At 35.5% G+C, this 576,716-nt stretch overlaps 5 protein-coding genes and 1 long non-coding RNA gene across 10 annotated transcripts; 2 read left to right on the top strand and 4 right to left on the bottom strand.

Annotated features, from left to right (window-relative positions):
* The first annotated feature begins 75,784 nt into the window (after window positions 1-75,784).
* LOC101894942 (coiled-coil domain-containing protein 43) lies at window positions 75,785-81,741 on the top strand. The gene is made up of 3 exons (XM_005189684.4): window positions 75,785-76,168; window positions 76,239-76,457; window positions 81,387-81,741. The coding sequence occupies exons 1-3, from the start codon at window positions 76,007-76,009 to the stop codon at window positions 81,654-81,656; spliced, it is 651 nt and encodes a 216-aa protein (XP_005189741.1). The 5' UTR covers window positions 75,785-76,006; the 3' UTR covers window positions 81,657-81,741.
* A 12,771-nt stretch (window positions 81,742-94,512) lies between these two features.
* Window positions 94,513-95,005, bottom strand: LOC131800694 (uncharacterized). Its single transcript, XR_009341504.1, has 3 exons — window positions 94,802-95,005; window positions 94,684-94,739; window positions 94,513-94,629 (listed from the first exon to the last, which is right to left on the bottom strand). It is a non-coding gene; the product is annotated as an uncharacterized LOC131800694 (long non-coding RNA).
* Window positions 95,006-100,724: 5,719 nt separating this feature from the next.
* LOC131800697 (glutamic acid-rich protein-like) lies at window positions 100,725-112,165 on the bottom strand. The gene is made up of 3 exons (XM_059118362.1): window positions 111,311-112,165; window positions 103,910-104,527; window positions 100,725-103,844 (listed from the first exon to the last, which is right to left on the bottom strand). Exons 2-3 carry the CDS (start codon window positions 104,516-104,518, stop codon window positions 103,383-103,385), a joined length of 1,071 nt encoding a protein of 356 aa, XP_058974345.1. The 5' UTR covers window positions 104,519-104,527; window positions 111,311-112,165; the 3' UTR covers window positions 100,725-103,382.
* A 6,578-nt stretch (window positions 112,166-118,743) lies between these two features.
* Window positions 118,744-346,662, bottom strand: LOC101901024 (GATA zinc finger domain-containing protein 8-like). Of its 5 annotated transcripts, none has more exons than XM_059118357.1 (8): window positions 345,436-346,662; window positions 291,960-292,157; window positions 167,011-167,117; window positions 156,833-156,929; window positions 132,571-132,708; window positions 127,374-128,010; window positions 126,681-127,313; window positions 118,744-122,888 (listed from the first exon to the last, which is right to left on the bottom strand). In XM_059118357.1, exons 1-8 carry the CDS (start codon window positions 345,877-345,879, stop codon window positions 122,767-122,769), a joined length of 2,376 nt encoding a protein of 791 aa, XP_058974340.1. In that variant the 5' UTR covers window positions 345,880-346,662; the 3' UTR covers window positions 118,744-122,766. The 5 variants fall into 5 exon arrangements, with proteins under 5 accessions (XP_058974340.1, XP_058974344.1, XP_058974343.1 ...); XM_059118361.1 differs by lacking the exons at window positions 291,960-292,157; window positions 345,436-346,662 and adding exons at window positions 195,290-195,463; window positions 199,084-199,260; XM_059118358.1 differs by having other exon boundaries at window positions 122,746-123,110.
* A 152,228-nt stretch (window positions 346,663-498,890) lies between these two features.
* LOC101890722 (odorant receptor 30a-like) lies at window positions 498,891-507,813 on the bottom strand. The gene is made up of 6 exons (XM_059118354.1): window positions 507,493-507,813; window positions 503,735-503,873; window positions 503,408-503,672; window positions 503,243-503,342; window positions 502,961-503,170; window positions 498,891-499,042 (listed from the first exon to the last, which is right to left on the bottom strand). The coding sequence occupies exons 1-6, from the start codon at window positions 507,796-507,798 to the stop codon at window positions 498,941-498,943; spliced, it is 1,122 nt and encodes a 373-aa protein (XP_058974337.1). The 5' UTR covers window positions 507,799-507,813; the 3' UTR covers window positions 498,891-498,940.
* Window positions 507,814-538,600: 30,787 nt separating this feature from the next.
* LOC131800701 (uncharacterized) lies at window positions 538,601-543,802 on the top strand. Its single transcript, XM_059118377.1, has 2 exons — window positions 538,601-541,631; window positions 543,450-543,802. Exons 1-2 carry the CDS (start codon window positions 538,601-538,603, stop codon window positions 543,800-543,802), a joined length of 3,384 nt encoding a protein of 1,127 aa, XP_058974360.1.
* The last annotated feature ends 32,914 nt before the right edge of the window (window positions 543,803-576,716 follow it).

Below are 576,716 nucleotides of genomic sequence, written 5' to 3'. Positions count from 1 at the left end.
AAAGTGGACCCAACACCAAAATTTCAAACTTCTAACTCTATCCTTTCCTCATATACCCATCTTAGTACCATTTTGTACTTTTTTAGTACATATTTCCGGAACCAACATCAAATCTCAACCCAAAACACTAACAGTGACCCAAATATCATAATTTTAAAATACCCTTCTGGTACGAATTATTTCATCCATACACACCAACATTTCCCTACATCAAAATTCCAGCCTCAGCCGTTTCGCCCAGGCGTTGATGAGCCAGTCATAGATTGTGGTTTTTAATTATTTTAGTGTTGCAAATTTATATTCCCCTTTTACACCACAGTGCTATCTTGCAACAATGTTGCAAACTATTTTTTTATACCCTCCACCAAGAAAGGTATGGAGGGTATATTAAGTTTGTCGTTCCATTTGTAACTCATCGAAATAATCATTTTAGACCCAACAAAGTATATATACTCTTGATCAGCGTAAAATTCTAAGACGATTTAGCCCTGTCCGTCCGTCTGTGCGTCTGTTGTAATCACGCTACAGTCTAAACGAATTAAGATAGGAAGCTAAAATTTTGCACAGATCTCTCTTTTGTCTGCAGGCAGGTCAAGTTCGAAGATGGGCTATATCGGTCCACGATATCGTATAGCCCCCATATAACGGTACCCCCCGATATTCGGTATTTTGATGATTTTACCCACATTTTTCAACGGAATTGTCTGAATATCCACACAAGGAGTTCGTTGTGAGTACTTTATACCTCGGCAGAGAATTATTAATATAGGACCACAATATCGTATAGCCCCCATATAACGGTACCCCCCGATATTCGGTATTTTGATGATTTTACCCACATTTTTGAACGGAATTGTCTGAAAATCCACACAAGGAGTTCCTTGTGGGTTCTTTATACCTCGGCAGAGAATTATTTATATAGGTCCACAATATCGTATAGCCCCCATATAACGGTACCCCCCGATATTCGGTATTTTGATGATTTTACCCACATTTTTCAACGGAATTGTCTGAAAATCCACACAAGGAGTTCCTTGTGGGTACTTTATACCTCGGCAGAGAGTTGTCCATATAGGTCCACAATATCGTATAGCCCCCATATAACGGTACCCCCCGATATTCGGTATTTTGATGATTTTACCCACATTTTTCAACGGAATTGTCTGAAAATCCACACAAGGAGTTCGTTGTGAGTACTTTATACCTCGGCAGAGAATTATCAATATAGGACCACAATATCGTATAGCCCCCATATAACGGTACCCCCCGATATTCGGTATTTTGATGATTTTACCCACATTTTTCAACGGAATTGTCTGAAAATCCACACAAGGAGTTCCTTGTGGGTACTTTATACCTCGGCAGAGAATTGTCCATATAGGTCCACAATATCGTATAGCCCCCATATAACGGTACCCCCCGATATTCGGTATTTTGATGATTTTACCCACATTTTTCAACGGAATTGTCTGAAAATCCACACAAGGAGTTCGTTGTGAGTACTTTATACCTCGGCAGAGAATTATCAATATAGGACCACAATATCGTATAGCCCCCATATAACGGTACCCCCCGAAATTCGGTATTTTGAAGATTTTACCCACATTTTTGAACGGAATTGTCTGAAAATCCACACAAGGAGTTCCTTGTGGGTACTTTATACCTAGGCAGAGAATTGTCTATATAGGTCCACAATATCGTATAGCCCCCATATAACGGTACCCCCGATATTTGGTATTTTGATGATTTTACCCACATTTTTCAACGGAATTGTCTGAAAATCCACACAAGGAGTTCGTTGTGAGTACTTTATACCTCGGCAGAGAATTATCAATATAGGACCACAATATCGTATAGCCCCCATATAACGGTACCCCCCGAAATTCGGTATTTTGAAGATTTTACCCACATTTTTGAACGGAATTGTCTGAAAATCCACACAAGGAGTTCCTTGTGGGTACTTTATACCTAGGCAGAGAATTGTCTATATAGGTCCACAATATCGTATAGCCCCCATATAACGGTACCCCCGATATTTGGTATTTTGATGATTTTACCCACATTTTTCAACGGAATTGTCTGAAAATCCACAAAAGGAGTCCCTTGGGGGCATTTTACCTCCTCAAAATGAAGTGTCTATATAGGTCCACGATATCGTATATCCCCCATATAACTGTAACCTCCGATATTCGGTATTTTGATGATGTTAGTCGCACTTTTCAATGAAATTGTCTTAAAATCACCACAAGTAGTTCCTTGTGAGTACTTCACCCCCTGAGAGAGAATTGTCTATACAGGTCCACGATATCGTATATCCCCCATATAACGGTACCTCCCGATATTCGGTATTTTATGATTTGACCCACATTTTTCATCGGAATTGTCTGAAAATCCACACAAGGAGTTCCTTGTGGGTACTTTATACCTCGGCAGAGAATTATCTATATAGATCCACGATATTGTATAGCCCTCATATAACGGTACCCCCGAAATTCGGTATTTTGATGTTTTTAGCCATATTTTTCAACGGAATGGTCACAAGGGGTTCTTTGTACACAAGGGGTTCTTTGTGAGCACTTTACCCACCGACAGAGAATTCTCTATATAGGTTAACGATAACGTATAGCTCCCATATAACGGTACCCCGCGATTTTCGGTATTTTGATGATTTTAGCCACATTTTCCAATCGTATTGTTTGAAAATCCACACACGGAGTTCCTTGAGAGTACTTTACACGCAGACATAGATTTGTCTTTATAGGTCCACAATATCGTATATCTCCCCATATATCGGCACCTTCCTATATTAGATATTTTAAAGATTTCAAAAGAATTTTTATTGGAATTTATTTTTTTGAAAATTTTCTAATTCGTTCCAAATGGTGGAGGGTATTCAAAGTTCGGCCCGGCCGAACTTACTGCTTTTTTACTTGTTCTTCTTCTGTGTGTCCTTACAACCCTTCTAATTTATCCCCATTATGCTCGTACACCTAGTTCTGTCCCCATCGCTTACATTAATCTTCGTTTAAAAATGACATTGATTATTTCTAAATTTCCAAAAAAATAAATGCTTTACCACACGGACTAGAAGATATTAATTTACTGAAGTTGCTTAGTTCTTCCTGGCACCCCCTACTTCAATTTCCCTTTCCGAAGACACAGTTTTTTTAATTGATAATTCTAAGAAAACTTCCCATGCCATACCGAAAGAGTAACAAAAACAAAATTCTATTCGCAGAATTTTGAACTTCTTCATGTTCGTGGATGGCATGGACAAAAGTATCAAATTTATAAAAACTTCTTATGACCATAACAAAAACATAAGCCATGAAATGGAAGACATTGGACACAAGCAGGCAGGCAGGCTAGCTGGCAGCAACAACAAAACTATGATGTGGAATAGTATATTTGTGGAAAGGGATGGTAGAGAAGGAGGAGCGACTTGGAATATTTAGATGTTTTTTTCAGTTTTGCAAAAATTCCTGTTATTAGAATTAGAAATAAAAGACCACGCCTTAGCGCCTATATCGACAAAAAAGGTTTTAGAATTTTTTTTTGGAGTTTGAAGTTATTTTTTGCGGAAAAAACAACATGCCACCAAATGTGAATAAACCCATTAGAAACGCCAATCTTAAAGGTCATCGTTGTTGTTGCTCTTGCTTGATGTATCAGATTAAAATAAGAAGAATCGGAAATCGATGCAATATTAAGAATAAGAAAGGTAAGAATAAATCATAAAGTCTGTAAATTGAAAGAAAACTTTAATGTGGAAAAGTTTCAAAAAAATGTTTTGAGTATTATCAGATTCCAGGCGTCTTTTTAATTGCAACCTCCATTTGTTGGGTGTAAATCTTACTTTCCCGAGCCCAATAAATAAGCCTGAGGCCTTATACAGCCATCCGTGATGAGGACATTATTAAAAGGGAAATATGTTTTTCTCAGCAAGTTTGTTTAGTACAGGCTGAGACAAAAAACTACAAAAAAGTCAAACGCCATAATTTTTATTATTTTTTTTAATTTTATTGAATGAAAGCAAAGTTTGTCGGAAATAGCACAACATTTTAGAATAAGTTTGGATTTGTTCACACACACCATGGTGGATGTTGACATTTTCAGCTGAGCACTTTGGCAAGTAAACACGATCATTTTGTTTAGTTACAAACTGCTGGACAACGACTGTTTGCTCGTCGGAGAAAACCAAGTTCGGCAGTTCACCACTTTCGGCCAAGCGAAGCAACTCTTTAGCTCTTTTAAGTCTATTTTATTTCTGTTGCGGTGTAAGTTGTTGCACTTTTTGGAGTTTCTATGGCTTTACCCTGAGCTCATGTTTCAATATTTGCCGAATGGAATATTGCGATATGTTAAGCTCACGTGCCATTTTTCGGCCACTGCGACGCGGTTTTCGCTCAAGTCACTTCTTTTTTTCGAACCATTTAGAAATGACAGCAGTCTGAAGTTGGTTACAGTTTTTTCATCTCACCCTGCATATACATTTCATCTGATTTTGCATTTATGTTCCCCACACCAGTAAAATGCTCTCCACAGCAACGATATTTGGTATCAACTAGGATAGAAATACTTCTGCTTAATTTGAATAGCTCTCACATACATCTTCATCCGATTTCACATTTACTGTGCCCAAAAAGTGTAATATCAGCTTAAATAGGATGAATTTTGATTATTTTTGGTTCAGACACAAATGCCTCTGTAGAAATCGATTCAGGGGAGGATATATCATCCATATATTAGTTCCATTTAGCTTTAAATTATAACTACCTTAAAACCATGATTTAATTCTCGTAAATTCCCTATAAAACCGTTAATTCGTTGAGGATGGCTGTACTAAATATGCAAAGTGGTGTAGGGTATCATAAAGTCGGTCCGGCCCGATTTTTACCCTTTCTTTACTGATTCCAAATTTGGTAAATTGTTGTGAAATACACAATTTTGTCGTCTTTGAAATGTGTGTAAAAAAAAAAACAAGTAATAATGCAATGCAAGTTCTTCCAGGCCGAATTTTTAATACCCTACACCATGGGGTGAAGCATATTTTTGAAGAGATAAAATAGGGATTGCATATTGGGTCCACTTCCATTTTTGCCAGTGAAATCTTAAAAAAAAAAGTCTTAAAAATACCATAAATCGATAATATCGCTTTCCTGATGTAGTGGTTGTTATCTATTGCTAGTTTCAAATACCCAATTAAACAAAATCTACTAAAAATTTAGCTAAATATCCGTGAACCGATTGAAAATCAATCCCGTCACAAAATGTGGCATATATTCCTAAAATACCGGAGGTACCATTGTACGGCATCAATACGAAAGCATCGACCTGACAATGTTCTGCCAAAGGGGGTAGAACCCACTAAACTCTAAATACCAAAAACAACTCTGTTAGAAAATATGGCTAAAATCGTCAAAATACGGGAGCTATATGAAAACGTTAACAGATGTAGTTCATCCTCAAACTGCCTGCATATAGAATAAGTATTCAAATTTTGACCCGTTGTGTGGAAGGTAACCGAAGGAGTTGTCCGACCTATATTAGGATTTGCAAAGCTTGAAAAAAATCGGATGATCTTTTCTTGTTGTGTAAAGTAAATAATTTTCTGTCAACATTTTGACCTTTTGTGCGGCAGGTACCAGAAGGAGTGGACCGATATTGCCCATCTCCGAACTCGATCTAAGTTTGACAAAAATATAACGATGTACAAAGTTTGGACCAAATCGGATACTCCCTTCGAGAGTTATCGTGCAAACCAACCAGCCAGACAGACATATGGCCGGACGGACATCGCTAGATCGACCCAAAATGTCCTGAAAGGGATTTGTTGGTAATGGCAGTTGTATGACAGAAAATTGTCTGTGCAGGTCCACGTTTTGGTATAGCCCCATATAATAGTACATATTTCGGGTAGTCGTATAGACCCTAATATAACGGCTACATTCGGTATTTTTAAGGTTTTAACCGAATTTTTAACGTATTTTATTTTTTTGAAAATTTCCAAATTCGTTCCAAGTGGTTAATAATAGTAGGTTTTGAAATACCTTAGGAGATATTGAAGTCCTTTAAATTAGTGGCTTTTTTTATACCCTCCACCAAAAAAGGTATGGAGGGTATATTAAGTTCGTCATTCCGTTTGTAACTCATCGAAATAATCATTTTAGACCCAACCAAGTATATATATTCTTGATCAGCGTAAAATTCTAAGACGATTTAGCCCTGTCCGTCCGTCTGTCCGTCTGTTGTAATCACGCTACAGTCTCAACGAATTAAAATAGGAAGCTAAAATTTTGCACAGATCTCTATTTTGTCTGCAGCCAGGTCAAGTTCGAAGATGGGCTATATCGGTCCACGATATCGTATAGCTCCCATATAACGGTACCCCGCGATATTCGGCATTTTGATGATTTTAGCCACATTTTCCAATCGTATTGTCTGAAAATCCACACAAGGAGTTCCTTGTGGGTACTTTATACCTCGACAGAGAATTATCTATATAGGTCCACAATATCGTATAGCCCCCATATAACGGTACCCCCGATATTCGGTATTTTGATGATTTTACCCAAATTTTTCAACGGAATTGTCTGAAAATCCACACAAGGAGTTCCTTGTGAGTACTTTACACGCAGACATAGATTTGTCTTTATAGGTCCACAATATCGTATATCCCCCCATATATCGGCACCTTCCTATATTAGATATTTTAAAGATTTTAAAAGAATTTTTATTGGATTTTATTTTTTTGAAAATTTTCTAATTCGTTCCAAATGGTGGAGGGTATTCAAAGTTCGGCCCGGCCGAACTTACTGCTTTTTTACTTGTTAAATATAATTTCTGGTCCAAATTAAAAATATAATATTTCTGGTCCAAATTAAAAATATAATATTACTTTTAAAATTGAAATACCCAAAGTTCATTCAAATTAATTCAATTTATTTTAAATCGAGCTCATTGACTTTTTGGACGAATAAATAAATGAAATAAAATTAAAATCCTCCATCTTTCATAGACATGCAGCAGACATTGAATACAAACAAGTTGACGTATGACATTTTCCGATGTGCCCGCGTCGTCGTTGTTGGTGTTGTTGTTGCTATTATAATTCTTGGTAATTGATTTGTCTAAGTCATTGATATTGTGCGTTGCGCGCTGGCTTTTTTCGAGAAACCCAATAAAAAAGCTAGACAACCAGGTTCAATCGCGATAGACAAACATTCAACGACCACGCTTAATTGCGTTGCATTCCGAATTTTTCTCTTTTTTTTTTTTTTGTTTAATTTATTTATTTAAAATGTAACACAATAGCAACAAAAAAGTAAATACATTTCAAAATAGCAAAAACAACAATAAAATAATATCAATTGCCATAGACGTAACTCAGTTGAACGAGGAGGGACGAGGAGTGTTACCCCTCCTCGGAGTGTGCTAATTTTATTTACCATAAAAGTGTGAATTTTCAAATCAACAAAACAGTTTTAAATATTTCCTCAGCGCTTTTCTTTCTTTTTTGTACTCAACTCAAGCGAAATGCTAATTGTTAAAAATGATAATAATAATAGAATTAGTTTATTAAAATGAGAAGAATTATTTAAATTGGATTAAATCAGGCATGGCAAGAATGTTGCAGAAATTTCTAAAGGGGTTTTCCAATGCAAAAAAAAAATATGAATGGAAGGAAAATTTATTTTCATTATCACAAATTCCTTTTCCCATAAAGCTGAGTATTTTTGTAAATGTTAATAGATCTGTTCCACCCTTTCTTGCAACCCAGCCATCCACCCACTGGTGGACCATTTTCTCCCCTTCATTTGAAATACAACACATGTTGATTGCAAAACAATGTTGTGAAATAATGCCGCAACCAAGACAACCTCATTAATAAATTTCAATTTTATTTCCCGGTGATAACGACAGGACTTCCATTATGCCAGGGACTTGACATGGCAAGCAAAAAGCAACAAAAGAGTAACTGGCACTTCATGTTAGAGCATTCCTTGCATATGATCCTGGCCACCCAGCAAACCAAATGGTTCGAAAAAGTCCGAGCAATTTTTTTTTTAAATTAGCATTTCAAGCTAAATGTACTGAAAATATTCCGTATCGGAGGGGGTGTGGGCCGCCATTCTGACTTCATCGATCCCAAAAACCTTTTTCACGACTCAAAATTAAATTATTTAAATAATACATATTATGAGGGAGTTAAAGCATTTTGTACCCTTCACCTTGAAAATGAGGGTATATTAACTTTGTGATTCCGTTTGTAACATCCCTAAATATTCGTCGTAGATCCCGTAAAGTACATATATTCATGATCAGCATAAAATTCTAAGTCGATTTAACGATGTCCGTCTGTCTGTTGAAATCACGATACAACCCACTTTATTTGATGTAGAGCATCAAAATTTAGCAGAACTATTTGTATTGAATATGTCTACGATGGTTGGTATTGGAAATGAGATATATAGGTCCTCGTTGTTGTATAGCCCCCATACTACCGTACCTCTCGATATTCGGTATTTTGATGATTTTTGCCACATTATTTCACGAATTTGTCTGAATATTGGTATTTGTAGGTCATAATGGGCGGAGCATAGTATATATAGGTTTACTTTTTGGTATAGCCTCCACATAATGGTACCTCCGGATATTTATTTTAACAGGGTGAGATTAAACAACTGCAACCAACATCAGACTGCTGTCATTTCTACGCCACTCGACCGACAGCTGTTAAAATTATTCCAATGACTGGTAGCGCGTAGCCCAAGGATATGGACGGAAGAAAACCGCAACATCAGCAGAAATGGTTCGAAAAGTAAAGAAACGACTTGATCGAAACCCGCGTCGCAGTGGCCGAAATATGACTCGTGATCTGAACATAACGCAATATTCCATTCGGCAACTATTGAAAAATAAGGTCGGGGTAAAATCATTGAAATTTCAATAAGTGCAAGAACTTACACCGCAACAGAAAGAAAAGTGGACTCAAAAGAGTTGTTTCGCTTGGCCGAAAGTGGTGAACTGCCGAATTTGGTTTTCTCCGATGAGAAAACATTCGTTTCCCAGCAGTTTGTAAACAAACAAAATGATCGTGTATACTTCCCAAAGAGGTCAGCTGTGGGCCGCCATAACAGCCGATGGTCGCTCTCCGCTCGTATCAATCGACCGTGGCATCAGAATAAATGCTGAATATTATCGCGAAAATATTCTGGAGGGTGTAATAAAGCCTTGGGCACGCAAACATTCCAACAGGACTCAGCACCATAGCACTCCCCACGCACCACCCAAGGATGGTTTCAAAATAAGGTTCCTCGCTTCATTTCTAGCGCACAGTGGCCACCAAAATCTCTGGATACTAATCCGTTGGACTATTATGTCCAAAGTCTTTTGGAAAGCAAGGTTGGCACTTAACAAGTTAAAAAGCTGTAAGTTCCGCGGGGCCGAACTTTGAATACCCTCCACAATTCAGAACGAATTTGGAAATAAAATCTTTAAAAAAAATTCTGTTAAAATTTTAAAAATACCGAATACAGCCGTTATATTGGTGTCTATACGACGTGGTCCTACATAGGCATTGTTTGTCATAAGTCATTACCAAATTCAAATTCGAAACTTGAAATAAACGGTGAATAACGACGCTAAAATCACCAAAATACCGAATATAGGGAGGTATCGTTATATGTGGGCTATACGAAGACTTGGACCTACATGGTTCATTCACGAACTTAACCTGCCTACTGAAAAAATAAACATGTGTGCAAAATTTTAGCCTTCTATCTCAATTCGTTCGAAAGATAGCGTGATTACAACAGACAGATGGACATACAGATAGACAGACAGACAGACGGACATCGCTAAATCGACTTCGAGTATTTCGACATGAGTATTTCGAGGAGTTACTAACGGAATGACAAAGTTAATATACCCTCCATAGTATGAAAATACCAAAGTGTCGATCACCACAAGCAAGCGCTTCGCCGGAAATGGGCCAAAATACCGAACGAATTTTAGTTGAAGTGTATATTTTGTAATACTTCTCCACCTTACGAAGCACAGGTTGGGATTATTATATGAAGATTGCAATTATCGTCCGATCTCAGGACAATTTTCTTAAGGGTAGGGTTAGGCTCAAAAATATTTTGTCATAGGAGTTATTTTTAAAATAACTCCTGGGGAGAATATACCAGGCAAAAAAAAACAACGGAACTTATGAGGATTGGTGGCTGTTTCCGAAACCCACGTATTCCCTGTCTTACCCTCTAGTAAACATTACCATCGTATTATTTAACTGTAAAATGGACCACCACAACTTACAGCGTAAATATTAGCCAAATGCCCCTGGTCAAAAAACTAAGGTTAATATCTTGGCAATGGTCTACGACATAATTTCAAAAGCGAAATCTTCCAAAATTGATTTGGACATAAGGGGGCTTCCAACATATTGTAGTGTTGTAGGATATCACATGGTCGGCCCCGCACGACTATAGCCTTTGCTTACTTGTTTTAATTGTTTATCATTCGATCGATTTTTGAATATATTAGAATTTAATATATGAATAGTAAAGTTGTGCTCTAAAGATGTAAACAAAGTCCAGTTAGTCCTGACACCACCCGCTAGCAATGTGGACTAATACGGTACCGCAAACTCGTCGATTCTCAGGGTTACTTAACATGAGGATGTCATACGAGTTAACCAAATGACTTCCTCTGCATTACCTGTGGAGGGTACCACACATACTAATTCCAGATTTACAGTCATATACCATTGAGACTGATCACTACCTAGTCCCAAATTCTTTTAACTTGTTTGTTTGTTATTTTTTTTGGTGGCGTTTTTTATTTATTCGCAACTGTCGCCTTGTCGTTTATTTAGGGACAAAAAAAGTGTCGATTAATCCCTTTTACATTACTTGAGGACAAATTTGGTACTAATAGGGCTTATAACTAGTACAGGACTGACGAAATTAAGTCAATTGGAATTTTCATAGATAGCGGGCAATGTCACATACAAGGTCCGTTGATGTACAAGCCACATGGTCAACTCAACAGCAGAGGGCCGACGTCGGGAAGGTCATTGGAAGCAGCCTGGAATTCTCTGCCGAGGGCGTAAAGAGCAAACGAAGATTGACTTGGGAGTAGTTTGTGATGAATCGGTGAATGAGAATTTAAAGCGTGAGCGAAATTCCAAACTTTGATCATTATTACCTGGTGGGTGGGTAAGAAAAAAGGCGTTGCAGGCCATAACGTAACGTCGCGGGTCACGGTAAAATATTAATTCAATGTGAATTTCGTTCGGATCCAAGTGCCGTCGTGGGACTTGGGACAGATGTTCGATCATTTAAAATTTTGACCCTTTGTGGGTAAGGTACCAGAAGGGGTTCACAGACATATATCATCATCACAACAAATCTTGTGTTAGCAAAAATGTTTGTATGTGTAAAATTTGAAGGGAGATGCTTGTTCGCTTTTATGAGCGTTTTGTTTCTCAAATTCTTGAACACTTTGTGGGGGAGGTATTAGTAGAATGAATATTTAGGTGTACCAAGTCTGGATGGAAACTGATGTTAATATTGTGTTTTATTAACTTCATTGATATTGAAAATTTTGACCCTTTGTAGAGGAGGTACCAGAAGGAGTGAACCGATATCCATCCGTCTTCACACCAACCATTGGGTTAATAAAAATATTGTAATGTTTGTAATTTGAAGACAATCAGGCTCTTACATCAGATTTTATGAGAGTTATACTTATTCAAAATTTGTACACTTTGTGTAGAAGATACTTGATGTAATTGACCGATATTGCCCATCTCCAAACTCGATCTAAGTTTGACAATATTATTAAGATATACCAAGTTTGGACCAAATCGGATATTGAGAGTTTACCAAATGTCCTGAAACGGATTTGGTCCAAAGAGACCTAGCCTCTAAACCCGTCATTTCGATGAGGCTCGTTTTGGCCGCATCAAATGATATAACGTTGTATGTCGGCTGTATGATGTCATGGACCTATGTAGATATTTCTCGTTCAGGGGTAAAATTCTTAGAAAGAACTTCTAGTATGGATTTTTATACAATTCCGTTGAAAAAGGTAGCTAAAATCATGATTATACCTAAAAAGGGATATGGGGATATACGATATCGTGGACCTATAAAGACAATACTCTTCCAGGAGGTAAAGTACTCACAAGGAACTCTTTTTGTGGACTTGCATACAATTTTTTTTTTTTTTTTGGAAAATTTGGCTAAAATCATCAAAATACCGAATATCGGGGGTACCGTTATATGGGGGCTACATGAAGACAAAAGACTGATATGTGTCAAATACTAGCTTCCTAAAGCTAGCGTGATTACAACAGAATTTTACGCTGATCAAGAATATATACACTTTGTTATTATTTTGATGATTTACAAACGGAATGACGAACTTAATATGCCCTCCATACTATATATGGTGGAGGGTATAAAGAGGCCCTCGAAAAAGGTAATCTGAGCGGATACGGTAAGAAACAAATCAGAAAAAAATCTTCATGGCGGTCGTTAGACACTAAGTTTGCTGGGTTTATTCGTCTATATGTCAGTTTGGGTTTACAGTAACCATGATAACAATCTTAAGTCGCAGTAAGCAAAATGGGAAGCTGCTTGATAATCAAAGAATTTGTACGTGCGCAATTGAAAAGAGTTTCAAGGGCTTAGATGGAAAACGGATTTTTCACATAAAGTTTTCCAATAGAAAATTTCAGTATTATTTAAAAATGAGTAGAAAAATGTTTTCACATCTCCGAATGAATACATTTATATGAATTCATATTTTGGCGCATTGATTTTTACTCTTAAAATAGTAGGATAAAAATGGCGGGACAGAGTAAAGGCTGCCAAGTTGCATTGTCAAGTATTGTAGTTTAGACACGAACCTGCTATAATCTTGGTTATAACACTATACACAGCTACATTTTTAATAATTTTATGTGATTATTTTCTGGTTAATTTGCTTGTGTTCACATGAACAGAAGTACCGTTGTATGTCGGCTATAGAAATGGTCCAAAACGTGGACCATTTTCAATAACAAAAGTTCTACGGACCTAAACATCCTCTAAATTTTAATGAACCTACTTCAGAGGGACACAGGTAGATGACAAAATCGAATCAAAATAGAATTTATGCTGATTAAGAATGTTTTTTTTTTTTGGTCAAAAATGTATATTTCTATTTGTTACAAACGGAATGACAAACCTAATATACCTTCCATACTTTGGTTAAGGGGATACTAATTGAATCAATTCCGCGGAAAACAAACGTGGCTTGAAAAGGCTTATTTATGAAATTTACCTGCCACTGGAGAAATATAAAAATGTAACCCTTATATCTTAATTCGGACAGAGGGACATCGCCAGACCGACTTTGATGTTTACATTCTTCGTAGAGTCTAACGTGATTGCTTCGAGAAGTAACAAAGGGAATACCAAAGGGAATTTAATATTTGGTGGTTTTCAAGTGAACTCGAGTTCCTTATGATACTACGATTATATTGGAAATTGATGTGTAGTGAATAGTACCAATTATGAATCTTTATACCACACTTTGGTCAGGGTATTATGTCTTCCTTTCGAAAACATGTTGCGTAGATTTATGCATGTCCATCCGACTCTTCGTCTGTCTGTCCATGTATTTTTGTAAATAAAGCACAGGTCGCATATTTTGCACAGCTGAAATTAAATTTTGCATAAATAAGTTGTTTGTCCCAAGAAAGAACCCTAAATATATATCTTCGCCCGATTTGCTTTTTATTGTGCACCAAATGTATAGGATATGAAGTGAATCGGGAAACAACTGTGCCAAATTTGGTTGAAATCGGAATAACTCCTCGGTATAGTCCTCCACAGCTTTAATATGCACTGTGTAACAACGATACTCGAGAAAACCTTTGCAAATTTTGTAGAGATCAGTTCAGATTTGGATATAGCTCCCATATATATATAATTAGTCGATTTCAAGTTTATTGTGGACCAATTTTTTAATATCAGCATGAATTGAATGAATTATGGAACATACACTTTCATTCAGCCTAGATAAAAGTGTATCGAATCTGGTAAAATTAGGTTACGATATAGCTATAGGTCCCATATACATATATGTTTCATCCGATTTTGTATAAAGTCCCTAACACCCGTAAAATGCTCTCCACAACAACCATGTTTGGTTCCAGCCATCATATACAGCATAGAAATATCTCAGCTAATTTTTTTAGATATCGGTTCAGGTTTTTATAGCTCCCATATATATCTTCATCCGATTTCAGTTTAAATGGTTTCGAGTAGTCATAATTTGGTATCAGAGGAAACTATGATATGGGATATGTACCCAACTCTGAATCGGTTACCACCAAATTTACCGGAGGCATTTCTTACTTCGATCGGATGTGCCAAAATCCATTCAATTTTAACAAATATTACACATACGGCGTACAATAAAATTGGAATCGGACGAAAATAAAAAATGGGTGTTATATCCAAATGTGATCCTATTTTCAACAATAGGGTTTGTACTAAACAAATGATTTGTGGACATTAAAACTGTTTTTTTTTTTTTTTTTTGGAAATTCGAGCTATTAATGTTATAAAAGGCACTAAGTTTGCTACCATTTGAAATTATGCGAACGAATAATGTTAAAATCTTGAAATTTGGTCATGTTTGAGTAGTAGGGTTTATATATGAAAGTGTTTTTATACCCTCCACTATACAGTTTGTAACTCATTGAAATAATAATATTAGACCCAACAAAGTATATATATTCTTGATCAGCGTAAAATTCTAAGATTTAGCCCTGTCCATCCATCCATCCGTCTGTTGTAATCACGCTATAGTCAAAACGAATTAAGATAGAAAGCTAAATTTTTGCTCATATCTGTCTTTTGTCTGCAGGCATGTCAAGTTCGAAGATGGGCTAAATCGGTCCACGATATCGTATAGGCCCCATATAACGGTACCCCCATATTTTGATGATTTTAGCCACATTTGTCAACGAAATTCCCTGAAAATCCTCACAAGGAGTTCCTTGTGAGTATTTCATTCCCTAGAAGAGGACCACATCTTCGTATAGCCTACATATAACGGTTTTCATTTGAGCGGTATTTTCCGACGGATTTTTATACCCTACAACACTATGTGTTGGGGGTATTATAAGTTTGATTGGGCCAGAATTTATGTAACACCTCGAAATATTGGTTTTCCATATAGGAAAGTATTTATGGATCTTTCTAGCTCGCCGAGCTGAGTCGATCTAGCTATGTATGTCCGTCCGTCCGTCTGTCCGTCTGTCCATCTGTCCGTCTGTCCATGTTAATTTGTAATCACTCTACAGGTCGCAGTTATGGTCCGATCCTAACGAAATTTTGCACGACGGTGGGGTTAGGGTCAGAATAGAAGCCTATTTCTTTTGGAGATGATCGTCAAATGTTTAGGTGTTGAAATGGACCAAATATTGAAAAAATGTCGGATTTTGCAGTAGCTATACAGGTCGCAATTATAGACCAATCGACGCGGAATTTCGCATGTAGCTAGAGTTTAGGGAGGGGAAAAAGCCTACCAATTTGGGTGGTCATCGGATAATATTTAGCGGGTATAATAGACCATATCATTTTTGTTGAAAAAATTCAAAATTTTTCATTAAACCGCGAATATTTTGAATCCCGGCGAAGCACAAAGCAATGACAAGGTTACTTCTGATCTTTACATTGATGTTAACGTCCAACAAATCGGATATATAGCAAAATATGTGCGATAAATACGTTTATCAAAGAAGATATGCTTGAAAAATCTCTTATATGTCGAGAACGGCTAAACTGATTTCGACAATTCTCATTAATTCAGAATGGCCTCTTGGCAGGAAAGAAAAAACGTCTAAAAAATCGCATAAAAATATCTCTCTAAAGATGAAAATATTGATTTTGTAACATTTTCAATTTTGTCACATTTTTGGCATATTTTCATTTTGAATTAAACATTTGGTAATATTTCTACAGCTAACAAACTAAGTAGTTAGGATATCAGGATATTATATACAGATCGCATTTATGGCCCGATCCTTACGAAATTTTGCATGGGGATAAGATGAGGGTCAGAATAAAAGCCTACTCTTTTTGGAGATGATCGCCATATATTTAGGGGTTGAAATGGACCAAAAAACTGCAAAATTGTCAGCAGGTCGTAATTATCGCCCGATCCGCACACACATTTGAATGGGGGTAACCGGACATTGCAAAAGCAAAGCAGTTTTGGATTGCCATCCAAAAATATTCAATGTGGGAAATAGTTTGCCAACTTTTGTAGACAAAATACGAAAATGTCCATTCCAGTGACTTTTTGGAGAATTCACAAATACAGGAAAGACGCACTTTTGACTATTTCGTTTACGCTGATTTCGTTGAAGAATATAGTCAAATGTCTGTATCTCATATAGATGCGTTTCAGTCAAAAACCAATAATAATAATCTTTTGCCACTTCTGTGTAGATTATAGGTCTTTGGGAAATATTGGTTCCAGATCTAGGAAGACCATTTAAGTGCAGCATCTACCAATACATTGGAAATGAGCAAATTAGTTTAAGTTGCTATTATTCGAAAATTAGAGAACGAAACCTGATGGTTTTCTTTCTAATTTGTCACAATATCCTGTGGAATTCTTTCAAATATCTCGCCTATATAAACTGTATCGTTTATTATAGTGTTTTAGGGTATTCAACGGTCGGGCCCGCTCGACTGTAGCCTTTGCTTACTTGTTTTTTAATATTTTAAGTTTTTTTCAAATGGTGAAGTGTATAAAAATTTCGGCCCGGCCGAACTTAGCTGCTTTTATGCGCGAAGCGTCTAGACATGGAGGCGAATTCAAAATCAGTACTGCAACATGTAAGAAAAGTACTTCATTTGGTATTGGGTGAAGAAAAAAGCGGGAATTGTGACTATTTGTCAGTGTGAATGCGAAGCGCTTAGGTAAAGAGGACAATTTGGAAATGGAATAGTGCGGAAAAGTACAAAATATACTAGTTGGAATTGTGAATTTTGGTATTTGAGGGTACAACGTTTTTCAATCAATTTAATCATTTGGGTTCGTAACTGGTAGAGAACTAGCAAAATGCTATCCTAAAAAAAGATTAATTGTAAGAACAAGTGATACATCTCTAGTTTAAGTTTTTCCATATTGAATGTATAAAAAGTTCCGCCGATCGAACTTAAGAGCAGTAAGAGTAAAGTAATTGCTGACTGACTTATTGATTCCTCAACATCCAGACAAAACGACTGAAGGTAGAATCTTGAAATTTTGGGTGAGGGTCACTCTTGATCCAAAGGTGTCCGATAAGGCTGTTTTTTTGGAAATTCGTAATTGATCGGTACGAAAAGTATTAAAGTGTACTAAATATGGAAGCCTTTGCATATAAGGAGCTAGCAGTAGAGCTTGAACTTTTGAATTTGGAATAAGGGGCACTGATAGAGGTTATGATAGATGTACTAAATGGTACCAAATTCGATACAAATTGGATTTGGGTGATCCTATATATTTGGAATTATTTTTGGAAAAAGTACTACAAGACTCCAAATGTAATAAATTGTACAACATATAGTATTAATTGTAAGAAAACAGTTAGATTTTTGAATTTTAATGTTGGAGTCAGAATTGGCGTGTAGAGGTACTAAATTTTGTATTTGGGAAAGGAATTGAGTTGGAAGTCTAAAATTTGAAATAAGGATCAGCTTTTGTGCGGTTTGGTTGATACATGATACTCTAAAAGTACGGAAATTACTGAATTACTTTGGTACTTATGAAAGGATTAGAGCTGGGAATCAGAAACTTGAAGTAAGAGACTTCAATGTTGTAAACTAAAGGTTTTTTTTACAAATCTAATATAAAGTACTGAATGTACTGAATATGGTACCACTTGAACGAATAAAGAAAATTCCTTGTTTTTTATATAAGAACAAAGTCTGAGAAATAGGGTTGATATAAGGAGGTGGTTTTGGTATATGTGTGATAGTGCTAGAAATCTGAAATTTGCACTAGGGTTGATTTAGGGTGGGAGGTGTTTATGACAATTCGTACTGCCAAAAATGACGGAAAATAATAAATAGTACGAAATTTGGTATTTGGGAAGGGATAGAACTGAAAATCTTAAATGAATGTGCATTGAAATTAGACATACCATTTATTATATGATATTAATAAAATGTGGTTTTTATTTAATATTTTCTATTTGAAATAAACAAATTCTTTTAATACAAATTCACTTTATATCAATTTCTAATTCCCCACCCGAAGTAGCGGGCACTTGCTAGTACAGCATATACAGGGTGAGATAAAAAAACTCCAACAAAGTCAAATGTCATTATTTCTACATTTTTTTTTTTTTTTAATTTTATTGAATGAAAGCAAAAAAGGTCGGAAACAGCATCTAATTGTAGATAAGTTTAGATTTGTTCGAATTGGTCAACTTTGACAAGAATTATGGCCTTCAAACGACCAATGAAACTGTCACACGCTGCCCGAATGTTGCTTTGCAGTATTTTGGTCCATTCCCGGCGAAGCGCTTGCGCTTGAGGTGATCTACACTTTGGTATTTTTTAGTGTCAACCTTGCTTTCCAAAATACTCCAGGATTGGTCCGGATTGGTATCCGGAGATTTTGGTGGCCATTGTGCCCTGGAAATGAAGCAAGGAACCTCATTTTGTAGCCATTCTTGGGTGGCGCGTGCTGAGTGCGATGGTGCAGAGTCCTGTTGGAATGTCCAAGGTCTACGGCCAAAATGTTTTCGTGTCCAAGGGTTTAACACACCCTCCAGAATATTTTCGCAATAATATTCCGATGCCACGGTCGATTAATACAAGCGGAGAGCGACCATCCGCTGTTATGGCGGCCCACACCATCACCATGGCCGGCGCTTGAGTTCCGGTGGCTAACAAAGCTGCACATTTTTAGCTGACCTCTTTGGCAAGTAAACACGATCATTGTATGTTTGTTTACAAACTACTGGACAACGAATGTTTTCTCATCAAAAAAAAAAAAAAAAAACACAAATTCGACAGTTCACCACTTTCGGCCGAGCGAAGCAACTCTTTAACTCTTTTGAGTCTATTTTCTCTGTGTTGCGGTGTAAGTTCTTGCACTTTTTGGAATTTCAATGGCTTTACCCCGAGCTCATTTTTCAATATTTGGCGAATGGAATATTGCGATATATTCAGCTCACGAGCCAATTTTCGGCCACTACGACCCGGGTTTCGATCGAATCGCCTCTTTACTTTTCGAACCATTTCTGCTAATGTTGCTGTTTTCTTTCGTCCACTTCCTTGACGTCGGGCTATGCTACCAGTATCACGGTAACAAGCGATGGTACGAGACACTAAAGATTTATTCACATTTAAATTCTGGAGTGCTCTAACTATAGCCACTTGTGGTTTTCCAGCCAAATATAAAGAAATCAAACTGTCACGCTTAAATTCCATAACGAATCATTTTTTTTTCTGGAAAATTCTCACCAAAATGCTTTTGTACGCTTGTAAACAATATAATGAGCTGTCACTGGAATAATTGTAACAGCTGTCGGACGAGTGCCTCAGAAATGACAGCAGTCTGAAGTTGGTTGCAGTTTTTTCATCTCACCCTGTAGAAGACATTACTGTCTGAATGTAATCATATTTCTGCCTCATGCATTTCATTCACTTCACAAAACCACCTCCTACTCCTCATTCCTTGCATCACCCCTCTTCCTTCCCCCTCATTATTCGTCATATGTTTGTAATTGTTGCATATGATTGAAATTACTTGTTTAAACGCTCCGGGGGCTTTTGGGTGGTGATGGTGGTTGCGGCGTCGTTGATGGTACAGTAATCACAGTTACTTTTTGTCAAGAGCTTGTTTTCGCCCCAGTAGTCGAGATTGCTGCTTCTGTTACTGTAATCCGCACAGCTATTATTTTTAACTTGGAAATCTTTAACGGATTTTCTAGGTTTGTGTGAGAGTGTGCGTGTGTGTTTGAATGAATGTATGGATGAGTGTATGTGGGAGGACATCAGAGGAAAATAGTTTTTTTGATTTGACATTTTATATTTTTCTAATCCTCCACTCTCCCCCCTGCGTCCTTCCTGTCCTGCAGTTATTAATGACATTGTTTGTTTGTGATTTAACTGCGTTATTGTTGGATTGTTTGCCATGTTGCTTTGCCAGCCAGCCAAGCAGCCAGCAACTGGCTTCTTCCATTCTCGTCAATCATTTTAGGATTTGAAAATAGAAGTCCTGTGGTGAGGGATATGTTGTGTTTCGAATATGTGTCTTTTGTTTATAACATAAGTGAATAAAGTATGTTGGATATTTAATTATTGTTTAGATTCGATTTTCGAGTTAATAAACAGAATGTGCAAAGATCAAAAGATTTAGGAAATGTGAGTTGTTTTAAATGGGAAGTGAATAAATAACCGGAAGGCTGTAACAAGGCAATGTCAAAGCCACAAGACTTGGGCAAATGTGAAAAAAGCAGATAGTAGAACTGAGAAGAAACTGCCTCAAACAAAGAAGGATATTCAAGAGAACAACACTTGAAGGTGCTGCAAATCTCGAACATGGTCGATAAAGGCTCTCCAAATCGCCATACAGGAAAGAGAAAATGGGAAGAACTAGGCTTGATATTGGGTAGAAGATGAAGAAACCGGGAGGTCAAGCCTCAGCTAATGAATTTGACGGTGAATCAATGACAAACATTGTAAGAACTAAGTTTCCAAAACACCAAGTAAAAAAGGAGACTCCATCGCCTAGGCCACAAAAATTCTCATAGACTTCACGACAGAAGAACTACAAAGCGGCAGCTAAAAAAGTTTAAAGCTAACAAGGCTCCCAATCCTGCCGCAGTTCCAAAAGAGGCACTCGAGTAGGGGTCTGAGGTACTTCCAAGCATATAATTAAAGATGTACACTCATTGTTTAGCAGAGGGAGTCTCGTCTACGATTTGGAAAGAACAGCAGCTTGTCTTCATTAGTAAAGGGAAAGGAGATCCAAGAGCACTGTTATTCAACAAGCCACTGTGATGGGTGAGATGAAAAAACAGCAAGCAACTTCGGACTACTGTCATTTCTAAGACACTCGTCCGACAGCTGTTAAAATTATTCCAGTGACAGCTCATTATATTGCTTACAAACGCACAAAAGCATTTTGGTGAGAATTTTCCAGAAAAAAAGTTATTCGTGATGGAATTCAAGCGTGATAGTGTGATTTCTTTATATTTGGCTGGAAAACAACAAGTGGCTGTCGCCAGAGCACTCCATCATTTAAATGTTAATAAATCTTTTTTGTCTCGTACCATCGCTCATTACCGTGATACTAGTAGCGTAGTCCGACGTCAAGGAAGTGGACGGAAGAAAACAGCAACCTCAACAACAGAAATGGTTCGAAAAGTAAAGTAACGACTTGAGCGAAGCCCGCGTTACAGTTGCCGAAAAATGGCTCGTAAGTAATATATCACAATATTCCATTAGGCAAATATTGAAAAATGAGCTCGGGTTAAAGTCATTGAAATTCCAAAAAGTTTAAAAACTGTAGACAAACGAAATGATCGCGTCAACTTGTCAAAGAGATCAGTTGATAATGTGCACCTTCGGTTGGCCTTCCGAACTCAAGCGTCGGCCATGGTGATGGCGTGGGCCGCCATAACAGCCGATGGTCGCTTTCCACTCGTATTAATCGACTGTGGCATCAGAACAAATGCCGAATATTATCGCGAAAATATTCTGGAGGGTGTGTAAAGCCATGGGCACGCAAACATTTTGGTCGCAGACCCTGGACATTCCAGCATCATTTCCAGCGCACAATGACCACCAAAATCTCCGAATACCAATCCGTTGGACTATTGTGCCTGGAGTATTTTGGAAAGCAAGGCTGACACTAAGAAATACCAAATGCACAAAACAAAACTGGTATTATTGGCTAGACCTTCGAAATAACACTCCAGACTGACGTTTTCGTCATAGTTGAAGCATGTCGCTGAAAGGGTTACTTCTAATCCAATCGGATTGGACCAAATCCGTTTCAGAATATTTGGAGTCGATTTAGCGATGTCGGTCCGTACGTCTGTCTGTCTGGCTGGCTGGTGCGCACGATAACTCTCGAAGGGAGTATCCGATTCGGTCCAAACTGGGTACATCGTAATATTTTTTCAAACTTAGATCGTGTTCGTAGATGGGCAATATCGGTCCACTCCTTCTGGTACCTTTCCCACAAATGGTCGAAATTTGCAAAAAATATATATTTTCTGCACAGAAAGGGAAGCAATTATCTATCTTTGCTCTAATTTTGCAAATCCTTATATTTGCGTCAGTTCTAGGACTTGTACCAAAATGGATAGTATTGGCCCACTCCATCAAGTGCCTCTCCCACAAAGGGTCAAAATTCTGAATAATTACAACTCTCATAAAATGTGATGTAAGAGTCCGATTGTCTTCAAATTTCACACATCCCAATATTTATATTAACACAAGGTCTGGTGTTAAGATGGGCAAAATCGGTCCTCTTCTTCTGGCACCTCCCCCACAAATGGTCGAAATTTGCAAAAAAAAAATATATTTTCTGCACAGAAAGGGAAGCAATAATCTAATTTTGCTCTAATTTTACAAAACCTTATATTTGCGTCACTTGTAGGACTTGTACAAAAAGGGATAGTATTGGCCCACTCCATCAAGTGCGTCTCTCACAAATGGTCAAAATTTTGAATAATTATAACTCTTAAAAAATATTATTTAAGAGTCCGATTGTCTTCAAATTTCACACATCCTAATATTTTTATGAACCCAAGGTATGGTGTTAACATAGAATATATCGGTCCATTCCTTATGGTAACTCCCCCACAAACGCTCAAAATTTTGAATATCCATGGAGTCCATAAAAAGCGAAATCAACATCCGATTCCATTCCAGAAATGGCACATCGCAATATTTCCATCAACACAAGATCTGTTATAAAGATGGTAGAGATCGGACCATTTCTTTTGCTACCTGTCCCACATAGTGTTCAAAATTTTGAAAAACATAACGCCCAAAAAAAGCGAAATTAGCATCCAACTCTCTTCAAATTCCACACATATAAATATTTTTGCTAACACAAGATCTTTTGTGAAGATGCTATATATCTGCGAACCCCTTCTGGTACCTCACCCACATAGGGACAAAATTTTCAATACTTTTATCTGTCATAATGGAACATTGGCTGAGGGTATACATCTGTCGACAAAACTGACCGATACTTTTTTACTTGTTTTAGAAATGATACCAGAAGAAGTGTTCGCATGCCACTAAACTTCGAATTCGTCCAACTTGGATGCAATTTTCAAAATTTATATAGTGAACTAACCACCAAGCCAAGATGATTTAAGCTTTAAGTTACATATTACTCAGGTTTTCGAACGAGCTCTTTTATATGGTTTTGTTCCGATACCTTATTTTTAACAGTCCAAAACACTAATCGTCTATTACCATCATTTATTTAATCCTTCACCTCCCCCACAAATGGTCAAAATTTTGAATATTTTGAAATTGTCTTCAAATTTCACACATTACAATATTTATATTAACACAAGGTATGGTGTTAAGGTGGGCAAAATCGGTCCTCTCCTTCTGGTACCTCCCCAAAAAAGAACGAAATTTGCAAAAAAAAAATATTTTCTGCACAGAAAGGGAAGCAATAATCTAATTTTGCTCTAATTTTACAAAACCTTACATTTGCGTCACTTGTAGGACTTGTACAAAAAGGGATAGTATTGGCCCACTCCATCAAGTGCGTCTTTCACAAATGGTCAAAATTTTGAATAATTATAACTCTTAAAAAATATTATTTAAGAGTCCGATTGTCGTCAAATTTCACACATCCTAATATTTTTATGAACCCAAGGTATGGTGTTAAGATAGAATATATCGGTCCATTCCTTCTGGTAACTCCCCACAAACGCTCAAAATTTTGAATATCCATGGAGTCCATAAAAAGCGAAATCAACATCAGATTCCATTCCAGAAATGGCACATCGCAATATTTCCATCAACACAAGATCTGTTATAAAGATGGTAGAGATCGGACTATTTCTTTTGCTACCTGTCCCACATAGGGTTCAAAATTTTGAAAAACATAACGCCCAAAAAAAGCGAAATTAGCATCCAACTCTCTTCAAATTCCACACATATAAATATTTTTGCTAACACAAGATCTTTTGTGAAGATGCTATATATCTGCGAACCCCTTCTGGTACCTCACCCACATAGGGACAAAATTTTCAATACTTTTATCTGTCATAATGGAACATTGGCTGAGGGTATACATCTGTCGACAAAACTGACCGATACTTTTTTACTTGTTTTAGAAATGTTACCAGAAGAAGTGTTCGCATGCCACTAAACTTCGAATTCGTCCAACTTGGATGCAATTTTCAAAATTTATATAGTGAACTAACCACCAAGCCAAAATGATTTAAGCTTTAAGTTACATTTTCGAACGAGCTCTTTTATATGGTTTTGTTCCGATACCTTATTCTTAACAGTCCAAAACACTAATCGTCTATTACCATCATTTATTTAATCCTTCATAGCTCCAGTTGTAGATGCACTTTAATGGGGTTTTATCTGAATGATCTGGGCAATTGGTACTCTAGTTAACGGGTTTTTGTTCCCTTCGTAATTCAATTTTTCTTTTGTTCTCCACCAAAACTAACATGTATTAGGCAACCACTTTCTCTAACATAAGAAATATTATTTCCAAGACGCACTTTTGTGTTTAGCACACTCTATTATTATACTCACACCAGTGTCCCACATAAATATGTAATTGTGGTCATCACAGGATAACATGTTGTCTTTTCAAATAAATTGCCGGACATGTCAACAGCAGTGATAAAAATAACATTGTTAATAACAAAGATTTCAAAACTATTTTCAATTAAAGTGGATCGATGAAAACACATGTACATACATACACTGGTGGCCAAAACTAAAGCAACTGAAATTACAAGGAGAATGAATGCCCTGTAAAAATTAAGAAAATGAGAAAGCTTTTCTATTTTTAATTAGGCACTTTATTCACTTTATAGAAACTTAAAGCAAAAAAAAAAAAACAAAAAATAATTTTTAAATAAAGTCAATTAAACTTGATTTTGGCTTGGACAAAACAAAAGCAAATCGGTTGTATATTCATTTGATTACGCTTGTCATAAGTCATTTTTTGAGAAGTTTTTTTTACAACAACACGTGTTTGTTTTCGTTTTTAAAAAAAAAGTTTAAAAATGGCTAGAATCAAATACAGTACATGAATAAAACAGCAAATTAGCAGTGACCATGAAAAGAAGATATCGCTGAAAATTATTTCCGACAAAATATTTCGGTGTACTAAGTCGGTTTTAAGAAAGTGGATCAGTAGTAACAGTCTATAACGGATGAAGGCCGTGAAAAACTTCAGCCCGTACTGATCAACAAATTTTGAGAGAAATAAAAAAACAACCATTTAAGAGTTCTACTGAATTGCTGAGAGAGCTATCATTGGATATAAGCAGCGGTGCTCAAAACCGTGTTCTAGAACATGAAGAGAAAAAAGATATAATTTAAGAGAAATTTAAAATTCTGTTTTTCTTTATATTTTACGGTTCTATTTAATTGTTTTTAAACACGAATGTTTGCCAAAATAATTTATAAAGTAAATGGATAAAAAATATTTGTATAAATAATGACTTGTTTGTTCTGGATTTAAATAAGCAAAGAGAAATTTGACTGAAAAGAGATATTTCTTCTTGAGCACCGCTGATATAAGCATCTGGTCTGCATGCCCGTAAGCCATAAAAAAAAAAAAAAAACAATTATATCTGAAAACAAGTAAAAGAACATTAGGTTCGGCCGGGCCAAACTTTTAATACCCTTTACCTTAGGGTAAAAGAAACATTAGAAGAAATGTGGCAAAATCATTAAAATGCCGATTATGGGGGCTATACCAAAACGTGGACTAAAATTACAATGTTTCGCCACACAAACTAGGACCCATTACGACCCACAAATACCAATTTTCAGACAAATCAGTGAAAATACCGAATGGCAAAAACCAATAAAATACCGAATATCGGGAGGTACCGTTATATGGGGGCTATACCAAATCATGGACCCATGCATGCAATGTTTCGCCACCGAAGCTGGAACCCATTATGACCAACAAATACCAATTTTCAGACAAATCCGTTAAAAAATGTGGCAAAAATTATCAAAATACCGAATGTTGGGAGGTACCGTTATATGGGGACTATACCAGAACGTGGAACGATATAACTCATTTTCTATACCAACCATCCTAGACACAATGCAAATAGCTCTGCTAAATTTTGGCGTTCTACGTCAAATAATGTGGGCTGTATCGTGATTTCAACAGACAGACCGAGAGACGGACATCGTTAAATCGACTTAGAATTTTATGCTGATTATGAATATATATACTTTATGGGATCTAAGACGAATATTTAAGGATGTTACAAACGAAATGACAAAGTTAATATACCCTCCTTTCCAAGGTGGAGGGTATAAAAAAATATAATAAAAGGTTGGCTTATTGTTGGCTTATATTATTAATTGGATTCCAGCTCAATGGAAAAACATTTTATACTGGGTTGGGTCTACGCTTAATATTAAAGGCTCAGACATGAACAAATTTACAGTGAGAGACCAAAAATGAAAGACTCAAGCCGCAGTGTTGCAAGGGTACAGTGAAGCATGAGGGAGGATAAAGAATGGTGTGGTGTTGTTTTTTTTTTATTTTCTTTCTATGGACTTGGGCCTATCCATGAAAGAAAGGAAGTTATAGATCGATTTGTTATGTTGGACATCGCGTTGTTCTCTTTCGCTGAGGAAAATATTCAGCTTATTTGGGTGTTTCAGCATGACAATGATCCCAAACATGCATCAAAACTTGTCAAAGATTGGTTGCGGGAGTCAAAAATCTGTGTTTTGTCATGGCCGGCACAATCACCTAACCTAAACCCCATAGAAAACCTTTGGAGTATCGTAGACAAGATGATCTACCGAGATTCGGAAACAGAAAAAAAAAACATTTTTCAAAGAATTCAGGGTGCATGGAAAAGCATACCCAAGGATCAAATTGAGCGTTCGGAGATGTGCAGCTGCTTTCAAAAATAATGTTTATTCTATCGACTATCAGCCAAAATTTAATTATTATAAAATAAAAAATCAAAAAGTTGTTTTAGTTTTGACCGGGAAAAAATTGGGTCATTTTAGTTTTCTATATATTATTTTTCATTCAAAATTATTTTTGTATTTTTATTTTTACCTTTTTAAAAGTGAATGAAGTACATCATTTATAACTAGAAAAATAATTACGATTTGTTCTTTTTTGTAAAAGTTACAGGGCATTTATTGTCTTTGCGAATTTAGTTGCTTTAGTTTTGGCCACCAGTGTATGAACATTATAAAACTCGGTCATAGTTGCCTGTATGTTACTCACCGGTGAGCATATGTAATGGACCATTTGCTCACCGGTGAATAACATGTAACATTGCATAACATTGAATTCAAAGAAATAAATCTTATTCACATGAACAGTTCCCGTTATTTATGTGTAATCCTTTGATGTTTTTCACCGTAAATTACTGGTTATTGCATTTTTGTTGTTGTAAGTTGATAACAACCCATGGATGTGGACTTTTTAAAGTACACATAGGTTTTGTCTCACCTAATTTTGGATAGACCTTTCAAATCTTACAGTGATAGAATAATGGCAAATTTCTTTAGCCGTGATCTGTGATTTATAGTCCTAAATGCCTAAAGGATGGCTTCTGTATAAAAGTAGAACGTCCTTGTATTTCACACGCCTTTCGGAATTGCCCTCGTAACAAAATCTGCAGCAAAGTTATCCCTTTGTCTCACAACATTTTTGTACACTGCAATATATTTATCTTCTTTATATATATATATATATATATATATATATATATATATATATATATATATATATATATATATATATATATATATATATATATATATATAAAAAAAGAGGAAAATGTTTGTATGTTTGTTTGTTTGAAATTTATGGACTCGAAAACCGGTGAAAAGATTTTCCTGAAAATTTCCAAGTATACTACAACATCGCCTGAAAGTAACATTGGCTATATAAATTTTTGAAATTCCACTTGGAACTGGAAATATAGCATCAGAATCCGAGGTACCTCCCAAAAATTTAGATTTTATATGCACATATCTATTTATAGATTACAGATGCAGCCTCCAAATTTGGAATGAGTGACGGAATTGAAATCGGTTCAGATTTAAATATAGCTCCCATATGTATTTTCGGCCGGTACATGAAGTATTTGATGCGTTAAATACGCTGTGCACTCCATATTTCAATGAAATTTGGAAAGTGTGATTGAATTTGTCTAACAAATTTGTTTGCCAAATTATATTGAAATCCGTTCAGATTTGGATATAGCTCCCATATATATTTTCGACCGATTTCGTTTATTTGATACATCAAATACGATTTGTATGTTTGATTCCAATGAAATATGGAATGTGTGACGGGATTTTGATCAGTAAATAAATTAGTCAAATTATATTGAAATCGGTTCGGATTTGGATATTTCATATTAGATGCACCCGATTTTCCGATTTTCATATTAGATGCACCCAACACGATATGTATGTCCGATTCCAATGAAATTCGAAATGTGTGGCGGAATATGGTATCGGTCGGTTCAGATTTGGATATGGCTCCCATATGCAATTAGATATGTATGTCTAATTGCAATGAAATTTGGAATAAAGGACGGAATTGATTACAAAAAATTGTCGAATTATATTGAAATCAGTTCAGATTTGGATATAGGTTCCACATATATATTTCGGTCGATTTCATGTATTTTATGCACCAAACACGATATGTATGTCCGATTTAAAAAATGCAGAATGTATAACAGAAGTCACGTAATTTACTACAAAGAAAAATCTAAACTATGTGGAAATCGGTTAAGATTTGGATATAGCTCCTATATATACCTCCCATACATATTTTTGGTCGATTTCGTATATATTACCAAAAAAAGGATGGTGTGACATAGGTAAATTTTGTCAAATTATATTGAAATCGGTTTAGTTTTGGATATGATTGTGTCCCACAACGCCTTTGCTATGGTTTTAGGCTAACAGTAAAAAAATACACAAAAATTTACTTGAGGATACGATTATTATGGGGAATTCTCTAATAGCAACAGAAATTCCACACAACTTCAAAAGATTGCAGTTTCCTACATGCTTGGCTTTTGCTAAATAATAAATAAAATAAATCCGAAGGACAAACTCCTCGTATATGCGGACTAAATTTGGCATGTTCCTGCTTTTCTTAAGGACTTCCGTGCCTGTCAGTTTCACGCGTTGGTAGACCGAGAAATTTGTTTGTTTCCGTATTCAAGTCTTACAATAAATACGTTTTTTTATATTCTGGAATTTGTTTTATTTTTTTAACCACAAAATATTCCTATATAAAATTTTGAATGCATACAAAATCAAACGGGGTAGCGAAGCGAACCGGGTTCAGCTAGTATTGTTATAAATTTAGTTTTAGATTTGCCACCGCTTACAGTGTGATGAATTTGTTGGCGTTGTTGTTATTGTCAGTTTTGTTAATGTTTATTAAACACCCCAAAGAAGATAACGCCATCAAAGTCGACAAACACAATTAAGTGCCTTAAACAAACATAGATGCGAGCACAAAAAGTTTTTCGTTGCAAAACATTTTGTACACTCAACTACAAAAATATCTCTGGAAATTTATCAACTCCTACAGTATTCGGAGACATCTGACATTTAGGAAACATAAATGTTATTCAAAAATGTGTTAAGGATTTCAAATACTCAACTGTGAATTTCCAATCATCTTTTCATCGTTTTGCAAAGAATAGTTTTAGAGAATATCAAAATCGAATCGACAGCTTCAAACGGAGTGACAAGAATCATATGCCCCTCCCGCTAAAACGCCCCCCAAAGGACAAACATATTTGAAACCAGTAAGGAAAGCTCAAAAGTCGGGCGGGGCCGACTATATGATACCCTACACCACTATGCATATTTAGTAGAGCTCTCGTAAAAAGGTTTATACAGGGCATTTCAGAGCTCTATGAGATATTTGGTACAAAATCAAAATCTATCTAATTCTATCGTGCGTTTTACGAACTATAGCTATCTCTGAACCGGGTTTCTCCAAATTTTACGTATTATCTTCTAGACTGTTGATTTGGGCTGATATTGACCATTTAGTGCACATTTAACCCGAAATCGGATGAAGATATATATGAGAGCTATATCCAAATCTGAACCGATTTCGATAAAATTTAAAACAGGTATTCCTGTGCTCCATCTAATACCTTGTACCAAATATCACGGTTGTGGAGTGAATATTACGAATGTATGGGACTAAAACTCTAAATCGGATGAAACATATATATGGTTGCTATATCTATATCTGAACCGATTTTCACTAAATTTGATATACTTGCTTCTAGGCTGAATTTGGTCCGATGTACTAAAATTCAGTCCATTTGGACTTATATCGGCCATTGGGGGCACAATTAACCCGAAATCGGATGAAGACATATATGGGAGCTATATCCAAATCTGAACCGATTTCGATAAAATTACAAACAGCTATTTCTGGGCTGTATCTTATATCTGGTACCAAATATCATTCTTGTGGAGTGCATATTACGAATGTGAGAGGCTTAAACACCAAATCGGATGAAAGATATATATGGGAGCTATAGCTATATCTGAACCGATTTTCTCCAAATTTGATATACTTGCTTCTAGGCCGAAATTCAGGTAATTTGGACTGATAGTGGACATTTGGTGCACATTTAACCCGAAATCGGATGAATATATATATGGGAGCTATAGCTGTTTCTGAACCGATTTTCTCCAAATTTGTTGTATTTGCTTTAAGGCTAATCTCGGTCACATGTGCCAAAATTCGGGCCATTTGGGCCGATATTGGCCATTTGGTGGTCAATTAACCCGAAATCGGATGAAGATATATATGGGAGCTATATCCAAATCTGAACCGATTTCGATAAAATTTAAAACAGCAATTTCTGTGCTCCATCTAATACCTGGTACCAAATATCACGGTTGTGGAGTGCATAGTAGGAATGTGAGGGACTTAAAGATCAAATCGGATGAAAGATATATATGGGAGCTATAGCTATATCTGAACCGATTTTCTCCAAATTTGATATACTTGTTTCTAGGCCGAACTCGGTTGGGTGTGCCAAAATTCAGGTAATTTGAACTGATAGTGGACATTTGGTGCACATTTAATCCGAAATCGGATGAATATATATATGGGAGCTATAGCTGTTTCTGAACCGATTTTCTCCAAATTTGTTGTATTTGCTTTAAGGCTAATCTCGGTCACATGTGCCAAAATTCGGGCCATTTGGGCTGATATTGGCCATTTGGTGGTCAATTAACCCGAAATCGGATGAAGATATATATGGGAGCTATATCCAAATCTGAACCGATTTCGATAAAATTTAAAACAGCAATTTCTGTGCTCCATCTAATACCTGGTACCAAATATCACGGTTGTGGAGTGCATAGTAGGAATGTGAGGGACTTAAAGATCAAATCGGATGAAAGATATATATGGGAGCTATAGCTATATCTGAACCGATTTTCTCCAAATTTGATATACTTGCTTCTAGGCCGAACTCGGTTGGGTGTGCCAAAATTCAGGTAATTTGGACTGATAGTGGATATTTGGTGCACATTTAACCCGAAATCGGATGAAGATATATATGGGAGCTATATCTAAATTTGATCCGATTCTCACCAATTTCAATAGGGTTCGTCCTTGGGCCAAAAAAATATTGTTTGGAAAATTTCATCTCAATCGGATAATAAATGCGACCTGCATTTTGTTCACAAGAATACAGGGACAGACGGACGGACGGACGGACAGACGGACTGACATGCATAAATCGACTCAGAAAGTGATTCTATGAAGGTTCTCAAAAGTAACTATGGGTCTATCTCGTTTCCTTCTCCATGTTACAAACAAATGCACAAAGACATAATACCCTTACCACTATGTGGTGTAGGGTATAAAAATATGTATATTTAATTGAGAAGATCTATGATTTCCCACTACAGTGGTAGACAAAACGTTCATGTTTGTTTACTATAAATCTCAAAACAAATGCCTACACATACGTATGTATGTTTACATTTTGTATGAAATGCAAAATAGACTAAGTCGCAAAGAAAAATTAGTGGCAGAAACTTAATTTAACCGTATTGTTCTGCATAATAAACAAGTAGCATTAGGACTATAGTTCGGACCGAACATGTGATACAACACTATCGTAGAAGAATTATGTGAATCAGCTAAATATTAAAATCGTAATTCCCGAATACGAGCAACTCATCATCCGAACTCCACAATCTTAATACTTACTTACAACTCGTCAATCCTTGACTTCTAGCAGGTATCTACTAATCAATAATCAATATTACCTACTAATCAATAATCAACAAGTTAAAAAGCAATTAGTTCATTTCGGTGAATAATGTCGCTAAAATCATCAAAATACCGAATATCGGGAGGTACCATTATATGGGGGCTATATGAAAACGTGGACCTACATGGCCCATTCACGAACTTAACCTGCATACTGGAAAAATAAACATGTGTGCAAATTTTTGCCATCTATCTCAAATCATTCGAATGGTAGCAACAGACAGACAGACGGACATGGCTAAGTCGACTTAGAATTTTACGCTGATCAAGAAAATATGTACTTTGTTGGGTCTTATATGAGTATTTCGAGGAGTATGGTGGAGGGTATAAAAATTATCTTCACATCGTCTAAAAGCCAAACATGAACCGATCTCCTATCCCAATATTCCGCAAACTGCCATGCATCAGGGCTGCCGATAATTGTATAGTCGTCCACTGTCAGAACGTGCAGATGTTATATATATATATATATATATATATATATATATATATATATATATATATATATATATATATATATATATATATAGTTTGGTGTAGTTTGGGTCGAAAAGTAAAGAAGCAACATGATCGAAACCCGCGTCGCATACCGCAATATTCCATTCGGCAAATATTACAAAATGAGCTTGGGTTGAAGCCATTGATATTCCAAAAAGTGCAAGAACTTACACCGCAACAGAAAGAAAATAGACTCAAAAGAGCTAAAGAGTTGTTTTGCTCGGCCGAAAGTGGTGAACTGCCGAATTTGGTTTCCTCCGATGAGAAAATATTCCTTGTCCAGCAGTCTGTAAACAAACAAAATAATCATTTCTACTTGCCAAAGAGGTCAGCTGAAAATGTGCACCTTCGGTTGCAGCATCATCGCACTCAGCACACGCCACCCATGAATGGTTACAAAATGAGGTTCCTCGCTTCATTTCCAGCGCACAATTGCCACCAAAATCTCCGGATACCAATCTGTTGGACTATTGTGTCTGGAGTATTTTGGAAAGCAAGGTTGGCACTAAAAAATACCAAAGTGTCGATCACTTCAAGCAACCGCTTCGCCGGGAATGGGCCAAAATACCGCAGGGCAACATTCGGGCAGCATGTGACGGTTTCATTGGCCGTTTGAAGGCCATAAATCGTGCCAAAGGTGAGCAATTCGAAAAAAATATAAACCTATTCTAAAAATTGATGCTGTTTCCGACATTTTTGGCTTTCATTCAATAAAATTTAAAAAAAGGTGTAAATTATGGCGTTTGATTTCGGTGCAGTTTTTTTATCTTACACTGTAATGTCCCTAGGAAAAACTGGCCGACAAAGGAGCAAGATCACTCATCTCCATGGCGAAACCTGACCTAAAACTTGAGCTGGGTCTCATCACAGGTCACTATAACATGAGAGCCATGGCGTCTAAATTTAGAAACCATGGTACAAATTACTGCAGGCTCTTCCAAGATGAGTAGGAAACTGCAACAGTGGGAGAGCAAATATACACGATCTCTCTTCATTCTCTAACACAGTACCAGCAGTCATTATTCAGCTAGCCAGAAAATTTATTTGGCTAAAGACGACAAGATTAAGCCTTGGTCATAGATTATTCTTCTTTTCTTTCTCTTTCTTAAACTTACTAGGATCCCGAGTGGAGCCTTTAACCTACCATAAAAGGCTCTGTCTACAAAAAAAAATTATAACCCCTTCTGCATTTCATCTAATTTCAAATATCTTCAAATCTGTGCCAACTTAACGAACCGTTTTATTCGAAGAGACTAAACGACAATCGAGCATCAAACTCACACTCATACACGCCGAGTAGCCGTAGTCTAACTTTTGAAACGCTTCTGAGATTTTCTTCTTATGTTTTTATATCAACTTAACGAAGATTTCTACGCTTAATGCATTTGTTGTTGATGTGTCTCGCTTGTGGTTGGCGATGCTGTTGTTGCTGTTATTTTTCTTGAGATTCTTAGCTTGAGATTTAACGCAAAATTTATGTGAGGTTTTTTTAATTTGTTGTGTGGGTTTTTGTTTAATGCTGATGCTGCTGCTGCTGCCACTGCTGCTCAAATGAAGATTTGTTACTATCTAATGGTCTTTAATAAGTTCTGCTGCTTGAATCTGAAATGGAGAAAACGAAGAAGAAGGATTATTTGTTGTTATGCTATAAAATTTATCTTTTGTTTTTTTTTTTTTGCTCGTTTTCTTGTTGTTTTGGGTCGTAGAGCAAAAATAAAAAATGGGGGGGTCGCCATACGGAACCCTGGCTGGGTATCCTTTTTAAGTTCGAGTATCTCTAAGCCACGGGCTATTTGCGAAAACAAATGATTTAGTTTTTCTACAAAGACATGACCTATTTTCGTAAAGTAGTGGTGATACGGACTCAAGTGTTCTCTGATGAATTGTTGACTTGGCGGAAAGTAGATACACATGTAAACCGAGGAGGAGAGACATAGAGGGGGGTAGATGAGATACATCTTGTAATGAATTCAATTGCAAGCAGTTGTGTAAAACGACATGTCAAATATTTGTTACCAATAAAGGACAAAATGAAGGATTTATTGGAAATCCAAACATAAATCTTTGATGGAGTCAGAGCAAGTAAACAAGAAATATCTAGGATTTTAAAATATATTTTTAAAGGGCTGTCAACAGCTCTGAATTTCTAAAAAATATCTTTCAGGAGGCTATCAATAAATGTGGATTTTTTGAAAATATTTTTTACGTGGATTTTCTTAAAATATTTTTTAAAAATAAACGTTTATTTTTTTAAATATTTTTCAAAAGGCTACAAATAAACGCGGATATTTTTAAAATATTTTTTCAGGAGGCTCCTGATAAACGTGGATTTTTTAAAAATATTTTCAAAAGGCTACGAATAAACGTGGACTTTTTTTAAATATTTTTCAAGAAACTACTGATAAACGTGGATTTTTTAAAAATATTTTTCAAAAGGCTACAAATAAACGTGGATTTTTTAAAAATATTTTTCAAGAAGCTATTGATAAACGTGGATTTTTTAAAAATATTTTTTATGAAGCTATTGATAAACGTGGATTTTTTAAAAATATTTTTCAAGAAGCTACTGATAAACGTGGATTTTTTTTAAAAAATATTTTTCAAAAATCTACTGATAAACGTGGATTTTTTCTTTAAATATTTTTCAAAAGGCTATCAATGAACGTGGATTTATTAAAAATATTTATCAAAAGACTATCAATAAACGTGGATTTTTTGAAAATATTTTTCAAAAGGCTGCAAATAAATGCGGTTTTTTTAAAAATATTTTTCAAAAAGCTACTGATAAACGTGTTTTTTTTTAAATAGTTTTCAAAAAGCTACTGATAAACGTGGATTTTTTTGAAAATATTTTTCAAAAAACTACTGATAAACGTGGATTTTTTTAAAAATATTTTTCAAAAGGCTATCAATAAACGTGGATTTATTAAAAATATTTATCAAAAGACTATCAATAAACGTGGATTTTTTGAAAATATTTTTCAAAAGGCTGCAAATAAATGCGGATTTTTTAAAAATATTTTTTAAAAGGCTACAAATAAACGTGGATTTAAAAAAAAAAATTTCAAAAGACTTTTGAAAAATATTTTTCAAGAAGCTACTGATAAACGTGGATTTTTTAAAAATATTTTTCAAGAAGCTACTGATAAACGTGGATTTTTTAAAAATATTTTTCAAAAAGCTACTGATAAACGTGGATTTTTTTAAAAATAGTTTTCAAAAAGCTACTGATAAACGTGGATTTTTTTAAAAATATTTTTCAAATAGCTACTGATAAACGTGGATTTTTTTAAAAATATTTTTCAAAAAGCTACTGATAAATGTGGATTTTTTTAAAAATATTTTTCAAAAGGCTATCAATAAACGTGGATTTTTTGAAAATATTTTTCAAAAGGCTGCAAATAAATGCGGATTTTTTAAAAATATTTTTCAAAAGGCTACAAATAAACGTGGATTAAAAAAAAAATTTCAAAAGACTTTTGAAAAATATTTTTCAAAAGGCTACAAATAAACGTGGATTTTTTAAAAATATTTTTCAAGAAGCTACTGATAAACGTGGATTTTTTAAAAATATTTTTCAAAAGGCTACAAATAAACGTGGATTTTCTAAAAATATTTTTCAAAAGGCTACAAATAAACGTGGATTTTCTAAAAATATTTTTCAAAAGGCTACAAATAAACGTGGATTTTTTAAAAATATTTTTCAAAAGCCTACAAATAAACGTGTATTTTTTAAAAATATTTTTCAAAAGGCTACAAATAAACGTGGATTTTTTAAAAATATTTTTCAAAAGCCTACAAATAAACGTGTATGTTTTAAAAATATTTTTCAAAAGGCTACAAATAAACGTGGATTTTTTAAAAATATTTTTCAAAAGGCTACCAATAAACGTGGATTTTTTAAAAATATTTTTCAGAAGGCTCCTGATAAACGTGGATTTTTTAAAAATATTTTTCAGAAGGCTCCTGATAAACGTGGATTTTTTAAAAATATTTTTCAGAAGGCTCCTGATAAACGTGGATTTTTTAAAAATATTTTTCAGGAGGCTCCTGATAAACGTGGATTTTTTAAAAATATTTTTCAGGAGGCTCCTGATAAACGTGGATTTTTTAAAAATATTTTTCAGGAGGCTCCTGATAAACATGGATTTTTTAAAAATAGTTTTCAGGAGGCTCCTGATAAACGTGGATTTTTTAAAAATATTTTTCAGGAGGCTCCTGATAAACGTGGATTTTTTAAAAATATTTTTCAGGAGGCTCCTGATAAACGTGGATTTTTTAAAAATATTTTTCAGGAGGCTCCTGATAAACGTGGATTTTTTAAAAATATTTTTCAGGAGGCTCCTGATAAACGTGGATTTTTTAAAAATATTTTTCAGGAGGCTCCTGATAAACGTGGATTTTTTAAAAATATTTTTCAGGAGGCTCCTGATAAACGCGGATTTTTTAAAAATATTTTTCAGGAGGCTCCTGATAAACGCGGATTTTTTAAAAATATTTTTCAGGAGGCTCCTGATAAACGCGGATTTTTTAAAAATATTTTTCAGGAGGCTCCTGATAAACGTGGATTTTTTACAAATATTTTTCAGGAGGCTGCTGATAAACGTGGATTTTTTAAAAATATTTTTCAGGAGGCTGCTGATAAACGTGGATTTTTTAAAAATATTTTTCAGGAGGCTCCTGATAAACGTGGATTTTTTAAAAATATTTTTCAGGAGGCTCCTGATAAACGTGGATTTTTTAAAAATATTTTTCAGGAGGCTCCTGATAAACGTGGATTTTTTAAAAATATTTTTCAGGAGGCTCCTGATAAACGTGGATTTTTTAAAAATATTTTTCAGGAGGCTCCTGATAAACGTGGATTTTTTAAAAATATTTTTCAGGAGGCTCCTGATAAACGTGGATTTTTTAAAAATATTTTTCAGGAGGCTCCTGATAAACGTGGATTTTTTAAAAATATTTTTCAGGAGGCTCCTGATAAACGTGGATTTTTTAAAAATATTTTTCAGGAGGCTCCTGATAAACGTGGATTTTTTAAAAATATTTTTCAAAAGGCTACAAATAAACGTGGATTTTTTAAAAATATTTTTCAGGAGGCTCCTGATAAACGTGGATTTTTTAAAAATATTTTTCAGGAGGCTCCTGATAAACGTGGATTTTTTAAAAATATTTTTCAGGAGGCTCCTGATAAACGTGGATTTTTTAAAAATATTTTTCAGGAGGCTCCTGATAAACGTGGATTTTTTAAAAATATTTTTCAGGAGGCTATCAATAAACGTGGATTTTTTAAAAATATTTTTCGGGAGGCTGCTGATAAACGTGGATTTTTTAAGAATATTTTTCAGGAGGCTCCTGATAAACGTGGATTTTTTAAAAATATTTTTCAGGAGGCTGCTGATAAACGTGGATTTTTTAAAAATATTTTTCAGGAGGCTGGTGATAAAAGTGGATTTTTTAAAAATATTTTTCAGGAGGCTGCTGATAAACTTGGATTTTTTAAAAATATTTTTATTTTTTATCTTTTTTTAAATATTTTTCAGGAGGCTGCTGATAAACGTGGTCAATCGAATTTGTGAGTTCCGATTTTTGTGTGTTTGATTGTAGTCACTGTACGAAAAATTCTCATTAAAAACAAAGGTATATTTTTGTTATTAAACTTGAAAATCCGAGTAAGCACAAAATTTCCCGATATTGTTTTGATATGAATAATTATTTTTCCCACACACCTTGTTTACAGTTTTTTTATTGTCTCAGAATAACACAAAATAAACAAACTTGTGTTACGTTTCAATTTACAAATTTTTGGTTATTTTTTGGCTGAAAATTTCAAATATAATTGCAATGTATTTTTTGCCAGCTCTCGGAAAAAGAACTACCATTGAGTGGGAAGGGAGTGTAGAAGGTGTTGTGGACAACAGCTGCAAGTCGCAAAGAATATCCCATTCAATTCAATAACACACTCAATATTTTGCTGAGTCCAGAAGGTGATTGACTTCTGTGTCAACAAAAACCACGACCACAATACTATATTTACAACAATTGAACAGTTCTTTAAAAAATATATAAAAATGTTAATTCGTAGGCTGAGATTACATTTTCATTCCAAGAAACTCGAAATTTCTTCAATATGAGAGCTTAAAACATTTCTGCTCGTTTTGAGAATCGGATTGAATTCGGCGATTGTTTTATTAGGAAAAACAAAAAAAAAAATAAAAATTCTTTATAAAAAATGTCGCCAAATATAAAGTCGTCTTTTTATTTATTACTGACTAGCTGGCCCGGTCCGCGTTGCCGGCCCGTAGTTTTTGTCTATTATGCATATATTCCCAAGCATAATTATTCACAGATATGACTGATATAAGTGTTCACGTACAGGTCGATTTAAAGTGTTTTAAAATACCTGTACCCATTTTTAACCAGTGGGCTTCAATATTTAAACCGTGGGCTTCAACTGTGTGGATGTGCTATACAAATCTATTAAAAAGTATATATCAATCTTATCGCCATATAAGGGATCAAATTAATTTTTAATATGGTAAAAATCGTAGCAAAATCTTCCAGTCAAATGAGCAGTAATTTGGAATATGCTGTATTTTGTATACTACATAATTGAGGGCTGAATGATTTAAGAATAGCCAAAGTTAATTACTTTTTTAAACCCATTAGCAACTTAGATTGTGCATTAGAGTCCTCATAAGTCCCCCTAACCATGTCAGTCTGTTTGTCCGCCAAAAGGTGGACTTGAGAGGGTATTATAACATGGATAAAAATTCTAAAATTTGTAGATATGTTGAAATTTTAGTGTAAGATTTTCACCCCCCTAATACGCATTATTAGCCAAATTCTTTGAAATGTGGTTAAATTAGGAGGTACCTTCTTTATATGGGCACTACTCCGAAACATCGACCTACATTGAAAACTTTCTTCTACCCCTTATAATCCAAGATGACAAATAGAGGCCAAATCAAAAATATAGCAGAACAATATAGCATGTCATAGCATTTCGCGTGATTTAAATAAGTAAAAATAGTTTTATCCACCTCATAATTGGGGGCAGAATGATAAGATGGGAATTAATTTTATTTGCCATTTAAATTGTAAGTTGGAGACCCCTTAAAGTCCATATTTTCATCATAGGATAATTCAATGATGATTAAACAAATATTCGGTCCCGTGCTACTTTCTTATATTTGTAATTTCTTCATGTTTCCACAATTTATTTCATATGGATGCACATCCCAAATCTACGTTCCCAACCAATATTCTCTTGGGGGTTAAAAATTCAATAGAATACAAAATTTTCTTTTCTGACCACACATTAGATGTGAAAGTGGACATGGGGATACTCCAATGTGGGGACTTTACTTAAATAAATTCCTATGTGGCAATTATCTGTATGATGGTTCCCTACCCCAGGGTGGCATAAATAAAATTTTTTAGCCAAATCAATTGATGAATTTGGTCAATACCAATATGGGCCCTACTCTGAAAATTTCAAATTTTATGCGAAGAGGTTATCTACCCCCTTAGAAACAAAAATGTCAAATAAGGGCCAAAAAATGAAAAAAAGTGGCCGGCCAAGACCCCAAAAATAACTTAAATCATAGATGGTTATATAAATATGAAATCGGGTTGTTCCCTTATCCATGAGTTATGATCGATATAAAGACCTGCAAAAGTGATTTTAGGTATTTTGAATGTTTGGGAAGAATTTCTGGAAGGATATAAAACCTTTTTTTACTTAAAGTCCCATTCGCTCCACTATTTTGCACCTTTTATTTCAATACTAGCTGGCCCGGTCCGCGTTGCCGGCCCGTAGTTTTAGTCTTTAATGCAAATTTTGCATAGCATAATATTTCACAAATCTAGCTCATAAAGGTGAACAAATTTTAATATAAATATTGATTCGACTAAATAGAAATAAATAACTATGGAAGGAGGGCAAAATAATTTCTGAATAGTCAAAGTTAATTACGCTTTTACACCCATTACCATAGCACCTCAAATTGCGCATTAGAGTCCCCAAAAAGTCTATGTTCTTGTTCATGGTAAAATTCAATAACGATTAAACAATACCCGCGTTGTTATCCGCCAATCGGTAAACATCACTATAGATCGGCGGGCCTGGGGACTATATGGTGACTGTACCAAAATATTTACGTATGTTGACATTTTTCTGTAAGATGGTTCTCTACTCACAAAGTAGCCTAAATACAGCAAATAATGGCCAAATCAGTTGAAAAACGTGGCCAAGACCACGGTCACAGCTGTCAGGTCAGGGATACATTTATATAAGGGTTATACCAAAACGTGGCCCAACCAATATTCTCTTGGGGGTTACAAATTCAATAGAAAACAACATTTTTTTTCTGACCACCAATTAGATGTGAAAGTGGACTTGGGAATACGCCAATGTGGGGACTTTACTTAAATAAATTCCTATGTGGCAATTATCTGTATGATGGTTCCCTACCCCAGAGTAGCATAAATACAACCTTTAGCCAAGTCAATTAATGAATGTGGTTAAGACCAAAATGGGCCCTACTCTGAAAATTTCAAACTTTATGCGAAGAGGTTCTCTACCTACTTAGAAACAAAAATGCCAAATAATGGCTAAAATATTAAAAAAGTGACCAAGACACCAAAAATAGCTTAAATCATACGATGGTTATATAAATATGAAATCGGGTTGTCCCTTATCCGTGAGTTATGATCGATATCATGACCTATCTTGAATGTTTGGGAAGAATTTCTGGAAGGATAGAAATCTTTATCTTACTAAAAGTCTCATTCGCTCTACTATTTTCCACCCTTTATATTTGGTATTTTTCTGATTGTACATTGGACGGATTATTGTGACAGGAAAGAAGTAGTTCCACGCTTTGAAATGATCCCCATTAGGCTTTTTCGGCAATTTTTGTTTGTTCAAATGTGTTCGCATCTTCCAGCTGAACCACGATGTCGGCCCTGGAGTTGAAAGGTAGATGTCAGTTGACATCGTATTTCCCACTTATTTCATTTTTTGGTGAAAATTTGTATATAGTGAAAAATTATTCTTTATTTTGTTCGCAAAAAATTTACTGAATTCAATTAGATAATACAAATTGAAAAAAAAATTGACAAAAGAAGAATAACACATTGAAAAAATCTTCAACTTGTTCGCTGATTTTTTTACAGCAAATGTTTAAAGATCCTTATATAGTTTGTCAATAGAATGTACTTCTATTTTAAAATTCGATTCCATTAAATTATTTCGACATAATCTATTCCGTTTCGCCACCACATAATTCGGTACTACGCTTCCATGTAACTCGCCATCAATTTCATTTCTCAAGAAATCAAGTCAATTAAATAAATTGGTATTAATATTTGAATTCAAAAAAAAAAAAAAAATATATATATAAAAAACACTACAAATGTACATTAGAAAAAAGTAAGTAAAAATGGAAAAAAATCATGCAAAATAAAACATTACTATTGTACATTTCAAAAGTCAAAATGAAAATGTTAAAATATCACATTTTTACGCGATTTTTTTGGATATTATCCTTTTCGGAGAGGAGAAAATTCCGAATTTGTTGGAATCGTTAAAATCAGTCCAGCGGTTCTTAAGTTATAAGCGTAGTAACTAACACAACTTTCTTTTATATATATAGATTGGTATATTACTTATTATTCTCCCAAAGAATTTTGCATTTTGAGCTCTCATTGGACGGATCATTGTCACGCTTTGAAATGAGCTTTTAATGAGCCCATTAAGCTTTTTCGGTCATTTTTGTTTGTTTAAATGTGTTCGCATCTTTCAGCTAACCCACGATGTAGGCCCTGGAGTTGAAAGGTAGATGTCAGTTAACATCCTATTTCGCACTTATTTAATTTTTTTAGTGAAAAATTATTCTTTATTTTGTTCACAAAAAATCCACTGAATTCAATATGATAATACAAATTGAAAAAAAAAAAATTGACAAAAAAAAAGAATAACAAATTGAAAAAGTCTTCAACTTTTTCGCTGATTTTTTACAGCAAATGTTTTAAGATCCTTCCTTACAAAGTTTGTCAATAGAATGTACTATTACTTCAAAATTCGATTCCATTGAAAATGTTTTTTTGATTTTTGCAATGAGATCTCTTTTTCATGATTTTTCAGCGATTTAGAAAAAGTAATTATCTTTTAACTTTGGTGTGACCGCGTTAAATTATTTCGATATCATCTATTCCGTTTCGCCACCACATAATTCGCTACTACACTTCCATGTAACCCGCCATCAATTTCAGTTCTCAAGAAATCAAGTCAATTAAATAAATTGGTATAAATATTCGAATACAAAAATAAAATATAAAAAAACACTACAAATGTACATTAGAAAAAAGTAAGTCAAAATGGAAAAAAATCATGCAAAATAAAACATTACTATTGTACATTTGAAAAGTCAAAAGGAAAATGTTAATATATCACATTTTTACGCGATTTTTTTGGATATTATCCTTTTCGGAGAGTAGACAACTCCGAATTTGTGTGAATCGTTAAAATTAATCCAGCGGTTCTTAAGTTATAAGCGTAGTAACTAACACAACTTACATTTATATATATATAGATATATAATCTGCTCGTGGTAAAATTAGTAAAAATGGGTATGAATGTTGATTGAAAATAATCAATATTTTGATTTGTATACTGAAGATCATCTAGGTGCGACGATTAAGGAATGACTGCATTGACGATGATCCAATTAGGAAACTTGTTACTTCTATGTGAGATTTTTGATAACTCAATAAATGCCTCCAGATGTCTATCACTAAAGTCGACAAAGTAGCACGGAACTGAAACTCGAAGTGTATATAAAACAGGGAAGTAAAGCCCAGGGTGAGATGAAAAAACTGCAACCAAGTTCAGACTGTTGTCATTTATAAGCCACTGGTCCGACAGCTGTTAAAATTATTCCAGTGACAGCTCATTACATTGTTTACAAGTGTACGAAAGCATTTCGGTGAGAATTTTTCAGGAAAAAAGTTATTCGTGAGGGAATTCAAGCGTGATAGTGTGATTTCTTTATATTTGGCTGGAAAACCACAAGTGGCTATCGTTAGAACACTCCAGCATTTAAATGCGAATAAATCTTTTGTGTCTCGTACCATCGCTCGTTATCGTGATACTGATAGCGTAGCCGGATGTCAAGGAAGTGGGCGGAAGAAAACAGCAATGTCAACAGAAATGGTTCGAAAAGTAAAGAAGCGACTTGATAGAAAACCTCTGTGGCCGAGAAAAATGGCTCGTGAGCTGAACATATCGCAATATTCCAATCGGCAAATATCCTCAGTAGTATCCAAATAGGTCCTTTTGCCTGCAGTTATTGAAAAAAAAAAAAAACAGATCCTGAGTAACGTCATCGCCCACGGAGACTCAAGGGCTATTAATTTCCACAACCTTAGAGCTTCTAATGATTTCTTGTTGTGAAATTGAAATTGTGAAAATACGCAATATAGGGAGGTACAGCTATATGGGGACTATACGAAGACGTGAACCCGATTTGGCAATTTTTTTTTGGATCAAATGGGATACTCCCTTCGAGAGTTATCGTGCGCACCAGCCAGCTAGACAGACACACGGACTGACAGACATCGCTGGATCGACTCCATATGTCCCGAAATGGATTTTATCCAAAGAGAGCGGATCAAATGATATATAACCTCTCTAGTCATGTGGTTGAGAACGTAAAAAGAATTCTGCGAGGTTGCAGCCTCAGTAGTGTCCAAATAGTTCCTTTTACCGGAAATTATTGAAAAAAGCGGATCCTGAATGACGTTATCGTCTCTCTGACGGGTACTCAAGGACTTTTAATTTCCACAACATTAAAGCTTGTAATGATTCCTTGTTGTGAAATTGAAATTGTGAAAATACGCAATGTAGGGAGGAATAGCTATATGGGGACTATACGAAGACGTGAACTCGATTGGGCAATTTTCCGTCCTAGGAGGTAGTACACATCATTAACTCCAAATATCAACTTAAAACAATTCATGTGAAAAGTGTGACACAAATGGTAAAAATTATATGGGGACTATACCAATACATGGAACCGCAATGTTGCTTACTACATACTGCCTAAAATGTCCAAAACATTTATATTTGCTGTACTTTTATATGGGGCTATACCAGAATGGGTCCACATTCTGACCCATTTTCAATACCAACGAAATTCTACGGACCTAAAATAAATCTGAGTAACATATTATCAACCTTCTTCATTTCGTTCGGATGCTAATGTGATTTCTACAGATGGACAAACAGACGGACGAAAATGACTAAATCGACACAGAATTTTACGCTGATCATGTATATGTATACATTGTAGGGCTACTCTACTTAGGGCATATTTCGAGGTCTAGCAAACCAACTTTATATACCCTTCATGAATTCATGGACAAATGAAATACCTATTTAAGTACAGGAATTATACATAAATTGCTGTATTTAGTAGAACATTTTTTTAAATGCTATATAGAATTTTTAAAATTATTTGCAAATGTAAAGAACCCAATATGCACACAACAATCCTTGTCACAACTCCTAAAAGTATGCAATTTTGCTATGAAATCTCCCAACACATTTGTATTATTTTGATTCGGCGAAAAGTGGTTAATCTTTGACCTTGATATTGTCCCTGGCAATTGTGATTGTTTTCGCAACGTTTATTCACATCGTTTGGCTGTCTTTTGATGGTTGGTTGGTTATTGATCCATTAGCTGGCTGTTGTTCATAACTTTTGGTCATTACTTGTTGCTGGCCAAAAGCAATCTTCCAATGGTTAATTTACGTGGTAACCTAATCATTATTTGTTGTTTATATAAAAATTCCTAGAATTTCGACATTGGCTAAAATTGAAACTCCCCCTCGGTTGGGGAGGAGGAAGACAACAGCGAAGAAGAAGGCAACAACCAAATCACTGCGAATACCTTCAATTGTCAGTCGCTCTGTCAGTTTGTCTTTTCGACCGACCTGTTAGATATAGATGGTGGCAACGATTTTGCCGTATTGTCATTCAGTTCTAAACACTGAGCACACGAGCTGCACGGGTTTGTTTGGTGGTGCTGCTGGTGGTGGTCTTGGTTACTGTTTTCGGTAATAGGATATCTCGTACGATAATCACACAAATACACTCACTCACACACACAGACAGGCACACTCACCATTTGAGAAATGACGACAAAAACAGGTACAGTAATCACCAAAATAGTCTTTAAATATTAATTGAATTATTTATAATAAATATAATATTCAAATAATATTAATATTATTTGTCTAAAGGTGATTGACGAAAATGAAAATAATGTTTTGGGGGCGTATTTCTAATACCGACAGACAATTGCAAGTGGATTAGACGGGAAATAGATTTCAATAATGTTGAATGGCAGGAATTGAATAATAGATGAGAATTGAAGAATTGAAATTTGTTATTTAGAGGCAGGGATAAAGAGAGAGAGAGAGACAGAGAGGGCGAGACAGAATGATAATGTTGAGCTACTTTAAGATTTAAATATTACTCTGTGCAACATAAACAAGTAAAAAAACATTAAGTTCGGCCGGGCCAAACTTTTAATACCCTCCACCTTAGGGTAAAGGAAACATTAGAGCCTATATACCAATTTTTACACATATTCATGGGAAAATGTGCCAAAAGTCATCAAAGTACCGAATATCGGGAAATTCGGCTATATGGGGCTATACAAAAACGTGAACCTGTACAAACAGTGTTTCGCCAAAAGACCTAGAACCCATTAAAACCAACAAATACCAATTTCTAGACAGATCCGCGAAGAAATGTGGCAAAAACCATTAAAATACCGAATATCGGGAGGTACCGTTATATGGGGGCTATACCGAAGCGTGGACCTATAATTACAAAGATTCGCCACACTAAATGGGACTCATTATGACCTACAACTACCAATTTTCAGAGAAATCAGTGAAAAAATGTGTCGAATATTTAAGAATGTTACAAACGGAATGACAAAGTTAATATACCTTCCATTCCAAGGTGGAGGGTATAAAAATAATTACAGAGAAAATCCAGCAAATTATTAAATATAGAAGCTATCTGTATCGTAGCTTCAAAAGTAAGTAAGGCAAGTTCCCACTTTTCAAAACTTTTGGAAATTACCCAGTGATCCTTTCATTTTAGGTATATAGAATCTTCGACAGTATTGAAAAAATAAAATACGCAGGCTATTTTGGTCAGGGATCTTTTTGGTCCTTTTTTATACCCTACAACACTATGTGTTGGGGGTATTATAAGTTTGATTGGCCCAAAAATTATGTAACACCTCGAAATATTGGTTTCCCACATAGAAAAGTATATATGGATCTTCCTAGCTCGCCGAGCTGAGTCGATCTATCTATGTATGTCCGTCCGTCCGTCTGTCCGTCTGTCCATGTTAATTTGTAATCACTCTACAGGTCGCAATTATGGCCCGATCCTTACGAAATTTTGCACGAAGGTGGGGTTAGGGTCAGAATAGAAGCCTATTTCTTTTGGAGATGATCGCCAAATGTTTAGGGGTTGAAGTGGACCAAATACTGAAAAAATTTCGGATTTTGCAGTAGCTATACAGGTCGCAATTATAGACCAATCGACGCGGAATTTCGCATGTAGCTAGAGTTTAGGGCGGGGAAGAAGCCTACCAATTTGGTTGGTCATCGGATGATATTTAGCGGGTAAAATAGACCATATCTTTTGTGTTGAAAAAATTCAAAATTTTTCATTAAACCGAGAATATTTTAAATCCTGGCGAAATCACAAAGTCATGACAAGGTTACTTCTGATCTTTACATTGATGTTAACATCCAACAAATCGGATATATAGCAAAATATGTGCGATATATATGTCTATCAAAGAAGATATGCTTGAAGGATCTCTTATATGTCGAGAACGGCTGAACTGACTTCGACAGTTCTCAATTATTCAGAATGGCCTCTTGGCAGGAAAGAAAAAATCGCATAAAAATATCTCTCTAAAGATGAGAATATTAGTTTTGTAACATTTTCTCATATTTTTCAATTTTGTCATATTTTTGGCATATTTTCATTTTGAATTAAACATTTGGTAATATTTCTACAGCTAACAAAACCAAGTAGTTAGGATATCAGGATATCATATACAGATCGCATTTATGGCCCGATCCTTACGAAATTTTGCATGGGGATATAAGGGGCAGAATAGATACCTACTTTTTTTGGAGATGATCGAAAATTAGAGAACGAAACATGATGGTTTTCTTTTATTATTTGTCACAATATCTTGTGGAGTTCTTTCGAGTATCTCGCCTATATAAACTGTATGGTTTATTATAGTATTGTAGGGTATTCAACGGTCGGACCCGCTCGACTGTAGCCTTTGCTTACTTGTTTCCATTTAATTTCGCCAAATTATTACTAGGAAGGAACTTGAACATTTTGAAAAACAACGTTTGGTAACCGAAATTTAAAACAAAAATTGTCGTTAAAATCATCAAAATACCGAATAAAGGAGTTACCGTTATTTGGGGCTAAATGAAGACGTGGAACTTCATACGAAACTATTTGTCACAGGATGTACTACCCGTTACGTCGAAGTTCGTAACATTTTAAACAATTCAGGTGAATGATATCGCTAAAATCATTTAAATACAGAATATCGGGAGGTACCGTTATATGGTGGCTATACGAAGACGTGGACCTGTATATGAAATTTTTAGTCATAAGTTGTATTACCTATTGCAAACTTCGAATACGAAATTTTAAACAATTCCGGTGAATGATTTCGCTAAAATCATCAAAATACCGAATATCGGGAGGTACCGTTATAATGGGGCTATACGAAAACATCGACCGATATGGGCCATTTACGTACTTAACCTGCCTACTGGCAAATGTGTGCAAGACTTTAACCTTCTTTCTCAATTCGTTCGAAAGATAGCGTGATTATAACAGACAGTCGGCGCAACAACTTGTATATTTCTGAGTTCGAGATATGGGAAATATCGGTCCACTCTTTCCGGAACGTATGCAAGAAAAGGTTGAACTTTTCAAAAAAAAAAAAAAAACAAAAACAAATAAAAAATTGACGGCACAGAATGAGAAAAGATAATTAAATTTTGCTCCAACTTTGCAAATCCTAAAATTCGCATCGGTGCTAGATCACATGTGAAAATGGACAAAATCGGTCCACCCCACAAAGGCTCTTATCAAATGTGATGTAACAGCCCCATTGTCTTTAAGCTACAAACATCACAATATTTTTTATCAATCCAAGGTCTAGTGTGAAGAAAGAATATGTCGGTCCACTCCTTCTGGTACCTCCCCCACAAAGGATCAACATTTTGAATATATATGAAGCTCATTAAACGTGAAATTGAAATCAGTTTTCATTCAGACTTGGTAAATCTCTATATTTCCATCAACACAAGATCTGTTATAAACATGGTAGAGATCGGACCAACATAGGGTTCAAGATTTCAAAAAGCAAAACGCTCAAAGAAGGCGAAATAAGCATCCAACTCTCTTCAAATTTAAAAATATGATATATATCTGCAAACCCCTTCTGGTACCTCTCCCACAAAGGGTCATAATTTTGAATAACCATGGAGCTCATAAAACGCGAAATTAATATCCGATTCCACTCAGACTTGGTACATCCGGATGTCCATCAACACAAGATCTGCTATAAAGATTGTAGAGATCGGACCATTCCTTCTGGTTCCTCTCCCACAAAGGGCCCAACATTTTTAAAAACAAAACGCTCAAAGAAAGCGGTATAGGCATTCAACCCTCTTCAAATTTCACACATCTGAGAAACCAATTTTGGTAACTGACCCGCAAAGGGTCACAATTGTCAATACTTTTATCTATCATAATTTGCGAAATAAGTCAGCGATTCCTTACAACTTCCTCTATCTAAATATTTCTCTCAACCAGAAACCGGAGATGCATATGGAATTTATGATTTTGCAAAAAATTAGATATATAATTTTTCAATTTTCTTGTAATTGTGCTCAAACCAAAATTTTTATCTGCAATAGATGAAGTATGAAAATGGAACACTTTTGTCGACTTGTTCAGGCACCTCTCGCATATTTTTCTAAAAATTATCCCATAGCTCTTATAAAGTGAAGGAAGTAGTTTATATAGTCCAAACCTGGTACGTCGCAGTATTTATATCATATTTATTTAGGTCCGATGCGAAATGGACAATATTGACCCATTTCTTCGGAAATAAGATAAGCCAAATATATATTTAACAATCGAACATAGGCTGAGTGTATACACCTGTCGGCAATACCGTCCGATACTTTTTATCTTGTTTTTCATTAAACGCAATATTCCAGCGAACCTAAACATTTTTTCGCCCACTTAATACTTCCACAGTGTCATAAAATGCTGAGTTTCGCACGTGTACAGCAAATTAAATGTGTTTTGACACCCGTCATATTTCGTGCACATTGCCGACAACAATGTTTTCAAATTAATGGCAGGATTTGAGTGTCCACTTTCAAGGATAGTCACAGTAAATATAGACGGAGTAAACACGAGTATTTTATTGTTTTATACGACAACATGGTTTTATAGCGAAACAGTTTTAGGTGTGTACTGCTTAACAGATTTATTTTTACAAAATCGCTTCAGGATGTTGTACATCGAGCAGAGATTGTTTTTACAGCCAAAGTAAACAATCGATTGGAAATGTTACTTTAATCTTTTGAAATGTATTTGTCTTTTGACAATTAAGATGGTAGATAAAAATTATAATAAAATCCACACAGATGCCTATTAAAGGAAGTCTTAAAATCTTGAATTCTATGTGGGGAAGGTACTAGAAGAAACTGTCCGATCTCTACCATCTTCACAACAGATTTTGTGTTGATGGAAATTTTGAGATGTACCAAGCCTGAATGGAACTGGATGCTTACTTCGCGTTTTATGAGCTTTATAGATGTTCAAAATTTTGACCCTTTGTAAGGGAGGTACCAGAAGAAGTGGACCGATGTATTCCAATTTGACACCAGACCTTGGTGACGTGTGTGATTTAAAGAGAACCGGATGCTTTTTTCGGATTTTATGATCGTTTTATGATCGAACTTTGGTGATATGCGGGGAGGTACCACAAGGGATGGTCCGATTTCTAACACATGTATAACGGATCTAGTGTTAATGAATATATTGAGATATTCCAAAACTGGATGGAACGGACTTCGCTAGATCGACTCAAAATGTCCTGAAACGGATTTGGTACAAAGAGACCTAGGGTCTAACACCGTTATTTCGATTGACCATATTAAATGATATATACCCTCTCTAGCCATATGGCTAAGAGTATAATAAGTACAATATAAAGTACAAAAAGTGTGAATTTCCATAACTTCCTATATACCCCAATCCTAGATTCCCATAGCAATCCTAACTCCCAAGTTTAGCATTACATCCTTATCGGTTCGCCTGAATACTATTTGTACCAAATTCAGTACCATATAGTGCAGATAAGTACAAAATTCCAAAACTTCCTACATAACCCAATATTATACTCCAAGAGTAATCATAGTCCCAAATTTCAGGTTTGGACTCTATAAGTTCACTTAAATTCAAATTGTACCAATTTTAGTACCATTTAGAACATATAAGTACAAATTTGCAAAACAAACTCCATATCCCAATCCTACACTCCCACAATAATCATATCTCCAAATTTCAGGATACCAGCTCTATTGGTTCCCCAAATCAAAATTGTACCAAATTTAGTACTAAGTAGTACACATAAGTACAAGTTTTCACAGCTTCCTATATCATACAATCCAATATAAAACTTATTTTCAAATTTCAGCATTCCAACTCTATTCTTTCTCCCAAGATTTAAATTGTACCAAATTTCGTACCATTTAGTACTTTTCATACACATAAGTACAAATTTCGAACTCTTCCTCCATATTTCACTCCAACACTCCGCCAGTAATGTTAATTTTAAATTACAGGATTCCAGCTTCCATTCATTCCTCCAAATTCAAATTGTACTAAATTCAGTACCGTTTAGTACTTTTCGTATACATGAGCACACACTTCCAAAACTACCTCCTTACATCGACCCTACTCCTTCAACTAGATTCCCATTTTAAATTTCAAGTTTGTAGATCTAACCGTTCACATGATAGGAAATGGTACCAAATGTATTACATTTTAGTACTTTTCATAAATTACTGCTTCCTCAAATACAAAGGCACTCTTGGATTAATATAGATTTAAATTCCTCTCTCAATGAAAGCATCTTGCAATGTATAACAAATGCATCAAAAAGTTGTGACTTTCTTCCTAAATTTATGTTTACCATTTTTGGAGCATACTTATAGGCGACTACCCATATTCCCAACACGATACAGCCCACATTATTTGACATAGAGCTTCACATTTTAGCAGAACAATTTGCATTGTGTCTCGGATGGTTGGTATTGAAAATGAGAATTTTTGGTCTACGTTTTGGTATAGCCCCCATATAACATTACCTCTTAATATTCGGTATCTTGATGATTTTCGCCAAATTTTTCCACGAATTTGTCTACAAATTGGTATTTGTAGGTCATAACGGATTCTAGCTCCGGTGGCGAAACAATGTATATATAGGTCACGTTTTAGCATAGCCGCCATATAACAGTACCTCCCGATATTCGGTATTTTGATGATATTTGCCACATTTTTCCATGAATTTGTCTAGTTCATAATAGGTTCTTGTTGCGGTGACAAGACTTTCTATGTATACAGGGTTGCCCATATTCGACGGACCCATCTGGCAACGCCATAACTTTTGACAGAGATGTCACATCGCTTAATGACATACCACGTTTGAAGCGTCAGTCCAAGCAGATTTTTACCATGAACCAATACACGCCAAGCGAGCGCTCTGAAATAGTTGAAATTTACATTCAACAGAAGAAGTCAATTGTGAAAACTCAACGTGCTTTTAAAACATTAAAAAATGTGAGAAGTGCGCCTTCTAAGAACACCATTAAGCGTTTATACGAAAAATTTTCGACTGGTAAGGCTCTTTCTAATCCGAAGAGGCCATATAAAAGTCGATCAAGGCGATCGGCCGAGAATATCGCTGCCGTACGAGCCAGTGTTGAGAGGTCCCCAAGAACATCCCAAAAACGCCGTTTTCAGAAGTTGGGCATGGCTCGGTCCACTTTACAACGGATTATTCGCATTGATTTGCAATTGTTCCCGTACAAAATTCAATTGACGCAAAGAATGTTGCCTGCGGACTTTTGTAGTAGAAGTTTTATTAGGAATGAAAAAACTTGAGTATGTACAACATGAATTGTAATATAATAGTAAATCAAAGACTACTATAGATAAAACAGAAACTTGGTTATATAAAGTAGTATAACATTTCTTAACACATCAACACTTTCCCTTGTTAAGAGATGTTAGACTGTTTGTTGTAATCCAATATGATCGCAAAGAAGTTTAAGTCTTGTGGGTTGCAAAGGTTTTGTCATCAAATCAGCTAATTGATCTTGCGTAGGTATTTGTATTACTTGAAGCTCATTTTCAGAAATTTTTTCTCTAATAAAGAAATGCTTATTGTTGATATGCTTTGTGCGTTTGTGATATTCAGGATTTTGTGCCAAACGTACTGCAGCAGAATTATCAACATATAACAATGGAGTGGAATTTAATTCTATCAATTCAGAATATAAACGTTTTAGCCAAATTACTTCTTTTGTTGCTTCAGAAGCTGCAACAATTTCTGCTTCTGTTGTAGATGTTGCTACCATAGCTTGTCTCTGGCTTAACCATGATACAACCCCTCCCGCAAATTTTACAACAACACCAGATGTAGATCTTCCGGTTTTCAAACATCCTCCAAAATCTGCATCACTGTAGCATTCTAGCTCTTGAGCATGTTCGTTGTTGTAAAATATTCCATAATTAATTGTTCCAGATATGTAACGAAAAACTCTTTTAACTCGGGTAATATCTTCGTTGGATGGATTTTCTAATGTTCTTGAAAGGAATCCAATGCTATAAGCTAAGTCAGGCCTTGTTCCCAACATAAGATACATAATGGCTCCTACGGCTTGTCTGTATGGAAATTGAGAACACTTCACATTGTCTTTCCCCGATTCGAAATTTTCTCCTTTCAGCATAGGCGATGAAACTGGCCTGCAATCAGTAAACCTAAATCTTCCCAGAATTCTTTTTGCGTATGCTTCCTGACTGATTGATATTCCACTTTCATTTGCCTTTATTTCCAGACCCAAAAAATAACTTGCATCTTTTGTGGTTATTTTGAATTCTCTTCTCAACTCTTCCAAAAATGTTTCCAGCTCGCCGGGGTCTGTGGCAGCTACTAGACCATCATCTACATAAAGAGCTAGTATTAATTTATTCCCTTCTTGATTTCGTATGTATATACAGGGATCGGCGTCACTTGCTATAAAACCGATTTTTAATAAATATTTTCCAAATCTTCGGTTCCAACACCGCGGAGCTTGCTTTAATCCATATAGACTCTTTTTAAGCTTACAAACTCTTCCTGTGCCGTCATCAAAACCATCTGGTTGTTTCATAAAAATAGTTTCTTCAAGGTGGCCATAAAGAAAAGCAGTGGATACATCAAATTGAGATAGATGCATCTTTTCACTTGCAGCTATACTTATTATAGCTCGTATCGCTGCCAACCTTGCAACTGGACTGAAGGTTTCATTGTAGTCTACACCTTTGCATTGTTTGTATCCTTTTATAACTAATCTTGCTTTGTATTTGTCTGTACTTCCATCAGGGTTAGTTTTTATCTTATAAACCCACTTTGATGGGAGTACCTTATTTCCTTTTGGAAGTTGAATCAAATCCCACGTGTTGTTTTCTCTGAGGGAATTCATTTCTGACTTCATTGCCTTTATCCAATGATATTTTTCTGTACTTTCGACAGCATCAATAAAACTGGTAGGTGTTTGTACTTCACACATAAAATCTTGAGCAGCCATAACATAGTCATCATACTTCGAGTTATGTAGCGTTGATCGATCTCTTAAACGATTTCTAATTGTATTTTCTATCGTATCAAATCCACGGAAATCACTCTCATTGGATACATTTTCTTCCGAACATTCTTCAAACATCTCATCTTCCCAATCTGAATCACAACGAATCTCTTGAATATATCTTGGTGTACTGGGCTGAATATGATCTTCTTCTAACACTTCTTCTTTAGATCTCTCATATGATTTAAATGGCAATTTTATTTCTTCAGCTCTCTTATTTGAAAACTCTTCATTCATCTCTTGCTTTTGATCGTCACATTTTGAAATTTGTTCATTAAATGTCACATCTCTTGACAAAATTACACTCTGATTTTCTTTGATGTAAATTCTATAACGCTCTTCAGTATCATATCCAATTAAATGTCCCTTGATTGCCTTTGAATCCATCTTTTTCCTCTTCTGACTTGGAACATGGACATAGCATTCACTTCCAACTATTCTCAAATGAGTAATTCTGGGTTTTCTTCCAAACCAAAGTTCATGTGGACTTTTGTCATCAACTGGTGTCTTGCGAGTACGATTTAAAATATATATGGCGGTACGAACTAACTCAGCCCAAATAGCTTCAGGAAATTGGACATTCTTATTCGAGTACTTAAAAGTACGGGCCATCTCAATTACAGTTCTATTTTCCCTCTCGCTTGCACCATTCTGTTGCGGAGTGTAGGGAGCAGTTAGTCTCTGTGTAACTCCATATTTCTTTAGAATTTGCTTTACTTCATTATTATCGAATTCGCCACCATTATCGCTCAAAAATTCTTTTATTGGATTTCCTTGATTTTCTGAAAAAACTAGAACTTCCTTCAATACAGTTTTAACTTCGGATTTTTCCTTCAAGAAATATCCAAAACAATATTTACTGTATGCATCTTTAAATATGACCAAATACTTCCTTTTGCTGAAAGACATATGGAATGGGCCACATACGTCAGCTGACATTAATTCGCCTGGTCTTTTAGAAACCTCTCTAGTACCAAAAGGTAATCGATGTGACTTTCCATAAATACAGGATTCACAAATTTGCATATCAAGTTTTACATTAATACCAAATTCCTCCCTTAGTTTCTTCTGTACATGGCGTTTATTCTGGTGTCCCCAACGTTCATGATATAGTTTCAATGTGTTATCAGATTCCGTTAAATTTACTTCATTTGTTGAATTTGAGATGACTGTTTCAATATCCGCTAGATACAATGTGCCTCCTTTTTCCCGATGACCAACTAATATCACCTTATTATTGACCCAAAGTTCACACTCAGTTGCTGTTGACTTAAATTCACTGTTTGAACACTTGTCTTGTGCAGATAAAACAGAAAATAAGTTCCTTGACACTCTTGGAACGTACCAAACATCTGTTAGTGTGATTTGGATTACCTTGTTGTTGACATAAGACTTGATATCAACTGTACCTTTCCCAATTACATCTAACATTTCACCACCGGCCGCTTTAATCTTGCAACATTCCTTGAACTTCTCGAAAGATTTAAATACATTTCTATTATTTGCCACGTGTCGTGTAGCGCCATTATCAATCCACCAATTCTTTGAAATATCCTCCTTAATTGTGTTAATCTCTTCATACATTAAAGGTAAAATCTGGTGTTGAGGAGTTATTGCTTCAGCCTTCTTTTCTTTTATAGGCTTACCATCACTTATCCATTTTCTGCAATCTCGTATCCAATGACCTTTCTTATGACAATAATTGCATGCACCATTTTTCTTGCTTGTTTTTGTATTATTGGTTTGTGGGAATTTTTTCTTGACATTATTAAGCATTAAAGCTTCTTCGTCCTTAACATCAGCACCTTTGCAATTTCTTTGATACATACAGAGTTGTGCGGTCATTTCCTCAAAATTCTTCTCTTCGTTTTTTGTTAAAAGCATCCAACTTGACTTAAAAGTATCAAAATGACTTGGTAAAATTTGAAGGATTTTGCAAACTAATAAAACTTCTGGGAGCTCATTTTCCTTACGTCCTTTCAATCCGTTATTGAGTTCTATCCACAAACTTTTGAGTTTTGCAATATGTAAGCTCACGTCTTCACTTAAATTCCATGTAAATGAGAAGAAGTCAATACATATTTTGAATAATTGATCCTTCGATCTAGCCTCAAATTGAACCATTAGCGATTCCCAAGCCTCAGCAGCAGTTTCTTTATCCATTATCTTTTGATACACATTGTCACTTACTGCGCTTGCTATCATGGATTTTGCATAACTGTTTGCTTTTCTATACAAGTCCGACTTTTCCTTGTACAGCTTCTTTTGTTCACTCGTGGCATCAGAGGATGGTGGATTTGGATTCTTTAGTTTACCTTCAATAACGTCAATTGCTCCTTCGTGATAGTCTAATAAATCACGCATCTTCCGTTTCCATATTGGATAGTCCGTTTCGTTTTCCAAAGGCTTGATGTGCTTAGCAAAATCCATTTCTTAAAAAAAAAATTTTCATAAATTTTTGAAGTTCTATATTTTTATAATTTTTATTTTTCTCAGAGACTCCTGGGCTCATAACCTTTTGTAGTAGAAGTTTTATTAGGAATGAAAAAACTTGAGTATGTACAACATGAATTGTAATATAATAGTAAATCAAAGACTACTATAGATAAAACAGAAACTTGGTTATATAAAGTAGTATAACATTTCTTAACACATCAACACGGACAAGCCTCGTCGATTGGAATGGGCCCAAAGGGCCCAAAGGTCCGTCGAATATGGGCAACCCTGTATGTCCACATTTTATATTAGATATAACGATACCCACCGATATTCGGTATTTTGATAATCCTAGTCACATTTACCCACGAAATTTTTTCAAATGTGATATTCAAGAAGATTTGTTGGATGACAACCCTTGAAGTATAAAATTCCCTACCCAGGGTTTGATGAAAAAACTACAACCAACTTCAGACTGCTGTTATTTCTAAGCCACTCGTCCGACAGCTGTTATTTGCAAGCGTATAAAAGTATTTTGGTGAAAATTTTCTAGAAAAAAAGTTATTCGTGATGGAATTCAAGCGTGATAGTGTGATTTCTTAAAATTTGGCTGGAAAACCACAAGTAGCCATTATTAGAGCACTCCAACATTTGAATGTGAATAAATCTTTCGTGTCTCGTACCATCGCTCGTTACCGTGATACTGGTAGCGTAGCCCGAAGTCAAGGAAGTGGACGTAAGAACACAGCAACATCAGCAGAAATGGTTCGAAAAGTAAAGAAGCGACTTTATCGAAACCCGCCACGCAGTGGCCAAAAAATGGCTCGTGAGCTGACCATATCGCAAAATTAGATCGGGGTAAAATCATTGAAATTCCAAAAAGTGGAAGAACATCTTCGGTTGACCATAGTGATGGTGTGGGCCGCCATAACAGCCGATGGTCGCTCTCCGCTCGTATTAATCGACCGTCAGAATAAATACCGAATATTATCGCCAAAAAATATTCCAACGGATACCAATCCGTTGGACTATTTTGTCTGGAGTATTTTTGAAAACAAGGTTGGCACTTAAAAATACCAATATGTCGATCACCTCAAGCAAGCGCTTCGTCGGGAATGGGCCAAAATACCGCAGAGCAACATTCGGGCAGCGTGTGATGGTTTTATTGGCCGTTTGAAGGCCATAGTTCGTGCCAAAGGCGACCAATTCGAACAAACCTAAAATTATTCTAAAATTTGATGCTATTTCCGACATTGTTTGCTTTCGTTCAAAAAAATGAACAAATTAAAAAGCAGTATCTGAATACCATCCAACATTCGGGACAAATTTGGAAATTTAAAAAAAATAAAATCCTTAAAAAATTTTTTTAAATCTTAAAAATACCGAATATAGCCATTATATTGGGGTCTATATGACGTGGACCTACATAGGCTTTCTTTGTCATCAGCCATTACCATATTTAAATTCGAAACTTGAAATTAACGGTGAAGCTGAAATCATCAAAATATGGTATATAGGGAAGTACCGTTATGTCGGAGCTTTGCGAAGACCTGGACCAGCTTAGACAATTTACTGTCACAGGCTGTAGCATCCAATATGAGCTTCAAATACGACAACTCAAACAATTTCGGAGAGTATTGTACCTGAAATCGTCAAAATACCGAAAATAGTGAGGTACTAATGTATGGGGCCTATACGAAGACATGGACCTTTATAGACAATTTTCTGCCATTGACTGCCATTACGAACTCTAAATACGTAATTTGAAACAATTCTGGTGAATATATATTCGGTATTTTTAAGATGTTAGCAGAATTGTTGGCGAATGTTATCTTTTTCGAAAATTTCCAAATTCGATTTAAATGGTGGAGGGTACTGCTTTTTTACTTGTTTTAACTCACCCTGTACATTCAACCGATTTCGGGTTAATTGTGCACCAAATGGCCAATACCAGTCCAAATGTTCTGAATTTTGGCATATCCGACCGACTTCAGTTTAAAAACAAGTACATAATTTTTTTTTTTATTATAATATTATAATTTTATCGAGATCGGTTGGATATAGCTCCCATATATATCTTTAACCCGATCTTAGGTTTATTGTGCAAAAAATGGCTAATATCAGCACAAATGAAGTGAATTTCGGGACATACATTTATTTTTGTTGGAACTCGGCTCCGATATATATATTTTTTCAATATAAACCTTTTCGAACTGATATTATGCACTATATAGGAATGTTGTTTGATATAAAAGATAAACAAATTTGCTGAAAATCGATTCAGAATTGGATATGCCTACCATATATTATTAGTTCCCTCTGAAACCAAATTTTCACTGCTCTAAAGCTAAATGTTGATGTTGTTCTTTTGTTATGGGAGTTCTACTAAATATGCATAGTGGTGTAGGATATTATATAGTCGGCCCCGCCCAACTTCTGACTTTTCCTTAGTGATTAGCTCTGCCATGACACTATGAAAATGTTTATAAAATAATCTAGACTTCAATTTTAGTTTTAAAATAATTGCAAGCGCCTAAAAGTATGCCTTAAAATTTCTAAATATAAATGTGTAAACAAGTAAAAATTCCACAAATCATAAATGTGATGCTCCTTCAAAAATAATTATTAATAAATTCATAACTTCAAATCCAAGGTACTTTTAAATATTATCCTATGGCATCAAGAACGCTAATTTTAAGGTGCCACGCAGTTTAAAAACAGCGTATATTTTTAGGTGCTGCATACTTAAACATTTGGAAATACAATAGCATTTTAGTGGATCCCAAAAATTGGATACACAATGCCAGCAGCAACAGTTGGAAGTCAACAAACTGGCTGGTGTGTGTGTGTGTCGGCAGCTGATGAACAAGGCCAATAAAATCTGATATTACACAAATAACATTATTTAATTGTAGGTATTAGAAACAGGCAGCAGGCACACAGAGATACACACTTTCAGGAGGTAAGGATACTTATGCTCTCTGTGAATGCTTTTAATTTCAAAATAAACTTAAACTCCATTTTGGCCAGTTTTAGGCATCATCCCCACCCCTTTGCGTGAGGAGGTATCTTCCAATAGAAAACAGGCCACTCTCGCATAACAATTTTTGGAGCTATGTGACGCAGTAGCAGTAAGCTACAGCAATAAGAAGCAAACAAACCCCCAGAGTAAAAAATCGATGAACATTGACCTTGTCATAGGTCCTTAACACCGAAAAATGTAAAAATAACAGAGAAAAAAAAAACAAACAAACAATAATGCCGCAAAGTAAGCTCACACATACAAACACTAACGCTCTCTTTTCGCTTCGTGTGGTTGACGAAATTTGTGCCTGTGCGCCGACAAAAAGAAAATTTAAGGATTTAGACATTTTTTATGCCAAAGTGTTCGGGAGCAAATTTAGTAACAACAATGATACAACAAGTGGAAGAGAACACCAGTTGTTGAGAATTTATGAGTGGATTTGAAGGAAAGGAAAATAAGAAGGACTTCACACCATTTACTAAACACACAAACTGCAACAACAATGTCCTTAACCATTCTTGAAGTACTCGTACTCAGAGGGGAGGTGAAAATTAATGTATTGTTGCTTTTTTAATTATTACTGGTGCCAGTTTTTTCACTTGTGATAGCAAAAATTTTAAAGTGATGTTAAAAGGAAATGTTCACTAAAAATTTCAAATAATTACAATTTAGAAATTATCAGTCGGTTTCACTGCTGACAGATTTGACAATTTATCGTCCATTTAACGATTTTTTGATCAGAAATAAATAAATAAATTTATCAATTTGAAATAGGGGTCACTAAAACAGCGCATGATGGATGTACCAAAGGGTGTTTGGAAATTCGCACTATTAGAGTACGAAATATACTAAAATGTACTATATTTTTGGTACTATTTCGTGTCATATAAACGGTTAGAGCTAAACATTTGAAATTTGGAATGGGAATCAAGGTTGAGGAAAAGGGTCCATGTAAGGAGGTAGTTTTGGAAGTGTGTACTCATGTATACGAAAAGTACTAAACGGTACTTAATTTGGTACAATTCGCATATGGAGGAACGGATGGAGCTGGAATCCTGAAATTTGAAATTAATATTACTGGCGGAGAATAGGATTTGGATATGAATGTAGTTTTCGAAATTTGTATTTATTTGCACGAAAAGTACTAAATGGTAATAAATTTGTTACAATTTCGCTTTGAGTAAACCGATAGAGGTGGTGTGTTGAAATTTGGAAATAAGGTAACTATTGCATTGTAGGACTGATGTATGTACGTAGTTTTAGGAATTCGTACTTATGAGTACTAAATGGTACTAAGTTTCGTGCAATTTAAGTTATAGGAGAATCAGTAGAGTTGAAATTCTGTAATTTAAAACCAGTAAAGAAAGTCTTAACGTCGGGCGGGGCCGACTTTTTGATACCCTACACCACTTTGCTAATTTAGTTGAGCTGCGCATAACGTTTTTATTTTTTATTTTTATTATATTTTATTTTTTATTTTTTTATATTTTATTATATTTTAATCATACATGCTATGATTATAATTATAATTTAAAGTTCAAAGGACTAAATATGCCGAAGCATTTGTACCTTTTAAATTCGGACTTGTATTGCCCATTTGGTGCACAATTAATTTAAAATCGGAAAAAAATATATGTGGGAGCTATATCCAAATCGGAACCGATCTCGATAAGATATTTCTGAGCTGCATTTGATATATTTGCCTGAATATCGTTGTTACGGAGTGCATATTACGGCTGTGGGTAACAAATATTACAAATCGGATGAACAGTATATATGGGAGCTATAGCTATATGTGAACCGATCATCACAGAATTTGACATACTAGCTTCTAGACTCAATGCGTAAGTGTCAAATTTCATCCAATTTGGGCAAATATTAGACGTTTGGTGCACAATCCAAGGTAAATCGGACGAAGTTATATATGGGAGCTATATCCAAATCTGAACCGATCTCGATAAAATTTAGCAAATGTATTTCTGAGCTGTATTTGATATATATCCCCAAATATTGTTGTTGCAAGGTGCATATTACGGCGGCGGTGGACAAAAATAACAAATCGGATGAACAATATATATGGGAGCTATAGCTATATCTGAACCGATTTCGATCAAATTTGGCATACATATTTTCAGGCCTAATTTACACCCAAATTAGGCCTGAAAATATGTGCAAAATTCCATACAATTCGGGCTGATATTACACGTTTGGTGCACAATAAAAAGCAAATCGGATGAAGATATATATGGGAGCTATATCTAAATTTTGACCGATTATCTCCAATTTCAGTAGGGTTCGTCCTTGGGTCAAACAAAAGATCTGTGCAAAATTTCAACTGGATCGGGCAATAAATGCGACATGTACTTTGTTTACAAAAATACATGGACAGACGGACGGACGGACGGACATGCATAAATCGATTCAGAATGTGATTCTATGCAGATCATCAAAAGGAACTATGGGTCTATCTCGTTTCCTTCTGCCTGTTACAAACAAATGCACAAAGACATAATACCCTGACCACCTTGTGGTGTAGGGTATAAATATGGTTACTATTGGAAAATTGTGCTTATGTGTACTATATTATCCTATAAGTGGTAAAATTGAAATTTTGGCAGAACCGGTAGAGTTGGAATCCTGAAATTTTGAAATAAGATTTCTATTGGATTGTAGAATGTAATACAATAGCTATGGAAATATGTACTTATGTGTACAAAATGGTACTAAATTTGGATTTGCGTTAACTAATAGGACTGGTATCCTGAAAATTGGAAAAACTGCCGGTAGTTTTGGAAATTGTGTACTAATATGTACTCAAATGTACTAAATTTGGAACAACTTGTATTGGGGGAAATCCTGAAATTTGGAATTGGGATTACTGTGGGAGTGCAGGATTGGGGTATATAGGAAACTTAGGAAATTTTTACTATACGTACTAAATGGTATTAAATTTGAAACAATTTGGATTTGGGTGAATCGATAGGAATGGAATTCTTTCTGGTACCTTGCCCACAAAGTGTCAACATTTTAAATAATTACAACTCTCATAAAATGTGATGTAAGAGTCTGATTATCTTCAAATTTTACACATCCCAATATTTATATTAACCCAATGTCTGGTGTTAAGATGGAATATATCGGTCCACTCCTTCTGGTACCTCCCCCACAAATGGTCGAAATTTTCAAAAAAATATATTTTTTGCACGGAAATAGAAACCATAATCCGAATTTGCTCCAACTTTGCAAATCATAATATTTATGTCAGTGCTAGGTCAGGTGTGAAAAGTAAGTACCTCCCCCACAGAGGGTTAACATTTTGAATAATTACAACTCTTATAAAATGTGATGTAAGAGTCCGATTGTCTTCAAATTTCACACATCCCAATATTTTTAATAACCCAAGGTCTGGTGTTAAGATGACATATATGGGTCCACTCCTTCCGGCACCTTCCCCATAAAAGGTCGAAATTTAGAATGTCAATTAAGCTCATAAAACGCGAAATTTACATCTGATTCCGTTTAGACTTTGCACATCTGAATATTTCTATCAACACAGGATCTGTTAGACGGTAGAGATCGGACGATTCCTTCTTGTACCTCCCCCACAAAGGGGTTTGGTTTTAAATAACCAAAACGTTTATAAAATCCGAAATAAGCATCAGGTTGTCTTTATATATCACACATTATTATTTCCATTAACAAAAGATGCATTGTGAAGACGGGCTATATCGAAGCACTCCTTCTGGTACCTCCCCCACAAAGTCTCCAAATTTTGAATATCCTTGAAGCTCATAAAAAGCGAAATTGACATCTGATTCCATTCAAGACTTGGTACATCTCGATATTACCATCAACACAAGATCTCTTATGAATATGGTAGAGATCGGACCATTTCTTTTGCTACCTGCCCCACATAGGGTTCAAGATTTTGAAAAACACAACTATCAAGGAAAGCGAAATAAGCAATCAACACTCTTCAAATTTCACATATACAAACATTTTTGCTAATAAAGGGTGTTTTTTAAGATAGATAGAACTTTAAATTGTAAAAAGTAACACAAACAATTAAATGTTGATGAAACTTTTTTTATTTGTTTCAGTATACTCTGACAAATCATCATGAATAGACTCACGCTTGAACAACGCTACCAAATTAGCCAAACTTACTTTGAAAATCAGGCTCTAGAGCAGTTGGCAAATGACCCGTTGTTTTATCGCGAAATTGTGTTCAGCGATGAAGCGCATTTTTGGCTTAACGGGTTTGTTAATTAGCAAAATTGCCGCATATGGAGTGAGACCAATCCACAAGAGACCCTACAGACTCCATTACATCCAGATAAATGTACCGTATGGTGCGGTTTTCACGCTGGTGGCATCATCGGACCTTATTTCTTCAAAAATGAGACCGAAGCTCGCGTTACGTCCAATGGAGATCGTTACCGCACCATGATCAATGATTTTTTGTTTAAAAATATGGATGACATTGATCCGGAGGAGATGTGGTTTCAACAGGATGGTGCTACGTGCCATACGGCGAACGCAACCATCGACTTATTGAAATCAAAATTTGGCCATAAGTTGATTTCTAAAAGTGAACCTGTCAATTAGCCTCCCTGGTCGTGCGATTTGACACCTCTCGATTATTTCCTGTGGGGCTACGTGAAGTCACTGGTTTATGCTGATAAACCAGCAACAATTGACGCCTTGTTCGTGTTATTCGTGACATACGGCCAGCAGTGCTCGAAAAAGTGGCGAAAAATTGGACGTCCTAAATGCACTTCGTCAATAACAGCCGCGGTGCCCATATGCCCGAAATCATTTTCAATACGTGACATGATCTATCGAATAAAAGAACATGACATGACATGATCTTTCGAATAAAAAACAATTTTGGATAAATGTTCGATTTTTTTTATAATTTTGGCCATACCAATATTTTTCTACGTATTACATGAAGCATGAAAATGGATTTGGTCCAAAGAGACCAAGGGTCTAAAACCGTTATTTCGATGAGGCACTTCTTGGCCGTATACAGGGTTGTCCATATTCGACGGACCCATCTGGCAACTTTTGACAGAGATGTCACATCGCTTAATGACATACCGCGTTTGAAGCGTCAGTCCAAGCAGATTTTTACCATGAACCAATACACGCCACGCGAAATAATTGAAATTTACATTCAACAGAAGAAGTCAATTGTGAAAACTCTACGTGCTTTTAAAACATTAAAAATGTGAGAAGTGCGCCTTCTAAGAACACCATTAAGCGTTTATACGAAAAATGTTCGACTGGTAAGGCTCTTTCTAATCCAAAGAGGCCATAAAAAAGTCGACCAAGGCGATCGGCCGAGAATATCGCTGCCGTACGAGCCAGTGTTAAGAGGTCCCCAAGAACATCCCAAAAACGCCGTTCTCAGCAGTTGGGCATGGCTCGGTCCACTTTACAACGCATTATTCGCATTGATTTGCATTTGTTCCCGTACAAAATTCAATTGACGCAAAGAATGTTGCCTGCGGACAAGCCTCGTCAATTGGAATGGGCCCAAAGAGTCATGGGTCCGTCGAATATGGGCAACCCTGTATAATGATATATACCCTCTGTAGCCATATGGCTGAGGGTATAAGAATTGTTGTGGACGCTTAAAAGTGTGTTATAAAAAAAAATATGTAAACTGTCCTAGAAACGAACACTCTCCTCCAGCTGTTGTAGCACGTTCTAATCTTCATCTCGAATTGTATTGCTTCTATCACTCGATGTTATTCACCGACTTATTAGCGTGACCAATTTCCAACTCTGATGTGCTGAACACGTGGCTCTTCCAGCAATGGATTTTTTTACAATCTTAGTGTAAAGACTCTTATACTTTGTCAAATTATTAAAAAGACGTTAACTAAATACCAAATTGCAGTAGTCATTAAAACAACAAATGCATTGCACAAATACAAAAAAATCGTCCACAAAATGTCCTTAAGGGAACAAAATGACCGCAAATATACTGTGTCCGTCAAGAGCAATGGCATCTAGCGGAATCAATGGATGGTATAGGTGGTATGATTAAAATCTCATCACATTTTTGCAACACGTGTTTATCGTGTGGTTATTGCTAAACAATTGTTAATGCTGTCAATTAAAGACTTGTCAATTCAATTCGAAATTGAAATCTAATAGTCGACGAGTTATTGAACTCATATTCTATTGACTGTTAAAAAACAATAATGACCATTTCTTAGTTCTATAAACTTCATCCACGTGTGTGAGACTTTAAATGGGTCAGATTAAACGTTCCGGATAGGAAAGTTGATGGTTAAAGTGCCACTTTTTGGTATTAATTTGTGTGTATGTGTGTCCTAAAAGTATGCAATAAACCTCATATTTGTATTTAAAGTATAGATGGTGTTTTTAGAAATATACATTAATATTTTAGGAATCTCTTTTTAAGTTACATTACTCCACATCAAGACAAATATCTTAAATGCTATGATAAACAATAGTTAATCTCTCGTAAAACCTTGCCCCACAATACCTTTTCAGCACCACTGCCTGATATTTATTTTTCTGTCCCCTAAAATTATGCAATAAAGTAAACTGTCATATTTGAAGTATAGATGTCGTTCTTAACAAGTAACAAGTTAAAAAAATATCTGTCGGTTTTGCCAACAGATGAATTCTCTCTGCCAATGTACGATTATTTAAAAACATTTTGATTTTCGTTGTGATTATTCAAATGTTTAATCCCTTTTTTAGTAGGTTCCGAAGGAATGTGCCAATATTGACTTTTTCGCATCGGACCTAAATAAACATGATATAATTATTGCGACGTGCCAGGTTTGGACTATAATGGTACTTCCTTCACTTTACATGACATATATAATAATTTTTATAAAATTTTAACATGTGTGTGAGATACCAGATATAGTCGACCGAAATATTCCATTTTCATGCTTCATCTAATACATATAAAACCAGAAAAGAAAGTCCTAAAGTTGGGCGGGCCGATTTTATGATACCCTACACCACTTTGCTAATTTAGCAGAGTTCCGCATAACAATTAAAAGTTTTTATGGGAGAATTCAATCATGCACGCTATGATTACAATTATAATTTAAAGTTCAAAAGACTAAATATGCCGAAGCATTTGTATCTTTTTCGGACTTTTATTGCCCATTTGCTGCACAATTAATTTGAAATCGGATAAAGATGTATATGGGAGCTACATCCACATCTGAACCGATCTCGATAAAATTTGGCAAAGATATTTCTGAGCTGTATTTGATATATTTCCCTGAATATCGTTGTTACGGAATGCATATTACGGCTGTGGGTAACAAATACAACAAATCGGATGAACAATATATATGGGAGCTACAGCTATATCTGAACCGATCTTCACCAAATTTGGCATACTACCTTCTCAGTTCGGTTGTATGTGCCAAATTCCATCCCATCTGAGCAAATATTAGACGTTTGGTGCACAATAAAAGGCAAATCGGACGAAGATATATATGGGAGCTATATCTAAATTCAGATCATGAAAAGGGAGCTATATCTAATTTCAGATCATCCCGTTTCCTTTTGCCTGTTATAAACAAATGCACAAAGACATAATACCCTGACCACCTTGTGGTTTAGGATATAAATATTGGTATGGGAAATATTACAAGAAAATGGAACATTTATATCCAATTTATGGAAAATCATAAAATTAATATTCATCGGATGCTAATTTCACTTTTTATGAGCTCCATGGATATTCAAAAATTTCGGCCTTTGTGGGGGAGGTACCAGAAGAAGGGGATCGATATATCTTATCTTCACAATAGATCTTTTGTTAGTGGAAATAATGGGATGTGTGAAATATAAAGAGAATCTGGTGCTTATTTCGAGTATTATAAACGTTTTGGTTATTCAAAATTTTGAACCTTTGTGGGGAAGGTACCAGAAAAAAACATGATCCGATCTCTACCGTTTATATAGCAGATCCTGTGTTGATAGAAATATTGAGATGTGCAAAGTCTAAATAAAATCGGATATTAATACGCGTTTTATGAGCTCAATAGATATGCAAAATTTCGACCTTTTGTGGGGGTGGGACCAGAAGGAGTGGACCGATATTACCCATTTTTGAACCTGACCTGGAGGCAGATATTAGGATTTGCAAAGTTGGAACAAAATCGGATTATCCTTTATCTTTCTATGCAATACATTATTTTCCTTGAAAATATTGGCATTTTGTGTGGGAGGTACCAGAAGGAGTGGATCGATACAATCCATTTTCACAGGGTTAATAAAACTATTGCTATGTGTGAAATTTGAAGACAATCGGACTCTTACATCACATTTTATAAGATTTGTATTTATTCAAAATTTTGACCCTTTGTTGGGGAGGTACCAGAAGGAGTGGACCGATATTGTCCATCTCCGAACTCAATCTAAATTTGATAATAATATTACGATGTACCAATTTTGGATCAAATCGTATACTCCCTTCGAAAGTTATCATGCGCACCAGCCAGCCAGACGGATGGACGGAAGGACATCGATAGATCGACTCTAAATGTCCTGAAACGGATTTGGTCCAAATTTTGATTTGGTTAAACCGTTATTTCGATAAGGCACGTTTTGTCGAATCAGATGATATATACATTCTGTAGCCATATGGCTAAGGGTATAAAAAGCCGTAAGTTCGGCTGGGCCGAAATTTGATTACCCTCCAACATTTGGAAGGAATTTGGAAATTAAAAAAAAAAAACGTTGAAAAATAGTGTTAAAAATCATAAAAGGACGGAATATGAGGATTTAAATTGTGGTCTATGCAAAATATGGGCCTGCATTGACAAGTTTTTTCATAGGCCATTATAATATTGAAATGCGAAACTTGGATCAATTCCCGTGAAAATATCCCAAAAATCATCAATATACCTAATTTAGAGAGATACCGATATATGGAGGCTTTACGACGACGTAGACCTGCATAGTCAATTTGAAACAACTCCGGTGAATAATGTCACTAGGGTCATAAAAATACCGGATTTAGGAGGGTACCTTTATATGGGGGCTATTCGAATACATGGACCTACATAGTCAATTTTTCTGTTGTACCTTGCAGTACAGTGAAACAATTCCGGTGAATAATGTCGCTAAAATATACATTAAAATTCCAGGAATCTCTTTTCAAGTTCCATATCCAACATCAACACAAAATTATTCAAACTTCATGCTAACGAACCTTAATGTTTTAGGTCCTTTGTGTCTTCCTCCAAATTTAGCACACCTTGAAAACATTAAACATAATTCTTATATAATCAATATCCACGTGGAACTCTTTACTATTGTGCTACTGATTGACACCTAATATTCTCAAAATGAAGGATGATAATATTACCACGTGTCTTTCATTCTTTCACCTAGTCGTATGAAAACAAATTTGGTTTTCATAAAACTATTACCGTAATTTCCATTGTTCTTGTGGACTTGTGGAACCACTCAATGTCAAATATTTCTATCCTTACCTTTACTTCGCTACATTCCCTAATTGTCCTTCTACTTCATTTCTCTTTTCCCCCAAAAACGACATAAATTATGTTTATGATTTCCTTTATTCATTTGCGTTGTAAATATTTTCATAATTTAATATTGTCACGAAAGGACACTTCACAACATAAAGGATAACAAATGGCTTTTGTTTTTTTGTGAGGGAAGGTTCTGTTGTTCTACTGACATCGACCAGCGAATGTTTCTAATTTCATAATGTTACCAAGGTGTTTTATCCAAGATATTTCCAAGCTAGAGGGTTTGATTTCTTACATTGGAGGGAGTTATTGTGATTCCCCTTCTTGTGCGTATCAGAAATTAACAAGTTAAAAAGTAGTAAGTTCGGCCGGGCCGAACTTTGAATACCCTCCACCATTTGGAACGAATTTAGAAATTTTTAAAAAATATAATCCGTTAAAAATTTTGTTAAACTCTTAAAAATACCGAATATAGCCGTTATATTGGGGTCTACATAGGCATTGTTTGTCATAATCCAATACCAGATTCAAATTCGAAACTTGAAATAAACGGTAAATAATGTAGCTAAAATCATAAAAATACCGCATATAGGGAGGTATCGTAATATCCGAGCTATACGAAGACCTGGACCTGCATAGCCAATTTTCTGTCATAGGCTGTAGCATCTATTACGATCTTCAAATACTACATCTCAAACCATTTCGGTGAGTATTGTACCTAAAATCGTCAAAATACCGAATATAGGGAGGTATTGAAATGTGGGACCTATACGAAGACCTGGACCAGCATAGACAATTTTCTGTCATAGGATGTAGCATCCATTACGAAGTTCAAATACAATATCTCAAACAATTTCGGTGGGTATTTTACCTAAACACGCCAAAATACCGAATATAGGGAGGTACTGATACATGAGGCCTAAACGAAGACCTGGACCTGCATAGACAATTTTCTGTCACAGACTGTAGATCCCATTACGAATTCTAAAAACGTAATTTGAAACAATTCCGGTGAACAATGACGATAAAATCATCAAAATACCGAATATTGGGAGGTACCGTTATATGTGGGCTATACGAAGACGTGGACCTGCATAGAAAATTTTATGTCGTAGGCTGTAGTATCCATCACGAACTTCAAATACCAAATTTGAAACGATTCCGGTTAATAATGTCGCTAAAATCATCAAAATACCGAATATCGGGAGGTAACTACATCGCCCATTTACGAACTTAACCTGCCTACTGGAAAAATAAACATGTGTGCAAAATTTTAGCCTTCTATCTCTATTCGTTCGAAAGATAGCGTGATTACAACAGACAGACGGATATATACTTTGTTGGGTCTGACATGAGTATTTCGAGGAGTTACAAACGGAATGACAAAGTTAATATACCCTCCATAGTATGGTGGAGGGTATAGAAACCAATAAATCGTCACTATGCTTACAATTAGAAATTTAAATCAGAACCCAATACAACTGCCTTTGGAGCTGTATCCAAATTTACATTAAGCCTTTTTATACCCTGCACCTTGGAAAGGAGGGTATTTTATCTTTGTCATTCCGCTTGTAACATCCCTAAATATTCGTCGTAGACTACATAAAGTAAATATATTCATAATCAGCATAAAATTCAAAGTCGATTTAACGATGTCCGTCTGTCTGTCCGTCTTTTGAAATCCAACCCACATTATTTGCCGTAGCGCATTTAGCAGAACAATCGGTATTGTGTCTAGGATAGTTGGTATTGAAAATGAAATATATCGCTCCACTTTTAGGTATAGTCCCCAATAACGGTACCTTCCGATATTCGATATTTTGATTATTTCTGCCACATTTTTCCACGGTTTTGTCTAAAAATTGGTATTTTCTGGTCATAATGGGTTCTATCTCCGGTTCTCGCTTTGGTTTAGCCCCCATATAATGGAACCTCCCGATATTCGGTATTTTAAGGATTTTCACCAAATTTTTTCCACGGATTTGTCTAAAAATTGATATTTGTAGGTGATACTGAGTATGAGTAGGTATGTATAGATCCACGTTTTGGTATAGCTCCCATATAATAGTACCTGCCGATATTCGGTATTTTGATGATTTTTGCCACATTTTTTCGCGGATATGTCTTAAAATTGGTATTTGTTGGCCATAATGGGTTCTATCTCCGTTGGCGAAATATTGTATGTATAGGTCCACGTTTTGGTTTAGCCCCCATACAATGGTGCCTCCCTTTTTTCGGTTTTATTTATTTATTTTTGGTGATTTAATCGACATTATTCACCGGAAAAGTTTCAAATTTGGTATTGGAAATTCCTAATGGATACTACAGCCTATGAATATTATCTATGCAGGTCCACGTTTTGGTATAGCCCCCATATAATGGTATCGGAAGGTATTCGGTATTTTGATGATTTTAGCAACATTATTCACCGATTTTTTTTTTTCAAGTTTTGCATTTTAATATTGTAATGTCTTATGACAAAGGTTGCCTATACAGGTCCACGTCGTCGTATAGACCCTAATATAACGACGACATTCGGTATTTTTTTTTTTAAATTTAAAATAAATTTTAACGGATTTCATTTTTTTTTTTATTGACAATTTTTTTCTAAATGGTGGATGTTCATTGGTTCATTGCGAACTTTAAATTCGAAATTTGTTACAATTCCGGTGAATAATGTCGCAAATATCATGATAATACTGAGTATCGGGAGGTACCGTCATATGTGGGCAATACGAAGACGTTGGCTATATGAAGACGTGGGCCTTCATACGAAATTTATTGCCATAGATTGTGTTACCCATTAAGATCTTCCAATACGAAATTTGAAGCGAATCCAGTAAAGCTTATATACCCTCCATACAATGGTGGAGGGTACAAGTAACCAGAAAGAAAACAAAAGTTATAAAGTTTACAAAAACTATGGATCGCGTAGCCGGTGTTGGACATACCCCGGATAAGAAAATCTCAACCCCCAGCCTAAGGCCGGCCAATTAGCCAACGTTGGACATAGCCCAGAGGAATTTAGAAAAAAAAACATGGATAGCGTAGCCAGCGTTGGACAAAGCCCAGAGGAATTTAGAAAAAAAACATGGATAGCGTAGCCAGCGTTGGACATAGCCCAGAGGAGAAAATCTTAAGGCCCGGCTGAAGGCCGTCTATGTAAAAACGCTATAAATGGCAGACACATATTAGTGTTGGTATCTTCGGAACTACAAGAGATATTAGCATATTTGTCACCATTTTGGAAAGACAAGTGTGGAAGATATAATATAGTTTTTAGAGGTTACCGAAAAAGTTCCGGTACAAAGATACCAATTTTCGTGTATTACTCCTGAACCAGTTCAAACCACCCCATCATATGACTACTTTTTTAAATAGGCATTTCCATATGCTGTCAAATGATACCCAGTAGAACCAGCCAAAAACCCGGGGATTATGAAAAGTTGGCCGAAGATTCACTTTTTTCCATAGAAAAATTATTCAGCGTAGTAGATCATTTTGGGCCCAATGGGAATAACGTAAATAAACAGAAGTGTTGATTTTGGATCCAGAATTTTCACAAAAAGGCCATACTTTGGTGCGGTTTATGGGCTGGCGGCATCATTGGACCGTACTTCTTCAAATATGATGCGAATCGTAACGTTACTGAGTAGTGAGCGCTACCGTGAGATGATATCCAACATTTTTGAGATACCGGCCGAAATGAAAAAATTGTTGTCTTTTTTTTAAATTTCATCTTAAAAACGTCTTAGCCGCATCGACACAACTGCTGGGACAATGATCTGTCAAACCAATTTTGGAATTGAAAATTTTAAATGAAAAATTATTCGAATTTTTTAAAAATTGTTTAAAAATGCATATCTTGACAAATTCTGATATGCGTCGTATGAGAAAACCTATAAAAATCTACTTATTTTTTTAAAAACATATCAATGTCTCTATGCTTCGATGCATCTCCCTGTATTCTTCTACCATGAATTGGCAGTTTAAATCCACTGAGCTTTCTATATCCGGTATATTGTAAATGTACCGGGTCCGCCAAATAATTATACCCTACACCACAATTTGGTCGGGGTATTATGTCTTTGTGCATTTGTTTGTAACAGGCAAAAGAAAACGAGATAGACCCATAGTTCCTTTTGATGATCTGCATAGAATCACATTCTGAGTCGATTTATGCATGTTCGTCCGTCCGTCCGTCTGTCCACGTATTTTTGTAAACAAAGTACAGTATTTATTTGCCCTATCCAGATGAAATTTTCCACAAATCATTTGTTTGGCCCCAGGACGAACCCTATTGAAATTGGAGATAATCGGTCAAAATTTAGATATAGCTCCCATATATATCCTTCCGATTTGCTTTTTATTGTGCACCAAACGTGTAATATCAGCCTGAATTGTATGGAATTATGCATATTCACCCAAATTAGGCCTTAAAATAAGTATGCCAAATTTGATCGAAATCGGTTCAGATATAGCTATAGCTCCCATACATATTGTTCATCCGATTTGTTATTTTTGCCCTCCGCAGACGTAATATGCACTCTGCAACAACAATATTTGGGGAAATATATCAAATACAGCTCAGAAATACATTTGCTAAATTTTATCGAGATCGGTTCAGATTTGGATATAGCTCCCATATATAACTTCTTCCGATTTACCTTTGATTGTACACCAAACGTCTAATATTTGCCCAAATGGGATGAAATTTGGCACTGATGACCGAATTGAGTCTAGAAGCTAGTATGTCAAATTTGGTTCAGATCGGTTCAGATATAGCTATAGCTCCCATATATACTGTTCATCCGATTTGTTATATTTGTTACCCACAGCCGTAATATGCACTCCATAACAACGATATTCAGGGAAATATATCAAATACAGCTCAGAAATATCTTTGCCAAATTTTATCGAGATCTGTTCCGATTTGAATATAGCTGCCATATATATTTTTATCCGATTTCAAATTAATTGTGCACAAAATGGGCAATACAAGTCCGAATTTAAAAGATACAAATGCATCGGCATATTTAGTCATAATTTTAAATTATAATTATAATCATAGCGTGTATGATTGAATTCTCCCATAAAAACTTTTAATTGTTATGCGGAGCTCTACTAAATTAGCAAAGTGTTGTAGGGTATCATAAAGTCGGCCCAGCCCGACTTTCTTTACTGGTTTTTTTTGTAACCTAATGTTTTAACGTTACTTTTAATTTTTCTGAAACAAATTCGCTCATGGCCACTTCTTGCTCAATTCCGAAGAAAAATGGTCCAATTATGCCCCTAGACTACAGTGATTCGCAATGTATACGCGCTGGTTTTCTTTGACCTAAATGCCTTGTTACCATATAAAGCTGACGATGTCATCTTCTTCTAAGATTCGTACGCGTATACATAACCATGTCCATTCAGCGGAAGGAAAAACTAGTTATCTTTCACAAAAAAAGAGCTGTTTGAAAAAAAAAGATAGATTGCGGGCCATTATCATTTTATTCCTTAAAATTATTTTGTAAAAATATACGTTTACCAACACTGAACGGATCGAACCAAACTTAACTAAACATATGAGCGCCATCTGTACAAAATCCCCCACACTGTCTCACAATTTTCATTTACGGGGAACAGCTGTTATCATCCATTTGACATTTTGACAAAATGTCAAAACAATTCTCAGTGAAGTGTCACAAAAAAGGCCGAAAATACCAAAAATAGAATTATTTGATTGGAATTGCAACATTCAAAAAGAAAAACGAAAAACGCACACAAATAGAAGATACATAAATTAAATAACTCATTCACCCTCACATAAAATACAACAAAGATAAACCATTTGTTACTTTGTACAGTATTAGGGAGCAGCTCTGCAAAGGAATCTAACAACAAATGGCCACTACCACCGAATTCGCCACATGGCTAAATCAAAAACTAAAGGAACTGAATACAGACGAATCTGTATTTGGTAGCTATATTACAGGTATACTCGAAGACGATGATAGTCTCGAGGAGAAGAAGGAAGCATTGGAGGGTATTTTAAGTGAGATATTGGTAAGTTACTTGTATGGCATTGTATTGTGTTGAGGGTGAATAATTTGAGATGATTTATTTCTCCCTTAAGACTGATAACATTGCAGAATTGATTGAGACCATACTAGACAAATGGAAAGCCTGTTCGAATAGCCAAGATGATGAGAAAAATAAACCGCCCAAAATAGATGTTGATGAACAGTTGGTCAAACTGTTGGAATCAACCAAAGTTCAAGCTGTCGTCAAGGAGCGACAATACACCGAGGAGGAGAAGAGAATACGTGAACAAATTTTAGCACAATATTCACAGGTAAAATGAAATCAACCTATTTGATTTATCTATCGCGCTTTTTAAGACAGATCAATTCAAAAGAAGTTTTTATAACACGCCTTTTCAAGTTGCCAGGAGTTTTTAGAATCTATGATTATCAGGTTTAAAATTGCAATCACTTGCGGGGTGCTTTTTGGCCAACTAAGTTTTTCACTTTGAGCAAGTGATGGGGTATTAAAAACTGCATACTACATTGTAGTCTACACTCCTGGTGTCATATGTATCGATATCTCTTGTAGTTGCGAAGATGTTAGTGTTGCAAATAATGAAATTGAGATTTTCTCCACTAATATGTATCTAACCTTTATAGCTTTGTAGTTCCGAAGATATTGACTTTTAAGTCGAACTCCGGCTACTTCCAAAATTTATACAATTTGAGAAACTACCGATCGCGTAATCGGCGTAGGACATATTCCAGCTGAAAAAAGTCAAGCCCCAGCAGAAGGCCTGCTACTTACAAAAATGCAATGTTAAGAAAAACTATGGATCGCGGAGCCGGTGTTGGACATACCCCAGAAGAGAAAATCTTAAGCCCCGGCCAAAGGCCGGCTACTTACAAAAGGTTAGATACCTATTAGTGGAGAAAATCTCAAATTCATGATTTGCAACACTAATATCTTTGGAACTATAAGAGATATCAACACACTTTGGAAAGGCAAGAGTGTAGGCTATAATGTAGCTTGTAGATTTTATTATCCCATAACGGGACAATTTCCAAACTTTTAGGGGTTTTTCGGAGCAAGTTGAGTTTAGGGGCTATGCTCGGATCATTTTGAAATTTTTACCGCAGGTAGGTATTTGTAACCTGATTACGGCAATGTAATTTTTTTGTGGGGGAAATACCCGGTTACCCGGTTATTCGACCCAAAAGTTCGAATACAACATCCGGTTTGTATCCGGTTCTACGTAACCGATATCAATAAAATGGGTATCATTTGAAAGCTTATGAAAATACCTATCCAACAAGTGGTCATATGACGGGGTTGCTGGAACCGGTTTCGGAGAAATTTAGGAAAATTTGCATTTTTTGTATGAGTACTTTTTGAAAAACCTATAAAAACTCGAAAATGGACCCATTATAGGGTCTTAAAATCTATACACTATATTATAGCTAACACTATTGCCTTTCCAAAATGGTGTCATATGTGTTGATATCTTTTGTGGTTCCGTGGATATAAGAGATAGAATTCATTAAATTATATTTTTCTCCAGTCTAGATGCATTTGACTTTGACCTTTATAGCTTTTTTAAGCAACCGGCCTTCGGCCGGGGCTTAAGATTTTCTCCTCTGGGGTATGTCCAACACCGGCTACGCGATCCATAGTTTTTCTAAAAATTGTACATTTTGTAAGTAGCCGGCCTTCGGCCGGGGCTTAAGATTTTCTCCTCTAGGGTATGTCCAACACCGGCTACGCGATCCATAGTTTTTCTAAAAATTGTAATTTTTGTAAGTAGCCGGCCTTCGGCCGGGGCTTAAGATTTTCTCCTCTAGGGTATGTCCAACACCAGCTACGCGATCCATAGTTTTTCTAAAAATTGTAATTTTTGTAAGTAGCCGGCCTTCGGCCGGGGCTTAAGATTTTCTCCTCTGGGGTATGTCCAACACCGGCTACGCGATCAATAGTTTCCTAAAAACTGTAGTTTACGAAAGTAGCCGGCCTTCGGCCGGGGCTTAAGATTTTCTCCTCTGGGGTATGTCCAACACCGGCTACGCGATCCATAGTTTTTCTAAAAATTGTAATTTTTGTAAGCAGCCGGCCTTCGGCCGGGGCTTAAGATTTTCTCCTCTGGGATATGTCCAACACCGACTACGCGATCCATAATATTCTAACAACACCAAATTAAAAACAAAGCAGATTAACAAGAACGTTAAACCCGACACAAAACTTGGGTTCACTCAAACTGCTTTCATAAGTAACGACTTTAAAAGTCAATATCTTCGGAACTACAAAAGATATCAACACATGTGACACCATTTTGGAAAGGCAATAGTGTTAGCTATAATATTGTGTATAGATTTTAAGACCCTATAATGGGTCCATTTTCGAGTTTTTATGGGTTTTTCAAAAATTACTCATACAAAAATGCACATTTTCCTAAATTTCTCCGAAACCGGTTCCAGCAACCCCGTCATATGACCACTTGTTGGATAGGTATTTTCATAAGCTTTCAAATGATACCCATTTTATTGATATCGGTTACGTAGAACCGGATATAAACCGGATGTTGTATCCGAACTTTTGGGTCGAATAACCGGGTAACCGGGTATTTCCCCCACAAAAAAATTATATTGCCGTAATCAGGTTACAAATACCTACCTGCGGTAAAAATTTCAGGTCAATCCAAGCATAGCCCCTAAACTCAACTTATGCCGGTTTTTCAAAAAGTACTGGTATGAAAATATATATTTTCTTGCATTACTGCGGAACCGCCTTCGAATGACACCCATGATATGGGTTTTGTAGAACCGGATAAATATCGTATGTTGTATCCCAAACAGTTAACCGGATATTTCCCCACGAAAAAACTACTATCCCTTAATCAAGTTAATAATACCTACCTGTGGTAAAAATGTTAACATGATCCGAGCTTAGCCCCTAAACTCAACTTGCTCCCATTGATTTCATCCTACAACTTTTTTTTACATAGCAGATCTTCAATCCTCTCTACCTCTTCTTCGTCCTCCATAATCTATCGTAGTCAGCACCACTATTATCCCAATTTGGCGATACCTGATACTAATACCACGATTCTTAAACAAGACCTACTAATTGATAGAAGGGAGGAGGTTTTTATTCTCGAGATTGACGGTAAAATGGTCTTGGATACGTTGCAACCGGTTTCCAAGCGCCAGCTCTTTTAATGAGCAAATTAGGCGGCGGTTTGCGTTTCATCGAAAGGTAAATCAATCGACTGGGAACCACCTCGAGCTAGTTCGTCCAAGTCTCCTCGAGTCCAAGTCTCCTCTGTAGTAAATGTGATCATATATTGATGAAAAAGTGAAAGAAGGAAAGGGGGTTTTGGGGTGGGAAATTCGTTCCGTACAATTTCCCACACCGATAGCTCACTTCTAGGTGTCTCTCGATTACCTTTGGTATCGCAGACTCGAAGGCTGTCAAATAATGGCCAGTTAATTTGATTTTTTTGTCAATATGGAGTGGAGATACCATTAGGGATTTCCAATACCAAGGCATCAAAAATCATATGCTTTCCCAACCTTAATATCCGTTCAATGGGAACAATTGGTTAAATGGGGTTCATATCTTCGAATCTCCTCATGTGCCGGGGCTTCAATCTGATCTGAGGAAATTCATTCTCGAAATTTTGTTTGCCTTAGTTATCGGACCGGATGCAAAAGCGGAGGAATAAAACGGTGTTTTTCAACTGCTTTCGCTTTTCTATATATAGGTAGTCTGAGAGAGAAATTCGTTCCGCATCATTTTATACACCGATAGCTCACTGCTGGGTGTCTCTCGACTGATACCGCAGTTTCGATGGTTGCCAAAGAGTGAAATATTCGCGTCTACTTTAAATCAATGTGGAGTTTTCAAAAACTCTTGGAATTTCCAAGACTAAGGAGTCAAAAATTATATACTTCTCGGGCGGTTCGATGTAAACAATTGGTGAAATGAGGGTTCATCTCAAATTTCGAAAGTTCATTTAGAAGAATGACCAGTTCATTTGAAGTCATTGTGGAGTTCAAAGGTAGATGTGCGTCTTCTCAGAAATCCTTAGGGGTTTCCATGACCTAAACGTCAAAAATCATTTGTTTCCTCAGCTTTCATATCTGTTCGATGTGAACAATTGGTGAAATGAGGGTTCATCTCAAATTTCTTCATGTGGCTGATTTTCAATCTGATCTTCGGAAATTCATTCTCACAAATTTTATATGATCTTATTTTTCGAAAAAGCGGAGAAAAGAAATGGGGTTTTCCTTGATTTTCTTTTCTATGTATAGGTTTTGGGAGTGGGAACATCGGTGGGTACAATTTCCTACATCGATAGCATAGCAGTTTCGAAGTGTTTCAAGGAATGAACAGTTCATTTCAATTTTGAATCAATGTGACGTTCATAAATATGCATTTTTATTCCAGAAACCCCTAAAGATTCATAGAATTAAGACATCAAAAATTCAATCTCAGAAATTGTATATGGTCTTTGTCATCCAAATAGGCGGTGTAAAGAAATGGGGGTTATCCCTTGATTTCCGTTTTTGTACGTAGAGGTTATGGGTACAATTTTCCACATAGATAGAGTACTGAGTCTCTCGACTTCCGCTGTTTCGAAGTTTGTCAAAGAATAAACAGTTCATTTCAATTTTAAATCAATGTGGAGGTCAAAAATAGTCCTGTTACTTCCCAGATACCCCTAGGGATTTTCAAGGCCAAGACATCGAAAATCATATCAATTCATGTTTGGTCAAAAAAGCGTTCATCTCAAATCTCTTTATGTGGCTGGTCTTCAACCTAATCTTCTGAAATTCTGTCTCAGAAATGTTATATGGTCTTTGACATCCAAAAAGCGGAGAAAAGATATGGAGTTCTTCCTTGATTTCCATTTTTGTACATATGGGTTGTGTACCATTTCCTTCATCGATTGCGCAATGTGGGGGACAGGAGAAGTTGTCAAAGAATGACTAATTAATTATCACTGTAGAATTTACATCTTTTTTCTAGAGACCATCAGAAGCATTATTTCTGTGTTGTAAATTGAAGCATCGCTGTCCTTCAATGTTTCTCCTCTCTCTACTTCTACAGAGAGTATTGGAGTATTGTGATTTCCCTGAATACATATGAGGGAATAGAAGATAAATAGGACCAAATTGAAGTTAGAAATATTTACTTCTTTACGATTCAATTTCATTTTGTATAAAATCGTATTAAAATCCTTTCTCCTCTTTCCTCCTAGACTGAAGTCTCCGACGATGACTACGAACCTGCTCAATCCGATGAGGAAGGCGACAAACACGCCGGCGGAGGTGGTGGCGGTCTAACCGGCATCGAGCGCAACACAAATGCCCAGGATGTTCAAAATCTTATCAAAGAGAAACGGGAACAGGCCCGTCTAGAGGCAGCGGCAAAGAAACAAAAAGACAAAGAAGACCGTGAAAAACAAAAACAAATGCGCGAAGAAAAGAAGGAAAAAAGAAAAACGGTTAAGGGAGAACGCAGACGGTAGCATGTGGGCGCATAAGGTATTTGATACGACGTTTTTTTGTACCAATTATATCCTCCATTCAACATTTGGTAGATTGTATTAAGAACATACGAAAAACAAAACAAAAACAAGAAATTAAGAAAAACAGAAATCAACAACAGAAATCTTTCTCCAAGAAACGAAAAAAAAAAACAAAATATTTTTTAATAAATTATTGATGTGTTACATTAAATGAAGCAATATGCAAAAATAAGGGCATTTGATAATTTTCAGAAGGAATACAAACAGGAACGATGCATTTTTGAACTCATTATATGTAAAGGTATGTATGTATTTTCGTCAGAGCAAAAAGAGAAAACAATGAGTTTTTTAGATAATTTTCTAAATTATTAGTTTAAGAATTAAAATTATCTATTTTACAGAAACAAAAAACAAGTTTGTGGAGGGATACTAAATCTATAATATAGCTTCTTACGTGGTCCTGCTTTGGAAAACGATTTAAACTCGAAGATTTGAAAAGAAGGACATTTTCGCAAGTTGCCTGGACTTTTGCTCGTACTGGCAATTCCTTTTGTATATAAATAACAAAGACAGAGGAGGCAATGTTGAAAAATGAAAATTGCTGAAAACAAAAGAAGTCCATCAAAATTGCAACAAGAAAACTCAGCTTGTCTTAATCAGGACTTGGTAAAATTATTTCAGATGAAGATGTATATGGGCTCTCATACAGTGTTTTTATACCCTTCTGGCTAGAGAGGGTATATATCATTTGATACGGCCAGAAATGCCTCATCGAAATAAGGGTTATAGACCCTAGGTCTCTTTGGGTCAAATCCATTTCGGGACATTTGGAGTCGATCTAGCGATGACCCTCCGTCTGTCTGTCTGTCTGGCTGGTATGCACGATAACTCGCGCATGGTGTATCTGATTTAATCCAAATTTGGTACATCGTAATATTATCAAACTTAGATCCGGTTCGAAGATGGGCAATGTCGATTTTTTCCTTCTGGTAACTCCCTCACAAAATGTTAACATCTTCAAAGAATGTAATTTACTGCACAGAAAGAGAAAGGATAATCCGATTTTGCACCAACTTTGCAAATACTAATATTTGTATCAGTGCTTGGTCATGTGTGAAAATGGAAAATATCGGTTCACTCCTTCAAGTACCTGCCCCACAAAGGGTCAACATTTTGAATAATTATAAATCTTGAAAGTGAAAGTTTTAAATAACCAAAACGATCATAAAATCCGAAATAATCACCGGTTTTCTTCAAACTACTCACATCACAATATTTTTATTAACCCAAGGTCTGGTGTGAAGATGGAATATATCGGTCTACCCCTTCGGGTACCTCCTCCAAAAAGAGTCAAAATTTTGAATATCCATGAACCTCATTAAACGCGAACATCCAATTCCATTCAGACTTGGCACATCTCCATTTTTCTATCAACACGAGATCTGTTATAAAGATGGTAGGGATCGGACCATTTATTCTTGGTACCTTTCTCACATAGGGCACAAGATTTTGAAAAACAAAACGCCCAAAGAAAGCGAAATAAGCGTCCAACTCCCATCAAATTTCACATATTTAAATATATATGTTGTAAAGATGATATATATCTTCCAACCCCTTCTGGTACCTCACCCACTAAGGATCATAATTTGAAATGCATATATCTGTCATAACTAGCACAAAAATTCTGCTATTATTTACAACTTGCTATATCTAAATATTTATCTTTACCAGAAATCAGAGATGAATATTATGATTTCGCATAAAATTGGATATAAAGGTTCGATTTTCTTTAAGTTTTGCACTTACTAATATTTTTTTATGTATTTGATAAAGTATGAACATGGAATACTTCGGTCTGCTAGATCTGTTATCTAAAATTTGGAATACTTCGGTCTGCTAGATCTGTTATCTAAAATTTTCCAAATTGCTCATATCTCATATAAAGTGTAGGAAGTAGTCGATATAGTCCAAATCTGGAACGTTGTAATATTTATATCAGTCCTAGTTTCGGAACCTCCCCTATTAATGGTCAACAACTGCGGGCATACATCTGTCAGAAAACTCGACTGATACTATTTAATTTATTAAATTGACTTAAATTTTTGGTCATTAAGATTTCAAATATTGATTAAAAATTTTTATTGAAATTACCCAAAGAACATGTAATCCCCCGCCGAATTTTGTCTCATTTAAATCTAAATGTTGGTCTAATATCAAATATTCCACATTAATTAAAATTAAGCAAATTAATCAATTCATAATCAATATTTTATTTTCTTAGAACTCTGGATTTATGTTACACATTTCTTGGCATAATTATGACAACGTTTTGTGCAGCAAACATCGTGGGAATAGCATTTACTACCATTTGCCAGACATTGTGGAACGATTTCATTATCAATAACTGCCTTATCCTCAACTGTCTTCTCCTCAATCAAAGGTGTTGCCTGGATGTATTGCTGGAAGCTGCACAGGATCAGGGCAATCAAAGCAAAAATGTAGAAAAACTTCATGATGATTTTTTCTTCGTTATAAGTGGACTTTAAACTTGTTAACTGGTTCTACCAACTCAATAGTTAATATTGTTGCAAATAGCTTTTTACCAGCTATTTAAATAGCAAAACTTTGCAGATATCTGCAGACAATCATAACAAGGGTATTTTTCCCCAATTGTCTGCGAGCTTTAGTTCATTTTGCCGCTGTTGTTTTTTTGAGATAACAAATGTGTGTCACATAAATATGTATTTAAAAAAAAGAAATAATTATGGAAATGTATTTTACTAACCCAGAATGAAATGTCAACTGTTGATATTGGACTAAAAGACTTTTATGACATTGGATGTTTGCAAAAGCCTTGGAAGGTTTTTTAACATTGGCTTAAATGTTGATCTTAATGAGGGCTTTATATATACTACCAAAAAAATTGGAAGTTGTATGAGCCGAATAACCCATTAAAAATTAATATGAGAAAACTATCTTTTGTATGTTTTCGCATATTTGGATGATTTCAGCGACATTATTCATCGGAATTATTTCAAATTCCGCATTGGAAGTTATAAATGGGTGCTACTGTCTATGACAAAAAAATTGTGTATGCAGGTCCACGTCTTCGAATAGCCCCTATATAACTATACCTCCCGAAATTCGGTATTTTGATAATTTTAACGACATTATACACCAGAAGTGCTTCAAATTTCGTATTTGAAGTTTGTAATGAATTTCACAACCTATGACGAAAAATTGTCTATGCAAGTCGTCCACGTCTTTGTATAGCCCACATATAATGGTACCTCCCTTTATTCGATATTTTTATGCCGACATTAATCACCGGAATTATTCCAAATTTCGTATTTAAAGTTCGGAATCGGTACTACAGCCAATAACAAAAAATTGCTTTGCAGGTCCCAGTTTTTGTATAGCCCATATATAACTGGTTTCATTTGGGCGTTATTTTTCAACGAATTGTTTTTTAATTTTTCAAGTTTCTTCTAAATGGTTGAGGGTATTAAAAGTTCCGCCCGGCGGAACCTAGGTGCTTTTTTACTTGTTTTCTCTTCGGTTATGATTTTTATGGAAAATTCGTTTTACATAATTAAAAATTTACGTATGTAAATTCCATTTGCTTTTATAGATATCTGCCAATAGGTTCAGTAGTATTTTAAAACTTAAACTCAACATTTTGAACTAAAAGTCAAAAAAAAAAAAAAAAAAAACATTTGCATAAGTTTGCAATATATTCGACTAAAATTTGATGGCTAACTTAATCAGAAGTAAACGATAATTATCAGTAAATCTGTCAACAAAATCACCCATAACATTTAATCCAGAAAACCATATTGGAAATTGGTAAGTTTTTGAAATTTGTGTTTGCCCCGAAGAAAAACCTTGGGTTAGTCGAGTAATGTTATTGTCATCTAAACTGTCTGTTACCGTACTGAAGAATGTGATGGTGAATGGTGATATATTTCCGAGAAATTAGTTTCAAATTGGACAAATGATGAAGTTTAGAGAATATTTCATAATGATGACAAGAGCCTGAACTATATGGACGGCATTCTTCTGCCAAAAAATTGCGTATTGTAATTTTCAAAAGACATCGCGAGAAACAACAGAATTGTATGTGTAAAATTTAAAGAGATTTGGATGCTTATTTCGCTTCCTTTGAGCGTTTTGCTTTCCAAAATCTTGAACCCTATGTAGGGCTGGTAGCAAAAGAAATTGTCCGATCTCTCTATGTTTATAACAGATCTTGTGTTGATGGAAAAATTGAGATGTACCAAGTCTGGATTGGAATCGGATGTTAAACTCGCGTTTTAATGAGCTTCATGGATATTGAAAATTTTGAGCCTTTGTGGGCGAGGTACCAGAAGGAGTAGACCGATATATCCCATCTTTACAACAGATCTTGTGTATAAAGATAATCTAATGCTTATTTCGTGTTTTATGACTTGGATATTCAAAATTTTGACCCTATGTAGGAGAGGTACCAGAAGAAATGGTCCGATCTTTACCGTTTTTATAACAGATCATGTGTTGATGGAAATATTCAGATGTGCCAAGTCTAAAGCGAAGCGGATGCTAATTTCGCGTCTTATGAGTTAAATGGATATTGAAAATTTCGACCTTTTGTGGGGTAGTTGTTCATTACATTCCATATTAACACCAGATTGGAGTAGTCCGATATTGTCCATTTTCACATCTGATCTACCACGGACGCAAATATTAGGATATGCAAAGTTGGAGTAAAATCGGATTATCCTTTCTCTTTCTGTGCAAAAAATATATTTTTTGAAAATTTCGACCTTTTGTGGGGGAGGTACCAGAAAGGGTGGACTGATATTGCCCATCTCCGATCTCGATCTAAGTTTGACAAAAATATTACGATGTACCCAGTTTGGACCAAATCGGATACTCCCTTCGAGAGTTATCATGCGCACCAGCCAGACAGACAGACCGACGGACATCGCCAGATCGACTCCAAATGTTCTGAAAGGGATTTGGTCCAAAGAGACACGCACGTTTTGACCGTATCAAATTGTATATACCCTCTGTAGCCACATGGCTGAGGGTATTATGAGAGCTCACCAACCTGAAACAAATGAAGATAATGCAAGCTCAAAAGAACGAAAATAAAATCAATAGGGACTTATACACGGATTCTGGACATGGTGTAATAATTTAAAGCGGAAGGCATTATTGAAAGAAATTCTTAGCTCAATTTCTAGATTATTCTTGAAGAAAATGTTTTTTAACATTTCAAGTTTTCTTTAACCCAATTGCCAGTCCGAATTTAGATTTTTTTTATTAAAAAAAATAAAAAAAACAAAATGATATGGTTTTATTATTTATTTTATGTTTCCATTTATTTATTTTATTCCTAGTTCAAAGATTTTATATATACGATACACATCTGGCGGTAAAACTTAAACAACTTCTCGAACAGCAGTCTTCACCTGTGTTACATCTTCCTCCAATATCAAGGCAGGGTATTTCATTAACTATTGCAAGAGACATTTGAAAAAATGTTACCAAAATAACAAATAAATGTAATGGGAATCCAAAATTCATTGTCAATGTTTCTAGTGGCTCCGATAACTGTTGTATGTTAATTGAAATATTTAATTTATAAACAAGAGAATATGTAGTTTGAGTTCGGGATATGAATGGGTTTACATGTATGCATTTCCTGAAATCCTCATGTACTTGAGCCAATTTTGGATATATTTCGTGACGATTTGGGAAATGAGTTTATAATTTAAGATAATTTCGTAGTAAGAATTTTTCTAAAGAAAATAAAACCAATCTTGAAATGTATTAGTTCAAACAAGGTTACACGATTTTCTTAACAATAATCGTGACCACAATTTAATAACATTTTTTAAATTTAAAATCATTATTAGTTTTTTTATAAAAAATACTTAAGAAATATAAATCGAGAATTGTGTGAACTACAAAACGCATTTGGACTTTTTGGGCTACTGGAGCGATAATGAAATTTGGCATTATAATTTTTGTTCTTGGCATAGCTTTGATGTGTTATTCTATTCAAACTGTGACCGTATGCTTAGGACTTGGAGAATCCTGTAAAGATAGTTCAGAATGTTGCACTTAACGCTGCGCTTCCTTAACAGATGCTTCTTTAAGGGAAAAGTAGAAGAATAATATGGCTTTAAAATATTAAAATAAAGTGCATTATATCGACATAAAAAAAAAATAAAATAAACAAATTTCTGTTGTTTGTAATTAAATGGATTTACTTTGGATATTTTATTTATCAGTAGTATGATTAATATGTTTCCAATAGTTTTCGATGGTATAATACGATATACAGGGTGAGATGAAGAAATTGCAACCAACTTCAGAATTCTGTCATTTCAAAGCCACTCGTCCGACAGCTGTTAAAATTATTCCAGTGACAGCTCGTTATATTGTTTACAAGCGTACAAAAACATTTTTGTAAGAATTTTTCAGAAAAACAGTTGTTCGCGATGGAATTCAAGCGGGATAGTGTGATTTCTTTATATTTGGCTGGAAAACCACAAATGGCTATTCCAGCATTTAACCACTCCAGCATTTAAATGTGAATAAATCTTTTATATCTCGTAACATCGCTCGTTACCGTGATACTGGTAGCGTAGCCCGACGTCAAGGAAGTGGATGGAAGAAAACAGCAACATCAGCAGAAATAGTTCGAAAAGTAAAGAAGCGGCTTGATCGAAACACGCGTTGCAGTGGCCGAAAAATGGCTCGTGAGGTGAACATATAGCAATATTCCATTTGGCAAATGTTGAAAAATGAGCTCGAGGTAAAGCCATTGAAATTCCAAAAAGTGCAAGAACCTACACCGCAACAGAAAGAAAATGGACTCAAAAGTTAAAGAGTTACTTCGCTTGGCCGAAAGTGGTGAACTGCCGAATTCGGGTTTCTCCGATGAGAAAACATTCGTTGTCCAGCAGTTTGTAAACAAACAAAATTATCGCGTTTCCTTGCCAAAGAGGTCAGTTGAAAACGAGCACCTTCGGTTGGCCACCAGAGCTCAAGCGCCGGCAATGGTGATGGTGTGGGCCGCCATAACAGCCGATGGTCGCTCTCCGCTCGTATTAATCGACCGTGGCATCAGAAAAAATGCCGAATATTATCGCGTAAGTATTGGAGGGTGTATTAAAGTATTTCGGCCGCAGACCTTGGACATTCCAACAAGACTCAGCACCATTGCACTCAGCACGCGCCACCTTAGAATGGTTACAAAATTAGGTTCCTCGCTTCATTTCCAGCCACCAAAATCTCCGGATATCAATGCGTTGGACTATTGTGTCTGGAGTATTTTGGAAAACAAGGTTGGCACTAAATCAAGGGCTTAAGCAAGCGCTTCGCCGAGAATGGGCCAAAATACCGCAGAGCAACATTCGGGCAGCGTGTGACGGTTACATTTGCCGTTTTAAGACCATAATTCGCGTGAAAGTTGACCAATTCGAACAAATCTAAACTTATTCTGAAAATTTGATGCTGTTTCCGATATTTTCATTTAATAAAATTTAAAAAAATGTAAAATACACCACCCTGTTTATATAATACAAATTGGCTACGGAATATGGTCAAATTTTTGTGTGCAAGCAACTTATTTTTATACCCTCCACCATATTATGGAGGGTGTATAACTTTGTCATTCCGTTTGTAACTCCTCGAAATACTCATGTCAGACCCAACAAAGTACATATATTCCTGATCAGCGTAAAATTCTAAGTCGATTTAGCCATGTCCGTCTGTCTGTCCGTCTGTCTGTTGTAATCACACTATCTTTCGAACGAATTGAGGTAGAAGGCTACAATTTTGAACACATGTTTATTTTTACAGTATGAAGGTTAAGTTTGTAAATGGGCCATGTAGGTCCACGTTTTCATATAGCCCCCATATAATGGTACCTCCCTATATTTGGTATTTTGATGATTTTAGCGACATTATTAACCGGAAGTTTTTAAGATTTGTTATTTAAAGTTCGTAATAGATACTACAGCCTAAGACAGAAAAGTGTCTGTGCAGGTCCGCGTCTTCCTATAGCCATTTAAATGTACCCCCTGTATTCGGTATTTTGATGATTTTAGCGTGATTATTCTTCGGAATTGTTTCAAATTGCGTCTTTAGAGCTCGTAATGGGATCTACAGTCTGTGACAAAAAATTGTCTATGTAGGTCCATGTCTTCGTAGAGCCCCCCATATAATGGTACCTCCCTATATTCGGTATTTTGATGATTTTAGCGACATTATTAACCGGAATTGTTTAAAATTTGGTATTTGAAGTTCGTAATGGATACTACAGCCTAAGACAGAAAATTGTCTGTGCAGGTCTACGTCTTCGTATAGCCGCCATATAACGGTACCTCCCTGTATTCGGTATTTTGATGATTTAAGCGACATTATTAACAGGAATTGTTTAAAATTTTGGTATTTAGAGCTCGTATTGGGATTTACAGTCTGTAACAGAAAATTGTCTATGTAGGTCCAGGTCTTCGTATAGGCCCCACATACCAGTAACTCCCTATATTCGGCATTTTGACGAGATTAGATGCAATACCTACCGAAATTGTTTGAGACGCGTATTTGAAGTTAGTAATGGATGCTACAGCCTATGGCAGAAAATTGTCTATGCTGGTTCAGGTCTACGCACAGCTCCGATGTAACGCTACCTCCCTATATACGATATTTTGATTTATTATTTTAGCTACATTATTCACTGTTTATTTTAAGTTTCGAATTTGAATATGGCAATGACTTATGACAAACAATGCCCATGTGGGTCCACGTCGTATAGACACCAATATGACGGCTATATTCGGTATTTTTAAAATTTTAACAGAATTTATCAAGGATTTTATTTCCAAATTCGTTCCAAATGGTGGAGGGTATTCAAAGTTCGGCCCAGCTGAACTTACTACTTTTTAACTTGTTTCTTTTTTCAATGCCAGTAAATTGACAGTTATTGGATATTGTGTACCAATATTATCGCTGCGTTTCCAAATCCATTAAAAGAAAATATTAAAACAAACTAGTCTTTCAATACAAAATATTAACTTTTATGACACCTTTCTTTTCCTAATAACAATCGTGACATTTTGTCCCTAAATATAGCACAGTGTAATAATCATTTAAATATGAAGCAAAAGAGATTTAAATGTCAATCGCTTCGGAAATTTTTAAGAGAATTTTGAATTTCAAACCCGGCAAGTCAACATGAAATTCGTAATACAATTAGTTTTCGTGGCAGCGATATTTTTAATATTCTCATCATCAATTGAATTTGCAACTGCCTGCGGAGAGATTGCTGCCGCCTGCAGGAATCATACGGATTGCTGCAGTGAACGCTGTGCACCTGTTATCCATAGATGTTTGTTTAATGGAAAAGGAGGTTAAGGTGGCAGTAACTAACCGTTCCAGAAGTTAATGAATTCCTTTTGAATTTGAAAATTTTAAAAAAAGAAAATTATCATTGGTCACCAATAAAGTTGATGCCAAATTTTGATAAATTTGAGGGTGTAATTACTTCTAACGTTTTATGAAAACTTTTTAAAATGCAAATGCAAAAAAGCCTGCAATGTCGACACCATTATCAGTCGAACAATTTGTAAGCTAGGAGTAAACTTTGGATCAACACCGATTCTTTTTTGGAGAGGAAGTAAACCCACATGAGCCATGTTTGGGGGTAATCAGGGGCCAGTTTCCTATTTCCTAAGATTCATAATTATTTTTGAGATCTTCTGCCGTTTCTCTAGAAAAGTTTCCGATTAATCTCTGCACATACTTGTTTTTTTTGTTTTGTTATAAAAAAAATGTAAGAAAGCTGTAAGTTCGGCCGGGCCGAACTTTTAATGCCCTCCACCAGTTGGAACAAATTAAGCAATTTTCAAAAAACAAAATCCGTTAAAAATTCTGGTAAAATCTTAAAAATACAGAATGTAGGCATTATATTAGGATCTATACGACAACGTGGAACGTAAGCCATTACAAAATTCAAATGCGAAACATGAAAAACATCGGTGAATAATGTAGCTAAAATTATCAAAATACCGAATATCGGGAGGTACTATTATATGGGGGCTACACCAAAACGTGGACCTGCACAGACATTTTTCTGTTATAGGCTGTAATATCAAATTTGAAACATTTCCGGTGAATTATGTCGCTTAAATAACCAAAATACCGAAAATTGGGAGGTGCCATTTTATGGAGCTATACCAAAACTTGGATCTATACCAAAAGTCCTGCAGACATTATATATATTTGAATAAAATTTTATCAACCTACTTCACTTCTTTCGGAAGCTAGAGTGATTTCCACAGACGGATAGACGGGCAGACGAACGGACATCGCTAAATCTACATAGAATTTTATGCTGATCGAGAATATACAGGGTGAGATAAAACAAGTAAAAAAACATTAAGTTCGGCCGGGCCAAACTTTTAATACCCTCCACCTTAGGGTAAAGGAAACATTAGAAGAAATGTGGCAAAAACCATTAAAATGCCGAATATCGGGAGGTACCTTTATATGGGGGCTATACCAAAACGTGGACCTATAATTACAATGACTCGCCACACGAACTGGGACCCATTATGATATACAACAATCAATTTTTAGACATATCCGTGAAGAAATGTGTCAAAAATCATCCAAATACCGAATATTGGAAGGTACCGTAATGTAGGGACTATACCAATCGTGGACAACTACCAATTTTTAGACATATCTGTGAAAAAATGTAGCATAAATCATCAAAACACCCAATATCGGGAGGTACCGTTATATGGGGACTATACCAGAACGTGGACCGATATATCTCATTTTCAATACCAACCATCCAAGACACAAGAAAAATTGCTCTGCTAAATTGTGGCGCTCTACGTCAAATAATGTGGGCTGTATCGTGATTTCAACAGACAGACGGACAGACAGACAGACGGACTTTGTTAAATCGACTTAGAATTTTATGCTGATTATGAATATATATACTTTATGGGATCTACGACGAATATTTAAGGATGTTACAAATGGAATCACAAATATAATATACCCTCCTTTTTAAGGTGGAAGTTGTAATAAACATCATCTGAAACATCGGAAAATTTTCAGAACTGCGGCACTTTAATTATACCCTACACCACATAGTGGTAAGGGTATTATGTCTTTGTGCATTTGTTTGTAACATGGAGAAGGAAACGAGATAGACCCATAGTTACTTTTGAGAACCTTCATGGAATCACTTTCTGAGTCGATTTATGCATGTCAGTCCGTCTGTCCGTCCGTCCGTCCATGTATTCTTGTGAACAAAATGCAGGTCGCATTTATTATCCGATTGAGATGAAATTTTCCAAACAATATTTTTTTTTGGCCCAAGGACGAACCCTATTGAAATTGGTGAGAATCGGATCAAATTTAGATATAGCTCCCATATATATCTTCATCCGATTTCGGGTTAAATGTGCACCAAATATCCACTATCAGTCCAAATTACCTGAATTTTGGCACACCCAACCGAGTTCGGTCTAGAAGCAAGTATATCAAAATTTGTCTTTCATCCGATTTGATCTTTAAGTCCCTCACATTCCTACTATGCACTCCACAACCGTGATATTTGGTACCAGGTATTAGATGGAGCACAGAAATAGCTGTTTTAAATTTTATCGAAATCGGTTCAGATTTGGATATAGCTCCCATATATATCTTCATCCGATTTCGGGTTAATTGTGCACCAAATGGCCGATATAAGTCCAAATGGACTGAATTTTAGTACATCGGACCAAATTCAGCCTAGAAGCAAGTATATCAAATTTCGTGAAAATCGGTTCAGATATAGATATAGCAACCATATATATGTTTCATCCGATTTAGAGTTTTAGTCCCATACATTCGTAATATTCACTCCACAACCGTGATATTTGGTACCAGGTATTAGATGGAGCACAGGAATTGCTGTTTTAAATTTTATCGAAATTGGTTCAGATTTGGATATAGCTTTCATATATATCTTCATCCGATTTCGGGTTAAATGTGCACTAAATGGTCAATATCAGCCCAAATCACCAGTCTAGAAGCTAATACGTAAAATTTGGAGAAACCCGGTTCAGAGATAGCTATAGTTCGTAAAATGCACGATAGAATTAGATAGATTTTGATTTTGTACCAAATATCTCATAGAGCTCTGAAATGCCCTGTACAAACCTTTTTACGAGAGCTCTACTAAATATGCATAGTGGTGTAGGGTATCATATAGTCCTTACTGGTTTTTTTCTGAATTTCGGATCAACCATACAAAAATGTTCCGAATTTATCTTCAATCTCACACCATTTTTCCGAGCTCGTTCCCAATTTAACATCAGAATTGGAAACTTGTGCAGAGTTCATTTCCGAATTAGGAAAAAATCGGAAATAATGTTAGCTGGGATGAGACAAATGACTTAATTAATTAAAGCTAAAATCAGCAGACTAACGGCTGTTATCTGGGTTTGCCAGCACACTTACACCGAATAGGTTGTACTGACTCTAGTACTTGAAGGACATGCGAACTTCCAGTTCTGAAACACGTCATCTTAACAACATTAGGGGGTTCGTTACAAATAAGGTATTTCTAGTTTAAGCATGACTCAAAAAATCCTTTTCTCCGTACAATTCTACAAATAGAGCGCACAATATGCCGAATTTCAGTCTTATGTGTTTTTCCATGGTGATTTGAAGCGTCTCAGGCTCGCCCCTCTTTCCAACCTAACCTAATCTGTTGGGAAGTATTGTGTGGTGTAGGTCGTGAATATATGTAACCACTCTTCACGCCAGGTCTAATGAGGAAATATAAATAAACAAATAAACATAATATTTATTTCAAATTTATTTAAACAATACATTTATGGGTGTACAAATCACAACGTTTGGAGCAGCATGATTGTCCAACGAAACAGGTGCCAACGACCAAGCAATCGCTTCGTTTCTAAACAAACAAAAATTATTAATCAATTTTCAAATTTAAATGTTTCAACCATACCATTTGATACAGTTTTTTCGTATGTATCGGCATATCTTCAAACTGGTACGCATATCCTGGAAATATGTGAATAATTAAACAATAAATGAAGGCAATTGCGTAAATACACATTTCGTACTGCCGAAAGTTAATATTTTCACCAAATATTTTGATAAATAATATTTGCAATTCGAATCAACAATATTTGCTTTGGAAGAAGAATAATAACAAGGCCAGTAGCTATTGTGCAATGTCACCACAGATGTCATGTTTTTTGTTCCGAAAAATTAAAATCGTTTTCAAGGTGAAGGTTAACCACCGATAACAACATACAAATTGGCAATAATTTTTGTTTTAGAAAGTGTTTTTTTTTTTTTACAAACTGTCAAAAGTACTGACAATTTTGTGCGGGTTCGTTTAACCCAATATAAGGTGGGTACGATATCTGTTGCAGAAAAATTCAACAGGAACGGAAAAATAGCTGTTCCCTAAAAATTAAACTTGCAAACTTCTACTGGGAATTGGTCTGTCTAGTAATGCCTAAAATCGTAACAGCTATTGAAAATCTGTAGACGCAAAATACGGTACAACGGGACAATTTGAGAGGTAAATATTGAAAGTTTTCTAATTCTAGCCGGACAAATATCTGTTTGCAATCACTTTCAACTCTTCTACTTCATACAACATTCAATCAGCTATTTTTGAACCCTCCACCATAATATGGAGGATATATAAAGTTTGTCATTCCGTTTGCAACACCTCGAAGTAAACATTTTAGACCCCACAAAGTATATATATATATTCTTGATCAGCATAAAATTCTATGTCGATTTAGCGAGGTCCGACCGTTCGTCTTTGGAAATGACTCTCGCATCCGAACGAAATGAAGTAGATTGATACAATTTTACTCAAATGTATCTTATGTCTGCAGGACTTTTGGTATTGAAAATGGGTCATATTATATGGCCCCCATATAACTGTACCTCCGAATATTCGGTTCTTTGTTGATTTTAGCGACATTATTCAACGGAATTCTTTTAAATTTGGTATTTGAATTCTGAAATGAAACCTACAGCCTATGACAGAAAATTGTCTATGCAGGTCCACGTCTTCGTATAGCCCCCATATAACGGTACCTCCCGATATTCGGTATTTTGATGATTTTAGCGACATTATTCGCCGGAATTGTTTCAAATTTGGAATTTGAAGTTCGAAATAGATACTACAGCCTAAGACAGAAAATTGTCTGTGCAGGTTCACCTCTTCGTAAAGCCCCTATATAACGGTACCTCCCGATATTCGGTATTTTAACATTTTTCACCAGAATCGTTTCAAATTTGTTTTTTGATTCGTAATGGATACTACAGCCTATGGCAGAAAATTGTCTGTACAGGTCCACGTCTTCTTATAGCCCGTCGACATTATAACCGATTTTTTTAAGTTTCACATTTGAATATTGTAATGGCTTATGACGAATGTTACCTACGCAGGTTCATGTCTTCGTATAGACCCCAATATAATAGCTACATTCGGTATTTTTAAGATTTTAACAGAAGTTTTAACGTAATTTATTGTTTTTGAGAATTGGCAAATTCGTTCCAAATGGTAGAGGGTATTCAAAGCTCGGCCCGGCCGAACTTACAGCTTGTTTACTTGTTTTACAGTACGATTTACATTATCTTGTGAACTCTTGGAGTCAAATGACATGTCTCTTAATCTAAAGAAATGCTAAAAAATTTTCCTTGTTTAGATCTCATCCAATACATTACAACTACTTTTTCGGTTCATGCAAATAAGAAAATGTTGATTCCTTTATTGACCTCGGTGTTATCTTAGATCCTAAACTACCTTTTCAGTTGCACATTGACTCGTCTGTTAATAATCGGCCCTATTACGGTTATCGTCGGCGTCGCAAAATGAAGTCGAGGCGACAATAATGATATTAGGGTTGTCGTTTTTTGTCGATAGCGACAAATGGTTGCCATTATCATTGCCGATACAATAGTCGACGTGAAGTCGATTTTTGAGAATATCTGTCGCCGTAAAAAATTGTGACGACATAGCATTTTTTAGTCGACGTTGATATTGTAAGCATTTTGTATTTGATATTTGACCATGAAAATAACAACAGCAAAACAATTTGAAATTTTGGTTTCCGAATTGGAAAAAAAATCCATGTTTGGTAAAAGGGTTTACCAAAGGTCATGTTCCAGCTAATTTTAATTCACATTGGGAATCTATTGCTACAAAATTAAATGTAAACGGGCCTCCGATTAGAGACTCCGATGGCTGGCAAAAAGTATGTAAAAATTAAAATTATTTTTGTATGTTTTTATTAGTTGGTTTTCTAAAATTCTTCTAGGTTTGGAAAGATTAAAAATTTAAAACTAAAAAGAAACTTGTGCACAACAAGGGTGAAACCAGCAGCAATGGAGGTGGCATTTTTAAGCAAATGAGTTTGTCGCCTTTGGAGGAGTCTGTCGCGAATATAATGCAGTTTCAGTTATGGAATCCACCAGGTCGTGCACTTGGAATAGAAGATAAGAAAACATAAGTGTAATAGACGTTATAGTTCATGAAAATGAGCAAGTGGACAATGCTGAAAAAACAATGTTAAAAAGTCACCTAGGAAAGCAGAAACTATTGAACTCTTGAAAGAGCGGCGTAAACTTTTGGAACAACACAATCAAGAGCCAGGCAATGCAAATATGTTTGTTGGCTGCATTAACACTCGCCGCTGCACTACAAATACATTCTTCTCTTCATCCTCACTTGAACTTAAGATATGTAAGGCATTTATAATCTTCATTTTTTCACTATATTTTTTATTTTTCCGAAAGAGTCCAAATTAGAATTCAAAATACTAAAAAAAATATATTTTTTTTTGTCAATAACAAGGAAGTGTTGCCAACGTTTTTTTTTTAATTGTTGCCAACTTTTATTTTAAACTCTCGATGTCGCTTCTATGCCTTACCATAATACCATTTTTGAATCGAAGCGACGGCGAGGGCTACTCGCACATAAAGTCGACGACGACTATAGGTGTGTCTGGTTACCCTAAAGTTTGTAACAATTGTTACTGGAAGTCGTCTGTTAACCCAAAAGTTCTGCAAAAGAGAGCGGTTGGAGAGAGAAATTTTGACAGTTCTTTCAGTGAGAGTTTGCAAATTCTTGCTTGAAAATTTTTTTCCTGCAATCTCTTGCAACTCTTCTTCTTCTCATTCATCGACATTCAATCAGATGTTTTCTATTGTTTACTTATTTCTTTTTGTGCTTTTAATTTGAAAATATTGTTTTGGAATTAACAAGACTAATTGTTTTTGGAGAACAACTTTACAAAATGTGAAAAACATAAATATTAATATGTAGTAAGAAAATAAAAGACTTTTAGACAAATGCCATTAGCAACAGGTTTAAAGGATTCCGCGGAACACATCAAATCTATCTTCCTTTTATTGCTCACATTTTTATTTTATTGCCAATTTCCTTTTTATTTATAAAACTTGTGAAATTGGTGGTGGTTCCTTTCGTTTAATTCTTTTAAAGGGGGACAAATTGGTTTGTTTTGACAAATCAGCTGATTAGTTGCAAGCTTGTGCAGAATACCGTCTGTTTACTTTTCGCAATTTCCTTGCAAAAGAGAATAAAACTACCTTACTCTCTCAGAAAGATGTTGCTGGACAATTCCAGCAGGGAAAGTAACCAGACACACCTTATAGTAACGACAACCGTAATTGGGACGATTATCTTTTTTTGTCAATAACAAGGGAGTGTTGCCAACGTTTTTTTAATTGTTGCCAACTTTTATTTTAAACTGTCGATGTCGCTTCTATGCCATACCATAATACCATTTTTGAATCGAAGCGACGGCGAGGGCGACTCGCACATAAAGTCGACGACGACTATAGTAACGACAACCGTAATTGGGCCGAATGCTAAAAACGCTGGCGTAAAGAGTGCGATGATCCTTATGTCAATCCAAAGAATGTTTTTTATTTTAGCTTCCCCAGCATTAGAATACGGATGCATTCTGTGGAGTCCCTTTTACAAATGCTATTCAGATAAAATCGAATCAGTTCAAGTTCATATGTTGCTCTACGGGGCCTTAACTGGAATTCGGAATTATTTCCGTCTTATGAAAGTCGTTTATTGTTAATTGATCTTCCAACACTTGCAAGGCGACGGTTTATGCTAAGAGCGTTATTTATATTCCTTCTCGTAAAACTCGTAATTTCGAACCGTTAAAATCATTACTCGCATGAACTAATTTCAAAATCAGTTACCCAATGAGGTCCTTATGTGCAATCTACAATCTATGTAATAGTATTTGTGTAAGTAAAAGATCTATTCTCCACATGTGACGACGGACCTTTGGGCCCATTCCAATCGACGAGGCTTGTCCGCAGGCAACATTCTTTGCGTCAATTGAATTTTGTACGGGAACAAATGCAAATCAATGCGAATAATGCGTTGTAAAGTGGACCGAGCCATGCCCAACTGCTGAGAACGGCGTTTTTGCGATGTTCTTGGGGACCTCTCAACACTGGCTCGTACGGCAGCGATATTATCGGCCAATCGCCTTGGTTGACTTTTATATGGCCTCTTCGGATTAGAAAGAGCCTTACCAGTCGAAAACTTTTCGTATAAACGCCTAATGGTGTTCTTAGAAGGTGCACTTCTCACATTTTTTAATGTTTTAAAAGCACGTTGAGTTTTCACAATTGACTTCTTCTGTTGAATGTAAATTTCAACTGTTTCGCGTGGCGTGTATTGATTTATGGTAAAAATCTGCTTGGACTGACGCTTCAAACGCGGTATGTCATTAAGCGATGTGACATCTCTGTCAAAAGTTATGGCGTTGCCAGATGGGTCCGTCGAATATGGGCAACCCTGTACATGAAATCGGCCGAAAATGTATATGGGAGTTGAATCCAAATCTGAACCGATTACTATATAACTTGGCAAAATTATTGTTGTTCAAAATTGCGTTGCGCATTCCAAATGTGGAGATTGCATCTATAATCGATCAGTAGATATGTGCATATTTTTGGGAAGTACCTCCGATTCTGATGCTATATCTCCATGCTTTAAAAAGTGATCACAAATAATAGCTAAAAACGCCGAAAACTCAATATTTAAGGAGTTATGCCTATTTTAAAGTTTTCGATAATTCATGCCCAAATAACTGATCACAAATAATAGCTAAAAACGCGGAAAACTCAATATTTAAGGAGTTATGGCCATTTTAAAGTTTTCGATAATTCATTCTTAAAAAAGTGATCACAAATAATAGCTAAAAACGCGGAAAACATAATATTTAAGGAGTTATGGTCATTTAAAAGTTTTCGATAATTCATTCTTAAAAAAGTGATCACAAATAATAGCTAAAAACGACGAAAACTCAATATTTAAGGAGTTATGGCTATTTTAAAGTTTTTCATACCCAAATAACTGATCACAAATAATAGCTAAAAACACCGAAAACTCAATATTTAAGGAGTTATGGAAATTTTAAATTATGAAAATGTTAAATTATTAATGTTTTTAGAAGACGTTTATTTCAATTAAAATTTATTTTCTTTTTTGGTTTATATTCTATGATCATCTTAAGGTTAATAGTTAAATGTTACGATTGAAAATTAATGATATTTTTCATGTATGGGATTTTTAGAGCAATCATTGTTTTTTTTATATACTTTTTCATTTTATGTTTAAAAGTTCAAATGTTATAAATAATTTGGCAATTTTTATCTGAAAACTCAGCTAAATCTATGTTTTTTTTTTAATATGTGCAACCATTTTTAATATATAATTTGTTCCAAAACATTTTCAATCATTTTTGTAAATATATTGTTTTGCCAAAATTGTTTTTAATTTTAGAATTTGTATTAATTTTCTGCACATTGGAATATACATTGAGTTTTTATGGAGATTTTGTTATTTTTTTATTTTTTTTTTTGGAGGGGAATCTTTCTTTTTTTTGTTTGTTTTTTTTTTCATTATTTTTATATATCAAAAATTCTAATAATTATATTAAAATAGTTTATAATCAGTACATTGACTTGGATAAACTCATCATATTTTTTATTTATATTTGGACAAAGCTTGATTGGGAGAAAACAAGAGAAAAAGAGATCATGTAAAGAATCCTTAAAAATCAGTATAAAACCAGTAAGGAAAAGTCAAAAGTCGGGTGGGGCCGACTATATGATACCCTATACCACTATACATATTCAGTAGAGCTCCAGTAACAAAATAATTTATTTGAAGTTGATCATACCACCATCAACATTTGGCTTTAGAGCAGAAATAGAGCAGAAAAAAATCTGTTTATAATGTAGCTAAAATCATTAAAATACCGAATATAGGGAGGTACCATGGGGGTTATAAAACGTGTCCCTGCACATACAATTTTCTAGAATAGGCTGTAGTACCCACTACGAACTTCAAATACAAAATGTGAAATAAATCCGGTAAATAATGTCGCTAAAATCATCAAAATACCGAATATCGAGGTTTCCGTTATATGGGGGCTATACGAAGACGTGGACCCGGACAGACAATTTTCTGTTATAGGCTGTAGTATCCATTACGAACTTCAAATACAAAAATTGAAACAATTCCGCAGAATAACGTCGCTAAAATCATCAAAATACCGAATATCGGGAGGTACCGTTATATGGGGGCTATACGAAGACGTGGACCTACATGGTCCATTTTCTGTCTTAAGCCGTAGTATCTATTACGAACTTTAAATAACAATTTCGAAACAATTCCGGTAGATATTGTCGCTAAAATCATCAAATACCGAATATCGGGAGGTACCGTTATATGGGGGCTATACGAATACGTGGACCTACATGGCCCATTTTCAATACCAAAAGTCCTGCAGACATTTGTGTAAAATTTTATCAACCTACATCATTTCGTTCGGAAGCTAGAGTGATTTCCACAGACGGACGGACATTGCTAAATAGACATAGAATTTTATGCTGATCAAGAATATATTTACTTGAGACTCCACAAAAAAATGTATGTTTCGAGGTGTTACAAACGGAATGACAAACTTAATATACCCTCCATACTATGGTGGAGGGTATAAAAATATATATATATCGGAGCCGAGTTCCACAAAATGGAAATGTACGTCCCGAAATTTACTTTATTTTGGCTGATATTAGCCATTATTTGCACAATAACCCTAAAATCGGATTAAGGATATGTATGGGAGCTATATCCAGATCTTAGTCGTTCTCGATAAAATTTGGCAAAATTATTTCGGAGCTCTATAAGATATCTTGTACCAAATATCATTGTTGTCGGATGTGTATTATGAATATGAGGGACTTAAAACCCAATTCGGATGAAACAGATATATGGAAGCTATAGCTAGCTATATCAGAACCAATTTTTCCCAGATTGATGTTCTTGCTTCTAGACTGAATTCGGTCGGAAGATATATGTGACAGCTATATCCAAATCTGTCGTACTTCTCGAAATTCTCTCCATTTTGGCTGATATTAGTCATTATTTACACAATAAACCTGAAATCGGATTAAGGATATATATGGGAGCTATATCCAAATTTTAGTCGTTCTCGATAAAATTTGGCAACATTTTTTCCGAGCTCGACAAGATATCTGGTACCAAATATCATTGTTGACGAATCTGTATTATGAATATGAGGGACTTAAAACCCAAATCGGATGAAACAGATATATGGGAGCTATAGCTATATCAGAACCGATTTTCCCCCGATTTGATGTACTTGCTTCTAGACTGAATTCGGTCGTATGTGCCAAAATTCAGGTATTTGGACTGGTATTGGCCATTTGGCGCACAATTAACTCGAAATCGGAAGATATATATGAAAGTTATATCCAAATCTGATCCAATCTTTGTAGAATTTGCTAGAGGTATTTCCGAGCTCTATGAGATACGTGGTACCAAATATCATTGTTGTCGAATGTATATTATGAATATGAGGGACTTAAAACCCAAATCGGATGAAACAGGTATATTGAAGCTATAGCTAGCTATATCAGAACCAATTTTTCTCACGTATTGCAATAAGGATCGACCTTGGGCCAAACAAATATTGTTTGCTAAATTTCATCTCAATCGGATAATAAATGCGACCTGCATTTTTTCACAAGAATACATGGACGAACTGTCGGACGGACTGACATGCATAAATCGACTTAGAAAATGATTCTATGCATATCTTATGGGTAACTATGGGTCTATATCGCTTCCTTCTCCCTGTTACAAACAAATGGACAAGTATATAATACCCTTACCACCATGCGGTGTAGGGTACAAATACTTAGAGCAAACTCTTTAAATGTTGCCTTTATTGAGATGTCAACAACTGGATTATATGGACATTTGTCTAGCTTCACACCAATGGACAAAAGGTTTGTTCTCATCCATACCATGTGAGTTATCTCTTCTGTTGCCAAAATACCCAGATTTGTGAGCCCTTTCAATCAAAAAAAAAATGGATTTTATTTCTTTAAAAGTCTACCATGATTTTCTCTCTACTCTCCGTTTTTTTTTTTTCAAATTTTCTCCACACTCAAAACTTTGCCCTTCAATTCTATCTCCCTATAATTTTAAATTGTTTTTCGTTGATTTTAAAATTATTTTGATTGAATCACTCTTTTCTTTTTGGGTAACTTCTCGCTAGCTCCGTCCTAATCTATTTTCTTACCCTACACTTAATCATCATCACCATCGTCGTCTTCCTCAATATCCTCCTCTGGATCATCGTCGTCATCGTCCTCCAAATCACCCTCATCCTCCTCTTCGTCATTTTCTTCTTCAACCTCTTCCTCATCGTCGTCGTCGTCGTCCTCATCATCATCCTCGGCAGCAGGCTTTTTGCGTTTTTGCATTAGTTTCATTTTCAAATGCTTTTTCTTCATATTTTCCTTATTTTCACTGGCCTTTTCACTTTTTTCCAATTCCGATTCACTGATATCATCATCACTGAGATCGCCATCATCTTCCTCATCATCGGCCATCAATTTGGCTTGTTCTCGTTTCTTTTTGCCAGCTTCTGCGAGGATTTTCTTTAAATCTGAAGTATTGGAAATTTTGACACGCCGATTACTGGAATCCAGGGACTTGACTTTGATCTCATAGAAATCCGTAATACGCTTGTCATCGAAACTGGAATACTGGAAGACAAGAAAACCAAAATTAGTTATATTTTTTTAACCTCTCATCTCAATCTCCAACTTACCACAGAACTTGAGGTGAACAAAAACTCTTCCGGCGTTGTCTTAACCCGAATATATTTTTGCAACAAATTATTACCATCCTTGCGCCACAAACACAAGCGATTATTCTTCCCATAATCTCCCGCCAAATCCTTGATGTAGACCAGCAATTTAATCGCATCCTCTTCACTGCTATTGCCCGTACCATTACCCGACGAAGAACTGTTATTCTTTTCGGAAAATTGTTTTTTGGGCGGTAAACTTGTGGCTGGTTTGGATTTGGTTGCGGAAGCTGTTGTTGCTGCTGCTGCCGGCGTTGGTTCTGCATCGTCATAATCATAATCATCTTCACTAAGATCTTCATCATCTTCTTCTTCTTCGTCATCACTTTCGGCATAGTTGGCGGTTTTACGTTTTGTAGCATTTTTGGCATTTGCCCCAGCTCCGGCTGGACCACCTTTACGTTTTCTCCCCTTTTTCGATCCGCCACCTGCTGATTTTTGTTGTTTTTGTTTCTTGCCATTTTTATTCGAGGCCGATGGACGCCAATCCTCCTCGGAGTCATCGTCATCGCTGTAATCCTCTTCCGAATCGACAAAGGTTGTCGTTACCATTTCGGTACGGCTTCGCATTTTATCGGACTATAACGAAAGTAAAGAAACATTAAGAATCAAATATTAAAGCTGTGAGAACAATAGAAAAATCAAGGCCTTGGGAAAATAGTTACAAATTGATTAAATCGAAGAACTAAAACACACATATTCTAATAGACTCAGAATCTGAGAGCAATCCGTAGTTGGAATCCGGGCTAAACAGAAGACCAGCAAAATAATGAGAAGGAAGTGCGCGAGATTATTCTTACGTTCACAATATTCTGAAAGAAGAATCGTAAAGGAATCAGAGTACTTTTATGGGGTTTCCGGACACACCTTCATACCCCAATCCTACACTCCAACAGTAATCCTTATTCGAAATTTCAGGATTCCAGCTCTATCGCTTCACCTAAATCCAAATTGCACCAGATTTAGTACCTTTTAGTACATATAAGTACAAATTCTTAAAAATAACTACATATCTCAATTCTACACTCCGACTCAGATCCAAATTGTACCAAATTTAGTACCATTAAGTACACATTTTCATAACTACCTAGATCATGCACTCCTATAGAAATCTTATTTTCAAATTTCAGAATTTACCAAATTTAGTACCATTTAGTACACATTAGTTCGAACTTCTAAAGTTCAGTCCTAGAATACCATAGTAATCTTATTTCTACATTTCAGGATACCAGCCTTATTGGGTCATCCATATCCAAATTGTACCATTAGTACACTTAAGTAAAATTTTTTAATTACCTACATCATTCAGTCCAATAGAAATCTTATTTTCAAATGTCAGGATTACAAATCTAACGGTTCATCCAAAGTTTAAATTATACCAACTTTTGTATCATTTAGTACACTTAAGTACCAATTTCCTAAACTACCTACGTACTTAAGTCCAACGATCTTATTTCCAAATTTCAGAATTCTCACTCTATTGGTTTTCCCAAAATTTAAAATGTACCAAATTTAGTACCATTTAGTACGAATTTCAAAAAGTGCTTATATTCCTCTGTCCTAGAATGCAATAGTTGTCTTATTTCTAGATTCATAATTATTGCTCTATTGGTTCAACCAAATCGAAGTAATACCAAATTTAGTACCATTTAGTAGTTTTCGTGCACATAAGTACAAATTTCGAGAACTTCCTCCATATCCCAATCCTACACTCAACAAGTAATGTTAATTGTAAATATCAGGATTCCAATTAAGTACAATTACTTTGCTCTTTAGAGTAAAGAGAACATTTTTCCCATTCTTGGTGCGATAACGTTTGAGGCTGGGCCTTTGGAAATTTTCACTAAAAAAGAGTTCTGAAAAGCACTAAAAATTAAATACTTTGTATTGGACAAACGCAATGAGCTAAAAGTAATAAATAATAATATATTTGTAATAAAAACCGTAATTTGGTATTAGGGTTGCTGATTATGTGTAGTCAGGAAGTATGGAGGTGATTTCGGATATATATACTATAATTGTACGAAAAGAAAGTAGAAAAGAAATATTGCGGAAATTTGGGATTGAAATCTCTGTTGAAATCTGATTGAGATATGAAGATGTATTTGAAAATGTGTGCTATTTTTGTACGAAAAGTACTTGACGGAGTTTTGGTTAAAGGAATAGGGTTAGAATACTAAATGTAATATTGAGCTTTCTGTTGGTATCTGGAATTGAGATATGGAAGTGGTTTTGGAAATGTGTACTATAATTGTACGAAAAGTACTAAATAGTTTTAAATTTGGTATTGGGAGAAGAGATATATCTGGAATCCTCAAATTGTATATGGATGTTACTGTTTGTGTCTGTCGTTGAGAGAAAAATCTGGTTTTGGATATGAGTACCACAATTGTACTTAATGTGGAAATGGGAGAAAATAAACAGCTAAAATCCTAAAATTTGATATTAAGGTCACTGTTGGTATCTGAGGTTGAGATATGGAGATTGTGTTTAAAATCAGTCTTTATTTGTACGAGAAGTACTAAATGGTACAAAATTTATTATTAGGTGAAGGGATAGGGCTGGAATCCTGAAATTTTATATTGAGGTCACTGATGGTTTCTGGGATTTAGGTATGGTGGTGACCAATTTTCATTATGAAAAGACGTTGTAATAGTTTTGTCCAGAAAAGTTGGATGTGGGTCCATTGTGCAATGATTTTACTAATATACTCCTTCAACTTCAAAATTATACATTTTGAAGAAGTTTTGACTTAAAAGGAAAACATTTTTCTATTATTCTTTCCGAAAAAAGAAAAAAAGATTTAATAATAATTAAAACTTGAAAAACTGTTAAATTCTTATTGTAATGATGCGAAACTTAAAAAAAAATCGGTAAATAATGTACCATTATATGGGGGCTATACGAAGACGTGGACCTGCACCGACAATTTTCAGTCATAGGCTGTAATATCCATTACGAACTTCAAATAAAAACAAGTTAAAAAGCAGTAAGTTCGGCCGGGCCGAACTTTTAATACCCTCCACCATTTGCAACGAATTTGGAAATTTTCAAAAAATAAAATCCTTAAAAAATTCTGTTAAAATTTTAAAAATACCGAATATAGCCGTTATTTTGGGGTCTATACGACGTGGACATGCATAGGCATTGTTGGTCATAAGCCATTACCATATTCAAATTCGAAACTTGAAATAAACGGTGAACAATGTAGCTAAAATCATCAAAATACCGAATATAGGGAGGTACCGTTATATGGGGGCTATACGAAGACCTGGACCCGCACAGACAATTTTCTGTCACAGACTTTAGTTCCCATAACGAACTTCAAATACCAATTTTAAAACAATTCCGGTGAATAATGTCGCTAAAATCATCAAAATACCGAATATAGGGAGGTACCGTTATATGGGGGCTATACGAAGACGTGGACCTGCACGGATAATTTTCCGCCTTAGGATGTAGTATCCATTTTGAACTTCAAATACCAAATTTGAAACAATTCCCGTGAATAATGTCGCTAAAATCATCAAAATACCGAATATCGGGAGGTACCGTTATATGGGGGCTATACGAAGACGTGGACCTGCACGGATAATTTTCCGCCTTAGGATGTAGTATCCATTTTGAACTTCAAATACCAAATTTGAAACAATTCCCGTGAATAATGTCGCTAAAATCATCAAAATACCGAATATCGGGAGGTACCGTTATATGGGGGCTATACGAAGACGTGGACCTGCACGGATAATTTTCCGCCTTAGGATGTAGTATCCATTTTGAACTTCAAATACCAAATTTAAAACAATTCCCGTGAATAATGTCGCTAAAATCATCAAAATACCGAATATAGGGAGGTACCGTTATATGGGGGCTATATGAAAACGTGGACCTACATGGCCCATTTACGAACTTAACCTGCCTACTGGAAAAATAAACATGTGTGCAAAATTTTAGCCACCTATCTCAATTCATTCGAAAGATAGCGTGATTACAACAGACAGACAGACAGACGGACAGACAGACGGACAGACAGACAGACAGACGGACATCGCTAAATCGACTTAGAATTTTACGCTGATCAAGAATATATATACTTTGTTGGGTCTGATATGAGTATTTCGAGGAGTTACAAACGGAATGACAAAGTTAATATACCCTCCATAGTATGGTGGAGGGTATAAAAATTCGGTGAATAATGTCGCTAAAATCATCAAAATACCGAATATCAGGAGGTGCAGTTATATGGAGGTTATGCGAAGGAGTGCACCTGGACGGACAATTGAGTAAAATTTTATCAACTTACTTCATTTTGTTCGGAAGCTAGAGTGATTTCCACAGAAGGATAAACGGATATGCTGATCAAGAATATATGCACTTTGTGGTGTCTAAAATGTATATTTAAGGGTGTTACAAACGGAATGACAAACCTAATATAACCTCAATACAATGTTTGAGGGTATAAAAAGGCTTAACACGAACGAATCTTAAATTTTAAGATAGACTTTTTACTGAAGAAGTATCCGCTTGCTAGAGTCACGAAAATGTTGATGTTTTTTTAAGACTTGATACTCGAACGCTATGTATTGTTTCTGAGGAGCAAAGAGCTATCTATTAAGGATCAGGAAATATATTCCTAAGTTAAAAAAAAAATTTTTTAAGAAAAATATTTGGGAAATCTAATTAAAATCATCGAATATCTGGAAGTATGGTTTTTGGAAGCCATTATAGACAATTGTCTACTACAGTGAAGTTTGAAGGAATTCAGTTTAAAATACTGAATACATGGATGTATATTTATATGGGGCTATAGAACGACGTGGACTTATATAGACAATGCACCGATTGGTAACTCTAAATCCCGAATTTTAACCATTTTATTGGAAAACTGTGCTGGAATCGCCAAAATACCGAACTTCGGAAGACACCATTGTATAGGAATTATACAAAAAATGCGTAGCATTACAGGGTGAGATAAAAAACTGCAACAAAGTCAAACGCCATAATTTGTACATTTTTTTTAATTTTATTGCATGAAAGCAAAAAATGTCGGTAATAACATCAAATTTTAAAATAAGTTTAGATTTTATCGAATTGGTCACCTTTGGAATTAATTATGACCTTCAAATGGCTAATGAAAACGTCATACGCTGACCGAAGGTGCACATTTACAGCTGACCTTTTTGGCAAGTAAAGACGATAATTTTGTTTGTTTACAAACTGCTGGACAACGAATGTTTTCTTATCGGAGAAAACCAAATTCGGCAATTCATCACTTTCGGCCAAGCGAAGTAACTCTTTAGCTCTTTTGAGTCTATTTTCTTTCTGTTGCGATGTAAGTTCTTGCACTTTTTGAAATTTCAATGGCTTTACCCCGAGTTCATTTTTCTATATTTACGGAATGGAATATTGTGATATGTTCAGCTCACGAGCCATTTTTCGGCCACTGCGACGCGGGTTTCGATCAAGTCGCCCCTTTACTTTTCGAACTATTTCTTCGGATGTTGCTGTTTTCTTCAGTCCACTTCCTTGACGTCGGACTACGCTACGCTAGTATCACGGTAACGAGCGATGGTACGAGACACAAAAGATTTATTCACATTTAAATGCTGAAGTGCTCTAACGATAGACACTTGTGGTTTTCCAGTCAAAGATAAAGAAATCACTCTATCACTCTTGAATTCCATCACGAACAACTTTTTTTCTGGAAAATTCTCGCCAAAATGCTTTTGTACGTTTACGTATATTTCGTTTTCAATTCTAGGAATGTGCAAAATTTCAAAGCTCAGTCTTAAATAGTGCGAATAACAAATTTGATAGGTCCTCCATTTTATAATAGAGGATGCGACAATATCATATCACAGATTCCAGTAGCAATCTCTGGCTGGACTTCAGTGTGGTATTTCAGTTATGGAAAATTTTCAAATTTGGTATTTGAGGTTCGTAATGGATGCTACAGCCTATGGCAAAATATTTTCAGTGCAGGTCCACGTCTTCGTATAGCCCCCATATAACGGTACCTCTCAATATTCGGTATTTTGATGATTTTAGCGTCATTATTCACCGAAGTAATTTAAAATTTCGTATTTAGAGTTCGTAATGGGAACTACAGTCTGTGACAGAAAATTGTGTATACAGATCCAGGTCTTCGCGTAGGCTCCATATAGCAGTACCTCCCTATATTCGGTATTTTGACGATTTTAGGTACAATGCTCACCGAAATTGTTTGAGATTTCGTATTTGAAGTTCGTAGCCTGTGACAGAAAATTGTCTATGCAGGTCCAGGTCTTCGTATGGCTCCGATATAACTGTACCTAACTATATACGGTATTTTGATGATTTTAGATACTTAACGGCTACATTCGGTATTTTTAAGATTTTAACAGAGTTTTTAATGGGTTTAATTTTTTGAAATTTTTCAAATTCGTTCCAAATGGTGGAGGGTATTTAAACTTCGGGCCGGCCGAACTTACTGCTTTTTAACTTGTTTTTTTTTTTTTTCACTAAATCTAAATATAAAGGATATCCAAATATGCTCTGCAATTTTTCAGTGTATACCGAAACTCTGCTCTAATTTCCGAGATATCAACATAAAGACTCTAAGTTTGCGGATATTTGACAAATTGAAAAAAGTCCTATTAAAAAAAAATTCTATACAACATGGACACATCTGCATTTTTCCGAATAATTCATCTATTAGCGTTACCAATACAATTCGAGATTAAAACTTTGACATGTTTGATATGGAATACATAAGCATTGCACTATCGATATGCTGGTTGTGTATAAAATTCTCATGGAAGAGAAGATCAGACCTCGACCACGAAAATATTCCTTATGTCAATTTCCTGTATAACTTCTTCAAATAATCAATTTTATGCACCTCATCAAAAGTTCACATATTGAAAGTTTTGAAATCACTCTGCGCCTTTTTCCAAAATGTATCACCATATAGAAAAGTGCTTAATAATCGGCAGACACATATGTTATAATGTATTAGTTCATCATTATAAGGTAATTGTTATAAAAACGAGATAAGATTCTTTACAAACATTTGGGCGAACATTAACTTTTGGGGTAAAATGTCCATCGCCACAAAGACAAATTACTTCCTTGAAACTCACAATACACAATAACAATATTCTACACACTTCCGCCTTACTTCACTACAACTCATCAGGGATGGCTTCACAGGCTCTTATTTTCTCTGTATTCATTGAATACTTTCAAAATTTTTAATCCAAATCCTTGTAATTCGTTTGGTATTTTTATTTATTTTTTTTTTTTTTAATATTCCTTGTTTAATTCTGGGTGTTTTCCTTAAATTAAAAATATACAGTTATTTTCTATTAATTTTTTTCTTACTTTTTCCAGTTTGTTGCTTTTTATTATCCTCTGTAGGTTTACTTCAATATTTTGTCTACAATTTCACTTTTTTTCCTTCACTTTTTCTTTCGCTCAACCTCCACTATTAGGTATTTGATGAAATAAATTTTCCTTGGACTTATTCTTTAAAATTTCCACTTTACGTCTCCTCTCGGTATCTTAGAAGTTCTGGCTCATCAGTTTTGTATCCCGTGAATTTGATATCTGTCTATTGGGTTTGGTGCACTTGGGCTTTAAAGTACGCTGTGCAGAGAGTGTGTGTGTGTGCCGATGTGTGTGAGTGGGGTGCGTTATGCTGGTATGTGTCCTATTTGTTGTGGTACCGCCGATTGTTTTTTCTGCACTGACATCCTCCCATCAATATGCTTCTTTGCAGCCTTTTCGATTTATGTACACACGGCAGAGGCGAACTTATACTCACACACAGACATACCTAGAATGTACTTGACATTTCGTTTTCCTTCTTTATTCACTTTATCTTTTGGTGGCAGGATGCAGCAGCAAATGCGAATAACTCCCTCCCTCCCATCTTGCATATGAAGAGCACATAGCCGAAAATTTGGGTTTCCTTCTCCGCTGTTCGGCGGCATTGCTTTCCCCACCCCCTCTCTCAGTCAAAATTTCCGGTTGCATACCATCACTATTTGGCTGAGGTACTCTCTGTGTCTGTATCCCATTTTTGGATTTGAGTTCTATGTTTTGTTTTTTTTGCATTATTTGTCTGGCATTTGATTTGTGCCGTTGTTGTTGCCCTGGCCGATTGGTGGGGGATGATGCGTAAACATTACCGGAGAAAAGGCGCAAAGCTGTGTCCTCCCTAAGCTGTGACTGGGATATGTTCCTTCTTCAGTGGTTTGTTTACAATTTTGTTTTTAATGTTTTCCTGTTTTTCCTTCATCTTCCACATCGTTTTCGTTTCCTTAGACCGGCTTTTCCCAGCATTTTCCAATGTAAGGGTATTTTAGTTGGTTGTCTTATTTCATTGGTTGGCAAAAAATGTGTAGACAAAAAGCTTATTTTAGACACAAACCAAAAGTCAATGTTGCCATATTTTGTTGTAGAGTTCTCTCTTTCTCTCCACTCTTGGAAAATATAACGGAAATCAAATCATATTTAAAATTTGATTGTGGAATTGTATATTTTAAAATATAACGGAAATCAAGGTTTAAAACCATCTAAATTCCTTCTTACGGAATACATTTAAAATTGTACCATTATACCATTATGGGTTATAAAGCCCCGATTTTGGGAAAATCGTATTATAAGGGTTTGAAATAGAGCAAAATGTTGTACCATTGATATTAAGTTATGACTGAATCTCTTTAAAGGAAGTTCATTAAGGGTAATAAAGGCGATCTTAGGAAATTCGTTCTATAAATGTACGAAAAGTACTAAAAAGTACGAAATACTTTAACGTGGGCTTTGAGTTAACGGTCAAAGCTTAAATCCTAACATTGTACCCGAGGCTCATTTTAGTGCGTTAAAAGATAGAATTATCTATTGATTTTATAAAATTATCATTCTATGGGAGTACAAAAGGGACTAAATCTAGGTCTCTTTGGACCAAATCCGTTTCAGGACATTTGGAGTCGATGTAGCGATGTCCGTCCGTCTGTTTGTCTGTCTGGCTGGCTGGTGCGCACGATAACTCTCGAAGGGAGTATCTGATTTGATCCAAACTTGGTGCATCGTAATATAATATAATATAATAATAAAGTAATATAATTGTCAAACTAAGATCGAGTTCGGAGATGTGCAATATGGTTGAAATTTTCAAAGAATATTTTTTGCACAGAAAGAGTAAGGATAATCCGATCTTGCTTCAACTTTGGGAATCCAAATATTTTCATCACCTCCACAAACGGTCAAAATTTTGAATACTTCCAACTCTTATAAGATGTAATGTAAAAGTTCGATTGTCTTCAAATTTCACACATTCCAATATTTTTGTCAACCCAAGGCCTGGTGTTAAGATGGAATATATCGGACCGCTCCTTCTGAAACCTCCCTCACAGAAGTTCGAAATATCCATTTCAGCTCATAAAACGCGAAATTAACATCCGATTCCATTTAGATTTGGCACATCTGAATATTTCTATCGACACAGGATCTGTTAGAAAAACGGTAGAGATCGCACCATTCCTTCTGGGAGCTTTCCCACAATGGGTTAAAGTTTTTAATAACCAAAACGTTTATAAAATCCGAAATAAATACTTCCATAAATACCAAATTTAATACGTAGTTTTCATACTTTCGTGCGCTTTTTTAAATCTACCTACATACATATATAAACCCCTCAGAAAAAGTGACCCTAATACCAAATTTCAGATTTCACGGTATATCCCTTCCCCATATACCCTTCTAATATACTTCCTACTCTTGGACCTTTTAGTACATATTTTCCAACCCCTTCAAATCACAACTCTACACGATAACAGTGACCGAAATATCTATATTTTAAAATTCCAGTTTCATCCTTCCACCCAAACCTAAATTGTACCAAATATATTAGCATTTACTACAGTTCTTACACTTAGTATAAGTTTCTAAAACCACCTCCTTATATCAACCCTAATTCTCGAACTTAATTTTTACCAAATTTCGTACTTTTAGTACAATAACATTTCCTCAGATACATCTATCCTACACCCTATGTCAGAATTCTAGCTCTCCCATTTTGACTAATATAATGGAGTAAAATTTGAGTACCATTTAGTACATTTACTATACTTATAGCTCGATTTTCCAAAAACTCTGAAAATGCACAATTTGTTCAGTTTGACAGAATTTTTAATTAAGACTTCATACATCGTACAAACTATTCAGACTTTAAGGTTTTATATATTATTCAAGTTTTTCCTTTTTCGGAAAGAATAATTAGAAAATATTTGCCATTTACACCAAAAAGTATTCAAAGACTTTAATTTTGAAGCTAATTGAGGGGAATATTAGATAAACCAATGCACAATGGAGCCACATCCAATTTTTCTGTCCAAAAACTATTTCAACTACTCCATATGTAAACCCCAGGATACAACAGTGACACTAACATCAAAATTCAGAGTTTCAAGTCAATTCCTTCACTCAATTCCAAATTTAGTAACATTTTGTACTCATATTCAAAACAATATACATCTCTCAATCCTAGAAACCAACACTGATCCAAAATTAGAACCATTTAGTTCTTTAGTACGAACAACTATTGTACGCTATTGCTCTGCTCTGTCCCGTCAACCAATACCCAATTTAGTACCACTTTTCCAAAAACTATAGTATACATTTCTAAAACCACCTCCATCTCTTAACCACAGACACCAACATCTAAATCAAATTTCAGGATTTCAGTCCTATTCCTTCACCCAATACCAAATTTAGTACAATTTAGAAGTTTTCGTAGAGACCTCAATATCTAATTTAAAGATTCCAGCTCTATCGCCTCATTCAATACACAATTTAGTACCACTTAGTACTTTTCTAACAATTATAGTACACATTTCTAAAACCACGTCCATCTCTTCTCAACAGTGACATCTATATCAAATTTCAGCTGTATAACTCACCCAATACGTAATTTAGTACCATTTAGTAATTTTCGTACAATTGTAAAACACATTTGCAAAACCATCTCAATCCCAGATAGCCACAGAGACGTTTACATCAAATTTGAGAATTCCAGCCATATCTCTCCACCCAATACCCAACATAGTACCATTTAGTATTTTTCGTATAAACGCATTTCCAAACCTTCCCCAAATCTCAAACACAGATACCATCAGTTACCTAAATATCAAATTTCAGAATTGTATCTCCATACCTTCACCCAATACCAAACATAGTACCATAAAGTACTTTTCGTACAATCTATATCTAAAAAAGAGGAAAATGTTTGAATATTTTTGTTCGTTTGTAATTTATAGACACGAAAACCGCTGCACAGATTTTCCTGAAAATTTCCAAGTATACTACAATATTGCCTGTAAGTAACATAGGCTATATAAATTTTGGAAATTCCACTTGGAAATAGAGATATAGCATCAGAATCGGAGGTACCTCCCAGGGTACAAACCCTTCGTGTATGTGGACTAAATATGACATGTTCCTTCTTTTCTCATGGCCAGCTGTTTCTAACATGTTCACGAGTTGGTAGACCGAGCTATTCGTTTGTTTACTCATTAAAGTATTACACATGAAAATCGATCCTAATACCAAACTTTCAGATTTCAACCTCTATTTATTCAACTAATAAAAATTTGTACCAATTATGGCACTATTTAGTACTTTTTTGCACTTTTAGTACACATTTCGATATTTCTTTATAAAAAACCCACCACCCACAGAGACATAAAAACAAAGCTACAAACTTCCAGCTTCATCTGTTCAAACTAAACCAAACTGTACCATTTAGTGCAGGTCGCACACTTAGTACATATCACTTACATATCAAACTTAATTTTCAACCTTTATTCTCATATCAAATCTCAAGTTTTAGCTCTATCCATTAACATACTACCAATTGGTACCATTTTAGAAGTTTAGTACCATTCTAGAACTTTTGATACATTAAAGGTACGAATTCGGAATTCTGGCTTATGTCATTTGTCCAATACAAAGTATTAAATTTTTAGTACATTTTGGTACTTTTTATTCTTTTTTAGTAAGAATTTTAAAAAATCCAGCCTTATCACCAAGACTGACTTTCGTCCAAAATATTAAGAAGCCATTCCACTTCGACGTTAATTCTTAGTCTGCTAGTCAGTTATTTCACTACTCTTTAGGTATTGCTGTATGTATAGTGTCGACCTTGCCATGTGTGCCAGTCTGTCTGTCGAAATCAACATTCAAGCATAAGCATATAACTATACAGGGTGAGATGAAAAAACTGCAACCAACTTCAGACTGCTGTCACCCACACGTCCGACAGCTGTTAATATTATTCCACTGACAGCTCATTAAATTGTTTACAAGCGTACAAAAGCATTTTGGTGAGAATTTTTCAGAAAAAAATTTATTCGTGATGGAATTCAATTATTTCTTTATATTTAGCTGGAAAACCACAAGTGGCTATCGTTAGAGCATTCCAGCATTTAAATGTGAATAAATCTTTTGTGTCTCGTACGATCTCTCGTTACCGTGATACTGGTAGCGTAGACTGACGTTAAGGAAGTGGACGGAAGAAAACAGCAACATCAGAAGAAATGGTTCGAAAAGTAAAGAAGCGACTTGATCGAAACCCGCGTCGCAGTGGCCGAAAAATGGCTCGTGAGCTGAACATATCGCATTGTTTCATTCGGCAAATATTGAAAAAATGAGCTCGGGGTAAAGGCATCGAAATTCCGAAAAGTGCAAGAACTTACACAGCAACAGAAAGAAAATAGTCACAAAAGAGTCTCTCTCAAAAGAGTTCGCTTGGCGGAAAGTGGTGAACTGCCGAATTTGGTTTTCTCCGATGAGAAAACATTCGTTGTCCAGCAGTTTGTAAACAAACAAAATAATCGTGTTTACTTGCCAAAGAGGTCAGCTGAAACTGTGCACATTCGGTTGGCCACCAGAACTCAAGCCGGCCATGGTGATGGTGTGGGCCGCCATAACAGTCGATGTTTGCTCTCCACTCGTATTAATAGGCCGTGGCATCAGAATAAATGCCGAACCTTGGGCATGCAACAATTTTTTCCGCAGACATTGGACATTCCTACAGGACTCAGAATGGTTACAAAATGAGGTTCCTCATTTATTCATTTTCAGCGCACAATAGCCACCAAAATTTCCGGATACCAATCAGTTGGACTATTGTGTCTGGAGCATTTTGGAAAGCAAGGTTTGCGCTAAAAAATACCAAAGTGTCGATCAGCTCAAGCAAGCGCTTCGCCGGGAATGGGCCAAAATAACGCGGAGAAACATTCGGGCAGCGTGTGACGGTTTCATTGGCCGTCTGAAGGCCATAATTCTTGCCAAAATTGACCAATTAGAACAAATCTAAACTTATTTTAAAATTTGATGCTAGTTCCGACATTTTTTGCTTTCATTCAATAAAATTAAAGAAAAAGTAAAATTATGGCGTTTGACTTTGTTGCAGTTTTTTTATCTCAACCCGTATGTGTCAAATTCAATCCTATTTGATCTACTATTACAAATTTGGTGCACAATAAAAGGCAAATCGGGCGAAGATGAATACGGTAGCTATATCAACATTTTTACCGATTATTTCCAATTTCATTAGGGTTCATCCTTGGCCCAATGCATAAACCGAGTCAGAATGAGGTTCTACGCAGATCATCAAAAGGAACTCGCTTCCTTCTCTATGCTACAAACAAATGCACAAAGACTTAATACCGTGTACCACGTGGGGTATGAAAAAGTAAAATGTAATAAAAAAAATAAGAGAACCGATAATATCATCAAACATCCTTTATATCCTCCCTCATCAAAAGTCTAAATTTTAATAAAAAATTATTCCATGAGTTTTAGCAAATTTCTCACATTGTGATATCTCTGCCAACAGTGAGTCTACTCCTTTCGGCACCTCGTCCAAGGGTCAGCACTTAAAATACAAAAAAAACTCTCAAAAATTCGAAATTAGTGCTGATTTTTTTTAAACATCTCAATATTTCTGACAATTTTGAATTGAGTGTGGAAATGCGATATGTTTGTCCGCTTATTCTGGTATCTCAACCACAAATTATAAAAATTTTGAAAAAATATATTTTATTTTTTACGAACAGAGTACTGAATTTATTCTAAATTTGACCTATTACTTCCAACTTGTTAATGTATACTTTATATATCAATGAAAATATGTAATAAATATTATCTTATAATCCTACAAGTAATTCTTTATTAACTTTGCCATGACCCACTGTCTGTCTGTCTGTGGAAATTATGATAGAGTGCACATGTGTGAAATTGAAAATGGATTTAAATTGGGTAATTCATGTTAAAAGTGGACTTTATCGCTCCTCATAGCCCTCATATAACTATCCCTCATATTTACGAACTACAGACCTGTCCTTTCATACTTACCATAAATAAAAGAGTAAAAAAAAATAAAACCAATATTTTTTGTATATTTGCGATTTCACTTTATTTGTTGACTTCATTATTACATACATCAAATGCTCCAATTGTTTGTTTTTTTATTTTCACTTTATCTTAATTATAATAATAATTATAATTATCAGCATTGTATATGATTATTACTAAAGAATACTAAGTTGTTGTTGCTGTTTTTTTTGTTCAACTACATATTTAGTTAATATATTTTGTTTACGATTTTTGTTTGTTAACCACTAAAACCACAACATATGTAGATGTCATTGTAATAACGAAAATTTATGATAAAAAAAAACACATAGAATAAAATAACAACTGGTAATGGTTGTAAAGTGTGGATCACAAAAAGAAAAAAAATAAAAAAATTACAATGTCTTCGAAATTTTATTGGGTAAAAATTTTGATTAAAATATAACAAAACTAAAAATAATAAGAATATTTTTTCTAAAAATATGAAAACAGTTGATAAGGGAAGCTCTGGTTAAGGGGGAAACATATAAAGATAACTTAATTGGGAATTTAAGTTTTAGTTTTAAGATTGATTTTAATATTGTTTTATATATTTTTTTTTTAAATTTTTATTTTATCATTATTAATATTTAAAGAATAATATTTGGTGTTTCATAATATTTCTTTTGTTTTTTTTAATTACTAAATTATTGGTGTTATTTTTGTTATTAATTTTAATTTTATATTTCAAAGAAATTGGAGTATTTTATTTATTTAAAAAAATATTAGTTTAATATATTTTATATTAGAAACTAAAAAGAAAAAATTTCAAAAAATCAATATCTAATTATTTTCTATTAATTAAAATTTATTTTATTTAATTTTTTATTATTATTTTCTTTTTGAAATTAAAGAACAAATATTTATAGTTGTAATAAAAAAATTATAATAATAATGCCTAGAAAGAATGTCTCCTATATAAAGTTCACAGTTGTTTGTTTGCGTTGTTGTTTTTTTAATAGTTTTTGTTTTTTTTCTCACACTACTACATTTTGTTACATAGATAAAAGATTATTGCTAAATTAAGTGATGCCTAAAGTAGTTGTAGTGGTAGTAGTAATAGTAGTAAAAGTAATAAGGACCAGGGGTTAGTGCTACGGCCATAAGAAAATGATTTTTTCACTTCCGAAGGGACATTCTAGAGTGAACTCAGCAAAATCTCTTTGCCTCGCTCGATCGATTTGTCAGTACAAAGTATAATCTCAAAAAGTTAGGTCATGACAAATGAAACTTTTTTTTGTTTTGCGAGCTCGTCCGAAAAATTATTTGTATTTTTTTAATAAAGTTATCAGTCGAATATATAGCCACAACATGTTAGGCTATGACAAATGAAGTCTTTTTTCTGTGAACTTGAATGGAAACCGAAATAAATGTTTAGAAATGAGATTTAACATTTAATTCTTGCTCTCAAAGCCACCATTAAAAAAACGGATTAGCCTATCATGCCGTGTGAATATTGACAATACTTATACGCCATTATAACTCAAAGAAACAGCTTTTGTTGTCTGATGATATATGATGTTCAAAGCCACCTTTAAAAACAGAACAAACATTCAGTCGCTCAGGGCGTATGAATATTGACAATACTTATACGCCATTATAAACCAAAGAAGTAGCTTTTGCTATCTGAAGTATTTTAATGACTTACTTTCACTTATCAAGGGTTTGTAGTAAGGTATATGTATAAAGATCCTAGCAAAGGGTATCTAAACGCATTGGTTATTTGTAGACAATTATAGAAGAAATTTCTTTAAAAAAATTTCAGATTGTCGTCAGTTTTTTTTTTTTTTTTTTTTTTTTTTGGAAAACACTGTACGGATTTTTAACAATTTTCTGCATCGTATAATAATTGATGCAAGATATTCTAATATAAAAGTTAACTAAAGTAAAGACACTTAAAAAATAGTTTGATATATGGCGTATGAATATTGACAATACAAATACGCCAACTGGCATAAATTGGCGACATCTTGTCCTCAAATAAATTATGGATTAATATTCTATTAAGAGAATTTGGAAGTGTTTTCGGCCCTGTATTGTATAAGAATTGGATTTAAGTTGTTACAAAAAATTGTTGAAAATTAGCTCTCCAGTTAAGACTGATTTAAAATCATGGGCGGGGTATAAGTACTGCCAGCACTCATACGTCATGATGACGTATGAATATTGAAAATAATTATACGTCACCACATGAGTAATTTTTAACGGAAATTGGATTTACCGACATCAAAATTGACTCGGCACTTAGAAATTTAAATTAGCTTTCAATGGAAAATTGAAGGCGTTTTTAATAAAATAACATCTGCCAAATTTAATTTGAGTTAAGGGGTTCACAATTATTCCATGTTATGAAAATAGAAACATTTAATTTAAGTAATGGTGACGTATGAATGTTAACATTACTAATACGCCGCCTTACATTTTGGTACAATATTTCATTCTGATCTCTAATCAGTATTTTGATTTATGGGGCTCCAAATTGACAATTGATGCATTTAAGACTGGCGAATGGTAACGTATGAGTATTGGCAATACTTAATTTATTTTTAATTTTTAATTTTCAATGGAAAATCCAAGTTTTTTTCATAATTTAACATTTAATGTCATTTAAGCGGGCTTAAAACACTTCCATGGTCCACGTTAATCAGGAACTTCAAACAACATTTTATTCGGAATCTCTAACCAGAAATTTGGTTTATGGAGCTTAAATTTGGTTAATTATAAGTCAGTATTTGGAATAATTAATGCACTTAAAATTTATAAGTGGTGACGTATGAGTATTGGCAACACTTGTACGTTAGCATATCTAATCTTCAATATTTCATATCCTGAGTTTCCAGTAAAAAAATCGCAGTTTTTTTTAATTACCATATATTTGTTATTTGTTTAAGAGGCCTTAAATTTGAAACAATTAATAAATTTAAATTGATAAAAAAATGACATATGAAAAAATCTGTATTTTTTAAATCTATAATTTTCAGATATTGGTTCATGGTGGCGTATGAATGCTGAAAATACTAATACGCAGGCATATGTCATTCTATTCGAATCAATTTTTTTTAAGTTTCAAATTGGAATACGTAATTAGTTAATTTAGTCAATATTGGTATTGGTTCATGACAATACTAATACGCAAACAAAATTTCATTGTATTCCGATCAATTTTGATTTTATATCAAGACATGATAAGGCTTGGGATATATCCTTTTGAAGTATCATATAACCCGCATAGTATTTTTAGGATTCTCTGCTTGAAGGCTGTATTTAATTCCCCTCATTTTTATTTTTTAAATTCATGTTGAGTTCGTATTCAAACTTCATTATGTGAGCATTTTTTTTAGATTTCGAGCTCAAAATGTTGCTTTTATATTAGAAGTTTTTCATATATATGCTTTGTCACTAAAATTTGAAGGTCTTTATTTGCTACTTTTTTTGAAAGTAGAGTATTTGTCATTCATGGCGGCGTATGATTGCTGACAATACTAATACGCAAACATGTATAATTGTGTTCGAATAATTTTTGAGTTCATATTAAGACATTATTGTTTTAAAATATATTCTTGGGAATATCATATATCTCGTACAGAATTTTTAGGACTTATTATCTGATATAATTGTCATCTATTTAGCAAATTTATTTTGAATTCGCATTCAAGCTTCATTAAGAGAGCATATTTTAGATTTCGAGCTCTAAAATTAGACTCTTAGAATTATTTGACTTTCTTCATTTAATTGTCTTATTAGACTTTTTCATTTAATTGATTATAAAATTAATGTATTTTAAATGTGGTTAATTTGTCACACCATCCTTTAAACCTTTTCGAATTTTCAAAAATTCCACATTTAAATTTTTTTATATTTGATCACTCTGCCATGGAATATTTCACCTTCGGAAGTAAATTTAAATTTAAGCACAATTAGTGTCTTCAGTTTTTTTTTAATGTAGCACTGTGTAATTCCAATAATCATTTTTTGTGTAATAAATTGTTTTTAAATTGTTGTTATTTTTTTCTAGTTCATGTATCATATCAAAAAGCTGGATATTTACGTATATTGTTCATATGTAGATGTATACTAAGAGTTATAGCTAATCAGCAGCATAAGTTTGTTAATTAATTAATTTTTCCATTTAGTTTTCAATATTTTAATGTAAATTATTTTCATCTATTCATTTAAATTTAATTTTATTTTCGAATAATATTTTACTAAACCTGTTTTATTTCCAATGTGTTTTTAGTTTTTTTTTTTTTTAATTTATTAATTTCCTTAATTTGTTTGTTTTTGGGTTTTCCAAACAAATCGTTTCAATCAATTGTTAGCTCTCTCTCCTTGTAGTCAGTTGCTTCATTTATTTTCCCATCGTTTTAGATCTTTAGCCGCTATACGCGGGTGGGGGTGCCAAATATTGGATTAACATGATTGCGCCGGGTGGTCAACGGTGATGGATTGTTGTTGACACTGCGCCTCGGTGGCATTTGTTGGCAATCGGAATATGAACGATCTGGAGATTGGAAAAAAGAACAAAGGAGTTGGGGTGGTTTGAAATGAAATTCAAATTGGAATAATGTTGTTAATTTGTCGCCATTTTTTTTAGTAATTTGTTGTTGTAGTTGGGTTGTTTTTGGTGTAGTTGTTGTTGTTCTTGTTGTTAGGTTGCATTCTCGTTTTGTTGTATCCATTTTGCGTATTAATTATTTAACTGTGGCCGTGATTCATGCTTCTGCTATGCATTGTGAAATGTTGTTGTTTGTTTTTTGTTGGGATTCAGGAGTTTGTGTAAAGTGCATTTTTTTTTTTTGGATTATGGGTGTGGTATTTTGACATTTTTTTAAGATTTATTGTCATTCAGGTTTTTTTGTTTGTTTGGATGTGCAGGCATGCGGTTAATTGGGTTTAAGAATTCAATCATAAAGAAACAAATAAAAAAAAAGAAAAAAATATTATATTAGTTACAATTCGGTATTTAACGTGGCTTAAAAATAAACACAAATCGTTTAGTCATAGGTCCGGTTAAAGGTCAATGTTTCCCAAATAAATCAGTCAAAATGGGTATTTTGCTTTATCAAAAAGCGTTTTTACCGAATACGGCTCAATTTATTGAAGATCTGGCGACGTATAACTAACGAAAATAGTCATACGCCACCAATCACCCAAAAACTCCACCTTTTTCAATTAAAAGTCGAAAAATTTTCGAATTACATTCCATTTGTAATTCGAATAATTTTAGTTGGGATTTGATTATTCCAAATTTTAATTCGAATGATCTCATTTGACTTTCGAATTATTCCCTTTTTAATTCGAATTATTCCATTTGTAATTCGAACTATTCCATTTGTACTTCGAATTTTTCCATTTTTAATTAAAATTATTTGAATTTTTTCTTCGATTTTTAAATTGAACAATTCGAATTACAATTGGTATAAATTGAATTACAGGTGAAATAATTTGAAACACAAATGAAATCACTCATGTTACAAATTTCAATATTAATTCAAATTATTTCAGTTGTAATTTAAATTTTCCAAATGTAGTTCGAATTAAAAGTGGAACAATTCGAATTAAATTCTCGAATTCTCGAATTTAAACTGAAATAATTCGAATTAGGATTGGAATTAAATTAAAATTAGAATGGTTGGAATTTCAAATAAAATTCTCAGTGAAAATGTTCGTTAATTCGCAATTTCATCTGAAAAAGGTTTAGTTGCTTTCAGACTTAACTTTTACGTAAATAACACTGTGCAACACCATAAAAAATAATTGTTGGAAAAATTCTTCTATGTTTAGAAAGTAGTGCTAAAAATATAAGACATTTTTAGAAAGTATTTTGAAAGTTAACATCGCAGAGTAGAATAAATAGGGGGCAAGTTTGCAACTTTTCCACATTTTTGGACTTAAATTCCTTGAATCCGCTGACTTAAGGTGTATAGTGTATTCGGCAATATAACAATACGAGGCTTATTTTGTTCAACAATTTTAACCCTTTAGCGAGTCACAAAAAGGGTCTTAATGGTCCTTTTTTTAAAATATGGATAAAATCTTAATTTAAATTAAAACATCGCAATTCAAAATATTTTGCAATTTTTGTATGTCATAGCATTCGACAATGGGTCCCAGAAGACACCAAAAGTCTAAATTGTACCAAAACGACAGAAATTCAAATATGTTAAAAAAGCCTTATAGTGCGTATACGTGTTGTCGTTGATTATACGCCACAAGATCCCCATACTTGCATTTGTTTAGTTCCACTGGGCAACGGAAAAAAATAATAACATGGTAAAAATCTAGAAGATTACGAAATCAGATCAAAAGAAGAAGACGCGTGTATCGGTACTTTGAAAGTTTGCATTGCAAAATAACCTCAAACTCTACCCCCTCTCTCTCCGAACTTTTTGAAATTTTTGGATTATTTTTTTTATCCTTGCATTTTAGGTGCATAGTGTCTTCGGCAATATTATTGATAACAATATGAGGATTATATTTGTCGAACTTTTTTAGTCAACAAAAGGGCCTATTTGGTCCTTTTTCCAAAACTTATGTAAAAACCCCTTTTAACGACATCATAGCAAGTCAAAATATTCTACAAAGTCATCAAAGGTCCAAACCTTACCAAAGCTTCAGGAATTCAGATATATTTTTAAATCTCATTTAAAGCTGTACTATATGTGAGCTTATGCAAAATACTTCCTTAAAAGTCATTTAAGAGGATGAAGAATAAACCTTTTGTGTCTCGTACCATTGCTCGTTACCGTGATACTGGTAGCGTAGCCCGACGTCAAGGAAGTGGACGGAAGAAAACAGCAACATCAGCAGAAATGGTTCGAAAAGTAAAGATGCGACCTGATCGAGACCCGCGTCGAAGTGGCCGCGAAATGGCTTGTTAGCTGAACATATCGCAATATTCCATTCGGCAAATATTGAAAAATGAACTCGGGGTAAAACCATTGAAATTCCAAAAAGCTCAAGAACCTACACCGCAACAGAAAAAAAATAGACTCAAAAGAACTAAAGAGTGGCTTCGCTTTTACGAAAGTGGTGAACTGCCGAATTTGATTTTCTCCGTCTCCGATGAGAAAACATTGTTGTCCAGTAGTTTATAAACAAACAACATGATCGTGTTTACTTGCCAAAGAGGTCAGCTAAAAATGTGCACCTTCGGTTGGCCATTAGAACTCAAGCGCCGGCCATGGTTGTGGTGTTGGCCGCCATAACAGCCGATGGTCGCTCTCCGCTCGCATTAATTGAACGTGGCATCAGAATAAATGCCGAATATTATCGCGAAAATATTCTGGAGGGTGTATTAAAGCCTTGGCCACGCATAGATTTTGGCCGCAGATCTTGGACATTTCAACAGGACTCAGCATCAACGCACTCACCTTTCATTCAATGACTTTAAAAAAATTTGGTGCAGTTTTTTTATCTCACCCTGTATTACATAAAAGTACCATCAATGTTGGTTTATAAAAAAAAAAACAGTTTTTAATATTGCTATTGCCGAACTTAGGGCAAAATTTCTTATAATTTCTTTATTCAATAACCAGTCCGGATTGTGATTTGTTAATGCTCGGTTTGTAGAGTAAAAACAAAAAAAGTTTCGCGTACTTAGGCTTAACATTTTTTAAGACCTTTATGTAGCCTTGACCATATACAAAGGGAGCTTAATATTTTGAGATATATTTTGCAACATAGAACATAGAGCTTTGAAAATTTATAGGGAGCTTTGGAATACTTCAGGGGTTATTTGTATGGAAAGTGGATATGCCAGTCTATTTATTTGGTATAGAGCCTATATAGGGGTGCAATTTCATATATTTTTGCGTTGTAGTCATATTTTCAGTTTTATTTCGCCTGTTTTTTTTTGTATTTTGAGTACGTATTATGAAGAAATCCTAGAAATAAAAAATTTCAATATAGGTCCAATAAAATTGTCTTCTATTTTTACCTTTAGTTTGGATTTTTCGGTTCATTTGTTGGTATAGGAATCTAATTCCTAAATTTTTGAAACTGAGGAAAAAGAGTGATATTGTCTCTCTATTTAGGTTACTTTGGGTTTTAAACTTTCAAAACGCCGATACACGTGTCTTCTATTTTTACTTTCATAATCTGATGGAGTTTTCCTGTAGTTAAACGTCTTAAATATAACCCCTCCCTCTTGGTCCAAAAAGTCACCATGTCCATTAACATTTTTATTTTAAACACAAAACCAAAAAAAGTTTCATTTTCATGCAAAAAATTCCATTCCACCAAACACAAAAAGTTCGCATTAACCATTAATCATCATCAACAGGCAACCTACCTCTGAACTTCATACCCTGAGCCTCATTGATGATGGCCGCCAAGGCTGGATGTTGATAACGTTCCCGGAATATGGCCGAACCATTTGGCATATTACCATTCAGAGTGCCGTTATTATTTCCATTATTTCCATTCATTTGAGGATGCAGATGTTGCATCTTGACCGGTGTGTGTTGGGGTGTCAACGATGCCACCGGCGATTGGTTGCCATTCTTATAATAACGATTCTGATTTGGATCATACATCTCCGAGTTCATATTGGCACGATTGCCTGACTTGATGGAGGCACAACGATCCTCCTCATTACGTATCTTGAGGATACGTTCCTGTACGCTATAACGTGAACCATGCAGGGCATTGACCTGATTCAAATTGCTGACCTGTTGCAAATGTTTGGCACGAAAACTGCCACCGGGAGAGTTAAGCATTGTGCCACGCGATGAGCTGACCGAGGTTTCGGTGGAGTCACGGGGCGAGGGTTGATGTTGGTTGGGGGCTTCACGATAACTGGACGGACGATGTGTTGAGGGTGGGGTATCAAGGCCACTGTCATGGGCGGAATAATCCAAGTCTGTGGTAATCAACTTGCTGGAGCTGTTGTTCGAGTTATTGTGGGTAGGCAACATGGGTTGGACTGCAAACAAAAAAAAAATGGTTAAATATTTCTACAAAATACCAAATGTTCTAAACTTACCTGAATGTCTCATATCTGTTGGGGCCCTTGGCTTGCGATACAACCAATCACGATCCAATTCGTTACCATTTTCCGTACTCAAATGGCGGAAAATGCGTGGACGTCTTAGCTCAACTTCACCATCCTCAGCCTCCTCGTCGACAATGTGAGTCGAACCGAAACTGCTGTTGATGAATATACGCCTGGGTGAACCGTACAAGCCATTGCAATTCGAAAACGATGAATTCTGCGACGAGTAACCATTCGAATAACGACTATTGTTACCGCTGGCCGTGGCCGCAGCCGAATAGGGTATCTTCTGCGGGGTTGAATGATTGGTGGACATACCACTAATGTGATTATGATTTTCATTATTCAATGCACTTAAATCGGGCACCGAGTCGGAGAATAGGAATGGATTGTTACCACCATAACCACACATACTATTGGTGACCAGTTTTTGGCCACGTCCAACACCCATACCACTGCCATTGGTCATTAGCCAATCGTCCAAAGCACTCGAATAGGTACCACCCAAACCGAAATGATTTGATTGTAGTGAGGCATGTGAGACGGGTGCAGCCAAGGAGGCTCGGGATCTGGGACCTTGGGCTATTTTCAGGGCACGGCGACGTTCCTTGGAGGTAATGGTACATTCCTGCGAAGTAAAAAAAATGATTAATAGTTATTCATTATTCATTGAGGACAACATATTGGAAAAATTGAAATGGTACTCCTTGGCGTATGAGTGGTGTCATAATGCATACGCAACATTGAAAATCATTAAGATTTTTTAAGAAAAAAAAGGAAATAATACATCTGAGGAACTTTTTGAGCTAAATCTTTACTTTTTTTGAAACAATACTCCACTTTTTAAAATATTTTTCAGAAAATATGGAAACTGAATTGTATTGTCTAAGGCACAGTTTTTGAAAAAGAACCGTCGAAGAAGCTTGCTATGATTTATTGGGTTTTTCATTTTTTAATATTTTTAGAGAAATTTTCAGATTAAAATTCCTTGGAATCCATTGATTTTAGGTACATATTAACTTCGACAATATGGGAGAAAATAATACGAGAACTATTTTGGTGAGAAAAGTGAATCCTCAAACAAGACAACAAAAGGGTCTTTTTGGTCCTTGTTTGAAACCATGGTTCAAGACTAACTTTAAAGCGGGTCGTAGCAAGTCAAAATGTTCTACAAATTTATCTGTCATAAAATTCTATTATGGATCCTGGAAGACAATAAATGTTCTAGTCTTACTTCAACGCCAGAAATGCATAACTATTTAAAACTCATTTTAGAATTGAAGCCGTACTTTATGTGAGATTATGCAAAATTCCCGAACAAATCACCATTTTAGAAAGAAGGCGTCAATGGCAAATATATTCTTCATCAAATATCATTATAAGTCACCGAAGAATAGAAATCTTCATTTCCATTGTATATCAAGAAAATATTTGCATCAATGTTGCCAAAAAACGTGAAAATATTTACGATTTTTTTTTAAAAGGTTTTGGCCTTTTTCGAGTTTATGAAGTCTTTTCCGACAAAACGTGGTTTTAGAAGGATGATGTCAAAGACAAAAATACTCATTATTAAATTTCACTATAAGCCACTAAAAAAATAAATCTCTATTTTAATTATGTATCAAGAAAATATTTGTAACAATGTTGCAAAAAAAAAAAAAAAAAAAAAAAACAGAAAATATTTCCAATTTTTTTTCTTTGTTTTTTTTCGACTTCATGCAAAAATTTCCAACAAGGCATGAATTTAAAAGGATTATTTTAAGGAGAAAATAATTCGTTATTAAATTTCACTATAAGTCACCAAAGAGAAGATATATATATTTTCATTGTATATGAAGAAAATGCTAGCATCAATGTTGCCAAAAAACGAGAGAATTTTTTAGATTTTTTTTTAAACAATTGGTTTTTTTTTTCGAGTTCAAGCAAAATTATCCAACAAAGCATCATTTTAGAAGGATGACGTTGAGGTCAAAAATGTTTTTCATCAAATTTCACTTTAAGTCACTAAAGGAAAGTAATCTCTATTTCCATTGGGTATCAAAAAAATACTTGCCCCAAAGTTGCCAAAAAAAAATATTTCTGCATTTTTTTCAACAATTTTCCCTCAGCTTTTTTTAAGATTTTGCAGAATTTTCCAACAAAGCGTGATTTTAGAAGGAAGATGTCAAGGAGAAAATTATTCCTCATAAAATTTCACCATATGTCACCAAAGAAATAAAATCTCTATTTTAATTGTATATCAAGAAAATACTTGCATCAATGTTGTCAAAAAAAAAAAAAAAAAAAAAAACGCGAAAATATTTTTGCGAGATTATGCAGAGATTAGGTCAAGGAAACAATTATTCTTTATCAAATTTTACTATAAGTCACACAAAAAAACATATCTCTATTTCTATTGTTTATCAGAAAACAATGTTGCTAAAAAACGCGAAAATATTTCTGCATTAATTTCATGGTTTTTTTTTCAAGTTTATGCAGAATTCTCCAACAAAGCATGATTTAAGAAGGAAGGCGTCGAGGATAAAATTATTCCTTATCAAATTTCACCATAATTCACCAAAGGAAGGAAATCTGTATTTCAGTTTTATATCAAGAAAATACTAGCATCAGTGTTGCCAAAAAACGAGAAAATATTTCTGCATTTTCTTCAACAATTTTTCCTCAGATTTTTTCAAGATTATGTAGAATTTTCTAACAAAGCATTATTTTAAAAGAAAAATGTCAAGGAGAAAATTATTCTTTATTTCACTATATGTATTTGCATCAATGTTGTCAAAAAAAAAAGCGAAAATATTTTTGCGAGATTATGCAGAGATTATCCAAAAAAGCATGATTTAAGAAGGAAGACGTCGAGGATAAAATTATTCCTTATCAAATTTCACCATAATTCACCAAAGGAAGGAAATCTGTATTTCAATTTTATATCAAGAAAATACTACCAAAAAACCGAAAATATTTCCCAATTTTTTAAACACATTTTCCTTGTTTTCTTTTTTGCGTTTATACAGATGTCTCCAAGAAAGCATGATTTTTTAAGGAAGATTTCAAGGAGAATATTATTCCTTATCAAATTTCACTAAAAGTCACCAAAGAGAGGATATATATATATATTTCCATTACATATCAGGAAAATACTTGCATCAATGTAGCCAAAAAAACGTAAAAATATTTCCTGATTTTTTGTTCAATTTTTCCTCTGCCTTTTTTCGAGTTGACGCCTAAAATTGACATCAAATTTCATTTTAGGTAGAAAATGTCAAGAGACGAAATATTCTACACAAAATTTCATTATGAATCTCAGAGTAAACCATATATGTAGGTTCAATAGCTGTTTAGAAAATTTCATTCGAAATGCATCTATAAGAATTGAGAATTGTGTGATTACTTTTTTTTTACTGCAAATTAATACGTTTCCATTATAAGTCAAAATCTCCTTTCATACTTATTTTTTTTGACAGAGCGTTAAGGGAAGAAATATTCTACACAAAATTTCATTATGAACCTCAGAATAAACCATATGTCTAGGTTTAAAGGCTTTTAAGAAAATTCCAAGTCAAAATTGTGTGTTTACCTTTCTTTTGCGAGTAATGCTAATTTAATACGTCTCCATTCTAAGTCAAAATATTCTTTAATTCTTCATTTTTTTGGAGAAAGTGTGAAAGGAAGAAATGTTCTATATCAAATTTCGTCATGAGTCTCCGAACTAAATAAATTTATATACTTAATAAGTTGCATAGAAAAATACCATCAGTATCGGCACATTGTTCCTAAAAAGAAAACTAAAATATTTCTATATCTTGGTTAATTTTTTTCTCTGCTTTTTTCGAGTAAGGGCCCGAAAGTGAAATAAAATTTCGTTTTAGGTAAAAACTGTCAAAATACACACTAAATTTCACTAATAATCTCAAAATAACCTTATATGTAGGTAAAATGGATTTTTAGAAATATAACAAGTGCAAATTTAACACGTTTCCATTCAAAATCTCCCATCGTTCTTAATTTTTGGACAAATTCTCAAAGCAGGAAATATTCTATATCAAATTATGAGTCTCCGACCAGAAGAAATGTATATACTTAATATGTACCGTGGAAAAATATCATCAGTATTGGTTTTTTTTTCAATGTGCCCCAAAACGAAAATATTTCCTAATTTTTTTTCGATCAAAATTTCCTCGGCCTTTTCTCGAGTTGACGCCTGGAAGTAGCATAAAATGTTGTTTTAGATGAAAAGTGTCCAAAGATGAAACATTCTCTATGAAACATTCACAATAAACCTAAGCTTAATAGCTTTTAAAGAATAAGGCCGTACTTTATTTGAGTTTATGCAAAATTCTCCTACAAAGCATAATTTTCCATTCCTACAGTCGTATTTTTAATATTTCGAAAATTATTTAAATAATTTATCCAATTTGTTATGAGCTTTTTCTTTAATCCATTTTCCATTAAATTATCTTCTTAAATTATCTTATCCAATTTAAAGCTATACGAAAAAAATCCATTATGGTACCAACTAACGTATAAGTGTTGTCGTTACGCATACTACACCTTTCGCTCTTAATGATAATCTAAACTTTTTCGAAAGTTTTTCGTTTTTTTTTTTTTTGATTGTTTAAGTCTGGAGTATACCCCCATTATTAGAATCTATGCAAAATGAAGTTTTCAACCGTAACGAAACGAAGTTTAGTCTACATAGTTTTCGATTAGTTAAACTTTAAGATTATCACAATCTTAGTTTTCATTAAAATAAAATAACAAATACTCCACCTTCCCTCTCTCCTCCTCAGACCCTACTGACAATTGCAAGTTTGCAATTTTCTTTTATTTTTTCAACTTCCCACGTTTAAACGTTTCTTGGCTCAACTGTTCTTATAGACAATCACCATGAATAGACCGCAAATTTTCATTATGCCACCCCATGTTGCTGTACTGTACGCTGTGACGCTGCAATTTAATGGCATTTCATGGGGGGTTTTCGTTGTAAGCCTTCAGTTTTTGAACAAGTTCATTGTCCCACAATCGAGAGCCATTGATGGCAAGCAGAAGGCATAGCTAAACAAAAAGACTCTTCAGCGGCCTAAAATGTTACTTGTAACAGCGTGTTACAAACACACTTACAATATTCTTTGGAAAAACAAACACACACATAATGGTAGGGTATCTCTTTCACTGGACATTTATATTCACTTACCTCCAACAGTTCGAACCAATCTTCGAGGCCTTCATCGCATCGCAATAAAACTCTACCCTCTCGTCCCAGAAGTAAGCCAATAGCACTGTAGGAGCGACGATTTAACCATTCCACTTTTTCCACATCAACCAATTTGACCTGTAACAAAGAAGAAGTAGAGAAAATAAAATAAAAATGGGTTCCAGTTAAAAAAAGCAAAATGTTAGAAGATGCAAAAAAAAAAGAAAATAAAACACCAAAGAATAAAAGAGTTTGTCCATCAAAGTTGGGTTTACATGTCTGATGCTTGACTGAATTGGTGGCTGGCTGGCTGGTTGACTAGCTAGATGTTTGGCGGCTAATCACATCAGACAATGGCATTGTTGATGTGTGCTGGAAACTTTGGCTTTACCATGCTGCACAGCATGACTTAGCTTAAAGATTTCTAAATGGCTTAAATATTGGCAATAGAAATTAATTTAAATTTCCATCTTCAATGTGGGAGATTTTAAGGGATTTTTCTTTGTTCGAGATAATTTTATGGCCAAATAATTTTTTTATTTAAAGCCATAAATATAAGGAAGATAATTCACTTTGAAAACCGTTTTTATCCTGATTGATGTCGTAGTTATCGAGCAATTACGCCAAATACTCCTTAATTAATATAAATTATACCCAAACTTCTAGTCTTTGCAAATGTTTGCCATTCCTTTGCCTTCCAGCATGTATAAGTTTAATGTTTTTGTAATGGGTTGTTCTTATTGATCGGAGAAATAAATTTGGATTTTATTTGTAATGCTGATAAATGTAGGGATTTGCAAATAATCGCTTAAATTAAAATTCATGGCCACCAAAATATTCATTGGTTTTATTATTTCTATGAAATTAAATTAAATTTCTCTAAGATGCATGTTTTATTTTACAAATGTTTGGGTTTTACTGAAAGGCAGTATTGTTTGGAATATAATTGTCTATGGATGATGTCTATATCCCCCCTAGAACGGAAGAAATATATTATTTTCTGGGAACACCCATAAATTAATATAAATCATACGCACCCTGGGACCATAATCTAAATCACTGTTATAAAATATTTCGGACTAAAACTTTAGAATTTTTTAACGGAAACTCATCACTGAGGTCTATATTTTAAATTTCTAGTTAAGTTTCAATATTACATCCTTAGAATTTCCTGCAATACAACTTTTATTAAATATACATTCAAAGACCAACATCCAAGAAATTTTCAAATTCTTTTCTAATTTTTCTTGATCAAAATTAATTTTAATTTATAGCTGAAATCAAGCAAATATATCGCTCTAAAGATGTCGATTAATGTTTTGAATAATAATAATAAATATTTACATAATACTACAACTGATTTTTTTATTCCTAGATATTTTTACGTTCGAATATCAAATTAAAAAATTAATTCAAATAGCCAAACACAAAATAATTAATTTCCTAACTTTTTGTACATTTTCTGACTTAATTGTAAAGACAGTTGCATTTTAAATACAGTTGTCTTTAGACGCTTTCCATATACTAATTATAATCCTACACATAGAAAATTACTATGGAAACCTATAATTTTGTATTAGTTATATGGACCGAGGGACAATTATCTATAATCACTATTTGGAATGATTTCGTACAAAAAATCCAAATATTTTAAAGAAAAACTCATTGCGGGGCTTATTTAAGTGGCTGTTGATCTGGTCAACGTATTTCAATGAACCTTTGAAAGTATATTTGGAATACTAATAAATGTATGCATTTATTACTATGGTCGATTTAAAAAATTAATTCCTTATTTCTTCCATATTTCTTAAATTAAATTTTATTGAGGACATTTTTAAGATTACATTTATAGACTGTATTGATTTGTATATAATTGTCTTTAGCTGCTTGTACATATCTTGATCAGAAGCAGAGATATAGGGCATTCACTACGAATACCCGTTAATTAATATCAGTCATACGCACCCTGGTACACAAGATTAAAATCGTTTAAAAGCATGTTCAGAAGCAGAACATATACAATATTTTTGAGAGAAACTTATCATGCTGGACTCTATTTTCCATATCTAATTAAGTTTTTCAGTCATGGCCTCCAGATCCTCTGCACTATCTTATAAGTAAGATGAATTAAAATAAACCCAAAATATGTAATTTTACTATTTTGCTTCCTTTTTTAGCGAACTCTTTTTAAATTTTTGGTTATAAATCATGTCTATTTATTCCAATGAAACCATTGATTTATATTTTGAAATAATAATAAGTTTATAAACGTATCATAACCGATTGCTACATTTCTATACATGCATATCCTGTCATTTTAAATTTTAAAATAATGGACATTTTCAGCAATTTTTCCCTTTAAATGAAATTTGAATAGATGTTCATTACAAATATCCATATTTGTAGACTTCCGTTTAAAGGATGTACTGTTTTGAATGTAAAACTGTTTCAATAGTTTCCATATGCTAAATAGAACCAAAGTTATGGAACAATTTTTGGAAAGACTCGTAAATTAATATCAGTCATACGCACCCAGGGACTCTGAAATAAAACCGTTTATAAATTCGTTCACATGTATCAACTTAACAATTTTTAAGGAAAACATATCACAGAAGCTGATTCCGATACATTTATCTATACATTTTATACTTATAGCCTCAAAATCCTTTGATTCGATTAATTCTAAGAAAATTTCAAAAAGGTTAGTTTTTAGTTTCTTTTTTGATTTGTTGATTGAAATTGATTTAAATTTATTGCATTATTTTTCATTATAGGTTTTTGGCATTTAAGATTTGTAGGCTATATTGCCAAGATAAAAACTGTTTTTGAATGCTTTTCATATCATGATCGAAGCCAAAGATATAGAGCAATTTCCAGAAATGTTTATCAATTAATATTAGTCATACGCACCCTGGGACAGTAGATTTTAATCGTTTATAAATATGTTCACAAGCAAAATCTCTATAACTTTTTTAAAGCATTTTCTTTTACATTTCTCTGAGGCCTATTGCTTTACATTTCTATATACATTTAAGTATTATGACATTAAAATCCTGTGCATTTTCTTTATTAAAAAAAAAAACTTAAAATTCAATACCGAAAAATGCTTTTTCTTTAAATTATTTTAATCAAATTTAAATTTCGTTTATAGCTGCGTGTTTTGTAAACATATTGCACCCATCTTATCTATTTATATTTTGAATAATGATGTAGTTTTAGAGCAGTTTCCATAAGCATCCCTAAATTATTATAAATCATACGCACCATATGCCCTTCATGGAATCTCCTTTCAAATCGAAATCTTGCCTTAAGAAAAATTACTGTAATGCTGTGAAAAATGTGCCTCATTAAGGACACTATTCACAAGCAGTTTCCTAGGAGACACTTTCCTCAATTATTCACTTAACCTTGTGTGCTAAGCACGATATTAATTTTGCTCATGCCATGACGGAAGACTTGTATACATACACAACTGCCAATAACCCTTTAAGTATTTGAAACCCAGACGCTTCGTTGGGCTTTCAAAATGCCTGAGCTCCGAGCAAATTTGTCTAGTTTGTCTATGCCTTTGATTATAATTATCTTTGATTATCATTAACATAATTATTATGCTGTTAGGAATTTTCCCGAAACACAACGTTGTATCGAAAGGAAGAGAAGAATGTGGGCAGGAGTGATGCATCCTCCTACCCATATTGTTACAAAATTTGAATTGATTTCAGCCCCCGACAGGGCCTGTTAAGGGATTTTGTTCAATTTCACACAATCAATGAAAGTTGATTGTGTAATTTGATTTCATTGGAATTTCATTTTGTGCCATCAATTTAAAGTGAGAGAGAGAGAGAGAGAGAGAGGAGAAGAGCACGAGAGAGAGAGGAAGTTAATTTGATGTTTTACCCTTTGATAATTACAATGTTTAGTGTTGTGTTGTTTAGCGGCCGACCATGGGAGCTTTTTAATTAGTTTGGTTGTTTGAATGATTGGTTGGCTGTTGGGTTTGGCCAACATAATTGATAATTGAAAAGATATTAGCACAGATGATTAGGCGACGAATGATGGAGGGGATAGAGGCAAATTACTAGAAACGTGAGAATAATTTTTAAATTTAATTTCATGTTTGAAGTTATTAAATTTTAGTAATTGAATAAAATTTTAGTTATTAAAAATGAAGCATGAAGCTCTTATAAAAGAAAATATTTTATTTTCCTAGAACGTATAACTGATGTCCTTACTTATACGCAATATTAAAATAGATTCAAGGAAACAATGATATGAAAAAATGAGATGTAAAACTGCAACCAACTTAAGACTGATGTCGTTTCTAAGCCACTCGTCCAATTAAAAAAAGTTAAAATTATTTCAGTGACAGATCATTATATTATTTAAAAGCGTACAAAAGCATTTTGGTGAGAATTTTCCTGAAAAAAGTTATTCGTAATGGAATTCAAGCGTGATAGTGTGACTTCTTTATATTTTGGCTAGAAAACCCCAAGTGGCTATAGTTAGACCACTACAGCATTTATATGTGAATAAATCTGTGGTGTCTCGTACCATCGCTCGTTAACGCGATACTGATAGCGTAGCCCGACGTCAAAGAAGTGGACGGAAGAAAACAGCAACATCAGCGAAAATGGTTCGAAAAGTAAAAAAGCGACGTGAACGAAACCCTCGTCGCAGTGGCCGAAAAATGGCTCGTGAGCTGAACATATCTCAATATTCCATTCGGCAAATATTGGAAAATAAGCTCGGGACGAAGCCATTGGAATTCCAAAAAGTGCAAGAACTTACACCGTAACAGAAAGAAAATAGTCTCAAAAGAGCTAAAGAGTTGCTTCGCTTGGCTGAAAGTGGTGAACTGTCGAATTTGGGTTTCTCCGATGAGAAAACATTCGTTGTCCAGCAGTTTATAAACAAACAAAATGATCGTGTTTCTAGAGCTCAGCTGAAAATGTGCACCTTCGGTTGGAAGCCAGAACTCAAGCACCGGCCATGGTGATGGTGTGGGCCGCCGTTCGTAATAATCGACCGTGGCATCAGAATAAATACCGAATATTATGGCGAAAATATCCTGGAGGTTGTATTAAAGCCTTGGGCATGCAAACATTTTGGCCGCAGACCTTGGACATTCCAACAGGACTCAGTACGCAACACCCAGGAATGGTTACAAAATTAGGTTCCTCTCTTTATTTCCAGCGCACAATGACCACAAAAAGCTCCAGATACCAATCTGGTGGACTATTGTGTCTGGAGTATTTTGGAAAGCAAGGTTGACACTAAAAAATACCAAAGTGTCGATCACCTCAAGCAAGCGCTTCGTCGGGAATGGGTCAAAATACCGAAGAGCTACATTCGGTCAGCGTGTGACGGTTTCATTGTCCGTTTGAAGGCCATAATTCGTGCCAAAGGTGACCAATTCGAACAAATCTAAACTTATTCTAAAATTTGATGCTACTTCCGACATTTGTTGCTTTTATTCAATAAAAATAAAAAAAAATGTAAAATAATGGCGTTTTTTGTCGCAACCTGTGTAGCTTGCTGGGAACGCTAAAATAATAGAAATTTAAAAATAAATCATATGGAAGACTCTAGCGTGGTGTGTACGCTAGCCTTAAACTAATGCAAATAGTTTCCACCAAATCATTTACTTTTGAAGTTTCTCACCACCATTTGAGATATATGAAGGGTTATTCATTTTACTCTGAAGCCTTTGGGTGTTTCCACAAACTTTCTACGAAACTTCAATTTCCCCCTCGAACTTTACAACTTGTGATCTCATCTCTTCCGGTGAAATATTCCAAATACTTCAGACATGTTTTGTGCCTCTGGCCTGTTGTCACCCTGAATCATTTTGTACGTGCTCAAAATTGTGAAATCTTGGACAGGTAATTATTATGGGTTTTGCTTCTTCTTATTTTCAAATCAAAAGAAAACAAGAAAATAAGCGACAATAACACCCATAGTATTATTGAGATTATGAGCAATTTCTCATCACAACCACCATCATCATCGTCGTCGTCGTCGCCGTCATCAAAAACATTCATTTAACAAACAATTGATGTCAATACGGGTGTTGATGGTATTATTTCGTTAAGTGTTCTTCTTGGGACACTTTCACATCAGTACAGGTAGGTATGACTAAGATGAATGGGGTTTTGGGAAGAATTAGGAAGTTGATAATAAAAAATTGAAATGGAATATGAAAATATGTAATTTTGGTATTTCGATATTTTTTCTAATTTATTATTTACAGAGAATATTTGAACTTCTATTAAATATGAGAACATAGAAATGAGGTTAGAGCATTTGCAACAAAGGCCATCAGCAGAATTGTCGTTTTAATGGGGTTTCATTGTATTTAATTTTAATTCAAATCCAAAGTCATAATACGTGAATAAGTTTACACTGCTTCGGACTACCAATAACAATGACCAATGTTGGCAAAGATAATGGATGGTCCCCGTACCACAACTACAATTTAAAGCCATTGTTTATATCCATTGCTCCGAATGATGATGGTGATTGTACTTAGTCAGCGTACACTTGACTGTATGTTTGTCTGTCTGTCCGACTGACTGCCCACTGCTAAATACCCTTGACTTTGCTCATGCATGATTTCATTTATTTGTAGAAATTTGCCAAAAATTTCACTCATCAATCGCACAGAGCACAGCATGTGCTCTGCGTTGTAATAACGTTCAGAAAAACGGAAGCATTTTCTTGAAATTCTTCTGTGATCTTCTTCTTCTTCCCACCACCAGGTTGTTAACTTTTCGATTGCTGTATTTGTTTATTTGAGATTTTGTTTTGTTAATTGCTTTTACATAAACAAAATAAGAGAAAAAACAAGAAAGCGGCAATGAGTTAGAAATCTGATTCATGCAAAAGGGGGAGGAATTGTGGATTAAAATAACATATGACTTCTTTGAAACCCCTTTATTACAAAGATGTTTCTGATAGAAGATAGAATACTTTTAACATGGAGAAGTGCTTTAAGAGGGGTAGATGACTTTCTACAGGGCCTTCTATTGAAAAAAATCCGTTTTGCAAGTTTTCTATAGCTAGAAGAGGATTAAGAAATTATTTATAAATACATATAAGCTCTTCGACAGATATCACTCCTTAAAAGCTATTCTATAGAAGAAGGAACTTTCTAAGATCTTCTAGAGATATCAAGTTTTAAAAGCTCTTTTATTAATATTCTAACTTGGAAAGTGCTACTAACGATAATTTCTTAAGCTCTTCTATAAATAAAACATTTAAATTTAATATAATGCCTTTAAAAGCTCCACCATACATATTTTAACTTAAGAAGCTCTTCTATAGATATCCTTAAAAAAAAAACTCTCAACAGACAAAAGTCCTTTAAAGGATTTACTGCAGATAGTCTATTTTTTAAAACTCACCTATGAAAATACCATAAAAATTATTTTTAGCTCTTCCATGGATAGGAGGTCATTTAAATGCCTCGAGTAAAAAAAAATACAATATTTTTCATCAAAGGTTACTTGCCGACATGTTTGCCCTCATAAGTTTTCTGTAGTCGGAACTTTTCACAGGGAATATAGAACACGTTTAATAAGTCACTTCGACAGGTCTTCTATAGACAAAGATATTTAACAAGTCTTTATTTTTTTTATATTATTTTACTTTTTTAAAAGGTTTTCTGCAGAGAAAACATCTTTAAAGACCCTTCTACAGATCGGAAATTTATGAAAGCTCATCCGTAGATCGATACCATTTAAAACGTATTAAAATATATTTAAATATATGAATTATTATTAAATATATTTATATGCTCTTCTATATATCTATGGAATATTTAACATGGACTTTATTGATAAAAGACATTTAAAGCTCTTCTAGAATACATTTAAGAGCTTATACATACATGAAATATCGTAAAAAGCTCTTCTTAGGTAGTAGATATTCAAAAGCTCTTTCGTAAATAGAAGAGCTTTTGAAGCTCTGCTATAGAAGAGAAGAAGAAGAAGATTTTTACCAGATTTTCTATGAGCAGAATAACTTTACAGGTCTTATTTTAGCCAGTAGAGCTTCAATAGATATTCTTTACCTTGAGGATCTGTAACATATCTTCAGAATGTCTTTATAGATGGCAGATTTCCCAAGACAGACGGCTCGTAAAAGCTTTTCTAGAGCTAATAAATTGCTAAGACGTCTACCATATATTAAGCCCTCTCATAGTTTGATAGATGTACTAGATCCAGAAGATCTTTTTAGAAAACATAACATAAGACATTTAATAGTTGTAGTTAAAACTCGGCTTTAGAAGATATATTACAATCAAAAGCTCTTCTATAGATAGAATGCCATTAAAAGCTCTGATATTTAATACTTTCCAAAGATCTGATAGGACAAGTTTTATTGTCATCAAAAGCTCTTATATAAATAGAAAACAGTTAAAAGCTTTGATATTGAATACTTTCCAAAGCTCTTACATAACAAGTAAAAAAAACTACAAGTTCGGCCGGGCCGAACTTTGAATATCCTCCACCATTTGGAACAAATTTGGGAATTCTCAAAAACATTATATATTAGGGTCTATACGACGACGTGGACCTGCATAATTAATTTTTGTCATAAGCCATTAAAATATTCAAATGTGAAACTTAACAAAAATCGGTGAATAATGTAGATAAAATCATCAAAATGCCGAATATCCGGAGGTATCGTTATCTGGAGGCTACGAAGACGTGGACCTGCACAGACAATTTTCTGTCTTAAGCTGTAGTATCCATTATGAACTTTAAATACCAAATTTGAAACAATTCCGGTGAATGATGTTGCTGAAATCATCAAAATACAGAATATAGGGAGGTACCGTTATAAGGAGGCTGTGTGAAGACGTGGACCAACAGAGACAACCTCCTGTCATAGGCTGTAGCATTCATTACGAACTTGAAATACCCAATTTGAAGCAATTCCAATGAATAATGTCGCTAAAATCATTAAAAATACCGAATATCGGGAGGTGCCGTTTTATGGGCTATACGAAGACGTGGACCTGCACAGACAATTTTCTGTCATAGACTATAGTTTCCATTTCGAACTTCAAATATCAAATTTGATACATTTCAGGTGAATAATGTCGCTTTAATCACCAAAATACCGAAAATAGGGAGGTACCATTTTATGGGGGCTACACCAAAACGTGAACCTACATGGCCCATTTTCAATACCAAATTCCTGCAGACATAATATACTTTTGAGTACAATTTTATCAACCTACTTCATTTCGTTCGGAAGCTACAGTGATTTCCACAGACGGACGGACATTGCTAAATCGACATAGAATGTTATGCTGATGAAGAATATTTATACTAAAATGTGTATTTCGAGGTGTTACAAACGGAAGGACAATATAAAAATTCTATGGACAGGTTTTGATATTAGACCTATAAAGATCATTATAAAAATGGACATTGAGTCCTAAATGTCGAAAGAAGAGCTTAAAAGCTCCTTTTTTGATGTAATAGATCTTATAGCAGTTTTCTAAAAAAAATATGTGTTAAAAATCTTTAATATAGACAGAATACCATCAAAAGTTCTGATATTAATTACTTTCAAAGATATCAATAGATAGAATAACTTTAAATGTAGAGCTTTAAGCTCTTTTATAGATATATAATACAATCTCAGAAATCCTCTATAAATAAACACCTCTTAAAGATTTAAGACATCAAATAGCTTTAAAAGCTTTTATGTAAACTTCCCACGCCTTACTGGACTATAAGATAGTTCGAATACCTTTCTCAAGTTTTCCACGACTAGAAGACCGTCTACAGACCTTATCTGAGATATCTGTAGGTGGGAGATATTTTTGAAAATTTTCAGCCTCTTAAAGACCCTACTCTGTCTTGTGAAAAAATGTGCTTTCGAGTGAAACTATTTTTGTTTTTGATGAGAAAAACAATTATATAATGAAGTCTGCAATTGACCATATTTAAAATTTCTGGCCATTGTAGTTTAGTACCAATCATATTTATAATATATCTAATGACCGCAAACAATTATCCAAAGGCAATTGACCTCTTATAAATTCCTTAATGCATAGAAAAAATACAAACTTTTTCCCAACTAAACATTAGATAGTCAAAGTTTCTTTGTTAACAAAAAAAGCAAAGCCAAAAGAAAAAAGTTATTAAGATTGTTTACCATGGCATTTAGGGTTTTGCAATAATGGCTTTTGAAAGAGAGAACAAAATAAAGTAATAATCATTAGGCCATTAGGTTTTGATGTTTTTTTTCGAAAAAAAGTTCCCAGCTATTTAGTCGAACAATGACCAAAGAAAACACAACAATGGCCAGAAAACATAGTTTGGCCAAGTTGTAAGGCCGGAGAAAAAAAACCAAACTTTTCAAAACATATTAAGTGGGTTGTTAGGGTATGCCTACGGAACATTAACTAACAAGAAGTATATGTACATATATAAATACGTATGAACCACAACCTCCCGCCAGTGTGCCATACAACCACTTAGAATATATGTATGAATATAATGTATTCTTTTTATCTCTTAAAGCAATTAGCTTATCTTTAAGATAATTTAATTTTGCTGACATAGTTTTATGGCCATGCCTTTACCATAATCTTCAAATATTTTATTTGCTCATAAAAAAAAACAAAAATATTTAAAAAAAGTTCTTAATTTTAATAATAAAAAAAAACAAATAAATGATAAAACATTAAACAAATATTTAGATTACAAAATCTATGCCAACAGAATGAGTTAGCCAGCATGTTGTAGCCCGGCTATATTTGCCCACCCAAATGATGTCAAGTTTAGCTGACACGCGATTTGTAATCTTGCCAAATTGTGCTTTCGACAACAACAACAGCAACAAAAATTCAACAGCAATAATAACAATAAAATATATTTTTTTTATAGTTACTTGTATCTTGGCCCATATTATTGGCTCTGGGCCAAAATGGTGAGATTTTGATTGAAATTGAAAAAAAAAATGTAAAGAAAAATACAAGAATTCAAACAATATTGTTAATGAAGCAACGGAAAGGCCACAGGGAATGGGTTTTTTTCTTGGCGAAATGGCGAAATGTGAGAAAGTACAAGAGTGTGAAACATATGGTGGGAATTTGAGTACCCTACATTTCCTACCAGTGCAATTTAGAGGGGACAATCAATATGCATTTTATGTGAATTTTGAGGATTTAAATTTCCGAAATAGTCTTACTATTGTTGTCAGTATTATTGATAAAGGCATGACATATCTAAAATGTAAGGATTTTTGGAAATTTAATCCAAAATTTTCAAAAAAAAAAAAAAAAAACGAAAAAAAAGGGATTAAATTTCAAAAAATTCTTACATTTTAGGTACCTTCTGTCTTCGTCAATAATAGGATAACAATACGAAAACTATTTTGGAAGATGAGTGACTTTACTCACCCTTTAAATACTAACTTTGCAATGCAAATTTTCAAAAAGCCGATACACGTGGCTTCTATTTCTAGATCTACTTTCAAAACACTGCAATTTTTTCCAAAATTTCAGGAAAATATAAAAAAAAAAAATATGAAAGTGTGGATACAAAAATATGAAACAATTTTATTAGCGTTTTGAATGTTTGCATGGGGATTATGCAAATGTTTACATTTTTATACCCTCCACCATATGGAGGGTATATTAAGTTTGTCATTCCGTTTCTAACACCTCGAAGTATATATATTCTTGATCAGCATAAAATTCTATGTCAATTTAGCGATGTCCGTCGTCGAAGTAGATAGATCAAATTTTACTCAAATGTACATTATGTCTGCAGGACTTTTGGTATTGAAAATGGGTCATGTAGGTTCACGTCTTCGTATAGCCCCCATAAAACGGTACCTCCCGATATGCGGTATTTTGATGATTTTAGCGACATTATTTACCGGAATTGTTTCAAATTTTGTATTTAAAGTTCGTAATAGATACTACAGCCTATGACAGAGAAATGTCTGTGCAGGTCCACGTCTTCGTATAGCACCCATATAACGGTACCACCCGATATTCGGTATTTTGATGATTTTAGCGACATTATTTATCGGAATTTTTTCAAATTTCGTATTTGAAGTTCGTAATGGATACTACAGCCTATGACAGAAAATTGTCTGTGCAGGTCCACATTTTATAATCCCCATGGTACTTCCCCATATTCGGTATTTTGATGATTTTAGCTACATTATAAACAGTTTTTTTCGCATTTGAATATTGTAATAGCTTGTGACAAAAGTTGCCTATGCAGGTCCACATCGTCGTATAGACCCTAATATACGGCTATATTCGGTATTTTTAAGATATTAACCGAATTTTTAGAGGATTTTATTTTTTGAAAATTGTTAAATTTGTACCATATGGTGTAGGGAATTCAAAGTTCGGCCTTGTCGAACTTACAGCTTTTTACTTGTTTTTACATATTTGAGTAAAGATTCCTTGGAAGCCTTACTTTTTTGGTATATAGTATCTGCGGCAAAAGTAGGGATAACAATATGTGGATTTTGGTAAAACATGATAACCCTCAAGGGAGTCACAAAATTGATCTTTTTGGTTTTTTTAAAGATAGTGGTTAAAAACGGGAACCTCAGCGAACAATTTTTTACTTCAAGGATTGCCACCTATCAAATTATCTAAAATACCAAATTTGAAACAATTTCATGGGAAAATGAGACTAGGATTATCAAAATTCCGAATATCGGTGGGTATCGGTTTATGTGCGCTATAGGAAAACGTGGACCTAAATATTAAATTTTTCGCCACCGGAGTTAGAACCCGTTATGACTCACAAATACTAATTTTTAGACAAATCCGTGAAAAAATGTGGCAAAAATCATCAAAATACCGAATATCGGGAGGTACCATTAATAAAAAAATATTAGACATTCAAAACGACGGATTTCAAGAAATGTTATTCCGAAATTTTCAAAGAAATGTGGAAGAGGGGAGAACTTTCCCCCTTGATTTATGTTACTTTTCGATGTAAACATTCAAAACGCCAATACAGGTGTCTTATACTTTTAGCTCTATTTTTACAGTCCGCAGGATATCCCAGAAAAAGTCACAGATTGGTGCTGTCAGCTTGACTTACATGACATGCGGTTTCAACAAGACGCCACAGAGATCACCCTACAATGAACTTATTGCTCCGAACTAGCCGGAGAATATTTTATTTCACGACCTTGACAGATCAATTAGCTTCCTACATCGTGGAATAAAACGCCTTTGGACTACTTTGCGGGGTTATATTAAAGCTCATGTCTATACAGACAAGCCCGGCTCAATTAATGCATTGGAAGACAACAGTAAAACAATTATTTGTGAGATACCGGACCGAAATGTTGGAAAGTGTATGCCAAAATTGTACTAAGTGGATGGACGATTTGTGGTGCAAGCGCGGTCAACATTTGCTTGAAATAATCTTCAAATATCAGCTTTAAAAGACCGTACTATCAATTCACAAAAAAAAAAAAAAAAAAATAGTGCAACTTTCCTATGGCTTCTCTAACCTCTTATCCTTTATATAACCTCTTTTGCGGAAAAATAAATGGGTTTTCTAAAAGAAGACAACAATTCCAAATTATGGAAAATTCTATATTTTTAAATCTTTTTGTAGAGAAACAAGAATATTAGAAAAGAAAAGTGTTTCTAAACAGAATTTGTTGCTATCCTACCCATGGTCTTCTCTCAAACACATTTTGCCTCAAGTTTGAAAGCCCTATTAGATAATTATCCACACTCGCTTTATCATTTTGCCTCGATGTATTACCCTTAGATTTTAATTAATTAGTTCACGTTTCTTGTCCACTTCCCAACGCAACTTCTTCCATTTGTTAATTCCCCTTTATTTCTTGTCATTTTCTTTAATAACATATCATTTGTAGAATAAAAAAATATATTTTATGGTTTAATACCACCCAAAGATAGAAAACAATGTTGGAATAACGATTTATGCTTGATTGTTTTTTTTTTATTTGTGCTTTGCTTCAAATCTCAATAGCAAAAACAACAAGTATATAACCGCCATTAATGTAATGACAACATGGTTCAAGGCAATTTTGGGCGAGTGGCAGTGGCGTAGAAAACTCATTTCAACTACATCTCTAAGGTGCACCAAAATGAGAACTTTTTAAAGTAAAATAAAGAAAACTCATCAAATATTGTCATTGAGGTTCGAAGTAGAGTCCCCTAGTCGAAAGGTTGAGGTTCGTATTACAAATTTGAAAAAACCAAGTTTGAGAGGATTATTAGCACCTGATCTACAAATAAGTTGGTTATGAGGGCTATAACGTATTTTTACATATATGTAACAAAATATCAATAAATACTTGAAAATTGCTTCCCCTCTTTATAAAGGCTTTATTACGCCAGTGCTCGGAAAGGGATTGGTTACAACGCAAGACAACACATATAAATCAATATCGATGCCATAAGCTTCAAATCCAAATCTCAATTACACCCTTCTCTTTATTCTCATTACAAAAAAAAAAAGACTCGTAAATCATTTGAGCATCTTCATTGGAACTCAAATACCCCAATCTTGGAACGAAGTATTATGGCTTGGCTAAGGTCAGTTCGAACGTAATCGTGTGTAACTTTTGGCCATTTTTTGTTTGTTTTTTTCTGCTTCTTTGTATTGTTGTAACGGCGTTTTTTAATGATTGTCATTGTGGAATATGATTTTCAGCATCAGTGTTTGCTTTTGAGGCTCTTGGTGGCGGTGTTCAAAATTTGTTGGGGTTTTTGTTGTTGTAACGTTTTTTTCTCTCTCCCTCTGTTAACAAATGTTTTATTGTTTGTTAAATGATAACGTTTTTTCGTTGCTGTTGTTTTTCAAATGTCCAAAGCGTGTGGTTTTTTATGTGGAAATATTTTCATTATTATTTCGTGGCGTTGGAGTCAATGTTTTTAAATGCATTGATCTGTGAGCGAAGATGAGTGAGCCAGAGCCTCCCCTCTCTGGCTCAGGAGAGAGGGAGGAGAAAGAGATAGATGACCATAAAAAATCATTGTGGGATGGTTATTTGTTTTATTATTTACAGTGTGAAAAAGGTTAATTGTGAATGGCAATAATTAACTGTTTTTTTTTGCGTTTGCCTGAGGTCTGGGTAAAGGTCTCGAGTTTTTTTTATTTAAAAATTATGGTCATGCTGACATTTTATGGCGCTTTTTTTAATTTATTGAATTTAAAAAAATGGGGTCATATTATTTTTAGCTGAACTTTATTTTCCGTTGGCTTAAAAGCAAATATAGCTTTGAACGAAAATGTCTTATAATAAACAACAAAAAAGGTGTATATCATGGAAAATTCGAAAATACCTTACAAGGAAGACCAAAAGGCCCTCGAATATAACACATAACTGAAAATGTTGTGTGACAACAGATGGCGTTGTTGTGCCCACATCAACGTCATTTTTTACAGCAATATTTTTGATAATAACTTGAAGCGGAACGAACTAAAGGTCCGATTACTCATTATATCATATGTGAAGTTACTTTTTATACCCTCCACCATACATAGTTCGTCATTCTGTTTGTAAATCATAGAAATAATAATTTTAGACCCAACAAAGTATACATATTCTTGATCAGTGTAAAATTCTAAGACGATTTAGCCCTATCCGCCCTCTCCTGTTGTAATCACGCTACAGTCAAAACGAATTAAGATAAGAAGCTAAAATTTTGCACAGATCTGTCTTTTGTCTGCAGGCAGGCCAAGTCGGTATTTTGACGATTTTAGGCACATTTTTCAATATAATTGTCTGAAATTCTACACATTGAGTTCTTTATGAGTACTTTAACCCCTAAAGGTCTACGATATCGTATATCCCCCATATAACGGCACCTCCCGATGTTCGGTATTTTGATGATTTTAGCTACATTTTCCAATGGAGTTGTCTGAGATCTAGAATTCGTAATGGGTACCATAGCCTATGACAAAAAATGGCTTATGCAGACCCACGTCTTCTTATAGCCTCCACCCAATATTCGGTATTTTGACAATTTTAGCGACATTATTCACCGAAGTTGTTTAAAATTTCGAATTTTTAGAGTTCGTAATGGTAACTGCAGTCTTTGACAGAAAATTGTCTATGCAGGTCTAGGCCTTCGTACAGGTCCCATATACCAGTACCTCTCTATATTCGCTATTTTGATGAATTTAGTTACATTATTCACTTATGACAAAATTTGCCTATGCAGCTCCGCGTCTTCGTACAGACCCCAATATAACGGCTATATTCGATATTTTTAAGATTGTAACAGAATTTTTGGCGAATGTTATTTTTTGTAAAAATTTCCAAATTCGTTCCAAATGGTGGAGGGTATCCAAAGTTCGGCCCGGCTGAACTTGCTGCTTTTTTACTTGTTTTACTTGTTTAGATGCATCTGTTGTATTTTTGTAGCATACTTAAAGACACTTTTTAAAACTTTTTATCTATGAAGAACGACGATTACACATTATGTTAGAGTCATATGTTACTTTTTCAGTTGCATTTCTGTAGCATACTTTAAGGCGGTCTCCAGAACTTTTAATTTATAAAGAAAGGCTTTACATATTAATATAGTTATACAACAAGTTTAATATAAATAAAATACAAGTATATTTATTGTATGTATAGCATATATTTTATTTGGATATATAGCTTTACTTTTAATCTGAAAAATTGTTAGGAGCTCCTAAGAGTGTGCCTTAAAAAATGTAAAATATAAACTGTGAAAAATCACTTTTTTTGACGACGTTCGAGATCATAATCAGCTCTGCTTTTAGTATAACAACAACAACGCAACACAAAAAAAAATATTGGGAAAATCTACAATATTACGAAAGTATAGCTGAAAATAGAATTTAAGTGTATTGGCGTTCTAAATGTTTATATTGAATAGTAACCAAAATAGAGGGGTAATCTTAACAGCAGCTCCACATTATTTTTAAATTTTCGGATTAAGATTCCTTAGAATTTGGCCATTTTAGGTATTTAGTATCTTTTGCAATATTACAGATAAAAATACAAGGATTATTTTTTAAATGAAAATTTTAGCCCTAAAGCGGGCCATCAAAAGGATTTTTTTGGTCCTTTTTAAAAATATTGTGTGTAGCAAGTAAAAATATTTTACAAACTTATTTTTCATAAAATTCTAATATAGATCCCAGACATCAAAAGTCTGAATCTTACCTAAAAGCCAGAAACTAATATACAGGGTGAGATAAAAAAAACTGCAACAAAGTCAAACGCCATAATTTTTACAATTTTCCTTAAATTTTATTGAATGAAAGCAAAAAATGTCGGAAATAGCATCAAATTTTAGAATAAGTTTAGATTTGTTCGAATTGGTCAACTTTGGCACGAATTATGGCCGTCAAACGACCAAAAAAAAAAAAACAGTCACACGCTGTCCGAATGTTGCTCTGCGGTATTTTATCCCATTCCCGGTGAAGAGTTTGCTTGAGGTGATCGACAGTTTGGTATTTTTTAGTTTCAACCTTGCTTTCAAAAATACTCCAGACACAATAGTCCAACGGATTGGTATCCGGAGATTTTGGTGGCCATTGTGCGCTGGAAATGAAGCGAGGAACCTCATTTTGTAACCATTCTAGGGTGCCGCGTGCTGAGTGCAATGGTGATGAGTCCTGTTGGAATGTCCAAGGTCTGCGGCCAAAATGTTTGCGTGCCCAAGACTTTAATACACCCTCCAGAATATTTTCTCGATAATATTTGGCATTTATTCCGATGCCACGGTCGATTAATAAGAGCGGAGAGCGACCATCGGCTGTTATAACGGCTCAAATCCTCACCATGGCCGGCGCTTGAGTTCTAGTGGCCAACTGAAGGTGCACATTTTCAGGTGACCTCTTTGGCAAGTAAATACGATCATTTTGTTTGTTTACTAACTGCTGGGCAATGAATGTTTTCTCATCGGAGAAAACCAAATGCGACAGTTCACCACTTTCGGCAAAGCGAAGCAACTTCTTAGCTCTTTTGAGTGTATTATCTTTCTGTTTCGGTGTAAGTTGTTACACATTTTGGAATTTCAATGGCTTTACTCCGAGCTCATTTTTCAATATTTGCCGAATGGAATATTGCGATGTGTTCAGCTCATGAGCATTTTTTTGGCCACTGCGACGCGGGCTTCGATTTTTTACTTTTCGAACCATTTCTGCTGATGTTGCTGTTTTCTTCCGCCCACTGCCTTGACATCGGGCTACTCTACTGGTTTCATGGTAACGAGCGATGGTACGAGACACAAATGATTTATTTACATTTAAATGCTGGAGTGCTCTAACGATAGCCACTTGTAGTTTTCCAGCCAAATATGAAGAAATCACACTATCACGCTTAAATTCCACCACGAATAATTTTTTTTTTCTGGAAAATTCTCACCAAAATGCTTTTGTACGCTTGTAAACAATGTAATGAGCTGTCACTGGAATTATTTTAACAGCTGTCGGACGAGTGGCTTGGAAATGACAATAGTCTGAAGTTGGTTGCAGTTTTTTCATCTCACCCTGAATATAAATTTCTAATGTAAATTTCCAAAAACCTAGTAAACCTAGATAAATAGTTTATTCTGAGTTTTATGTAGCCTATTTCTTCTTTTGACCCCCTCTGCCTTAAGCGAAATTTTTATGTTACTTTTAACATAAATATTTTTTTTCAATATTTTTGGTAACATTGATGCTCACATTGTCTTGATATATAACTGAAATAGAGATTTTTTTTTCGTTGGAGACTTATAGCGAAATTTGATGAAGAATAATTTTGTCTTTGACGTTATCGTTCTAACATGATGCTTTGTAGGAACAATTTGCATAAACTCACATAAAGTACGGCTTTAACCCTAAAATGTGATTATGTATTTATGAATTCCTGTCGTTTAGATAAGATTAAGACTTTTGAAGTATTCTATGGCCGATAGTAAAATGTTATGGTAAATAATTTTGTGTGGGAGATTTCACCAATATTTTGAAAAAGACCCAAGCCTTTTGGGGGTTAGAACTTTTGACCAAACTTCTGGTTTTGTTTCGCTAATTATACAGTAAATATTTTAAGTACTTATTTATACTTATTATTTATATCAAAAAGCATTTTGCTATTAAAGGAAAATACCTCAAAAGTGGTTTCAAATTAAAATACCATCAACATTATCACTTTATTTTCAAATTTTTAAATATTACCCTATCACTGGTATGTTAATATAAATAAATGATAATTATATACTTGACTACGTTAGATAGATAACACGACAACAATTAACACTTTTTTCGTTATCAAACCCAACAGCCATCAGTCACATTGTCTTCAACCAAATGTTATATTTGCATAATGTTTTGATATGTTTCTTTTTTACTGCGGCTAGGCCAGATTCGTAAAAAACCGTACGCTTCTCATTCAAAACTTCAACAAATTTGTTTGTTTGGATCGCAAAATTGAATGCTGGCGGGGTTCGGCGTTTTGTCGTGAATTTAAACACATTTTGTGATTTATAATTGTTTTATTTTTTTTGATGTTGTTTTGAGTGTTTTTTTTTTGTATATTTTTCTGATTTGAGATTTATTACGAACATTGAATTTTATATTTTTGCCAAATTTTCGCTCGTGTTGTTAGTGTTTCGATGCGAAACCTCATACCCACCCATGGCATTAAATATTTCATTCATTCAAATATTTGTATTGGCCAAATGCCAATATGTATGTATATCCATATATATACCCATATATATAAATTTTGGTGTAAATTTGATTTTGAATTGTTTAAGAAGATATGCGCTGCAAAGATCGTTTGCCAAGACAACGGACGTATGACCGGTATTGTGGCCGGATGTTAAATGTTATATGTAGCCAAGAAGCCATTAAAATATTTAATCCAAATAAATAATGAATGTATAATCGATAATGATCTAATTCTACGGAGGGTCGAGATATTTAGGTGGGGAAAAGAGTTCAAGTTATATTAATACGAGAGGTATCATGATCAAATATACTCCATAGTGCAGGGGTCATGGTCGAAGAATACATGCAGATGCATCAACGCTTCGGAACATTGATATGTTAAACGTTCTAAAATGTTTTATCAAAAATAAGTAGATTTTTAAATGTTTTCTTATACGACGACAATCGGAGGTTTTTATGATATGTATTTTTGAACAGTTTTTATAAATTTCAATTATTTTTAATTCAAATATTTCAATTCCAAAAGTGGTTTGACAGTTCATTGTCCCAACAGCTCTGTAAACGCGACTACCTGTATTCTTCTACCATGGCAGGAATATGGAAATTGAACGCCCCTGAAAGTATACCTCATTTCATTGAGGGAGGTAGAAACACAATATCGACAGTAAAAACATTTAATATTTCCGATTATTAGACACTCAAATACCGATCATATCGATATGATCGGATAAATTATACATAGGAAAAAAATACGTCTGACGCTAAGTAAGGAAAGCTTCAACTCCTTGAGTTCTAGAGATATCAACTTGCAAATTTCATAGAAAGACAATATGAGACAAAGTCCGAGAATCCGAGACAAAGTGTGATTTCACATCTATATTTATTATTTTAGAGCATACTTTTAGGCGCTTTGGCAAATTTTCTAAAATCATAATGGGATTACATTTTTAATATATACAGGATGACATGAAAACAACTTATTAATATCCGAGACAAAGTGTGCTTTCACACTTATATTAATAACATTAGAGCATAATTTTAGGCGCTTTGGCAAATTTTCAAAAATAATAACGGGATTGTTTTTTTTTAAATATATATACAGGGTGAGATAAAAAAAACTGCACCCAAGTTCAGACTGCCGCCATTTCTAAGCCACTCCTCCGACAGCTGTTAAAATTAATCTAGTAGCAGTTCATTATATTGTTTACAAGCATACAAAAGTATTGAGAATTTTCCAGAAAAAAAGTTATTCGTGATGGATTTCAAGCGTGATAGTGTGATTTGTTTATATTTGGATGGAAAACCACGAGTGACTATCGTTACAGCACTCCAACACTTAAATGTGAATAAATCTTTTGTGTCTCATACCATCGCTCGTTACCATGATACTGGTAGCGTAGCCCGACGTCAAGGAAGTGGACGGAAGAAAACAGCAACATCAGCAGAAATGGTTCGAAAAGTAAAAAAGCGAATTGGTCGAAACCCGCGTCGCAGTGGCCGAAAAGTGGCTTGTAAGCTGAACATATCGCAATATTCCATTCGGCAAATATTGAAAAATGAGCTTGGAGTAAAGCCATTGAAATTCCCAAAGGTGCAAGAACTTACAACGCAACAGAAAGAAAATAGACTCAAAAGAGCTAAAGAGTTGCTTCGCTTGGCCGAAAGTGGTGAACGGCCGAATTTGTTTTTCTCCGATGGGAAAACATTCGTTGTCCAGCAGTTTATAAACAAAGAAAATGATCGTGTTTAGTTGCCAAAGAGGTCAGCTGAAAATGTGCACCTTCGGTTGGCCACCAGAACTTAAGCGCCGGCCATGGTGATGGTGTGGGCCGCCATAACAGCCGATGGTCGCTCTCCGCTCGTATTAATTGACAGTGGCATCAGAATAAATGCCGAATATTATCGCGAAAATATTCTGGAGGGTGTATTAAAGCCTTGGGCAAGCAAGTACTTTGGCCGCAGACCTTGGACATTCCTATAGGACTCAGCACTATCGCACTCAGCACGCGCCACCCAATAATGGTTACAAAATGAGGTTCCTCGCTTCATTTCCAGCGAACAATGACCACCAAAATATCCGGATACCAATCCGTGGGACTATCGTGTCTGGAGTATTTTTAAAAGCAAGGCTGGCACTAAAAAATACCAAAGTGTCGATCACCTCAAGCAAGCGCTTCGCCGGCAATGGTCCAAAATACCGCAGAGCGACATTCGGGCAGCGTGACGGTTTCATCACAACAAATCTAAACGTATTCTAAAATTTTATGCTATTTCCGACATTTTTTGCTTTCATTCAATAAAAATTAAAAAAAAATGGAAGAAGTAAAAAAGCAGCTAAGTTCGTCCGGGCAGAACTTTTAAAAAATGAAAAATTAAAAAAAAAAATTCCGAAAACTAACACTTGAGAACCGTTATATGAAGACGTGGACCTGCATACGAAATTTTTTGTCTTAGGCTGTAGTGCCCATTACGAATTTCAAATACGAAATTTGTTACAATTACGGTGAATAATGTCGCAAAAATCATGAAAATACGGAGTATCGGGAGGTATTGTCATATGGAGACTATACGAAGATGTGGACCTGTATATGAATTTTTTGCCATAAGTTGTAGTGCCCATTAAGATCTTTCAATACGAAATTTGAAACGATTCCGTTGAATAATGCTGCTGAAATCGTCAACATGCCGACTATGGGGAGGTACCGTTATATGCCGCCACACAAAGACGTGGACCTGCATATAAAAATACGAAATTCGAAATAATTCCGGTGAATAATGTCGCTAAAATCATGAAAATACCGAATATCGGGAGTTACCGTTATATTGGGGCTATACGAAAACGTGGACCGACAGAAGGGTGGAGGGTATAAAAATTATGGCGTTTGACTTTGTTGCAGTTTTTTATCTCACCATTTATATACCTAAAGTGCAAGGTTTCTTAGGAATCCTAATTAAAAAAATTCGAAAAGTGTTGAAAGGTTGGGGGAAGGGGGTGGAATTGTCCCTCTGTTTAGGTTACTTTGTGATGTGAACTTTCGAATACGCGCAAACTTTTCCAATACATGTGTCTTTTTTTTTAGCTCTACTTTCATAATCTGCTGGATTTCCCCTGAAATTATCTTGCACAGTATTAAGAAAAAATTAATTATAAAAAGATTATTAAAAAAAAATTATATTATTATAATTTATTAAAATTTTATAAATTTGAAAAATATGAAAAAATATGATTATGATAAGAATCCAGCTTTGTTTAGCCACTGCCTTTAAGAAAATTATTGTTTACTTTTTTGTATTTTTTGCTTGGTTTTTAATGGTGATTAAATCCGTTTCCCTTCTTTTATTTATACCCAACTCTCTCCCTCTCTCTAAAATTGCCAATGTCTGCTTTATAAATTATTCGAAACATTTTTCTTTTAATTTAAAAATTCCAGTGACTTATGTATTGCTCAAGTGCAAATTCCTTTCAATTTCCTCATCAAACACGAAATAATGAATCCATTACAAAATAATAATAAAAAAGCCAAAAAATTAAAAACGACTTGGAACTGTGAAAAACTAGTAGTAATTTAATAAATCCGACATGCATTTTTACTTAAAAGCAAGGTGTTGATTTCATTGTAATGGGCCACAACACGCAAATATAGTGGATTGTCGAAAAAACCGAATTCTTTCTCAAAAAAAATGAAAAAAATCCTCTGAGGTATTTCTTGGGTTTTGCACAATACGAAGTCACAAAACCGAAAATGCCAAAAGTTTTCCACTGCATTTGCCGCTTTTATATTAAACCCATAACTGACTTACTGACTTTAATACCAAAAAAAGCTACAAAGAATTTAATCTGCTATAAGAAAAAAATACGACTACAGAGAAAAACAGATCAACCCAGAGTGCCCAGAGGGGGGAACGTTGAAATCTGCTTAAGAAAGAGTCAAAAGGTGAATGAATTGTAATTTAATGGCGGCGTTGTTATTTCCCAGATTATGGAGCAAGCTCGAATACATGGCGATGAGAATGGTCGTCAATGAGGTTGGTTCGGTTGTTGGTGATGACGATGATGATGATGAAGAAAATGTTGTGGCATAAAACACGCAGCAAACTGTAGATGTTACACAATCGTAAATCATTTCAATGCATTGCTGATTCCGAATGATTTCCAGCGAATGAACTGAGTTACTGGCAAAGTTTTTTTCTTTTTTTTTGTCGATTCTCTGGTGGGAAGAAATTCATTGCTGTAATCTTAGTGTTGCCATGAACATTCGTTGTTGTTGCTGTTGTTTGTGCACTGCACTGCATAGCCAGCCCCCCAAAGATTTATAAGTTTTACTGTATTTCAATACGTTGTTGTTGTTTTTCTTTTTTGTTTTGTAGATTAATCACGTTATATGAACTGATAATCATCTTTTAAGGTTCTATCTAGCTTTCTTTTTCACTTAACGGCGTTTTTTATTCTTCTTTATTTTTTTTATTCTTATTCTTCTTCTTCTGTTTTTTTTTTATACGGCTCAGAACTTCCGTATGTCAATGTCCTCTCGAGTATGTCCTCTTAAATCTATGGAATGTGTGTAAAAATAAAGGAGATGACTTACCTTAAATATAAATTGTCCCATGTCGGAGGCACGTTCATTGGCTGAACCTGATGCTCTTTTAAAACAATGCAGATAGTCACGTGTCAAAACAAAATATCTGCAAAAAAACGAGAATGATGAATAAAGTGAAAAAAGTTTTTTCTTAGCGAAAAAAAAGAAAATATATGTTTATGAGATAATGAAAAAGAAAGTTTCATACAAACGAATTTAGAAAATTTCAATTTATTGTTTTAAGATAATTTTGTTTGAAAATTTGAATTGAAAAATAAAAAATTTTGTGGAGCCTAAATGTAGGCAACAAAAAATACTGAATTTTATGTATCTAAAAGGATAATTGTTTCCTAATTGCGAGAAAAACAAAAAGCTTTATTTAAAAATTTGACAAAATTTGAAAATTCCAAAATATAGGCCACACAATTATAAACGTGATGCAAAATTGATTTTTTTTCTGAATCTATATTACACGCGCTGTTTTTTATTGGTAAATTTGAAGTTACAAGACTCAAGCTCCAGAATTGTGTTTCCCAAATTTAATCAACTTGTCCTATTTTGTATCACTAGAGAAACTCCATTCTAAGGAGACTGAAAAAGAAGTGTGTTTTCAATTTTTTAGAGAAAAATAATCAAAAATGGGAAGATTATATGGGAAGATTATATGGGCTTAACGGGCGAAATCAGTTGTTGTCAAGCTTAAAAAATAATGATCCGCTTAATTTCTATTAATAGCCCCGAATCTCCAAATACATATATTTCATTAAGTTATCACTCGAATTCGAGTAAAAAGTGAACCTCGTCGAATTCGAGGGGGAACACTCTGGGGGTAGAAACAAGTGCAAAAACCCTGTAAGTTCGTCCGAGCCGAACTTTGGATACTCTCCACCATTTGGAACGAATTTGGCAATTTTCAAAAAAAAAAAAAAAAAAAAAAAAAATATATATATATATATATATATATATATATATATATATATATATATATATATATATATATATAAATAAATAAAATCCGTTAAAAATTCTTTTAAAATCTTAAAAATACCAAATGTAGCCGTCATGTTAGGGTCTAAACCACGATGTGGACCTGCGTAGGCAACTTTTGTCATAAGCCATTACAATATTCAAATGCGAAACTTGAAAAAAATCGGTGAATAATGTAGCTAAAATCGTCAATATAGGAAGGTACAATTATATGGGGGCTATACCAAAATGTGGACCTGCACAGACAATATTCTGCATTAGGCTGTAGTATCCATTACCAACTTCAAATACCAAATTTGAAACAATTCCGATGAATAATGTCGCTAAAATCATCAAAATAACGAATATAGGGAGGTACCGTTATATGGGAGCTAAATGAAGACATGGACCTGCACAGACAATTTTCTGTCACAGACTGTAGTTTCCATTACGAACTTCAAATACCTAATTTCAAACAATTCCGGTGAATAATGACGCTAAAATCATCAAAATACCCAATATTGGAAGGTACCGTTATATGGGGACTCTAAGAAGACGTGGACCTGCACAGACAATTTTTTGTCTTAGGCTATAGTATTCATTACGAACTTCAAATACCAAATTTGAAACAATTTCGGTGAAAAATGTCTCATCCCCGTGGACATTACAACACAATCAATTACTCATCACCGAACAGGGCAGGCATGATTTTTTTTCTGCAACTTCCCGTTTGCTAAACAACAATAGATGGCTCTCTTAATATATAATATAAAGCCTCAGACATATTTTGAAGATATTGGTCTGGGGCATTCGTGATCCTTTGCTTGACAATATCATTTTTTATCTGACTTCACTCGGAAATTTTTGGAATGTGGTGATCATAGATAGATATGTATGTAGTTAGGAGAATAGTGGAAAATTTTGGGAGTCAATAGAATATTGGATAATTTTTAATTTTACGCTAATAAAATCTCCATCTACATTGGGAAACCCCGCAATGTTAAGTTGTAATTTCCTCTATTAAATTAATTGCGCAAAATGTTATAGAAGACATTTTATCGACTATCATTGGATATATCTATGTATTCTGTGACTTTCTTATTTTATTGAATTCACAAACCGCTTCTGCTTTCTAGGCCCAATAAAATTTTCATTGTCTTCCGTGTATTGGGAATGAAGGCTCTAAGCTTTTCTTTTCATGGATTACTGATAAAGGCAACCTAAAATCTAGTTCTGGGATATTATGTGTTTGATAGTTCTTAATAATGTCGATTTCTGATTTTACTGGCGATAAAAAACACAAACGACGTTTTCCTTTCGATTTTGTAGTTATGGATTTTTTGTCGATTTTTAATAATGACATGCGCCTAAAAGTATGCAATAATTAAATAATTTTTAAATATGCTTTCCAAAAGATTCTGAAATCGATCCAACTATCTGTTAAGCCTTGTTGACACATCATATTAGAGTCATATGTAAAACGACCTTTTCAGAACTTAAGTTTTTCTCTCCTGGGTTATGTTAAATACTCGGTAATTTGAAGAGATGAAAGGCATTGTCACCTATATCAGCTTTATGCAACTTGCAGTAACATTGAAAAATTTTTGGTTGTCGCTAGAATGAGAATGAAAAGCTTCTATTATGCTCTGTCCCTATTGTAATTTTTTGTTTAAAAACGAAAAGGGTGTCTAATTTAACACATCTGCAAACATCACAGTCCCCCATTTTATAATATGTGTCACTATTTCATTGAGTCAGACATTTTATTTTAATGCCAAACATGACCCATTGCTCTTGGTCATCCATAACAATAAATGCATAAAAAAACTCAAATCACCAAAAAACTATTCTTCATTACTCAAAACAACATCCAAATGCCGGCCAGAAATGCTTGCCTACATGACTAAAATAATATCCAAAATTATTACTGCTGTTGTTGTTGTTGTGGTTGCTCGTATGACAACAGCAGCAGCGGCAGCAGCAATATGATGCCTTTTGTACAAAATGTTATAATTGCTTCCTGTTTGCCAAAAACAGAAAACAAATTGTTGTTGTTGAGAGAAAAATTAACGAACACATGTTTCGTTTGGCCAACGACATGCGTTTGTTGTTTTTTTAGTATAGATTTTGGCTATTACTCCCACCCTCTGAATGATGGGTATATATTTATAATAATGATATTAATGGCAAGCTATGTTTGAAAAAATATTGTTTAATAATTCACAATATGTTATGGGAAATTGCTGTGGGTTTAAAGAAATTATGGGGCCCTTTGTTCTTAAACCGTTTTTTGCGTAGATATTCGACATGGTTTATGGTGAAGGAAGTACATGTCTATAAGTATGTAATTGGGCATAACCAAATCATTTTTTTAATGTAAATAATTGAAAAAATTTTGTATTTCTCGAAAATCTGAAATAGCTTAACAATGTCAAATCTATTTAAATTGTACGTAATTGAAATCAAAAGCAGATTTTTATACTCTCTTCTTCTTTCATTTTAGATATTTATGGAATAGTATATTCAGAAAAGATGAAACAAGTAAAAAAAATTAAGTTCGGCCGGGCCGAACTTTTAATACCCTCCACATAAGAGTAAAGAAAACACAAGAACCCATTATGACCCACAAATACCAATTTTTAGACATATTCGTGTGAAAATGTGGCAAAAATCATCAAAATACCAAAAATCGGGGGTATACCGTTATATGGGGGTATACCAAAGCGTGGACCCATACATTAAATTTTTCGCCACACGAATTAGGACCTATTATGGCCTACAAATACCAATTTGTGGCAAAAATATGAGGGCTATACCACAACGTGGACCCATACATACAATAGTTCACCACCGCAGCCAGAACCCTTTATGACCAACAAATACCAATTTTTAAACAAATCCTTGAAAAAATGTGGCAAAAATCATCATGATACCGAATATCGGGAGGTACCATTATATGGAGACTATACCAAAACGTGGACCGATGTATCTCTTTTTCAATACCAACCATCCTATACACAATACAAATTATTCTGCTAAATTTTGACGATCTATACACATCGTTGAATCGACTTAGAATTTTATGCTGATTTTGAATACATATACTTTATGGGGTTCACGACGAATATTTAGGGATGTTACAAACAGAATGACTAAGTTAATATACCCTCCTTTCCAAGGTGGTGGGTATAAAATGGTTCGAAAAGTAAAGAAGCGACTTGATCGAACCCCGCGTCGCTTTGGCCGAAAATGGTTCGTGAGCTGAACATTTCGCAATATTTCATTCGGCAAATATTGAAAAATGAGCACGGGGTAAAGCCATTGAAGTTTCAAAAAGTTCAAGGACTTACACCGCAACAGAAACAAAATAGACTCAAAAGAGCTAAAGAGTTCAGCAAATATTGAAAAATAAGCTCGGGGTAAAGCCATTGAAATTCCAAAAAGTGCAACAACTTACACCGTCACAGAAAGAAAATAGACTCAAAAGAGCTAAAGAGTTGCTTCGTTCGCTTGGCCGAAAGTGGTGAACTGCCAAATTTGCTTTTCTCCGATGAGAGATGAGAAAACATTCGTTGTCCTGCGGTTTGTGAACAAACAAAATGATCGTGTTTACTTGCCAAACAGGTCAGCTGAAAGAGTGCACATTCGGTTGGCCACCAGAACTCAAATGCCGGCCATGGTGATGATGTGAGCCCCATAACAGCCGATGGTCCCTCTCCGCTCGAATTAATCGACCGTGGAATCAGAGTAAATGCCGAATATTATTGCAAAAATATTCTGAAAGGTGTATTAAAGCCTTGGGCACGCAAAAATTTTGGCCGCAGACCTTGGACATTCCAACAGAACTCAGCACCATCGCACTCAGCACGCGCCACCCAAGAATTGTTACAAAATGAGGTTCCTCGTTTCATTTCCAGCGCACAATGGCCACCAAAATCTCCGGATACCAATCCGTTGGACTATTGTCTGTCTGGAGTATTTTCGAAAGCAAGCTTGGCACTGAAAATTACCAAAGTGTCGATCACCTCAAACAAGCGCTTCGCCGGGAATGGGCCAAAATACCGCAGAGCAACATTCAGGCAGCGTGTGACGGTTTCATTGTCCGTTTGAAGGCCATAATTCGTGCCAAAGGTGACCAATTCGAACCAATCTAAACTTATTCTAAAATTTGATGCTATTTCCGACATTTTTGCTTTCATTCCATAACATTAAAAAATGTAAAAATTATGGCGTTTGACTTTGTCGCAGTTTTTTTTTATATCTCCCTGTATTTAAAAAAATAAGAATTTATTGAAAATATCTTAGATCTATTAATCGGTTTAAGCAGATCGATTATCGAAAAATTATTCGAATATCTTATACTCTAATATATACCCTCTCTGGCCATTTGGCTGAGGGTATAAAAAGGCTAATCCATCTACTTATTGTTGGCATTTCTGTTGCATACTTTCAGGCACTTTCAAGAATTTAAGAATATACTCCTTTTAATTTAGTATAATTGATTATATACTGAGAGTATAATTTTGGCACAATTTTATTATAAATAGTACTGTATTATATATAATTTATTCTGTAATTCTTTATTTAACTTTGTCACATTTTTCCAATATTTCTTTAAGAGAAAAGGCTATTCCCCAAAAAACGGCTAAGAGATACCTGGCCCCACCTTAAATTCCTTTTGTCTGACCAATTAATGTTTTATTCCTCCTAATTAGTTTTTGTTGTTTTTACAGGGTTTCTTCCTCCCAATTTTTATTTGTTGCTGTTTTCTGTGCAGGTTCACTGACATTGTAAAATCAAATTTCTTTTTTTTTCCATTTCCAATGAATTGTCTGGCTGCCTGCCTGCCGGAATATCTGTCTCAACATAAATGATATACACCACTTGGCCAGGCTGTTGTAAAAATATTTCTTAGTTGTCGCCCATAGCCATGTTTCATTTCCACTGCATTCCAAAGTTATTGTAGTTTTCTGTCTTTGTGTTGATTCAAGTATTTTTTCAGTCATTTTAGAATCATTGACTTTTCAAAGAGTTTGGTATGTCATTTATTCTTTCAAAACAAGAAAGAAAGAACAAATATTAAAAGCAGACGGCATACGAATGACCAGAGGCCATTTCGTTAGCCCGGCCGGCAAAACGAATACATGGATTTAAAAGAAGATCTGTCTGGCAATTTAACAAAATCTCACACATGTCGAACAGACTAAAATTATGTTAACACCCCAAGAAGAAGTTTTGCCAAGATTAATTATTTGAGGCTAAAACAAGTTCTGTTCTGAGATAATGGGTAGAAGAGGCCTTAGATGAGTCAAGCTACTGTTTAAATTTCAGACATTTTTTAAATTATAACTTTGGTACAACCTTTCTTTGGCCTCTTAACAAAAACCAATTTTAAAGTATTTTTTGGACCGAAAAAAAAGAACAAACTAGTCATAAAACAACTTGGCCATGTTAAAGTGAATTAAAAAATGACTGTCTGGAGACCTTTTTGTCTGTAGCTCCACTTTTCCCTTTTGTGCTTTGTATTTCATTTTCAAGGATAAATTCCTTTTTGTTATGCCATATTGCATCATGTTGGAGATGATGGCATGTTCCAGTAGTCCATGCCAGAATGTGGAGAAAAAAAAACGACTCGCAGATAATGAAGCATAATTGAAAGTAACAATAAACGAGACCGCAAAGAGGGTCATTTAATGAATGGCATGATACCACGGAGAATAGGAGATTGATTCAGAGATGTGGAGAGAAACAAGAGGAGAATAGAAAAACTTACACATTTGCAAAAAGATAGTACTTTAAGGCATTATTTAAAAACATAGCACACATTTAGGCGGTCTATGAAAAAACGAAATTAAATAACACTTTTTAAGGACTATTCGAGCTAAAATATTACATAAAGAATATTTTTTACTATACTATTAATAAGCGTGTGTTTTTTTAAATATTTTTAAAGCCTTTAAAACAACTGGATATGTTAAAAATATTTTTTAAAAGACTTCAACATAAGACCAACATTAAACATGGATTTTTTAAAAATATTTTTTCATGGACCAACAATAAAAATATTTCTCAAAGACCAAAAATAAACGAAGATTTTTAAAAGCACTTTTTAAATAATAAAGTGGAGTTCATAAAAATATTTTTTTCAAGGGCCGATAATAAACGTGGATTTTTTAAAAAAATATTTTTTCAGAGGCCTTCCATAAAAATGGATTTTTTAAATTTTTTAAGCATCAACAATAAACGTTGGTCTATTAGAAATATTTTTTAAGCATCAACTATAAACGTGGATTTTTTAAAAATATTTTTTCAATGGCCATCTATGAACGTGGATTTTTTAAAAATATTTTTTTCAAGACCATCCATAAATGTAGATTTTTTTAAAATATTTTTTTCAAGACCATCCATAAATGTAGATTTTTTAAAAATATTTTTTCAATGGCCATATGTAAACGTGGATTTTTTAAAATATTTTTTCAAGGACCATCCAAAAACGTGGATTTTTTAAAAATATTTTTTCAAGGGACATCTATAAACGTGGATTTTTTAAAAATAATTTTTTAAGGGCCATCCATAAATGTGGATTTTTTAAAAATATTTTTTCAAGGGCCATCTATAAACGGGGATTTTTTAAAAATAATTTTTTAAGGGCCATCCATAAATGTGGATTTTTTAAAAATATTTTTTCAAGGGCCATCTATAAACGGGGATTTTTTAAAAATCATTTTTCAATGGTCATCCATAAATGTGGATTTTTTAAAAATAATTTTTCAAGGGCCATCTATAAACGTGTATTTTTTAAAAATAATTCTCAAGGGTCATCCATAAACGTCGACTTTTTAAAAATAATTTTTCAAGATCCATTCATAAACGTGGATTTAAAAAATATTTTTTCAAGGGCCATCCATAAACGTGGATTTTTTAAAAATAATTTTTCAAGGGTCATCCATAAATGTTGATTTTTTAAAAATATATTTTCAAGGACCATCTATAAATGTGGATTTTTAAAAAATATTTTTTTAAGGGCCATCCATAATCGTGTATTTTTTAAAAATATTTTTTTCAGGGGTCATCCTTAAACATGGATTTTTAAAAATATTTTTTTCAGGGGTCATCCATAAACATGGATTTTTTAAAAATATTTTTTCAAGAGCCATCCATGAACTTGGATTTTTTAAAAATATTTTTTCAATGACTACCAATCAATGTGGATTTTTTAAAAATATTTTTTAAGGAGTATTTAAAATTTCGGAAGACATATTTTTTAAGGAGTATTTAGAAATTTGAAAAAAAATATTTTTTATGTGGATTTTTAAAAATATTTTTTTCAAGAACCATCCATGATCGTGGATTTTTTATACCCTCCACCATACTATGGAGGGTATATTAACTTTGTCACTGCGTCTGTAAATCCTCGAAATACCCATATCAGACCCAACAAAGTATATATATTCTTGTTCAGCGTAAAATTCTAAGTCAATTTAGCGATGTCCGTTTGTCCGTCTGTTGTAATCACGCTATCTTTCGAACGAATTGAGATAGAAGACTAAAATTTTGCACACAAGTTTATTTTTCCAGTAGGGTTAAGTTTGTAAATGGGTCATGTAGGTCCACGTTTTCATATAGCCCCCATATAACGGTACCTCCCTATAATCGGTATTTTGAATTATTTCAAATTTGGTATTTGAAGTTCGTAATGAATACTACAGCCTAAGACAGAAAATTGTCTACGCAGGTCCACGTCTTCGTATAGGCTTCACATGTCAGTACCTCCCAATATTCGGTATTTTGACGATTTTAGGTCAATACTCACCGAAATTATTTGATATGTCGTATTTGTAGTTCGTAATAAATGCTACAGATGGATACATGGATGCTCCGATATAACGGTACCTATACGGTATACCTATATACGGTATTTCGATGATTTTAGCTACATTGTTCACCGTTTATTTCAAGTTTCGAATTTGAATATGGTAATGACTTATGACAACAATGTCTATGTAGATCCACGTCGTATAGACCCAAATATAAAGGCTATATTCGGTATTTTTAAGATTTTCACTGAATTTTTAAAGGATTTTATTTTTTGAAAATTTCCAAATTCGTTCCAAATAGTGGAAGGTATTTAAAGTTCGGCCCGGTCGAACTTATTTATTTTTTGGAAAATTTTTGGCCGCTCAAATGGCATTACAATGTTTAAAACACTCATCAACCCCAATTGGCGTTTTTAACATCTCTGTTCATTCATCCCAAACTCCCATCAATTTGTTTTTTGGCAAACAATGGTATATGGATTTAAATATTGATTATTTGAAAAATAACATTATTAAATATTTTCCGAAATTCCCACCAGCCAACAGAAATTTTCAAAACAAAATCAACACCATAAAACCATTAACCCCAATTTTTGTTTCTCTCTCTCCGACGAATGCACTTCAGAAGATAGCAAATCAATTACAATTTCCATTTATATCAATTTTGCAAATGAACTTTTTTTTGGGGGTTTTGTTTTCTCAACACAACACATTTTCGGTGTGATGGCAATTGTCAGTCAGCAGTCAGAAATTGCAGATAGCATGAAAGACGAAAAGAATTGGATTGAAACGATTTGGCATGTATTCATTAATTATTTAAAATAATTCACTTAAAACTCAGTCAGAGAAAAAAACCGGACGAGACACACGGCAACAATGAAATCAGACAATGGAAATATCCTGTAGTGAAATGTTTTCACAACTCGACAACATATACACACACATTGACATGGACATTGCTGGAAACATCCTTGGCCACAAACACGTGTCATACTAGGTTCGGTATGAGGTTAGCTCATGGCTTCTCTTTGCCATAGACATGTAGTTGACCTGTCAATTATTTGTCACCAATTAAAATACTAAAGCTTGTGTTTTATTTTTTGGAAAAAAGAAAACATTTCTCTACATCCTCAGTGAGAGTGAATGAAAAAACTCCCCCTGACCCTTTCCTCCCGCACAATTGAATTGCATGCAATACAGCAGGTTATCTATAAACCTTGCAACCACGCACTGGGCCATGGCTATGCAACTTGTATTGCAACGTAAAAAGTTTGAAGTACAACCCCGCGTCTGCCCATTGTGGGAGGTACTCTTTCCAATTTGCTTCTGTTCTGTTTTTTTTTCTCCATCAAATATTCATTCATTCACTGTGTGTACCATAATAATTTAGTATGCCAGCCTTACCTTTCTTTCCATCGTGAAAACAAACGATCACGTTGCTGCCATAAAAGGCCGCGTTTAATTGGACCCGTCATTGAGGCTACCGGTATACGTCCTGCCAACAGAGATTGCTGTAAATAGAAAACAAAAGGAGCATTAAGTCGGGTGGGGGTTCGGCAGACGAATGAATAAATTTGATTATAAATAACTGAAATTGAGGGCAATTTTGTCCTGAGCAGCAATGAAAAGGCCACTGTGAAAATGGCAAATTAATTTGAATTCATAAAATATTTAAGAGAGAGCGAGGGAGAGAGAGAGCTCTATTATTTATGAAGTGGTATTATAAACAGGTAAAGGATGTATTAAATGGTAATTTAAAATAATAAATTATTAACAGAAGGGGGGAATTTAATAATGGTATCATTATTGTGGGAAGTTGGAATGAAATGAGATTGGAACATAATTATTATAGTTATAATAGTCTGAAAAAAGCTATATTTTATGAAACCACATTAAAGCCATTTTCTTTAATGGAGTCTCTCCAAGGACTAACAAGGAGACAATCTGGAATTAAAAAAAAAACTTTTTAAGGCCTTTCGAGCTGTAGTCGTGGGGTTTGGAATATATCTGAAGGATTTTCTGGGTTAAAATCTTGAATTAAAAAAAAATAATTTGAAAGGTTCTGATGATAAAATCTTTGATTTAAAAATGTATTTTCAAGGAATGACAATAAAAGTTGATTTTTTAAAAATATTTTTTTCAGAGGCTATCAACATCCTTGGATTTTTTAAAAATAAAAATTGACCCTTTCAATGAACGTTGATTTTTAAAAAATATTATTTCAAGGACTTTTAATAAAAGTGGATTTATTAAAAATATATCTTCAAAGACTTTTAATTAAAGTGGATTTTAAAAAAAAATATTTTTTTAAGACTGATGATAAAATCTTTGATTTAAAAATGTATTTTCAAGGAATGACAATAAAAGTTGATTTTTTTAAAATATTTTTTCAGGGGCTATCAATAGCCATGAATTTTTAAAAATAAAAATTTACCCTTTCAATAAACGTTGATTTAAAAAAAAAAATATTTTAAGGACTACTAATAAAAGTGGATTTTTTAAAAATATTATTTTAAGGACTTTTAATAAAAGTGGATTTTTTAAAACTATTTTTTTTATGGAATGCGAATTTTTTACGTAATTTTGAATTAAAAAATATTTTTATGAAACATAAAGATTTATCTTTTTTCTGTTTGTGTCTTGAGCTTAAATTACAGGGCGAGATGAAAATACTGCAACCAACTTCAGACGGCTGTCATTTCTAAGCCACTCGTCCGACAACTGTTAAAATTATTCCAGTGATAGCTCATTATATTGTTTACAAGCGACAAAATCATTTTGGTGAGAATTTTTCAGGAAAAAAATGATTCGTGATGGAATTCAAGCGTGATAGTGTGATTTCTTTATACTTGGCTGGAAAACCACAAGCGGCTAACGTTAGAGTACTCCAGCATTTAAATATGAATAAATCTTTTGTGCCTCATACCATCGCTCGGTACCGTGATACTGGTAGTGTAGCTCGACGTCAAGGTAATGGACAGAAGAAAACAGCAACATCTGCAGAAATGGTTCGAAAAGTAAAGAAGCGACATGATCGACACCCTCATCGCAGTAACCGAAAAATGGCTCGTGAGCTGAACATATCGCAATATTCCATTCGGCAAATATTGAAAAATGAGCTCGGGTTAAAGCCATTGAAATTCCGAAAAGTGCAAGAACTTACACCGCAACCGAATGAAAAAAGACTCAAAATAGCTAAAGAGTTGCTTTGCTTGGCCGAAAATGGTGAACTGCCGAATTTGGTTTTCTCCGATGACAAAAAACATTCTTTGTCCAGTAGTTTGTAAACAAACCAAACGATCGTGTTTACTTGGCATAGAGATCAGCTGAAAATGTGCACCTTCGGTTGGCCACCAGAACTCAAGCGCCGGCCATGGTGATGGTGTGGGCCGCCATAACAGCCGATGGTTGCTCTTTGCTCGTATTAATCGACCGTGGCATCAGAATAAATACCGAATATTATGGCGCCGGCCAGGGTGATGATATGGGCCGCCATAACAGACGATGGTCGCTCTCCGCTCGTATTAATGTCGAATATTATCGTGAAAATATTGTGGAGGGTGTATTAAAGCCTTGGGCACGCAAACATCTTGCCCGCAGACCTTGGACCAGGGCCACAACACGAGACCCAAGAATTGTTACAAAGTTAGGTTACTCGCTTCATTTCCAGCGCACAATGGCCACCAATGGTTGTTGGACTATTGTGACTGGAGTTTTTTGGAAAGCAAGGTTGGCACTAAAAAATACAAAAGTGTCGATCACCTCAAACAAGCGCTTCGCCGGGAATGGGCCAAAATACCACAGAGCAACATTCGGGCAGTGTGTGACAGTTTCATTGGCCATTTGAAGGCCATAATTCGAGCCAAAGGTGACCAATTCGAACAAATCTAAACTTATTCGAAAATTTGATGCTATTTCTGACATTTTTTGATTTCATTCAATAAAATTTTAAAAGGAATGTAAAAATTATGGCGTTTGGCTTTGTTGCAGTTTTTTTCTCACCCTGTATTAAAAACGGTGAACGTTTTTGTACGTTGAGGTTTTCTGCCATATTTTTGAAACAAAATGGGTCTCGATCTCAAAGTGTAGAAAATATATACTATTGGGAATACTCCCAAATGTGCAAAAAAAATGGAATTGAAACATTTATGCAAAACAATTGTACCGTAATATTTACTGAATAAGAATTTCATTATATTCCACTTAAATATTGCTGCATTATTTACTTTCCTCAGCATTTCCTGCTAGACCGCCTAGTGTCTGCTAGAGGAAAACAAGGACATTAATCATTTGCCTTGTGAAAAATAACAGCACACAAACAGCAACAACAACAGGCTCATTAAATTGTATTCAGTTTGGGCTTTTAAGGTTTTAGATTACGGCCGTTAACTGGTATCATATTCTCGCAGATATTTTTTTAACCAGAAACATGAAATGAAATACTTCAGCCAGCAAAGGCTTTAAATCTTCAGCTATGTTTTTTGGTAGGAAATGAAGTCTTTAAATGGTCATTATTGTGAAAAGTGACCAGGGGCGTAGATATTTAAAGGGGTAAAAATATTTACACTTTTTTAGGAATTTATCTGCGGATCCACCCTCTTCTAGACAAATCACATCCCAGCAGCTCTGAAATTCATATCTACCCCTTGAAAAATGTATCCCAACTACGCCAATGCCCTCTCACAAACATGTTTGAATAATAGCGCCTCATTAAAGAGCTTTCCAGGATGAAAGCAAAATATTGCATATTTCATAAAATTATAACATATGGGACTTGCGAGTGCAAAAATATTGCCAACAAAATGCCAAAGAAATATTTCACTTAAATAAGGTAATAACTTTAAATTTATGTAGGTATGTACGTATGTCTGCTTGAATAACACGCATTTACGCATTTCTTACCAGCCAACCAACCAGCCTACTTACCAACATAGGAGCAGCAAAAAAAAAAAAGAGAAAAATATTGGTGTGGAAAAATGAAATGTTACAAAACACGAAAAGATATAAATTATTGTTGTTATTGTGCTGGGGCCAGGAAGGAAACGAAACGCGCAAATGAAAAGTGGGTTGGTAATTTTATGGTTGTATGACTTAATTTCAAACATTTGTTAATGAAATGGAAGCATTTTGTATAGGAAAATTATTTGGTTCAAATGGAAGTGAGTGGATTGTAGACTCAAAGTGTTCCACAGTAACCAAATTTTAGGGTTACTTCACAAAAATGAGAAATTTGTAATATTTTATGACTAGTTATAGCACTTTTTGATGTATAGAGAATAAAAATTATATTTTTTTTCGGAAAAATGTGTTTTAATTCCACAACGTTCCACACGAAAAAGTTGATTTTTTATGTAATTTTTATAATAAATTGGATTTTTGGCAATATTAGGATGAATATTAATAATTTTTTGTAAAATTTGTTTCAATTCCACAACATTCCAATTGAAAATGCTTTGAGTATTTCGGAAAAATGGCATAACTTTTCTTTTATATAACAGGTAATTGCATTTTTCGCAATATTAGATAATAGAATTTGATTTTTATTGTTGCAAAAAAATTTAGAAAAAAAAAGAATTGAGATGAGTATATTGTTCAAAGGTATTTCTATTCCACAACATTCCACTTGAAAAAATTACGATTATTTTATTTAATATGCCAAGTAATTGAGTTTTTAGCAATATTAGGGAATAAACTAATAATTTTTTGTAAAATTGGTTTCAATTCCACAACATTCCAATTGGAAATCTTTTGAGTATATCAGCAAAATTACATAATTTTTACTTTTGTATAACAGATAAATGGATTTTTCGCTATATCAGATAATAGAATTGAATTTTTAAGAAAAAAGGATTGAGATAAATTTATTTTTATAAAAGAATTTCAATTCCATAACATTCCACATGCACACATTACAATTACAATATTTAATATGACATGAAATTGCATTTTAGGCAATATTAGGGAAAAATAATAAATGTTTGTAAAAGTTGTTTCAATTCCACATCATTCCAATTGGAAAACTTTTGAGTATTTCAGAAAAATGTAACAATTTTTACTTTTATATAACAGGTAAAAGCATTTTCCCAGTATTAGATAAGATATAAGATTAGTCTATTTTTATAAAGGTATTTCAATTCCATAACATTCCACATGCAAACATTACGATTATTTTATTGAATATGACAAGTATTTTTGGCAATAGTAGGGAAAAAGTAACTAGTTTTTTTTTTGTAAAATTTGTTTCGATTCCACAATGTTCCAGTACATTTAAGCAAACTGTGTTTTAATTTCACAATGTTTCACATGAAAAAAACTTCATTATTTTATTTTATATTACAAGTTATTGTATTTTTCGTAATATTTGGGAAGAAACTATTTTTTTTATTAGACTGCTTCAATCCCACATCGTTCCAAATGAAAATTTTTTGGGTACTTCATAAAAATGACATAATTTATTATACTTTTATATGACAAGAAATTGCATTTTTCTCAATATTAGATAATGGCATTGCATGTTCTAGAAAAGAAAACTGAAATAAGCTGATTTTAAAAAAACGTGTTTCAATTCGAGAACATTTCACAAGATAAAATTTAGATTTTTTATTTTGTAAGACAAGTATTTGCTTTTTTGGCAATATAATGGAATAAAATTAATAATTGTTGGAAAATTTCGTTTCAATTCCGCAATGTTCCTATTGAATTTTTACGGGTTTTTCATACAAACTTACACAACTTTTACATCACAAAAAATTGTATTTTTCACAATATTGAAAAATCTTGATAATTTTATTTTAGATTACAAGTTATTGCATTTTTTGTTATATTATGGAAGAAACTTAATTTTTTATAAAAAATGTTTCAATTGCACATTGCTCCAAATGCAATTTTTTTTGGGTACTTCATAAAAATGACATAATTTATACTTTTATATGACAAGAAATTGAATTTTTCAATATTAGATAATGGCATTACATGTTTTAGAAAAGAAAACTGAAACAAGTAGATTTTAGAAAAACGTGTTTCAATTCCTGAACATTTCACACAAAAAATATTTTTTTTTTATTTTTTTAGCCAAGTAATTAAATTATTTACAATATAATGGAATAAAATTAATAATTGTTTATACATTTTATTTTAATTCCACAATGTTCCAATTGCATTTTTATGTGTTTTTCGTAAAAACTGGCATGGCTTTTACTTTTATATGACAAGAAATTGCTTTTTTCGAAATATTAGATAATGGAATTAAATTTTTAGAATAAAAAATTTGCATAAATTAATATTAGCAAAAAGTGTTTCAATTCCACAACGTTCCATATGGAAAATGTTGATTATCTTTAAAGACAAATTATTGAATTTTTCCTTATATTAGGGAAGAAACTTAATTTTTTTTATAAAATTGTTTCAATTCCACATCGTTCCAAATTGATTTGTTGGGGGTTTTCATAAAAATTGAATAAAAGAAACAGTATTTTTCGTAATGATAATGAAATTTGATTTTTTGAAAAACTGGAATCTTAGAAAAAATGTTTCAATTCCACAACGATGTAAATCTTAATTTTCTTGTTTAATATGACAAGTAATTGAATGTTTCGCAATATAAGAGAACAAGATTAATCATTTTTTAAAAACTTTTTCATTTCCACAACGTTGCAATTGTTTTTTTTTTCATTTCATAAAAGTAGCATAAGTTTTTTCTTTCTGTGGCAGGTAATTGTATTTTTCGCAATAGTAGGGAATAAAATAAATTTTTTTTGTAAAAACTGTATCGCTTCCACAACGTTCCAATGAGGTATTTAATAAACACTGGCATTAATTATTCCTATATATGACAAGTAATTGCATTTTTCGCAATATTAGATGATGAAAAAGGCGTTTCATTTCCACAACGTTCCAAAAATGTATTTTTTTTTTTAATTCAAATTGAATCAAATTGAAATCAAATTGAATTTATTGCTACACTAGAGAATAAAATTAACTTAAAGTAAATATACAGTGGAACCTGTTTATAGAAAACAGTCTTTTTATAACTGGAAAAAATTAATAGTCCCGTTCGCCACAATATACTCTCAAAATTAAAATCTGCTTGAGGTAACATCATTCCAATCCTTAGCATTCCCTGTAAGAGGGTTCGACTGTCGCTAACATTTCTGTTGCCGACGTTGCATTTATTAATTAATTATCATCACAGCCCATGTTAGGCAAACACACCAGGTTTAAAATGCCGCAAAAAATTGAAAACTGAAAACTTTTTATAAATTCATAAATTTTATTGGTAAACGTAAATTCCACAACATTCTGTTCATGACTGCGGTGGAATATAAATGCCGCAGTTACTTTTTATTTTATTTATTTATTTACGATTTTTTGCTTTGGCCATTTTTTTTTCTCCACTCTTGAGGCCATAAGAGGATATCAGCGTTTTTAACAAGCTGCTCAGTCGGGTTAATGTAATAATTGTTGCCATTCGAGTAGTTTTTTTGTTTTATTTTATAACACTTGAAATATAATATTTATATGAATGCTATCTGCAATTGTTTTTAATTAAAATATCATTGAAAATACAAATAAAAAGCAAAAAAAAATTAAATAACCGAAAACGTAAAGTTTCCAATGGTCACTGACATGTACAATAATTGTATCTGCGTATACATATATTGCAACAAAAATGTTATTATATTACGGCAACATGAACACTGAAGTTTTCCAGTGGTAACAAGAGCTCTTGGGAAAAATTGCAACACAATTTTGAAATAAAATATTAAATTATTTATTTGCAATAAATGGCAAATGGTAAAACAAATATAAATGGTGAACCGCAAAGCAGATGGGACTTCTTTTAAAGAGATAGAGAGAGAGAGAGGGAGACAGAAGGAGAGACAGGCACCAATAATAGTAAGGTTTCTGAAAGGGTCAACCATGGATAGAAGGACCTACACATATCTGTTCGTTCAACAACGACTTTCTATCCATAGAAGACCTCGCAAAGTAACAGTTAGTCCTTAAGAGGTCTTCCATTAATTGTAGACGGTAATAGTAGAAGGTCGTTGATATATAATCTATCAACATAAATTTATTTACTTTTTACAACTGAAAACAAGAGGCCTTCTACCAAAAAATTGATTTCTTGGGAGTTCTTTCAATAATACAAATCCATTAACAGTCTTACCTCAAAAAAAGTCTGATTTTAAGGTCTTCTTTCAATAAAAACTCTGGTGAGAGTATTATTTTCAAAAAAATACCTGGTCATCGAGAGTCCTTCTGTCAAGAGAAGGTCGATTGAGAAACCTACTCCTGATAGACCTTCCGCTGATAGAAAACTCTCTCAACGGCCTGTTTTTAATAGCAGTTCTCTTTATCGACCTTCTATCTAAAGAAAGACCCTCAATGGACAGGTATCTCAGTCCGGTCTCCGGAGAAATACCCTTGGCTCTTTTTGACCCGTTAAGAGCCATCCTGTTGACACAAGGCCAATTGAGGTCACTACCATTAAAACTAGGCCGTCGAAATTGTTTTCTATAAGTAGAGTGCCGTGATGAGACCTTCTCTCAGTTAAAAGACCTTAAGAGGTCTTTAGACCAGTTGAGGAACATTCTACCTATAGAAGACCATTAAGAGACCTTCTCTCAGTAGAAGATCATTGAGAAGCTTTTTTCAATAAATATAAGATCATTGAGAGCTCTTCCCTAAATTGTTAGACCATTGAGTCTTTAATTAATAAAAGGCAATTGGGAGACATTCGCCCAATAGAAACCTGTTTAGAAGTGTTGTTTCAACTGAAAAAGTCGTTGAATGGCCGTTTCTCAAAAGATCTTCTGTTGAGAGGTCTTCTTTTAATAAGATACTCCTGGGAGGCTTATAGAAGGACGTCGAACTGGATTCTTTCAGTAGACGACCTCTGCTAGACTCAACAAAAAACCTAAGGGGGGCTCTTTATCAATAGGGGTCCGAATTACGTGTATTTTATCCGTAGAAGGCTAGTTAAGAGCTCTTCTTATTTTTGCATAGCCTGACAAAAGTTCAAAAATTGAGAGAGAGAGTCTATTGGAGAATAATGTTTCTTTCTTTAACAGAATTTTCGAAGCCCTTTAAAGGCTTAGAGAATAAACAGAGGCCCTCAAAATGTGATTTCAAAGCAATTTATAGATGCATTTCAAAGGACCTTCAACAAACAAATTTAAAATGCCTTTGAAAGACTTACAGAAATTGTATACAAACTATAGAGGCCTCTCAAAGCCTCTATTTAGTGCATTCTTAGAAGCCATACAAAGGCCCTAAAAAGTGGATCTTGGATTTAAAACCCCCTACGTGTATTTTTAATATAATGTATATTCTTGGTCAGCATAAAATTCCATGTCGATTTTGTGATCTCCGTCCGTCTGTGGAAATCACTCTAGCTTCCGAACGAAATGAAGTAGGTTGATAAAATTATACTCAAAAATGTATATCATGTCTGCAGGACTTTTGGTATTGAAAATGGGCCATGGAAGTCCACATTTTAGTATAGACCCCATGTAATGGTACCTCCCTATTTTCGGTATTTTCATGATTTAAGTTTCATTATTCACCGGAATTGTTTCAAATTTGGTATTTGAAGTTTCTAAAGGATACTACAGCCTATGGCAGAAAATTGTCTGTGCAGGTCCACGTTTTGGTATAGCCCCCATATAATGGTACCTCCCGATATTCGGTATTTTGATGATTTTAGCGGCATTATTCACCGGAATTATTTCAAATTTGGCATTTGAAGTTCGAAATCGATACTGCAGCCTAAGACAGGAGACTGTCTAAACAGGTTCACCTCTTCGTATAGCTCCCATATAACGGTACCTCCGATATTCGGTACTTTGTTGCTTTTAGCAACATTATTCACCAGAATTGTTTAAAAGTTGGTATTTGAAGTTCCTAATGGATGCTACAACCTATGACAGAAAATTGTCTGTGCAGGTTCGCGCTTTTGTATAGCACCCATATAACGGCACATCCCGATATTCGGTAGTTTGATGATTTTAGCGGCATTTTTCACCGGAATTGTTTCAAATTTGGTATTCGAAGTTCGAAATGGATACTACAGTCTATGGCAGAAAATTGTCTGTGCAGGTCCACTTATTGGTATAGCCCCCATATTATGGTACCTCCTTATCATTTTGATGATTTTAGCTACATCCGAACTTTTTATCAAGTTTCGCATTTGAATATGGGTCTATGTCGTCGTATAGACCGTACTATAACTGCTAAATTCGGTATTTTTGATATTTTAGCAGAATTTTTAAGCGATTTTTTATATCATTCGAAACTACTTAAAGGTCTTATAATGCAAGTTAAAATAAATGTTTTAAAATTGCGTAAAGGTCTTACAACGCCGATTTTTTTTGTAATTTTCAAGACATTTTGAAGGTCTTAAAATGGGATTTTTGTAAATAATTTTTTATGGCCCTTTTAAGGAGCTTTTCAAAACTCCTTAAGGGTCTTATAATGTGGATTCGTAAATAATTTTTTTCAGTACTTCTTGAAAGCCCTACAACGCAATTTTTAATATATCTTCATGGCCCTCAAAGACCATGCAACGGATCATTCTCCGAGACTCCTTAAAAGTCTTGCAACATTGGGTTTTAAAGGGTTTACAAGGCAAACTTTTCCCCTTCCTATAGAATGAAGGCATCGATGATAGAAGAAAATACTTTAATATTTTATCCCCCTCCCTAGTATTTTTTTAAGCCTTCCTGTATCGGTTATATATTTATTTATTTTATATATTTCTTTTTCCAAATATGATTTATGATATTCTACACAGACTACACCATTCCTGTTAAGTGTTTATTAATTAATATGCAATGTATCATTCATTCATGCAACATTTTTTTAATACTTTTTGTTTGAGTTGCTCATATATTTTTTCCCGCCGACAAGCAGCATTTTTGTTGTGCTACATGTCGGTATTTGCGGCATACATCATCTGGACTTAACAATAAAAAGCCATAAAAATCCCATTCATATGAGAAGGAGAATGACTTGACTTGTTTTTATGACGATGTTGATGTTGTTGTCGTTTTTGTTGTTGGTTTGGTCTTACATTGGTCTAAAACTCATACATATTGAAGAGCCTAGGCCTATGTTGCAGCAGCATGGCAATAAATGGATAAAATAATATCTGAGAGCAGACAGAGTTCCCAGAGTTTCTTTTTATCCATATTTTTTTCCATGTTCCTATAACTGTCTGCCTGTTTTTTTCTCTTTCTGCTGTTTTCATGTCTGCCTGGCTAAAAACATACTCATATTAAAAAGTCAATTTTAAAACTGAATACTGGTCGTAATGGCAATAATAATATGCTTGGCAAAGATTCATAATTCTATATACAGAGGAGAGGAGAGCTGGCGGGAAAGCTGCCAACATTAGAAGCTTAAAGCCCCTGTTGTGATTATGATGACGATGATGTTGTTGGCGAGGGGGAGGAGTAGGACTAGTACTTAAATTCACATTATCAACATGGTTATTCTGGAGCAAACATCTTTGGTTGGCATTATGATTATGTTGATGAAATTGCCAAAAAGCAACCAAGCATGAAGTTTGGGAAAAAAAATCTGAAGAGGATTGTAACAACTTGGATTGTTTACACGTTGGCAGAGGAATTGCATGGCTATGAGATCTATGGACAACTAGAAATTTTTTTTTCTCGAGTCGGGGAATATTGCGGTAGAAAAACATGGGGATAGTAGAAGATTGGCCTGGACAATAAATGGAGTTAATGCAGATTTTGTTCTGCCTATGCCCCAATCTCATCCTCTGGAGTTTTCCTGAAAACCATTTGCATTTCATTTTTAAAACGCAGATATAAGAGCGAAAATTGAAAGAGGTAAACATGAATGGGGGGAAATCAAAACTAAGTAATGAGCTTAATTGAATTTTCCCCGTAAGCCCTTTATAGTGGCCTACGGATTAAAGTGGTGGGAAAGTAAGGGAGTGAGATAGATGTATAAACAAGTAAAACAGTAAGTTCGGCCGGGCGGAATGTTGAATACCCTCTACCATTTGGAACGAATTAAGCAATTCTCAAAAACAATAAAATCCGTTAAAAATTCTGTTACAATTTTAAAAGTACCGAATGTAGATGTTATATTAGGGACTATACGACAACATGGACCCGCATAGGAAATTTTTTTCCATAAGCTATTACAATATTCAAATGCGAAACTTAAAACAAATCGGTCAATAATGTCGCTAAAATCATCAAAATACCGAATATCGGAAAGTACCGTTATATGTTGGCTATACGAAGACGTGGACCTGCACATACAATTGTCTGTCTTAGGCTGTAGTTCTCATAACGAACTCCAAATACGTAATTTGAAACAATTCTGGTGAATAATGTCGCTAAAATCATCAAAATAACGAATATTGGGAGGTATCGTTATATCGGAGCTGTGCGACCTTGACCTTGAAAACCTTGCCCAGCATAGACAATTTTCTGTCAAATTTAAAACAATTCCGGTGAATAATGTCGCTAAAATCATCAAAATACCGAATATCGGAAGGGACCGTTATATTGGGGCTATACGAAGCCCTGGACCTGCAAAGACAATCTGCTGTCATAGGCTGTAGTATCCATTACTAGCTTCAAATACCAATTTTGAAACAATTCCGGTGAATAATGTCGCTAAAATTATCAAAATACCGAATATCGGGAGGTACCATTATGTGGGGGCTATGCGAAGACGTGGATCTGCACAGACAATCTTCTGTTTCAGGCTGTAGTATCCACTACGAACTTCAAATACCAAATTTGAAACAATTCCGGTGAATAATTTCGCAAAAATCATCCAAATACCGAATATCGGGAGGTACCGTTATATGGGAGCTATGCGAAGACGTAGACCTGCACAGACAATTTTCTGTCTCAGGCTGTAGTATTCATTTCGAACTTCAAATACCAAATTTAAAACAATTCCGGTAAATAATGTCGCTAAAATTATCAAAATACCGAATATCGAGAGGTACCGTTATATGGGAGCTACACAAAGACGTGGACCTGCACAGACAATTTTCTGTCGTAGGCTGTTGAATCCATTGCGAACTTTAAATACTACATTTGAAACAATTCGGGTGAATAATGTCGCAAAAATCATCAAAATATCGAATATCGGGAGGTATCGTTATATGCGAGCAATGCGAAGAGGTGGACCTGCACGAACAATTTTCTGTTTTAGGCTGTTGTATCTACTGCGAACTTCAAATACCAAATTTGAAACTATTCCGGTGAATAATGTCGCTAAAATCAACAAAGTACCGAATATCGGGAGGTACCGTTATATGGGGGCTATACCATAACGTGGTCCTACATGACCCATTTTCAATACCAAAAGTCTGTCTGCAGGACTTTAATATACATCTGAGTAATATTTTATCAATGTACTTCAATTCGTTCGGAAGCTACAGTGATTTCCACAGACGGATAGACGGACAGGCGGACGGACATCGCTAAATCGACATAGAATTTTATTCTGATCAAAAATATATATATATATATACTTTGTGGGGTCTGAAATGTATATTTCGAGGTGTTACAAACGGAATGACAAACTTAATATACCCTCCATACCATGGTGGAGGGTATAAAAATGGTAAGATATCATAAATAGTTGATGCTCTAAAATTTAAATTATTTGGGAGGTCTCAAGAATTATTAAAAAAATATATATTTTAAAAATCCCCTACATAAAGCCTTAAAAATATTTAAAAAATTGTTTAAAAATTTCGATTTTCTTAGATTTTACTTTCATGTTTGTTTTGAGTTATAAACGAGAAATAAAATGAGGAGTCTTTCATTTCTAAAATCAAACAGACCAAAAAACTTTGACGAATATACTTTCAAAATCCGCCACTCAAATTTATGAGTGACATGTTATGTTTGTTTATGCTAAAGCTAGGCATCTAAGATTGACAGTTCGTAAAATATATGGACAATTTCTTCAAACAAACAATTTCACAATTTATTTTCAAACTGGCCAACCAGGCTATGAAATGAATTACAAGCAATTGAGTTTATAAATACATTTTTTTTCACCCAAACTAAATATTGGCAAATTAACAATTGATTTACAAAATTCACACAAATATGGCAAAAACGAAAAAAAAAAATGTTGTTCATTCAATAAGACAATTTTTTCCAGCAACAACTTTTTGTTTGTTTCCTTTAACATTTTTTAACGTTGTTATGATTTTTGTTGTCCAACGATGGGAACAACATACCTTCACTTTGGTTTAGAAAACCCAACAAAAAAGTCAACAAATAATAAAACAACTGATCAATAATGAAGTACAAGCAAAAACAATGCCAACAACAACAACAAAATATGTGCTAAAACTGAAGACCAACAAAGTCAGCTAATACGATCATGTCTAAACGCTGCAGTCTCCAAACCGTCAACACTCTAATGCTGTTGGCATTAATTTTGCACAAATATGGCTTAAAAACAGGCTAGACAACATTTTTTTCTGTTTTTATTTATATACGTTTTTGTTGTTAATCAAAGCGGTATTCATAACGAATTTGTTATTCCAATTAATAAAATTTAGCGCTTTATTATTGCACAAAAATATTTCGCAGACTTGTCCGGTTTTTTGTTTGTTTTGCCTCTGGACTGAAATGTCAGGAATTTGACATTATGAGAAAATATCATTTACTTCTGATAAATAAATAAAACAAAAAAAAATTTGATATTTTGTATTAATATATCTAATTGTAATCGAGTTTCCAACATTTATGAATTACAAACTAGAATTTTTTGATTGGGCGCCACAATTGTAAAACAATTAAAAAGAAGCAGACGAGGACTTAAAATGACCCAAAGTCCGAGAATTATTCATATGTAAAGTCTTCTATAAACCAAGAAATGCTAAAAGCCCATAGAATACCTCCAGGCCTTCCAGAAGAGCACCAGCTCTTCTATAGACCATAGAAGAGCACCAGCTCTTCTATAGACGATAGAAGAGCCCCAGCTCTTCTATAGACAATTGAAGAGCATCATCTCTTCTAGACAAGAGCTCCTGCTCTTCTATAGACCATAGAAGAGCACCAGCTCTTCTGTAGACCACAGAAAAGCTTCAGCTCTTCTATAGACCATAGAAAAGCACCAGCTCCTCTATAGACCATAGAAGAGCACCAGCTCCTCTATAGACCATAGAAGAGCACCAGCTCCTCTATAGACCATAGAAGAGCACCAGCTCCTCTATAGACCATAGAAGAGCACCAGCTCCTCTATAGACCATAGAAGAGCACCAGCTCCTCTATAGACCATAGAAGAGCACCAGCTCTTCTATAGACCGTAGAAGAGCACCAGCTCTTCTATAGACCGTAGAAGAGCACCAGCTCTTCTATAGACCACAGAAGAGCACCAGCTCCTTTAGAGACCATAGAAGAACACCAGCTCTTCTAGAGACCATAGAAGAATACCAGGTCTTCTAGACACCATGGAAGAGCTCCAGCTCTTCTATAGACCATGGAAGCCCTCCAGCTGTTCTATAGACCATAGAAGAGCACCAGCTCTTCTATAGACCATAGAAGAGCACCAGCTCTTCTATAGACCATAGAAGAGTTCCAGCTCTTCTATAGACCATAGAAGTGCTTCAGCTCCTCTATAGAGCATAGAAGGGCTTCGGGTCCTCTATAGACCACAGAAGGGCTTCAGCTCCTCTATAGAGCATAGAAGGGCTTCGGCTCCTCTATAGACCACAGAAGGGCTTCAGCTCCTCTATAGACCATGGAAGAGTTCTAGCTCTCCTATAGACTATGGAAGAGCTCCAGTTCTTCAATAGACCATGGAAGAGCTCCAGCTCTTCTATAGGCCATAGAAGAGCTCCATCTCCTCTATAGACCATAGAAGAGCTCCAGCTCCACTATAGATCATGGAAGAGCTCCAGCTTCTCTATAGACCATAGAAGAGCACCAGCTCTTCTATAGACCATAGAAGAGCTCTTGCTCCTCTATATGCCATAGAAGAGCTCCAGCTTTTCTATAGACCATAGACGAGCTCCAGCTCTTCTATAGACCATAGAAAACGCTCCAGCTTTTCTATAGACCGTAGAGCATGGAAGACCTCAAGGTCTACTACAGAACAAAAGAGACATCAAGCTTTTCTATAGAACATAGAAGACCCCAAAGTCGTCTATAATATCTCAAGGTTTTTTGTTGGAAAGAGAAGACTCAAGGTCTTCTAAAGGCTATAAAAATCCTTAAAACTTTAAAGGTCTGTAGGTCTTTTAAAGACAACGGTTGTAGGTCTTCTATTTCCTATAGAACACTTTGAGATTTTCTATGTGCTATAGATGACCTAAGGGTCCTCTATTTTCTATAGAATGCTTTGAGTTCTTCTTTTGTTTACAGAACACCTGAAGGTCTTCTTTTGTCTATAGAACCTTGAGGTCTATCTAATTTTCTACTTTATTATACCCGCTTAACTTCAAAAATTTCATAAGCCTTCCCTTCCATTCTACCTCCCTTAATTTTTTTTCGCACCAACTGAAAATCTCCCCACTTAAACAAATGAATTGATTTCTTTGAAAATTATATGACACAGGAGACGTGTAATTTTCTAAACCCAAATAGATGATGGATGCGAAAAGCAACGGTTCAAAAAAGTCAAGTCAAGCCAAATGGTATTAACTGATGATGTCGTCGATGAGAAGCCGAAAGGGGCTGACACCAACATCAGTTAGGCAGGCAGGCAGTCGTCAGTCATTCACTCACTTAGCTCACTTGATAATTTGTTAAACCAACATTGCCGCTTCAACTGAATATTATCAACCTCCACAAAATTACGCCAGCAGTCAGTCGTATCATCGCCAGCATCGTCATCAGGCATGGCAAACATTTCATACATGTGCATATTTGTCCATCATTTCGATATGAATATGAAAATTGTGTGGCCAAAACGAGTTGGGGGCACAAATACACGTCAATGTATTGCTGTGGGTACAATTGATTTTCAGACCTCCCTCTCTTCCCTCCATATTGCCACCATTATGGTTGAGAGGCTTGAACGCAGCTAGGTTTTGCATTAGGCTATGTGGTTGGTGTTGATGATGATGACGATGGTTCAGCTGAGCTGTGTGCCAGGCGATTTTAAACAATTTCCATTTACCACTCAATAATGACTCACACTTGCCAGCACACCCTCTACCATTTAGTCAGTCAGCCAGTCACTCTAGCCATAAAAGTTGCAGTGGTTTTGTTGGCAAAAATAAAAACCGATTTGAATAATATTTTTCGCCTCAAAACATTTTGACGATGGTGGCGATGCTGACGATGATAATGATGATGGAAAACCAATGACGCAGATATGATGTGAATATTTTATTATGCGTAAATTACAAAAACACAAATGGAAATTGCATTCGTCGTCTGCAGTCGCTGGGGAGCAGTTGGAGGCGGAGGATGGATAGGATAATAATTATGTTGTGTAATTTAATTTCGTTTGCATATCTACATCGAGCATCATCGCCACTATCACCAATGCAATTAACATTTCAATCAATCTTCAAAATCAATGCATTGGAAATATTTAGTTGCATATATGTATGTTTTTGTGTAATTTCTAAGTCGATAGATGCGAAAGTGCTTTTGCATAGTTTTAATGAAATTAAATTGAAAATATTTTCCAATAAATTACTAAAATCCATTAGATGGGGTGGTGCTTCGGTAAATTGTTGGGATGTAGGATATTTGAATGGTGAGAGAAAATTAAGGGTGGTATTTATCGATTAGTTGGTGTATTTGTAACGCTAAATCTAATGGAAATATTTGTGGTATTTTAATGATATCTAGTGACAAAAACGCATTATCATATGTGGCGCCCAACATGGGGTTGGTGTTACTTTTGAAATTTAAATGTAAATATTTTATTAGAAAAAAAAATCAGTAGCCCAAATAACAATTATATATTGCTAATGAATATATAAAAAGGAACTCGAGAATATTTTTACATATATCGTAATATGGCGCCCAACATTTGGAATTTAACCAAAAAATTTAAAGAAGACCATGTGTCAACAAGGCTGTTAAAAATTTGGCTTCTTGTAACGAGTGAAATGATTAAGTCTACAAAAAATTGGTTTCACCCAATATGTGTGGCAATCCTAATGTCAATTATTTTAATTAATCTAAAAATGGAATGGCGCCCAACGTCCATGTCTATATCCAAAGTATGGCATACAACTATTCTCAGCAAGTCGATTTTTTTTATAACCTACACCACATAGTGGTAAGGGTGTTATGTCTTTGTGCATTTGTTTGTAACATGGAGAATGAAGCGATATAGCCGCATAGTAACTTTTGAGGATGCATGTCAGTCCGTCCGTCCATGTATTTTTGTGAACAAAGTACACGTCGCATTTATGCCCGATCCAGATGAAATTTTGCACAAATCATTTGTTTGGCCCAAAGACAAACCCAATTGGAGATAATCGGCCCGAATTGAGATACAGCTCCCTTACATATCTTCGTCCGATCTGCATTTTTGTGCACCAAACGTGAAATATCAGCCCGAATAGTATGGAAATTTGCGCATACGATCAAAATAGGCCTGGAAATAAGTATGCCAAATTTGATCGAAAGCGGTTCAGATATAGCTATAACTCCCATATATATTGTTCGTCCGATTTGTTATTTTTGGCCTCCGCAGCCGTTATATGCACTCTGTAAAAACAATATTTGGGGAAATATATCAAATATAGCTCAGAAATACCTTTGCTAAATTTTATCGGGATCGGTTCAGATTTGGATATTGCTCCAATATATAACTTTGTCCGATCTGCCTTTTATTATGAACCAAACGTGTAATCTTAGTCCAAATGGGTTGAAATTTGGCACTTAAGACCGAATTGAGTCTAGAAGCTAGTATGTCAAATTTAGTGAAGATCGGTTTAGACATATGTAAAGCTCCCATATATATTGTTCATCCGATTTGTTATATTTGTTCCCCACAGCCGTAATGTGCACCCCGCAACAACGATGTTCAGGGAAAATTTAACCTGAAAAAACTTAAAGGAACTGTTTTTTTAATTAAACTAATTAAAAATTGGTTTCTCATAGCGATTCAAACGTATAAGCCCGCCAAAATTAAGTGGCGTCCAATGTGGGGCGAATGTCAAGAGAAAATGCTAAGCCAACTTAACGACCTATTGGCCTTTTTTCGCAGTAGAAGACTTTGAAAGGCAAGAAGACCTACAGGCCCATCTCCATGTCAATAGGTTAACATGGAGATGGGCCTGGAGATCTTCCCTTGCCTTTAGAAAACCTTTTATTGTATGTAGAACACCTGAAGGTCCCCTATTGTCTTTAGAACGCCTGAAGGTCTTCTATTCTATTCCTTAGGACTTCCGATTTTCTTTTTACTCTCTAAAGATCGAAAATTGCATACCCCTCTTTTTCCCTGAAGGTCTTATATTGTCCATAGAAAACCTGGAGGTCTGTTATTTTTTATAGAACACCTGAAGGGCTTCTATTTTCCATAGAAAGCGTGAAGGTGTTCTTTTCCCTTGGGAACTCTTGACTGTTTTTTATTGTCCATAGAGCACCAGTAGGCTTTTTTTGTCTTAAATCTATTTTCCATAGAAAATCTGAAGGCGTTATTTTCCCTAGAGAACACTGAAGGTCTTCCATTTTCCATAGAGAACCTAGAGGTTTGTTATTTTTTATAGAACATCTAAAGGGCTTCTATTTTCCATAGAAAACCTGAAAGGGTTTTTTTTCCTAGGGAACTCTTAACGGTATTTTATTGTCCATAGAACACCTGTAGGTTTTCTTTTGTCTTAAATCAATAGAAAAGTTTCTTGCTCCAGCTACAGAAAATATATTCGAAATATAGATTTTGTAAAAGAGCTACCCTTGAGTTCAGCCTTCAATATTGTTGCGTCCAAGTTTGGAAACAAAATCTACAACAGAATCCCCATTTAAACTGTTGTGACTCCAATAAAAATTTTTTCCTAAATATTTCTAAATACCCACCATTACCTCATAATTTTCCATCTTACTGAAATAATTAAAATTACAAAACTTTTGTGTCATTGCCGCCTACCCATCCTGAAATCCCTCGAAGATATGATTTTTAAATTTTGTTCCATTTTCTTTTTGTTGATCTAACCATTCAACTTTTGCGCTGATGTCCTTATGGACTCAAAACGTTGGGCGCCACTTTGTGAGAAAAAGGTCATCGTCGCTGTTTATTTGTCACATTATGATTTGTTCGCCCGCCTGATGTTCAAATCTTGTGTCATTCTACTTTTAATGAACTTTTAGCAACATTCGTTAAGGCATGGCCAAGTGTTTTTTTTTCGCTGGCATAGACTAGAATTTTGCTACTTTTGTTTTCTGTTTCTTTGTAATAATTCTTATCTTTATCTTTTGTGCTGCTTGCTTTTTTTTCTTTTATTTTTGTTTTATGGTAAATATTTAAACTTCACTAATTAGTAAAAGAATGAATGAATGAAAGAAGAAAACGCCAGAGAAACTTAAGGAAATGTACTTCAAGATAACAAAAAAGTGAAAAAAACTGACAATATGGATGGCAACAACAAAAACTAGAAAAAAATATGCTCTTTCATTAAGAAATATGGATGGGATGAAGTGAAAATGAAGAGAAGAACTAAAAACACTACAACAACAAAAAACACAACTCATATTACATGTCAACATTAACCCACCCGGTACAACTCTTGAGGGACATTACAACGTCTCCACACAATGGACTGTCAAGCTAGCAAGCTGAAGACAAAAGCCATTGCTCTGCAGACCCCAAAGTTGTACAAAAACAATAAAAAATAAACATTGAAAACATTAAGTAAACAATTTGTAAATAAAATACAAAAAACAAAATTCATAAAGAAGCACGGAAACTTAACTAAACTTTAAAAGTTTAAACACACGGGAGATATTTACACATGGCAGAAGGAGAAGAAGACGACTACGATGACGACCAACGGACGGAAATGTTGCATTAAGACAAATAACTTTTGGAAGAGTAAGACAAGGACAGACTTTAGATATTTGTTTGTCTCTAAAAATGGACCGAGCCTGTACCGGACCATTTGTTGTAATGTAAACAAACAATTTTTGTTGAATAATTTTTGGAATTTTATTTAATGTGTCCAGACCTGCGAGAAACTCGCTCGAATTTGTACTTAGTGAAACTCACTCAAATACGATCGGGGGTGCTCTTGGAAGCAGAAAAAATCGAAAAAACCAAATTTTTCCATCTCGCTCGAATAGGGGAGCGTATTTTCCTCGTTTGTGAGTGGGAGCTAAATTCGTTCAAAATTGTACTCTTGTCGAACACTCTTCCGTGCTAAGTATGGCAAAATACCGTTGTTATATTTCTATGTATGTATATTTTCTGTACAAGGTCACCTTCTTTACCGTTTCCACCAAATTCAGCCATTTCCCGCATCGCTCGTGAGCCGAAAAATGGCTCGTGAGCTGAACATATCACACTATTCCATTCGGCAAATATTGAAAAATGAGCTCGGGGTAAAACCATTGAAATTTCAAAAAGTGTAAGAACTTGCACCTCAAGAGAAAGAAAATAGGTTCAAAAGAGTTAAAGAGTTGCTTCGCTGGGCCGAAGGTGGTGAACTGCCGAATTTGGTTTTCTTCGATGACAAAACATTCGTTGTCCAGCAGTTTGTAAATAAATAAAATGAGCGTGTTTACTTGCCGAAGAGGTCAGCTGAAAATGTGCAACTTCGGTTGGTCACCAGAACTCAAGCGCCGGCCATGATGATGGTGTGGGCCGCCATAACAGCGGATGGTCGCTCCCCGCTCGTATAAAAATGCCTAATATTATTGCGAAAATATTCTGGAGGGAGTATTAAAGCCTTGGGCACGCAAACATTTTGGCCGCAGACCTTGGACATTCCCACAGGTCTCAGCACCATCGCACTTAGCACGTGCCACCCAAGATTGGTTAAAAAATGAGGTTCCTCGCTTCATTTCCAGCGCACAATGACCACCAATCTCTGCGGATACCAATCCGTTGGACTATTGTGTCTGAAGTATTTTGGAAAGCAAGCTTGGCACTAAAAAATACCAAAGTGTCAATCACCTCAAGCCAACGCTTCGCCGGGAATGGGTCAAAATACCACAGAGCGACATTTGGACAGTGTGTGACGGTTTCATTGGCCGTTTGAATGTCATAATTCGTACCAAAGTTGATCAATTCGAACAAATCTAAATTTATTCTAAAATTTGATGCTAATTCCGACATTTTTTGATTTCATTCAAAAAAATTAAAAAAAAAAATGTTAAAATTATGGCGTTTTACTTTGTTGCAGTTTTTTTTATCTCACTCTGTAAACACATTAATTATTAAAAATTAATTGATACCGTCAAAAAAATCATTCAAGCTAGAGTTACACTCTCCCTCTCTCTCTTTCTTTCTCTTTCCCTTTTCTTGTCTTTAAGACTTGAAAATGTAGACGTTAACTATTTCCTAAGATATCGTCTCACCATACATAACTTATTTTTTAATTCTGCAATATCTCCTATAGAGAATACCTCTCAATAATATTAAACTAACTTAGAGCTTACAAAAATTGTGTTATGAATTCCAGCAGCCACGAATTATTACATACTTTTTATTCGCCATACATCCCATAATTATTTTCCTTGATTAAGGTTGTTCACCAATTATTTCATGCTTAACACATGCAACGACAATTTTAATTGAAATGTCAAATTTTTGCCCGACAGATTTTTATCACTTAATTACATACAATAATAATAACATTGTGATGAGTCTATAATATTTAAAAGAGATTAAAATCTCAATTTAAATTATGTGACAATAAGTGTGTGACAAATACATTCCATAGCTTGGACGTTGGGCGCCACAGGAGTTTAAAAGGGAAATAATCGATGAAATAACTCACATGGAAACAATGAATATTAAATTATTTTTGTTACAATATATTTTATTTGTGATTACGTTGTTTCAATATAAATATTTGATAGCTACGTTGGGCGCCACAAACTTTAAAATTTGTAAAAATTAAAAATCCAAAAACAATTTATTGGTTCAATTTTTGGGCCAATAGTTCTGTTTGACGCTCCGTGCAATTAATTACGTTGTATCTACGTTGGGCGCCACAAAATTGTAAAAATTTATGGAATCACTGCAGAAGTAATTTTTGGGAAATATTTTTTTTTTTTTTTTTTTGGTGTTCTGAATTGCATATCAAGCGTTGGGTGCCATCAAGTGGGCATTTGGACGTCAGCACTTTTGAAAAGAGGTTAAACATTTAAATGAGTTATCTTAAATTATTGTTGTGTGACAAACACATAGCACAGCTTGGACCTTGGGCGCCACAGGGTTTTAAAGGGAAATAATTACACGGAAACAATGAATTTTAAACTATTTTTGATACAATATAATTTATTTGTGATCACGTTGGGCGCCACAAATTTATTAGTGATTTTAAGCTGCGGAATCAATAATAATGTTAGAATGGTACTAAATATGTTTAAAAGTTGAGAGAAGGAAATGGTCGATGAAAGAACTCATACGGAAACTGTGAATATTTAATTCTATGTAGTTAATTGGTTTCCACGTTGGGCGCCACAAACTTGTATGTGGCTGTAATTAATGGAATCAATGAAGAAATATTTTATTATTATTATTATTATTATTATCGGCGCGATTCACTATTACTGCTACGACAAAATGTTTTGCCCCCACGTTGGGCGCCACAAATTTGTAAATGTTTTTTTTTTTATTGGAATCACTGCAGAAGAAATGTGTTGCTAATATTTGTGGAAAAATAGTTTTCTTTGGTGCTCTGAAATGCATGTCAAACGTTGCACGCCATCAAGTGAACATTTGGGATTCCGAACTTTTCAATAGGGGAAAATCAGCGAAAACCGCTTCACGGAAGGGTCATAGTTCTCAATCGCTTATCTTAAATTATTGTTGTGTGGACATCTGGGCGCCGGCACATTTGAAAAGAGGAAAAATCATGGGAAACCGGTGCACGGAAAAGATCTCCGTTTTTAATCGGTTTACTTATTATGTGTAACCAACTTATCCCCCATCGTGAACGTTGGGCGCCACAGAGTTTTAAAGGCAATTAATTGATGAAATCGCTAATGCTGAGACATTGTTTAGCTATTTTTGTTACAGTGTAATTTATTTGTGATCACATTGGGGGCCACCAAATTTTAAATATATTTATTAATTCTATTAATTTTTGAAAGGTAAGAATTGAGTTTATCTGTCGGACTTTCAAGATTGGAATAATGAGCTTTTTAAAGATTTTATGCAAGGGTTGTTAATGAAAAAATGTGTTGACTTTTCTAATATTTGTTTTGTCAAGAAAAGTATCGTGGACTGTTTAAGCTTTTTTGAAGAGCTATTATGTCTAGAATTGTGTTTTTTTTTAAAGATTATTTGAGGATTATCGAATAAGAATAGTGATGTTTTGCTCTTTTTTCTTGAAGAACATTGAGAAGAGAATTACCATATTTTTAAAGGATTATCAAGACTAGAATTGTGTACTTTGAATTTTTTGCAGGATATCAAGGCAAAAATAAAGGATTTTTAAATAACCCGTCAAAACAAAAATCATGTATTGTTTAAGATTTAATTGAATAAAATATTTGTTACTTTTCAACCGTTTTCAATTCTCTGCTCGTTTCACAAAAATTTATTGGAATGCCACATTCCATAATTCAAACCAATGAAATCATCATCATCATCGCTCTAACATTAAAATGACACATTAATGCTGATGCCTTCAAATCACGTCCAGAAATCTTCGCTGGAATGTTGTGAACTTATTTATTGCCACTTTTTTCAGATTCTAGGCATGTCAAATTACCAAATTAATAAATCTTCACAAACCAAATAGGGGTGCCATAGATTTGTAAATTTCCATTTTATTTGTCGACTTCAAAAAAAAAACAGAGTTCTGAAGGGTGAAGGGGAAGCAAATTTTTTTGTGTTGACATGTTTTCTTGTGTTAAAAACACCAAAATTTACAACATTGGCCATATTTATGGTCTCCAGAAGGTTATGAAATTATATTTCGGGTTCTTGGCAATTCTTAAATTATTAATAAATTTTGCTTCATTGCTATTTCACATGCCGATCAACATCGGGGAGTATTTCTGAAACTGTTTCCTATTGTGATTCTCTTCTTTTTTAATTTTCTATGGTTTGTTGGCAGGCAACGTGACAAAATTTCTTAATTAACCATTGGCTGGAAGTTATTTTCCCTTTTTTGGTGTAACCATAGAATGTGAGGTGAAGTGGGGTGTCTGTGCTCTTCTCTACTTCCCCACCATGCTTTTTGTTTTCTCTATTTTTGGCTTTGTAAAAAACATAAATTAAATATGTTATCGCGCCAACTTCATTTGGTTACACCGCCCATTGGCAATTCAAGAACCCTTTGGTAATTTAATTGGAAATATATTCCTGTGTCTATATATATAAATACCATGCTGATTAAGTGATTAGCCAGCCGACCCCACTACATGTTACCGGTATTTCTGGGTATGTTCGAACCGCTGGCAAAATGACAAACATCAATTCTCTAATTTAAAGTATATTGAACTTTGCATAAATTGCTTTTGTGATTATGTAAATGACAAATACCTTAAAAGGTGTTTACAAGTGAATAGGAAATACCGGTCTGGATTTGTGTGCCATGGGAAATGTTGTTGTTGGATGGTTGGTTGACTGGTTGGCATGGATAAATTAATCGATACGACATGACTATTGGGTTAATCCCTTGCCATGGGAAATGGAAGTTGCGATGAAACTCATTGAATTCCAAAGTGGGAATTCATTAAAACGAATTAATTCAAATACAACTGAAAATAGGAAACAAAAAAACTAAACTAAGCTAAATTGTATTTTAAATTCGGTTCATTGAAATAATGTAGTTTATACATTGCGAAGTGGCGCCCAACGTGAAGTCCATTAAAAGTAGTTAAAAAATATTCAGCACGTTAAAATAAGTAAACTATTGTGTATACACAATAAATCAAACACATTTTTAAATTCAGTTGGATTGAATTAAGAGAAGTTCATTCTTTATGAAGTGGCGCCCAACATGGAGTAAATAAGAATCTTTTAAAAAAAATAAATACAAATAAGCTTAATTCAATATTGTGTAAAACATATAATGCAAATCATTAAATTTTTTGAATTCAGAATGTTCACCCTTTCAAAGTGGCGCCCAACGTGGAGATCATAAGAATATTGTAACAAAGTAAATCCTGCTAAACTAAATTAATTATTGGCACAAATTCGGTTCGATTGAGTTCAGATAGTTCATCAGTTGTGGAGTGGCGTCCAACGTGTATTGTTGAGAATCATTTTCAAAAAACACAAAATTCAGGTAAGCTAAATGAATGTCGTATACAGGGTTAGATGAAAACCAGTAAAGAAAGTCTTAAAGTCGGGCGGGGCCGACTGTATGATACCCTACACCACTTTGCTAATTTAGTAGAGCTCCACATAACAATAAAAGTTTTTATGGCTATGATTATAATTATAAAGTTCAAAGGACTAAATATGCCGAAGCATTTGTATCTTTTAAATTCGGAATTGTATTGCCCATTTGGTGCACAATTAACTTGAAATCGGATAAAGATATATATGGGAGCTATATCCAAATCTGAACCGATCTCGATAAAATTTGGCAAATATATTTCTGAGCTGTATTTGATATATTTCACTGAATATCGTTGTTACGGAATGCATACTACGGCTGTGGGTAACAAATATGACAAATCGGATGAACAGTGTATATGGGAGCTATAGCTATATCTGAACCGATCTTCACCAAATTTGACATACCAGCTTCTAGACCCAATTCGGTCGTAAGTGCCAAATTCCATCCCATTTGGACAAATATTAGACGTTTGGTGCACAATAAAAGGTAAATCGGACGAAGTTATGTATGGGAGCTATATCCAAATCTGAACCGATCTCGATAAAATTTAGCAAATGTATTTCTGAGCTGCATTTGATATATTTCCCCAAATATTGTTGTTGCAGAGTGCATATTACGGCGGCGGTGGACAAAAATAACAAATCGGATGAACAATATATATGGGAGCTATAGCTATATCTGAACCGATTTCGATCAAATTTGGCATACATATTTTCAGACCTAATTTGGGTGTATATACAAAATTCCATAAAATTCGGGCTGATATTACACGTTTGGTGCACAATAAAAGGCAAATCGGACGAAGATATATATGGGAGCTATATATACATTTTGACCGATTATTTCCAATTTCAATAGGGTTCGTCCTTGGGCCAAATAAATGATCTGTGCAAAATTTCGTCTGGATCGGGCAATAAATGCGACCTGTACTTTGTTTACAAAAATACATGGACAGACGGACGGACGGACATGCATAAATCGACTCAGAATGTGATTCTATGCAGATCATCAAAAGGAACTATGGGTCTATCTCGTTTCCTTCTGCCTGTTACAAACAAATGCACAAAGACATAATACCCTGACCACCTTGTGGTGTAGGGTATAAAAATTGCAACCAACTTCTAAGCCACTCGTCCGGCAGCTGTTAAAATTATTCCAGTGGCAGCTCGCAAGCGCTTCCCCAAAAATACCGCAGAGCAACATTCGGGCAGCGTGTGACGGTTTCATTGGCCTTTTGAAGGCCATAATTCGTGTCATATGAAAAAAATTGCAACCAACTTCAGACTGCTGTCATGTCTAAGCCCCTCGTCCGGCAGCTGTTAAAATTATTCCAGTGACAGCTCGCAAGCGCTTCCCCAAAAATACTGCAGAGCAACATTCGGGCAGCGTGTGACGGTTTCATTGGCCTTTTGAAGGCCATAATTCGTGTCATAGGTGGCCAATTCGAACAAATCTAAACGTATTCTAAAATTTGATGCTTTTTCCGAATTTTTTTGCTTACGTTCAATAAAATTTTAAAAATGTAAAAATTATGACGTTTAACTTTGTTGCATATTTTATGCAGATCGATGGAATTCAGAATTAATCCTTAGTGAAATGGCGCCCAAAATGGGGTTTATAAGGACATGAATGGTGACATCAACAAAACATACACATTAATCAAGGAAAAAGGAGGTTGACTAATTCATAAATGCCCAAGTGAAACGGAATTTTTAAATGTGGATCAATCTTGGTGGGCGAGTGTATGCACCAAAAGTTGTGTATAACAGTTCGTGTATAGCATATTATGTATAACAGTTTAGTATAAAAGTTTTTATATAACAGATTTTGTATACTAGAAATGCAAATTCATTATTAATTTTTTGTATAACACTTTGTGTATAACAAATTATGTATAACAGTGTAGTATAACAGTATTTGTTTGATTTCTACATTTGTTGCATACTAGAAATGTAAATTCATTAATCATTAACTCCTACATGTTATAACAGTTTTTGTATAAAACTCTTCATTTAAACTATTTTTTAAAACACAATTTATTTATAACAGGTATTTGAAAAATTGCTTTAACATCTAGGGATCTCCATTAAACGGCAAAAAAATTATATTTTGTTACATTTTATAAATATGTAAATACACTCATGTCAGAAATTTCTTTCTTCAATTTAAAAAATAAAATGCATTTAATTTTCTTTGCAATGTTTCAAATAATTATTTTTTATTCAAATCTTAACTTACATCATGTTGTTGTTGCTGTTGTTCCGGCAGATGTTTTTGCAATTGTTGCATTGTCCAGCCCGTCTCCTCGGTTGTTCGACTGGAGAAAAATTGTTGCAGTTTTTTGCCCATGGTAAAAATATAATCACAATTTCTGTCTGTCTCCAAGTTATACTGTCCGTACGTCGTGGTCTGCTATATATTGAAGAGGTAAGATTTAATTTTTTCTCTCAAAAGAAAATATTTATTTATTCAAAATTTCAAGTTTCCTACATTTGAAATACTCCAGTTGGATAATATTGCCAGTTCTTGAAACAATTTTGTTATACAACTCTTGGTATGACCGTGAGGAAAGTCTTTATTCACAAATTCGAGGTGGCCCAAAAAGGTCAAATTTTCTCGAGGATTTGGGGTTTGTCTCGATAATTATCGAGAAAATTTCACCTTTTATGAGTCACCTAGAATTTGGGAATAACAAATTTCAATGAATTGGGGGCTATTTAAACAAATATCGAGAAAAGTAGTTCTTTAAAGGGGTTTCTAAAAATCGGGAATAAAAACTCCTGGACCTAGGTACTCTCTAAAATTAAGCAAGGGTCTATTAACAGATTATACCCGATTGGAGAAGTGTTGTATTGCATATGGCTTTCTACGATGGTTGTTTGAGTACCTCCAGAATTTTGGTTCGACTCTTGTAAATGTACATTATTCGGTTGGTTCTTGTTCAGGTGTCTGTGATTATGAAGGTCAAATTTTGTGTGTAGATTTTTTTAGCTCAACACATATTTTCAAAGTACTTTTGAAACCAAAAATCTCACTTAAATGTCATACAATGAAAAGCCGATTCTCAAAATCAATTTTACAAGAAATAGATTCCATTGAACCGCAAAATTTCTCATGCCTACAAAGAAAATTTTCTTGGAATTAATTGCTATTTGGGAAGGAAAAATCTTAAATGCCTCGATAAGGACAATCTGTTTTGGGACAGGTGTTGCAACATTAAAGATATGGCAATTATGAAAAGATGCCGAGTAACGTATGTTGTTATTGTAAACGAAAAACAGATTTTGAATGTGGACCACAGCAGGTAGTCAATCGTCACTCGATTGCTCACAGACACAAGGTGTGGTAGTTGGGAAAATGAGAGAGAGATAGTGTGTGTGGGAGTATGCTTGACTCTCAATTAGCCATGTCATTTAAATGTCCTTAAGATGCAATCAGGGAAAATTTTTCGGAGAAAGGGATTAAGCAGGGATTTTGGAAATGTTTAGGAAATTCAGGGAGGATTGTGATCAAAATAACCCAGTGACATGTATAATATTAGTAACAGTATGGAGTTTTAAAACATTTTCAGAACAAAAAAATCAGTTCGGAAATTTTGTATGATGTTAACGACTATTCAAATTTAAATGATGTGGGTCATACTCATTGAAAAATCGAAATTGTTTTGATTTCGGAAATTTCGAAAAAGGGAAAACAAAAAAATTGTATGATAGATGAAAGGGTATAATTTTGAGACAATTATTAAAATTTCCTGAAATCTCTTTGGCATGCTAAACATTTGCTAAGAACTCCAATTGAGTAAGAGTCCTTTGAGTTTTTGTAAATTACGAGGGAATTTTTAGCCTGATTTCGGAAATATTTTTCTTGGGTTTTATGATTAGAAAGTTCATGAACATACCTATCCAAAAAGCGTTATCAAACGTAAAGAGGGTTGGCAGTAATAATCGGTCTTCTCGTTGCAGAATTAAAAAAGCCACAATCAAAAAAAGGTGACCAGCATTTGGAAATATTTTGAGACAATTGGGGAGACAGTATCTAAATTTTCCTGACATTTCTTTGGCATATTTGGGATAATTTGGGATTTACTCTAATTTTCCTAAAAATGTAGACCCTGAATTCGGGAAAAAATTGTTTAGGGGGTTTCCGATATGGGGAATATAGATGCCGTATGAAAATGTCTTTCCAACATGTGGGCAAACGGTTCGACAGCACAATACTTTTGTTTACACGACTTCAACCGGCACGGCAGTTGCAAGCAATAATATATTTTGTTTGAATCCAGATTTTTAGGCTACTTTGGAGTAGGGAGACAGAAAATTTTCAAAGAAACATGGATTGAAAACGTAGCATTTTTTAAACTAACGAGCCGGTTGAAGTCATATGTCCAACTTTTGCCAAAAATATTTTTTTTAATCAAATCGGCGGAAATTTTTGTCAAGAGCCTCGAAATAAGTAAAATAAGGAGGTTCTTTTATATGGATTTTTAATACCCTCTACCATTTGGAAGGAACTTGATAAATTTCAATAAAGGTACGAAAACTATCATTAAAAGAAAATCGTTATATGGGAACTATACGATGACGTGGACCTGCATTCGAAATTTTTTGCCATAGGTAATAGTACCCATTAAAATCTTCCAATATGACATTTGAAACGATTCCGGTGAATAATGTTTGCTCATCAAAATACCGAATATCGGGATGTACCGTTATATGGGGGCTATACGAAGAAGTGGACCTGCATAGGTTTTTCCATAGGTTGTAGTACCCATTACGATCTTTAAATGTTAAATTTGAAACACTTCCGATAAATAATGTCGCTAAAATTATCAAAATACCGAATATCGAGAGGTACTGTTATATGGCGGCTAAACGAAGACCTGGACATGCACAGATAATTTTCTATCTTAGACTGTAGTATCCATTACGAACTTCAGCTACTAAATTTGAAACAATTCCGCTTAATAATGTCGTTAAAATCATCAAAATACCGAAAAAGGGAAGGTACTGTTATATGGGGGCTATACGAAGACGTGGACCTGCACAGACAATTTTCCGTCTTAAGCTGTAGTATCTATTTCAAACTTTAAATGCCAAATTTGAAACAATTGATATGAAAATTGTCGCTAAAATCATCAAAATACCGACTATCAGGAAATACCGTTATATGGGGGCTATACCCAAACGTGGACCAACATGGCCCATTTTCAATACCAAAAGTCCTGCAGACATAATATACATTCGAGAAAAATTTTATCAATCTACTTCATTTCGTTCGGAAGCTAGAGTGATTTCCACTGACGAATAGACGGTCGGACATCGCTAAATCGACATAGAATTTTTATGCTGATCAAGAATATATATACTTTGTGGGGCCTAAAATGTATAGTTCGAGGTGTTACAAAAGGAAAAAACTTAATATACCGTCCATACTATGGTGGAGGGTATACAAAATAATTAGGCAACGTGTAATCCACATAATTTGTCATTTAAATATCCAGAGTATTTTGGCAAAACTGAAATTTTGTATAAATAAATATTTTTTTGTATTGAGAAATTTGGAAATTATTTATTCGGAAATGTGGTATCCAAGTCGTTTTTCGGTTAAATGTCCACACTCAATATTTAATATATTTTTCACTTTTCACGAGGTTTAAGTTTTTTTTTTTTCAAAACTTAAATCAGTGCATAAATTTATATTTTTATAGAATAGAATTTGCATTTCACTTTTCACGAATATGAGTATTTTTTTCAAAACTGAAATTTGTGCATAGATATTTTTTTTATTTTAAAAATTTAAATTTTCTAGTTGGCAGCATATAATCCACATAATTTTTGGTTGAACAACCACGTTGAGGTTTCATGCGTTTTATACAATTCTCTTTTCACTTTTTTTTTTCAAAAAATTTCAAAATTTCACTGATATATTGTTTATAAAATTATCACAACTCCATTTTTCTTTGATTTTTATTCAATTAGATTTTTTATCAAATTCTCAACCTTTTTTTCACTCTAAATTTCCTTTCGTATTACATTTCTTGCCGTGGTTTTCAAATCAATTCCATGCTTTGTATTATTCCATCTAAAATAAAATATTATTTTGTTCAAAACTCGTTTTTCTTTCTTTCTCTTCTTTTTATCCGTAATCACACCGTGCTACATGTTTTCGTTTGCAGTTAAGCGATAGAACTGAAGTTGAAATCTGACTTTTTTGGAAGAAAAAAAAACAAAAAGAATATTGAAACATGCCATCCATACACCAGCTAAATGCTAAGGCGGCATGGCAAGCAGGCAGGCAGACAGGCCAACAGCTAGCTACCAGCACCTAAAAACACAAAAAAGGCTCGCCTCAAGAACGACAACAACAACAAATGGCTCATAAAACTACACCAACTGGCTGGCTGGTGGAATGGTGAGCGGGTAGGCAAATCAATGCCTCGATCGTACAGAAGAGATCAATAGAAAGAATTGTACATTTTGGTGTGATAATAAAATGCGTGAGCGTGTATCTTCGTATGTGTGTGTGTGAGTAGTCTTTATAAATTGCGCCTCTGCCCTCGTCTGTGTGTGTGTTTACCATTGTTATTGGAGAAAAAACCCAAATTCAATTCAATGAAATAATTCAAGAATTAATATGTTTAGAATATTTGAAATCTGAAAAAGCGTGACACCTTATAGAGAAGCAACAACAATTTATTAAACACGGCCGAGGAGACCCCTACGCATTGTTGTTATTTGGATTAAATCTCAGAGAGCCAGAAACTCCATGAGCAGAGAGAAAGAGATAGGAAGAGAAACTCACATTTTAGGAGGAGTAACAAGAGAGTTGGGAAAAATCGTTAATTAAATGTTAGAAAAACCCCGAAAAGACGGCTCTTTTGTAAAAGAAATAAAATCAAAGGAGATGGATGTTTCATATTTGTCTGAAATACGGGTTCTTGGTGGTTAGGAGATTGATGAGAATGGTAATAATGGCAATTGATGTCAAGGGTCAAAAGGGCTTGATGGAGGAGGTCATGGAATAAATGAATAATAAAAGGTTTGTTGTAAACGGCCAATTTTGATTGTAATTGTCCTTTTAAATGACATGAAGAATGGTAGAAGTTAAGATGGCGTTGAGGTTGAGGCCCTATAGAGGGTAGATTTCAAAAAGTTGCGTCTATGAGGCCACATCTAGTTCCTTGCCAGTTCAAAAGCTGATGAAGACGTTCAAAATTTGCCAATACGGGTGAGTTGAAAAAACTGCAACAACCTTCAGACTGCTGTCATTTCTAAGCCACTCGTCCGACAGCTGTTAAAATGATTCCGGTGACAGCTCATTATATTGTTTACAAGCGTACGAACGCATTTTGGTGAGAATTTTCCAGAAAAAAATTTATTCGTGATGGAATTCAAGCGTGATAGTGCGGTTTCTTTATATTTGGCTGGGAAACCACAAGTGGCACTCCATCATTTAAATGTGAATAAGTCTTTTGTGTCTCGTACCATCACTCGTTATCGTGATACTGGTAGCGTCAAGGAAGTGGACGGAAGAAAACAGCAACATCAGCAGAAATGGTTCGAAAAGTAAAGAAGCGACTTGATCGAAACCCGCGTCGCAATGGCCGAAAAATGGCTCGTGAGTGGAACATATCACAATATTCCATTCGGCAAATATTGAAAAATGAGCTTGGGGTAAAGCCATTGAAATTCCAAAAAGTACAAGAACTTACACCGCAACTGAAAGAAAATAGACTCAAAAGAACAAAAGAGTTGCTTCGCTTCGGCGAAGTTGGTGAACTGCCGAATTTGATTTTCTCCGATGAGAAAACATTCGTTGTCCAGCAGTTTGTAAACAAACAGAATGATCGTATTTACTTGCCAAAGAGGTCAGGTGAAAATGAGAACCTTCGGTTGGCCACCAGAACTTATGCGCCGGCCATGGTGATAGGCCACACCATCATAACAGCCGATGGTGGCTCTCCGTTCGTATTAATCGCCGTGGCATCAGAAAAAATGCTGAATATTATCGCGAAAATATTCTGGAGGGTGTATTAAAGCCTTTGGCAGGCAAACATTTTGACCGCAGACCTTGGACATTGGACAAGAATGGTTACAAAATGAGGTTCCTCGCTTCATATCCAGCGCACAATGACCATTAAAATCTCCGGATGCCAATCCGTTGGACTATTGTGTCTGGAGTATTTTGGAAAGCAAGGTTGGCACTAAAAAATGCCAAAGTGACGATCACCTCAAGCAAGCACTTCGCCGGGAATGGGCCAAAATACCGCAGAGCAACATTCGGGCAGCGTGTGATGGTTTCACTGGCCGTTTGATGGCCAAAGGTGACCAATTCGAATAAATCTAAACATATTATAATGTTTGATGCTATTTCCGATATTTTTTGCATTCATTCAAAAAGATTTAAAAATTATGGCGTTGGACTTTGTTGCAGTTTTTTTATATCACTCTGAACTAAAATATAGATGTATACGAATCTATACACTTTTATTCCAACTTATATAATTGCAAACTGTTACAAATGCAGATCACTGTGGAATTATTAAGACCAGTCTAACTCTTTCTTTAACAGATAAAATCCCATTAACAAATAAATCCCATTGCTCTCATATAAATAAATGTAAATTTAAATAAAATTTACTCAACAAATATAATTTTTTTCAACATTTTACATTGTAAAAACTCACTTTCAGAATAAGTTAATCTCATAAGAACCACAGATTTTCGCCAAATTTAGTCTAAACAACTTTGCCGTCCACACTTCGGACGTCCATTAAACTTAATTTATTATAATATTTTGTGCTTTATTGTTGTTCTCTCATCAAATATTCATATTATGTTGGCCGTTCGATCAGGTATTGTAAAATATCATCGTGTTGTTGAATTCCATGTCAATTCACGAGTCACTAGCCATTTATGGTGAAAACAACTTTACAGAATAACACCCAAGTATTTAATGACTGTTATTATAAAAAACAAAAAAATAATAATATAAAAAAAAACAAAATCAAAAAAAAAAAAAAAAAAAAACTGAAAGTAAATTGTTGTTTACAACAACAAAGGTGATATTTGTGTTTAAAACAATTGAATGGAGATATAGCAGACTATAGAGTAGAGTAAAAGATGCGCTACAAAGAATATAGTTCTTAACACCTGAGACCACATTCTGAATATGGAGACGTTTTAAAAGCCCTCTACTTTTACGAGACATCTCAAACGATATATCTTTGGGAAGGCAGCCATATGACTACATAGGATATATGTCATTTGATACTGTCAAAATGTTCCGCATCGAAATAACGGTTTCGAACTCTAGTTTTTTATATAATATCCGTCTCAGGATATTTTGAATTATTCTCGCGTTGCCGTTCCTCTGACTAGCTGGCTGGTATGCACAATAACCCTTGAAGGGAGTATCTGGTTTGTTCCAAACCTGGTACACCATAATAATTTCCAAATATACTACAACACCGCCTGAAAGTAACATAGGCTATATAATTTTTTGAAATTTCGCTTGGAATTGCATATATAGCACCAGAATCGGAAATTTAGTTTTTATATGCACACAACTATTGATCGATTACAGATATACAGGCATGTCACAGAATGTAAAATCGTTCAAGAGTGAAAACGAAAACGGTTTTAGCTTCTCTAAAAAACGGAAAACGCAAAAATTTTGCGTTTTGATATCACTTTCAAAAAGCAGGGTGAAATTGAAATGTTTAGTGATTTTAACGTAAAAAATAAACAGAAGACACATACATTTAACAGAAAATATTGTATTAACCAAATTCTCTTATAATGAACATGTTTTTGGAATTTATTTTACAAAAAATCTATTATTTTTCTAATCCATGAATTCGGAAGGTTTAACCATTCTAACGTGAGTTCCGTCAATGCATCCTACAATTCCTGGAATTTCATAATTTTCAAAAAAGTACAATTTCGACTTTCTTTTTTCTTCGGAAGACATTCTTAATTTGATCCAATGTGGACAAATTTCAGCTTCAATTGCATTAATAACTCTCCACTAGAAACTGTACTTCTCCCAAGGCTTAGCTCCACATCTCTACCTATAACTCCTTGAAATGCACCCGTAGCCAAAAACCTAAGCGTTGTTGCAAGCTGGATAATAGCCGGTATATTGGAACGTTTGAGGTGGGGAGAAATTTTTTCCAAAACTAAAACAAAAGCTGCTTTATTTAGCTGATAATAAGTTATAAATCTGTAGAAATAAATTATTATTAAAATAAATTTGAAAATAACTCATTGCTGGTGGATCCTTACTCTGCATTTGAGTGAGATAAAGGATCTGATGCGTTCCTCAATGTTCGACGACGAATTTTTTCAGTAGACCGCTGATTTATTTCTTCATCCATTACAGCAAGTATTGAAGCCCCTGGCATTTTTACTTTTAATGTTTATATTATAAAAAACAATTTAAACTCCTTTTTTAATTGTCAATAATTTGTTTACGACTTTTTTTTCATGGAGTTACCATATTTTTATTTCAAAAATGTGAAATGATTTTTTTTCCGGATTAGTCAAAACGTACGAGTGCTGAAGAAGCAAAAGCAAATCGTAACGATTTGGAAAGGGTGAAATAAATCGATTTCGTAAAACTTCTGTGACATGCCTGATAGTCTCCGAATTCGGAATGTGTAATGGAATGGAACAGAAATAAATTTGCCATTTTATGTCGAAATCGGTTCTGATTTGGATATAGCTCCCATATATATTTTCGACCGATTTTACATATTTGATGCACCTAACGCGATATGTATGTCCGATTCCAATGAAATTCGACAGAGAGTCGAAATTTGGTACCAAAAAATATTTGCCAAATTATATTGAAATCGGTTGAGCTATACCCTCATATATATACTTCGGCCGATTTCATGTATGTTATACATCAAACACGATATGTATGTCCTTCTCCAATGAAATTCAAAATGTGTGGCGGAATTTTTTACAATAATAAATTTGACACATTTTTTAGAAATCAGTTAAGATTTGGATAAAGATCCCATATATATATTCTCGGCCGATTTCACGTATATGATGCAAATATGGAAGCTGTGACGGATTATGGTGTAAAAGTAAGTTTGTCAAATTATATTGAAATCGATTGGGATACGATTACGATACGATACGATTTCCCACACAAAAGCTCGAAATATTTACAAAATATATATATTTTACTCCACAGAAAGAGAAAGGATAATCCAATTTTTTCCCCAACTTTGCAAATCCTAGCGTTTTCATCAGTGCCATGTAAGGTCCGAAAATGGACCATAACGGTCCATTCCATCAAGTACCTCCCTCACAAAGGGTCACAATTTTTAATAATTACAACTCTTATAAAATGTGATCTAAGAGTCCGATTGTCTTCAAATTTCACATATCCCAATAATTTTAATAACCTAAGTTCTTGTGTGAAGATGATATATATCGGTATACTCCTTCTGGTACCTCCCCCACAGAGGGTCAAAATTTTGAATATTCATGGAGCTCATAAAACGCAATATTAACATCCGATTCCATTCAGACCTAGAACATCTCAATATTTATAACAGCACAAGATCTGTTATAATAATTGTAAAGAACGGATTCCTTTTGGTACCTCCCCCACAAATGGTAAAAGTTTTGAATAATCAAAACGATCATAAAATCGGAAATAAGCATCCGGTTATCTTCATATTTCACACATCACATTATTTCACCTAACACAATATCTTCTGTGAAGATGGAATGTATCGGTCCCCTCTTTCTGGAACCTCCCCCAATAAGAGGTTAACATTTTGAATATCAATGAAGCTCATAAAACTTGGTACATCTCAATTTTTCTACCAATAATTGTTAGAGAGATGGTGGAGATCGGACTATTACTTCGGGTACCTCCCCTACACAGGGTTTAATCTTTCGAAAAACAAAACGCTGCAAGAAAGCGAAATATGCATTCTTCAAATATCGCACAACCAAACACTGTTGCTAACACAAGATCTGTTGTAAAGATGATATATATCTGCGAACCCCTTCTGGTACCTCATCCACAAAGGGTAACCAATTTTAATACTTTTATCTATCATAACTTGCGAAAGAAGTCAGCGATTCATTATATCATTTTATTATATCTAAATTTTTTCCTCTACCAGAAGCCTGAGATGAATATGGAATTTGTCGGAGTTTATGATTTCGCATAAAATTGAATAAAAATCGTCGATTTTCTGAAATTTTGCCCATACCAACATTTTTGTCTGTATTAGATGTAGTATGAGAATAGAAAATTTTGGTCGACTATATCTGATACCTCACGCACATTTTAATATTTTCTAAAAATCTCTATCATCTAATATAAAGTGAAGGAAGTTATCAATATAACCCAAACCTGGCACGTCGCACTATTTTATATCATATTTATTTAGGTCCGAAACGAAATAAACAGTTTTGGACCATCCCTTCGGAACCTACTCAATAGAGGCTCAACAATTTAGATAATCAAACATTGGCAGAGTGTATAAATCTGTCGGCAAAACCGACTATTACTTTAAATTTGTTAATATGCAATTTCAAAATACAGCCAATCCGAATTAAAACTGTGTGCAAGACCTTCGAACCATTTCAGTTCTGTTAACATGTGAATAGACAGTAACTACTTTTCGTAGGGTCGAATTTTCAAAATCGAAATTAAAAAATAAGGAGAATTCGATTGAAGCATTTCAAATACAAAATACCGGGCGATGTCGCTAAATCGACCTATATTGAAAATATTATACAAAAACCACCCCCCCCTAGTATGGAGGGTATATTAAATTTGACATTCCGTTCGTAACACCTCGAAATATCATTTAAGACCCCACAAAGCATATTCTTGTTTGCGATGTCCGTCCGTCTGTCTGTCCGTCTAGGAAATCAATCTAGCTTGCGAACGAATTGAAGTAGGTTGATTAAATTTTACTAAGATGTATGTTTGTTCTGCCGGACTTTTGGTACTGAAAATGATCTATATAGGTCCACGTTTTGCCATAGCCCCCAAATTATCTATTATTTACCGGTATGGTTTCAAATTTCGTATTTGAAGTTCGTATTGGATATTGCAAACTATAACAGAAATTTGACTATGAAGGCTCAAGTCTTCGTATACGCCCGGTATCTTATTTATCCGGTATCTCTCTATATTCGGTATGTCGATGATTTTAGCGTGCTTCTTCTCCTGAATTGCTTCAAATTACGTATTTTCAGTTCGTAACGGGTACTATAGCATGTGACGGAAAATTGTCTATGCAGGTCCAGGTATTAGTATAGCCACCATATAACGGTACTTCCCTCTATTCGGTATTTTGATGATTTTTTAACTTCCGAATTCCTTCCAAATGTTGGAGGAGATTCAATGTTCGGTCCAGTCGATATTATTGATTGTTTACTTGCTTTTTATAGTTGTGTATTCTCTGAGAACTTGCAACACCATAATTTATACAGAACATAATTCTATAGAAAGAAATGTGGTCAGGACCTTAAAAAGCTTTAAATGCTTTGTTAACGCTATATGGTTTTTATGTTCAACATTTTCAACCAATATTCGTAATTCTTGGATACACGCTCATCCATTATTAACTGAAATTTTTAAATTTCAACCGATTCAAATTAAAGTTGGAAGGACATCATTAATATGTGGTCCCCGATGAAAATTTCGAGATGTTTCCAACGATATGACAATTGTAATATACCTCCATTTTATGGTTGTGGTTCTAAAATAAGGCACCTTCAAAACACCTCCTCATCTAAATTCGATAAATAAACCGTAGACAAAGGCCAGTTATGCCAACGGTTCAGCTGGCGCGGTGGCTAGAAGTTGACATTTTACTTTTTAAATATCATTGAATTTGTGATGCAAATATTAAACTACATGCTTTAAAACTGGCGGCACATTCAGTTCTAAACCGCTTTATAGCCACCGGCTGTACTCGTCGTTGCTGCTGATGATGAGGTAATTCTAAAAGAATATTACGCTACACCTTCAGTAGTCAAGATGTAATTACAACAACACATACAACCAACACCACCCAGTTGCCAAACCACAAACAGCGAGGCACCAGAAAACCACCAGGCCATAATCTCAACGCCAGTGTGTCTCCTCTACAAAGTTGAAATCACCTAATCTTGCAATAAAAAAAAATTTTATTTTGTTTTTGTTTTTGCAAAAACAAGTTGCATACTTTTCGCTGTTGTTGTTCATCTTTTTTCTTCTTATTGTCCATTATTATTGTTTTTATTGTTCTGGTGTTATTTAAAAAATATTGAAAAAATTTCAAAATTTTATTACCACTTATTCGGAGTCAGCTAGTCAGTCAGTTGGACGCCAGCTTCACTGACATTTAAAAATTCAGTTTTTTTTCAAGTTATTTCATTTACACCATAAAAAGTCATAAAACTTCCGTTTATGATTGTCATAATTTTGTTTATTTCATTGCTAAATTATACACAGACCCTTGGACGTCAAGGAAGAAAATGTTGTTGGCAGGGTCATAATGTCTTGCCGTGCTTAGGTAATATTTAAGAAATTTTATAGTTTATTTCTTACTGCCAGCCAGGATGTCATGAAGGTGTGAGGAGGGACAAGGTTGCCATGGTCTTTTTTCATAAACTTATTTTCCAGATATTTCCCAATTGGCAAACATATGTGGGTATAAATCCTGGTAGCGAGTTTTCTCTCAGATTTTCCCATGCAAAATCTTATTGTCGGAGATAAAGAAACTATAGTCATTTGTTAATTCTTTTGGGTTTTTGGTGTCACTCAAGGATTTAAATTCTTATTGAACAGGGCCTACATAAGGTCAGCCAGGAAGACTACTCTTGTCAACCATTTGCCAATAAGCTTCATAGTTTTTGCCATATTTTGTGATTTGACCCTCTTTGAATTTCAAATAACAATATGTGTTTCGACAAAAAAAAAAAAAAAAAACTGAGTGGTCAGATGTATATAGTAGCCGACTTTAAATCGGCCATGGTACAGGAAAGTAGATTTTCTGCCCAAAACTATATTTTATACTACTTCCATGCATCACAAAAACACCGAGATAAAACTGATAAGAAATTAGGAAACATTTTCGCGTTTTTAGGCAACATTTACGCAAATATTTTCCTGATATATAATGGAAATAGAAACTTATGTTCTATGGTGACCTATAGTGGAATTTGGTGAGGAATATTTTCGTCCTTGACGTCATCCTTCAAAAATTATGTTTTCTAGTAGAATTTTGCATAAATTCACATGAAGTGCGGCTTTAAACCTATATTTTTAATATTTTTGAATTCCAGGCGTTGTGGTGAGGTTTAGACTTTTGATGTCTTCTAGTACCTATAATAGAATTTTGTGACAAACAATTTTGTAGACAATTTTGACTTGATACGGTCCCGTTATAATGACGTTTTTAAACATGGTTTGAAAAAATAACCAAAAAGACCCATTGGTCACTCGATTGAGGGTTAATATTTGCACCAACATTTTGCATGTGGGTCAATGTTTGAAGGTAGGGTTGAGATAAGGCTGCGTTTTTGAAAATTTGTACTAAAAGTACTAAATTTCGTACCTTTTTGTATTTTGTGAACGGGTACAGACAAAAACCTGATATAAAAATTAAGCTTGCGAAGTAGTGTTGATATAAGTAGGTGTTTTTGGAAATATGTACTAAGTGTAACAACTGTACTAAATTTGGTACAATTTGGGTTTGGCTGAACGGATTAAACTGAAAATATAAAATGTTGGTATTTTAGTGTCTGGTTGGTAGGGTTATGACAAAGAATTGGGTTTGGAAATGCGTTCAGAAAGTGTACCAAAAACTAAACACTAAATTTGGTATTGCCTGAACGGATAATGCTTGAAATCTGAAATTTGGCATTAGGATCACTGTAAGTGTGTAGGGTTGAGATTTGGAGGTGGTGTTTCAAATACGTACTAAAAAGTATTAAATGGTACTAAATTTGGTATTTCGATAAGGAATTGATCCGAAAGTCTAAAATTTGACATTAAAATCCTCTCTAAGCGGAACGTACTAAAAAGTACGTTCATTACTAAATAGTATTAACTTTGGTATTTTAGGAAGGAATAGAGCTGGAAATCTGGAATTTGGTTTAAGGGTCTTTGACATTGTGTCGGATAACCAAATTAAAGGGTTTTCGAAATACTAATAAAACGTGTACCAATTTCAAAACTATGTAGCGTTGAGATTTGGAGGTGGCTTTGCAAATATGTACTAAAAAGTACTAAATTGTACTAAATTTGGCATTAGGTAAAGGATGAAATTGGAAGTCTAAAATTTGAAATAAGGGTCACCTTTTGTGCGGTTTGGTGGATATATGGTGGGGGACTTGGAAATACGTACCAAAAAGTACGAAAAGTACAAAATAGTATTAACTTTGATATTTAGGGAAGGAATACATCTGGAAATCTGAAAATTAGAGATGGTAATTTGATATATTGGTATTGGGGCTCCAGTTGATGGTAGATTTGTGATGAAGAAGACGTTTGGAAATGAGTCTTATAATTTAACGACAAGTACTTAATTTGGTATTGTGTGCAAGAATAGAGCTGAAATCCTGAAAATTTATATAGATGTCACTGTTGGTGTCTGTGGTTAGTTATGGAGGTTGTTTTGAAAATGCGTCATATGTTTGTACAAAAAAGACTAAATAGTACTAAATTGGGGAAGGAATAGGGCTGGAATATTCAAATTTGAAATTGAGGTCTCTGTTGGTATGTGGAATTGAGATATGGAAGTGGATTTAGAAATGCGTACCATATTTGTACGAAAAGTAAAAAATTTGGTATTGGGTGGTATAAAGCTGAAATCTCGAAATTGGAGGCGATTTTGGAAATGTGTCCAATAATTATATAATTATTATTCGGAAATTGATACTATGTTGTGGAAGGGAAGGAGCTGAAATCCTGAATTTTGATATTGAAGTCTCTATCCTATGTTGAGATCTCATGGTAGTTTTTTAATTGTTTTGGAGGTGCATGCTAAATGGTACTAAATTTGGTATTGGGTGAAGGGTTGAGCTGAAATTTGATATTGAGGTCACTGTTGGTTTCTAGCGCGAATAAAGGGAGGTATCCTTATATGTGGGCTATACGAAGACGTAGACTTGCATAGGGAATTTTTTTGCATAAGCTGTAGTACCCATTACAAACTTCGAACAATTCGGGTGAATCATGTTCCTAATATCATCAAAATACCGAATATGGGGAGGTATTGTTATATGAGTCTATACGAAGACGTGGACCTGCGTTCGCAATTTTTTGATATAGGCTGTAGTACTCATTAAGATCTTCAAATGCGAAATTTTAAAGACTTCTAACAAATAATGTCTTTAAAATGATTAAAAAAGCGAATATTGGGAGGTACCGTTATATGGGAGCTTTATGAAAACGTTGACCGACATGGCCCATTTACGAACTTAACCTGCCTACCTACACATGTGTGCATAATTGTAGCCTTTTATGTTAATTCGTTCGAAAGATAGCGTGATTTCAACTGACGGACCAACAAACAGAAATACGGCCATTAATAAGCCGATTTAGAATTGATCAAGGATATACAAATATACTTTGTTGGGTCTGGCATAAGTATTTCCACAAGGTACAAACGGAACGACAAAGTTAATATTCCCTCCATGCTTTGGTGGAGGGTATAAAAAATCACTGTAAATCTTCCGTGGAGACAAAGACACTAGTGGTTTTCTATAGTCACATAAGATCCCTTAATGTCTCCTGTAATGGTAGAACACCTCACAATATATTTTATAGACAAGTAGGATCTGATAAGAGTTTCTACATGCAAATCAGATTACCTGCGACATCTTGAAGTATCCTTTATGGAGAGAAGGCCGGGTCCTTGGTTATTTTTTATATATACAAAACATTTCATTAATGTAGAGAGACCCGTTTTATGGAGTTTTGGGGGCAAAAGACGTTAATAGGCGTTTTTAAAGTTAGCTGACCTAAAGGGGGCTTCTCTATGGAAAAAATACACCCTGGATGCTATAGCCAGAAAACCTTTTAAGGTTTTCTACATGGACAAAAGGCCTTTACATATTTACATAGTTCGAACACATGTATACCGATTTTTTATATTGATATTTATTGCGGACCGAGGACTTTTTAGGGTCTTCTTATAGACATATACATTTCTAATGTTTTTTTTTTTTTTTTTTTTTTTTTTGGAAAAAAACGGTTTGGGATATTCTATTGCCTCCTAATATCTAATATGTGTTCAGAAGACCTCTACGATGTTCTCCATATGCAAAAAAATTTCTTGAGATCTTTTACCTAGACAAACGAACTTTTTATTTTCGAAAGGTCTTTTATGAAGATAGAATATTTTTGTGGTCATCTCATTAGATTTTATGGCCTCTTCAGATTTAATTTTGTCAAAAAAAACCTCCGAATTTGATATTTTTGGTTAAAATAAAATTACTTACTTGTTTATTAATTTGCCATAAATAAAATTGTTATTAAATATTAAAAACATACCTGAAACGAAAAAGGAAAACGAAATTACTTAATTAAACTCTTCGCGTGGAAAGGATTTAAACAAACTATCACAAAGTTAAAAGGTTCCTAATAAGTACTTCCCCATTAGACATTTCCAAATCCTTTTCTGTGGGAATAATTTGAATCTTAAAACAAACACCGTTAATAGGTATGGTACTATGTTGACCCTACAATGGAAATTGTTTTTAATTATCGAATGTGTGGGAACATTTCTTTTATCCATGGAATGGTCGCAACATGTTTATTTAACTCATTATCTAGTGGTTGGAAAAGAAAAACAATGAGTTTTTCCTAAATAAAGATTAACCAAGGAAATTTGAAGCCCATATTTAAGATAAATGATAATCAAAGTAAAGAGTAAACACCCACATCAGAGGTGAAGGGAGACAAGAAAAATCCCTACCCACAATTCATGTTAGGGAAACCAAATAAATCCTTATGCTACATATCCTCAAAGATAAGCCTGGCCAGACATATGGTGCCAGTACTTGTAAATCCATCCGCCTACAAAAAGGAAACGAAACGAAAGATAAATGCATCTTCTTCGTCGTCTTCTCAACTACTTTAGGTTAGGTATTTGTGTTCCTTTTGTGGGTTGCAGTTCCTTGTACGGAAGGTGTTAAACAGGGGAGTAGCAAACATACATATTTTTCGTTTTCAAGTGGTTTACATAATTTGACATAAACGTTTTAGATGAAAATGAAATACAAAATGAAATGAAAATGCACAAGACCAAGAAAAGAGAAGAAAATTGTTACACCACGTACATTTAGGTAGCCGCCAGCCAGCCACTTCAAGATGTTATACAACATTGATTTGTAAAGTGGAAAGAGAAAAAACGGGCGAGTTACCTACTGGCGGTCTTACATCTGTTTGCAATGTTGTCCATGTGGCCGGCCTGTAATGCAAGCGTTATTTGAGGCGCCTCATTAGGAAAATGCGGTAAAGTAATGCAGTATATATTCATTAAAAATATCGCATAAAGAAGCATAAAATCATTAAACAATTTTATTTGTTGTTGTTTTTCACTTAGTTGTTGCCATTTTCATTAAGCCATTTGAAGCCGTTATTGAAAAATAGTAATTGTTAGATTTTTTTAATTGCGAAAAAATACTACGTGAAGATAAACATGTGGATAGTAGAAACAGTGGGACAAAATCAAATAAAATATTGTTAATTACAGACTTCTTAAGATCAATATAGACAAAATATAATTTTAGACCTTTTTGTAAATAGAAGAGAGCTCAAAATATTATTGTTTGCATATCAAAATAATGTATTTTGCATTTATTTGCAAACACATTTCCGAGTTCTATATATAAAGCAGACTTTTGTGCTCTATATATTAAGAAGTGGTCATAAGGCCGATTCAGGTTTCTTGTAGAGACAGGAGACCTTCCGAGGCATTTATAGCAGCACAAGAGGAAAATATACTTTTTTTGGACAAAAGCTCCGTGAAAACTTTTGTATGCTTAAAGGCACCCTCATGAGGTAGAGTATGCAGTAAAAACTTCTGAGGAGAGTGTACCACATTTCATATCTCTACTGAACTACACCTCTTGACGAAAACTTCTTGGGGATTTTTATAGAGAAATATTCTTACTATACAGAATACCTCTAAAAATCTTAAAATTTTAACTTGTGACAGAAGGCCTCTAGAGATCTTTTAAAGCTGTAGGATTTTTATGAAGACAGAAAAACTCCCCAAATCTATTATAGGTCTTTTACGGGCACAGGAGTCGTTTTGAGGTACTGTAGAGTGACATAAGACTCCTTAAGGTTTTTAAGGATATAGAAAGCGAAACAATGGACCTATTCATAGAAGTCCAATAAGTCTCCTTAAAGAAAACAAATAAGTTGTTACAAATGTAAATTTAATAAAAAACGAGCTCGAGGTCTTTGTTGTTGTTTAATTATTTATTATCTTCGATATTTCGTTCTCCAACGGAAGACATCATCAGGAACTATACTGTTTAAACATATAACAAAATTTACAAAATCTCGCCAAGATCCGACGCCGACCTTGTGTTATATAAGTTAAGTTATATCATAGAAGACCGAAGAGTTTTTTCGGAGAATAGGTCTTCTCATAGAAGAGCAATAGGTATCTTCCCATAGAAGACCAATAGGTCTTCTCCCAGAGGAGCAATAAATCTTCTCATAGAAAATAAGAAGGTCATAGAAGAGCTATATGTCTTCTCATAGGATAGTTATAGGCCTCCTCATAGAAGATCAAGAGGTCTTCTCATAGCAGAGCAATATATATCGTGAACTGATATAGCCCATCTTCGAACTTGTCCTGCCTGCAGACAAAACAGTGATCTATCTTTATTCGTTTTAACTCTGGCGTAATTACAAAAGACGGTCGATGAGTTACAAACGCAATGACGAACTTAATATACCCTCCCTGCTATGTATAATGGAGGGTACAATAACTAGGTCGTTTTATCGTTTTTTACCACGAAAATAATCGATTTCCAATTTAAGAATTTTAACTAACAAAATCCGATTGAACAAAACTCGAGCTCTGTATCCGTTAGTTAACCGCTTATGAATGTTCAGTGGGGCCGATCTTTTGGAAAGAATTTGGAAATTTTCAAAAAAAAAAAAAAATAAAATCCGTTAAAAAATTCTGTTAAAATCTTAAAAATACCAAACTTAACCGTAATCTTAGGGTCTAAAGGGTCATAAGCCATTACAATAATCAAATGCGAAACTTGAAAAAAAATCGGTGAATAATGTAGCTAAAATCATCAAAATTTCGAAGATAGGGAGGTGCCGTTATATGGGGACTTTACGAAGGCTTGGACCTGCACAGCGAATTTTATGTCTTAGGCTATAGTATCATTACGAACTTCAAATACCAAATTTTAAAAATTTCCGGTGAATAATGTCAAAAATGCCGAATATCGGGAGGAGCTCTTATGTGGGACCATATGAAGGCGGGGACCTGTACGGACAATTTTCTCTCATAGGCTGTTGTATCCATTACGAACTGCAAATACCAAATTTGAAACAATTCAGGTGAAATCATCAAAATGCCGAATATCTGGAGGTGCCATTATATGGGAGCTATGCCAAAACATGACCTTTTCAATACCAAAAGTCCTGCAGGCGTAATATACATTTGAGCAAAATTTTGTTAATCTGCTACAAATCGTTCGGAAGACAATGGACGGTCATTCTTAAATCGACATAGAATTTTGTGCTGATCAAGAATATATATATACCTTGTGGGGTCCAAATTGTATATTTCGATGTGTTACGAACAGAATGACAAACTTAAATACCCACCATACTATGGTGGAGGGAGGAGGAGATTTTGGTATTTTGGATACCGATTTCGAAAAAATTCGATTAACCAAAGTAACCTGGGGTAAAGTCAACTTCACAGAAGGTATTCATGAACGGATTCTAAAGTGAAGTGTTTGTGATCAACAACCTCCAAGGCGGCAGATTCTAAAGGGCAGCAATCTCTCTGTGCAGTGATTTGGGGTTAAGAGGAGGCGGTCGACTGCGATACTGACGTGAAAAAGTCCACACCATCAATGACGTGTTGATTGCATCACTGATAACGAAGAAGAAGTATATCTCCCATAAATATCTGCTCCTTTTCGATTTTCCATCAACCTATCCCACTGTACTTCGCTTTCATACAACCAATGCAACTTTTCATTTCAATTTAATGAAGTTTTAAATACCACACAAACAACATTCATACGCATGGACATGAGACGTTTGTTGAGATCAAAAAAAAAAAAAAACTAACAACAACCCAACATATTTATGGTCGCCATAGACATGGCTCGTAGAAATGTTGTCGGTGCAATCTTTGTGGCTGGCGCTTCATGCGTAGAAAGTAAAACTTGCGCGTTTGTTTCGTGTTTTCTTTAGTTTGTGGCGATGTTTTTGTCATAACTTGTAAACAAGTTCAACGTGGTGGCTTACTGACAATTGCCACAAAGCGAAATGCCAACCAGCCAGTTAGCCAGCCTGCCTGCCAGTCAGCCACAAGTAATTACATTTTGAAATCCAACTCCAATTGAAAGTGGAGAGACCGCCACCACCACCAAAGCTTGGATGAATGGACTAGCCGATATGTCGAATGATGTTCCTGGCAACAAGTCAGGTTTTTTAGTTTTATTCATTAAGCCGCATTGTGAAGAGTGCGAGATTTTTTTATACCCTCCAATATAGTATGAAGGGTATATTGGGTTTGTCATTTCGTTTGTAAGACCTCGAAATATACATTTTAGATCCCACAAAGTATATATATTCTTGATCAGCATAAAATTCTATGTCGATTTAGCGATGTCCGTCCGTCTGTCCGTCTGTGGAAATCAATCTAGCTTCCGAACGAAATAATGTAGGTTTATAAAATTTTACTCAAATGTATATTATTTCTGGGGGACTTTTGGTATTGAAAATGGGCCATGTGGGTCCACGTTTTGGTATAGCCCCCATATAACGGTGCACCCTGATATTCGGAATTTTCATGATTTTAGCGACATTATTAATAGGAATTGTTTCAAATTTGGTATTTGAAGTTCGTAACGGATGCTACAACCCAAGACAGAAAATGAGCCATGTAGGTCCACGTTTTGGTATAGCCCCCATATAACGGTACCTCCCGATATGCGGTACTAGGTTGATTTTAGCGACATTATTCACCGGAATTGTTTCAAATTTGGTATTTAAAATTCGTAATGGATACTACAGCCTAAGACACAAAATTGTCTCTGCAGGTCCACGTCTACGTATAGCCCCCATATAGCGGTACCTCCCGATATTCGGTATTTTGATAATTTTAGCGACATTATTCGCCGGAATTGTTTCAAATTCGGTATTTGACGTTCGTAATGAATACTACAGCCTAAGAAAAAAAATTGTCTGTGCAGGTCCACGTCTACGTATAGCCCCAATATAACGGTACCTCCCGATATTCGGTATTTTGATGATTTTAGCCACATTTTTCACCGGAATTGTTTCAAAATTGGTATTTGATATTCGTAATGGCTGCTATAGCCTATGACAGCAAATTATCTGTGCAGGTCCACGTCTTCGTATAGCCCCCAAATAACGGTACCTTCCGATATTCGGTATTTTGATAATTTTAGCGACATTATTCACCGGAATTGTTTCCAATTTGGTATTTGAAGTTCGCAATGAATACTACAGCCTAAGTCCCAAAATTGTCTCCGCAGGTCCACGCCTTCGTATAGCCCCCTTATAACGGTACCTCCCGATATGCGGCATTTCGATGATTTTTGCGACATTATTCACCGGAAATCTTTCAAATTTGGTATTTGATGTTCGTAATAGATGCTACAGCCTAAGACAGAAAATTGTCTGTGCAAGTCCACGTCTTCGTATAGCTCCCATTTAACAATACCTCCGGATATTCGGTATTTTGATGATTTTAGTGTCATTTTTCACTGGAATTGTTCCAAATTAGGTATTTGAAGTTCGTAACGGATACTACAGCCTAAGACAGAAAAGTGTCTTAGCAGGTCCACGTCTTCGTATAGCCCCCACAAGAACGGTACCTCCCGATATTCGGTATTTCGATGATTTCAGCGACATTATTTACCGGAATTATTTCAAATTTGGTATTTGGTGCTCGTAACAGATGCTACAGCCTATGACAGAAAATTGTTTGTGCAAGTCCACGTCTTCGTATAGCCCCCGTATAACGGTACCTTCCGATATTCGGTATTTTGATGATTTTAGTTACATTTTTCACCGGAATTGTTTAAAATTTGGTATTTGAATTTCGCAAGGAATACTACAGCCTTTGACAAAATATTGTCTGTGCAGGTCCATGTCTTCGTATAGCCTCCATATAACGGTACCTTCCGATATTCGGTATTTTGATAATCTTAGCGACATTATTCACAGGAATTGTTCCAAATTTGTTATTTGAAGTTCGTAATGGCTGCTACAGCCTATGACAGAAAATTGTCTGTGCAGGTCCACGCCTTCGTAAAGTCCCCATATAACGGTACCTCCAGATATTCGGTATTTTAATGATTTTAGCTACATTATTCACCGATTTTTTCTAAGTTTCGCATTTGAATATTGTGATGGCTTACGACGGGTCCATGTCGTCGTATAGACCCTAATATAACAGCTACATTAGGTATTTTTAAGATTTTTACAGAATTTTAAAGGGATTTTATTTTTTTTGAGAATTGCCAAATTCGTCCCATATGGTGAAGGGTATTCAAAGTTCGGCCCGGCCGAACTTGTAGCTTTTTTACTTGTTTTTCTTATTTTTTGCAATATATAAGCCTTGGCAAATCTTTATTAGAAATCTTGAGAAATAAGCTTGGCGTAGAAAATCTGTTAGCCTGTGCATCGTGTTGTTGTTGTCATTTGAAGTGACAATTTAAAGCGCAATTTTCTTCTTTGCTTGATTTGAAAACAAGTTTTTCCTTTAAGGTGTTGCTGTTGCTGCGGCGGCTGTTGTTTATGGCTCTCATTTCAGTTGGTGTTACAAACACCCATATGTTTCATCATCATCAACATCAGTTTCATTGCTGTCTTCTTTTACTTCTCTAGACAGCATCTCTGTCTTCCTAGCTGCCATTAAAGGAACTCTAACCACCCAGGTTGTAAATTTCGTTTTTGTTTTTCGCTTTCCACATTGAGTTTTATTGCATTTGAATGGATGTAAGGAGAAAAAAACGGGTCTTCTCTCTCTCGTTTAGGCGTTGTCAGAAAGTCAGTCATGTACATCTATGGTTATGTCAGTCAAGACAAGCAAGCTGTCCGTCTCTGGCTGGCTAGCTGGCTGTCTGTCAGTCAGTCACTCAGTAAGTCTGCATATGTGTCACTGTGTACAAAACAACCTACAGAGACTTAGCACCATCATCGTCATCATCAACGACGTCGTCATATCCTGGATTGGATTTGCGTGTGCACACATGTGTTTGTCTATTTTCCACTGTTTTTTCTTTGATTTATTATGGAAAATGCGGGAAATATGAGAACATATTTACGTTACTGGCATAGGAAGGCTTGAATGGAAAAATTTCCAAATCCATATTTCAAATCAAATAAAATGTAACATCAGCGGACGTGATTGGCAAGCGAGTGTGAGAGAGTGACTTTTTGACAGCCTGCCTGCATGGCTGGAGGCATAGGAAAGTGACATGAAAATATCAAATGAAGCCACTTTCTTTAAGAAAACCCCAATAAATATTTAACAAATCAAATCCTTTAAATACATAAACACCATATTGGACTAGGAGATAAGACAGACCCCAAGGAGATAATTTGTAAAAAGGATAAAGGCCAATGTTATCCCAGATAAAAAGTATGAGCGAGATATGAAAACATTACCCCTTGATAATTCTTGATAACAAACCAAATGTTAAAAATAAATTATCAGGGCCTTTCCCCATCCTGGAGCCAATGGTCAAATCGTTAGGTCATAGGTTTACGATAAGCTCAGTAATCCCTGCTTGGTATAATTGAAGTCCAAATTATATAAAATCCAAATCTAACACTCATAATAGACTACGGAGACCTTCCTCGCACAACATCTTCCTCTCAATGAAGCCTAGGTATTGATATATTCCTCTGAAATAGACCTAAAACGAAAAATCGTAAATATCCGATTGCGATGGCGCAAAAGACCAAAAGACCACCTTAGGTTCAAAGGTGATTCTAGAAAGGTATCTTTTTATACCTCCGCCATTGTATGAAGGATATGTGAGGTTTCTCATACCGTATGTAACTTCTCGAAACATCCATTTTAAACCCATAAAGTATATATTTGCGTGGTTGGCATAGATTTTATGTCGATTTAGCCATGTACGTCTGTGGAAACCATTCCAGTTTCCGAACATATTGGTGTAAGTATAAAAAAATTTCACTCAGATGCATTTTAGGTCCTTAGAATTTTTATTAACACAAAATGGGTCAAATAGGTTCGATTTGAAGTATTTTTGATATCATTGTGTTTTACCGAAATTGCTGTAAATTGAGAGTTTGTGCTCCCACTGGGTGGGAATTTTGCTTACAGAGTGACATCTATATATGTACAATTTGGATATAGACCCCACCTATACGGTACCTCCAGATATTCGGTTTCACATTTTTCAGCAGGATGTTTTCAATTTTTTATTTTTGTATTATTGGAGTGCGTAATGGATACCTCTTCCTATACAGGCCCACTTCCTCGTATAATCCCACATAACGGTTCCTCCTTACCATCGACATTTTGATTATCAAAGCGATATTGTTTAACGGAATAATTAAAAATATGATATTTTAATTTGACAGTAGGTACGTCCTTCTCTGATAGAAAATCTATGTAGCCCCACTCAAAATGGGTATTTGAAGTTCTTACTAGGCATCGCCTTTTCTGACAGAAGTATTGGATATTTTCATAATTTCAGCAGATTTTTTTTTAAATTTTGCAAGTTTCTTCCAATTGGTGGAGGGTCTTAAACGTCCGGCTCAGCTGAACATTTTTGTTTTTTATACCCTATACCACAAAGTAACATGGAGGAAGAATTGAGATAGACCCATAGTTACTTTTGAGGTTCTTCATAGAATCACTTTCTGAGTCGATTTATGCGTGTCAGTTCGTCTGTCATTTGAAATTTTACAAACAATATTTGTTTGGCCCAAGGATGATCGCTATTGGAATTGATGAGAATCGGTTCAAATATAGATATAGCTCCCGTATATATCTTCAACCGATTTCGGGTTAATTGTACACCAAATGGGCAATATGAGTCCAAATGACCTGAATTTAGGCACATCCGACCGAATTTAGTCTACAAACAAGTACATTAAATTTGGAGAAACTCGGTTCAGATATAGCTATAGCTCCCATAAATATGTTTCATCTGATTAAGGGTTCTAAGTCACTGAAGGCGTAATATGCGCTCCGCAAAAATGATATTTGGTAATTATGGAGCTCAAAAATACCTCTGTCAAATTTAATCGAGATCGGATCAAATTAGGATATAGCTCCAATATACACGATGAGATGAAAAATCTGTAACCAACTTCAGACTGCTGGTATTTCTAAGACACTCGCCCGACAGCTGTTAAAATTATTGCAGTGACAGCTCATTATATTGTTTACAAGCGTACAAAAGCATTTTGGTGAGAAATTTCCAGAAAGAAAGTTATTCGTGATGGAATTCAAGCGTGATAGTGCGATTTCTTTATATTTGGCTGGAAAACCACAAGTGGCTATAGATAGAGCGCTCCAGCATTTAAATGCGAATAAGTCTTTTGTGTCTCGTACCATCGCTCGTTCCCGTGATGCTGGTAGCGTAGCGGGACGTCAAGGAAGTGGACCCGCGTCGCAGTGGCCGGAAAATGGCTCGCGAGCTGAACATATCGCAATATTTCATTCGGCAAATATTGAAAAATGAGCTCGGGCTAAAGCCATTGAAATTCCAAAAAGTGCAAGAACTTACACCGCAACAGAACAAAACGGACTCGAAAGAGCTAAAGAGTGGCTTCGCTTGGCCGAAAGTGGTGAACTGCCGAATTTGGTTTTCTCCAATGAGAAAACATTCGTTGCCCAGGTGAACTGCCGAATTTGGTTTTCTTCGATGAGAAAACATTCGTTGTCCAGCAGTTTGCAAAATGACTGTGTTTACTTGCCAAAGAGGTCAGCTGAAAATGTGTACCTTCGGTTGGCCACCAGAACTCAAGCGCCGGCCATGGTGATGGTGTGGGCCGCCATAACCTTGCCTTGAGCAAGCAAACATTTTGGCGGCAGACCTTGGACATTCCAACAGGACCCAGCACCATCGCACTCAGCACGCGCCATTCAAGAATAGTTACAAAATAAGTTTCCTCGCTTCATTTCCAGCGCACAATGGCCACCAAAATCTCCGGATACCAATCCGTTGGACTATTGTGTCCGGAGTTTTTTAGAAAGCAAGGTTGGCACTAAAAAATACCTAAGTGTCGGTCACCTAAGGCAAGCGCTTTGCCAGGAGTGGGCCAAAATACCGCAGAACAACATTCGGGCAGCGTGTGACGGTTTCATTGGCCGTTTGAAGGCCATAATCCGTGCCAAAGTTGACTAATTCGAACAAATCTATACTTATTCTAAAATTTGATGCTATTTCCGACATTTTTTCTAAATTAAAAAAAAAGATGTAAAAATTCTGACGTTTGACTTTGTTGCATTTTTTATCTCACCCTGTATATCTTTATCCAATATCAGGTTTATTGAGCACTAAATGATTGATATCAGCCCAAATGGATTGAATTTTGACAATTCCGATAGAATTTATTCTAGAAACAAGTATTTCAGATTTGGTGAGAATCGGTACAGATAGACCTATAGCTCCCATATATATGTTTCATCCGATTTGGTATTAAAATCCCTCACATGCGTATGTATAATGCACTCTACAACAATAATATTTGATACCGGTCATCAGATACTGCGCGAAACTATCTCTGCCAAAATTTATCGGTTCAGATTTTTATAAAGCTCTACTAAAAACACATAGTGGTGTAGGTTATCATATAGTCTGCCCCGCCCGACCTTTCCTTACTGATTTTTAGTTGTTAATATTAATTCTTATCCTGATATTATTTTAAATTACCAGGATAATTTTTAATGGCAAGTCTACAAAAGCATCAACCGAAGACAGCTGTGCCTGAAAAATTTGCAGGAAGATGGTGCTTAATAAAATCGCACCATTGTAATTCTTTTTAGCATGTGCTCGTTATTTGCATTTCCAATGCATACTCCGGTGAAATCTAATCCCCCCTGCATTCATAATAGGAAGATTAATTCGAAAAATGTGATCGGAAGTGACCGAAAAATGGCTCGCGAGCTGAACATATCGCAATATTCCATTCGGCAAATATTGAAAAATTAGCTCGGGCTAACTAGGACTAGGATAATTTTTCATGGCAAGCCTACAAAAGCATCAACCGAACACAGCTCTGCCTGAAAGTTTTACAGGAGGATGGACCCTTGCAATTCTTTTTAGCATGTGCTCGTTATTTGCATTTCCAATGCATACTCCGGCGAAATCTAATCCCCTGTATTCAGCAGGTGATTGCTTCGTTAATATTGTACCAGTTCATTTCCCTACTTCCGTCCTCCGTGCAACATTGCAGCATTCAAAATCTCATTTGTTAATTTTGTGCCCAATGCAGATATACCATAGGCCACCAGATTTTCCTTAATCAGTTTCCTGCATTGTCTCAAATTATAATGCTGCAATTAAACATTAAGAATTCGCCCAATACAACAACACCACCACCACCTTTGAGTCCATGCTATCAAGTGTCAAGCGTTCTACAAAATCTGGATTACAAGTTGGAATGTACCTGCATGCACCGGCATTTGACCAGGTGTAAATTCTTCTGGCTATGATTTGGTACCTGGCATTGTCTCTTACTTTTCTTCTTTTTGTATTTTTTTTTTTAAAGGAAGAAATTGCAGCAAATTTTCATTAATGATTTCAGGACGTCGGGACGACAAGGAAAGAGAAGGGAAGAAATGCGAAATTGTATGGTCGCCATACTCACACAGATGCACAAGGCACATAAACAAATTTGCAAATACCTACCTCTTAATGTCTTGTGCATCCTCAAGAAGGTGGAATTTTTTATGGGGAAAATTCAAGTACCCAACAGAAAGGTAGCTAGGTAAACATCCACGGCAAAAGACTACCTGTATTTCTTCTTGATCTTGTTCTTGAGCATTGCTCTTACCGAAGAACACACTCAAGTTAAACTACTTTTCTTTGCCAAATACCTATGCCATGCCGGTTGCTGGTTGTTAATCGAGCGACAGGCCGACCCAGCTATCGTTGAGCATGGCATAGCAAAAGGGAAAAACCACCCGCTTAGCCATGTAAAAATTCTCATTGCTTTTAACTTGATTACAATATAATTGCAAACAACAACAACAAGAACAACTCGAAGAAAAAAGTAGTTTGCAAAAAGAGTAGGACAGAAGAAAACGAAACAAGAAGCAAATAAAACGCTAGAAAGAAAAACATGAACACAGAAATTCTTTGCGAACATTATAAACATTACAGTTGTGTGAGGGTTCTCCAGACAGACAGACCGAACGACATGCTAGTCGTTGCCAGTCTGACTGGTCTGATTGCCTTCTTGGCAAATAGAGAAACAGAAAACGACAACTTTTGAAAAAAGGGGCACCAAAAACACCTGCTTTCCTTCCCAGACATTAAGAATTCAAATAGAATTGCTTGTGAGAGCTTGTGCAATAAATGATTATGGCGGAAATTACGGAGGTGGATGAGGGTGGTGTAGTTTCATCAGGGTATGCAGCTATATAATTATGGATAACAATGATTTAATTTTCGATATGCTTGATTTGGGACAATTAGGGCACGGAAATTTCGATGAACATTTTTAAAATGTTTCTCCATTTGGAGGAAGTTTTACACCTCAAAGAGATTTTTTCCAAAGTAAAATGAAAAAAAAAGTAATATTGAGAATAATTTGGAATTTGTAAGGGATTGTGAGGATACAAAATTCTTATAAAGAAAGTAGAGGATTAACAGAAAAGCATAAATGTTTCTAAGCTAGTGATTCCAAAGTGGTCCAACCCAGGAAACACTTAGGAGCTGTGTTATCTGAATATCTCACTAAAAAGTAATGCAAACAAACTAACTTTTGTAATACCTGTAGGCTGAAAATAATGAATTTTTTTTCTATAGAAAAACAAAATACAAAACAAAAGGGATCTAGTTACTTATTATCAAGTAATGAGTAATGTCAGTGCATATGCGTCTAACCCAAAAATCGTCGAAAAACAGCACTTAAATGAAAACCGCTATATGGGGCCTATACGAAGACGTGATTTTTGTTATAGGCTATAGTACCGATTCCAAACTTCAAATACGAAATTCCGTTTAACAATATCGCAAAGAATACGGTATATCGGGAGGTACCGTTATATAGGATCTATATGATATCGTAGACATACAGAGACAATTCTCTTCCAGGGGATAAGGTACTCAGAAGGAACTCTTTATGCGGATTTTCAGACAAAACCATTGAAAAATTAGATGATATCGAATATCGGGAGTTACCGTTATATGGAGGATATACGATACCGTGGACCTATATAGACAATTATCTTCCAGGGGACAATGTACTCAGAAGAATCTCCTGATGTGGATTTTCAGACAAAACCATTAAAAGTACAATCATTAAAATACCGAAGATCGGGAGGCACCGCCATATGGCGATATACGATATCGTGGACCTTTATAGATAATTCTCTTCCAGAGGGTAAAGATGAAAAAACTGCAACTAACTTCAGACTGCTGTCATTTCTAAGCCACTCGTCCGACAGCTGTTAAAATTATTCCAGTAACAGCTCATTATATTGTTTACAAGCGTACAAAAGCATTTTGGTGAGAATTTTCTAGAAAAAAAATTATTCGTATTGGAATTCAAGCGTGATAGTGTGATCCTTTATATTTGGCTGGAAACCACAGCATTTAAATGTGAATAAATCTTTTGTGTCTCGTACAATCGCTCGTTACCGTGATACTGGTAGCGTAGCCCGACGTCAAGGAAGTGGACGGAAGAAAACAGAAACATCGGCAGAAATGGTTCGAAAAGTAAAGAAGCGACTTGATCGAAAACCGCGTCGCAGTGGACGAAAAATGACTCGTGAGCTGAACATATCGCAATAGTCCATTCGGGAAATATTGAAAAATGAGCTCGGGGTAAAGCCATTGAAATTCCAAAAAGTGCAAGAACCTTCATGGCAACGGAAAGAAAATTGACTCAAAATAGCTAAAGAGTTGTTTCGCTTGGCCGAAAGTCGTGAACTGCCGAATTTGGTTTTTTCCGATCAATCCGTTGGACTACTGTTTCTGGAGTATTTTGGAAAGCAAGGTTGGCACTAAAAAATACTAAAGTGTCGATCACCTCAAGCAAGCGCTTCGCCGGGAATGGGCCAAAATACCGCAGAGCAACATTTGGGCAGCGTGTGACGGTTTCATTGGCCGTTTGAGGGCAATAATTCGTACCAAAGGTGACCAATTCGAACAAATCTAAACTTAATCTAAAAGTTGATGCTATTTCTGACAATTTTTTGCTTTCGATCAATAAAAATTTTTTTAAAAATTATGGCGTTTGACTTTACTGCAGTTTTTATCTCACCCCGTACGTATAGAGAACTCGAAAAGATATTCTGTGTATAAAAGACTCAGGAATTGTGTTCTTTTTGTAGAAAGCGTAGAAAAGGTTTTCTATGTATAGAAAAACTCCCTGAAGGGGCTTCTAAATTATATCATAGGTATTAACCTACCTATGTATGGAATACGAAACATGGAATACCATAAGAAACCGTAAAAGGTTCTTTGTAAGGAAGTCCAAAAAATGGTCTTCTATGATAAAAGACTTCGGGCGAAATTTACTTGAAAATCTAATTTTTTGCCGGTTGAACCCCCCGTAATAATTTCGAAAAGTATTTCTGACTGCGTCGGTGTATAAAGATCAATAAAAACCTCCATTGTATAAAAGAATCAGACATAGTAGATCATAAATGTCATCTACGTAGACCTGTAAAAGGTCTGCCATCAAGAAGACGCATATGTCCTCATTTGAGTACAGGTTCAGAAGGGCTTCTCTTTATAAAAACTAAATAGAAAGCCTTCATAGCCATAAAGTAATGCCTACGGCACACCTCTCCTTACAAACATTTCATAGGTAGCTAGTCTATTACCACATCAATTTTCTCATGTAAATCACGTCTCCCCATTTTTCGTACATATATGATGAAACAGAAAAATTTCCATAATAATCCTTAAAATGACACTTCTCCTGAGCTAATGCCACACAATGTCAATGTCATTATCGCCGAAACCAAAAAAAAAACACATTTAACTTAATTAGGAACTAACATGTTTGCTACATACATACATACATATATTGCCTTCTACTTTTTTTAAATAAACACGTCTTGTCGATTTACAAAAATAAGCGAAAAAAAAATTGCTAGACCTTCCGTACATTGACAAGCAATTGGGGAGCTTGCCACTTCTCTCGAGAAGGAGGCGTATTTCATTCAACACAAAAATTACCTATGAAGTGCGTGCCTGGCTCGGTGCGCTCGGTACTTTACAATGTTTACTACTTCTACACTAGCCATGCATGTGTTTATGTTTGTGTGTATGTCGAAATGACAACTTTCATTATTCCTGCTGTTTTGTTCTGCAACTGAGAAAGTTGATGGTAGTTTTGGGTTGATGGCCCTGGTAGTGTTGGAGGTGGGGGGCTAAGTAGGAGACATGCTGTTTAATGGGAAAGTGCGTGACTTTTTAGGTTCTTTTGAAACGAGCCAAAATATAAAAGTATTTTTATGTGGGGAGAGAGAGAGAGTGAGAGCAGACCCCCTCCCTAGCATTGATACATTCATTCATTGTGTAAGAGTGTTCGCTTTTAGAACTACAACCAAGAAGACGATGATGATGGCGATGATGACGAAGGCAATGTTGTTCTTTGACAACAACGCACGGCATTTGTGAATGACACGTAATATTAAAGTGTTCTTTTAGTTGCTTGTTTTCTAGCCGTACAAACAACAAAAACGACAACAAAAAAACTTTCTAAAATTTTTCTTTTATTTGTTTAAAAGTGTACGTGAAAATTTTGGCAAAATTTCCTTCAAACTAAAAACTTTATCGTCCAACTACTACCTTCAGTTACAACATCAACCTTTTCTGGTTATGACATTTAGAGTAAAAGGAGTAAGAAACGTTGTTGTTGTTATCCTTCAAATGTTGTAAAGGATTAAATGCAACATCAGGTTAGTTAAATGCCAGGTGGGCATGAGGACGTATTCTTTTTTTGTTATAGGGGAAGAATATGGCAAATGTTTAGCTATTGGCTTTTAATTTTCGACAAATGTACAAAAACTAAAGAAATTAAACTTTTTTAAGGAAACAACTTGGAAAGTGAACAAGTAAAAAAACATTAAGTTCGGCCGGGCCAAAATTTAAATACACTCCACCATTAGGAACGAATTAGGAAACTTTCAAAAAATACAATACATTAAATTTTTTTTTTTAAATCTTAAAAATACCGAATATTATAATGTGTCGACATATTGGGGGGATATACGACATTGTGGACCTATATAGACAAATCTATGTCTGGGGGTAAAGTATTTACAAAGAAATCCTGTGTAGAATCTCAAACAATTACGTTGAAAAATGTGGCTAAAATCATCAAAATACCGAATATCGGCGGTACCGTTATATGGGGGGCTATACGATATCGTGGATCTATAAGATGATCTTCCAGGGGATAAAGTACCCACAAGGAACTCCTAGTGTGGATCTTCAGACAATTCCATTGGAAAACGTCCTTAAAATTATTAAAATGCCGAATATATGGTGGGGTACCGTTATATTAGGGATATACGATATCGTACACCTATATAGACAATTCTTCTTCAGAGGGTAAAGTACTCACAAGGAACTCCTTGTGTAAAATTTCGGACAATGCCATTGCAAAATGTGCTAAATCACAAAAATACCGAACACTGGGGGGTACCCTTATATGGAGGCTATACGATATCGTGGACATATATATAAAATTTCCGCTTAGGGGGTTAAGTGCTCACAAGGAACTCCTTGTGTATAATTTCAGACAATTCCATTGAAAAATGTGGCTAAAATCACAAAAATACCGAATATCGGGAGGTACCGTTATATGGGTGCTATACGATATCGTGCACCGATATAGCCCATCTTCGAACTTGTCTTAGAATTTTACGCTGATCAAACTGAATGACGAACTTAATATACCCTCCATACTATGTATGGTGGAGGGTATAAAAAGGAAGTTTAGCGGCAATAGCAAAAAGAAAATATGCTATGGCAAAGCCCACTGCTTGAAACTCTATAGGCTTATATAGAAGGAACCTATCTAAAAATCTTCTATCAATAAAAAACAACCTGAAGGTAATCTATATATAGAAGACCCTCAAAAGGCCTCTTAATACTATAAAAATACCTACAAAGTATGTTGTAGGGAAAATACTTCTATACATATTCCACGGACAATATTTATGAATACAGGGTGAGATGAAAAAACTGCAACATACTTCATTTCTTTCATTTCTAAGCCACTCGTCCGAAAGCTGGTAAAATTATTCCAGTGACAGCTCATTATAATTTTCCATAAAAAACGTTATTTGTGGCTGGAAAACCACAAGTGGCTATCGTTAGAGCACTCCAGCATTTAAATCTGAATAAATCTTTTGTGTCTCGTACCATCGCTCGTTACCGTAATACTGGTAGCGTAGCCCGACGTCAAGGAAGTGGACGGAAGAAAACAGCAAGATCAGCAGAAATGGTTCGAAAAGTAAAGAAACGACTTGATCGAAACCCGCGTTGCAGTGACCGAAAAATGGCTCGTGAGCTTAACATATCGCAATATTCCATTCGGCAAATATTGAAAAATGAGCTCGGGGTAAAGCCATTGAAATTCAAAAAACTGCAAGAACTTTCACCGCCACTGAAAGAAAATAGACTCAAATGAGCTTCGTTCGCTTGGCCGAAAGTGGTGAACTGCCGAATTTGGTTTTCTCCAATGAGAAAACATTCGTTGTTCAGTAGTTTGTAAACAAACAAAAAGATGGTGTTTACTTGCCAAAGAGATTGGCCACCAGAACTCAAGCGCCGGCCATGCTGGTAGTGTTGGGCGCCATAACAGCCGAACATAATCGAACATGGCATCAGAATAAATGCCGAATATTATCGCGAAAATATTTTGAAGGGTGTATTAAAGCCTTGGCCAAGCAAACATTTTGGCCGCAAACCTTGAATATTCCAACAGGACTCAGCAACATCGCACTTAGCGCGCGTCACAAAGAATGGTTAAAAAATGAGGTTTCTCGCTTCATTTCCAGCGCGCAATGGCCACCAAAATCTCCAGATACCAATCCGTTGGACTATTATGCCTGCAATATTTTGGAAAGAAAGGTTGGCATTAAAAGATGCCAAAGTGTCGATCACAAGCGCTTCGCCGTGAATGAGTCAAAATACCGCAGAGCAACATTCGGGCAGCGTGTAAAGGTTTCATTGGCCGTTTGAAGAATATAATTCGTTCCAAAGGTGACCAATTCGAACAAAACTAAACTTATTCTAAAATTTGGTGCTACTTCCGACATTTTTTGCTTGCATTCAATAAAATTAAAAAAAAAAAAACAAATGTAAAAATTGTGGCGTTTTACTTTGTTGCATTTTTTATCTCACCCTGTACAGTACGGTTAAACCCTAAAAATTATTTTTTATATTTTTAATTTCTTGACATTTAGGTAAGATTTAGACTTTCGGTGACTTCTGGGTTCCAGGAGTCCAGAAGAGGAAGAAGAAGAATTTTATGACAAATAATTCAGTGGAATATTTTGAGTTGCTATGATCTCATTTAAGGGAAGGTTTTACCCATAATTTGAAAAAGGCCCAAAAATATGCCTTGGACCCGCTTGTAGGACCAAAAAAATTGTCTGGCCAAAATTATCCTCGTATTGTTATCTATCATATTGTCGAAGACAGTACATACATAAAATGAACGGACTCCATTGAACCCTAATCAGAAAATGTCAAATATCGTTGAAGAGGGGGAACTTGTCCCCTCTATTTAGGATACCGTGCAATGTAAATTTTCAAGACAGCAATACACGTAGCTCCTATTTTTAGCTCAAATTTTATAATCTGTTGGATTTTCCCTGTAATTATTTTTTATGTTGCAAGGTGTTATCATAACATTCCTAAAATGCGAGAGTATTCCTCAACTCCGACGTAGTCAAGGGGACCCGAGCTTCCTCCCAAACTTACAATTTTTACATTTTATTATTATTTTTTTTTTTTTGAAAATCTCATTATTTTTCGGTTGTTTCTTTTCATTTCATTTTCACAATTTCAGACTTAAATCTTGTTATAAAAAATTCCTATATTTTTAGAACTCTCGTTTCAGTTTTCAAAACAAACATTTAAATTCCATAACATTTCAAGCTTCCAAAAAACCAAAATATAAAAATGCCATAAAAAATAATAAAATAACTTCTAAAAATACATTCAAATCTCCATCTCGTTTTATAACTGTTTCAAAATTTATTCATCTCCAAATAACGAGTAGGTGTATACATTTCATCCATATTTGGTTAATCTATGACCAAATAAAATATAAAAATAAAACAAATAATCTACATTTTTGATATGGAAACACGAGAAATATGTCAAATGCCAGAAGAGATCTCATGGTCAATGTTTGTTTTGGTGTTTTATTTTGGACATATTTGTCATAGACATGGACATAAAAAAAAACAAAACAAATAAAAACACAAAATTTTAAAAATACATTTTTATGCAAGCATTCGGAATTATTTCACAGCCACATGCTGATGGTGTTATAGCTGTTGTTGTTGTCAGAATGAATTCCACAAAAAATTCTCACCAAATTGTTGCAGACACTACGAGTGTGTGTGTTTAAATAATTTTGAACATGTTTTTTTTTTGTTTTGTTGTCGAAAATATTTAAATATTCTATTAGCTAACATTGTGGTGACCCGTTTTTGTGGTCAAAACTTGTTACCACATAAATGCTAATTATGGGTCTACCATTTCAGGGTTCTTTTCTCTAGACTTGGCTGGGAGAATAAACATTAACATTTCCCGCATATTTTTTAATGCTATTTATTTATATCATTTAAAAAATATTTTTTCGCATTAAACTTCCTGTAACGACAATTAAGCGCCATCACAATTGCCTGTCTGGAAAGAGAGATCAGATTAATCAGCCGCAATAAAAACTCTGGCAGACAATTGCATCTGGAGACAACATTGTTAAAGTGTGTAAAATGGTATTTTTTTATTTAAATTAATTTTATTTTTTATTGTAGTAAAAAACAACAACATAACAAAATTAACTGTTATATTACACATGTACAGCCAGTTTAATTACTCACTCGTCTTTAATAGAGTCGGCACAGTGTTTCAAATTGGAAAAATTTTAGCAAAATTATTGAGATCAATAGTTATGATAAGGTAATGAACAATTTTTGAAATGCTAAATATTTAAACTTCTATTGCTGCGAGAGAAGAGAGATAAAAGAGAGAAATGTGAAATCCGCTCTGAGAGAACTACGTTGGCCAAAAAGTTCGAAAACAAAAAACTGGAGGAAATGTTGTCACGTACCACCTAAATGGGACTCCATCTTGTTGATGGGGTTGTGACAAGCTCAGTCGTGGCACATAAATATATTTGTCAGAAGGTTCTCAACTCTTCCGCCATTAGCCCTAGGGGTCGAACAATAAAAAAGGGAAATGAACACCAAAATAAAATGACAAACACGATATACGACCTTGACAAGGTAGCTTGGCGTTTTCCTAGTAAACATAAAAATTAAAATGTTAAAAGATCCCGAACTGCACTAACACCTACCACTCAACTACATACACTTCGAGCTCTAAAAGAGCTCTGTTAGCGCTTTGTGGTGGACATTGTCATTTAGTTCAGAAAACAATTATAAATGGTGTAACCCTACACTCCGCATGGTACCCTGAGGTTGAAAACCTTAACGACTTTAACCTGTAACAACCCTGTAGTTACATACACTTAGGTTTCTCTCTCTCACTTAGAAATTCATTTTACGAAACATACAATTAAACATTAAAACAATTTATTATTTCACTCCGAAAAATAAAATTTGAAAGAAACAATATCATCTTGGAATTCGTAACAGCTGTTGATTTTCGTGAATCAGTACTCCGGCAACCACCAAATTACTCTAAGACTTAAATTTTGGACAAATCTGGCATCTTATTCAATTGAAATATTTATCTCAAACAGTTCTCTTAACGGATTGCGATGGACATTGTCATTTGGTTCAGAAAACAATCATGAATGGGGTAACCCTACACTCACGCATGGTTGCCTGGGGCTGAAATCTTCACTCGGAGACCTGCTGCTTGATTGTGTTCTTTCACAAGTTAGAGAAGAGAGATCAAGAAGAAGTACAATAGAGAAGGAAAGATATTCGTAATTGAAGTGATGAATAATCTACGAAGAGATTATCGTCCCGTCTTTAGCCACTTTAGTCTTCTGGCTTACTGAAGAATAACGGCTGGCTTCGGAGAATCTTGACATGTCGTACAGAATTTTCTTACCCATAAGCTTGTGTCTACCACCAAAAAAGTTGGACAGTAGTAGAGAAATTGCTCCATCGTCTCAGTTTGTTCCTCGTCTTGACAAGCCTACAGTATTCAATATCGTCACCACCCCACTTAAAAGCCATGTCCTTTATATTATAGGTACCTGTGATTAAACCCATCACAAGTTCTAGGTAAAATTTCGCCATGGATATGAGCGCCCTGGATCTCCTTTCAAAGATCCTCTGTCTACACCAAAAAAAATTGTTCTCGTTTTGACAAGCATTCACTATCGTCGCCACCCCACTTAGAAGCCATGTCCCTAGTTTTAGGTCAGATTTGCCATGGAAATGAGCGACCTGGATCTCCTTTCATAGACCACAGTGACAGTGACCTGTTATTAATCCCACCAAAAATTTTAGATCAGATCTCGCCATGGAATCGAGCGTTCTTGATCTCTTTCAGAGACCACAGGCCAAAATTTCTTGCAGACATTACAACCCTTTCCATTTTGCCAGTTTTGTTTGAAATCTTCCAGAGTAATCTTTATGTATCACTCGCAGAAACTGGCATAAGGGTGGCTTCGCCGAGATCTCAACGGACTTGGACTCACGCCTTGCCAATTCATCTGCGAATTCATTGCCAGAAATGTTGCAATGGCCAGGAGCTCAACAAAGCTTTCCAGATCATTCCAACACTCCAGAACTGCCATAGTTTTAATGGTAGACGAGTTTAGTGCTTTTAGGGCTGCTTGACTATCGACATATGTAGTCAAAGGTACGTTCAGTTAATTATTTCCATTTAGCAGCAATTCGCTATAGTCGTTATTTAGTTTGAAAGACCTCAGCACTCGTTCCACTTTCCATATTTGGGCCGTACCGTTGAAAGGTGGGATATTCCGAGTCGAGATGTCCCTGCTGGTTATAACCCTCTCTCCCTCTCCTCTCCTATGTTCTCCATATATTTTAAAATGGCAGAATGTCCAAAGGACCGACTACACCATTGACCAAGTTCGCTGAGTCTCAGGGCACACCTAGCTATCTCTTCCTCCACAAATATACTCAAGGGTTTTGAGTTAAGTAGGGTGTCCAGTGCAGATCGTTTTCCTCGTTTTTTTGCTTAGTTTTTTTTTTCTGTTTTGATGTCTTAAATAACACCTCGAAATATACATTTTAGACCCCACGAAGTATATATATTCTTGATCAGCATGACATTCTATGTCCACTTAGCGATGCCTGTCCCTCTGACCGTCTGTGGAAATCATTCTAGCTTCCGAACGAAATGAAGTAGGTTGATAAAATTTTACTCAAATGTATATTATATCTGCAGGACTTTTGGTATTGAAAATGGGCCATGTAGGTTCACATTTTGGTACAGCCCCCATATAACAGTACCTCCCGATATTCGGTATTTTGATGATTTTAGCTACATTTTTCACCGGAATAGTTTCAAATTTGGTATTTGAAGTTCGTAATGGATACTACATCCTAAGACAGAAAATGAGTCATATAGGTCCACGTCTTCGTATAGCCCCCATATAACGGTACCTCCCGAAATTCGGTATTTTCATGATTTTAGCGACATTATTCACCGGAATTGTTTCAAATTTGGTATTTCGTAATGGATGCTACAGTCTATGACAGGAGATTGTTTGTGCTGGTCCACGTCTTCGTATAGCACCCATATAACGGTACCTCCCGATTTTCGCTATTTTGTTGATTTTAGCGAGGTAAATCATCGGAATTGTTTTAAATTTGGTATTTGAAGTTCGTCGCTGATACTACAGCCTATGACAGAAAATTGTCTGTGCAGGTCCACGTCTTCGTAAAGCCCCCATATAACTGTACCTCCCGATATTCGCTATTTTGATGATTTTAGCGACATTATTTACCGGAATTATTTCAATTTTGGTATTTGATGTTCGTAATGGATCAGAAAATGAGTCATATAGGTCCACGTCTTCGTATAGCCCCCATATAACAGTACCTCCCGATATTCGGTATTTTGATGATTTTAGCGACATTATTTACCGGAACTATTTCAAATTTGGTATTTGAAGTTCGTAATGGATGCTACAGTCTAAGACAGAAAATTGTCTGTGTAGGTCCACGCCTTCGTAGAGCCCCCATATAACGGTACCTCCCGATATTCCTTATTTTGATGATTTTAGCGAATTTATTCACCAGAATTGTTTCAAATTTGGTATTTGAAGTTCGTAATGGATAATACATCCTAAGACAGAAAATGAGTCATATAGGTCCACGTCTTCGTATAGCCCCCATATAACGGTACCTCCCGATATTCGGTATTTTGATGATTTTAGTGACATTTTTCACCGGAATTATTTCAATTTTGGTATTTGAAGTTCGTAATGGATTCTACAGTCTGTGGCAGAAAATTATCTATGCAGGTCCAGGTCTTCCTATAGGCCCCATATATCAGTACCTCCCTATATTCGGTATTTTGACGATTTTAGGTACAATACCCACCGAAATCATTTGAACTTCGTAGTGGATGCTACAGCCTGTGACGGAAAATTGTCTATGCTGGTCCAGGTCTTCGCACAGCTCCGATATAAAGGTACCTCCCTATGTACGATATTTTGATGATTTTAGCTACATTATTCACCGTTTATTTCAAGTTTCGAATTTGAATATGGTAATGGCTTATGACAAACAATGTCTATGTAGGTCCACGTCGTATAGACAACAATATAACGGCTATATTCGGTATTTTTAAAATTTTAACAGAATTTTTTAAGAATTATATTTTTTGAAAATTTCCAAATTGGTTTCAAATGGTGGAGGGTACTCAAAGTTCGGCCCGGCCGAACTTAATGCTTTTTAACTTGTTATATTTTTTTTTGAAATTACTTACAAAGTGCGCTAGTAATAAATTAAATTGGGATTTTCCTCACTCCACATATTAAAAATTGATGATGCTCCCGCTCTTTTCTGGAACACTGTTCTTCAAAATAATGAAGATCACTTTATAAGTAACGCACATTTGGTCCACTTCACGATGCCCGCCAACTGTCTGTCATTAACTAAAACAAGACGTATTTAAACGGCTACATAGTTGACAACAACAACGATGGAGATGATGATGTTGAAGAAGATGATACTGTCATCATATTGTTTTACCATCCAAGTGAGTGAGTAAGTGGTCCACTGGATGACTTTCATATATGTATACACTACTTATCGCCATTCGCTACTCTTCGTCCCGATTTATAAAGCAATTAATTTCAATTAGAAAAAAAAACATAACAACAAAATTTATTACTCTTCACTTTCGAAAAGATAACTGGAAACACATATACGTACTCTCGTTCGTTTCGTTCGTTCATCTGCTGATCTGAATTTGTAATAGAAAACTTTAGAAGCTGAATAAATCCCTTTTACGTCCCATAGAATTTGTCATGGAACTTCTTGAGTTACAAATAATTTTCTATTGCTGTTCGCTGTTGTTGTCGTCGTTTGATATTGACTGTTGGGAATATTGTCGTTTTTATTGTCATGTTCATTTGAATTGTGGTCTGGTTGACCTTAGAAAAAAATAAAAACAACAAAACTAAAAAAACATTTAAAAACCGCTCACCACAATTTCATTCATACACGCCACACTTATTCACTTGTTTCTAATTTTTTCGAAACGCCTACTCTCAAACCGGTGTTCAGTTTAGCCGAGTCTGATTCCCATCTAAGTTTGATCATTAATTTGTTATAGAAAAAATATTATATCACAAAAAAAAAAAAAAAAAAAAAAAAAAACATCCACGCTTCAACACTTTGAATATTAAAAGCAATAGAATACATTAACCATAAATTTTAAAACAAAAAATATTAATTACTTTATCAGGCCTACACAGATGTCATCACCAAATGATGACAAATTATTGGAAAATTTTCCAAAATAAATTAATTTGGAGGAAATATAATAAAATTATATTCGAGATGTGAAAAAATAAAGGATATATATTCGGAAAGCTTTTGATACCTTCTCAAAAATCCTGGGCCTCATGAGATTTCATAACCTTAAGAACTATTACTCTACAGGACTGCTGTCATTTCTTAGCCACTCGTCCGACAGTTGTTAAAATTATCGCAGTGAGACAAAAACAGTCAAAACAAGATAAAAAACATTAAGTTCGGCCGGGTCAAACTTTTTATACCCTCCACCTTAGGGCAAAGGAAACATTAGAACCCATTGTGTCCCACAAATACCAATTTTTAGAAAATGGGAAAATTTCGCAAAATCATCAAAATATTGAATATCGGTTGGTACCGCTATATGGGGCTATACAAAAACTTGAACCTAAACATACAATATTTCGGCAACGGAGCTGGAACCCTTTAGGACACAAAAATACCAATTTTTAGACAAATCCGCGAAGAAATGTGGCAAAAATCATCAAAATACCGAATATCTGGAGGTACGATTATATGGGGGGGCTATACCAAATCGTGGACCTATACAAACAATGTTTCGCCACCGCATCCAGAACCCATTATGACCAATAAATACCAATTTGTAGACAAATCCGCGAAGAAATGTGTGAAAAATCATCAACATACCGAATATCGGCAGGTACCATTATATGGGGACTATACCAAAGCGTGGACGGATATATCTCATTTTCAATACCAACCATCCTAGACACAATACAAATTATTCTGCTCAATTTTGACGCTCTACGTCAAATAATGTGGGCTGTATCGGGATTTCAATTGACAGACAGACGGACATCGTTAAATCGACTTAGAATTTTATGCTGATTATGAACACATATACTACATGGGGTCTGCGAGGAATATTTAGGGATGTTACAAAAGGAATGACAAAGTTAATATACCCTCCCTTCCAAGGTGGAGGGTATAGAAATCTTACTTACAGATGTTTAGACCTCTTAAGATCTTTACAAAAGCCAGATAAGAATATTGAGGCCTTTAATATTGTCAAAATATTATTTTGATCCTTTTTTGCAGATAGAAGACACATTGAAGCCTTTTTTTAGAAAGAAGGCAAGTTTATAACTCTGTAATATACAGGGCGAGATGAAAAAACTGCAACCAACTTCAAACTGCTGTCATTTCTAAGCCACTCGTCCGACTGCTGTTAAAATTATTCCAGTGACAATGTTTCCGAGCGTACTAAAGCATTTTGGCGATAAGTTACCAGAAAAATAGTTATTCGTAAGGGAGCGTGGTAGTGTGATTTCTCTTTTGTGGAGAACCACAAGAGGCTATCGTTAGAGCACTCCAGCATTTAAATGTGAATAAATCTTTTGTGTCTCGTACCATCGCTCGTTACAGTGATACTAGTAGCGTAGCCCAACGTCAAGGAAATGGGCGGAAGAAAACAGCAACATCAGCAGAAATGGTTCGAGAAGTAAAGAAGCAACTTGACCGAAACACGCGTCGCAGTGGCCTAAAAATGGCTCATGAGCTGATCATTATATTCCATTCGGCAAAATATTGAAAAATGAGCTTGGGGTAAAGCTATTGAAATTCCAAAAAGAGCAAGAACTTACACCGCAACAGAAAGAACATGGGCACAAAAGATCTAAAGAGTTGCTTCGCTTGGCCGAAAGTGGTGAACTGCCGAATTTGGTTTTCTCCGATGAGAAAACATTCGTTGTCCAGCAGTTCGTAAACAAACAAAAAGATCGTGTTTACTTGCCAAAGAGGTCAGCTGAAAATGTGCACCTTCGGTTGGTCACCAGAACTCAAGCGCCGACCATGGTGATGGCTTGGGCGACCATAATAGCCGATAGTCGCTCTCCGCTCATATTAATCGACGGTGGCATCAGAATAAATGCCGAATATTATCGCGAAAATATTCTGGAGGGAGTATTAAAGCATTGGGCAAGCAAACATTTTGGCCGCAGACCTTGGACATTCCAACAGGACTCAGCACCATCGCACTCAGCACGCGCCACCCAAGAATGGTTACAAAATGAGGTTCCTCGCATCATTTTCAACGCACAATGGCCACCAAAGTCTCCGGATGCCAATCCTTTGGACTATTGTGTCTGGAGTATTTTAGAAAGCAATGTTAAAAATGTGCACCTTCAATTGGCCACCAGAACTCAAGTGCCGGCCATGGTGATGGTGTGGGCCGCCATAAGAGCCGATGGTCGCTCACCGCTCGTAATTGTCGACCGTGGCATCAGAATGAATGCCGAATATTATCGCGGAAATATTCTGGAGGGTTATTAAAGCCTTGGACTCGCAAACATTTGGGCCGCAGATCTTGGACATTCCAACAGGACTCAGCACCATCGCACTAAGCATGCTCCACCCAAGAATGGTAACAAAATGAGGTTCCTGGCTTCATTTCCAGCGAACAATGGCCACCAAAGTCCCCGGATACCAATCCGTTGGACTATTATGTCTGGAGTATTTCGGATAGCAAGGTTGGCACTAAGAAACACCAAAGTGTCGATCACCTCATGCAAGTGCTTCGCCGGGAATGGGCTAACATACCATAAAGCAGAATTCGGGCAGCGTGTGACGGTTTCATTGGCCAATTGGAGGCCATTTCCGACATTTTTTTTGGTCTCATTCAATAAAATTTAAAAAAAAAATAAAAGTATGGCGTTTGACTTTGTTGCAGTTTTTGTTATCTCACCCTGTATTACCGCGCATTTCACTACGACAAAGTCTGGGAAATCACAAACATGAGATCATTTCACTATAATTGTCACTCACCGTGTTTTTGTGCACTTCTTTGGAAATAATTATTAATTATTATTTTTCCATGTCGAAAACTTACCTGAAATGATAAAAACAAATGAAAATTTTTAAATCTCGGTCAGTGTGTGAAGGTTTCATTGGCCGTTCGAAGGCCACAATTCGTGCCAATTCGAACAAATCGAAACTAATTGTAGAATTTGATGCTATTTCTGACATTTCTTGCCGAAATAAGCATCAGGCTTATATTTCACACATCCCATTATTTCTACTAATAAAAAATCTCTTGTGAAGATGGAATAAATCGGACCACGCCTTCGGGTACATCCTCCACACAGGGTCAAAATTTTGAATATAAATGAAGCTCATAATTAATATCCAATTCCATTCAGACTTGGTATATATCAATATTTCCATCAACACCAGATCTGATATAAAGATGGTAGATATCGGACAATTCCTTCTGGTACCTCCCCCACAATGTGTCAAATTTTGAATAACCAAATCGATGGTAAAATCCGAAAAAAGCTTCCAGTTTTCTTTTTATTTCACACATCGATTATTTCTACTAACACAAGTTCCGCTGTGAAGATGGAATATATCGGTTCACTTCTTCTGGTACCTACCTCACAAAGGGGCAAAATTTTGAATATCCATGGAGCTCATAAAACGCGAATTTAACATTCGATTCCATTCAGACTTGGTACATCTAAATATTTCTATAAACACAAGGACTGTTATAAAAATGGTAGAGATTGGACCATTCCTTCTGGGATCTTTTATCTGTCATAACTTGTGAAAAAAATCAGCGATTCTGTACAACTTGCTATATCTGAATATTTCTCTCAACCAGAAATCTAAGATGAATATCGAATTTATGATTTCGCATAAAATTGGATAAAAGATTTCGATTTTCTTGTAATTTAGCCCTTACCAATATTTTTATCTGTTTTAGATGAAGTTTGAAAATGGAATACTTCAGTCGACTATATCTGGTACCTCACACACATTTTAACATTTTCCAAAAAATATAACACATATCTCATTTAAAATGAAAATTTATATCATATATATTTAGGTCCGATACGAAATGGATACTATTGGTCCATTCCTTCGGAACCTACTCAGAAGTCAAAATATATTTAAATAATCGAACACTGGCTGAGGGTATACATCTCTCGGCAAACCCGACTGATACTTTTTAACTTTTTTGGGTAAATAGACAGACCTATTGAGAGTTAGATTTTAAACACCTGATATATTTTAGGCTACCCTAGGTGAACGGAAAAGTGTCAACAATTTCTAATTGACAATAATTAATAGTTTGATATAACCATTTTCGGCACGCTTGCACCCATCTCCAATTGTGTATCTTAATATAAATATATATGCAGATTGATTCCAACGCAATTCAATGATGGAATGAGTCAGTCACATTGCCAGCCCTCGCCCATAACAAATTGTTGTCTTCCTAAAAAAATTCATCTATCTCTCTCTGCATGGTAATCAAACGTGCTGTTGATTGTTTTTATTTTCTTTTTTTTTTTTGTTTTCCATATTTACTCTTGAATAATTTAAAATTTTAAAACAAAACAAAAAAAAGTGTTGTGAGTCATTGTTTTTGTTATAAGCAAAAGTGCGAAATAGAATGATAAACATGTGTTAAATTAACAACTGATTAAACAGTCGGATGTATGGGAAGAATGTGTTAAAATTAATTGGAAAAGAAATGCTTGGGAGGTATTTCTTGAAGAGAAAGTAATTTTCTTCTGGGAAATTATTGTGAAGTGAAGGGGAAATTTTAAAGAGAGAGAGAGAGGAAGATTTATAGGAATATTCTTTTGAAGAAAATGATAAATAAATTAGATGAGAAATAATTCGAATTGAAACACTTGAAGCAATTGAATTTTTTTCTATGAATTCCAATATATGTTCAATTAATATATTCGCTATAATAATTCATGTAAACATACTTTTAGTTGTAGGATTGAATCTCAAAGATGTAACGATTTACCAATTAATGCAACCTTGAATTCTATTTAAGTTACTACCATGGTAGAAGAATATAGGTAGTCGCGTCGTCGCAGCTGCTGGGACAATGAAGAGTCAAACCAATTATGGAATTGAAAATGTTGAATGAAAAATTATTTAAATTTGTAAAAATTGTTGAAAAACCCGAATTATAATAGCCTCCGAATGACGTAGTATAAAAAACATTTAAAAATCTACTTATATTTAAAAAAATATTAAAATTTTTAAGGTTTGGTGCATCTACCTATATTCTTCTGCCATGGTTACTACTATTATAAACAACTTGGCATTTATGTTATTATACCCTCCACAATTGTATGGAGCATGGTAGAAGAATACAGGTAGTCGCATCGACACAGCTGCTGGGACAATGAACTGCCAAACCAATTTTGGAATTAAAACCAGTAAAGAGAGTCTTAAAATCGGCCGGGGCCGACTTTATGATACCCTACACCACTTTGCTAATTAAGTAGAGCTGCGCATAACAATTAAAAGTTTTTATGGGAGAATTCGATCATACACGCTATGATTATAGTTATAATTTAAATATTTTCTCTGGTTTTTCGACCTTTTTCGATAGTTAATAAAAACAATTATTTGAGCTTGAAGTCAAGCTCAAATAATTGTTTTTATTAGTTATAATTTAAAGTTCAAAGAACTAAATATGCCGAAGCATTTGTATTGCCATTTGGTGCACAATTAATTTGAAATCGGATAAAAATATATATGGGAGCTATATCCAAATCGGAACCGATCTCGGTAAAATTTGCCAAAGATATTTCTGAGCTGCACTAGATATATTTCCCTGAATATCGTGGGTATTCACTCGTTGGAGTGCATATTACGGCTGTGGGTAACAAATATGACAAATCGGATGAACAGTATATATTGGAGCTATGGCTATATGTGAACCGATCTTCACCAAATTTGATATACTATCTTCTAGTCTCTTGTCGGTTGTAAGTGCCAAATTTCATCCAATTTGGTCAAATATTAGACGTTTGGTGTACAATCAAAGGTAAATCGGACGAAGTTATATATGGGAGCTATATCCAAATCTGAACCGATCTCGATAAAATTTAGCAAATGTATTTCTGAGCTGTATTTGATATATTTCCCCAAATATTGTTGTCACAGGGTGCATATTACGGCTGCGGAGGACAAAAATAGCAAATCGGATGAACAATATATATGGGAGCTATAGCTATATCTGAACCGATTTCGATTTCAAATTTGGCATACTTATTATCAGGTCCAATTTGATCGTACGAGCAAAATTCCATACTATTCGGGCTGATATTACACGTTTGGTGCACAATAAAAGGTAAAACGGACGAAGATATATATGGGAGCTATATCTAGATTTTGACCGATTATCTCCAATTTCTATAGGGTCCGTCCTTGGGCCAAACAAATGATTTGTGCAAAATTTTATCTGGATAGGACAATAAATGCGAACTGTACTTTGTTTACAAACATACATGGAAAGACGGACAGATGGACGGACGGACATGCATAAATCGACTCAGAATGTGATTCTATGCAGATCATCAAAAGGAACTATGGGTCTATCTCGTTTCCTTTTGCCTGTTACTATCTCGTTTCCTTTTGCCTGTTACCCCACAAAGTATATATATTATTGATCAGCATAAATTTCTATGTCGATTCAGCGATCCGTCTATGCGTCTGTGGAAATCACGAACGAAATGAAATTGGTTGATAAAGTTTTACTTAAATGTATATTATGTCTGCAGGACTTAGGTATAGGTATAGTAAATGGGCCATGTAGGTCCATGTTTTGGTATAGTCCCCATATAACGGTACCTCCTGATATTCGGTATTTTGGTTACTTTAGCGACATTATGCACCGGAATTGCTTCAAATTTTGTATATTAGGTTCGTAATTTGTAATTACAGTCTATGACAGAAAATTGACTGTGCCCTCATATAAAGGTATAGCCCTCATATAAAGGTACCTCCCGATATTCGATATTTTGATGATTTTAGCCACACTATTCACCAGAGTTGCTTCAAATTTGGTATTTGAAATTCATAATGGATATTACAGCCTATGACAGAAAATTGTCTGTGCAGGTCTACGTCTTCGTATAGCCACCATATAACGGTACCTCCCTATATTCGGTATTTTGGTGATTTTAGTCACACTATTCACCGGAGTTGTTTCAAATTTGGCATTTGAAGTTCGTAATGGATATTACAGCCTATGGCAGAAAATTGTCTGTGTAGGTCCACGTCTTCGTATAGCCCCCATATAACAGTACCTTCCGATATTCGGTATTTTGACGATTTTAGCGACCGATATTTTTTAAGTTTCGTTAATATAACAGCTACATTCGGCATTTTTAAGATTTTAACAGGAATTTTAACGGATTTTATTGTTTTTGAAAATTGCAAAATTCGTTCCAAATGGTGGTGGTTCGTTCTAGAGGACAATCTCGCTTCTAAAAAATAGACGCTTAGAATGAAAAAAAAATTGAAAGAAATTACTCACTCAGAGATTTACATTCTAACATCTTGCATTTAACGTAAAATGTACTTCCCTTTAACCAAGATGGTTCCCATACTGAAGCGAGGTACTGATCCTTCTCAGTATGCTAACCATAGGCCTATCTCCGTTTGGAAATTTATTTGAATCCTTTATCCTGACTACGATTAGAAGAACCGTAGAAGTAAGCAGAATTCTATGGGATTCCCAATTTGGTTTTAGGTCTGTGGTGTAGTTCTCTACCTTATTTTTTGAGTTGCCGACAAAAATTGGTAAAATAAAAATGCCCGTGAAGATAAATTTTAAAATATAATTGCAATGTGTTGGTCCGCAAGGGGTTAATTGAAAAATAGTTTTTTTTTAATATTAATGATTTTTGCCATTTTTTGGATAAATCAACGTATTTTTAAATTAATTTAAATTAAATTAATTAATTAAATTAATTTAACAGGAAAATGACACAATTTCCCGACGAGGACGAATAACCAGAGTGGTGTTGGCGGCAGGGAAACTGCAAGGAAAATGCTGAATTGCACAAAAACTATGCTAGCTGCGTCATTGAGGCGGGTCTTAAATGAAAGGTCTCGAGGAGTATTTTCTGGCTATATATGCCTTACATTCCCAACTGATTTCAGATAATCGAATTTTTTCGATTTTGTAACCAAAGTGGCGGTTTCGGTAGGGAAACTGCATGGAAAATGCTGAATTGCACAAAAACTATGCTAGCTGCGTCATTGAGGCGGGTCTTAAATGAAAGGTCTCGAGGAGTACTTTCTGGCTATATATGCCTTATATTCCCAACTGATTTCAGATAATCGAATTTTTTCGATTTTCTAACCAAAGTGGCAGTTTCCCTACCGAAACCGCCACTTTGGTTACAAAATCGAAAAAATTCGATTATCTGAAATCAGTTGGGAATATAAGGCATATATAGCCAGAAAGTACTCCTCGAGACCTTTCATTTAAGACCCGCCTCAATGACGCAGCTAGCATAGTTTTTGTGCAATTCAGCATTTTCCATGCAGTTTCCCTATCGAAACCGCCACTTTGGTTAGAAAATCGAAAAAATTTGATTATCTGAAATCAGTTGGGAATGTAAGGCATATATAGCCAGAAAGTACTCCTCGAGACCTTTCATTTAAGACCCGCCTCAATGACGCAGCTAGCATAGTTTTTGTGCAATTCAGCATTTTCCATGCAGTTTTCCTATCGAAACCGCCACTTTGGTTACAAAATCGAAAAAATTCGATTATCTGAAATCAGTTGGGAATATAAGGCATATATAGCCAGAAAGTACTCCTCGAGACCTTTCATTTAAGACCAGCCTCAATGACGCAGCTAGCATAGTTTTTGTGCAATTCAGCATTTTCCATGCAGTTTCCCTACCGAAACCGCCACTCTGGTTATTCGTCCTCGTCGGGAAATTGTGTCATTTTCCTGTTAAATTAATTTAATTAGTTAATTTAATTTAATTAATTTAAAGATACGTTGATTTATCCAAAAAAAAAATGGTAAAAATCATTAACATTAAAAAAAAAAACTTTTTCAATTAACCCCTTGCGCACCAACACATTGTATTTATATTTTAAAATTTATCTTCACGGGCATAAAATAAAAACGCTTTTAGTTTCGGTACTTAGATACCAATGTTGTCAACTTTAACTTATTTTTTATATCAAAATGTTGAGTTTCAAGTTACTGATTTTAGTACGGAACTATAGCCGTCTCCCTAGGCATCGCGAGGGCTTTTGACTCTGTCTGACACGATGGAGTTTTTGTATAAACTCCAATCGTTTGGCTTTCACAGTCCATCCTGTAGAATGGTCGCTAGTTTTCTTAGGGAACGATTCTCCTTCATTAAAGATGGTGAGCGGCTTTCCATCTGCCACTCGGTCGTGGCAGAGGTTTTTCAAGGTTCTCTCCTTGGCCCGATATTATACAACATCATCTCCTTCGACATTCCGGCTCTTCTTAATGATGGTCTTCTCCCGAAATATGCCGATGTTGTCTTATTAGCCTTTTTGGGTCCGCTTTCTAGGTCGGTCAATAGGCACGCCAGCGAGTACCTCGATGTCCTCCATCGGTACTTCGTTAGATGGCGCCTAAAAAGTTGAATGTATAGAAATGTTGTGCATCGGACTTCACTGGTCGGCCGGGCATTGTCTACCCCAAATTTTATGAGATTTCAGCTGGTTTTAATGATAGGCTTGGAACAGGTTCCTTTCTTGCATAAAATAATGTACTTAGAGGTTGAATTTAAGGAGAAGTTCGGCCGTATTCGTCATATAGACTATATTCTGTTAAGGGCCAAACGTGTGTATTTCGGAAACAGTTTTAAAGATAGGTTTGGAGCAGGTTCAGGAGAGGTTCGACCATATTCGTCATATATAATATGTCCTGTCAAGGACCAAATATCTGTATTTTGGATACAGTTGAATCTTTGTGATTTCTTATTAGCCTTTACCGGTCCGTTTTCCAGATCGTTCAATAGGCGCTCTAACGACTACCTCGAAGCCCTCCATCAGTACTTTGCTAGATGGCGCCTAAAGTTGTATATATGGAAATGTTGTGCTACGTACTTCCTTGATCGGCCGGGAATTGTCAACCCTAGTTTTAAGAGATTCCTGCCGGTTTTAAAGATATTTTGGAGCAGATTTCTGTCTCGGGAATGATGAGATGCTTAGAGGTATTATTTCAAGAGAGGTTCGATCGTATTCCTAATATCGACTATGTCCTGTCAAAGACCAAATGCCTGTATTTCGGATTCTGTGGAATCGTGATGATGAGGGGTGGTCTTTCCCAAGATGTTAGGCTCCTGATCTATTGGCAGATGATAGATATCCCCATTAGTTGAAGTCTTCCAGTTTGGTTAGCTGCTAGTTTGTACATGAGAGGAGTGAGTTATAGGAAGCCGCTGTGTAGCCTGGACAACCCGAGAAGTGCCAGAACAACTAACCGTCGAATTCAATATTCAAAATTGTCAATAACTTGTTTACGCCTATAATCCATGTTTTTTTTGCATGAGAAAACCAGTAGCAACATCATGCATGAGGGTGGCATTCTTAAGCGCCATGAACGAAAAAAGTACCTCCGGAATCAGTCTGTGGAGACTGGCAAAGAAGACGGATGCGCTTATAAGTAATAGAGACGGAGTGTGGACAACGCAACGAAAACTGACCAGCGGCAGTGAGTTTTTGTAGGCCAGTCACCCATCGAGTGATGGAAGTCATCCAAGTTGCTTAGCTGCTAGGCCGACAACCACGGTAGATTGACTCGGAGTCGAGAAGACCACTTCCGCGAGTCCGACAGCTAGGGGGGACTGTGTAACCAAATTTTTAGAGGTCGATCTATGACCTTATCAATTTGAACCAACGGATTTCCAAACTGGGCCATCTGCTGCACCTGCTTGGCCATCTACACCCTTCCCCAGAACGAAGAGTCGAACTGAAATAAGAAGGATATATTGAATACACCCTTTGGGGTGCAGTCGTATAGGTTAAATACCTAGAAAAGCCTCTCTGTAGCCTGGACAACCCGAGAGTTAGACAGCCTCGGGAGTCCGAGTACCTCAAGACCTACGATCTCACCAATTTGAACCAGCGAGTTGCCCAAACGGCTGGTAGACATCAACCTCAGATATTCGCATTCCCGATTCCGATAATACTTCAAATGAACCATCTTTAAATCTGCCTTTCCTAATAATTACTATTAAAGCTCAAAAGAAAAATATCTCTTTGACTTGGCTAACATTAAAACTAACCCCACCGAGAGGTGAGTGAATAAAAGAAAATAACGCGTTTTATGGCTTAAAGTTTTAAAATAGCATTTGTTTGTCTTAACAGAGAAAACCATACGAACAACAACAACTCCAACAGCAAAAAAGAGGAAAGTAAGAGTAATTAACACGCTTTTATTCACTCCATGTCAGTTAGTTATGGCAAATCTGATATGCTGCTGCTGGCTGAGAGATGAAATGGTGGCAGGCATTAGGTGCTAAAACAGTGGCAAGTTTGAAAGCTGTTAGGTGTTGTCTTCGCAGCGATGATGATGGCTGGTTGGCTGCCTGCCTGGTGGTGGCATGTCTTAAGTCACCGCTGCGGGTCAAAGTAACGTTTTGAGAAATGAAAGAAATTAAGAAATTTTCAGTTGCAAATAAATAGAGAAATTTCATTTTGTGTTTTTGTTTGTTTCTCTAGAGTTTGGTAATTAAGTTAAAGATAGTGGAGCTACTTCAAAAAAAAAAAAAAAAAAAAAAAGGTTTCGTGGAACAAAACACAATGCAATACTTGGATTTTATTTTAATGGAGGTAAAACTCAAAAATGTTTTTGAGACTTTAAAGAATTTTGTAATTTTATAAAGTAATGTTAATTAAATATTTTTGGGAAAAACTTTTATATTTAGATTTTGTAACTTTATAAAGAAGATTTCAATTAAAAATTGAGGAAATGTGTTTTTGATAGATAAAAGGTTAGTCGTGTTTTGTTGGTCTCTTCAGTTTTAACTACTCGAAAAATATGGATCAAAAAGACTTGCAAAACTTAGTGTAAAACATATAATTGAATGAGCAACGGAATATGAAAGGTTGACTGTGACGTTTGACGAGTCGACAATGAGCGAAATTCAATTGTAGTATAACCGTTTTAAGGCAGGTCGATGAGACGTCAGTAATTTTGGATAATCATCGGATAACTATCAAAGAAGTTGCTGATGATGGTGAAAAATCGTCCGACTCATACCAAGTTATTTTTAAAGATGTTTTAGGCATTGCTAAATTTTGGGCAAAATCCACGCCGCACGGAAATGGCTCAAGAGCTGTTGAATATCGTTACACTGGGTAGCAGCGAATCAAACAAGCATTTGAGCAGCTCCAGTCTAACTGATCTCTCAGACATTGACCTGGCAAGTTGTCGAATGGTGAATAAGATGTAAATTGAGGAAAACGGTAAGGACAAGCAGATGGGGAATATACAAAATCCGTATACTATATCGATAAATTGAAGCTTGCGAGGCGGAGGATGATGAAAACTCGATATTCGAACCATTATTCAATGCAACCAAAGGCAGATGGCATAGAAATAAAAGACGATCATCCTCGTGCGCACGTGGCATCTGAATACATAATAGATGACCTTTGCGATCGCTAGATACTACGTTTACAGTGGAGATGAGTCTATCACAGAATATGTAGGTCGATGGTGTTTTAATTCCGACGTCAATCTCCAGACCATTTGCGTCAGGAGAAAGTGCTGCCAATGCAATACCTGCTTGGATGTTATAAACATATCCATCCCAATCTTCACCTGGCGGATAGATCTAGAGCATCAAATGCGAAACCTAAGGTTAGTATTTAGTAGCCCATCACAATATTAACTCTTCAGCGATGGTAAAGCGGATAGGCGGATTGAAAGAGCCGCGTCCGCCGTATCTCGTTCTCATGCACATGTGCCGTCTTTCAAAAGAGTTCACTCGACGGAAAGGTGATTAGTGTAAAAACCAAGGCTACTATTCGAAAGTTTACTTCAAAAATCACTGGTCGAGAGGGAGAGAAAGAAACCTTATGAGAGTGAAGCTACGATGGTACTTAAAAACAATCTCCGATTACCGTTTATTGACAGAACTGACCCGGAAGAGAAATCGGTGAAAGTTACTACTTTTCAAAGGATGTCTAAAAATAAATAAATCTAAGAAGCTGGTTGAAAGACCAGCGTCCTCGAGAGCTCGCTCTCACGCCCGTGTGTCAAAAGAGGGTGCTCGACTGAGGAGGAGCAGTCCTGACCAAGAAGGCAATGGTCTCTCACCCCTCTTACTCTACCACTCTCCTGCACGGAAACTTTTGGACAAAGTGGTAAGGAAAGGCGAAAACTGAAAGACATGGCTACTACAGGAAAGTCTACTTCAAAAACCACGGATCCAAAAAAAAAAAAAAATTAACTTTATGGGAGAGCGGCTCCGGTGACACACAATGACGAACTCCGACTAAAGATTATTTTCAGATATGATCAGGAAGGCATAATCAATGAAAATCATTGGTTACTTTTCAAAGGAAGTCTAGGGAGAGCTAAATCTGAGAAGCTGAAATTGAAAGACCAATGTCCCTGAGAGCTGCTCTCTTGCACAGGCTCATCGGAGGAGCCACATCCCTTTTATAAAAAGGGCAATGGTCTCTCACCCCATTACTCCATCTGCCTCCTATACAGCTATTCATAGACAAAATGGTAAAGAAAAATCGGGTACTGTGAAAGCCAAGGCTACTACAGGAAAGTCAAGTATGAAACCCTTGGATCAAATGAGAAAGAAACTCTATGATAAGCCGGCTCCGATGGCACCCAAAGACGAACTCAAATCAGCGATTATTGATAGATTTGACCCGGAAGAAAAAATCAGTGAAAGTCATTTGAAACATTTCGAAGGATGTCTAAGAAAAGCCAAACCTGAGTAGCTAACCATTGTCCCGGGAGCTCCCTCTCTTGAACAGGCTCGTCGGAGGAGGCCATTTTCCAAGAATCCCATTACTGCATCTGTCCATTGCTTCATCCCATTACTTCATCTGTCTCCTAACCAGCAACTCATAGACAAAATGGTCAGGAAAGAAACCGGGTACTGTAAAAGCCAATGCTACTACAGGAAAGTCTACTATGGAACCCTTGAGTCCAAAGAGACATAAACTCCGATTAGCGATTATTTACAGATCTGACCTGGAAGGAAAAATCTGTGAAAGTCATTGCTTCCTTTTTGAAGAAAGTCTGAGAAGGACCATTATTTCCGACAAGGGAAGCCATAGAGACAAATAGTTTGGTAGTGCCCTTATTTACAAGGTCGTCAAAGTTTTTAACTGCCTAAACGAGAAATCTTATGATTTCCTATGACTCTGGCAAACTTTAGAAGGTGGTGAAACTGACAGTTATCACTCGTCCGGAAATCTTATGATTTTCTACTGCAAGCAGTTAATGATGCTGAAAACTTTGTAAAAGTAGTAAATCTCGGCTACTAAAGTGATGTCAGAGGGGGGTTTCAGCTCTAGAAGCGGAATATATATATGTTCCAAATACTAATTACGCTACAGTTGCAAAACTAAATATCCACACAGGGGTTGGATCATCATAAGTTCAACCACTTGTGGGGAGAATAAAGATCTCAAAATTAGAATTGCTGTGGACAAAGATTAAGAAAACTACTTGCGACCCTCTCTGGGTTGGAGGGGTGCATGGATTTTGCATCATGATAACGCACAACTCATACATCGAGGCTTGTGCGGGAAAACCACTTCGCATGCCTCAATTATGGACTTGGCTTTTGCTTAACAAAACTGAAGACTCCGATAAAAGGAAACCATTTTGTTACGATTGAGTAAATAAAAGAAGAATCGACAAAAGAGGTATTGCCTATACCCACTGGAGAAGAAATATCCTGATATCCTACTGGCAATTTCCCTATGAAGTCAGAATTTAATTTCAAAACAATCCTTACATAAAACAAGTTTATTCTTAAAATTCAAAAAAAAAATAACATTTTCCCTTTAAAAATTCGATCAATTTTTCTAGCTTTTCATTTCCAAAATTTCAACCTTAAATTTCAGCTCTCAAAATTTCCCAGCTTATCTTTTTCCAACATTTTAATCCTGATCCAATCAGTTTCACAATAAACTTCTCAAAAAGAACAGCAACAACAACAACCATTATGATGCTGATGAAGAAGATGACATCTAATTTGTCATCTTTTTAATAGACATTGAATTGGATTGGTTGGACACAAAGTCTCCTGTAAGTGTCAATTATCATCACACACAATATAAAACTCGAACTCTCTCCAGTTCGAGAATTTAACACAGACTGATGATGATACTGGAATTGCTTGTAAATCTACCACAACAACATAATCTCCACAACAACAATGAAAGCCATACCGAAAGAAAATTATGCGTAATCTATCATATTTAGAGTAAAGTACGAGAAAGTAGATGAACCGGAAAAAAGTGGTGATGACATTTGACAAGTCATGTGTGTAATCGGATGTGTTTGCGTGCGTGTCTGTGTGAAATGCTCTGTCTTTTCCTCGCCCCCCCTAAAATGGTATGACTTCATCAAGTCGTATACACGCACACACACACATATGCTGCTATCAAATGGAGAACGAAAAAATTCCAACAACTCTTCAATGTTCCATTGTTTGATAAATTGATGATAACACATTCGTTTAGGACTCCATCTGTGGCCGAGACACATAATGACATCAATGTGACACATCCAATATGGGAGGGAGAGTAGAAAGGACAGCCAAAACCTCAATATCCACCTGTATGTGTTTGTTGTCTTTTGCAGCAAGTGTTGAGTAGGATGATGAAGCAGAAGATTTTCTTATTTCTTCTCCATAGTCATCATATTCCAGTTGGAAGTAATGCTGGCTGGCAACCTGATAAAGCTGTGGTTATTGTGGTTTTTCATCTGAACTTTATCGGCATGTGACACACCAATCATAAAATGGATCTCTGCTTTTGCAGCACTTGCAGGTTTTGTTTTACAACAGCCGGTACTGGAAAAGACGAATAGGTATATTGAACTTAAGAGGGTGTTTATGTTAATGTATGGTCTATATGCCTAAGTAGGAGAGCGAAAGGATGCAGTTTTTAATTGACTTTTGATGTTTATCTTGACCATAAGGTGAACTCTGCACATTTTGTGGTCTAAAGGGAAAATTTGCATCAAAGGCATAAATTTTGCTCAAGACGACCATTTAGGCCCTTACAGAATATCTGCAGTCACCAATTTTGAAGCCAGTGACTTTTGTGGTTATTTACCCTAGAGGAGATATCAACATAAAGGGTCATGCCATGTTGCAGCCAGCGATTATATATGTGTCAAATGTAAAACTGCCAGTATGAGGACGCTTTGCACAATTTTGGGCAAATATTAGCCCGTTTTTCAGGACAAAAATCGCCTGGTTTTAAATGGATGTCAATGCCTACGACGATTTGTGACTATTCATTTCATTTAATTCTCAGGTACTGGGGAAATTGCTGGCAGACTATAAAGGAAGGAAAGACTGTTCTGGGAGAATTGCTGGGAGATTATATAGAAAGGGAAGATGTTTCAAAATCTACCAGTTCTCCTGATCGGATTTTACCCATATTCCCGATTTAAAAAAAACTGAAGATTTTTCAAAAGGATATTTATCAAGCAATTCAGAGATTTGCACTTAACTTCATTTTCCAGGATTACACCAGCTTTCCATTATCGCCTACATCAGAAGATTTTCAGATTTCATAATCTCAGGGCGTTGCAATCTCGGGAGCCATTGATATTTAATTGACCCGAATTCAGAGCAAACACTTTCTTTAGCTTCATAGAAATACATTATCCCTCTGCTATTCGGATGGCAAAGAGGATCTTCCGGGACATCATCACAACTGCAGTTGTTTGTGCGGCAGAAGCGGAAAGCTGGCTCAATCATCTTAAGGGTCACAATTTTGGAATCCAAACGATTGAATTGTGGACATCAGATAAGGTAATCTCCAGTCCTGAGAAAATGGAAATCGCACCTTAACTACCTTTAACAGCCCAACGGTGACAGAGGCTAAGGAATCTGCGCAAACTCTTCTCAGGTTGGGTGGCAAAAAGGAAGCTGAAGGCTGGCTCAATCATCTGATGGGTCACAATTTTGGAATCCAAAAAGTTGTGGACATCATTTTAATCGCGAGTGCAATATACCAGCAAAGAATAACATTTTTGCTCATTCATTTAGGACAAAAACGTTAGGCGCCATAACAAGCGCTTCCGCTCTACAAATCCCAAATTTAAAGAACTTTCATTGGATGTCAACAAGTTGAACGAGAAGAATTGGGGCGAATTCATAGCCTAAGGTCACATTGGAATATATGTGAGTAAATTGTGGCTGGGCGCCTATCGAATCCTTTGAAACGGTGACAGATTCAGAGCTCCGCTTTGCTTGATTTTATTCGCGAGTGAAAAATACCCGCGAGTGGCAGGTTTTTTTGTTTCATTCATAGTTTTGGGTTGAGAAGATACTCAAAGATAGAAATAAAAAAAGGGTGACTTTAAGAAATAAGAGAGTATTCGAATCAGAGTGGGAGTTCTCCTGTGAGTAGGAGGAAGTGCAGCTTCTGAAGTCAGACATTGCTGTCAAAAAATATATACAATAATACAATGGATAATATTTAAAATCTCATGCGAAGCAACTTGAGTGCTGAGAGTCGAGTATTTCGCCAAAATTCTCAATATTTCGCTAAGAACCCACATCGTTACCAAAGCATAGAAAAGCGAAAGTTCAAACAGTTCGATTTTACAATTGTCGCCAGTAGGGTCACCAATTTGTCAAGCACCCTGAAAATTTGAGGACAAATTCATGACTACAGTGCCATATCAAATATCAAAATAGCCATATCATCGCCATGGTCTGCAAGTTTGGAGAAAATAATGCCACTTTTGAGGTCAGATATTGTCACTAGAAAAGGCTGCGAAGGTATTAATGCAGGATACAAGGATATTCTAAATCTCATGCGAAGGAATCTTTATAATGATTTTAAGCAACCGATCGTCGAGGATTTCGCCAAAAAATCTCAATCTTTCGCCAGCAAACCCACATCGTGCCCGAAGCATAGAAAAAGGACAGAAACCCCTCGGCCAGGCAATGATGCTAGTGAAAGTTCAAACAGTTTTGATCTTACAATTGTCACTAGTAGGGACACCAATTTATCAAGCACCCTGGAAATTTGAGGGCAAAGTCAAGAGTACAGTGCCATATTAAATATCAAAATTCCCATATCATCGCCAAAGTCTGCAAGTTTGGAGAAAATAATGCCGCTTTTTAGATCCGACAGTCAGTTCGCGAATGGATAATATTCAAAATCTCATCCGCATGAGACTTTGTGATGACTTTTAAGCAGCTTGAGTACCAAGATACTACACAGTGGTACCTGCCATTGGCAAAATACTAGTCTACTAGTATTTTGCAAAAGTTCGCAATCTTTCGCAAACAACCCACATCGTTACCAAAGCATAGAAAAAGGACAGAAAAAGTCTCGAACCTGGCAAAGATGCTAGCGAAAGTTCAAACAGTTCGATATTACAATTGTCGCCAGTAGAGTCACTAATTTGTCAAGCACCCTGATAATTTGAGGGCAAATTCAAAAGTACAGTGCCATATCAAATATCAAAATACCCATATCATCGCCAAGGTCTGCAAGTTTGGAGAAAATAATGCCGCTTTTGAGGTCAGGCATTGTCACCACAAAATTTCGCTAATGGATAATATTCAAAATCTTATCCGAATGAGTCTTTGTGAAGATTTTTTAGCAGCTGAAGTACCGAGAGACTACACAGTCGTAGCTGCCATTGGCAAAATACTAGTCGACTAGTATTTTTGCCATAGTTCGCACACATCGTTTCCGAAGCATAGAAAAAGGACAGAAAAGCCGCCAACAAGGCAATTATGCTAGAAAAAGTTCAAACTGTTTGATCTTACAATTGTCGCCAGTAGGGAAGGCTCTTGATTCGTAAATTTTGCTCATTTCAATGGGTAATAACGTTGGGCGCCACATTCACATTTAATGCTTGATGACTGAAGTAGAATATATCATAGACCAGCATTGGTGGTTCAGGACTTGTCAAAAGTCTTTGCTACATAAGACAAGTTCGAAGCCTATCGTATGTGGACTTTCAGATCTGAGATTCAAGTCCTAAACATGGGTAATAACGTTGGGCACCATTTTCACATTTTATACTTTAAGAATGAAGCAAAAGATGCCATGGACCAGCGTTGGTGGTCCAGGACTTGTCGACCATGCTTGAAAACTGAAGCAAAATATGCCATAGACCAAATTGGAGATGCAGGACTTGCCAAAAGCTTTTGCTACTATTAACCAAGTTCGAAGCCTGGACTGGACTTTCAGATTAGAGGTTCAAGTCCTAAACATGGGTAATTACGTTGGGCACCTTTTCACATTTTATGCTTGAAGACTGAAGCAAAAGATGCCATAGACCAGCGTTATTGGTCCAGGATTTGTCGAAAGCCTTTGCTACCATCAGACAAGATGGAAGATATCTCAGTTCCGTGGAAGGAAGCGAGGAGTTCGATAAGATCAAAATCCGTTGAGCACTACAATTGTAATCTGAAACAATGTCCTCATTCGAAAATTTTTCTCATTGCAATGGGTGAAAACGTTGAGCGCCATATTCACATTTAATGCTTGAAGACTCAAGCAGAATATACCATAGACTAGCATTGGTGGTCCAGTACTTGTCAAAAGCCTTTGAGAAGGAGTTCGATAAGGTAAAAAGCTGATGAGCACTAAAATTTTAATCAGAAACAATATCTTCATTCGTAAATGTTGCTCATTTCGAACGTTGGGCGCCATATTCAAATTTAATATTTGAAGACTAAAGTAAAATATATCATGGGCTTGTCAAACGCCAACAAATTTCAATTCAAACTAACAGACAAATTTGAAGCCTTTCGTGTGTAGATTTTAAGATTAGAGTTTCAAGTCTTAAAAAATGGTAATAACGTTGGGCGCCATATTCACATTTATTGTTTGAAGTCTGAAGCAGAATATGTCATAGACCATCATTGGTGGGCAGAGCTTGTCAAAAGCCTTTTCTACTATCAGACAAGTTCGAAGCCTTTCGTATGTGGACTTTCAGATTAAAGGTTCAAGATCTAACTATAGGATTATATGATTCTGCAGCCAAGTTCGACCCAAATCGTAGGCTGAATTCCAGAAATAAAATATCCAAGTCCCGTAGAAGGAAGCAAGGACTTCGATAAGATCAAAAACTGTTGAGCACTACAATTGTAATCAGAAACAATGTTTTTTTTGCATATGACCGTAGGTCAGGAACGACCGCTTTGAAGATTATCTTGCCCAGTTCATTGCCCAGCTTGTGAAAAATCCACTTGTAGTTTATAAATATTCCAATGATGATGATTATCTTGTTGTTAATCATCGTCATCATCATCGTTGTGCGTTTCTTTGCTATCAATATTTTATTTCTGCTGGGTAATTCCACAATCCGCAGAATTTATTTATTCGTATTACAGCAAAGTTCAACGTCTTTAGCTGGTTACAGGGCTGTCATAAATTAAATTCATTTGTAATGTTGTTATTGTTGTTCTTTTTTGTTGCATTACACCTTTCTGGATTTCTTTGTTTTTTAGTTTTTTTTTTGCAAGTCAAGACCCTAATTGAATGACAACGACACAGTAACAAGGCAGCAAGTCAGCCAGCCGGCTTTTGCAAAAGTTTACTGACCATTGACGAAGACACCGCTACTTTTCACCGGTTCTTTTTTTAGTCCACTTATTTTTTCAGTTTTCATTCGTCATTCAATTTCCACGTTACATTGCATTAATGATGATGGTGATGACGTTCCTACATTTGTTGACATGGGAATACGCCCTTTTTCCAGCATATGTGACAATACTTGTCACACAGTTATTTGCCGTATGCTTGTCGAAAAGGCGCTTCTTGAGTCTATGCCTCAATGTTCGCTTGTTTGTCTTTAGAATGTTAAAGTTTCAAATTACCCAAAGTTTGCATTTAAATGCAAAACACAAATGGAGAAGAGGAAGCAGAAAGAAAATGCAGGTAAAACAAGGCATATTTAATAATGTAGAATTATATTGGGAGCTTTACTATATTACCAATCGTTCAAATTGAATTTACCATACAATGGCATGAAATGGACGGACTCGAATTGTGCAGAATTTTCCAAATTATATTGTGAAAATAAAGCTATTGAATTGGTAATAGGCAGCAGGCAGATTTACAGTACAGGGATGGATGGTCTGCAAGTTTGGAGAAAATAATGCCTCTTTTGAGGTTAGGCATTGTCACCAGAAAATTTCGCGTATGGATAATATTGAAAATCTCGCCAAAATTCTCAGTCTTTAGCTAGCAATCCACATCGTTACCGAGGCATCTAAAAATTGCAGAAAAATCCCCCAATCAAGGAAAGATGCCAGCGAAAGTTCAAACAGTTTGATCTTATGATTGGCGCCAATATGGAAGGCTCTTGAATTGTAAATTTTGCTCATTTCAATAGGTAATAACGTTGGGCGCCACATTTAGATTTAATGCTTGAAGACTGAAGCAGAGTATTCCAAAGAACAACATTGGAGATGCAGGTCTTGTCAAAAGCCTTTGCTACTATCAGACAAGTTCTAAGCCTATCGTATGTGGACTTTCAGATTAGAGGTCCAAGTCCTAAACATGGGTAATAATGTTGGGCGCCATATTTACATTTATTGCTAATTTAAGATTTATTTATTGCTATTGTGAAAATAAAGCTATTGAATTGGTAATAGGCAGCAGGCAGATTTACAGTACAGGGATGAAAATTGTAAATGGAGAAATAGATTGCCACTTGATTTTTTTCCTCCATGCAATGTATCAAGACTGTAACCGTAGATTTACCACGTTACTTAATAGATTACCGCGTGACTTTCTGTTTAAAGAAAATATGTGGCCAAAAAACCACCCTAAATATGAGATATACAATGGTGGAAAAAAGTCTACACTAAAACTAGTTTCAAATAATACCCAAAACCTCCAATCATTTTTTTTTCACTTTCAGTACTTATGTCCCTTAAATCAGTTAAATCAGTCTTTTGTCTGCAGGCAGGTCAAGTTCGAAGATGGGCTATATCGGTCGACGATATCGCATAGCCCCCATATAACGGAACTCCCCGATATGCGGTATTTTCGTGATTGTAGCCAAATTTTTCACTGAAATTGTCCGATAATTCTCAAAAGGAGTTCCTTTTGAGTACTTTATCCCCTGGAAGAGTATGGTCTACCTATTTTCACTATATCGTATATCCCCCACATAACAATACCTCCCAATATTCTGTAGTTTGATGGTTTTGGCTACATCAATGGAATACGCTAAACATCCATACTAGAAGTTCTTTGTAAGCAATTTAATTCTGGAAGCGAAGTGTCCATACAGGTCCACGATATCGTATACCCCACATACTGCTGTCATTTCTAAGCGACTCGTCCGACAGTTGTTAAAATTATTCCTGTAACAGCTCATTATATTGTTTACAAGCGTACAAAAGCATTTTGGTGAGAATTTTCCAGAAAAAAAGTTATTAGTGATGGAATTCAAGCGTGATGCGAGATTTCTTTATATTTGGCTGGAAAATAACAAGTGGCTATCGTTAGAGCACTCCAGCATTTAAATGTTAATAAATCCATTGTGTCTCATTCCATCGCTCCATCGGGGATCGAAACCCGCGTCACAGTGGCAAATATTGAAAATGAACTCTGGGTAAAGCCATTGAAATTCCAAAAAGTGCAAGAACTGCAGAATTTGGTTTTCTCTGTTGTCCAGCAGTTTGTAAACAAACAAAATGATCGTGTTTACTTGACAAAGAGGTCAGCTGGAATTGTGTACCTTCCGTTTCCCACCAGAACTCAAGCGTCGGCCATGGTGATGGTGTGGACAGCCATAACAGCCGATGGTCGCTCTCCGCTCGTATTAATCGACCGTAGCATCAGAATAAACGCCGAATATTATCTCGAAAATATTCTGGAGTGTATATTAAAGCTTTGGGCACTCAAACATTTTGGCCGCAGACCTTGGACATTCCATTAGGACTCAGCACCATTGCACTCAGCACGCGCCACCCAAGAATGGTTACAAAATGAGGTTCCACGCTTTATTTCCAGCGCACATTGACCACCAAAATCTCCGGATACCACTCCGTTGGACTATTGTGTCCGGAGTATTTTGGAAAGCAAGGTTGGCACTAAAATATACCAAAGTGTCGATCACATCAAGCAAACGCATCGCCGGAAATGGGCCAAAATACAGCAGAGCAGCATTCGGGCAGCGTGTGACGGTTTCATTGGACGTTTGAAGGCCATTATTCGTGCCGAACGTGACCAATTCGAACAAATCTATACTTATTCCAAAATTTGATGCTATTTCCGACATTTTTTGCTTTCATTCAAAAAATTTAAAAAAAAAAACAAATTAAAAAGTATGGCCTTTGACTTTGTTGCAGATTTTTATCTCACCCTGTAGTTGTTGGTCACCGTTATGTAGTTCATTACCGTTCCTGACTTGATTGTATTAGCTGTTATTGTCCTCATGGCGAATTTGCTATCCGTTGCGATATTTATGTTAGTCGGTATCATGTTAGTACTAAAACAGCTTAGAGCCTCTATTATTGCTTGAATTTCCGCCCGCAGATCCATATTGTGGTTCGGTAGGCGAAGAGAGACATTTTGGTCTCCAGTTCTTCTGTAAAGAGGTCTGAAGAGAACTGGCACCCGTGTGATGCGTACTGATCTGTGATGAGAATAGTTGTTGATCGCCGTTAGGCAGTTCATTATCGTTTTTTACTTAACTGTATTGGCTGTTATAGTCACAATGGCGAATTTACTACCCGTTGGGATATTTCTGATAGTTGGTCTTGTGTTAGTACTAAAGCAGTTCAGAGCCTCTGCGATTACTTGGATTTGTGCATGAAGAACCGTAGTTTGATTCGGTAGGCAGTGAGAGAGAGAGATTTCGGTCCATAAAGAGCTCTAGGCCCGCTACCTCCCCTAACTTTGAGCCGCCCGTGAGTCTCCGTAGTGTCATGAGTAACTGTTTAATGGTATTTTGTGTGACCGGAAAGACATTTCCATACCTAGGTTATCTATAAAGAGGCTTAGCCTCTTTCTCTTCCCTAAATTTGACCTGTCCGGGAAGCAGCAGCTTTCCTATGGTATATACGCTAGTTGCTCCACAAGTCTAGTGTTTCGCACAGTAATTTTTTCTGGTACTCTGACGGAGATAGTATCCTCTATTGAGTGTCCCCTATAACTGTTTGATGATATGTTGTATGACCTTTATTGATTCACTCTTCAATCGCTTTCAGCCTCATGACTGCTTCATACCTAATCTTTACATCTACTGAGTGTATATAAAGAATATACTCTAATGCCTGTGTTGGTGTAGTCCTCATTGACCCGCTGGTGTCTTGGAAACATGTTCTTTAGACATTTTGCACGATTTTGATATTGCACTTTTTATCCATTGCTGTCCACCAGACTACTGATGTTATAATAGGTCTAGAAGTCCCCTTTTGGAACATATTGTCCTTCTACAGATTGTTTAGCATTAGTTGGCTTTGTTTGCTCTGGCGCTAATGTTTTCCTCCTACTTATATTTTTTTTATCTAGGATTACACCGGGTTATTTGACACTACTGGATATACTACTTGTCTTTTTGTGGAAGACTGGTTCGTTTAGGTGTTCGATTTAAGTCGTCTTGCGTCATGAGTGTCTCATACCTTAGCTGTATTTCCATTAGTAGTATATTAAGAATAGTCTCTAAAACCCATGTTCTCGTTGCCTTGCTGTGCCTAGGCAAGTCATTCTTTGGACTTTCTGCTAGATTCTGATATTTCACTTTTTATCCATTGCTGCTCATCAGACTACCGATGCGTATGTTAGAATAGGTCTAATTACTCATCTGTACATCTACTGAATCATTTTTGGATGTCTTTCCACAAATCGTTTAACATCCGTGGGATTTTTTAACGGAATTATTTCAAATTTCGTATTTGAAGTTCGTAATGGGTACTACAGACTATGACAAATAATGTTATATGCTGGTCCACGTCTTCGTATAGCCCCCATATGACGGTACCTCCCAATACTCGGCATTTTTATGATTTGTGCGACATTATTCACCGGAATTGTAACAAATTTTGTATTTAAAGTTCCTAAAGGGAACTGCAGCCTACGACAAAAAAAAATCTTATATAGGTCCACGTTTTCGTATATCAGCCATATAACGGCACATCCTGATATTCGGTATTTTCATGATTTTAGTGACATTATTCACCGGAATTGTTTCAAATTTGGCATTAGAAGTTCGTAATTGGTTCTGCAGTCTTTGACAAAAAAGTTCGTAAGCAGGTCCATGTCTTCGTATAGTCTCCATATAACAGTTTTCGTTGAAGTGATAGTTTCCGGAGGTTTTTTGATTTTTTCAAGTTCCTTCCAAATGTTGTAGGGTATTTAAAATTCGGCCGCCCAAATTAACTACTTGTTTACTTGTTATTATTTATTTAGGGACACTAAAGCTTTTTATTATTTTTTATTTATTTATTTTTATTATTATTATTTTTTTTTTTCATTGGAAAATGGATGTTTCAACTTTGAAATGTACCTTCCACCATTTAGAGGCCACTTTATCAATAATCCTGGTCTAAGGAAACTTTATTTTTATACTGGGAAAAAATAGCGCAATTTCCCTCTGTGGTCGGCGGGTACTTTAACTATAAAATGAAATACATAGAGCCAAATTTTCTGCACATGGAAAAAATCATTTATTTTCGGTTACGCGCGCACCAATGCAGACTCTTTTCCTTGTGATTTTGAACAATTCTTCCGAAATTTCAACGATCTCCCTTTTGTTGATTTTTTTTTCTTTACAAGGTCTTCATACTAAGTGCCTTAAATCCTGGCATAAAAAAGTTCACAATTATTCTTTAATCAGTAAAATCCTGGGGTGTATTTCGCCACTGCTTACAATTCTTTAAAAACGCGATCAATTCTGAGTTCCCATCTCTGCCTTGGTCCGCAAACAAGTAGTGCATTGTATGGTAGTTGCCACTAGATTTTTTTGTGTGTGTGCAACTTCGTCATGTACTTTGCGTAATTTAACGTCAATTGTGTTTGCCTACAATACTCATTGAGAGTTATTTATTGGTGTTGCTGCTGTTGGTGTTGTTGTTGTTGTTGAAACCTGGGTTACTTGAAGTGTATTTGCGAATCTAAAATTGAGTGCAAATATTACCACTCATTGGCAGTTGTAGTAGCGGCAATTTTTACTATTGTGTGGTTAAAATTGAAGCTGTATGGCATTGTTTGATTAACAGAATCAACAACAACGAGCTCGGATGATGATGATGATGTTAATGATGATTAGTTGTTAGTGCTGGCGATGTTCATTGTGTTATGAAGTTGTTGTGTAAAGTAATTGTGCAAACATTCGACATTATTGCCACCACCGCCATCATCATCATCTGCAACTTGAACATGCTCGGCACACAGGCAATAATTCCTCTGTTGACCAAATTATATGGCAAATGTTATTTGCTTTTCAGGCCGCACATCTACCTCCCACCCACAATAAGTTTATTCATTTACTTAGAGTTAAGTTGATTTGAAATTCATAATCAAACATAGAATGCGGGTTCACATTAGAATTCTTGTATTCCGACAACAATACGTAAATTCGAAGCTGTAGTATTGACACAGAACTTTATTGGTTAATTGAAAACAATGAACTTTGTTCACTTAACAGTGCATGGAAATGAAGTCGTTTCAAGTGAAGCGGGAGAATAATTGAAAAAAGGGTTTCGTGTGTAAAATATACATTGAAATTGAATGCGGAATTAGGACGTCTTACAGTTACATTGTGGGAGAATTATTCTTTTTAGTAATTAAATTACAATTATTTTTTTTTTAATATTTTAACTCATTAGAATACAAATATAAATCTATAATTCAAGAAAAAAAATAAAATAATAATATGAGGTTACGAAATTATAAAAGACTTGTAAAAAACTGTCGGTATTTTTACCAACTTAGGAATGTGGAGGAAATCCAAATTTAAATTATGTACCGCACATAGTAAATGTGGAGTCAGCTGAAGATTTTGGGCTGTCTTTTTAAGATCGACTAAAAATGTACTAAGCGAGAAAAATTAAAAAAAAATCGTATATTGAAACCGTACCTTCCGGAAAATTTTTGAAGAAGCTGCTGGAAGTACTACAGCGCTAAAGGTGTTCTATGTCCAAAGGTTATATCAATTTTTAGCGAAACTTCGGAATGGTCCCCGGCTGTTTTTAGTAGTATGAGGTTAGGAAATTATAAAAGACTTGTAAAAAATATCAGTTTTTTTTACCAACTTAGAAATGTGGAGGAAATCGAGATTCTAATTTTTTACCGCTCATAGAATATGTGGAGTTAGCTAATGAATTTGGGAAGTCTTTTTAAAATCGATTAAAAATTTACTATGAGAGAAAAATTGAAAAAAATCGTATATTGAAACAGCACCTTCCGGGAAATTTTGGCGAAGCTGCTGGCAGCATGACAGGACTAAGGGTGGAAATACATAAGTCATCGGCTGGCTTCTTCATAGATGAAAAAAGGAGTTTTACGTTTACGTAATTCGATTTTGGCCCTAGGCTCCATTGTTCATTTCCGAAGAAGCCAGCCAGATAAGCGCTTTATGTATTTCCACTTTAAAGGTGTAAGTACAAAAGCAGCTTGCCATCATGGCTAGGCATATTCATGTCAAATTATAAGGAAAAACGACGGCAGATACAAGTGTGATTCTGGCATCCCTATATGATATGTCATCAATACGCCATGCGAGGACTTAAATCTACTTATGTACCTGCATTTTAAGGCTTGGAGCTGCCGCTGTAATAGGTATACCAATTATGACGATTTTTTTTATTTTTAAATATTTTTCTCTTTATATCCAAATGTTATATCAATTTTAAGCAAAAGATCGGAATGCTCCCAACTTCAGACTGCTGTCATTTCTAAGCCACTCGTCCGACAGCTGTTAAAATTATTCCAGTGAGACAAAAGCGGTCAAAAAAATCATACTTACAGATGTTTAGACCTCTTAAGATCTTTAGAAACGCCAGATAAGTATATTGAGGTCTTAAATATAGACAAAATATTAATTTGATCATATTTTGCAGATAGAAGACGCCTTGAAGGTTCTTTTTTAGAAAGAATGCAAGTTTATAGCTCTGTTATATAAGATGATAAAACTGCAACCAACCTCAGACTGCTGTCATATCTAAGCCACTTGTCTGACAGCTGTTAAAATTATTCCAGTGACAGCTCATTATATTGTTTAAAAGCGTACAGAAGTATTTTTGTGAGAATTTTCCAGAAAAAAGTTATTCCTGATGGAATTCAAGCGTGATAGTGGGATTTCCTTATATTTGGCTGGAAAACCACAAGTGGCTATCGTTAGAGCACTCCAGCATTTAAATGTGAATAAATCTTTTGTGTCTCGTACCATCGCTCGTTACCGTGATACTGGTAGCGTATCCCGACGTCAAGGAAGTGGACAGAAGAAAACAGCAACTTCAGCAGAAATGGTTCGAAAAGTAAAGAAGCGACTTGATAGAAAACCGCATAGCAGTGGCCGAAAAATGGCTCGTGAGCGAGAACATATCGCAATTATCCATTTGGCAATTATTGAAAATTGAGCTCGGGGTAAAGCCATTGAAATTCCATAAAAGTGCAAGAACTTACACCGCTACAGAAAGAAAATAGACTCAAAAGAGCTAAAGAGTTGCTTCGTTTGGCCGAAAGTGGTGAGCTGCCGAATTTGGTTTTCTCTGAAGAGAAAACATTCGTTGTCCAGCAGTTTTGTAAACAAACAAAATAATCGTGTTTACTTGCCAAAGAAGTCAGCTGAAAATGTGCACATTCGGTTGGCCACCAGAACCCAAGCACCGGCCATGGTGATGGTGTGGGCCGCCATAACAGCCGATGATCGCTCGTATTAATCGACCGTAGCATCAGAAAAAATGCCGCATATTATTGCGAAAATATTCTGGAGGATGTATTAAAGCCTTGGACATTCCAACAGGACTCAGCACTATCGCACTCGGTATGCGCCACCCAAGAATGGTTACAAAATGTGGTTCCTCGCTTCATTTCCAGCGCTCAATGGCCACCAAAATCTCCGGAAAACTATTGTGTCCGGAGTATTTTGGAAAGCAAGGTTGTCACACAAAAATACCAAAGTGTCGATAATTTCAAGCAAGCGCTTCGCCGGGAATGGGCCAAAATACCGAAGAGCAATATTCGGGCAGCGTGTGACGGTTTCATTGGCCGTTTGAAGGCCAAATGTGACCAATTCGAACAAATCTAAAGTTATTCTAAAATTTGATGCTATTTCCTACAATTTTGCTTTCATTCAATAAAATTTAAAAAAAAATAAAAATTTTGGCTTTTGACTTTGCTGCAGGTTTTTTATCTCACCCTGTACAGATCCCAAATTAGTTTCGAAAAATTTCCACACACACCATCTATTGCTCAATTTTAGTATGACAACTTTTGTTTTCTGTGGAGTAGTTATAATTTCACAGCTATTTTGAGATCCAATAAACTACCGGATTTTAGGATTATCTATGGGTTTCACAATCCTTTTCTGAGGAATTGTCCGAAATGTAGTATTTCGAGTTCCAAATGGGTGTTCCAAGCTTCTGCTGAAATAGTTCAATAAAAAACTAATATTTATGATACCTGCCACAAGTGACATCTACATTTTAATTCAAATAGATGATAGCGGGAATTATAGATGATAGTCCTGAATGAATAAAAAATACATTTGGGTGAAAATGCATGGCAGAAGAGTGGGCTTGGGATCATTGATATGTCAAAAAAAATTTAAATGTTATTTCAAATATAAGTCGATTTTTATATGTTTTCTTATAAGTCGTCATTCGGAGGTTATTATAATTCGGGTTTTTTTTTAAATTTTTGCAAATTTAAATAATTTTCCATTCAATATTTTCAATTCCAAAATTGGTTTGTCAGTTCATTGTCCCAGCAACTGTGTCCATGCGCCTACCTGTATTTTTCTACCATGTGAAAGTATTAATGATCGCAGGGTTTTGGAAACGTGTTTTAGAAATCGATAAAATAGATCTAAAATTAAATCCGAAACTTTGCTATAACTCAGTTCTATTTTTTTAAGAAAAAAAGGAAGGATTTTTCGAACAATGACAAAAGTCCACTAAGTTCAATTTCAATATAAGTGCGACATAGGGCTTTAGAGTCGGAGGCTAGCAAATTTGGCACTCTCTGGGTATGGTTCCCTTTTAATAAATAGGTAACGGCATCAGGACATATAAAATCTATAGATTACACATTAATTTTTATTGGACTCAAGGAAAGAAAATATTATATTCCTATGACATATTCCGGGTTCGGAATAATTGACTCTGCATTACCTGTTCGATTTTTATCGATTACATTTTCCCACTGGTCGAGTTATATACGTTCAGGTGGCTCTCAGTAAATATTATTTGCACAATAAACCTGAAATCGGATTATAGATATTTAGGAGCTATATCCAAGTCTCAGCCGATCTCTATAAAATTTGGCAGAGGTATTTCCGAGCTTTATAAGATACCTGGAACCAAATATCATTGGTGTCGAATACATATTAAGAGTATGAGGGACTTAAACATCAAATCGGATGAAACATGTATAGCTATATCTGAACTGAATTTTTTGCCAAATTCAGTCTAGAAGGAATTTAGTCGGATGTACCAAAATTCAGGTCATTTGGACTTATATTGGTCATTTGGTGCATAATTAACCCGAAATCGGTTTAAGACAATTTGGCAAAGATATTTCTGGTCTGTATCTGATATCTTATACCAAACATAATTCTTGTGGGGTGTATGTTACGAATGTGGGGGACTTAAACACAAAATCGGATGAGATCTATATATGGGAGCTTTACGAATGTGGGCGACTTAAACACCAAATCGGATGAAACATGTAAATGGGAGCTATAGCTATATCTGAACCCATTTTCACCAAATTTCATGTTCTTGCTCCCAGACTGAATTCGGTTGGATGGGCTAAAATTCAGGTCATTTGTACTTATATTGGTCATTTGGTGCATAATTAACCCTAAATCGATTGAAGACAATTTGGCAGAAATATTTCTGGGCTGTATCTGATATCTTTTACCAAACATGATTCTTGTGGGGTGCATGTTACGAATGTGGGGGACTTAAACACAAAATCGGATGAGATCTATATATGGGAGCTTTAGCTATACCTGAACCTCCGAGTTCGATGTTTAGTTTTTAGACTGGATTCATTTGGATACCATTTGATGCACTATTAACCCGAAATCGGTTGAAGATATGTATAGGAGCTATATCAAAATCTGAATCGATTTTGATAAAATTTGGCAGAGATATTTCCGAGCTCTATAAGATAGCTGGTACCAAATATTAATGTTGTTGAATGGATATTACGAATGTGAGGGACTTAAACACCAAATCGGATGAAACATGTATACGGGAGCTATAACTATATCTGAACCGATTTTCACTAAATTTGATGTTCTTGCTCCCAGACTGAATTTGGTCGGATGTGGAAAAACTCAGGTCATTTGGACTTATATTGGTCATTTGGCGCACAATTACCCGAATTCGGATGATAAATATGACAGCTATATCCAAATCTGATTAAATCTTGATACAATTTGGCAGAGATATTTCCGAGCTCTATAAGATATCTGGTACCAAATGTCATTGTTGTCGAATGCATATTATGAATATGAGGGACTTACAAACCAATTGCTTCTAGACTGAATTCGGTCGAATGTGCCAAAATTCAGGTCATTTGGACTAACATTGACCATTTGGCGCACAATTAACCCGAAATCAGTTGAAGATATATATGAGAGCGATCTTGATAAAATTTGGTATATGTATTTCTGGGATGTATCTGACATTTGGTACAAAATATCAATGTTGTGGAGTGCATATAACGCATGTGAGGGAATCCAATCGGATAGGAAAACCCCAAATCGTATGAAACATATATATGGGAGCTATAGCTATATCTAAACCGAATTTTTTGCCAAATTTGATGTACCTGCTTCTAGACTGAATTCGGTTGGATGTGCTAAAATTCAGGTCATTTGGACCTTTATTGGTCACTTTGTACATAATTAACCTGAAAATGGTTAAATATATATGGGAGCTATATCTGAATCTGATCCGATTATCACCAATTTCAAAAGGGTTCGTCCTTGGGCCAAACAAATATTTTTTGCAAAATTTCATCTCAATCGTATAATAAATGCGTCCTGCATTGTGTTCACAAGAATACATGGAAGGACTCAGAAAGTTATTCTATGAAGATCCTAAAAGTAGATATGGTCTATATCGCTTCCTTCTCCAAAAGACATAATACCTTTACTACTATGTGGTGTAGGGTATAATTAGTTTCGAAAATTTCCAACAGACACTAAATTTTGGAAGGGAGACTTTACCTTCTGTTAAAGGTCCAATATTAATATATCTCCGGATTCTAGAATTATTTCTGTGGTATTTCTGGTTCGCAATGGATATTCAAACCTCTTGAAAAAAGCTTTAACAGAAATCCAAGTTTTTTTTGTATAGCCCCTATACAACCCCGCACCTTCAACTACGATAAGGTCTGAGAAACCCCAAAAATTAGATCATTTCTTTTTCCTTATAATTCTCACTCACCCTTTTTTGCTCTTCTTTGAAAATTATGATTAATTATTATTATTTTTTCCGTGTCGAAAACTTACCTGAAATGATAAAAAAAAGAAATGAAAATTAATAAAACTAAATTAATTTGATGGTTGCTTAAAGGCACAAAAAAAAAAAAATAATAAAAATTACTTCACCAAAGGCAGAGGAATTTCTTCTGATAAGATTATGGTTAATATTTGGGGTGTTAACTACAAAGTGCTGCAGTATGGTAGTCGTGTATGTGCGTATGTGCCGACATGTTGTAATGTGTGCTAATAAAGGTATGACATAGGTTTCGGACTGCAAAGCACTACCTACCTGGAGTGATTACTTCATATTTGTTGGTAGGTTGATAATTTAATTTTTTTCTGTTGGTTTTGATATCTTAATGCCCTCTCACCAAAAAAAAAACCCAGCCCTGTACATGGGTAGCGGCAATGCTGTTGGTGTTTTTTTTTCAACTTTACATTTCAATGTCAAGCTACACGAAAACAAAAAAAAAACGCAATGGAATGACAAGAAGACCAACCAACAAAAAGTAGAAAAAAAAACTAAATTAATTAAATGAAATCCATCATTCATTTTTCATGGTGCCATGACACCATCCAAACGCCGTGGTGGTGCTGCTGATGATGATGACGGTGATGTGTTGTGGCGGCAGCCCCACCAGCAAAAATGTTTTGTAAACACCAAAGCCAACAATATTTTTCATTTAATATTTTTACGATTTATTATTTTTTATTTTTTCGCCTGGCCCAAACGCTTTGGCCATATGTGCTGGGCTGTGCTATAGTGCTTATTACCGGCCTTATTTATGTTTACGCTTTTTAATTTGTTTACAAAATTGATAAACACACCTAAATTTACAGAAAACAAAAATAATTTTTAAAGCACTTTTACAGCCACACATGCATGCCATATTCAAATTTTCCATATAAACAATTATTTATTATTATTTATATATATTTTTTATTTATTTCAAAAATTTTATTGTTATTTAGATTTACGTGATCTCATGTGAGTGTTCTTGAACCATATTTACTTTGGTTTGGTTGTTGATATTTTTTTAATTAAATTAGATAGGGGATTTAACATTTTGGGGCCAAAGTGATTAGTTACTCCGGTTGTGAGTGTTTTTAATTTTCAGATTTTTATTGCAATTTTTTACTTTATAATATTTTTGAATGCGTTTTTTATTTATATTAAAAAATCTGGCAGAAAATAAGATTGAATTGAAATTTACCTATTATTAAAAATTTGCAATATCCAATTGATAATAACCCATCTTGCAAATTTGTCCTACAAATATACATAAATGATGTTCAAAATTGTGCAAAATGACATCAGCGCTATCTACATTTCAATATTAAAGCCTTAGATGTAGGTCTAATTCTTACATTTCGGAGCTGCTTTAGTTGTAAGCTTTCTCGGAAGATCCCATTTGTCCAAAATTCGTCGATTTAACGTTAATTGCCAGTAACGCCACTCATATTTCAATATTAGCATCGTAGTTGTGGGTCCATTTCTTAAATTCAACAAGTTAAAAAGCAGTAAGTTCGACCGGGACAAACTTTGAATACCCTCCACCATTTGGAACGAATTTGGAAATTTAAAAAAAATAAAATCCTTAAAAAATTCTGTTAAATTTTAAAAATACCGAATATTCCCGTTATATTGGGGTCTATACGACGTGGGCCTACATAGGCATTGTTTGCCATTAGCCATTACCATATTCAAATTCGAAACTTGAAATAAACGGCGAATAATGTAGCTAAACTCAACAAAATATCGTATATAGGGAGGTACGGTTATATCGGAGCTGTGCGAAGACCTGGACCAGCATAGACAATTTTCTGTCACAAGCAGAATGCTATTACTAACGTCAAATGCGACATCTCAAACAATTTCGGTGGGTATTGTACCTAAACTCGTCAAAATACCGAATATAGAGAGTTACTCATGTATGGGGCCTATTTCATATAGGACCTGGACTGGCATATAAAATTTTCTGTCACAGACTGTAGTTCCCATTACAAACTCTAAATGCGTAATTTGAAACAATTCCGTTGAATAATGACGCTAAAATCATCAAAATATCATCTTTTGGGAGGTACCGTTATATGGGGGCTATACGAAGACGTGGACCAGTACAGACAATTTTCTGTCATAGGCTGTAGTATCCATTACGAATCTCATATACCAAATTAGAAACAATTCCGGTTAATAATGTCGCTAAAATCACCAAAACACCGAATATCGGGAGGTACCGTTATATGGGGGCTATATGAAAACGTGGACCTACATGGCCCATTTACGAACCTAACCTGCCTACTGGAAAAATAAATACGTGTGCAAAATTTTAGCCTTCTATCTCAATTCGTTCGAAAGATAGCGTAATTACAACAGACAGACGGACTGACAGACGGACATCGCTAACTCGACTTGGAATTTTACGCTGATCAAGAATATATATATATTTTGTTGGGTCTGACATGAGTATTTCGAGGAGTTACAAGCGGAATGACAAAGTTTATAGTATGGTGGAGGGTATAAAAGCGTTTATGTATCTCACATTAAGAGCTGAGGTAATCCTTATGAACGGAGCTAAACTATCTCCATCGGTTTTCCGATATGATATAAGGTGGGTCATAGATGGAAGAAAGCACGGAAGCCGGAGTCATCTGTAAGTAACTAGGAATGCCTTACTGTCGGAGGGAAAGTGCACTTTTTTTAGGGAGAAATTTTTAGAGAGATTGCAGGTTCACGTCCTCATATAACCCCCATTTAAAGGTACCTCCCGATCTTCGGTATTTTGATGATTTTAGCGATGTTATTCACCGAAAAATTTTCATATTTGGTATTTAAAGTTCGTAATGAATATTACAGCCTATAACAGAAAATTGTTATTCGATATTATTCACCTGAATTGTTTCAAATTTGGTATTTGAAGTTCGTAATAGATACTACAGCCTATGACGGAAAATTGTCTATGCAGGTCCACATTTTGGTATGGCCCCCATACCTCCCTATATCCGGTATTTTAATAATTTTAGTTACATTTTTCACCGGAATTGTTTCAAAGTTGGTATTTGAAGTTCGTCATGGATACTTCAGCCTATGCCAGAAAATTATCTGTGAAGGTTCACGTTTCGGTATGGGCCCATATAATGGACCCCTATACCCGGTATTTTTATGACTTTTGCGACGTTATCCACCAATTTTTTTTCAAGTTTCGCATTTGAATATTTTGATAAAAGCAGTCCACGATCCACGCCGTCGTATTTTTAACGGTTATTATTTTTTGAAAACTGCCAAATTCGTTCAAAATGGTGGAGGGTATTCAAAGTTCGCCCTGACAGCTTTTTTACTTGTTTTTTTCTCATTTCTGACCAGCAGATGGCGCCAACATGAAATGTTCCAAGCCTTTCGGAAATTTCACATATGTAATTATTATTCGATCTGAATTTCAATGCCATCAAAATCTAATTTATTTTCCATGTTATTTTGTTTAGTTACTTTCTTAAAAATTTTCTAGAAGTTTGACCACTTGGAGATACCAAAGAAAATATTACTTTTGATTTTGTTGCTTTTATGCTCCATATCTAATGGGGAGCTTGCATGACAAACGTTATTATCTTTGAAAAAAAAGCAAAATGAAAAAGGAAAATGCATTTGTAACAAACGGCGATTGATAGAATTTCAAGTGGATTTCTCGAAAAAAATAAATAATTTTTAATTGTCATAGAAAGCCAATTAAATATCATTTTTTGATAATTGAGGTTCAACAAAAGATGAAATAAATACCGGAATCATCATTTCCCCAAAAGCATTCTTGGTTTGTGACGATTTTCAATGACCCTCAACTTCTTCGAATCGAAAAAATGAAAGAAATGAGTAACAGCATCACAAGATGAAAGCAGTTTATCAGCTACTGCATGACGATGATGATGAAATGCTAGCACTAGCTCCCCCCTCTCATGACACCATGTAACACACTCACATACATGTGGTGGTATGTATGTCTTCTGTATGCCTTTTGATATCATGCGTTTAATTATAAATCAAAGTCTTTGTTGTCCGGGGTGGCTAAATCGTTCTTTTTATTTTTTTCTTTCTTTTATTTTAATTTATATTTTGTTGTAGTTGTTGTTCCTTTCTTTGGGATTTGTTTATAAAATACGAGAAAAAAATAAAAAAAATTCTCTGAATGATGGGGAAAACAAAGTAGTTTTTTTTTTTTTTTTTTTTTTTTTTTTTTGAAATGGATTTATTGATGATATGAGTCGTAAGATATTGAAACAAAGAATTACATGAAGGCCCTATAATCACATGGCGGTATAGATTTGTGGCTGATGGACCGTCATAATTTTTATGGGCAGGGGTCCCAATTGTCAAAAAAATAGAATCCAATAAAGAATTCTCTGCTTAATTAACACCTAATTAAATGAGTGGAATTTCCTGCGGGGGATAATCCTAGAATAGATTTCCATGACATGGAAATTCTATGATTTTTTTATTGTTGTGGGAAATCATACTGTGATTTTCCTTGGATTTTTTGGATGTTCTGAAGACCTTGGTCAACCACCAATCACTGTCAATCGGTTGAGAAAGAAATAAATCTTCCAATTGTTACCCATATTTTACTAAACAAGGCTTCAGCTTTCAACTTTTATTATTTGTGAGCAGCCTTCTTCTTAGTCCCAGGGCTGGTAGTACAAATTATAGTGGGTATGGCACCTATTGAAACCAAAAATATCCCACACGAAACGTAAGATCTTACACAAATAAAAAAGAAGTCTTTTGAAAAAAGGCAGATGCGCTAGAATCGATAGACATATTGAAAATTGGCAGCGAAGCTCATTCCGGGATATAAGAACATAGACCATAAACAATCTTTAACGTCTCTAAACAAATAAAAGGATTTGTGGACTAAATGGAGAAGGTCTTAGTAGCTCGGGAGTCAGCGAAAATGTTGCCGAGCTGCCGAGCAGCGCGTAAAGGTTGGCAGGTAAGTTTTTTTAACTCGGTATCAAGATAGAGTGCGACTTAGCACAGCGACATACTCAGTTATCAAAATCGTTGAAAAAATGTCAACATCGGAAGAAAGCCGCACTTTAGTATCTAAATTCTGTGAATAATTTTTAATAATCCGAATAAGGAACTTCGGGAACCCTTTAAGACCTCGAAAAAATAGTAGAGTGTGGTAGAGTTAAACCAATTAGGCCTTAGTTTTTCGACAGGCAGCTCGAAGTAATACGAATTGATGCCAAGGTGGTCCCAAATGAAAGACCTCGAAACGAATAGCATAGCTCAACGCAATCTAAAAGAAAAAGCCCTTGGTAGGCTATGAGCCAGCTCGAATTATTACGCCGAGGTGGTCCCAAATTCCATTAATCGATATCCAGGTCGTTAGCATGAGAATTAGACAGGATTATAATATCTAGATACTGTGAGCAATTGTTAAAAATCAAAAGCAGGGACTTCGAAAGGAATAACGGAACTTGGGCTTTTAAGGCCTTTGTAGTCCAGGAGCCACGGCGAAGAAATACGAAAGTGGCGCCTAGGTGGCCGCAACTCCTAGCGATTGACAGATAAGTTCTTAGTTGGTGCGACGATCGAGTACGCCATACCATGGTGACATATTCAGCTGTCAACGTCGTCTAAAATAGAAGCATCAGAAGAAAATTGGACTATAGGATACTAATTCTGAGAACAATTTTTAATAACCCGAAAAAGGATCTTAGGGGTCTCTGTAAGTCTTCGAAACGAATATCGTAGATTGAACACAAGTTAACATAATAAAATAATAAGACCTTAGAAGTTCGGGAGCCAGTTTAAAGTAATACGAAATTGGTCGCAACACCCAGCGAAGGGTAGGTGGGGTTTTTTAGTCGATATAATGGTCGAGCACAAAAAAGATTGCAAAACTTGTCTGGTGCCATGGTGCATTTGGGCCAATGCAAAGGCTTAGCAATTTTTTTTTTTTTTGATCGGTATCAAGGTTGAGAGATACCGCAGCCGTTAACATCGTTGCCAAAATGGTGGCATTCGAAGAAAACTGCACTGTAATATTTAGATATTGTGAAAAACTGTTGAAAATCCGAATGAATAACTTAGACAACCCTCTAAGATCTCGAAACAAATAGCTTAGATTGAAAAAAAATAAGAAAAAGAAGGACTTAGACAACCCTTTAAGATCTCAAAACGATTGCGAAGCTTGGACACCAATTTAACGAAGAGAGCCTTAATAACGTCACCTTGAAAAAATAGGAAAGTGGCGCCGAGGTGGACGCAACACCCAGAGAGAGAGAGAGAGAGAGAGAGAGAGAGAAAAAAAAAATAGTTGTTTAGTCGATAAAAAGATGAAGTTCACATCGATGCAAAAGTGTTTTCATCAGAAGAAAACTGGAATAGAAGATATAGATTCCGTGACTAACTGTTAAAAGATAACCCTCTGAGACCTCGAAACAAATGGCGCAGCTTGGACACAAATTACGGAAGAAGGCCTTAGTAGCGCGAAAACAAACTCAACGTCATGCGAAAGCCGTGATAAGGTACTGATGAAAGTGGAGATGAGTCGATACCTCGAAACGAGCTTGAACTCCCGCTAACAGAAGAAGGTCTTAGTAGATCAGGAGTCGCCTTGTATTAATACGTTACAAAAATGGTAGCATCAGAAGGAAACTGAATAAGGGACCCTTTAAGACCTCAACCAAAAAAGACCCCCAGTAGTCCGGAAGCCAGATCGAAGTAATACAAAAGGTGCCAGGTTAAAGGTTGCCAGCTAGCTTTTCCAAGTATGACATACCACGATATTTGACCGCTCATATTTTTCTCAACTGCCACGCATATTTTTATACCCTCAGCCATATGGCTAGAGAGGGTATATATCAGTTGATACGGCCAAAACGTGCCTCATCGAAAAAACAGCTTTAGACCCTAGGTCTCTTGGGATCAAATCCGTTTCAGGCCATTTAGATCTAGGGTTATCCGTTCATCCGCCAGTCTGTCTGGCTGGATGGTGCGCACCATAACTCCGATTTGGTCCAAACTTCGTACATCGTAATTTTATTATGAAACTTAAGTCGAGTTAGAAGATGGGCAATATAGGTCCACTTCTTCTGGTACCTCCCGAACAAAATGTCAACAAAAATGTTCACAGAAAATAATTTACATCATGGAACAAGGAAGGACCATCCAATTTTGTGGGAACTTTGCAAATAGGCCTCCCCCACAAGTGGTCAAAATTGTGAATAATTATAACTCTTATGATATGTGAAAAAATGGTCCGATTGTCTCTTAATTCAGAACATAACAATATTTCTACCAACATATGATTGACGTGAAGATGGGATAAATCGGCCCATTACTACTGGTACTTCCGGGTCCAAAATTTGAATAACAACGAAGCTCAAACGGAGCCATATGAGCAACCGATACCTTTGCAAAACTTCGCAAATTTTAATATTTCTATCAACACAATATTTAATATTTCTATCGGACCACTCCTTCTCGTACCTCCCCCACAACGGGTCAAAATTATTAAAAACCATGAAGCTCATAACCCGTGAGCAACCGATTCCTTTTAAACTTTACACATTTCAATATTTCTATCAACGCAAGATTTGATGTGAAGTTGCAATAGATCGGATCACTCCTTCTTGTACTAGCTGAGAGTATAGATCTCTCGACAAAACCGACTGATACTTTTTAACTTGTTTACATTATTATCACTAGTAGTAGCAGAATTATTATTAAACTTATTATTGTTATTGCCTCTGCGAACGCCTTCTGGAGTTCACTGAACTTTAACTCTTTCGAATGTCATTGGAATACAATTCCATTTAAATAAAAACACACATATGAATGATATCACATGCCACACATCAATGGAAATGGTCAACAACGTCATCGGCATCATCATCAGCATCAATTATCGTCGTCATGGAATAATGGATTTAAAGTTGTTACAAGTGCATTGCACAGAGGCTGTATGAATTTCTCTTGACTGGGATAAATGACACTGATCAATACACAAACAATAATTATGGAAAGAATCCATCAGAATAAGGAAGACGAGTTAGAAATAAAAGACCACATTTTTTTTTAATTTTCGAATTTGCGATACGAATTCAAATTACTCGGAATCCGTTAAATTTAAGTATATAGTATCTTTGGCAATATTACAGAACACAATACTAGTTTTATATTATCTGATCATTTTAACGCTCAAGCGAGTCAACGAAATGGTCTTTTTGGTCCTTTTATTCAAAATTTGGAAAAAGCGTTTATTTAGGTAGGTCCACGTCTTCGTATAGCCCCCATATAACGGTACCTCCCAAAATTCGGTTTTTTTTTTGATGATTTTAGCGCTATTATTCACCGGAATTGTTTCAAATTACGTATTTAGAGTTCGTAATGGGAACTACAGTCTGTGACAGAAAAATGTGTATGCAGTTCCAGGTCTTCGTAGGCCCCCATATAATGGTACCTCCCAAAATTCGGTATTTTGATGATTTTAGCGCCATTATTCACCGGAATTGTTTCAAATCACGTATTTAGAGTTCGTAATGGGAACTACAGTCTATGACAGAAAAATGTCTATGCAGGTCCAGGTCTTCGTATAGACCCCATATATCAGTACCTCCCTATATTCGGTATTTTGACGAGTTTAGGTACAACACCCACCGAATTTGTTTGAGATATCGTATTTGACGTTAGTAGTGGATGCTATAGCCTGTGACAGAAAATTGTCTATGCTGGCCCAGGTCTTCGCACAGCTCCGATATAATGGTACCTCCCTATATACGATATTGATGGTTTTAGCTACATTATTCACCGTTTATTTCAAGTTTCGAATTTGAATATGGTAATGGCTAATGACAAACAATGCCTATGTAGATCCACGTTGTATAGACCCCAATATAACGGCAATATTCATTTTTTTAAAATTTAACAGAATTTTTTAGGATTTTATTTTTTAATTTCCATATTCGTTTCAAATGGTGAAGGGTATTCACAGTTTGGCCCGGCCGAACTTACTGCTTTTTAACTTGTTTTTTTTTTTTTTTGGTTACATTGATGCAAATATTTTCCTGATATGAATAAATCTTTTGTGTCTCGTACCATCGCTCGTTACCGTGATACTGGTAGCATAGCCCGACGTCAAGGAAGTGGACGGAAGAAAACAGCAACATCAGCAGAAATGGTTCGAAAAGAAAAGAAGCAACTTGATCGAAACCCGCGTCGCAGTGGTCGAAAAATGGCTCGTGAGCTGAACATATCCCAATATTCCATTCGGCAATATTAAAAAATGTGCTCGGGTTAAAGCCATTGAAATTCCAAAAAGTGCAAGAACTGGTTTTCTCCGATGAAAATGAGGTTCTTCGCTTCATTTCCAGCGCACATTGGCCACCAAAATATCTGGATACCAATCCGTTGTACTATAGTGTCTGGAGTATTTTGGAAAGCAAGGTTGGCACTAAAAAATACCAAAGTGTCGATCACATGAAGCAAGCGCTTCGCCGGGAATCGGCCAAAATGCCGCAGAACAACATTCGGACAGCGTGTGACGGTTTCATTGGCCGTTTGAATGTCATAATTCACGCCAAAGGTGACCAAATTGAACAAATCTAAACTTATTCTAAAATTTGATGCTATTTCCGATATTTTTTGCTTTCATTCATTGAAATTTAAAACAAATAATAAACAAATTTGTGGAATATTTGGACTTACTAGGACCCCTTTTAAGGGAAGTTTTTAGCAACATTTTAAAAAAGTACCTAAAAGACCCTTTTCCCTGGTATTGTTGTCTGTAATATTTCCAAAGACACTATATCGCTAAAATGAACGTTTACCGGGGAATCTCAATCCTCATTCTATGATTGTTTAACAAATTTCCTTGGGACCTGCACTTTTTTGCTCTCTCTCTCTCTCTCCTCGGCACAGGTTATCACTCACATTCAGCCTTAGTAATATTTGTTGTTTTACTTGTTTTTAATTTCAATTTCCGCTTCATTTAATATTTCAAATTTATCTAAACTCTGAAAAAAAATATTCAACCAAAACATGAAATGACTAAATTCTCGATTGCTCAGTTCTTGTTGGGTGAGCACCATTCTCGGCTCGATGTGTGTGTGTGTGTGTGTGTGCGCATGAGTTTGTTGTGAACAAGTTGCATTGCATGTTAATTAATGACACTTTAGCATGTCGGCCCAAAGCAGCAGCGGCATAAAAACACATGTAAAACCAGGCTTGTAAATCGTTCGTTGGCAACAAGGTTTGTAAAGGCAACGTTGTTTTTGTGACGTTTGTGGCAGGTAACCATGTGGGGAGGAGGAGTTCTGTAGTCTGGTGCATGCATATGATTATGCTGCAAGTAAATTTGTTGTTGTTTTAGTTAGAGGCAATTATCTCTTGTAAGAGCAAAAATTTGTTAAGGCAACAAATTAATTACAGAACGTAACACCATTTGTCGGAGATAACTTTGAAATGTTGCACACAGGGGTTTGCATGAGAACATTTTTGTAGAATCTTGGGATACATGGACTCCAAAAAGCGGATTTCTCACAGCCATGTCAGTGCTGAGAAAAAGAGCGGGAGTTGTTTTTTTTCTTAGTTTTAATGGAAAACTGGTTTTCAATGCCAGGTAAGTAGAGGTTTTTTTGTTTTTCCAACTAAAAGTTTCAACTTAAGGTCTGTTATTAATGGCTGGTCTGTTATTTTTGCTTTTTGTTATTGTTATTGTTGTTGTTGTTTTTTTTTTTTTTTGGAAAACCGGTTAAAAAACGTTGGAGTGTATTTTCTTGGCCATTGATACCTTTATTTGTAAAAAACCACAACGTGTGCCGCCGCATCACATCGAAGCACAATAGCAAAACCTTTTAAAGGTTGCTGTTGGCTGGCCTGCTAAGATGAATTTTGTTGGCAAGAAAACTAGTTTTTTTTCCTACCAAAATCAAGTAAAAGAATGAGGCCTCTTAGGCCATTATCATTCTTAAATGATGGCCATTGTTTTGCCTGATGCTGCAGTCAGACACTCAGTTGGCGTTTCTTACAAAACGAAACGAACTTCCTAGGCCAGTCATTCATCGAATTCTAAGGAAGAACTTTATTTTATGCAAATCAGCATAAGAAGCCCATCCAGTGGATACAAGATATTTTGTAAATTTTTTCCATCATTAAAAGTTAGTCAATGAATCTTTGTTGGTTCTGGAAAAAAAGTTTGCCCTTAACAAAGATTCTACTTCGGAATATTTTAGAAAAACAAAACTTGAATAGGTTTTTTACTGATAATCAGCCAATGCTTCATGGTATTAAAAGGTGCTCCGGCCCACCTCATTATTTTAGAATTGGACTTTTGTAATTTTAAATGTCAGCTGCTGACATTTTTATTTATAGAGCACCATTAATTTAGGTATTATAATAATCTCACTACAAAAAAGTAAATGGGACAAGCCAATGATTTAATTCCGAAAACAAACAACAAAGTATTACAATGTAACAGGCTCTTCTAATAAAAGGGCTGAGGCTACTCTCTTGGAAGAGCAAAAAGTCTTCTTCCGAGAAGCAAGCAGGTTTTTTGAGTGAAGAGCAAGAAATCTTTTCAGAGAAGAGCAGGAGAGTCTAATGGTATTCTGTAAGAGGATCTCTTGCTTTTCTCAAGAAGGCCAAAGAGTCTTTTCGCAGAAGGGTTTCATCATAAAAGACCTTAGGGTCATCTCATGGAAGACCACAGAGTCTTCTCATAGAAGGCCTAAGGGTCTTCTCATAGAAGACCTTAGGGTGTTCTCATAGAAGGCTAAAGGTTCTTCTCATAGAAGATCAGAAGGTCTACTCACAGGAGACCAAAGTATCTTCCCATAGAATACCGAAGGGTCTTCTCATAGAAGACTAAAGGGTCTTCTCATAGAAGACTAATGGGACTTCTCATGGAAGACCAAAGAGTCTTCTCATGGAAGACCAAAGAGTCTTCTCATGGAAGACCAAAAGGACTTCTCTTCTCTAGTCTTCTATGATAAGACCTTCGTCTGGTCTTCTAAGATAAGAACTTCGTCTGGTTCTTCTATGAGAAAACCTTCTGGTCTTCTTCTATGAGAAGACCTTCTGGTCTTCTTCTATGAGAAGACCTTCTGGTCTTCTTCTATGAGAAGACTTTTTGGTCTTCTGAACGAAGACCTTTTGGTCTTCTGAACGAAGACCTTTTGGTCTTCTGAACGAAGACCTTTCGGTCTTCTGAACGAAGACCTTCTGGTCTTCTATGCGAAGACCTTCTGGTCTTCTATACGAAGACCTTCTGGTCTTCTATGCGAAGACCTTCTGGTCTTCTATACGAAGACCTTCTGGTCTTCTATGCGAAGACCTTCTGGTCTTCTATACGAAGACCTTCTGGTCTTCTATGCGAAGACCTTCTGGTCTTCTATACGAAGACCTTCTGGTCTTCTATGCGAAGACCTTCTGGTCTTCTATACGAAGACCTTCTGGTCTTCTATGCGAAGACCTTCTGGTCTTCTATACGAAGACCTTCTGGTCTTCTATGCGAAGACCTTCTGGTCTTCTATAGGAAGACCCTCTGGTCTTCTATAGGAAGACCTTCTGATCTTCTGTAGGTAGACCTTCTATGAGAAGACCTTCTGGTCTTCTTCTATGAGAAGACCTTCTGGTCTTCTATGAGAAGATCTTCTGGTCTTCTATGAGAAGATCTTCTGGTCTTCTATGAGAAGACCTTATGATCTTCTATAGGAAGACCCTCTGGTCTTCTATAGGAAGACCCTCTGGCCTTCTATAGGAAGACCCTCTGGCCTTCTATAGGAAGAAGACCTTCTGGTCTTCTTTAGGAAGACCTTCTTATGAGAAGACCTTCTGGTCTTCAATAGGAAGACCCTCGGGTCTTCTATAGGAAGACCCTCTTGTCTTCTATAGGAAGACCCTCTGGTCTTTTATAGGAAGACCCTCTGGTCTTCTATAGGAAGACCCTCTGGTCTTCTATAGGAAGACCCTCTGGTCTTCTAAAGGAAGACCGTGTGGTCTTCTAAAGAAAGACCTTTTGGTCTTCTATAGGAAGACCTTTTGGTCTTCTATAGGAAGACCTTCTGGTCTTCTATAGGAAGACCCTCTGGTCTTCTATAGGAAGACCCTCTGGTCTTCTATAGGTAGACCTTCTGGTCTTTTTCGATGAGAAGATCTTCTGGTCTTCTTCTATGAGAAGACCTTCTGGTCTTCTTCTATGAGAAGATCTTCTGGTCTTCTATGAGAAGATCTTCTGGTCTTCTATGAGAAGACCTTATGATCTTCTATAGGAAGACCCTCTGGTCTTCTATAGGAAGACCCTCTGGCTTTCTATAGGAAGAAGACCTTCTGGTCTTCAATAGGAAAACCCTCTGGTCTTCTATAGGAAGACCCTCTGGTCTTCAATAGGAAAACCCTCTGGTCTTCTATAGGAAGACTCTCGGGACTTCTATGGGAAGACCCTCTGGTTTTCTATAGGAAGACCTCTTGTCTTCTATAGAAAGACCCTGTAGTCTTTGGTCTTCCATAGGAAGACCCTCTGGCCTTGTATGAGTGAACCTTGCTTTTCCGCCGTTCTTGTGTTAGAAGTGTCGTAGTTCATTTTAAATTGTGTCTTTCTCCAACAATACCCCTCTCTATCGTTTTTTTTTTTTTTAAATTTCCATTAATTGGCAATTTAAAAACTATTTTGCATCATCACTTAACTAATATTGACAGTTCTTTAAATTTATTTAAATTTACATAGAGCTTTAAGCTGTCACATAAAATTTCCATCAAAATTTTACGACACCAATCCCGCGCTGACAGTTGATTAGCATTTGTCAATAATATGTCATTATTACAACATCGCAGCGTCATCCGCAATGAACATACGGCGAGACAGAATGCAAGTTGATGGAATATGACAGCTACAAAATATATGACAAACACCAGAATATGTAAAGACGAATGCCAAATGTTGTAAAGGAGGGAAATTCAAAACAGAATTGTGACAAAAAAAATATTGTTAATGAAGAAATGCGAAAAGGGGGTATATTCCATCGAAATAAAATTCGTAATGACTGATGGAACAAATTTGTTTGCCCTTTATCTGAGGTGATGCTAAATCTTTGCTCTGAACAAGAACCAGAGAAGAGTGACGTTGTGTTCATATTGAGAGACACGTGATTTTAATAATAGTTCACCGGGCATATTCCCGGGTCTGGAAAGTAAAGCAACCAAGTATTTCATTATTTTTAGGCCACTAAAATATTATCGTAGCTGATTTTGTGATCTCCGAACACCGCATTTTCTCTATTCATGGGTAAGGTAATTCGCGAGGGCTCACAAACTCTATCAATCGCTGATACATTCTGTCATACAAAGTAGCTATAGAAAATCAAACGAACTACCTTCTTTGACATGATTTCAGGGAATCGTAATCCAAAATTTTCGAAAAGTACGGTTTTAACCCTAAAATGTGTTTTTTAATATATCTAAATACCTGGCGTTTAGGTAAGTTTTAGACTTTTGAAATCTTCTACGACTCATAGTAGAATTTTATGACAAATAATTGTGTAGAATATTTTGATTATTACGACCGCGTCTGAAGGGTGTTTGGTTTTTATCAAATTTTACAAAAAGGACCAAAAATACCCTTTTCTTTGACTCGCTTAAGGGTTAACGTTTTCAACGAAAACATTCCTCGTATTTTAAGCTGCAATTTTGATGAAGCCAATATGTGTCTAAAACCAACGGATTCTGAGGAATCTTAATACGAAAATTTCAAAAAAATTGGAAGAGGGGGGGGAACTTTGCCATCTATTAAGGTTACTTTGTACGCCCCGATATTCGATATTTTGACACTTTTAGGGACATTATTCACCTGTGCTGTTTTAAAATTTCGTATTTAGAATTCGTAATAGGTACCATTTAGAGTTCGTAATGGGAATTACAGTTTATGGCGGAAAATTGTCTATGCAGGTCAAGGTCTTTGTATAGGCCCCATATATCAGTACCTCCCTATATTTGGTATTTTGATGATTTTATGTACAATATTGTCCGAAATTGTTTGGAATTTGGTATTTAAAGTTCCTAATAGGTATTACTGCCTGTGACAGAAAATTGTCTACCCAATTGCAGGTCGTCGTATAGCCCCGATATAACGGGACCTCCCTATTTGATGATTTCAGCCACATTCTTCAGTGTTTTTTTTTTCAAGTTTCGTATTTGAATATTGTAATGGCTTATGACAAAAGTTTCCCATGCAGGTCCACGTCTTGGTATAGACCCCAATATAGCAGCTATATTCGTTATTTTTAAGATATTAACAGAATTTTTAAAGTATTTTTTTTTTATTTTATTTCTATATTCGTTCCAAATGGTGGAGGATATTCATAGTTCGGCCTGACTGAACTTACTGCTTTTTTACTGGTTAGCTGTACTTTCATAATCTGCTGAATTTTTTCTTCAATTAACGAAAAAAATGAAATTTGTTGCACAGTGTAATTAAAATTTTGAACGCCCTAACTAGACCCTCTAAGTGAACAAAAGCCCACATTTATATTGCTTCTAAGAAAGAAACTTATTTCAAACTAAAATGAATATTTTACGTTTTCAGTTATTGGTTATGACCCTGATCTAGATTTTCTCTCGCCTTCTTTTAGTTCAAGAAATATTTAGTGTTTTTTTTAGTTTTCATTTTTTCGTATTATTTTTCTACTGTTTCTATTTTAGCCATATCTGTTTCAAGCCCATTAATAATTACTTATATAACATGGATATTTTACATGCCCATACAAATAATGTTAAAGAACAGAAAAAAAAAAAACGAAAACTAAAACCTACCAGTCTACCTACTCAGCCATTTGAAAAGAATATTCCACACACGCTTAATCATGTGGGGGGAAGTGAGGAACGGGTGTAAAAGGCAAATATTCACACACTTGGTAATCAGCCGCACTTGGCCCACAACAAAGCTCTCCACATAAAATTTTTGAAGAATATAAAAAAATATCCATTTTTGTTGGTAGCTGCCAAGCTCAGGACCGTTTTTTCTTCGTTCCATGTAGTTTCCATACTTTGTTGAAGAAAAACATTTGTCTAAATTACAATACGTTTCTACTTTTTTTGTTTTTATATCTATTCTTCTATTCTATGTCCCCCGCACCCTCCATTTGCTGTTATTTCTTTTGAATTTAAATGTAGGTTTTTCTTGCTAATATTCCGTTTCTTTTTTCAATTTGAGTATCTTTGTTTTCCATGCCGGCATGGATTTTCACTTTAATGCGATGTGAGGCATTTCGAAAAGTGTTGGTGAGAGAAATGGTAGAGAGAGAAATATACATATACAGGGTGAGATAAAAAAATACAACCAACTTCAAACTGCTGTCATTTCTAAGCCACACGTCCGACAGCTGTGAAAATTATTCCAGTGATAGCTCATTATATTGTTTACAAACGTAGAAAATTATTTTGATGAGAATTTTCAGAAAAAGAAAAGCTATTCGTGATGGAATACAAGCGTGATAGGGTGATTTCTTTAAATTTGTCTGGAAAACCACAAATGGCTATCGTTAGAGCACTCCAGCATTTAAATGTGCATAAATATTTTGTGTCTCGTACCATCGCCCGTTACCGTGATACAGGTAGCGTAGCCCGACATCAAGGAAGTGGAAGGAAGAAACCAGCAACATCAGCAGAAATGGTTCGAAATGGTAAAGAAGCGATTTGATCGAAACCTGCGTCGCAGTGGCCGAAAAATGGCTCGTGAGCTGAACATATCGCAATATTCCATTCGGAAAATATTGAAAAATGAGCTCGGGGTAAAGCCATTGAAATTCCAAAAAGTGCAGGAACTTACACCGCAACAGAAAGAAAATAGACTCCAAAGAGCTAAAGAGTTGCCGCGCTTGGCCGAAAGTGGTAAACTGTCGAATTTTTGGTTTTCTCCGATGAGAAAACATTCGTTGTCCAGCAGTTTGTAAACAAACAAAATGATCGTGTTTACTTGCCAAAGAGGTCAGCTGAAAATACGCACCTTCGGTTGGCCACCAGAACTCATGCGCCGGTCATGGTGATGGTGTGGGCCGCCATAATAGCCGATGCTCTCTCTCCGCTCGTATTAATCGACCGTGGCATCAGAATAAATGCCGAATATTATCGCGAAAATATTCTGGAGGGTGTATTCAAGCCTTGGGCACGCAAATATTTTGGCCGCAGACCTTGGACATTCCAACAGGACTCAGCACCATCGCATTAATCCGGTCGTATTAATAAACCGTGGCATGAGAATAAATGACGAATATTTTCGCGAAAATATTCTGGAGGGTGTATTAAGGCCTTCGGAACGCAAACATTTTGGCCGCAGATTTGGGTATTCCAACAGGACTAGACACCATGGCACTCAGCATGCGTCGCACAAGAATGGTTACAAAATGAGGTTCCTCGCTTCATTTCCAGCACACAATGGCCACCAAAATCTCCGGATACCAATTCGTTGGAATATTGTGTCTGGCGTATTTAGAAAGCAAGGTTGGTACTTAAAAAATACCAAAGTGTCGATCACCTCAAGCAAGCGCTTCGCCGGGATGGGCCAAAAAACCGCAGAGGAACATTTGGGCAGCGTGTGACGGTTTCATTGACCGTTTAAAGGCAATAATTCCTGCCAAAGGTGACCACCAATTCGAACAAATCTAAACTTATTCTAAAATTTCATGCTATTTCCGACATTTTTTGCTTTCATTCAAAAAAAAAAAAAAAAAAAAATAAAAAATAAGAAAAAAATGTAAAAATCATGGCGTTTGACTTTGTTGGAGTTTTTTTTATCTCACCCTGTATATTTACTAAAAAGAAATTTCCTTATCCCACTGACCAGACTGAATCTAGACTAGTGATGGAGGAGGACTTTTGTTATGGAATATATGGCACAATGAAGATCAGTAGATGGTACCTTCTCTGTAAGGTATGAGATTAAGAGTTCTCCGCTTATAAAAAATATATCCTTAGTCCCCCAAATGACCCACTCTCATTTTCCCATCCCTCGTTCCTATTGTTCAGAAGACAACAATTGTTTAACCAAACAATTTCCCCACGTGTGTATGGATCTATGGATGTAAAGTGTGTGTGTTCCACTCTTTTGAAAGCAATTCTTTTGTCTCCCCCCTTAAAGTTTATTTAGAATAACAACAAACATACACTTTTTTGTTATTGTTATTATGCAGCTATTTGATAATTACCGCTAACGTTTGTTTTTTTTTTTTTCATTTTTTCCTACTTTAAAGCTTAATTCGCCAACTTGCCACTGCCACATTAGCTAAGCTTGGTTGCTACTGTTTTGTGGCTCGGCGTCCAAACAATGGCTGCTAAATCTCCCACATCGCAATTTTCGCTTTGTTTTACTTGCTTTGGTGGTTCTTTCCTCGAGTTTTTTAATTGTATTTTAAAAACAAACTTTGCAATTTTATTCTTTGTTGGCCACTGCCATTGTAAAATATAGCGGGGTTTGGAAACATTTTTACTAACGGTTTCAAGGGAGTCATTAAATAGTTGTGGCGGAACAAAAAAAAATATTCACTCTCTTATTGCTTTGAACTATGCTGTACTCATGGGAAAAGCTTGGGGTAAGAAAAGCTTGATATTCTCAACCAAAAAAAAGGAATATGAGGTTATGAGCCACAGAAGATCATGACTGAATATAAACATAAATACCTATTATTACCCTCAAAATGGACCCGGATGCAGAAAACCACAAAAACCAAAACCAAACAAAGAATCTGGAACAACGACGAAAATTTAAATCTCCCACATCGCTTCTCCTAACAGGACGAAGGCTCAAATCCTAGAAGAACGTAGGAGCTTCTCGTAGAATACAAAATGATCTTCTCTCAAAGAAGGGTCTTCTTTAAGAACACTAAAAAGGTGTTTCCTAGAAGACCATAGTGTCTTCTACAAGCAGGCTGAAGGATATTCTTCTAGAAGACCAAGGTCTTCTCATAAAAAAACACAAAAAAATAATGGGGTCTCCTATTTGAAGTCTCTTAGGAGACTAACGTATTTCCTTCTAGAAAAACAAACGTCTTCTACTAAAGGCCAAAGGATCTTCAACTACTGTTCTATTCCTTGAAGTCCTTGAAGAGTCCTTTCCTACGAGTCCGAAGAGTCTTTATTAGACGAAGGGTCTTTTTTTAAGAAGACCAAGAGTTATTCCCCTTGAAGACCAAATGTTCATCTACCAAAAGACCAAAATCTGTTCTCTTAAAACACAAGTGGTCTTCTCCCAGAAGACTGATAGGTTTTTTCTTAGAAGTCTAAGGGGTTTTTTCTTAGAAGACCAAAGAGTCTTTTCTTAGAGGACCAAAGCGTTGTTTCCTACGAGTCCGAAGACCTTTCTTACGTTGAAGACCAAAAGGTCTTCTCATAGAAGATCAAAGACTCTTCTCCCAAAAGACCGAAGCATTTTCTCTTAGAAGACCGCACAGAAGATCTAAAGGTCTTCTTACAGAATACCAAAATTTTAACATACTGGAACACCAAAGGGTGTTTTTCCAGAACTAAAAGGGCCTTCTAATAAAAGACAAATGGATCTACTCATATAAAACGGATTTCTGCAAGAAGACCAAACGATCTTCAAGTGAATGAATGATTTGGTATCCTTTGGTTTTTTCACCGAAAATCAAAGTATCTTCTCTCCGTAGACTAGTGGGTCTTCTCATAAAAGACCAAAGAGGACCTCTCACAGAATAACAAAAGAGACTTCTAATAGAAGGCCCAAGGGTCTTTTTCTAGAAGAAAAAAGGGTACTCTCATAGAAGGCTAAAAAGTCTTTTTATAGAAGTCCAAAGGGTCTTCCTTTAGAAGACTAAAGTTTCTCTCATGGAAGACAAAAAGGTCTTTTCCTGGAAGACGAAAGGGTATTCTCATAGAAGAAGGGTATTCTTTTAAGAACCGAAGGGTCTTCTTATAAGATCAAATGGTCTTCTGGTAGAAGGCCAATGGTCCTTTCATAAAAGACCAAAGGGTATTCCCCTAGAACACCAAAGTATCTAAAGAAGACCAAACGGTCTAGCCATAGATGACCACCAAAGTGTCTTCCCTTAGCAGAAAAAATAGATTTTCGAATAAAAGTGGAAGACAAAAAGGTCTTCTCATAGTTGTAAAGGGTCATCTCAAAGAATACCAAAAGGTCTTCTCATTAGAGACCAGAAGGTCGTCTTATAGACGACTAAGCGTCCTCTCCTGAGAAACCAAAGGATATTCCCCTAGAACACCAAACAGTCTTCTACCAGAAAACCAAAGGGTATTTTACTGGAACAACAAGTGTTCTTCTCATAGAAGACCACATTCTCCAAGAATCTGAATGGTCTTCCTATAGAAGACTCAGTGGTCTTCTCTCGAAAGACAAAGGGTTCGCCTCTCTAAGGACCTTCTTCTATGCCAAGGTCTTCAAGGTCTTCTACTACAGAATACCACCAGGTCTTTTTCTATAGAAGATTACCAGGTCCTCTTCTTCTCATCTTCTTTAGAGGACTACAAGGTATTTTTTCTGTAGAAGACCATACGGTCGTCTTCTTCTATGGAAGAAATCTAGTTCTTTCTCTACTGAAGGTCTTTCTTCAAATTAAATCACATCAGTTTTGTTCTATAGAAGACCATCAAGTTTTCTTCCACCACAAGGTCGTCTTCTTCTATAGAAGACCACAAGGTCGTCTTCTTCTACAGAAGACCACAAGGTCGTCTTCTTCTATAGAAGACCACAAGGTCGTCTTCTTCTATAGAAGACCACTAGTTCGTATACTTCTATAGAAGAACACCAGGTCGTCTTCTTCTGTAGAAGACTACCAAGGTCGTCTTCTTCTGTAGAAGACCACCAGGTTATCTTCTTCTACAGAGGACCACAATATGGGCGATTTCTATAGAAGACCACCAGGTCGTCTTTTTCTATAGAAGACCACCATGGTCGTCTTCTCTGCAGAAGACAACTAAGGTCATCTTCTTCTATAGAAGACCACCAAGGTCGTATTCTTCTATAAAAGACCACCAGGTTGTCTTTTTCTATAGAAGACCACCAGGTTGTCTTCTTCTGTAGAAAACCACAAGGTCGCCTTCTTCTATAGAAGACCACCAGGTTGTCTTCTTCTATAGAAGACCACCAGGTTGCCTTCCTCTATAGAAGACCTTCTTCTTCTACAGAAGACCATAAGGTCGTCTTCTTCTATAGAAGACCATAAGGTCGTCTTCTTCTATAGAAGACCATAAGTTCGTCTTCTTCTGTAGAAGACCAAAGGTCGTCTTCTTCTATAGAAAAGCATAAGCTCGTCTTCTTCTATAGAAGACCATAAGGTCGTCTTCTTCTATAGAAGAGCATAAGGTCGTCTTCTTCTATACAAATCCCATAGAAGACCACAAGGTCGTCTTCTACTATAGAAGAACCCACGGTCGTCCTCTATAGTGGACCACAAAGGGATCTCCTCTTACAGAAGATCATTAGGTCGTATTCTTCTATAGAAAACCACCAGATTGTCTTCTTCTACAGAAGACTACAAGGTTATTATTTTATATAAAGACCCCAACGTCGTCTTCTTCTATAGAAGACTTAAATGTCGTCTTTTTCTATAGAAGACCACCAGGTCTTATTTCATAGAAGACAAGAAGGATGTCTTCGACAAAAAAACAAGGTTTTCGTCGATAAAAAAAGCAAGTGCTTCTTCAATAGAAGACCTTCATCCATAGTAGAAAACAATGTATTCTTCCGTAGAAGACCACCAGGTCTTCTTTCATGGAAAACCACCAAGTCTTCTTCTGTAGAAGACCACCATGCCGTTTTCTTCTATAGAAAACCACCAGGTCATCTTCTTCTATAGAAGACCACAAGGTCATCTTCATATATAGAAGACCACCAAGGTCGTCTCTATAGAGGGACACAAGGTCGTCTTCTTCTATAGGAGACCACAAGTTCATCTTCTTCTATAGAGGACCACAAAGTCAACTTCTATAGAAAACCGCAAGGTCAGCTTCTTCTATAGCAGACCGCCAGATGTTATTCTGTCTTCACTTATAAAAGACACCCAGATCTTTATTTGCAGAAGACCGTGGTGTCTTCTTCTTTAAAAATCCTTCAGGTATTCTACTCTAGAAGATAGAAGAGCAAAAGGTCTTTCGCTTAGATAGGATATCTAAATGTATGCACTTTTCAATAGAAGATCAAAATGATGATTTTCAGAGGGTGGAATCCCTTGATTTTGAAAAATTCAACAACTCAATACCATCCAAAAAAACATTAGCAACATTAATTTTTAAACTCAACAAATCTACTAAAACAAAACAATTTATGGGCCATTCCAATACGAAAATCATTCACTTAACCTGAAAAAAATTAAAAAAAAAAAACGAAACAGGGTAATAATGAAAAACAAACCAAAACCAAAATAAACTCATTACCATAACCATTTTCAAAATAGCAAAAAAAAATCCAATTCGATTTTCAACAAATTTAAGGAAGCAATATAGGCAAGAGGAAGTAGTAGAAGCATTCTAATCTACAATGATAACCAATAATAAAAACCATTCCAATTTAAATGAAAAGCAATTTTCCACAAGACCAACAAAATAGGATAATGAAAATAGAAAAGAAAACTAGGCTACTAGTAGTGGTTGTAGTTGCTGTTGTTGTGCCTACCATATCTGGCCTTGAAAACACCTGCTGCGCACACAACGTGTCTTTAAGGGAGGCTGTTCTATCGGGAAATATTATGGATTTGCCCGTTGTCGAGAGATCGGTTTTCTGGGCACACAACGTTGTCGTCGAATTGACTTTGGAGGCGTGGGATAGACGTTTCATATGTGTCCAGACCTGATGCCAGGGTACATCTTTTTGCTGGTTTTTTTGTTGTTGGGCAAGGCAAGCGATGAGAAGTAGTAGCAGTGGTATGGTGTTGGTTGTTGGGTTGGATGTTTAGTTGTTTGTAGTTGTTGTTTTTTGGGGATAGATAGAAAAATAAGAAGAAAAAATAATAAAAATAAATTTTTATTAAAATGGGATACAATTTCATAATAAATGCCAATTATTTTAAGTGGGATAGTTATTTTTTAAATTTTCTAAATTATTTTTTTGAAACTTAAAATGTATTTGAAAAAAAAAAAACTCAAATTCTTGATAAAGGTGGGTAGTCGGCGCCCTCCAGTTCTTATCGCTAATAACTGCTAATTTCAATTGTATGGAATTCCATTTCAGGGCATTTTAATGATGTCATTAACCCAAATACCGTTTTCATTAAAGTTTGGGAATTTGTCAAGCAGTTCGTTGTACGAGTGCCATCACGTTTTGTTATTGGTGCTGTTGTTATTGTACGACTTTCAAAATTTATTACACTTGACAGATAGTTTATTGCTATTAAGTAATTGAATTATTTTTGGAACATTACGTTGAATTAGGGGGCCATCCAGTGAGACGATGGGGAGAAGTTTAATATTTAATGAAAATAAGTATTTGAATAATTTTTTGGAATGTTAAAGGTGGTAAATAAAGGAGGGAAATGCATATCCAGAAAACGACCTATATACACGGTTCTTGATCTCATATTTGCAATGAGCTTAAATCGAAAAAAGTTAAATAAAATCAATCGGTTTTGCAAACAGATATATACCCCCAGCGTTGAGTTATGATTATTCTAACTTTTGACCCTTTATGGGGGAGGTTCCGAAACAGTTGACCAATTTTGTCCAATTTGTATCTGACCTACGTCTAACATAAATATTACAACGTGTCATATTTGAGATATGTGTAAATTTTGGGAATATGTGGAAATATGCGTGAGGTACCAGGCATGGCGATCCGAAATATTCCACTTCATCTAATACATATAAAAATATTGTTACGTGCAAAATTTAAAGGAAATCAAACATTTACTCCAATTTTATTCGACATCATAAATTCTTGTCTCGCAATTATGACAAATGTAAGTATTGGAACTTTCGATCCTATGTGGTTGAAGTACCAGAACGGGATGGCAGATATCTATCATAACCACAACAGATTTTGAGTTTGCAAAAATGTTTGTAGCTGTGAAATTCGAAGAGAGTTGGATGCTTATTTCGCTTTATTTGAGCGTCTTGTTTTTTCAAAATCTTGAACTCTATTTAGGCGAGGCACCAGAAAAAATTGTCTGATCTCTACCATCTTTCAAACAGATCTTGTGTAGAATGGAACCGGTGTTTAATTTTGCGTCTTATTTTTTTTTTTCATGGATAATTGAAATTTTTGCCCTTTGAGAGGTGCCATCTTCACAGCAGATCTAAAAATCATGGCATGTGTGAAATTTGAAGAGAACCTGATGCATATTTCGGATTTTATGATCGTTTTTGGTTATTCAAAATTTTGACAATTTGTGGGGGAGGTACCAGAAAGAGTGGCCCGACATATCCCATTTTCACAGCAGATCTTGTGTTAATAAAAAATATTGTGATGTGTGTAATTTGAAGAGAACCGGATGCTTTTTTGGGATTTTATCATCGTTTTGGTTATTCAAATTTTTAACCTTTGTGGGGGAGGTACCAGAAGAAATTGCCCGATCTCTACCATATTTATGACTGATCCCGTGTTGATGGAAATATTGAGATGTGCCAAGTATGAATGGAATCCGATGTTAACTTCAAGTCTTATGAGCTCCAAAGTTATCATAAAAGGTTGATCCTTTTTGGGGGAGGTATCAGAAGTAGTGGACCGATATATCATCACAGCAGATTTGGTGTTAGTATAAATTATGGGTTTTATGAAATATTTAGAAAGCCGGAGAATTATTTCGGATTTTATGTTCGTTTAGATTACTTGAAACTTTGACCCTTTGTGGGGGGATGTACCAGAAGGAATGGTCCGATTTCTGTCATCTTTATAAGAGATCTTGTGTTGATGGATATTTTGAGATGTATCAAATCTGAACGGAATAGGGTGTTAATTTCATGTTTTTTGAGTCTCATGAAGATTCAAAAATTTGAGCCTTTGTAGGGGAGGTACTAGAAGGAGTGGACCGATACATTCCATCTTCACACCAGACTTTGGGTTAATAAAAATATTGTGATGTGTGTAATTTGAAGATAATCGGACACTTACAACACATTTTAAAAGAGTTATAATTATTCAAAATGTTCACCCTTTGTGGGGGAGGTACTTGATGGAGTGGACCGATATTATCCATTTTTGCACCTGATGTAGCACTGATGAAAAAATTAGGTTTTGCAAAGTTGGAGCAAAATTGGATTATTCTTTCTCTTTCTGTGAGATTATTTTCTTGAAAATTTTGACATTTTTTCTGGGAGGTACCAGAAGGAGTGAACCGATATTGTCCATCTCCGAACTCGATCTAAGTTTAAAAATAATATTACGTGTACCAAGTTTAGATCGAATCGGATACTCCCCTCGAGAGTTATCGTGCGCACCAGCTGGCTGGCTGACAGAGAGACGGGCGGTCGGACATCGCTAGATCGACTCCAAATGTTCTGAAACGGATTTGGTCCAAAGAGACCTAGGGTCTAAAACCGTTATATCGACTAGGCACGTTTCGACCTTATCAAATTGTATATACCCGTTGAGCCGTATGGCTGAGAGTATAATAATTAGGTTTTGTGAGTGAGGGACATTTTTTCGAAAGTGAGAAATTTATAGATTAGCCTAATTTTCCGACCCCTGAGTCGACTTAAAAAAAAAACATCAAAAATATCGGTAACATCTTTACCAAATATGTTGTCCCTATTCCATAGATAAATTTGAAAGTACCTAAAATGTACAAACTGATTAGATGACGATATCCATCAAAACTGGGGAAGCGGGAAACCCCATTGACCTTGAAAAAGGAGAGTATATTAGCTTTATCATTTCGTTTATAACATCCCTAAATATTTGTTTTAGACCTCATACGACATAAAATTTAAAGTCGAATCTCAGTCGAATTGGAGCGGGAGCGCTCCTGCCAGCAGAAACAAAATCAAGCATAGTAATTATTTCGATGTCCAAAAAGGGGGGCAACATGTTTTCCTCGTCTACACTCTGAGAGCAAAATCTTGCTCCAGTTTGAGTGACTCTGCTCCTACTCTCATTTTTCAAAGAAGACCAGCTAGCAACATGAACTGGTACAGCACCGGAAACTAGTACGGCACACTCTGAAAGTAAAGTCCTCTTCTAGTTTAAGTGACTCTGCTCCCACTCTCATTTTTCAAAGAAGTCCAGCTAGCAATGTGAACGAGTACGGCACCGGAAACACCGTCGATTCTCAAGGTTACAGTAACTAGTTCCATTTAAGAGCACACAATCAAGTTTCGCTCCCGAGTAAAAAATGAGAAAGTCTGTGCTCCGGTAAATTATCATTTCCCAATTGTCCCCTTTGGCGTTAAATTATTTGACAAAGAAGTCAGAGACGTACCCCCCAAGCCATTTCTAGTCAGATCAAACACCAGCGAACTTGTTAGGAAATGCATATGAAGGATATGATTTAAAATAGAAAAGCAAGCAACTTCAAGGAACTTTTACAAAATACTAACTTTCCCATTCCAAATACCAATTCGCAACACTGTACGGCGCCAAGTCGAAAAAAAATTCACATTGATAAGAAACTCATAGCCTGGCGAAGTAGTTCAAACGAACTTTATATTAGCACGTGAAATCTTCAATAGAATATTTAAATGATTCTAATCAGACGGTAGATAAGAATGTTTGAACAATTATGAATCAAATTCATATAGGTATTTTTATGACGGATAGATTGGGGCTGGTAACAACTGTGAATGAATTATTTCCACTTTAAGACATTTAAGGTGAGGTCAGCTATATACATGCGAATAACTCATTCTCAGCAAATTCTGTTCCTTGCAAAATGGTTGTTTACATCAAATATTTATTTTTATTTTCAAGGTTGAAAAAAAATGCTAAAGTGGATTTTATTTGAAATGATTCCAATTATACTGGCATATTGCAAGTTTTTATACCCTCCACCATAGTATGGAGGATATATTAAGTTTGTCATTTCGTTTGTAACACCTCGAAATATATATTTTAGACCCCGCAAAATATATATAGCCTTGATCAGCAAAAAATTTTACTCAAATGTATATTATGTCTGCAGGACTTTTAGTATGGGCCATGTATGTCCACGTCTTCGTATAGCTCCCCATAACGGTACCTCTCTATTTTCGGTATTTCGATGATTTTAGCGACATTATTCACCGGAATTGTTTCAAATTTGGTATTTGGTGTTCGTAATGTATACTACAGCCTATGACAGAAACATGTCTGTGCAGGTTCACGTCTTGGTAAGGCCCCTACATAACGGTACCTTCCAATATTCGGTATTTTAATGACATTTGCGACATTATTCACAGGAATTGTTTCAAATATGGTATTTGAAGTTCGTAATGGATACTACAGCCCTTGACAGAAAATTGTCTGTGTAGGTCCGTGTCTTCGTATAGCCCCCATATAACCGGTACCTCCGCATATTCGGTATTTTGATGATTTTAGCTACATTATTCACCGGAATTGTTTCAAATTTGGTATTTGAAGTTCGTAATAGATATTACAGCTTATGACGGAAATTTGTCTGTGCAGGTCCACGTCTTCGTATAGCCCCCATATAACGGTACCTTCCGATATTCAGTAGTTTGATGATTTTAGCGACATTATTTACCGGAATTGTTTCAAATTTGGTATTTGAAATTCGAAATAGATACTACAGCCCTTGACAGAAAATTGTCTGTGTAGGTCCACGTCTTCGTATAGCCCCCATATAACGGTACCCCCCGATATTCAGTATTTAGATGATTTTGGCGACATTATCCACCGGAATTCTTTCAAATTTAATATTTAAAGTTCGTAATGGATACTACAGCCTAACAAGGAAATTTGTCTGTGCAGGTCCACGCCTTCGTATAGCCCCCATATAACGGCACCTCCCTATATTCGGTATTTTCAAGATTTTTTCAAGTTTGGTATTGTAATGGCTTATGACAAAAATTGGCTATGCAGGTCCACGTCGTCGTATAGACCTTAATATAATGGCTACATTCGGTATTTTTAAGATTTTAACAGTATTGTTAACGGATTTTATTTTTTTGATATTTCCGTTCCAAATGGTGGAGGGTATTCAAAGTTCGCCCCGGCGGAACTAACAGCTTTTTACTTGTTAGAAATTGGAAGCGTATTTAGAAACCAATACAAAAACTCAATTTAAAACTTTGTATTTCAATTTGCTCAATATCCTATTTCACTTCGTAATCTAAGAGAATTAAATGTTGTATTTGCATTTAAATCCAAAATTGAGTATCTCTTTTATTTGCACCTGCCAACACACATAGGTGGTGTCAAAAACATTAAAATGTACAAAATCCAGGCCATTTGTGCCATGCCCTTTCCTTCCTTCGCCTTCGCCAAATGAACAAAACAAAAACCTATGGCAAAACTGCAACAGGAAATTACAAAAGGCCCGGAATATGGAAAGAGTGAAAGAAGGGAAGAGGCAAAAAAACTATGAAATACCATCCGTTCGTCATTTGAGATTGGTTTTTTCTTTATGACGAGCCATGCCACAAATCCGCACGTACACACAATTGCAATGCAACACATACACACACACACAGAAAATCTGTTGCATGGCAGTTGCAGTGCAACAGCCACAGAAGCGTTAAAACGAGGTCATTTATATGATATCAGTCAGTGCACTGCTGCATTGTCGTAGCTATTGGATGCTGTTGAATGTGGGGCTGTTGTTGTTGTTTTTATTTTTTACGATAGATATTTTGATTTTTTCCCCACTATCTCACCCCGTTTTCGAACGCTTAACATTGGCCATAAGTATGGCACAACAACAATAAACACATTATATGTTATATGCGAAGAGATAAGGACACAATGCAAAAGAAAATCCATTATATGTTGGGTTTTTTTTATTCATATCAACCATTTTGGGTGGTTCAATGGCTGGCATTATGCATTTTTTAGTTGGGGCAGGAGCAGTGTGAGCCACCAGTGAGGAGTCATAAGAAAACATCCGTTTTTATGATGTGTAATATGGGTTTGGAGTTTTTTGCTCATTTGGAATATTAAACAAAACTAAGAGCCATAGGAAATTGTTGTAGTTGGTGCAATATTGCATTTCGGATACATTAATGCGAGGAGAGATAATGGGTTTCTATGGGTTATGGGAAATCTATTAAAATGAAGCTTCAATTCAAGATTTAAGGGCATCCCAACTCTGTTATTTTAAAGTACCTGATGATCTTACAATATTTTGCGACAACGTCTCACTTTGAAGCTGAGGTAGGCTCAGAGGGGCCCAGGGTCATCATAATTCATATACTTAGTATTGGGGACATTTGAGAGATGAACTCAGAAGTATTTTTATATAGCTATATAATACTTCTTTATTATATTAACATCCTAAAAATACAGGGTGATATGAAACAAGTCAAAAGGCAGTAAGTTCGGCCGGGCCGAACTTTGAATACCCTCCACCATTTCGGACAAATTAGGAAATTTTCAAAAAAATAAAGTCCAATAAAAATTGTCTTAAAATCCTTAAAATACCGAAGGTGCTGATATATGGAGGATATACGATATTGTGGACCTATATAGACAATTCTCTTTCATGGGGTAAAGCACTCACATAGAACACCTTGTGTAGATTTCACATAATTCCATTGAAAAATGTGGCTAAAATTATTAAAATACCGAATATCGGGGGGTACCGTTATATGGGGGCAATACGATATCGTGGACCTATAAAGAAAATTCTCTTCCAGGAGACAAATTACTCACACAGAACTCCTCGTGTGAATTTTCAGACAATTCCGTTGAAAAATGTGGTTAAAATCTTCAAAATACCCAAAATTGGGGGTACCGTTATATGGAGAAAATACGATATCTTGGACCTATATAGATAATTCTCTTCCACTCACAATCAACTCTTTGTGTGGATTTTCAAAGAATTCGATTGAAAATGTGGCTAAAATCATCAAAATATCGAATATCGGGAGATGCCGTTATATAAGGGATATACGAAATTGTGGACCTATATAGACATTTCTCTTCTAGGGGATAAAGTGCTCGAAGGATACTCCTCGTGTGTATTTTCAGAAAATTCCGTTGATGGCTAAAATCATTAAAATACCGAATATTGGGGGCTACCGTTATATGGAGATATACGATATCGTAGACCGATATAGCCCATCTTCAAACTTGACCTGCCTGCAGGCAAAAGACAGATCTGTGCTAAATTTTAGCTTCCTCTCTCAATTCGTTTTGACTGTAGCGTGATTGCAACAGACGGACAGACAGACGGACGGACGGACAAGGCTAAATCGTCTTAGAATTTTACGCTGATCAAGAATATACGTACTTGGGTCTAAAATTATTATTTGGTGAGTTACAAACGGAATGACGAACTTGGTATACCCTTCATACTATGTATGGTGGATGGTATATAAAACTGCAACCAACTTGAGAGTGCTGTCATATCTAAGCCACTAGTCCGACAGCTGTTAAAATTATTCCAGTGACAGATCATTATATTGTTTACAAGGGTGCAAAAGCATTCTGGTGAGAATTTTCCAGGAAAAAAATTATTCGTGATGAAACTCAAGCGTGATAGTGTGATTTCTTTATAATTGGCTGGAAAACCACAAGTGGCTATCGTTAGAGCACTCCAGCATTTAAACGTGAATAGATCTTTTGTGTCTCGTATCATCGCTCATTACCGTGATCCTGGTAGAGTAGCTCGACGTCAAGGAAGTGGAAGGAAGAAAACGGCAACATCAGCAGAAATGCGACTTGATCGAAACCCCCGTCGCAGTGGCCAAAAAATGGCTCGTGAGCTGCATATATAGCAATATTCCATTCGTCAAATATTAAAAAATGATCTCGGCGTTAAGCCATTGAACTTCCAAAAAGTGCAAGAACTTACACCGCAACAGAAAGAAAATGGAGCCAAAAAAGCTAAAAACTTGCTTCGCATGGCCGAAAGTGGTGAACTGCCGAATTTGGTTTTCTCCGATGAGAAAACATTCGTTGTCCAGCAGTTTGTAAACAAACAAAATGATCGTGTTTACTTGCCAAAGAGGTAAGTTGAAAATGCGCACCTTCGGTTGGCCACCAGAACTCAAACGCCGGCCATGGTGATGGTGTGGGCCGATGGTCGGTCTCCGTTCGTATTAGTCGACAGTGGCATCAGAATGAATGCCGAATATTATTAGATCCCCAAACCATCAAATGGTTTTTGGTTAATGTTAATGGTTAATGTTCCATATAAATTACCACACATATGCCCCTGCGGAGAATTCAATGGACACTCTATTCTAATCACCATCAGAGGCAGATGCCCTATTGGAGAAATAGAGTTGCCAAGTTTAATCTAGTCACGTCTAAATTCTGGAAGACGTTCAATAAATTTTGATTGACACAGTCAAAGTAACCTTTTCTTTGAATTAAAATGGAACTACCACTTAATTTCGAATCCAGAGAACCTCTTCACGATTTTAACCAACACTGATACTTATTCCTTGAACCAAACAACCTCCTCTGAAGTCAATTGTATAATTTTCTCTCCAGTACCTTGCAATGGGCTGGAAGACGACTGATACCGAGTTAAATACTCCTGACCTGATTTCAGCGGGACCTTTGCAAATTCTTATTATGAACTGGCTAACGCAATTTTATATTTTTTAATTTCCCTTAAGCCAACTATTAAGGAGCTCTTCTATGTAGAGAAGACTTTTTCTAAGGTCTTGCTTAAAAATAAGACGTTCAAGGTGTCTAACGATCTTAAATCACAATTTGTTATCCAATATTTCATTAGACGACAAAAACCACAACACTGTCTGCAAATAGTAAAATATCATCTTGGCCCGGCGTCGACTCTCTGATTTTTGTTTATTTGCTCAAAATATTACTTCTGCTATGAATATTTTTGTAATATTACGAACTTCCGTTCGTTCCGACGCCGTCGCCACTGTACAGACAGTGGTGCAGCAGGCCTTGCTTCGTACGGCAAGTGCCGCCGTCTACCCTATTTCCCGCACCCACAAATGCAGAGGCCAAAAAAAAAAAACGAACTCACTTGAAAGAAAAACCTTTGAAATGCACTTGGTGAGAGAGGGGACACACTGACTGTGAGCCCAACATCTGGGAGCTGCTTTGAAACGATATGTGTATGTGTGTGTGGGTATTAGTGTTTTATGCATTTTGGTTTGTTTTCATTACTTTTTATTGTTGCTGTTTATTTATGTTGTTGTTTTTTTGTCTCTCTGGGTGTGAGTCAAGTGTTTGTTACTAAATAATGAGAGTGAGTGCATGTGCCGTTCTTTTGATGGAGAAAAAGAGAGGGTTTTTGGTTGTGTTTTTTGGAAAGCAGGCCTTTTATGTTGCCACACTCAATTTGCATTCAAACACACACACACACACAGGGACACCATCATATTCTCTACAGCCACAAAACATTGAAATTATTCAATGTGTATGGCACAAGTGTATAACGGATTTGCATAACTTCACGTGTATGTATGTCCGTCCGCCACCCCACCCCTCGTCATTTTTTCGGTGGTTTACTTAATTAATGAATGAATGAAAGACCATTTAATTTGTCCATACTTCCTTCCCCCAATCACAGCAGGCAGTCAGTCAGCCAGCCAGGCAAATGCATTCATTGTTTGCCCTGTTTTGAATAGGGCAACAGCTTGTGTGGTGTGCCACAACAACCACCATCTACGCTACTTCCCTCATCAACATCATCGACAGATATTTCAGGGTTATTGCCAATGATAATTGTGGTTAAATAAGTAATATTCTCTATTCACTTGATATGTGCTCGTACTTTGAACGGAAGAGGGATTATTGACCTCGCCGCACAATGCCCTTTCCATAGGCCATGCCAAATAATTGGTTGGCTACAAATCACGAAAAAATAAACGGATGTAATTATGAGGGGAAATTAAAAAAAATCAGAGAATTTCGGAAAGAAGGGGCAACATTTAAAAAAAAAAACTTAATTGACCAGGAGAAATTTTGTGAAGTAACCTTTCTTTACGAAGTGTGGGAAATATCTTGCCCACAACAAAATAAATAATTTAATTCCTCTTTAACTAAGCTTATATTAAAAGTCGTTAGTATTTAATTTTCTTAACACGAGTTATGTCTATTCACTTTAGGGAAATTTTACTACTCTAGTTCTTTTTTCTGAAAGGAACTAGATCAGTTTATTAAACGGTTGCAACTAGATTGAACTCTTTCGTAAATTTATATAGATTATTTCATCGTGGCATTGGAATAAATTCCGAATATTATCGCGAAAATATTCTGGAGGGTGTATTAAAGCATTGCGCCTGCAAACATTTTGGCCGCAGACCTTGGACATTCCAACAGGACTCAGTTGGACTTTTGTGTCTGGAGTATTTAGGAAAGCGAGGTTGGCCATAAAAAATACCAAAGTGATCACCTCAAGCAAGCGCTTCGCCAGGAATGGACCAAAATACCGCAGAGCAACATTTGGGCAGCGTGTGAAGGTTTCATTGGCCGTTTGGAGGCCATAATTCGTGGCAAAGGTTACCAATTCGAACAAATCAAAATTTATTCTAAAATTTGATGTTATTTCCGACATTTTTTGCTTTCATTCAATAAAATTAAAAAAAGATAGGCCAAGAACGAGATAGGCTAAGATTTAGGTTTATCACCGAAGTTGAATTTATTGGATTTGATTTTGACCTGCACATGTTAAAGCCAACCTAGTAAACGATAAAAAAGGAAGATGTACACTGGTTAAAATAACCCTACGAATTATGGACTACTATTTATCTGCTCGCATTACGGAATATTTGGTTAGATCCTGGGTTTCTTGAAAAAACATTGCTTTTTGAATGAACATTGTCCATGAAATTCTGAAAAATTCTCATGTCAGTTATAAGGTGTAAGATGGGTTCCTATGTTTCCTGCGTTAAGTTAATGCCTTGGATGACACAGGTCTTGCCCATGATCATTGCTTTTGAAATATTTCAGAAAATATATATCAGATTTTGGTTATTCAAAATTGAGAAACAGTGCAACTGGTTCTGCCTTAGCACTAAAAACAACAAAGGCTCTACTGGCTTCCTTTTTTATCCCCTCCACCATAGTATGGAGGGTATATTAAGTTTGTCGTTCCGTTTGTATCACCTCGAAATACACATTTTAGACCCCACAAAGTATATATATTCTTGATCAGCATAAAATTCTATGTCGATTTAGCGATGTCCGTCGGTCTGTCCGTCTGTGGAAATAACTCTAGCTTCCGAACGGATTGAAGTAGATTGATAACATTTTGCTCAAATGTATGTTATGTCTGCAGGACTTTTGGTACTGAAAACGGGACATGTGGATCCACGTTTTGGTATAGCCCCCATATAACGGTACCTCCCGATATTCGGTACTTTGATGATTTTAGGGACATTATTCACCGGAATTGTGTCAAATTTGGTATTTGAAGTTCGCAATGAATACAGAAAATTATTTGTGCAGGTCCACGCCTTCGTATACCCCCCGATAATCGATTTTTTAACGCCTGTAGATACATTATTCACCGATTTTTTCTAAGTCTCGCATTTGAATATTGTACTGGCTTATGAAAAAAATTACCTAGAAATTACCTTCCATGTGGTCGTATTGACCCTAAAATAACGGCTACATTCCGTATTTCTAAAATTTTAACGGATTTTATTGTTTGAAGGGTATTCAAAGTTCGACCCGGCCGACCTTAAAGCTTTTTTGCATGTTTCTTTTTATAAAATAAGTAATCATATTATGACAATTTATTCGCTTAAAGAGGCTGTGCAACTGGCGTCATTCAGCTTCAGCGTTAAGAACAATAAAGACTTTACTGGCTTACTTTTTTGTAATACTGTTGCCTTTTCTGTTTTGAGCCCCAATGTAACGTGTTATGTTTTCTTAGTTGGTGCAGTTGTGGTTGTTTTGTTATGACAGTCAATCGTCGGAACCCAGGCAACAAACCATTCCACAAAAAAAGAAGAAAAAAAAACAACAATACTATACCCAAATGATGGATTTGTTGAAGCAAAACCAAATATCGACACATTTACCCCTCTGCAACAGCAACAACGAACAGCACAACTGCAGTTACCCACCACACATATCATCGCTCGTTCACCATTGAAATGAGCACACAAAAGAATTGAATGATAAAAAATAACGAAAAAAAAAAAAACAAACAGAAAACCAACAACAATACAAGAAATCATAAAAAAACAATATTGAAGTTATTTTTCCATTCAACAATAATCCAACTGTAAATACAACTCATTAAACGGAAATAACAATTAAACACTGCTGTTGAATTTGTATATGATGAAAGAGTGTGAGAGAGAGAGTTAGTAGTGGTGTTGGTTGAAAAAGGGGGTAATGGACGAAGAGTTGGAGAAAATAATCCATCATTGCAAACAATAGTGAATGTGTGCAACACCCGCTAAAGTTATTTCGTAAACCGACTAATGGTTCATGCAATCGAATGCCATTGCAGTCCAATACCATGGAGTCTGAGTTGGAAAAAAGGAAAGGAAATTCTAAAAATGTTTGAAGTTGGAAGGAATCATTTAAAAAAATACCCAAATTAATTTCGGGAAGTTTATCTTAAAGTTTTTATGAATAGAATATCTTTTAAGGTTTTTTTAAGAAAATGCAATTTTATTAGTAACCATAAATTAATGAAAGTGAACTACCCTAATATTAATAACCTCTAAGTAGGTTACATAAACCAGCTGATGAACAACTGTAGTTTTAAGGATTGTTATTTTTAAATATATATTTAGTTAACAAAATCTAGAATTAAGTACCGTTATGATAATTAAGTATACAAATCTTATGATTGTGAAAAACGTTTAGACGTCACAGACAATCTAAATTACTATCTAATCAATAATTATCGTTGACTTATATAGAGGCGGTTGATCAATCCCTCTCTGTATAAGAGGTTAGAGTTCTTCCAGGTATAAAAAAGTGACCGTAAAGCAAAATAGGAAAATAAAACAAGAATTTAAATATTAATCTTAATGACTGCTTATTGAAATATTTGTCAACCCCGAATCGGCAGATTACCTACTCTATGCGGTTAGCTGGCTGGAGAGGCTGGAGTTTCCAATGGTTCCAAGAAATCTCTACCAGCAACACGGACTGAGAGAGGACCCAGAGAGAGAGAGAGAGAGAATTGTAGAGAAATGTCTAAGAATGGTCAGGTAAGGAAGAGTTTCTCCCTACGGTTATGCCGAGTAATAGCAGGCGACATTGAAAGTTAATTCAATATGGAATTCCGACTTAAAAACTACTTCTAAAAAGGAAAAAAATCTCTTTTTTTAGCAACCCTACAGGTTTCTATAGTTAGATACTTTCTATAGGTCTTCTTTCTACTTTCTATAGGTCAAGTCTTTCCACAGCTCTCTACAGGTAGCAGACATTAACAGGTCTTACAGGCCGGAACTTCTAACATGGGATTCACATACCTTACAGGTCTTCCATAGATTGGAGAGTCTCTAAAGGTCTTCTATATACAGGTTAAGATGCAAAAACTGCAACCAACTTCAGACTGCTGTCGTTTCTAAGCCACTCGTCCGACAGTTGTTAAAATTATTCCAGCGACAGCTTCGGTTGGCCACCAGAACTCAAGTGCAGGCCATGGTGTTGGTGTGGGCCGTCATAACAGCCGATGGTCGCTCTCCGCTCGTATTAATCGACCGTGGCATCAGAATAAATACCGAATATTATCGCGAAAATATTCTGGAACCTTGGGCATGCAAACGTTTTGGCCGCAGACCTTGGACATTCCAACAGGACTCAGCACCATCGCACTCAGCACGCGCCATCCAAGAATGGTTACAAAATGAGGTTCCTCGCTTCATTTCCAGCGCACAATGGCCACCAAAATCTCCGCATACCAATCTGTTGGACTATTGGGTCTGGAGTGTTTTGGAAAGCAAGGTTGGCACTAAAAAAATACCTCAAGCAAGCGCTTCGTCGGGAATGGGCCAAAATAACGCAGAGCAACATTCGGGCAGCCTGTGACGATTTCATTGGCTATTCGAAAGCCATTATTCGTACCAAAGGTGACCAATTTGAACAAATCTAAACTTATTCTAAAATTTAATTCCATGTAAAAAAATGTAAATATTATGGCGTTTTACTTTGTTGTAGTTTTTTATCTCACCCTGTAATGTCAAAAAAGAGCAAGAGGAAGATTAAATTCAAATAAGATGAAGGGATTAGCAAGAGCTTAAAACGAAATTCAGATAATTGAGGGGCAACAATGATAGATGAAGAAAGTATTACTACGGCTTGACAGCGTGGGACAACTGCGTTTTGGATGATCAGTCGTCTCTACCTCTTGTTCGTCCTCACATAGTCTACGTTAGTCGTGATCTCCATTATCCTATTTAGAAGTCAGTTAGCGGATGCTGCAGTGGCCAGTCTATATGCCCACCACGATTCTTAGATCAGATCTACTAATTGAAGGAGGAGAACAGGTTCTTTTTCTAGAGATTGCCCGTCAGATGGCGCTAGATACCTTACAACCGGCCTCAAGGAGCCATCTTCTGCCAGCTTTTCAATTAGAGCCTTTTAGAATCGGCTGACATAATAGCCCGTTGAATCAATCGACTGGGAATGGCCTCAAGCTAATTCGTCAGCCATATCATTCCTCACTATATTACTATGTCCTGGGACCTTGGACCAAAGCTTTAGGAGTTCGCGTAAATGAAGAAGGGCTTTTCTGCAGTCAAGAATGGCTCTCAATTTGATGGCACTTGCTTTGATGGCGTTGAGGGACTCCTCACTATCGATATATATAGTTCATGTTACTGTTGTACTATAACAAAATTCGCTTCCTTCTTGATTCCGCCTAGAAAACGCTGCAGTTGTCATAAAGTTTATATGAGCGTTTAATGATTGGATTTTGACATCGGTGCCTTTTTCCATCCTGGAATCGTCTGTATATAGGGCCAGAACGTCCAGAGGAGGTAAGAGTTGACTCTAAGAGTGAACTCGAGCGAGTTTTTCTCCCATTCAAAAACGAGTAAAGCATACTCTCGCAGAAGTACTCCCACTAGAATTCGAGCGAGTTTCACATTGTAATCGAATTTTGAGCCATGCTTCTATTAAAAAACCTTTTACCAGTTTTCTAAATATGGAAGACTTCCACAGGTCGTCTAAAGGTAGATAAGCTTTCTATAGGGTCTATCACATCTGTTTCTTTATTTTCTCTCTCAAATCTGTAAATGAACAAAAACAAACAGCTAGAATATGTATTGTTTATTTTACTTTTAATTTCTGTTTATTTTTTATTCCTCTCTCCCGCTCTTCATACTCATTATTATTCATATACTCTCTATTCATTTCGTGGTTGTTGTCATTCAGCAATGTTCAATAGTAGTTTATATATCATGCTCATTTATGAGCCAATCAAACCGAGTGTTTGCGAACAAAAATGTAATCCAGTGGTAATCAGTGGCACATGCTGGGTCATTCTGATTAGAAATTTGGAGAAATAAGATTTATAATTAGTTGATCAAATTATCCGATACACCAAGGAGTTGCAGTGAACCGAAGAAGCCGGTCTCTGCCAAAGATCTTCTATATGTAAAAGGCTTCCTATTTTTATATAGAGAAACTTCCGCAGAGGTCTTTTTTTATGTAGAGGACATTTTGGTCTTCTATGGATAATGGTTTATCTTTATGTCTTCTACGAACTGAAGACCTTCCACAGAGCTTCCTTTCATTGAGCGCTCTTCCATTTCATTTTTTGCACTATCCCTATTCCCATGTGTAGTTTATCTTAATGATAATGCCTTGAGTTGCCAACAACAACAGCGGCATGAATTAAAAACTGCATGTGCTTTAAATTACTGATACCAGAGCATTGGCGTAGGAGAGATTCCATGTGGAATGAAAAATTCCCTTTGGAGCCTCGCGGTGTTGGGGCAACTTGGAAGATTTTGGAAGAACGTAAGTATCAAAATGTTAATTTCCTGGGGAATGAAATATAACCACCTTAACACTTTGGAAACCCCTCGAAATTAAGTTAGCTATGCCACTGCCTTTCACAAATTGTAGTCGTGGTCTTAGAAGACCAAGAGAAGTAAAGTGAGCCCCCTATCTAAGCAGCAAAATATGCATTTAACGAAAATCCCCAACACACGGCAACTGATGGCTGGCATGAAAAAAATATATACATACTCTAAACTACTATAGCAACAAGAAAAACAACAACAACAATTTATTTATGTTAAAAGAACAACAAATAAATTTCTGTTGTTAGCCAGATAGCTGGGCTGTTTGTCTGCCGACAGAAGAAGCATACTTTTTGTTGTATGGCTTTTGCTGTTCACCAGAAAAAGGGCATTGAGCCATAAGATAGATAGACAGACGGACGGACAGACAGACAGACAGATATTCATATTCACAAGATTTCCAACAGTGCAGTGCCTGGCCATAGTCAGGGCAATGCAAAAACTACAGACAGATAGTTACTCTGTAAGCGAGTTCCGTTGTACGTACTCTAACATGGCAGAGTAACAGTTATAAACAATTTTTTTTTTCGCTCTTCCTCTCTCTCTCTTTCTCAATCTCTCAGACATTATTACTGCAGGAATATGAAAATAAATATTTTGTTGCCACTCATAGCGCTTGAGTGGCAAAAAACAAACGAAATAGTTGTGGGCCACAAAAAAGAAGTAGAAGGTGAAAAGGGGAGCAGAGTGAGAGAAGGAAGAATTCCAAGCATTTGTGTTTTTGCAACATGCCACTGCTCGCCGTATACACAGAAAAAATGTTCGAAACTATGCTGGGAACGTAACTGACCCTAGGCACAAATGTTGAGTCTTAATTTGGGGATGTGGGAATTGCAAAAGTGATGATTTTGTAATGAAAGAACTGCGAACAGTAAATGGAGAGGGCATTCGACGAAAGGAAGGATAATGCATACCAAAAACAGATTTGACATTCAAACCGCATAACATATGCCGGCGATATGTATCAAAGGATCTATAATGAGGTAGCAAATAAAAACTCCTAAATTACGCTTCTGTGATAGTACTGAACTTCATTTAAGATCGAAGTTGAATTTTCCACAACAATAGCTCTCAAAGTATCTAGCCCAGAGACTACACTCCTGGTAACCGATCTCTAGAGTCCTTGCTAGCAAGATATCCTTTTTATGTTACATTCCAACTGTGTCGACCGAGCCGAACTTTGTATACCCTCCACCATTTGGAACGAATTTGGCAATTCTCAAAAACAATAAAATCCGTTAAGAATTCTGTTAAAATATTAGAAATACCGAAATTAGCTGTTATATTAGAATCAATACGACGACCTGGACCCGCATAGGTAACTTTTGTCATAAGCCATTACAAATAATCAGATGCGAAACTTAAAAAAAAAATCGGTGAATAATGTAGCTAAAGTCATCAAAATACCGAATATCGGGATAATGGGGGCTATACGAAGACGTGGACCTGCACAGACAATTTTCTGTCTTAGGCTGTATTATTCATTGCGAACTTCAAATACCAAATTTGAAATAATTCCGGCGAATAATGTCGCTAAAATCATCATAATACCGAATATCGGGAGGTACGTGGACCTGCACACATAATTTTCTGTCTTGGGCTGTAGTATTCATTACGAATATTAAATACCAAACTTGAAACAATTCCGATGAATAATGTCGCTAAAATCATCAAAATACCGTATATCGAGAGGTACCGTTATATGAGGGCTATATAATGACGTGGAGCTGCGTAGACAATCTCCAGTCATAGGCTGTAGCACCCATTACGAACATCAAATACCAAATAACCGACACATTTCTACGGCACGAACTGTGCGAACTTAGTCCCCAAGGATGGAAAATTGTAGGGAAAATTGTTAGGTTAGAAAAGCGTTCTCGGTACGATCCGTGCCAAGCGAATGCGGGCTACGTCAAGTGTTGAATAAATGAGGAATTCCGATTTGAACGCTATTTCTAAAAAGTAAGAAAACGTATTTTTATTGGACATCGTTACTGGGTTCTAAAGATAGCAGCCCTTAACGGGTTGAACGCAGTCTGTTTAAGTTAGAGGACATCCAACAGATCCTGGCACCATTCTTTCTCTGTTTATTAGGGATAGTAAACCATCCTAGTTCTTATATGAATAGGCGGATTTTCACATGTCTTATCTTGATAAAAAAAGAAACCCTTAATACTTAAACTTATGTAGACAGAAGACTTTTCTTAGTTGCCTAAAATGACTTCTATTCAGAGCTTATATTTGCTCTCAAGTTAGAGGACATCCAATAGATCCTGTCACCATTCTTTCTCTGTTCTATTATGGATAGTAAACCTTCCCAGTTCTTATATGAATCGGCGGACTTTCACATGTCTTATCTCGATAAAAAAAGAAACCCTTAATATTTAAACTTATGTAGACAGAAGACTTTTCTTAGGTGCCTAAAATGCCTTCTATTCAAAGCTTATATATGCTCTCAAGTGTAACATTCCCGTGAGTGGGAGTGCTTGAAGAATTTGAGTTTTAGACAAAGGTTATCCTGCACCTTTTTTTGTGGAAGCTCTCGCAAGTTACTCCTATTAGAATAATAAGAGGGTGAGTCAAAGTTGATTCCATAAAATCCGTCATACCCGTGCACACTTCTTTATACATACTTTCAGTCATACCAACAATTCCTAATCCGACAGAGATTGTCGGAAAAAAGAGATTAGTGGATTAAAAGGCATCCTTAGGGGTCACCTTGGCTTGCAAGGTTATTTGTACAGAATATGATGTGCAGATGCATGTCCACAGGGACATGTGGTTTTTTTCGCCTTTCTCTTCAACCTAACCGTATGGTCATATGGTCTATCTCAAAGTGGTCTTGGAACCAGGTCAACACATTGTGTAAACCAACGCGTTCGCAGTTATTGTAGATAGGATTCAATTCTAGCCGAGGGGACGCGCCTAAAACTCCTTCCTTTCTCTGGGTCAAAATCTATCACGAAATTCCAAAAAATGGGTATGTGGTGGGAATCCTCTTTTTCTCGAAAACAGTTAGACCAAGGACTAAATTCCTTTCACCTTATTTTTAACAACCTCGTGAACGCACTTTCCCAAAAAAAGAAGTAAAAGTCGACAAATCTTCCAACGACTTTTTATTCATTTGACCTATTCTGCGCAGCCACTCCACATTCATCCATTCTCCTTTAATTATATTCTCCACCTTGGAAAGGATGGTATATTGAAGTTTGACATTCCGTTTGTAATATCCCTAAATATTCGTCGTAGACCCCATAAAGTACATAAATTCATAATCAGCATAAAATTCTAAGTCGATTTAACGATGCCCGTCTGTCTGCCAATCTGTCTGTTGAAATCATGATACAGCACGATTACTTGACGTAGGGCTTCAAAATTTAGCCGAACTATTTGTATTGTGTCTAGAATGATTGGTATTGATACATCGGTCCTCATTTTGGCATAGCCGCCATATAAAGCGGTACCTCCGGATATTCGGCATTTTGATGATTTTTGCCACATTTTTCCACCGACTTGTTTAAAAATTGGTATTTGTAGGTCATAATGGGTTCCCGATCAGGTGGCGAAACTTTCTATGTAAAGGTCCACATTTTTGCATAAGCCCGATATAACGGTACCTCCCGATATTTGGTATTTTAATGATTTTTGCACACATTTTTCCACGGATTTGTCTAAAAATGAGTATTTGTAGGTCATAATGGGTTCTAGCTCCGGTGGCGAAACATTGTATGGGTAGCTCAACACAAGCCTTTCTCCCCCAGAAACAGTTAGCCCAATCATTTAATTCCAGAGAATCGGTCTTTAACAACCTCGTGAACACGCTTTCCCATTAAAGTCGACAAAAATTCCAACGACATACTTGGCATTTGATCCTCTCAGGCTAGTCTGCACACTCAGCCGCTGTTATTAAGCCAAAATCCAGTTTGATAATACGAGCGTAATTCCAGAACCTTAATCTTAAACAACCTCGGAATACGCTTTCCCATAAAAGGAAGTAAATTCACCTTTAAATTCGATAAATATTTCAACGACATACTTGGAATTTAGGCCACTCGGGATATTCTGCTCATCCAGTCACTCCACAAAAGGAAGTAAATGCACCTTTAAATTCGACAAATATTTCAACGACATACTTGGAATTTAGGCCACTCGGGATATTCTGCTCATCCAGCCACTCCACAAAAGCAATTGTTAAAATTTCGTTGTATTCTGTTTAAGCCTATATTCAGTCTGAAAAGTCTTCTCGGCATAAATGTTAACCAAAGGCTCAACCTGGAAAATGTAATTGTTTTTTTGAGTTACATTTTATTCACATTCTTCCGATTTTCTTTTAAGAGTTTACTTCACAATTTGACCCTTACCCCATTGCTCCCTGGTTCTGCAATTTTCTTAAGCTTATTTTTATCTTTCTTCCCATAATGTGACCTCTTTCGACTTCACCTCAGTATACTAGATGGGATAAAAGTATGCCATGTTTCATGATATTTATATGTTCTCCTGGTCATTTCTTTATTGTGGTTTTTACTTCGAACATTAATGTGGTCTAATCCTAAATATAGGCCATTAGGTTTATCATCATCTTGAAATTAAATAAAAAATGAAACAAGAAGAAACGGAAAAAACGCCTAATCATGGCTGGAGAACATGACAGACATAACGTCTTTTGTGCGTGTTAAAAGGTCATATTCTGCTTTCTTGGTTTGCAAACGGCAAGTGAGTGAGCGGGTGAGTGACAGACAATAGTTTTCCAAGTAACACACACACACACACATAAATAACCACAAAAAATGATTTTTTTTTTTTTTGCTAAAAATAAAAGTGTGACTGGCTACTTAGGAGGAATGGAGAAAAAAGCCCACACAACTAACCCAACAATGCCGGGGCACAACAAAACAGAATGAAGGCAAACCATTAAGGTCCCCCACAACACCACCAAAAACAACAAGAAAAAAAGAGAACCAAGGAACGCATTAAACGGGTCATATCCATTCGTTTAGATTTCTTTTTAGCTAGTGGTCGTTTACGCCTTAGACTCCCCATACATGCCATGGCTTCGATGTATCTTCAGACACATGCACATGTTCGATAAGATAAACTCCGGACTGCCCCACCGACAGTGTCGGGGCTCCATCTCGGTGTCTACCATGTGCGTGTGTCTTATTAAAAGGCATCAACACAAATTGATTGTGTGTTTGGCGACCGAGAAAAAACGAAACAAGAAGAGACCCAGCTCTGCTATGCAAAGAGGAGATATGTTGTATGACATAAATGCATGTGTGAACATAAATGTCATATGTTCGAATGTAAATGTGTAACGAAAAAAATGGGGGAGGTACGCTTCTCTTTCTTAAGGCCACATGAGCTTAAATTTTGATAGATGTCAAGAGAAATTTGTGGCGTTATTTTTTTGGGGGAGGAATTGAAATGAGATCATAAAATATTTCAAATCGTTTCGAAGTAAAGGGATTTTACAAGAGAACTTTTTTAGGTTACAAGGTAATATATCAGGGGATTTTGTGTCACCTTCTTTTCTCAAAGACTATTCATTCAGAGAGAATTAAATGACTAAAGATTCGTCAGAAGTTGGGAGGAGAATTTTATTGTTTTACAAAAGATGAATTTCAAGCAAAAAATATCTCACCTGCGGTAGAGGCCATCGTCTTTAGGAAGTTGACAAAATGCTACGTCCGAGGTCAGTAATATCACTTGAAGTTATAGAACATCAATCGTAAGAAAATCCGGAAGGAATCTCTTCTCCTTGGATGTCCGAAATCTGCACAAAATAACACTAACGTATGCGTATCCGCTCCAAAATATTGACGGTATTTTAAGTAGAATTGATGAGACCTATTGCATAACCCGTGTCGATTTGAAATACCACACCTGTACATAGGTTGACTTAGTTCGATTTTGGCCTTACGCTCATTTGTTCTTTTCCGAAGAAGCCAGTCTAAAAAGCGTTTTATGTATTCTCACCTTTACACTTCAAGGGAATTTCTCAGTCCCCTTATCTATGTATGTATTTGCCCGAGGGTTATTTGCTTGTAGTAATATCTTCGACCACAGATACCATGTCATCTACCTGGGGAGGTGAAAGTCTTTCCCTTACATCAGCAAATTCATATGCTTTCGTTGCAGTACCTGCTTGGGTGTTACCGTCAGAGTCATCCCAACCATCATATGGTGGATAAATTTCCCTACCCAGGCGTGTCAGGAATGACATACATGATCTAGAGAGGGAGGTCCAGCGCTACAAGAGAGTACCTCTAGATCAAGAATCCTATCAGGCAGGTCTGAGTGGCATTTCTACCAATGCAGTCGCAGATGCTATTAGCAATTATAAAATGAATGCCGTCCTCAGAGTCCAGCCCCCATCCATGGCAGCTGAAGAACGTCAGATGTCTAGACAAACCAGGGTAGTCTCCTCAATTCGTATTGGTTACGAATTGATGAATATGTGCGTGACGCCTGCCCGGTGTGCGATACATGGCCCGCACAATACGCTGCACCTCTTTAATTGCGCAGTCAAACCTACCCAACTCACTCCAGAAGATCTCTGGCTACAGCCCATAAATGTAGCCGAATTGCTATACCTGGAGCTAGAACCAGATTAGCAGAACGCAAACAAATGCATGTACTACTGCTACAACAACAAAAACAACTAAGTCAACCTAAAACTCCGTTGTTCAGCCGATAACTTAAGCCAGTCACAAAAGCGTTTTATGTATTCTCGCCTTAAGCTCGGCCCAGCCTTCAGTGACAGATAACGCCTCAAATTCTGAATCTGACAGCAACACCAGGAATAACACTACCCTCATGCAAAACTCTAGAATGGACGAGGTACCCAAGACAATAGATGAAGTAAGTAATAGCTTAGCGAAACTCACAACTAAAACGAAGCAGCTATCTGGGGTTCAACGACGAAAGCTCTGGAAACAATAGACAAGCAAAACTACAAAGTCGCAGGATGTTGCAAAGGAGGGCTAAGAACACTCCCTCAACTTCCAATCGAAAACTCCTTTTATCCTCTACAAAGAAGCCTGTGCAAAAACCTAGAATGGAGGAGGTACACAAGACTATAACTAAAGTAAGTTATAGCTTAGCGAAGCTCGCAATTAAAAAGAAGCAGCTTTCTGGGGTTCCACGACGAAATCTCTGAAGGCAAGCAAAATGTAAAGGCGCAGGATGTACAAAAGGGGAGCTAAGAACACTCCTCCACTTCCATGTAAGCAGGGAAGAGGATCAGGTCTCCCTAGGAGCGGAACACTATGAAGCTGCCGAAAAAGAGCTTCTCACTTTAAAGGCTACGGACAAACACAGTCAAATACCTCGCAGAGGGGGCTGTCTCAAAAATATTTTGACAGAGGAGAACGAAGTGAGCTCAAACATTGAAAAGGTGGGCCCGGCCGTGAAATCGACTGCCAGGCCTGGGAATTCAGTGAAAAAATCCTGGACCCGGCAGATGAGAAAGCGGACCGAGGAAAAAGGTAACAAGACACCAACTTACGCCAAAGCAGCCAAAAAAACATTAAACACTACGCAGTGACCGACACCAATAAAGGTTCAGGCAATTTGCCCAAAGACCACTTACCCACACATACAACTTTGGATCACATAATGGATGTTAGTTTTCCAATTACAATCATGAGCAGCGGAATAAAGAACGACAACAGTTTCTAACAATGCCGCCTTAAAGGGAATAATAATATATCACCTTGGGAAAACGGCAACCTTAAGCTAACGAGAAAGAGTAAAATTCCTCGCCTTACTAAAACAACGGTATGAGTCAGGCATCAAGTTCGAAGCGGAATGAATGCTCGAAGCCTTTGGACGATAAAACAAGACTTTGGTGGTGAAGAGATGGGAAGTCTTTCACAGAGAGCAGAAAGAAGACGGCACTCTTCTTGGGATTGGAGTTGACGATCTCTCCTCGGTAAAAGCGAATAATCTTTTACTACTAGTTAAGGAAGAGATTAGCGGGATAAGAGGTATCCATCGGTGACCGGGGGACTTCAAGCTTATTTGTACAAGATAGGAAGTGCAGAAATAAGCATATGCAGGACATGCGGAGAAGATGATGAAACATTGGTGAATTTTATCTATCAATACCCTTCGCAGATCCCATTTCTTAGGGAACGACTCCATACCAGATCTTAACCAGATCATTGTAATTGAAATAAAATAGTTTAGGAATTTTGTCAAGACAACTGTATTTCGAATATTAGGAACTGGGAGCTCTCTGGAATCTTTGGCAACATCCAATTCTAATTTCAACATTTTCTTTAAGCTCATTTAAATATATATAAGAGGTACGGAATTTAGCAGATAAAAATTTTATTTTTTATGGAATGTGTCGAGCCAATTCTTATTACAAGAAGCCTTCATGACCCTATTTAAATATTCATTCCTTGGATATTCATTTATTTTTTACTCAAATCCTTTACATTATTTCTATTATTTTTGCAACTCCTCCCTCAGGGCGATAGTTTCTTCTTTTTTGGAAAAATGTTTACAATCTTGTCTAACTGTCAATAAACTTTGCATCAGTGTGCCAAGATTTCAATGGATTTGCCATGTTTCTTTTGTTTAATCCTAGTCATGTCCTTGTAGCAGCAGAGAATATTGAAGCCAAAAACTTATATTCTGTATTTTAGTTTCAGTTGTCAAATGTCTAGGAGCTAAAGCAAAAAATACAAAAGAAATATGGGAAAGAAGGTAGTATAATGAGCAGAGTCAAGGTTTTAATAAAAAACTGTCAAGGGCTAGATAAGAAAACTGCAACAAAGTCCAACGTCATAAGTTTGATATTTTTTTAATTTAATTGAATAAAAGCAAAAAATGTCGGAAATAGCATCAAATTTTAGAAAAAGTTTAAATTTGTTCGAATTGGTCACCTTTGGCACGAATTATGGCCTTCATACGGCTAATGAAGTCGTCACACGCTGTTCGAATGTTGCTCGGCGGTATTTTGGCCCATTCCCGACAAAGCGCTTGAGCTTGAGTTGATCGACAGTTTGGAATTTTTTAGTAACAACCATGTTTTCCAAAATACTCCAGACACAATAGTCCAACGGATTGGTATCCGGAGATTTCGGTGACCATTGTACGCTAGAAATGAAGCGAGGAACTTCATTTTGTAACCATGCTGAGTCCTGTTGGAATGTCCAAGGTCTGCGGTCAAAATTTTTGCGTGCCCAGGGCTTTAATACACCCTCGAGAATATTTTGGTGATAATATTTGGCATTTGTTCTGATGTCACGGTCGATTAACACGAGCGGAGAGCGACCATCGGCTGTTATGGCGGCCCACACCATCACCATGGCCGGCGCTTCAGTTCTGGTGGCCAGCCGAGAAGGATCACGTCTCCTGAAGCTGCCGAAAAAAAGTAAAAACAGTTTCCCACCTTGAAATGCTCTGGAGACAGTCTCAATAATCTTTTGACCGAGGGGGACGAAGTAAGCTCAAACCATGAAAATATGAGCCCGGCCGTGAAATTAATGCTAAGTCTATTCTGCGAATAAATGCCGAACCCGGCATAAGAGAAAGTGGACCAAAGAAAAACGTAAGAAACCAGCGTCTTACGCCAAAACATTTAGATGATGAGAAAGAGTGAAATTCCTCACCTTACTAAAACGACGGTATGCGTTAGAGGGTTTGGCAGGAAGTTCGTGGCGGAATGATTATTCGAAATCTTTGGTCGCAAAACAAGACTTTGGACGTGAAGAGGTGGGAAGTCTTTTACAGAGAGCAGAAAGATGACGGCACTCTTCTTGGGATTGGAGTTGATAAAAGAGAAGAACCTTTGACTATTAAGTAAGAAAGAGATTACCTGGAAGGTGCACATTTTTAAGCTGACCTCTTTGGCCAGTAAACACGATAATTTTGTTTGTTTACAAACTGCTGCACAACAAATGTTTTCTCATCGGAGAAAACCAAATTCGGCAGTTCATCACTTTCGGTCAAGCGATGCCACTCTTTAGCTCTTCCTGTTGCGGTGTAAGTTCTTGCACTTTTTGGAATTTCAATGGCTTTACCTCGAGCTCATTTTTCAATATTTGCCGAATGGAATATTGCGATATGTTCAGCTCACGAGCCATTTTTTCGGTCACTGCGACGCGGGTTCCGATCAAGTCGCTTCTTTACTTTTCCAGCCTTTTCTGCTGATGTTGCTGTTTTCTTTCGTCCACTTCTTTGGTGTCGAGCTACACTACCAGTATCTCGGAAACGAGCGATGGTACGAGACACAAAAGATCTATTCACATTTAAATGCTGGAGTGCTCTAACGATAGCCACTTGTGGTTTTCCAGCCAAATATAAAGAATTCACACTATCACGCTTAAATTCCATCACGAATAACATTTTTTCTAGAAAATTCTCACCAAAATGATTTTGTACGCTTGTAAAAAATATAATGAGCTCTCACTGGAAGAATTTTAACATCTGTCGGACGAGTGGCTTAAAAATGACAGCAGTCTGAAGTTGGTTGCAGTTTTTCATCTAACCCTGTATGTGCATATTTCTTAAAAAAATACGAGTTGCGAGTAGTCCATTATTTAAATATGAATATTAGCATCCGAAGTTCGATTATGAAAAGTCGATTTGGCAACCTTCACTAGAAGCAAAAGTCGATTTCGACTTTTAGACTTGTTTTCAATACCATAAGTTTCGATATAAATCCACAAATCTAACAAACTTAGATAGGATTATTCTTTCCATCCCTTCCCTACAATTTTAGTGAAGCCCCCTATCCTGAAATTTCACACACACACACACACCTTATAAAGCCATCCCCAGCAAATAATCTTTAAAATTACAAAAATAAATAAAGAAACCCAAAAGGCAAGAACAAAATAAAATGTCTGTGGCAAGGGCATTCCCTGTCTGGCAATGTTGGCAAACTGTCACTGTCTGTCTGCCAGTCAGCCAGTCTCAATGTTGCTCTAAAGGTGTGTATCCTTGTTAGCAGTTATATAAAAATTTTTGTTCACAGATTTGTCTTACTTTGCACAAAAATTTTCTGTCATTTCTTTTTTGGGATAAAAGTATTGAAACTGATGCATGAGGGAAAAAGGGAAGGATAGGAAAGAGCCAGTAGGGGTGGTGGATGTTTTTGGAATATAGACAAATTGTACAAAACTGCAATACGACAAACGACAGGAAATCGATAGAATTTAAATTATAGACAAGCAAATACTAATGGAGGAATGATGAGGATTTTGGTAGTTTCTTCTTATGAGTGGAGAGAGAGTTTCTTTGGCATTTGTCTTTTAGTCGGGAGAAATTTCGGTTTTGAACTGTTCCAAAGGAAATTGATGGAAAATCCCAAAACTTTTTAAGTATGTAAGTAGTTTGGTCAAAGGAAGGAAATAACGATTCAATGAACTTAAGATGCCTGATGAGCCGAAACAGCGTCGCATAGTAGTGAGTGTTTGATAGTGTCTATCTGGCCTTCGTTTTCAGTGCAAATTTGAGATCATTAAGCTCATCTCCAAAGAAAAATAAACAAATAAGTCATAAATAAGACAAAATTTAAAATAGTGTGAAGCAAAATTCAATTTATCCCAAAATTGATTTTATTATTGGAAAAAAATTGAAAATATTATGAAAGAAGAGCTCAAATTACAGGGTTGCCCAATCTTCGACGGACCCATCTGGCAACGCCAAAACTTTTGACAGAGATGTCACATCGCTTAATGACATACCGCGTTTGAAGCGTCAGTCCAAGCAGATTTTTACCATGAACCAATACACGCCACGCGAGCGCTCTGAAATAGTTGAAATTTACATTCAACAGAAGAAGTCAATTGTGAAAACTCAATGTGCTTTTAAAACATTAAAAAATGTGAGAAGTGCGCCTTCTAAGAACACCATTAAGCGTTTATACGAACAATTTTCGACTGGTAAGGCACTTTCTAATCCGAAGAGGCCATATAAAAGTCGACCAAGGCGATCGGCGGAGAATATCGCTGCCGTACGAGCCAGTGTTGAGAGGTCCCCAAGAACATCGTAAAGGCTCTTTCTAATCCGAAGAGGCTATATAAAAGTCGACCAAGGCGATCGGCCGAGAATATCGCTGCCGTACGAGCCAGTGTTGAGAGGTCCCCAAGAATATCGTAAATAAGCAAAATTGCCGGTTTTACGTCACTGAAAATCCTCAGGAGATTCAAGAAGTGCCTCTTCATGACGAAAAAGTCACAGTTTGGTGCGGCGTTGGTGCGAAAACGGTCATTGGGCCGTTTTTCTTCCAAAATGAAAATGGTCATGCTGTTACCATCAACCAGGAGCGTTATCGCGACATGAAGACCAATTTCGTGATGCCAATTATTCGTCGAAAGCGTATGAGGCAGTTCTGATTTCAACAAGACGGCGCTCCACCGCACACAAGTCGCATAACAATCGATTTTCTGAAGAATTTGTTTCCGGGCCGTTCGATGTCGAAAAGTGGTGATTTGGAATGGCCACCGCGTTCGCGATTTGACGCCGCCTGACTTCTTCTTGTGGGGATATTTGAAGTCAAAGGTTTACGTTCACAAACCAAGGACCGTAGAAGAGCTCAAGGACAACATTCGTGAAGAAATAGCCGCTATTCCGGCCGAAATGTTGGTAAAAACGATGGAAAATGCAGCAAAAAGGGCACAATACGTCATCAACGCCAGAGGCGGCCATTTGAGAGATATCATATTCAAAAATTGATGTAAACAAATCTACTTGGAACAAATTAAATGATTAACATTGCCAACCTCCAAATTTTTATTTTTTTCTTTGATTTTTAAAAAAAAAAAAAACATGGGTCCGTCGAATATGGGCAACCCTGTATGAGTCAACTCAAAGCCGGAAACTTGAAACTAAGACTCTTCGACATATTTTTCTATATTTACAAAAAAAAAAAAAAAAAAAAAAAAAAACAACAGTTGATAATGAAAGTGTAGCTAAAAAAACAGACCCGTGTATCGGCTTTTTTTAAGTTTACATCGCAAAGTAACTAAAAAAGAGTCGGCAAGTTCTCGCCCCACTTCCACAAGTTTTGAAATTTGCAGATTAAGATTCCTTGGAATCCTTTAATTTTAGATACATAGTGTCTTCGGCAATATTACAGCAAACAATGCGAGGATTATTTTGGTTAACAATTTTAACCCTCAAGCGAGTCAAGAAAAGGGTCTTTTTGGTCCTTGATTCAAAATATGTTTGAAAAGTGCCTTTAAACGTGGTCATAGCCTGTCAAAATATTCTACAAAATTTATTTGTCATAAAATTCTACTATAGGTTCCAAAAAATATCAAGAACCTAAATCTTACACAAATATCAAAAATTCATATATTTTAACAACACATTTTAGGGTTAGGGTTTATGAGACCTTATGCAAAATACTCCTATAAAACATCATTTTAGAAGGATAACATTAAGGATAAAATTATTTTTCTTCAATATTCACTATAAGTCACCAAGAAATATAGATCTCTATATTCGATATGTACCAAGAAGTTATTTGCATTAATGTTGTCACCCAAAAAGAAAAACCGAAAATATTTCCTAATTTCTCGACCAACTTTTTCTAGGACTTTTTTCGTGTTGATGGGGGAAATTAACATAAAATGTCCTTCTAGGCAAAAAGTTTCAACAGAAGAAATATTCTACACAAAATTTCACTGTTATTATCGGAACACACCATTTATCTAGGCTTTATAGTTTTCAAAAAAATAGCTTCCGAAATTTATATATTACATGTGAAAATGTATAAGTTTACGTTTCCTTACTGCTAATTTAAGAGGTTTTCATTCGAAGCTAAAATCTCCCTTAATATTTCACTTTTTGGGCAAAGTGTCAAAGGAAGAAATATTCTAAATCAAATTTGACTACGAGTCTCCGAGCAAAAGAAATTTGTATGCTTAATATGTCGCATTTAAAACCACCTTTAATAGTGGCTTACAAAAACAACTATTTTATTTTCGATAAATTTGAAATTTTTCCTCAGTCTTTTGTCGAGTTGATGCCTGAAAGTAATGTACAGTTATTTTAGGCAGAAAGCGTCAAAGAAGGAATTATTCTACACAAAATTTCACTGTTATTATCGGAATACACCATTAATCTAGGTTTTATAGTTTTCAAGAAAATCACATTCGAAAGTTATATATTACATGTGAAAATTATGAGTTTACGTTTCATTACAGCTAATTTAAGAGGTTTCCACTCTAAGCCAAAATCTCCCTTAGTAATTCATTTTTTGGGAGTAGTGTCAAGGGAAGAAATATTCTAGATCAAATTTGATTATGAGTCTCCGAGCAGAAGAAATTTGTGTACTTGATATATACCATTAAAAACTACCATTAACAGTGGCTTACAAAAACAACTATTTTATTTTCGACAAATTTGAAATTTTTTCCTCGGCCTTTTTTTGAGTTGATGATTGAAAGTAATGTACAATTTCATTTTAGGCAGAAAGCATCAAAGGAGGAATTATTCTACACAAAATTTTACTATTAATCTCGGAATAAACCATTAATCTAGGCATTATAGTTTTCAAGAAAATCACATTCAAAATTTATATATTACATGTGAAAATTATGAATTTACGTTTCATTACTGCTAAAATAAGAGGTTTTCCATCTAAGCTAAAATCTCCCCTAATATTTCACTTTTTGGGCAAAGTGTCAAAGGAAGAAATATTCTAGTTCAAATTTGACTATGAGTCTCTGAGCAGAAGAAATTTGTATATTTAATATATAGCATTAAAAACTACCCTTAATAGTGGCTTACAAAAACAACTATTTTTCTGGGTGAGATGAAAAAACTACAACCAACTTCAGACTGCTGTCATTTCCAAGCCACTCGTACGATAGCTGTTAGAATTATTCCAGTGGTAGCTCATTATATTGTTTACAGGCGTACAAAAGCGTTTCGTTGAGAATTTTCCAGAAAAAAAGTTATTCGTGATGGAATTCAAACGTGATAGTGTGATTTCTTTGTGTTTGGCTGGAAAACCACAAGCGGCTATCGTTAGAGCAATCCAGCATTTAAATGTAAGTAAATCTTTTGTGTCTCGTAGCATCAATCGTTACCGTGATACTGGTGGAGTAGCCCAGCGCCAAGGAAGTGGACGGAAGAAAAGCGGAACATCAGCAGAATTGTTCGAAAAGTATAGAAGCGACTTTATCGAAACCCGCGTGCAGTGGCCGAACAATCGCTCGTGAGTCGAACATATCGCAATATTCCATTCGGCAAATATTGAAAAATGAGCTCGGGATAAAGTCATTGAAATTCCAAAAAGTGCAAGAACTTACACCGCAACAGAAAGAAAATAAACTCAAAAGAGCTTAAGAGTTGCTTCGCTTGGCCGAAAGTGGTGAACTGCCGAATTTGGATTTCTCCGATGAGAAAACATTCGTTGTCCAGCTGTTTGTAAGCAAACAAAATGATCGTGTTCACTTGCCAAAGAAGTCAGCTGAAAATGTGCACCTTCGGTTGGCCACCAGAACTCAAGCACCGGCCATGGTGATGGTGCGGGCCGCCATAACAGCCGATGGTCGCACTCCGCTCGCATCAAACGACCGTGTCATCAGAATTAATACCGAATATTATCGCGAAAATATTTCCGAATGGTGTATTAAAGTCTTGGGCACCCAAACATTTTGGCCGCGACCTTGGACAATGCAAAATGTGGCTCCTCGCTTCATTTCCAGCGCACAGTGGCCACCAAAGTCACCGGATACCAATCCGTTGATCATTTGTGTCTGGAGTATTTTGGAAAACAAGGTTGGCACTAAAAAACACCAAAGTGTCGATCACCTCAAGCAAGCGCTTCGCCGGGAATGGGCCAAAATACCGCAGAGCAACATTCGGGCAGCGTGTTTGGTTTGGTTGGTTTCATTGGCCGTTTGAAGGCCATAATTCGTGTCAAAGGTGACCAATTCGAACAAATCTAAACTTATTCTAAAATTTTATGCTATTTCCGACATTTTTTGTTTTCATTCAATAAAATTAAAAAAAAAATCTAAAAATGGTGGCGTTTGACTTTGTTGCAGTTTTTTTTGTTTCACCCTGTATAGTGAAATTTAATGAAGAATATTTTTGTCTTTGACACCATGCTTCTCAAGTGATGCTTTGTGGGAGAATTTTGTACGACTTTAAAATGTGTTTTTAATATTTTCCAGTTCCCAGCGTTTAAAACATATATGTATAACAATTGCAAATTTAATTTTCTCAAAAACGATTAAACCTAGATATATGGTTTATTCTGAGATTTGGGGTGAAATTTTGTGCTGAAGATTTTTTCCGTTGACACTTTTTGCCTAAAGTGAAATTTTATGTTACTTTCACGCTTCAATTCAAAAATATGGGAAAAATCATCAAATATGAGTAAATATTTCGCGATTGTTGTCAATATTGATTCAAAGATTTTCTTGATATGTGGCGGATATAGAGATTTACTTTTGTTGGTGACTTATAGTGAAATTTGATGAAGATTAATTTTGTCTTTGACCTCATCCTTCTCAAGTGATGTTTTGTAGTTGAATTTTATAGAAATTCACTAAAAGTACGGTTTTAACCCTAAAATGTGTTTTTAATATATATGAATTTTTGGAGTTTAGGTAGGATTTAGACTTTTGATGTCTTCTGAGACCCATAGTAGAATTTTACGACAAACAATTTTGTGGAATATTTTGACTTGCCAAGATCCCGTTTAGAGGGAGATTTTAATCAAATTTTCAAAGAAGGACCCAAAAGACCCCTAAGCTGGCTCGCTTGAGCGTTAAAATTATTAACCAAATTAATCTTCTTAATCTGATCTGTAAAGTTGCCAAAGACACTATATACCTAAAATGTACGGATTCCGAGGAATCTTAATTTGAAAATTCCAAAAAAAAAAAAAAAAATGTACATGAGGGGAGGAACTAGCCCCCCTCTATTTAGGTTACTTTCCCATGTAAATTTTCAAAACGCCGTTACATATATATTTTATTTTTGGTTCTCCTCTCATAATTTCTGAATTTTTCCCGTAATTTTTGAAAAAATTTATCTATTTTGTTTTAAATTTTGTTGCTTACTGTAATTTTCCCGCAGATAATACTGCAGATGATTCCAAATTAAAAACGAAATGCAAAGCTTAATTAAACAAGGGAATTAAATTTATAATTTGACCACACACACACATCCTCCACTTCCATACCCACAAGACCCCATAGTCACAAAATGTTCTGAAAAAAAAATATACGGCATTGGCGACAACCTCCATATAAAAATAACAATAAAACTAACCAATCTAAGCCACTACAATGCTGGCGAATTTGGACTAACTTGCCAGTGTCTGCTCTATGCAGCCGCCACATGATGCCGATTCTGATGACGACGACGATGATGATGGCGATGGAACACAAAATGAAATAGGTCAAAGTGTCATTTGGTTAATGAAGATATCATATTATTCCGCAGAAAAACAGATCAGCTACTTATGTGTGCAAACATGAGTGGTGCAACTCATGCATGTTGCATGTCTGTCCCGTAAAAAAAAAATACAATAAAACCAAACCATCATTGTCATAGTCATCAGTGGCACCGCCACCGCCAAGTTGTGAGTGGGGCGGGCACACACAAATGGCTGGTTGCAGTAATCGCCAACAACCCCATGTATGGATGGGCCCCCTGATGTCGCAAATTGCATAGAGCAAAAGCAATGCACACACACACACACACACACACACACCGAAACCACCGCCACCAGCCAGTTCAAACAATGCATCTTCCTTCCCACAAGAAACGAAAAAAAGCCGAACGAAATGCTGTAACATGAAACCTCTTTACATGGCAGTGGTTGCCACAAAAAAGGGAAAAAAACTACTAAAATTATTGCACTTTACAAAGTAGCAAATATAACACCAGCAACAACAACAACAAGAATTGCACACACAAAACCCAAAAAAAAAAAAAGAAATTGTGTCATATCTTTGGCATGTTCAAAGTTCACCATCACCACCGACACCGCCACCACAATATTCGGCAGGCACAAAAGCAGGTCTTTAATGGTATCATCCATAATCATGGTAACCCAGCACCAGCTGGCACAATAGCGTTTTGTTTTCGTGCTTCATTTCAAAGGGTAAATAGCCCAAGGGGCATGATAAATGTTTACCAAAAACGGAAGTCAATTTGCCACAGAGGTAAAATGCAAAATCATATTTTACAGTGGTTTAGAATGAACATTTTTTGAAATGGTCAATAAATTGGAGATAATAAGGCGATTTTCGACAGATTGATTGAAAATGTTTAAGCGACTTCTGTCATTAAAAAAATTGTAATCGATTTCAAAAAGCCAATTTTGATATTGAGATTTGGCCAATATTATCAAATTCGTATCTGACCTATGGGAAGGAGGTACCAGAAGAAATTGTCCGATCACTACCTTCTTTATAACAAATCTTGTGTTCATGGAAATGTTGAGATGTGACAAGCTTGAATGGAATCGAATGTTAATTTCGAGTTTTATGAGCTGCAGGAATATTCAAAATGTTGAACCTTTGTGAGGGAGGTAGCAGAAGGAATGCACCAGACCTTGGGAAAATATTGTAATGTATGTAATTTGAAGACAAGCGGACACTCCCATCACATTTTATAAGACTAATAATTATTCAAAATGTTGACCCTTTGTGGAGGGTGGGGGGGGGGGGTTAAGTGAGGTGCTTGATGGAGTGAACCGATATTGTCCATTTTCACACCTCTCCTAACCCTGATGGAAATATTTGGATTTTCAAAGTTGGAGAAAAATCGGATTATCCTTTCTTTTCCTGTGAAAGTAAGTTATTTCGTTTGAAAATGTTGAACTTTTTTTTGGGGAGGTACCAGAAGGTGGGGATCGATATTACCCTCTCCGAACTCGATCTAAGTTTGACAATAATATTACGTTGTACCAAGATTGGACCGTATCGGATCCTCCCTTCGAGAGTTGTCGTGCGCACCAGCCAGAGAAACAGAGAAACAGACAGACGGACGGACGGATGGACATCGCTAGATCGACTCCATTTGGTTCAGAGAGACCTATGGTCCAAAACCTTTATTTCGATAAGGCACGTATTAAATGATATAAAAGAAAGTGAACTAGTTAAAATTACGGTTCGAAAGTAGTTCAAATTGTTTCCGAAATATCCTATTATGGGACTAGACCCTTAGGATGGCAATATTGTCAGGGAAAATATCACAAAATCTCTTTAACGCCGTGAATATCAGTTTAAAAAGAAAGATAGAGAGAGAGTGTGAGAATCGAATCGGAAGAACTTCGTCTCTCCGAAACGTAGTTAACTTCTTCAACGAAATGGATGTAAGATCCATCCCTATGCCATCAAAATTAAATAAGGATAATCGGTCAAATGTTGGAAAAAAACCAATAAGCCAGCGGTAAGATGTGATCTCAGAAGGATAGTTGGGGGAGAGAATCTAATCGGCCAATATACTTCCACAACAAGAGAGAGTGAGAGAGAGAGAGAGAGAGGATTCCCTCGTCATCCAGGATACTTCCAGAACAACAAAGAGGGTCAGGATCCTAAAAAAGATTTATATTTTCTAATATTTGAACTACATGTGGAAAATTCAGTGATCGATAGATTCTTCTAGGATATGATCGGAAAACATATAGGCAGCCTACTACTGTATCTTTATAGCAAGCCCGTCACTATGATATATAGCTAGGGCATTGTTTTCTTTGATGGGTGGCATGATTTCTGTCCATAGAAGAAGTGAAACGTCTGCTTTCCAAGGCCGCAGAAAAAAACTGGGTGCGCTGTGGTTACACAGGGAACTCTTCCCAACTAAAGATAAGAAGCGGTCGTTCTTCGTGAGCCTGTGGCCCCGTGGACAACTTTTGCAGACACAATATCGTCTAAGATCCGTCTACTCTAAAGGAAGGGAGAGGATCCTAATTAGCATGAATTTCCAAAACATATGTAGACAACAAATCTGTCGATTCGAAAAGAAGAATATCTGAACATTTGAGTTCAAGACCTCGATTGAGAGATCTCATTAAAATGGAATCATAAACAAATCGGCTACAGATGTCATGCCCTGGCCCAACTGGAAAGGCTACAGTACGGGAAATGAATCAAAGAATTGCAGTGCGAGCTGAAAACTGATTAGACGTCAATTTTCACCTCAGAAGAGATAGGTTAACTAAGAAACCTAAGTTGGCAAAAAAAAAAAAAAAAAAAAAAAAAAAACAATACCAGAGTTATATTTTTAAACATCCTACGGAACCTACTACCAGAAGAATAAGATACATTCTGAGATGGCTCAAAACATAACTCGATCCTTGTGGCCGAATGTAACTTAAGTCCCGAAGGCAATTTCAATATAATAAAAAGGGTTTGATCGACGTCTGTATCCATGGAAAGAAAGAAGATTGAATTCTTTGCAGCAGATACCATTCTTAAAAAGAAATGCAAAAACTTCCCAATGATTCTGTTTTAGAAGCGACATACCTTTTCTCATACTTTCTTCTTCAAATATGATTCGTGCCATTCAGCAATGAAGTCCGATATATCTGCCAGCCGAAAGGATGTGGCCAGGAAGTTCATTCACGAACATACTGTGCCAAACCCTGACGCTTTTCCACACGGCAAACTGGACAGGAAAACGAAAACTGGGAAGCGTAAAATCAAAGACGACTGAATAAAATATCTACATCTGGAGAGGAAGAACCAGATTTTGTATTGAAGATCATATTCAGGAAATACGTCGATACGTCGAAAAAATGAATTTCAAGAGCGATGTTCTATGCAAGGGATTTGAGGTCATTTTTAACAATATTTTAGAAAGAGGGATTTTGCGATTAATTTTAAAGAAGCATGGAAGGACTAAAAACTTGGATTTTGTAGGAGTGCTTTTTAAAGAACTATAAGATTTATTATGGATATTTATTAAGAGCCTATCTGAGGCATAAACGTGGATTTTTTAAAAATATTTTTTAATGGAATATCGATTGTATTATGGAGGTATTTTGAAGGACTATCAGATCTATAAATTTTGTTTTTTTAGAATATCATTAAGAACTTTCGGATACATAAACGTGGAAAATTTGAGAGTATTTTTAAAGACTTTTGGGTTGGGAGATGAGGATATTGTTAAAACTATAACTGTGGATTTTTTTTTGAAGAGCTATCGGAGCCACGAACATGAATTTTTAGATAATAATTTTACTTGGATATTTGAGAATAATTTGTACTATCACTCCGATAGTCCTTGTTTAACAAAATATTTGTAAAGGACTATAGGAGCCACAATCGTTGTTTTTTTTAGGGAAAAAATCAAGAATACCTTTAAAGGATTATTACAAATGGATTTTTTTTTTAGAATATTTTGTAAAGGACTGTCAGAACCACAGATGATGATATTTTTATTGGGCTAACGTTGTCAATATTTTTTTTTAAATCACTATCGGAACCAATATGGTCAAGGCCCTCACAATAACTATAATCATATATAAAGAATATTCCGAATATGTTTGTCCTTGATGTCATCTTTGTTATTTCTGACCAAAATAATCCCGGCATTGTTATCTGTAATATTTGCCGAAGTTACTATATACTTAAAATCAACAGTTTGCAAAGAATCTTAATCAAAATGGGATATCATTTCACAAAGAAGAAAAAATAAAATATATATGTTCTTTAAATATTCGTCCCCTTAGAATGTGTGGCTGCTTCTCTCACATTAATCAATGTTCGAACGCACCTTTCAGAAGGTGGGTGGGTGGTTGTATTTCATTCAATGTTAAACATGTGTTGTGAAATGTTTTAAAATGTGAATGATTGAAATCATAGAAAGAAATAGCGACATGGATTTAAATATGAAAGACATTGTGTCTGTGAGAATTTCGTGAAGGTGGACAAATAATAAATTTATTTTTTTATGGAATTTTTCTTCGATATATAAAAATTAGAAAATACTATTTCAAATATTTTTTCCTTAAAAAAAAAATGGAAGTGTTTTTTCAAATAGTTTATTTTTTTATTGCTCAGACAGTCCGTGGAACCTTGTTTTCCCTACAGTTAGTCCTTAAAAAGTTCATATTTTTAAAGGCTACAACACTATGTGGTAGTATTATAATTTTGTGGGGGTATTATAATTTTGATTGGGCCAAAAATTATGTAACACTTCGAAATTTTGGTTTCCCACATAGGAAAGTATATATGGATCTCCCTATTTCTCCGAGCTGAGTCGATCTAGCTATGTATGTCCGTCCGTCCGTCTGTCCGTCTGTCCATGTTAATTTGTAATCACGCTACAGGTCACAATTGTAGCCTGATCCTTACGAAATTGAAATGGAGTGGGTTATGGTCAGAATAGAACCCTATTGTTTCTGGAGATAATCGCATAATATGTAGGGGTTGAAATGGACCAAAAATTGAACAATTTTCTGATTTTGCAGATGCTGTACAGGTCGCAATTATAGACCAATCGACGCATGAGGCTAGATCTAAGGGCTGGGCAGAAGCCTTCCAATATTGATAGTCATCGGGTAATATTTAGTGGGTGAAATATACCATAACATTTGTGTTAAATAAAAGTCCAATTTTCCATTAAGCCGGGAATATTTTTAATCCCGGCGAAATCCCGAATAGACGAAAATGTGCCAATGATGATGTTAATATTGATTTTGTAGTGATTTTTTTTTATTTTTTCATATTTTTTATAGCATGAAATTTTTTTTAGTTTTTTTATTTTTTCACTTTACAGCACAGGTTGGGGTTATTATACACAGATTGCAATAATCGTCCGATCCTCACTAAAATTTTCACAAGGATAGGGTTAGGCTCAGGAGGGCTAGGCCTATTGTTTTCAAAGATGTCCGCAATATATTTAGGGGTTTCAAATGGACCAACAACTGAAAATGTTCCTGATTTTGCAGCCGTTATAACGGTCACAAATAGAAACCAAAGGACACGAAATCTCGCATGAAGTTAGAGTTTAGGACAGCGGCTAGAATGGACCAATACTTTTATGTGAAAAAATACCAACATTACTTACAGGCGATATACGAAATACACAAAAGGCGAACTTCTGGCTTTTTTGTGTAGATTTCGTTGACGAATATGGCTAAATATCGCAGAGAAGCTTATCATATAGATCAGTCTAAATTTGGAGATCGCAAAATATTTAGGGGTTCAAATGAATCAAAAATAGAAAAAATTTCGTGATCACACAATTGAAGCTAATCGACACGCCTAAGGAGAGAGTTAAGGACAGGGAAGAATTCTAGCATTTTGAATGACCATTGGAATATATTTAGCCATTGGAATATATTTTGGACCACAACAACTAACAGCACAATGGAGTGCGAAAATATTGGGCAAATGTCCCTGGACAAAATGCTAAGGATATGGGCAGTGCTCCGTGATATAATTTTAAAAGCGAAATCTTCGAAATGGATTTGGACATAAGGAGGCTTCTAACATATTGTAGTGTTGTAGGGTATCACATGGTCGGCCCCGCCCGACAATAGCCTTTGCTTACTTGTTTTTTTTTTTTTTTTTTTTTTTTTTAATTTGGAATTATTTTCAAAAATCCACATTAATAGTTAGCCATTTCAAAATATTCCAAATTTTATTAGCTGTTTAGAATTGGAAATTTTCAAACTTAGGAACTTTCAAACTTTCATCTATTACGAAAAAAAGTATGCAACTTTGTATCAAGACCTTTCTCACCTTTTTCTAAAAACATTAAGCCAACCCTCTTGCCATAATAACAAACAATTTGATTTAAGTACTAACAATTTCTTTTAACGCTTTTCTTTAACAAATTACCAAAATAATGTCACGAAAAAAACAAAACATAGAAAAAACTAAGAATAACTATAAAATGCTGACACATAAAAGCACACACACATACACCAAATTTAGGTAATGTTCCGCAATTTTTTTTAATATTTTCTATACGGTACTTCGGACTTATGACAGTATAATTTGTCGAGGCGACAACCAACCAACCAGCCAAACAACCAAGTGCTCTTAATTGCATTTCTTGCCATGATTATTGTCATAAATATTGTTGTAGTTGGAATTGTTGTTGTTGTAGTAGTTGTTGCTGCTGTATTACTTGTTATTGTTGCTAAGCTGACAATCTTGTTGGGTATCTTTGGCCGGTATGATTTCACGGCGCAATGCTTTAAACTCTATTTAACCCATAAACAATTTGTAACAATTCTGTCATTTGTTGTGGTACTCTAAATATTTTTGTTGTGTTTTTTTGGTATTAAATTGTTGTAGTTTTTAATGTTGTTGTTAGTTTTTTTTTCTCAGTTCTTTGTTTGCTGGAATTTCTTTTAATTTGTTGGTGTTTGTTTTAATTTAATGAAGGCAATGCGGTAAATTTTTGTTAGGGAATTGGGAGGGTAATGACAGTGGGACAAAAAAGTTTAGATTTGGGTGGATTAGGAAAATCCTTTACAAAATATTCCAATAAATACCAAGATTATATTTCTGAAAATCATCTCAAAAAAGACCATCTTAAAATGACCAGAATCTTGCCTTTAATAGTTCTTTGATAACTAATTTTAAGCCACCAAATTTTTCCTCTGACAGTGCTGGACCAAAATGTGCCACAAAATTTAATTTTTTCAACAATTACGGGGAAACTCCAGCAGATTATGAATATAGAGCTAAAAATAGAAGACATGTGTAACAAAATTTGCATCACATGGTAACTCAAATAAAGAAGGACAAGTTTCCCTCTCTTTCACAATTTTGGAAATGTTCTGATTAAGATTCATTGGGATTCGTTCATTTAAGGTATATGGTGTCTTTGGAAAAATTACAGCTAGCATTAAGAGGATATTTTGAGTAAATATTTTAACCCACAAGCGAGTCACCAATGGGGTCTTTTTGGTCTTTTTTTCTAAATACGGGTAAAAATTCCCCTTAAACGTGGTTGTAGCCAGTCGAAATATTCTACAAATTTATTTATGATAAGATTATATTTAGGTTCTAGAAGACATAAAAAGTCTAACTCTTATCCAAACTCCAGAAATTAATATGTATTAAAAATATATTTTAAGGTTAAAGTCGTACTTAAGGTGAGCTTATCCAAAAATCTCCAATAAGGGATCATTTTACACAATAGGTCACCAAAGACTAGAAAATTTCTGTGTCCATCAAATATCAAGAAAACATAAGACCGGACTATAAGCCATTACAATATTCAAATGCGAGACTTGAAAAAAATTCGGAAAATAATGTAGCCGAAATCATCAAAATACCGAATATAGGGAGGTACCGTTATATGGGGGCTATACGAAGACGTGAACCTGCACAGAAAATCTCCTGTCATAAGCAGTATTATCCATTACGAACTTCAAATATTAATTTTGAAACAATTCCGGTGAATAATGTTACTAAAATCATCAGAATATTGGGAGGTACAAATATATAGGGGCCATACGAAGACGTGATCCTGCGCAAACAGTTTTCTGCGTTAGGCTTTAGTATCCATTACGAACTTCAAATAACAAATTTGAAACAATTCCGGTGAATAATGTCGCTCAAATCATCAAAATACCGAATATCGGGAGGTACAGATATATAGGGGCCATACGAAGACCTGGACTTGCACAGACAATTTTTTCTCATAAGCTCTAATATCCATTACGAACTTCAAATACCAAATTTGAAACATTTCATGCGAATAATCTAGTCTAGATCACCAAAATACCGAAAATAGGGAGATACGATTACAGGGTGAGATAAAACAACTACAACCAACTTCAGATTGCTGTCATTTCTCAACCACTCATCCGACTGCTGTTAAAATTACTCCAGTGACATCTCATTATATGGTTTACAAGCGAACAAAAGTATTTTGGTGAGAATTTTCCAGAAAAAAAGTTATTCGTGATGGAATTCAAGCGTGATACTGTGATTTCTTTATATTTGGCTGGAAAACCACAAGTGGCTATCGTTGGAGCTCTCCAGCATTTAAATGTGAATAAATCGTTTGTGTCTCGTACCATCGCTCGTTACCGTGATACTGGTCCGACGTCAAGGAAGTGGACGGAATAAAACAGCAACATCAATAGAAATGGTTCGAAAAGTAAAGAAGCGACTTGATCGAAACCCGCGTCGCAGTGGCCGAAAAATGACTTGTGAGCTGAACATATCGCAATATTCCATTCGGCAAATATTGAAAAATGAGCTCGGCGTAAAGCCATTGAAATTTCAAAAAGTGCAAGAACTTACACCGCAACAGAAAGAAAATAGACTCAAAAGAGCTACAGAGTTGCTTCGCTTGGTCGAAAGCGGTGAAGTGCCGAATTTGGTGCTCTCCGACTCCGATGAGAAAACATTCGTTTTCCAGCAGTTTGTAAACAAACAAAATGATCGTGTTTACTTGCCAAAGAGGTCAGCTGAAAATGTGCACCTTCGGTTGGCCACCAGAACTCAAGCTCCGGCCATGGTGATGGTGTGGGCCGCCATAACAGCCGATGGTTGCTCTCCGCTCATATTAATCGACCGTGGCATCAGAATAAATACCGAATAATATCGCGAAAATATTCTGGAGGGTGTATTAAAGCCTTGGGCCCGCAATCATTTTGATCGCAGAGCTTGGACATTCCAACAGGACTCAGCAACATTGCACTCAGCACTCGCAATCCAAGAGTGGTTACAACATGAGGTTCCTCGTTTCATTTCCAGCGCACAATGGCCACCCAAAATCTCCGGATACCAATCCATTGGGCTATTGTGTCTGGAGTATTTTGGAAAGCAAGGTGGCCACTCTAAAATACTAAAGTGTCGATTATCTAAAGCAAGCGCTTCGCCAGTAATGGGCCAAAATGCCGCAGAGCAACATCCGGCAGCGGCCATAATTCGTGCCAAAGGTGAACAATTCGAACAAACCTAAACTTATTCTAAAATTTGATGCCATTTCCGAATTTGCTTTCGTTCAATAGAATTTAAAAAAAATGTAAAAACTATGGCGTTTGACTTTGTTGCAATTTTTTTATCTCACCCTGTATATGGGGGTTATACCAAAATGTGAACCTACATGGCCCATTTTCAATACCAAAGGTCCTGCAGACATAATATACATTTAAGTAAAGTTTTATCAACCTACTTCATTTCGTTCGGAAGCTAGAGTGATTCTCACAGATGGACAGACACTCCTCAATCGATATAGAATTTTATGCTGATCAAGAATATATATACCTTGTGGGGTCTTAAATGTATATTTTGAGGTGGTTCAAACGGAATGACAAACTGAATTTACCCTCCATGGTGGAGGGTATAAAAAAGGGCAATGTTGACTCCCTAATTTCATAATTATTCTCGAAAAGTTATCCGCAATATTTCTTAGGACACTATATATGTAAAATGTCAGGATCCCAAGCAATCTTAATCCGAAATTTTCAAAAATTTTGGAAGAGGGGGGAGTTTGCTCCCACGGTTTAGGTTATTTTACGATGAAAACTTTAAAAACGCCGATATACGTGTCTTTTAAAGTGTTCTGTTTTTTTCTGTAGTTATTGATAATAATGAATGTTGTAGAACAGTGTAATTTAAGCTTTTTGCCTAAGAAAAAAATTAAAAAAATCACTTATTATCTTTCCCAAAAAATATTTCAAAATTATACGTTCTTTCCAAAAAATCCACATCCATCCCAAACAAATCCAAGTCTTCTCAAAAAATATGTAAAATAATCTCACCCTTCCCACAAAAATATATAAAAGTCCACGTCCTCCTAAAAAATGTTAAGGATTTCTCGTCCTCCCAATATATCCTTATAAAACCAAGTCTGCTTTTTAAACCTACGTAATTCTCAAAAAATCTTAAAAATTCCACGTTTTTTCAAAAACAGTTGTTTATTGAAAGTTCTGAAGATATATTCCTAAGAGCTCCAAATTCAATGTTCTTTTCAAAAAAAAAAAAAAAAAAATCCTCGTCCATCTCAAAAAATCCAATCCTTTCCAAAAAATATGTAAAATAACAACACACCTCCTAGAAAAGTCTATAAAGGTTCACTTCCTTCTTTAACAAATGGTAAGGAGTTCACGTCCTTCGCAATATATCCTTGTAAAATCACGCCTTCTTCTTAACTCATGGCTGTCTCAAAAATCCTGAAAAATCCACATTCTTTTCAAAAAAATTTGTGTATCGGAAGGCCTTGAAAATTTGTTCCTAAGAAAATAGTTGTTTGTTAGTCCTTCCGAATATATCCATATCCACGTTCATAACTTCATTAGCCCTTCCAAAAATAACCTTGGTTTCTTGCTCTAATATCCCCTCCAAAAAAAATTATTTTAAAATCCAATGTCCTTACCTTGATTTTCCTTCTAAAAAAGCTTCAAAAATTCCTAATCTTTGTATCTCTGGTCCCACTGTCCACCAGCCTTTGTGGTATTGCAGCTATGTTACAAATGCTAAGCTTGGTTGCACATCTTGGGCACAGAAACACTCTCTTTGAGGCAAGCCCAGCGACGACGGAGTCTTGTAAAGCTTTTGGACCATTCATTCTGACACTTTGAAACAGCAGCAGAAGAAAATGAAGAAGAAGTAGCAGCAACGAAACACATTCCGAAAGTACCTACAAACAAAATATGCCAGGCAAAGAAATGCTCTGCGGAGTGTTGAAGCCCAGTAAGAAATTTCACAAAACTAAGATACCAAGAAAGAAAAAAAATTAAAAAAAAAATCTACGCCATAGAAATATAAACTAAACACAAAAAGTTAATGCACGTTTCTAGAAAATAATAACAAAAACAACAACAACAACACGAAAAGGCAACAACAGAAATGAGATATATTGCGGCATTTTTATGGCAAATATTTAGAGCAGAAATACCAGCAGCTCGTGGCTGGTGTAGAAAATTAAAAAAAAACTCCAAATGAAGTTGTAGTTAAGTAAATGTGTGAGTGTGTGTGTCTGTGTCTCTTAAAGGGGACCATGGGGCCAGTGGTCGGTTGTCCTATGGCAAAATAACCAACAACAAAAACATATATCATTTCCGCTTTCCCTAAAATGAATGGAAACAAACAGAGCAACTAACCTACAGGTCGTCCAACAAACAGACCACACCATTCGCTCCAACCAACCACACACAGAGGACAAGACAACTAAGTCAAGGCAAAAAAAAAAAAAAAACAAAAAAAAAAAAAACAAATCAATTTCAACAACTCTTTCGCCTTGGCTGCAAAATTGCAAAATGTGTTGTCCAGATGTCCAGTTGTTGACCACCGCAAAGTCAGCCCCAAAAAGAATTTATGGCCCACCCTCTGCAACTTAACTCAAATGCCGCACTTGAATGATGAAATATTTTTTTAGAATCGTTTGAATTGTTTTTTTTTTTTTTTCAATGTCATTTCCTCATGTGGCATATTGCCACACATACTATGGGCGGAATGCTTGGTCCGCCATAAAGGTTGCAATAAAGTTCAAAGTGTGACATTTTTTGTTCACAGTGTTTTTTTTTTTTCTCTGAGGAAGAAGAAAAACACTCTGGAAAAATTGATTGGAATTTTCCAGAAGAGAAATAAAACTTTTTTGTGGAAATAACCGCAGGTCGGAGAATTGATTTAGAAAAAAAAACTGGCAAACCACAAAAAATAAATGTACTTCTTTTCGAAAATAGCTACAGATCGCATAATATATTTGAAAAAATTGCACTTCACGAAGTCATTTTGAGCAAAAAATTATCGGTTCCGCAACATGAGTTTGTAGCAGAAAAGGGTGAAGGCTCACCTTTTTTCAATACTAAAAATGTGTTCTATAACTGTACGAAAAGTACCAAATTTGGTATTGAGCGAAGGAAGGACCAGGGAAATTTAAGGTCGAATTTTAGAATAGGTACTGACCCTTTTATTATTTATTATTAAATGTATGGAAAGATGGTCCAAATTTTAGGGACTTCAAGATCATTTCTTTTATCATTTTTGGTCAACTTGTGGTATAGCCTTCGTAGAATGGTTGCAATAAAGTTCAAAGTGTGACATTTTTTGTTCACAGTGTTTTTTTTTTCTCTGAGGAAGAAGAAAAACACTCTGGAAAAATTGATTGAAATTTTTCAGAAGAAAAATAAAACTTTTTTGTGGAAATAACCGCAGATCGGAGAATTGATTTAGCACAAAATTTGGCAAACCACAAAAAATAAATGTACTTCTTTTCGAAAATAGCCACAGAACGCATAATAGATTTGAAAAAATTTCACTTCACAAAGTCTTCAACAAATTTGGTCAAAAAAACTATCGGTTCCGCAGCATGGGTCTGTAGCTGAAAAGGGTTAAGGCTCACCTTTTTTCAATACCAAAAATCTCAAAATTCTACCCACAATATTGAAAATGCACTTTTAACTTATAAACAGACAGGCTTACAGTCATTCCGAACATATAGGGTTGCCCATATTCGACGGACCTTTGGGCCCTTTGGGCCCATTCCAATCGACGAGGCTTGTCCGCAGGCAACATTCTTTGCGTCAATTGAATTTTGTACGGGAACAAATGCAAATCAATGCAAATAATCCGTTGTAAAGTGGACCGAGCCATGCTCAACTGCTAAGAACGGCGTTTTTGGGATGTTCTTGGGGACCTCTCAACACTGGCTCGTACGGCAGCGATATTCTCGGCCGATCGCCTTGGTCGACTATTATATGGCCTCTTCGGATTAGAAAGAGCCTTACCAGTCGAAAATTTTTCGTATAAACGCTTAATGGTGTTCTTAGAAGGCGCGTTGAGTTTTCACAATTGACTGCTTCTGTTGAATGTAAATTTCAACTATTTCGCGTGGCGTCAAAAGTTATGGCGTTGCCAGATGGGTCCGTCGAATATGGATACAGGGTTATCTGGCTTAGAAGCCATGGATGCCATATTCGATATTTCCGATAGTTGGATGTCAACAAAATTGCTACTTACGATACTATTGGTCAATTTATGAAATCTCTATGTGGAGAAGGAGCAAAGACATAGATTTATAAAGATGGGACAAAACAGAATCAAGATATGGCAACCCTGTGAAAATACCTCTGTTGTCATTTTTTCCTAAAAATGGGTTTTTTATATTAACATTGTTCTGTCCTGAGCTGTTATCTAGATAGTATAGACACAAACCATTTGCTCAAAATGCACTTTGTCTAGTCTTTACCATTTTATGTCTTTTGAAGGAGCACTTTTACACAACATAAATTCTGAGTTTTACTACCAATAGCATAAACCACGTATTTAACATAGCATTTAACAGAGCTATGTTAACGTTAACAGTGTTTTGTAATTATTTTTTCTTAAATTTATTTATTTATTCTTTGTTTAATCAATGAATGAGTTAGAAATCTAAAATTTGACACGAGAGTCACTGACAAAGTGCCGAATAGATATACCAACAGGTTTTTGGAAATTCGGACTTTAAGATAACAAGAAGTTCTAAATTGGTACTAAACATCAAAAATGGTACCCTTTGACATTATGTGAACGAACAGAGCTAAACACTTTAAATTTGGTTGAGAATCAAGTTTGGAAGTACATTTTTATATATGAAGATAGATTTGGAAAAGTATACTAAGTGTGCGAACTGTACTAAATGGTACTAAATTTGGAACAATTTGGTGAACGGATGAATTTTTGGATTTTGCTGGAAGTTTTAAATGTTGTATTGTTGTATGTAGCCTCGAGATGTGGAGGCGATTTTCGAAAATGTGTACCATTATGGTACTAAATGTACTGAATGGGGGGCAGAGTTAAAATTCTGAAATTTAATATTTCGATAACTAATGGTATCTGTGTTTAAGATTAGGTTTTAGAAATGCGTCCTATATTTGTATGAAAAGCACTAAATTGGGTATTGGGTGAAGAGATAGACCTGAAATTCTGAAATGTTATTTTGCGATAAATGTTCTTGAACGATATAGAACGGTTTTGCAAATGTGTACTAAAATTATACGAAATGTACTAAATGTTTTTAAATTTAGTAGTGAGTGAATATAATCTGGAATTCTGAATTTTGATATTGAGGTCTCTGTTGGTAGCTTTGTGGTAATTTTGTAAATTATACGAAAAGCTCTAAATAATACAATATTTGGTACAATTTGGTATCGGGTTAACATATAGTGCCGGAAATCTGAAATTTGGTATTAGAGTCAATTTTCATGTGTTGGCTGTTGGGATAGAGTTAGAATTCTGACATTTAATATTTCGATAACAAATGGTATCTGTATTTGAGATTAGGCCACCGCCTTTTAAGAGTGCGTCCTATATTTGTACAAAAAGTACTAAATTTGGTATTTAGTGAAGGGATAGAGCTGAAATTCTGAAATGTTAAATTGCGGTAAATGTTCTTGTCTAGGACTGAGATATAGAACGGGTTTGAAAAAGAGTACTAAAATTATACGAAATGTACTAAATGTTACTAAATTTGGTAGTGAGTGAATATATACATCTGGAATCCTAAATTTTGATTTTGAGGTATGTGTTGGTAGCTTTGTGGTAATTTTGTAAATTATACGAAAAGTACTACATAGTACTATGTTTGGAACAATTTGGTTTTGGGTTAACAGATAGCACTTGAAATCTGAAATTTGGTATTATTTTCGAAAATGTGTACTATTATGGTACGAAATGTACTGGATGATACTCTATTTGGTATCGAGTTAAGGAATAGAGTTAAAATTCTGAAATTTGATATTTACATTACTGGATGATATCTATATTTCAGATTAGGCGGTGGTTTTAGAAATACGTCCTATTTTTGTACGAAAAGTACTAAATGATACTAAATTGAGTAAAGGGATAGAGCTGAAATTCTGAAGTGTTATATTGCGATAAATGTTTTTGTCTAGGTCTGAGATATAGAACGGGTTTGAAAATGAGTACTTAAATTTCACGAAATGTACTAAATGTTACTACATTTAGTAGAGAGTGAAAATATAAATCTGGAATGCCAAAATTTGATATTGAGGTCTATGTTGGTAGCTTGAAGTAATTTTGTAAATTATATGACAAGTACTAAATAGTACTATGTTTGGAACAATTTGGTATTGAGTTAACAGAAAGCACTTGAAATCTGAAATTTGGTATTAGGGACCTGTATCTTGGAGGTGATTTCGGAAATATGTACTATAATTGCACGAAAAATACTGAATGGTACTATGTTTGCTATTGGGTGTAGGAACACAGTTAAAATTCAGAAATTTCATGTTTGGATTGCTGATGGTATCTGTATCTGAGATTTGGAGGTGGTTTGGAAAGGCGTACTATAATTGTACTGAATGGTACTCTATTTGGTATTGGGAGAATGAACAGAGTTAATATTCTGTAATTTGATATTAAGGTCGATGTTGGTATCTGGGATTGTGTTATGGAGGTGTTTTTGGAAATGAATACTAACATTTCACAAAAAAGTACTAAATAGTACTAAATTTGGTATTAGTAGATGGAATAGAGCTGAAGTCCTGAAATGTTATGTGGGTGTCACTGTTGGTGCCTGTGGTTGGGAGAAGGATATGGTTTTTGATACGCGTACTATATTTGTATTAAATAGTACTAAATTTAAAGAGCTGAAATCCTGAAACTTGATTTTGAGGTCATTGTTGGTATTTGGTGTTGATACTTGGAAGTGGTTTCGTACGAAGTGTAATCGTACGAAAAGTTGTAAAAAGTACAGATTTTTCAAATGCGTACTATAATTGTTCGAAAAGTACTAAATGGTGCTAATTTTGGTACTGGGTGAAGGAATATAGCTTAAATTCTAAAATTTTATATTGGGATCTCTCTTGAAATCTGGAATTGAGATATCGAGGTTGTTTTGGAAATTGTGCGAAAAGTACTGCTGTGGTTTAGATATGGAGGTAGTTTTGGAAATGTGTTCTATAACTGTACGAAAAGTACCAAATTTGGTATTGAGCGAAGGAAGGTCCAGGGAAATTTAAGGCCGAATTTTAGAATAGGTACTGTCCCTTTTATTATTCATTATTAAAGGTATGGAAATATGGTCCAAATTTTAGGGACTTCAAGATCATTTCTTTTTGCATTTTTGGTCAAATTATGGTATAGCCTTCGCAGAATGGTAGCTCCCAAACGAGCGGCATTTTGAAAGTCCTGCCACATGTTTCAACTGACGAAAGTATAATTCAGTAATTTTGCAGATTTTGACATAAATTAAAGAGGGGAGAACTTGCCCCCGCTATTAAAGTTAACTTGGATTCCTGGCGTTAGATGTGGTAAGATGTGGAGTCTTCATGCCTTCAAGGACCTATGGTAGAATTTTATGACAAATAATTTTATGGATTATTTTGACTTTTTATGATTTCGTTTAAGCGGAGTTTTTAACAGTCTTTTAAAAAAATGGCCAAAAAGATCGCATTTTCGGTTCAATTAAGGGTTAACATAGCCCTCGTATTCTTGTCTGCAATATTGCCAAAGGCACTATATATTTATAATTCACGAATTCCGAATAATCTTGATCCGAAAATTTCCATAAGTATGGAAGAGGGGGATTTTGTCCTCTCAATTTTTTACGTTACTTTGAACTCCTGGCGTTGAGGTAAGATTTGGAGTCTTGATGTCTTCTAGAACCTTTAGTAAAACTTTATGTCAAATATTTTTTAGAATATTTTGACTGGTTACGATACCATTTAAAGGGAGTTGTTAACCATATTTCCAAAAGAGGACCAAAAAGAGCCGTTTTTTACTCGCTTTAGGGTTGATGTTTTCAACCAAAATACTACTCGTATTTTTATCCGAAGACACAATATACCTATAATCAATGGTTCCCAAGAATTTTTAATCCGAAAATTTTCAAAGATATGCCAAAGGGAGGGAGGTGGTGTGGGATAAGCCTTAGGTTAATTTTTGATATAAAAGTTCAAAACGCCTCTATACGTGTCTTCTTTTTCGTTACCTATACTTTCATCATCATATTTTTCCCCGTAGTAATTTTTGTGCTGCACAGTGTATGTAATTTGAGTTTTTACTTGGTTAAGGTTATAATAAGTTTGACCCGACAAAGGTCACAAAAAATTTTGGAATTTTGGGTGACTCAATCTCAACCTTTTAGTGAAATTATTTCCGCTTAATGTTAGGCAAATTTCACTCAGCATTTGTTTTCAATATTTTCTCTAATTTGTATACCCTACAACACTATGTGTTGGGGGTATTACAAGTTTGATTGGGCCAGAATTTATGTAACACCTCGAAATATTGGTTTCCAATATAGGAAAGTATATATGGATCTTCCTAGCTCGCCGAGCTGAGTCGATCTAGCTATGTATGTCCGTCCGTCCGTTTGTCCGTCTGTCCATGTTAATTTGTAATCACGCTACAGGTCGCAATTATGGCCCGATCCTAACGAAATTTTGCACGAAGGTGGGGTTAGAGTCAGAATAGAAGCCTATTTCTTTTGGAGATGATCGCCAAATGTTTAGGGGTTGAAATGGACCAAATACTGAAAAAATGTCGAATTTTGCAGTAGCTATACAGGTCGCAATTATAGACCAATCGACGCGGAATTTCGCATGTAGTTAGAGTTTAAGGCGGGGAAGAAGCCTTCCAATTTGGGTGGTCATCGGATAATATTTAGCGGGTAAAATAGACCATATCTTTTGTGTTGAAAAAAATCAACATTTTTCATTAAACCGCGAATATTTTAAATCCCGGCGAAATCACAAAGCCATGACAAGGTTACTTCTGATCTTTACATTGATGTTAACATCCAAGAAATCAGATTTATAGCAAAATATGTGCGATATATATGTTTATCAAAGAAGATATGCTTGAAAAATCTCTTATATGTCGAGAACGGCTGAACTGATTTCGACAGTTTTCATTAATTCAGAATGGCCTCTTGGCAGGAAAGAAAAAACGTCTAAAAAATCGCATAAAAATATCTCTCTAAAGATGAAAATATTGATTTTGTAAAATTTTCTCATATTTTTTCAATTTTGTCATATTTTTGGCATATTTTCATTTTGAATTAAACATTTGGTAATATTTCTACAGCTAACAAAAGTAAGTAGTTAGGATATCAGGATATCATATACAGATCGCATTTATGGCCCGATCCTAACGAAATTTTGCATGGGGATCAGATGAGGGTCAGAATAGAAGCCTACTCTTTTTGGAGATGATCGCCATATATTTGAAATGGACCAAAAAAACTGCAAAATTGTCAGCAGGTCGTAATTATTGCCCGATCCTCACGCACATTTGAATGGGGGTTACCGGGCATGGCAAAAGCCAAGCAGTTTCGGATGGCCATCTGAAAATATTCAATGTGTGAAATAGTTTGCCAACTTTTGTAGACAAAATACGAAAATGTCCATTCCAGTGACTTTTTGGAGAATTCACAAATGCAGGAAAGACACACTTCTGATAATTTCGTTAACGGTGAATTCGTTGAAGAATGTAGTCACATGTCTGTATCTCATGTAGATGCGTTTTAGTCAAAAACCAATAATAAATGTTAATCTTTTGCCACTTCTGAGAGATTATAGGTCTTTGGGAAATATTGGTTCCAGATCTAGGAAGACCATTTACGTGCAACATCTACCAATAAATTGGAAATGAGCAAATTCGTTTAAGTTGCTATTATTCGAAAATTAGATAACGAAACCTGATGGTTTTCATTTATTATTTGTCACAATATCTTGTGGAATTCTTTCGAGTATTTCGCCTATATAGACTGTATCGTTTATTATAGTGTTGTAGGGGATTCAACGGTCGGCCCCGCTCGACTGTAGCCTTTGCTTACTTGTTTTTTATTTTATTAGTTTCAAAATCGCTTGTTTTTTAGTTTCAAAATCGCTTGTTTTTTAGTTTCAAATTCGCTTGAACAAGGTGCATAAATCTGCCTAAAAAAATCCTGTTTCACTTATTTCAAATATCCACGAATTTCAGACCTACCTATGCCTACCATTTGTTGAATATACACTTTTTCCCTCATACTCTATAAAAACGTAAAATCTCGATTTTCTATCAATAGCATTGTTAAAGTTTGGAATCATGCAACAATTTTCTTATGTGTAAATGAAGGCGAATTCAAATTACAACATTTTTTTGACACATCAAATGTCTAGTTTTCAAAACAAATAAATATATTGACAAATAAATACGAAAAATTGTTCCTCTTACCTTTGGATCCAATATTGAGCGCTCCAAACTATCCTCGCGATTCAGTGTGTTGATGTTGCTGCCACAGCTGCCATTCAAATTTCCGCTTTGCTGCTGCTGCTGAGCGGATGCTTCCAAACGAAGCCGGGCACGTTCTACACGTGCCAATGTTGGACTATCCAAAATCGAGGGAGCACGTGAGGGTGGACGTGAATTTAAATTAGCGGACAAGTGCTGCTGATGAACCTGTGTATAGGATTGGGCGGACGAGGAAGCCGAAACCGATGAAGAGGATGCATGGCTATCACGTTGATGTTGGTGTTGCTGCTGCTGTTGCAAATGTTGATGCAATTGCGATGAGGAAGAGTTTGTGGATATGGTATGGGCTGGTTCCAGGGTATTGCTGGTCGAAGAACTGGAACCTGGGGTGGGTGTGGAGGCCGTTGTGGTGGAGTTAACCAACATTTTGATTTTTTAGGGGTCCGAACACAGGGGTGAGGCAAAAAGGGACTATTTTTTCAAAACTATTTTGAATTTGATTTTTTTTGGTAAGTTGTTGTTATTGTTATTTTTTTATTGTTGTTGTTGTGGCCTATATTAAATCACGTTTTTTGTTGCTGCGTCTTGGCCCTTGTTTCGGAATTCGGCTTCTTGTTTGACATTTAAGGCTGTTGTTACTATTTTTTTTCAAACTCGCTCTCAATTCAAGTGCTTTATTTTGTTAAAGACCGGTTTTTGTTGTTGTTTTTCTTTTGCTCACGTTATGTTTATTGTTGTTATTGTTAAATTTCAAAATTATGGTTTGCCGTTTGGGAAGCAGGGAAGAAGACTATTTCAATATCTTTTTTTTTCGGAAACTTTTTTCAAGGACTGGCCGACTGGCTATTTTTCATGACCACTCCTTGGGGGACCTTCTCTTTTTGCAATTATTTTTTTTTCGATTTTTTTCTTTTTTTCCCTCATTCGTAGTAGCCGGCCAAGTTAAATTGGTTTGATTATGCCGGTGTTATTTGAGTAAAGTGTCAAAATCGAAAAAAGGAAATTGAGAATTCCAGTCGTGTTTCAGAATTTTTGCGGATGGTTGGCAAAAGTAAAGACACTTTGGTGAGGTTTTGGTATTCAATATTTAATTGGTTTTAAAATTGTATTTTTTCAAGAATTTTTTTTTTTTCAACACAAAAACACCTTCAAATAACCGGTTTTTATTTTCAATATTTTTTTTTATTATTTTTCTTTAATTGGAAATTTCTTTCATTTTCAATAACTTTTCACAAAAGAAATTTTTCTTATAAAATTTTTTTTTCAATTAGAAAAAAATTACTCTAATTTATTTCAAATTGGCAGATAAGTATTCACAATAAATCCAAATTCGGTTTCGTTGGGCTCCACAAAAAGAAATAATTTCGATGCACTTCCAAAGTCGTATTTGGTCGCCGCCACCGCCACTTACGCATTCACGGCGCAAAACGTGCTCTCGCATTCAATTAAATTTTCCGATTGAAAATTCCAAAGTCAGCGCTAATGGATTTTTCTCAGTTTTTCAACATTGCATTCATGATATATTTCATTTCATTATTTGTTGCCGCAAAGAAAGAACATGTTTGAATCGCACACACTCCGGCATGCATGGGGCAAATAAACTTTTTGAATTTTTTTCTTATTCAGATTGAAAAACAAAAAAACACACAAGTCTACTCTCCTCCCAATTGGATGGAAATTCGAATTCGTAACGACCGTATTCGCTTGCTGTCCGTAATAAACTAAAGCAGTAGCCAGAGGCCGCTAGTTGGAGCGTACATTTTGCGAAAACAGGTTTCTGTTTGACCGAACGACGACGACACGCAACTCGAACCCCAACGAACACAAAACAATGTGAATTGCAAACAAAACACACTTACATGAGGAGAGAGAGAGAGAGAAAAGGAAAAAACAATCTCAAAGATAATGTATCGGCATGCCAGACAACAGAGGCCGCAATCCATGAGATACAAAACAAACGCTTTGTCGTTCAAACCCAATGTAAACAATGTGGGTATGAGAGCATATTTCCCATTATCTCCATCCATTCAAACAGGTTTGATGAGGGAACGGAGTGCTCAATTGGTCTCATTTGTTTGAATGGTATTTATTTTTCTTTGGTTGGTTGGATTGAATTTCCCCCTATTTTCTTTGTTATGGGATATTTTGTGTGTGTTTGTGGTATTTTGGTTGTTTACGTTTTGCAACAAACAAAAGTATCTTGGTAATGCAAGTGGGTGCGCAGCAAGTTGTATGTTGTTGGGTGAACAGTGGTTTAACAAATATTATGACGGAAGTCTCGATTGATCATTACTCTTTAAAATAAAAGAATAAACTTTACTCTTTAAAACAAAAGAATTTAACAAAAAGATAAACAGGAGTTTAAAGATAAAGATACAAGTTTTTTACACCATTAGCCTACGGAGGGTATAAATAAATTTGATACTAATTAAAATAACAATTTTATACCCTAGGTCTCGTTGGACCAAATGTATTTCAGGACATTTTAACACGATCTAGCGATGTCCGCCCTTCCGTCTGGGTGGTACGCACGATATCTATCGAAGGCAGTATCCGATTTAGTCCAAACTTGGTACATTGTAATATTATTGTCAAACTTAGATCAAGTTCGTAGATGGGCAACATCAGTTCCCTTCTTCTGGTACCTCCACCACAAAAATTCATCATTTTCAAAGGAAATAATTTACTTCGCAAAATAAACAAAAAAAAAAAAAACAAGTTAAAAAGCAGTCAGTTCGGCCGGGCCGAACTTTGAATACCCTCCACCATTTAGAACGAATTTGGAGATTTTCAAAAAATAAAATCCTCTAAAATTCTGTTAAAATCTTAAAAATACCGAATATAGACGTTATATTGGGGTTTATACGACGTGGACCTACATTGTAAATTCGAAACTTGAATAAAATGGTGAATAATGTAGCTTAAATCGTCAAAATACCGTACATAGGGAGGTACTGATATATGGGGCCTATACGAAGACTGAGACATGCATAGACAATTTCCTATCACAGGCTGCAGCTTCCATTACAAACTTTAAATACGTAATTTGAAACTACTCCGACGAATAATGACGCTAAAATCATCAAAATACCGAATATCGGAAGGTACCCTTATATGGGGGCTATACGACGACGTGTACCTGCACAGACAATTTTCTGTCTTAGGCTGAAATATCCATTACGAACTTCAAATACTAAATTTGAAAAAATTCCGGTGAATAATGTCGCTAAAATCATCAAAATATCGAATATAGGGAGGTACTAATATATGGGGGCTATACGAAGGCGTGGACCTGCACATACAATATCCTGTCATAGGTTTATTACGAACATCAAATACCAAACTTGAAACAATTCCGGTGAATAATGTCGCTAAAATTATCAAAATACCGAATATCGTAATATCGAACATTTTAGCCTTCTACCTCAATTCGTTCGAAAGATAGCGAGATTACAACAGACAAACGGACATTGCTAGATCGACTTAGAATTTTACGCTGCTCAAGAATATATATACCTTGTTTGGTCTGACATGAGCATTTCGAGGAGTTACAAACGGAATGACAAAGGCCCACCCAGTTTTGCTCAAACTTGGCAAATTCCAATATTTTTGTCAGTGCAGTGTCTTGACAACATCGGTCCACTCCGTCAAGCACTTCCCCACAAGGGGTCAAGTTTTTGAAAGTTATATCTCTCATAAAATACAAAATAAGCATCCGATTCCCATCAAATTTCACACACCTCAATATGGGATATATCGGTCAACTCTTTCTAGTACCTTACTTATAAAGGGTCAAATTTTTGAATAACCGAAACGCTCACAAAATGTAATATAAGATTCCGGTGCATTCTTCCCATTCTCATGAAATTTCACACACCTTAATATTTCTACTAATACAAGATCCGTTGTGAAGATTCTATATATCGGACTTCTCCTTCTAGTATCTCCCCACAAAGGGTGTCAGAATTGTAAATAACAAAACACTCATAAAATGCGAAATACGCCTCCGATTCTCTTCAAATTTTACATATCCCAATATATTTACTATTGAATGATACCAAAGGGCCCACCCCTCTGGTACCTCCACCAAAAATTTTTATATTTATATTTTTCAACCAGATATCTCATGTGGATATGGAATGTATCGGCCATCTTGTGCTCCTTCCCCACAAAAGGTTAAATTTTTGATTAACGCGATATCACGCCTATGCGATATTCCGAATTATTGTAATGCCAACATGTGCTCAAATACCGTAGTTGCAGCGCACTTCTTACGACTTGCAACTGAGAGAAAATATCCTATGGCTAAAGGATTAGCATCACATGTGATGCAGATTGAAGAGTGCCCTTAAGAACCTCCTTAAGTTGCCAGTAAGGATGTGGTTATTTGCACGGTGCCTGGACTTCATGCCACAAGCTCCCATAAATCAGAACAGGTAAGACCATTGTGACGTACACCTAATGTATGACTTGTGGTCTGAGCCTTCTGCTCTTCCCCAAAGTTCCTGTCCCAGCTCACACGCTGGTCCAGAATCATATATAGAGATATTTGGCGCTCAAAGGAAGATCTAGTGTCATCCCATTCTGTACTGGCCACTGCCCTACAACTATGCCATCGGCCTAGGAGTCATTCTTTAATTCTTAGTAGGTCTAAACTCACTCTCACATTTCATTTAATACTGGAAGAACAGGCGTACCCCTGCTGAGAGCTCTCCTAATGGAACTCTCCTAGGTGACATTCTTAAATTATTAGTAGGTCTAAACTCACTCTCACATTTCATTTAATACAAGAGGACAAGGCGTACCCCTTCCGACAGCTCTCCTAATGGAACTCCCTCCCATGCTTGAATTTACTGTCGTGCTATTTAGCATTCTATTAATAATTCAATCAGGATAGACGAAATACCAGAGTCATAGAGAGCATCTCATTGTTGATTGGCGCCTCTATATTGAAAAGATCTGCCAATGTGAATTTGGAGTTTTCCATATTCTTCTCAATATATCCGACAAATTCTTGTAAATCAGTCTCTACTGATCGAATTTTGACATAAGTATGCGACGATGTACTTAATGTAAAATAATTTTTCTTTGAACGAACCTTTTTAATCGGTCTGTAGTATTTGGGCAATGTGTGATTAGGTTCCTCATCTTTTAGGAATATAGGTCACAATTACCAAGACAAGCCTTTAAGATTTCCTTACAAATAGTCAACACCTATTCAGATGCATTTTGCAAAATTGCCAGTATTATAAAATCAGGACATCGGAACTTTAAGCATTAAATGATTGTGATTGCGAAGTGAACATGCTGTGAGTATAGATTTGGGGTCCTGCAACAGTATTTTAAGAAATTGAACAGCTTTAGTACACATTTCCAAACCCACCTTCATATCTCAACGTCAAATTCAAAATGTGTATCTCTATTTCTTGAACCAAGACCAAATTTAGTACTTTTTGTACAACTATAATACACATTTCGAAACCACTTCCATATCTTAACAATAAACACCAACAGTGTAATCTATATCAAATATCAGGATTTCTGTTCTATTCATTCACCCATTATCAAATACAGTACTTTTGGTACAATTATATCACATATTTCCGAAATCGCCTCGACATGCTCAGACTACACATTAACAGCGATCCTAATACTGAATTTTGAATTAAGCTCTATCTGTTCACCTAATACCAAATTGTAGCAAATATAGTAATATTTAGTACTTTTCGTGCACTTGGAGTACACATTTGAGAATTCACATCTTTATCATAAACCTACCAGCAACAGCGACCCCAACACAAAATTTCAAAGTTCGAGCTCCATCCATTCACTATAAACCAAGCATTTCTAAATTTAGTACCATTGAGTGCAGTTTGCACACTTAGTACACATTTCCAAGACCACCTTCACTTATAAAGCCTATTTTCCAATTTGATTCTCATACCAAATTTCAAGCTTGAGTCTTTAGCATTGACTTATTTATTGAAAATCAACTCGCAGACGAAACACCTGAAGCTAGAACATTAAAATTTTCGGTGAGGGTCACTCTTGGAGTTGGAATCCTGAAATTTGAAAATAAGGTTTCTGTTGCACTGTATGATGTAGATAATTATCAAAATTTGTACTTAAGTGCACTAAATTTGGTACAATTTGGATTTGGGTGAACCATTAGAGGTTACTGAAAATTTGAAATAAGATAACTGTCGGAGTTTAGGACTGAGATTTGTAGGTAGTTTTGGAAATTTGTACTCATGTGTACTAAAAAGTACTAAATTTGGTACAAATTAAATTAAAAATTAAAAACAAGTAAAAAAGCAGTAAGTTCGGCCGGGCCGAACTTTGAATACCCTCCACCATTTGGAACGAATTAGAAAATTTTCAAAAAAAAAAAAAAATAAATAAATAAATAAATAAAATCCATTAAAAATTCTTTAAAAATCTTTAAAATATCTAATATAAGAAGGTGCCGATATGTGGGGATATACGATATTGTGGACCTATAAAGACAAATCTATGTCTGCGTGTAAAGTACTCACAAGGAACTCCTTGTGTGGTTTTTCAAAATACCGAATATCGCGGGGTATCGTTATATGGGAGCTATACGTTATCGTTAACCTATATAGAAAATTCCCTTGTGACCATTCCGTTGAAAAAAAATGGCTAAAAAAATCAAAATACCGAATATCAAGGCTACCGTTATATGGGCGCTATACGATATGGTGGACCGATACAGCCCACTTGACCTGCCTGCAGACAAAAGAGAGATCTGTGCAAAATTTTAGCTTCCTATCTTAATTCGTTTAGACTGTAGCGTGATTACAACAGACGGACAGACGGACGGACAGGGCTAAATCGCCTTAGAATTTTACGCTGATCAAGAATATATATACTTTGTTGGGTCTAAAATTATTATTTCGATGAGTTACAAACGGAATGACGAACTTAATATACCCTCCATAGTTTTTTTGGTGGAGGGTATAATAAGATTTCTATTGGATTGTATGATGTAGGGAGCTATTTGTACTTAAGTATACCAAATGATAGTGATGATTTGGTCTTGAGTGAAGGAGTGGAGCTGTTGGTGTCTGCAGTTAAAAGAAGGAGGAGGCTGTGGAAATTCATTCTATGAACATACCAAAAGTGCAAACTGCTACAAAATGTGCCATTGGGTCGCCCTTTATATGTGCAATTACTGGTATTCCCTAAAAATCCAGTCTTGATTAATGATCTATATGCCGGTCATTTTTTTTCTACACACATATACATGTTGTCGTTGTTGTTGCTTTAGTCATTGCATGGGTTGTTATTGTGTACCCACAGGTTATTGTCGTTAATACTTCTGAGAGGTGCTAGAATTCTTGTTCTCATTGTTCAGTATTTCATGGCAATATTTCATTGAGAGCCAGTTTCTCTTGCTTTTCTTCCTTTTTAGGAGTCTGGGGGAATACTTCGATGAGTATTTCAGTCAGACAATTTATTTTGAGCACACATTGTATGTATGTACTAGTTTGAATGTATGATTATACATGTACAGGGTGAGTTAAAAAGTACAACAAAGTCAAACGCCATACTTTTTACATTTTTTTTAAATTTTATTGAACGAAATCAAAAAATGTCGGAAATAGAATCTAATTTTAGTATAAGCTTAGATTTATTCGAATTGGTCACCATTGGCACGAATTATGGCCTTCAAACGGCCAATGAAACCGCCACACGCTGCTCGAATGTTGCTCTGCGGTATTTGGTCCATTCCCGGCGAAGCGCTTGCTTGAGGTGATCGACACTTTGGTATTTTTTAGTGCTAACCTTGCATTCTAAAAAACTCTCGACACAATAGTCCAAAGGATTGGTGTCCGGAAGTTTTTGTGGCAATTGTGCGCTAGAAATAAAGCGAGGAACTGCATTTTCTAACCATTTTTGGGTGGTGAGTGCTGAGTGCGATGGTACTGAGTCCTGTTGGAATGCCCAAGGTCTGCGGCCAAAATGTTTGCGTGCCCAAGGCATTAATACACCACTCCAGAATATTTTCGCGATAATATTCGGCATTTATTCTGATGCCACGGTCGATTAATATGAGCGGAGAGCGACCATCGGCTATTATGGCGGCCCATACCATCACCATGGCCGGCGCTCGGGTTCTTGTGGCCAACCCAAGGTACACATTTTCAGCTGGCCTCTTTGGCAAGTAAACTCGATCAAACTGCTGAACAACGAATGTTTTCTCATCGGAGAGAACCAAATTCGGTGTTTCACCACTTTCGGCCAAGCGAAGCAATTCTTTGCTCTTTTGAGTCTATTTTGAGTTCTTGCGCTTTTTTTTAATTTCCGAGCTCGTTTTTTCATATTTGCCGAATGGAACATTGCGACATGTTCAGCTCACGAGCCATTTTTCGGCCACTGCGACGCGGGTTTCGAACAAGTCGCTTTTAACTTTTCGAACCATTTATGCTGATGTTGCTGTTTTCTCCCTTCCACTTCCTTGGAATCGGGCTACGCTACCAGTATCACGATAACGAACGATGGTACGAGACACAAAAGACTTTTTCACATTTAAATGCTGGAGTGGTCTAACGATAGTCACTTGTGGTCCAGCCAAATATAAAGAAATCACACTATCACGCTTGAATTCCATCACGAATAACTATTTTTCTGGAAAATTCTCACCAAAATGCTTTTTTACGTTTGTAAATAATATAATGAGCTGTCACTGACAGCTACTAAAATTATTAGTAGCTGTCGGACGTGTGACTTAGAAATGGCAGCAGTCTGAATTTGGTTGCAGTTTTTTCGTCCCACCTTGTATGTATGGACTAGTCTATGTGGATGAGTAGTTAGTGCTTTTGCTTTCTTATGGATGTTATGAAATTCGGATTTAACTGCCGGCTATGCCATCAACACCATTCAATATATTCAAACCCACAATGGGCTGTGTGCGCCTTCGGACAAGGTTAATGTCCTCAGGTAAAATTTGATAATGAAACAAAAAAACCTCCAAAAAGAATGGTTTTTGAAAATGTTCGTGAGCGAGTGAGAGTAAAATGTGGAAAACAATATAGAAAACCACAATTGCTTTCAACAGAATTTCGATGCTGCAATTAAATACAAATTAGTTTAATTTTGAACAACATGCTAGAAAGTCCAGAGACTTTCCAGTTAATTTCTAAAAAAGTTTTTTTTTCTTTTCTCACTAAATTTTGGGATAACTCAATTTCGTTTTAATTACTTCGTGGGTAACGTACTAAAATTAAAACAATGACTTATAATTTCTTAAACCCGCCAAGGCAATTAATGAATGCTTGCCTGCCCGCCTTGCTTCGACGGCCAGTTACCCATCTCACTGTTTTTTTCTGTCTGCCTGTCTATCGCATCGCATGGCACTCACTCTTATCTAAGCATTAAACTTCCGCTCCCATTTGTTTAAACATTGTTGTTGTTGTTGAATACTAAAACAACAACAACGATAAATGAATCTACAAAACCATTGTTGATTGATATAAACTACAACAACAACAACATCACTTGCTGCTTTTTTCCTACATTTAATATCAGCGTTTAAATAACCGTCGCTCACTCAATGACGAATCCAGAAATGATCGCGCAGTGCTGCTTTGCTTTTTGTTGATGTTATTTGTTTGACTAGACTAAGTGGCGGCTACTTGGGAAAACAATTTTGAACGTCAGCTAGCTAGCTACCATGGCGTTGATAAGCGATCATTAGAGCAATACGTATGGGAAGTCAACATTTAACACGAGCGGTAACGTGGCAGGCGAAATGCAAAAATTATAGGCGAAATGTGAATTAGTCAGTTTTGCGGTTCGGAGAAATGTGTGGATTCATATCACCATCAGACCATTGATGATGATGGTTTGACACTCTCGGATGTTATGTATCAGAGTGAAGCGATAATTGACTTACTGACAGTACAGGACATGAGCCAATTGGGAAGTAACATTGCAAGTCCCCTCTACTTCGTCAGCGAAAAAATAAAATTTTATATTCGATCCCAAAAGCCACAGGCTCAGAAAGGCACGGAAAGAATAATAGGAACCTTTTTGTCTAAAAATTGGTATTTGTAACTCATAATGGGTTCTAGCTCGTGTGGCGAAACTTTGTATGTATAGGTCCATGTTTCGGCCCCCATATAACGGTACGTCCCGATATTCGGTATTTTGATGATTTGCCACATTTTCCCACGAATTTGTCTAAAAATTAATATTTGTGGGTTATAATGGGTTCTGGCTCGTATGGCGAATATTTAGTTCCACGTTGTCCTATAGCGCATATATAACGATACCCACCGATATTCGGTATTTTGATAATGCTAGTCACATTTATCCATATTTCATATTGAATATTTTAGCAGATTTGATAGATATCAATCCTTGAAGTATAAAATTGTCTATAGAGGTTCCCGTTTTGGTATGGTCCCATATAACAGCCTCACGTACTTTATGGTTTTTGATAAGTTTAACTGCATTATGCAAAAGGTCTAACTGATACATGAAGTTTAACATGAAACACGCCTGAATTCACATACTTTTATATATAGAATGTTTTTTTACCCTAAGGTGGGGGGTATTAAATGTTCGGCCCGGCCGAACTTAATGTTTTTTTTACTTGTTTTGTCTAAAATTATTTCAAAGTCTACATAAGTCCCTAGACACTAATAGTGACCTCAATATCAAATTTTAGAATTCAATTACTGTCTTTTTACCCAATAACAAATTTAGTAACATCTTTTCACCATAGACACACAACAGGGACTTCTATACCAAATTTCAGAAATCCATCTCTATCCCAACAGCCAAAGGCACATTTTGCACTTTCGAACTTTCACAGCAAACCACTTCATTCCCTCAATTGCAGACACCGACAGTGACATCCATATCAAATTTGAGGATTTCAGCTCAATGCCTTCACCCAACACCAAGTTTAGAAGCATGTAGATTTTTTTGTACAGTTAAAGTACATATTTTCGAAGAATCTCCATATCTCGTACTTTAATACCTACAGTTTAATTTAAGTACAATTTTGTACTTTCCGTACAATTATAGTATACATATCCGTATTTAAAATGGAATACCTTTTTTTGGACAAACGGAATAAGCCAGAATGAAATTTGGAGTGAGTATCTCTGAAAGAGTGTAGGATAGATGTACAAAAGGCTTTTCGGAAATACTAAACCTCCATCATTTGGTATTAAGTGAACGGATAGAGCCAAAAACTTGCAATTTGGTATGAGAATCTGATAAAGGGTGAGATAAAAAGCCACACGTCCGACAGCTGTTAAATTTATTCCAGTGAAAGCTGATTATATTGTTTACAAGCGTACAAAAGCATTTTGGAGAAAATTTTCCTGAAAAAAGTTATTCGTGATGGAATTCAAGCGTGATAGTGTGATATCTTTATATTTGGCTGGAAAACCGCAAAAGGCTATCGTTAGAACACTCCAGCATTTAAATGTGAAAAAATCTATTGTGTCTCGTACCATCGCTCGTTACCGTGATACTGGTAACGTAGCACGACGTCAAGGAAGCGGATGGAAGAAAACAGCAACATCAGCAGAAATGTTTGGAAAAGTAAAGAAGCAACTTTATCGAAACCCGTGTCGCAGTGGCCGAAAAGTGGCTTGTGAGCTGAACATATCGCAATATTTCATTCGGCAAATATTGAAAAATGAGCTCGGGGCAAAGCCATTGAAATTCCAAAAAAGGCAAGAACTTACACCGCTACAGAAAGAAAATAAACTCAAAAGAGCTAAAGATTTGCTTCGCTTGGCCGAATTAGGTTTTCTCCGATGAGAAAACATTCGTTGTCCAGCAGTTTGTCAACTTTTTGTAATCTGCACCATAGTATTGAGGATATATTACGTTTTTGATTCCTCGAAATAAACATTTTAGATTCTACATGCATTCATGATCAGTATAATATTCTATGTTGATATAGTAATCTATGTATGTCCCCCTGTGGTAATCACTCTGGCTTCCGAACGAAATAAAATAGGTTGATTTAAATTTATTGAGATGTATTTAATATGGACCATATTCGATAAATGTTTTAGTATAGACCCTATATAAAGGTACCTCCGGATTTAAGCTTTCTTTTGGGGTTTTAGTCAACTGAATTGTGCATAAACTAATACTTTCTATTCGCAGCAAAAAAGGGGTTTGTTTAAGACGCCATCATAAGGCACCCTCCGATATTCCATATTTTGTATGCATTTCGCCACATTCTTCAAACAAATTTCATCGACGTTGGTACTTGGAGTTGGTAATAGCTTCCACTTCCGATCTATCCCATCTTCATACAGGATATCTAGTTGGTAGAAATATTGGGATATGTGAAATTTAAAGATAGTGAAACTCTTATTTCTCCTTTTATAAGCGTTGTGTTTATTCAAAATGTTCACCCTTTGTGGGTGCAGTAACTAAAGTTTGGATTAAATCGGATACTCCCTTGGAGAGTTATCGTGCCCACCTGCCAGTCAGACAGACGGACGGACACACTTACATAGACTTCAAATGTCCTGAATGGATTTCGTTCAAAGAGACCTAAGGTATAATTTCTATAAGATACGATATATCAAATGATATACACCCTATGTAGCCATATGGTTGAGGGTATAAACATCGAAATAATTTTACCTGTCCTAAGTGGAAAAATGTTTAATATTGGTCTATAGAAGGACTATGGAGGGTCAAACAAAGGTTCAAAATTTGAATAATCATCTAAAGCAGGGCGCGCCAAATACATTTTTTAATTTATTGTTATACCCTAAATCTGTGAAAATCGGTTTAGATATAGCAATAGCTCCTATATATAGGTTTCATCCAATTTGGGGTCCCTCACATGTGTAACATGCACTCCTCAAGAATGGTATTTTGTACCATTTAACATATAGAGCTAAAAAAAAAAACTGTGTTAAATTTAATCTCGATCTGTTCACCTTTACATAGAGCTCCTATATATATATCTTTATATTGTGCACCAAATGGTTATATCAGCATAAACGGACTGAATATTGGCGCTTCCGACGAACCGATTTTACGGTTATTGACCAAGATCATGCACCATGGTACTAGAGGTACAAAAGCCTCCGTCAAATTTATTGAAAATCGATTCAGAGTTGGATATAGTTCCCAAATTGTGCCTTCTTTAAAGCCATGATACGCATTCAAATAAGGTTCATAGTTGGTATGATTCACATAAATTCCCAACATATTTTTTTATTACTGGAGCTTTACTGAATACCTTTTCCTTTTCTTACTGGTTTTTATTTTTGAAGATTGAATGTAGCTTCGACTATTGCAAATTCCCCTCCTTCAATTTCTGTAAAACAAAAAGTAGTTCACGATAGCGTAACGGCCACTTCTTGCTCATTTTCGGAGAAAAATTAGCATAAAATTCTATGTGGATCTAGCGATGTCCGTTAGACTGTCCCTTCGCGTATAAAATATAAAGCATGTTTTCCATTTGTAAGAAACGTCCTTGCATAGAACTGTCAATAAAAGTCTATGTGCTGATAAAGTTCCCATATAATTGGTCCTCCGAATATTCGGTATTTTGATCTTTTTTGTGACAATTTTCAGCGGAAAAGTTTCCAATTGGAAATTTGAAATTTCTTATGGGTACTACATCCTACGACAGAAAATTGGTCACACAGGTCCACGTCTTTGTATAGACCCCCTCTCCTTTTTTAACGGTTCTTCCCTATATTTGGTATTTTGATGATTTTAACGACATTATTCCCGGAAGTTTTTCAAATTTCATATATTAAGTTCGTAATGGGTGTTACAGCATGTGACCGAAAATTGCATATGCATGAACTGGTCTTAGTATAGTCCCCATATGACTGTAGTTCCAGATATTCTGTATTTTGATGATCCACGCCTTCGTATAGGCTCCAATATAACGGTAACTACCTATATTCGTTGTTTTAGTGATTTTAGCAGCGGAATTGATGTTTTTTATTTTTGAAAATTTTCAAATTATTTCGATATGGTGAAGAGTATTCAAAACTCGACCCGGCCCGGATAAACTTACTGCTTCTTCACGAATTAAGTTAAAATTCTGAGTCTCTGAGTCTAGAAAAAATAAATTTTTATGTTATTTTTTATACACCAATTTAGTTATACTTTTTATTACAATGTTAAGTTGTGCATATTCATTTTCTGATTTTTTGTCGATTTTTTTAAAATTCAAATGATAATTTTCCCATTTTTTTATAAAAATTTACGATTTTTCTTGAAATGGCAGCCTTGCTTAACATTGGTTAGGAAGGGCGAGAGTCTCCTACTACTATAGTTTTCCAAGGGCATTTCATAACTATTTCCCACATTCACTTGCCACTTTCATTGCTGATCTCGAATGAATATTGGTTTTTGTAGAGCATACTTTCGGGCGGAATTTTAAAATCGTTATAATTCAATTTTGTTTATCCAAAAATATTGAAATTTGAATATATGCTTATTTTTTAGAAAAATGGAAATAATGTGGAGTTTTCAAAATTCATTCAAAAATGTTTATATTTTAGTAACCAAATAGACATTCGATGGAATGGCTCTTATCTATTAATAACAAATTAATGTTCTTTATGATATTAAAATCATTTTTATAATTTGGAAATAATTATTTCCTGATTTTTTGAGATTATATAAACTCACTAAAATATATATATATCTGCAAAAGCATAACAAGTGGAGAAAGATGTAAATGTTTATAAGTGCGGTTGTAAGATTTAGAAGATTTTCCAAAAGAATTTTAGTTTTATTTAATTCTTTGGTTCCTCTTCTATTGAGCTTACGATCTCGTCACTTGGAGTAAGAAACAAAATGAATGATAATGTTAATTTATTTACATTAAAGTATTATAGAATTTATTGAATTAATTTTAGGTAACATTAAATCTGTGACCCCCCGTTACCGTATTATTTAGATAAACTTAGAAAAATAAGACTTTATGCTAAGTATTTTGAAGCTATAGACTTAAGAAATATTGTTAGACAATAAGTTATTAAATAACTATGTGTAGAGATAAGATGGAAAAAATAAACTTGAAACTCGTCACTTGGGTAAAAAATGTTTTTCTCATAGAAGTTATTTTTAAAATAACTTCTACGGAGAATATTCCAGAAAAAAACAAGGGAACTGATGAGGATTGGCGGCTCATTCCGAAACCTAGGTATTCCTTACCTTACCCCCTGGTAAACATTACCATCATTCTCCACTAATAAAAACAACAATAAAGGGATTAAGCCTGACCATTTTGCAACTGCAAATATTTCTGTTGTATAAAAATAGCTGCAACCTTTATTTTGTATTTTTTTGTTCATTTTCGTTCCGTTCCATTGTCATTCAATTGCCTTTTCCATTCGATTTCAATGTTAGGCTTACAGCATAAACCCCGATGCCGGTTATTAGCATATTTGCAGCGTGATTCGAATGCATAAAACTTATGATTCATCCTATTGACATTTTGCAACAGTCATAATAAATTGATTAATGACAGCCGAATGGAGAGGAAGAAGAATTGGATTTACAAAAAGAACGAGTTTTATGAGGGAGGAACATAAAATAAACTTGATAATTAAATAATGGCGCCCAAGTGAAAAAAGTCAATGGTTGAGGGAATAAAATTTTGTTTCGCATTGAATCATGTATGAAATACCCATTAAATAGCTTGGCACCATACCATTCTAAATAATTCAATTACAATGAGGAATATTACTTCTGGAAAGTGGAAAAAAATCTAGAATATCAATGGATATCGTATTTTTTAATTAACCATACTTTCTTAATAAATTTATATATATTTAACTTTTTCTCATTGCCGAATGTAATGGGTTCTTTTATATATATTGCATATAATTGCAAATTTTTGGTCTCGTACTTTAAAACTCTTCTCCTCCTCCTGTAGTCATTCCATTATTTTATACTATCATTTATGGACAGACCATTATTGTATTTCGTCGTTTTTGTTTTCTATTATTCAATAAAATAAAAATTTTAAAACAATAAAATATATTCTTATCTTTTTTATGGCATACGACTTATGCAGCTACAGAAAATATACAAAGAAGATGCCACTTGAGTGGACAGACTGAGTGGAGGATTGAATGCAAAAAACAGAAAAAAACGAAAATGTTTTGTCAGCAACATATGAACTGAGAGACAGATTTTATGCATTCGTATGTATGTTTGTAAGTTTGTATGTATGCACATTAGGGTTATGAATTTTTTCGCAAGTTTCAAAAATACCTACACATAGAAGTGCTATGAAAAAATATATAAAAATACATTTTCTTTCGTGAAAAATAGTGTCATCAGTGGAAATTTCCCCAGAGAACTCTAAAGAGAATTTTGAACTCCAAAAAAAGTTCTCTCCCTAAGGTACATACGAATATTTCGATAGGTCTCACTTTTGTTTTGAATGAACGTAGTACCCCACCCCAGCTTTTGTATTCAAGTATAGACTCAAGCTAAAACAATACGCAATTTCTTTAAAAGCAAATAACTCCATTCAAAAACTATATAAACGATGGATAAACAATAGTTTCTGCATATATGTATGTTAATATAAGTATTTATTTTTTTCACTTTTGAAAATAGATATGTGGTGTTCCACCATTTCAGATTTGTGAAGGTCCTTCATGTGTCGAAAAATTGGCTGTGCTACTTTAGGCGGTCAGTCCTTAACTTGATCTCCACTTTCATAATCAGCATACAATTCTAAGTCCATTTAACGATGTCTTTTCGTCTGTCTGTCCGTCCGTCTGTCGGTTGAAATCACGATACAGCACACATTATTTGGCGCATAGCTTTAAAATTTGGCAGACCAATTTGTATTGTGTCTAGGATGGTTGGTATTGAAAATGAGCTTTATCGGTCTACTTTTTGGTATAGTCGGCATATAACGGTACCTCCCGACATTCGGTATTTTGATTATTTTCGCCACATATTTTTACGAATTTGTCCAAAAATAGGTATTTGTAGGTCATAATGGGTTCCAGCTCCGGTTGCAAAAGATTGTATGTAAAGGTCCACGTTTTTGTACAGCCGGTACCTCCCGATATTCGGTAATTTGATGATTTTTGGCACATTTTTCACGGATTTGTCTGAGAATTGGTATTTGTATAATTGGTATTTGTCATAATGGGTCTTAGTTCGTGTGGCAAAACATTGTATGTATAGGTCCACGCTTTGGTTTAGCCCCCATATAACGGTACCTCCCGATATTCGGTATTTTGATGACTTTTGCCACATTTTTCGAGGATTTGTCCAAAAATTGGCATTTGTTGTTCGGGGCTTTAGCTTCGGTGGTAGAACATCGGTCTACGTTTTCCTATAGAGCACATATAACGATACCCACCGATATTCGATATTTTGCTAATCCTAGTCACATGTACCCACGGAATTGTTTCAAATTTGGTATTTAAGCAGATTGGATGATAATCCTTGAAGAGGTTCCTGTTTTAGTATGGCCCCCAAACATGTCTTCTTGAGAAGTTTAACAGCTTTATCCAAACGGTCTTACTGGTAATTGTAGTTTAAAATGGAACACGTTTGAATTCAGCTACTTTTATATAAAAACGTTTTCTTTATCTAAATTGGAGGGTATTAAATGTTCGACCCGGCCAATCTTAATGCCTTTTTACTTGTTTTTTTTTTTAATCTACCATTTCATTTTAGGACGAATGGGATGACATACGAAACAGTTAAAGCTTGAAATTTTGATTTAATCAGCTTGAAATTTTGGGTTGGGAAATAAATTTGGTATCTCAGGGCGGGAATAGAGTTGGAAATCTAAAATTAGGTATTGAGAACTCTTTATTGCTGTGGGATTGATATACTCGTATGAAGGTGAATTTGGAATTACGTAGCAAAAAGTACGAAATAGTGTTAAATTCGAAATTTGTGCTAGAAATCTGAAATTTTCAATAAAGGTCTTTTATGTTGTAGTAGACGAACTACTAAAAGTACTAAAATGCACTAAATGCAGTACCATTTGGAATTATGTGACACTTGGTATAATAATTAAGTTGCAAAAGTAGAGTGGCATTGGAAATGTTTATTAAGTGGAAGAACTGTAAAGAAAACAATTTGGTTTTGCTTGAACGGATGAATCAGAATTGGGAATAAGAGTCACTGATGGAGTGCAGGATAGATAAACCAAATGCTTTTTGGAAATTCAAACTGGGTACTACAAAAGCAGTAAATAGTACTGCATTTGGTTCATTTTGGTTTGATCATTTCTGAGAGTTTTTTTTTTCAGCAATACCTTGTAAGAACTTTTCCTAAACATCCAAAATTGTTGTATTGTCTGGATGTCCTTGAAATAACTTTAAAATTTCCACGATTGTAGAAAAACAAAACAAGTTAAAAAGTTTCTCTCGACAGATGTATACCCTCAGCCACTGTTTGATTATTAAAATATATTTTCACTTGTGTTGTGATTATTCAAATGGTTGACCTTCTTAGGTTTCTGGTTGAAAGCAATATATGTCTAAATATTGCTTTCAACCAGACACCTGAGAAGGTCAATCGGATTCTTACATCACATTTTATAAGTCTTATAATTATTCAAAATGTTTACCCTTTGTGGGGGAGGCACTTGATGGAGGGGACCGATTTTTGCACCTGACCTAGAACTGACGCAAATATTGGGGTATGCAAAGTTGGAATAAAATCGGATTATTGCTTGTATTTCTGTGCAGGAATTTTTTTTTTTTTTTTTGAAAATTTCACCCATTTGTGCGGGAAGGTACCTTAAGGAGTGGACCGATACATTTCATTTTAACACTAGACCTTGGGTTAATATAAATATAGGGATGTGTGTAATTTGAAGAGAATCGGACTTTTACATCACATTTTATGAGATTATTCAAATTTTTTTTCAAAATTTTGACCATTTGTGGGGGAGGTACTTGATGGAGTGGACCGATATTGTCCATTTTCACACCTGACGTAGCACTGATGCAAATATTAGAATTTGCAAAGTTGGAGCAAAATCGGATTATCCTTCCTCTTTCTGTGCAAAAATATTTCTTTTTTTTGAACATTTCGACCTTTTGTGGGGGAGGTACCCGAAGGAATGGACCGATATTGCCCATCTCCGAACTCGATCTAAGTTTGACAAAAATATTACTATGTACCAAATCGGATACTCCCTTCGAAAGTTATCGTGCGCACCAGCCAGACAGACGGACGGATGGACAGAATCGCTTGATCGACTTCAAATGTTCTGAAACGGATTTGGTCCAACGAGACCTAGGATCTAAAACCGTAATTTCGACTAGGCACTTTTTGGCCGTATCAAATGATACCCTCTGTAGCCATATGGCAGAGGGTATACAAATGTTGACCCATTATGGAGGTGTTTGATAGAGTGGGTCGATACTGTCAATTTCCATATCTGACCTCATTCAATTCCATATCTGACCTCACTAATACAAATATTGGAATTTGTAAAGGTGAATTCTATCTCTTTCTATGAGGTGGATTATTTTCGAGTCTTTATGATGGAGGTACCGGAAGGAGTGCGCCGGTATTGCACATATCCGGACTCGATCAAAGCTTTACAATAATGTCACGATGTACCAAGTTTTAACGAAATCGGATACTCCTTTCGAACCAGCCAGACAGACGGACGAACGGACACCCCTAGATCGACTTCCAATTTCCTGAAACGTCTTCAAAAATGCGAGGATTTTTGTTTGGGAAGTCGGAGATATTATTCCAGAAAATTTGTAAAATCTTTTCTTATAATCGTCAAATATCTGTAAATATCTGACAGCAAGTTTTTTTTTAAATATGTTATAATCTATGATTTAAATTCTAAAAAGTCAGAAAGATTCTGAAATTTGTTTTCTTTAAAAAAAATCCACGAATTTATGCCAGGAAGTTTTTGATGAGGTGTTGTTAGAAATTTACTATTTTCGCTTGAAAGTGGTTGAAACATTTTCTAATAAAATCACGATTGTTTGTAAAGAAGTCTAAAAATGTCCTAGATTCTTAGACAGACACAAAAAAATGTGAAAATCGTTTCGTTTCTTAATCTTTATTTTTTATTAAGACCTACCAAAGTAACAGCTCCTCATTCGAAGAATATCAATTATTTTCCTGAGGATGTTATTGTTTCCAAAGACTTTTATCTATGGACAGATTTAAAACGATATGACTTTGTGCATCAGGCCCTCAAGGCCTTCATATTCATACCCCAAGTGTATTCGTGAATATTAAAAATTGTCAGGAAATAAAAGGAACTTCCAAAACAATATCCCGATCTCAGTAACCATGGGCTACTGGTGGTAAAATCGATGGCAACAATAAATTAAATCTATAAACTTCCATTCTGCACTTTAGAGTTTCATTAAACATAAATATATTCCCTCATGTAATACCCCATATGTATTACTCACAACGACTTTTATCTGAAAAAAAAAAAAACAACTCGAATCAAGTCCCCTCTTTCTTTTTTCCTTATATTGTCATCACATGTAACACGACTGAAGCGTATTTTGTTTTTATTATTATTGTGAATTTCCATTTCGATGCTGGTTGAGATGATATTTTTTTCTTTGTTTCTTCGCCAATGCAAAGCCAAACGGCGATATACCAACCCTCCGATACTAAACTTGCATTCACACTAGCCATCTCTACGCGACAATGTCAACTTAAAAGACAAAAAGAATGGAAGAACAAAAAAAGAATTGTCTTAAAATGCGATTACTATTGTTGTTAGTCCTTTCAAAACAAAACAAAAAAACGGATAAAACAAAGGGGACTAAAAAATAGTGGAAATAAATAAAAAAGCCAAATGATAAATATAAAGAATAAACTCCGTAATGTGATTGTATGTTAATACAAATTATGGATATAAGTTTGAATTTGAAGTTAAACAGGGGATAGAAATGCGCGTAGATAACCCTCTTTTTTGTATAATTTACGAATATTGTGATTTATTTGGATAACATTCTTCCGTTGAAAACAGACAATTAGATTGTATATTTTTTATTTATATTGCATCAAACTTTACATTTCCAAGAGTGATATCAGTATTGCTATATGTGGCCCAAATGGAATAGGTTACTAACCGTTCTTTCGCATTCAATCTAAAGATCATACCGGAATGAAAACATTGAACCATTTTTATCGTTAAATAAAACTGTGAAACACAAAAAAAAAAAAAATGTAGAGAAAATCCGGCAGATTATAAAAGTAGAGTTTAACAAGTAAAAAAGCTGTAAGTTCGGCCGCGAAATTTGAATACACTCCACCATTTGGAACGAATTTGGCAATTCTCAAAAACAATAAAATACGTTAAAAATTCTGTTAAAATCTTAAAAATACCGAATGTAGCTGTTATATTAGGGTCTATACGACAACATGAACCTGCGCAGGTAACATTTGTTTCAAATGCGAAACTAAAAAAATCGGTTGTAATGTCGATAAGATCAAAATACCAAATATCGGGAGGTACATGGGGGCTATACGAAGACGTGGACCCGCACAGACAATTTTCTGTCTTAGGCTGTAGTATCCATTACGAACTTCACATACCAAATTTGAAACAATTCCGGTGAATAAATTCATCAAAATACCGAATATCGGGAGGTACCGTTATAGGGGGGCTCTACGAAGACGTGGCCCTGCACAGAAAATTTTCTGTCTTAGGCTGTAGTATCCATTATGAACTTCAAATACGAAATTTGAAACTATTCCGGTGAATAATGTCGCTAAAATCATCAAAATACCGAATATCGGGAGGTACGTTATATGGGGGCTATAACAAACCCTGGACGTACATGGTCCATTATCAATACCAAATCAAAGTTTACTTCGCAAAATAACCTACATAGAGTGGAAAAGTTCCCCCTCTTTTTATTTCTTGAAATTTTCGGATTGAGATTCCTTAGAGTCGTTGATTTCAGGTGTAGTGTATTCGGCGTCTTTTTGGTCTTTTTATTTAAATATGGCTTCCTACAAAGCATCAGTTTAAAATAACAAAGTCAAAGGCAAAAATTAAAATTCAGATTTCACCACAGAAAACACATCTTTACTTCCACTGCACGTCAAAAATAAATCAAAACCAGTAAGGAAAAGTCAAAAGTCTGGCAGGCCCGACTATATGATAACCTACACAACTATGCATATTTAGTAGAGTACCTGTAACAAAAAAAATATTTCAACATTCGGCTTTAGAGCATTTATAGTTTGCTATAGAGTATCACTTGGAGAAGGATTATATTAAAAACAAGTAAAAAAGCTGTATGTTCGACCGGGCCGAACTTTGAATACCCTCCACCATTTGGAACGAATTAGAAAATTTAAAAAAAATAAAATCCATTAAATTTTTTTAAAATCTTTACAATATCTAATATAGGAAGGTGCCGATATATTTGATATTGTGGAAATCTATGTCTGGGTGTAAAGTACTTACAAGGAACTCCTTGTGTGGATTTTCAGACAATTCCGTTGAAAAATGTGGGTAAAATCATCAAAATACCGAATATCGGGGGGTACCGTTATATGGGGGATATACGATATCGTGGACCTATATAGATAATTCTCTGCCGAGGTATAAAGTACCCATAAGAAACTTCTTGTGTGGATTTTCAGACAATTCCGTTGAAAAATGTGGGTAAAGTTATCAAAATACCGAATATTGGGGGGTACCGTTATATGGGGGCTATACGATATTGTGGACCGATATAGCCCATCTTCGAACTTGACCTGCCTGCAGACAAAATAGAGATCTGTGCAAAATTTTAGCTTCCTATCTTAATTCGTTTAGACTGTAGCGTGATTACAACAGACGGACAGACGGACGGACAGGGCTAAATCGTCTTAGAATTTTACGCTGATCAAGAATATATATATTTTGTTGGGTCTAAAATGATTATTTCGATGAGTTACAAACGGAATGACGAACTTAATATACCCTCCATACCTTTTTTGGTGGAGGGTATAAAAATATTGGTATGTGCATTATTATTTCCGATTTTATGCGAATAAATGTTCAAATTTTATGTGGAAGGTACCACAAAGAATGATTCCAAAGAATTTTTATTCACATCAGATCTCTGGTTGAGGAAGATATTTAGATATATCAAGTTTGTAAAGAATCGCTTACTTGTATACATAAATACTTGAGATACATAAATACTGACAATTGTGGCCCTCTGTTGGGGGAGATACAGAAGGGGTAGGCCGATATTTATCATCTTCACACCAGGTCTTGTGTTAGTAGAAATATTGGAATATGCGAAGCTAAGAAAGAATCAGATGTTCCTTTCGCACTATGTGAGATATATAATTATTTAACATTTTGACCCGTTATATGAGAAGTACCAATATATCCCATATTAGCATCAGATTATTAATAAACATATTGGGATGTGTAAAATTTAAAGTGAGAGATGTTCCACAAGGAGTGGTCCAAAATATTTCAACTTCATACCATACCGACCTTTGGTAAAAATATTGAGACATGCAAAACGAGAAGATAATCGCACTCTTATTTCACATATTAAAGGAGCTTTAATTATTCAACATATTGATCTTTTGTGGCGAAGGTACTTGATGGAGTGGACCGACATTGTCCAATTTCGCAGCTAACATAGGACTGATAAAAATATTGGGATTTGCAAAGTTTGTACAAAATCTTGCTGTATGAGGTAAATTAATTTTTACGAAAATTTTGAACAATATTAGTCCACTCCATCACAAAGGGTCCAAATTTGGAATATGTACAAGTCTTAAATGTGAAATCAAATTCTGATTGCCTTAAAATTTCACACATCCCAATATTTTCACTAACATAAACTCAGGTGTGAAAATGGCCCACAACGGATCAAAATTTTGAATAAAAATGTAGCGTTAAAACGCGAAATCGACATCCGATTCCTTTAACACAAGATCAGGTGTGAAGATGGAATATATTGGTGAAATAAAAAAGGGGAAATAAGCATCCGATTGGCTTCCAATTTTACACATTCAAATATTTCCACTAACACAAGATCTGGTGAGAAGATGGAATATATCGGTTCATTCCTTGTGATACCTTCCATATAAAGGGCCAGAATTTTGAATAATTAAAAATTGAATCTCATAATATACGAAACACAGGAGTATCTGCTGTCAAACTTGGTTTATCTTAATATTTTTCTTAATCAGAGATCTGATGTGAATATGAAATGTATCGGTCCTCTCCCTTAAAAAGGGAAACAAGTCAGCGATTTTCATCAAACTTCGTGTATCTCAATATTTATATATCCCCCAAAAATGTGTAATCGTATACCAGTTTAAGACCCTAGGACATTTGAAGTCGATCTAGAGATGTCCGTCCCTCTGGCTGGTGTGCACGCTAACTCTAGAAAGGAGTATCCGATTTGATACAAAATTGGGAAAATATAATCCGATTTTTCTCCAACTTTGTAAATCTTAATTTTTGTATCAGGTGCAAACATGGACAATATTGATCCACTCCATCAATTACCTACCCCACAAAAGGTCAACATTTTGAATATACACGAAAATAACATCCGATTCCATTCAGACAGATTCAGCACATTTCAATATTTTCATCAACACAAGATCTGTTATAGATTTCAAGATTTTGAAATATTATAGAATTCAAGGTTCGTTTTCCTCGTAACCTCTCTTCAAATTTCACACACACAAACATTTCTATTAACACAAGATCTGTTGTGAAGATGATATATATCTGCGAAACCCTTCTGGTACCTCACCCACAAGGGTCACAATTTGTAATACTTTTTTCTTTCGTAACTTTTGAAAAAAAAAAAATAAAAATTTAACTCAACCAGAAACCTGAGATGAATATGAAATTTACGATTTCGCATAAACTTGGATATAAATGTTCGATTTCGTCTATACAAATATTTTTATACCCTCCACCAGGTCAAATTTGAAGATGGCCTATATCGGTCCCCCAAAATACCCATTATTCGGTATTTTGAGGATTTTAGCCACATTTTTCAATGGAATTGTTAAAAATTGCACACAAGGAGTTCCGTGTGAGTACTTTATCCTCTGAAATAGAATTGTCTATATAGGTCCATAATATCGTATACCCTCCACCATACTATGAAGGGTATATTAACTTAGTCATTCCGTTTTTAACTCTTCGAAATACTCCTGTCAGACCCAGCAAAGTATATATATATATTCGTGATCAGCGTAAAATTCTAGGTCAATTTAGCGATGTCCGTCCGTCTGTCTGTCTGTTGTAATCACGCTATCTTTCGAACGAATTGAGATAGAAGGCTAATATTTTGCACACATGGCAGGCAGGTTAAGTTCGTAAATGGGCCATGTAGGTCCACATTTTCATATAGCCCCAATATAACGGTATAACGGTACCTCCTGATATTCGGTATTTTGATGATTTTAGCGACATTATTTAATGGAATTGTTTCACCGGAATTGTTTCAAATTATGTATTTAGAGTTTATAATGGGAACTACAGTCTGTGACAGAAAATTGTCTGTGCAGGTCCAGGTCTTCGTATAGGTCCCATACATCAGTACCTCCCTATATTCGGTATTTTGACGAGTTTAGGTACAAGTACGTAATGGATGCTACAACCTGTGACAGCAAATTGTCTATGCTGGTCAAGGTCTTCGCATAACTCCGATATAACGGTACCTCCCTATATACGATATTTTGATAATTTCAGCTACATTATTCACCGTTTATTTCAAGTTTCGGATTTGATTATGACAAACAATGCCTATGTAGGTCCATGTCGTATAGACCCTAATGTAACGGCTATATTCGATATTTTTAAAATATTAACAGAATATTTTAAGGATTTTATTTTTTGAAAATTTCCAAATTAGTTCCAAATGGTGGAGGTTACTCAAAGTTCGTCCCGGCCGAACTTACTGCTTTTTAATTTGTTAATATTTCAACAGCATTTTTAATGGATTTTATTTTTTTAAAAAACTTTCTAATTCGGCCCAAATGGTGGAGGGTATTCAAAGTTCGGCCCGGCCGATCTTACTGCTTTTTTACTTATTTTATCGGTATTTGATGAAAATTAAATATTTTGGTCGATTATATCTGGTAACTCGTGCACATTTTAACATTTTTTAACATTTTCTAAAAATTATCAATATAGTCCAAACCTGGCACGTTGCAGTATTTATATCATTAATTTTTTAAGGGCCGATACGAAATTGACAATACTGGAACCATCCTTCGGAACTATCTCAATAGTGCGTCAACAATTTTAATAATTATAACTGAATTCAAAATTTATTTAAATAATTGAAAATAGGCTGAGGGCATACATTTTTCGACTGATACTTTTAACTTGAAGGGGTGGACCGATGTTCCTCATCTACGAACTCGATCTAAGTTTGATAGTAATATTATGATGTACAAAGTTTGAACCAAATCGGATACTCCCTTCGGCAGATATCTTGCGCACCAGCCAAACAGACATACGGACGAAGGGACACTCCTAAATGGACTCCAAATGTTCTAAGGTCTAAAACCGTTGTTTCGATTTGGCACGTTTTACCCATATACCCTCTGTACCATATGGCTAAGGGTATAAGAACACTTTGCATATGACTCTAATATGGCTTGTAGGCTTGTCATTACCAATTTTAAGAGATGCCTGGAACTTTGCTGTTAGATTTACTCATCTCCTCAAATATTCAATATGGGTATAGCCCTTGATAACAAAACATTCAAATTTAACGAATTTTTAAGAATTTTTTACATTATTTTTTTCTCAGGGGGTTTGAACTGCAAATGATGGAATCTTAGCTTTTGTAGTCAGACCTGCAGACTCCGTGTCGTCGTTACTCATTACTTTTAGTAGTTCTTGTTACTAGTAGTTCTAAAGTTGACACGTGTGCTTCCCAAACTTGTGTTCCAGTCTATTTGTTTCCAGTAAAAATCTATTTTCATGATTATTCATGATTCTTTAGAAAATATTGTCAGTTTGTCACCCTAGAAGCTTCTTAAATTGTTCCCTATTTTAATGTTTGTCTTACTGTATTTCACAACCCAACTCTGCAATATGCACAAACAACACACATTTATTTATGGCCTATCCTTGCACTCCTTCTTGTATCCCACACAAGAAAATCCACATCTTTTATCCTTGCTGGCCGGCTGCATTTTGCAAAAGCAAATGTTGCCAGAAATTGCAAACATAAATTTTGACCATTCTACAATTTAAGAGATTTATGCGATAACCCAGATACGAGTACCACCACAACCACTCCAATACGTGGGAGTGCGATTTAAAGAGATATTTCCATACGAATGAGCAAAGTATACAAATATTTGAAAAAAAAAACAGAAAAACCACAACCACAAATATTTAACAAGTAAAAAAACAGTAAGTTCGGCCGGGCCAAACTTTTAATACCCTCCACCTTAGGGTAAAAGAAACATTAGAAGAAATGTGGCAAAAACCATTAAAATGCCGAATATCGGGAGGTACCGTTATATGGGGGCTACACCAAAACGTGGACCTATAATTACAATGTTTCGCCACACGAACTAGGATCCATTATGACCCACAAATACCAATTTTCAGACAAATCAGTGAAAAAATGTGGCAAAAACCATAAAAATAGCGAATATCGGGAGGTACCGTTATATGGAGCTATATCAAATCATGGACCCATGCATGCAATGTTTCGCTACCGTAGCTGGAACCGATTATGACCAAAAAATACCAATTTTCAGACAAATCCGTGAAAAAATTTGTCAAAAATCATTGTAATACCGAATATTGGGAGGTACCGTTATATGGGGGCTATACCAAAACGTGGACCCATACATGCAATGTTTCGCCACCGGAGCTGGAAACCATTATGACCAACAAATACCAATTTTTAGACAAATCCGTGAAAAAATGTGGCAAAGAAAAACTAAAATACCGAATATCGGGAGGCACCTTTATATGGGGGCTATACCACAACGTGGACTTATACATGCAATGTTATGCCACACACTCAAGGACCCGTTATGGCCTATAAATACCAATTTCCAGACAAATCCGTGAAAAAATGTGGCATTAATCATCAAAATAACGAATATCGGGAGGTACCGTTATATGGGGACTATACCAGAACGTGGACCGATATATCTCATTTTCAATACCAACCATCCTAGACACAATGTAAATAGCTCTGCTAAATTTTGGCGCTCTACGTCAAATAATGTGGGCTGTATCGTGATTTCAACAGACAGACTGACAGACAGACAGACAGACGGACATCGTTAAATCGACTTAGAATTTTATGCTGATTATGAATATATATACTTTATGGGGTCTACGACGAATATTTAAGGATGGTACAAACGGAATGACAAAGTTAATATACCCTCCTTTCCAAGGTGGAGGGTATAAAAAGAAACATTTATCTAAAAAGAAAAATATTTAAATTGACAAAAAATCAATATTTAAAAGTTTACCACCCACAATCGGGGCTAACAATTGGGTGAAAATTCGGGAGTGGGGTGGTGGTAATATTTTCCATTTCAATGCCTTTAGCTTAGTATACTCGAAATATTCATAAATTAGCAGGCAATTTACGTTTGCCATTGGCAAGAAGTTGCATGAATATGCAAATAGGCATTGATGGGTATCGTTTTGAGTGTATGAGTGTGTGAGTGCAGGATTTTGTATGTGTTTGTTGTAGGAGTGTGTGTGAACATTAAAGCTAACACATATTTTTAGCTCCCTGGCAGGAAACAGCTTTGAGGGGGTAGGTGTGTCTTGCCTGAATAATTCTATCAAGATTTAGATTTTAAATAACTTTTTCTTCTTTATTGCGGTTTATTGAAAATTTTTGCTAAATAAAATATGCAAATTTCTTTTTTTTTTTTCTGTGGTTATATACCATTATTATCTTTCATCTATTATGGTTTCATCTATATGGTTGAAGCAAAAATTATTTTTGAATTTTTGTAAATTTTGAAAGGTAGTCTTAGAGACGAGTATAGCTTCTGATTTTCAATAACAGTTTCTAGTTCATGATTTATTTATTTATCATTATTTAAAGTTGTTACAGGGAAAATCCATCTGATTATGAAACTAGAACTAGCTAATAAAAAATCTTTATATTCGGCAGGGCCGAACTTTGAATGCCCTCCACCATTTGGAACGAATTTGGCAAATCTCAAAAACAATAAAACCCATTAAAAATTATGTTAAAATCTTAAAAATGCCGAATATAGCTGTTACATTAGGAATATTTTTGTCTATAATTTTAACTCGTAACAGCATAGGGCCCTTTTTGGTCCTTTTTTGAAAATATTGAAAACTTCCCTTAAACGGGGTCTTACTTGGTCAAAATATTCGACAAAAATATTTGCTCTACAATTTTACTATATATAAAAAATATAATTTAATCATTTTAAAGAGTAACTTATATGACGAAATTGGTCTCCATCAAATTTCACTATAAGCCACCAAAGGGAAGAAGCATATATTATCCTTATATACCAAGAAAATATTTCTAGCAATGCTGCCAAATATTTCCGAATATTTTATCAATTATTCCTCGGTCTTTTTTGAGTTGATACATTAAGGTAAACAAGTTAAAAAGCAGTAATATCGGCCGGGCTAAACTTTGAATACCCTCCACCATTTGAAAATTAAAAAAAAATAAAATCCCTAAAAAATGCTGTTAAATTTTAAAAATACCGAATATTGCCGTTATATTGGGGTCTTACGACGTGGACCTACATAGGTATTGTTTGCCATTAGCCATTACCATATTCAAATTCGAAATTTGAAATAAACGGTGAATAATATAGCTAAAATCATCAAAATATCGTAAATAGGGAGGTACCATTATATCAGAGCTGTGCGAAGACCTGGACCAGCATAGACAATGTTCTGTCACAGGCTATAGCATCCATTACTAACGTCAAATACGACATCTCAAACAATTTCGGTGGGTATTATATACGAAGATCTGAACCTGCATAGATATTTTTCTGTCACAGACTGTAGTTCCCATTACGAACTCTAAATATGTAATTTGGAACAATTCCGGTAAATAATGGCGCTAAAATCATCAAAATACCGAATTTTGGGAGGTACCGTTATATGGAGGCTATACGAAGACGTGGACCCGCACAGACAATTTTTTGTCATAGGCTGTAGCATCCATTATGAATCTCAAATACCAAATTTGAAACAATTCCGGTGAATAATGTCGGTAATATCATCAAAATACCGAATATAGGGAGGTACCGTTATATGGGGACTTTATGAAGACGTGGACCTGCCCAGATAATTTTCTGTCATTGGCTGTAGTATCCATTTTTAACTTCAAATACCGAATTTGAAACAATTCCGGTGAATAATGTCGCTAAAATCATCACAATACCGAATATCGGGAGGTACCGTTATATGGGGGCTATATGAAACGTGGACCTACATGGCCCATTTACAAACTTAACTTGCCTACTGGAAAAATAAACATGTGTGCAAAATTAAAATTATAGCCATCTATCTCAATTCGTTCCAAAGGTAGCGTGATTACAACAGACAGACGGACAGACAGACAGATAGACAGACAGACAGACAGACGGACAGACAGACAGACAGACGGACATGGCTAAATCGACTTCGAATTTTAAGCTGATCAGAATATATATATACTTTGTTGGGTCTGACATGAGTATTTCGAGGAGTTACAAACGGAATGACAAAGTAAATATACCCTCCATAGAATGTTGGAGGGTATAAAAATAATGAATAACGTAGCTAAAATCATCAAAATACCGAAATAAGGGAGGTACCTATATATAGGGAGCTACGGATATATGGGGGCTATACGAGAACATGGACCAGCATAGAGAATTTTCTGTCATAGACTATAGTACCCATTAGGAACTTCAAATGAGAAATATGAAACAATTCCAATCAATAAGGCGACTAACATCATCAAAATATGGAATATCGGGAGGTACCGTTATACAAAAGACTGATGTTTGCAAAATTTTAGCTTCCTATTATAATTCGTTTTGACTCTAGAATGATTACAACAGACAGACGGACGGACTAAATCGGACCAAATAGTCTTTGAATATTACGCTGATCAAGAATGTTTATACTTAGGGTTTAAAAGCCTGCAACTATTGAAATTAGCCTTAGCCTTTCAGTGCAACTGCTATTAAATATCGACAGCCACGGCTAAAATAGCACATGATCAGATATTTAGCTCAGCACATAGCTATGTAGCTCGTTTTTGATAAGCGAGCTATTTTTGCTTAGCACTAACCGAAAATTAAGCTAAAAACACAAAATAAGAAATAGCTCGTATTTCGGCTGCTGCTATTTTCGTTTTAGCCGAACGAGCAGCCGAAAACATATTTTTACGATTGTGTGTTGTCAACGTACAAATTAATAAAAAACGTACATATGTTTTCGAGCTCCTCAGCTAATCTAAGTTTATTTTTGAATTGTAACTTACCAATATTTTTTCTAAATATATTGAATAATATCTCACAAAACTAAGATAAATTACAGAATTCAATAACATTTGCACATTGTCTACATATGAAAATACCAAATGAATTAAAATGCGATTTTATCGCATTTCATACGACGTGAAATTTTTATGAGCAACACTGAACTCACAAATGATTATTTGTTTATACCCTACACCACAAGGTGGTCAGGGTATTATGTCTTTATGCATTTGTTTGTAACACAGCCGTAATATGCACTCCGTAACAACGATATTCAGGGAAATATATCAAATACAGCTCAGAAATATCTTTGCCAAATTTTATTGAGATCGGTTCAGATTTGGATATAGCTCCCATATATATCTTTATCCGTTTTTAAATAAATTGTGCACCAAATGGGCAATACAAGTCCGAATTTAAAATATACAAATGCTTCGGCATATTTAGTCGTTTGAACTTTAACTTATAACTATAATCATAGTGTGTATGATTGAATTCTCCCATAAAATCTATTAAATGTTATGTGGAGCTCTACTAAATTAGTAAAGTGATGTAGGGTATCATAAAGTCGGCCCGCCCAACTTTAAGACTTTCTTTACTAGATTTAGTACGTATTTCTTCATCTTTCATACACCATTAGTACAGATTTCCGAAATATCCTTCCCTGCACAATTTTGCGTATCACAGACAATACACACTATAATACAAATCTCCTCCCAATCGCTTAATACTACTTATACAAAATTTAGCATACACCGAGAAGGACCTTTGTCCTGAATTTCAAAATTTTAGCTTCAGCCAGTTTGCAAGGCGGTTGATAATCCATCAGTCACTTGTCCTAGGTTCAAAAATATTGATTATAATATTTTAAAGATCAAAGCGAACTATGCCAGTCAAGGCAAAACTTTTTTCATACAAAAAGAGAAATTAAAATAATTTCCGTTTCCTGATTCAAAATCCCCTCTCTCTCTCCCCCTGTCAAATTTCCTTTCCTTTATCCAAAATGCCTGCAGATAAATCATTTGGCCACTATTCAACAAGGGACAATGTCACGTCTTTAAGGATTAGCTCGAGGGGATACATTTTGTATGTCACACGAAATGTCAGTGACACTGACATTGTCGATATAAATTTCACGCGAGTCGTTATGTTGAAATGCCACAAGTTTTGTTTTTGTCTTTTGTAATTTTTTGCGTTTTTTTTTTGTGTAAACCCCTCCAACACCATCACAAATGAAAAGTTCAAAAGTTAACTGATTTGTTGCTGAGATGGGTATAAACAACCCAAAAAGTTTGGATGAAAAAAATACATTTTTCGCGTATATCGAAGAAAACCATCAGCAACAGCAGCTGAAAGTGTCAAATGTTACAAAACAAGTTGAAGTGTTATAAAACAGCAACAACAAGAACCAGAAAACATCTAAAAATATTGTATTTGTTATAGAAAAAAAAAAAATGGGAAACAATGTCAACTTGAATTATGTTTATTGTACAAATTTTCATAATAAATTCAAAATTCAGTGTTTTTGCCAGATTTAAATATTTGATGGTGATATAAAATGTCTATTTTTTCTTCGAGCAGTTTTTTCATTAAAAAATAATAATATACGTTATTACTGAATGAGAAAGGCCTTGAAATGCATACAATTTTCCGGGAAAGTACAATGGATTTTTCTTTCAAAACATAAATTATTTTTTCTTTCAAAACATAATTTTTAAAATCTAGACCGTTTATTGATTCAACTCACGTTGGGCTTCACAGAACTACAATATCTTGAATTTTGTATTTTTACAATAAAACAGATTATTTATGAGCATCTGCTTATATAATAAACTCTCTAGGATCTAGTTTATCGAAAATGACTTCCTACATTTTAGAAGATCGTCATGAAGAGGGATTTGATTTAACTTTCGTTGGACGCCAAAGAAATAAAACATCTTGAAATCTATATTTTTTACATTGTATTCAGCTGGATAGAGCGCTCATCTGGCCTGAATGGACATCATCGGCTTCAGTTCTAGGTTCTCTGTGGCTCTAGCTTCAGCGTTCCTGCAGAAATAGTCTCCCTGTGTTTAAGCTTGTCAAAATAGTCGCGTGTAAATAAATTTCTTGGGCGTAAGCTGACTTTAATATGCTCCCTGGGTGTCAACTTACATAAATAGATTTCCGGGACTCTTGCGTGGGGTATATAGACTCCCTGGGCTCCAGCTGCTCCACATTAGGCCAATGGGCCCAGGCTTATCTAAATGGGCTCCTTAAGCTTCATCTCATCTAAACAGGCTCTCTAGCTGGGATCTAGCTGGGCGACTTGGATTTCAGCTTTAGCTTCGTTAAATAGACTCCCTGGGCTCCAGCTTATCTAAATAGACTCCCTGGAATCAAGCTGGTCTAAATAAAGCCATTGAGCTCCAGGTCGTCGAAATAGACTGTCTCCATGGGTTTCGGTCCGCCGAAGCAGATGCCCTGAGCCACAGCTCGTTTAAATACATTTTATATACTTCCTGGGCGTCGAATCATCTAAATAGACTTTCTGGACTCTAGCTGATCTTAACAGACTTCCTGGGATCCAACTGGTCTAAATTGGCACCCAGGCCTCCGTCTGGTCTTAATAGACTCATCAAAAGAGAATCTCTGTGCTTCAACTCGTATATAGAAATAATCTTTGGTAATTTTGCTCGTCGATGGAGATTGTCACACAACATTTGGAACATTTGTTTGGCCAAGGAAGAAATCGGTGATAATCGGATCAGATTTAGATATAGCTCCCACATATCTTCAACCGATTTCGGGTTAATTGTGCACCAACTGACCAATATGAGTCCAAATGACCTGAATTTTAGCACATTCGACCGAATTCAGTCTAGAAGCAAGTACATCAAATATGTTTCATCCGATTTCGTTTTTTAATCCCTCACATTCGTAATACGCATTCGACAACAAATACATTGGGTACCAGATATCTTATAGAGCTCGGATATACCTCTGCCAAATGTTATCGAAATGAAAACAGATTTGGATATAGCTCCCATATCTGTCGAAAGTATATCAATTTGGAGAACATCGGTTCAGACATAGTTATAGCTCCAATATCTCATCTGATATGGTATTTAAGCCTCTTATATTCATAATATACATTCGACAACAATGATATTTGCTACCAGATATCTTATAGAGCTCAGCAATACCTTTGCCAAACTTTATCGAGAGCAGCTATGATTTGGATATAGCTCCTGGTGCAAATAATGGCTTATATCAGCCCAAATGGAGTGAATTTCGAGACTTACGTTTCCATTTTGTGCAACTCGGCTCCGATATATATGTTTATACTCTCCACCATAGTATGGAGGGTATATTAAGTTTGTCATTCCGTTTGTAACTCATCGAAATAATAATTTTAGACCCAACAAAGAATATATATTCTTGATCAGAGTAAAATTCTAAGACGATTTAACCCTGTCCGTCCGTCCATCCGTCGGTTGTAATCACGCTACAGTCAAAACGAATTAAGATCTGTATTTTGTCTGCAGATCTGCACAGACCTGTCTTTTGTCTGCAGGCAGGTTAAGTTCGAAGATGGGCTATATCGATCCACGATATCGTATAGGTCCCATATAATGGTACTCCCCGATATTCGGTATTTTGATGATTTTCGCCACATTTTTTAAGGGAATTGTCTGAAATTCTACACAAGGAGTTCTTTGTGAGCACTTTAACCTCTGAAAGAGAATTGCCTATATAGGTCCACGATATCGTATAGTCCCCATGTAACCGTAACAACCCCCCCCCCCTTCCCCCCGATTTTCGGTATTTTGATGATTTTAACAACATTTTAAAATGGAATTATATGAAATTCCTCACAAGGAGTTCCTCGAGAGTACTTTACCCCCTGAAGGAGAATTGTTTATATAGGTTCACAATATCGTTTATCTCCCATATATCGGCACCTTCCGATATTCGATATTTTTAAGATTTTAGCAGAATTTTTAACGGATTTTATTTTTTGAAAATTTCCAAATTCGTTCCAAATGGTGGAGGGTATTCAAAGTCCGGCCGGCCGAAATTACTGCTTTTTAACTTGTTATACCCTCCACCATACTATGGAGGGTATATTAATTTTGTCATTCCGTTTGTAACTCCTCGAAATACTCATGTCAGACACAACAAAGTATATATATTCTTGATCAGCGTAAAATTCTAAGACGATTTTGCCATGTCCGTCTGTCTGTCTGTGTGTCTGTCTGTCTGTCTGTCTGTCTGTCTGTCTGTCCGTCTGTCTGTCTGTTGTAATCACGCTATCTTTCGAACAAATTGAGATAGAAGGCTAAAATTTTGCATACATGTATATTTTGCCAGTAGACAGGTTAAGTTCGTAAATGGGCCATATAGGTCCAAGTTATCATATAGCCCCCATATAACGGTATCTCCCGATATTCGGTATTTTGATGATTTTAGCTACATTATTCACCGGAATTTTTTCAAATTTGGCATTTAAAGTTCGTAATGGATACTACAGCCTAAGACAGAAAATTATCTGTGCAGGTCCACGTCTTCGTATAGCCCCCATATAACGGTACCCTGCGATATTCGGTATTTTGATGATTTTAGCGACATTATTTACCGGAATCGTTTCAAATTTGGTATTTGAAGTTCGTAATGGATACTACATCCTAAGTGAAAAAATGAGCCATGTAGGTCCACGTCTTCGTATAGCCCCCATATAACGGTACCCTGCGATATTCGGTATTTTTATGCTTTTAGCGACATTACTTAACGGTATCGTTCCAAATTTGGTATTTGTTCGTAATAGATACTGCAGCATAAAACAGAAAATGGGTCATGTAGGTCCACGTCTTCGTATAACCCCTTATATACCGTACCCCCCGATATTCGATATTTTGATGATTTTAACGACATTATTTACCGGAATTGTTTCAAATTTCGCATGTGATGTTGGTAATGGATACTTCATCCCATGACAGAAAATTGTCTGTGCAGGTCCACGTCTTCGTATAGCCCCCATATTATAGTACCCCCTTTATTCGGTATTTTGATGATTTTAGCTACTTTATAAACAGATTTTTCTTCAAGTTTCGCATTTAAATATTGTAATAACTTATGACAAAAGTTGCCTATGAAGGTCCACGTCGTCGTATAGGCATTCGGTATTTTTAAGATTTTAACAGAATTTTTAACGGATTTATTTTTTTTTTGGAAATTGCCAAATTTGTACCAAATGGTGGAGGGTATTAAAAGTTCGGCCCGGCCGAACTTACAGCTTTTTTACTTGTTTTAATATAATCCTTCTCCAAGTGATATCATGCCCTCGATAGCGATATTATTTGGCATAAAATATTAAAATATCTCCGTCAAATTTGTTGAAAATTTTTTCGGAATTGGATATGTATCCTATATATTAGTTCCCTCTGAAACCAAAATATAACTGCTCTAAAGCAAAATGTTGATAGCTGGTATGATCTACTTCAAATAAATTCTTTTTTTACGGAAGCTCTTTTAAGTATGCATATTGGTATAGGACATCATATAGTCGGCCCGCTCGACTTTTGACTTTTCTTTACTAGTTTCGTACGTGTTCTTTTTATACCCTACACCACACAGCACAGTGGTGCCACATGTATGGGAAGGTGTGACAAAACTGTTCCTATTTAACTAATAAATCTGATTTTTTTAGAGTAGCATCCTAATGAGTAAAAAATAATGTTATCATAAAATTGTGAAGATTGGTCCAGGCCTAAGCATTTACCCATATAACGGTCCCCTCCAATTTAAAGAAATTTTAAGATTTTATGTAAATTTTTAATTGAAATGGACAGAATGTTATGAATGAATGTTGATGGGACAAAAAAAAAACATTTCTGCAACGAACTGTCCACATAGGAACAAGTAGTGTTATGGCCCCATATAACGGCACCTGTCGATATTCGATATTCTACATTTTCATCGTAATTGCTTACAATTAGGTATTTATAGTTCGTAATATGCACCACCTCTTGTTGTAGAATATTTTCTACATTGGTCAACGCTTTTGTTAAGCTCTCACTTAACAGTACCACTGTAACGACAGGATTTCTCCCATTGGGCTGGAAAGCTCGTCGGGGTTCAAGGGCTCGTACAGATATTTATTTCTTTTGAGACAGGGAAAGGCAGTGGCTATCGTTTGATATTTTGTTTTATTGTGGGATAATCATGTACTCATTGTACGGTAAATAAAACTGATCATAATCCTTCTCGGTCCGGAATTGAAAATGATTCCTCGACTCGAAACCTAGATATTCATGGATATTCAAAATTTTGAGCGTTTATGAGGGAGGTACCAGAAGGAGCGGATCGATTTTGTCAATTTTCGCACCAGACCTAGCACTGACGCAAATATTAGGATTTGCAAAGTTGGAGCAAATTCGGATTATCGTTTCTCTATCTGTGCAAAAAAAAATATATTTTTATTTTTTGAAAATTTCAACCATTTGTGGGAGAGTTAGCAGAAGGAGTGGACCGATATATTCCATCTTAATACCAGACCGTGGGTTAATATAAATATTGGGATGTGTGAATTTTGAAGACAATCGGACTCAACATCACATTTTATGACAGTTGTAATCATTTAAAATTTTGACCCTTTGTGTGGGAGGTACCCGAAGGAGTGGACCGATATATTCCATCATAACACCAGACCTTGGGTTAATGTAAGTATTGGGATGTGTGAAATTTGAAGACAATCGGACTCTTACATCACATTTTATGAGTGTTGTAATTATTTAAAATTTTGACCCTCTGTGGGTGAGGTACAGGAAGGAGTGGACCGATATTGTTCATTTTGACACCTGACCTAGCACTGGCGCAAATATTAGGATGTGCAAAGTTGGAGCAAAATAGGATTATCCTTTCACTTTCTGTGCAAAAAATATATTTTTTGAAAATTTCGACCATTTGTGGGGGAGGTACCAGAAGAAGTGGACCGATATTGTCCATCTCCGAACCCGATCTAAGTTTGGCAAAAATATTACGATGTACCAGGTTTGGACCAAATCAGATAATCTCTTCGAGAGTTATCGTGTGCACCAGCCAGACAGACGGACGGCGGACGGACATCGCTAGATCGACTCCAAATGTTCTGAAACGTATTTTCCCAAGGAGACCTAGGGTCTAAAACCGTTATTTCGACCAGTCACGTTTTGACCCTATCAAATGATATATACCCTCTGTAGCCATATGGCTGAGGGTATAAATATGTATTTGGTACATAGATGTAGACAAGAAAGGATTTTCACTATTGCATTGGATATTTTGATCATTTTAGGCTTATGTTTCAGTGGATTTGTTTCAGATATGGAATTTGAAACTCGCAATAGATAAGAACACCTGTACTAGAAAATTGTCTATGTAGGTTCACGTTTTGTTATATATCTCAATGCGGTACTCCCCACTGCACTCTCGTACTGCGTCCTACTATCTCCAATCTGGAAAACAGATTGTTTTTTTCCAACATTCAATAACACAGCTCTCTCCATTTCGTTATACATTTAAACTTCGATTGAAACTTAAATAAATTAAGTTTCTGAGACGAAAAGATTTTTATGACCATCTAATGTCTGCTGCGTACGAAAATGTTGGTCTGCTTTCAAAATATTAACATTTAATTAATTCAAAAAATTTCCATTGGACTTTCCTGTTTATACAATATGCTTTCCTCTTTTTTCCTTTCTTTCCAAACTGTTCTGCACATTTAAAAGTTGAAAATTTATTGAAAAAGAAGCACTTCCTTTAAAATTTCATTTCGCTTCAGGAAATGACCCAATTTTCATTGTTTTTAGTTAATTTTCCCATTTTTCCCATTCATTCTCTTTCATATTTTCACTTCTGTAAACGAGTAAACGTTAACATTATCTGAATGTAAACTTCAGTGCTAATAATGAATTGAATTTTCGTTAACGAAATTTTGTTTCCTTTTCCTTGGGCCGAAAAAAAACAACAATCAAATGTGTTAACTTTGCGTTAGACAGCAACACAATTTTGATTTGTTTGAAAAGTATAAAAGTTTATTTTAGAGGGACGTTAAATTTTTCTATTTTTGGACTCAAGTGTATTATTGAGATTTCAAATGCTCTATTGCCAATTGATTTTGGAAGTTGCTATAGAAAATTATTTCTTACCTTGACTCAAACAGAATACGTATATTTTGACTCTATCGAATGACTATGGTCATATGACCCGAAACAGAAGTGAGCGTTGTGCCCTCTTTGTTGTCAGTAATAAGTTCCAAAATGTAATGTGGGTGGCAATGTTGATTGAAAAAGATAAGTGAGAATTCATTTTTTTTGCAATGAACTTTCTTAAGCATTGCCAAAATTATAATTTCATTTTAATCGAAAAAAAAAGAATATAACAATTTCCTATTTACAATTAGTTATTTTCACTTTCTTTTTATCAAAGTGCCGCAATAAAAAGTTCTCGATATGATTTCGACAAATGACAATGTCACTTTTCAAAGAAGAAGGGTTTGGGGAGCAATGCCACAGGCACGGAGCTTGTCTGACTTAAAATCGCACACTTTTCTTTGGGTTGAAAACATTACATTCGGTTGGAACGAGCTTTCAATATCCTCCGCCATTTTGAAAGATCTTGAACAAAATCCTTCGAAAAATACCATTTAAATGAAAACCATTTAAATGTACGAACACGTGGGCCTGCATAAGTAATTTTTTGTCACAGGCTGTAGTATCGATTCCGAACTTCAAATACAAAAATATTATCAAAATACTGGACCGGAAAATACGGCACCTCCCCGTTATACAGGGTGAAATAAAAAACTGCAACAAAGTCAAACGCATTATTTTTTACATTTTTTTTTTAAATTTTATTGAATGAAAGCAAAAAATGTCGAATAGAGCCAACTTTTGGAATAAGTTTAGATTTATTTGAGTTGGTCACCTTTGGCACGAATTATGGCCTTCAAACGGGCAATGAAACCGTCACACACTGCCCGGTAATTTACATTTTGGATTTTTTTAGTGCTTTGGTATTAATACGAGCGGAGAGAAACCATCGGCTGTTATGGTGGCCTACACCATCACCATGGCCGGTGCTTGAGTTCTGGTGGCCATCCGAAGGTGCACATTTTCAGTTGACCTTTTTTGGCAAGCAAACACGATCATGTTGTTTGTTTACAAACTGCCGGACAACGAATGTTTTCTCATCGGTGAAGCCCAAATACAGTAGTTCAACACTTTTGGCCAAGCGAAATGAAAAATATGGCTACAATCATCGAAATACCGAATCGTTGACCTATGAAGACAATTCTCTTACAGGGAGTAAAGTACTCACAAGGAACTTCTTGTGTGGATTTTCGGACACTTTCATTGAAAAATGTGTCTAAAATCATCAAACTACCGAATATCTGGAGGTATCGTTATATGGGGGCCATACGATATCGTGGACCAATACAGTCCATCTTCGAACTCGACCTGCCTGCGCACAGAAGACTGATCTGTTCAAAATATTAGCTTCCTATCTTAATTCGTTTTGACTCTAGCGTGATTCGAACAGACGGAAAGACGGATGGACGGACAGGGTATAGGGTGAAAGAATAGAGCTGGAATCCTGAAATGTGATATTGAGGTCTCTGCTGGTATCTGGAATTGAGATATGAAGGAGGTTTGGGAAATGTGTATTAAAACTGTACGAATTTCTGACCTGACCTATGCCTGACAAAAATATTACGATGGATGAAACTTTAAACAAATCAAATACTACTTTCGTTTTCTAAAAGATACTAGACATTAAGCAGCTATACACTACACCATATAGTGGTAAGGGCGTTATGTCTTTGTGCATTTGTTTTTAACAGGGAGAAGGAAGCGAGATAGACCCATAGTTACTTTTGACGATCTTCAAAGAATCAGTTTCTGAGTCGGTTTATGCATGCTGTTCGTCCGTCCGTCCATGTATTCTTGTGAACAAAATGCAGGTCGCATTTATTGTCCGATTGAGATGAAATTATCCAAACAACATTTGTTTGGCCCAAGGACGAACCCTATTGAAATTGGAGATAATCCGTAAAATTTGAATATAGCTCCTATATATATCTTCGTCCTATTTGCCTTTTATTGTGCACCAAACCTTTAATATTAGCCCGAAAAGCATGGAATTTTGCACACACAACCAAATTAGGCCTCAAAATAAGTATGCCAAATTTGATCGAAATCGGTTCAGATATAGCTATAGCTCCCATATATATTGTTCATCCGATTTGTTATTTTTGTCCTCCGCAGCCGTAATATGCACTCTGTAACAACAATATTTGGGGAAATATATCAAATGCAGCTCAGAAATACCTTTGCTAAATTTTATCGAGATCGGTTCAGATTTTGATATAGCTCCCATATATAACTTCGTCCGATTTACCTTTTATTGTGCATCAAACGTCTAATATTTGCACAAATGGGATGAAATTTGGCACTTACGACCGAATTGAGTCTAGAAGGTAGTATGTCAAATTTGGTGAAGATAGGTTCAGATATAGCTATAGCTCCCATATATATTGTTCATCCGATTTGTTGTATTTTTTACCCACAGCCGTAATATGCACCCCATAACAGCGATATTCAGGGAAATTTATGAAATAGAGCTCAGAACTATCTTTGCCAAATTTTATCAAGATCTGTTCAGATTTGGATATAGCTCCCATATATATCTTTATCCGATTTCAAATTAATTGTGTACCAAATGGGCAATACAAGTCCGAATTTAAGAGATACAAATGCTTCGGCATATTTAGTCCATTGAACTTTAAATATAATTATAATCTTAGCGTGTATGATTGAATTCTCCCATAAAAACGTTTAATTGTTATGCCGAGCTCTACTAAATTAGCAAAGTGGTGTAGGGTATCATAAAGTCGGCCCCACCCGACTTTAGGACTTTCTTTACAGTTTTTTTTTTTGGCGCCGGTGGAAGTGAGGTTCCCGGTTTGCTGCAATACTCTCCAAGAAAGTATTATGATTTAATATATTTTCAAACACGAAGACTTCTTACTAATATTTGACTTTTATTACTTAAAGACCTCCATTAGTGGCAGACAGTTATTTTTCAAATTTGAAAGTTAAACTTCTTCCTCGCTTTTGTAAATCACGAGGTTCACTACTAACATTTCATTTCAACGCAAACTTGCATTATGACCGCCTATTCATCATTTTAATATCTTTTTTGACAGACAAAGGAAAAATAAACTACTCAAGTTCGTCTGGAACAACACTTTTTCCAACATTTTGCAGTGATTTGGTAGGAATGCTGGTACTAACAATTCCTTTTATTTCTTATGAACTATGGAAGTAAAATATTTCTCCTTGGTCTTTGTGTGGCTGAAATAGTTTTCTTTTATTTTTTTTTATAGAAAAAGGTAAGTGCTTCCAAAACAGTTTCTTAGCATTTCTTCTACAAGACGTTAGAAAGCAATAATAAAAGCTATTAAGTTAGCAAATGCCTTAATATGTGGCGGGAATAAAAAAGACTCAATATTTATAGTTTTCGAAGAAGTCTTTAAAAAGCCACCCAGAGGAAAGAAGACGAAGAAACCTAGAAAAGTCTTCAAGTTCATATTTATGGATTTGTTTAAAAACAACATATTTTCCTGTCTGGGTTTTATCAAGCCCCCTTTGAATTTTTCAATAATATTTAAATAAGAATGTCATTATCACTTTCAATTTTTTTTTTTTTGCAACAAATAGGAAGAATCACGCTACCTACGTCTGGTTTTGTGAAAAGAAAATAAATATTTGATTTAATATTCTGTCCCAGATGTTGTCCGAAAAGGACATTAACAGATGTTTTTATAATATTAAGCAATATTCTTTTTTCCTCTTTTTTGTTTTCGTTCAAGTTCTACTTCCATAGTAAAATAAATATTAAACAAGTAAAAAGCAGCAAGGCTAGGCCGAACTTTGAATATCCTCCACCATTTGGAACGAATTAGAAAATTTTCAAAAAAATGAAATCCATTAATTTTTTTTTAAATCTTTACAATATCTAATATAGGAAGGTGCCGATATATGGGGGTATATATGATATTGTGGACCTATTAAGACAAATCTATGTCTGGGTGTAAAGTACTCACAAGGAACTCCTTGTGTGGATTTTCAGGTAATTTCATTGGAAAAAGTGGCTAAAATCATCAAACTACTGAAAATAGGGGGTACCGTTATATATGGGATATACGATATTGCGCACCTATATAGACAATTCCCTTTCAGGGGGTAAAGTGCTCACAAAGAACTCCTTGTGTGGATTTTCGGACAATACGATTTGAAAATGTGGCTAAAATCATCAAAATACCGAATATCGGGGGTACCCTTATATGGGTGCTATACGATATCTTTAACCTATATAAAGAATTCTCTGTCGAGGGGTAAAGTGCTCACAAAGAACTCCTTGTGTACAATTTCCGTTGAAAAATGTGGCTAAAATCATATATACGATATCGTGCACCTATATAGATAATTCTCTGCCAAAGTATAAAGTACCCACAAAAAACTCTTTGTGTGTATTTTCAGACAATTCCGTTGAAAAATGTGGGTAAAGTTATCAAAATACCGAATATCGGGGGTACCGTTATATGGGGGATATACGATATCGTGGACCTATGTAGACAATTCTCTCTCAGGGGGTAAAGTATTCACAAGGAACTACTTGTGTGAATTTTCAGACAATTCCATTGAAAAATGTTGCTAACATCGGAGGTTACCGTTATATGGGGGCTATACGATATCGTGGATCGATATAGCCCATCTTCGAACTTGACCTGCCTGCAGACAAAAGAAAGATCTGTGCAAAATTTTAGCTTCCTATCTTAATTCGTTTAGACTGTAGCGTGATTACAACAGACGGACTGACGGACGGACAGAGGGATAGACGGACGGACAGGGCTAAATCGTCTTAGAATTTTACGCTGATCAAGAATATATATACTTTGTTGAGGTTAAAATGATTATTTCGATGAGTTACAAACGGAATGACGAACTTAATGTACCCTTCATACTATGTATGGTGGAGGGTATAAAAATAAGATGAAACAATATAATTTTACTCTTTCGAGACGAGCTTAATGATCTGAAATTTGCAGTGAAAAGGAAAGCCAGATAGACACTATCACACACTCACCACTATGCGACGCGTTTCGCCGTTGGTTAAGCGGCTCATCAGGCATATTTGGTGTGGATGATGGCTTACAAGGGCCGTTCTCTGGAAAGTGGTATATATTTCGAACTTTATTGCAAATTAGCATATGCGAATTATACACTAGAAACTCTCCAGGTTCGACTCAAGAAAGAAAGAGAAAACAAACACATAAATCATAAAACATATGATCTTCGCCTTAACAAGGCAAAACTCAATATAATTTTACATTTAACGTGGTGATTATTTGAAATGTAAGCCAGTATGGAAAAGCCAAAAGTCGGGTGGGCCGACTATGTGATACCCTACACCACTGTGTATATTTAGTAGAGCTCCCGTAACAAAAGAGTTTATTTCAAGTAGAACATACTACCTATCAACATTTAGAGCAGTTATAGTTCGCTATAGAGTGCACGATATCACTTTGAGGAGGACTATTTAAAAAAATATATATCGGAGCCGAGTTGCACAAAATGAAAACGTATGTCCCGAAATTCACTTCACTTGGGCTGATATTAGCCATTATTTGACAATAAACCTGACCAATAAATCGGATTAAGGATATATATGTAGGAGCTATATCCAAATCTCAGCCGTTCTCGATAAAATTTGCAAAGGTATTTCCGAGCTTTATAAGATATCTGGTACACAATATCATTGTTGTCGAATTCATATTAAGAATTTGAGTTACTTAAAAATCAAATCGGATGAAACATATATATATATATATATATATATATATATATATATATATATATATATATATATATAGCTATATCTGAACCGATTTTCTCCGAATTCGGTGTACTTGGTTCTAGACTGAATTCGGTCGGATGTAGCAAAAAAGTTTTGGACTGATATTGGCCATTTAGAGCACAATTACACCGAAATCGGTTGAAGATATATATGGGACCTATATCCAAGTCTGAAGCGATCTTGACAAAATTTGATACACTTATTTCAGAGCTGTATCTCATATTTCGAAGAGGTATTTCCGGGCTGTATCTGATATCTGGTGCCAAATTTCATTGTTGCCGAATGCATATTGCGAATGTGAGAGACTTGAACACTAAATCAGTTGAAACGTATGTATGGGAGCTATAGATATATCTGAACCGATTTTCACAAAATTTAATGTACTTGCTTCCAGACTGAATTCGGTCGGATGTACCAAATTAATTGGTGCACAATTAACCCAAAATCGTTTGAGGATATATATGAGAGCTATATCCAAATCTAAACCGATCTGACAAAATTTGATACACTTATTTCAGAGCTGTATCTGCCATGTGGGACCAAAGATCATTGTTGTGGAATGCATTTTACGCTTGTGAGGGCCTCTAAACTCCAAATCGGATGTATATATATATACATATATATATATATATATATATCAGCCGAAAGGCTAATATCAACCCAAATGTACTGAATTTTGGCAATATATATATATATATATTGGTCTATAGGATGAGTTTAATCGTAATTGCCAAAATTCAGTACATTTGGGCTGATATTAGCCTTTCGGTGCACAATAAACCTGTTATGGTATAAATTTATATATGGGAGCTATATCCTAATCGGAACCGATCTCTAAAAACATTGACAGAGGTATTTTCGAGCAATATTTGATGTCCGGTACCAAATATCATTCTTCTGGAGTGCATATTACGCATCTGAGGGACTTGAAACCCAAAATCGGATGAAACGTATATATGGGAGTTATAGCTATATCTGAACTCATTTTCTTCAAATTTGATTTACATTCTTCTAGGCTGAATTCGGTGGTATTTACCAAAATACACCCGAAATCGGTTGAAGATATATGGGAGCTATATTTAAATCTGATCCAATTATCACTAATTCTAATAGGGTTCGACCTTGGGCCAAACAAATATTGTTTGCAAAATTGCATCTCAATCGGATAATAAATGCGACATGCATTTTGTTCACAATATTACGTGGACGGAAGGACTGACATGCATAAATCGGCTCAGAAAGTGTTTCTATGAAAATCCTCGAAAATAACTATGGATCTATTTCGCTTCCTACTCCCTGTTACAAAAAAATCACAAAGACATACTATCCTTACCACTATGTGGTGTAAAAATAGTTACCTCACATATTCGAAATTCACAATTCTAGCTCTTTTTCGACACCTTAAACCAACATTAGTTCCATTTAGTAATTTTGGTACACATTATAGTATCCAATTGTATATCGATATCTTTTTTAACAGCTACACACTCTACTATATATATAGAATATATATATATATATATATATATATATATATATATATATATATATATATATATATATATATATATATATATATATATATATATATATATATATATATATATATATATATATTCCTTCACTCACTACCTCACTTAGTACTTTATTTGCACAATATAGCACGCATTTTCAAAAATAGTTCGTTGTCTAACCCAATATTCATAGGTTCAGCTCCATTCTTAGGCTTATTAGTACTTTAGTACTTTTAATACACGTTATAGTACGGATTTCCCGATTCACCTCAATATTTAAGCTCTACCCACTTACATAGTGTTATCTGATAATATTATAATATTCACAATTCCAGCTCTTTTTCTACGCCCTATACGAAATTTTGTACCATTTAGTACTTTTCGTACAAATACAACTAACTTTCGAACGAATTGAGATAGAGGGCTAAAATTTTGCATATGTATTTTTTTTCAGTAGGCAGGTTAAGTTCGTAAATGGGCCATGAAGGTTTTCATATAGCCCCCATATAACGGTACCTCCGGATATTCGATATTTTGATGATTTTAGCGACATTATTCGCCTGAATTTTTCAAATTTGGTATTTAAAGTTCGAAATGGATACTACAGCCTAAGACAGAAAATTGTCTGTGCAGGTCTACGTCTTCGTATAGCCCCTCATATAACGGTACCTCCCGATATTCGGTATTTTGGTGTTTTTAGCGTCATTATTCACCGGAATTTTTTAAATTACGCATTTAGAGTTCGTAATGGAAACTACAGTCTGTGACAGAATATTGTCTATGCAGGTCCAGGTCTTCGTATAGGCCCCATATAGCAGTACCTCCCTATATTCGGTATTTTGACGAGTTTAGGTACAATACTAACCGAAATTGTTTGAAAAGTCGTATTTGAAGTTCGTAATGGATACTACAGCCTATGACAGAAAATTGTCTATTCTGGTCCAGGTCTTCGCACAGCTCCGATATAACGGTACCTCCCTATATACTATATTTTGAAGATTTTAGCTATATTATTCACCGTTTATTTCAAGGTCCGAATTTGAATTTGGTAATGACTTATGACAAACAATGCCTGTGTGGGTCCACGTCGTATAGACACCAATATAACGGCAATATTCTGTATTTTTAAAATTTTAACAGACTTTTTTAAAGATTTTATTTTCAAGTTCGTTCCAAATGGTGGAGGGTATTCAAAGTTCGACGCGGCCGAACTTACTGCTTTTGAACTTGTTTATTGTAGATTTCGTACATAATACCAAAACCACCGCCACATCTCAACCCCACCACACAAAACGTGACCCTATTAGCAATCCTAGACATTTACATTTAACATTTCCAGCTCCATCCGTTCACTCAGATTCAAATGATACACAATTTAGTACGATTTATTACATTTCTAACACTTAGTACACATTTCAACCCTAGTTCATCAACTTTGTGTAATAAACATATTAGCTCTATTCGTTCACAATTTCTTCCACAAGCCCTTCGTTTAAGTTTAAAACATATAGGGAGCTCTTAAAATCCTGCTAAATTTTTTGAATTTTAAATTAAAACTCTGAATTTCAAATGAAATTTCTGAATTTCAATTGAAAATTTCTTAAACGGACAGCTCACAGGAACCCAAGTTTTAACTGGTATTATGATTATTGTATCTCTCCTCGATCACTAAATACTAGTGATCAAATCTTTTTATCTTCTTAAAAATTAACTTTTTCTTATAACGAACAAACGAGATAACTTCATTTCGAAGAGTAACGGCTACCTTTTTTAAAGAAGTTTATGTGTTCGCAGGGCGAGGAATTTACTTAAAACTCCATCCATTGCAACCTACAATATGATATCATAGCCCCTCTATGATCCAACGACACCAGAATAATTTTGGCTACATCCACAACAATAAAGAGTTTTTGGAAGTAAAATTGCATTTGCATATTTTTATCAACGCGTATTGTAAGTGGACATCATTCACGCACACAGACGCAAATTTGTGCTGTGGCCGTAGGTGGGTAGGTGGTAAACTTGGAATTATCGACTGGAACGAGTTTTTTGTTAATAATGGTAGCACAGAAAAGGACTAATCAAGCATTAAACGAAAAATTAAAGAAGAATAATGACATGTTTATGATTATATTCAAAAAAGGTAAAATGTATCAGTTCCAATTTTCAATAGACTTTTTTCGGATGCTGTTTGGTTGAAATAATTCTGAGATACAGTATGCCAATATATTCAAATTGGATCTATGTTTATCAAAATAACCAATGTATAAAAATGATTCATGTCTATTCAACAATTTGGGTACAGAATGAACGGATATTGTCCATTGTACCAAACTTACTCTTGGTGCTTTCTAGAACCTGTAGTAGAATTTAATGACAAATAATTGTGTATGATATTTTAACTTACGATTCCGTTTCAACTAAATTTTAAACTGTACTTAAGCAAAGAACCAACAAGACCCCTTTCTAGACTCGCTTGAGGGTTAACATTTTCGACCAAAATATTCCATGAATTTTGTGTTTTGTATGAAAAAATCTGAACATTTTCATCTTGGCATTAAAATCACTGTGGGTAAATGGCCTTTATGTTATGTGAGAAATAGTACCCATTTCAAAAAAAAAAAAAACCTATATAAAAAAGTGCTAAATATGTTACAATGAATTATGAACTTTGGTATAGGGTCACAGTGAATGAGTACGATAGGTACAAGGATGATCTAAATTTTGGTATAGAGTGTTTAGAGCATTTTGGTATAAATATCATTGTGGGTGTGTAGAATTTAGGCAATGATATGGTTTTAAAATGCATACGAAATAGAGTGTATTAGTAAATCTGGAAATATAAAATTCATTATAATGATCAGTATGTGTATGTGACTCTAGAAAAGGGAGTGAAATGGGTTTATGCTTACATTTTGATAGAGGAAATATTCCATGTCGGTTATTGGTTTTCAGTGAAATGCTCGAAAAAACGACTCTCCCTTTTAAACTAAACGGCAATGCCTACTTCATCCTATATGAGAACATGTATGGTCCATTTTGTCATTCCATTTGTATCTCCTCGAAATACTCATGACAGACCCAACAAAGTATATATATTCTTGATCATCATAAAATTCTAAGTCGATTTAGCCCTGTCCGTCTGTCTGTTGTAATCACGCTACCCTTCGAACGAATTGAGATAGAAGGCTAACATTTTGCACACATGTTTATTTTTCCAGTAGGTAGGTTAGGTTCGTAAATGGGCCATGTAGGTCCACGTCTTCATATAGCCCCCATATAACGGTACCTCACGATAATCGGTATTTTGATGATTTTAGCGTCATTATTCACCAGAATTGTTTAAAATTTGGTATTAAAAGCTCGTAATGGATACTACAGCCTAAGAGAGAAAATTGTCTGTGCAGCTTCACGCCTTCGTATAGGCCCCATATAACGGTACCTCCCTATATTCGGTATTTTGCGACATTATTAACTACAGCCTAAAACAGACAATTGTCTGTGCCACGTCTTCCACGTCTTCGTATAGGTCCCGCATACCAATATTCGGTATTTTGACGAGTTTAGGTACAATACCCACCGACATTGTTTGATACGCGTATTTGAAGTTCGTAATGGATGCTACAGCAGATGGCAGAAAATTGTCAATACTGGTTCAGATCTTCGCACAACTCTGATATAACGCTACCTCCCTATATACAATATTTTGATGATTTTAGCTACATTATTCACCGTTTATTTCAAGTTTCGAATTTGAATATTTCAATTTTCCAAAAATTTGCACACATCTCACATAAAGAATAGGAAGTAGACGATATAGTCCAAATAGGGCACGTTGGAATATTTATATCAGAATTAGATCAGACACGAATTGGACCTCCCCCATAAAGGGTCAACAGTTACAGCAATCATAAATCAAGGCTGGGGGTATACATCTGTCGGCAAACTCGACTGATACTATTTAACATGTTTTTTAATCGCACTTAATGCTATTAAACGGATTAATGTCTGAAACATTGTTAATGGCTAAACTGCATAAATTCGCCACCTCTACTTAAAACCACATAATTTCCGCTTTGATCAAGGTATGGGCCAACATTTCAATCTAATTAATTTTTCAAGCAGTATAATGAATATTAGAAAAACAAGTAAAAAAGTATCGGTCGGTTTTGCCGACGGATGTATACCCTCAGCCCTCTTCACCCTCTATGGAGTGGGTTTTGAAAGAATGGTCAATATTGTTCATTTCGTATCGGACCTAAATAAATATGATATAAATATTATTATAGCAGATGGATAAATCAATTGTAAAGAATCGCTGAGTTGTTTCGCAATTTATGACAGATAAAAATATAGAAAATTGTGTCCCTTTGTCGGTGACGTACCAGCAGGTGTTCGCAGATATATAGCATCTTCACAACAGATCTGGTGTTAGCAAAAATGCTTGTATGTGTGAAATTTGAAGAGAGTTGGATCCTTACTTCGGTTTCTTTGAGCGTTATGTTTTTCAAACTTAGATTATTGCTTCCCATTCTGGGCAGAAAATATATATTTTTAAAATTTTGACCATTTGTGGGGGAGGTACCAGAAGAAGTGGACCGATATACTCCATCTTTACACCAGACCTTGGGCTAATAAAATAATTGGGATGTGTGAAATTTAAAGACAATCGGACTCTTACATCACATTTTATGAGAGTTGTAATTATTCAAAATTTCGACCATTTGTGGGGGAGGTACTTGAAGGAGTGAACCAATGTTGTCCATTTTCGCACCAGACCTAGCACTGATGCAAATTTTAGGATATGCAAAGTTGGAGCAAAATCGGATAATAGTTTCTCGTTCTGTGCAAAAATATTTTTATTTTTTTTTTTTTTTTGAAAATTTCAACCATTTGTGGGGGAGGTACCAGAAGGAGTGGACGGATATATTCCATCTTAACACCAGAGCTTGGGTTTATATAAATATTGGGATGTCCGACATTTGAAGACAATCGGACTCTTACATCACATTTTATGAGAGTTGTAACTGTTCAAAATTTTGACCATTTGTGGGGGAGGTACTTGAAGGAGTGAACCGATATTGTCCATTTTTACACCTAACGTAGAACTGATGCAAATATTAGGATTTGCAAAGTTGGAGCAAAATCGGATTATCCTTTCTCTTTCTGTGCAAAAAATATATTTTTTGAAAATTTCGGCCTTTTGTGGGGGAGGTACCAGAAGGAGTGGACCGATATTGCCCATCTCCGAACTCGATCTAAGTTTGACAAAAATATTACGATGTACCAAGTTTGGATCAAATCGGATACTTCCTTCGAGAGTTATCGTGCGCACCAGCCAGACAGACAGACAGACAGACGGACGGACGGACGGACGGACATCGGTAGATCGACTCCAAATGTTCTGAAACGGATTTGGTCCAAAGGGACCTAGGGTCTAAAACCGTTATTTCGACTAGGCACGTTTTGACCGTATCAAATGATATATACCCTCTGTAGCCATATGGCTGAGGGTATAAAAATCTTGTTATAAACATAAAATTGCAGATACATTTTGGAATTCTTGCAAACTCGTTTAAAAGACAAGGGGTTTATAAGAATTTCCCACAAAGTCAAAAATATGCTGTAGAAACTTGCAAGAATTTCAGTGGAAGATGAAGTGGCAAAATGTTCATACTTTAATAAATTCTTGTTACAAGGGTTTTAAAGATTATAAAAATTTAAGGATGTAAAAATGCATGCACATGTGTCCTGAGATACAATTCTCCTCTTTAACGCCTAATATTTTGTCTCATAAAACCTGAATAGAATTTTTATGACTATATATTCAACTTGACCACCTGCCCGTAATTGCCACGACAAAAAAACAAAGAGGTCTTAATTAAGCAAATACACGTTTTAATAAGCTTAATTTTCATCAGAACTTCTACACATTTTGTTTTCGCACACGTTTGGTTAGACTCATTACCGACATCCTTAGCGCCATAAGCATCAGCATCTACATCACCATTGTAATATTGTGTGGGAAAATATGATTCCATGGAATGTCACCCTTATCCTGTTACAAAATCTCTCGCTTTTTGTCAGCTTTAGAGGTAAACATGTCTGTTCAGCATTCTTGACGTCCTCCGGAAGATATTTTAATGTCTTGTTTCCTTTGCTATTGTTGCTGCAAAAGTTCTGGCATAAACATCCCGTTGTTATTGTCTGCCTGCCTGGCATGCCTTTGGCCGGCATTAATGGTGTCGGGTTTAAGAGTAGTCAAGTGTGCGTTGTTTTAATTCCGTCGTTACCTTAATCGTCTTACGGTTTCCTTCAATGAGTTTTATTGGTGTTGTTTTACCATTGTTTGTTATACTTTTTTGTAGCGCCCTTTAAGCATCCAGAAAATAGCTGTTGTGGTCTTTTTGTGTGACAAATTTATTGAAATAAAAGGGGGGAGGTAGTGGTGGGATGCATTTCATAAGGAGTTGTGTAGAAGTGTAGAAGTGTAGATTTGATCATAAATTTTGTTTTATTTGAGTTATATGAAGGTGATTGCAATTTTTAGAGTCTAATTAAAAATGCTGACACCAGAGCTGTTTATAATTATTGGAAAAAGTACAATAAATTTAGTCCATATTTTTTTCTCCAAAAGTTAAAGTAAAGGGCTTCAAATTATTCAAATTCATATGTTCTTATAAAGGTTCTTTCCGATATTCGGTATTTCGAAGATTATGCAGGGTGAGATGAAAAAATTGCAACCAACTTCAGACTGGTGTCAGCTCTAAGCCACTCGTCCGACAGCTGTTAAAATTATTCCAGAGACTGCTCATTATATTGTTTACAAGCGCACAAAAGTATTTTGGTGAGAATTTTCCAGAAAAAAAGTTATTCGTGATGGAATTTAAAAGTGATAGTGTGATTTCTTTATATTTGGCCGGAAAACCACAAGTGGCTATCGTTAGAGCACCACAGCATTTAAATGTGAATAAATCTTTTGTATCTCGTACCATCGCTCGTTACCATAATACTGGTAGCGTAGCCCGACGTCAAGAAAGTGGACAGGAGAAAACAGCAACATCAGCAGAAATGGATCGAAGAGTAAAAAAGCGACTTAATCAAATACCGCGTCGGAGTGCCCGAAAATGGCTCGTGAGCTGAACATATCGCAATATTCTATTCGGCAAATAATGAAAAATGAGTTCGAGGTAAAGCCATTGAAATTCCAAAAAGTGCAAGAACTTACACCGCAATCGAAAGACAGTAAACTCAAAAGAGCAAAAGAGTTGCTTCGCTTGGCCGAAAGTATGGAACTGCCGAATTTGGATTTCTCCGATGAAAAAACATTCGTTGTCCAGCAGTTCGTAAACAAACAATATGATCGTGTTTACCTGCCAAAGAGGTCAGCTGAAAATGTGCACCTTCGGTTGGCCATCAGAACTCAAGCGCCGGCCATGCTGATGGTGTGGACCGCCATAACAGCCAATGGTCGTTCTCCGCTTGTATTAATCGACCGTGCCATCAGAATAAATGCCGAATATTATCGCGAAAATATTCCGGAGGATGTATTAAAGCCTTGGGCACGCAAACATTTTGGCCGCAGAAATTGAGCATTCCAAGAGGACTCAGCACTCGCCACCCAAAAAATGGTTACAAAATGCGGTTCCTCGCTTTCCAGCGCACAATTGCCAATGGCCGGATACCAATCCGTAGGACTATTGTCTCTGGAGTATTTTTGGAAAGCATGGTTGGCACTAAAAAAATACCAAACTGTCGATCACCTCTAGCAAGCGCTTAGCCTGGAATGTTCCAAAATACCGGAGAGCAACATTCGGTCAGCGTTTGAAGGTTTCATTGGCCGTTTGAGGGCCATAATTGGTGCCAAAGGTGATCAATTCCAACAAATCTAAACTTATTCTAAAATTTGATGCTATTTCCAACATTTTTTGATTTCATCCAATAAAATTTAAAAAAAAAGTTATGGCGTTCGACTTTGTTGCAATTATTTTTCTCACCCTGTATAGGTCCGTATATCTCTCATTAAACGGTACCTCCCTTTTTCTGTATTTTGATGATTTTAACTAAGTTCTTCAATGGAATTTTCTGAAAAGCCACACAAGAAGTTCGTGCTAAGCACTTTACCCTTTGGGAGAGAATTGTCTTTATAGCTCCACGTATCGTATAGCCCCCATATAGTATGATAATATTAGGAACATTATTCGCCGGAGTTATTTCAAATTTCGAAAGTTTGTGACAAGAAATTGTCTATGGAGGTTCAGGTATTCGTATATCCCCCATGTAACGGTACCTCCCTGTATTCCGTATTTTTATGATTTTTGCGACGTTATTCACAGGAATTGTTTCATATTTCGTATTTGAAGTTCCCAATATGCACTACAGCCTATGACAGAAAATTGTATGGCCTTCGTATGGCCTCCAAATATTGGTACCTCCCGATATTAGGTATTTTGATGATTTTAACGACATTATTCACCAGAATTGTTTCAAATTCAGTATTTGAAGTTTATAATGGATATTACAGCCTATGATAGAAAATTGCCTTTGTAGGTCCATGTATTCGCATAGCCCCCATATATATGTACCTCCCTTTATTCGGATTTTTTTTTTTTGATTTTAGCTACATTATTCACCGATTTTTTTCAAGTTTCACATTTGAATATTGGAATGGCTTATGACAAAAGTTCCCTATGCAGTTCCACGTCGCCGAATAGACGGCTACATTTGGTATTTTGAAAATTTTAACAGAATTTCTAACGGATTTTGCCAAATTCGTTCCAATTGGTGGAGGGTATTCAAAGTTCGGACCGGCCGAACTTATAGCTTTTTTACTTGGTTTTTATTCAACTGGTAATGAAGAAGGTAGCTTGTTTACACTACTTTTCAATGGGTTATTCGTCTCATATATTTCTCAAGTTATTGTTGTATAGTTAGAGATTAGTTGGAGGATAGTTGAAGAGATTATAAGGTTCTAAAATGAAATTGTTAATTAAAAATTATGGTTTTTTTGGGGGAAACATATTTAGTTGTTTTTAAGGTCTTGAAATATTTTAACGGAATTGCTAATCGGTTGGCGTATTATTTTATGAAATGTGTATGGGATTTTTTATTCAAAAACGGTTAATAAAAGTCGTAAATGCTCTATTCCAGAACCTGCAAGAATATACAAATTATACCCTACACCACATAGTGGCATTTGTTTGTAACAGGGAGAAGGAATCGAGATAGACCCTAGTTACTTTTGAGATAGACCATAGTTACTTTTGAGGATCTACATAGAATCACTTTCTGATTCGATTCATGCAAGTCAGTTTGTCCGTCCGTCCGTCCGTGTATTCTTATGAACAAAATGCAGGTCGCATTTATTATCCGATTGAGATGGAATTTTGCAAACAATATTTGCTTGGCCTAGGGACGAACCCTATTGAAGTTGGTGACAATTGGATTAGATTTAGATATATATCTTCTACCTTAATTGTGCACCAAATTTCCAATATAAGTCCTAATGACCTGAATTTTGGCACATCCAAATGAATTCATGCCTCGTATGCACTCCAGAAGAATGATATTTGGTACCGGACATCAGATACTGCTCGAAAATACGTCTTTCAAATTTTATCGAGATCGGTTCAGATTTGTATTTAGCTTCGATATACATCTTCATTCTATTTTACAGTTATTGCTCACCATATATATATATCAACTTTACTTAAATTCCCAATGTAACCTTTATTGTTACGGGAGCTCTACTAAATATGCATAGTTATGTAGGGTGAGCTGAAGCAACTTCTTTCGTTTATATATAGCCGAATTCATAAATGGATGGCTCACTGCTATACCGAACCAAGTCATGAAAAATAAGAAATGCCGAAACTAGTGTCAATGTCCCCGCATTTGGTAACTTTGTTTACTCTGTAAAGCACAATGTCAAAAAGTGTTTCTTTCCCAAGATTAAGGTAAAAAACCTAAGTCAACGTCTCTCATTTTCACTTTTTTTTCAAAGCAAAAATGAACCAAGTCAGTGTGTTTCATTTTGAATCAGTACTATTAGTGAGCGTGTGTTTATCGTCGTACAGTTTTAAGCAATATTAAAAAAATCAGTGTTTTCTATAAATGGATAGTAATGATAGCAGTGCTATTTATTTTTTCATCAATGTAGATGAGGAATATTTGCCAAACTCGGAATCATCGGATAGTGAATGCATTATTAATACAAGAGGTAACTTAACATTTGCTTATTACATAGTTTTTTTTTTTAATCTTAAATGGCTGACGTAGCTGTATCCAACTCGTCTTACAGTTACATCAGAAAAACAAGTAAAAAGGCTCTAAGTTCGGCTGGCCCTAACTTTGAATACCCTCCTCCATTTGGAACGGATTAGGCAATTTTCAAAAAAATAAAATCCGTTAAAATTCTTTTAAAATCTTGAAAGTACCAAATGTAGCCGTCATATTAGGTTCTAAACGACGACGCGGACCTGTATTGGCAACTTTTATCATAAGCCCTTACAATATGCGAAACTTGAAAAAAAAATCGGTGAATAATGTTGCTAAAATCATCAATATATGGAGGTGCTATTATATGGGGGCTATACCAAAATGTGGACCTGCACAGACAATTTTCTGCCTTAGGCTGCAGTATCCATTACGAACTTTGAATGCCAAATTTGAAACAATTCCGATGAATAATGTCGCTTAAATAATGCACATACAATTTTCTGTAATAGGCTGTAGCATTCATTACGACTTCAAATACCAAATTTGAAACAATTCCGTTGAATAATGTCGCTCAAATCATCAAAGTACCGAATATCGGGAGATACCGTTACATGGGGGCTATACCAAAACGTGGACCTATATGGCACATTTTCACGGACAAACGGATGGACATCGCTAAATCGATATAGAATTTTATGCTTCAAAAATATATATTTTATGGGGTATAAAATGTATATTTCGCGGTGTTACAAACGGAATGTCACAGTTAATATACCCTCCATACTATGGTGGAGGGTATAAAAACGAGACATGATTGATTTACTTAAATGTATTCCGCCAATGTACCACAGTTTCTATAAGAATTTACCAGTCAGACAAGAATTAACAACAAGACGACATAAAGCCTCAAAATGATGAAGACGGAAATGAGGAATTTTTTATGTGCAAATAATTGTTAGAACCTTAATCATTCATTTCATTTTTTTCATAAAAATCACAATAGTTGTCAATTACAACAGAAGCACCCGCAGCTGGACCGAACCAAGACATGACTTAAAATAAAACTCCGAAACTAGTGCGAAATTAATCGCTAAAGTCAAATATATTTAGTCACATAACGAATACTTTATTTTATTTTTTGACTTGGTTCGTTTCACCTGCGAAACCCTCAAATTTTATTCAGAGTAATAATGAACCAAGGTAGGTTTTTTCTTTTTGAATATTTTTTTTAGTAATATATTTCAATTATTTTTATTTTAAATTAATATGACTAGTTAATTTTGAATATAGACATTTACATTTTCTTTTGGTAGACTAAATTATTCCTTCCAGAATTTAATGGCAGTGCATTCACTTTACCTCTAAATATCTGCGAATTATGTTTTTGTGACTTAGTTCGGTATAGCTGTGAGCCCTTCAAATAATAGGGACTGAAAAATTATATCAAAAAGGAAAAATCAATCATTGTAGTAAAAATTTCTAGATTCTTATTGTTCTGGAACAGACCAAAAGTTTTTCTATTAACTCCATTTTGCCTCATTATTTACGAAATTGTCTGGAAATATCAAATTGCAGACAGTTGTCCTAAAATTGTGCCACAAATCCTCAAAATCCTAAGCAAATGAACAAATTTCAGTTTTCAGCTCTCATTTTACCACTTATATTGGATTCTCACTTGCATCGCTACTCAATTTCCAATTTATGCAACCATTGTGTAATGTTTGAACAACAATATGCCATCGACCAACTCTCTGATGCTGCAAAATCATAAATTGAAAATGGGGTAAATGCCTTCCCCTCAACGCAAACCATTCCGCATCGTTGTGTTCACATCCTTTGGTCATAACATTTATGAAATGTTAAGATAATTTATACGTCATTCGAACGAACACGACATATCTCCAGAATGAATGGCTGAACGAAGCTACCACCATCGACCGACCGACCGACAACAAACATTTAATGAATTATTGGACCAAAATCTCCCTAGTATTCTAACTACTGGTGTACAACTTAACACCAAACACAAAACGTTGTGTTGGAGTCTGGGCATAGGACACCACATTGTATTTGCGATGTAGTTGTAACACCATTCACGTATTAACACAGACAAAATGCCAAATTTCCACAACAAACTTACATACACACTCACTTACAAAATTATGTAGCTGAATGGTGAACTCATAAAATGTGAATTGGAATTTGCAACATTTTTGAGGGTAGGATTGAGCGGAAGGATTTTGGAAATTTTGCTGTGCATTCATTATTGGTGTGTGGGATTTAAAGAGGTTATGTTAGAGTTAAATTATCAAAAATGACACTAGTCGGACCAGAAGGCTTTAGAATGTATAATGCTATTTGAAGTGAAATGAAGTTAGGATTTTGTCGAAAAGATAATACAAATCAGATTTGGTCGTCATCATAGTAGATTAGGGTATATTTTACTATTCTAAAATATCTTGAAGATCACATTTAGCAAAAAATTTGCTAATTGTGAGTATTATGAAATTTGGAAATAACATATCCATTTGGGGAGAGGATTGGGATATGTAGGAAGTTTGGAAATTTGTACATGTATGTGATAAATTTGATACAATTTAGATTTGTGTGAACCGATAGGGGTGGAATCCTGAAATTTGGAAGTGGGGTTACTGTGATTGGAGTAAGTAGGGAGCTTTTGAAATTCGTACTTCGTGGAACTAAATTTTGTACAAATTGGATTTGGGTGAACATATAAAACTGAAGCCTTAAAAATTACTTTTGGAAATAGTAGCACAAAAGGTAATAAATAAATTAAATGTTGATTTTACGGATAAAATTTGATTTCTGAATGGATCAGAATTGGTATATAGTGGTAAGACGCCCTTCAGAATTTTCTTTGCAGACATGCATGGACAATTTTCTGTCATAGTTTAAAGTAGCCATTACGAACTTCAAATACGAAATAGACACAATTCCGGGGAATAATGTGTCTATAATCATGACAAGTAAAAAAGATGTAAGTTCGGACGGGCAGAACTTTAAATACCCTCCACCATTTGGTACAAATTTGGCAATTAAAAAAAAAATAAAATCTGTTAAAATCTTAAAAATACCGAATGTAGCCGTATATTAGGGTCTATACGACGACGTGGACCTGCATAGGCAACTTTTGTCATAAGCTATTATTATTATATTCAAATGCGAAACTTGAAAAAAATCTCTTTATAATGTAGCTTAAATAATCAAACTACCGAATATAAGGAGATACCATGGCTGTTATAAAACGTGGACCTCCACAAACAATTTTCTGGCATAGGCTGTAGCATCCATTACGAACTTCAAATACAAAATTTGAAACAATTCCGGTAAAAAAATATCGCTAATATCATCAAAATACCGAATATGGTAGGTGGTACAGTTATATGGGGGCTATACGAAGACGTGGACCTACATGGCTCATTTTCTGTCTTAGGCTGTAATATTCATTACGAACTTCAAATACCAAACTTCAAATAATTTCGGTAAATAGTGTCGCTAAAATCATCAAAATACCGAATATCGAGGGGTTCCGTTTTTTGGAGCCTACACGAAGACGTGGACCTACATGGCCCATTTTCTGTCTAATGCCTTAGTATCTATTACGAACTTCAAATGCCAAATTTGAAACATTTGCGACAAATAATGTGGCTAAAATCATCAAAATACCGCATATCGGGAGGTACCGTTATATGGGGGTTATACGAAGACATGGACCTGCATAGCCCATTTTTAATACCAAAAGTCCTGCGTACATAATACATATTTGAGTAAATTTTATAAATCTACTTAATTTTGTCTGAAAGCTAGAGTGATATTCACAGACGGATAGACGGACGGACATTGATAAATCGACATAGAATTTTATGCTGATCAAGAATGGGGGGTCTAAATGTATATTTCTAGGTGTTGCAAACGGAATGACAAACTTAATATACCCACCATACTATTGTGGAGGCTATAAAAATACCGAATATCGGGGGTACCATTATATGGAGGCTATACGATATCGAATTCGACCTGCCTGCAGACAAAAGACAGATCTGTGCAAAATTTGAGCTTCCTATCTTTATTCGTTTTGACTCTAGCGTGATTACAACAGACGAATATTTGGACGGACAGACAGGGCAAAATCATCTTAGATTTTTACGCTGATCAATAATATATATACTTTGTTAGGTCTAAAATTTTTATTTCTATAAATGAAATACTATGTATGGTGGTGGGTATAAAAAAGAGAAGAGAGAGAGAAGGTAAAACGGTGGTTAATACCAGGGGTGCTCAAGAAGAAATATCTGTTTCCAGTCAAATTTCTCTTTGCTTATTTAAATCAAGAACAAAACAGTGTTAAGTCATTATTTATACAAATATTTTTTATCCATTTGCTTTATAAACTATTTTGGCAAACATTCGTGTTTAAAAACAATTAAATAGAACAGTAAAATATAAAGAAAAACAGAATTTTAATTTTCTCTTAAATTATCTCTTTTTTCTCTTCATGTTCTAGAACACGGTTTTGAGCACCCCTGTTAATACCTATAATTTGACGTGGATTTTAAACAAATGGGCAAGCAGACCTAAAGAGTTCTGAATTATTACTGGCAGAATTGATGTATCGGTATCTTTTTTTGACTATTTCTCACCCTTTTGGTCGTAGACGGGTGTTCAGCAATAGTCGTACAAATTTGTAACATATTCAGAACATATTCTTCATTGTATCGTATTTTATGAATTCTGGTCCGATGCCCCAGAATTTAGTCTTATGAGAGAATTATTCCAAGTGGAATTAAGCTTCATTGAGTAGATTTTTCCACTGGCTCTTATAAACGTACGTGGCGACAATAATCATAGATAATTTTTATCGGACAAAGGTGGCACCTAAGTAAGTATGGTGTAATCAAATCATTTGCTGCTCGTTCTCCATTGATCTATGACCTATACATAAACCTACTGCTAAAAATTGAAAAATGGCCCAACTATGGAGGGTATTTTTGGTTGTAATTTCATTTGTAACTCTAAGAAAGAACTATTTTCGACACCGTTTAACCAGTATACAATTCTATATCCAATTACCCAACTAGTTAGTATTCAAAGTTCGTAATGGGCACCATATACTCTAGTGGCAAGTCTTCGACTTGTTATACTTTTATTTAGTCTTTGCAACATTTTCAGTGACTATGTAAAATCTAGTGTACAAAATATTTTCCCACACTTCTGTGTAAAAATTCTTGGCCAATTAAACGCAAAATTCAATTTTCCTAAGGCGTGGGCTGGTGTACATTACAAAGGGGGAGAGTTCTATCAAGTGCTACATATCATAGAATCTTATCTCCTGGGAGTTTTGTCATTTAAAATGGAAATTCTTCATTTTCCCCTAAATTCGATTTTTAAATGATTTTTCACTCACAGTGCAAATGAAAAAGCATAAACGACTGGGCGTTTGAAAAAAGCTTGTTATTCTATTAGACCTAATAACATTACAATATATATTTTTTGTAGTCAATTATGTCCAAATAATGGGATAAGCGATGTGTACACTGACATTTAAATGTATTGCGCTTCCCTTTTCACTTCTTATAAAATTGTTGGAGACGTTATACGAGAAGAAAGTCATATTAAACCAGTTATGAAAGGTCAAAGTCTATATATTAAACCAGTAAGGAAAGGTCAAAAGTCGGGCGGGCCGACTATATGATATTATGACTATATGATATTGGCCATTTAGGTGAAGTAGATCATAGTAACAATGAACCTTATTTGAATACGGATCATGGATTTAGAGTAGTCACAATTTGGGAACTACATTCAACTCTGAATCGATTTTCAATAAATTTGGTGGAGGCTTTTGTACCTCTAGTACCAAATAACATTGCTCTATAGTGCATGATATGGCTTCGATAAGAACTATACTAAAAATTATTCACTGGAGCAACATATGGTAAAGTTCGGTGGAATATAAAAAAATCTAACCAATTTGGCCTGATATTACATATATGGTCGATAACAACCGTATAAAAATCTGAACCGATTTCTATAATATTTGACAGAGGTATTTTCGAGCTGTATCTGATGCCCGGTATCAAATATCATTGTTGTGGAGTGCATATTACGACTTTAACACCACATCGGATGAAACATATAGCTATATATGAGCTATAGCTATATATGAACAGATTTTCACCAAAATTTGAAGCATTTGCTTTTAGGCTGAATCCCGTCGGAAGAGCTGATATTAGCCATTCGGTGCATGAAAAAAATGAAATCGGATAAAGATATATATGGTAGTTATATCCAAATCTGATCTGATCTTTATAAAATTTCGCAGAAGTATTTCTGGGCTGTATCTAATATCTGGTACCAAATGTCATTCTTGTGGAGTGCACGTGAGGGACTTAAAACCGGATGAAACCTATATATTGCAGCTATAGCTATATCTGAACCGATTTTCACCAAATTTGATGCTTCTAGACTGAATATGGTCGGATGTGCCAAAATGCAGGTAATTTGGACTGACATTGACCATTTGGTTCACAACTAACCCGAAATCGGTTGAAGAAATATAAGGGAACTTTATCTAAATATGAACCGATCTTGACAAAATTTTAAGCATTTATTTCTAAGCTGAATCTGATATCTGCTACCAAAGATTGTTGTTGTGGGATGCATATTACGCATGTAAGGGACTTAAAGCCCAAAATCGGATGAAAAATATATATGGGAGCTATAGCTATATCTGAACCGATCCTCATTAAATTTGAAGCACTTGTTTTCAGGATAATCTCTGTCGGAATTGTCTAAATTCAGTCTATCTCTGCTGATATTAGTCATGTGATGCAGAATAAACTTGATATCTGATAAAGATATATATGGGAGCTTCATCCTATTCTGATCCGATGTCGATTAAATTTAACAGAGATATGTTTGAGTTCCATAAGTTATCTGGTACCAAACATCATTTTTGTGGAGTTCATATTACGTATGTGTGAGACTTTAAATACCATATCGGATGAAACATATATATTGGAGCTATAGCTATATCTGAACCGATTTTCATTCACCGGAATTCATGTACTTATTTCTACACAGAATTTGGTAAAAATTCAGGTAATTTGGACTGAAATTGGTCATTTGGTGCACAATTAACCTAAATTGGTTGAAGATATATATGGGAGCTATATCTAAATTTGAACCGGTTCTCATTAATTTCAATAGGGTTCGTCCTTGGGCCGAACAAACATTGTTTGGGAAATTTCATCTCAATGGGATAATATATGCGACAGATTTTTTGATTTTGTTCACAAAAATGCATGGACAGACGGACATATGGACTAACATGCATAAATCGACTCAGAAAGTGATTCTATGAATATCCTCAAGAGAAACTATGGGTCTATCTCGCTTCCTTCTCCGTGTTACAAATAAATGCACAGGGACATAATACCCTTACTACTGTGTTGTATAGTAATGGTCTTTGTGGTAACAGAAAGGAACTTTATTCTGGTTCTAGAATTATTATAATTTGCAAAATTTGAGCTAAATCGAATAGTTATTATCATTTTTTTTTATAAAAATTATATTTATTTAACAGTTTGACCCTTAGTGGTGAAGTACCAGAAAGGTAGAATGATATGGCCGATTTTGAAACCTGGTTTAATTTTCAATGAAACTGGAAGTCTAAGGCACTATAGATTTCGTTTAAAAGCTTTGTACGTTTTTATATGGATTGAGCCAATATACGCTAGGTACATTTTTGACGTTTGCACCCTCTGAATTGGGTATAAAAACCGGGATATCTACATATTATAGACGAATTTAGCTTAAATATGTTGTGTGTAACGTTGATGACAATTTTCATATTCCAGAAAAATGTGAGCTAATTTCTCCCCTTTCTGCCACAAACGCCAATTGAATAATTGCTCCCATTTTTTTCTTGCATGTGACATGTAATTGTTATCGACACACTTGTCCAATTTTTAACACACATTCACACAAAATGTATCGTTTCTATAGGTTTTGCTATTGTCCTCTTTTGTTCCTTCTTTTTTGGAAATTTTTGCGAAATTGTTGGGAAACTAATGTCTAAAATAGTTGGAAGGTTTTTTGCTCCTTGTATCCAATGGTTTCAATGCCGATAATTGCATGTATGACAAGCTTGAGGGTAGACATAGACAATGACATGAATGTGCACTTTTGCACAAATGTTCGAATGTTGAAAAAAAATGTTTGAGGGTGTTTGACCTTTAGGGACGAATTGGCAAGGTAGGAATATTTAGAGGGCCGTTTTGAAAATACAAAGTGTTTGTAGCGAATATTTTTATCACATTTTAGGTAGTACGATTACTAGTCCAGTAAGGGTGGAATATATGTAGTATATAACTTAAGAAGGTAGTAAAATATAAATAACGTCCATCGGGTATATGACGTTTTATACAGGGTGAGATAACAAAGTCAAACGCCATAATTTTTACATTTTTTTTAAATTTTATTGAACGAAAGCAAAATATGTCGGAAACAGCATCAAATTTAAGAATAAGTTTAGATTTGTTCGAATCAGTCACCTTTGGCACGAATCATGGCCTTCAAACGGCCAATGAAACCGTCACACGTTGCCCGAATGTTGCTCTGCAGTATTTTGACCCATTCCCGGCGAAGCGCTTGCTTGAGTTGATCGATACTTTGGTATTTTTTAGTGTCAACCTTACTTTCCAAAATACTCCAGACACAACGGAGTCCAACAGATTGGTATCAGGAGATTTTGGTGGCCATTGCACAGTGGTCGAGGTCGTATGGGAACAGCGGCCAAAAATACTTTCAGTGCAGATATCAATATGATTCTTTGGTTATGGTACCTTGATGGGATAAAAATTAAAAATGTGACAAAATGGATATGGTCGATGCATGTTTTGGCATGGTCCCCTTACAACGTACCTCCCGAATAAGGGTTATTTGCCCAATTTTTGTCACATTTTACACTAGATTGTTCTGTTATTTGACATTTTACGTTCTAAAGAGCTAAAAAATAGTCTTTTTGAAAATTATTTGGAACGGTCCACCTTCAGGTAGAGTCCCTCTTTAAAGGTACCTCCAAAAATAGAAGTATTTTTTATACAAATCCCGGGTTGCCCATATTCGACGGACCTTTGGGCCCTATGGGCCCATTCCAATCGTCGAGCCTTGTCCGCAGGCAACATTCTTTGCGTCAATTGAATTTTGTACGGGAACAAATGCAAATCAATGCGAATAATCCGTTGTAAAGTGGACCGAGCCATGCCCAACTGCTGAGAACGGCGTTTTTGGGATGTTCTTGGGTACATCTCAACACTGGCTCGTACGGCAGTGATATTCTCGGCCGATCGCCTTGGTCGACTTTTATATGGCCTCTTCGGATAAGAAAGAGCCTTACCAGTCGAACATTTTTCGTATAAACGCTTAATGGTGTTTTTAGAAGGCGCACTTCTCACATTTTTTAATGTTTTAAAAGCACGTTGAGTTTTCACAATTGACTTCTTCTGTTGAATGCAAATTTCAACTATTTCGCGTGGCGTGTATTGGTTCATGGTAAAAATCTGCTTGGACTGACGCTTGAAACGCGGTCAAAAGTTATGGCGTTGCCAGATGGGTCCGTCGAATATGGGCAACCCTGCATTAAAATTTTATTAGCTGTGGGTGAAAGATAGTGCCATGGATATCTATTTGTTAACTCTTTAGCCGTTTCCAGTGTAAAGGCCTTACATTTTTGGACATTAATATTATACCCAGAAGACAATGCAGGCAACATTATTGAACGCCCCTCAATTATATTCTTATCAATCCCAAACAACAAAAACATATTCTATGTCACTAGCGCCATAGAACTGACAAAATTGGAGCGAAGTCACTTCAGTAAATTGGGCATAACATACAAATCTGACAAAATCTGAAAGTTAATTTATCTCTTCTTGAATCTTAGGACCATTACTAATGGCGTGAAAAAAATCACATTGGAGGATTCAGGGGGGAAAAGAATTAAAACTTTAACTGAAATCCAATTTTATTTTCAAAATTAATATTAAAGGCAACTCAGAACACTCATATCGTCTATGTTATACACAACAACTAAACACACAAATTACTGCACTAAAAATAAGTCAATACCTTGCTTTTCAATAATTATGCCAAGAATTGTCATTTTAAAATGTATTTAATTTTGTAATACAGATCTATTTTTACTCTTTTTTCACTGATCCCACTGAAAAAAATCAACTAACTACATTTTCTCTTTTTTGATGCTATTTTCGAAGTGTCCCGTTAGAATGAAGCCAAGATTATTATGTTTTCTAAAAGCTTGACCTCTTAAGAGTTCATGTGTACACATTTGACAATAAATATCTGATTTTCATTTTTTGAATTTTGGCCAATGGCAGCGACCACTGTGCATTGTGCACTTGAAATGAAGCGAGGAACCTCATTTTGTTAGCATTTTTGGGTGGCGCGTTCTGTGTGTGATGGTGCTGAGTCCTGTTGCAATGTCCAAGGTCTCCGGCCAAAATGTTTACGTGTCCAAGGTTTTAATACACCCTCCAGAATATTTTCGCGATTATATTCGCATTTATTCTGATACCACGGTCGATTAATACAAGCGGAGAGCGACCATTGGCTGTTATGGCGGCCCACACCATCACCATGGCCGGCGCTTAAGTTCTGGTGGCCAACCGAAGGTGCACATTTTCACCTGACCTCTTCGGCGAGTAAACACGATCATTTTGTTTGTTTACAAACTGCTGGACAAGGAATGTTTTCTCATCGGAGGAAATCAAATTCAGCAGTTCACCACTTTCGGCCAAGCGAAGCAACTCTTTAGCTCTTTTGAGTCTACTTTCTTTCTGTTGCGGTGTAAGTTCTTGCACTTTTTGGAATTTCAATGGCTTTACCCCGAGCTCATTTTTCAATATTTGCCAAATGGAATATTGCGATATGTTCAGCTCACGACCCATTTTTCGGCCACTGCGACGCGGGTTTCGATCAAGTCGCTTCTTTACTTTTCGAACCATTTCTGCTGATGTTGCTGTTTTCTTCCGTCTACTTCCTTTACGTCAGGCTACGCTACCAGTATCACGGTAACGAGCGATGGTAAAGGACACAAAAGATTTATTCACATTTAAATGCTGGAGTGCTCTAACGATAGCCATTTGTGGGTTCCAGCCAAATATAAAAAAAAACACACTGCCACGCTTGAAATCCATCATGAATAACTTTCTTTCTGGAAAATTCTCACCAAAATGTTTTTGTAAGACTGTAAACAATTTAATGAGCTGTCACTGAAATGACAGCAGTCTGAAGTGGGTTGCAGTTTTTTTCATCTCGCCCTGTATAGCTATATATGAACCGATTTTCACCAAAATTTAAAGCATTTGCTTTTAAGGTGAATCCCGTCGGAACTGCCAAAATGCAATCCATTTGGGCTGATATTAGACATTTGGTGCACAAAAAACCTGAAATCAGATAAAGATATATATGGAAGCTACATCCAAATCTGAACCGATCTTTACAAAAAATTAAATATTTATTTCAGAGCTATATCTGGTATCTGGTACCAAATATCATTCCTGTGGGGGGCATATTACGCACGTGAGGGACTTAAAACCCCAAATCGGATGAGACATATATATAATATATATATATATATATATATATATATATATATATATATATATATATATATATATATATGCCGGTTTTCGGCAAATTTGAAGTACTTCTTTCTAAGATGAATTCAGTTGGAATTGCCGAGCTGATATTACCTATTTGGTTTACAATGGACCTGATATGGGATAGATACATATATGGAAGCTTTGTCCAAATCTGATTAGATCTTGCTAAAATTTGACTGAGGCATTTCTGGGCTATATCTGATATTTGGTACCAAATATTATTCTTGTAGGGTGCGTATTATGAATGTGAGGGACTAAAAACCCCAACTCAAATGAAACATACATATATAGGAGCTATAACTACATCTTCACCGATTTTTTGGTTCTAGACTGAATTTGGTTGGATGTGAAAAAATCAGGTCATTTTGACCGATATTGGTCATTTGGTGTACAATTAACCCAATATCGGTATATATAAATTTGAACCGATTCTCACCAATTTCAATGGGGTTCGCCCTTGGGCCAAACAAATATTGTTTGGGAAATTTCATCTCAATCGGATTATAAATGCGACCTGCATTTTGTTCCCAAAAATAGATGGACGGACGGAAGGATGGACAGACGAACTGACATGCATAAATCGACCAAGAAAGTGATTCTATGAAGATCCTCAAAAGTAACTATGGGCTTCGTTTTACATGTTATAAACCAATGCACAAAAACACAATACCCTTACTACTGTGTGGTGAAGTAATGGTCTTTGTGCTACCAGAAAGACCGGGGTACTTTATTCTGGTTCTAGAATTATTATAATTTGCAAAATTTGAGCTAAATCGAATAGCTTTTATCATTTTTTTTATAAAAATTATATTTATTTAAGAATTTGACGCTTAGTGAGGTGATACCAGAAAAGTTGAACGATATGGCCGATTTTCGAACCTGGATTAAGTTTCAATGAAACTGGAAATCTAATGCACTTAAGATTTCGTTTAAAAGCTTTGTACGTTTTTATATCGTTTGAGCCAATACCCGCGAGGTAAATTTTTGACGTTTGTACTCATAATTCAGAGGGTATAAAAACTGGGAACTCTACATATTATAGACGAATTTAAATTAAATATATTGTGTGTAACTCTGATGAAAATTTTCATAGTCCTGAAAAATTTAAGCTAATTTCCCCCTTTTCTGAACAAACGCCAATTGGATAATTGCTCCTGTTTTTTTTCCTGCATGTGACATGTAATTGTTATCGAGACACTTGTCCAATTTTCACACATTCACACAAAATGTATCGTTTCTATAGGTTTTGCTATTGTCCTCTTTTGTTACTTGTTTTTTTTTTTTTTTTTTGAAAATTTTGGCGAAATTGTTGGGAAACAAAAGTCTAAAACAGTTGCAAGGTTTTTTGCTCCTTGTATCCAATGGTTTCAATGCCGATAATTGCATGTATGACAAGCTTGAGGGTAGACATAGACAATGACATGAATGTGCACTTTTGCACAAATGTTCGAATGTTGAAAAAAAAAATTTTTTTTGAGGGTGTTTGACCTTTATGGAGGAATTGGCTCGGGAGAGAACTTTAGAGAGCCGCTTTGAAAATACAAAGTGTTTCAAAAGCGCAGTCCTGAAATACATTAAATGTAACGGGTTTGTAGCGAATATTTTTATCACATTTTAGGTAGTATGATTACTACTCCAGTAAGGGTGGAATATATGCAGTATATAACTTAAGAAGGTAATTAAATGAAAGCAAAAAAATTTCGGAAATAGCATCAAATAGAAATAGAATAAGTTTACATTTTTTGAATTGGTCACCTTGCCACAAATTATGGCCTTCAAACGGATAATGAAACAGTCACACACTGCCCGAATGTTGTTGTTGTATTCTGGTCATTCCCGGGGAAGCGCTTGCTTGAGTTTTTAGCGCCAGCCTTGCTTTCTAAAATACTACAGACTCAATGGTCCAACCTATTGGTATCCGGAGATTTTGGTGGCCATTGTGCGCTGGAAATGAAGCGAGGAAACTCATTGGGTGGCACGTATTGAGTGCGATGGTGCTGAGTCCTGTTGGAATGTCCAATGTCGCTGGCCAAAATGTTTGCGGACACAAGGCTTTAATACACCCTCCAGAATATTTTCGCGATAATATTCGGCGTTTATTCTGATGCTGTACACGGTCGAATAATACGAGCCGAGAGCGACCATCGGCTGTTCTGGCGGCCCACACCATCACCATGGCCGGTGCTTGAGTTCTGATGGCCAACCGAAGGTGCACATTTTCAGTTTTCAGCTGACCTCTTTGGCAAGTAAACACGATCATTTTGTTTGTTTGCAAACTGCTGGACAACGAATGTTTTCCCATCGGAGGAAACCGAATTCGCAGTTTACCACTCGAAGCAACTCTTTAGCTCTTTTGAGTCTATTTTCTTTCAGTTGCGGCGTAAGTTCTTGCACTTTTTAGAATTTCAGTGCTTTACTCCGAGCTCATTTTTCAATATTTGCCGAATGGAATATTACGATATGTTCAGCTCACGAGCCATTTTTCGGCCACTGCGACGCGGGCTTCAAATCGTTTCTTTACTTTTCGAACCGTGTCTGCTAATGTTGCTGTTTTCTTTCGTCCACTTCTTTGACGTCGGGCTACGCTACAAGTATCACGGTATGGAGCGATGGTACGAGACACAAAAGATTTATTCACATTTAAATGCTGGAGTGCTCTAACGATAGCCACTTGTGGTTTTCCAGCCAAATATAAAGAAATCACACTATCACGCTTGTATTCCATCACGAATAACTTTTTTTCTAGAAAATTTTCACCAAAATGCTTTTGTACGCTTGTAAACAATATAATGAGCTGTCACTGGAACAATTTTAACAGCTGTCGGCCGAATGGCTTAGAAATGACAGCAGTCTGATGTTGTTTGCAGTTTTTTTCATCTCACCCTGTATAGCCAGCATATTTGTTAAGAAGGTACTAAAAGAACATGTCATACCGCCCATCTAACCTACGACTTTTGGTATGTTGAGAACAAGTCGAAGTTGAAAATATCGATTTCTTAATTAGGCATAGGTTTATGTCGTTCCAACAGGGATTTATCGAAGTGTCAGTAGTTGAAACATCAATAGTAGCAACAGCAAGATCACGAGAACATGCGATTATAACAGCATCATCTAACACCTCCAGTATTCGTTTACCGCTTAACTAAAAATTCAACTTTCGATAATATTGCTTTTATGGCATAAGGCAAATAATTCTCATTGACTTGATAATGCCGGTCACATATATTGTTCGGTGTGGTTTGCAATGAGACATGAAAAATAAGAATTATGCTAAGTAAATGTTAGCCATTGACTTAAGAACTATTGTTAGATAATAAATGATTGAATAACTGTGTTTAGAGATGGAGGAAAAAATAAGCTTGAAACTTGCAATGAGACAGGCCAAAACCAAGATGAGAATAGCTAAAACTGAACATACATACCGTAAGCTGCCGAACCCGAATTATTTAAGACGGCCTGGACATCTTCTCCCGAATATCTCTACACAGAGTCACAGTACCCGAACGATTAAACATCGAGTCCTCCGATCCGTCTGAGAAGGCATAATCATCATAATCACCAACTTCCTAAAACCGTTATAATATTCCAACCTCCAACATCCGGCAATCAAAAATAAAAGTTCTCAGTTGCCTACAGATTGTAAACCTGCATTACACCGACATCAATCCGAACACAAACATCGTAATTCCTGATCACATTCAACCTGTCGATCATATATAAAAGCTCCCGATCACCTTCAAATTATTAACCTGCATAACACTGACATCAAGCCGAACACAAGAATCGTAATTCCGCACTAGCCAACTTTCAACGACCATCAGGTTGTTATAGATTCCCTTCAAATCGCCAGAACGATCACACCGAACAGAAACATCGTAATTTCTGATCTTCCAAGTAAGGCAATATCCGACGTTCATCGGGTCTTCTATTTTTAGCCCAATATTTAATAATAAGCTGGGTTTTATACCCTCCACCATACTATGGAGGGTATATTATCTTTGTCATTCCGTTTGTAACTCCTCGAAATACTCATGTCAGATCCCACAAAGTATATATATTTTTGATCAGCGTATAATTCTAAGTCGGTCTGTCTGTTGTAATCACGCTATCTTTCAAACAAATTGAGATAGAAGGCTTAAATTTTGCACACATGTTTATTTTGCCAGTAGGCAGATTAAGTTCGTAAATGGGCCATGTAGGTCCACGTTTTCCTATATCCGCCATATAACGGTACCTCCGGATATTCGGTGTTTTGATAATTTTAGCGACATTATTCACCGGAATGGTTTCAAGTTTCGTTTTTGAAGTTCAAAATGCATATTACCGACTAAGACAGAAAATTGTCTGTGCAGGTCTACGTCTTCGTTTAGCCAACATATAACGGAACCTCCCTATACTCGGTATTTTGATGATATTAGTAACATTATTCCGCGGAATTGTTTTAAATTTGGTATTTGAAGTTCGAAATGGTTACTACAGCCTAAGACAGAAAGTTGTCTTTGCAGGACCACGTTTTCCTATAGCCCTCATATAACGGTACCTCCAGATATTCAGTATTTTGATGATTTTAGCAACATAATTCATCGGAATTGTTTCAAATGTGGTATTTCAAGTTCTAACTGGATACTAGAGCCTAAGACAGAAAATTGTAGGTGCAGATCCCCGTCTTCGTATAGCCCCCATATAACGGTACCTCCCTATATTCGGTATTTTGATGATTTTAACGACATTATTCCACGGAATTGTTTCAAATTTGGTATTTGAAGTTCAAAATGGATACTACAACATTAGTCAGAAAATTATCTGTACAGGTCCACGTCTTCGTATAACCCCCATTCAACGGTACCTCCCGATATTCAGTGTTTTGATGATTTTAGCGTCATTATTCACCGGAGTAGTTTCAAATTACGTATTTAGAGTTCGCAACGGGAACTACAGTTTGTAACAGAAAATTGTCTATGCAGGTCCACGTCTATGTATATCCCCCATATAACGATACCTCCCGATATTCGGCATTTTGATGATTTTAGCGACATTATTCACCGGAATTGTTTCAAATTTGTTATTTGAAGTTCGTAACAGCCTAAGACAGAAAATTGTCTGTGCAGGCCCACCTCTTCGTAAAGCCGCCATATAACGGTACCTCCCGATATTCGGTATTTTAATGTTTTTAGGGACAGTTTTCACCAGAATTGTTTCAAATTTGATATTTGAAGTTCGTAATGGATACTATAGCCTACAACAGAAAATTTTCTGTGCCCCCATATAATGGTACCTCCCGATATTCGATATTTTGAACAGCACATATAACTGCCTCCCTATATTCGGAATTTTGACGAGTTTAGGTACAAAGCCCACCGAAATTGTTTGAGGTGTCGTATTTGAATTTCGTAATGGATGCTATAGCCTGTGACAGAAAATTGTCTATACTGGTCCAGGTCTTCGCACAGCTCCGATATAACGGTACCTCTCTATATACGATATTTTGATGATTTTAGCTACATTATTCACCGTTTATTTCAAGTTTCGAATTTGAATATGGTAATGACTTATGACAAACAATACCTGTAGGTCCACGTCGTATAGACCCCAATATAACGGCTCTACTCGGTATTTTTAAAATTTTAAAGATTTTATTTTTTGAAAATTTTCAAATTCGTTCCAAATGGTGGAGGGTTTTCAAAGTTCGGCCAGGCCGAAATTTCTGCTTTTTAACTTGTTTTTATTTTGCTTTTTAACTTGTTTTTTTTTATAATTTCCAAATTCGTTCTAAATCGTGAAGGGCATTCAGAGTTCAGCCCGGCCACACTTACTGCTTTTTAACTTGTTTTATTTCGTTTAAACGCTTGATTGAGATCTCCTATATAGTTGGGGACTACTGTAATTTTTGCGAGTATGTTTTCTTCCTCCACCATACTATGGAGGGTATATTCATTTTGTCATTCCGTTTGTAACTCCTCGAAATACTCATGTCAGACCCAACAAAGTATATATATTCTTGATCAGCGTAAAATTCTAAGACGATTTAGCCATGTCCGTCTGTCTGTCTGTGTGTCTGTCTGTCTGTCCGTCTGTCTGTCTGTCTGTCTGTCTGTCTGTTGTAATCACGCTATCTTTCGAACAAATTGAGATAGAAGGCTAAAATTTTGCACACATGTATATTTTGCCAGTAGGCAGGTTAAGTTCGAAAATGGGCCATGTAGGTCCAAGTTATCATATAGCCCCCATATAATGGTACCTCCCGATATTCGGTATTTTGATTATTTTAGCGACATTATTCATCGGAATTGTTTCAAATTTGGCATTTGGAGTTCGTAATGGATACTACATCGTAAGTCAAAAAATGAGCCATGTAAGTCCACGTCTTCATATAGTCCCCATATAACGGTACCCCCCGATATTCGGGATTTTAATGATTTTAGCGACATTGTTCACCGGAATCGTTTCAAATTTGGTATTTGAAGTTTGTAATGGATACTAAATCCTAAGTCAAAAAATGAGCCATGTAGGTCCACGTCTTCGTATAGCCCCCATATAAGGGTACCCCCCGATTTTCGGTATTTTGATGATTTAAGCGACATTATTTAGCGAAATCGTTCCAAATTTGGTATTTGAAGTTCGTAATGGATACTACGGCCTAAGACAGAAAATTTTCTGTGCAGGTCCACATCTTCATATAGCCCCATATACCGTACCCCCGATATTCGGTATTTTGATAATTTTAGGGACATTATTTATTGTTTCAAATTTCGCATGTGAAGTTCGTAATGGATACTTCAGCCCATGCCAGAAAATCGTCTGTGCAGGTCCACGTTTTCGAATAGCCCCCATATAACGGTACCCCCCCCCCCCCATATACGTTATAAACAGATTTTTCTTCATGTTTCACATTTAAATTATTGTAACAACTTATGACAAAATATGTCTATGCAGGCCCACGTCGTAGTATAAGCACTCGGTATTCTTAAGATTTTAACAGAATTTTTAACGGATTTTATTTTTTGGAAATTGCCAAATTTGTACCAAATGGTGGAGGGTATTAAAAGTTCGGCCCGGCCGAACTTACAGCTTTTTTACTTGTTAAGATATCAAATTATACCCATTTTGCTAAAAAATGTGACCGGGACCTTACAATACTCTCTTCCAGAATTTGATTAAATAAATTCCATTATTAAATAATCAATATATATTTGTTTCATCACAAAACTACACCAGAAAAAAGAATCACCTTTGCCATATGACCAAAGTAGTAAAGCGTATCATAAAAGTCGACGAACACTGCTCCCATCCTTACCTTGTCTATATTTAATGCCCCCTTTTTCCAATCCAAATCCCTTATATCCTGCGTCTTTTTATCATTGCATTTTAAATGTTAATTCGAAAAGCATTTTAAAAGCACGCCGAATATTGGCGCCATGATAGTGTTAAACTTTTGTTACCCTGGACTCGAACAATAACGATAGCACAATGCAAACAAGAGCAATAACAAAAACAACTGCAACAATAATTGCATTGCGTGTTCGAGTTGCAAGAGCAAGGCAGTAGTCCATAAAACTGGCTGCCGTCAGACAGGCTACAAATGCACGAAAAAGATTTGTGTCGCCCACCCACGTTGTGGTTCTAGAACCATGAAAAAATAAGAGTAGGGTTGCAAACTTTTTTTGTTGTACAGAAAAGTTTCCTTGACAACAAGTGCGGTAAAAAATATAAATGCGAAATCAATCGTATATTTCGGTTTATTGATTCAAAAAAAAAAAAAAAATGGTTAAGGTTGAATTCTAAAGCGGAAAATTTGCAGAGTTGGTTTTAGGAAAAATATCACATCTCTGAACAAATCAAATTGTGATTTCATTTGTAGTATGATATTTATGTAGCATGGGTGTGGAATTAATTATCTTTATAGGCGACCATTTCAATGTAGCACAATTTCAGGGTCCGGCTAAGAAATTCCATATTAAAGTTATTGTATATTCAAACGTTTTTATACCCTGTTTTTATAGGTCCAAGATGAAGAGTTTTGATGATTTTAGCCACATTTTGTAATGATATTGTCTGAAATTCTACACAAGGAGTTCTCTGCTAGTACTTTACACCCGAATAATAATTGTGCATATACGTCCACGATATCATATAGCCCCCATACAATGGTGCCCCCGAAATTCGGTATTTTGATGATTTTAGCCCCATTTTTAAATGAAATAGTCTGAAAATTCATATAAAGAGTTCCCTCTGAGTACTTCACCCCCTGGAAGAGAATTGTCTATATTGGTCTACGTTTTATTATGTCCAGGTCTACTATGCAGGTCCACGTCTTATTATAGGCAACCATTCAACGGTACCTCCCCTTATTCGGTATTTGGATGATATTAGCGACATTACTCAATGGAATTGTTTCGAATTTCGTATTTGAAGTTCGGAATCGGAATATGACACGAAATTACTTTTTCAGCACCACGTCTTCGTATAGCCCCAATATAAAGGATTTTATTTGAGCGGTATTTTGCGATAGAAATTTTTTTGAAAATTTTAAGTTTCTATCGAATGTTAGAGGGTATAAAAAGTTCAACCCGGCCGAATTTAGCTGCGTTTTACTTGTTTTTTCGAACTAAAGGTGTACTAGAAAGCACTATATTTGCTACCATTTAGTGTTACGGATAGATTGGGTTTGTTACGGATAGATTGGGATTGGGTTTCGGTTTTCTTTTAACCAGTGATTATTTCGTGAATGGTCTGATTCGAGAGATAATTAGGTTTATTATTCCCTTGAACGAATATGGCTGTGTAAAGGCTTGAACAACACTGAGAAAAATTGCGATATAACTTTGAAAATATTCCCCGCTACGCTAAGTGGACCTGCAATTCTTCGAAAATTCTGGGTTTGGAAATGTGTCGGCCGAGGCGAACTTTTAATTCCCTCCACCATATGAAAGGAACTTGAAAAATTAAAAAAAAACATCCGAAAACTACCACTTAATTGAAATCCTCTACATGGGTACTATACGAAGACGTGGACCTGCATACTAACATTTTTGTCATAGGCTGTAGCACACATTACGATCTCCAAATACGAAATTTGAAATAATTCCGATAAATAATGTTGCTAAAATCATGAAAATACAGAATATCGGGAGGTACTGTTATATGGAGGCTATACGAAGACTTAGACCTGGATACAAAAATTTTTGTCATAGGCTGTAGTACCCATTACGAATTTCAAATACGAAATTCGTTACAATTCCGGTAAATAATTTCGCTGAAATCAAGAAAATACTGAATATCGGGGGGTACCGTTTTATGGGGTTACATATAACCGTGGACCGACATGGCCCATTTACGAAGTTAACCTGTCTACTGGTAAACTATGCATGTATGCAAAATGTTAGCCTTCTATCTCAATTTGTTCGAAAGATAGCATGATTACAACAGACGGACATACAGACAAACGGACATCGCTAGATCGTCTTAGAATTTTACGCTGATCCAGAATATATATACTTTGTAGGGTCTATTACAAATATTTCGAGGAGTTACAAACGGAATGACAAAGTTAAAATACCCTCCACAGAATGGTGGAGGGTATAAAAATGTCAGTTCATCCGTTCACCCAAACCCAAATTGTACCAATATTCAGTACCATTTAGTGCAGTTCGTACACAATTCCAAAACCACCTCCTCCACCTCATACCATAATTTGAAGATGATGCCTCTATTCGTTTACATAATTTGAAATGGTACCAAATTTTGTGTTTTTAGGCCACAACCTTAGTACAAACCACCCAAGCCAATATTGACCTACACGTAAAATTTTAATATTCTAGCTTCAGCCGCTTCTAAGTATATAGCATTGGAATCTAGAACTTTTAAAAATTGATCTTCGTTTAGCCCCTTAAGTATCATCTAATATGCCAGATTAGCTGCTTAACCAAGGGTGAAATACGTCGCATATTGGTTGATGTGTGGGACTTCACTAGACTTAAATTTTCGATGCCATCTCCTTAGGTAATTAAGACCTCAAATCGAAACAGAATTAATGCAATTTTATACAAAATCGAAGAGCTGGCTGAAAATTGACAAAATCATCAATTTGGTGCAGAGTTTCGTTTTACTTCATAAACTTTAAATTGCTGGTAGGTCAGGTATTCATTCCTCTCATATTTCTAGATTTTGTGACTCAAATTTCGTGGTTGGAGTAAAAACAAAAAATCTGATTTATAACGTTTATCATTAATATTTTCTTATTGATATTGACTTCAACGTATTTCTTATTTGTCTACGCATTTTTGGAATTTCAAGGACAAAAGCCACGAATTTTTAGTTCTTTTTACCTGTCCATCAATAAAATTGACAATTTTATTTATCATTTATCCATGAGATAGCCCCAGACAGATTGTATCACAAAAAAAATGTGATTTTCATTGAAACCAATAACGGCAACCAATCAATGTTGATTTGACAGAAGACCACAACAAAAACAAGAATAACGATAACAGCTAAATCCCAATAATCTTTAAATTGAATCTTTGAAACCTTTTTTATTCCGGTGAAATAACCAAAAAGAAAAAAAAAACATCTGAATGATGTTTATTTTATTTCGAAAGCTAAAGTGGGGATAACAACGGTACACAAGCATTCGCATTGGCTAGGGATTCAAGTTGAACGGAATGGAGGGGATTTGAAGCCCTGAATGAAACCTTTTGATATTTATGTTTTCCCACATATATAATTTGTATTGTTAAAGTGAAAAACATTATGTGCCTATTATAGTATGATGGAAAGTTTTTAGTAGGACAGAGTGGTTGTATTAAAAAAAACAAAGTCAAAGTCAACGCATCGATAGGTGATATTTTTTCAAAAATCATGAAAATCTTAATAACAAAATGATACGGCATTTGATACGGCCAAAACGTGTCTCATCGAAATAACAATTTTAGACCTCAGGTTTCTTTGGACCAAATCCGTTTCAGAACATTTGGAGTCGATCTAGCGATGTCCTCCGGCCGTCCGTCCATCTGTCTGATTGACTTGTGTGCATTATAAATCTCGAAGGGAGTATCCGATTTAGTTCAAAATCGGTCCATCATAATATTATTATCAAACTTAGATCGAGTTTGGAGATGGGCAATATCGGTCCACTCCTCTTGGTACCTCCCCCACAAAAGGTTGAAATTTTCCAAAAAAAATATCTTAATGCTCAAAAAGAGAAAGGATAATCCGGTTTGGCTCCAACTTTGCAAAAGCTAACATTTCCACCAGTGCTACATCAGGTTTGAAAATGGACAATATCGGTCCACTCTATCAAGTACCTCCCACCGAATAATAACCCTTATGAAATGTGATTTACAGGGTGAGATGAAAAAACTGCAACTGACGGAAGTGAACGGAAGAAAATAGCAACATCAGCAGAAATGGTTCGTAAAGTAAAGAAGCGATTTGATCGAAACCCGCGTCGCAGTGCCCGAAAAATGGCTCGTGAGCTGAACATATCGCAATATTCCATTCGGCAAATATTGAAAAATGAGCTTGGGGTAAAACCATTGATATTCAAAAAAGTGCAAGAACCTACTCTGCAAAAGAAAGAAAATAGACCCAGAAGAGCTAAAGAGTTGCTTCGCTTAGCCGAAAGTGGTGGGCTGCCGAATTTGAAAATGATCATGTTTACTTGCTAAAGAGGTCAGCTGAAAATGTGCACCTTTCACTGGCCACCAGATCTCAAGCGCCGGCCATGGTGATGGTGTGGGCCACCATAACAGCCGATTGTCGCTCTCCGCTTGTATTAATCGACCGTGGCATTAGAATAAATGCCAAATTTTATCGCGAAAATATTCTGGAGGGTGTATTAAAGCCTTGGGCACACAAACATTTTGGCCGCAGACCTTGGACATTCCAACAGGACTCAGCTCCATCGCACTCAGCACGCGCCACCCAATAATGGTTACAAAATGAGGTTCCTCGGTTCATTTCCTGCGTACAATGGCCACCAAAATCTTCAGATACCGATCCGTTGGACTATTGTGTCTGGAGTATTTTGGAAAGCAAGGTTGACACTACAAAATACCAAAGTGTCGATCACCTCCAAGCGCTTCGCCGGGAATGGGCCGATTGCAGAGCAACATTCAGGCAGCGTGTGACGGTTTCATTGGCCAATATTATTACGTTTTACTTTGTTGCAGTTTTTTTATCTCACCCTGTAAGAGTCCGGCTGTCTTCCAATTACACACATCACAATATTATATTATTCAGGGCTGTCATAGAAACCAATTTTGTCACTATTGGTTTTAAAAACGACAAGAAAAAATGATTTGGTGTCATAAAAATCAATGTTATCGGTTTTATTTTCGAATTAGAATTTTATCGGTTTTAGTTGTCATAGAAGCCAATGTTATTGGTTTTGTTATTGGAAATAAACCAAGTTGCTTAGAGCTGTCACTTTTCATTTGCTTTGGATTTTTAAACAATTTTTAAAGGTTATTCAAAGGACTAAAAATGTGGATTTTTTAAACAATTTTTAAGGGACTAGAAACTTGGATTTTTTAAAGATCTTTTAAAGGACATTTATACAACAATAAACGTGAATTTTTTAAAGAATTTTTAAAGGACTATAAACGTGGATTTTTTAAAGATTTTTTAAAGGACTATAAACGTAGTTTTTAAAGATTTTTTAAAGGACAATAAACGTGGATTTTTTAAAGATTTTTTAAAGGACTATAAACATAGTTTTTAAAGATTTTTAAAGGACAATAAACGTGGATTTTTTAAAGATTTTTTAAAGGACTATAAACGTAGTTTTTAAAGATTTTTAAAGGACAATAAACGTGGATTTTTTAAAGATTTTTTAAAGGACTATAAACGTAGTTTTTAAAGATTTTTAAAGGACAATAAACGTGGATTTTTTAAAGATTTTTAAAGGACTATAAACGTAGTTTTTAAAGATTTTTTAAATGACAATAAACGTGGATTTTTTAAAGATTTTTTAAAGGACTATAAACGTGGATTTTTTAAAGGACTATAAACGTGGATTTTTTAAAGATTTTTTAAAGGACTATAAACGTGGATTTTTTAAAGGACTATAAACGTGGATTTTTTAAAGATTTTTTAAAGGACTATAAACGTGGATTTTTTAAAGGACTATAAACGTGAATTTTTTAAAGGACTATAAACGTGGATTTTTTAAAGGACTATAAACGTGGATTTTTTAAAGGACTATAAACGTGAATTTTTTAAAGGACTATAAACGTGGATTTTTTAAAGATTTTTTAAAGGACTATAAACGTGGATTTTTTAAAGATTTTTTAAAGGACTATAAACGTAGTTTTTAAAGATTTTTTAAAGGACAATAAACGTGGATTTTTTAAAGATTTTTTAAAGGACTATAAACGTGGATTTTTTAAAGATTTTTTAAAGGACTATAAACGTGGATTTTTTAAAGGACTATAAACGTGGATTTTTTAAAGATTTTTTAAAGGACTATAAACGTGGATTTTTTAAAGATTTTTTAAAGGACTATAAACGTGGATTTTTTAAAGATTTTTTAAAGGACTATAAACGTGGATTTTTTAAAGATTTTTTAAAGGACTATAAACGTGGATTTTTTAAAGGACTATAAACGTGAATTTTTTAAAGGACTATAAACGTGGATTTTTTAAAGGACTATAAACGTGGATTTTTTAAAGGACTATAAACGTGAATTTTTTAAAGGACTATAAACGTGGATTTTTTAAAGATTTTTTAAAGGACTATAAACGTGAATTTTTTAAAGGACTATAAACGTGGATTTTTTAAAGATTTTTTAAAGGACTATAAACGTGGATTTTTTAAAGATTTTTTAAAGGACTATAAACGTGAATTTTTTAAAGGACTATAAACGTGGATTTTTTAAAGATTTTTTAAAGGACTATAAACGTGGATTTTTTAAAGATTTTTTAAAGGACTATAAACGTAGTTTTTAAAGATTTTTTAAAGGACAATAAACGTGGATTTTTTAAATATTTTTAAAGGACTATAAACGTGGATTTTTTAAAGATTTTTAAAGGACTATAAACGTAGTTTTTAAAGATTTTTTAAAGGACAATAAACGTGGATTTTTTAAAGATTTTTTAAAGGACTATAAACGTGGATTTTTTAAAGATTTTTTAAAGGACTATAAACGTGGATTTTTTAAAGATTTTTTTAAGATTTTTTGAAGGACTATAAATTTGGAATATTTAAAAATTTTTTTAAGATTTTTTAAAGGACTATAAACGTGGATTATTTAAAGATTTTTTAAAGGACTATAAACGTGGATTATTTAAAGATTTTTTAAAGGACTATAAACGTGGATTTTTTAAAGGATATTTAAAGGACCCTAAACGTGGATTTTTTAAAGAATTTTTAAAGGATATTTAAAGGACCATAAACGTGGATTGTTTAAGGATTTTTTAAAGAATTTTTATAGGACCATAAACCATAAATCTGCAAAGCAACTTTATGAGTAAGTTCACAATAAAAAAAATTACTTACGCTATCTCCGGCAACTCCAGTGGGTTGATGAAATCTCTAAGATCTTTTCTCGTCACCTTTTCTGAGCGTTCTTCGTCCAACAACACAAAAACTGCCACTGCTGATGCCATCTTACTTCATTTATAGCGGCTTATTCCTTTTTTTATTTACTTTACTTTTACTGATATTTCAATGACATATAAACAAACAACACATGTAAGCAACTACAGCTGTTTCGAACATTGGTTTTACTTACATTCGAAATTGACAAAACCAACTTGGTTTCACGACACGAAATGAAACCAACATTGGTTTACAAAAACGACAATAAGCAAAACCGACATGGTTTATGTGACAGCCCTGATTGTCTTGTCTGGTGTGAAGATGGAATGTATCGGCGCACTCCTTTTGGTACCTCCCCCACAAAGGGTCAAAATTTTAAATATTCATGAGGCTCATAAGACACGAAATAAACATCCTATTTCATTCAGACTTGACAAATTTCATTATTTCCACCCACACAAGATCTGTTGTAATGATGGTAGAGATCGGACCATTCCTTCTGGTACCTCCCCCAAAAAAGAGTCAACGTTTTGAATAACCAAAACGATTCTAAAATCCGAAATAAGCTTCCGGTTCTCTTCATACTTCACAAATCCCAATATTTTTACTAACTCAAGGTCTGGAATGAAAATTTATTATATCGGTCCACTCCTTTTGATACCTCCACCACCAAGGGTCAAAATTTTAAATATTCAAGAGGCTCATAAAACACGAAATAAACATCCGATTTCATTCAGGATTTGTATATCTCAATATTTACATCAACAGAAGATCTGTTATAATGATGGTAGAGATCAGTTCATTCCTTCTGGCAACTCCCCCAAAAAGAGTCAATGTTTTGAATAACGAAAACGATCATAAAATCCAAAAAAAAAAGCATCCGTCTCTCTTCATACTTCACACATCTTATTATTTCTACAAACACAAGATCTGCTGTGTAGATGGGATATATCGGTCCACTATTTCTGGTACCGCTCCCACAAAGGGTCAAAATTTTGAATATCCTTTAAACCCATGAAGCGCAAATAAGCATCCGATTCCATTCAGACTTGTCACACCTCAATATTTCTATCAGTACAAGATCTGTTATAAATATGGTAGAAATCAAACCATTTTTTCTGGTACCTTCCCAAATATTGCTCTCAAGCAGAAACCTGAGATGAATAGGGAATTTTTAGGAATTTATGATTTCGCATAAAATGGTATATAAATGTTCGATTTTCTTATAATTTTGGCTATACTAATATCTTTATCCGTATTAGATGAAGCATGAAAATGGTATACTTCGGTCGACTATATCTGGTACCTCACGAGCATGTTAACATTTTCTAAAAATTATCACATATCTCATATAAAGTGAAGGATGTTACCAATATAGTCCAAACCTGGCACGTCGCAATATTTATTATTTTAGGTCAAATACGAAATAGACAATATTGGCCCATTCTTTCAAACACCGCTCCATTGAGGGTCAAGTTTTTGAATAATCATAACAAAAGTCAAAATATTTTGAAATAATCGAACATTGGCTGAGGGTATCCATCTGTCGGCACAACCGACCGATCCTTTTTTACTTGTTTTATTCAAGTTTCGCATTTGAATATTGTAGTGGCTTATGACAAAAGATGCCTATGCAGGTCCATGTCGTAGTATGGAATATAATATAATGGCTACATTCGGTATTTTTAAGATTTTAACAAAATTTAACGGATTTTATTTTTTGAAAATTGCCAAATTGGTTCCAAATGGTGGAGGGTATCCAAGAGCTTTTTTTCTTATTTTTATTTTAATGAACATTCAAACCTGTAAGGTGAGCCAAACAAAAAATTCTTATTAGATGTCAATAACTCATATTATTTGACGTTCATTGAATAATACCTTAACCCAATAATATTTTTTTCAATGATTTTTAACAAACAGTAACTTTCTTCTTTTTCATCAACAATAATTCTTACAACATCTGCTTGAAGCTTTCAAATATTTGTCACCGCCAACATCTGTGTTTGTCCATCAAACAAACTGCAAAATAGCCACTCACCATTCATTTTTGGCCAATAACTCATGCATGCCATTCTTCATTCATTCCCACACACAGGCAGTGAGAAGAAGAAAGAGAGAGAGGGAGAGAGGATACACAACCGGACAATCAATAAACAAATTGACCACCATCATCATCACTCCAAAGTACCAACCATCCAATTGAATATTGAAACCGATACTTTGACATGTGTCGAATTTTTGTCACTTTGTGTGGGGAACGAAACGGCCGCTCAGTTGCATCATCGTCCGAATACTTGTTCAATATTTGACATAAAATGTCAATATTTGTTGCATTCTCTGAACGGTTCATAGTCTGTCTTAGCCAAGTAGCCAGTGAATGATAAGTCAATGACGTTGTAACGAGAATGATGTAATGTGAAGTGAAAAGACGGACAGCTGGAATTCTTAAACGAATGTAAAGAATACCATATTCGATATTTTCTCACCATACTCTTCATAATTTGTGATAGAGAAAAAAAAATAAGTATGGACACGTTTGTGTGGGCCCATATCCGCCATCTTCACACCCGATCTTGTGTAAATAAAAATATTGGGATGTGTGAAATTTGAAGGAAATCGTATGCTCATTCCGCATTTTATGAGAGATATACAGGCATGTCACAGAAGTTTTACGAAATCGATTTATTTCACCTTTTCCAAATCGTTACGATTTGCTTTTGCTTCTTCAGCACTCGTACGTTTTGACTAGTCCGGAAAAAAAATCATTTCACATTTTTGAAATAAAAATATGGTAACTCCATGAAAAAAAAGTCGTAAACAAATTATTGACAATTAAAAAAGGAGTTTAAATTGTTTTTTATAATATAAACACCAAAAGTAAAAATGCCAGGGGCTTCAATACTTGCTGTAATGGATGAAGAAATAAATCAGCAGTCTACTGAAAAAATTGTCGCCGGATATTGAGGAACGCATCAGATCCTTTATCTCACTCAAATGCAGTGTAAGGATCCACCAGCAATGAGTTGTTTTCAAATTTATTTTAATAATAATTTATTTCTACAGATTTATAACTTATTATCGGCTAAATAAAGAAGCTTTTGTTTTAGTTTTGGAAAAAATTTCTCCCCACCTCAAACGTTCCAATATACCGGCTATTATCCAGCTTGCAACAACGCTTAGGTTTTTGGCTACGGGTGCATTTCAAAGAGTTATAGGTAGAGATGTGGAGCTAAGCCTTGGGAGAAGTACAGTTTCTACAATTATGTGGAGAGTTATTAATGCAATTGAAGCTGAAATTTGTCCACATTGGATCAAATTAAGAATGTCTTCCGAAGAAAAAAGAAAGTCGAAATTGTACTTTTTTGCTTTTTGGTCTGTCAGTTGTACATTTCTACACCTGCTTCTTCAACACATATTGCAATAATTCAACAATACAAGTCTGCCGTTCAAAAATAATAGATTTTTTGTAAAATAAATTCCAAAAACATGTTCATTCTAAGAGAATTTGGTTAATACAATATTTTCTGTTAAATGTATGTGTCTTCTGTTTATTTTTTACGTTAAAATCACTAAACATTTCAATTTCACCCTGCTTTTTGAAAGTGATATCAAAACGCAACATTTTTGCGTTTTCCGTTTTTTAGAGAAGCTAAAACCGTTTTCGTTTTCACTCTTGAACGATTTTACATTCTGTGACATGCCTGATAATTATTCAAAATGTTGATCCGTTGTGGGGGAGATACCAGAAGGAATGGTTTAACATATACCATCTTCACACCAGATCGTATGTTGATAGAAAAATATGTATGAGTCGCTAGTGAATATAATCGGATTCTCAATTCGAGTTTTATGTGCTTCGTGGTTATTCAAAATGTTGAACCCTTGTGGGGGATGTACTGGAAGCAGTCGATTGATATCTAACATCCTCACACCAGATCTTGTGTTAGTAAAAATATTGGAATATGCAAAATTTGACCCTTTGTGAGAGAGCTGCTTGATAGAGTGGACCGATATTATCCATTTTCACACCTAACATAGCATTGATGCAGATATTGACACCCGCTTAGCTTGCACAAAATTGGATGATCCTTTCTTCTTCTATTCGTTAAATTTTTTTCTGTGAAAATTTTGACTTACCAGAAGGAGTGGACCCATATTCTCCATCTCCGAATTCGATCTAAGTTTGACAGTAATATTACGATGTAACAATTTTGGATCAAATCGGATATTCCTATTCGAGAGTAATTGTGGGCATTAGCCAGCCTGACAGACAGACGTACGGACACCTTAAGACCGACTCTAAATGTCCTGAAACAGACTTGGTCTAAAGAGACCTAGGGTTTATAACCGTTATTTCGATAAAGCACGCTTTGGCCACATCAAATGATATATACCCTATGTAAGCTATAGATGAGGGTATAAAAAAGAAGACACGTGTATCGGCGTTTTGAAAGTTAAGCTAGTTAGTTCTCCCCTCCACCACATGTTTGGCAATTTTTGTATCAAGATTCCTCGAAATACGTGCATTTTAACTATGTAGTGTCTTCGGCCATATTGCAGATACGAGGAATATATATATATATATATTTTTTTTTGTTTTGAAACCTTCCACCTAAAACGAAATTTTATGAATATTTTAGGCATTAAATCTATAAAGATCCGAGAAACAATTTATCAAAAAAAAAAAAAAAAAAAAAAAATTAAGAAACATTTTCAGGATTTTTCGGAACATTGTTGCAGAAATATTTTGGCCTACAACGGATGACGAGTAAATTTAGCGAAATATTTTGACTTGCTACAACAACGTTACAAGGGAGTTTTTAAACATATTAAAAAAAAACAAGTTAAAAAGCAATATGTTCGGCCGGACCGAACTTTGAATATCCTCCACCATTTGGAATGAATTATGAAATTTTCAAAAAATAAAATCCGTCAAAAATTCTGTTAAAATCTTAAAAATACAGATTATAGTCGATATATTGGGGTATTTACGATGAGGACCTATATAGGCTTTGTTTGTCATAAGCCATTACCATATTCAAATTCGAAACTTGAAATAAACGGTGAATAATGTAGCTAAAATCATTAAAATACCGTACATAGGGAGGTACCGTTACATCAGAGCTATACGAAGACCTGGACTTGCATAGACAATTTCCTGTTACAGCCTGTAGCATCCATTACGAACTTCAAATACGACAACTCAAACAATTTCGGTGAGTATTGTACATAAAATCGTCAAAATACCGAATATAAGAAGGTACTGATATTTGGGGCCTATATATAGGTATAGGAAGAGCTGGACATGTATAGACAACTTTTTGTCATAGGCTGTAGTATCATTTACGAACTTCAAATACCAAATTTGAAACAATTCCGGTGAACAATGTCGCCAAAATCATCAAAATACCGAATATCGGGAGGTACAGTTATATGGGTGCTATATGAAAACGTGGACCTACATGGCCCATTTACGAACCTGTCTACTGGCAAAATAAACATGTCTGCAAAATTTTAGCCTTGTAACTCGAATCGTTCGAAAGATAGCGTGATTATAACAGACAGACAGACGGGCATCGCTAAATCTACAGAGGATTTTACGCTGATCAAGAATATGTATAATTTGTTGGGTCTGACATGAGTATTTCGAGGAATTACAAACGGTATGACAAAGTTAATATACGCTCCATAGTATGGTGGAGGGTATAAAAAGGACCAAAAAGATCCTCTTATTATACCCTACATCACATAGTGGTGAGGGTATTATGTCTTTGCGCATTTGTTTGTAACACGGAGAAAGAAGCGAGATATACTTTTGAGGATCTTCATATAATCACATTTCCATGTATTTTTGTGAACAAAATGCAGGTGGTATTTATTATCCGATTGTGATGAAATTTTTCAAAGAATGTTTTTTTGGCCCAAGGACAATTGAAATTGGTGAGAACCGGTTCAAATTTAGATATAGCTCCCATATATATTTTCAACCGATTTCGGGTTAATTGTGCAACAAATGGCCAATATCAGTCCAACTGACCTGAATTTTGGCTCATCCGACAGCCCAGAAGCAAGTATTTTAAATTTTGGTGAAAATCGGTTCAGACATAGCTTAAGGTCCCATATGTATATCAAATTTCCTATATGTATGTCAAATTTATTATTGTAACCAAATTCCGCCACATATTCTGAATTTCATTGGAATCGGACATACATATCGTGTTTGGTACATTACATACATGAAGTCGGCTGAAACATATGTATGGGAGCCATACCCAAACCTCAACCGATTTCAATATAATTTGACAAAATTTATTTTCCGATCAAATCCCGACACATATTCCAAATTTCATTAGAATCGAACATGCATATCGCGTTTGGTGTATCAAATAAACGAAATCGGTCGAAATTATATATATGAGAGTTATTTCCAAATCTGAACGGATTTCAATATAATTTAGCAAATTTATTTTTGTACTAAATTTAGTCACTCATGCCGAATTTCATTGGAATCGGACAAAGGTATCGTGTTAGTGTATCAAATATGTGAAATCGGCCGAAAATACTCTATATGTGAGCTATATCCAAATATGAACCGACATCAATATAGTTTGACAAATTTATTTTCTTTCAAATCCCGTCACACATATCAAATTTCATTGAAATCGAACATACATATCGTGTTTGCTGCATAAAATATGTGAAATCGGCAGAAAATGTATATGGGAGCTATATCCAAATGTGATTTCAATATAATTTGGCAAACCATTTTGTTAGGCAAATCTCATTACACATTCCAAATTTCATTTCTCTGGCGAACACAGCCTTTTTAATCCATCAAATACATGAATTCGGCCGGAAATATACATGGGAGCTATATCCAAATCTGAACCGATTTGGCAAATTTTTGTTCCGAATTCCGTTACGCATTCGGATTTTGGAGACTGTATCTGTAATCGATCAATAGATATGTGCATATTAAATCTAAATTTTTGGGAAAAGTGAAATTTCAAAAATTTAAATTTGAAATTTCATTAAATTTAAATATACTTGGAAATTTTCAGGAAAATCTGTGCAGCAGATTTCCTGCCCATCAATTACAAATAAACATACATACATACATTTTCCTCTTTTATAGATATATATTAAGGGAACTTTTCATTAAATATGGTGAATTTCAAATAATAATTTTTAAAAATATCCTAAGTAAAGCTCGTCGATTTTTACTAATGTTTCGAAGAACCTCCTGACAAAAATCATAAATTCTTTAAGATGAAAATATATTGGGGGTTTTAGGTTCGTATTGAAGGATATCGTGGCCTTAAATTTTTTTTAAAAGTATTTTCGTGATTTAAAAATATATTTTGAAGTACCTCTTAACGCAAAGTGGCGAAGATTTAAGGACCAAAAGTGGTGACGTCCTGACCAAAACTGGTGACGTTTTAAAGATGTAAATTGTAAAGATCATTTTGAAGGACGTTTGAAAAGAAATCTTATTTTTTAAGAATATATTGAAGGACCTCCTTACCAGAAATATCGCTTTATAAGGACTTCATTTTTTGAGGGTTTTTGTCCAAAATCATTGTTGTTATACCCTTCACCATAGTATCCGTTTGTAACACCTCGAAATATACATTTTAGACCCCACCAAGTATATATATTCGTGATCAGCATAAAATTCTATGTCGATTTATCAATGTCCGTCCGTCTATCCGTCTGTGGAAATCACTCTAGCTTCCGAACGAAATGAAGTAGGTTGATACAATTTTACTCAAGTGTGTACTATATCTGCAGGAATTTTGGTATTGAAAATGGGCCATGTAGGTCCACGTCTTCGTATAGCCCCCATATAACGGTATCTCCCGATATGCGGTATTTTGATGATTCTAGCGACATTTTTTACAGAAATTGTTTCAAATTTAGTATTTGAAGTTCGTAATGAATAATATAGGCTATGACAGAAAATTGTCTGTGCCGGTCGGGAACTATTTCAAATTTGGTATTTGAAGTTCGTAATGGATACTAAAGCCTATGACAGAAAATTATCTGTGCAGGTCCATGTCTTCGTATAGCTCCCATATAACAGTACCCCCCGATATTCGGTATTTTAATAATTTTAGCGACATTAGTTACCGGAATTGTTTCAAATTTCGCATTTGAAGTTGGTAATGGACATTACAGCCTTTGACAGAACATTGTCTGTGCAGATCTCCGTTTTATAACCACCACGGTACCTCCCTATATTCGGTATTTTGATGATTTTAGCTACATTATAAACAAATTTTTTTCTTTCAAGTTTCGCATTTGAATATTGTAATAGCTTGTGACAAAAGTTGCCTATGCAGGTCAACGTCGTCGTATAGACCCTATTATACGGCTACATTCGGTATTTTTAAGACTTTAACAGAATTTTTAACGGATTTTATCTTTTGGAATATTGTTAAATTTGTACTAAATGGTGGAGGGTATTCAAAGTTCGGCCCGGCCGAACTTACAGCTTTTTTACTTGTTTAAAAGTATTTTAAAGATTCTCCCGGCCAAAAATCGTGATTTAAAAATATTTTGAAGTACCTCTTAACTAAGAGTTTAAAGGAGCGTCCTAACCAAAAGTGGTGACGTTTTAAAGATGTAAATTGTAAAGATAATTTTGAAGGAGGTTTTGAACAGAAATGTTATTTTTTAAGGATATATTGAAGGACATCCTTACCAGAAATAGTGGATTTCGGAAAATAATATTTGAGGATGCCCTGAACAAAATTCGTAGATGTTTATTAAGAATATTAAGAAGTACCTGCTGACACAAATATGACAAATTTTTTTCAAAAAAAAAAATAAATAAATAAATAAATAAATAAAATAAAATAATGATAATAATAATAATAATAATAATAATAATAATAATAATAATAATAATAATAATAATAATAATAATAATAATAATAATAATAATAATAATAATAATAATAATAATAATAATAATAATAATAATAATAATAATAATAATAATAATAATAATAATAATAACAATAATAATAATAATAATAATAATAATAATAATAATAATAATAATAATAATAATAATAATAATAATAAGAATAATAATAATAATAATAATAATAATAATAATAATTGTGTAAATAAATTAAATAAAAAGATAAAAAAAATATGGCTTGCGATAAATATGATCTAACGCCTAATCTCGTGGAATTGTAAGGACATTGTTAAAGACGTCTTGCAAAAAATCAAGGGTTTGTAAGAAAATGTTTTGCATATCAGGCTCTTAGAGATTATTAGGGATGAAGTATATAACAGGTTGGACAAGGTTGAACTTTATGCCGTTTTTAGGTGTAGGTATCAAACACGTTAAATATTTCCATTTATATTTGACCGGAGTATATTAATTTTCACCAGGCGGAACATAACACATTTTCTAACTAATTTTATTCTAAATTTAAATAATTAATTTCAAAATTTTATTGCAATTATTATCTTATCTATCGTCCCATAAAATACACTTATGATGTCGTGTATAAAAACCATTCAGAAACATTGTTTTTCAAATGAGAGTTACATATCGGGCACTCCACCCATCACACAGGGCAAGTCACGATATTTTTTCAGTCTCAATTTAGACTACCACAAGTTTTTGCCCAGCATGAAACAACACACCCCCCTCCTTAAAAGGATTTTTTACACCACCACCATAGATTTGTGCGTGTTGTAGCAGTCTTGCGTTTTCTTGGCCTTAATTTATTTAAATTAATGTTGACATTTTTATAAGTTCGAAAGCAAAATGTGACCTAAGTATATCCAGAAGCCGTAAAGGGTGAACGAGAAAGAAAAACTTTATTTATTAAGGAACACCAACAAACGGTGTTGGAAGTGGATTCGGAACCCTTTTAGCTAATTGCTTTGCATAAATTAATGGAAATATGATTTCAATGACATTTTAAAGAAGTCGGAATTAAGAAAATCTTTATAAATGGCCATAAGAAATTAATATTCCACACAGCCAACATCCGGTGATATTTTTAAGGAATGTGTTGGAAATAAGTTTAGCCTTTCCTTTGAAAAGCAAATATGATAAATAGGAAACAATTGTGTGCCAACGACGAATCTTTTGGCCAAATAAAAAGGAAGAAAATGGAATTGGAATTAAACACGTGCCAATAGCATCTTTGGTGGTCTGGTGTTTTTTTGTTTCGTGTCTCATTATAACCCATAGATTATAATTTTTCAGAACATTTTCATTGTTATGCAGATAAGTTAAACGTTTTTCAGTTTTTTCGTCTTTTATGTTGAGCTTTGAAATTTGGCAAAAATATGTGTTGTAACTACGACGATTATATGATTAAAGATGTCTGTGTCGGTTCAAGTTATTGTATATTCCTCATATAATGGTCCTTCTCATTTTTCATTTGTAACTTTAAATTGCCCATATTTTTAGGAGCTTTTTTTCGAATTTTTTACTTTCGTATTTAAAAGGTTGACAGGTATAACATATTTCGGTAAATTAGTACTAAAAACAGTTGATTTGTGGGTGTTTTTAAAAATTTTCGTCTTAATGGACTGTTACTTCCAAATTTTTTATAGGTTCTGAGAGCGCGAGCGTAGCCCAAAACTAAAGTAGTTAAGTTCACTCTGCTCAACAAAATAGAAAGATCTATATATTATATGGTAGGCCTAGGATCAATATTTCAAGGTATTACAAACTATGTGAACCAACTAAATTTAATAAAACCTCAAAACACAATATTGTAGGACATACAAAGTAGAAGCAACATTATGTTACTATTCTGTCGAGGAGAGTCGATCTTGCTATGTTCGTTTAGATTTTGATTAGAATAGAAGCAATTGATTATGGAGTTGTTAGGCATTGAAATTAACCAAAAAAACAGAAATGTACCTGAGAGGATACAAATAGAGACCAAATAATTTGGGTTCAGATTTTAGGACCGGATTGAAACCTATTTTTTTGTTTGATATCAGGCGGTTGAAATGGACCATAATTTTTGTGTGAAAAATATCAAAAGTCCATTCAACCAGCATTATTTTTAATACTGTAGGTCATACCGTAGCAAAATCACATGATTTTGCAGACGTGTATAATTAGATATCGGAGATATAGAAAAAACCAGTAAAGAAAGTCTTAAAGTCGGGCGGGGCCGACTTTATGATACCCTACATCACCTTGCTAATTTAGTAGAGCTGCGCATAACAATTAATAGTTTTTATGGGAGAATTCAATCATACACGCTATGATTTTAATTATAATTTGAAGTTCAAAGGACTGAATATGCCCACTTGGTGCACAATTAATTTGAAATCATATAAAAATATATATGGGAGCTATATCCAAATCGGAACCGATCTCGATAAAATTTGCCAACGATATTTCTGAGCTGAATATCGTTGTTACATAGTGCATATAACGACTGTGGGTAACAAATACAACAAATCGGATAAACACCGAATTTGACATACTAGCTTCTAGACTCAATTCGGTCGTAAGTGCCAAATTCCATCCCATTTGGACAAATATTAGACGTTTGCTGCACAATAAAACGTAAAACGGGCGAAGTTATATATGGGAGCTATATCCAAATCTAAACCTATCTCGATAAAATTTAGCAAAGGTATTTCTGATCTGTATATGATATATTTCCCCAAATATTGTTGTTACAGAGTGTATATTACGGACAAAAATAACAAATCGGTAGAACAATATATATGGGAGCTATAGCTATATCTGAACCGATTTCGATAAAATTTGGCATACTTAGTTTCAGGCCTAATTTGGTTGTATGTGCAAAATTCCATACTATTCGAGCTGATATTACACGTTTGGTGCACAATAAAAAGCAAATCGGAGGAAGATATATATGGGAGCTATATCTAAATTTTGACCGATTATCAATTTTCGAACTTTGAATATTTCCGCAATTTTCAAAAAAAAAAAAAAAAAAAAAATCTGTAAAAATACTGTTAAAATCTTAAAGATACAGAATGTAGCCGTAATATTTGGATCTATACGACGACGTGTTCAAATGCGAAACTTGAATAAAACAAGTAAAAAAGTATCGGTCGGTTTAGCCGACAGATATATACCCTCAGCCAATGTTCGATTATTTAAAAAATATTTTGACTTCTGCTATGATTATTCAAATGTTTAACCCCTTATGCAGTAGGTTCCGAAGGAATAGGCCAATATTGGTCATTTCGTATCGGACCTAAATAAATATGATATACATATTGTGAAGTGCAAGGTTTGGACTGTGTTGTGTTGATGGAAATATTGGGATGTATGTACGTCTTGAATGGAATTGGATGTCAATTTCGCTTTTTATGAGCTTCATGGATATTAAACATTTTGAGCCTTCGTGTGGGAGGTAACATAAGGAGTGGACCAATATATCCCATCTTCACAACGGATCTTTTGTTAGTGGAAATAATGGGATGTGTAAAATATTAAGAGAGAACCTGATGCTTATTTCAGATTTAATAAAGGTTTTTTTAACATATCCTGTGTTGATAGATATATTCAGTTGTGCCAAGTCTAAATGGAATCAGATGTTAATTTCGCATTTTATGAGCTTAATGGATATTCGAAATGTCGACCTTTTGTGGGGGAGGTACCAGAAGGAGTGGACCGATATATTCCATCATAACACCAGATCTTGGGTTTATGAAAATATTGAGATGTGTGAAATTTTAAGACATTCGGATTTTTACATCACATTTTATAAGACTTATAATTATTCAAAATTTCTACCCTTTATCGGGGAGGTACTTGATGGAGTGTACCGATATTGTCCATTTTCGCACCTGACCTAGCATTGATGCAAATATTAGGATATGCAAAGTTGGAGCAAAATCGGATTATACTATCTCTGTCTGTGCAGTACATTATTTTCATTGAAAATATTGATATTTCGTGTGGGAGGTACCAGAAGCAGTGGACCGATGTAATCCACTTTTACACCAGACCTTGGGTTAATATAAATATTGGGATGTGTAAAATTTCAAGACAATCGGTCACTAACATCACATTTTATGAGAGTTGTAATTATTCAAAATTTTGACCATTTGTGGTGGAGGTACTTGATGGAGTGGACCGATATTATCCATTTTCACACCTGACCTAGCATTGGTGAAAATATTAGGATATGCAAAGTTGGAGAAAAATCGGATTATTCTTTCTCTTTCTGTGCAGTAAATTATTTTCTTTGAAAATATTAACATTTCGTGGGGTAGGTAAAATAATGAATGGACCGATATTGCTCATCTCCGAACTAAGTTTGACAAAAATATTACAATGTACCAAGTTTGGACCAAATCGGTTACTCCCTTTGAGAGTTATCGTGCGTATCAGCCAAACAGACAGACAGACGGACGGACATGTCTAAATCAACTCCAAATGTACTGAAACGGATTTGGTCCAAAGAGACCTAGTGTCTAAAACTCTTATTACGGTGAGGCACGTTTTGGCCGCATTAAATGATATATATAGCCTCGGTAGCCATATGGCTGAATATATCGATAGACATCTTTGGAGATAAATAAGTTGCAAGGAAAAGCCTGCTGCTCTTTTCATTTGGTGTCAAACACATTTTTTTCAAAACTAATTATAAATATTTTGTTGTTGCAAAATGGTCAGGCTTTATCCCTTTATTGTTGGTTTTATAAAAACAACGTTTGTTTATTAGTGGAGAACGATGGTAATGTTTACCAGGGGGTACGGCAGGGAATACCTAGGTTTCGGAAAGAGCCACCAATCCTCATCAGTTCCCTTTTTTTTGTCTGGGATATTCTCCCCAGAAGTTATATTAAAAATAACTTCTATGCCAAAAAAACATTTTTTTACCCATGTGACGAGATCGTAAAAAAATGTTTTTTGTCATAGAAGTTATTTTTAAAATAACTTCTGGGGAGAATATCCCAGACAAAAAACAAGAAGACATCAAGAAAAGAATTCGTTCCTCTGTGAGCATATAAAATATGCCTTGACTAGTAGCAGGACATATAAGAAACACATTAAACTGAAATTAAAAGACGAGCCTTAGTTCTGAAATTATAAGTGTTTGTAATTATCTTCAAGATAAAAAATCATATGAATTTGCCTTTTTTAAAATGCTTTTCTTTCATAATCAGTCTTGACCCTTAACTTTTTCAACTTCGCTTTGAACTTTAACATTATTATCACACTGTCGGTTGTACTACTGCGGATTCATTTTTTTTTTTGTGTTTTTTGATTTCCTTTTTTTACTGAAGATGACTTGTGTTTCTTGTTCGGCCATTTGCAAAGGCCATACAATGATGTTAACCCCTGACTGGATGCAGTTGCAGTCTTACTAGGCCATTTGTTATTGCTGCTAGCAGATTTGTCTGTCTTTCACTTTTGTTCTACACTTGTTCTTGGCATCCGTCTCCAATACTCCACAATGTGGAATATTCACGTACATGTACAAGGACATAGGTTCACGTGTAAATGTTTGCACTTTGTCTTCAACACAAGAAGGAAGCAACTACATGGGAAGAGTAAATTTATTTATTTTGCTCGAATAGGAGAATAATAAATGATTTTGTGCATTATAATATCTGTGTAATTATTCTGAGCTACATTAAATAATTATCTAATTTAAATGAAAAATTTCCTTGTGATTTAAAAATTAATTCTGAAAAACATACTGACATTTTAGTACGTAAAACTATAAATTTTACAAAATCGGTGTGAATATTTAAAATGACGTCCATTTGCATAAAAATGGACTCGAAGAAATTATCAATTTTTTGGTATATTTGAAGAGGCATTAATTGTTGAAACCTGGAAGAAAATGTAATGTTTCACATTTGTTGAGTATAGAGGCATTTTTCCCTAATTAGGGATATTAAACTCTAATTTTGCCAATTTCGTTATTCAATCTGAATCTGAATCGTTTATATTATACCCTCCACCTTCGAGAGGAGGATATATTAACTTTGTCATTCCGTTTGTAACATCCGTAGATATTCGTCGTAGACCCCATAAATTATATATATTCATAATTAGCATACAATTCTAAGTCGATTGAACGATGTCCGTATGTCTGTCTATGTGTTGAAATCACGTTATTTGATGTAGAGCGTCAAAATTTAGCATAACAATTTGTATTGTGTCTAGGATGGTTGGTATTGAAAATGAGATATATCAGTCCACGTTTAGGTATAGTCCCCATATAATGGTACCTCTCGATATTCGGTATTTTGATGATTTTTGCGTCATTTTTATTTGTAGGTCATAATGGTTTCTAGCTCGTGTGGCGAAACATTGTATGTATAGGCCCACGTTTTGGTATAGCCCCCATATAACGGTACCTCCCGATATTCGGTATTTTGATGATATTTGGCACATTTTTCCACGAATTTGTCTAAAAATTGGTATTTGTAGTTCGTAGTGGGTTCTAGCTCCGGTGGCTGAATATTGAATATTTAGGTCTACGTTTTTATATAGCGCACATATAACAATACCCACCTATATTCGGTATTTTGATAATCCTAGTCACATTTACGCACATAATTGTTTCAAACTTGGTATTTTAAAAGATTTTAAAGATGACAATCCTTGAAGCATAAAATTGTCTACAGAGGCTCCCGTTTTAGTATAACGACATCAGTCGCTTTATGTTTTCTTTTTTTTGATAAGTTTAACTGCATTATACAAATGGTCTTACTGGTATATGAAGTTTAAAGTGATACACGCTTGAATACAGATACGTTTATATAAAAATGTTTCCTTTACACTAAGTTGGAGGGTATTAAAAGTTCGGGCCGTTCGAACTTAATGTTTTTTACTTGTTTAATACATTGTGACTGATGACTCTTTATTGGGGTAGTTCTGGAGAAAGACTTAACTTGTTTCCCAAGTTATAAAAGATATATGTATTGAATATTGCCACCCTTGACATCTTCACATAAGACCTTGCACTCTATGAGGACACTTATTATTCAAAATTTTGACCCTTGCTGTGGAGGTATCAGAATTAGTGGTCCTATATATCCACATCAGATTTTGCGTTGATAGAAAATTTGCGATGAGCTGAGTTGAAAAGATGTTTATTTCGCGTGTTATGAGCTTCAGGGTTATTCAAAATGTTGACCGGTTGTGGGACAGGTACCAAAAGTAATGGTCCGTTATATCAGTTATTTATACCAGACTTTGTGTTAGTGAAAATATTACGAAGTACGATATTTGGATGATCCTTTCTTGTTCTGTTAGGCAAATGATTTTCTGTCAAAATTTTGATTTTTTGTGGGGGAGTACCAGAAGTAGTGGACTAATATTGCCCATCTCCGAACACGATCTACGATTGATTACGATGTACCAAGTGAATGATGTACAATGAAATTTGATCTAGAATAATAATAACTCCATTTGGGGTGATATTAGCCATTAGCGAGGGACTTAAACATCAAATCGGATGAAGCATACATATGGGAGCTATATCTGAACCGACTTTCTACGAAATCGATATACTTGCATCAAGACTAAATTCGGTCGGAAGTACAAAATTCATGACTTTTGGGCTGATATTGGACATTTGGTGCACAATTAACCCGAAATCGGTTGAAGATATATATATGGGACCTATATCCAAATCTGAACGGATCTTGACAAAATTTGATAAACTTTTTTCAGAGCTGCATCTGATATCTGGTACAAAAGATCAATGTTGTGGGATGCATATTACGCTTGTGAAAGGCTTTACATCCCAAAATCTTATAAAACCTATATATGGGAGCTATATCTATATCTGATCCGATTTACACCGAATTAAAAGTGCTGATTTATAGGATGAATGCAGTCGTAATTGCCGAAATGCAGTCCATTTCGGCTGATATTAGCCATTTAATGCACAATAAACTTGATATCGGATAAAGAGATATATGGCAGCAAGATCCTAATTTGAACCGATCTCGGTAAAATTTGACAGAGGTATTTTCGAGCAGTATCTGATATCCGGTACCAAATATCATTCTTGTGGAGTGCATATTACGCAAGTGAGGGACGTAAAACTCAAATCGGATGAAACATATATATGGGAGCTGTAGCTATATCTGAACCGATTTCGATCAAATTTGATTAACTTGCTTCTAGACTGAATTTGGTAGGATGTACCAAAATACAGGTCCTTTGAACTTATATTAGCCATTTGGTGCACACTGAATCCGAAATCGGTTGAAGATGTATGGGAGCTATATCTAAATTTTATCCGATTATCAACAATATCAATGGTTTGATTTAAAATTGTGGTAAAATCATTCAAAATATCGAAAATCGGGAAGACCGATATGTCCCATTTTTGTCGTATCAACGAAGTTTGTTCAATATAGCGGTACAATTGATTTTATATTTAGTATCTTTTAGTACCTTTTGTAATCACACCTATGCACTCCAACATTCTATTCAATTCTATCTTCAACCGTCTCGCCTGGTCGCTGAATAAGTCGGCCAGTTACTCAGTGCAATATTTTCAAATAACATTTTTCGAAATGAACGCATTAAAATGGCTATAACTCATGAGTATATACACATACAGAGATTGTTTATACATATAAACCTTGGTATTGACGTCGTCTTTCACATAAATTTTGCAGAGAAGGATCGGTTTTCGCATCCTGGAGAATACCAATGCCTAACACATTGTAACTTATTTCCTTATAAAGATATACTAGATAATCTAAACCGATTTCAATATAATATGGCAAATGTATATTCGTTTCAAATTCCGTTACACATTCCAAATTTCATTGAAATTAGAGATGCATAGCGTGTTTGGTGCATTAAATACATGAAATCGACCGGAAATATATATGGGAGCTATATCCAAATCTAAACCGATTTCAATATAATTTGCCAAATTATTTTTTGTTCCAAATTCCGTTACACATACCAAATTTGGAGAGTGTATTTGTAATCGATCAATAGATATGTGCATATAAAATCAAAATTCTTGGGAGGTACCACCAATTTTGATGCTATATCTCCAGTTTCAAGTGGAATTTCAACAATTTATATAGCCTACGTTAGTTTCAAGCGATGTTGTAGTATACTTGGAAATTTTTTGGAAATCTGTGTAGCGGTTTTCGAGTCCATGAATTACAAACATACAAACATTTTCCTCTTTTATAGATATAGATTAAAAAAGGCAAAACTGTGGGTTTAATTCTGAACTATCAAGCCGTGAAATGTACTCTATAGCACTTATATTCAGCACAAGATATCACATTTAGTCTAGAAATACCCGTGCCAAAATGTTGTCGAAAACGGATGAGACTTAGACATAACTTCCAAACTAAAGATTGGGAGTGAATTTTCCCCACATTGAATATACCCACTAACTACCAGAAAATAATATTTTTTTCCATTAAAAGTAAGTACACAGAATACGATTTTTCCTTTCAAACCACTTTTCATTTTAAATTATTACTTAAAGAATAACAGCAACTTTATGTTTGTATGTATTTGTGAACTTATGTTGCCAAGTCATGCAGTATATTAGCATAATTGAAGAGAAAGCAAGTGAAATAAGGGGTGAGTAAAGAAAAACGGAAAAATAACTATGCAGGATCACAAAAAAAAAGTTGAAGAAAAACAGGAGTCATTGTTGTAAACGAAGCATAAACCAGTTTTAATTTGTTTAACTTCCATGACGTTGCTTTATGTCATAAAAAGGGAGTTTTTCTGTTCATAGAAATAAAAAAATAGCAGCGAGCGAATTTAAGTTGCCGTAAAAGCAATAACATTTATGGCATGACGAATGCTAGTCGATTGTTGGAAACAACTAGGACTATGGAAAAAAGGCAGGGAGAAAGGTTTACTTTAAGTTGGTAGTGGTTCAGTCCATTGAAATAATTTCGAAATTATGTGTGGATGACGTTTGTAAACAAACTGTGAATTATGTCATGGTTTAGTGAGATTTTAAGTAGCACTTACTTTGTGAGGGGAAAATACTATTATTTAATATGTTGGAAGGATGTGAAAATAGGAGATTTAAAGACAATAAAATATTAGAGTTTCAGTCACAGAATATAATTTTCTATTTTTATGAAAGAAAGTGACTGACTGGTTATAAAAGACCAAAGAAAACGGCTGAAACTAGAATTTTGAAATTTTGAGAAAAATGAATAATCATTATTATCGGGTGATTAGTAAAAGTTATAATTTTAAATTTGTGAATGCCAGCTAAAATCTGGCATAAGTTTTTGAAAATTTCACTAAATGAGTTAAAAAGGCAGATGTATACTTTCAGTTCAATGTTATTATACCCTACACCACATAGTGGTAAGGGTATTATGTCTTTGTGCATTTGTTTGTAACATGGAGAAGGAAACGAGATAGACCCATAGTTACTTTTGAGAACCGTCCGTCCGTCCGTCCGTCTGTCCATGTATTCTTGTGAACAAAATGCAGGTCGCATTTATTATCCGATTGAGATGAAATTTTCCAAACAATATTTTTTTGGCCCAAGGACGAACCCTATTGAAATTGGTGAGAATCGGATCAAATTTAGATATAGCTCCCATATATATCTTCATCCGATTTCGGGTTAAATGTGCACCAAATATCGACTATCAGTCCAAATTACCTGAATTTTGGCACACCCAACCGAGTTCGGCCTAGAAGCAAGTATATCACATTTGGAGAAAATCGGTTCAGATATAGCTATATCTTTCATCCGATTTGATCTTTAAGTTCCTCACATTCCTACTATGCACTCCACAACCGTGATATTTGGTACCAGGTATTAGATGGAGCACAGAAATAGCTGTTTTAAATTTTATTGAAATCGGTTCAGAGTTGGATATAGCTCCCATATATATCTTCATCCTATTTCGGGTTAATTGACCACCAAATGACCAATATCAGCCCAAATGGCCCGAATTTTGGCACATGTGACCGAGATTAGCCTTAAAGCAAATACAACAAATTTGGAGAAAATCGGTTCAGAAACAGCTATAGCTCCCATATATATCTTCATCCGATTTCGGGTTAAATGTGCACCAAATGTCCACTATCAGTCCAAATTACCTGAATTTTGGCACACCCAACCGAGTTCTGCCTAGAAGCAAGTATATCAAATTTGGAGAAAATCGGTTCAGATATAGCTATAGCTCCCATATATATCTTTCATCCGATTTGGTGTTTAAGCCTCTCACATTCGTAATATGCACTCCACAAGAATGATATTTGGTACCAGATATAAGATGCAGCCCAGAAATAGATGTTTGTAATTTTATCGAAATCGGTTCAGATTTGGATATAGCTCCCATATATATCTTCATCCGATTTCGGGTTAATTGTGCACCAAATGGCCGAAATAAGTCCAAATGGACTGAATTTTAGTACATCGGACCAAATTCAGCCTAGAAGTAAGTATATCAAATTTAGTGAAAATCGGTTCAGATATAAATATAGCAACCATATATATGTTTCATCCGATTTAGAATTTTAGTCCCATACATTCGTAATATTCACTCCACAACCGTGATATTTGGTACCAGGTATTAGATGGAGCACAGGAATAGCTGTTTTAAATTTTATCGAAATCGGTTCAGATTTGGATATAGCTCTCATATATATCTTCATCCGATTTCGGGTTAAATGTGCACAAAATGGTCAATATCAGCCCAAATCACCAGTCTAGAAGAAGAAGAAGAATACGTAAAATTTGGAGAAACCCGGTTCAGAGATAGCTATAGTTCGTAAAATGCACGATAGAATTAGATAGATTTTGATTTTGTACCAAATATCTCATAGAGCTTTGAAATGCCCTGTATAAACCTTTTTACGAGAGCTCTACTAAATATGCATAGTGGTGTGGGGTATCATATAGTCGGCCCGCCCGACTTTTGAGCTTTCCTTACTGGTTTTTTTAATTCTGTTATAATTGTTCAAGCTGTTGACACATTATGAGAATGCTACGAAGGACTGGCCCCATATTGTCAATTTCGTATCTGACATAAGTCTGATATAAATATAACAACTTACTTTATCCGAGATATGTGACAATTTTAGGGAAATGTTGAAATGCGCGTGAGCTACATCTGACGGAATTAAGCCTAAAAGCAATTACTTCATATATTTAGTGAAATCCATACGATTTGGTGTTAAAGTCCCTCACATGCGTAATATGCACTGCACAACAAGGATATTTGATACCGGACATCAGATACAGCTCGAAAATACCAAACTTACCAAATTTTCCTATTTTAATATATACCTTCGATATACATCTTCATCCGATTTTAAAGTTATAGTCTACCATACATGAACTATCAGCCCAAATTGGATATACATTTCCATATTCAACGGAATTTTTCCATTTGGTCCGGTATATCTATAAATATTTTTTAATATGATTCTTATCGAAGTCATATCATGCACTATACAGCAACGTTATTTGGTACTAGAGGTACAAAAGCATCCGTCAAATTTGTTTAAAATCGATTCAGAGTTGGATATAGTTCTCAAATTGTGTCTACTTTAATGCTGTGATATGCAATATAATAAGTTGTTATGATCTACTTCACATAAATTCCCAATATAAACTTTTTTGTTACGGTAGCTCTACTAAATACGCAGTGGTGTGGGGCATCATATAATTTGCCCCGCCCGACTTTTAACCATTCCTTACTGGTTTTGGTAATATTTTTATTATAAACAAGTAAAATATTATCAGTCGGTTTTGGCGACAGATGTATACCCCCAGCCTTGAATTATGATGATTCAAACTTTTGACCCTTTATGGAGGAGGTTCCGAAGCAATTGGACAATACTTACCAATTCCTATGTGACCTAAAACTGATAAAATTATTACAACGTGGCAGATTTGGACTATATCGACTTTTTTCCGTACTTTATGATAGGTGATAAAAATAATATAGATAAAAATATTGGCATGTGCAAAATTTGGAGGAATTCGAATATCAATATCCAATTTTATGCGAAAACATGAATATCGATAAATTATATATTCATATCAGATTTTTGGTTTAGAGAAATATTTAGATGAATCAAGTTGTATATAATATATAATATACATATATAAGTATTAGTAATTGTGACCCTTTGTGGGTGAGGCACCAGAATGGATTCGCATATATATATAATCTTCCCAACAGATCTTGCGTTAGTAAATATGTTTGTATGTGTGACATTTGAGGAAAGTTGGATGTTTATATCGTTTTCTTTGAGCTTTTTGTTTTTCAGAATCTTGAACCCTATGTGGGGGAGGTACCAAAAAGAATGGTCCGATATCTACCATCTTTATAACAGATCTTTGTAGAAGTATTAAGATCTGCCAAGTCTGCATGGAATCGGATGTTAATTTCGGATGTTAATTTTGACCCTTTGTGGGGGAGGTACTTGGTGGAGTGGACCGATTTCGCACCTGACCTAGCACTGATGAAAATATTAGGATTTGCAAAGTTAGAGCAAAATCGGAAAATCGTTTCTCTTTCTGTGCAGTAAATTAATTTTTTTGAAAATGATAAGATTTTTGTGTAGAAGGTACCAGAAGGAGTGGACCGATATTGCCCATGTCCGAACTCGATCTAAGTTTTACAATAATATTACGATGTACCAAGTTTGTATCAACTTGGATACACCTTTCGAGAGTTATCGTGCGCACCAGCCAGCCAGACGGATAGACAGACGGGCGGACGGGCGTACATCGCTAGATCGACTCCAAATGTCCTGAAACGGATTTGGTCCAAAGAGACCTAGGGTCTTAAATCGCCATTTCGACTAGGCACGTTTTGCCGGTACCAATTGGCATATACCCTCTCTAGTCATATGACTGAGGGTAATAAATTTATAAATTTTCTAAATTAATTTCGTTAAAAATGTTAGCTTGGTTCCACAAAGGTAGATATCAAATTTCAGAATAAAAGCTAAAAGTACCTTTTGTAGCATTAATTTTTCAACAAAAACCACTTATCTGATTTCTTTTAGTTTTAGTACTAATTTTGTACTGCCGGGTCGAACTTTTAATACCCTCTACCATTTGGAAAAAAATGGAAATTTTCAAAAAAAAAGAAAAAAAAACGTGTTAAAAAGCAGTAAGTACGGCTGGGCCGAACTTTGAATACCCTCCACCATTTAGAACGAATGTGAAAATAAAATCCGTAAAAAAATTCTGTTAACATTTAAAAAATACCGAATATAGCCGTTTTATTGATGTCTATACGACGTGGACTTACTACATAGGCATTGTTTTTCATAAGTCATTACCATAAGCGGTGAATAATGAATGCTAAAATCAATCGAAATATCGTTTATAGTGAAATATCAGAGCTGTGCGAAGACCTGTACCAGCATAGAAAATTTTCGGACATAGCCTGTAGCATCCATTACGAACTTCAAATAAGACATCTCAAACAATATAGGTGGGTATTGTACCTAAACTTGTCAAGATACCCAATATAGGGAGGTACTGGTATATGGGGCCTATACGAAGACCTGGACCTGCAAAATTTTCTGTCACAGACTGTAGTATCCATTTCGAACTTCAAATACCAAATTTGAAACAAATCCGGTGAATAATGTCGCGAAAATTATCAAAATACCGAATATTGAAAGGTACTCTTGTATGGAGGCTATACGAAGACGCACAGACAATCTCCTCCTGTCAGGTCCACGCACAGACAATCTCCTGTGATAGGCTGGAGATTACGAACTTTAAATACCAAATTTGAAACAATTCCGGTGAATAAATTCGCTAAAATCATCAAAATGCCGAATATCGGGAGGTACCGTTATATGGGGGCACTAAAAGGTGGACCTGCACAGACAATTTTCTGTCATAGACTGTAGCAGTCATTACGAATTTCAAATACAAAATTAGAAATAATTCCGGTAAATAATGTGGCTAAAATCATCAAAATACCGCATATCGGGAGGTACCATTATATGGGGGCTATACGAAGACGTGGACCTACATGGCCCATTAATACCAAAAGTCCTGCAGACATAATACACATTTTAATAAAATTTTATCAACCTACTTCATTTCGTTCGGAAGCTAGAGTGATTTCCACAGACGGACAAACGGATAGACGGACGGACATCGCTAAATCGACACAGAATTTTATGCTGATCAAAAATATATATATTTTGTGGGGTTTAAAATGTATATATCGAGGTGTTACAAACGGAATGAAAAACTTAATATACCCTCCATACTATGGTGGAGGGTATAAAAACCTTAAAAAACATCCCATCCCCCATCTCAAAACAATTTATACTAACACAAGATCTGATGTAAAGATAATACCTATCGGCCCATCCTATATTTCCCAACCAAAGATCTAATGTGAATATGACATTTATCGGCCAACTCCTTCTGACAACTTCCTCATCAAAAATTCAACATATTGATAATTTGATATTTGGATAAAATTCGAAATTAATGTCGATATTCTTAAAAATTTGTCCGTCTCAATATTTTTATTATTATCAGATGTAGTGAAATGCTTCGGTCAACTATATCTGGTATCTAACGCATATTTCAATATTTTCCAAATAGGATCATATAAAGTGAAGTAAGTTGTCAATACAGTTCTAAAAGGGTCAACAGTTTAAATAATCAAAACGCAAGTCAACATATTTAAATAAACAGACAGGTTATACATCTGTCGAAAAAAAACGACGAATTTCATCATAATTTTTGATATAAATATAACAAAATTGGATCATTTGCCAAAATTGGTGCCTTTTTAATTATTCTGACATTATATTAAATATATCTTCATGTCATCGTAAACAATAATTTCCTCAATTATGTAGAACCCAATATGATAATTACCATTTAAAAAATAATAATAAAAAGAAAGCAATCATATTCATGTCATTATTTTTTCAATATTTAATAATATCACATTCAATCGCCATAATTATCTTGATAATTCTGATGTCTTGTTATTACCACCTTTGCTGGTTGTTGACAACGAAAAAAAATTCAATCAATTTTGCAATTTTTCTTCTTTCAGCTATAATTGAATTCAATACAAAGCATTCCATTTTCTTTTCTTCTTCGTTCTTCTTTTAATGTTAAAACGTGAGACATAACGGCCTATTTTTTAAAGTAGCACACGCCGGCAAACAATGGGACAAACAAATGAAACGTATCATCATCAAACAGTCATACTGGCTGGCGGGCTGGCGGGCTGGCAGGCTAGCGAACCAGGCAACTTCAATCTAGGAGAAGAAGAATGAAAATCTCTAACAAAGCCAGAAAAGAAGGGAAAAGAAGAAAAAAAAACGAAAATCACATTAAATTTACTCAGACATTGGCAGATGCAAGTCTGAAATTTGTTGACTGACTGCCTGTCTGTCTGACTGACTTTAAAATTACCAAAAGCAGAATCATCAGCATTTTCATGAGCAGTATTATTATTATCCAATAGGCAGACAGAAAGAGACGACAGGCAGACAAACAGACAGACATCCATAATAGTCGGCTATGTTGGAATGTTGCTTGCATTAATTCAGATGTGTCAGTCAGCTTGAAGCTGGTGGTTATTGGCGCCTCACAGTAGTTGCATTTCAGTACATAAAAATCAAGGAAGGTCAGAGATATTTTCCGTTAATACATACAGGGTGAAATAAAAAAAACTGCAACAAAGTCAAGCGCCATAATTTTTACATTTTTTACTCTCCACCATAGTATGGAGTTCATTCCAATTGTAAGACCTTGAAATACAGGGTTGTCCATATTCGACGGATGAGAAGTGCGACTTCTAAGAACACCATTAAGCGTTTATACGAAAAATATTCGACTAGTCGACAAAGGCGATCGGCCGAGAATATCGCTGCCGTACGAGCCAGTGTTGAGAGGTCCCCAAGAACATCCCAAAAACGCCGTTCTCAGCAGTTGGGCATGGCTCGGTCCACTTTACAACGGATTATTCGCATTGATTTGCATTTGTTCCCGTACAAAATTCAATTGACGCAAAGAATGTTGCCTGCGGACAAGCCTCGTCGACTGGAATGGGCCCAAAGATCCTGTATATATATTCTTGATCAGCATACAATTGTATGTCGATCCGTCTATTCGTCTGTCCGTCTGTGGTAATAACTCTAGCTTCCGAACGAATTGAAATAGATTGATGAAATTTTACTCAAATGAATATTATGTCTGCAGGAGTTTTGGTATTGAAAATGGGAGATATAGGTCAACGTTTTTGTATAGCCCTCGTATAACGGTACCACTAGACATTCGGTATTTTGATGATTTTAGCGACAATATTTATCGGAATTGTTTCAAATTTGGTATTTGTAGTTCGCAATGAGTACTACAGCCTAAGACAGAAAATTGTCTGTGCAGGTCCATGTCTTTGTATAGCCCCCCATATAAGGGTACCTCCCGATATTCGGTATTTTGATGACTTTAGCTACATTATTCACCGATTTTTTTCTAGGTTTCACTTTTGAATATTGCAATAGCTTATGACAAAATTTGTCTATGCAGGTCCACGTCGTCGTATAGATCATAATATATATTTAGATCCTAATATATGGAAATCACACTATCACGCTTAAATTCCATCACGAATAACTGTTTTTTTTTCTGGAAAATTCTCACCAAAATGCTATTGTACGCTTGTAATGAATATAATGAGCTGTCACTGAAATAATTTTAACAGCTGTCGGACGAGTGGCTTAGGAATGACAGCAGTCTGAAGTTGGTTACAGTTTTTTCATCCCACCCTATATGTGCGAATTTGTAGCAAATTTTCTGCTCTACACTTCTCAGCTGGTTTCATTCCACAGTACTTTTGAATTTTAATCGTTGTAAAAAGACATCAACGGCACCAGCAATAAAACAGTGCTTAAATTCGCATAAAGACTCTTCCGAACTCCACATTCGCTGTGGCATCGATGCCATCATCAGCAGATTTTCCGCAGAAACCGTAAATGGATTTTTTATGGCAAACGTGGTCGCTATTTTGCTAGGTGTCGCTTTCCTTCGAAAAAAAGCATCGCAAGAAATAATAATGCTCGAGTCAGCCAGTCAGTCAGTCAAACCGTTTCTTTTTTGCATACCCCTGCGGCACGTTTTGTTTCCCATTAACTGGGCAACAATATCAGAGCTTCCACGCGCACATTTCTGAAATTGAAAAGCCAAAGAAATAAAGCAACCAAAGAAAAGAAAAGGAGACACACTGAAAATCCAGCAAAATCACTCTCTGCTGGTGGAAGTCAAGTCAAACCATTGGCAGAGGAGTAGAAGTGTTGTACGTCATCAACACCAGCATCGTCATCGACCAACCAGTTTACAGATTTCCAACCATCATGACTTTTTACAGGATTAAATAAAAAAATAAGCGCGCACATTAAATTTTATTTAAATCTCACTTTTATCACTTTACTTCGACTACAGGAAAGTGGTAAGACGGGAATTGGTTATTGGCCAGCAAGGGATAGATGGATATATCAATTATGGATTTTGTCCAATTGCTGACAGCGGTGGAATTAAATCCACAAAAATATGAGCCATTCAAAGTGACCAACATTCACAATTATTGTTTAAGACAAATTAAGTGGAAATTGAAATAAAATGAGTCATTGAGGAGGAGCAGAGCCAGAAAACACAGTTTTACAAAAGTTTGTTTGGTGGACTAAATATTATCTTTAGCTGTAAAATAAAAGTGGCAACACAAAAACCTATTAACACAGATTTAGTGGTCTATTAATTTTGGATGAGAATTGAATTGAAAGGGGAGTCCTTATTAAGGGGTGGTCTGGTTGAGATAATCAATTGTTTGGAATTTAAGTTTTTATATTGACACATTAAGGAATGGCAGACAATTCTATTCTATTTTCAAATCTAAGAGGAAAACGCACAAAATATGTGAAGTAAACATGAGGAAGGAAAAGGATAATATCGTTCGAACCGAAATAATGCAATAATGAATATTTGATAACAAGTTAAAATGCAGTAAGTTCAGCCGGGCTGAACTTTGAATACCCTCCTCCATTTGGAACGAATTTGGAGATAAAATCCTTAACAAATTTGTTAACATTTTAAAAATACCGAATATAGACGTTATATTGGTATCTATACGACGTGGACCTACATGGGCATTGTTTGTCATAAGTCATTACCATATTAAAATTCGAAACTTGAAATAAACGGTGAATAATGTAGCAAAAATCTTCAGAATTATTCTGCCATAGGCTGAAGCATTCATTACGAACTTCAAATACGCGCCTCAAACAATTTCGGTGGGTATTGTACCTAAACTCGTCAAAATATCGAATATAGGGAGGTACTGGTATGTGGGACTTACACGAAGACCTGGACCTGCATACACAATTTTCTATCACAGACTGTAGTTCCCATTACGAACTCTAAATACGTAATTTGAAACAATTCCGGTGAATAATGACGCTAAAATCATCAATATACCGAAAATAGGACCCAATAGGACTCAGCACAATCGCACTCAGCATGGTTACAAAATGAGGTTCCTCGCTTCATTTCCAGCGCACGATGGAAACCAAGATCTCCGGATATAACTACGTTGGACTATTGTGACTGGAGTATTGTGAAAAGCAAGGTTGGCAATTAAAAATACCAAGGTATCGATCACCTCAAGCAAGCGCTTCGCCGGGAATGGGCCAAAATACCGCAGAGCAACATTCGGGCAGCGTGTGACAGTTTCATTGGCCATTTGAAGGCCATAATTCGTGCCAAAGGTGACCAATTCGAACAAATCTGAACTTATTCTAAATTTTGATGCTATTTCCGACATTGTTAGCTTTCATTCAAAAAAAAATTAAAAAAAAAAAATGTAAAAATTATGGCGTTTGACTTTGTTGCAGTTTTTTATATCACCCTGTATAATTTTGGAAATTGTGGTATTTGTGATATGAAGACTATATTCCTGGCTTTTTCGACTTTCCAAACTAAAAGTCAGAAAGGACTTTTACGGCACTATTTGCTCCGAGAGCTTTCGTGGGCCATGGTTTTGCCATAGCAATTTATTTGAATCAGTGTTCCGAGTAAAGAAGACACATATATTAGGTTTGAAGACCAATTCGGTTGAAGTGAAACTTGAATAAAACTCACCAACTGGACAAATTCTTCCAGGCTAAAGTTTAGTGTTGTTGGGATTGTCCTTGACCGGCTTCCAGTTAGAAGGGATTCCCAAAGGATCGGCCGGGAAAGCAGACGTTGCGTTAGAAACACACGGCGATTGTAAGCCATCTTCACCAAATATGTCTTATGAACCCGGGCGGAGGGGGGGATAATGTCTATCTGGCTTTGCTCTCCACGGTAAATTTTAGATAATTAATGTTGTCTCGAAAGAGAAATAAACAAATATATGTTTATTATACCCTCAGCCATATGGCTAGAGAGGGTATATATCATTTGATACGGTCAAAACGTGCCTAGTCGAAATAATGATTTTAGACCCTAGGTCTCGTTGGACCAAATCCGTTTCAGGACATTTGGAGTCGATCTAGCGATGTCCGAAATTTTGAATAATTATAACTCTTAAAAAATGTGATGTAAGAGTTCGATTGTCTTCAAATTACACACATCACATTATTTTTATTAACCTAATGTCTAGTGTGAAGATGGAATATATCGGTGCACTCTTTCTGGTAGCTTCCCCACAAAGGGTCAACATTTTGAATATTCATTAAACTCATAAAGCACGATATTAACATCCGATCCCATTTAGACTTGATACATTTCAATACTTCCATCAATACAAGATATTTTATAAAGATGGTAGAGATCGGACCATTCCCTCTGGTACCTCCCCCACAAAGGGTTAAAACTTTGAATAACCAAAACGATCATAAAATCCGAAATAAGCATCCAGTTTTCTTCAAATGAGACACATCACAATATTTTTATTAGCCCAAGATCTGTTGTGAAAATTGAATATATCGGTGCACTCCTTCTGGTACCTCCTCCACAAAGGGTCAAAATTTTGAACATTCATGAAGCTCATAAAATGCGATAGTAACATCGGATTCTATTCAGACTTGATACATCTCAATATTTCCATCAACACAAGACCTATTATAACGACGACAAAGATCGGACCATTCCTTCTGGTACCCCCATAGGGTTCAAGATTTTGAAAAACAAAACGCTCAAAGAAAGCGAAATAAGCAACCAAATCCATCCATCTCCTCAAATTTCCCACATACAAACATTTTTGCTAACACAAGATCTGTTGTGAAGATGGCATACGTCTGCCATCCCCTTCTGGTACATCACCAATATTTTTATTTGTATTAAGTGAAGTATGAAAATGAAATACTTCGATCTGCTATATTTGTTACACATGCCTCATATAAAGTAAATGAAGTAATCAATACAGTCCAAATATGTCACGTTGTTATATTTATATTAGTCTTAGGTCAGATTTGAATTGGTCAACTGCTTCGGAACCTCCCCCATAAAGAGTCAACAGTTTGTATAATCATAGGCAAAGGCTGGAGTATACATCTGTCGGCAAGACCGACTGATACTATGTTATTTGTTATTTATTATTTTTAAAACGCATTAGCTACTCCTTTGACAATTCTTGTTAATTATTTCATAAGATTTGGCTATATTCCCTCGCCGGGAAAAGTCATTCCTCATTCCTTTGCATAAATCTGGAAGTTTATCTGGCGTCTCGAATTATCACAGAATACCAAATTTGAGCGTTGTTCCCAAATTATTCGAGAAACATGAAATTTTGGGTAATCTCTTGTTATCCTAAGCCCCTACTACCATGGGTTTTGTAGCGGTCTATGGACATTAACAAATTTTATAACATTCCATTATATACGAAGACGTGATGTGTGTCATAGGCTGTAGCAACTGTTCCGAACTTTTTATACGAAATTTAAAAAAATTCCGGTGAATAATGCCGCAAAAATTATGAAAATACCGAATATCGGGGGTACCGTTATTTGGGGGCTATACGATATCGTGGATCTATAATTTTGGTACATCAGTCTAGAAGCAGGTTTATTGAATTCGGAGAAAATCGGATCAGTTATAGCTATAAGCAATCGACAACAATGATATTTGGTACCAGATATCTTATAGAGCTCGGAAATACCTCTGCCAAATTTTATCAAGATCGGTTTAGATTTGGATACAGGTCCCATATACCCTTTGATATAATCCCTCTATAAGTAATATTATGCATTCTATAGCAAACTGTAACTGCTCTAAAGCCAAATGTTGATAGGTTGTATCATCTACTTGAAATAAATTCTTTTGCTACGGGAGCTCTATACAATATACGTAGTGGTCTAGAGTATAATATAGTCGACCTCGCCCGACTTCTGACTTTCCCTTACTGGTTATTGTTATGGAAGTTGAAGACTCACTCAAGTCCATAATTTCCATAACACCTGTCTCTCTGTGAAGATAATATATTTTAAAAATATATAATATAAATACTTATTAACAAATATTGGCCAACATAACCCATTTCCAAAATCAAATATTCAAGCATTGATTTGTATGTTCTTATTTATTCACAAAAAAAATCTCCAGACAGTTTACAGCAAAATGAATATTGAAGTACTCTCCATTGCGTGGTTCAGGTCACAAAAACAATAACAATTTTACGCCTACACCACCACCCCTACAACCACCATGGCAAATACAAAGTGATTTTTGCAACAATGATAATCACAATTTTACGGGTTCATTGTATTCCATATCGATGAAGATGTTTCGTTTTTGTTTTCATTCCGCAATATAAAACCGACTACAATAAAACCATATGGGTTGCAGGGCCCATATCATATAACAAAACAAATAAAACAGTCAACTCAAACAACCACAACCTCTCATTCATTATTTGGACGGCAGACGTTATTGAAACAATGGAACGAACACACAATCAAAGCTATGAAGTCTATAAAAATTGATTGACAAAACGATAACATTTAAATGCGATGGCGGCTTTTGTCATAGTGGCGAGTCTATGCAAAGAAAGAAGTTCACCCTCATTTGGGAAGATACTTATTCGAAAGCCTATTATTTTCCAGTTTCTGAGAAATGTGAATTTGTGAAAATATTTAGAATTTTATATCACAAAGTATCTTTTGTTATTATACCAACCTCCATACTGCAGTTCATTTTGTTTATGACTCCTCGAAATATGTATTTTAGACTCCAAAAAATATATTTATTCTTGATAAACGTAAAATTCTATGTATATTTTAACCATGTTTATCCTCCTATGGAAATAGCTTCCACATGGAATAAAACATGTTCCTAAAATTTAACTCAAATTTATTTTAGGTCCGAACAAATTTATTGAAATAGCAAATATTCGATATTTCATCAGCGAAAATTCCCCCTAAAGATTAATTCCAACAGTTCCTGATGGCTGTGCATTGGTTTGTAACAGGAGGAAGGAAACGAGATAAACCCAAAGTTACTTTTGAGGATCTTCATAGAATCACTTTCTTTTTGAGTCGATTTATGCATGTCAGTCCGTATGTCCATGTATTTCTCTGATGTGATTTTGTACATTTATTAAGAGAATAAGATGAAATTTTCCAAACAATATTTGTTTGGTCCAAGGACGAGCCCTATTGAAATTGTTGAGAATCGGTTAAAATTTCAAATATATCTTCGATTTAGAGTTAATTGTGCACGAAATGGCTAATATCAGTCCAAATTACACACATTTTGTAAATTCCGACAGAATACATCCTAGAAACAAGTACCTAAAATTTGGTGAAAATCGGATCAAGATTTATCTATAATAAGTCCCCACATACTGTATCATGAGTTTTCAGATAGAGCTCAGAAATAAGTGCGTAAAATTTTGTCAAGTTCGGTTCAGATTTGGATATAGTTCCCACATATATTTTTAACCGATTTAAAGTTTATTGTGCACCAAATGATTAATACCAGTCCAATTGAACTGAACCTTGGCAATTCCGACTGAATACATCCTAGAAACAAGTAACTTCAAATTTGTAGAAAATCGGTTCTGATATAGCTATAGCTTCCATAGAAATGTTTCATCCGATTTGGTGTTTAAGTCATCCATAACCGTAATATGCACTCCACAACAATAGTCTTTTGTACCAGATATCAGACACAGCTCGGAAATAAGTGCCTAAGATTTTGTCAAAATCCGTTCAGATTTGGATATAGCTCCCATATATATGTTTTAAGTCCCTCACATTCGTAATATGCACTCCATAACAATGATATTTGATTCCGGATATCAGATACAGCTGGAAAATATCTCTACCAAATTTTATCGAGATCGGTTCAGATTTTTATATACCTTCGATATACATCTTCATCGGATTTTACGGTTATTGCTCGCCATATATATAATATCAGAGCAAACTGAATAGATTTTTTATACCATCCACTATAGTATGGAGGGTATATTAAGTTTGTCATTCCATTTGTAACACCTCGAAATATACATTTTAGACCCCACAAGGTACATGTATATGTATTCTTGATCTGCATAAACTTCTATATCGATTTAGCGATGTCCGTCCGTCTTTCCTTCTGTGGAAATCACTCTAGCTGCCGATCGAAATGATGTAGATTGATAAAATTTTACTCAAATGTATATTAGGTCTGCAGGACTTTGGGTACCGAAAATGGGCCATGTAGATCCACGTTTTGGTATAGCCCCCATATAATGGATCCTCCTTATTTTCGGTTTTTTTGGTGATTTAAGCGACATTATTCACCGTAAATGTTTCAAATGTGGTATGTGAAGTTCGTAATCGATATTACAGCCTATGACAGAAAATTGTGTGTGCAGGTCCACGTCTTCGTATAGCCCCCATATAACAATACTCCCCGATATTCGGCATTGTGATTATTTGATGATTATTTCAAATTGGATATTTGAAGTTCGTATTGGATACTACAGTCTAAGACAGAAAATTGTTTGTGTCTTCGTATAGCCCATATAAAACGGTACCTCACGATGTTCGCTAATTCGATGATTTTAGCGACATTATTTTAACAGAACTTTTTAATGGATTTTATTTTTTTGAAAATTACCAAATTCGTTCCAAATGGTGGAGGGTATTCAAAGTTCGGCTCGGCCGAACTTACAACTTTTTTACATGTTCATATTCTATCGAATTTTTTCATGTATTGAAACTAGATCCGGTCTATTGCTCCAATAAATATTTTTAATAGAATTCTTATCGAAGTCATATATTGCAGTATACAGCAATGCCATTTGGTAAAATCGGTTCAGAGTTGGATATAGTACCGAAATTGTGAATAGTCTAAAGTCATGATACGCATTCAAATAAGGTTCATAATTTGTGTGATCTACGTTACATAAATTCCCAATATAAACTTTTTTTGTTACGGGAGCTCTTTCCCTTTGTCCAAGACCAAATTTAGTAACATTTAGTACGTATATTCAAAAAAATCGACATCTTTCCATCCTAGGCACCAACAGTGATCCGTAGTTAGATACCAACAGTGACCTTAATATCAATTTTAAAAACTTCAGCTCTCTAATTTCCTCCATTACCAAATTTAGTACCATTTAGTACGCATATCCAAAACAATCTAAATTTTTTTCTTCCTAGTCTTCAACAGTGATCCAAAATTAGAACCATTTACTACATTTCGGAAAACTATAATACGCAGATCTCAACACCAGATACCAACAGACACCTTTATATCAAATTTCTGTATACCGGCCCTGTCCCTTCGTCTAATACCCAATTTAGTACCACTTAGTAATTTTCAAACAATTATAGAACACATTTCTAACACCACCTCTATCTCTACCATAGATACCAAGAGCGACATCTACATCATATTTCAATACCGTTCCTTTACCTAACACCAAATTTAGTACAATAACAAATTTAGTACTATTTAGTACTTTTCCTACAAATTTAGGACGCATTTAAAAACAACCGCCAAATATCAATTTCAGATACCAACATATCCTCAACATCAAATTTGAGGATTCTAGCTCTGTGATTCCCCCTATTACTAAATTTAGTACCATTTAGTACAATTACAGTGCGCATATTCAAAACCAGCTTCTTCTCACAACCACAGACACCAACAGTGACATCCACATTAATTTCGAAGAGTTCAGCTCTATTCCTTCATCCAGTTTAGTTCAACTTTGTACTTTTCGCCCAATTAAAGTACACCTTTTCAAAATTCAATCCCAGATACCAGCAGTGACATGGATATCATATTTGAGTACTCCAGCTTCACCCAATATCAAATTTACTTCAACTTAGATTTTTTCGTACAATTATAGTACACATTTCCATCTCAGATACCGACAGTGACATTTGTATCAAATTTAGGATTTTTGCTTTATTTTTTGTAAATCTATGGTACTCATTTCCAAAAGTACCTCTATATCTTAATTCCAGATACCAACAGAGACCTCAATTTCAAATTTAAGGATTCCTGCCATATCTCTTCACCCAATAATAAATTTGGTACCATTTAGTAGATTTCGTACAAATGTAGGGCGCATTTCCAAACCACCGCCAAATCTCAAACACAGATACCATCAGTAATTGAAATATCAAATTTCAGAAATGTATCTCTATCCCATCATGCAATACTAAATTGAGTACTATTTAGTAGTATTTTTTATTTTTTGTACATTTATAGTACACAATCGAAAACTACCTCCATATCTTAATTCCAGATACCAACAGAAACCTCAATGTCACTATCTCTATCTCTTCACTCAATACCAAATTTAGTACCATTTAGTATTTTTCGTTCAAATATGGGACGCATTTCGAAAACACCGCCAAATCTCAAATACAGATACCATCTATAATCTAAACAGCAAATTTCGAAATGTTTTCTCTATTCCTTCACCTAATACCAAATACATTACCATTCTACACATTTCGTACACTTATAGAACATATATCCGCTAATACCTCCATATTTTCAGGTTTCATATGAACAAAGATCCTAAAAACAAATTTCAGATTTCAAACACTATCTCTTTACTCAATACCAAATCATAACAAATATAGTACTATTCAGTACTTTTCATGAACTTGTAGTGCACATTTCTAAAACCACCCCCATATCCTAATTGCAAATACCAACAGAGTCCTCAATGTCACATTTTAGGATTCCAGCTCTATCTCATCACCCAATATCAAAGTTTACATCAACATAGTACTTTTCGTTCAATTATAGTACACATTTCCAAAATCTATATCAAATTTCAGGATTTTTGCTCTATTCCTCCTCCCAATATGAAATGTAGTACTTTTAATACATTTTTTTTTCAAAAATGCCACCATATCCTAATTACAGATGCCAATATACACCTTAATGTCAAATTTGGAGATTCCTGCTTAATCCCTTCACTCAATACTAATTTTATTATTTATAACTTTTCGTACAAATAAAGGAAGCATTTTCAACCCACCTTCAAATCTCAAACACAGATACAAACATCAAATTTCCGAATTTTATCTCTATCCCTTCACCCAATACCAAATATGGTACCATTCAGTATTTTTCCTACAATTATAGCAAACATTTCCGAAACCACCCCCATATGTCCAAGCTTTATGTAAAAAGCTATCTCAATACGAAATTTCAGATTTCAAGCACTATCTGTTCACCCGAAACCAAATTGTACCAAATATGGTACTACTTAATACTTTTCGTGCACTTGTAGTACACATTTCCAAGTCCACCCCTTTATCACAAATCTACCAACAACAGGGGCCCCAATTCAAAATTTTCAAAATTCCAGCTTCATCCGTTGACACTAAACCAAACTGTTCCAAATATAGTACCATTTAGTACAGTTCACACATTTAGTACACATTTCCAAAACCATCTTCATATATCTAAATTAGGTTTCAACTTCGATTTTTATACCAAATTTCATGTTTTTAGCTCTATCCGTATCATTTTAGAGGTTAAGTACCATTTTTGAACTTTTCGCAACCTTTAAGTTCGAACTTCTAAAAACCTTTCGGTACGTCAATCCTGCACTCCATCTGTGAGCATCATTCCAAATTCCAGTCGTTTTTGCAATACAGAGTATTAAATTTTAAGTACTTTTCGTACCCTTTTAGTGTCCAAAAAATCCAACCTACCAAGACTGATCCTTGTACAAAATTTCAAGATTTTAACTTCAGCCGTTTCGAGTGGGCGTTGATCAGTCAGTCATTCAGTCACATATTTTACTACTCATTTATATGTATAGATGGACCATATATGTAAAGGATTATATAATGGCTCCTAGCAAGTTAAGGTACTTTTTGGGGGCTTGTCCATACCTGTCACTCGAATTTGCTGTAAACTGGCAATCCTCGTAAATTAAACATAGAAAATAATATTGTTTTTCCAACATTTTTATATTCTCCAATAGTACCGCAATTTCCTCCATCGCCAAACACAAAGATCTGAGCAAAGTCATAATGACATCAATGGCGATGACATCATTAACAGCTGAAAAACAACCTCAAAAATCAATGACTAAAGCCTCAACATTGACCTCAGACTACACAGCCTCCATGTGCTGGTGGTCAGACAGCAGCATTGCCAAGATGACCACAATACATGTTGTGTCCTTTCTTTGGCATCATCCATTTGGCAATGGAAACTGCTGATGAACTACATTCATTCGTCGCAGCATGCTGATTGTTTGTATGTCTGTCTGTCAGTCTGATTTTGATGCAATCATAATGTGTCGTCTAAATACAATTTTCGCCACATTTGCTGAGGTGGCTTTTGGTTTTTCTTGACAACGGCCGTCTGTGACCACTGCAAGAAGGCCATTAAGTTTGAGGTCAATGTTGAGACTTTGGTTATGTGCTTTTTGAGTTATTTTCTTGCGGCTAATGATGTCATTGCTACATTTTGAAGAAATGGAAATAATGATGACGGTAACTAACATGGCGACAATTGTGCCGGCCAAAGGATAACTTATTTGGTCATCACACTTTGCCGGTATATTATTGTGTTGTTGCAGCAGCTGTATGCCCGTGTTTAAAAGTTTCACAAGTGAGAAGGTAATGGCTGATTTGACGATCGATTCGGTAAAAACTCATAGTTTGTTATAACCTCCACCATGACATATAGGGATCGAAGTAATCATTTTAGACCCAACAAAGTATATGTATTTATGATCAGCGTTCTGATCCGATTTAGCCTTATGCGTTCGTTTCCCTGTCTGTTGTTATCATGCTACCTTCCGAAGCAATTGAGATAGAGTGCTGAAATTTAGTATGCATGCGTTTTGGGTCTGAGCATAGATCAAGTGCGATGCAAGTGCGCCAGAGATCAAGATGGGAAAAGCCATTAAAATACAGAATAGAGGGTGGTACTGTTATATGGGAGTTATACCAAAATGTGGGCCTATATTAACTTTTTTGGAGGAAGTTATGAATCCGTAAGAGCCTTTTAGTATCACATTCTTGATAATTCCGTTGAAATGGGGTTATACGAAAAAATTGGCCGAAAAATTCGGCCAATTGTCAACGGAATTGTCAAGAATGTGATATTTAAAGGCTCTTACGGATTCACAACTTCCTCCAAAAAAGTTAATATAGGCCCACATTTTGGTATAACTCCCATATAACAGTACCACCCTCTATTCTGTATTTTCAAATCTTGTGAAGGATATCCTAAAGTCAGCCCGGCCGAACTTACTATATTTTTAATTGGTTTATTATCAAAGTTTACAAAGTCTAGTCGATATATCCATGTAGTACTAAAGGAACCATTTTCATGGAATTATTATTAAATTATGGGAATTCAGCCTAGAAGTAATTCAGTATAATTGATGAATAAAGCTAAAGCTCGCAAATATATCTTTCGTCCGATTTGAGGTAAAATCCCCACGACGTAATTTGTGTGCAGCTTAAAAATAACTCTGTTTATTCTTGTCGAACTATGTTCAGTTTTATGTGAAGCATTACACAATTTCATCCAATTAGTTTGACTTTCAGATCTAGTATTTCGACTAGAATTAATATACCAAGCTTCCATATATAGGGTAAAATAAAAAAAAACTGCAACAAAGTCAAACGCCATAATTTTTACACAATTTTCTATATATTATTGAATGAAAGCAAAAAACATCGGAAATAGCATCATATTTCAGAATAAGTTTAAATTTGTTCGAATTAGTCACCTTTGACACGAATTATGGTCTTCAAACGGCCAATGAAACCGTCACACGCTGCCCGAATTTTGCTCTGCGGTATTTTGGCTCATTCCCGGCGAAGTACTTGCTTGAGGTGATCGACACTTTGGTATTTTTTAGTGCCAACCTTGCTTTCCAAAATACTCCAGACACAATAGTCCAATGGATTGGTATCCGGAGATTTTGGTGGCCATTGTGCGCTGGAAATGAAGCGAGGAACCTCAGTTTGTAACAATTCTTGGGTGGCGCGTGCTGAATGCGATGGTGCTGAGTCCTGTTGGAATATACCCGGTTTGCGGCCAAAATGTTTGCGTGCCCAAGGCTTTAATACATCATCCAGAGTATTTGTGCGATAATATTCGGCATTTATTCTGATGCCTCGGTCGATTAGTACGAGCGAAGAGCGATCATCGGCTGTTATGGCGGCCCAAAACGTCACCATGGCCGGCGCTTGAGTTCTGGTGGCCAACTGAAGGTGCACATTTTCAGCTGACCTCTTTGGCAAGTAAACACGATCATTTTATTTGTTTACAAACTGCTGGACAACAAATGTTTCTCATCGGAGAAAACCAAATTAGGCAGTTCACCACTTTCGGCCAAGCGAAGCAACTCTTTAGCTCTTTTGAGTCTTGTTTCTTTCTGTTGCGGTGTAAGTTCTTGTACTTTTTGGAATTTCAATGGCTTTACCCCGAGCTCATTTTTCAATATTTGCCGAATGGAATATTGCCATTTGTTCAGCTCACGAGCCATTTTTCGGCCATTGCGACGCGTTTTTCGATCAAGTCGCTTCTTTACTTTTTGAACCATTTCTGGTGATGTTGCTGTTTTCTTCCGTCCACTTCCTTGAGGTGGGGCTACGCTACCAGTATCACTGTAACGAGCGATGGTACGAGACACAAAAGATTTATTCACATTTAAATTCTGGAGTGCTCTAACGATAGCCCCTTGTGGTTTTCCAGGCAAATATAAATAAATCACACTATCACGCTTGAGTTCCATCACGAATAACTTTTCTTTTCTGGAAAATTCTCACCAAACTGCTTTTGTACTCTTATAAACAATATATTGAGCTATCACTGGAATAATTTTAACAGCTGTAGATTGGTTGCAGTTTTTTCATCTCACACTGTTTAGGTCCAATGCTAAATAAACAATATCCTTGGGAGCCTACTCCATAGAGGGTCAACAATTTGAAAAATCATAACAAATGTCAAAATATATTTAAATAATCGAACATTGGCTGACGGTATACATCTGCCGGAAAATACCTACTGATACTTTTTGGCATTTTTATATCCCCACCACAGTATGGAGGGTATATTTAGTTTGTCATTCCGTTTGGAACACCTCGAAATATCCGTCTGTCCGTCTGTGGAAATAATTCTAGCTTCCGAATGAAATGAAGTAGGTTGATAAAATTTTACTCAAATGTGTATTATGTCAGCAGGACTTTAGGTATTGAAAATGAGTCATGTAGGTCCACATTTTGGTATAGCCCCCATATAAAGGTACTTCCCGATATTTGGTATTTTGATGATTTTAGCGAGACTATTCACAAGAATTGTTTAAAATTTGGCATTTGAAGTTCGTAATGGATAGTACAGCCTAAGACAGGAAATTGTATATGCAGGTCTACGTCTTTGTAGAGCCCCCATATAACGGTACCTCCCGATATTCGATATTTTGATGATTTTAGCGACATTCTTCACTAGAATTGTTTGTGTTTGAAGTTCGTAATGGATACTACAGCTTATGACAGAAAATTGTGTTTGGAGGTCCACGTCTTCGTGTGGCCCCAATATAACGGTACCTCTCCATATTCGGTATTTTGATGATTTCAGCTACATTATTCAACGATCTTTTTTTTCAAGTTTCGTACTTGAATACTCTTATGGCTTATGACAAAGGTTGCCTATGCATGTCCAAGTCTTCGTAGAGACCCTAATATAACGGCTACATTCGTTACTTTTAAGATTTTAACAGAATTTTTAACGGATTTAATTTTTTGAAAATTGTCAAATTGTTTCAAATGGTAGGGGGTATTTAAGGATTGGCCCGACCAAACTTAGAGCTTTTTCATTTGTTTAGTTTTAGTTACATATTCAAATTAAATTGTATGAAAAATTGCAAAACAAATATGGATACATCGCCCGATAAAATGGAACCTTCCATATTCGCTATATATTTGAACTGACATTAAATTACCAAATTATCTATTCGACTTAAACGTATTAAATATCTTTCAGATGCCACTACGCTGCCAATGTTGTGGGTCCACCATTGAACAATTATGATTAGCTCCTTTAAACTTGAAATCATTCCACAACCACCACCCACCAAATCAAATGCCACCAAACAACAGTAATCAGAAGTGAAAACGCAAGAAAAACCACCGTCGAATGAAACACATTTTCAGTTCCCTGCCTACCACATATGTTTTGTTTTTTTTTCATTGTTTATTTTTATCGGTCGGAATGCCAGTTTGGGTACCTATGACGGGTTTGTTGAAAATGGTTTCCTGTAACAAAAATGGAAAGCAGGAAAACCAAAAAAAAAAAAAGGCAACTAAATGGAAGAAATTTTTACAAATTGTGATTGCCACCAATGCATGGCGCACTGGGCATTAGGTAGAATACATATTTCCGCCGGATAAGGTTTTGCTGGTTACGTTGTTAGCACACACGTCTACACGCAAATACATACGTTTACATTTAAACACATATATATGTATTTTGATATATACATGGCCTAAGCACAACATTTGTTGGTGGAGTCGCAAGTTGAGAGACAGAAATGTCAATGCCTTTGGATTCGTTGCCACCGTCAAAACTGGTTACATATTTGTATGGAATTGGGAGGACACACCGTTTGAAAATCTTCGAAATCATTGCATTGAATTCACGTAAAATTGAAAATTTTTGAAATATGCGAGTGTATGAATGTTTTCCAGCAGGATTTCGAAAACTTACATTTTTAAATTGGGAACTGGAGTAAAGTAGTCGAAAATTTCGCACAGATTTCTACATTGTTTGCCTACTTAATTCATGCGGTTTTAGTTATACCCAGCCAAAAATTGCATTATATACCAGGTTACCAGTCCGTTATTAAAAAGATGATATCCCCTGGTCACAAATGGGTCGATCAATGTAGTTATTATTATTACTTTTTTATACCCTCAACCATAGTATGGAGGGTATATTAAGTTTGTCATTCCGTTTGAAACACCTCGAAATATACATTTTAGACCCCACAACGTATGTATATTCTTGATCAGCATAAAACTCTATGTCGATTTACCAATGTCCGTCCGTCTGTTCGTCTATCCGTCTACCGTCTGTCCGTCTGTGGAAATCACCCTAGCTTCTGAACGAAATGAAGAAGGTTGATACAATTTTACTTAAATGTGTATTATGTATGCAGGACTTTTGGTATTGAAAATGGGCCATGTAGGTTCACGTCTTCGTATAGCCCCCATATAACGGTACCCCCCGATATTCGGAATTTTGATCATTTTATCGACATTAGTTACCGGAATTGTTTCAAATTTGGCATTTGAAGTTCGTAACAGATACTAAAGCATAAAACAGAAAATGGACCATGTAGGTCCACTTCTTCGTATAGCCCCCATATAACGCCCCCCCCCCCCCCCCCCCCCCCCCCGATATTCGGTATTCTGATGATTTTAGCAACATTATTTACCAGAATTGTTTCAAATTTGATATTTGAAGTTGGTAATGGATACTACAGCCTATGACAGAAAATTGTCTGTGCAGGTCCACGTCTTCGTATAGCCCCCATATAACGGTACCTCCCGATATTCGGTATTTTGATGATTTTAGCTACATTATAAACAGATTTTTGTCAAGTTTCGCATTTGAATATTGTAATAGCTTGTGACAAAAGTTGCCTATGTAGGTCCACGTCGTTGTATAGACCCTAATATATAGCTACATTCGGTATTTTTAAGATTTTAACAGAATTTAATTTTAACGGATTTTTTTTTTTGAAAATTGTTAAATTTGTACCAAATGGTGGAGGGTATTCAAATCTCGGCCCGATTAATTTTTAGTTAAGAAAAAACGGGGAACTTTATCTTAAGTCATAAGATATATGACTATACCTTATAATGTGAAGAGGCCATCCTAAAATTTTTATCAGTCAGGACAATATTGGTCAACTCTTTCTGTTACCTTCACCTCAAAAAATCTAAAATTTGAATAGTTTTACTCTCATAACATATGCAATAAATCAGCGTTGTCGATCAAAGTTAGGGTAGCCAAATATTTCAATTGACCATAGATCCAATGTATATATGGGATATGTCGGTAGACTTCTGCTCGTACCGTTTAGTTGTCTGCTTGCTTTCCCACTTTGATAATGGTCAGGGACTCTGCTGCTTCCAGAGACTGTTCTAATGCTACAATGCAATTCAGTCAATAAAGTCAAAAGGGAAATTTCCTGTGCTGTTAAGTCCTATTTGGATTGATTCTACATTGTCCAAAGGGTTAATAGCAATCGCCCCTATTTATATGTGAGCAGCTACTTAATATTTTCTAGGTTTTGTAATGGTCCTCTGATACTATATTTCTAGGTCTGTCTGTCATCGAAGTTTAAGTCCAAATCACCTGTTCCGAAACAAGCCCCGAAAAACTGATTTAGATGATGTAACACAAAAATTCGCATTTGCATTTCGTTATGTGTACTACAGCCACTAACAGAAAATTGCCTATACAGGACCACGTCTTCGATGATTTTTATAGAACTTTCAACGGATTGTATTTATACCCTACACCACACGGTGGTCAGGGTATCATGTCTTTGTGCATTTGTTTGTAACAGACAAAATGAAACGAGATAGACCCATAGTTCCTTTTGATGATCTGCATAGAATCATATTCTGAGCCGATTTATGCATGTCCGTCCGTCAGTCTGTCCATGTATTTTTGTAAACAAAGTACAGGTTGCTTCTATTGCCCCACTAAGATGAAATATTGCAAAAATGTTTTTTTTTTTTTGGCCTAAGGATAAGCCCTTGTGAAATTGGTGATAATCCGGCAAAATGTATATATAGCTCCCACATATATCTTCGTCTTATTTGCCTTTCATTTTGCACCAAATGTGTAATATTTACCTAAATAGTGCAGATTTCGGCACACATAACGAAATTGAGGCTAGAAACAAGTGTGTCAAATAAGTCAAGTGTGTCAAGTTAATTGCGGACCAAATAGTTAATATAAGTCAGAATTGAATGGATTTTGGAACATATGAACGAATTAATCCTGGAAGAATGTGTATCAATTTGGTGAAAATCGGTTAAGATATAACTATGGGTGCCATATGAATGTTTCATTCGATTTTGTATTTTACTCTCTCACACCCGTAAAATTCTCTCCACAGCAACTATATTTGGCGCCAGCTATCAAATACAGCAAATAAAAACCTCTGCTAAATTTCACAGACATCGGTTCAGATTTGGATATAGCTCCCACATATATCTTTTTCCGATTTCATATTTATTGGGCCTAATAAGTGTAACATCAGGGATGGATTTTTATGAATATCGGTCTAGACACAAATGCCACTGTAAATTTGGTAAAAATTGATTCGAATGAGGATCGACTTTGAATTATAACTGTTTAAAGCTATAATACACATTAAATAACGATCATAGTTGGAATGATTTAATTCTCGTAAATTCCACATAAAAACGTTTATTCGTTATGGATAGCTCCACTAAATATGTAAAGTGGTATAGGGTATCATAAAGTCGGCCCGCCCAACTTTTAGCCTTTCTTTACCGGTTTCCTAGTTGCTTTAGCTCATCTCTGATTGGTGGATCGTGGAGTGACGGCGAAAATCATCCGACATAAATTGTTGAATAATATTATTGTGGTAACTAAATTTTTGTTAAACAAGTTCCCCTTACTCTACCGCAAAACACGTGGTGGTACTTTACAGGTCTGTTAGTCCTGAATCCTTGAATCCCTGAGGTATTCAAAGAATCCTTGCATATCTTATTAATGACTCCCGTAGACGTAGCTTGGCATAGCCTTGTACATTTGCAAGATTACTTATTAATGTTTCTTACTGCTGTAGCTTTCCATATCCCTAGTACGTATTGGATCTCCTGTATACGTAGCCTTGCCTTTCTCGTAAGTCAACTTGTGTACCTATCAAAGTCTCTCGCATAAAATCCATCCAGTAGTCTTGCATAATCTCGAATTCTGAGGACTGGAGTATTTAGCTGGGTCCCTAGAATACCAACCCCTGTTTACCTGACCCGTGAGTACTTATCTATGGCTCGAGCCGAAGAACAATTGCTAATCACATACCAAAGACTAGTTGAGTAAGCATCGAAAAAGTACATTATACATGGTGAGGTGAAAAAACTGCAACTAACTTCAGACTGCTGTCATTTCTGAGCCACTCGTCCGACAGCTGTTAAAATTATTCCAGAGACAGCTCATTATATTGTTTACAAGCGTACAAAAACATTTTGGTGAGAATTTTCCAGAATAAAAAGTTTTTCGTGATGGAATTCAAGCGTGATAGTGTGATTTCTTTATATTTGGCTGGAAAACAACAAGTGGCTATCGTTAGAGCACTCCAGCATATAAATGTGAATAAATCGTTTGTGTCTCGTACTAGCCCGACGCCAAGGAAGTGGACGGATGAAAACAGCAACATCAGAAGAAATGGTTCGAAAAGTAAAGAAGCGACTTGATTGAAACCCGCGTCGCAGTGGCCGAAAAATGGTTCGTGAGCTAAACATATCGTAGCATTCCTTTCGCAAATATTGAAAAATGAGCTCGGGATAATGCCATTGAAATTCCAAAAAGTTCAAGAACTTACACCGCAACAGAAAGAAAATAGACTTAAAAGAGGTAAAGAGTTGCTGCGCTTGGCCGAAAGTGGTGAACTGCAGAATTTGGTTTTCTCCGATGAGAATACATTCGTTGTCCAGCAGTTTGTAAACAAATAAAATGATCGTGTTTACTTGCCAAAGTGGTCAGCACCGTTGGTTGGCCAGCAGAACTCAAGCGCCGGCCAAGGTGATGGTGTAGCCCGCATGGCAACCGACCGTGGCATCAGAATGAATGCCGAATATTATCATGAAAATATTCTGGAGGGTGTATTAATGCTTTGGGCACGTGACTAATTCGAACAAATCTAAACTTATTCTAAAATTCGATGCTATTTCCGACATTTTCTGCTTTCATTCAATAAAATTTAAAAATTATGGCGTTCGACTCTGTGTAGTTTTTTTAACTCACCCTGTTGCCATATGGCTGAGGTATACAAATTATGGTACACTGTCCCAAGCAAAATTTCGTTTTGGTTGGTCTGTAATTGTGACCTCTAGTGGAAATGCAAATTCAGGATTTTTTCTTATTTTGGTTTAGTTCACTTTATTAATATTTTGCGATCGTATCCAATTACAATAGGCTTCTATTCTGACCCTAACTCTAGCTCCATGCAATTTTTTGAAAATCGGGTCATAATTGCGACCTGTAGCGGGATTATAACCTACACCACAAGGTGGTCAGGGTATTATGTCTTTGTGCATTTGTTTGTAACAGGCAAAGGAAACGAGATAGACCCGTAGTTCCTTGTGATGATCTGCATAGAATCACATTCTGAGTCGATATATGCATGTCCTTCCGTCTGTCCGTCCGTCCGTCTGTCCATGTATTTTTGTAAACAAAGTACAGTTCGCATTCATTGCCCTATCCAGATGAAATTTTGCACATGTCATTTGTTTGGCCAAGGACGAACTATTTAGATATAGCTCCCATATATATCTTCGTCCGATTTGCCCTTTTTTGTGCACCAAACGTCTAATATTTGCACATACAACCAAATTGGGCCTAAAAATAAGTATGCCAAATTTGATCGAAATCGGTTCAAATATAGCTATAGCTCCCATATATATTGTTCATCCGATTTGTTATTTTTGTCCCCCGCAGCCGTAATATGCATTCTGTAACAACAATATTTGGGGAAATATATCAAATGCAAATCAGAAATACCTTTGTTAAATTTTATCGAGATCGGTTCAGATTTGGATATAGCTCACATATATAACTTCGTCCGATTTACCTTTGATTGTGCACCAAACGTCTAATATTTGTCCAAATGGGATGGAATTTGGCACATACGACCGAATTGGGATTAAAAGGTAGTATGCCAAATTTGGTGAAGATCGGTTCAGATATAGCTATAGCTCCCATATATATTGTTCATCCGATTTGTTATCCACAGCCGTAATATGCACTCCGTAACATATTCAGGGAAATATATCAAATACAGCTCAGAAATATCTTTGCCAAATTTTATCGAGATCGGTTCAGATTTGGATATAGCTCCCATATATATCTTTATCTGATTTCAAATTAATTTTGCACTAAATGGGCAATACCAGTCCGAATTTAATAGATACAAATGCTTCGGCATATTTAGTCCTTTGAACTTTAAATAATAATTACAATCACTAAGTTAGCAAAGTGGTGTAGGGTATCATAAAGTCGGCCCCACCCGACTTTAGGACTTTCTTTACTGTTTTTTTTTTAATATTTCTAGTTTCTTCCAAATGGTGGAGGGTATAAAAAATTGGGCCTGGTCTTTACTTGTCACAGATTACGCTGACCAAGAATATATATACTTTGTAGGGTATAACGTGCATATATCGAGGTTTTACAAACGAAATGAGAAACTTAATATTCCCTCCATTCTAATGAATGTGGATGGTATACAAACGAGATAAAATGTTTAATATTGGCAGAATACCTGCTAGGAAATAAATTTGACAATTGTGAAAACGATTTGCAAATTTTCTGTGTTTAAAATTTCCACAAGTGGCTGAAATGGCTTAAAGCCGGCAATACTCAATGACTATTTCTATTAGACAATTTTTGTATTTGTGAAAATAAAATATCATCATATAACTAGAAATCTATTTTCCGCAAACCCTACAACATACCTCCTGCCAAAAGGGATGTCGATTTCAACGAGACAAAATGAAATAAAATGTAAAACTGAAAATTTGTTATGTAAATTGTTATGAGGTCTCAAATCCTTTGCTTTGAAATAAGATGTTATTCGGGAGTAGTCCTTGGAGTAAAAGCAAAAGAATTTCCACAACTCAATAACAACAATCGCACACACACACTTATACATGCAAGCAAAGAGAATAGTAAACAATTTAAAGGTAGATATGTAGAATTCCCGAATGATTTGATACTGGTCATATGTGAATGTTGAAATGTAGACAATTGTGACTTGGGTCGGTAACCACTTCTCCACACAACGAGAGCAGAGCAGAAAAGTAAACTGCTCTCAAAAGGACAGCTTTGTTTCCATTTAATAAAATGTTACTTCTGTCCTTGTAAGTCCCTTAAGTACTTATGACAGAATTGAGGCCCTGCAATTCAAGAAAACGAAAAAAAAAATATTTGCTTACCCTTCAATGGAGAATTTCCCTTTACCCTCCCCAATCCCCCCTTTGCATAAAACCATATTTAAGGAATTTCTTTTTCTTTCAATTTCTATGAAAAGAGTAAGAATATTATTTCTTATTTTCCTTCCGCTTTTTCTTTTGCTCAATCTGGCATTGGCATGGCATTGCTAGACGTTACGTTTTCCGCTGTTATTCCTTCTTTTTCTCCTTCTGCTCCACACACACAGTTCTGCTGAAATGAACAAAAATAATTGCAATCATAAAAATCTCTGTGTTTAGATTTGTATATTCTTTCCCCTTTCCCCGTTTATGGTTTTTCATACCCTCCCCCTCAGCAACATTCCGCCCCTTTTTCGATGAATGTTTGAATTTCTTCTCTCTCCGTATTATTATGCTTGACGGCACAGAAACCAAACTAGACCGATTGACAGACGGAACGTCGGAAAAGAATGTATAGTTTCAGCAACTATTTGCTTTGCTCCTTAGCCAATACTGAGGCTCAATAGCAATAAGTAAAAGAATGTTCGCAATAGGAAATAGTTCCAAGACAATGGAATTTATGCAAAAACAAATACAACAACAAACAGCAGATTGTGGTTTCAGTTTTCAATTGTTTTCCTGGTTGGTATTGTTTTTTATATTTATTTTTTATCTTCAATTTTATCACAGAATATTTTCAATCAATCGGAAGATATTTTTTCTAGATGTTTTTCGAACCATGACGTATTTAAATAGCAAGAAAGAGTGAAGTATATATTATTTTAGTTGCTAAAATCTGAGAACTGAAAATTTGTTGTCTACCGCTTAAGTGATTGGCCAACTCAAAGTCTTCGCAAAAAAATCCAGAAGCATTTTTTGCTGCTTAAAATACAGCAACTTTGAATGGAAAGAGATATTTCTCAGGCTTTCTTCAGAAAATCGAGCTGGAAATTTTCTGTTTAAATATCAATAGAATTCCTACATTTTATCTTCGGTAAACGTACAGATATCAATACAGGGATTATTTTGATAAAAAAATGTTAACCCTCAAACGGCTCACCAAGGTTGGTCCTTTTTCAAAATATGGCTAAAAACAAAAAAAATCGTATCATAAAATTTTACTGTAGATCCCTGAAGACATCAAAGGAATATATATTAAAAACAGTAAAGAAAGTCTTAAAGTCGGGCGGGGCCGACTTTATAATACCCAACACCACTTTGCTAATTTAGTAGAGCTCCGCATAACAATTAAAAGTTTTTATGGGAGAATTCAATCATACACGCTATGATTTTAATTATAATTTAAAGTTCAAAGGACTAAATATGCCGAAGCATTTGTATCTTTTAAATTCGGACTTGTATTGCCCATTTGGTACACAATTAATTTGAAATCGGATAAAGATATATATGGGAGCTATATCCAAATCGGAACCGATCTCGATTAAAATTGGCAAAGATATTTCTGAGCTGTATTTGATATATTTCCCTGAATATCGTTGTTACGGAGTGCATATTACGGCTGTGGGTAACAAATATAACAAATCGGATAAACAATATATGGGAGCTATAGCTATATCTGAACCGATCTTCACCAAACTTGACATACTGGCTTCTAGACTCAATTCGGTCGTAAGTGCCAAATTTCATTCAATTTGGGCAAATATTAGACGTTTGGTGCACAATAAAAGGTAAATCGGATGAAGTTATATATGGGAGCTATATCCAAATCTGAATCGATCTCGATAAAATTCAGCAAAGGTATTTCTGAGCTGCATTTGATATATTTCCCCAAATATTGTTGGTACAGAGTGCATATTACGGGTGTGGAGGACAAAAATAACAAATCGGATGAACAATATATATTGGAGCTATAGGTATATCTGAACCGATTTCTTTCAAATTTGACATACTTATTTTCAGGCCTAATTTGGTTGTATGTGCAAAATTCCATACTATTCGGACTGATATTACACGTTTGGTGCACAATAAAAGGCAAATCGGACGAAGATATATATGGGAGCTATATCTAAATGTTTACGATTATCTCCAATTTCAATAGGGTTCGTCCTTGGGCCAAACAAATGTTGTTTAGAAAATTTCATCTCAATCGGATAATAAATGCGACCTGCATTTTGTTCACAAGAATACATGGACAGACGGACGGACGGACAGACGGACGGACGGACAGACGGACTGACATGCATAAATCAACTTAGAAAGTGATTCTATGGAGATCCTCAAAAGTAACTATGGTCTATCTCGCTTCCTTCTCCATGTTACAAACAAATGCACAAGGACATAATACCCAGACCACCTTGTGGTGTAGGATCTAAAAACACTACAAATGTACCTTTAGAAGTAGTAAGTCAAAATGAAAAAAAGTCGTGCAAAATAAATCATTACTATTATACATTCCAAAAGTCAAAATGAAAAGTTTAAAATTTATCATTTTACGCGATTTTTTAGGATTTTATCCTTTTCCGCCAAGAGACAATTCCGAATTTGCCTGATTCGTTAAAATCAGACTAGTGGTCCTTGAGTTATAAGCGTAGTAACTAACACAATTTTCTTTTGTATATATAGATATGACCCTTTGTGGGGGAGGTACAAAAACGAATGGTCCGATCTCCACCTTCTTTGTAACAAAACTTGTGATCATAGAAATATTGATGTGTGTCAAGTCTGAATGGAATTGGATGTTAATTGCGCTTCTTATGAGCCTAATGGATATTCAAAATGTTGACCCTTTGTGGGGAGGTACGATAAGGAGTGGATCTATATATTCCATCTACACACCAGACCTTGGGTTTGTTAAAATATTGTGATCAGTGAATTTTGAAGAAAATCGGACATATACATCAAATTTTATAAGAGTTATAATTATTCAAAATTTTGAATCTTTGTGGTTGAGGTACTTGATTGAGTGGACCGATATTGGCAATTTTCGCACCTGACCCAGCACGAATGGAAGTATTGTTATCATTTCTCCTTTTTATGCAGTAAAATATTTTTAATACCCTCCATCATAGTATTCCGTTTGTAACACCTCGAAATATACATTTTACACCCCACAAAGTATCAGCATAAAATTCTATGTCGATTTAACAATGTCCGTCCATCTATCCGTCTGTGGAAATCACTCTAGCTTCCGAACGAAATGAAGTAAGTTGATAATAATTTACTCTAATGTGTATTATGTCTGTAGGACTTTTGGCATTGAAAATGGGCCATGTAGGTTCACATCTTCGTATAGCCCCCATATAACGGTACCTCCTGATATGCGGTATTTTGATGATTTTAGCGACATTATTTACCGGAATTGATTCAAAATTGGCATTTGAAGTTTGTAATGGATACTACAGCCTAAAACAGAAAATGGGTCATTTAGGTCCACGTCTTCGTATAGCCCCCATATAACGGTACCTCCCGATATTCGGTATTTTGATGATTTTAGTTACATTATTCACCGATTTTTTTCTTTAAGTATTGCATTTGAATATTATGACAAAAGCTGCTTATGCAGGTCTACGGCGTCGTTAGACCTTAATATAATGGCAACATTTGGTAATCTTGAGATTTTAACAGAATTTTTAACGGATTTTATTATACCCTACACCACTAGGTGGTCAGGGTATTATGTCTTTGTGCATTTGTTTGTAACAGGCAAAAGGAAACAAGATATACCCATAGTTCTTTTTGATGATCTGCATAGAATCACTTTCTGAGTTGATTTATGCATGTCAGTCCGTCTGTACGTCCGTCCGTCCGTCTGTCCATATATTCTTGTGAACAAAATGCAGGACGCATTTATTATCCGATTGAGATGAAATTTTGCAAACAATATTTGTTTGGCCCAAGGACGAACCCTATTGAAATTGGAGATGATCGGTAAAAATTTAGATATAGCTCCCATATATATCTTCGTCCAATTTGCCTTTTATTGTGCACCAAACGTGTAATATCAGCCCGAATAGTATGGAATTTTGCACATACAACCAAATTAGGCCTGAAAATAAGTATGCCAAATTTTATCGAAATCGGTTCAGATATAGCTATAGCTCCCATATACATTGTTCATCCGATTTGTTATTTTTGTCCTCCGCAGCCGTAATATGGACTCTGTAACAACAATATTTGGGGAGATATATCAAATGCAGCTCAGAAATACGTTTGCTAAATTTTATCGAGATCGGTTCAGATTTGGATATAGCTCCCATATATAACTTCGTCCGATTCACCATTTATTGTGCACCAAACGTCTAATATTTGTCCAAATAAGATGGAATTTTGCACATACGACCGAATTTAGTCTAGAAGTTGGTATGCCAAATTTGGTGAAGATCGGTTCAGATATAGTTATAGCTCCCATATATATTGTTCATCCGATTTATTGTATTTGTTACCCACAGCCGTAATATGCACTCCGTAACAACGATATTCAAGGAAATATATCAAATACAGCTCAGAAATATCTTTGCCAAATTTTATCGAGATCGGTTCAGAATACAAGTCCGAATTTAAAAGATACAAATGCTTCGGCATATTTAGTCCTTTGAATTTTAAATTATAATTATAATCATAGCGTGTATGATTGAATTCTCCCATAAAAACTTTTAATTGTTATGTGGAACTCTACTAAATTAGCAAAGTGGTGTATGGTATCATAAAGTCGGCTCCGCCGGAATTTTAGACTTTCTTTACTGGTTTTATTTTATTTTATTTTTTTTTTTGAAAATTGCGAAATACGTTCCAAATATATATATACTTATATATTGATACTATAAATATAGTATAAACAAAGTGTCATTTAAGGGAGGTGTAAGCCGTTAAAGAGTAAATAACGGTCGTTTCCGATTGATATTTGTTTTTATACCCTCCGTCATATGGCTGCGGAGGGTGTATATCAAATTATACAGCCAAAACGTTCGGAAATAACGATTTTTGGACCAAATCCGTTTCAGAACATTTGGAATCGAATTTGTGAGGCCGCCGGTAAATTACAAACAAACAGTGTTAAACGATATTAAAGCAAATTTATGGACACCCCCTCTTTTTAGGTTACCTTACGATGAATATTTTCATAATCTGCTGGGTTTAAGTCATAATTGTGGAGAAATTGTATTTTGTCGTAAAGTGTTATTTATGATATCGTCAATATTTACGAAACGATTGCAAATTTTGTTCCTAACACTTGCTTATATCAGGTTCTTAGGTTGGGTTAAAGGACGCGCGGTTACCATATGGCAACCGCTCCACTCGGAGACCTATAGGTCCATTGTGTTTATCCTAGAAGAGTGTTAAGAAAAGAGGAAAAAGTGGTTGGTAGAAGAGGTGAAGATAAGAGATAGAGTTATAGAGTGTGATCTACGGCTGAGGAGTTTGCCGTGTCGTCTTTAGCCACTTGAATCTTCTGGGTAATTGAAGAATTATTAAAGGGTTAGGGTTAGGAAAAGAAGACAGATCATCAGATCCTACAGTAGTCAATGTCGATGCTGTCCCATTTCGAGGTCATAGCCCTCACCTTACAATGACCTGTGATGATACCCACCACAAGTTTCAGATAAGATTTTGACAATGACATCAGCGACCTTATTCTCTTCTCTGGGAGTGTGGGCCAGATTCTTTTGGAGATGGTGCATCCCATTTCGTCCAGCCAATTTTGTTTGATTATCTCAGAGTAATGTCTTTGAATGATCTGTAGGAAATGGCACAGTGATGGTTTAACCGAGTTGTCTACTTCAATTGTAGTTGATTCGGACCTAGTCTGGTCAATTCGTCTGCAGTCTCGTTACCTGGGGTGTTATAATGGCCAGGAACCCAACAGAGCTTGATGGACAACCCGGTGTTTTCCAAGGCTGTCCTGCAGTTCAAAACAACCCTAGACTTGATAGTAAAGGAATTTAAGGCCTTCAGTGCCGCTTGACTATCGACATATATAGTCACCGGACCGCTGACCTCAGTGCTCCTCGGGACCAGCAGGTCTGTGGCCTTTTTGACCGCAAAGATTTCCGCCTGAAATACGCTACAGTTGTTTCCAAGCTTGTAGAATTCACGAACATTAAGGGCATCACAGAAGACACCAGCTCCCGTACCACACTCAATCTTTGAACCGTCGGTATAAACAGCTATGCCGCGGAAAGGTGGGTTGTTATGGGCCCAGGCGTCTCTGTCAGGTATTTGTATGTCAGGTGGGTAGAAGCTTAACCGTGGTGAAATGTAGTCACTTGCATTGGCTACCTCTCCCACATTCCTTACACGTCTTAGAATCGCAGAATGTCCAAAGGGTTGACTGCGCCATTCGTTTAGTTCTCTGAGTCGAAGAGCACTCATGAATGCCTGTTCCTCCACATGTATGCTCAGCGGACTTAAGCCCAGTAGAGTATCCAGTGCTGTTTGTGGCGTGCTCCTGAAGGCACCCGTTATTAGAAGGGATGCGGCTCTTTGAACTTTGTTAATGTGTAGTGAGTATGAGTGCCAAGGTATTTGGCTTCTGGTGAGAGGTTTAAAGTGACTCCATCTAATATCGGTGGTGTAAATGAAGGGTATTTACGTTTTTTAGTGAAAAAGACGAGCTCTGTCTTTGATGGGTTCACGCCTAGTCCGTGATAGGTCCTTGGTAATTATTATTTTGCCTATTCACAAAAATTGGCACTCATAACACCACATTTCATTTCGTCCTCATAAAACACCACCTCTCTATTTAAAATATGTACATTAATATATATTCACCGTTGCCTTCATTGTTTGTTAATCATGCTATCGCGATGTGTGCAATGCTTTTAATTCATTGCTCCTAGGTTTTGCTTGTGTTTATATTTTGCTGATTGTTAAGCTTGTCAAACGTATTGCCGTAAGCACTTAACTGTTTTGTACACCACACTCCCGCCCTCTCTCTCTCCCTCCCTATGTCTACACACCGATAATTGCATTCCATACAATGAGTGCTTAAATCTTTAATATCCGTTTAAAAATACGATGGAGAGGGGGGAAGGTAGTTGTTTCTTCCTTTTGCTTCATCAACAACATGTTTTCTTTGTACTCTCATCCACCTCCATCATCGTTGTTGGTAATACCGTTTTAATCTCTTTTCAATTATGTTTGAGCTGTTCAATATGGAAATTGATTCCTGTTTATATAGCTAGACACATATTCTGTTGCGTTTGTGTGTGTTGTTTTTTTTTCTTCGCCGTAATGCTGTTGTCGATCCTCATTTTAGTCCTGTTGCAAAACATGTTCCCTAATCATTGCCTGAAGATGTTATTGTCGCTGGCAGAGATTGCGTTTTTTTTTTTTTTGTTGTTCTGGCAGATGACAATCAATTGTTTGCTTCGCATAACTTTCCATTTAAGCATTCATTATTGTTCATTGTTGGAACGCGGAGGAAGGAAGGCAATGCCGGTGTCTTTGTTTGTTGTTCACATGTGGTGGGTATAATTCGTTGCAATCAAAATTTTGTTGGGTGTAAATTTCAAAATATTTCAAATAAATATTGCTCTACTCCATGTTAAATCGGTAAATAAAAAAATAGTGAAATAATTGACTGACCAACAATCAAGGATCAAAATAAATGACTGCAGCTACAATTTTAAAATTTTGCACGAGGGCAATCTCGTACGTTGGAGCGTAATAAGGCCGGGTTTTTGGAAATTTGTACTAAACGTTTACGACAATATCTAAAGTGTACTAAAAATTTAATATTTTATATTGGACAAAGGCAAATGAGCTAGAATTCTGAAATTTGGAATGAGAGTCACTGATGGAGTGATAGGTGTACCAAGGAGTTTTTGGAAATAAAAACTTTATGGTCATGAAAAGTTCTAAAAACTACTAAAATTCTAAAACAGTAATATTTCGTATTAGGTGATCGGATAAAGGTAAAAATATGATATTTGGAATGAGAATCAAGGTTTGAAAGTAAGTTTGATATATGAAGGTAGTTTTGGAAATGTATGCTAAGTGTGCGAACTGTACTTTATAGTACTAAATTTGGAAAATTTTGATTTAAGGTTAACTGATGAAGATGCAAGATGGGATCCCTGTTGGTGGTAGGTTTGTGATCAATATGTGGTTTTTGGAAATGTGTACTACAAGTTCACGAAAAGTCGCAACTAGTACTATGTTTGAAATCGGAAATTTAGTCGCTGGTTATGTTTAGCCTGGACACATGGAGGTGGTTTTGGAAAAGTGTACTATTATGGTACGAAACTCACTGAATGGTACTCTATTTGGTATTGGACGAAGGGATCGAGATAAAACTCTGAAATTTTGATATTTGGATGACTGATGGTATTTGTGTGTCAGATTTGGCGGTTGGTTGGAAATAAGTACTAAATTTGGTATTGTGTGTAGGAATGAAGTTGAAATCCCGCAAGTGCACGAAAAGTACTAAATAGTACTATATTTGGTACGAACAGTTAGTGCTTGAAATCAGAAATTTGGTCGCTGGTTTGGAAATGTGTACTATTATGGTACGAAAAGCACTGAATGGTACTCTATTTGGTATTGGACGAAGGGATCGAGATAAAACTCTGAAATTTTGATATTTGGATGACTGATGGTATTTGTGTGTCAGATTTGGCGGTTGGTTGGAAATACATACTAAATTTGGTATAGTGTGAAGGAATAGAACTGGAATCCCGAAATTTGATATTGTGATCTCTGTTGGTATCTGGGATGGAGATATGGAGGTGATTCTGGACAATCGTAATATAACTGCACGAATTTTTTTAGAACCCTGAAAGTCTGAAAATTTAATATGAAGTATGAAGCTTTGATTATAAAATTTTGTCAAACTGAACAAATTGTACATCTTGAGTACTAGCAAGTAAAAAAGCATTAAGTTCGGTAGGGCCAAACTGAAAGAAATTTGCAAATTTAAAAAAATTTAAAAACAAAAAGTCCTTTGAAAAATACGGCTTAAATAATCAAAATTCCGAATATAGACAGTTACCGTCATATTGGGGCCTATACGAAGACGGGAACTTGTATATGCAACTTTTGTCAGGGGCCATTACAATACAATATTAAATTATAAGACTAGAAACAATTCCGGTGAACTACGTCGCTAAAATCATCAGAATATCGAATATTGGGAGACTCAGTTATATAGGGCCTATAAGAAAACGTGGACCTGCGTATGCAATTTTCTAACAAAGAATATAGTACCCATAATAAGGATAATCGGGGGTACATTTATACGGGGATTATCTGGAATGGAATACTCGCTAGGCCATTTTCAGTACAGTCTTGCGGACCTAACACATATTTGAGTAAAACTTTTGCAACATACGTCATTTTCTGCGGATTCCCTTCATACTATGGTGAATGGTATACAAATTCGGTCAGTGTTACACCTGGAGGGTGTTGTAAACAGAGCCATCCCGATTACGGTCTGGTGGATAGGCAACCTTCGCTTAGGCACGTAAAGAAAGAACTTCATGATCTAGAGATAGACAGAGAGATACAGAGGTATAAGATATAGCCTCTATATTAACGTGCCTATCAAGCAGGACTGAATGACAGAAGTCATGCGGGAGTATATAGTGAATATCGTACTCGGAGCCCATTCCCCTCCTTTCGCAGCTGAAGAGCGAGAGCTGCGCCGGCAAACGCGAGTAGTTTTGGCACAATTAATATCCGAATGGTGCAACCGCCTCAATTCGTTTTGGGCCTGGATTGACAGCAGTGTACAGACCACCTGCTCAACATGTGGCACAGGTCCATATGGCACGCTACACTTTTTTTACCGCCCAGCCAAATTTACTCATCGAGCTCCGGTATCGTTATCGACTAAACTTTTTCATATTGCGTTCTATTTGAAGTTGAAGCTAGAAGTAGGAGCTCCTACTAAAACTCGCTAGTAGGAGCTGTTATAACAACAACAACTCAGTGCTAAGTCAGGTGCTAAAATGGACACTCCACTCCATCAGGTACGTGCCCCACAAAGGGTCAACATTTTGAATAATTACAACTCCTATAAAATGTGATGTAAGAGTCCGATTGCCTTCAAATTTCACACCTCCAAATAATTTTATTAATCCAAGCTCTGGTGTGAAGATGGAATGTATCGGTCCACTCTTTCTGGTACCTCTCACAGAAAATGTCAGAATTTTCAAAGAAAATAAATTATTGCGCACAGAAAGAGAAAGGATAATCCGATTTTGCTCCAACATTGCAAATCCTAATATTTGCGTCCGTGCTACGTCAGGTGCGAGTATCCATTAAGCTCATAAAACGCGTAATTAACATCTGATTTGGCACATCTGAATATCTTCATCTACATAAGATGTGTTATAATGACGGTAGAGATCGTACCAAATCGGAAAAAGCATCCAGTTATCTTCAAATTAGACATAACACCATATTTTTATTAGCCCAAGGTCTGGTGTGAAGATAGCGTGTATTGGTCTATTACCTCTGGCACCTCCCCCACAAAGGGCCAACATTTTTAATATCCATAAAGATCATAAAACACGAAATGAACATCCGTTTCCATTTAGACTTGGTACATCGCAATAGTTCCATCAACACAAGATCTATTATAAAGATGGTAGAGATCGGACCTGTTATTTTTTTACTCCGATATATTTTTCTGTATTACATGAAGTATGAAATTTGAATGCTTTGGTCGACTATACCTGGTACCTCACGCACATTTTAACATTTTCTAAAAATTATCACATATTTTATATAAAGTGCAGGATGTCCAAACCAAAAGATACTTTTTGGCTTGTTTTTCTTTTACTTTGGAAAATAAAAGATTGAAAATACTAGCATGCAAAAAAACAAGTTGAAAAGTATCAGTCGGTATTGCCGACAGATATATACCCTCAGCCTACGTTAGATTATTTAAATATATTTTGGCTAGTATTACGATTATTCAAACGTTTGACCCTCTATGCAGCAGGTTCCGAAGAAATGGGTCAATATTGTCAATTTCGTATTTTATGCCAAATCATAAAAACAGATAAAATTATTGAAAATTGTGACACTATGTGGGTGAGGTGCCAGAAGGGGTTCGAAGATATATACAAATCTTGTGTTAGCAAAAAATTTGTATGTTTGAAATTTGCAGAGATGCTTATTTTGCTTTATTTGAGCGTTTTTTTTTTTAAATCTTGAAGTACCAGGAGAAATGGTTCGATCTACACCATCTTTATAACAGATCTTGTGTTGATAGAAATATTCAGATGTGCCAAGTCTAAATGGAATCGGATGTTAATTTGGCGTTTTATTAGCCACATGGGTATTCAAAATGTCGACACTTTGTGGAGGAGAAGGAGTGGACCGATATATTCCATGTTAACACCAGATCTTAGGTTTATAGAAATATTGGGGTGTGTGAAATGTTAAGACGTTTGGTTCCTTACATCACATTTTATATGAGTTATAATTATTCACAAGTTTGACCCTTTGTGGTGGAGGTACTTGATGGAGTGGACCGATACTGTCCATTTTCGCACCTGACCTAGCACTTACGCAAATATTAGGATTCGCAAAGTTCGAGCAAAATCGGATCATCCTTTCTCTTTCTATGCAGAAAATATATTTTTTGCAAATTTCGACCTTTTGTGGGGGAGGTACTTGATGGAGTGATCCGATATTGTCCATTTTTGCACCTGACCTTGCGCTTTTACAAATATTAGGATTTGCAAAGATGGGGCAAAATCGGATCATCCTTTCTCTTTCTGTGCAGAAAATATATATTTTTTTGGAAATTTTCGACCTTTTGTGGGGGAGTTACCAGAAGGAGTGGACCGATGTATTCCATCTTCACACCAGATATTACGCTAGTAAAATTATTGGGATGTGTGAAATTTGAAGACAATCGGACTCTTACTTCACATTTTATAAGAGTTGTTATTATTCAAAATGTTGACCCTTTGTGGGGGAGGTACTTGATAGAGTGGACCAATATTTTCCATTTTCGCACTTGACCTAGCACTGACAAAAATATTAAGATTTTCAAAGTTGGAGCAAAATCGGATCATCATTTCTCTTTCTGTGCAGAAAATATATTTTTTGAAAATTTCGACCTTTTATGGAGGAGGTACCAGAAGGAGTGGACCGATATTGTCCATCTCCGAACTCGATCTAAGTTTGACAAAAATATTACGATGTACAAAGTTTGGACCAAATCGGGTACTCCCTTCAAGAGTTATCGTGCGCACCAGCCAGACAGACAGACAGACGGACGGACGGACGGACATCGCTAGATCGACTCAAAATGTCCTGAAACGGATTTGGTCCAAAGAGACCTAGGGTCTAAAACCGTTATTTCGACTAGGCACGTTTTGACCGTATCAAATGATATATACCCTCTGTAGCCATATGGCTGAGGGTATAAAAAACGAAACCTTCAAATAACTTACCCTGCCCTTATTATATAATTTTACTAGCAGCATATAAAAAATAAAAAAATTGCATTAGTAATTTTAATGCTTCATTGGCTCTGTGCTACTGACCTATTCATTTACCATCACACGTATGATCCCACAATAACCCCTGATTTTCTCTTTTTCGTAATTTCTTTTTTATTCAGCCATATTTCACAGAAAGTCTGGTCCAAATAATGCAATTAATATTAATTGCTACTTTCTGACGTTTCTTATTCTAGCAATGCCTAATACGCCCGTTGTTTCTATAATTGCCATTAACTTATTTTGATACTTTAATTAAACACCCATGTGTTTTATTTCTTTGCTAATATTTCTTTTTTCTTACGAATTAATTTGGTCTTACTAAATCGAATAGAAACTGGAATTAACTTATCCGCCAAAACACACAAATTCACGCAATCCACTCAGACTTTCAAGGACAATGTATATCGGCCAGTAGATTAATAGAAAATGTTGGTAGAATATTTAAATTGATATGGAGAAATTGTTACGCATACGCCGCATGGAAATTAATAATGCGTCGGTTGTACACATGTACTACGTAGCTTGAATTCCATTGGTTATGATTAACTCGCGAAACTAGCATACTTTTAGGCGAACGATAAGTCTCTAGTTTGGAAATAGTTTAATTATATTTTTTTTCTTATTAACTTTATTTTGGCTTAAGGTCAATTGAAAAACATCAGTGTTTTATTTTTATAATTTTGATTTTTATTTTCCGATATTTCGACTGTCTTCGACAGTCATCTTCAGGGAAAAAAAAAAATTTTTATTGAGAAAAGCAACAGTCTTGTTTCACCGTCTATGCTAAACTGAAACAGTATGCTAAACAGTTTAGCATAGACGGTGAAACAAGACTGTTGCTTTTCTCAATAAAATTTTTTTCCCTGAAGATGACTGTCGAAGACAGTCGAAATATCGGAAAATAAAAATCAAAATTATAAAAATAAAACACTGATGTTTTTCAATTGACCTTAAGCCAAAATAAAGTTAATAAGAAACAATATACAGGTCAACAATAAAAAACAACAACATAATTTTTTTTATTAAGAAAATAATAATGGACTTTCTCTCCTCTCCATCTTCTTCTCTGAATTCAAAAAATATACTTCTAATTAGTTAAAGTCATATATTAAAATTAAATTCTTGGTCATGTTACATGTATTTCACACATATTGTATGCATATTCCTGATCTCATCCTCTGACTTTAAACATTATTTTCAATTTATTTCCTTCGAGAATAAATAAATGATTGTAATTTAAATGTAATTGAGTTCGTTGGAATTAATCGCATAATATACTTTTTTGCCAATTGTGGCCATGTTTTGCGATTTCATTTTCGAGGTTTATTTATTATTAAAATTTCAATTTCATTCCTTATTTTCTTTGGATGTAAGATACCATCGGAGAGTGTTACAAAGGCAGTTCTGAAAGAAATGTATGTGAATGATTGCAAGGATGATTTTTTTCAAACAAACTGTGGAAGAAATGAGAACTCACAGAAACCTACTGTACTGGGAAAAAGTACGTAACAATACATGCTACTTTTTAACATATGTGGTGCTGCCAGGTCATCTGAAAAAGAAAACACATTATTGTACGTATTGGGAAACCTACAAGAATGTAATTTTTCAGGGGCCCGGACATTGCAATTATGGGAATTATGTCCGGGCACCTAAAAAACACATTCTTGTATGTTTCCCAATTTTTTGGTCTAACCCCCATTGGATCGCAATGCCGTTGTTGGACATACCTTAGAGGATAAAATTTCAAACACCAGCAGAAGGCTGCTCTTTATAAACGTTATAAAATTGATAAAAAGTAGGGATCGCATAGTCGTTGTTAGACATGTCCCGGAGTAGAAAATCACAAGTGCTGGCTGCAAAAGTTACAAAATTTAGACAAAATGTGGGTCGCGTATTCGGTGTTGGATATACCACAGAGGAAAAAATCTCAAGTGTCAGCAGAAGGCTTGCTTCCCCAGATGAGAAAATATCAAGGCCCGGCCTTAACAAAGCTATAACAAGTAATATAGTATCAGTCGGTTTTGCCAACAGATGTATAACCCTAGTCTTGAGTTATAATTATTCAAACTGTTGACTCTTTATGGGGGAGATTTGAATTATATCGGCTACTTCCTGTACTTTATATGAGAATTGTGCAATTGTGTTTGGAGAATGTGGAAATATGCGTGAAGTAATGGATATAGCGGACAGGGGTATAAGTATTGGAAATTGTTACCATTTGTGGGTGAGATACCAGGAGGGGTTGGCGGATGTAAATCATCTGCACAATAGATCTTGCGGTAGCAACATATTTGGATGTGTGAAATTTCAAGAGAGTTGGATGCTTATTTTGGTTTCTTTGAGCGTTTTATTTTTCAAAATCTTGAACCCTATGTGGGGGAGGTACAAGAAATGTACCAAGTCTGAATGAAATCGGATGTTATTTTCGTGCTTCATGGATACTCAAAATGTTGACCCTTGTGGGGGAGGTACCAGAGGGCGTAGACCAATATATTCCATCTTCACACCAGATCTTGGGTTATTAAAAATGTTGTGATGGGTGTAATGTGAAGAAAATCGGACTCTTACATCACATTTTATAAGAGTTATAAATATTCCAAATTTTGACCCTTTGTTAGGGAGGTACTTGATGTAGTGGACAGTTATTGTCCATTTTCGCACTTGACCTAGCACTGATCCAAAATATTAGGATATGCATAGTTTGAGCAAAATCGGATTATTCTTTCTTTTGTGTGCAGTAAATTATTTTCTTTAAAAATATTGACATTTTGTGGGGGAAGGTGCCAAAAGGAATGGACTGATATTGCCCATCTCCGAACTCGGTCTATTTTTACAATAATATTACAATCGGCCATGTTTGGATCAAATTGCATACTCCCATAGAGTTGATGCGCGCACCAGCCAGACGGACGGATATCACTAAATCGATTCCAAATTCCCTGAAACTGATATCTTTTGTAATTTCGAAGATATTCCTATATATATTCTATTCTATATATATATACATATATATATATATATATATATATGTATATATATATATATATATATATATATATATATATATATATATATACTAGCTGGCCCGGTCCGCGTTGCCGGCCCGTAGTTTTAGTCTATTATGCATATTTGTCAAAGCCTAATTATTCAAAGATATGACTGTTATAAGTGTTCATGTACTGGTCGATTAATTTTTAGTTTTTAGTCAAATGAGCAGTAATTTGGAATTTACTGTATTTTGTACACCTCATAATTGAGGGCTGAATGATTTAAGAATAGCCAAAGTTAATTAATTTTTTAAACCCATTAACACCTCAGATTGTGCATTAGAGTTCTCATAAGTCCGCCAAAAGGTGGACTTGTGGGGGTACTATTACATGGAGAAAATTCTAAAATTTGTAGATATGTTGAAATTTTTGTGTACGATTTTCACCCCCCCCCCCCCCAAACACACATTTTTAGCCAAATCCTTTGAAATAAGGTAAAATCAGGAAGTACCTTCATATGGGCACTACTGCGAAACATCGACCTACATTGAAAACTTTCTTCACCCCTTATAATCCAAGATGACAAATAGAGGCCAAATCGAAAATATAGCAGAACAACATAGCATGTCAAACTGAAAAAAAAATCACGTGATTTAAATAAGTAAAAAGAATTTTATCCATCTCATAATTGAGGGCAGACTGATTTCAGGATAGTCAAATATAATTACTATTTTACTCCCATTACCGTAAGATGGGAACTAATTTTATTTGTCATTTAAATTGTAAATTGGAGACCCCATAAAGTCCATATTTTTCATCATAGTATAATTCAATGACGATTCAACAAATATTCGGTCCCGTGCTACTTTCTTATATTTGTAATTTCTTCATGTTTTCACAATTTATTTCATATAGATGTACATCCCAAATCTACGTTCCCAACCAATATTCTCTTGGGGGTTACAAATTCAATAGAATACAAATTTTTCTTTTCTGACCACACATTAGATGTGAAAGTGGACTTGGGGATACTCCAATGTGGGGACTTTACATGAATAAATTTCTATGTGGTAATTATCTGTACGATGGTTCCTTACCCCAGGGTAGCATAAATACAATTTTTTAGTGGTCAAGACCAATATGGGCCCTACTCCGAGAATTTTCTACTCCCTTAGAAACAAAGATGCCAAATAAGGGCCAAAAATAGAAGAAAATGACGAAGACTCCAAAAATAGCTTAAATCATACAATGGTTATTTATGATCGATATCATATATCATATTGCAGGTTCGGGAAGAATTTTTGGAAGGATAGAAATCCTTTTCTTACTAAAAGTCCCATTCGCTCTACTATTTTGCACCCTTTATATTTGGTACTTTACTCATTGTAGTCCCAAAAATTTTTGCATTTTGAGCTCTCATTGGACGGATTATTGTCACATGAAAGAAGTAGGTCCTCGCTTTAAAATGAGCCCCATTAGGTTTTTCGGTAATTTTTGTTTGTTTAAATGTGTTCGCATCTTCCAGCTGAACCACGATGTAGGCTCTGGAGTTGAAAGGTAGATGTCAGTTACAATCGTATTTCGCACTTATTTCATTTTTTAGTGAAAAATTGTATATAGTGAAAAATTATTCTTTATTTCATTCACAAAAAATCCACTGAATTCAATATGATAATACAAATTGAAAAAAAAATGACAGAAGAATAATAACAAATTGAAAAAATCTTCAACTTGTTCGCTGATTTTTTACAACAACTGTTTAAAGATCCTTACAAAGTTTGTCAATAGAATGTACTTTTATTTTAAAATTCAATTCCATTGAATTTTTGTAATTAGATCTCTTTTTTCGTAATTTTTTTTTAGCGATTTTGAAAAGGTTATTATCTTCTAACTTTGGTGTGACCGCGTTAAATTATTTCGATATCATCTATTCCGTTTCGCCACCACATAATTCGGTACTACACTTCCATGTAACCCGTCATCAATTTCAGTTCTCAAGAAATCAAGTCAATTAAATAATTTGATATTAATATTCGAATTCAAAAATAAAATATAAAAAACACTACAAATGTACATTAGAAAAAAGTAAGTCAAAATGGAAAAAAAATCATGCAAAATAAAACATTACTATTGTACATTTCAAAAGTCAAAATGAAAATGTTAACATATCACATTTTTACGCGATTTTTTTGGATATTATCCTTTTCGGATAAGAGACAATTCCGAATTTGTATGAATCATTAAAATCAGTTCAGCGGTTCTTAAGTTATAAGCGTAGTAACTAACACAACTTTCATTTATATATATAGATATATATATATATATATATATATATATATATATATATATATATATATATATATATATATATAAGAATATCTTCGAAATTACAAAAGATATCAGCACATTTGAAGAAGTTAGGTACAAAGACAACAATTTCCACATTGTACAAGCAGACGAAACCGAAATTTCATATCCGAACTTTCGGGTCGTATAATTGAGTAACATAGCATTTTTCCCAAGAAAAAAATAGTTTTCCGTTATCAGGTTAAAAATACCTAGCCCGCAAACCTTGTTGAAAAATAACTCCCATTATTATGAGGTTTACAGCCGATTTTTTATATGGACATAATCCCCATTCCATGATGTGATTAAGACATGGCAAAGTTTTTCACTCTTCAAAATTTTGCCCCTTAGTTAGTAGCTACTTGATTACTAACAATTATGTCAAAATAAGTGAATCAATTTACATCCCACATTTTAATATCAGGATGTGAACATTTGGTTCCGACTTGGGAATCCCCTTGGAAAATTAAAGCGCATATAATCAAGATAGATCGTCAAACCGAACTTTCCAGCTATATCCACAGAAATTATAGTGGAATGAATAACGCCCAAAGTCAGTCTTAGGTATACTTTTCATCGACCAAAGTCTTCTGTTAAGTCTTCCCACAAATCACCCAAAAAAGGAAATAAAATCAAAAAGCTTTTAAAAGCAGAAAACATTTTTCAGTATGGTAATATTTTTATAAAAATAAAATTACATTCATTTAATGGATTCATTTTGTTTTTATACCCTCCACCATGGGTAGGAGGGTATATTAACTTTGTCATTCCGTTTGTAACACCTCTAAATATTCGTCGTAGACCCCATAAAGTATATATATTCATAATCAGCATAAAATTCTAAGACGATTTAGCGATGTCCGTCTGTCTGTCTGTCCGTCTGTCTGTCTGTTGAAATCACGACAGTGCCCACATTATTTGACGTAGACCTTTGAAATTTGGCACAAGTGTGTGTATTGTCCCTAGGATGGTTGGTATTGAAAATGAGATATATCGGTCCACGTTCTGGTATAGTCCCCATATAACGGTACCTCCCGATATTCGGTATTTTGATGATTTATGCCACATTTTTTCACGGATTTATCTGAAAATTGGTATTTGTAGGTCATGACGGGTCCCTGAGCGTGTGGCAAAACATTGCATGTGTAGGTCCAGGTTTTGGTATAGCCCCCATATAACGGTACCTACCGATATTCGGTATTTTGATGATTTATGCCACATTTTTTCACGGATTTGTCTGAAAATTGGTATTTGTAGGTCACAACGGGTCCCTGAGCGTGTGGCAAAACATTGCATGTATAGGTCCACGTTCTGGTATAGTCCCCATATAACGGTACCTCCCGATATTCGGTATTTTGATGATTTATGCCACATTTTTTTTCTTATTTGTGTAAAAGTTGGTATTTGTGGGTCATAATGGGTCCTAGTTCGTGTGGCGAAACATTGTAATTATAGGTGCACGTGTTGGTGTAGCCCCTATATAACGGTACCTCCCGATATTCGGCATTTTAATGTTTTTTGCCACATTTCTTCTAATGTTCTTTTACCCTAGGGTGGAGGGTATTAAAAGTTTGGCCCGGCCGAACTTAATGTTTTTTTACTTGTTTTTTTTTTTCGTTTTTATATCCTACACAAAAAGGTGGTCAGGGTATTATGTCTTTGTGCATTTGTTTGTAACAGGGAAAAGGAAACGAGATAGACCTATAGTTCCTTTTGATGATCTACATAGAATCACTTTCTGAGTTGATTTATGCATGTCAGTCCATCTGTCCATGTATTTTTGTGAACAAAATGCAGGTCGCATTTATTATCCGATTGAGATGAAATTTTGCACAAACCATTGGTTTGGTTCAAGAACGAACCCTATTGAAATTGGAGATAATTAGATATAGCTCCCATATATATCTTCGTCCGATTTGCTTTTTGTTGTGCACCAAACGTGTAATACCAGCCCGAATAGTATGGAATTTTGCACATACAACCAAATTAGGCCTGAAAATAAGTATGCCAAATTTGATCGAAATCGGTTCAGATGTAGCTATAGCTCCCATATATATTGTTCATCCAATTTGTTATTTTTGTCCTCCGCAGCCGTAATATGTCCTCTGTAACAACAATATTTGGGGAAATATATCAAATGCAGCTCAGAAATACCTTTGCTAAATTTTATCGAGATCGGTTCAGATTTGGATATAGCTCCCATATATAACTTCGTCCGATTTACCTTTTATTGTGCAACAAACGTCTAATATTTGTCCAAATTGGATGAAATTTGGCACTTACGACCGAATTGAGTCTAGAAGCTAGTATGCCAAATTTGGTGAAGATCGGTTAAGATATAGCTATAGCTCCCATATATACTGTTAATCCGATTTGTCATATTTGTTACCCACAGCCGTAATATGCACTCCGTATCAACGATATTCAGGGAAAAATATCAAATATAGCTCAGAAATGTATTTGCCAAATTTTATCGAGATCGGTTCCGATTTGGATATAGCTCCCATATATATTTTTATCCGATTTCAAAATAATTGTGCACCAAATGGGCAATACAAGTCCGAATTTAAAATATACAAATGCTTCGGCATATTTAGTCCTTTGAACTTTAAATTATAATTATAATCATAGCGTGTATGATTGAATTCTCCCATAAAACATTTATTTGTTATGCGCAGCTCTACTAAATTAGAAAAGTGGTGTAGGATATCATAAAGTCGGCCCCGCCGACTTTAAGACTTTCTTTACTGGTTATAATCTCGTTTTTTCATAGTTTTTACTAAATGATAAAAAACCTATAATAATTACCGCCTAATAGCAAGTCTCTCAATTTTGGTGAAAATCAGTTCAGATATAGCTATAGTTACTGTATATATGTTCATCTCGATTTTTACACTTCATAATAATTATATTTGTCACAATATTTTATATACAGTCCGACAAATTATTGCTAAATTGTGTTGAAACCGGTTGGGATTTAGTTAAAGCTCCCACATATATGTTTCATCCTATTGTATGAATGCCTTTCATAATATGCATTCTCCAGCTGTGATATTTGGTTCTAAAGGTCAAACTCACCAAAAAAGTACCTCTATAAAATTTAGTGGAAATCCATTCAGATTAAGATATAGTTCTATCAAATTTCAAATGTAAATCTTTTTTTTAACGCATTACGTGATCTATACATTTCGAACATAAATTTAAAATATGTATTTATTAGGGGTAACTCTTCTAAATGTATGGTGTGGCAGGGTATCAAATGGTCGGCGCTGTGCCATTTTTTTTATTTCCTCACTGTTTGGAAATGAAGATGTTAGAATGGTACTTATTCCTTAAATATTGTCTTTTCGGAGATTGAACATTGACCTACGAAGCATTCTGTCTTTTCAATACACAAAAATGCTGATGAGTTGATAATAAGTAATATCAGAAATTAGTTTTTTTGAGAGCATAAGGTTTTTTGATTAAGACTCTGTCCAAAAGATACTTAAGTTAATACAACAATTACATGAAAATTTTGAAATTGACAGAAAGAAGGCGACACAGATTTTTCCCCTTAACACAAAAGGTCCTTCTACAATCCATATCTAAAAGATTTGTAAAAATAATATAAAATATTTTCCATCCGCCGCCGTAATATCTTGAAGAATTTTTATTGAATGCCTAAATCCCTGGAGTTTATACCATTATACTGCATTTGATTTAAACAAACCATTTAATCATAAACATTCCGCAATAGGGTAAAATAAGTGTAAGTTGTGTTGAGCAATGATTGCAATAGTTCCAAATTCATCGGATAAACACGGCCAACTAGTATCTGAAATGATAAAAACAAAAATACATTAAAATTTAGAAAGGAAATGAAGTAAACAAGGTCAGCTTATGTCTAAAATTGTTTTGTACCATGTTTCAGTCCCGTAAGAAACCAAAAATTCTAAACTACATCCTATTGGGTAAGAAATGATGCTAGAACTTCCAAATAACGAAATTTTAATGTATTAGGTCTGACATGTTTGAAAAGAATGCAGAGCGGGCACGATGTTAACATTCAAGAACTCGTAGGAAGTTTTCTTGACCCTCGGGAGGTTAGTGACCATTTTCAATCGATACTCAATTTCCAAAAATTCAATCGAAGCTATTACTATTATTTAATACGAGTACTCTCCACAATATTTGGAGTTTTTCATTCCGTTTGTAACACCTCGAAATATAAATTTTAGACTCCTCAAAGTATATATGTTCTTGATTGTCATAAAATTCCATGCCCATGTCAGCCCGTCTGATTGGCTGTGGAAATAAAACTAGCTTCCGAACAAAATGGTTTTACGTCTTCAGAACTTTTTGTATTGAAAATGAGCCAAGAAGGTCTAATTTTTGGTATAGCCCCCAATAACTATACCGCCAGATTTAAGGTGCTTTTGTTGTTTTAGCCACAATTTTAACTGTTAATTGATCTCGACCATCTTTATAACAAATCTTGTGTTGATGGAAATATTGAAATTACCAAATCTGAATGGAATCGAATGTTGGTTTCGCGTTTTATGAGCTTCATGGATATTCAAAATTTTGAAACTTTGTGGGGGAGGTATCAGAAGGAGTAGACGAAATATCCCACCTTTAAAGCAGAGAATGTGTTGGTGGAAATAATTAGATGTGTTATATATGAAGAGAACCGCATGGTTATTTTGGATTTTATAATCGTTTTGGTTATTGAAAACGTTGACCCTATGTGGGGAGTTATCAGAAGGAATGGCCCGATCTCTGCCATCTTTCTAACAGATGTTGTTTTGATAGATATATTGAGATATGGTAAGTTTGAATGGCATCGGATGTTAACTTCACGTTTTATGAGTTTCATGGATATTCAAGGTTTTGATTCTTTGTAGGGGAGGTACAAGAAGGATATATTCCATCTTCACACCAGACCTTGGATTAATAAAAATATTGTTATGTGTGTGATTTGAAGACAATCAAATTCTTGCATCGCGTTTTATAAGAGTTATAATTATTGAAATTTTGACCCTTTGTGTGAGAGGTACTTGTTGGAGTGAAACGACATCGTCCATTTTCGCAAATGACATAGTACTGATAAATTAGGATTTGCAAAGTTGGAGCTAAATCAAATTACCCTTTCTCGTTTTGTGCAGAATTTTTTTTTTTTTTTAAATTTTGACCTTTTGTGGAGAAGGTAACAAAAGAAGTGGAACGATATTACCCATCTACGAACCTGATGCAAATTTGATAATAATATTACGATGTACCAAGTTTGAACCGGATACTCCTTTCGAGAGTTATCGTGGGCACCAACCATCCATACAGACAGACAGACGAACGGACATTGCTAGATCGACTCCGAATGTCCTGAAATGGTCCAAAGAGACCCAGGGTCTAAAACCTTTATTTCAATGAGGCCCATTTTAACAGTATAAAACCAGTAAGGAAAGCTCAAAAGTCGGGCGGGGCCGACTATATGATACCCTACACTACTATGCATATTTAATAGAGCTATCGTAAAGAAAGGTTTATATCGGGCATTTCTGAGCTCTATGAGATATCTGGTACACGATATGACTATATTAGTGTGCATATTCCGAAAATTGGAGATTTAAACACCAAATTGGATGAAACAAATATATATGAAGCTAGAGCTATATCGGAACAGATTTTCACTAATTTTTAAATGTTAACTTCTAGAATGAATTCGCTTGGAAGTGCAACTTTTCACTCACTTGTGGCTGAAATTAGCCATTTTGTGCACAAGAAACCTAAAATCGGACAAAGATATATAGGGGAGCTATATCCAAATCTGAACCGATCTTAATAAAATTTGAATCATGTATTGCTGGGCTGAATCTAATATCTGGTACAAAATATCATTTTTGTGGGGTGTGAGGGACTTAAACACCAAATCGGATGAAAATATATATGGGGGCTATAGCTATATCTGCATCGATTTCCACCAAATTTAAAGTACTTATTTCTATACTGAATTCAGTCGGAAGTGCCAAAATTAACACCATTTGGACTGATATTAGCCATTTGTTGCACAAAAAATCTTAAATCTGATGAAGATTTTTGGTGGGAGCTATATCTAAATTTGGACCGATTTTCACCAATTTCAATAGGGTTCGTCTTTGAGCCAAACAAATGTTATTTAGAAAATTTCATCTCAATCGAATAATAAATGCGACCTGCATTTTGCTTACAAAAATACATGGCAGACGGACCGTCGGACGGACATGCATAAATCGACTCAAAATGTGATTCTATGCTGATCACCAAAAGGAACTATGGGTCTATCTCGTTTCCTTATCCATGTTACACACAGATGCACAAAGACATAACACCCTTACCACTATGTGGTGTAGGGTATAATGAATATTTCCAGAACTACTCCAACCTTTAGCAATATGTACTCATAGTACTTTTCGTACTTTTTAGAACGTTTTTCCATATAAACCTCTATGTTTTGACATCACCGAACAAAAAGTGACCTTATCTAATACTAAATTTTAGATTTCCAACTTTTACCTAATGCCAAATTTCAAGCACTATCCCTTACCAAATTTAATACCATTTAGTACTTTTCATATATTTGTAGTACATATTTCTAAAACCACCTCCTTATAACAGTCATACTTTCCAAACTTAATTCTTATGCTAAATGTCGAGATTTTAGCTCTATCCGTTAACATGACACTAAATGGTACCAAATACATTTAAAGTCAAGAACATTTATAATTTTAATGTCCATCCGTTTAACCAAAACATTTAACCATTATTTCAACCAACTCGGATACTTCCCTTGAAGACGGACACCCCTTGATCGACTCCAAATGTCCTAAAAAGGATTTGCTGTAAAACCGTTTTTCGATGAGGCACGTTTTGGCCATATCAAGTGATATGTACCTCGGAAGCCATGGCTAAGGGTGGAAAAGCTCCAAGAACTAAAAAAATTGCAGGGGCTTCAAAGGTAGATGTTTAATAAATTTCCAGCCCAATCCTGAATTTCTGAAGAATTTAAACTTTAACTTTAAAAAGCATCAAAATATGTTTTTTTTAATATTCTTAGACGCCTAAACCAGGATTTCTACAGTACATACAAACATAGATTTTTAAAGAATTTTCCTATGTATACAAAGGTGGAATTTAAAAGCTTTTTTCCTAAGACTCCAAATCTGTTTTTTTTAATTCGAAGGCCTCCACATGTGTATTCCAATATTTCAAAAACTTTCCAACACCTACAAATTTGGGTTTTTAAGAAAATTAAGACCCCTAAAAAGGCCTATTACTATTAGGACTTTACTTGGGTCTTCATTCTTCGAGTTTTTAAGGAATTTACCCAGGATAGTTAAAGAATGTTAAAGGATTCCAAACTTGAATTGAACTTGCCTAATCCTCTAAATATGGAAGTTTCTAATAATTTTTCTAGACATATAAATATGGATTGTTTTTAAGAGTTTTCCTATTTTTCAAGATTATATTTTTTTATATTTTGAAACTTCAATGAGCCTGGTGCTGCTGAAAAAAGATTTTCTGAATATTTTGTTTGATATTGGCAGTTTTGTACTGCGACCATGATAAGGACGTGGGTGGGGCAGAACAAGACTGTGGATCGGGGTTGATCTCGATGCCGATTAATTTGTACAATATGGTCAAGTAAACTTCTAGACAAATATACTAAGGTCAGTTACACTATGGTTAAGTTGAAATTCAAAACTTTTAAAATTCATACCGCACATGGTTTCTGGGCTCTCAGTATCAATAATCGTAAAGTTCTCTGTGTATCAACATCCACATCAAACCATTCGCTCTCATAGGCAGCTGTTCCAACATTTAAGCTTTCATCAAACACCTTGTTGGCGTAATAATAAAGAATGGTGCTTTGGGCAAAAATCATGAGGATGTAAACACAAATCAAACACATTTGACTGACTGTCTCAACCTAAAATGAGAAAAAACAATAACAAAATTAAATAATTTTTAATATTTGAATATTAAGGATTCCTTGACTTACCGTGACCAGTGTAAACATCATGGCACAAAGCATCGCCCCAAAAGCTAGAAACTCCAACAGATTTGTATAGGTAATCAAATCATTGATGGTATTGACATATCTGAAAAATACACACACTCTCTCGTAAGATTCCATTATTCTCTTCCAATACGTCACTCATCTCACCTTATCAACTCCGTTTGATATTTAATACACCAAATAATTGTGGCCCTGGCCTCTTCGGATGTAACCTGACACAGGTGACGCAATTTTCTCTGCATTCGCCTACACATTAGAATGGCGAACAGCATTATGGCCACAATCATATTGGTAAATGGTATAAACATACAACAACCAATTGGCGCCATTACGGTTTGTACTATGAAACATATCTCATAGTAGGGGGAAATATTCTTGTCTACGCCAGGTACGTAGATGCCAAAGGGTAGAACTATAAATCACAATTTTAGGGATTTATTTATTTATTTTTTTTTAATTTTAATTATTGCTTACCTTTAGTGGTGGCAAATATTGGATAGATTAAAAAACTTATGACCGAACAAGTGCCCATAACCAAATTGACTCTGGAAATGTTATTGGCGGCCAATGTAATAGCTTGTAATTCTTGTCGGACCCATTGATCTTCGGATTGCTGAAATATATAATCAACAAGTAAAATAGTATTGGTTATGCCTACAGATGTATACCCCCAGCCTTATTCAAACGTTGACCAGAATACGTTCGTAGCTATATATCATCCTCACAACAGATCTGGTGTTAGCAAAAATGTTTGTATGTTTGAAATTTGATGAGAGTTGAATGCTTATTTGGATTACTTTGAGCGTTTGATTTCTCAAAATCGTGAAACCAATGTGGGGAGGTACCAGAAGAAATGGTCCGATCTCTCTCATCTTTATAACAGGTTTTGTGTTGATGGAAATATTGAGATATGCCAAGTTTGAATGGAATCAGATGTTAATTTTGCGATTTATGAGTTCCATGGATATTCAAAATTTCGACCCTTTGTGGGTGAAGTACCGGAAGGAGTGGACCGATATATCCCATCTTCACAACCGATATTTTGTTAGCAGAAATAATGGAATGTGTCAAATATAAAGAGAACCTGGTGCTTATTTCGGATTCTATAAACGTTTTGGTTATTCAAAACTTTGACCCTTTGTAGGGGAGGTACCAGAAGTAATGGCCCGATCTCTACCGTTTTTATAACAGATACTGTGTTGATGGAAAATTTCGAATTAATCGGATGTTAATTTCGCGTTTTATGAGCATAGCGGATTATCAAAATTTCGACCTTTTCTGGGGGAGGTATCAGAAGGAGTGGACCGATATATTCCATCTTAACACCAGATCTTGGGTTTATAAGAATATTGGGATATGCGAAATTTTAAGACAATCGGATTTTTACATCACATTTTATAAGACTTATAATTATTCAAAATGTTGACCCTTTGTGGCGGTGGTACTTGATGGAGTGAGCCGATATTCTCCATTTTCGCACCTGACCTAAAACTAACGCAAATTTTAGGATTTGCAAAGTTGAAGCAAAATCGAATTATCGTTTCTCTTTCTGTGCAAAAAAATATATTTTTTGAAAATATCGACCTTTTGTGGGAGAGGGACCAGAAGGAGTTGACCGATACATTCCATCTTCACACCAGATCTTGGGTTTATGAGAATATTGGGATGTGTGTAATTTGTAGATAATCGGACTCTTATATCACACTTTATAAGACTTATAATTATTCATGATTTTGATACATTGTGGGGGTGGTACTTGATTGAGTGGACCGATATTGTCCATTTTCGCACCTGACCTAGAACTAACGCAAATTTTAGGATTTGCAAGTTTGAAGCAAAATTGAATTATCGTTTCCCTTTGTGTGCAGAAAATATTTGTTTTTATACCCTACAACACTATGTGTTGGGGGTATTATAAGTTTGATTGGGCCAGAATTTATGTAACACCTCGAAATATTGGTTTCCCATATAGGAAAGTATATATGGATCTTCCTAGCTCGCCGAGCTGAGTCGATCTAGCTATGTATGTCCGTCCGTCCGTCTGTCCGTCTGTCCGTCTGTCCATGTTAATTTGTAATCACTCTACAGGTCGCAATTATGGCCCGATCTTCACGAAATTTAGAATGGAGGTGGGTCTGGGGTCAGAATAGAACCCTATTTCTTTTGGAGATGATCGCCAAATGTTTAGGGGTTGAAATGGACCAAATACTGAAAAAATGTCGGATTTTGCAGTAGCTATACAGGTCGCAATTATAGACCAATCGACGCGGAATTTCGCATGTAGCTAGAGTTTTGGGCGGGGAAGAAGCCTACCAATTTGGGTGGTCATCAGATAATATTTAGCGGGTAAAATAGACCATATTTTTTGTGTTGAAAAAATTCAAAATTTTTCATTAAACCGCGAATATTTTAAATCCCGGCGAAATCACAAAGCCATGACAAGGTTACTTCTGATCTTTACATTGATGTTAACATCCAACAAAACGGATATATAGCAAAATATGTGCGATATATACGTTTATCAAAGAAGATATGCTTGAAAAATCTCTTATATGTCGAGAACGGCTGAACTGATTTCCACAGTTCTCATTAATTCAGAATGGCCTCTTGGCAGGAATGTAAAAACGTCTAAAAAAAACGCATAAAATATCTCTCTAAAGATGAAAATATGGATTTTGTAAAATTTTCTCATATTTTTTCAATTTTGTCATATTTTTGGCATATTTTCATTTTGAATTAAACATTTGGTAATATTTCTACAGCTAACAAAACTAAGTAGTTAGGATATCAGGATATCATATACAGATCGCATTTATGGCCCGATCCTTATGAAATTTTGCATGGGGATAAGATGAGGGTCAGAATAGAAGCCAACTCTTTTTGGAGATAATCGCCATATATTTAGGGGTTGAAATGGACAAAAAAAAAACTGCAAAATTGTCAGCAAGTCGTAATTATCGCCCGATCCTCACGCGAATTTGAATGGAGGTTACCGGACATTGCAAAAGCCAAATAGTTTTGGATGGCCATCCAAAAATATTGAATGTGTGAAATAGTTTGCCAACTTTTGTAGACAAAATACGAAAATGTCCTTTCCAGTGACTTTTTGGAGAATTCACAAATACAGGAAAGACGCACTTCTGACTATTTCGTTAACGCTGATTTCGTTGAAGAATATAGTCAAATGTCTGTATCTCATATAGATGCGTTTCAGTCAAAAACCAATAATAAATGTTAATCTTTTGCCTCTTCTGAGATATTATAGGTCTTTGGGAAATATTGGTTTCAGATATAGGAAGACCATTTACGTACAACATCTACCAATAAATTGGAAATGAGCAAATTAGTTAAAGTTGCTATTATTCGAAAATTAGAGAACGGAACCTGATGGTTTTCTTTTATTATTTGTCACAATATCTTGTGGAATTCTTTCGAGTATCTCGCCTATATAAACTGTATCGTTTATTATAGTGTTGTAGGGTATTCAACGGTCGGCCCCGCTCGACTGTAGCCTTTGCTTACTATTTGTCACAATATCTTGTGGAATTCTTTCGAGTATCTCGCCTATATAAACTGTATCGTTTATTATAGTGTTGTAGGGTATTCAACGGTCGGCCCCGCTCGACTGTAGCCTTTGCTTACTTGTTTAATTTCGACCTTATGTGGGGGAGGTACCAGAAGGAGTGGACCGATACATTTCATCTTAACACCAGATTTTGTGTTAATAAAAATATTTTGATGTGTGTAATTTGAAGATAATCGGACTCTTACATCACATTTTATAGGACTTATAATTATTCATGATTTTGATAAATTGTGGGGAAGGTACTTGATGGAGTGGACCGACATTGTCCGTTTTCGCACCTGATCTAGCACTCCTGAAAATATTATGATTCGCAAAGTTGGAGCAAAATCGGATTATCTTTTCTCTTTCTGTGTAATAAATTATTTTCTCAGAACTCGATCTAACTTTGACAACAATATTACGATCTACCTACTTGGATCAAATCGGATACCCCCTACGAGAGTTATCGTGCGCACCAGCCAGCCAGACAGACAGAGAGACGGACGGACATCGCTAGATCGACACCAAATGTCCTGAAGCGGATTTGGTCCAAAGAGACCTGGGGTCAAAAATCGTTATTTCGATGAGGTTTGAGGTTTTGATATATGTCTCGTGTGTCGCTTAAGTCCATTTCTTAGTAGTAAATGATCAAGTGTCCCCCACTTACCATCATATCGATATACAGCACACGTATCCTTTCCAAAAAATCCTCGTAACGCGATTGATGAATGCACACAGCAATACCACGCAGGGTGGTGTTGAAAAATAGAACTGCCAAATACGCATTTCTTATAATCGCGTCCATTGGTTCGGTACTAAAGAAAAGATCCACAAACTGTGAAGAGGTCAAGATGATGTATGGAATCAAACTCAAGTAACGTCTCCAATCGTGACGCAGCAAAAATGACCAAAATTTCATTATTCGCAGTGAATTATTGTACAGCGGCACATCTTCAATGGTCTCGATTAACATGGTGTAGTACGTTGCGTAAAATTTTAATGTTCGATATCCTTCAAAGTCTTTGCTGAACTGATTGTCCTTGCTTCAGTTTGTTTATGTTTATATTTTCATGAGTGGAGGTTTTTGTGCAGCTAGTTGCGGTTTTGTGGTTTTCAGTTATATTTAAATTTTATCAATTTCTAATTGGATGTAGACACTGTCGTAGTCAGACTTGATTTTAGAATAATCCTTTTTATACCCGCCACCATAGTATGGAGGGTATATTAAGTTTGTCATTCCGTATGTAACACATCAAAATATACATTTTAGACCCCACACAGTATATATTCTTGATAAGCATAAAATTCTATGTCGATTTAAATTGAAAATGGGCCATGTAGTTCCACGTTTTCATATAGCCCCCATATTACGGTACCTCCCGATGTTCGTTATTTTGATGATTTTAGCGACATTATCCACCGGAATTGTTTCAAATTTGGTATTTGAAGTTCGTAATGGATACTACAGCCTATGGCAGAAAATTGTCTGTGCTGGTCCATGTTTTGATATAGCCCCCATATAACGGTACCTCCCGATATTCGGTATTCTGATGATTTTAGGTACAATACTCACAGAAATTGTTTGAGATGTCGTATTTGAAGTTCGTAATGGATGCTACAGCCTGTGACAGGAAATTGTCTGTGCAAGTCCAGGTGTTTTGATGAGTTTAGCTACATTATTCAGCGTTTACTTCAAGTTTCTAATTTGAATATGGTAACAATGCCTTTGAAGGTCCACGTCGTGTAGACCCAAATATAATGGCTATATTCGGTATTTTTAAGATTTTAACAAAATTTTTAAACGGATTTTATTTTTTTTTTTAAATTTCCAAATTCGTTCAAATGGTAGAGGGTATACAAAGTTCGGCCGGCCGAACCTTGAATCAAGAATATATATATATATATATATATATATATATATATATATATATATATATATATATATATATATATATATATATATATATATATATATATATATATATATATATATATACTTTGTTATAGCTAAAATGATTATTTCGATGAGCTAAAAACGGAATGACGAACTTAATATACCCTCTATACTACGTATGGTGGAGGGTATAAAAAATATTAATTTCTGCCGGACCGAACTTTTAATACCCTCCACCATTTGGTACAAAAAAAAATAAATAAATAAATAAATAAAATCCGTTTAAAATTCTGTTAAAATCTTAAAAATACCGAATGCCTATACGACTACGTGGACCTGCATAGGCAACTATTGTCATAAGTTATTGCAATATTTAAATGGGAAACTTGAAGAAAAGTCTGTTTATAATGTAGCTAAAACCATCAAAATACCGAATATAGGGGGTACCGTTATATGTGGGCTATACGAAGGCGTGGACCTGCACAGACAATTTTCTGGAATGGGCTGAAGTATCCATTACGAAATTCACATGTGAAATTTGAAACAATCCCGGTAAATAATGTCGCTAAAATCATCAAAATACCGAATATCGGGGGGTACCTTATATGGGGGCTATACGAAGACATGGACCTACATGGCCCATTTTCTGTTTTATGCTGCAGTATCCATTACGAACTCAAATACAAAATTTGAAATAATTCAGGTAAATAATGTCGCTAAAATCAGCCAAATACCGAATATCGGGGATACCGTTATATGAGGGCTACACGAAGACGTTGACCCACATGGCTCATTTTCTGTCTTAGACTGTAGAATCTATTACGAACTTCAAATACCAAATTTGAAACAATTCCAGAAAATAATGTCGCTAAAATCATCAAAATACCGAATATCGGAGGGTGCCGTTATATGGGGGCTATACGAAGATGTGGACCTACATGACCGATTTTCTGTTTTACGCTGTAGTATCCATTACGAACTTCAAATACGAAATTTGAAACAATTCCGGTAAATAATGTCGCTAAAATCTTTAAAATACCGAATAACCGGGGGTACAGTTATATGGGGGGTATACGAAGACGTGGACCTGCATGGCACATTTTTGTCTTAGGCTGTGATATCCACTGCGAACTTCAAATACCAAATTTGAAACAATTCCGAAAAATAATGTCGCTAAAATCATCAAAATATCGAATATCAGGGGTACCGTTATATGGGGGCTATACGAAATCGTGAACCTGCACAAACAGTCCCATGTCATGTGCTGTAGTATCCATTACGAACTTCAAATACCAAATTTGAAACAATTCTGGTTAATAATGTCGTTAAATTCATCAAAATACCGAATATCGGGGGGTACAGTTATATGGGGGCTATTCGAATACGTGGACCTACATGGCTCGTTTTCTGTCTGAGGCTGTGGTATCCATTGCGAACTTCAAATACCAAATTTGAAACAATTCCGGTAAATAATGTCGCTAAAATCATCGAAATACCGCATGTCGGGAGATACCGTTATGTGGGGGCTATACCAAAACGTGGACCGATATATCTTATTTTCAAAACCAACTATGCTAGACATAATACAAATTGTTCTGCCAAATTTTTAAGCTCTACGTCAAATAATGTGGGCTGCATCGTGATTTCAACAGACAGGCGGATATCGTTAAATCAACTTAGAATTTTATGCTGATTATGAATATATATATTTTATGGGGTCTACGACGAATATTTCGAGATGTTACAAACGGAATGTCAAAGTTAATATACCCTCCTTTTCAAGGTGGAGGGTATAAAAATGACAAAGAAATGATATGGAAACCCAGACACTACTGTGATATCTCCTCTCTTTGAAAACTATTGCTGAAATGTTCTTCTGCGAAACTTATACTTCTCTTAATCTCATGCGTTTTTTATAAATTTATGATTCGTATTCCTTATGTCTATTAACATTTATGAATATTAATTGTATCTTCATTCACCTTCCGGAATTGATTCACATTCAAAGTGATACAGTCTTGTAATAATTTACCAAATACACTATCTAAAATCTTAATAAGATTTTTCCTTACTCACAGTGGCCAAGAAATATGTTACCATAAAGATTCCTAAATCTTATTTCGAAATGGTACCGCCACCCTCCATAGTTGACTTTGTGTTTGTACCTTTCTGCGTTGCCCTCTAATAAATTACAAATATTGTTTTCTTACCTTCTTAAGGTATTTTATTATCTGCAATATTTATTAGTACATACATACGAATATGTGTACGTTTATGAAGAAACAGAAATAGCAGGAACATATACTTTTGTCTGGAGTTCATAGCAGAGACAAGGATAGCAGTAGTCCATCTTTATAAAATTGTCATCATTTATAAACGTCACACTCGCCTTGTTTACCATAAATATTTAAATAGTTTGGCCTTATTGTAATCCAATGAAACATTGCCTTTACATGTAAAAGGTACGATTTAAGACTGCTGAATATTTTTTATGTGGATAATAAAAATGTTTATATTAAACTAAGCGAAAATGTGATATAGTAAACCAATATCAGGAAACAGAACTTTAAGGAGATTTTTTTTTCTCTGAAACTCTTGATTTTTTTTTTTTGTCTACAGAATCTTAAATCCTGGAATAGAATCCTAAAATTTTGCAAATTTGTATTTTGCCAGTAGGAAGGTAATAGGCAATGTCGATTCAAGTCTTCGTATAGTCCCTATATAACGATTCCTCCCTGTATTCGGTATTTTGATGAAATTAGCGACATTATTCAACGGAATTGTTTAAAATGTAGTATTTGAAGTTCAAAATGGATACTTCAGTCTAAGACAGAAGTGTTTTTTTTTTGCAGATCCACGTTTTGGTATAGCCCCCATGGTACCTATCGATTCGGTATTTTGATGATTTTAGATACATTATTCACCGATTTTTTCAAGTTTCGCATTTGAATATTGTAATGGCTTATCAAAAAAGTTGCCTATGCAGGTCCACGCCGTCATTTAGACCCTAATATAACGGCTACATTCGGTATTTTCAAGATTTAAACAGAATTTTGAACAAATATTATTTTTTTGAAAATTGCCAAATTCGTTCCAAATGGTGGAGGGTATTCAAAGTTCGGGCGGACCGAACTTACAGCTTTTTATTTGTTTTAATAAAGATAGTAAATAATCATATATAAACTTGTACGGAAAAGCCAAAAGTCGGGCGGGCCGACTATATTATACCCTACACAACTACACATACTTATTAGCGCTTCCGTAAAAAAAAGAATTTATTGTAAGTAGATCATACTACCTATCAACGTTTGCCTTTAGAGCAGTTATAGTTTAGTTTCAGATGGAACTTATATATGGGAGGCTTATCCAATCTGAATCGATTTTCACTAAATTTGACGGAGACATATTAATCGTTTATACCAAAAATCACTGCTATAGAGTGCATGATATCGAGAAGGTTATATTAAAACAAGTAAATAGGCTGTAATTTCGGCCGGGCCGAACTTTGTATACCCTCCACTATTTGGAACGAATTTCACAATTCTCAAAAACAATAAAATCCTTAAAAATTGTGTTAAAAACTTTAAAAGGTAGCTGTTATATTGGGGTCTATACGACGACATGGACCTGCATAGGTAACTTTTGTCGTAAGCCATTACAATTTTCTCCCTCAGTCTGCAGTATCCATTACGAACTTCAAATACCAAATCCTAAAATCATGAAAATACCGAATTTAGGGAAGTACCGTTATATGGGGGCTATACGAGGACGTATACCTACATGGCCAATTTACGATCTTAACCTGCCTACAAAATAAACATGTGTGCAAAATTTTAGTCTTCTATTTCAATTCGTTCGAAAGATAGCGAATTGCAACCGAAGAATATATATATACCTTGTTGGCTTTGACATGGGTATTTCGAGGAGTTAGAAACGGAATGACATAGTTAATATACCTTCCATACTATGGTAGAGGGTATAACAAACCAGTAAGGAAAGGTCAAAAGTAGGGCGGGACCGACTACATGATACCCTACACTATTATGCGTATATTAAGTAAATCATACCAACTATGAACCTTATTGGAATGTGTCTCATGGCTTTAGAGTACTCACAGTTTGGAAAATATATTTAACTCTGAATCGATTTTCAACAAATTTGTCGAAGGCTTTTGTGCCCCTAGTACCAAATAACATTGCTGTATTGTGCATGATATGACTTCGATCAAAATTATATAAAAAAATATATTTCGGAGCTATATAACCGTAAAATCGGATGAAGATGTCTCCGACGATTGCAGAGGCTACCAGCACGTATGAGTGATTGCATAAATGTCATACATTTCATATAACTCATACGCAGAGTTCTCATAAAAGCGGCGGGATTCCAGGGAACTAGATTGGCACATTTAATTGTTTCGGATTGGTATTCGGAGATTTTGGTGGCCATTGTGCGCTGGAAATGAAGCGAGGAAACTCATTTTGTAACCATTCTTGGATGGCGCTTGCTAAGTGCGATTGTGCTGAGTCCTATTGGAATGTCCAATGTCTGCAGCCAAAATGTTTGCGTGCCCAAGGCTTTAATACACACTCCAGAATATTTTCCCAATAATATTCGTCATTTGTACTGATGCCACGGTCGATAATTACGAGCGGAAAGCGACCATCGGCTGTTATTGAGGCCCACACCATCACCATAGTCGGCGCTTGAGTTCTGGTGGCAAGTAAACACGATCATTTTGTTTGTTTGTTTACAAACTGCCGGACAACGAATGTTTTCTCATTCGGCAGTTCACCACTTTAGCTCTTTTGAGTCTATTTTCTTTCTGTTGCGGTGTAGGTTCTTGACCTTTTTGGAATGTCAATGGCTTTATCCCAAGCTCATTTTTCAATATTTTCCGAAAGGAATATTGCCATATGTTCAGCTCACGAGCCATTTTTCGACGCCAGCCACTGCGACGCGGGTTTCGATCATGTCGTTTCTTTACTTTTCGAACCATTTCTGCTTATGTTGCTGTTTTTTTCCTTCTACTTCCTTGACGTCGGTCTACGCTACCAGTATCACGGTAACGAGCGATGGTACAAGACACAAAAGATTTGTTCACATTTAAATGCTGGAGTGCTCTAACGATAGCCACTTGTGGTTTTCCAGCCAAATATAAAGAAATCACACGCTTGAATGCCATCACGAATAACTTTTTTTCTGGAAAATTTTTAACAAAATGCTTTGTACGCTTGTAAACAATATAATGAGCTGTCACAACTGTCGGACGAGTGGCTTAGAAATGACAGCAGTCTGTAGTTGTTCGCAGTTTTTTTTCATCTCACCCTGTATACATTCTTTATCAGCATAAAATTCTTTGTCTATTTAGCCACATCCGCCCGTCTGAAGTATGTTAATCAAATTTTACTCAGATGTATTTTATATCTGCAGGACTTTTGATGTTGGACCCTCATATTACTGGACCAAAATTTTTAATGCCTTTTGGCTGTTTTATCATTCATTTTTTCCAGTATAGGTCCTAGTTTAAGTATAGTCCCCATATAACTGTACCTCTAGATATTCAGTATTTTGATGATTTGGATCACACATTTCAACAGAATTATTTCAAAATTCAGTTTTGGGTGTTCCTAATGGAAACTACTTCGTATTGCATAGAATTTTCTGTACAGATTCACTCCTTCGTATATAACGGTACTCCCCAATATTCGGTATTTTGATTTTTTTTTTTTTTTTTAATTTACAACGGAATTATCTTAGATTTATATTTAGAGTTTGTATTAGGCCGCATTCTCTGTCATTTTTTATGGCCCCTATATAACGGTACCTCCTTATATTCGGTATTTTTATGATATTAGCTAGAGTTAACAGCGTTGTTTCAAATTCGGAATTTGTTGTTCGTAATGGGTACTACTTCCAATTTCATAAACTTATCCGTCAAACTAGCACTTTTTTCACTATCCAGAGTTTTCTAGCTTTATATGTCGCCTACAGTTCCGCAACTGCCGTCTTAATACCTCTGGCCTTCGGCTCAGTCTAAAATTCACAATTGGACGTGGTTACTTCTATTTATCCCTTAAAAATTAGTCAATCTCGAATATGTACAATGAAACTGATTGGGCAAATATACCCACAAATTTCATTGAACAATACGAGCATACAGTTAAAGCTATCCTACAAACACCTTAGTTTTTCTCTTCAAAAAATCAACACCAAATTAAAGAAATTTATATTCCTACAAAGTATCTTACTTTTTCCAGCTTCTTCATTTCCTTCTTTTGTTTGCATTAAACCCCCAAAATAGCCTACATAAACATACGTGTTTAGGAGTGACAAGGTAAAGAGGAAGTCAAATAAAAGTTAAGAAGGATAAGTCCAAACATAGATAAGGTCATCGCAGGTATGTTAAAGGTAACTTTGTGGGTCTTGTAAAATATATTAGTCGAAGAAAAATTGTACTTTGAATGGTTACGCAGACAGTGTTGTAAATATGTTTGTCGCCGCAGTTTGATTGTGATTGTTAACGCTTCAAGTGTCAGTAATAAGTTCCTGCACAAACATCAATAGAAGATTAGACAAACGGGAGTAAAATGCATTATATTGGATTCATAAAAAAAATTAAATAGCTGATTAAACGTCAGAATATACTAAACTAATATTAAAATAATTATTATATTACTAGAGAAATTTAAATATTTAATTTCAAAAAAATGCTTAATTTACAGAACTCGGTGAGTTCTTATGTATTATATTTGCAATATTTGTTATAATGATTTTTACGAAAATGTGATTCTCATTCACTTATAGAGCTTGCTTTTCATTAAAGTCGTTATATCGAAAAGCTATAAAGTCATTCCCTTTTCCGGAATGAAATCGTGATATTTGTAAAGATTAGCAAATATTGTTGTGAATTCTGTTTTGAAAAATATTACTCTCGGCAATAGAGAGTAATACCATAGACAAATAAAGGTATAGACTAAAAAGTTTTAAAATTTTCCCTTCCGGTAGATGTCACTATTGTTGGTCTTGGGCCAGTCAAGTCACTCAGGGCTAGTGAAGTCACTCGACTTCGAAAACAATTTATTCATTTTTCTGCTATTTAAGTTCTATATTTTTTTATTTCACGACATAGTTGTATAATGTCAATGTAAACAAAGTCACTGTTTCGTTTTTAATTGATAAATAATAAAGAATCATAGAAATATTCAATATTTTGTATTTTGAGAGAATTGAGTGAGTCTACTGAACCTCTCTCACAGCATGAACGACATCTATTGAAACACTTTTTTCAGAGATAATAGATGAGACAACTTTTTAGTCTATACCTAATTTGTCTATATTGAAACGTGCTGGATTTGGACTATTTTTGGACTATTTGATAATTTTTGGAAAATGTTGAAATATGCTTGAGGTGCCACATATTGTGGTCTAAGGTGTTCCAATTATGAAAATTATCATTTATTTCCAATTTGATTCGAATACTTACTACTTGTGGGCCGATAGATTCCATATTTACATTGGACTTTCGGTTGAAGAAAAATTTATGTAAGCCAAGTTTGAATAGAATCGATGACATGTTTCACAAGTTATCACAGATATAACTCATAAATATTGTGTCCCTTTGTAGGGGAAATACCAGAAGGGTAAGCGGATATTTACCATCTTCACACCAGATCTTGTGTTAATAAAAATATTATTATGTGTGAAATTTTAAGTGAATTTTGCTTTTAAGTGAATTTTAATTGTTCACAATTTTGATACGTTATGGGAGAGGTACTTCATGGAGTAGGCGGTCATATCCCATCTTCACACCAGGTCTTACGTTCATAATAGCTTTGGTATGTGTGAAATGTGAAGAGAATCCGTAGCTTAATTATCATTTTATGAGCGCTTTGGGTACATAAAATTTTAACTCCTGCGTGGGGGAGGTACCAGAAGGAGTAGTCTCATATATTCCTTCTTTACACCTGATCTTGTGTTAATAAAAATATTGGGGTGTGTGAAATGTGAAGAGAATCAATCACTTATTAATTTTTTATGAGAGTCATGATTACTAAATTTTGACCCGTTGTGTGGGAAATTTATATCGGAGTGGTTCGATACATTCCGTCTTCACACCCGATTTTGTGCTAGTTGAAATATTGTGTTATTCAAAATGTTGACCCTTCGTGGGGGAGGTACTAGAAGAAGTAGTCCTATATATACTCTCTTCATATCCGATTTGTGTTGGAAGAAATATTAAGATGTGCCAAGTTTGAGATGAATCGAATATTCGACTTTTATGTGCTTCATGGTTATTCAATATTTTGATCCTTTGTGGGCGAGGTCCGATATATATCATCTTTACACAACAACTTGTGTTAGTTGAAATATTGGGATGTGTGAAATTTGAAGAGAATCGGATGCTAATTTCGTATTTTATGAAAGTTATAATTATTCAACGTTTGACTCTTTGTGGGGAGATACACGATGGAGTGGGCCGATATTGTCTATTTTTGCATCTGACCTAGCACAGATACAAATATTGGGATTTACAAAGTTTGAACAAATTAGATGATTCTGTCTTGTTCTTATTATTTATATATTATTCTTAATAATTGACCATATTTGACCTTTTGTGTGGGAGGTACCGGGAGGAGTGGTACGATATTGCCCCTCTACGAACTCCATCTAAGTTTGACAATGAAATTAGGTTATACCAAATTTGGATAACTTCCTTCGGATGGACACCTCTAAATCAACTGCAAATGTCTTGAAACTGATTTGGTCCAAAGAGACATAGGATCTTAAAACTTTTATTACGGTGAGGCATGTCTTGGCCGTATCAAATGATATATACCTCTCTATGGCTGAGAGAATAATAAAGCGATGACTGCTTGATTAGCTGACTGATTAATCAACGCCTATTCGAAACGGCAATAGGTATAATCTTGATATTTTGCAAGTGGGTTGTAGGGGCGACATAAGGAACTAATAATTGAAACCACTTTATTAGGCACACGAATAAAGAAAAATTTACTAAAATTTGGTTTGAGAATCAAGTTTGGGAAGAAGGGTTGATGTATGGCGATGGTTTTGAAAATTTGTGCTAAATTTAGGAACTGTACCTAAAGGTACTACAGCATCAACCAACCACCACCACCATGCACACACGACACGGTCATAGGCAGCCAACAAGGCGACAACAGCACCAGCCAACAAACACAGCATTCATTGGGAGCGTGGTGAACAAAGTAGTTATCGGTGGTGTGCTGCTTACAGCGTAAGGCTAAAAATTCGCAATGACTTGGTAGAACCGGTCACATATAGTGTTCGGTTTGAGGTGCGGTAGAAGAGGGGCCAGGGGAAAGATTCGATATAAATAGCTTAGAACCACTCGGGGATTTAGCCAAAGGAGAATGTTTACTTACTAATCTATTTTATACTGTAGCCATTAAGTATATAATGTATAATCTGACAATTTAAAACAAATAAATGGCAAATTTAAAAGTAAAAAAAGTCGGGGATTAGCTAGATCTGGGGAAGTTATAGTGGGGGCAGACCTTAATGCTAGACACACTAACTGGGGGGATGCACAAACATGTGCAAGAGGGAGGACAGTTTTAGATTACTTAATCGTCTGTCCAGACCTAAACGTAATACCCACAGATGGACCAACCAGAGTAGATATTAGATCACAATCTTTTATCGACATCTGTTTGGCTTCGTCTGGTACCCATGTGGATGATAATGGGGGGCGAGGTATTGCAACTTTAGATTGCAATTCTGACCACGGGGCATTAAAGATGACGGTTTATGGGGACGAACCTGTACGTAGACCAAGACGGAATTTCTTCGACTATAGAAGAATGGACAAAAGACTATTCAACAGGATTTTGGCAGAAAGGCTTCGGAATCGGAACGTTACTCATTCGGAAATTCGCTCCTGTAGCCAACCCGAATAACAAAAACCCGAGCTGCCGAACAAGCCCCGATCCCGAGCCCCGGTTGCCGAATCCACCCTTAACGAGCTGCCGAACAAGTACGAATCTCATCCGCTCACGAAGACCTGGACAGCTGCTCCCGATGATCTTCAAATCGTCAACAACAGTCATCACCCGAACACAAACTTAGTAATTCCTGATCGTCGACAACCGACAAATTCCCGATTGCCTTCAAATCGTCAACGACCATAAGTTCCCGATTACCTTCAAATCGTCAACAGCCCGCAACACCCGACTACAATCATCGTAATAGTCTAACCGACGACCACAAGTTCCCGATCACCGTCAAATCGTTAACAGAACGCATCACCCGAACACAATCATCGTAATTCCTGATCGTCGACAACCGACGAACACAAGTTCCCGATTACCTTCAAATCGTCAACGTAAGCATCACCCGAACGCAACACCGTAATTCCCGATCTTCCCCACAATCAACCTCCGACGTTCATCCCCGAGTATCCGATCGCCTTGAAGTCATCGACTAATCACACCTCACATCAAACACCCGAGTACTCATTGTGTACACCCGACATCATCGTTCTCGATTGTCCACGAGTCGTACACCCTCCTGCCTACGATACGAGCTAACATCGAATTCCTGATCATCAACTAAGCATCAGTACCTTGAAATCACGAACATCTCCGAAGTCCATTTGCCATCCTATATTCCGTATTTATCTTATCGTATTTCAATCCGAGTAGATTGTAATTTAGAATTAAAGATCAATAAAACATCCGATTTTTACCCCCAGGAAAGGGAGAAATCTACTCTTATTATTTCATAAGGTTTAATGGGTCCTTATGGAGACCCTGGGTACACCTGAGCTCACCTCAGCCGACGAGAAAACCACATTACAGCGTTTTGGGTTGAGATATGAAAATGGTTTTTGGAAATATGTACTAAAAATGTATGGAAAGTACTAAATTCTATTAACATTAGTATGTAAGGGAGAATGGATTTGGAAATCTAAAATTCGGTAATTCGATCACTTTTTGTGCGCAGGTTTGAAATGTACTAGATGCCATTTTATTCTGTATTTGAGGAATGGGCAACGCTGTCAAATTGAAGATAGAAATGAGGGTCTTTGTTGCTGTGTAGAAGACACCATTCATTCGAATAATAAGTGTACTAAAAGTGCTTAAAGGTACATAGTTTGATACCATTTGGAATTAAGTGAGCGCATAGAAGTATAATTTTGAAATTTAGTCAGGTTTGGGAAGAAGGGTTGATATACAGTTGTTGTGGTTGTTTATGGAAACGAGTCCTAAAACAGTACAAATAGTACTAAATTTGGCACACATTGAACTGGAATTAAGAATTTTGGTATTAAGTTGTCTGTGAATGCAAAGCATATAGATAAGGAGTCGAATTTTTAAATGCGTACTATAAAGTGTACCAAATGGTACTAAATTTCATATAAAGTGTAAAAAAAGAGCTAGAATTGTGGATATTGGTATAGAGATTACTATGAGTGTGTAGCTTTTAGATATGGAAGAGAATTTGAAAATCTATACTACAACGTGTAGAAAATGTACTCATTATACCCTACACCACTAGGTGGTCAGGGTATTATGTCTTTGTGCATTTGTTTGTAACAGGCAAAAGGAAACGAGATAGACCCATAGTTCCTTTTGATGATCTGCATAGAATCACATTCTGAGCCGATTTATGCATGTCCGTCCGTCCGTCCGTCTGTCCGTCCGTCCGTCCATGTATTTTTGTAAACAAAGTACAGTTCACATTTATTGCCCTATCCAGATGATTTTTCCATTCCCACAAATCATTTGTTTGGCCCAAGGACGAACCCTATTGAAATTGGAAATAATCGGTCAAAATTTAGATATAGCTCCCATATATATCTTCGTCCGATTTGCATTTTATTGTGCACCAAACGTGTAATATCAGTTCGAATAGTATGGAATTTTGCACGTACGATCAGATTGGACCTCAAAATAAGTATGCCAAATTTGTTCGAAATCGGTTCAGATATAGCTATAGCTCCCATATATATTGTTCATCCGACTTGTTATTTTTGTCCTCCGCAGCCGTAATATGCACTCTGTAACAACAATATTTGGGGAAATATATCAAATACAGCTCAGAAATACATTTGCTAAATTTTATCGAGATCGGTGCCGATTTGGATATAGCTCCCATTTATAACTTCGTCCGATTTAACTTCTATTGTGCACCAAACGTCTAATATTTGCCCAAATTGGATGAAATTTGGCACTACTCACTTATTGAGTCTACAAGCTAGTATGTCAAATTTGGCGAAGATCGGTCGAGATATAGATATAGCTCCCATATATACTGTTCATCCGATTTGTCATATTTGTTACCCACAGCCGTAATATGCCCTCCGTACAACGATATTCAGGGAAATATATCCCATATGTATCTTTATCCGATTAATTGTGCACCAAATGGGCAATACAAAAGCGAATTTAAAAGATACATATGCTTCGGCATATTTAGTCCTTTCAACTTTAAATTATTATTATAATCATAGGGTGTATGATTGTATTCACCCATAAAAACTTTTAATTGTTATGTGGAGCTCAACTAAATTAGCAAAGTGGTGTAGGGTATCATAAAATCGGCCCCGCCCGACTTTAAGGCTTTCTTTACTTGTTTTTATTATATGTTTCCCAATATAAGTGTTTTTATTCATGTTATTGGCTGGAAATATTTCATCTATTATGTGACTCAGGTAGAAAATAAAATAAGAAATTTCGCTCCAATATCTCGTTCTCTTCATAAATACATCAACACATAAAAGAAGTTTATTTTAGAAAATAATTCCATTTCAATTGTGGCATAATAATGCTGACGGAGGATTTTGTAAATATATTTCCTTTCACAGGAAAGTTTACGAAACCTTAAATTAAATGTATTTGGAAAATATCGAATCCTCCACAAGATCTCTTTCTTAAAAAAATAAAAAATGGTGGCTATTATAACAAATGATAATGGCGATATTTATTCCAGTGTTCGACAATATAAATTGATAATCCTCAAAATTCTAGCCGCTCAGACATTTGTTACAAATCCCAACTAAACACAAACACAAAAAAGTTTTCCAAACTAAAAATGAAGTAAAGTCAACACAAATAGCCTTTGTGATAAAAAAAAACAATCCCTTTTTCAACTTCCTCCGGATAAAGAAACCCTAAAGGGGAAGATTTTCAAATATTATCTCGTTCTGTTTGTGTTTGCCAAGAAAAACTGTTGACAAAATGCCTTCCAGATAAAGCCGACGACCGGATTCTAATTGTTTAGTTAGGAGTGTATTGAAAATAAAAAAATAAATTGTTAGAAGATTAATGAAAGTGAAGTGAAAAAAAAAGATTTTATTCTAAAGGCTATGTTTGAAATATGGGTCACTTCCAAGCCATAGGGCACAGAATGTTATCAACGAATTAAAAATGATTTTATGCGAATGTGTATTTTTTCTATGCAAGAAAATGGTAGAGGTATACACAAAGATTAGAAAGGGGAAAGCTGTACAGATAAAACCTTCAATGAAAAATGAACTACAAAAAGGCTAATGGAGTACTTTAGGGCTTTTATTTAGAGTAAATTTTGTTGGTGGGGACAAAAATATTTTTGACACCTTTTGATACAAGTCATTAGAAGCGTTATCAATTGAATGTAGATGGAGGAGGGTAGAGAAGAATAAAATTAAATAAAGGGGGAAATTGTTTCAATTTAACTTGTTTGGAATGTAAGAAGGGAAAAGTGATAGTCGAGATATTAAATGTTTTCGCGAAAATAAGCGGTCCATACTTAAACGATGTAAAATATTTAGAAAGCAAACTTTGAAGAATTTACTGTCAAAAATTCATATCAGCTTTAGGCCTCCCATATATGGCAACGAAAGAAGCACCAGTACATGGAATAAAAAAAGAATTGAATAAAGATATGGTTTAACTCAAGAAAGTGGGGTTAGTTTCTCGATAAAATTTGGCAAAGGTATTTATTAGCTGCATTTGATATATTTCCCCGAAAACCGCTGTTACGAAGTGCATATTACGGCTGCGGAGGAAAAAAAAACAAATCGGATGAACAATGTATATGGGAGCTATATCTGAACCGAATTAGGCATACTTATTTCCAGTCTCAATTTGGTCGCATGGCTAAATTCCATCTTATTTTAACTAATATTACATATTTGGTGCACAATAAAAGGCACATTGGACGAGAATATATATAAGAGCTATATCTATAGTTTATCCGATCTGGTTCGTATTTGAATCAAACAAAATTCTTGTGCAAAATTTCATCTGGATCGCGCAATAAATGCGACCTGTACTCTGTTTTCAAAAATACATGGACATAATCTATGAGGATGATCAAAAGGAACTATGGATCTATCTCATTTCCTTTTGCCTAGAAACAAAAGTAATTTTATGCAGATCATCAAAAAGATCTATGGGTCCATCTCTCTTCCTTTCTCTGTGTTACAAATAAATGCAAAAAAGAAAATACCCTGACAACATTGTGGTGCAGGGTACAAAAACGTTAAAAAGTACGAAATGGTAATGATTTTTTAGGACCGACATCACATTATGGTCAGGGTATTATGTCTTTGTGCACAAAGAAGGAAGCGTCTTAGACCCATAGATCCTTTTGACGATCTGTATAGAATCACATTCTGTGTCAATTTATACATGTCCGTCCGTCCATCTGTCCGTTTATATATTTTTTTAAAAAATATATTTCATTGCATTTATTACCCGATCGAAATGAAATTATGTATAAATCATTTCTTTGGACCAAGGACGAGCCCTATTGAAATTGGAAATAATTGGTCAAAATTTAGATAAAGCTCCCACATATCTTCAACCGATTTCGGGTTAATTGTGCACCAAATGGCCAATATCAGTCCTAATGACCTGAATTTTGGTACATCCGACCGAAATAAGTCATCAATATATGTTTCATCCGATTTGGTGTTTAGATCCCTCATATTCGTAATATAAATTCGACAACAAAGATATTTGGTACCAGATATGTTATAGAGTTCAGAAAGACTTTTGCCAAATTTTATCGAGAACGACTAAAATTTGGATATAGCTCACATATATATCCTTAATCCGATTTCAGGTTTATTGCGCAAGTAATGGCTAATATCAGCCTAAATGGAGTGAATTTCGTTTCCAATTTGTGAAACTCGGCTTCGATATATATTTTTATATCCTCCACCATAGTATGGAGGGTATATTAAGTTTGTCATTCCATTTGTAACACCTCGAAATAAACATTTTAGACCCCACAAAGTGTATATATTCTGGATCAGCATAAAATGCCGATTTAGCGATGTTCTTCCGACTGTCCGTCTGTTGAAATCACTCTAGCTTCCGAACAAAATGAAGTAGGTTGATAAAATTTTACTCAAATGTGTGTTATATCTGCAGGAATTTTCGCATTGAAAATGGGTCATGTACGTCCATGTTTTGGTATAGCCCTTGTATGGGGGCTGCAACAAAGTCGAACGCCATAATTGTTACATTTTTTATACCCTACACCACATAGTGGTAAGGGTATTATGTCTTTGTGCATTTGTTTGTAACATGGAGAAGGAAACGAGATAGACCCATACTTACTTTTGAGAACCTTCATAGAATCACTTTCTGAGTCGATTTATGCATGTCAGTCCGTCTGTCCGTCCGTCCGTCCGTCTGTCCATGTATTCTTGTGAACAAAATGCAGGTCGCATTTATTATCAGATTGAGATGAAATTTTCCAAACAATATTTTTTTGGCCCAAGGACGAACCCTATTGAAATTGGTGAGAATCGGATCAAATTTAGATATAGCTCCCATATATATCTTCATCCGATTTCGGGTTAAATGTGCACCAAATATCCACTATCAGTCCAAATTACCTGAATTTTGGCACACCGAAACGAGTTCGGCCTAGAAGCAAGTATATCAAATTTGGAGCAAATCGGTTCAGATATAGCTATAGCTCCTATATATATCTTTCATCCGATTTGATCTTTAAGTCCCTCACATTCCTACTATGCACTCCACAACCGTGATATTTGGTACCAGGTATTAGATGGAGCACAGAAATAGCTGTTTTAAATTTTATCGAAATCGGTTCAGATTTGGATATAGCTCCCATATATATCTTCATCCGATTTCGGGTTAATTGACCACCAAATGGCCAATATCAGCCCAAATGGCCCGAATTTTGGCACATGTGACCGAGATTAGCCTTAAAGCAAATACAACAAATTTGGAGAAAATCGGTTCAGAAACAGCTATAGCTCCCATATATATATTCATCCGATTTCGGGTTAAATGTGCACCAAATGTCCACTATCAGTCCAAATTACCTGAATTTTGGCACACCCAACCGAGTTCGGCCTAGAAGCAAGTATATCAAATTTGGAGAAAATCAGTTCAGATATAGCTATAGCTCCCATATATATCTTTCATCCGATTTGGTGTTTAAGCCTCTCACATTCGTAATATGCACTCCACAAGAATGATATTTGGTACCAGATATAAGATACAGCCCAGAAATAGCTGTTTGTAATTTTATCGAAATCGGTTCAGATTTGGATATAGCTCCCATATATATCTTCATCCGATTTCGGGTTAATTGTGCACCAAATGGCCGATATAAGTCCAAATGGACTGAATTTTAGTACATCGGACCAAATTCAGCCTAGAAGCAAGTATATCAAATTTAGTGAAAATCGGTTCAGATATAGATATAGCAACCATATACATGTTTCATCCGATTTAGAGTTTTAGTCCCACACATTCGTAATATTCACTCCACAAACGTGATATTTGGTACCAGGTATTAGATGGAGCACAGGAATAGCTGTTTTAAATTTTATCGAAATCGGTTCAGATTTGGATATAGCTCTCATATATATCTTCATCCGATTTCGGGTTAAATGTGCACTAAATGGTCAATATCAGCCCAAATCACCAGTCTAGAAGCTAATACGTAAAATTTGGAGAAACCCGGTTCAGAGATAGCTATAGTTCGTAAAATGCACGATAGAATTAGATAGATTTTGATTTTGTACCAAATATCTCATAGAGCTCTGAAATGCCCTGTATAAACCTTTTTACGAGAGCTCTACTAAATATGCATAGTGGTGTAGGGTATCATATAGTCGGCCCCGCCCGACTTTTGAGCTTTCCTTACTGGTTTAATTTTATTGAATGAAAGCAAAAATGTCGTAAATAGCATAAAATTTTAGAATAAGTTTAGATTTGTTTGAATTGGTCCTCTTTGTTACGAATTATGGCCTTCAAACCGCCAATGAAACCGTCACACGCTGCCCGAATGTTGTTCTGCGGTATTTTGGTCCATTCCCGGCGAAACGCTTGCTTGAGGTAATCGACACTTTGGTATTTTTTAGTGCCAACCTTGCTTTCCATATACTCCAGACACAATAGTCCAACGGATTGGTATACGTAGAATTTTGTGGTCATTGTGCGCTGCAAATGAAGCGAGGAACCTCACTTTGTAGCCATTCTTTGGCGGCAAAATGGCGTGATGAGTGCGATGGTGCTGAGTCCTATTGGAATGTCCAAGGTCTGCGGCCAAAATGTTTGCGTGCCCAAGGCTTTAAAACACTCCAAAATATTTTCGCGATTTATTTCGATGCCACGGTCAATTAATACGAGCGGAGAGCGACCATTGGCTGTTATGGCGGTCCACGTCATCACCATGACCGGCGATTGAGTGGGCGAAGGTGCACATTTTTAGTTAATCTCTTTGGCAAGTAAACACGATCATTTGTTTGTTTACAAACTGCTGGACAACGAATGTTTTCTCATCGGAGAAAATCAAATTCGGCAGCTCACCACATTCGGCCAAGCGAAGCAACTCGTTAGCTCTTTTGAGTCTATCTTCTTTCTGTTTCAATTTCAATATCTTTACCGCGAGCTCATTTTTCCATATTTTCCGAATGGAATATTGAAATCTGCGACGCAGGTTTCGATCATTTCGCTTCTTTACTTTTCGAACCATTTCTGCTGATGTTGTTGTTTCTTCCGTCCACTTCTTTGATGTCGGGCTACGCTACCAGTATCACGCATAACGAGTGATGGTACGAGACACAAAAGATTTATTCACATTTAAATGATGGAGTGCTCTAACGATAGCCACTTGTGGTTTTCCAGCCAAATATAAAGAAATCATACTATCACGCTTGAATTCCAACACGAATAACTTTTTTTCTGGAAAATTCTCACCAAAATGCTTTTGTACGCTAATCAGCTGTCGCTGGAATAATTTTACTGTCGGACGAGTGGTTTAGAAATGACACCAGTCTGAAGTTAGTTGCAGGTTTTTCGTAACACCCTGTATATCTGAGAACTTTTCTGGTATCTCGCCCAAAAAGGGTCAGCATTTTCAATACTATTTTCTATCATAACTCGCGAAACAAATGACATTTTTTTTTAATATCACACATCTCATATAAAGTGAAGGAAGTACCCGATATAGCCCAACCCGGTACGTCGCAGTACTTATATCATATTTATTTAGGTCCGATTCGAAATGGACAGCATTGTATAGACCCCCATTCCTTGGGTACCTACTCCATAGAGGATCAACGATTTAAATAATCATAACAGAAGTCAGAATATATTAAATAATGGAACATTGGATGAGGGTATAGATTTGTAGGCAAAACTGGCTGATACTTTTTAAATTGTTTTATATATATTTCCAGACTAACTGGTTTAATAAATGGGCCATATCGACCCAATTTTCGGTATACCTCCTATAAAAGGGCAAACCTTGATTTCTATTTTTATTTATTATATTTATTTACGTTTTAATGTTATTATATAGATACGCTTCTCAGTATAGGTTCACGTTTTGGTATAATCTACAGTATTTTTCTTGTAATTTTGGACGAACTTAAATGTTGAAACTTGTCCAATTGTACTGCTCGTTTGGTGATGTATTAGGTTCCAACCACAATATATATTTTTATGGAATCTGTCTTTATTGCGCACTATAGGTGAAAGATAATAAAACATATTCCATATGTGTAAAAATTTTGTCATCTCCCTCATGTATTGAAAACTTAAGTTATTGAGAAAAAATTTTAGTAATAATCGATTTCCGCACAACCTTTCTTTAACTTTCTTTACAAACCCATTCCTACTCCAATTACAATTTCGTTGTCTCGGAGTCTAATTAACACTTCAGTCTGGCTAACTCAACCACAGTTGAGCGCACACAAACACATTTACTTCCTTTTCAAACTTCTTCATATATTTGTTTCTTAGACGATACACATTTCTTTACCAACAACTCTGTCCTTCCAAACATATCTCAAGCAGTCTAACCTCATCTTTCCTATTGCAGCAGTTCGTGTTCCTTTTGCAGCATGGAAGGTAAGTGATGATGTCACCTGGCTTGAAATTGCTGCAGCATTACAAACATTTTTTCCACTTGATTTGGTTTATGATTAATGCAAAGCTGTCTCCAAGCTCTTGTAGCGAACATTAGTAAAAGCATAGATGAGAAAAACCCATCCACCCCGCCTAGCCGGGGACAAAGAAGTGCAATGTCACCTGTGCATCGCATTGCCATAAAGTTTATCGTTAAAGTGTCATGAAATAAATTGCAATGACATTCTCATTTTGTTACTTAAGATAATTGTTGGTGGAAATAACAAAAAGAAGCTGGACAATATTGTCGGGATATCGAGAGAGTTATACTCGAGTAGCACTTCATCAAAAAAAGTACATTTAAATAATGGCAAGATAGTATTTGAAGGTTTAATAAATTTAATATTTATTTACTTAATAATTTCAGATATAGAATTCACCAAGTTCTTTACAACTTATTTGAAAATATATATTTTCCTATTCCCTACACAATAACATGGTGGATATATTAAGTTTCTTATTCTTCTTGTAACTCATGGAATAATCATTTCAGACCAAAAAAACGTATATAGGCATGATCAGCGTAAAATTCTAATCCGATCTTGTCACCTCCGACGGGCAGTCTCGTCATTCTTTGGTAATCACGCCATCTTCTGAAGAAATTGATATAGAGTGCTGAAAGTTGGTACACAGGCGTCTTGGGTCTGAATTTAGATCAAGTTCGAAGATGGAAAATATCGGCCTTTTTTGTATAGACTCCATATAACGGTAGCCCCTCATTTTAAGTATTTCGACCATTTTTTGCATGTTTTTCAATGGAATTATCGGGAATTTGGTATTTGAAGTTTTTTATATGTTCCTAATCTCCTTGCAAAGTTAATATAAGTGGTATAGCCCCCATAACGGTACCATAATATTTCTGATGGGTTCAAATATTCCTTATATGCCCATTACATGCAAAATATATTTGAAAAATCATATATTTTTTTATAGCGGGAAGACGCATCTTACAAACAAAAAAAAAAAAAAAAATAAATAAGTAAGCTGTAAGTTCGGCTGGGCCGAACTTTGAATACGCTCCACCAGTTGGAACGAATTTGACAATTTTCCAAATACGACGACGTGGACATGTGACAACCTTTAGAAATTGTTAAAATGTGCGTGAGGTACCAGATAAAGCCGACCGAAGTATTGTATTTTCATGCTTCATCTAATACAGTTAAACATATTGGTATGTGCAAAATTACAAAAAAATCGAGCATTAATATCCAATTTTGAAAAGTATTTGAAAATCTGTAAAGAATCGGTAAACTTGTTTCGCAAGTTATGACAGAAAAAAAGTAAAAAAACATTAAGTTCGGCCGGGCCAAACTTTTAATACCCTCCACTTTAGGGTAAAAGAAACATTAGAAGAAATGTGGCAAAAACCATTAAAATGTCGAATATCGGGAGGTACCGTTATATGGGGGCTACACCAAAACGTGGACCTATAATAACAATGTTTCGCCACACGAACTAGGACGCATTATGACCCACAAATACCAATTTTTAGACAAATCAGTGAAAAAATGTGGCAAAAACCATCAAAATACCGAATATCGGGAGGTACCGTTATATGGGGGCTATACCAAATCATGGACCCATACATGCAATGTTTCACCACCGGAGCTGGAACCCATTATGACCAACAAATACCAAATTTCAGATAAATCCGTGAAAAAAATGTGGCAAAAATCATCAAATTACCGAATATCGGGAGGTACCGTTATATGGGGGCTATACCACAACGTGGACCTATGCATGCAATGTTTTGCCACACGCTCAGGGACCCGTTACGACCTACAAATACCAATTTTCAGACAAATCCGTGAAAAATGTGGCATAAATCATCAAAATACCGAATATCGGGAGGTACCGGTATATGGGGACTATACCAGAACGTGGACCGATGTATCTCATTTTCAATACAACCATCCTAGACACAATGCAAATGCTCTGCTAAATTTTGGCGCTCTACGTCAAATAATGTGGGCTGTATCGTGATTTCAACAGACAGACGGACAGACGGACGGACATCGTTAAATCGACTAAGAATTTTATGCTGATTATGAATATATATACTTTATGGGGTCTAAGACGAATATTTAAAGATGTTACAAACGGAATGACAAAGTTAATATACCCTCCTTCCAAGGTGTAGGGTATAAAAAAGGATTTTAAATTGTGACCCTTTATAGATGAAGTACCAGAAGGGGTTCGCAGATATATATCATCTTCAGCATCATCTTCTAAAAATGTTTGTATGTGTGAAATTTCTTTCCTGGTTTCCCCTATGTGGGGGAGGTACCAGAAGGAATGGTCCGATCTCTGCCATATTTATAACAGATCTTATGTTGATGGAAATATTGAGATGCACTAAGTCTGAATGGATCCGGACCCCTCCTGGAGGGGGAGGTACCATCTTCAAAAAAGATATTTTGTTATTAAAAATAATGCTATGTGTGAAATATGAAGGGAATCGAATGGTTATTTCGGATTTTATAATTGTTTTGCTTATCCAAAGCTTTGACCCTTTATCAGAAGGAATAGTTCAATCTGTACCATCTTTATAAACTATCTTGTGTTAATGGATATATTGAAATGTCCCGAATTTGAATGAAATTGGGTTTTCTGAGCTTCATGGATATTCAAAATGTTGATATTTTTGTGGTGAGGTACCAAAAGTAGTGGACCCATATATTTCGTTTTCACACCAGACCTTGGGTTAATAAAAATATGTTGATGTGTGTAATTTCACATTTATAAGAGTTATAATTATACAAGATTTTGATCCTTTGTGGGGAAGGTACTTGATGGAGTGGACCGATATTGTTTATTTTCGCATGTGACCCAGCACTGATGCAAATATTAGGATTTGCAAAGTTCGATGATGCTTTCTTCTTCTATAAGTTAGATTATTTTCTAAGAACATTTTGACCTTTGGTTGGTGAGATACCAGAAGTAGTGAACCTATATTGATATAAGCATTTTAGCTAACATGCCCTTCCTTTGTATATATACATTGTATATATTTCGCTATATATATCGTATATATTTACTATCGGCATCGACGTAATGGTCAGAATTGACCTGTTCGTCTATTTGTGATTTCTCGGGATTAAAAATATTCGCGGTTTAATGGAAAAGTTGACTTTTATTTAACACAAATGTTGTGGTCTATTTCACCCACTAAATATTACCCGATGACCATAAAAAGGCTTCTGCCCAGCCCTCAGCTCTAGCCCCATGCTAACTTCCGCGTCGATTGGTCTATAATTGCGAACTGTAGAGCAAGTGCAAAATCAGGATTTTTTCAATTTTTGGTCCATTTCAACCCCTAAATATTATGCGATCATCTCCATTTTCAATTTCGTGAGAATTGGACTATAATTGCGACCTGTAGAGTGATTACAAATTAACATGGACAGACGGACGGACGGACAAACATAGCTAGATCGACTCAGCTCGGCGAGATAGAAAGATCCATATATACTTTCCTATGTGGGAAACCAATATTTCGAGGTGTTACAATACAACACATAGTGTTGTTGGGTATAAATACAAACATTTTGTCAAAGAATGCCTTTTAGAATTCCTTTAAATAATTTTCGTGAGCATTTTGATATGTTTCAAACTGGGATCAATTAAGATTTTCTGCCAAGAATAAAATAAACCAGGCTGACATAACTAGATATTTTCAAATTTCGCTGAAACGGATTTCGTCCAAAACACCAGTAATCGTTACAGAGTTTACTGAGACTCAGATTTTTGCCACATGAAATGAATATGCCCGCTGTGCAACCCTATGCTAGTTTGTATACATTTTACTGCACCCCCTGTAGCTTTATTACAACATAATAAACACTATTTTATAAACATTACCTTTATTAAAGTCTATCACTAACATCAAAAAAGTAACACCCTTTATTAGAGATAAGTGTTTTCCACACACAATTATCTCAACATTATAATGTTAAAAACTTTTAATTAACTTTTCAGTTTGTTGAATTTTTAGAAAAAAAAATATCAATAGGAATAAGATAATTAATTTAACTTGGCTACAAATCCGTTTTAAATTCGTTTTAATTTATTTATGGTCCGAAGTGCAAGTTATATTAACATTTGGTTAACAAGCAATTATCCAGCAGTAGCAATAGTTTCTATAGGCTTAAGAGAAAACGCAGCATTCGACCACAAAAAATATTTTATTTTTGAGGAACTGAAATGACGAATAGCTGCCCTCTAAGAACAGTTAATGGAGGTAATAAAACGAGGACATAGGAAAATCATTTCATATTTTTTTAAGCTGATTTTTTTATTTATTGAGATGTTTGTATGCTATAGTCCAATTGGATTGGACTGTGGGGTAATATAGGGGTAATTAATGAGAATATAATTATAAGGTCTACACCATTAGTGGAAGAAAGGAGATTCATTCTTATCCAAATCGATACAGAATTTGTAATGACAAATTTTAGCCAGTAAAATTGGGATTATCAGAGTTTGTTTCAACTTGAGACTATACCAACTTCAGCTTTTGACAAACGAGAAATGCCAAATTACAACCTAGTATTGGTTGTGAAATACAGAATATCAAATGTGGGAATTCTGTACAATTATTGTGTTTGTTGTAGCGATTTAACTGTATATTAATATGAGAAATTCGAAAATATGCAAATATGAAATTCAAAATATATCGTAAAAAACTGCAAAAAAGTCAAACTCCATAATTTTTATTTTTTTTTTTTTTTTGTTTTATTGAATGAAAGCAACGAATATGGAAATAGGATCAAATTTTAGAATAAGTTTAGATTTGTTCGAATTGGTCACTTTGACAAGAAATGTGGCCTTCAAACGGCCAACGAAACCGTCACAAGCTGCCCCAATGTTGCTCTGCGGTATTTTGGCTTAAGGTGATCGACACTTTGGTATTTTTTAGTGCTTACCTTGCTTTCCAAAATACTCCAGACACAATAGTCCAACGGATTGGTATCCGGAGATTTTGGTGGCCATTGTGCGCTAGAAATGAAGCGAGGTACCCCTTTTTGTAACCATTTGGTCTGCGGCAAAATGTTTCCGTGCTCAAGGCTTTAATACACCCTCTGGAATATTTTCGCGATAATATTCGGCATTTATTCTGATGCCACGGTCGATTAATACGAGCGGAGAGCGACCATCGGCTGTTGTGACGGCCCACACCATCACCATGGCCGTCGCTTGAGTTCTGGTGGCCAACCGAAGGTGCACATTTTCAGCTGACCTCTTTGGGAAGTAAACACGATCATTTTGTTTGTTTACAAACTGCTGGACAACGAATGTTTTCTCATCGGAGAAAACCAACTTCGGCAGTTCACTACTTTCGGTCAAATAAAGCAACTCTTTAGCTCCTATTTTCCTTCTGTTGCGGTGTAAGTGTTTGCACTTTTTATACCCTCCACCTTAGAAAGGAGGGTATATTAACTTTGTCATTTCGTTTTTAACATCATAAATATTCGTCGTAGACCCCATAATATTCATTCCTTATATTCATAATCAGTATAAAATTCTAAGTCGATTTAACGATGTCCGTCAGCCTGTCTGTCCGTCTGTCTGTCTGTTAAAATCACGATACCGTCCACATTATTTGACATAGAGCGTCAAAATTTGGCAAAACAATTTGTATTGTGTCTAGGATGGTTGGTATTGAAAATGAGATACATCAATCCATGTTTTGTTATAGTCCCCATATAACGGTACCCATCGGGAGGTACCAGTATTTTGATGATTTTTGCCACACTTGTGCACGGATTTATCTGAAAAGTTGGTATTTGTAGGTCATAATGGGTCCTAGTTCGTGTGGCAGAACATTGTATGTATAGGTCCACGCTTTGGTATAGCCCCCATATAACCCTATCTCTCGATATTCGGTATTTTGTCACATTTTTTTACGGATTTGTCTAAAATTTGGAATTTGTTGGTCATAATAGGTTCTAGCTCCATTGGCGAAACATTGCATGTATAGGTCCACGTTTTTGTGTAGCCCTATTTAGCGGTACCTTCGGATATTCGGTATTTTGATGATTTTTGCCACATTTTCCCACGAATATGTCAAAAAATTGGTATTTGTGGGTCATAATTGGTTCTAATGTTTCCATTGCTATAAGTTCGGCTAGTTTTCTTCTTGTTGAAATTTCAATGGTTTGACCCAGAGTTAATTTTTCAATATTTTTGCCGAATGGAATATTGCGATGTGTTCAGCTCACGAGCCATTATTCGGCCAATGCGACGCGGGTTTCGATCAAGTCGCTTCCTTACTTTTGGAACCGTTTCTGCTAATGTTGCTGTTTTCTTCCGTCCACTTCCTTGAGGGCGGGCTACGCTACCAGTATCACGGTAACAAGCGATGGTACGAGACTCAAAAGATTTATTCGCATTTAAATGCTGGAGCGCTCTAACGATAGAAACTTGTGATTTCCAGCCAAATATAAGAAATCGCACTAGCACGCTAGAATTCCGTCACGAACAACTTTTTTTCAGGAAAATCCTCACCAAAATGCTTTTTATGCTTGTCAACAATATAGTGGGCTGTCACTGAAATAATTTTAACAGCTATCGGACGAGTGGCGTAGAAATGACAGCAGTCTGAAGTTGGTTGCAGTTCTTATACCCTCCACCAAAAAAGTATGGAGGGTATATTAAGTTCGTCATTCCGTTTGTAACTCATCGAAATAATCATTTTAGACCCAACAAAGTATATATATTCTTGATCAGCGTAAAATTCTAAGACGATTTAGCCCTGCCCGTCCGTCTGTCCGTCTGTTGTAATCACGCTACAGTCTAAACGAATTAAGATAGAAAGCTAAAATTTTGCACAGATCTCTCTTTTATCTGCAGGCAGGTCAAGTTCGAAGATGGGCTATATCGGTCCACGATATCGTATAGCCCCCATATAACGGTACCCCCGATATTCGGTATTTTGATGATTTTAGCCACATTTTTCAATGGAATTGTCTGAAAATCCACACAAGGAGTTCCTTGTGGGTACTTTATACCTCGGCAGAGAATAATCTATATAGTTCCACAATATCGTACAGCCCCCATATAACGGTACCCCCACGGTATTCGGTATTTTTATGATTTTAGGCACACTTTTTAATGGAATCGTCTGAAATTCCACAAAAGGAGTCTCTTGTGGGTATTTTACCCCCTCAAAAAGAATTGTCTATATATGTCCACGATATCGTACATCCCCCATATAACTGTACCCCCCGATATTCAGTATTTTGATAATGTTAGCCACACTTTTCAATGGAATTGTCTTAAAATCCACACAAGTAGTTCCTTGTGAGTACTTCACCCCCTGAGAGAGAATTGTCTATACAGGTCCACGATATCGTATATCCCCCATATAACGGTACCCCCCGATATTCGGTATTTTTATGATTTTACCCACATTTTTCAATGGAATTGTCTGAAAATCCACACAAGTAGTTCCTTGTGGGTACTTTATACCTCGGCAGAGAATTATCTATATAGGTCCACGATATCGTATAGCCCTCATATAACGATACCCCGCGATATTCGGTATTTTGATGATTTTAGCCACATTTACCAATCGTATTGTCTGAAAATCCACACACGGAGTTCTTTGTGAGCACTTTACCCCTGAAACGGAATTGTCTGTCCACAATATCGTATATCCCCCATATAACGGTACTCCCCTATATTCGGTATTTTGATGATCTTAGCCAATTTTTCCAATGGAATTATCAGAAAATCCACACAAGGAGTACTTTACACGCAGATATAGATTTGTCTTTATAAGATTTTAAAAGAATTTTTAATGGATTTTATTTTTTTTTTTTTGAAAATTTTCTATTTCGTTCCAAATGGTGGAGGGTATTCAAAGTTCGGTCCGGCCGAACTTACTGCTTTTTTACTTGTTCCATCTCATCCTGTAGTGTTTAAATTTCTGAGAATGACCACATACACACTAAAATATAAACTTTCCTTATGCCATAATGGTGTGCCATCTTGTACTGAATTCAAAAGGAACTGCTCCTGCAGCCAATACAAAAAATTTCCACATTGCACTTTATTCGACACATCGACTCATTATAAAATAACAAATTTATTAAAAATGGCTGAAAATACATTAAAAGTCGAATCACATTTTTTTGCACTTTTCTCATCCCACAAAATTGTTCATATAAATTAAATGCATTTTATTACACAAAATATGGCAATTTAATATATATTTTATTAAAATATGTGACCAAACGATGAATACAAATTACGCCGCACATAGGCAAGTTGTGGTTTATTAATTTCCATAAAAAAGATGGGAAGTGGACAAAATATGGCTACTGGATGTGAATTAAATTTAATTTTTGTAATATTATTATTGAATTCAGTATTACTTTAGTTGTAAATACAGTTATGCAAACGTAATTTTAATTTATTCTTTAAACGCGCAATAATATTCGCAATTATAAGGCCTATTGATACAAGTGGTGACAATGAAATGAGTTTTATGTGAAACTTGTGGGTGTAAGGGTGTTGTTCAATATTTTAACTAGTTACGATATTCCGAATATCATTTTCAAATCAAATAGGCAACTTTTGTCACAAGACATTAAAATATTCAAATGCGAAACTTGAAAAAAAAATCGGTGAATAATGTAGCTAAAATCATAAAAATACCGAATATAGGGAGGTACCATTATATGGGGGCTATACCAAAACGTAGACCTGCACAGATAATTTTTTGTCTTAAGCTGTAGTATTCATTACGAACTTCAAATACCAAATTTGAAACAAGTCCGCTGAATAATGTCGCTAAAATCATCAAAATACCGAATATTTGGAGGTACCGTTATATGAGGGGTATACGAAGACGTGGACCTGTGCAGACAATCTCCTGTCATAGGCTGTAGTATCCATTACGACCTTCAAATATCAAATTTGAAACAATTCAGGTTAATAATGTCGCTAAAATTATTGTTCACGTTCGTGTCGTGCCCAAATTTGGAAATCCCAGGATCCTACAGTCAAGCTATAACATCTCTCGTTGATCTGGCTACCCTAGACGAAGCTTGGGATATTTTTTCTTTGGTTGCTGAGATGGCGCACTCGCTGAGATAGATTTAGCGATTATTATGTTTTTAGTTATAAGATTTATGTTTAACTCGTTGAACGGAATAGACGTCCGCGTTTTTTAGACCGATCAATTCTGTCAATAAGAAATCAATTTGTGTAAAATCTTTAAGTTTTTCCCTCTTTTTAATAAAACCAAGAATTGTTTTCTTTCCGTGGCCGAAAATTAATGATTTTTTATTCAAACATAAAATTGCCTGGTGTCGCTGTGGTTGGTTCCAGTTGTACTTTACCGGTGTCTGACATTTTTTTTTTTGATTTGTTGTTGGGATTTGCCCAAGTTTTGTATCGGAACAAAACATCGTCCTTCGAGCCGGATAGTGAGTACGAGGAACATCCTTTTTTACTTTTGTTGAATATTGGCGAAAATCAGGTAACGATATCGTTTTTTGATATTAATTATCTTATATTTCGATAAAATTATCAGTCTTTGTAAATAAAAGTTATTTGTAAATATTCCCAAATTATTTTGTTTACCCCAGTTGTGTGGTCAAAAAGGTCTTGATCTGGTAACGCCGTCACAGCTGATCGCCGTTTTGACAGAGAACACTAACAACTAACAGTGGATTACTCGTTGGTCTTCTTCTTGTTAGTTAGTTTTTTGTTTTGATTTTATTTGGTTTGGTTTGCAACTAAGTTTTATTGATTAAAATATAATTTAAAGGAAAAAAACTAAAATACACAAAAAAATTATAATTATAATTTATAGTTTTATAAAATAATAATTTGGTGTCAGTGTTAGCGAGTGCTGTGGTTAATTTGTGAGAGAATAAACGGAATTGAAACAGACGGACGGACAGAATCTGTAAAATAATAATTCTGTTTAGCAATTTTTTTCTCACAAAATTGCAAATAAGTGACTTTGCCAATAACATAAGAAAAAGAAAAAGGAAATTTTTCCTCTCTTTTCGTGTTTTTTTTTTTTTACTCCAGTAAAATTTTAAATTTCTGTGATTAAAGTTTGTATGGGTTGTTTGTTGTTGCCCATTTTTTTTTTGCTAGTGACAGCTGCACTTTAAGTTGGAAGGAGACTTATAATAACAAGGTGAGTCGTCCTTCACATTACTTTTGTTAGTGACAGATGCACTTTAAAGTGGAAGGAGACTTATAATAACAAGGTGAGTCGGCCTTCACTTACCAATAAGATTTTTGGTTACAGAATAATTTATTTTTTGTTCTAATTTCGGGTTTTAACCATAGTGCTTATTTAAAAATCGTTACGGATAGTAATTACACTTCTTCGGAAATTTAGTGAAGACTGGAGTGATTTATATATTATTTTTTCCCAAGATTTCGTTGATTTATATTGGAATTTGTTGATTACTTAAATCAAAAAAATGGCAGAATCGAAAGTTTTGCTTAAATTTAAAGCACTTGCTGCCTTGTTACTGGAGTTTGAGGCTGATTTTGACGCCATGAACAAAGACTCGGTAACTATGTTCGCTGTTGAGCCTCGTAAGGTTGAATTGAAAAGATTATGGGCCAGAATAAATTCTACTTATGAACATGTTTGTATTGAAAGTAGTGAATTCAAAGACGAAGCAGCTAATCTTTATAGGCAGTGTAGGGAAGCGTACATGTGCTGCTCCGCGCAAATGGGTGAATTGTCCCAGTCCTTTGGGGACAACTCTACATTATCATCGACAATGGTTAGTCCTAGTCAGCGAACAAGACGTTTGGAAAATAACGTTTCTGACCATCGCTTGCGCTTGCCTCCTTGTACGACGGAGATTTTTCATGGTGATTATTTGTCGTGGCCGTCTTTTAGAGACATGTTCACTGCGGTATACATTGATTGTAAATCGATCACGCCGGTGGAAAGATTGTTTTATTTACGCCAAAGTACTCAAGGTGAAGCTTTAGAAATCGTTAAAAAATCACCTTTGACTAACGATGGGTTTGCAAATGCATGGTCAAATCTAAAGGACAGATATGAGAATAAGCGCATTTTAGTGAACAGTCAATTGAAGGTTCTTTTTAATCTGGTTTCAGTCAAGAATGAGTCAGCTGGAGAGATTAAACGCCTCCAAAGGGACGTTAACAATTGTATTACGGCCCTAAAGTTACACGAAATCAACATTGATAGCTGGGATCCGATTTTTGTGTTTCTATGCTCCACTAAATTGCCCACAAATACATTATCGCTTTGGGAGCAGACCGTTAGTAAAAAGACAGAAGTTTCCAAGAGGTCGGATCTAGATGAATTTTTGACAGGCAGATTTCAGTCGTTAGAGACCGTATACGACTTAACACATTCAAAGGAAGTTAAGTCTCCTGAAGTTACACCACCGATTGAACATTCTCGTTCGAGCAGGAGGGTAAAGTCTTATCAGGCTAACATAAATAAAAAATCGTGCTTTATATGTTCGCAGGATCATTGGTTGAAATCTTGTCCGAAGTTTCTGAAGATGTATCATGAACAAAGATTTGTGGCGACAAAAAGAAATAACCTTTGCCTGAACTGTTTCAGTAACAATCATAAACTCTCTCAATGTACAAAGAATACAAGTTGTTCAAAATGTAATTTAAAGCATCATACTCTTTTGCATAGAGAGTCTAAACAGGCGGGTTCCGGATCGATGGCTAATTCGGATGCCCAACCTAGTACTAGCCGGCAGGCAGCGCAAACTAATATTGAGTCTAGAGTGCAGAATTGTTTTGTAGTTACTCGAAAACAGGTTCTACTGGGAACGGCGATTGTTCAAATTGACGTGAATGGTGTAATTTTTGTTGCTAGAGCTTTAATTGATTCGGGATCTCAGGCAACATTCATTTCTGAAAAATTGCAGCGACGTCTTAATCTGCCCATTAAAAAAGTAAACGCTAGGATTTCCGGTCTGAATGATGTTTTAGCTGGGTCTGCTGAGAAACAGTGTACATTTTTGTTAAAATCGCCTCATAATGACAGTTTTGGAGTCCAAGTTTCTAGTTTGGTTTTGCCAAAATTGACAGGAAAACTGCCTAGCTATACTTTGGATGTTCCAGATATCTACTCGCTCGGTATTGTACCTTTGGCTGATCCTAAATTTGCAATGAGTGATCAGGTTGATATTTTGCTTGGTGGTGACGTTTATCCTCAGATTGTGTTGGATGGAGTGCATCGAAACGTCTTAGGGTCGTTGTTGGCACAAGAAACTATTTTCGGTTGGGTTCTCACAGGCCCGATTGCTAATCCAAGCCCTGTATCATTTACAACGTGTGTTTCCTTTTGTACGGCTGTCGAGATGGACAAACTTTTAGAAAAGTTTTGGGAGTTAGAAGAACCACCGAAAGTGACAGAATACAGTCCAGAAGAAGAATATTGTGAGGAAGTTTATCAAAAGACCACCAAAAGGTTGCCCGATGGTCGATATATGGTTTCGTTGCCTTTTAAACCTCAGTTTGAGGGCGGAACGGTTCTTGGTATATCCAGAACAAAAGCTTGTAGACAATTTTTGCGAAACGAGGCGTCTTTGTGTAAGAAACCGGAATTTAAGTCCATATATGATAGTGTGTTGGAAGAGTACGAGTCTTTGGGTCATATGGCAGAAGTTACGCAAGATGAAGAAGAATCAAGGTCTTTCTATCTGTCTCATCATGCTGTCATTAAACCTGAAAGTTCATCTACAAAAGTTAGAGTCGTTTTTAATGCTTCTAGCAAGTCCTCTTCAGGGTTGAGTTTAAATGATACTTTATACCCAGGCCCAATTCTTCAGAATGACTTGATGTTATTGATAATTCGTTGGCGATTTTATCGGTATGTCTTCACTGGCGATATTGAAAAGATGTATCGTCAGATTTGGTTAAATGGGGATCATACCAGGTTTCAGAGATTGGTTTTTCGTAAGGATCCTAAAGCTGAATTGAAAAACTTTGAATTGAAAACTGTGACGTTTGGTGTCAATTGTGCACCTTTTTTGGCCATTAGAACTTTGCTCCGGTTAGCATCAGATGTTGAAGAGGAATTACCTTTAGCGGCCAAAATTCTGCGCCGTATGATGTACGTAGATGACGCCCTAGCAGGTGCTCATGAATTGGAACTGGCAATTGAAGCTAGAGATCAGTTGGTTTGCGCTCTATCCTCGGCCGGGTTTTCCATGAGAAAATGGACTTCGAACAATGAGAAAATATTGCAAGGGTTACCTCCAGATCATCTTCTTACCGAAAATTTTTTGGAGATTGAGGACGAAAGTAATACGAAAACTTTAGGCATAAGATGGAATGCAAAGAGTGACTTTTTCTATTTTTCGGTGAAACCCATTGAAATGAAGCTGGAGTTCACTAAAAGGGAGGTTTTATCCATAATTGCCAGCTTGTTTAATCCCGCAGGTTGGCTTGGACCCGTTAATATAGTTGCAAAAATGTTAATGCAGGAGATTTGGAGCGAAGGTATTGGTTGGGATGAGGAACTGCCTGAGAGAATTTGCCATAAGTGGAAGCAATTCGTTGTTGATTATCTTTCGTTGAATGGTATTAAAATTCCAAGATGGGTTGGTTTTCAGCCAAGTGGCCAAGTGGAAATTCATGGGTTTTCGGATGCTTCTGAGAAAGCCTATGGAGCTTGTGTTTATGTTCGCGTAGTATCTGAAGAGGGTTCGGTACAAACGCATTTATTGTTGGCGAAATCAAGAGTTGCTCCTCTAAAAATTGTTTCATTGCCTCGATTAGAGCTGTGTGCTGCGCTTTTGTTGTCAGATTTGATGGGGTCTGTACGGACCGATTTGTGTCTTGATGAGAAGAAAACTAAATTTTATTGTTGGTCAGACTCCATGATTGTCCTTGCTTGGCTACAAAAGCCACCGAACTCGTGGAACACTTTTGTTGCTAATAGGGTTTCAAAAATAGTTGATACGGTTGGAAAAAGCAACTGGAGACATGTTAGATCAGAATTTAATCCTGCGGACCTGATCAGCCGAGGTATTCGACCACAACATCTTAAAGATGAAGCGCTCTGGTGGTATGGACCATCTTGGCTTCAAGCTTCTTGTAGCCAATGGGAAACGGACATCGTAGATTTTGAAACTCAGGAAGAGGGAAAAAAGGTGAAAATATTTCATGCATACATAAAAAAGTATGATGATGTCCTGGATCACTTTTCTTCTTATTCAAAGGCGTTACGCATCATGACATATGTTTTTCGTTTCATTGCCTGTCTGAAAGGGCAAAACTCTTTCTCCCAGACAATGGTAAGTTCCAAAGAATTTCAAATTACGAAGGAACGTTTAACTGTATTAGCTCAAAAGGTTTACTTGGCAGATGAATATAATTGTTTATCGAATGGAAGATTGCTTTCACCAAAAAGTATTTTACTTAGCTTAAATCCGTTTGTTGATTCGAAGGGTTTAATGCGTGTTGGTGGCCGGCTGGCTAATGCAGATGAGATGTCGTTCAGTGAAAAACATCCACTCATTCTGCCTTATAATTGTAAAATGTCACAACTTCTAGTGAATTTTATTCATCACGTGACTCTTCATGGAAGTAATCAATTAATGCTTCGAGTTCTGCGGACGGAATTTTGGATACCAAGAGCGAAAAACCTGATCCGATGGTCTATACGTCGTTGCCGAATTTGTACCATAATGGCTAAACAGACCCGAACTCAGTTGATGGCCTCTTTGCCGATTTCCAGGACTATACTTGATAGACCTTTCACTCGAACTGGTGTTGATTTTGCTGGTCCCTATGATATTAAGAATTATACAGGTCGGGCGTGTTTGATAACAAAAGGATACATTTGTCTATTTGTGTGCTTTGCTACTCGAGCTATCCATTTAGAAGCTGTAAGTGATTTATCAGCGGCGACTTTTTTGGCGGCATTTTCCCGATTTGTTTCTCGGAGAGGATGTCCAAAAGACATGTATTCTGACAATGGGACGAATTTTGTTGGGGCATCCAAGACAATAAGGACTGAATTTCGCAACTTTATTCAAACGGTTGGCCCTGAATTTATTAAGATATATTCGGCAAGGGGTGTGAATTGGGTTTTTAATCCAGCAGGAGCACCACATATGGGTGGTTTATGGGAAGCTGGTGTGAAATCGTTTAAACACCACTTCAGAAGAAAAGCAGCAAATTTAAAATATACTTTTGAAGAATTTTCTACGCTGTTAGCTCGTGTAGAGGCATGTTTAAATTCAAGACCACTTTGTCCTCTGTCTGATGATATAACTTCTCTTGATGTCTTGACTCCTGGGCACTTCTTGATAGGTGGACCCATCTTGTCTCCACCCGAACCCGAAATAAGTGAAGCACCGGAATCGATAATAAACCGATGGCAAACGGTTAAAGCTTTGAATCAACGTTTGTGTGTACGTTGGAAGAATGAATATTTGAAGGAGCTCACCAAACGGAACAAGTGGAAAAATCCCGATGAAAATGTTAAAGTCAATGATATGGTTGTTATCAAAGAAGATAATATTCCGCCTAATGAATGGAGATTAGGTCGCATAACTAAAGTGTTACCAGGCGTCGATCAGTTAGTGCGGGTTGCAGAGATCAATACTGAAAGGGGTTTGATAATTAGGCCAGTAGTTAAACTGGTCGTCTTACCCTCTAACTAGAGATATTTCGTTCATTATAGAATCATGGTTAAAGCTAAGAAATACAATGCCGAAAATCGTGTGAACAAGAGACGTATTGTTTGCCGAGTGTGTCTAAAGGATCATCCACTTCGGTTTTGTCGCAAGTTCCTGGATATGGATTACGCCGAAAGAATGAAGATAATCTCCATTTATCAGCATTGTGCTGGTTGTCTGGCACACGATCACACGTGGCGCACGTGTGAGAGCACCGGTAAGTGTAAGAAGTGTGGAGATATGCACCATACCTTACTTCACAAACCTGGACCTCGTCCGTCTGGGGATTTGGTGAAGAAGAGTTTTCCTGGGGACGGACCTAGTTCGTCCAAGTCCCGACCGAAGAAAGGGCCCCGCTCGTCTAACTCTTTTAAGGAACCAGAGCATACCCAGAATGGACCTAGTTCGTCCAAAACTGCGTCGCATAACGGACTTCGTTCGTCCAACCATGGATTTAAAAAGGGACCTAGTTCGTCCTCGAAGAAATCTTCTAGTGAAGTAGTGCCGTACGGTAGGCGACAGAATAGTAGGAGTGGTAGTGATTCCTACATATAGCTTACGAGAGACTATCTTGTTGAGAGCGACAGCAGTGGTTAAAGTTATTTGCGGAGATCGTTATTTGCATGAAAGGGCCTTAATTGATCCCAGTAGCGAGAGCTCTATAATAGCTGATTCTTTGGTGAAGAAGATGGGTCAAAAAGTTCTTCGAGTAGGAAATAAAACCCGATGCCTGTCCAGCTTAGAGGCAATCACGGGATGTCGTCGACGGTGGAAACGTATGCGGAAGTTCGTCGCAATTACGCCGTGGTTACTCCGAAGAAGTCAGTGGATGTTCGTCTTGTAGAGGAGTTCCCGGGGTTGCAGTTAGCTGACGAGCATTTCCACACATCGGGACCGGTTTATCTGACGTTGGGTGGAGATTTGTATTCCAAAATCATTCGGAACGGGGTCAGCGGAGGTGCGCTTGGAAAACCGCTTGCGCAGTTTACTATTTTTGGATACGTTATATCCGGAACTTATGCCTCATAAATTGCTGTAAGGCATGATGTATATTTGTTTTAACCATGACACAACATAATGTGGATATCTAATTACAGCTCTGATCTCATTGGATTTTCTTTTTTTCTGTTAAAATGAATATGAATTTTTTATTGGATTTTACTTACAATATTTTTGATGAATAAGTTATTTGTTTGTTGAATTTTTTATAACTTAAAGCTGAATTGAGATTAACAGCAATGTGCAGAATTTGCACTGTTGCACTGTATTTCTTTTATTTTCTTATCGTTTCATGGTTTTCGAGCTATTTTCAGAGCTTTCTAGTTCCGAAAGACTGAAAGGTGGCCGGGATGTTCACGTTCGTGTTGTGCCCAAATTTGGAAATCCCAGGATCCTACAGTCAAGCTATAACATCTCTCGTTGATCTGGCTACCCTAGACGAAGCTTGGGATATTTTTTCTTTGGTTGCTGAGATGGCGCACTCGCTGAGATAGATTTAGCGATTATTATGTTTTTAGTTATAAGATTTATTCTTCTTGTTGTTTAACTCGTTGAACGGATTAGACGTCCGCGTTTTTTAGACCGATCGATTCTGTCAATAAGAAATCAATTTGTGTAAAATCTTTAAGTTTTTCCCTCTTTTTAATAAAACCAAGAATTGTTTTCTTTCCGTGGCCGAAAATAAATGATTTTTTATTCAAACATAAAATTGCCTGGTGTCGCTGTGGTTGGTTCCATTTGTACTTTACCGGTGTCTGACATTTTTTTTGATTTGTTGTTGGGATTTTGCCCAAGTTTTGTATCGGAACAAAACAATTATCATCATCTTTTTTTCAACAGACAGGCTGACAAACGTAATTTAGTCGATGAAGAATTTTAAGGTAATTAACAATATTGCAGTAGGCTTCGAAGTCAGGGTGCGACCTCCTCCATAAATGGGTTTTTTTATATTTTTTCTGAAAATTTTGCATGAAAATCCAAATTTTGACTGCTGGACTCCGTATTTAAAAGAGTAGAATTATGAAGGACTGACGAATGCATGCTCAGGCGAAATGGCTGAAGCTAGAGTCTTGAAATTTTCCCATGTAGGTCAATGTTGGGTGTAGTGGTGAGATAGGGCTAAGTTTTTTCAAATTCAAACTACAAATCGAATCCAGTCTATTGAACAAACGGATAGAGCTAAAAGTGCAAAAAAGTATTACTTTGGTACCATAGAACTAATAAAACTATAATTTTGACATTTGGTATGAGAATTAAGTGGGGGAAAAAGGGTTGATATATGAGGTGCTTTTAAATTAGATACAATTTGATTTTGGTTGAACGGATGGAGCTGAAAATTTGAAATGTTGGTTTTGGAGTTACTGTTAATGTGTAGGGTTGACATTAAAGGCCTTTTTTTTAAATATGTACTAAAAAAGTACGAAAAGTACTAAATGATACAAACTTTGTTATATGAGAAAGATATAGAGTTAGAATTTTATATTATGTCCCCTTTATGTGAGATTGGGTTGAGATATGGAGACTGTGTTGGATATATGTACCAAAAAGTACGAAAAGTACTAAATTGTATCACATTTGGTATTTGGAGAAAGAATCTGGAGATGTGAAATTTAAAATGAAGCTCTCTGAGGTTGTGGATTATAGACAAACCAAAGAACTTTTGGAAATTCGAGCAATAATTGTACCAAACGTACAAATACACTAATTTGGTACCATCTAAAATTATGTGAAGGGATAGAAGTAAAATACTGTTGCGTTGACATAGTTGAGTTGAGGTAGTTTAGAAATTAGTACTTAGCTTAAAAACTGTAATTAATTGCACTAAATATGGTGCAATTTAATTTTAGGTGAACGGACAGAGTTGGCAATTTGAAATCATGGCATAGGGTCACTACGACATGGCATAGGGGTCACTACGATAGAAATGAAGTGGTGGTTTAGAATTGTGTACAAAAAGTATACCAAAAAACGGTTAATGTTATAAAATATCACTGTTTCAGCTCTATCCCTCCACACAATACCAAATTTAGTTTAATTTTGTACCTTTCAAATAACTATGGTACATATTTCCAAACCCATCTCCGAATCTCAACCTCAAATACAAACAGTTATCGAATTATCAAATTTCCGAATTTTATACATAGTTCTTTAACCAAGACCAAACATTCAGTAACATCTCTCCAACCTAGACACAAATAGTGATCCAAAATTAGTATAATTTAAAAATTTTCGAACAATTATAGTACACACTTCAAAAAGCACCTCTAAATCTTAAACACAGAAACCAATCTTAACCACAGATTGTGATATCTAAATAAAATTTCAGGATTTCAGTTTTATCCTTCATCCAATACCAAATTTAGTTCAATTTAGTACTTTTGGTACAATTATAGTACATGTTTCCAAAACCACATCCATATCTCAATTCCAGATTCCAAGAGAGACCCTAATATCAAACTTGAGAATTTCAAGTTTAGTACTTTTTGTACAATTATAGTACACACTTCCTAGACGATATTCAGATCCTAACCATAGACAACTGCTGTGATATCTATATGCAATTTTTAGATCTCGATTTCTTCACCCAATACCTAATTTAGTACTTTTGGAACAATTATAGTACCAATTTGCAAACCACTTCCATATCTAAATTCCAGATATCAACAGAAATCTCAATATTAAAGTCCAATCCATTCACCCAGTTTTAGTACTTTTCGTACAATTGTAGTATTCATTACCAAAACCACCTCCATATCTCAATTCCACATACCAACAGAGACCTCAATATCAAATTTGAGGATTTCAGCCCTATCCCTTCACCCAATACCATATTTAGTACCATTCACTACTATTCGTACAATAATAGTACAAATTTCCGAAACCATATCCATATACCCATCACAAAATTTCAAACTGCAAGCACTGTCTGTTCACACAATACCAAATTGTACCAAAGATTGTAGTATTTAGTACTTTTCGTACACCAAGGGGCACCCAAATACAAAAATTTAAAATTCCAGCTTCATTCGTTCACCTTTAGCTAAACTGTTTCAAATTTAGTACCATTTAGTACACATAAGTACAAATTTTCATAACAGCCTGCACCATATAATCTTTTTCAGGATAATTTCCAAAGCTTCCAACATACACACCCACAGTAATCCCAATTCCAAATTTCAGGATTATAACAAATTCAAAAATATATTGTGCATCTAAATTCAAAGACTTCTTACATACCCCGATATTACACTTTAACCGTTATCTTAATTCCAAATTTCAGGATTCTAATTCTATCGGTTTACCCAAATCCAAAATGTAACAAATTTAGTACCACTTAGTACACAAATTTCTTTAACTACCTACATCATACAATCCAATAGGATTTTAATTTTCCAAATTTAAGGATTCGAACACTACCGGTTCTCCCAAATTGTAAATTGTACCATTTAGTACCTTTTGTGCACATAAGTACAAATGCCAATTCCAAATCGTTCACACCGCCAGTAATGTTAATATCAAATTTCAGAATTCCAGTTTCATCTGTTCCACCAAATTCAAATTGTACAAAATGTAGTACCGTTTAGTACTTTTCGTATACATAAATAAACACTTCCAACACTACCTCGTTACATCGACCCTTAATATTGATTCCAATTCCAAATTTCTAACCTTTCACATTATACGAAACTATATCAAAGGTAGTACATTTTAGTACTCTTCATGCACTTACAGTGCGAATAATTTGGTACATCCTTCATAACTGACCCTCATTCCAAATGTAAATGTTCTAACTCTAGTGGTTACAAAAGGTTCCATATTTAGTACGTATCCTACCGTTCTACTAAGAATTTTCAAAAAACTTCTGACACCTTCGAACCAAGAGCGACCCTCACCCAAAATTTCAAGATTTTAGCTTCAACCGTTTGGTCTGGGCGTTGATTAATCATTATGTCAATCAGTCAATCATTTTACATGCCGCCTCGTATCTTAGAAGAATTAATAAACATACATATATGGACATACATATATATGTGTGTGTGTGCAAGCAAACATGCCGCAAATGCTTATCAGTTTGTAGCCGAGATTACATTTCATAATCTAACATTTTACATTTCATAATCAAGGGTCAGGGTATTAAGTCTTTGTGCATTTGTTTGTGACAGGCAAAAGGTAACGATATAGACTCATAGATCATGTTGATGATTTGCATAGAATATAATTCTGAGTCGATTTATGCATGTCCGTCTGTCTGTCTGTCCATCCGTCTGTCCATGTATATTTGTAAACAAAGTAGAGGTCGCATTTATTGCCCGATTTAGATGAAATTTTTCACAAATAATTTGTTTGACCCAAGGACGAACCCTATTAAGATTGGAGATCATCGGTTAAAAATTAGGTATAGCTCCCGTATATCTTCGTCCGATTTGCCTTATATTGTGCCCCAAACGTGTAATATCGGACCAAATAGTATGGAATTTTGCACATACGACCAGATTAAGCCTGGAAACAAGTGTGCCAAATTTGATCACAATCGGTTCAGATATGGCTATAGCTCCCATATATATTGCTCATACCAGTATGTCAAACTTGGTAGAAATCGGTCCAGATATAGCTATAGCACACATACATATTGTTTAATAGATTTGTTGAATTTGCCCTGCATAGCCAGAATATGGACTCCGTAGTAAATGTACCAAATGGATAATAAAAGCTCGAATTGAAAAGGCGCAAATGACTCGACAAATTTAGTAGAAAACGATTCAGAGGATGATGGTCCTCCCATATATTAGTTCCTTTGGACTTTTAATTATTACTATAATCTTAGTTGGTATGATTTAATTCTCACAAACTCCCCATTAAAACTTTCATTTGTTATGTGAAGCTCTACTAAATATGCAAAATGGTGTAGGGTATCATAAAGTCGGCCCGCCCGACTTTAAGACTTTCTATACTGGTTTTATCGAAAAATTTTGAAAATGTTTTTTGTCAGAAATGTTTGGGTACCAGAAATAGAAAGTTTATGGGCCGTTGGCATCATTGGACCGTAATTCTTCAGTGTATCGCTGTGTAACTGTTAATGGTGAGCACTACAGTTATATAATATCCAAGGTTTTTCTGAAATACAAGACCTTGACTTGTGTGACATGTAGTTTTAACAAGACGGTGCACATGCCACACAGGTGAGTTCGGTGAACATATTATTCTAAGTTGGGGACAGGCCAATTTTTCTTCAGAATTTTCAATGAAATCCTTGCGAATTCGGTCCGATTTCGACACAAAAGAGAGAGAGAGAGAGAGAGAACAACGCACTCATTTTATTTTCGTTTTGCTTGTTTAAAACAAATGTTACCGCACAAGCAGAAGAGAAAAAACTTTACAAGCAAAAAATCCTCAGACAATTTGCTCAGAATTCCGATCTACGTCGGTTCGACGAGTCGGACAAAACTTCAGACTTTGAGATATTTTTTTTTTTTGCATTTTATAATCCAACTCAAATATATCGCATGTAGCAAAGGATAATTATATCCAATTTATTTCTAATGACTCAAAGGTCTTCTCAGCAAATATTTTTATTCCATTTAAAGTGGACTGTATTATGTTTAACAAAAATTTCTCTTTGCTACACTGACAACATAAAAACATTTTCACTTATCCGTGAACAATGAAAAATCAATTTAGATTGTAATCGCTTACGTGTTCGATTTTGGGACACACACAAATACTTTTGTAAATAATAAAACTTTCAACGTTCCATGATACATGTCCAATACGGTCTACCTTTAAAAGTTCTTCATAACCAATACAAACAAGGCGCAATCATACCCACAAATACTCATACGATATCTCTACTTAAAATCCTTAAATAAAAAATCTTTTATATGTGGCTGGAGAAATTCCTTCATATTAAGCCAATGATGGGAATGGCTCGAAAAAGAAAAAAAATCCATATCTGCAAAAACATTTTATTAGATTTCATTGAATAATATTTGTAGACTCTTTTTTCTAAAGCAAAATATTATTAATAGCCGTTTTTGATGGTTGTTTCAAATAACAAAAGAAAAAAAAGCACGCAAAGAAAAAATAACTCACAGAAAAAATACGCTTACATTTCAAAAAGTTTTGTTATTTTCAATAAAAGTGCTGCCTTATCTCACAGCAAGTACGAAACAAGTAACAAAGCAAACTTCTTTGTTACAAATAACAATTGACTTCTTTGATACATGCCGCCACATATGGAGTTGTGGCAGATAGAAAGCTGAAGACTAAAAAAACGCAATTTATTGAAAAAAAAAAACATATTTGTTTTTTAATGCCCAACGTAGTTTTTACTAAGAAAGCAATAAATATTATTCGTTGGCATTACACAAGTTGAGCGCTGTCTATTTCCAAGAAGAAGGCATTATATTGCAAATAAATATAATTTCTTAGTCACTAAAGTTCTGAAGATATAATCCCATAACCATCATTGCATATCTTCTGGTCTTGTAAACATGGTTTAAATAAAATAAGTTGTTGAGGAGAAATTGTGGTGGAAGGAAAATAAAGAAAAAACAAGTAAAAAACAGCTAATTTCGGCTGGACCGGACTTTTAATATCCTCGGCCAATTTGAAGGAACTTGAAAATTTTCCCAACAATTCCGTCGAAAAATTCCACTCAAAGGAAAACCGTTGTATGGAGAATATACAAAGACGTGGTCCGTGGTTTAGTTTCCATAGGCTGTAGTACCCATTACGAACTTGCAATACGAAATTTGTAATTGTATTACATTGAATAATTTCGTAAAAATCATGAAAATACAAAGTATCCGGAGGTACCGTCATATGGAGGCTATACTAATACGTCGACTTGCATACGATTTTTTTGCCATATGTTGTAGTACCCTTTAAGATCTTTCATTACGAAATTTTAAATGATTGCGGTAAATAATGTTGCTGAAATCTTCAAAATACCGACTATCGGGAGGTACCGTTATATGAAGGCTATACGAAGATGTGAGCCTGCACTGACAACTTTCTGTCGTAGGCTGTAGTACCCATTAGGATCTTCCAGTAGGAAATTTGAAACGATACCGGTGAATAATATTGTTGAAATCATCAAATATCAGTAGGTACCGTTATATGGGGGCTATACGAAGACTTGGAAAAATTGTCATAGGCTGTAGTACCCATTACGAACATTAAATACGAATTTTTATATAATTCCGGTAAAAAATATCTCTAATATCATCAAACGCAAACAATTCAGGTGAATAATGCCGATAATATCATCAAAATACCAAATATGTGGAGCTATATGAAAAACTGGATCTACATTGACAATTATCCGTCATAGGTTTTAGTACATATTACGAACTTTAAATACCAAATTTGAAAAAAATTCCTGAAATCATGCAAAAAGCGAATATCAGGAGTTGCAGTTGTATGGGGGCAATACAATGTGGTGGACCTATGTACACATATATCTTTCAGGGGTAAAGTAAAAAGTAGGAACTCCTTGTGTATAATTTCAGACAATACATTGAAAATTTTGCCTACAATCATTGGGGCTATACGATATCGTGGACCGACTTAGCCCATCTTCGAACATGACCTGTCTGCACACAATACACTTATGTGCAAAATTTTAGCTTTCTATCTCAATCAAACAACAGATGTCAGATATAGAGGTTTTAGAATTTTACGCTGATCAAGAATATATATAACTTGTTAGGTCTAAAATTATTATTTCGATGAGTTACAAACGGAATGACGAACTTAATATTCCCTCCATACTATGTATTGTGGAGCGTATAAAAATTAGCTAAGTTAGGACTGACCCACCACCGTTAGGGAACGTAAGCGGTATTTGCGATAACTCAGATTCAAGATACCGAATATCCACACAAAATTTCAAACAATCAGGGACCAAACAGCCTAAATACTGAGAAACCTCGATCTACATCGACAATTTTCATTCAGAGAATTAGGTAGCTAATGTAAATCCTGTAAAAAATTTGCAGATAAAAACATTGGAAAATGTGGCGAAAACTGTCAAAATACTGAATACGAGATCTGTACTCATATTAAGACAGTATTCACTAGGTCCGTGGGTCGGTTTCTATTTACAGAGAGATATGCAGCAATTTGGAATATCGAATATACATAAGAGTATACCAGCATATGTTTACCAATAATAAAGAGCTAAGAGGGCATATCGGTCCAATCTTCTATTATTTATTAACCCACAAGAGGTCAACCCTTTAATATCAAACACCCTAGTTTCTCACATAAAAATAATTTTACAAATATAGGATCTTATTGGAGGGATCGAAAACTTATATTTTAATTTTTTAGCACCTCTAGAAACCTTTTCAAAACAAAGTAAAAAGTATCAGTCGGTTTTGCCGACAGATATATACTCTAAACCAATGTTCGATAATTATACCCTCAGCCATACGGCTACAGAGCGTATATATCATTTGATACCGTCAAAACGTGCCTAGTCGAAATAACGATAAGAGAAAGGATAATCCGATTTTGCTCCAACTTTACAAATCCTAACCCTGCATCAGTGCTAGGTCAGGTGTGAATATAAACAATACCGGTCCACTCTACAAATACCTCCCCCACAAAGGGTCAACATTTTTAATAATTATAACTCTTATAAAATGTGATGACAATCGGACTATTGATTGTCTTCAAATTACACACATCACAATATTTTCATGAACCCAAGGTCTGGTGTGAACACAAAATTAACATACGATTTCATTCAAACTTGGCACATCTCAATACTTCCATCAACACAAAATATGTAATAAAGATGGTAGAGATCGGACAAATCCTTCTTATACCCGGGGCTAAAATCTGGCACGTTGTAATATTTATATCAGTCTTAGATCAGATACGAATTGGTCAATATTGGCCAACTGCTTTGCAATCTGCCCCATAAAGGGTCAATAGTTTGAATAATCATAACTCAAGGCCAGGGGTATACATCAGTCGGCAAAATCGACTAATACTATTTTACTTTTTTTAGTACTCAAAATGCATAATATGTTCATCGCTTCTTGGACAACATTTTTCAAAACCAGTTCCTTCTCTCAACCATAGACACCAACGGTGACATCAAAATCAAATTTCAGGATTCCTTTACCCAATACCATATCTATATATATAAAAATCAATTGTTGTTTGTTGGTAACGGAATCAGTTGAAAACGGCTGGACCGATTTGCATAATTTGTTGTACAAACGTTTGTCATACCCCGAGTTAGGTTTTTAAAGAAAACAATATTGACCACGCCTCCTTTTACGCTCACTATTTCGATTTATCTAAAATCCTTATATTTCCCAAATAAACAAGATATTGGTTTAAAAATTATTACATGAGATACTGTTGACCTTCCTTCCAACCCTAAGTATTTGTTTGGGGGCTGAGGAACTGACCACGCATACTTTTTAATCTATCTATACATCTAATATATATAAATTAAAGTTGTGTTAGTTACTACGCTTATAACTTAAGAACCGCTGAACTGATTTTAATGATTCATACAAATTCGGAATTGTCTCTTATCCGAAAAGGATAATATCCAAAAAAATCGCGTAAAAATGTGATATGTTAACATTTTCGTTTTGACTTTTGAAATGTACAATAGCAATGTTTTATTTTGCATGATTTTTTCCATTTTGACTTACTTTTTTCTAATGTACATTTGTAGTGTTTTTTATATGTTTTTTATATATATAAATTTCCAATGGAATTGAATTTTAAAATAAAAGTACATTCTATTGACAAACTTTGTAAGGATCTTTAAACAGTTGTTGTAAAAAATCAGCGAACAATTTGAAGATTTTTTCAATTTGTTATTCTTCTTTTGTTAATTTTTTTCAATTTGTAATATCATATTGAATTCAGTCGATTATTTGTGAACAAAATAAAGAATAATTTTTCACTATATACAATTTTTCACCAAAAAAATGAAATAAGTGCGAAAAACGATGGTTACTGACATCTACCTTTCAACTTCAGGGCCTACATCGTGCTTCAGCTGGAAGATGCGCAGACATTTAAACAAACAAAAATGACCGAAAAAGACTAATGGGGCTTATTTCAAAGCGTGGACCTACTTCTTTCATGTGACAATAATCCATCCAATGAGAGCTCAAAATGCAAAAATTTTTGGGAGTATAATCAGTAAAATACCAAATATAAAGGGTGCATCGTATGATTTAAGCTATTTTTGGAGTCTTCTCCACTTTCTTCTATTTTTGGCCCTTATGTCGCAGAGAACCTCTTCGCATGAAATTTTCGGAGTCTTGACCACTAAAAAATTGTATTTATACTAAACTGGGGTAAGGAACCATCGTACAAATAATTGCCACATAGAAATTTATTCATGTAAAGTCCCCACATTGGAGTATCCCTAAATCCACTTTCACATCTAATGTGTGGTCAGAAAAGACAAATATTGGTTGGGAATGTAGATTTCGGATATACATCTGTATGAAATAAATTGTGAAAACATGAACAAATTACAAATATAAGAAAGTAGCACGGGACCGGATATTTGTTGAATCGTCATTGAATTATACTATGATGAAAAATATGGACTTTATGGGGTCTCCAATTTACAATTTAAATGACAAATGGGTGTAAAATAGTAATTATATTTGACTATTATGAAACAAGTCTGACCTCAATTATGAGGTGGATAAAACTAATTTTACTTATTTAAATCACTTGATTTTTTTTCAGTTTGATATGCTATGTTGTTCTGCTATATTTTCGATTTGGCATCTATTTGTCATCTTGGATTATAAGGGGTGAAGAAAGTTTTCAATGTATGTCGATGTTTTGCATTTTACCATAATTCAAAGGATTTGGCTAAAAATATGTATTTGGGGGTGAAAATCTTACACAAAAATTTCAACATATCTACAAATTTTACAATTTTCTCCATGAAATAGTACACCCTCAATTCCACCTTTTGGCGGACAATCAGACTGACATGGTTAGGGGGACTTATGAGGACTCTAATGCACAATCTGAGGTGCTAATGGGTTTAAAAAAGTAATTAACTTTGGCTATTCTTAAATCAATTAGCCCTTAATTATGAGGTGTATAAAGTACAGTAAATTCCAAATTACTGCTCATTTGACTAAAAATTAAAAACTAATCGACCAGTACGTGAACATTTATAATATTCATATCTTTGAATAATTATGCATTGACAAATATGCATAATAGACAAAAACTACGGGCCGGCAACGCGGACCGGGCCAGCTAGTTTAGTATAAATTAGTATTTTTGTACAATTATAGTATCCAACAATACAATTGAGTATCCAACTTCATGATTTCGGCTTTATTCCTCCACCCCCTACCAAATATAGTGCCATACAGTAGTTTTTGCGCAAATATTGGACGCATTTCCAATCACCGGCAAATCCTAACAAAAGACACCAACAGTGACATCCATTAAAAAATTTCAGAATCTAAGGTATATTCCTTCACCCAATACCAAATTTAGTTCAATTTAGTACTTATCGAACTCCTATAGTATGCATTTCCAAACCCAACTCCAAATCTAATACTCAGGTACCATTAGTCACTTTAATATCACATTTCAGTAATTCAGCTCATACATCATACTTCTAAAACCACAAAGACCACAGAAACAGCGACCATAATATACAATTTCAAACTGCAAGAACAATTTCTTCACTCAAATTGTACCATTTAGTACCTTTCGCACTTGTAGGATACCTTTTAAAAATCAACTCTTGAGAACAAATCTTCCACTAATAGGGACCTCAACACAAAATTTCAAAATTCCAGTTTTATCCGTTGTCCCTAAATAAAACTGTTCCAAATTTTGTACCATTTAGTACAGTTCGCATGCTTAGTACACTTCTTCAAAATCACATTCATAAATCAAATATATCTTCCTTAATCTTGATTCTCATACCGAATTTTAAGTTATTAGCTCTATCCGCTCACGTAATACCAAATGGTTTCATTTTAGAAGTTTAGTCCCATTTTAGAACTTTTCGTAACCTGAAAGTTCGAATTTCCAAAAACACTTTGGAACACCTATCCTAAACTCCATCAGTGACTTTCATTCCAAAGTTCAGAATTCCACTTCTATCGGTTCACATAAGTACAAATATCCAAAACAACCAATAGAAATATTATTTTACAATGTCAGGATCCAAATCCAAGTAATACCAAATTTAGTAGTTCGAATTGGTCACCTTTGGGTCGAACTATGGCCTTCAAACGGCCAATGAAACCGTCATTTCCTTGCTTTTCAAAATACTCCAGCCACAATAGTCCGGAGACTTTAGTGGTCATTATGCGCTGAAAATGAAGCGCGGAACCCCATTTTGTAAACATTCTTGGGTGGCTCGTGCTGAGTGCGATGGTGCTGAGTCCTGTTGAATGTCCAAGGTCTGCGGCCAAAATGTTTCCAGGCCCAAGTCTTTAATACACCCTCCAGAATATTTTCGCGATAATACTCGGCATTTATTCTGATGCCACGGTCGATTAATCCGAAGGTGCACATTTCAGCTATCCTCTTTGGCAAGTAAACACGATAATTTTGTTTGTTTACAAACTGCTGGACAACGAATGTATTCTCATCGGAGAAAACCAATTTCGGCAGTTCACCACTTTCGGCCAAACGAAGCAACTCTTTAGCTCTTTTGACTCGATTTTCTTTCTGTTGCGGTGTAAGTTCTTGGACTTTTTGGAATTTCAATGGCTTTACCCCGAGCCCATTTTTCAATATTTGCCGAATGGAATATTGCGATATGTTCAGCTCGCGAGCTATTTTTCGGCCACTGTAACGCGGGTTTCGCTTTCAAGTCGCTTCTTTACTTTTCGAACAATTTCTGCTGATGTTGCTGTTTTCTTGCGTCCACTTCCTTAACGTCGGACTACGCTACCAGTTTCACCGACTGAGTAACGATCGATAGTACGAGACACAAAAGATTTATTCACATTTAAATGCTGGAGTGCTCTAACGATAGCCACTTGTGGTTTTCCAGCCAAATATAAAGAAATCCCACTATCACGTTTGAATTCCATCACGAATAACTTTTATTCTGCAAAATTCTCACCAAAATGCTTTTGTAAGCTTGTAAACAATATATTGAGTTGTCACTGGAATAATTTTAACAGCTGTCGGACGAGTGGCTTCGAAATGACAGTGGTCTGAAGTTGGTTGCAGTTTTTTTGTAGTACAGACAAATACGAATTACTAAAACTTCCTACATGAGCCAACCCTATAGTCCGACAGTAATCTTATTTCCAATTTTCAGGATAACAGCTCTATTGGTCCTAATTGTACCACATTTTGTACCATTTAGTATACATTTCCATAACTACCTACATCATACTGACCAATAGAAATCTTATTATCAAATATCAGGATTCAAACTATACCAGTTAACCCAAAATTTAAATTGTACCAAATTTAGTCCCATACAGTAAACATAAGTACGATTTTCTAAAATTACCTACATTCCTCAGTCGCATATTGTAATAAAAATCGTTTATCGAAATTTCAGAATTCCAGCTCAATCGGTTCACCCAAATCGAAATTGTATTAAATTTAGTACCATTTAGTTCTATTCGGGCACATAAGAACAAAATTTCGAGAAATTTAATTGCTTATATTTTTATTATTATTAATATAATTCTCTATGCGGATTGATATTTCACCATTTTTAGAACATTTTCACAGTTTAAGAAATTCTGAGAAACCTTATCAAAAAAAGTCTTTATTTGATCCGACTACAGATATATCATTTAAATTCTATTTCTAAATTCTAAACTACAATTGTTTTCACTTGTATCTCTGACAAACCGACTGGCACATACTTATTTCTTTAATGATTCTCGCAGGAAATAATCCCGATTGAAATACCTCTTCCACAAAATTATTCCTTGAATGCTTATTTTCATTTACGTAAGTTTTTATCAATTTCTCATTTTAATTAATAGTTAGACAATAGCAATTCTCTTTTTCGCCGAAAAAATGAGCAAAGTTCACACCTTTGCAACCATTACGACAAGTGCAATTTTGATAGAATTTTTTTCATTCACCCCCAGCAAACGGCCAGTAAATGAGCAATAACCAAGCCGTTCAAGTGTTGTCGGTGTGATTTTAATGGTCAGGACGTGTTTAACAAGTTGTCTAGACGAGATGAGAGACAACAATCATAAGCCAGCAGCGCAAGCAATCAACGCCAACCAGCCAGCCAACCAACTGAAAAAGTAATAACAAAAGTTAACGAAAATACTCAACTTTACACAAAAAGCCATTCCACAATCACACAATGCGTTTGAATGCCACTGGTCGAAATTATCTAGCATTTAGATATGCTCTAGTGTTTGCAAAAAATATGCATGACGACCAAGTTCGGGCAATAAAAGAAATCCTAAAAGCAATTTTGAGCATCATTAACAGAGGAAATTTTTGTTTTCCCCAAAAATAAGAAAAAAAACTTTTCAAATAGGAAATATTTGAACATTTTGAAATAAAGATATATATATATTTTTTTTTTTTTTTTTGAGAAAAAAAAAGAAAAACTTGATCATTTTAAGCCTATCGGTTTTAGATTTTTTATTTCCATGATGGTCCCTAAATTTCGGATATTTAGTACATGGTTTTGTATTACAAAGTTATTAAATATTGAAAACTGTAGTAAAAGCTACACCCAGGGAAAAAACGATGTTAAATCAAGATGAAACGTTAATGTAAGTCTAGTAACGTAGGAAATTCTTATTCCAACATTGAATAATGTTGATTTAAAAATGCTAAATTTAATATGGAAACAACATGGAATTAAAATTGTTCGGAGTTGAATTAATATTAAATCGATATTGATTTAAAATTGAGTTCTTCTTGAATCAATGTGAAAATGTTATTAATTTAAGGTAGTTAATTATATAATTAACATTGGAACAATGTTAAATTAAAAATGAAACAATCTTACAACATGGCTTTTCTACTTTGGTTTTATATTGAACCATTATGAAATTGTATAATCACACTAGCGATGCTTTAAGTGCTGTAGCAACTGAATCATCTATTTCACAGAATTCTTCTTGTATATCTGGTGATGACTCTTTAGTAACATCTGCAGGAGTAAAAAAAGGAGTGCCTTCTGGTTTCCTTTTCTTTACTCTAGTTTTGACATATTTTGAGTAAAGCTTGCAGGTGGGGTTGGTTTTTTCCTTGCGCGGTATATATAATCCTAAAATAAATATACGTATATTTGTATCCGTTTCTGAGTGAGCTCTTCCTTAGGAAATAGTTTACAAATCTCCTTTACAATAGAAGCAAAGTCATGAGGTCTAAGATGTATATTTTTGATAATAGTTTCTTAAACAATTATGTTGATCAGTTCGTCCCGATTAGAAATGTGGAAACTTTGTTTTGTAGCATAAACTTCAAGTAACGACCTTCCCTTCGAATGTGGTACTTCAGCTACAGGGGATGCCACTCAAGATGTGCTGCCGCTCTTTTGAAACCGTTTTTGGATTTCAGACTTTAGCGAGTCTGTGCCGTCATTTTTTTCCGACTTGAAAAGCTTAAATAAAAAAAATAGTCAACCTTTTGAAAAGTTAATAAGTATATTGACAAGGAAAAGCTACAACTTTTTTCTTTATGCGAAGACCTTGCTGCGTAACTTTACACGGGCTCCTATTGCTGGAATAGTCTCCTTTATATCATCCCTTAAGTACTGCAAGCTATTAAAGGTAACCTTGGCAGCCACCCAGGAATATTAAAATTCGAGTGTGTACGATGATACAAATCGAATTTACCTTTTAAATGCTGTAGTATCCATTATGAACCTCAAATACCAAATTTGAATAAATTACGGTGAATATTGTCGCTAAAATCATCAAAATACCGAATATCGGGAGGTACCGTTATATGGGGGCTATACGAAGACGAGGACCGGCACAGACAATGTTCTGTCTTAGGCTGTAGTATCATTTATGAACTTCAAATCATTAAAATATCGAATATCGCTAGGTACCGTTATATGGGGGTTATGCGAAGAAGTGAACCTACATGACCCATTTTCAATACCAAAAGTCCTGCAGACATAACATACATGTAAAGTACTCACAAGGAACTCCTTGTGTGGATTTTCAAAACACCGAATGTCGCGGGGTGTCGTTATATGGGAGTTATACGTTATCGTTAACCTATATAGAGAATTCTCTGTCGAGGGGTAAAGTGCTCACAAAGAACCCCTTGTGACCATTCCGTTGAAAAATTTTGCTGAAAACATCAAAATACCGAATATGGGGGGTACCGTTATATGAGGGATATACGATATCGTGGACCTGTATAGACAATTCTCTCTCAGGGGGTGAAGTACTCACAAGGAACTACTTGTGGGGATTTTAAGACAATTCCATTGAAAAGTGTTGCTAACATCATCAAAATACCGAACCGTGGACCTATATAGACAATTCTTTTTAAGGGGGTAAAATACCCACAAGGGACTCCTTTTGTGGAATTTCAGACAATACCATTGAAAAATGTGGATAAAATCATCAAAATACCAAATATCGGGGGTACCGTTAAATGAACGCTATACGATATCGTGGACCTATATAGATAATTCTCTGCCGAGGTATAAAGTACCCACAAGGAACTCCTTGTGTGGATTTTCAGACAATTCCGATGAAAAATGTGGATAAAATCATAAAAATACCGAATATCGGGGGGTACCGTTATATGGGGGATATACGATATCGTGGACCTGTATAGACAATTCTCTCTCAGGGGGTGAAGTACTCACAAGGAACTACTTGTGGGGATTTTAAGACAATTCCATTGAAAAGTGTGGCTAACATCATCAAAATACCGAACCGTGGACCTATATAGACAATTCTTTTTAAGGGGGTAAAATACCCACAAGGGACTCCTTTTGTGGAATTTCAGACAATACCATTGAAAAATGTGGATAAAATCATCAAAATACCAAATATCGGGGGTACCGTTAAATGAACGCTATACGATATCGTGGACCGATATAGATAATTCTCTGCCGAGGTATAAAATACCCACAAGGAACTACTTGTGTGGATTTTTAGACAATTCCATTGACAAATGTGGCTAAAATCATCAAAATACCGAATATCGGGGGTACCGTTATATGGGGGCTATACGATATCGTGGACCGATATAGCCCTTCTTCGAACTTGACCTGCCTGCAGACAAAAGAGAGATCTGTGCAAAATGTTAGCTTCCTATCTTAATTCGTTTAGACTCTAGCGTGATTACAACAGACGGACAGACGGACAGCCGGACGGACAGGGCTAAATCGTCTTAGAATTTTACGCTGATCAAGAATATATACACTTTGTTGGGTCTAAAATGATTATTTCGATGAGTTACAAACGGAATGACGAACTTAATATACCCTCCATACTTTTTTGGTGGAGGGTATAAAAACAATTAACATTTAGTATAAATAAATAAAACAAAACACTATAACGACAATTACATTGGATTTTAACTCTTCTGTTTTTAAGTTCTCTGATGCAGCTTTTCCATCCTTTCCTTTTTACTCGAATTTTCCAACTAATTTTTCTTATGCTTTTCGATGACATTTCTATAAATTTGAGCACAATGTTCCGTGTCAGTTTTGTAGTTCATTCGTTTATTAGGAGGTACATTTATAATATGTAGCATTTCTAGCATGTACCTACGTTTGTAGTTATTTTCTTGTGCCAAGATGTCGACATCTTTGAAATTGGGCGTATGTCCTTCTTGTTGGCAATGGGCAGCAAGGGCAGTTTTTCTTAAAATTGCCAAAGTCGTTCCAAATGGTGAAAGGTATTCAAAGTTCGGCCCAGCCGAACTTATTTTATTTTCTTGGCTTAATATGCCAACTTTATTTGCTTATGAGTGTGTATTCTTTTCAAAAATAAAAGAATGTTCAGAAATGATTTAAATTCGGGTGTTTTCAAAATGCTTCTTGCTATGTGTGCATCCACAAAATCTACAGTTTTTGTAGCGAAATAAACCTTTAGAGATATATAGAACATGATGCGGTGGTCAATTATTTATTCAAAATTAAATGCAACAAGTTGTTTGGTTTCAGAATTTAAATATTTATGTGGAATTCTTGAAATGTTCATATCAGAATTTGAGTGAAAATTTAAAGACTTCAACACAAATATTTAAACTCACACCACCATTCTCCAGCAGCAGGTTCTAATAAACAACTAAATTTTGACTTAATATCCTGTCACCATTGTTGTCCGCAAAACAAAAAAGGAAATAACAAACTTTTGCATAAATTTAAACGAATGCTGCCCCTTTTCCGGTTTCATTCACACCAACTTCTGTTACAGAAGGACGTGAAAGAAAAAAAAGCAACGGAATAGGAATAAACTCTATTCAATGTGCTGATGACTTTGATGATTTGTAATGCAAAATAGAAATATATTTTTTTTGTTTTCGTTGTTTTTTTACTTCATCCTCGTCTAGTTTTGATGAAGCCGACTGCTTGAAAAAAAAACCAGTAAGGAAAGCTCAAAAGTCGGGCGGGGCCGACTATATGATACCCTACACCACTTTGCATATTTAGTAGAGCTCTCGTAAAAAGGTTTATACAGGGCATTTCAGAGCTCTATGAGATATTTGGTACAAAATCAAAATCCATCTAATTCTATCGTGCATTTTACGAACTATAACTATCTGTGAACCGTGTTTCTCCAAATTTGACGTATTAGCTTCTAGACTGAATTCGGTCTTATGTACGAAAATTCAGGTGATTTGGGCTGAAATTGACCATTTAGTGCACATTTAACCCGAAATCGGATGAAGATATAAATGGGAGCTATGTCCAAATCTGAACCGATTTCGATAAAATTTAAAACAGCTATTCATGTGCTCCATCTAATACCTGGTACCAAATATCACGGTTGTGGAGTGAATATTACGAATGTAAAGGTCTAAAACACTAAATCAGATGAAACATATATATGGTTGCTATATCTAAATCTGAACCGATTTTCAAATTTGATATACTTGCTTCCAGGCTGAATTTGGTCCGATGTACTAAAATTCAGTCCATTTGGACTTATATCGGCCATTTGGTGCACAATTAACCCGAAATCGGATGAAGATATATATGGGAGCTATATCCAAATCTGAACCGATTTCGATAAAATTACAAACAGCTATTTCTGGGCTGTATATTATATCTGGTACCAAATATCATTCTTGTGGAGTGCATATTACGAATGTGAGAGGCTTAAACACCAAATCGGATAAAACATATATATGGGAGCTATAGCTGTCTCTGAACCGATTTTCTCCAAATTTGTTGTATTTGCTTTAAGGCTAATCTCGGTCACATATGCCAAAATTCGGGCCATTTGGGCTGATATTGGCCATTTGGTGGTCAATTAAACCGGACGGACGGACGGACGGACGGACGGACAGACGGACTGACATGCATAAATCGACTCAGAAAGTGATTCTATGAAGGTTCTCAAAAGTAACTATGTGTCTATCTCGTTTCCTTCTCCATGTTACAAACAAATGCACAAAGACATAATACCCTTACCACTATGTGGTGTAGGGTATAAATACAGCTGCTGTCGGCATATCTCATCACGATTATCATATTTCCTTTACTTTTAGCAGTGTCTAGCTAATGTCTAGATTCCGAAATTTTATGCCATGATGATGATGACTATGATGGATGAGTGAATATGGAATATCGTTTTTTTCCTTGTCAAGGAAATATTTTACTGAAAAAAAGTTTACACAATTTTACACTTTTAAGGAACAGCTCGCTATTACCCATATATTATGAATGTAATAATACTAGACCCTTTTTAAAGACAACTGCCACACTTTTTAAACAAAAGGGGTTTCAAAGGGATTTCGGCATTAAAAAACGAAGAACACAAATCCCACGACTTAATGACTTGACTGCCGATAAATTTGACTTGTGTAACTCCCGCAGCATCTTGCGTATGGGTATAATACGCATCACTAAGGGAACTTCCGATAAGCAGGATCCACAAATTCAGAATAGTGATGAAACCAGTGTAGTCAAGGTTCCAAAAAAGGCGACGACTGCGGGAAACCCCAGCCCATCTGGAAAGGAGGTATAAAAGGAAACCGGACAAAAGAAACGGGACCGGAAGGCCTCCGAGGGACCACCCTCTAAAGCAAGAAAGACAGGGCTAAGGTTAACTCAATGGAACTGCAGACCAGTAAAAATGTTGCGGGAAAATATAAGAAATCTAAGCTTGCTGAACCCATGAAACCGGTTCAGCCGTGACACATCAATTCATAATCAAAACCAGTCCCGCTACAACGTGAAAGGTGGCGAAACAACAGACGTACAGGGCAGAGTCCACTGCAAAGACGGCAATAGCGAGCGAATGCCACAGTGTCTTGTCTGCTAAGTTGTCAATATCGCGAAAGGAAGTAGACGCCCAGAAGTCCCCCCTCTCAGCCAGTGGCTGTGAAGAGAATGCGGCCAACGGAAGAGCAGCAACCCAAAGTGAAGAAAATGGTGACAACGCATGCGGTGCAACAGTCTGTCTCGTATACTTCGGTGACGGCAAAGAGTGATGGTGGGAAGCGAACTAACGGGAAGAGGAAAGTCGATCCTGTTGGTAATGCTTCGTAGAAATCCAAAAAAAAAAAAAAAACGAAGCACATCCATCAACCGATGATACCTAAGGGCTTTAAAGATCCATTAGATCTAACTGTCAGATGTGGTTAAACAGCTAAATGTACGGATTGACCGAGCTGCAATATAAGGAGGAGCCAGGGTAACTGAGTGCGACAATAAGAAATCAGTAGATTGCCTAATATCCGCAGATAATGGCGTTGAATTCCTTTGGGAAGTTAGCAATGTCGCTTTCTCGGAGATCTCTTGCGGAATGGTTGAAAAGCAGAATGCTTATCTTAGTACTGAAAATTAAGCAGTGTTGAATTGCTTTACTAAAAACAGCGGGATGGTTCTCGAAGTAGCCACGGACAAGGCCGGAGAGTCCTCCCTTATAGGTCGAGAAAGATTGCTAAACTTTGGGTTTCCGGAGAATTCACCTTCGCTTCCCACAAAGCAAACAGTAGTTGATTGAGAGTTAGGCATTCACCTGTTGCAGATTAATATGCATCACTGAAAGGCCGCGACTGATGAACTCTCGGCGCCTAATATCTATATCGCCTTGGTCCAGAAGTCCTATCTATTCACCAATAGAATCTCCAGGCTAAATGTCAAGAACTATATGCATTGACCTCCTTAAATGGGGACAATGTGAGGACCTGTAAATTTGGGAAAATAAACTTAATTCTGCTACTTCTTTCTAATCTCAGCAAAGAAAACCTCACCAACGTAACGCTGGATAAAGGTAATAGTGGTGGTAAATCAATATACATGCCCTACGAAGACCCTGATCCACTACACAAAGATGTCATCATCCTTGGATGAGGCGCAAACCCCCATTACTTCTGCTGAGGAAACAGTTATACAAATATTAGAGATAAGTCAGTATTAAATTTTATTCTCAACAATAATCGTAGAATGTGCCATAAGGATAACACCGCGACATTTCAGAAAAGTGAATAGCGGGAAGTCGTTAACATCACCCTCTCCAATGTGGTAGACTTTGAAATTAGCAACTGGAACGCATCTGAAAAGTGCTCCTTCTCAGACTACAAGATGATATTCTTCCAGGTGGCCAAATACCGTGTCAGGCAGAAATCATATAGGAACCCTAGAAGAACAGACTTGGACATATTGAAATCCCTTACCTCATAGCTGAAACATGATCCTCGAGGTCTGAAATCGACCACAGATGCCGAGAGAACAGTGAATGTTGTTACAAGTGTCTTTCGTTGACGATGTGAGAAATTTTGTCCTATTACCTAAGAGTTATACTATTTTTAGAAAAATAACAAGGAGGTCAATAACAGGACTAGCAAAACTAAACTTAGTATTGATTGGAAAATCTTTAAGGCAGACTTCAATAAGTACAAAAGTTGTTGGGGCCATGCCCCAACTTTACTAGGGCTGACCACCACGGATACACAACCTAGAGTCAGCTATTCTGCCATCAACGAATTCCCTTTCCAACGAATTTAACTAGCCGACTTTGGCTGTAGCACACTTCTATTATTGTAGTTTTATGATCGAAACCCGCGTCGCACTGGCCGAAAAATGGCTCGTGAGCTGAACATATCACAACATTCCATTCGGCAAATATTGAAAAATGAGCTCGGGGTAAAGCCACTGAAATTAAAAAAGTGCAAGAACAAGAGAAAGAAAATAGACTCAAAAGAGCTTAAGAGTTGCTTCGCTTGGCCGAAAATGGTGAACTGCCGAATTTGTGGTTGTGTGGGCCGCCATAACAGCCGATGGCCGCTCTCTACTCGTATTAATCGACCGTGACATCAAAATAAATGCCGAATATTATCGCGAAAATTTTCTGGAGGGTGTATTAAAGCCTTGGGCACGCAAACAATTTGGTCGCAGACCTTGGACATTCCAACAGGACCATCGCACTCAGGATGCGTCACCCATGAATGGTTACAAAATGAGGTTCCAGCGCACAATGGCCACCAAAATATCCGGATACCAATCTGTTGGACTATTGTGTCTGGAGTAATTTCAGAAAGCAGCAAATACCAAAGTAACGATCACCTCAAGCAAGCGCTTCGCCGGGAATGGGCCAATATACCGCAAAGCAACATTCGGGCAGCGTGTGACGGATTCATTCGCCGTTTGAAGGCCATAATTCGTGCCAAAGGTGATGTCCATCCGTCTATCCCTCTGTGGAAGTCACTCTAGCTTTCGAACGAAATGAAGTAGGTTGATAAAATGTTACTCAAATGTATACTTTGTCTGCAGGACTTTTGTTATTAAAAATGGGCCATGTAGGTCCACGTCTTCGTATAGTCCTCATATAACGGTACCTTCCGATATTCAGTATTTTGATGATTTTAGCGACATTATTCACCGGAATTGTTTCAAATTTGGTATTTTAAGTTCGTAATGGATACTACAGCCTAAGACAGAAAATTGTCCGTGCTGGTCCACGTTTTCCTATAGCCCCCATAATGGTACCTCCCGATATTCGGTATTTTGATGATTTTAGTGAAATTATTTACCGGAATTGGTTCAAATTTGGCATTTGAAATTCGTAATGGATACTACAGCCTTTATCAGAAAATGGTCTGTGCAGATACACGTCTTCGTATAGCTCCCATTTAACGGTATCTTCCGATATTCGGTATTTTGATGATTTCAGCGACATTTTTCACCGGAATTGTTTCAAATTTGGTATTTGAAGTTCGTAATGGATACTACAGCCAAAGACAGAAAATTGTCTATGTAGGTCCACGTCTTCGTATAGCCCCCATATAACGGCACCTCCCGATATTCGGTATTTTGATGATTTTAGGGACATTATTCACCGATTTTTTTTTGTTAAATTTCGCATTTGAATATTTTGAGGGCCTATGGTAAAAGTTGCCTATGACGGTCCACGTCGTCGTATACGCCCTAATATAAAGGCTACATTAGATATTTTTAAGATTATAACAAAATTTTTAACGGATTTTTTTTTAATATTGCCAAATTCGTCCCAATTGATGGAGGGTATTTAAAGTTCGGCCCGCCCAAACTTACAGGGTTTTTGCTTGTTTTTATTTTTTGCAGTAAATTTTAATTTTGTTTTTCCAATGTCTTGTTTGTTTTTTCTGAAACTGCACAGCAGATCCAAAGACATTGTCCTGTTGTCTCCTGACATGTAGTTATCTTGTTGATGTTGATGTTAATTTACTTCTTGCAGGTTGTCAAAATGTGATTTTCTATATATAGGGTTGAAGAGAATTAGACTTCAATGCCAATTGCGATCAATGAGGTCAACAGTTATATACGATTAATACGGTGTAAAACTATTTTCGTAATTCAGAGCCATTAATTATTAATGATTATATAATAATTAACGGATCTGAAGATTTAGATACGCATAAAGGTCTTACGCTTTTATTGGAACTCCCACATTCAGAATCCAGGCGATTTTGTGGCTCTAAACCCACTTTTATCAAATACTGACAACAAAACTCTTCATTTGGGTACACAAAGTTATCAATATGTGTATAGCTTCCATTTTTATCCCGATTGAAAGGATTTTCCATCTAATGCTCTGTCTACCACATTTGGATGTGGAAATCACCGATTTGTAAAAAGCCATTTCTTTCGTTTATTTTGGGGTTTATTTGACTTTACATTTCGTTCGCCAGTAACGTTTCCAAATCCATTTAACCCACCTGGCAAGCTGACAGCCAACCGATAATAACACAACAAGAACAAATTTTGTAAAAGAGGCTGTTTCATCCGCTGCCACCGGTTTATCGGGCTTTTAGGCCAAATGACTGTCGTTTGACTATGCGAACATGTGGCATTTGTTTTGCGTAGAGACAGGATGGCTATTATTGCTATTGGTTTGTGCGAAAATCGAAATGACATACAAATGTATGTATGTTTGTCGTTCTCGGCACAGCATCGACCATGGATATCAATGGCTAGACTTCTGCACGCATTTGTTTTGTTTCAACCGAATTGTGATTGCAAAGCCCGCTATTCAGTGGATGAAATAACTAATTTGATGTTATTGACTTTTACCATAGAAAGCGTCGAATTAAAGTACGCAGGAAATGTATATCAATGGCGGATTGGATTGCAACGTAAAATCCAGATCTAACTTCAAAGTTTTCCTTACTTATATTGGAATCAAATTCAAGTAGATAGTTGCAAATTCACACACATAATCCACGTTTTTGCAAAAATCTTCATGTAATAATACATCTACAATAAGGGAATCTCTTGGAAGATTCTCTTATATTAGACCGGAAACTATCGGATGAGTATTGTATTTCTACACATTATCACAGTTCCCATAGCCATGGACAAAAAACATGGTTTCTATATCGCAACTTCAGATTTCTGGTATTCGGATTACTATAGCCTCAGCAATATGGGTGCAGAGGGTATATGTCACACGACCAAGCCTTTTCTCATAAAAATAACAGTTGAGAGGAAATTGGAATCGATATTGGAAATTTCAGGTGGATCTAGTGGTATCCGTTCGTCCGTCCGTCCGTCTAGTGGTGCGCAAATAACTCTCGATGGGAGTATCCGATTTGGTCCAACCATGGTATTATTATTATACCTAGTACCTAGTTCAAGTTTGGAGAAAGGAAATATCGGCCCACTCCATCTCGTACCTCCTCCAAAAAGGTAAAAGAACGAATCATCCGATTTTGTTCGAACTATGCAAATTCTAAACCTGTTAAGGGTGGGAAAATGGACAATATAGGCCCTTTCCTTTTAGTACCTCCCGAACAACATTTTTATACCCTCCACCATAGTATGGAGGGTATATTAAGTTTGTCATTCCGTTTGTAACACCTCGAAATATACATTTTAGACCCCACAAAGTATATATATTCTTGATCAACATAAAATTCTATGTCGATTTATCAATGTCCGTCCGTCTATCCCTCTGTCCGACTGTCCGTCTGCCCGTCTGTGGAAATCACTCTAGCTTCCGAACGAAATGAAGTAGGTTGATAAAATTTTACTCAATTTACTATGTCTGCAGGACGTCTTCGTATAGCCCCCATAAAACGGTACCTCCCGATATTCGGTATTTTGGTGATTTCAGCGATATTTTTCACCGGAATTGTTTCAAACTTGCAATTTGAAGTTTCAAAGGGATATTACAGCCTAAGACAGAAAATTTACAGTGAAGCTCCACGTCTTCGTATAGCCCCGATATAACGGTACCTCCCTATATTCGGTATTTTGATGTTTTTAACGAAATTATTCACCGGAATTGTTTCAAATTTGATATTTGAAATAGATACTACAGCCTATGACAGAAAATTGTCTATGCAGGTCAAGGTCTTCGTTTAGGCCCAATATATCAGTACCTCCCTAAATTCGGTATTTTGACGTGTTTAGGTACTATACCCACCGAAATTGTTTGAGATGTCGTATTTGAAGTTCGTAATGGATGCTACAGCCTATGACAGAAAATTGTCTATACTGGTCAGGTCTTCGCATAGTTCCGATATAACGGTACATCCCCATATACGATATATTGATGATTTTAGCTACATTATTCACCGTTGATTTCAAGTTTTCGAATTTGAATATGGTAATGGCTTATGACAAACAATGCATATGTAGGTCCACATCGTATAGACCCCAACAAAACGGCTGTATTCGGTATTTTTAAAATTTAAACAGAAGTTTTTAAGGATTTTATTTTTATAAAATTTTCAAATTCGTTTCAAATGGTGGAAGGTATTCAAACTTACTACTGGTTTTATTATATTAACTTTTCTAAAATATAAGTACACGATTGTTTTCAACTTTCGCATATGTCAATATTTTTATCTACACAAGATCTTGTGTTAAAAAGGTCATGTATCGGATCACTCCTTCTGGTACCTTCCCCACAAACAGTCAATATTTTGAATAATTACATCGCTCAGAAAATACGAAACGATCATCCAATTCTTTTCAAATTTCGGACACATACAAACAAAAGATCTGGTGGGAAGGTAGGACATTTCGGGCCAGTCTTTTGAAGTACCTCCATCTCAAATAAATCCGATTTCTGAGTTGACTATGGAATTTTTCCACGCACTCCCACCTTCCCTACAAGGGGGGAAATTTTTAAACAGTTACAAGTCTCATAACATTCATGATACTATACACTCATCTGCATTAGATATAGTGTGAAGAAAACATTTTTAAACAAAATAACTTGCCTCGTAGAAAGAGAAAAGGTCATACGATATTTCTTCCAACTTTCCAAATATCGGAATATTCTTTCGAGTATCTCAACCACAATGAGTTAAAGCATTCAATAATAATGTGTCTTATAAACAGTAAAGAAAGTCTTAAAGCCTTAAAGGGTGGGGCCGACTTTATGATACCCCACACTACATTGGTAATTTAGTAGAGCTCCACATAACAATTAAAAGTTTTTATGGGAGAATTCAATCGTACACGCTATGACTATAATTATAATTTAAAGTTCAAAGGACTAAATATGCCAAAGCGTTTGTATCTTTTAAATTCGGACTTGTGTTATCCATTTGGTGCACAATTATCTCGAAAAAATTTGGCAAAGATATTTCTGAGCTGTATTTGATTTATTTCCCCGAATATCGTTACTACGGAGTTCATATTACGACTATGCAGGGCAAATTCAACAAATCGGATGAACAATGCATATGGGAGCTATGTCTTCACCAATTTCCAACAAATTTGACATAGTGGTTTCTAGATTTAATTCTGTCATAAGTGCCAAATTCCATCCCATTTGGACAAATATTAGACGTTTGGTGCAAAATAAAAGGTAAATCGGACGAAGTCATATATGAGAGCTATATCCAAATCTGAACCGATCTCGATAAAATTTAGCATCCGATTTCAACCTTTTCACAACATAATAGTTCTATCAACATAAGATGAGCAGATGTAACATATCGGTCCACTCTTTCTGGTATCCTCCCCGAAGGGCTCAAAATTGTTTATAATTGTTACCTTTATACTTTGGCTATTTCAATATTTCTATCACCAACAGATCTAATGCAAACATGTGAAACGTCGCTTCACTTTTTCTGGCAACTCCCACCATAAAAGTTCAGCATTTTTACATATCTCATGTAAATTTGTCCATCCTTTCGATACTTCTCTCCATAACTATGAAAGAGAAACATTTTGTACCTTTGATTGTTTGTTTGTTTTTATACCCTCCACCAAAAAAGGTATGGAGGGTATATTAAGTTCGTCATTCCGTTTGTAACTCATCGAAATAATCATTTTAGACCCAACAAAGTATATATATTCTTGATCAGCGTAAAATTCTAAGACGATTTAGCCCTGTCCGTCCGTCTGTCCGTCTGTTGTAATCACGCTACAGTCTAAACGAATTAAGATAGGAAGCTAAAATTTTGCACAGATCTCTCTTTTGTCTGCAGGCAGGTCAAGTTCGAAGATGGGCTATATCGGTCCATGATATCGTATAGCCCCCATATAACGGTACCCCCCGATATTCGGTATTTTGATGATTTTACCCACATTTTTCAACGGAATTTTCTGAAAATCCACACAAGGAGTTCCTTGTGGGTACTTTATACCTCGGCAGAGAATTGTCAATATAGGTCCACGATATCGTATAGCCCCCATGTAACGGTACCCCCTGATATTCGGTATTTTGATGATTTTACTCACATTTTGCAACGGAATTGTCTGAAAATCCACACAAGGAGTTCCTTGTGGGTACTTTATAGCTCGGCAGAGAATTATCTATATAGGTCCACAATATCGTATAGCCCCCATATAACGATACCCCCGATATTCGGTGTTTTGATGATGTTAGCCAAATTTTCAACGGATTTGTCTGAAAATCCATACAAGGAGTTCCTTGTGGGTACTTTATAGCTCGGCGGAGAATTATCTATAGGTCCACAATATCGTATAGCCCCCATGTAACGGTACCCCCAATATTCGGTATTTTGATGATTTTACCCACATTTTTCAATGGAATTGTCTGAAATTCCACAAAAGGAGTCCCTTGTGGGCATTTTACCTCCTCAAAAATAATTGTCTATATAGGTCCATGATATAGTATATCCCCCATATAACTGTAACCCCCGATATTCGGTATTTTGATGATGTTAGCCACGCTTTTCAATGGAATTGTCTTAAAATCAACACAAGTAGTTCCTTGAGAGTACTTCACCCCCTGAGAGAGAATTGTCTATACAGGTCCACGATATCGTATAGCTCCCATATAACGGTACCCCGCGATATTCAGTATTTCGATGATTTTAGCCACATTTTCCAATCGTATTGTCTGAAAATTGGATTTTATTTTTTTGAAAATTTTCTAATTCGTTCCAAATGGTGGAGGGTATTCAAAGTTCGGCCCGGCCGAACTTACTGCTTTTTTACTTGTTATAGACTCAAAAACCGCTGAAATTGCCTGAAATTGCCTGAAAGTAACATAGGCTACATACATTTTTGAAATTCCACTTGGAACTGGAGATATAGCAACAGAATCGTAGGTACCTCCAACAAATTTAGATTTTGTATACACATATGTGCTGATCGGTTATAGATACAGATACAAATTCGGAATAAGTACCGGAACAAAACCACCAAAATAAATATACCAAATTATATTGAAATCGGAAACGAGATAAACCCATAGTTCCTTTTGATGATCTGCATAGAATCACATTTTAAGTCGATTTATGCATGTCCGTCCGTCCTAGTGAACAAAATGCAGGTCGCATTTATTTGTTTGGCCCAAGGAGGAACCCTATTGAAATTGGAGATAGTCGGTCAAAATTTAGATATAGCTCCCATATATATCTTCGTCCGATTTGCCTTTTATTGTGCACCAAACGTGTAATATCAGCCCGAATAGTATGGAATTTTGCACATACAAGCAAATTAGGCCTGAAAATAAATATGCCAAATTTGATCGAAATCAGTTCAGATATAGCTATAGCTCCCATATATATTGTTCATCCGATTTGATATTTTTGTCCTCCGCAGCCGTAATATGCACTCTGAGACAACAATATTTGGGGAAATATATCAAATACAGCTCAGAAATACTCTTGCTAAATTTTATCTAGATCGATTCAGATTTGCATATATCTCCCATATATAACTTCATCCGATTTACCTTTTATTGTGCACCAAACTTCTAATATTTGCCCAAATGGGATGGAATTTAGAACTTACGACCGAATTGAGTCTAGAAGCTAGTATGTCAAATTTGGTGAAGATCGGTTCAGATATAGCTATAGCTCCCATATATACTGTTCATCCGATCTGTTATATTTGTTACCCACAGCCGTAATATGCACTACGTAATAACGATATTCAGGGAAATATATCAAATACAGCTCAGAATTATCTTTGCTAAATTTTATCGAGATCGGTTCAGACTTGGATATAGCTCCCATATATATTTTTATCCTATTTCAAATTAATTGTGCACCAAATGGGCAATACAAGTCCGAATTTAAAAGATACAAATGCTTCGGCATATTTAGTCCTTTGAATTTTAAATTATAATTATAATCACAGGGTGTATGATTGAATTCTCCCATAAAAACTTTTAATTGTTATGTGGACCTAAACTAAATTAGCAAAGTGGTGTTGGGTATCATAAAGTCGGTCCCGCCCGACTTTAAGACTTTCTTTACTTTTAAGACTTTTTCTTTCACATTACAATAAATACGTTTTTTTTTAATTCTTATATTTGTAAAGGAATTAGCTGCAGAATAGACAACAAAGAGAGAGAAAATTTTATGTTTTGCTCAACTTGAAATACTTATAATGACAAAAGGACATTTCATTACAAGGAAACCATACGATTATTTTTCATTTGCCAATTCTTTGGATATTTACAAAGTTTTCAATTATTTTCTTTCAATCATGTTAGAGATATGAGAGATTTTTTTGTTTAGAGTGTTTACATGCTATCGTTTGTGTGCTAAAGATGACTCTTAAACTGCTAAAGGTTTCAAGAGACATTCCATTTCAAAATAAAAATATTAAATGTTGAGAACTCGTATAAATATAGGGACTATATTCCTCTTGTTCGTTTATGAGATTCTTTGTGAATTATAGTTTGTTCTCATACATGTTACTCTTACAGAACATCTTTTCTGTAAACACTAATGATTAATATGATTTTTAATTGCGATTTTTTAAGAATATTGCAAATAACCAAACTATTAAGTTATTGATTTAGGTTGTAGTCAAAGCAAGTAGGGGTTTATTATGTTCATATATGAGTTCAAACTATAAGAAAGTAAGTGAAGTTATAGAAAATAAATGTGTTTATGTGTTAATTTCTAATTTAAAAGCATATGATATTAATATTGGGTACTCCTTTCGAATAATCAAAACCAGAACAAATATTCTGGTAAAACTTTCGATTTTCAACAATTAAAAAAAAAAACTACAAATTCGGCAGGCACTTATCAAAAAAAAAAAAAATAAAAATAAAATAAAAATAAAAAAAAAAATCGTTAATTTATATTAGGGTCTATACGATGACCTGGACCCACATAGGTCACTTTATTCAAATGCGAAAAAATCGATGAATAATGTAGCTACATCATCAAAACATCAAATATAGGGAGGTACCGTTATATGGGGGCTATACGAAGACGTAGTCCTGCAAAGACAATTTTCTGTCATAGGCTGTAATATACATTACGAACTTAAAATGCCAAATTTTAAACGATTCCGGTGAAAAATATCACTAAAATCATTAAAATACCGAATATCGGGAGGTACCATTATATGGGGGCTATACGAAGACGTAGACCGACACAGACAATTTTCTGTCTAAGGTTATAGTTATGAAAGTGTTGAAGCCCTGTAAGAGGGGTAAGAGAAGAAGTGTACCAATATATAACATCTTCATGCTGAATTTAATACTTCTTAGGTACGATGAACAGTTAATCAATTCAACTGGTCACAGTCTGACCAAGTTTGGACTACATTGTGTGTCATCACGAACTTGAAATACCAAATTTGAAATGATTCCGGTTAATAATGTCGCTAAAATCATTAAAATACCAAATATCGGAAGGTACCGCTATATGAGGTCTATCCGAAGACGTGGACCTGCATAGACAATTTTCTGTCATAGGCTGTAGTATCTATTACGAACTTCAAATACCAAATTTGAAACATTTTCGGTGAGTAATGTCGCTTAAATCATCAAAATACCGAATATCGGGATGTACCGTTATATGGGGGCCATACCAAAACGTGTGCCTATATGACCCATTTTTA

This window comes from Musca domestica, unplaced genomic scaffold, assembly GCF_030504385.1.
Source record: "Musca domestica strain aabys unplaced genomic scaffold, Musca_domestica.polishedcontigs.V.1.1 123, whole genome shotgun sequence".
Lineage (NCBI taxonomy): Eukaryota > Metazoa > Arthropoda > Insecta > Diptera > Muscidae > Musca > Musca domestica.
The sequence above is the reverse complement of the archived record's forward strand: the minus strand, read 5'-3'. Positions and strand labels throughout refer to the sequence as shown.

What these genes read in the sequence shown, in the direction of transcription:
- LOC101894942 (XM_005189684.4), top strand. Translation starts at nt 76,007, where the DNA reads ATGGCCACTACCACCGAATTCGCCACATGGCTAAATCAAAAACTAAAG. An exon ending in GTATTTTAAGTGAGATATTG is followed by an intron (nt 76,169 to 76,238) that starts GTAAGTTACTTG and finishes TTCTCCCTTAAG; the next exon opens with ACTGATAACATTGCAGAATT. An exon ending in TTTTAGCACAATATTCACAG is followed by an intron (nt 76,458 to 81,386) that starts GTAAAATGAAAT and finishes CTTTCCTCCTAG; the next exon opens with ACTGAAGTCTCCGACGATGA.
- LOC131800697 (XM_059118362.1), bottom strand. Translation starts at nt 104,518, where the DNA reads ATGCGAAGCCGTACCGAAATGGTAACGACAACCTTTGTCGATTCGGAA. An exon ending in TGTTCACCTCAAGTTCTGTG is followed by an intron (nt 103,845 to 103,909) that starts GTAAGTTGGAGA and finishes CTTGTCTTCCAG; the next exon opens with TATTCCAGTTTCGATGACAA.
- LOC101901024 (XM_059118357.1), bottom strand. Translation starts at nt 345,879, where the DNA reads ATGTTGGTTAACTCCACCACAACGGCCTCCACACCCACCCCAGGTTCC. An exon ending in TGGGACAATTTATATTTAAG is followed by an intron (nt 132,709 to 156,832) that starts GTAAGTCATCTC and finishes TCTTTGTTACAG; the next exon opens with GTCAAATTGGTTGATGTGGA. An exon ending in AACAGATATGAGACATTCAG is followed by an intron (nt 127,314 to 127,373) that starts GTAAGTTTAGAA and finishes TTTTGTTTGCAG; the next exon opens with TCCAACCCATGTTGCCTACC.
- LOC101890722 (XM_059118354.1), bottom strand. Translation starts at nt 507,798, where the DNA reads ATGTTAATCGAGACCATTGAAGATGTGCCGCTGTACAATAATTCACTG. An exon ending in TATCAAACGGAGTTGATAAG is followed by an intron (nt 503,343 to 503,407) that starts GTGAGATGAGTG and finishes TGTATTTTTCAG; the next exon opens with ATATGTCAATACCATCAATG. An exon ending in GAGCCCAGAAACCATGTGCG is followed by an intron (nt 499,043 to 502,960) that starts GTATGAATTTTA and finishes TTATCATTTCAG; the next exon opens with ATACTAGTTGGCCGTGTTTA.
- LOC131800701 (XM_059118377.1), top strand. Translation starts at nt 538,601, where the DNA reads ATGGCAGAATCGAAAGTTTTGCTTAAATTTAAAGCACTTGCTGCCTTG. An exon ending in GCAGGAGATTTGGAGCGAAG is followed by an intron (nt 541,632 to 543,449) that starts GTATTGGTTGGG and finishes ACTTCTTGATAG; the next exon opens with GTGGACCCATCTTGTCTCCA.